The sequence below is a fragment of the Podarcis liolepis genome, assembly GCF_965112155.1.
Source record: "Podarcis liolepis genome assembly, chromosome: 5".
NCBI lineage: Eukaryota > Metazoa > Chordata > Lepidosauria > Squamata > Lacertidae > Podarcis > Podarcis liolepis.
In genome coordinates this window covers 75,141,567-75,593,600 of record NC_139556.1, presented here as the reverse complement: position 1 = coordinate 75,593,600, position 452,034 = coordinate 75,141,567, and the positions used below count along the sequence as shown (strand labels likewise).

The following is a 452,034-nucleotide window of genomic DNA, read 5'->3' as shown; positions in this document are numbered from 1 at the left end:
AAAGGAGCGTAAACACGCTTCAGAAAGCGCTTTGCCAACCTCCCTCCATTAAACAGCTCACCTGGGCAACTTGCACTTCTTGCTTATTTGCCCGCCTGCCATTTTGTCATCATGCTAGAGTTGGCATGGCCACACAAACCATTGGCCACATAAACTGAAGCATGATGGCAGCCTTAGATTTTTATGTATATAGCAAAATTGATAACTCTGCCTCCTCCTATGAAGCCTTCCCAGTATGCCCATATTACACACAGAACTGTGTGTGTGTCACAAGACCCAGAGTGCTGTTGCGATTGAGTTTGGATCGGCAAGAGAAGGAAGATTAAAGTGGAGGTGCTGAATGGCGGGAACCTGAGCTGGAGGAGGGAAGACCTCCTTCTTCTGCCCCAACCTCTGCCTCTTTGGAAGGAGAGCCTTCCTGCAAAGCAGAGAGCCCCAGTGGATACTGGGGAGGGCCAGGAGGCAGCAGTGACTAAATAGGAATGTGAACAGCAGGGTGCAATCCTGTCACCTAGAATCAGGTACTGTCTTTGCAGATTAGACTGAACCCACTCACCCTAACAGAGCACACATTTGTAATCCTGATATCCCCGCTAGTTTGAGTAAGTTTGGCAAGTGAGTGTGCCATTCTTCATCTTTAAAAGCTTGGCAGGCAGGGCATGGAGAGTTGACACCATTGTCATTTCCATCTATTGATGAACTTTTTGCCTTGTTCCTGAACTCCTGAATCATGTCCCCTGAGCTCTATGTCTGCTGCCAAGTCTGTTCCATTACTTGCCTAAATAAATATCTCTTTCTTGCTCCCAAGTAAGAGCCTTTGTCTGTGTGTATTGAGTAGAAGCGAGACAGTGTGGCCAAATTACAGTTAAGGTTTTTGCATGCTAATAGGTAACAGTGTTAATTGTTATATGTCATCTCTGCATGCAGACACTCAGAGCTGTTTGCTTCCGAGAACTCTGACACTGATACATGACACAGAGCAAAATGGTGTCTTCCATTGCAGATGCAGCTCTTGCTGTCATGATGCAACTGTCCAACTTTCATTGGCTATAGGAACATAGCAAATGTTAAAGTTGTAGCCTTTGGAGGACTGATGGAACTTCCTCGACAGCCTCATGCAGTACGGCCACCAAGCAAAGGATCATTAAAACTACTATGTGTATGCCCTCTTGCCATGCAGATTTATAGGTAAAGGTAAATGGACCCCTGACCATTAGGTCCAGTCGTGACCGACTCTGGGGTTGTGGCGCTCATCTCGCTTTATTTGGCCTAGGGAGCCGCCGTTTGTCCGCAGACAGCTTCCGGGTCATGTGGCCAGCATGACAAAGCCGCTTCTGGCGAACCAGAGCAGTGCACGGAAACACCGTTTACCTTCCTGCCGGAGCAGTACCTATTTATCTACTTGCACTCTGACGTGCTTCTGAACTGCTAGGTTGGCAGGAGCAGGGACTGAGCAACGGTAGCTCACCCCGTCGCGGGGATTCGAACCACTGACCTTCTGATCAGCAAGTCCTAGGCTCTGTGGTTTAACCAACAGTGCCACCCATGTCCCTATGCAGATTTATATGTGCATGCAATTACATATAGAGAAAATTGCTGATTAAGCCTGGTCTAGATGGCAATCTGATACAAGCAAAAGAGCTTCCTATACTAGCAGCCTTCATTTGAAAGTCTCATGATAAGGAGTCACTCTGAGAAAATGTTATGTCTGAAAGAGACAGAGAGAGAAAGAGAAATATCAGGGGTGAAATGCACCACAATTAAATTGGTTCTAGTACAACTGTAACAAAAGTAAGCCTACTTGTATGAGTGGCAGTTATTAAAACTAGTACAGGAGCTGAAATCCTGCTGAGAAAGAAGACCTTTGTTTATAGCATTGGAGAGGACACATAAGACATTTTCAAACTACAGGTGCCTGAAAGCATGTACTTGAATCTATATTTATGTCTCTAAATAGATGACTTATCTTAAAATAATAGCTGTCTTACTGAAATGTCTATACGTACTGTTCCTGGAATTAAAAATATTAACAGCTTCTTCCCTCTTTCTTTCTTCACAGTCCTCTAAACACACACACCCTAATTATTTTCCATGGCATTTGGACTACTTCATACCAGACTCTCCAGGCTTTGCCTCAGGTCAACGTTAAATTTTTAGCTGAGACCAAGAAACCACATTTTTCTGTACTCATATATAAAAACACAAACGTTGAATACAAGATCAAGAAAAATTATGGCCTAATATAATTATATCAAATCCCCAAAATGGAGTGTTAAATCAAACTTAGCATTTATCTTTGCTCCAACATGAAAAAACTGAAAAAGTAGCAAATAGCATTTTCTTTTAAAGAACATGATGCAAAACAATTGGTCAGCTGATGGAATTGGGTTTTACTGCAGCTAAAGACTGAGACTGGCTGCAATTCTGCACCCACTCTCCCACGAATAAGCCCATGGAGGACTTTTTTGCAGACATGTATAGGATCACACTGTTAATGTACTAGCGGAGAAAAAGGATTCAGAGACACAGAGATCCTATGCTGTGCAAGAGGACACTCACTGCCAGGGGTTAAAGAACAAGTTAAAAATAGAAGGAGAATTCTCCCTCCCTCATCTCTTGGCAAGCAGCTCTTCCTGCAAAATCCCATCCCTCTTTGCTGAGAAAGGATGGGCGTTTTTCACAAGAAGCACGGGTAGCACTTTTTATTCTAGAAGGTATCACTGCTGGATCTTGCTATCACACATTAAAGCACGTGTGTGTGTGTGTGTGTGTTTAATGCATTAACTTTTTCACCAATGTAGCTTTATATATTTCAGATGCAGGGAATGCAAAAAATAATTTGAGCATCAACATGGCTTTAAACATCTTTCCTCGTTTAACTGTATCCATTGCACACTTATATGAATAGTCCTTTGCAGAGCCTTGCAGCCCTTTGATCTGCTTTCCTGATCCTTCTCTTCTCTCTTCACATTCTCCAAACATGCATCCCAAGTAAAGCACAGGAGCTGCGCACACCCTATACCTTTAAAGCATATTTCCCCCCTCAAATAATTCTGGGCCCTGTAGGTTGCTGGGAATTATACTTCTGAGAGGGGTAAACTACAGCTCTCAGAATTCATTGAACGGAAAATGTGCTTCAGATTTTCTTTAAAGGTGTAGAGTGTTTGCAGCTTCAGCAAAACACAGGTGCTGCAACAAGAATGTGTTATCGCATTCCAATGGCTTCTTACTGTAAGGCAGAAATTTAAACAGACAGAGGCTATTTGTTAATGTGGTTGTTTTTAAAATTCTATCTGAGCCACCCAGAGGTCACATGTTATTAGGGGGCCGTAGAAATATAGAAAAATTAAACAACGTTGAAAAGAGGATAGAGGTGGACTCAAGTATTTTGCTGGTTAGTCATTGTAATTATGCTGCCACAGGCTGATGCTAATCTATTTTAAAATGCTGTTTTGTGCTGTAATCTAAACCACAGAATTTAGGGCTTGCCGATCAGAAGGTTGGCGGTTCGAATCCCCGCAATTGGGTGAGCTCCTGTTGCTCGGTCCCAGCTCCTGCCAACCTAGCAGTTCGAAAGCATGTCAAAGTGCAAGTAGATAATTAGGTACCGCTCCAGCAGGAAGGTAAACGGTGTTTCCGTACACTGCTCTGGTTTCGCCAGAAGCGGCTTAGTCATGTTGGCCACATGACCCGGAAAAATTGCCTGTGGACAAACGTCGGCTCCCTCGGCCAGTAAAGCAAGATGAGCGCCGCAACCCCAGAGTCATTTGCAACGCGACTTAACGGTCAGGGGTCCTTTACCTTTAATCCTAATAAAGGACTGTTTTACTCTTCCTGTGTAGTAATAGCATGCATCACACATCTAGATTGTCATGTGTGGATAATACACTTTTATGAAATTCACATAGATGGAATTGGAAAGGGAAGCAGAAAAATGTAAAGCAACATGGCACAAACCAGAAGGATTAGCTCTATAACCAGTGTGGCGAAAGTGAAAATTCCTTTCTGCTTAACTGTAAGAAACAGCAGGCACATGCTTCTGCAAACTATCAAAAATGATAAAAGGCTTCCCGCTATAAAGCGAGGATGAAAATGTCTGTGTCACTGTGAAAGCAAAGTGATTGCAAAGGTCTGGCTGGCTGCCACTGAATCAGATGAGTAGTGCACAGCAAAATGGAATCATTGTATAAATTCCCATAAATACTCCCTACGCACTCAGGCAAGATTCTTGCATCAGGACAATGGTGAGAGAGCCCTGTAACCAAGAGGGGGAAAAATGGCTTTGATAGTAAGTCAAATGTGGCACCTATTCTGCTCTAAACCTCTCGCCCCATCTGTATTTGCAATTATAGGATGTTGCAGGTCAATGGAAGGCCCGGACTTTGCAGTGCTGTTGTTAAGACAATTAATTCTGTCAAGTAGTTGCAAGTTTAAATGGTTATATAAACAACAATGAGGAGGAGGAGACAGTAGATATCTTCCTGAAATTATGTATTTAGCCCTCCCCATCATTTGGGCTGTTTTGAATATAAGTACTGTAGTAAATGAGGTGCCATATTTGAAAGCCAGTGTGGTACTTGACAAGAAACTGATAAAATTCAGTCTGAAACATGTATAATGCAAACTTTTGCTGTGCTGCTGTGTTTTTGCAGCACGATCGAGTGGCACTCTAAATGAATGCTCGTGAGTCAGAGAGGACCTATAAATAGACCCTGCGTGCATGCAAGCACCCCTAACGAGGGTTTAATTGGTGAAAGTTAGCTTTTATGTAGTAGAGTAGATTGAATGAGCCACTGGCATAAATTGTCCTCTCTCAGATTTATTCATTTAACTGTGAGGTGTGCGTCGTTCGCTGGTTTGAAAGGCCTTGCTCTTTGGATCCTTAACCCTAAACACTGCAAGCCTGTGAAAACTGTTTAACCATATATATCTAATTTTAAAAAATGTGTAATGATGGAATTAAACACTGCAGTGTGGACGTTGCAATGCTCGAGTTTTTCCAAGTCAGCTCACTGCAGCTCAGCTGCCCCAGATGCTGCTCATCGAGAGAATATTTGCTTATGCTGAAAAATTTAGCTGATCTGTGCATGCTGCAGGGGCATCAAAGCTTCCAACAGATGATGCCTTTTCATAAATCTAGACATGGAATGGGAAAAGGCAGAAGATGAGTAGGAGGAGAGGTGTCCTTATAGTGGCATATAGGAACATAGGAAGTTGCCTTTAGAACATAGGTTCATCCAGCTCAGTATTGCCTACACTGATTGGGCAGCAACTTTCCAGTGTTTCAGGCAGGGGTCTTTCCCATCCCTACCTATAGATGCTGAAGATTGAACCTGTGACCATCTGTATGCAAGGCAGGCGGTCTAGTGCTAGGCTACAGCCCTTCCCCAATAGAACAAGACATTACAGTGGTACCTCGGGTTACACACGCTTCAGGTTACATACGCTTCAGGTTACATACGCTTCAGGTTACAGACTCTGCTAACCCAGAAATAGTGCTTCAGGTTAAGAACTTTGCTTCAGGATGAGAACAGAAATCATGCTCCAGCGGCATGGCGGCAGCAGGAGGCCCCCATTAGCTAAAGTGGTGCTTCAGGTTAAGAACAGTTTCAGGTTAAGAACGGACCTCCGGAATGAATTAAGTACTTAACCCAAGGTACCACTGTAAGCTGCTCTTGTTGCTTTTATCCAACCCTGTACAGTGGTACCTCGGGTTACATACACTTCAGGTTACATACACTTCAGGTTACAGACTCCGCTAACCCAGAAATATTACCTCGGGTTAAGAAATTTGCTTCAGGGTGAGAACAGAAATCGTGCAGCGGTGGCACAGCGGCAGCAGGAAGCCCCATTTAGCTAAAGTGGTGCTTCAGGTTAAGAACAGACCTCCAGAATGAATTACCGTATTTTTTGCACCATAACACTCACTTTTTTCCTCCTAGAAAGGAAGGGGAAATGTCTGTGCGTGTTATGGAGCGAATACCTGCGGGTGGGGAAATGCTGCAGTCGTGAGCAGAGGATCCATGATTCCCCTTCCTTCCCTCCTCCGTGGTTACAAAGCATGGATCCACATGGATCCTCAGGATTTTTGCATTGGGCTACTCCAAACTCACTGTCAGATCACATGTCTGTGGCCACAGCATGAACCACAAAAATCATTTATCCACTATTTCATTTAGAATATTTTTTTTCTTGTTTTCCTCCTCTAAAAACTACGTGCGTGTTATGGTCTGGTGTGTGTTATAGAGCGAAAAATACGGTAAGTTCTTAACCACTGTACCACTGTATTGGTTTCCTTATATTGTAAAAGGAACGTCATTTTGCAGCCTCAGGGTAATGGCTGAAAGGTCCTGTTTTGTACACACATGCACCAGCGGCTCCAATCTGCCTAATAAACATGCTAGGGCAAGTCAGAAAAGGAGATGCACATATGGAATCATAACTTAGCAAGCACCTTCAAACTCAAAGCACTCAAAGAGAATGCATATCTGACCTCTAAACTAAAAAATCTTCATAAACAATATTGGTGTTTTGCAAATTGGTTCCCGGTAACAGTTTGCCCTGTGGTAATTCTAATGGCTGCTTTGCTGCCACAGTCTTATTCAATCTTCATCTTTTATTAATTTGCTAAATGGTTTGTTCAGAATACAGGCTAAGAAGCAAGAACATTTGCAGTATGCAAAGAGCCCTTCATTCTGTAGCCAAACAAGCATAATGGGATTGTGTAATGCCCAGTTTAAGACTGGGACAGAATGGTCAGATCTTGCTAGCTGTTGCGCTTGTTCATCAGTTAGAAATACAATATTGTCCTTATTCTTTTCAAAAAGGTAAGAGAATGTTTGCAGCTGTATTGACTGATATCCAGTCTCACCTAACCTTTGCTTGGTACGAGCAGGGGAAAATGGCAGTGGGAAATGTTATAAAATTTGTCAGCAGTTAATCAGGGTGATGTCATTTACTTATAAATCTAAAATGGGTAGAAAAAGAGCTCTGTGGGGATTCCTCTGTTGAAATAATCCCTTCCTAATGGGGTAGGGTACAATCCTAAACTGGATTACATTTTATTTCATAGAGGTCAGATTTATGTATTTTTTAACTTGTTTTTAGAATTCCGCCCCTCTCAATGTTCTTGAAGATGTTTTGAGACAATTACTTAATTTTGTGAGTTTGCCTGACTGTGCCTGAGTGTGGCACAATCGGAAGTAATGTATGGATGAGTCCCTCGTTAACTTAAGCTTTTCATTTACTTTACAGAAACAGGAAATGCAAAAGGATGGTGTGAGCATCACTTGTGAAAGAAAGCGAGGTACTGATTTGATTGGGGGAAATTGTATGAGGATTGTATGGGGAAAATAATATCCCTCCCATATTATAAACTGTGCTGTAGTCATAACCACCATCTAAAATTTATTTTCATGGACTGTTCCCCATTAGTCAATGGCATATCCAGGTAATTATAGTTTTATGATAATGCACATTTTGGCTGTGATCCTGCAAATAGACTCATGCATGAAGCCAATTATGAGAGATTTACAAGGCCCTGTCAGTAAAAAAACGATATTCCCACCGTATTCTGCAGCAGTCCAAGGCATGAAATGCCTCTCCATTATTTAACTGAAAACCAATAGCAATATTCATTATACTCTGTTGCACAACCTAAGTGCATCTAAACATTTTTTTCTGGATTAGGTAAAGAAAAATAGGAATTATTTGAATGCTTTTTACAGTCACAATAATATTTCCTTTCTACTATTGTTAAATTTGTCATTGTTCCTTTCAAATAATGGGATACTTCCTTACAGGAAGATCTTGAGACTAACAGATAATTAGAAACCATTTATGCCAAACCATGAATGGATTTTCTGACATCCCAAGGCACAATAAACTTTGAAGCTTTCCAAAGTGTTACTTGATTTATAGCTTGATTTATAATGGGCCATGATAGTTGCCTTTGTGAGTTACAGGTTTAATATTAGCCATTTCTATTGTTATGTACTGAGTTGAATAGGATCCAAACTGCAGCAGTCTGATTGGTCCTAGAACCATAGGATTCAGAATGCAGCAGTCTGATTGGTCCTAGAACAATGCAGCAGTAAGATTGGTTGGCAGGAACCACCCAATCATGCTCCAGATATAAGTGAATCCACAACCTGATTGGCTTACAGTAGAATTCCAGAATTAGCCAGTCATGTGCAGCCCACTGTGTAAATAATGTATATAAAGCAGATACTTTGAGGGGACATTCATTCATTCCTCCTCACCACTATGAGCTGAATAAAGAGCATGAAATCACTTTGTGACTCTGAGTATATTTCATCTATGCAGCAGTATTTCCTTCTGAGTCAACATGTATGGGCTTAGGCTGCATGTGGAACTGTTTGGTCTGATTCACACATGCAAGTACAAAACTTGATCTCTCAGGATTACTCCGTACTTGACTGAGACTCAGATGAATGTGTGAACACTCTCATTGAAAAATACTGAACTTTGGGTGATATTAAAATTATACTCATGATAGTTAATTTTGGGTTCTAAATAAGTACTGGTCTTACAGGTAAAAGGTAGAGGTAAAAGACTCCTTGGTGGTTAAGTCCAGTCAAAGGTGACTATGGGTTGTGGCGCTCATTTTGCTTCAGGCTGAGGGAGCCAGCGTTTGTCCACAGACAGCTTTCTGAGTCATGTGGTCAGCATGACTAAACCGCTTCTGTGTCGGAAGCCGGAGCGCATGGAAACGCCATTTGCCTTCCCGCCACAGCGGTACCTATTTATCTACTTGCACTGGTGTGCTTTCAGACTGCTAGGTTGGTAGAAGCTGGGACAGAGCAACGGGGAGCTCACCCCATTGTGTGGATTCGAACTGCCGATCTTCTGATCAGCAAGCCCAAGAGGCTCAGTGGTTTAAACCACAGCGCCACCCGCATCCCCTCATGCTATAATCAGCTGATGAATCATATGCCCCAGAGCTGGCTAACAACATTTTCTGCCTGGGGCAAATACTTACACCCCCTCCAGTTCTACATATTGAAGCTCACCAGACTTGCAATTAAAACTTACTTCAACATCGGTGATATGACAGCATCCTCTGCTGCATCCGAGGACAGCATGAAAGCTTAGTAGTGCCAGCCAATTCAATCCAATCCATGCAACACACACAGTTCTGTCCTCAGTATATCACCCATAGAGTCAACTCCTAGGGGCCGAGGTCCCTTTGCCCCCACAATAAAATATTTTGGGGGGGCTGCACCCCCCAAGTTGATGAGCATTGCCATTCAAATGGTGTGTGTGCACCGTGTCATGTGACTGATTATGTCAGGTGGGGCTTACCTGCCCCACCTCCAATATGTTATTCAAGTTGGCACCCCTGATCTCACCTTACACACTGTACCTGAAGCCTGCTTGCTGCCTGTCCAAACAAACAAGTGGTTGTAGGGTAGCCAAATGCAAAATAGGATGCAGCTCTGTTACCTTTTCACCATCGTGCAAAGGAGGGAATTCCAGCAGGCACAGCTTTTCATGTCAATGTCTTCTCACATTTGGAGTTATTCCAAACTGACAGCATACCCTCCAACATTCCTCCAGTGAAAATAGGGACATCCTATTCCATACTCTCCAACTTTTCTCCAATGAAAACAGGGACATCCTAAGGAAAAGTAGGGCATTCCGGGATCAAATCAGAAACCGGGACGGCTCCTCTATATCTGGGAATGTCCCTGGAATATAGGGACACTTGGAGGGTCTGTGACAGTCACCTATCACCAGGCTCATGAAAACTACTCTTTCCTTCCTTTTATGAGTCAGGTTCCTTGCTTGCCATGAGTGGGTTGTCTTCTTTTCTCCAAGCAAAAGCTGCCAGTTTTGTCTTCTGTTGTGACCCAACGTCTGTTTGGAGTGGTGTGCAAATCAGCCCACCTCTTGGTAAACATACCAATCAATCCTAGAGTCAATGAGCCATTATGAGTTGAAAAGAAACATGGCCACCATTGATCATGTGAATCAGCCTTGATCAGTCATGTTGCCTATGCTGGTTTGATGAAGCAGGAACATTCTTGTTTGTTTTGCCAGCATGTTCTCCTTCTAAAACTCGTGCAAAACCTAATTACGTTTCATTGCCCTATGGAGGGAGAAGAAAGCAAATAATATATAAGTTCAGACCTGCTTCCCTACAACACTTGTTTTGATAGGTGCTGATTTGGATTTCATTTTGGAAGATAGCATATTACAGTGCTTAAGACATCACAGTGAATCAAAAGTCTCAGTTATTAACATTACTCATTAGGCTGTGTTTCCTCCCCCCCACCTTCATATTTTGTTGCAACATATAGGTGAAGGGGAACAGGGAAATGAAGCACAACAACTTGCTAATTGGGTGGTTCTTTGTAAACCCCATCTTTTTCTGACCACGTGCTTCTCAGACATACGCCTCCCTAAATTGGTCAAGGTAGCACATTGGATTTGGATTTGATATCCCCTTTATCACTACCCGAAGGAGTCTCAAAGCGGCTAACATTCTCCTTTCCCTTCCTCCCCCACAACAAACACTCTGTGAGGTGAGTGGGGCTGAGAGACTTCAGAGAAGTGTGACTAGCCCAAGGTCACCCAGCAGCTGCATGTGGAGGAGCAGGGAATCGAACCCGGTTCACCAGATTACGAGTCCACCGCTCTGAACCACTACACCACACTGCACACACACCCTTCTGTTCTAGGTTGCGTATTATTGTTTGACTATTATTTATTTGAAAATATTTTAAAGCAATTTTACTGCAGAGTGTTTTGTTGCAGACTCAGTTTGGGACATAGCAGGCTTGACAGTGGCCATGGAGAAAGTGCTTAGCTGCAGCGTTGCTCCATGCAAATGGTCTTCTCTCTATCGCATGGGAGCACACAGTGTGAGGCGGCGCATTCATATGTAGAATGAGTATGCCAGCGGTTTCGGGTTCCCAATTGCTAGTGTGCTAACTTGTGTACATGGTAGGGTGTGTGTGGAATGTTTATAAGAGCCATAGGTCAGGGGGGAGGGCTGATGCTCAGTGGTGGAGCACCAGGTTTGCATGCAAAAGGTTTACAGGTTCAGTCTTTAGCATTTCCAGGTAGAACTGGAAATGACTCCTCTCTGAAACCCCAGAGACCCACTGAGACAATACTGGGCTTAATAGGTCAGTGCTCTGATTCACTATAAACAGCTTCCTAGACTTGCTTGTTGTCCTTAGGCTGCAATCCTATGCAATCCTTACTTTCCTGGAAGTAAGCTCCACTGAATGCCAGTGGAACTTACTTCTGAGTATATATGCGCAGAGGTTTCCTCTGTAAGTAATTTTGAATGAATGAATGAATGAATGAATGAATGAATGAATGAACTCTATAAGTAATTTTTCTTGTTTTTCATTGCCAGCATCTTGATGATCCAATGCTCTCCTCTATCCAACCAATTCAAAGTGTTGGTGCTGACCTTTAAAGCCCTAAACGGCCTCAGTCCTGTATACCTGAAGGAGCATCTCCACCCCCATCATCCAACCCAGACACTGAGGTCCAGCACTGAAGACCTTCTGGCGGTTCCCTCATTGCAAGAAGTGAGGTTACAGGGAACCAGGCAGAGGGCCTTCTTGATCGTGGTACCCGCCCTGTGGAACGCCCTCCCAGCAGATGTCAAGGAAATAAGCAGCTATCTTCTTTTTAAAAGACATCTGAAGGCAGCCCTGTTTAGGGAAGTTTTTAATATTTAATGCTGTATTGTTTTTAACACTTGATTGGGAGCCGCCCAGAGTGGCTGGGGAAACTCAGCCAGATGGGCGGGGTATAAATAAATTATTATTATTATTATTATTATTATTATTATTATTATTATTATTATTATCCTAGCCACCCACCTTCTACAATTAGTCACCTCTCAGGTGTTCAAATTCTCCCTTCCTATTTTGTGGTGTTGTTGTTATCATAGAATCACAGAACGTTACAGGTGGAAGGGGCCCTGAGGGTCATGTAGTCCAAGGCAGGAATTTCAAGTAAAGAACCACCTCTGCTGTAAAAAAAAATATCTAATGAAGGAGAGTCCACCACTTCCTTTTGGGAGTCTGTTCCACTGTCAAACAGCTCTGACTGTTCTTCCTGATTCTGAGTTGGAATCTCCTGTAACTTGAATCCATTGGTCTGAGGCCTACTCTCCAGAGTGGGAGCAAAATAGCTTGTTCCATCTTCCATGGGACAGCCAGTAGCCATTGATAGCCCGCTCGTCCATGAATTTGTCTAATCCTCTTTTTAAACCACCCAAGATGGTGGTCATCGCTACCTCCCGTGGGAGAGGTTTCCAAAGTTTCACTCTGCATTGTGTGAAGAAGGACTTCCCATCATCAGTCTTGTTGTTATTGGTGTTTATTACCCGTACCAGGGCAGGTTACAATTTAAAATTCAGTATTTTTAAAAAGTGTTTATTACAGCCACAGGAACAGTCTGTGGTGCAGCCATTACGTGCATTTAGAGGATAATGTGACTGATGTTAAAAATTTAAAAGCCATGAGAGTTCCCACTTTTAAAGGAATCAGCATTTACCAAAGCAATTTAGTGCTGGACTACTGAGCACACAAGCTGTGTAACTAAAACAAAAAACAAAAGAAGAAGAAGAAAACAGAAATAAGAGCAACAAGAGAAAACTCCTGTATTGCTTAACATTATTGCTTAAGCTGGTTTAACTAGGCTTACCACACACATAGTGTGTGTCAGTTCAAGAGCTGGCAAGTAAGAACTCCAACCATGCCGTTGATTTCGCTCATTCCAGGGAATCCAAGTCAGGTGACACATCTAGTACATCCATTTAGTGTGTTTTTACACAGCTCCAGTGGGGGAACAGGGGGACAATGGAACCATCCATTTCAGTCGTTGCTGTTTTAAACAAGTAGCCTACTATTGTTAACTGGGTTACAAGTTATGACAAGTAACCAGAGTCATCCCTCTGGTATTCTTTGCAAAAACATCAATCCATTGCAGTAGCCTTAATCCAGCCTGCGGTGTGTGAGCAAAATATACACCGGGCAGAACTTGACATTGTGTTCACAGTGTCAAGAAATTAGGTCACAGAGGTTAAAATATAGGAGTTTTATGAGGAAGAGGAAGGACGCGGGTGTGATGAATGTAAAACATTTTGTTCTTGGCATAACATATAAAGCACAAACAATGCAGCATTACGTAAGGTGCTAAAATAATCTTCGTTTCTTTTACTGCAGCATTAGGGGTAGTTCACTGAATCAGAAAATATAATCTACAAAAGAAGGATCATTCTAGGCAGGTTGAGTAAACACAGTAGAATAAAGTCCCTAAGTACAATGGTTGATACCCAACTAAGGCATAGTCAGCATAAGTTCAGTGAGTTCGATCGGTTTACTCTGAATATGACTTACATAGGCTTTGGCCTATGTTTCTCAAACCAGTGGGAAAGGGAGGAAAGAGGAAACATGGAAAACCAATGATTTTTCACATCCTATTGGTAACAGCATGCCTTATTTGTAATTGGCCTATAAACAGCAAAGGAGCAAGGTTTCTCCAAACCAGTTGCAACCTTATTGGGGCTTGCCTCCTGGAAAGTTGGACAGGGATCTCTTGCTATTAAAGGCAGCAGTTTTCAAGCTGGGAATGAAGCATAACATAGAAAAGGAATGTGCAAACCAGAGGGAGAAGAACTGAGTGTCTAAGCTGGCCAGAGGGCAAACTCCACATGTACTGGCTGGGAAAGGTTTCACTGAGAGACCAGAGGCCATTGGTGACTGGGAGTGGCCGTCGAGACCATATAACACCAGTCCCGAAAGACCTACATTGGCTCCCAGTATGTTTCCGAGCACAGTTCAAAGTGCTGGTGCTGACCTTTAAAGCCCTAAACAGCCTCGGTCCTGTATACCTGAAGGGGCATCTCCACCCCCATCATTCAGCCTGGACACTGAGGTCCAGCTCCAAGGGCCTTCTGGCGGTTCCCTCATTGCGAGATGTGAGGTTACCAGGAACCTGGCAGAGGGCCTTCTCGATAGTGGCACCCGCCCTGTGTCATCATATGTCAAGGAAATAAACAACTATCTGAGTTTTAGAAGACATCTGAAGGCAGCCCTGTTTTAGGGAAGTTTTTAATGTTTGATGTTTTATCATGCTTTTAATATTCTGTTGGGAGCCGCCCAGAGTGGCTGGGATATAAATAATAATTGTTGTTGTTGTTGCAATGAGAGGAGCAACAAGGAACACTATTAGGGTGTAATGTTCTGCACCCCCTCCGCTGAAGGCTTTAGGTGCAAATATGTGTAAAAGAAACCATGTTTCTTAAAGACATGACAGTCTTTGCCGCATCCTGATTCCCAATGGAAACACAATCCCAGAACCCCCTGGAATCTTGCTAGATTCGGGGTGATGCACAACCTTTGTTAACACTGCTGTTTCATCACTTGACAAATCCATAAGGTATCATCAGAGTGTTTCCTTCGAAGCTGGTGTCTTCCCCCACCCCAACCCCAGGTCTTGTATAGTTGTTGTTGGCCTTAAAAATAAACACCAAGACATTCCTCCACCTAGGAGTCAGTTTTTAAACATTTGGCAAGACTGCTGCCTTAGTTTACCTCATTGTAGCCATGTTATTTTGCTACAGAGCAGCCTTCCCCAATCTGGTGCCTTCCCGCAGCTGAAGAGTTTTAAATTAACTCCTGTTTTGATAACCTGTAGGAATTCTTTACTGTCAGTTGATGCTTTAGATGTAAAGAGAGGGCACTAGTTTCACAAACATTGGGAGGGGAATATTTCAAGGAATAATTCCCATTTACTTCTCATAGTCTCACTTTTCGTTATTTGTGAAAATTAATTGTTAAAGAAGAAAATTAAGCAATTTTATTTTATTTCATGAAAGGAATAATGGTGGGCTAATGTGAATTAATTATAACCTCTGTTATAATTCAGAGTGGCACTACGGATATGCAAATCCCTGTCATTTTGTTATCCAACAAACTAAAAATTGAAGTAGTTCAAAAGTATTACAGGGGAAATTGTTTCACTGGAATTTGTACTTTTGTAATGGCATTGTTCTGATGCGAGAAAGAAACTTTAAATGAAGACAATCTTCGTTAATTTATGTTGTCCAGTTTAGTTCATCAGAATCTACTAACATGAAGACCGCATTAGAAAAAAAGAACATTGGTTTAATTCTAATTTGAATGTTCATCTTCTTCCAGCGGATATTTGCTTATGCCTGTATGCTGGAAAGAGAGTTGTTTAGAAAATTTAATTTACTTGAGTCCTGCTGGTTTGACATGAATCTGCATACTGTCTAACTCAAACATCTAATTGTCAGTCCATGATAAAAAAAATTGTGGATTACCACAAAAGCTGCTTGCTTTAAAGTGCACTGGTAAGATGAGCTTGTTTTCTTAGATGCAGCTACTCATAAACATGCTCAGCTGGGATTTCATCACCACAATAATCCCCAAAGAGTGATTTCATTTGTTCACTAACTTTGATGCAGCAAGGGAGACTCAGGACTTTCAGCTCCATTTTTATATGTAAATAACTCTTTCTGTATGCATTAAATAAGCTTAACCAATAATTTCAGTTCACCAGAATTAGTTTAGAATCCTGATCTTAAATCTGATTTCCTACAACAGCAACTAAAGTTTCGGACGTACTGTCTGCTTCTCCAGGAACACTGTCAAATGATGCATTTTTGCTGTTCGGTCCATCCACGAACCTTCTAACCTGCAAGGATTTCCAGTAACTGGGTGGGTTCTCCCACTGCTTTCCACATTTCACCAAACTCCACTTTCAGCTCTGGGCTCCCCTGTATCTTCTAAGTTAGTATTTAAAAAAAAATAAATCAGATCTGGAACCTGAATCCCTTTTCTGAGTCCTGACAATTCTGCAAAAAACAAGCATAGCCGCTCACACACAGGGACGGCACACCCTGTTTTTCTGCTTGATGTGAAATGGCCAGTGCTACCCTGCCGCTGCCTCTGCCAGGGAAGCAGCGCCAGCATTGGTGCTGATTTCCAGCAAGATCTTGCTGAAATCTCATGTGTTCCGTGGAATCTCATGAGATTTCAGCAAGATCTTGCGAGATCTTGTTGGAAATTCCACCACATGAGGCAACAGCTTCACCCTGCCTCGTGGGAGATGGTTCTGAGATTAATTTAAGATTACCATTGAACTGAAAATAGAACATTGCAGTATACAGGGCAAAACACAGAATTTGTCATATCTTAATAAGCAGGTCTCTTGTGGTTTTAACTTAGGCCTGAATTCTGGTTCTGTACCCTTGTAATTCTAGCAGCCACAAATGGGAGGATGTCTGAAATAAGTCTGGACTAATTTTTTAATTTTTTTTATGTTTTCCCTTTAGTTAAAGGAATGCACAGAAACAAAAGATCTTTTTGGCTCAGGCTTCTGCCTGTTTTCCTCGAGTCACTTCATCTGAAGTAGGGCTTTTTCTCACTTTCAAGTATCAGTATTATTGAGGATAAGATGTGCAGATTGCAAAACAAAAAAAGCTAAAATAGCAGGGAATAAACAGAGGAGACACAGCTCTTTGTAGATTAACTCAGTTTTATACAAAACTTTGGATCACAACAATATCTAATTAAAGTTTTACTGGATGAAATTCAGAATGCGATCAGAATTGGAGTCACACCGCTGGATGGATGGCAGCCACATAGATAAACTGATTGGGAGGCAGGCTTAGGTTCAAGATTGTAAATGGCATGATTTTAAAAATTATATTTATCAGTGAGTAATTTGGTGCCATCTGTTTTGAGATTTTCTCCAATCATAAACCTCCCCAAGTGTTCAATTGCATGCTCACTTTTAAGTTTATACAGTTCGACAGGGCCACAGAAATAATTTCATCTGAGAATTTAGGGTGGGACATAACTTTCATAAATGAACTTCTGCTGTTAAAGAACCCCCAATAACTAGACATTTTTATCTAAGATTTGCCTGCCTAAATTAACCAGCTTCAGAATACCCTGACACACAAAAAAGAAATGTCAAAATGAGAGATTTACAAAGATTTGTAAAAGAACCAGATGTAGTACACATTTAAGCTAGACATGTTATGTACATTAGTTTCCAGCATTAAAAGCACTTGTAAAAACAATTAACCATTTCTTTTAATCCCATTGCTTGCTGAATAAACATTCCTATTGCATTTATATTATTCTCTCTTTAAAGACCAGTTACATACTGGTGTGATTCATTTTGTAGTTTAATTTAAACTACAGCTTTCATCAGAGTGAAAAGATACTATCAGGAAATCTGATAGGAAGTTGCAATCAGTAGCAAAAATATGTTGACTATTGTTTTAATACTTAATAAACGGAGAAGCATAGCCTATATACATTTTTATTGAGTTTCCTACTTAACTGCAATCAGTTTAGACCCACTGTGTCACTCCAGTGATAAGTCTTTTTCATAAAGAACATGGATGTATCACTACTGAAACCTAACAAAGCAGAAGCAGTCTCAAGGGAGGAAAATATATATCCAGATGATTTTGTGCATTTTATCCAGAAATCACCATGAGTTGTTAAGCCATCATGCTATTTTAAAATAATCCTCATTCTTCATTGAAAATTTCCAATAAAATACCAAAATGGAAGAGAACAGTTTATTCGGCTTGCCTTTATGACGACAATGAGTTCTTGCTACACACCTTAGAGTCTTTGAAATAATGGAAGGTTCAATGGTGCATTCCCACCCTTACATTTCTGGTGCAATATTTATAACAACAAACAAACTCCAGATTTCGAGTCAGCAACTAATCTGTGGGGATTGTTCAGGTCTTCAAACAGTCCTGTTTGAATGACTTCTTCCTGCCAAGGTATTGGGATAGCACCTGTTGCAAATTTCTTGAAGAATTTCTTGTCTTTGTCATCAAACTCTATCCCCCGCACTTCAGAGAAGTCGGCAATGTCTGCAACATCTTTGGCATAGACAACGCTGGGATCTGGCACAAAGGGGGGATCTATAAGGCCTGCCTCCAGCCTGTGGAAGTTTATTGATTTGAAGAAAGCATGCTTCCTGGGATCATCATCATTACTCCTGCAATAAGACAAGAGAATTTCAAGGTTAAACTCAAACATGCACAGATCTTAGGTATAGTCAACTGCAAAATCAGAGAGAAGTGATCAAAAATAAATTAGTTTGATGTATTCTTAGCTCAAGGTACAAAAGGCTTTTCTACTTCACGGACCAAGTTTTAATCAGGCTGAAAAGCAAATTTGAAGAATATCTACTTGGAAGTACCGTATTTTTTGCCCTATAGGACGCACTTTTTCCCCTCCAAAAATGAAGGGGAAATGTGTGTGCCTTCTATGGGGCGAATACAGGCTTTTGCTGAAGCCTGGTGAGCGATAGGGGTCGGTGTGCACCGCCCCTCTCCCTCTCCAGGCTTCAGAAAGCTCTGCGCAGCCCTAGGGAGACCGGCGCGAAGCCGCGCCAGGCTCCCGAAGGTTGTGCAGAGCTGCCTGCGCTCCCAGGATCGGCGCAGCTCCGCGCAACCCCTCGGAGCCCAGTGCGAAGCCGCGCCGGGCTCCCGAAGGTTGCGCAAGCTCCCAGAGTGATGCCGAAGCTCCACGTAGCTTCGGCATTGCTCTGGCTCCTGTTCTGGGGGCTGAGGTCGGGGGAAGCTTGGGCTACCCCCAGCCCCGCAAGCTCCCAGAGCGATGCCGAAGCTACGCTCAGCTTCGGCATCGCTCTGGGACCCGTTCTGGGGGCTGGGGTCGGGGAAAGCTCGGGCTTCCCCCGCCCCAGCCCCGCGCCTGGGGGGGGAAATAATTTTTTCCCCTTTATTCACCCCCCCCAAATCTAGGTGTGTCCTATGGGCCGGTGCGTCTTATAGGGCGAAAAATACGGTAGGTCCCTGCAAACCATCATGTTTTGGAAACGTAAGCGTCAACGTCAGTCTTAACACTAGACTTTTGATATGCTGCACTATTTAAACTAGACATGAAATTCATCTAATATTAATAAAGATTCTGGTAAGCAGCCCTAGGAACATGTTCATGTATTATAGAGATTTTAACCTAATTCTTCAGACACTTTCATGTGTGGCTTACAATAATAAAGGAATCAGGAGGCAATTTAAAATGTGTTAAACATGCAGGCGCCCTAAAAGCATCAGAATCGAAAAGCAGCTCTAATGCAAACTCGTTGAATACCAAACGGTGTGTATGTTTGTGCATTTAAATGGAATTCCTTCTGTCCTCTACCTTTTCTCCAAGAAGCATAGGACAGTCTGCCCAGGATGCCCAGGTGGTCCCTTTGAGAAGATCTCAACAGTCTTAAAGACAAAAATGCATTTGACATTGTTCGACCATTTTCTGATCACTGAAAATGTCAGGACTGTCCATCACCTGGAGAACTTAGTCAATGTCAAATGGATATTACACTATAGTGTTTAAAACCTTCTCGTGATTAAGGAACTGCAAGGCTACAATTATTATTGTATCATAATAATACAAAGCAATAAGAATGTACGAGAAGAATATACAATTCTTATTACTCTTTTCTTCCTGAATTATTATTCGTAATAATATAATTTTGCAAGCCACTTTCAGTTCCATTCCGTTCTTATGATCAAGCAGTATATACCGTATTTTTCACTCTATAAGACGCACCAGACCACAAGACGCACCTAGTTTTTGGAGGAGGAAAACAAGAAATCTGAATCTCAGAAGCCAAAACAACAAGAGGGATCGCTGTGCAGTGAAAGCAGCGATCCCTGTTGCTGTTCTGGCTTCTGGGATAGCTGCGCAGCCTGCATTCGCTCCATAAGATGCACACACATTTTCCCTTACTTTTTAGGAGGGAAAAAGTGAGTCTTATAGAGCAAAAAATACAGTAAATTGCATTAGAATTGTTTTTTGGGGAATAAACTGAGAATCATGATCTAACACTTCCCTCATCTGTCCTTGATTACCAGAGACAGCTCCAATTTTTGAAATCTGAGCCCAGAAAACTGATGTTTCCATTTTTGCCTTTCAGGGCTGCCTCATTAAAACGTTGTCAAGGTGAGTTGCTAGAGTTGTCATTCTTCAGGATTCAGCTCCTTCCCAGGGTTTCTACACATTACATTTCTGAGCGTGGAGTGGGAGCATTGTGTATCTGGTATGCAAGCATATACCTGCATGCATGTTAATGCTAAGGCACCATTAGGTGCACAGCATGCCATTTTGCACACAAGAGATGCCATTCTTTTTGTTTTTAAAGCCAAAGGTAAAGGGACCCCTGACCATTAGGTCTAGTCGCGGATGACTCTGGGTTTGCGGCGCTCATCTCGCTTTATTGGCCAAGTGAGCCGGCGTACAGCTTCTGGGTTATGTGGCCAGCATGACTAAGCCGCTTCTGGCGAACCAGAGGAGTGCACGGAAATGCCGTTTACCTTCCCCCAGAGCGGTACCTATTTATCTACTTGCACTTTGACATGCTTTCGAACTAATAGGTTGGCAGGAGCAGGGACCGAGCAATGGGAGCTCACCCCGTCGTGGGGATTCGAACCACCGACCTTCTGATTGGTAAATCCTAGGCTCTGTGGTTTAACCCACAGCGCCACCCACGTCCCTGTGTTGTTTTTAGTCGATAGCTAATATGCTGCATTGACAATGCAGCATATAATAGAGCAGGGCTTTCAGCAATGCATAGTTGCAGCGGGGTCTCAGGTGGTGATTTTCAGTTAGAAAACTGGGATGCTATAAACATGCCTCCCTTTTATTCTGTGAAATGTTGGTGGATATGCATAGAATCTCAGAGATGTGTGACCCACAGGCCAGGAAAAAAATGTGGTACCTGAAAATGACTACTGCCAGCTTAGGAGGAACACATCAGGCTCCACCCCACTCCAGCTCCTACTTGCTGCTGAGTTGAATGCCTGCAGGCTGTGGTAGGGAATAACATTTAAACAAATTCAAGAGCTATCACCCCCTGCTTACAAAGTGGCATTTTAGCACCACCTCCAGGCTGAAATACATGCATGTACAAAAGTAAACAAGAGGCCATAGGGACCTTATAGAAGTAAAGAGTAGGAGATCCACAGATTTTCCAGGATTGGGTATCTGATGGATCTCCCTTTCCCCCTTCCAGATAAAGACTGCTTGAGAACTTGCAGGCACATTTACCTAAACAGGGCTCATTCTCTATATATCACTTGCTCTTCCATGAGATCCAGCTCTGTATCTTTTTGTTTGTTGGCAAATAGACACAGCACAACTCCAATTTGTCCTGAACTTGAATTTGCCACTGAATTTGATGTTATAATTTGATGTTATAATTTACCAGATTCATAAACAGACTGATTTATACCTTTACGTTTCTGAGCACAATTCAAAGTGTTGGTGCTGACTTTTAAAGCCCTAAACGGCCTTGGTCCAGTATACCTGAAGGAGCGTCTCCACCCCCATCATTCTGCCCAGACACTGAGGTTCAGCACCGAGGGCCTTCTGGCAGTTCCCTCACTGTGAGAAGCCAAGTTACAGGGAACCAGGCAGAGGGCCTTCTCGGTAGTGGTGCCCACCCTGTGGAAACCCTTCCACCAGATGTCAAAGAAAAAAACTACCACCAGACTTTTAGGAGACATCTGAAGGCAGCCCTGTTTAGGGAAGCTTTTAATATCTGAAGGACTATTGTATTTTGGTGTTTTGTTGGAAGCCGCTCAGAGTGGCTGTGGAGGCCCAGCCAGATGGGCGGGGTATAAATATATTATTATTATTATTATTATTATTATTATTATTATTATTATTATTATTTCAGGAAACCTGCACACTGGCAAACAATTTAAAAGGATTCTCAAAATATTCCTGTCTCTCTCCTCTGCCCCTTCTCAGTAGTTGCTTCCACAATGGCGAATGCTGTCTGCTGGGACGTGCATTAGGCCCTAAGTAACACCTGTTGCTTTTCTGGACAGGACAAATGTCTGATCCTAGCCTTTGAGGCCATTGCTTGAAAATGTATCGCTAATTTTAATTTTAGTTGCTTATTACGTTGCTTTTATTGTTCTTTGGTTGTTGCATTGTGCTACTTTGTCATAATCCTGTATGGTATATGGCTCTGTAAATTAATTTTGAAGTGCACTATATAAACATTGCAAGGCAAATAAATTATATCTCTTTGTGGATGAGCAATTTCCTGTGCTCATCATTTATCTTTCCCATCTGGGAGATGGACTTGCCTGAAGGGTTTTGTGTTTATTTTTGTTCGCACATTGCAAAGAGTACAAAATATAATTATACAAATCTCCTAGGAGATGAAATAGTTAATCTCTTCTGACCCTAGCTCTTTTGATGCTGGCTCTTGATCACAAACAACAGAACATTTTTAAATGGTCAGGTGTGCTTATTAAAGCTGCCTATGAGAAGCTTTAACTTACGCAACAGGTACTTAAATAGATCACCCAAGGTCTCAATGACCTTAGAATCTTTAGCTAATCTTTACAATAAGGATGAGCTGTTCTTCAACAATATCTCCAGTATAATGGGCATAGACAGGTTTTCTGCTACCTCCAGTATACAGTGTGTAGCTTCTCTCTCCCATCCCATCTGAATATTTAAAATTACTTCACATAATATGACAACATCTATGGTCCTTTCAAACCCTGTAAGACCATTCATGGATTTCGATATATGTGTTTCCACTACTGGCACTAACAACAATGCGTAAAACAAGACTAGAGGTCTATGCCTTGAATTTGTCTTTCCCCCCTTACTTTTGTTCCAGTGCTTCTTTGTGAATTATCTTATTATATTGCTTTTGAGAGACTCAGAGTAACAAATTTATTGCTGAATGGTGAGAAGGGGACTGGGGGAGGGGGCAGGGAGTGGAATACTCTTCGTACTCATGCAGAAAATACCATCACTAGCAAGGAATGCTAAAGCAGCATATTTCGGAATATCAACAGCAGCGTGAAAAACATCTGCACAAATAACGGTTACGAGGCGGTTCTCCGATTCCCTCAGAGGTTAATATAACATTGAGCAAGCTGCAGCAGGATCGTACAGGATCAGGAACACGGATGTGGTGTAATAAAAAAAAGGTTCCTTTGCCCTTTTGCAGACTTCATGAGTAGCTGGAAGAACATTACCACATGTAAAACGTAGGGTGGGGTTGAATGACAGTGTCAGAGCTGCTTCCAGATCCTAGCTCACAGAGGATCACGCTAGCCAGCGATCATTAAGTAAAAGTCTTTATTGAGTTACAGTTTCCATTCTCAAGCTGCTGCGTGCAACTCTACGTCTAGTGGCTAGATCGGCGAAGCTCCGTCTGAGTCTCCGCCCCTTGTGCACCAACTTAATATCCTAGCCCTGCTCCACCTTTTCCGCCTGACTGTTCTCCTCTGGGTCCCTCTGCCCCCCGGGGTCTCTTCTTTCCGGGATTCTTCTGACGCCGACCCCCCGGACCCTCCTGTCTCCTTGCGCCGGGCTTTAGGACCTGGCTCCCTCTCCGGGCTGCCTACTGCGTCACTTTCCTGTGCATTTGAACTTGGCGCGCGCGCCCAACCTTCCACTTTCCTTCTGACCGTTTCTTCGCTCCCCGATGGAGGTGTGGCCACTCCTGACTCATGCCCTCCCTCCTGTTGTGAGCTGCCAGCGCTTGCTCCCTGGCTCCCTTCCTCTTCCCTGCTCTCTGGCGGTGACGCTGGTCCCGATTTCCAACTGCTCTCCTCTGAGTCCCCTCTGGCTCTAACTTCCTGGGGTGCCCCCCTAGACTCCCCCCTTGCCCTGGCCACTGGTGCTCCTTTCTGTGAATCTTCTGATTCACTGGAAAGACTCGGAGATCTCGGGTCGTCGTCATCACTCATCTTTTCTTCTGCCTCCTCCCCTTCACTCTCTGTTTCCTCCCTTGCCCTTGCCTCTGCTCCTGAACCCCTGACAGACAGGTTATAAAACACAGGCAGAAATGTACAGAGTATGGAACTTCTTTTCTTAAGGTAGGTTGTTCCTTTTGCTTTGGGAAATCCTTCCTTGGAAGGTGTGTTTGGCCTCCTGTTGGCTATGCTGAACCTCCACTGACACTGAGAGCCAGTGTGGTGTAGTGGTTAAGAGCAGTGGACTCATAATCTGGTGAACCGGGTTCGCTTCCCCGCTCCTCCACATGCAACTGCTGGGTGACCTTGGGGTAGTGACACTTCTCTGAAGTCTCTCAGCCCCACCCACCTCACAGAGTGTTTGTTGTGGGGGAGGAAGGGAAAGGAGAATGTTAGCCGCTTTGAGACTCCTTCGGGTAGTGATAAAGCGGGATATCAAATCCAAACTCTTCAAACTCTTCTACTGAATACTGCTTGCTGAGAGAGTTGTTTTGATCAGGTCCTGCTTGCAGGTTTCCTCACAGGCATAAAGTTGGCCACTGTTAGAACAGGTTGTTGGACTAGATGGGCCACTGGCCTGATTCAGCAGGTTCTTTCTTAGGTTCTTTTGACATCTTTAGGTTGATAAGAAAAAAAATTAAAGGCTCTGACACCTGCTTGTGGTCTTCCCAAGGGCTTCTGGCTAGCCACAGTAAGAACAGGATGGTGGACTGGATGGGCCCTTGGCCTGATCCAGCAGGACTCTTCTTATGTTCATCATGACAAAGACCACCTTTTCCTGCCTGTCTATATACGAGTTTGTTATTCCAGTACCCTGGCTTTGTGCTTAACTCTTATGCTTTTTATGGTCTCATTACTGTTCATGGCTGTCCTTGACATTTTCTGCTGCAGTTTGTATTTATTTCATCTGATGGTCTGCGTTTTCTATTCTTAACCCTTTCTCTCCTGCTTATAGGGGCCTTTTTTCCAAAAAGTAGCACAAAACCTTATTTTACCTCATCTTGCCTCTGGGTTTCATTCAGATAATGTAGTTCATTGGTAACAGAGAATTAGTCATGAATCATAGAATTGAAAAGTTGGAAGGGCCCCCAATATTAGATTATGATAAGTCTTGCATGTTTCTTCTTTAAGCAGGATTTTTTAAAGATAAAATATATTTATATAACTCTGCAACAACTGGATGGCACCACTTTGGTTGTCCCTGGACAAGAGACCTATGATTAGGTTGACAATTTGGCTGAAGTGACTTAAGCATTTAGAACGTGTGTTTGCATATATCCTGACGTCTACTGTATGCAGCCTCAAAATAACAAAAACTTGAAAGCTTGCTTTCTCTTTAAGTGACAGAACTAGAGCGAGGGAAGTTGCCTAACACTTTTTACATCTTGAATTGTGTCACACAGAACTAGAAATAGTTGAATTTACTCATACTGTGAAGGGAAGAATCACATCCTCTGGACACATTAGAATTCCCCACTGAAACAGTATAGGGTGATCCAAATGAGACTATACCTCAGCGCACAAGGTTGTACGCTTTGGCCTTCTGACAAAAGGAAATGATGCTATGAGTTCAAGAGTTCCATGAGTTCAAGAAGCCATGCACCCGTTGCTCCAAGACCTTTGGAAAAATCAAATCACTTAAATAACCCATGCAACCCTCCTCCACTTCTAGCTGTATATTCCTATGTGATATTTTTCAGGGTGTTCTGCAGGATTCTTAAACTCTCCTGCAGAAACAACATAGGAATGCATATTATTTGTAATATATGTTTGCCCTTGAGCAAATAGCCAGTTTTAGGCTCACTGAAAATCCTGACTGCTGACTAGAACAACACATAGATCAGGGGTTGTAAATGTAGCACAAGGAACAAATGAGAACAAGGATTTGGGGAGGGTGAAGCATTTACCAGAGCCAGTAGAACAGGATGTGGTGGGTTCATGGTTGTGAAGTGTGTGTTGTGCTCATGCTCAGGGGTGTCTTACCCATAGAGGCTAGTGGCGAGGGGCACCAGGGCGCCAAGTTCTGGAGGGTGCCAGGGAAGAGGCGGAGGCTGGATGTGGCGCCTCCCAGCATCAGCTCGCTGCCCTCGCCTGCCTCCGCCATGCTGTGCCAAAGCAGCGCTGCACCCAGAGCCTCGGTCTGCCATGGCCACCGTGGCATGAAGTGACCAGCTCAGCCGGGAGGCACCACATCCAGCCTCTGCCTCTTCCCCGCCGGAGGAGCTGCCCTCCAGCCACTGCCCACCTCCTCCAGCCCTGCCGGCAGCGCCATCCTCCTTAAAAAACTCTGGGAAACGGGGGGGGGGGGAGCACCAGAGGGAGCTTTGCACCACGGCGCCGGATATGCTTAAGACAGCCCTGCCCATGCTAGTCTTTCCAGATTCCCAATGTGTCCATAGGCCCCAAACAATACGAGAGAGATGCCTTGAACTCCAGTGCTGCCCTGCTGTGGGGAACAAGACCCTCTTGAGATGACCATGCTGTAGGAACTGGACTTCTTCCATCTAAATCCAGGTGTAAATATGTGAACAAATCATATTTCTTAAAGGCACAACAGCCTCTGCCACACCTTCAATTCTACAAAGGAGCGCAGACACCGGTTGAGGGCCAAGCCCCCTGGAATCCTGTGCACAGCTCAGCACGGACTGGGGTGGCCTGTAATAATATTATTGATGGGGGTAGATTAAGGATTGTGCGCTGTAGTTTACATAGGCTGCATTTTACAACCAAAGTACAGCCCTCCTTGTTGTGTCATTACTGGACATCACCTGCGCACAAGGGAACAAAGGAAAAAGACAGAATCAAGAAACTGTATTTCAATGCATTGGCCATGAATTGGAAGTTCATTAAAAAAGCAAAGCAGCTCTAAGAATGCATTCTGTACTATGCCTTTGGAGGAAAACAATTATGGAAAGTATTTTTTTCTCCCTGTTCTTTAAAAGTCACCTGGCCACACCTACACCATAGATTTAAAGTGCATTTAGCAGACATGGCTTCCCACAAAGAATTATCGGAACCGTAGTTTACTGCTCACAGAGCCATAATTCCCAGCACCCTTAATAAATTACAGTTGCTGGCATTCTACGTGTGCCTTAAATGTGCTTGAAATGTATGTGACCACAACTATCAGAGAAGAACTTCAGACTTGAGATAATATCCCTGCCCAGTTAAAGTTAAAGTGTTTTCCTTTCAGTCCACTTATGGTTACTAAATTCCAGGTGTTATTGAACTCCAATAGGATAGCCACCCTTGAGTTAAACGAAACATTTAAAGCATTTAGATACATGGAAGTCAGTTTTCCTGTGTCTGTTCTGCTGTAAGAGAACACAAAACTTACAGAGGGTAAAATGTACATCCAATTTATGATAGCTCCGTTCCGCTTTCTGGCCAACATTAACAATGAGACACATTTGGACCTTCCCAGCGTAAACAGTCTTAGAAAACTCTATAGAACCTATGAACCTCATTTCCCTAAAACGAATGGATGGCATTACGCCTTAACTTCTTTTTTCAATAAAGATAAATAGAATCGTACCTGGTTCCCAAACGATCTGCTGGTTTCTTTGCCAAGAACGCTTTACAGATATCTTTTGTTGGCTCATCAAAGTTAGCGTGCTCAAACTTCACCTCATCTTCTATGGTTCTTCTTTTAACTTCACTTTTGTCAACTTTCTCTTTGAAATCCTTGAATGGAGTTCGACCAGCAACCATCTCATAAATACTACACCCCATAGCAAACCAGTCCACTGAGTAGGTGTAATTCTCTTCGTTTAGGATTTCAGGAGCCATGTATCCATTAGTTCCAGCCTGTGACAATAAGAAGACAGCTTTAGTAATCCTAAAAAAGCAATGTCTTTGAGGGGGGAAAATATTCTTTTGATTAATCATGTACAATTGCATTTTCAGCTGCAATTACTAGTAATGAAAACAATCGTCTCTTGATACAGATGTCTATCATAGTTACAGCCAAATTATTTGCATACCATGTTTTCCACAAATGCATCTGTGCTGAAAGCAATTCACATAAAGAAGTCTAAATACAGGAATACAATAATGATACATAATGAAAAATATAATAATTGTAATAGAACATAGAAAAAAAGGCAACAATTAACAGTTCACTTAACACACATCCCAATATAAGGGAGCATAAAGCTCACCAGTGGGTCAAGGAAAAATACCCAATATATTCACACTCAAAAGTAGTCTTCAAATATATAAAGGGCTGTCACATTGGATGGAGCAAGCTTGTTTTCTCCTGCTCTGGAGGGTAAGGTAAAAAAAAGGTAAAGGACCCCTGGATGGTTAAGTCCAGTCAAAGGTGATTATGGGGCGTGGCGCTCAACTCGCTTCAGGCCGAGGGAGCCGGCATTTGTCCACAGACCACTTTCCTGGTCATGTGGCCAGTAGGACTAAACCACTTCTGGCACAATGGGACACCATGACGGAAACCAGAGCGCATGGAAACGCCTTTTACCTTCCCACCACAGTGGTACCTGTTTATCTACTTGCACTGGCGTGCTTTTGAACTGCTAGCTTGGCAGGAGCTGGGACAGAGCAATGGGAGCTCACCCTGTCGTACAGATTCAAACTGTCGACCCTCAGATCAACAAGCCCAAGAGGCTCAGTGGTTTAGACCAGAGCACCACCCAGAGGGTAGGACCCAAACCAATCTCTTCAAGTTACAAAAAAAAAAGGAGATTCTGACTAACTAAACCGAGAAGCCCTTTCTGACAGTAAGAGCTGTTTGACAATGGAACAGACTCCCTTGGAAGGTTGTGGACACTCCTTCTTTGGAGGTTTGTAACCAGAGGTTGGGTAGCCATCTGTCATGCATGGTCTAGTTGACATTCCTGAATTGCAGGGGGGGTTCGTCTAGATGATCCTCGGGGTCCCTTCTAACTCTACAATTCTGTTATTCGGTTCCCTCACTGCGAGAAGTGAAGCTACAGGGAACCAGGCAGAGGGCCTTCTCAGTAACGGCTCCTGCCCTGTGGAACGCTCTCCCATCAGACATCAAGGAAATAAACAACTATCTGACTTAGAAGACATCTGAAGGCAGCCCTGTTTAGGGAAGTTTTTAATGTTTGATATTTTATTGCTATTCTGTTGGGAGCCGCCCAGAGTGGGCAGGGTATAAATAAATAAATTTATTATTATCCCAAAGCTGGTGATATATGTAGCAGAGCAATGCCCCCCTTTTAATTGGCAAATTAATCTGAAAAAAATAGGGGTTGTATTGTTGCTTGTTCTAAATTATTTTACTTTTTTAAAAATCAATTCCCATTTTTGGATAGCTTTTATTTTGAGAACCTTTTTTTAAAAAACCATTCTTAGTGAATCTGCAAAAACTTGGAGATACTGCAGAAATTTGTTCAATTAAAATGCACCTATAAGACATCTCCCAATCAGTTATGAAGCTCAATGGCAGACCTTTCAAGGCATTAATAGCCTATCCTAGCCCACAGTGTAGCTGAGATACTAAAAGGAATAGAGGAATAGGAAACCACTGGAACAATTTGTCTTGACACACACAGGGTACAAAGTATAAGTGGCACTTATTCATAGCAGCTTGGGTTGTGCTTGAAATGCCATTGAAACAAACTGCAGAAGCCTTAGGACAGTTTAATGGCTGCAAACATGTTTAATTATTCAGTACCATTTGTGAAGCTGAGATTTGGGGCAGATCTACACTCGTTTATAACGTTAAAAATATGACACCAGAGGATGCTGCAGAGCAGCAAGTCACAGACAAAGGGAAATTGCCATTGAACCTTATACAGTGGTACCTCGGGTTAAATACTTAATTGGTTCCGGAGGTCCGTACTTAACCTGAAACTGTTCTTAACCTGAAGCACCACTTTAGCTAATGGGGCCTCCTGCTGCTGCCGCGCCGCCAGAGCACAATTTCTGTTCTCATCCTGAAGCAAAGTTCTTAACCTGAAGCACTATTTCTGGGTTAGCGGAGTCTGTAACCTGAAGCGCCTGTAACCTGAAGCATATGTAACCCGAGGTACCACTGTAGAACATTCAATTGATTAACGTTTAGCAGATCAATGGAGATCCAGTCTTGGAGAATAGCTTGATTCCAATATTCCCATTGGAAATACAGATGTGGTCATTTTGTACCAGAATTCACAAAGATCTAATTCCTCAAGGACTAGGGATGGGGGAGAAATGTGATTCAGTTCAAACCTGTATCTATCAAATCTATCAAAACAACATGAGAACCAAAACACAACCATTGTTCAAAATTTGTGTTTACAAGAAATGAACATTTTAGGGGGAAGTATGTATATATAAAAAAGAAAAATGGGAAAATACCATATGATACAAAAACGCATACTATGCGGAGTTATTGCTTACAACTATGAGTACATAGCGGGTGGCGCTGTGGGTAAAACCTCAGTGCCTAGGGCTTGCTGATCGTATGGTCGGCGGTTTGAATCCCCGCGGCGGGGTGAGCTCCCGTCCTTCGGTCCCAGCTCCTGCCCACCTAGCAGTTCGAAAGCACTCCTAAGTGCAAGTAGATAAATAGGTACCGCTTTATAGCGGGAAGGTAAACGGCGTTTCCGTGTGCTGCGCTGGTGCTGGCTCGCCAGAGCAGCTTCATCACGCTGGCCACGTGACCCAGAAGTGTCTCCGGACAGCGCTGGCCCCCAGCCTCTTAAGTGAGATGGGCGCCCAACCCTAGAATCATAGAATCATGGAGTTGGAAGAGACCACAAGGGCCATCGAGTCCAACCCCCTGCCAAGCAGGAAACACCATCAGAGCACTCCTGACATATGGTTGTCAAGCCTCTGCTTAAAGACCTCCAAAGTAGGAGACTCCACCACACTCCTTGGCAGCAAATTCCACTGTCGAACAGCTCTTACTGTCAGGAAGTTCTTCCTAATGTTTAGGTGGAATCTTCTTTCTTGTAGTTTGGATCCATTGCTCCGTGTCCGCTTCTCTGGAGCAGCAGAAAACAACCTTTCTCCCTCCTCTATGTGACATTCTTTTATATATTTGAACATGGCTATCATATCACCCCTTAACCTCCTCCTCTCCAGGCTAAACATGCCCAGCTCCCTTAGCCGTTCCTCATAAGGCATCGTTTCCAGGCCTTTGACCATCTTGGTTGCCCTCCTCTGGACACGTTCCAGTTTGTCAGTGTCCTTCTTGAACTGTGGTGCCCAGAATTGGACACAGTACTCCAGGTGAGATCTGACTAGAGCAGAATACAGTGGCACTATTACTTCCCTTGATCTAGATGCTATACTCCTATTGATGCAGCCCAGAATTGCATTGGCTTTTTTAGCTGCCGCGTCACACTGTTGGCTTATGTCAAGTTTGTGGTCAACCAAGACTCCTAGATCCTTTTCACATGTACTGCTCTCAAGCCAGGTGTCACCCATCTTGCATTTGTGCCTCTCATTTTTTTTTGCCCAAGTGCAATACTTTACATTTCTCCCTGTTAAAATTCATCTTGTTTGTTTTTGCCCAGTTCTCTAATCTGTCAAGGTCATTTTGAAGTGTGATCCTGTCCTCTGGGGTGTTAGCCACCCCTCCTAGAGTCAGACACGACTGGCCCGTATGGGCAGGGGTACCTTTACCTTTACTATGAGTACATTCATCAAAACTGTATACAAAGGTGTGCTGATAGGGAGAAAATTGCACTAAAATGCTGACACATTTTTTGTTGACTGAACTAAAAAGTTTCATGAGCCCCTTTTTTTAAAAAAAAACCCTGATATTTTGTCATTTTGTCACCCCCCCTCAGTAATGACACTAGGGTCGGCCCGCACCCCCCCACCCCCTTCCTCCGCCACTGAGTCTTAAAAAATCATTTCCCCTTTCTTTTATTGAACCTCACGCTTCCAAATCTAGGAACAGTGCTCTCTCACATTTTCTCTCTTCCTTTTGGTGAAAGGTTTTGTTCATGATTTGTATGCATGCTAAGGTTTTTCAGATATGTTCTTTTCTGGATTTCCAGAAAAGTATGCATGTGGAAAAACCCAACAACAAAACTGAGCACAACAGACACACAACTGTGGCTAGCTGTTATGCATGCCTAGTTATGAATCTAATGGAAGGCGTGAGTTTAACTAATTGGCTTGTTTGGAGGTTCTAGCAGGGGAGCGCAGCTACCGTATACCCTTGACCGAAGAACGGTACACTCCTTCTGTCTGGGATGGTCGTCCTCTTCCACCGAGCACACAGCTTCGGGAGGGACGCACATGGAGCGGTGAGGGAGGAAGGAGACACCCGCCTAGCCAGCCCGATCAGCCCAATCAACCAAGGCGATCAATGGGGTGACAGATGTCAGAGCCAGATCGCCCTCACATCTTGCCCTAGCAGGAAACCTGCAGAAATAAGATGGATTGCTTGCCTCTTCTGCCCGTTGGCGGGTGACTGTGCTGCTGGGGTAGTGACGAGATCGCACTGGCCTATCTATTCTGAATGTATTCTGAATGTTCTTATGTGATGCCAATAAAGGTTATTTGACTTGACTTGACTAATTGGCAGGTGGGATAAGATGAACGCAATGTGGATTATGTCAAAAGAAGGGAATGCTTACAAGTGTGATCAGTAAGCAGCATATTTGCAGCTGAAACAAAGGCTGAAGCAAATGCGCACCTCAGCGCATTAGGAAGACAAATGAGAAAACAGTGGATTCTCAGCAATGCATTGCTCTCATATGAAGAAGAAGAGTTTGGATTTGATATCCCGCCTTTCACTCCCTTTAAGGAGTCTCAAAGCGGCTAACATTCTCCTTTCCCTTCCTCCCCCACAACAAATACTCTGTGAGGTGAGTGGGGCTGAGAGACTTCAGAGAAGTGTGACTGGCCCAAGGTCACCCAGCAGTTGCATGTGGAGAAGCGGAGACTCGAACCTGGTTCCCCAGATTACGAGACTACCGCTCTTAACCACTACACCACACTGGCTCTCTATGGGCATGTCCATAGAAAGGGATGGAGAGGGGAGCTCCCTTCCATTACACAACACTTTTATAGCTTATCCCAGCACACATCAATGAATGCTCAATTGGAACTGCTCCTCTTTGCTTCTGGTAGCTACAATTGTGCCTTTCTATTGTTCTTGATGGTTTCAGCTGATGGATTTTAAATGCAATTTTAAATACGGTTTTATTGCATTTTAATCTGATTATTTTATTAGTATAATCCACTCTTGGAGCCAGCTGGCTGGAAAGCAAATTGAAAATAGAATGAATTAATGATTGAATATAATATTTTGAGGAAAAACCAGCCATTACTGTTTTAAAACACATAGACGCAGATTTTTCTCCCCACGCTTATAACAAGTTTCCATTCTTTAAATAGAAGTTATCTTATAATTGTTTGTTTGTTTTATTCTTAGTTGGAGGGGTCAACCAGTCAGCTGGCTATGTGTTCCACTTTACAGAGGACTATCTAAAGGGGATATCTCTATGAAGGATTGCCTAGTCTAAGTCCAGTTTAAAGAATACAGGCATAAAAAGGGAGAGAAGGGGCCTTGAAGTTGCCAATCAGACTGAGTAGGCCCAAGGGTCAGTCTTTCACCAGTATGGAGAGATGTATTTCCATTGAAATGATAGCAATAATGTCTAAATGTGGATCTGTACATATAAATATAAAAGGGACAACAGAGGACGAGATGATTGGACAGTGTTCTCGAAGCTTGAGTTGGACCAAACTGCGGGAGGCAGTGGAAGACAGGAGTGCCTGGCGTGCTCTGGTCCATGGGGTCACGAAGAGTCGGACACGACTAAATGACTAAACAACAACATATAAATTAGCATATGCAAATATTTGTGGTGTAGCCAACTAAGTTCTGCTCAGAATAGACCCATTAAATTAATGACCTTACGTTCAGTCATGCCCATTATTTTTTATGGGCCTACTTTGAGTAGGACTAACACTGGGTGCAACCTTTTGTCCCCTTCCTCCCCCAACCCCATGCATTTCCTTTCTATCTGTGATGCATAAATGACCACCCTGACAACCAGTCCTCCTGGTGAGTCACTGTCTTCACCCTGGCTACAGAACTGAGATTAGGAAATGGGCTATGACGCGAGGATCTCGAAAGAGGCTATGTGATGAAAATAAAGGCCTGAAGAAGGAAGGAGAGAAGATGCAGCGAATGGAGGAGGAGAGGAAAACAGAAATGAGAAAAGGTGACTCAGGGAGGGGGGGGGAATCTCTTGCAGAGCCCAAAGAAGGAAATACTGTGTGCTGATGGTAAGAAGAGGCAGTCAGGCAAGAGTAGTCGCAAGACAAAAAGGAGCACATAGGTGCAGCTCAGTTCAATACATTGATTGAAAGAACCCTTCAATTCTCCATATGCGCATCAGACCGAACCCAGAAGTGACCAAAAAAGTAAAAAAACAATAATGCAAGGAACAGGGCAGGGCATAGGTGGGGCAGGGGCACAACAGGGTGTTTGCAAACTTTTTCAATTGTACATGATTTCACTGATGTGTGCGGTGCCTTGAAATGTAACCCCCGGGAGATGTAATGTAACCGGGGGTTGCCTGCATTATGAAAGCACCAGCCAAACCTCCCTGGGGAGAGCATTGCACAAACGGGGAGCCAGTGCAGTGTGTGTGTGTGTGTGTGTGTGTGTGTGTGTGTGTTCGCCATTGGTAAAAGGGACACAGGTGGCACTATGGTCTAAACCACTGAGCCTTGCCGATCAGAAGGTCGGTGGTTCGAATCTGTGCAACAGGATGAGTTCCTGTTGCTCTCTCCCAGCTCCTGCCAACCTAGCAGTTCTAAAGCACACCAGTGCAAGTAGATAAATAGGTACTGCTGTGGTAGGAAGGTAAACGGCGTTTCCGTGAGCTCTGGTTTCCATCATGGTGTTCTGTTGCGATAGAAGCGGTTTAGTCATGCTGGCCACATGACCCGGAAAGCTGTCTGTGGACAAATGCCAGCTCCCTCGGCCTGCAGCGAGATGAGTGCCACACCCCATAGTTGCTTTTAACTGGACTTAACTGTCCAGAAGTCATTTACCTTTACATTTTTTACCTTTGCCATTGGTACATCATTTTTCTACTGTGATTAATTTTCATCCTATAGCCAAGACACAGTAAGGAGGAAAACCTAGAAGGAGGAATGAGAGGAAAATGCATTTGGGGAATATTTTAATTAGAACTATCTTTCACTTCCAGTTTCCAGGATTGCTTGGGGGAAATCATATGCTTTAAATGTATTTTTAAATGTATGGTGTGTTCACTGCCCTAGTTCAGCAGTTTCACACTGGAGTTTCTCTGGCAATCTTTGCTGACCTGAAATTCACCATTCATCAATAAAAAGATCTTCAAATAGAGGCTCCAACATGTTTCATAGGAAAGAACTTACTGGTGTCTAGGCACAGATTAAGTTTTGGGGGCTAGATTAAGCAGCAGAGTAACTTTTGGAAGTTCAAGGTTATTATAGATTTCTGCAGTTTTGGGGTCCAACCTTTTGTGAAAGGGTTTTCAAAGGAAATTTGGATCCAAAGTGAAAATTTCCATTTCAGTTTTGAATTCAGACTTTTTTTTAAACCTGTTTATCATCAAAATGATACAATCTGGAAAAGCTAAGAAAATCAATATTCTGCACATCTCTAAGTTTGCCTTTTTGGAGAAATGGATGCTGAAGGTTACACTTAAATAAAAGATCAAAACAATATCTTACCACAATCCCGGGTCATTTTATGGAATTTAGTCTTTTTTACTTCAGTGGTATATGATTTCTAATTTCTGTATTGAGGATTTTGGCCCAATGAGAAAACTTAAATACAAGTAATACTAACACTGGACTTTTATAGTCGTTTCACCGTATTTTAGCAACAAAGGTGAAAATGGTCTGTTTGCTATAGACTTGATTCCATCATCATCATTATTATTATTTTAAATCAAATTCTGGTTGCCGTGTTAAAAATATATATATTTATATTTATTATTTTATGAATAAGCGTCATGCATTATCACAATATATATGTAACTGTTTGATGAACTTAACCCAAACCACTTTCACTCCTATAATATATTAACCCTTGGTGCAGCAAAACTGTGAGTAAGGCACAAATTTGTAATAAATTTTTAGGGAGGCTCTGAACTACAAAATGTATGATGCAATTACAGTAAACCACAAGCAAAACAAAAACACATGCACAAAAACATCTGGAGTGTTCAGTTAAAGTGAACAACTAAATTACAGCGAACGAATTGACATGTGAGTGTAGCACACCAGATTTCAGATTCAGTTGAAATCTGCTTCTCAGAAAAGGGAATGGAACTGAAAAAGTGAATTCCTCCAGTGGGGTTGTGCATGCCCCCATCCGTTGTATACTAGCTTCAATACAAACAGCCTGGCTTGTAGTAAGTAAGAGTTCCACTTGACATTTGACCCAGGGAATTCTGGCTTAATGCTAGTTAACAAACCAGGAAAATAAGCTGGGATGTTTGGACGTAATGGGGAAGCCTTGGTTTAATATAAACCAGAATCATCACACTGAAGCTGGTGCAGAATTGCAGGAGGGGAGGACTGACAAGGTTTATGATGGTTTACAGAACCAGGAACGATTGTCTGAACAGTGCCATTGTTTTTACCCTCAATGGGCTGTGGCTGTAAGCCCAAAAAACTTCTAAAAGGAAGTAAGTCTCACTGAACACAATGGGACTTACTTCTGGAGTGGACACTCAGTGTACCATATTTTTCGCTCTATAGGACGCACTTTTCCCCCTCCAAAAATTAAGGGGAAATGTGTGTGCGTCCTATGGAGCGAATGTGGGCTCCTTGGCTTCAGCGATAGCAACGTGAAGCCTCCGAAGCACAGAGGGAGAGCTCCCCCCATGCTCCGGAGGCTTCGCGTTGCTTTCGCTGAAGCCGCCTGAAGCCCCCAGAGCGCAGTGGGAACTCCCACTGCGCTCCGGGGGTTCAGGCAGCTATCTGCAAGCCTTCGGAGCGCAGCAGGAGTTCCCGCTGCGCTCCGAAGGCTTGCAGAAGCCTGGAGAGCGAGAGGGGTTGGTGCACACCAATCCCTCTTGCTTCGCTTCGCTGGAGAGGCGCTGCACAGCTCTCCCTCTCTGCGCAGCGCCCCTTCAGCGAAACGGGAGGAGAAATGGAAGGGGCTCCATTTCTCCTGCCGCTTCGCTGAAGGGTCGCTGAGCAGAGAGGGGGAGATTTTTTTTCCCTGTTCTCCCCCTTCTATGGTCCGGCGTGTCCTATGGTCCGGTGCGTCCTATAGGGTGAAAAATGTGGTATATCATAATCTGATTGCCTGGATATTAGCGTGCCATTCTACAGCAGGAGTTGAATTTCAATGGTCATACCAGAGAAAGAACTGCTGACCCTTTCTCTCAAAATAGCAGGCGCTTATGAAGTCAGAGATAGCGCCCAGGGGTCACATTTGCAGGCTGAGGCAGTACATTTTTAACTGCATAAGTCTCATTAGTGTTAATCAGATTCCGATGGCTAAAAGACAGTGTATTAAGAACGTAGCTACTGGTTTCCAAAGCAAGAGTAAGTTAAAGGAAAGCCAGTTAAGTTGCTCCCTTCCAGGTCAAAAGAGAAAAGAAAAGCTGCAGACTGGTTTGGTTTTGGTTTTTAAAAAACGATAGGGCAGTAAAGGAAGCAAAAGTATTGGGGAAACAGAGGACAAGTGAATGGGATCTGAGGAATTGAGAGTGTGTGGCAGATGGAATGAAAGCATTCCCACAGAGGCCAATGGGTGAGCCTCTTTCCTCCGCAGAAGGGTTCCATTTCAACCTTTGGGCATCTCTAACTAAAAAGTAACAGGTGATGAAAAAGGCCTGGGATACCGGAAAGTCACAGCCAGTCAAAGTAGGCAATGCTGGCTGGTCAAATCAGGCCGTTTAATATGTTCATTGTCATTTGGGTGTCAAGGAGGCCCCTTTGGGAGGAAAAGAGAGGTGTAAATTCAATGAGTAAAGTTAAATAAATAACTGGTCCTATGTTGAAAAGTGATAGGACCAGTTATTTAAGTAACTTTATTTACTGAATTTACACCCCTTTCTTCCTCCCAAAGGAAGGAAGGAAGCAGTTAAACTTCACTCCACTAAATTAAATAGGTGACTATCAATCACAGATATCAGCCCAACATACCTCACAGGGTTGTTTGTGAGGATACAGTGGAGATGGGGATAACTCTGTATGCCACCTTATGCTCCTTGGAAGAAAGGTGGACTATAAATGCAAATGATGATGATGATGCAGATAGATTAAAAATAAATAAATCAGGTTTCTTTCCACATAAACCTGGGGTGGTGAATGTGTAATTCTCCATATTTTTGTCAGACTCCAGCTCTCATCAGCCCTAGACAGCCTGGCTAATGTTTCAGAGATGACAGGGTGAAGACCAGCACCTTCTGGAAGACCACAGGATAGCTAGTCCTGCTATAAACTGAGGAAGGCAAGTATAGTTCTCCACACCCTGGTGGAGACTGCATTTGTTGAAACACCATACCATTCCAGAGCTCTTAAACATACAGAAGCCCTGCTGTAGCCAGTGTGGTGAGAGCCAGTGTGGTGTAGTGGTTAAGAGCGGTAGTCTCGTAATCTGGGGAACCGGGTTTGAGTCTCCGCTCCTCCACATGCAGCTGCTGGGTGACCTTGGGCCAGTCACACTTCTTTGAAGTCTCTCAGCCCCACTCACTTCACAGAGTGTTTGTTGTGGGGGAGGAAGGGAAAGGACTCCTTTGAGCTTTGAGACTCCTTAAAGGGAGTGAAAGGCGGGATATCAAATCCAAACTCCTCCTCCTCCTCCTCTTCTTCTTCTTCTTCTTCTTCTTCTTCTTCTAGCTTCAACATGCCCCCAACTTGTGTTGTTACCTTGAGGAGGCCATGTGAGAATTGCCCAAGTACTCATATTATTTGTCCAACAGTGACTTCAACTCGCCCTCTCTCTTCCTACTGGGCAGGAAAACTCCACTTTCCCCAATCTGTCCATATAAACCTCTATCACATTTGTTGCTTTTTAAAAAAGGACCTGACTACAAGTTGCTGTTGTTTAGTCGTATCCGACTCTTCTTGACCCCATGGGCCAGAGCACGCCAGGCACTCCAGTCTTCCACTGCCTCCCGCAGTTTAGTCTGACTCATGTTGGTAGCTTTGAGAACACTGTCCAACCATCTCGTCCTCTGTCGTCCCCTTCTCCTTGTGCCCTCCATCTTTCCCAACAACAGGGTCTTTTCCAAGTTACAAGTTACACAACACAATTGCTAATCACATTGTTAATGTATTTTAAGAAAAGAACAACTCAATACTAGGCATAGGAGCTGGGTGGGTGGGGAATTGCCCACAGGAACGCAGAGCATGGAATGGTGTAATAATAGTCTTCCTTTCCCAGCTGTGAGATCAGTTAAACCACACACCCCAACAAGTTAGTATTAGGGGGAAATATTCCATTGGTGGCAATGAGATCATTTGCCCCTAATGCTAATTGCTGCACCGTGGTGGTGGTGGTGAATAAATTTTCAGAAATGCTGCATTCCTGAAGACAATTGAACCAGCCCTCTTGCACATGTTTAAAAAATCCTTCTGTGATCGCTAATGACATCATGAATATAATGAGTGGTTAGGCCATTTGCTGAAAATTCAACAGCATTTTAGTGCACATTTCTCCTATTATGTGTGAGGATGCTATCGCTTTAAGTGAATCAGATGAGACTGGAAGGGACCTCTAAGCAGGAGACTGATTCAGCAGTAGAGAAGCTATGGCTTCCTTTAATAGGGACTCCTCATTTCACAAATAGTTAATCAAGTTTATCTTATGTTTATGGGCATTCTGGATTCTGAAAGTTATTAAGCTAAGAATAACACAATATGCACATTTTTTCCAAAGCAGTTTTCCCTAGCATAATGCATTTTTGTATGTTATTTTTACTAATACAGTGGTACCTCGGGTTACATATGCTTCAGGTTACAGACGCTTCAGGTTACAGACTCCGCCAACCCAGAAATAGTGCTTCAGGTTAAGAACTTTGCTTCAGGATGAGAACAGAAATTGTGCTCCGGCGGTGCGGCGGCAGCAGGAGGCCCCATTAGCTAAAGTGGTGCTTCAGGTTAAGAACAGTTTCAGGTTAAGAACGGACCTCCGGAACGAATTAAGTTCTTAACCCGAGGTACCACTGTACATGCATTTCTATATGTATGCATTTGTATGCTAATTGGCTGAATGACAACATTACAAAATTCAAAGAAGTGTGAATTTTGAAGGCTAGGTTTGTTTGGTTCACATATTGCTTTGGAAATTGTGAATTAGGTACGTTCACTTTTAAACGTGAACTGAACGGAATTCCTCCTCCATCCATAGCTCTAGCTGATGATCATTTGGTAGCTTTCTCCAAATTTCCCTCTTCACTGCAAGGACTATGACAGATAGGAACACGAGAGACTCCTATGTATCCCTAGAATGTAGGAATGCAAGCATGACTTGCCTCCCACATTCTTCTTTTACTCATTGCCTCCTTCTTCCATCTTCTGCACCATTACCATTTCACTGGGAAAGGGAGAGAGAGGCACACACAACAGAACGTGCTTTTCTTTTAACAAACAAATTGGCTCCTCAAAAACTCGCATTCTAAAAAGAAGGCAGAACTACTTCACTAATCTAATTTGATCATAGGAACACGGATGGGGAAAATTGCCGGCCAATTAGATATTTAATAGTCCTACCCTGCAACAAACTATTGCAGCATGGAAAGCTTCTGTTTAGGGTAGAATTCCAACCACTCTGTTCTATTCCATCTTCCCCATCTGTACTGTACATTTAGAGCAGTATTATACCATTTTTAATGGTCACAGCTTTCCCCCAAAGAATTCTGGGAGCTGTAGCTTTTAAAGGGTGTTCAGAATTATTAGGAGCTACAATTATCAGAGTAGCTTAACAATCAATCCCTCTTCCCTTTTCTTGCTTCCTGTTCAATTACCCCATTTTGTTATCTGTCCCACCCCCACTCAGGGATCATCCACACTTCCGCTTGACCCCATGCCACTTTCCTCTTGTTTTAGAGTTTCTGCCTCATCTAGGGGTGTGTTGATGTTGTTGTTGTTGTTGTTTTGCACTTGCGCATATCTCAGGTTCTTCCAAGTCTTCTAGTACTTCTCTCAAGTGTGTGGAGCATAAGAAGACCCAAGTCAGTATTAGTATATAGTTCAATCCTAAACATTTTTACTTTATGGATAATTAACAAACAGCTGGGATCACACCCACGTTTGTATATTATACTCAGGGTTTCCCCCACCCCACCCCCCAGCCAGAAATCATTGGAACTTGGTTCTGGCACCTCTCCAGGAATAAAAAAAATCTTGAACAAAGAGTTCCAGCACCTTTTTTCTAGAAAAATAGCACTGATTACATTACCTCCAACACACTTTTATCACACTTGCTGTTACGGTGTCAGCAGAAAAATGGGAGAGCATAGATATAGCAAGGACTACTAGGGGTACATAAAGCATCTCTGTCCACTTGGCATACAGAGACAGCAGAAGCAGAGCTTCTCAGAGACAAGGGTTATCTATGAGGTTTTGCCCCCACTGTAGAATTAGCCCCAAGTGTAGTGATAATTGGAAATAGAAATGAAGGCTGCTAATCATTAAGGGAGAAAGGGCCATAGTTAAGGTGAGAGTTATATCTTCTATACCAGGTCACCCCTTCATCTGGGTTGGGAGAAGACTGGAAGAAGACATTGGCTATTTCATTACTATCTCCTGACCATTAATATATCATGAAGTCACCAGTGGGAAGGAACACATAAGAGATCCGATAATGCATCAAGCAGAAGCTTTATTTATCCACATCTCCAATACCACATGATCTGCAAAATAAAATACACCCAGTAATATCCCCTCCTGCATCAAAATAATGCAGAAATGTAGCATGAATTGAGGGCTATCTTAAGTCTTCTTCCCCTCTTCATTTACATTTCCTCCCCATTATCGGGGGGGGGGGGGCATCCACATAGTCATGATAGTCATGTGTTTATGGAGCCAAGTACATGAGCTAGCAAACATGTTAAACAAAACAAAACAAAAACCACATTCTTTTACAGCTTGCTGGGAGAGTTTCATTGCTTTACAGCTCACTTAGCAGTATTTACAGGGAAAATAAACTATTTGCATAGACAAACAAGTTTAATTAAGAGTGTGTGTGTGTGTGTGTGCGCGCGCACACACACACCTGCCTTAGAGGGGTATTTTAATTGTTTGAGAAAGGTTTGGTGTAAAACTTCACCCATTCTTTCAGGGTTAAACAGTGGCTCAGATATGGAGGGCAACATATTACACTACGTATACTGTGATCCAGATGGCTTCCAACAATTAGTGGCCTGTTCCTTTGGTGGCCCCAGTGTCTGGGTACTAGGGGGCAGGTCTTGCTATAACCCAGATAGCAGTCTATTTGCCCTAGTAAAGTGGGATCCATTGAGAAGTCAGCTCCTAACCCTGATCTCTGCTTCCATTTCTTAACCATGCCCGAGTAGGACAAGGAGTTGGAAGCTAGGAACTAGCATCTATATAAACAATATTATATACATAATCAGATGTACACAACACTGACTCGATTATACTTTCACCTGATCTTTCAAATGTTACAAAAGCATTTTGATTCCTCACTGATGCCCTATAGATTTGCAAAATACATTTGCACAATGTAACCCTGGCAACATCTATCACCTGTTGCAAGAGGCAGTAGAAGATTTAGATATGTAGCTTGATTTTGTTTAATAAACATTGTCTCTCTTTTAAAAAGTGGCTCCATTTTTTTTATAACACATCCCCCAAAGCCATGCTCGGCTGCTTGCATTTAGTAGCACTAAAGAAGTTCAAGCAAACTGAAGTGATTTTTTTTTTCTTTTCAGAAAGACAAGGCATCCAGAGCTGAAAATTGTTTTATGCACTGAAGAGAGAGAAAATGTCCAGCTGAGTGCATTGTATTGCTCATGTCCTGGCAGAAGCAGTGTGGTATTTAAGCTAAGAGAACTGGGGTGGAGTGGGAGAGTCACAATGCAACCCTCCCTACGGGGTCCGTCGGCATAAGGAAAGTGTGATTAAGATATGTCTACCTTTTCCCACAGCTCTTTACAAAACAAACCCAATGAGTCTTGTAAACCAAACAGAGATGCAAATCTGTGTGTCCATCCTTTATTTGCCATGGCACAAGAACTGTTGAACAGGGGGAAAAACAAGCTGAATTTAGCCCTATCAGCTGTTTTGTAGAGCTCACTCCTTCCTCCCTTCACGGGGTGCCGCTGACTGCTTTGTTCTCCATTCCAGCTGTTCCATTCCCCCCCTTCAGTAGTGGCCTTAACAGACCTTGGAGGAATGTAACATTGGACCACAGGAAGCTGTCCAATGTGTTTGGTTTTCTTTCCCTCTGCTTATCACTTACTTTGCCATGGGCTGCCTAAGAGAACAGCAGACTCTTAGCCTGCTTTTTGCCTTTCATTTCAATTGCAATTTGGTAATAATATGTTTGGCTTTTGTCCAACAATATAAGGATTGACAATTTCCTGGTATCTCGTCACTGGGGGAAAAATTCCCATCACAATTAGAATCTGCCACAGTTAAATAAATAATACTGGGGGGAGGGCATTCTAGATGTTCTTTGCTTCCTATCTTGTAAAACCAAACAAGTTATAGTTTGTGCGTTTACACGTTCATCGTTTTCGTAGTGACTTCTCATCGTGAGGTGAGAAGCCTCTGTTAAAAAAGAAGCTGCAAAGGTTCAGATCTTGGTCATACTAAATACAGCTTAACGCAAGGAAGGAGGGTGTGACTCCTTCCTTCTCACTTACAGAAACTCTAGATATCAAGAGAGACTCTGAACAGTTATTTGCAAAAAAATCTTTCACACTGTCTGTATCTGTAAGGGCTCCAGAAGCACCATCCCATGAAAAGGTTTACTGAGAAATAAAACACAGGATAACAGGCCAGTTCTGATACTGTGTAGACACCAACACTGCTATCACACCACAGATTAGGGATGGGCAAAGATGCTGAGTGCTCAAAAATGTGGGGGGGGGGGTGAGCAAAGCGATCAGGGTATTGCAAAACCTCCCAGACTTTTTGTAGCACTCACAAACATCTGATTGTTTCACTTCCCTTTCCAAGCAGGGATGGGTGGGGTGGGGGAGCCAGGCTTATTCCCCCACTGCAGAGCACATCCAAGGGGCAGACTTCTGTCCTACCTTTCTGGAGAAGTGCAAGAAACTGTTCTGAACAGAACTGTCTTTTTTAAATGTCTCCATCACAAGCAAAAGACTTCAAACTTTTCCCTGCTTGCTTTTTTTAAACGTACTTCTTTTTTTGAGATGGGAGGGCATGCATTTTTTAGCCACCCTTTTTTGAAAAACCCACACCTTCCACACTGAGACTCGCTCTCGTTTCTCACACAGATTGTCATCTGAAATACCTTTCCACTTTTTTCCACTTGTGTGCTAGGTGTGACACGCCCCACCCACCCATCCCGGACAGAGGTATCTTGGTTAATGCTATCCGGCTTAGACTACTGAAATGTGTTGTACAACAGGATTACGAAGAAATTCCAATTGGTTCGAAACGCAACAGCTATGCTGCTGACTGACACAAGTCAACCCTAACATCTCTCACCAGCTTCAAAATAGCCTTACTGTTTTTCTGTGATGCAATTCAAGTTACAATTCAAACCTGTGGATGAGGGACATTTTTCAGCCACAGGGCCACATTTTGTTCTGGTGGGTGGGGCCAGAGGTAAGAGTGAGCAAAGCAATAAATGTGATTTTTACAGGCGGCTAGTTTCTAGACACTCACACTCACACACTCCTCTATATACTCCACCCAGACAAAAAGCATCAGCATCCAATGATAAATTCCAAGCAGGCAAAAATGCCCAAGGAGAGTGCAAGGCAATGTCGGTGAACAGTGTGGCCTGATGAAGTTATAGAATGTGTCCAGGGCAGCTGTTTACCAGCTCCACCTGGTACGCAGGCTGAGACCCTACCTGCCTGTGGACTGTCTAGCCAGAGTGGTGCATGCTCTGGTTATCTCCTGCTTGACTACAATACGCTCTACGTGGGGCTACCTTTGAAGATGACGTGGAAACTACAACTAATCCAGAATTCGGCAGCTAGACTGGTGACCGGGAACACCGGTCTTGAAAGCCCTACATTGGCTCCCAGTACGTTTCCGAGCACAATTCAAAGTGTTGGTGCTGACCGTTAAAGCCCTAAATGGCCTCGGTCCAGTATATCTGAAGGAGCGTCTCCACCCCCATCATTCTACCCGGACACTGAGGTCCAGCGCTGAGGGCCTTCTGGCAGTTCCCTCACTGTGAGAAGCCAAGTTACAGGGAACCAGGCAGAAAGCCTTCTCGGTAGTGGCACCCTCCCTGTGGAATGCCCTCCCACCAGATGTCAGAGAGAACAACAACTACCAGACTTTTAGAAGACATCTGAAGGCTTTAGGGAAGCTTTTAATGTTTGATGCATTACGGTATTTTACTATTTTGTTGGAAGCCGCCCAGAGTGGCTGGGGAAGTCCAGCCAGATGGGCGGGGTATAAATAATAAATTATTTATTATTATTTATTATTATTATTATTATTATTATTATCATCATCATCATCAGCATCAGCATCAGCATCATTCTCATAGAACTGTAGAGCTGGAAGGGACCCCAAGGGTCTTCTAGTCCAGTCCCCTACAATGCATGAATCTCAGCTAAAGCATTCAGTCCGGAGGGCCAGACAGAAGGTCCACATTTGGCCCCTGCGTCTGAGCATCCCCATGCCTGTTTCAAAGACATATGGCTTCATATGTTCATTGATATAAGAAGAGTCCTGCTGGATCAGACCTATCTAGTTGAGCAACTGATGCCCACAGTAACCAACTCAATGCCTCTGGGGACACCCTGAGACAGGACATGAAGGTAAGAGTCCTTTCCCACTGTCATTTCCCCAGGAACTTGTGTTCTGGGGCATGGGTGCCTCTGATCCTGGAAGCAGTATATAGTCAGTAGTTATTAGCAGGCTCCATGAATTTATCTAACCCCTTTTAAAACTGACTATGCTAGTTGCCATCACCTTATTGTGGTAGTGCAGTGGCATAGCGTGGTTTGCTGGTGCTCAGGGCACGCATTCGCACACCAGGGGCCAGAGGATGAATGGAGTCTGCCGTGCCAGCCCAGCCATTACCACCAATGCTGCTGGATCATTTTGATATGATCGCAGCCTCGCAAAGCATCTCAAGGGCTGGCAGGGCAGAATGAGCAGCAACCCCCAGAAAAATGTGCCCGGGGACATTGCCCCGGCAGCTCCCCCCTACTATGCCTCTGTGGTAGTGAATGCTATACTTTAAACAATGCACTGCATGAAGTCCTTCCTTTTGTCTGCCTCGAATCTCCCACTCTTTAGTTTCGTTGGATGACTTCACAAGAAGAAGAACAATCTCTCTGGAGGCATAGTAACTATTAGGTTTCCTCCCTGTTCACATTTCCTACCTTCTTAACTAAGGTACAATTTAAAATAGGCTATTGTGAGAACAAAAATGTTCCATGAAAAGAGATTGTGCAACTATAGATCAGTGTTTCCCAACCACTGTTCCGCGGCACACTAGTGTGCCGCGAGATGTTGCCTGGTGTGCCGCGGGAAAAATTAAAAAATTCGAAAGATTTTTTTTTTAAAAGTCAAATTTTCGATTGGGGCGCCGTCACTAGATGACCCCTGGGGTTCCCTCCCTCCCTCCCGCTCTGCGCCTCCCTCCTCCTCCTCCTCCGGGGAGGCCCTTCCTGGCTCTCGGCCAAGGCTTGGCGGCTGCCACTCACTCACTCGCTCGCCCACCCGTCCCTCCATCCCTGCACCCGGCCTCTCCCCCTCTGTCCCCGGCGCGGGGGCTGCCAGGATCCGTAGTCCCCTCGCCCTTGGGCTCCGCGCCCGCGCGGGGTGCGCAAACTACGTTTCCCAGCGTGGCCTGGCGGGCCGGGCGTTTTGTTTGAAGCGCTCTTCTCCCGGCCATGGAATGAGCGCAGCGGCGGCGGCCGGGCGGGCAGGGGCTCTTCCGCGCAGACCCCGCGCAGCCTGCCTGCGCCCCCGCGGAGATCGGGCGGCAGGATGGAGCCCGGGGATCCCTGCGGAGGCGGAGCGGCGGAGGCGGAGGCTGCCCCCCAGGTAGGGCTGCGTCGGGGGGGGGGTATTTTTGCAATGCTGCATCCGCGCCGGAGGGGACGCATCGGACTGCGGGGAGACCCCTTGGCGGGCGTGCAAGGCAATGCATGCGTGCAGGCGTTGCATGGAGTGCAGTGCAGTGCAATTGCAACGCGGCGCCCTGCATGCATGCATGCAACTTCCACCGGCGCTCCGGACTTGGCAGGTGAGGGGGGTCCCCAGTGGGCGGCAGAGAGAGCCGGGAGGGTGAAGGGGAGCCGGGGGGGGGAGCAGCGGTGCTCCCCGAGCCAAGCCCAGGGGGAAACTTCAGCGTCGTTGCGCCGGGTGTTGGAACCGGAGGCTGGCGGGGGCCCCTCACCTGCAAAACCTGGTCACCTCTCATATATTTCGTGCATTGCATTCATCGCCCGCTTTCTCCTCCAAGGAGCTCCCGGGGGCGCGCGTGGTTCTCCCCGTGTTATCCTCGCAACAACAGCCCTGCGAGGTGGGTTAGACGAGTGGCCCAAGGGAGCACCCAGGGATTGTCCTGGCCAGGTGGGGTGATTTGAACCCTGCTCTCTGCCCGGTCTTCGTCCTCATTTAGCCCCCACATGTGCATGACTGTGGTTTTCCCCCCTCGTCTTGGCTATGGTGTGAGTCTGTGCTGTTAATTAATGGGGTTCTGCCTTCGGAGAAGATGAGCCAGCCCTCAAGGAGGTGATTATGTAATTTGCTAGCAATTCATGTCCCTCCCGGCGTGACGCTGCGCGCTGACGTCACGGGGCTGTAATGGTGGTGTGCCTCGAGATTTTTTTCATGAAACAAGTGTGCCTTTGCCCAAAAAAGGTTGGGAAACACTGCTATAGATCATACACTAACTATGTGGTTAGCTTGTGAATAGCTCCCTTAAGCTGATTAGAATTATATAAATATGAATGCATACAGCTGTCATTAAGTCACAATTATTTTCCCTCAGGTGCTAGTCTGTTGACAGGGCTTGCACTGTCTTCCTTTGTTTTTAGCATTTCCAGTAAATATGAGACAGCTTCATTTTGTAGCCAACATACAGCAGCCTGTGGCTATGCATCCAGGAACCAGCCAATCAATGTCTGCTAGTACAAAAGCAATCCAATGCTATATTGCTTCTTATCTGAATTCATTTGTTGACTCAGCAGAGATTTCTCATTCATCTGTTTTGCAAATGTCCAATTTTGCAATGGTGCAAAGGGAAAGTTGGGTTGAAACACAGCTATTGGGGTTTATTTGTTCTTCTGTGGGCAGGTGGTGGCTTAAGTCTATCGACTGACTAAAAATGAATAATGCATTTTGGTTTTGTGTCCTGGAATTGCAGAAGGAACAGGATTCCAAAGATTAATGGTCCACTAGGCTCTTCATCTGGGCATGATCAGGGTAGAGAAAAATCTGAAGCATAGCATAACCCTGTAACTATTTAGGCTAATTTTAAAGATAAATTTCTATTAAGGAAATTTAAGGGCCACAACAATGTGAGGAAACACTAGACACTCCCACTTAAGCCAAAATGCTTTAACTTCTGCTTTTCTGGCGTGTGTTTCATTGGTCTGACCACGGACATTATTGGGGGGGGGTGCTCAAGGGGCAAGACTTGGTTCTCCTGTTCTTTCTTCCCCCCACTTTTTAAAAATAAAATAAAGAGTGACTCAGGGAACTTCAAAGCATAGTCCTGATAAGAACCCAGCTACCTCCCATCTTAATTTCCTAGAGGAATTTATACATATAATTTATACATATAAATATGTACACTTTATGCAAATTTGTGTCCTGGGGTTGTATCCTTTAAGTACACAGCCTCACAACCAGATGGTTCTCTTAGCTACTCTTTTTAGAAATTAGAGGAAACCATGATTTGACTATATTTGCAAAGAGTCAACAAGTATGGTTTGTAAATTTCAAGGGGTCTAATATCTCACCACCACCACCAATCGTTTGTGGACTGGGAAAAGGGCTTTTGGGATCATTTCCCTTCTCTGTCTGATAGAGCCATAATTTCCTCTAGTGTGAGCAGTCTCTTTCTCCCCAATCTCACTATCATGCTGCAAAAACCATTTGGCCAGAGATAACTGCAGCAGAAAACACATTGGTGGGGCACACCATCGCAAATGATGCTCTCTTTTAACACTTTCCAAAAATTGCAGCTGTCTCCAGAGTTGTATTTCTCTCCCTCTCATTTCTGAATTGTTTGAACACATGCTTTTTTGGCAAAACACAAACCAACTCCAACTAAACACCAAAACCTTGAAGCAAAAAATACATACTCAAAGAACCTAACTTCCAAAGCAACTCATATATAACGGTGAGCTAGTCTGTCAGTTTCTAATTTTTCAGTCTTTAGTTCAGTTCTCCATGTTTCCACATCAGCTCGGTTTTTTTTAAAAAAGTCCTCATGAAAATTAATCAGCATTTAAGTGCACATTTCTCCTAATATACTCATTTGTATATGCAGTTTTAGGGACGCGGGTGACGCTGTGGGTTATGTCGGTGGTTCGAATCACCACAACGAGGTGAGCTCCCATTGCTCGGTCCCTGCTCTTGCCAACCTAGCAGTTCAAAAGCACATCAAAGTGCAAGTAGATAAATAGGTACCGCTCTGGCAGGAAGGTAAATGGCATTTCCGTGTGCTGCTCTGGTTTGCCAGAAGCGGCTTAGTCATGCTGGCCACATGACCTGGAAGCTGTACGCCGGCTCCCTCGGCCAATAAAGCGAGATGAGCGCCGCAACCCCAGAGTCAGCCACGACTGGACCTAATGGTCAGGGGTCCCTTTACATTTTTATATGCAGTTTTACCTAATGTGCATATCTATGCAAATCAATTTTACCTGAATTAATGCATTGTTTATATTATTTTCACGTACATGTATGCACATGTTAACCTAGTCTATGCACTTTTGTACATATTACTTGGCTGGAAAACTATATTGCAAAATTTGGAGAAGTGTGAATTTCAAAAGATTGCTTTATTTCAAGTCTGCGTATTGTGCTAGAAGTGTAAACTAGATAGGTACGTTCACATTTAAACTCCACCCCCCCATCCCTGCTCAAATACGTGTGGTTAAGGTGGACAATCAGATATTGGACAGCAATCAGAAATCAGTACCAAATCTCTTCTGTTCTGTTGTATAAGTGTGCACACACCACCCAGTTTTCCAGATACTCCACATTCCAAAAAACTGTCCCTGGAGACTCGACTCAGATTGAAGTAACATGCTATGTGGGCATCTTCCCTAGAGAGAAAAGCACTTCCCCCTGCTGGACAATACAAGAGATACAGATAAGGTGATCTCCGCATGCAACCACATATCTGGAGGATATGCTCTTCTGTGCCCCACTGGCTACAGATAGGAATGTGTATTCCCATCTGGGATTATATGTTGCTGCAAGAGGTTGGTTGTGTGGTGCTATAGCTGGTCTGGGGCCAGAGATTACAGAATTCTTCTATACCATCTTTGGCTGTGTTTACACTCCTGTTGCACTCCTGGGACGGGGTGGTACTGTGGGTTAAACCACAGAGCCTAGGACTTGCAGATCAGAAGGTCAGCGGTTCAAATCCCCTTGACGGGGTGAGCTCCCGTTGCTCGGTCCCTGCTCCTGCCAACCTAGCAGTTCAAAAGCACGTCAACGTTCAAGTAGATAAATAGGTACTGCTCTGGCGGGAAGGTAAACAGCGTTTCCGTGCGCTGCTCTGGTTTCATCAGAAGCGGCTTAGTCATGTTGGCCACATGACCCGGAAAAACTGCCTGTGGACAAACGTCGGCTCCCTTGGCCAGTAAAGCGAGATGAGCGCCACAACCCCACAGTCGGCCACGACTGGACCTAATGGTCAGGGGTCCCTTTACCTTTACCTTCACCCTCCTGTTTACTAGCTGTGTTTCGAGTGATGGGTTTTAAAAAAATCTGTGCTTAAGTGACTTTCTCAAAATGCATATGTATCCTGTACTTCATTATAAAATGCTACTGTCTGATGTGTTGTTTCTCAAACCAGCTTTACACCAGTTGGCTTTCTTAAGCCATTCCTAATTCATCCCTAGCCAAGGTGTGAGCATCTTTACACTGGGTAAAGACATACCTGCCCTGTCAATGCCCCCTGGTGTGTACACAAACAGAAATAAATCTGACACTAATGAAGCTGTGCTGATGTGAACTGCTAGAGGGGGGAAACTGTGAAATGCACCAGGGGTGGGGACAACATCTTTGTGCTCTAAGGCAGAAATGTGTATATACCCTTATACAGAGCAGAGCACTTTATCTTACTTCTTTTATTGTTCCAGTATCAAAGTTCTCTCTCGATGCTAATTTCGTTTACAGTACGGTCCTAACACAAGTCACCCATAGAATCCTTAAAATAAATCCACAGCAATGGTTTGTTTGTTTTTTAATATAGAAAAGAAAGGTATACTTCTGGATCTGGTGAAAAGGTCTCTGAAAATGACGCACTGCATTAAAAGAAGCTAGCACTGATGCCTGGGCTGCCAATTGTGCTTTCAATGTGATTTCTAGGTTTAAAAGGACCAAGGGATAACTTGTGCAGAATGTTAACCAAAGGGCATGTAATATGCTAATGAAAAAAACCCCTCCTGAGGTAGAACGGATAAACTTGAAATTGCAGATTCAAGACCTGTTGCCCTCTTGATATTAGAAAGCAATTCCTAAAAATCAAAACAGCTTTTCTGATGCTTTCCTAAGAAATGGAATCGCACAGGAAAACAAAGGGTTTTTTTTTGGGGGGGGATAGGGGCATTTTGTGCACGAGTTTAACCAAAGCATGCTTTTGTCCTATTCAAATATTATGATGCCCTGTCTTCAAAACATATAAGATGACGCTCTGTACAGGTTACACTGACACCTGTGCTTAGATTCCTAAGTGTTTTGACATTGCACATTCCCAACATGGCACCCATGTCCTATGTCACCCACTGGTGTTTTGCCTGTTGCTTTGGAGGGAGTTACATGGGAAAAAATATTTTTGTCATCTTGCCTGACTCCTCAAAAACTCTGGACCCGCAAAGATCTAATTTAACCAGCTGTATAATTTTATTGATTTTTCCAACAGGCTGGTTGTATTTTAATTGTATTTTGGTTTCTTGCATAGTGTTTTGTTTTGTTGTACACCATCTTGAGCTGCCCACTTAGCAGGCAGCATATAAACATTTAAACAAATAAATAAAAATCATCTGTGAAATGGATGCTTTGTGGTGCCCAGAAAAGTTTCCTAGATTTCCAAATGTTGCCCTTAGACCAGAAAAAGTTAAAGATCCATGATATAGCCTGATATAGCAAGAACCCAGTGTTGTTGTACGTTTTATATATATACACATATGGAATTCACCTTTTACAATTTACAGCTTGATCCTTTGAAAAGAACATTTGGGGTGAAATGTTTGTGCTGTTTTATTGATTGATCGATTGCATTTATAGGGTGCCTTTCTGCTAAGGCATCCAAGGCAATTATAGCCACCAAATATTCATATAAGGATTGCAGCATTTATTATGGTACAAATCTTTTTAAGATAACCCAGGAGGGCAAGAGGGAGGAGCCACAGAGCACGCATCATTTTCTCCAGCTGCATTCCACCTGCCTTAAAAATCATAGGAACATAGGTAGCTGTCTTATACTGAGCCAAATCATTAGTCCACCTAGTTCAGCATTGTCAAATGAGACTGGCAGCCACTCTCCAGCGTTTCAGACAAGGGTTTCTCCCAGTCCTACTTGGAGTTGCAGGGCACTGAACTTGGGACCTTCTGCATGCAAAACAAGATGCTCTACTACTGAGATGGCCCTTCCCCTGTCAGCAGAATGTCTGCCGACATTAATGTCATTACGCACTCAGCAATGAGTTTACTGAGAGCACAACCAATGGCGGTAAAGGCAAACCCACTAACATTAGTGATTATATTCCAAGAATTCTAACTATGGGCATAATGCATATCTTAATGTTGTGAAATTAAAAACCATAGGTAAGGACTAGAATATGGCTTTATATGTGGAGGATAATAATCTTTGCATAATGGCATACACCCAAAGCTCTTCTACCATTGAACATTGTGGCAAGCAACCAAGGCTAGCAAGCAATCTTTTGGGGAGGTTCATTTGGCGGAAGTTCATTTGGGGAAGTGGCACCTCGGGTTAAGTACTTAATTTGTTCCGGATGTCCGTTCTTAACCTGAAACTGTTCTTAACCTGAAGCACCACTTTAGCTAATGGGGCCTCCTGCTGCTGCCACGCCGCCGGAGCACGATTTCTGTTCTCATCCTGAAGCAAAGTTCTTAACCTGAAGCACTATTTCTGGGTTAGCGGAGTGTGTAACCTGAAGCGTATGTAACCTGAGGTACCACTGTACTGAAGAACTCCCAATAAGCTTTGGTGAAATCTCAGGATCCCCCCAAACCACATTTGAAAACTAGTGATTCCAAACAATAGTTTGATCACCTCCTTGAGCAAACAGAGATTACAAAATGGAAAAACCTGTATGGTTTCTGAATGAAGGGTACTTACGATAATCAAAAAAGTCTTCATCATCAGAGTTCAATTTTTTGACTATAGCTTTCTCACTAGCCACTCTTCCTAAAGTGGAAATGGGCTGGACATCTTTTCACGGAAACATGAACGACACAATAAGTCCCTACCTTTCCCCCTTTCCCAAAAGGGTGGAGGAAGGGAAGATAAAGGAGGCAATTTAAGTCTGTGTACACAACATACATTTAAAGCATGTGACTTACCCCAAAGAATCCTGGGAACTGTAGTTGGTTAGAGGGCTGGAAAATGAAGCTATGTTAGGGGTAAACTACAGAACCCAAGATTCTTAATAGAATAAAGGACTAGACATTTATTTAATAGGAAGAGGAAGGAGAGCAGGAAGCAAGAGGAACAACTCAGAGAATTGTTCCATTTAAGATAAATCTAGACAAAACAAAATAAAATGGGGGAGGGTTAAAGTCCAATAAAATAGTTATTGTTTTCAGCAACATGATTTTGGACTAGAATGCAGCTGTAGCCTCATTGGCTGTGGAGCTGCTGCTGGTTATTGTGTGAGGGAAGAAGACTATCATTCTTCTTCACTTTCTCTGGATATTAATTTTTATTCCTTCTGTGGTATTCTCAGTCTTTCCTTTCATAAATCTTCAACTATTTCCTGCTCCCCCCCTACCCTCAATATCCTTTTGCGGGGGAAACTATCAAAATCTTTACAGAAAAACCTCCTAAGGCACTTTTTTAGGAGGCGAAAAAAGGGCTGCATGCCCTCCAACATGTCCCAGAGAAAAACAAGGATGCGCATCTTTCAGGACTACCATCTCGCACAAGACCACACTGCCCCAAAACAGGATGCCCCGATTAAATCAGGACAGTTGAGGGGTATGGAGTGGCACAGCAGGCATAATATCTCTCTGTGCTCCAATTTATAGGGTTACACTATTTATACAGCAGCACAGCTAATTCAACACTAACAAATGGCTACTGTCATCTAGAATGTGATGTGTCCTTAATTCAAAGAACAGTCTTCTATTTGAAGCTGTCTTCTATTTGCAGAGCTGGTCCAAGTCCAGTTTTAATGAACTGTAAGAAGGGAGAGCAAGGCCTTGCATGCCCATCAAGTTAGCACCTGGAGATGCACTATATTTCTATAGTAAATTATAGTATTTGCATCCATGTTTACATTTTATGCACACCTGTGTCCTCCTTTTTATGGGGCGAATGATGTATACATGGCCACCCTACATATTTAATAGAGTTAAGTCAAATTAGAGTCCTTATGCTGGTCTTTGGCATTTCCCCTTACTCCTCGACCTCAGCTTAGCAGTTCCTGCAGCTCATAACATGAAGGACGACCCTTTATCAAAAGGCAATCCAGTAGTGGCCCATTTTGTTAGACACAGGTGAAATACAAATTGTTCACACACTCCAGTTACGTCTGTTTAATAGACACAGTACCTGTTTTCCTCACTAAGAGCACCACTTATTGATATTCAATTTGTACCATAATACATCAATAGATTTGACTTCACATTAATACTCTTTTCGGCTGGCATTAATACTGCCTACCTTAGGCATAATACTGCCTTCCTTAGGAATCACATCTCTCAACTTTGCTACCATGTTCTGACTTCCAAAAGTGGTCTGATCCAGCGTGCTCTTCTTATGGTCTTAAGAATGTGAATACTTGAATTCTGACATACATGAAAACGTTTCTGTGGAGGAAGCTCGCTCTTGTGAAATGCGACTTCATGAACTGTTTGCTCTTGTCACACTATAATGGACTCATTTCCCTTCTGTCAAATGCTGACAGGCATGATAGGCTGACCAGAGTACGGGAGGGGATGTGGCCTCTGGCAGGAAGATGGGATGAAACATTAAATGGGTCTCCAGCTGTTTTTGGACTACAATTCCCATCAACCCTGACCACTGGTCCTGCTAGCTAGGAATGATGGGAGTTGTAGTCCAAAAACAGCAGGAGACCTAAGTTTGTGAAACCCTGCATTAGCGCAAACAGAAAATGGGCCCCACCAACCTCAGTCTATCCTTAACAAGCCCCACCTGCTGACCTATGTACAACCAATCCAGGGGGTGGCACTGCCTGTCATCTACCTCCCCCTTAGTCTCAATTGTTGCAACGTTGTAATAGAACTTAGCAGGTAGAAGATGGAGTCAAAACTAGAAAGTGCCTTCTGGCTCCACCTACTGTTGGTTTTCCTGTCTTCTGCCTGTGTCAACGGGTACCACCTCCCCATTCAGATACCATAAAAAGAACTTAACTACACTTTACAACCCAACTAGAAACACTCAACCACTGCATTGAGTACACCATAGTCCTATTACACCAGTAAGTCACAGATAATGTATTGCAAGCCTTGAGCATTTATCCTAAAATAGCAAATTAAAACCCTCCTTGAGATTCTGTCTTCTGCACACAAGCCATATTAAGTTGATTGTCTGACTATTATGTTTTAATAAGGGGTTCACCCCCAACTTTCATAATAACACAGGGCTAGTATTTTGAGAGTTCTCTTTTGATCTCTCATCAGTTTATTTTCCTGCAGGAAATCCAGCCTTTTATCAAATTAAACCACACTCTTGCTTAGCTTATGCATCACACCTATCAACCAGTACCAAAAAGAGACATGCTTTAGACCTGGAGCACACTCTTCCTTTTGTGCACTCACAAACCATGGACCTGCAAATTCAAAAAGGCCTACTTATTTCTGGGAAGTTATATACAGAAGTATGACTAGGACTTACTCTAGGTTGTTTTCGTGACAATTGAGCCAACACTTTTAATGATAGACATTTGACTGTGAAATACAGTCACATCACACGCAGCTCTATTACAGCATACAAGCTTCCATTTCATAAAGCAATTGATGAAAGATCCAACACCACTAAAATCTATTTAAATAAGGAAAGGAGGGCAGTATTCATGAATCCCAAATCAAAACATTCAAACAATATATAGGTCTATATAACATAAAGCATACTGACATTCCTGTTAACAGATCTTATATTTGGGAAGTTTTAAAAAAAATGCGAAATGCTCTCAAATTCTGACGACAGATACTTTCAACATAACCCTATAAACTGTATTAGAGCTTTTTTGTGTTAAATTGAATAGTTATCCTTATTTGCCATAGGAGCCAACTCCTAGCGGCTGTGGGGGCTTTGGCCCCCACAATAAAATATGATTATGCAGGGCTGGGTTTACCTGGGCCCCCACATTTTATTTAAGTTGGCACCCCTGTCATTTGCTCATATATAAGATGGTGGTTGCACAATAAAATTACAATAAGAAAGGTGTACAGGGCAATGTAAATACGGTAAATATATTTGCCTCACTGTTTAGGTTTACATGCTATATGCAAACCAGGAAAAGAATTCCAGCAAGCTATTTTTTGCTGCTGTCGTTCTAATGTGCGTTACATTATTAGGGCTACCTGCAGTGATTATGAACTGATCCTTATTTAACCTGTCTTAACAGCGGTTACACAAGAAACGTAAATTGGATAACAAATACAGCACATTATGTACCATATTTACGTTACCCAAAATTTATTGTATAATTCCCACTTAAACTTCAAGTGCTTTGTATCAGAATCAGTTCATATCCTGCACAGGTAGTGCCATTAAAGCTATATACTAATGGCCAATGGTGCTCTTCTTTTTGTTTGCAAATATACAATTGAATGTGACATGTTACCAAACTCCCCACCACTGGTAGGGGTTTTCGTACATTTTGACCCAGAATGTGCAAGTGAGTATGTGGTAGGTTGGCTGTGGGTTGTACTGCTGCAATAAGAATAATATGGAAAAACTGAGATGATATGAGATAATCCTTTACAATATGGGTGAACAATAAGAGGGAATCTCCACTGAAACAAACAATAGATGCTCTTGTGCCATTCCCATTCATTTCAATGGGGCTTGCACAGAAAACCTTTCCACTGGTTTGTGTCTCCCTTATCAAGTAGAATTGGCACCCATTACATTAAGGCTTTCACTCCCCAACAATTCCTCATTTTTGGAACTCCTCATAGGCTGTTAACAGAAACATCTGATGTGCATAATGCAGTGGCGTAGCGTGGGTTGTCAGCGCCCGGGGCAAGGCAAGTAATTTGCGCCCCCTAACCCGTGGATTTGCGCCCCCTAATCCTAACCCCCAGATGCTGCGCCCGGTGCAGCCTGCCCCCCCTGCACCCCCCACGCTACGCCACTGGCATAATGCCTCAAAACCTAACAGCATTTTTTTTTTGCAAGGTATAATTACTTTTTAAGCAAGCGTGCCAGTCAAATTGCTCCACCGTGCATCCAAATAGTTAATAAAGTAAATCCTCTTTCCATCTGTCACTTAGAATGAAATGACCACATAAGATATTTAGTGAAGAACAAATCCCAAAGGAATTAAAGGGGAGGCTCAGTGCATTGGAAATAGAACAAGCTCTCCCAACTAGCCAAGCAGCCCTGCAGGGTGAACTCTCACTTACCCTCTGGTTTATGGACTTGCCTTCCTTGACTTCCACCGCCAAGCCAAGATCAGACAATCGGCAGTGGCCATCATCATCCAGGAGGACATTTTCAGGCTTCATGTCCCTGTAGACAATTTGGATGGAGTGAAGGTGCAGCATCCCACAGGTGATCTGAGCCGAGTAGAAGATGACCCTATCCATTTCCAAGCCTCTTTCGCCCACATTGTAAATGTGATATTTAAGATCCCCACCATTCATCAGGCTCATGACAAGACACAGGGCGGCTTTGCTCTGATAGGCATAGGACAGCGTGACAATGAAACGGCTGTTGACTTTCTCAAGGATCTCCTTCTCTAACAGAGCCATCTTTTCGCCACCTTTTTTCTTTAGTCGTTTTTTATCCAGTTTCTTGCAGGCATACATCTTGCCAGTATTTCTCACCTGAATGGCACAAACCTAAAGCAGCAAGTTTAATGAAAAAAGGAAAAGTCTTAAGTAAGCGATGCAGACTCAGAACTGGAGAGACTATATGCCCCTTATTGCTATTTTCACCACAATATCCATTGCTTTCAGTTTTGATTTTTAAAAACACACACAAATACCCCTTAGATTATATACTGCATTCTTGGAGACTATTGTGCCATTTATGGGTTCTCTACAATGCTTTGTAGGTTATTTGAAAAGAATGAATGGAGCCGCAGTAGCAGCCGTGTTTCCATTGGGAAACCTATTTCATCTCATGTCTTATTTGCATAATTTATGTTCTTAACACTTACTGTACATTGCCCAGAGAACTTTTTACTGGACAGTATAAAAATACTGTAAATTAAACAAGCAAGCAAACCACATGTAAGACATTTTGAGGAACAAGGAGGAAGGGATAGTTGTGAAAAATAAATGAACCCCTGCCTAATGCTCCTGGGTACATGTTAGTGCAGAGGAGATTATCAGAGAAAAGGCTGAATATGGACTTACGTCACAAGAGATCTTGCACATGCAGAGGACTGGCAAGTTGCCCAGTGCCTGTTGCCTGCTAAAGGCCATTCATTGCATGGCCTAGGCCTATCTGCTTGCCCAGGAGATGAAAGAATAGCTCCTTACCTCTCCAAAGCCTCCTTTGCCTAGTACTCGGAATTCGTCAAAGAGCTTCTCGTTTATAGGTTGTCGCTCAAAGCCTTTCCATTGCACAAACTTATCAAAGAATGGGCTAGTCTGGAAGTCATCAAAGGGTTTCCCCTTGAGATAGGCATTTGTCTCTTCCCTGGCTGATAATGTGACTTTTTCAAAATCATCCTTGCCAGCTGCCTGGCACTTGCTTGACAAGTCCGCACTGAGATATTTCAGGTAGCTGTTGCTGCAATTCTTCAAGTACATGTTGACTATGCCTTCTAGGTAGCTGTCCTTGATGTGGTCCTCTGCCAGCTCCCAAGCAACCACTTCGTCCAAAAACTCTCTGGCCTTCAGGTACTCAGGCACCGTTTCCAAGAATTCCCGGAAAAAACTCTTGCCAATGGGCTGTTGCTCGCAAATGGACTCGTAATCCATAGTCATCGACTTTTTGATCTCCGCACATTCCTCAATCTTGGGCAGAGCTAGGTTCCTGCGTCTTTTTTGCATCTCCTTGGCATCCACATCGCCGCTTTTCCTGGCCTCAAGGTATGCTGTGTTGGCGATCAGGTTATCCAGTCCTCCCATGTCACACATCTTGGCGATGTACTAGGGTGGCAGAGCCTCACTGGGGCAAGAACACTGGCTTGCCTTGGGGTGGCTGCCTTGGTATGGCTTTCCCTGCGCCACTGCCTGAGTGTAAGTGCAGGCTACAAACACATGTTAGGGAGACCAACTACTTTAGCATTAAATACCTCTCAAGGATTTTCACTAAGTACCTTTAGGTGTATGTACCATTTGTGGAAAGTGGCTGGTAAGAGGTTTCTCTCTAAGGAGCTTTGGGTTTGCTATCTATAGCTAAATGGATGACAGCCCAGGAGAACCTCATCACGGCTGCCACAACTATCTGGCGTACATTTCTCAAATCAGCTCCTACTCTTCCTCACACAGGCCTGAGACCACTCTGACCTCAGTTTCAACCCCAGGTCCATAGAGAACACATGGCATCATGCCCTTTCAGAGAGCTGATATGTTTTCCTGCCCACCATCCCCGGTACCTTGATTCTCCAAAGCACGTCCACCATGTCTGCACGCTCTGAAGCTGGCTTTTTTAAAAGGGAATTTGAGATTTTCAGTGTTTTGCAGTGCTTCAAAATAAAACATTCAGCAAAAACGACAGCTCTCTTCGGAACCACATCATTATTTGAAGTGGCAAGTTGAGAAGGAAATATCAAGGGGTTTAGTCAGATTTCTTTTAAAATGCACCATTCAGTCCTAGAGTGAAAATCTACCTCAACATAGATACAGATGCCATCCAGGGAAATAACAGTATGTGAGCTGCACTTTTATACTGCACAAAATCTTCGTTGTTGTCATGGCACAGCTCCCTCTGAAGGAACCCAAATCGGCTTAGACAAAGAGCAAGCGAAGAATAATTGGTGCTCTAAAAATAAGGATGATCCCGTGTACAACCAGAACAAGAGAGTCTGTTTCCTTCGCAACATGGCAGAAGTTTATTCTCATTTCCAAAATATAACTAGGGTGTCACAATTCTGGCTCCTGAAATTGAAAAGCCCACTTGAAACTAAGTTTTTACTTCAGTTCTTCCCTGATTCTGACAGAACTAATGGGATTACAATGGGAGCTGGTAGTGACCCCTATATTTAGATGTCCTAACACTTCTTTACAAAGGATTGCTGTGATTTATTTTAATAACTCTCACACCTCCAGTGCTGGGGAGCGGAGAGGGGAGGGGTCACACTCCAATTGTCCCAAGGGGTCAGTGTGCACAGTAGGACCAGCTTTTGCTGTGTTCCAGTTAGAAGAAAACATTTTCAAAGGTCATTTTTCCTGTTCTCATTTGCATTTATCAGGCACACTGTGGTGATCTGTCTAAGCAAGTAACAAGTCCCAATGCAGTCTCAGGCATGTAGCCAAAACAACCATACATTCATAAGGCTTGCCAGTGGACATACAGCTCCTGAAACATGATTTCTGCTCAGGCACACTTTGTACTATATTTTTGTAGCACAAACTGGAACAAAGTTAGTAAATTAATTAATACCACTTCAAAACTAGTCAGTGGCTCAGAGGTTCAGACCAATTCCAAAACAACCCTATAAAGACCAAATGTGTTCATACTTATGAAGCTTGACTTACTTTTGATCGATAGTCAAACTGAATAGTTTCCTGTATATTTGTAGTGAAGTGTTCATCTTGTGGCATCCAGGATCATTTGAGATACATGTGGAAGACGGCAGTAGGGAACGGGGGCTCAGAGGCTTTGTAAGCAGCACGGAAGCCCTCAAGGGCATCATTGTGCCCATGGGCACCCCAATGGCAAACATTCAGGGGACAGCCAGTAAGTTCCACCACTGCTTAGACTGTATACCAACTTGTGCCTACTTGATCCAGGTTTATGGATACAACAATTTTGCACACCTCAATTCTTATGGAGGGGAAATGTGTTCTTCAGAAGTTTATAGCAAATGGTAGCAGCTTTCATGAAATTGAACTGTTGTAGAGGTGAGACAGAAAGTTGGTTTATGAAATTGCAGTTTTGAACTCAGGTCCATACAAGGATGGAAACCTCAACCTTCATTTAAGCTACTCAGCAGGGGCTGGTATTCTAAGCCTGGATTTGTATGAATGGTGAAATGGTTCATTCCAGGTTGAAGTGGGTGCCAGAAAATAAAATGGTTGTTTCAGCACTGTTTTCAGTATTTTAAATGCTGCAGGTTAAACTCACTTAAGTTTCTGAAACCAACGAGACTTAAAGGAGCTCAGTCTAAATAAATAAATACATACTTTAGGTCACATGGAGTCAATATTACTGCCTGATTTTCCCCATTATTCTGCTGCTCCTCTTGGGCTATCTATCTGGAAAGATAAGATATACTCACATTGGTCTCATCTTGATTATAATTAAGAACAGGGTTTGCTTATTTGTTTGCTAAGGGGGTGGGAGGGCAAATATGTAATAAATGATTATCATGATCCAAAGGGCTACACGTGAAATGCACTGGGGCTCTCCTGCACCTCCCCTTTCCACAACCTGTCCTGCTATCCACAAAGTGTTTCTGAAGGTTAAGGGGACCGTCTGGCATAGGAATTGTTGCACTGCAATGAGATACAGCCAGAAGGGAAAATTCATACACATGCAAGTATCTGGATCCTGGCAAGCACCTCACAGGGTAAAAGGTTCAAGTGTGAGTGTTGGAGAAAGGGCCATAGGTTAGTGGTAGTGCCTCTGCTTTAATAATAATAATAATTTTTATTTATACCCCGCCCTCCCCAGCCAAGGCCGGGCTCAGGGCATCTAACAAGCAATAATAAAAACAAATTGAATGAATACAACTTAAAAACAAAATTAAAATACAACATTTAAATATTGAAACCTCATCGCAGGAGAAAGGAAAAGAAAAAAGAAAGAGGGGGAGGAAATCAAATTGGCTCCAAGCCAAAGGCCAGACAGAACAACTCTGTCTTACAGGCCCTGCAGAAAGAAATCAGATCCTGCAGGGCTCTGGTCTCATGAGGCAGAGCGTTCCACCAGGCCGGAGCCAGAGTTGAAAAGGCCCTGGCTCTGGTTGAAGCTAATCTAACTTCCTTAGGGCCCGGGACCACTAGGGTGTTGCTATTTATGGACCTTGAGGCTCTCTGTGGGGCATACCAGGAGAAGCGGTCCCATAGGTACATGCATAATGTCCCAGGTTCAATCTGAAGGTAGGGCTGGGAGAGACTCCTGCCTGAACCCCTGCAGTGCAGCTGCCAGTAAGTGTAGGCAATACTGAACCAGACAGACCAAGGCTCTCACTTCGTATAAAGTAGCTTCCTATGTTCTTACAAGAAATCTGTGAGAAATACATATTTAAGAATATCAATCTTAACCTTATTAGTGCCAAAGTAACAAATATCTATAAATACCTAAAGGAAATATTTTATCATAATGAAAGAAAGCAAAAAAGCAAAAACAAATGCATCGCCAACAACTATTTATTTCAGTTGAATTTCTCAGTTCAGACAAAAATAAGTGGCATTTCTAGCTGGAACTGCTTTGAACATAGATAACTGTGGGCCTCATAAGTTCCAAAGCATTCCTAAACAAATGTACAGAGTTCACACTAAATGTTCAGATACATTCTTCAACGCTGTGTATCTAGCGTTTTTGATGAAGCCACGCTGATCCCACAGACCAACACAAAGATTTCAAATCCAACTCCATAAAACCTAAATAAATAAAATGGACTCTCCCATGTCGTGAATGCTCCCCTTGTTCATGGGGGAATATGCCTTTGGTTGCATATCATTCCAAAGAAGTTCAAAGAAGAACTGCCAGTGCTTTTATTTGCCTATTCTCTGAACCACCCAGTCCTGTTGGCAGAGGGGGCAGCGGTTGTTCTGTTTCACCCACAGTGACATGCAGCAGTTGTGGAAGGAATGATTACACTCTCCCCAGACCACTGAAAGAAAAAGAAGAAGAAAACTAAGCAAGTTAGAAATGGTTAGAACGAATACAAAGTGCTAGCATTTATCTCAATATATATTCAGTATTGCTGTAGGACTCTGCTTTTTGTAAACAACTATACAGTCATAGGAAAAACAAAGTGACCCTCTTTGAATTCAGTGGTTTTACATATGAACATGTAATAACAACCATCTGTTCCTTAGCAGGTCTTAAAATTAGGTAAATACAACTTCAGATATGTCATACACATGACATATCACACCATGTCCTGATTTATTTAACATAAATAAAGCCAAAATGGAGAAAACATGTGTGAAAAACTAAGTACACCCTTACTGCTTCCATAGAAATTAAGAGGCCAAGTAGCAGACAGGTGCTGCAAATCAAATGCTCACTTAATTGATCATCAGTAAGTGTGCCCACCTCTATGAAAGCCAACGTTTTAGCAGTTTGCTGGTCTGGAGCATTCAGGTGTGTTATAACACAATGCCAAGGAGGAAAGATGACACAATGCTCTTAGAGAAGCAAGTGCTGCTGCCCATGAAACTGGGAAGGGTTCTAAGGCCATCTCCAACCAATTTTAAGTCTATCATTCTACGGTGAGAAAAATTACTCAAAAGTGGAAAACATTCAAGACAGTTGCCAATCTTCCCATGAGTGGATGTCTCAGCAAATTCACCCCAAGGTCAGACCCTGCAATGCTCAGAGAAATTGCAAAAAACCCCAAGAGTTATATCTCAGGCCCTACAGGCCTCCGCATGTTAAATATTAAAGTTCATGACAGTACAATTAGAAAAAGAAGGAACAAGTATGGTTGGTTTGAAAGGGTTGCCAGGAGAAAGCCTGTTCTCTCCAAAAAGAACATGGCAGCACGGATTAGGTTTGCAAAGTTGCATCTGAACAAACCACAAGATTTCTGGAACAATGTCCTTTGGCCAGGCCAGACCAAAGTGGAGATGTTTGGCCACAATGCACAGTGCCACATTTGGTGGAAACCAAACACAGCATATCATCACAAGCACCTCATACCAACTGTCAAGCACGGTGGTGGAAGGGTGATGTTTTGGGCTTGTTTTGCAGCTACTTGTTTTGCAGGACTTGGAAACATTGCAGTCACTGAGTCAACCATGAACTCCTCTGTATACCAAAGTATTCTACAGTCAAATGTGAGGCCATCTGCCTGACAGCTGAAGCTTGGCTGAAATTGGGTCATGTAACAGGACAAGGATCCTAAGCGCACCAGCAAATCTACAACAGAATGGCTGAAAAATAAAAGAATCAAGGTGTTGCAATGGCCCAGTCAAAGTCCAGACCTCAACACAAGTGAAATGCTGTGCTGGACCTTAAGAAAGAAGAATGGACCAAAATTCCTCTGCAATGATGTGAGACTGATAAAGTCCTACAGAAAATGATTATTTCAAGTTATTGCTGCTAAAGGTAGTTCTACAAGCAATTGAAGTACATCATTAGGTGTACTTAGTTTTACACACATAGCTTTTCCATTTCATCTGAGATTGTATTTATTTAATTTTAAGACCAGCTAAGGAACAGACGATTGTTATTATGTCTTCATATGTAAAACCACATAATTCAAAGAGGGTGCACTTTCTTTTTCCCTATGCTCCAAAGCAGTGTCTTCCAGATATAATGAAATACCTTTTTTTCTTGAACAGCAGGCGTTCATGCCACCCAGAATGACACAGAATGGTTTGGGATATGGCCTTGGAATGGTGGGATAAATCTACTTGTTCAAGGAAAGGAAGCCAAGAGTCTGACTGAGCATGTGAGAATTTGGGTGTGCCAAAGTAGTTCAAAGCAGCCTTAAGACTTTACAGCACATGAAGAATTGTTGTCTAAGCTTATTAGCATTTCTTACTCAAATACTTCACTTTTACAGATTTCGCTATCAGCACCAAAAGCTATTATTATTGTGTGGAGACCATCCAAAATATACTTCCAGAATACCAGGCAGAACCTGAGGTATACATTTTTATGTTAAAAATAAGTATTGCAAATTTCTTCTATGTGAAGATTTCAACCCAGCACCACTTTTCATGTTCTTGGTTAATGCATTTTAGCAGTTGATAGTGCTTTGCTACAAAAATTACCATGTGCTTAAGTGCCAAATATCAGACTCAGTACTTTCTACATCTACAGTATTTTAAAAGAAAAATCAGTCTGGAATACATACAAATAAGTGGTGGTAAGAATTCAATTTTTAATGCCCATTTTAATAAAAAGCACAATACAAAAACAGCACCCTTGAAACCTCAAAATCAGCAAGTAAAAGTAAGTTGTGATACCAATTTTTTGTTTGTTTTAAGATCCCAAGATTTCTTTCAACAAACCATTTTTATGAAAAATGCCTGAAGATACAACAGACCTCACCAAATCAAATGTTTTAGCTTATGTAACTAGTATGTCATGGCTACATACCCATACATAAAAGACAAATTGCAGATTTCCTATGGCCAAGTATTTTATACAAATGTATGTCATTTTACATTAATGAAGCTTTCCTGAATTTTATTGCACAAAAATATGAGCTATTTAGCTGAAACTTTAAAAAGCACCCCACTAAGAAAAAGCCTTTGGTTGAATAACAAGAGAATGAAATCACAACATACCAACACAATCTTCTTGTTTGTTTTCAGCTTGACATCTAAGGCAGGCATCTAGATGTAAACAAGGACAAGACTAAGTATGATGTTCTGAAAGCAGCTCTGAAAAGTGTGTTTCCAAAGCATCTACAGTCACTGGCAAACATTTAATGGTGCGCGCATACTGTGTCATGTAATCTAAGCACCTCAAGATCATTAATCTGAAACTTACCCTAATACACGAACTTCCACTAACTCAGCCACTTCCACACCACAATAGCTTGGCTCTTCCAACTTACTTTAGAAAATTTAGGGTTCACACTGATAATTAATAGTTTGCTTTCTTTGTGATCTCATCTTTGTCTGAAGGACTATGTGGAGAAATGTAGCGAACAATCCAGTAGTAAATTAATTCACTGTGCAGTAATTCCTCTTCCTAACACATCACTTCTTAGAAGAATGCCCTGGAGCAAATACACCGAGTTAGCTCAGTTGGTAGAGAATGAAACGCTTAATCTCAGGGTTGAGGATTTGAGCCCCAGGAGCCCCCTAAAAATTCCTGCATTGGCGGAGGGGATTGAACTAAATGATCCTCTTGACACCCTCCAACTCTACAAATCTATGATCTAGTCCGTGCTGACAGTATGCCTCTGTGTAAGGTACACTGGACTGCTTTGGGAAATTGGCCCCCAAACACAGCCACATTGTTACTTCTGTGGTTATTACAAAAACACCTCAAATGGAAGAAAATGTAACTGGAGGATATCTATTCGTAAACATTTTAGAAACAACTCCACAGGGTTTCATTGCTGTCACCCAGATGTGTAATTTAAGCATACATATTATAAAAGAAAAATGAATACTGCTTCTGGTGAAAATATGAATGGGCATACTACCAATTTAGGGAGCCAATTGTCCATCGACACTGGTCACAGAGAAAGCTTAGCTTTACCAGTGCTGCCCTCAGGCCAGAAAGGGAGTGGGATGTGCCACCATGAAAACGGATACAGCACTAAGAAAGCATCCTACGTATAGTGATGCTCAAAGTCAGAGACAGCATCCTTTTATTACAGACACATTAAATCACATATATCTTCAGGAACAACAGCAAATAGAAAAAAAGGACTTGTAAAAATGCACTGAAGGATAGGATATAGGATCTGCTCTAGTTATATGTACAATTCATAAGGGCGATATTTGGTTACCAGCCAATTCATTTATTTTGCACAAGCTTACTCATGGGTATGCACATTGTAACAAATCTTACTGCATTCCCATGGTGCTATCTTCTGAAGTGAATACATGAAAGACTTGTTAACGTCCAGGCATAACCTTTCATAATCTTATCCTGAACAGAATCATCGAGTCTATCCAGAGTCTCTTATGAAAAAGAGGGAAGGCAGTGGTGGTGGTTTGCTTCCTCAGTTAGGACCTCGGAATCCTATGGCTGTGTTAGGATCGAAAAGGAGCAAGCAGCATGCTCTTCTCTTTAAAACAAAGAATAGACATGCTCCAACTATTTTTATTTTAGGTCTCTCATTGTCTACAGCGGCCTAGATGCTCAGGGGGAAGGCCCCATACTTGAGCATAGGAAAGCAGCCAGGAGCCTCTCCTCTGGCCCAAGGGTGGGGAAGGGGCGCAGGGCAGGCCTTATCTCATCAAGGCCCATGGTTAGGCACAGTTTAGTTGCCGGTAGCGTCGGCAGGGCTTCCTGAAGCAGCAGACAAAAAGGCCCGTTTCTCCTCCATCCTAACAGGGGGGGGGGGGGAGGAAACGCCGGCGCCCTGCGGCCTTCGCAAAAAACCACGAGAAAATAAAACACTAATATTGCCCGGGCGGGGGGGGTGAGAAGAGACACTTCAGGAACCCCTCACGGGGAGGAGACGAGGCCTAGCCCGCCCCAACCCCGCCCAGGGCGCCTGAGAGAGGACGGAGGAGGCCGCCGCTGTCGCCGGTGTGAGGCCTTTGTTCCGGGGCCCGGCTTTCGCCGCTCCCTCGTCTTACCCATGACCTGCACCCGGCAGATGGCGCAGGTGTCGCACTCCACGTCCCAGCTCCACATGGCCACGGCGTTCCACTTCTTCAGCGAGAACATCTTGTCGACGCCGCCCGACTTCGAGCCCGAGAAACCCGCGTGAGGAGCCGAGACACCTGGCTCGTCCCCGTCCTCCACGTCGGCCATGGCTGGGGGCGGCAGGAGGAGGCGGCGGCGGAGGCGGCGGCAGCAGCTGCTCGCTTAACTGCCCGCCTGGCTCCCCGAGCGGCGGAGCGGAGCTCTACCACCACCCAGCGGCGGCGAGAGGGCTGAGGCCTAACGCGGGACGGGGCCTGAGCTCTGTGCGGGGTCGATTTGCAAGCCTCACCGCAGAAACATAGGGTGGGGGGCGGTGTCTTGTGCCACAGGCGCAAAATCCTCCGTTATAACCCGTGTTAAATAAGCAGGGAAACGTGCCGCCGTCTCCAGCTTTTGTATATGCACAGCTGCAGTGCCGGATTTATGTATAAGCTAAACAAGCTATAGCTTAGTGCCCCACTCTGTTGGGGACCCCCCAAAATAATTAAAGGGGAAAAAACCCTGGATGTACATTTCCAAAATATAAAATAAAAACAAATAAAATAAAACCTACATACAGCAACAGTGTTTTGTGTTTTGTATGGATGTATGAGGTCCATAAATTACCATATAGCATATATTCAACAACAACAAAACAGCTGGATATGTAAAGGGCCCCATTACCTTCAGTAGCTTAGGGCCTCATCAAACCTAAATCTGGCCCTGAGCTGCTCATACATATATATGGAAAAAGAGGGTGCATCCTTTTATCACGAGACCAGAGTGTATGTTGCCAAGTTTATTTACTCTGTGTAATGCATTTATAGCCCTTTTTCTCCAAGGAGCTAAAGGTGGCGGACAAGGTGGTTATCCCCCATCTCATTTAATCCCAACAACAACCCGCTGAGATAGGTTAGACTGAGAGTCAGTGACTGGCCCAAGGTCATCCCCAGTCAAGATGTGAACCCTAGTCTCTCAAGGCCCTAGTCCAACACACTAACCACTTAAGTGGCTGCTCATGTGTACGATGCCAGTAAAGCAGGAGGTTATGTTTTGCTTTGATACCAAGGACAGGAAACATCCTTTTCAAAATTCTGCCATAATTTGTTATATGCACCTATGAAAGCCTGATTTTCACTTGGAATAATTCACCTTTTTCACAGCTGTTGCGCACTAGGTCAACATTTTCATTGAACTATCCCATCATGACCCCAATATCTGAACTTATTCATCTATAGTTGATCTGTGGTTGACATACATCTCCAAATAGCAATGAAAATCAAAGAAGAAATGATACAAGTGTAAGTTGTACTACCAGGAAGGTGTTTTTTTGGCAGTTGCATACTTTTAATCCAATAAAATGGAAGTGGTTGTAAATAGTTATAAAGTACTTTCACAATAAAGTAGTATAAACCGTCTTTGTAGTATTTCAAAGATTAGAACAGCATGTAAATAATTGCTGAAGTATGTTAACCTCTTTGAACCTAATTTCTGCAGGAGGCAAATCCTGACTTCATCACTTGGATTTCTGTAAAATACAAAACAAAACACATCTCAGAAGATTCCAATAAGAAGCAATTGTATGTGGAACAAACGAAAGTAGCTGGATACTAAGGTCTAACACACCAATCCAACAAGAGGAAGTGTACACACAAGTCGTCTCTCCTTCCTTGAAGGTTTTTAAGCAGATATTAGATGGCCATCAATCATGTATGATCTCGTTAAGATTCCTGCATTGCAGGGGGTTGAACTAGATGACCCCTGGGATCCCTTTGAACTCTACAGTTCTATGATTCGAAGCAGATACTCTGCAGACATTTCTCTCACCTTAAGAGCCCAGTGCAGGAATGGGGGTTCCATGTGTACAATCCCAGTCGGGACAACTAGGGCAGTGCCCTTCATAATGTCCTATTAAAGTACATGAGTGGGGCCAATAAAAAAAATGGGGTTGGGGAGTGGCAAAATCTACCATACACTGCCCTGCCTCTGCCCCACCAGGCTTAATGGAGACCAGCTGCCACTGCCACACTCAGGTTGTCATCACTATCATCAGTCATTGTTCCGTTGGAAAAGGGAAGACCAAGCTGATCTAGCCATCTACACCCTCTTCCCACCATTTCCACACATCCTTATCTCCTGGATCCAACTTTTTAGCCTGGAGAAATTGTTACATGATGACCACAGTGCAGAAGACAGATCAGGATGGTTGGCTCTCAGTCCAAGATACACTACTCTAGAGCAGTGTTTCCCAACCACTGTTCCGCGGCACACTAGTGTGCCGCGAGATGTTGCCTGGTGTGCCGCGGGAAAAATTAAAAAATTCGAAAGATTTTTTTTTAAAAAAAGTCAAATTTTCGATTGGGGCGCCGTCACTAGATGACCCCTGGGGTTCCCTCCCTCCCTCCCGCTCTGCGCCTCCCTCCTCCTCCTCCGGGGAGGCCCTTCCTGGCTCTCGGCCAAGGCTTGGCGGCTGCCACTCACTCACTCGCTCGCCCACCCGTCCCTCCATCCCTGCACCCGGCCTCTCCCCCTCCGTCCCCGGCGCGGGGGCTGCCGGGATCCGTAGTCCCCTCGCCCTTGGGCTCCGCACCCGCGCGGGGTGCACGAACTACGTTTCCCAGCGTGGCCTGGCGGGCCGGGCGTTTTGTTTGAAGCGCTCTTCTCCCGGCCATGGAATGAGCGCAGCGGCGGCGGCCGGGCGGGCAGGGGCTCTTCCGCGCAGACCCCGCGCAGCCTGCCTGCGCCCCCGCGGAGATCGGGCGGCAGGATGGAGCCCGGGGATCCCCGCGGAGCGGCGGAGGCGGAGGCTGCCCCCCAGGTAGGGCTGCGTCGGGGGGGTGTTTATTTTTGCAATGCTGCATCCGCGCCGGAGGGGACGCATTGGACCGCGGGGAGACCCCTTGGCGGGCGTGCAAGGCAATGCATGCGTGCAGGCGTTGCATGGAGTGCAGTGCAATGCAATGGCAACGCGGCGCCCTGCATGCATGCATGCAGCTTCCACCGGCGCTCCGGACTTGGCAGGTGAGGGGGGTCCCCAGTGGGGGGCAGAGAGAGCCGGGAGGGCGAAGGGGAGCCGGGGGGGGGGAGCAGCGCTGCTCCCCGAGCCGAGCCCGGGGGGAAACTTCGGCGTCGTTGCGCCGGGTGTTGGAAGCGGAGGCTGGCGGGGGCCCCTCACCTGCAAAACCTGGTCGCCTCTCATATATTTCGTGCATTGCATTCATCGCCCGCTTTCTCCTCCAAGGAGCTCCCGGGGGCGCACGTGGTTCTCCCCGTATTATCCTCGCAACAACAGCCCTGCGAGGTGGGTCAGGCGAGTGGCCCAAGGGAGCACCCAGGGATTGTCCTGGCCAGGTGGGGTGATTTGAACCCTGCTCTCTGCCCGGTCTTCATCCTCATTTAGCCCCCACATGTGCATGACTGTGCATGACTGAGGTTTTCCCCCCTCGTCTTGGCTATGGTGTGAGTCTGTGCTGTTAATTAATGGGGTTCTGCCTCCTTGAGCCAGCCCTCAAGGAGGTGATTATGTAATTTGCTAGCAATTCATGTCCCTCCCGGCGTGACGCTGCGCGCTGACGTCACGGGGCTGTAATGGTGGTGTGCCTCGAGATTTTTTTCATGAAACAAGTGTGCCTTTGCCCAAAAAAGGTTGGGAAACACTGCTCTAGAGGCCCTTGCTGCCTCAGTTCTCAAGAGGCAGCCAGGAGAAATGGCGGCAAATGAGAGTTCTGGGAGAGGGGAAGCCAAATGGCAGTTGTTACCAATTAAGCAGATGGAATGAACATTACTCTTGCAACTCTCTTGGACTATATGGAATGGCCACCAATGGATTATTCCACTCAGTGCAACTCATTACTGTGGAAAGAATTTCAGAAAATAAACATGATATTCTACTAGTTTAACTTTAGTTCTGAGACTTAATACACAGAATTTTGTTCCTTTCCCTTCCTCCCATGGTTTGCAGCTCTCCATCAATTATTTGTTACTTAAGATTGTGGGATCAAGGTCTATCTATACTTTGGGGAAAGACTGCAGTATTTCTATTATGCTGATGACAGTACAGTCCATGGAGGTCTTATTTATCTTCATTTATCATTAGCTCAGTAACCTTTGTTCCTAAGCAAACAGCAGCATCTCAGTGCATCTTTGTATTAACGAAGGAGCTTTATTAGTAGTGTCCTGGCAATGGGGTGCCCTTTCTAAAGAGGCCTGGTGCCTGTGCTACAATTCTTTCAGTGCCAGGCAAAAATATGATTCATGCAAGCATTTTGACTTGTTAGAATGTTAGCTTTTAGAATTTTTATCTGTTGTTTGATTATTGTATTTGTACTGTGAAACCATGGGTTTTGCACCACCCTGAAATCTTCAATAGGACAAATGTGGCATATACATTAAATGGTGTATGTGTGTTAATATGTGTGAATAAATAAATAATGAAATAGGGGGAATCAAATTATTGCACCTTTTTCTTCCTCCTTTTTGCTGTTTTTGAACAATTCTTGAAAATTTCCCTGAAGGTCACTGATGACATCTGGGGTGTTACCTCAATGTTTATGTGTGGCATTTTGTCTATAGAGACAAATAATAATATTCAATCAGTCAGTCAGTATACCATAAACAATCATTTTCCATAAATACTCATAACCATGAAGAACATTTAATAGTAAACAATGAAGACTTGTCTGCACACAAGTTTTCATCCCTGGGTGATGACAGAGTCTGACCATATGGATCAGGGAAAGCCTACACATAAAGATAAGCCATTACAAATAACTTTCAATTTTTTCGTGGGTTGTCACTATCACAGGGATCAGTATTTGGTTAAATGAGAGAAAGTTCCAAATGGGATAGGTCTGAGCAAAGAAGGTATTATGGTGCAATCCTAGGTATATTTGCTCAGAATAGTTGCACTTGGTTCATTCGGGCTTATTCCAACATAGTTGTGCAGTATCAATACATGTACCTCAGGTTAAGAACTTACGGTAATTCATTCTGCAGGTCCGTTCTTAACCTGAAACTGTTCTTACCCTGAGGTACCACTTTAGCTAATGGGGCCTCCTGCACTGCCGCTGCTTGATTTCTGTTCTCATTCTGAAGCAGGGTTCTTAACCCAAGGTACTATTTCTGGGTTAGCGGAGTTTGTAACCTGAAGCGTCTGTAACCCGAGGTACCACTGTATAAACTGGCAAATCTAAAGGTTTATTGACTGCAATTATCCCACCTTTCTTTCGGTCCTTAAGAGCTTCCAATATGTTGATTGCACTTTGTTCTCCTATAGCATTGCCATCGATATCAACTTCTACTAGATGGTCAGAGTACCTGATTAGACTATGATAGAAAATATTAACAATGAAAATTGTTTCACAGTTCCACAGTACCATAAATGACAGGAGAGTGTGATTCCATGTCCTGTTAATCAGTTGCCTTACCTAGTCAACAGCTGCACAAACTCTCTGAGGTTTTCTTCTGTTTGACGAAACCTTCCATCTATGGCATTATCAGCCAAACGCAGCCTAGCTAACCATGGGCCAGGGTCAGGTTTCTTACTTTTTTTCTTTGAGACTGCAAATCGTAAGCACATAATTGTTATTTCTGATACAATGAAGATAGGCAACTTCAGGTTACTCTGCATCCAGTACGGCTAGTTTTTGAAGCTGCATTCACATGACGTAAACTACAATCTGTATCAATTCTGTAGCTTGTTGACAAATTTGTTGTGTTTTTCCTCAAACCAGCTTCAACTAGAAAACTGGATGAAGAGTAAGCGGTAGTGTTAACATTTATCTGTCGTATTTTACCTTTCCGTTTCTTTTTCTTCCTACTATTTTCCATTGTCGTAGGACTATTTGTCTTCGAAGTAGTGTTCAGATTCACAACTTTTGAGAGAAGATCTGCATCTTTGTTGGGTGCTGAAAATGAAAAGACAGTAAGTTTAAATTTTGTTGTTACGATTTCTCGCAGGCCCTCCTGAAAGATGCTCAGCATCCAAATGAGGACAGCTACCCTGCCTGAATTGTGCTCTCTGAGCTCCTGGATGTTGAGTTATATGAGTCAGTTTTAAATACACTTGGAATCAAGCATTGCCACAATTATGCTGTGGGGTGGGGTAGAAGGGAGATACTTCTATAACTGCTTTGACTGCCCAAATCCAATTAAAGAACTGCTTGAGTTAACTCCAAGCCTATAAACCTGATCCTTCAAAACATCTGCATGACCGCATCATTAGGAATCTCTGATTCATGCAGCAGCCTCCTAACCATCAGCACATTTTGCTATTTGCAGACATCACTATCAAGCACAGGCTGAAGGACTTCGCCCTATTGCTTCCTGCACTGCTCTTTATATCCGAAATCAAGTCAAACTATACGGAACGGCCCCTTTTCTCCAGAAGCGTTGCAGACAATCATGGGATTCCAGCAAAAGACTGGTATTTCCACACTTAGGCTCCTCAGCTAGGATGCCTTCTTTGCATGAGCCTTCTCTTTTGTCTTAACTGACCTCTCCCGGAGCCAGTTCCACTGGCTGCTGCTTGTGGGTTTGCTTTGTAGCTCTGCAGCTTTGCCTCCATTTTCAGTAAATCCATGATGTTCCCTTTCTCTTTGTTATATACTATGCTTGGATCCTAGAACAATAGGCAAGTAGGATCCTAGAATGTAACAACTGATTGGCCTGCAGGAAAAGACCAATCAGGCTCCAGGAGGGAAGCAGAGCCAGCCAATCAGACAGGACTCATTGTGTAAATAACGTATATAAAAGCTTGAGGTTTGGGGGGCAACTCATTCACTGTTTTGCAAGCTGCAATAAAGAGCATGAAATCACTACAGGACGAGTATATTTCACTCTTATTTTTAAAACTAAAACAATGGGAGGTTCTTGTAGAGTTTTCACCACCCGTTCATTCCCTGTCAAAGCCAGACCTGAGAGCTGTGCAATAGCTTGTGTAAAACATCAGGCAGAACATCAGGCTGTGCTTTGATGCTAAACACAGTTCTGGACATGAACCCCCAGAACCACCAGCAATTTGCTTCCATATATACTTTATATGCATTGCTCTCCAAAGCCTGAGTAGATCCTTGAAACTATGGCAACTGATTGAAGATGAGTGAATGGTGTCCATATTTCCTTTTTTGAAACACTCAGTTTCTATTCCTCCTGTTTGTTCTTTTCACTATTTTTCATATAGACCTGTCTTAAAAACAGCCCAAGAAAATGCATGGCCATAATGAACTTTGTCCTGCTTGTATTGTTTTTAGTGGAGTTTTGCCTAGAGCTGAAATATGTAAATGCTTGAGCTGTTTTAAAAATAGCAAATCATACCATTTAATTTCAACATTTAGAAGGTTACAGTTGCAATCCTATACACACACCTACCGTATGTGTAAGTTCCATAGAAGTCAATGGAACTTACTATGTTGCAGGATTGCAATGCAAGTTGCATGAGTGAATTGCCCCAAAGGCAATCCTACCTTCAAGGCTGAGTTGAGCATTTGCTTTCTTTACTTGTCCAATGCTTTCTTCAAACTCTGCTATTGGTCTGAGGAGTTCTATGGCACCCAAACATTGCAAGTGATTACCATTCAGGAACAAGTTGCTGCAATAAACAATTTAAAATGATTTCACAGACAATGGTTAAAAAGAATATTAAGTTTTATTTCAACATATTTTCTTGTTTTTAGAAGCAGATTTTTCCCCCACTACAGAAATTTTAAACAAAACAGAAAAGACTTATTTAGTCTATTTACAAGATAAATAGCAATCAAAGATGTTAAAGCAGTAACATCAATGCAAACAACAAAAACAGCACAATCAGAATAAAAAAACTCTAAAACAGTTCAAACCCAGCTCTAAATCAATCAATCAATCAATCAATCAATCAAAACATACCAAATGGCAGTTTGGACTACAAGAGTTGCTAATGTTAATCCACTTTTGGGCCCTAAATCACAGTAGCAGAGGCTCAGAGTTAAAAGCTTTCTATTCCCATCTAATCCATCAGTAAGTCTATTGACACAGTTATCACCACATCTGTAAAGAAAATAATAAATTAGGTAGACAACAGTTTAAAAGAAGGCTGTTTACTCCTACCTTAAACATATAGTTATTTAACCAGTGTTCTAGTATGGCACATAGGTTTGATTCTAATTGAAGCAAGTCATTTAGATGCATTCCTGGAAAGACTTAAACTGAAAAAATAAGGGAACAATACACAAAAAGCTGGCATATAGTAAGCTTGGTATAAACTAAATTGGCGTGAAGTACAACAGATCCAAAAGAGCAGGGCTACTGCTGGCTGAGCCAATATAAGTCCAGCAGAGGGGAAATAAACCTTTAAAATAGTGTTTGCGTTACACCATCCTTTTTGCAGTCTTAACTTATGCTGGGTCATCAGGTCACATGACAGAGCTAAATGGGTTTAGGATCCAGCCTAAATCCACCCTCTCTGGTCCCACCTCTGCCATGTCCCCAGAAAGCCCCTTTTTCCTGGGTTTAAGACAAATTACTATTAGCTGGACTTGGTTCAACCAGCTGGTCCTTGAGATTTACATTACATTTCCATCAAGGCATGTAAGAGATAATTGACTGAATTCAACAGAAGCCAGACTCCCATTAGTGCAATGGGGCTTCTTCCCACCAGCTTACCTCCATGCCTCCCCTAAAATCTGCTTTGGAGGTTTGGGAGATACCATAGAGTAAGTTGTCCTGCCAGACTTAGCTATATCCACTTCCCTTCACCTGGGGAAGAACTAGGTAAGAGCTTGTTCTCTTCCAGTCTGCCTGAGTTCAGCGTGTGAAGAGGTTTGAGCTGGTTGCTCCAGCTCAACCACATGGATATCACAAGCCACTCTTGAGTTCCGATACCAATAATCTAGGAACTCCTACATTGCTTCCACAGCTCCTCTTTTCTTTAGGGTGAAGAAGTGAAACTAATAGTTTTTCTTACTTGGTATAATCCAGAACAAGAGAACTCAGACGGCTGTAAGGCAGAGCCATTCCAAGTCTCTCCATGCTCCAAAGGTCTAATACATGATGAGTTATTTCTAATTTGGAAAAGGGGTAGATGGTACGTCCATCCAGTTCTAGCAAGATTGCCTAAAACACAAATAAGAAGAACAAAAATCCAGATTTATCCAAACGATTAACGCTTCTAATTTGAATTCTTTGCGTGCTTTGAAAGTGTTCGTACTTAGCCTAGTCCTGCCACACTAAAAGCATAACATTCAATATTCCTGGACACCATAGTTCTGTATTTAACTACATGGTATGAATACGATTTGATGTAATATTTTTCACCCTGATGTCCATTCATCCTACCTTTCTCCAGTGCTAAAAATGTTAACATACACTCTCTATAGTTTACAAAGAGCTACCATGGAATAACAGTTATTTCTCCACTTGTAGTTCCCTAGATGGTGGCCAACACTCTAGTCAGGGAAGAGGATTAGACTGATGAGTCAGATGGCTATATATCAGGCCTGTCCAACAACTCAAAAACTTTGGCTCCCCCCAAAAAGCTCCGGTCAATCCTCCAATGACAATGGGTAGATCACTGCCAGTTTTTTTATGCTGTGAGTAGATCGCAGTCTCTTTGGAGTTGGACAAGCCTGCTATAGATCATCTGTCATGGATGCTTTAGCTGAGATTCCTGTATTGCAGAGGATTGGACCAGATGACCCATGGGTCCCTTCCAACTATACAATTCTATGATCTGTGACACATTGAGGTCCCATGCTTGGTGGTAAGCAGATGTGCATACTCACAGGTGTCTGGTTGAGTCATCAAATTTACCGGCAACACTGTCCTCTAGACCCACTCTAACCTACTCACACTTGCATATTGGGCCAAGGGCTAGAAAAATGCCATTGGTTTCTCTGGGGTCCAAGAAACACTGTTCAAGTGCCTTTGTTCCTTGCAAAAAAATTTAATTTAGCTGCTTCCAGGTCCAGAGCTAGCAACAAGTGAACTCTTGTCAGCTTGATGGTGAATAAGTTCAGCAACAGCAAATTGTTCCCCACTTAAAAGATCACCCCAAGTGTAAGATGCCTTGGAATATGGCATCCATAAAAAGGGCTCGGGCATTCTGGAGAGCTACATTTTCCAAGGTCCCTGGCACCTGGGTTACAGGTGTTGCAGCCTTCAAGCAAGGCTTTTTGGGGTTGTAGCCAGTGGCAGGTACTGTATGCTTTGTGGGAAGAGAAGGGAGAAGCTACGATGGCAGGGACTCTGAGTCTCATTTCTCCCATCCTCAATAATACACTGGCTCTGTCCTACAATGACTGAGAAGCTGATGTCTAGACTGTATTTATTTTACTTTTTGAGTTGGTTGTGAAAGTCTCAGGTTCCTTTACCAATGGCTTGTGTTCAAACTTACAAGGTTTGCAATATCTTGAGGATATAGGTTAATTCCACAGATACAGAGCTCCTTCCCTCGCCGATATCGTTCATCTCGGATAGTCCTCAGTAAAGGAGTGAGATAAACTGGATGCACATTTCTTGATAAGCTCTCTACATTTGTAAGCACAAACTAGAGAAGAAAAAGAAAAGCTTGATAACAATCCTGCCACTAAAACTTTACTGATTCCTTTTAATTTTTTTCCTCTTCCCTCAATTTCCTCAACAGAACTTCCAGCATTAATATAAATAGTAGAGGTGACAGAGGGCATCCCTGCCTTGTGTCCTTCATAATCTCAATGTTTTCTGTAACAATACCGTTAATTATCAACCTTGCCTTTTGTTTAAAGTAAATAGCTTCTATTCTATATCATTATGGAATGGGATGTCCCTATTTTCATTGGAGAAATGTTGGAGGGTATGTCTTTGGCATAGGCATCATGTAATATATAATTACTCACACTGCACTAGTGTGTCTTTAGTGCTCTTTCATAATAAAGGAGCCATCAGATGTTCAATCTGCATGGTTTAATTTAATGGACTTTTTAGCAAATTGCAGGGACGCGGGTGAGCTCCCGTTGTTCAGTCCCAGCTCCTGCCTACCTAGCAGTTCAAAAGCACGTCAAAGTGCAAGTAGATAAATACTATTTTTCGCTCTATAAGACGCACCAGACCATAAGACACACCTAGTTTTTGGAGGAGGAAAACAAGAAAACAAAAAATCTGAATCCCAGAAGCCAGAACAGCAAGAGGGATTGCTGCGTAGTGATCCCTCTCGCCGTTCTGGCTTCTGGGATAGCCATGCACAGCCTCTTCAGGGCAGCAGGATGAAGGCTCCCCCTGCCCTGAAGAGGCTTCGCACGGCGAAGCTAGAACAGCGAAAGGAAGCGCTGCACAGCGATCCCGCTCGCTGTTCTGGCTTCTGGGATAGCTGCGCAGCCTGCATTCACCCCATAAGACGCACACACATTTCCCCTTACTTTTTAGGAGGGAAAAAGTGCGTCTTATAGAGCGACAAATATGGTAGGTACCGCTCCAGCAGGAAGGTAAACGGCATTTCCGTGTGCTGCTCTGATTCGCCAGAAGCGGCTTAGTCATGCTGGCCACATGACCCGGAAGCTGTCTGCAGACAAACGGCGGCTCCCTTGGCCTATAGAGCGAGATGAGCGCGCAACCCCGGAATCGTCCACGACTGGACCTAACGGTAAGGGGTACCTTTACCTTAGCAAATTGCAAATATACAAAGAGAGAAGATAACTTCAGGTTAACCTACCTCAGGAGAGAGGGCAATAGAGTTGCTAATCAGCTAGAACCATGCTTCCCTCTAAAGGAATAATTTGTTGTTGTTGATTAAAAAATACAGTTGGGGTATGATCCCCTACATCATTTGGTTCTAATTCACAAAGGCACGTCAATTTTTTATTTATAATCCATTCTTACCTTAGTAATGAACATATCATTTGTTACACATTGCTGTAAGTCCTGTTTGATAGTTGGACTGACACAACTTTGGGATGCCGTGCAATGCTTTTCATAAGTTTGCAGGAACTTTTCAAGGATATTCATAGCTAAGCCGGCTTTAGGTTTTGGTTTGCCTTTTAGCTTTGGCATGACTTCTTTCTTTGATGTTTTCAGTTGCCACAGAATGTGGACTCTGAAAAAAGAATAGTAGGTTTGAGGAGCAAAGGCAAGAGGTTGTAAATTGCAGGCCTTCCTTAAAGAAATCCATTGTTTTAAAATAGATTAGGCTTCTATACCAAAATCAGGGAAAGGAGCTAGATTCAAGAAAAAAATAACAAGTCATCTGTCCTGGTATGAGGCTGTGTACACATTTGATATAAATTATATATGTGTGTACTGCAAAATTTTGTTTTAGGGTATCATGTGATTGATCTCCATACCTAGTGATCTGGTGAAGCAGATTTTTGAGTCCCCCATAGTCTAATTCGAAGGTGTAGGTGCTAATCCTAAATTTTTGGGTTTTATCGCTCTATGGGGATGTATGGAGAGCTCCTCTGTCAATGTAGTCCTTTTGCCATCCAAGCTAGTGTTCAAAATTCTCCAATGTGTCTAGCCCTTTTAAGGTGTTCCACCCACCAATAGGAATAAGGGATGCAGATGACCCACCAGCTTCACCTCATGGTGTGATGGGTGCCTTGACCAATAGGAGCAGGGGCACACCTCTGACATCAAAGAGGGTTCCCACACAGCAAACACCCCAAAACTTTTACACAGAGATAATAGTAGGAAGCAATAAACAGATCCTGTGTTATTGCTTAATTCACACATATTCTTTTGTTGGAGAAAATAATAATTTAATCAAACTGTGTTTTGATTATTCTGTTTTCTTTTGAGTCTATGGCCTAGCTAAGCTAAAAGGGCCTGTACCTGTCTTTTACAGTACAGAACTAGCTGCTCTTAGGTACTGTACATAGTGAATGTCTGTTCCAGAACACTGAAAATAATAAACTGTTAAAATCTATGGTGGGCATTGTATGCATGAAAAGAGAATCAGCTAGGCATGGCAATTGTGATTAATCTTGAACTGTTTTGTAGACTGATGAAAGAGGACATTGGAAGACATTTGATGTACAGGAAAATTAGTCAAAGTCTTAATAAAGAAAGGCACTTGAAAATGATTATATGTAATCACATGATATTATGATGAGGGCTGATCTGAGGAGCCAAATGATTTTAATTGTTTCAGGATGATGGCATTGGCTTGGAACTATTAAAATTGGTGTGATCCATTGATCAGTGAAATTAAATGACGTGTGTAGTCTGCAAGTGTATAAAAAACATTGCGTCAGATGTGGTTCTTTGCAGCCTTCTCCTTATTTTTGAGGCTGTCCCTGTGTACATTTATATTTCAATAAAGGCCTATCTTTTCACTTGGAGTCTGCATCCTTTTCCTTTGGGTTTATGTGAGGGTAACCTCCAGTCTAGGGACCCCCTTTAAATTTATCCAACGCATTAAATTCCTAAACTCAGTTTACTGCACACAGAAAACTGAAGCAACCCACAAGCGTTTCAGCTGCCATTTGGATTTATTAGCACAATACACCAACCAGGCAGATTTATTCTATACAGCAGCACTGGTTGCCATAGCAATACCAGCCCTGCATCCAAACAGTCTGTGAGTAGGATGTTAGGACTACTGTAACTGCCTCTGTCAACAGACCAGAGCGCATAATTCTGCTACACAGAACAAGCTTGCCTTTGTGAACAATGTACCAAACATAGGAGCCCCAATCACAACCCAATACAGAGGTAAGTGTGCTTAAGGCCACTGAAATCAATGGTGCAAGGCTGAAATTACATGCTGAATTAAGTTACATGCATTTCCCCGTGGTTTCTCTCTCTCCCCTACTGCATACTCATACACAGCCGAGGAGGCTGCAGTCTTCAACATAAGACTGGGATGGGGATAAATGGTTGATTAAAACTTTCAACTCAGGCCATTTACCCATTCAAAATCTCCCCTTAAGCTGATTATCATTGTATGTAGGGTGATTTCGAGTAGGGGCTTCATTTTGAGCAGGGGGAGGGAAATGTTGGAGGCAAAATGATAGCAAAATCCCTGTTTCATCCTTGCAATGCTCCTATTTTGCCCCAACTCTATCCACTTGGTGGAGAGATGAACATTGGGAAGAGCTACGTGGCTGTGACTTGTACATACAGTGCTACCTCGGGTTACATACGCTTCAGGTTACATATGCTTCAGGTTACAGACTCTGCTAACCCAGAAATATTACCTCGGGTTAAGAACTTTGCTTCAGGATGAGAACAGAAATCGTGCTCCGGCGGCACGGCAGCAGAAGGAGGCCCCATTAGCTAAAGTGGTGCTTCAGGTTAAGAACAGTTTCAGGTTAAGTACGGACCTCCAGAACGAATTAAGGACTTAACCCGAGGTACCACTGCATGGGGCTGGACACTTGGTTTTCAGTATTTGAGTGTTTTACTGGCAATATCAGTTACTAATTCACTTTTTTGCAAAGCTTTTATGCATCTTGGTCATAAATTCAACTTCATTATATAAGAAAACATGGGAAGCCAGTTGTTAACATAGTGCTATGAGTTGGGGGGGGGGAGGGGAATGGCAGTATGCTGAGACCCTTCTGATTCATGGATCCAGCAAGGATTCAAATGGTTGAAACAGCCAGACAGTGTTGTTGGCATCCACCTGTCTTGAGAGGCAATGGAGTGCACCTCTGGGGACGAAGTTCACCTGCTGCGTTACTGGCACTGAAGTGACCTCCCTGGGATGCAAGCCTGGGCAGTGTGTACGGAGTCCCTGGGCTGCCTAAATGACAAGACACACACGCCACTCAGCCTTGCTGATGTGGTCCAAAAGAAAGCAGAGCAATACGTTTGGCACCAGTTTAGCTGCAGGAGTTGCTGGAAGGAGGCATACAAGGCACCACCCCACTTAGTGTAGGATTTACGCCTTAACCTTTCCTTCTCTTGAAGATATCCTGCAAAGCAGCAGCAGAGGTTTAGGATCAGGGTTTTCCTTCTCCTAGATGGGCTACCTTCCCAGGTTGACGAGCAAACCTCTTGATAATGGCCCTCTATAATAATAATGATAATAATAATAATAATAAATAATAATAATAATAATAATAATAATAATAATAATAATAATAATAATAATAATAATAAATTTTATTTATACCCCGCCCTCCCCAGCCAAGACCGGGCTCAGGGCGGCTGACACCAGGTATAAAAACAATTGATTGAAATACAACTTAAAAACAAGATTAAAATACAACATTAAAATATGAAAATACAGCCTCATTTCAGTAGGAACTCAAATCAAAAACTTTTTGGGGGATGAAAACATCAAGTCTTCACCAAGGCCAACTATCGAGACTGGGCCTATGTGGGCCAGAAAAAAGCCAGGCAAGTCCCCAAATAGGAGTTCCGTCACATAAGGAGAAAGGAAAAAGGAAAGAGGGGGAGGGGATCTAAATATATAACAAAAGAAGTGCCTCTGCGCCAGACAGTAAATAGGTGGGACCCCCTCATCAACTTGCTGGTAGTTAGAAAAAAGACACAACCCAGAGGTGAGTTATGTGTGTGTAAGTTAGAAGTGGAAGGGAGAGACATGCCTGATTTCTGCTTGCATCCAAGGCTGTGGCTATGAGTGAAGAAGCAAGACCCTCTTGGGGTGTTAATGCTGTGAACCCATTCATTGTGGGCTCAGGTTGTATATATGTGTAAATAAACCATATATCATAGAGATAATGCAGTCTCTGCTGGCCTTCATTCCAAAGGAAACATGAACCCTCGATAAGAGCCTGTGACTCCTGGATTCTCGCACCACTTGGAGATAGGGATGATGTGCAACAATATGAAGAGCCCTGCATCTACACAAGCTCACAAGCAGGATCTGAGGGGAAAACCCCATTTGTGATTCCCAGCAACTGGTGCACAGCCTCTGACAGTAGAGGCAGAACAGAACCTTAGTAGCCACAGAGCCTTAGTAGAACAGAGCCTTAGTCTTATCCCCATAATTTTATAAAGGTAAAGGTACCCCTGCCCGTACGGGCCAGTCGTGTCCGACTCTAGGGTTGTGCGCCCATCTCACTTAAGAGGCTAGGGGCCAGCACTGTCTGGAGACACTTCCGGGTCACGTGGCCAGTGTGACGAAGCTGCTCTGGCGAGCCAGCACCAGCGCAGCACACGGAAACGCCGTTTACCTTCCCGCTAGAAAGCGGTCCCTATTTATCTACTTGCACTTAGGGGTGCTTTTGAACTGCTAGGTGGGCAGGAGCTGGGACTGAAAGACGGGAGCTCACCCCGCCACGGGGATTCGAACCGCCGACCATACGATCGGCAAGTCCTAGGCACTGAGGTTTTACCCACAGCACCACCCGTGTCCCTCATAATTTTATAGATCTGACCAAACCTCTGTTTTTCAAAGTCACAATAGACTGGAACTATAAAACTCTAGTAAAAGCAGCTGCTGGAAGACTCTAGTGGCTGATTTAATGGAAGATAAAATACACTAAGCAAACCATGGAAATGGGTTCTCTCTCTAAAACGCCTGATAAAATCAGCTATAAGAATTGCATATTTACATGTTCTAAAGCACAGAGACATTTCTAACTCATTATTAATTTGTGTCACTAACTCTGTAATGTGTGTGCCCAAGATTTACTGTTGAAATAATAAATCACTGAAAAGCCCTAAATTGGGACAGGGAGAAGACACACACACATACAGACCATCTTCCTTACATTTGCCCCTCGGGCTTTATTCATCATCACTGCTACATGACATAAGAAGGCATGCAAACCATTTCAGCTCCTAGGACCTGCTGCTTGGGTACCATGGCTGGCCAGGACTTGCACTCGATAACTTTCTAAGATTGCTGGGGCACAACTCTAGTTCTGCCATGAGGGAAGTAGGGTTCCTGCTCTTGGGTCCAGACAGCTATACTGCACACAGGCAGCTCAGGAATGGGCACAAAATTGCTCCAGTCCTTATTTAGCTATTGGAATGGCCATTATCCCATGAGAATATGGAAGCCATAGCATCTGACAATAAGTGCACTGGCAGGGTTTTATTTTTGGTTGGATTCTGCAGGTCAGTCCCCAGAAGGAAGATGGGGTCAGCTTGGCTTAGTTTGCCCAGTTGGAGGAAGGAATTGTACTTACCCACTTTGGTAAACACACCAAATATTGCAAAGGAGTTGAAGTCTGGCAATTTGTAGGCTTTGTTAATTCTCAGAAGAGTGGGTACAGTGCCCCTCCCACCCATCCCGTTTACCCTTTGGAATTTCTCTCTGAATTTCTCCTGCGCTTCCTACAACTGGAGTGTTTTCAGGTCACCTAGCAACCTTGTGACATGACTGAGGAACAGAGAAAGCTTGTTTTATTTAAAGAGCCAGGATTATCCTGCATTTCAGCTCATATAACCCTTATTCTTGTCTGTTTAATCAGGGATGTCTTAATAACAGAAGAAAGTGAGACGAGATTGAGAGTGTGCAGAGAAAGGAGAGGATTTATAATTTTACATGAATATTTTTTTTATTATTTTGTACCTTTTTTTTTTACCCTGATCTTGCAGAACACTAAAAAAATACAATTAACTGAAATACCATCAGGTTACATTCACAACCAAATTGTCTCCCTTGTGCCTTAGTTTATGTGCCCTAGCTAAACTATCAAATTATACAGAAGTATGTATTTGAAAGATGTGTGTTAACATTGAACATTGAAGACTACATTTGTAAATCTCAATTTATTTGTATGTGTAAAAATCAATTTTTACAGGAAAACATTCCTCATAACCAATTATAATAATTAGCATGCAGAAGAATATTAACCTCACTGACAACCCAACATCAGTTACAGCTTGATATTGTATTGATTTGTTGTCTGTCTGTTTGAAGTAAACATCACACAGACCCAGTTAAGCCAGTCTGTTGGAGATGAGGAAACCTCATTTTCTGATGTCCAGCCAAACTCAATCTGGCAATTATATGTAATAAGGAAGGATACCTGAATATTTGATAGTGACAGTATTGTCACATCAGAATATAATAAAGCATCAGGTGATATACAAGCCACAAATATCTAGACTGTTTCCCAAAACTTTTGAATTTAGCTGCATAATCACAACATAGTGCCTTAATCTCCTAGATAATCTTATGACGTGGTGATTGCATCTCCTTAGACATCTACTGTTATCAGTTGTATATATCATATGCAATTTCCATGATGATACGTGTCATTATATTTCTTAATTCCACCTTCTCATATATGGTAGCCATGTTGGCCCATAATAAATTATTTTATACACCCCCCCACCCCCATTAGGGCAGTATATATCCTAGACCAATCAACATCTTACAAAAGAGTGTGCATTATTTTTTTTTAGTTCTCCAGTGCTTTCCCCCCTAAGGGTAAGCAAGGGTACACAGTACTGGCACCTTCCCTCCCCCCCATGTTAAAAGCGTGGCACTTACTGTAACAACTTCACACTGAATACCAGCACCGGTTTTTCCTTAAAAAAAAAAAAAAAGAGCACTGACCAGAACTCTTCATCAGATGAACTGGCAAAGAAAACAAAGGATGTGGAAGAAAAATGTCTGATGCTTAGAATCATAGAGTTGGAAGAGACCACAAGGGCCATCGAGTCCAACCCCCTGCCAAGCAGGCTTGAGCCAAGGATAGACCTTGCATTTACTGGGTCTTAAGATGCAATGTGGAAGGGGACTGGGCAGGATCCAACATCGGGTGGGTAGACTTCACTTTCCTCCCCCTCCCCCCGCCTCCCATGTACCACCAACATCTGCTTCAGAGGATTCCTCAACCCTTTGGAATAGATTTTGAGGACATGCATGAGGGTGGAGGTGAGGAAGGTGAAGTCCAATTGCAAAAGCCAGTACTGCTCATGCATGGGCTGTGTTGGATGCAACCCATTCCAAAGGGGCCGTTAGGTGAAGTAACTCACTTTGACTCCTACTTTTTAATTTTATTTTTTTAAAAACCGACCTCGCTGCCTGAAATTAACCTTCAGATTTATTTATTTTAAAACCCTGCCTGTATTTCTACCTACTAAGAAACTGATATGTTTTGTCCAAGGACGGAGACCCATCTGGGTAACAGCTAGATTTTATATTTTCTAATATTCTTATAAACCATTGTATATGCTGCTGCTTCCCAGAAGATACTCACCTGCCAGAGCCTCATTTGAACATCTTCTACCTCACCCCACACTCTACCATCAAATTTGTTCACTCTCTATCTAGACTGACAAAATGTTCTGGAGAACATGAAAATATGCACACGCTTTTGCAATACTTCAGTTTGCCTAGCATGGATACCGAAAAATAAGATACGTTTTATGCTGCAAGTTCAACATTTTGTAGTTTTGAGTACCTTCCCTTATTAAGACAAAGTTCCTCCCTACCCCGAGATCTTGAAGGTGATACAATGACTAAGAAGGAAACTGCCCATTTTTAAAAACAGATCTAACATTCTGTGCTATATCCACATTTAAATTTTTAGAATCTAAACACTCTCAAATGTTCATCTACATTGAAGAATTCATTTATGATTGAAGCGACTGTGTATCAAAGGCTATTTTACACCTGCAGTCCCAAATGTTTATTACATTCACAACAATTTTTAAAAGCTTTGTGTTTTTCTCACCATATCATCATCTTATTAAAGGCTGTGATTCTATATACACTTAACTGAAAGCAAGTTCCATTGAATTCAATGGGTCTTACTTCTGAATAAACTTGTTTAGGATTCTATTTGAAGTGTTTAAATATGCTAAGATACTAGAAGGGCTAACAGCTATATATTATATGCGATACCCGATAGCTCCTTTAATCCAAAGGTACTTTGTGTTTACCACTTAATTTTGTTAAAATTCCATATGAAAGACACATTTTAAAATTCTCATAGCCGTTCTTCTGGCGTACTAACTGGAACATTTAGGAATAAAAAGTTTTGGTATCTATTCTTCCAAGGAAATAAATGTTTCATTTAGGCTATACTAGCACATCTTGCATTTTTATATAAAACCACACTATTATTTTAAAGGGATTCTGTTTATCTTGATTAATATAAATGTCATGATATGGTTGCTTGGTTTATTTGAGTTGACTTTTAAGGTTATCTGTACATGACATGTAATTTGTTTATGTTACAGTCATAGTCATACCCTGTTGCATAGGTTTTCTGCAGAAGTTATATTGTATGTTAACCACCAATGTTTCTTTCAGTCAAGGGCACAAAGCATTCACAGATGCTAATATTTCCAGCCTATTTCATAAGTTGGAACAATAAGCAATTGATCAATATCTTTTTAGCATCCACTCTTTGAGAAAACCTTTATGTGTGTATTAAGTATTCAAAATGATCAATCAACATATTAAAAGTGGCTGCAACATGCAAGTTTCAAACTTTAATACTTGTGTTAAGAAAATAAAACTTTAAATAAAAATACATTCAACATTTCATCTTGACAAATTAAAAATACACTGCAAAATATACATGTCAACCACAGCTAATTAAGCAAGCAGTCTTTTTTAAAAAATCTCTAGGCTAATCCAAACAGAAACCCCTTTCAATATTTACTACCTAGTTCATACAAAACTTAATTCTGGGTTATCTACTGTATTTGAAATATAACACTGACAAAAAGAATTGCATGGACAGGGCTAGGAAGATCTTTGGCACTTGGCCACATGCTGAAAACATCGATACTGCTTCATTGGAACATGAAATATTTTTCAGTGCTGCTTTATTATTAACTGCCTTGTACTTTACGCAATGTTGTACCTTAACTTTTGAAAGTGCATTTATTCCCCATAATAGTTTTGAAGAGCTCAGGTTTAATTTGGTATAAATGTAATTTGGAGGATGATGAGCTTTATTTGCTTGAGAGCCCTCTGTCCATCTCCATGTTTTGATGAATACACAGAATGCCAGGCATGACTCACATCATCAGGTCAATGTGTTCCTTCTGCACAGCAATCCAGTATAACTCTAGCAACAGCAACTGAATAGATAAATTACTAATATGGGAGATGTGTACTAGCCATTCCTGGTAAACAGTGGGTGGTTTGCTGCTACCTATGTATAGTAAAAGGTCAATGAGGCAGGGGAATGGAGGCTTTATTAAGCACTATTCTGAACCTCTACATCCACAGAACTATGCTTGCACAAGGATCAGAAATTAATCGTGCTCTTTTAGAATAAGGCAGAAACAAAGTTACTCAAACCTTACTTCGTGAAGATATGTATACAGACAGAACTGATTAATAGGTGACCCCCATTTTCTTAATATTAACTATCCCAATTTAAGTTTACATCTTTTCAACAGAACTGTTTGCAAAGTAATGGCCCTCAATAATAAATATTATGCATTGACATGGTTCTGGTGCAATCATGGCATACACTTCAAAAAATAAAAAGGAGTGAATTATTTTAGAAATAATGTGAACAGGAACCAAAATGATTAACAGAAGCAATACAAAAAGTTTGAAGTACCTTATAGTCCAACATGTTTACCAGGGTAAATGGCTTCATCAAATGGCAAAATAGAATGACATAGTGATGATGCAACAAGTTAACACTGTAATTCAATCATCTTGACTGAGTATCAATATACTGAAAAGCCCCAGATAATTGTTTAAGTCCACCATCCCCTATATTTTCAGATGCTCAGCATAGATGCCACTGCTCACGCAGCCAAAATGGCACCAGCAGAAGAGGGAGGTATCAGTAGATTCATGGGAACTCCGAAGTTTGCAGATTACAAAAAAGTTAGCAAAAGTAATGCACAAGATTCACTGAAACAGTCCAATGAAGACTGAATATGCTTAGTGCCCCCAGGAAGAGGGGAGAGATTTGTGTGAAAGCAAGAACAGAGTAAGAATTAGTAAAAGATGATGGAAGAAGACAGAAATATAAGGTTGAGATTGTCAGGATAAGTAATTTTGAGGTTCACACGGAGAAGCTATGATTAAAATGTCCCAGTGATGAAGTGCGAACTACACATGCAAATCAATGGGAAAATCCAAGATTGTAAGGTAGCTGGAGCTGGGCACCAGTGTAGCCACCTCACCCCCCTAAGAAGAGGGAAAACATCAAAACGGAAGACCCACCCCCCACCAAATAGCCCAATATGCTATGTGAGCAGGAAATGTTGGCTTTCTAACCAAGTGGGAAATGAAAAACCAGGAAGAGGAAATGGAATGCAGTGGCTGGAAAGATGAATTGAAGCACTTCACCCTGCAACATTTTGTTGTAGGTCACATTTGTGTGATATGTAAAGGGATCCAAAAGTGATGCATGATACCAATGTCAAATCTCAGCAAGATTCTTGAATACCAAACAGCAAAATCACTTAACAGTAGGTCAGGAACACTGGTCTTTTAAGGTGGTTTATTACTTTGCCTGTTTTAAGAGACCTTACTCATATATTATTATTTTTTGATGAATCAAATAATCATCTTGCAATCTCCTAACCAAGTAAAGCATCTTGACTCCATGAAAAGTTACAGACAGTATCACTATTTGTAATGAATACAAGTGCATAATACATTTTAAAGTTACTTTGCCTATCACCAAAAATTGAAGGCACAATACCTTTAAGTTAACATTTTTAACACTCAAACCTCAAAAAGAACACCATGCCAATTTGCTTATGTTCTAGGGATGGCCACTGCGGGTTACTTCAAATCATCATTCAGGTGTACTCCAGCTCCAGGGATGGAGAACTCCCTGCTTGTGAGTGTAATTAGGCCTGCAAGGCAGTTCCCCACAAATCATGCCCACTTGTCCCACAGCTGACATATGTGACAACAGGAGTGGGGAAGGTATGGATGAAACTACTTAAAAGTGAGCTCCCAATTGTTGTTTTGCAAGTGGGGCTCCCCATCAGTGCCACTCAGCTGATTGATTCTGACAGGGAGCATCTGGCTACACTATTGGGAACTCCCTAGTGCAGCTAAAGGAACTGGGTTTCTCCAAACAGAGCATTTCCCCCTCTACAAAAGAAAAAAATACCAGTTTAAATTATTACATACAAACTGCTAATGTGGGTTGAATATTTAACACGATTTTGATTTATATATCTACTTTTAAAATTAAAATGTAACTTTTCCTATAACACATCTTTTTTGGATGTGAACTGAGGTATACCATATTCTGTTGTAAACAGAGTGGGGTGAGGGAAACTGTTAAAAATAAGGCAATATAAGAATAGAGTCGGGTACTAGTCTTAAGACTGTAATTCAGAATATAATATAGATCAGCAGGTCCATGGTTTTGGGTTGTATGGGCATATTTACCAACCTCATGATTTGTAAGATAACCCTGTGGCTGAGCTGAATTATTTCAAAAATAAAGTAATATTTTGCACTATTCCTGTAATACATTAGACTGTATTAATGAAAAGGCAAACTTCACTGTGCATGGTATTTACAAGTATGAATATTAAAATTGTTGGTTGCACATCCTTCCCATATTTGTCTATTACTTCTTTGGTACAGGTTCTCATGGTCATATTCAGATATCACAACATGATTTTATATAATGTATATATCATATCTAAAAGCACGTATGTAAAACAGGGAGTGTTATTGTTAAGTAAAAGCTGTTGGCTGTACTGCACTGCCAATGCTATTCAACTACTTGTGAATAACTTTATTAATTCATTACTGAGATGAAAGATTGTCTCAGAACACCTTAAGTGCTCAGATTACAAGGGAAAGCATAGTCAATGGCTCACCATGAAAATGCAGAACACCCCCACTTCAGTCCTTCCCTTGGAGGAACAAACCATAATCCCCAATTTAGTGTTATATCCAAACCAGAAATTGTGGCTTATTTTGCTTCAAGCAAACAATGATGTAAACTTAAAGTTCTTGGCTTATCAACTGCAGTTTGTTTCAGCACAACAAACGGCAATTTTGATTTGGATATACTTTTAAATCAGATCAGGGATTGTGGCTCGTTTTCCCTCATGCTGCAGGAGTGGTAAAGTTGGAATGATAAGCAATGACTTACCTTGATTAGCAAATTAGGCCACTGTTTAAAACTATGTACATGATTAAGAACTAATATAAATATAACTATTATTTTGTATTGATTGTACTATTTGCATTTATTTGCATCTTTATTTTTCACCAATTGAATTAAATAAAGATTAAAAGAGTGACATATGACATGATCCAACTACTACAACTGATATAGTATGCAGTTTTCACCCAGGTGATGAAACAATGATTGAATTAATAGCATTTGCATATTTCCCTATAAAAAACAGTAAAACCCACTGAAACAAGTCCCCGGACAAACAAATTGCAATGCACAATCACATCTCCAATATTTTAGTTCAATATTTTTGTTTAAACCTAGGGTGGACAAATGTGCCTTGTACAATTTTTAAAAAATGTTATCAGACAATAGTAGATTGTAGAATACGCAGGCCTGAACAGGGTATTCTGATGGAGAGCCTTATCTAGAGGAAATAATTTCCATCAGTACTTCTGGCTTTGTCCATTGCTGAATACAGAACATAGAAAGGAGAACACCTCTGATTCAGGAGTCACTGCACTTGAAATACATATATAAATTAGCTTTAGACCTCCCAATTGTTGATTCAGTTGTAATTTTCTTAGATCTGTTTGTACCTCTAGTGTTCTTCTTACATAACTTCTGTGCCATTCATTCTGCTAATCCACTAAGATCCATGATCCAAAGTACTACACAGCTAAGCCCATGGGCCCAGAAGACTTCACCAATAGCCCCCATGTTTATGGCAAACTATTTCTGAAACTCAAAAGACCTATTCAAAGCAGTTAGTGATAAGGCATGGGTATCGGCTGTTCCAAAATGACTCCCACTGGCTGCATGCAACCCTTTTGAGCATGCCTAAAGTAGCTGAGTAGATTATAAGCATTTATTTGCTGGTGCAGAAAGCCTTGTAATCTGGCTGTTGAATCCTACAGCAAGATCTTTGAATTTTTTCTTAGGCAATGCCATACTGTGAGTAATTCATGTAGTATTTTAAGCAGCTTGTATCCATTCTTCCCAATTTCTATCAATTAAAACAAATATTAACCACAACAGTGGCAAATAGCAGCCAAAAAGAAGAAAAACAAGTGTAGAAAAGTAAACTAGAACAACAATATACAAATATGTGGCAATATATCAATTTTTACAGTGCTCAGAAATTTACTCCCAATATGAGGTTTCCTAGTACCACATTCAATAATACTGATGAAAGGAAGCCTGGGGTGATATCAAGCATTAGTCATACTTAGAGCAGACCCACTGAAATCAATGGAGTTAAGTGTATTGATGTCAATGGGTCCAGCCTATGTCTTAGTTGGATACCATGTTTCTGTTCATTACATACATTTTTATCAGCCTATGATTAAAAATATATCAAGAAGGCAAGATTAAGAGTTTCTAAATGCAAATCTGAGTCCAAAACTTCACCTGGCAAGTAAAAAACTAGATATAAAAATGTTCACAAAAGCATTGTTTTAAGCCACAATAGTGATCATTCAACTGATCATAATGATTAGATACTAAAAAGTATCTTTAAATATAATCTGGGGGCAATCCAGATATTTAAAGTGCTTGGAGTGGTTTTCGAAATCAACTAGTCGCAATTGGATGTGACATATTTCCAATGTGTAATACCTATCTTTAGGGCGATTGTTTTGATTGGCAGGTCGATGTTGCTTGGTATGCACCCATAATAGTTTCCCAACAGCACGAAGTTCTTACACAGTAATTCCAAAAAAGCCCTGATTGCTAAATAAAGTACTAGTAATTGGCTATTTAAAAAAAAACAACAAAATTCAGACAGTGGTCCCATGTCACTCCATTCACTGCTCACTCCAATTGTAAACAAGATGCATAGACTCCCTGACTTGTCCTGCTTCAGTAATATCACTTAAATAACATAACATTGCTAATTATGAATGCACATTTAAAAAGTACCACTTTGTTTCTTACAAATGTCTATTGTGGATTAAGAAAGGACCATTTTAAAAGTGGCCGTGCGCTGTATATAAAGCTTCAATTCCTTTTGTTACCTGTTGGGATTTCATTGGCCAAGACTCATGGTCCACAGAATAGGTACCGATGGTTCATAAATGAAATTGATTATTATCTTGGCACACCCAAAGTCCCTTCTGCAGTGGTAGTTAATTTCCTCCCTTAGAAAGCTTATTCCTTTAGTAGTTCCTTCCAGCGCTAGAAAATTTGTTTACTTTCATCTTCTGGCACTTTTAGTTCTTTAAGCGAAATGGAACTGATGTTCCTCACCCTGCAAAACAATCAGATTCCCAAGCAAGTCTTTTCCCTATTAAATAATAAATATATTGTCTGTACACAGCTAATATCCAGGCAATGTACATTCTTAAATACTCTGAATCAGCATACAATCAGGATTTTTAAAAAGTGAAAACTACTCCAGTTTCTTCGAAATCCATTTGTTGCAGTGTGTCTTTGGTTAAGAAATTTTCCCAACAATTGGATTTTCTCTGGAAAAAAAGAGGAAAAAGAAACCATGTCTATTAGGTGATAAAAGCAGCTTAAAAATATGAAAGCATGCTAGCTCAACCCTTCTCTTTGCTATGGTCCATTTAGGATAACACACTAGCGGGAAATACCTATTTAATGCATATAAAATGGACCACTGAAGATGGAAATATTGAATGGTGCAATATGATGTGTATTACTGATTAAATGTGCTTGAAGAGTGCCGTATCTTATATTTGTGCAGCTGGTTCTTGCTGCCTAAGATTAGAATCTTACATTTGTTCCTATTTATATTTTGTTAGTTTTGGCTCAGTTCTCCAATCTGTTAAGGTCATATTGAATCCTGGGTTTGTCTTCTGTGGCATTAGTGTCTGTGGCATTCCAGCTTAGTGTCTTCAGCAAATCTGATGAGCATCCCATCAATTCCTTTATCCAAGTCATTTATAAAGACGTTGATCAACAACAGGCCCAGGATGGAACCCTTCCATTTGTCACTTTTTTCCAGGATGAGGAACCGTTAGTGAGCACTCTTGGTTTGGTCAGCGAGCCAGCCACAAATCCACCTAACAATTACCTTGGCCAGTTTCTACAGTAACCAAGAATAGCATAATTGATACAGCTTATTTATGCTAAATATGGAGATGTGTAATAGTAATGTGTCTGGGTTTGAGTCAACTATTTCTCAGAAGCAGAGCTAATTTGCATGGTTTACCTTGAGAAAAAAAGTTGGATGATATTTCAGAGTACATCTGGTTTGTCAGGAGACAGATCAACCCTAAAGGTAGAAGTACCTACAATACTTACTCACTGCCATATTTAGCACTCGATGATCTTTTCTTTCCATGTCTGTCATGATGCTCATCCAACTTTTCTACAACAGATATTATTTGCTTAAGTGTTTGAAAAGTTGCTACTGAGTCCTCAATTTTGAAATTAGAATAGTCATCCGGTTCCTTCCGCGGACCTTGATAGACTGCTATACTTTCACAAGCCTCTAAAAATAAGTACGTACAAGCAACAGTATTAGGAAGGCCTTAGTTTTTATTAAACAAAACCTGTATTCTTCTACGTGTTCAGAAGCACAAGTATATGTAACAGAAAATGGTTTTTTAAAAAAATAATTAAGAAAGAAAACTACTTTACTGGACACAAAAGAAATCTATTTGCCACTTGTTCTATAACCAATTCTCATAAACTTAACAATTTACTAAGTAATGTTTTTTCCTCCAACAGTACTATTTCTAAGAAATCAGCGCTACTTGAATTAGTATATCTGTACCTTCCATCTTCTGCAACTTTGGCATGTTGATAGCAAAAAGGGAGTAGATTCTCTCCGCTTCTCGATCCCCATCAATCTCTATTTGGATGTCATTAGGCACACCCCTGCAATTAAAAGTTTATAAACTATATACATATACATACATCTCCACCCTTCACTGTATGTTACAAACCATTCTCTAAAGCAGTTTAACACATGCAACTGGCTCCCGCCATCAATGGCATCTATTTTCCCTGATTACAATGTTGCCTGTTCCTTCCACCTGCTATCTGTGAACTAAAGGACTGGAATATATCATATAGGAAGCACACATCTCTCTAGCTACAAATCCTAGGTTAACTATTATGACAAGCGGCCTTAAACATACACACACTATTCTGCTAAGAGGCCCCTTTAGGCAACAAACATGCCAGGGACTGACTGAAATCCCAGCAAAAATAGGCAGAGACCAATCTTATTTCTATTTCCAAACAAGTATACATCTTTCTTTGCAGATGTTACTTACACAGTGCATGGCGTGCAACCTTCTGAGTTCTCTGATGTAGCCTTACAGCAAAGCCAGTTTCCATTCAAAAAAGCAGATGGATGATAAACACTCAATCTGCTTTCGTTGTATCTGCTCTTCCTACAGAGAGCTTCTATCCACTCACTAGCCTCCACACAATTATTTGCTTGCACGTAGAGTGGCTTTTCAGCATGTATCACTTGAAACATCTGAGAAAGAAAATATCCTTTTTATTCAGCAACCCACAGTTTATTCACAGGACTCCAAATAACAAGCAGCACAAAATTCTCTTCATTTGCTGTTTTATTTAGCAATTTTGTGAAATTTCTGTTCTATTGCTTAGTAGCAGGACTGCAATGCTATACCCTTCATCAGCTTAGTTCTCTCGGCAGCCACATTGTTACTTATCATGACATCCTTCCCCTTGTCCATCTCATCTTACATCATAAACCAAGAAACAGACTCAACTGTGGCAGCTACTAGTACAACAGTCATGTGACTAGCAGAAGCCCCGTTCCTCATGTACTGCAACAACTGGATCTAACAGGCGCCTTGGTGGGCAGACGAGCTTGAACAGTGTTAACATATCATATACCCTGCTTTCACAATAAAATGGCTTGCACAACAGCAACTCTCCTGCTTCTTGCGCTAACATTATGTGGGATACTGCCCCTTACCGTATTTTTCGCCCTATAGGACGCACTTTCCCCCCACCAAAAATGAAGGGGAAATCTGTGTGCGTCCTATGGGGCGAATGCAGGCTTTCGCTGAAGCTTGGAGAGTGAGAGGGGTCGGTGCGCACCGACCCCTCTCGCTCTCCAGGCTTCAGGAAGCTATCAGCAAGCCTGGGGAGCCCGCCGGAGTTCCCGCAGGGCTCCCTAGGCTGCAGATAGCAGCCTGCTGCCCGGAGCGCGGGGCGCGCTGAAGCAGAGCGCCCCGCGCTTTGGGTAGATATCCGCAGCCTAGGGAGCCCTGTGGGAGTTCCCGCAGGGCTCCCTGGGCTGCGGATAGCAGCCTGCTTCGGGCAGATATCCGCAAGCCCCCCCCAAACACTAGGTGCGTCCTATGGGCCGGTGCGTCCTATAGGGCGAAAAATACGGTATATTTCAAGCAGCAGCTCCTTCTGGAAAATAATCATTAATAGGAAGAATCAAAACAGTATTCTCAACCAAAAACCTTAACATGAAAGAAAGTGCACCCCAAATTGAACCTGCCTTGTGTTTATTAATGCCCTGTGGGCTTAAGGATGACATTGGTTGGATGGCAGCTATAAAACTAGTACAGGACTCCAAAAATGTCACTTTTTGCTATACAGACAAAAACCATTTTGGGTGGGGGTTACATTCCTGACCCCCACTCACTTTTCCGACCTCTTCTGGGCTGTGGATATGTTTGTGTGGTTGTGCACATACTGGACAAGAGTAAAATGGTCATTGCCTGTATTAATTTCCTTGCCATTGTTGTATATTTGCATATACATTTTATTGACACAGTTATCAAGTTATCAGCAGATAAGGTAATTCTTTTGCTATACAAGGACATTGTTAAGTTGTAATGTATTGACTGCATATATGAACGAAGTATTTGTGGGTACTGTTTTTCAACTATTTTGCAATTAAGCATTTGCCTTTAAGGGACCTTTGCCCTCCAAATTAGAAGTCTATTTTTAATCAATAATAGATAATTTAATAGATAATTATTTCATGTAAGCCAGTTCTTTAGTTTATTTACAAGCTTGATGTTGTCCAGTATGGATCCAGGACAACTGGCTAGGCAGTGATATGGGTATATGTATCCATCCCAACGTGTATGTGTGTGTATAGTTGGTGGATAGGTATTTGAGCAGAAATTTTGTTATCTGCAGGATAACAAATGTTATAGTTTCATGAGTTTCAATTCATAGTTTAGTAGATGCACATTTCCTGCTTAACCAGTGTTTTTAAGAAACATCTTAACCAGTGTTTCTTATTTAGACTTCCTAAATCAGGCTTCCTCAACCTTGGCCCTCCAGATGTTTTGAGATTACAATTCCCATCATCCCTGACCACTGGTCCTGCTAGCTAGGGATCATGGGAGTTGTAGGCCAAAAACATCTGGAGGGCCGAGGCTGAGGAAGCCTGTCCTAAATCTATTAACTCAGGATACTTTTCACGGTATTTCCCTCAATTATATGTTAAGTTCCATCTACAAGAGTGGAGAATCTCTGGCCTGTCCAGGCTAAATTTGACCTATATGGGTCCCAATTTGGCCAGTTTCCTCAAACCATGTTCAGCTGCCCCACAACTGGATTCTTGTGTGGAAAGTTGATCATGCAGCTGATCCCTGCAGAAAGCAGGCCAGATATTATGCCCCCCCCCCCAACATCAGCAGAAATATGATAATTTTGAGTCTGTTCATCAGTAGGGTGTCAAAGCATTGCACAATCATCATCTGATGTCATTGTTATTTCATTTAATTGACAGGATGGCAGCTCTGTGGAGCTCTCAAATTTGGCCAATGAGAGATAGGGGAGATAAGAATTTGGCCTGCCAGCCAGTTTAGGTTGCTCAGTTCTGATCTACAATATGGTTGATAAATGTTTCAAAAAGATGGGGGCACTGCAAGTAAATATGATAATTATATAATGTTATTTTCCAAGAACAAATGCCCTGTGGAGCAGTTAGCTTAAAAACTAAGTGTATTCTTAACTAATATTTCAAAACTAAATCCAGCTTACGTTTTTCCTGTTAAAGGCATTCTCATCAAGCTTTTCCACTGCAAGGATGTTTTTGATTGGAATGGTGTAAATAGGATCTTTATCTGTGTAAATAAGAATGAGTAAATTGGTACAAACTATAGAAAAGAAAACTATTGATTAGGATAATGCTGGAGACAAAATCTTAGTAGAATTTGGAACTGAACTCTGGCATTCCATTTTTCATTTCCTATGGAGCAAGTGCAGTAGAAAAAGCATATGCCTGCCAACTCTATTATGGTTAACACATATATGCAAGTGCCTCTTTTAGGTAAGAAAGTAAGCAGGCTTGGATAGGACTTTTTTTCAGCCAGAACTCCCAAGAACACAGTTCTGGCACCTCTCAGGAGGGCACCATTGCCATCATAAGAGAACAAGGGAGGCGTTCATGGTGAGTTCTGGCACCTCTTTTTCTAGACTAGCACTGGGTTTGGAAATACGAGTTGGAATTTAAAAATACCTTCAAGATATAGAAGACAACATATTTTTACTACTTTATACCACTTTGAACAAAAAAAGGATTCTGTTTTAACGAATTCATTTAATTATCATAACGAAAGAACAAAGTCTGCACTGTAGATAAATAGACCACATCCTGTAACTTAAAATGCTGAAGTTGCAAATAAGCAGCACTAATACCTTGTTGCTTATGATAAGTGAGCTCTCTATCTGTCAAACAGAACCAACGCTTTTTGAAATTCTTTTTCCCAATACGTGTTCTTCCTTGTGCTCTTTTATACATTTCCCTGTGAATAGAATACAAAGGATTATTAAGCAGAAACCTTCAAAATGCTTCCCATAGAGTTCCCAGTTGCACTTACACACAGGTCCTTCAATCTGCCTACTCATTATGCAAAAAAATACTTATCCAATTATGCTCAAACCACTCCACAGATTCAGATATCCAAACATCCAGAGTTTGCCAACTTCCTTACTTTGTGCTTTGGTGGCCAGCAGTAGCCATTTGGGAGCAGAAACCATGCAGGAAGCAAGCTCAGACAAATCAGGGAGCAGGAGAGACTGAACTAATCAGTTTTTCCTTTGTCTGTCTTTTACTGGTAGGCTGCAGCAATTTCAGGAAGAAACCATGATGAGAGTTGGGACAAATCCTCCAATTAGAAATGTTCCCATAGGAATCAATGGAAATTGTGGACTCCTTAAACAAACGCTCACCTAACAAACAATTTCCAGGGAATGCATTGTGTTTGGTAAGGGGACCTGCGTGTCCTTACAAGCAATATAATAATAATAATAATAATAATAATAATTTTGTTATTTATACCACACCCAACTGCCTGGTCTCACCAGCCTCTCAGGGTGGCTTACAGCATATATCAAAACGTAATAAAACATCAGACAGTAAAACTTCCGGATACAGGGCAGCCTTCAGATGTCTTCTAAAAGTTATGTAGTTCTTTTATCTCCTTGACAGGGAGGGTGTTCCACAGGGAGGGCGCCACTACCAAGAAGGCCCTCTGCCTGGTTCCCTGTAACTTCACTTCTTGCAGTGAGGGAACCAGCAGAAGACCTTCAGAGGAGGACCTCAGTGCCTGGGCTGAACAATGGGGGTGGAGACGCTCCTTCAGGTATACTGGGCCAAGGCCGTTTAGGGCTTTAAAGGTCAGCAGAAACACTTTGAATTGTGTTCAGAAACACACCGGGAGCCAATGAAGATCCATTAGGACCAGTGTTATATGGTCCCTGCGGTCACTCCCAGTCAGTCACCAGTCTAGCTGGCGCATTCTGGATTAGTTGTACAGTGGTGCCTCGCAAGACGAAATTAATCCGTTCCGCGAGTCTCTTCGTCTTGCGGTTTTTTTGTCTTGCGAAGCACGGCTATTAGCGGCTATTAATGTCTTAGCGGCTTTAAGAAAAAGGAAGCAAGCCCATAGGGAAATTCGTCTTGCGGAACGACTCAAAAAACGAAAAACTCTTTCGTCTTGCAAGGCATTCGTCTTGCGAGGTACCACTGTAGTTTCTGAGTCACCTTCAAAGGTAGCCCCACGTAGAGCGCACTGCAGTAGTCCAAGCAGGAGATAACCAGAGCATGCATCACTCTGGCAAGACAGTCTGCAGGCAGGCATGGTATCAGCCAGTGTACCAGGTGGAGCTGGTAGACAGCTGCCCTGGACACAGAATTGACCTGCGCCTCCAGGGACAGCTGTGAGTCCAAAATGACTCCCAGGTGCGCACCATTCAGGACCAGGGAGTCCCACACACCTGCCCGTCCCCTGTCCCCCCAAAACAGTACTTCAACCTCAGGATTCAACCTCAGTCTGTTATATAGTTATAACACTAAGTGGACCACCATTTCTTTGTCAGAAATTGACCAATTTATAGTTGAATATGAGACTTTAGTAGGACACAAAGTTGAATAAAAAACCCCAGAACTATTAGGAATAAATATGATTTAGAATCCAGAAAGACAATTTTTAAGTGTATAAAAAGAAAAAAGATCCTGTTTTTTCTTATTTATTTAATGATTGGTGTAAAAAGAACATACCTAATTTATTTGGTTATACTGACAGCATCAAGAATAATATACAGAAATAAACTGAGACCACACGTGATACCAACTGTAAGTGAGTGAACTGACAAAATGTGGGGATTTGCACTAATGGAAAAATTGGTATATTATATAAGGAAGGGAGAGAACAGCAGAATATTTTATAATAAAAACTGAAATCCTTGACTGATAGTATAAAGAAGTCTTTCAGTATCCAATAATAAAGGGTGTTTTATGTTACACTGAATTATAAACATTTAACCTTTGTATAATGCAAGGATATCTTAAGACACTGGATTTTGAGTTTAAGGGTAGGATTCATCTAATGAAACCTGTCAGCGGAACCACTGTGTTTCCCCTGCACCTCTCCCCACATCTCCCATAATTATTTATTGGGGTCAAGAGAACCCCAGAACAACATGCAGAGGGAGGAGAGATTGTTCTGTCTAGCAAGCTAAAATCGTTGTGCAGACAAAATGTTCATCATAGCACAACACTGAATTCTACCCAATGATACTGAATTATAGTAAGCATATATATTAAAAATATGGAAATATTTATAATGGTATAAAGGGCACGTTTATGTATAGTTGTTATAGTAATATTTTAAAAATAATTTTCACTTATGCTCAAAGTTCACGATGTAAGATGAAGAAAACATTTTTATTATTTCTCTTTCCCAGACTTGCTCACATCATTCCACTTTAAAAAGTAAATGCAAGGTGGTTGTTGCAGCTCTGCAAGTTCTTCCCAACCATCAATTTAAGGTTAAGTATGCTACAGGGTGATTAACTACAATAACTATCCTCTTCTTGCAGGAATCTTGTACTGATAAAAGGGGTATTTTCTATACAATGGTAATCTGAGCAAGAAATTGTGTACATATTTAAGTAGGCTACTGCCTCAGAGAGAGTTGGCACTTAAGAAGTCAGGGAAGCAAAGGTTCTAGGCTGGAACTAGTTCAAAGAGATGACAAAAATAATGTATTCAAGCAAAACACTTGTCAGTATACAGTACTTTGTACTTCAGTTACCCTTCTTTTAGATGAATCGACTCGCTCATGACACTTGGCTCTTTAGTTTCAGTAGATGATACCTCATCTAAAAACTAAGAGAGAACATGTTAAAATAATGTGAATTGTTTTCCATACACAACTGTAGAAGCTTTTTAAAAAATCAATATACATGAAATTTGAGGCGGTTGCTGATGACGGAGGTAGGAGAGAAAAGAACTCTGGGAGGCAGGCTTTTCTCTCCGGCCTAACAGATCAGATCGTTTCCCCCCAGCTTTCATTGATCCTTCGTTAAGCTAAGTTCTTCTACTTTCAAATAGAAGAAAGTAGAACATGGAGACCATGTTAAAATAATGTGAATTGTTTTCCATACTTAACTGTAGAAACTTTTGTAAAAGCTTTTTAAAAAATCAATATACATGAACTCTAAGCTAACCTAAGTTAATTTACAGTTCTAAGATGTTGTTTCTGTATTTTACCTTCACATTTGATCTAAAATATTGCATCTTAAAAACATTTCTGCCATTGTACTTTAGCAAAACAAGTGTGCACGTGAGGGGTACAGGGTGGCATTGTGCAGTAAACAGAGGATTAGACTTGTACCAGGAAGATCTGGGTTCAAACCACTAGCCAGCTGTAAGCAACTGATTTGCCCATCTATTGATCTAACCTACCTCACAGTTCTGTTGTGTATATCAAAAGGGATAGCCTCCAAGTACAGTTCCTGACATCCTTGGAGGAATGCAAGAAAAAAATGGACTTTAACTAAAATAATGTGTATATAAAAAAATACCTTTTTGACAGCTTCAATATATGCCTCTTCCTGAAACATTTTGAAAAATTCACACATAAATGTCTCCTTGAAGCTTGACTAAAAGAGAGAAAATTGAAGTGAGTAAACCTTAGCAATTAAGATACCAGAAGCAAAACAAAAGAATAAATAATCAGGTACTTACTAGCTTGCTTTTAGACAAACTTCCCCAGCTCCCCAGCGTCTGAATGGCTTTTGATATAAGGGTTAATGTTCTAGATGTCTGTGCATCCTAAAAGAAACAGATAAGAAACAGGTAAAGTTGCCATTTTACTGGTGTCATAGTATTGTTTTAGGTCCCTGCTATAAAAAATTTTTTCAGGCAAGTCAACACAGACATGCACATGTGACATGTATTTTAATATGTGATTTTATAATGTAAACATTTTTTTAAATGATCTGATTTACATTTTGAATCTTGGGTCACCTTGTTTTTAACATCTGATTCTATTATTTTTAATAGAATTTATAATTAGAATTTAATTTATATTTTATGTAAAGCACTTAGAAACTTGATGATTAAATTGTACATAAATCTTGTTAAATAACTAATAGTATTACAATGAAAGAACATCTACCAAGTACTTTACTGCACAACTGCCACATGGCAGCTTTCATATAAGCAGCATGGAGATGGACACAGCATGAAGCAGTGTTTTGCAGACTCCAACAAATTTTCATGGGCACAAGGGCCTTTGATACAAGCAGAAGCCCCTATTAATAGAAGTGGCACAGCATGGGGGAAGGCTATAATTTTTGCCAATGCTCCTGCAGCTCCTTGTGCACCTCCCATACTGTTCTGGAAGGTCTTCAATCATTCAGAGCGGATTTATTTGGGAGGGCATGAGCAGCAGGTGAAAATGTCCCCCCTCTGTTACTAGGCAATGAGAGTGTTATTTCAGTGAGCAGAAGTCCCCTCATGAGAGGTACTGTTTCAATCTATTAGTAGATAAAACATCTTACATTATAGATTCTGGTTCTACAGTTTGATATGTCTCCACCAGACAAAAAGAGCTGTACTTTATTGCTTAAAAGGAGCCAAGGTTTTACAGAAATATTCTACTTCATTTATTTATGAAAATGCATTTAAAAGATGTATATACCAGTTCATTGCAATAAAACCTTTAAGTGTTTTACATAAATATCCATATTTAAGATGTTAAACATTTGTGCTAACTTTACAATACACAGACCTATATAATCTGACACTGAAACATTTCACTTATTTGAATATTTAAAGGCTATGCCCTAACATAATCTTTGAATCAGAGACTGAGCAATATTGTTTTGCTCCAATTCATGTAACTAGCTGAATATTTATTTTGTAGCAGAATAGCGTCTTGAATTAAATCCAACATTTCTATTAATGCCCCTTTTGAACGACTGGATGCTACATGAAGGAATGTATTTCGACCTCACCAAACCACATAGTTACCTAAGGACACAGCAGTGCCACTTCTATGACATTAAGTCTCTCCTCTTTTGCTAACAAGGACCAGAATCCTAAGAGGAGGTATGAGTGATAGGGAGCAGTGACAGGCGAAAATGAGTACAGTGGATACATGGTGTGCTGGTAAGAAGTGGGGAGCATAGAAAGGACATTGCTCCAAGAACATGGAACCAGGAACTACATGCAGTGGTGCAGAAAATGTTTTGGAAAAATGTTTTGTGTCATAAGTTCATTAGTAACACTGAATGGATGCCAATTGCAAACACAGTATTAGGCAAGTTTGGCAGGTTCAAAGTTGTAAATAATGTTTTACAGGTAATTAACTCTAACATTGTCTTTAAATCTTGCAAGAAAAATGTCTACATAACAATAGATATTAAGTGTGCATTAATTTCTCCCCTCAAATATTTGTGGTCAAATGCTTTGTGGCATATTGGGGGGGGGAGGAATGTTAACTTTTTTTGCTCTGTTTACTAAATTGCAAGTGAAGCAAACACAATAAATTAGATCACTCTTTGGAGCATCAGAAAATGTTTCTGATGCAAGTTAGCCTATGCAACGTGAATAGGAAAAACTTCCCATTCAAAGTTTTCCAGAAAACACATGTCACTGATTACATGAACAGTAGCTATAGCAGTACTATTCAGTATCCTTTAATTAAGAAACTACACTGCCATAAAGCAGGGGTAGGCAACCTAAGGCCCGTGGGCCACAAGCGGCTCACAGGGGTCATTTAACCAGCCCCCAAGCCACCCCCAACCTGAGCCGCCCACTTGGTGAGTCCCTGCGCGCTGCGCTAAACTGGCGCAGCGCCTTGCTTCTGCGATGCCAGAAATCGCATCTGCGCAGACGCCGGAAATTGTAGGCACACGCGCTCACACACGCGTGCAATCTGGCCCACGGAAGGATCTCCACTGGAGTGAACCAGCCCAGGCGATGTAAACCTTGCCGACCCCTGGCCATAAAGAGTATATTGATTTATAATAGCTTTTCCATATGTTTAATATCTTAGACCCAAGTAGTTCACTCCACTACTACTTCATAATCAATGTTGCAAAACTGATGCCTTTGAATACTGTTGCTGGGACTCACAAATGGGAAAAAAGGTTGTCATGGGCTTCCCATATGCATCTGGTTAGTCACTGTGAGAACAGGACATTGATCTAGATGGGCCTTTCGCCTGAACCAGCAGGGCTCTATTAAAGTTCTTATAAGACAATCTATAAATGAGCATCAATAACCCAAGAAAAGAAAGCTATTATTGTGGAATATTTTCTTTTTTGAGATGAGCAGTGCACAATGCTTTTGGGGCCACTTTCTATGCTATGTTCTTACTACAATGAAAACATCTCTGTGTAGGAATGTTTCGCATGATACCAAGCTATAACTGTCCCATTTGACATCCTGAACAACATTCTCTACACATTACCAGAATATTAACAATAAAGCTTTCTACACACCCCTTCAAGATAACCCAGACTTCTCTTTTAGGGCTTTCTGTCACTGTTTGAGATTACTTTGAAGTCAATAGGAAATGCAACCATATACCATACAAGTGATCAGGGTGCCAACTACCTACTCATATCAATTTTCCAATTATTATTATTAATATTCAGGCAGGATAATAGCTCAGAACCGTAGGGGACTTAGGGACTATGTAGTTACCTAGAGTTTACTTAAATTATATCCAGGAGGCCTAAAAACTGACAGTTCAACTCTCCATTCACAATGCAAACGCTAGGCTTATTTCTATATTTATCTTCCTAACAAACCTTGCCTAGAGAGTTTGGACAGAACATTATTAAAACTTACGGGATGATGAGGTCGTAAATGGAAAGTATGAGGCGATACTACAGCTACAGCAAAGAAACGAAGAAATATAAAGCTGCTCACTGCAGAATATTGTACATGAGGGTCATCTGCAGAGAAAAACCATGAAATGTAAGATGTATTACAAGTTGGTAGGAAATGAAGACAATGAAAAACTTTAGCAGGATAATGTCATTAGAAAAAGAAGTACTGTTCTTTGGCAGAATAAAGAACTAGCAAGTAGGATGAAATGAAAGTGTGGTTATGATGCAAGATGCTTTTGCCATTTGTTATAGGGCACAAATAAGAACTGTAACACATCTGGTTGTACCTAAACTATGATTTAGTCAAATTCAAATATCTTTAATACGGTCAATGACCAACAAGCTATGATTTAGTCATGTACACAAACCTTGAGTTTGTGAGCTAGTTTGTGAGAGAGGAAACTGGAAGGGTTTGCTTCTGTTTTCAGTTAATCATGGCTTATTATTGTGTCTGAACAAAAACTATACCAATTCTTCCCTATGTTTTATGGAAACAAGCCAGGATTTGAGGTTGGCTCGTTTACTTAAACCATAGTTAAGACTTTGGTTTGCTTCACAGCTGTGCTGGAGAAAAGGGAATGGGGAGCTCATAAACGCAAGGCCCATTAATCTAAACCAATCAGCCCCAGCCAGTATGACGAATGGTAAGAGACATTTACAGTTAGGAGTTCAACCTATTCTGGAGGGAACAGGTTCCCCATCCCTTATGTAAACCATCGTTTATCATTATGTACAACTGAAGCTACTATTTATATTTTATATCAGATAAACTATACATTCTAATAGTTTTCAGAGAACACATATTTTACTCTATACCAAGAAGGCTATTTCCCCTTTTTTATGTTGGGGGAGATGTTGTATAGTATATGTATTTCAATATAAAATACGTATAACAACGTACTATTCAACTTGCTATTCAAAGCTTCACACATTTTAACCAATAAGTAACAGATGCATGGCTGTATTCAAAATGTTGTCTAATGCAACATTTTAAAACACGATCTGTGTTTGTATTTTTCTCTTATACTGTATGTCTCTTATCTTGTGCTCTTTTCATACTGATGCTTTGGTATAACAAGCATGCAGTTCTGCTGATGCCAAATAGTATAGATTAACAAATACATATGCTCCGTACAGTGGTGCCTCGCAAGACGAAATTAATCCGTTCCGCGAGTCTCTTCGCCTAGCGGTTTTTTCGTCTTGCGAAGCAACCCTATTAGCGGCTTAGCGCTATTAGCGGTTTAGCGGCTATTAAAGGCTTAGCGGCTATTAAAGGCTTAGCGGATTAGCGGCTAAAAGGCTATTAGTGGCTTAGAAAAAGGGGGGGGGAGCGGAAAAAAATCGGAACGCTCGCAAGACGTTTTCGTCTTGCAAAGCAAGCCCATAGGGAAAATCGTCTTGCGAAGCAGCTCAAAAACGGAAAACCCTTTCGTCTAGCGGGTTTTCCATCTTGCGAGGCATTCATCTTGCGGGGCACCACTGTACACAGCCTACAGAAAGCAGGTCATGTTTACAATAAACATTTTTAAAGTCTATTGAAAATGTAAAGTTGCAAATTCAGTCATTTCAGTTTCCTTATGAATGCTACTGGACAACTCTTTGAGAACACTTCCATGGACTTCAAGAGGTCTTACATAAGTTTCTAATTAAAAAAAATACACTTACTAGAAAATCTTTCAGCAGCCAAGCGCCTCAGAGAACAGAACACATCACACATTAATTTAGGGCAACTTATACTTGACTGTACAACTGTACTGAATACTTTGTCAACATAGAAGCGCAGATTTTCCTAGAAGGCAAACAAATTATTTCAGAAATCCATATTGTTTTATTCTATTGTCAAATAAAAATGTAATACAAAATTTTACACACAAGTTCTCCATTCTAGCATAACAATGGCAATCTTTTGGGAACAGAGGCAAATGTAAATCATATACTTTAAAGGTCAATAAAACACACTGGCATATGTACAGGTTATTCACATCTTATGTGAAGGTTGCGTTCTGGAGATATAGAGTAATAATTAGAAACATAACCTTTTTATGGTACAAAGTGGCTTACAAATTCTATCTTTATTGCAGCTCACTCATACTTTTATTTTAACAAAGAGAAACCTAATACTTAATAGCAACAACTCTCAAGGCTACCATAATGGGTCCAGGTTTTGATCCCAACAATGTAAGGTGCATGTTCAGTATTATGAACGGAATTATGAACTAATTTACAGTAGTACTTATTTATACTGAGGTCTACATAATGGAAATTACCGTATACAGAGAACATTGGTAACTGGAAGCCAACATAAGTGGAAGAATTACACTCAGATTCTAAGCAATTTTGCTTGATGTTGAAGTTTAGCATGGCTAACATTTATCACTCCAAAAATTGATTATACACTAGCTCAGGGGTGGGGAACCTTTTGCAGCCCAAGGCTGCATTCTGGCAACCTTCTAGGTCCCGTATGCCAGTGGTAGGAGACACTGGAGGCAAAAATGGACAAATCAATTAATGTAAATTTTTTATAAAGTAGGCTGGTTTACACACCTCTGTCCTTCATTAAGAAAAGCAAGAGGCATTATCAAAGTTCTATAACACATTCTAGCCAGGCAAAAACACTCAAAGAGAGCACAAAGCAGGGCCAATAGGGGTGTAGCCGAGAATAGTCCAGAGGTTGAGACAGAGAGGCTTAGAGTGCTGCCTCAGGGCCAGGCCTGAGGTTCCCCTTCTCTGCACTAGGTCCTTGAATATAAGCTGAACAAAATCATTTAAACACACCTGGTGTATTTCAACATTATCAGCTTCTTTCAGTTTCAAAGGATCAATTTCGCAAGGTTTGGGATTATCACATATCTGAAAACAAGAGTAAAATTTTAGTCAGTTATATCAGGACAGGCATTATTCAGGTCTGTTCTCCTTTACTGAGCCAGAGGTAAGAAGAGGGGCAAAACCCATCAATGTTTCCCCAGAAGCTGCCTGTAGGCATACTGCAAACTTTTGAAAAAAAGATGGCCACTGCATGTTTATGTTTCTAGTGGCTGCACTCACACCTTAAAACCATGCATCCTCAAGGAGGAAGGTACCTTGATTTCCCTCCTTTTCTTTTCTTCCAGTCTTCCTTAATATGCTAAAAAGGTGCACCCGCAGTAGCAATCTAGTAGGTTAATGGCAACATTGTGGATAAGTGTTTTATTACCCCACTCCCCTCATGATCCTGGAGATTGGATTTCAGGCTAGCCCAGATGAAGAAGTTTTATGTATATAAACTGTTAAGAACAGACATCAGCTGTTTCCTTCCTGTAACTGACTTGTATGAATAGGATCAGAACTACATAGGCACAGGTGCACGTACACATACATGGATACATGGATACTGAAGAGATCACTTCCAGTCCATTTAGGTATGAGTTGTCGTAGGCAACTTCATTCATTTAGCAGTAGTATTCTTGCTGCTGAGAAACACGTCTGCATACTGTATGTACAGTATTTAAGGGGCACAGCATCCAGATTACAATCATATGGAAAGCCACCACACTTGTCTGGAAGCTGTAGAGATTTCCCATAATATGTGTAGTGGAACCCTTCTACACTTTACAAGAGTCACGATAACCCACCATGCAGATGTTTTGTGGCAAGCAGGAACTGTATTATGTGGTCCTTAGCAGTTTTGTTGGGGTGCTCACTGGCTGATATCTAAGAAACAACTCTGCACTGAGTCACTGGTTAATAAAGCTGGAAGCAGTGCCAAAAAAATAATATTTAACCAACCAGCTTTGTAAACTTTAATGCATAATGTTACAGTACCTCATCAAGAATTGGTTTTAATGTAACTTTCAGGTAGTGCTTTCCCACTATTTTCATCATTTCATCTAGGCATCGAGTAGCTAAAGAATTCCCTCTGAAGATTGTATTTGCTTCCCTGCAAAGCAATATGAATCACTGAGAATTCAAGATGGAAGGAATATATAAATCATAACCTAAGTTTTCTGTGAAAAGTTTCTAGCAATCTCGCACATATACAGATGGTATTCAGAAACCAGAGTTTAAAACACCTGCAATATCTGTGATATATTTAGCTAACTAAGATTAAATAGGTGTCAATGCCTACTGGAAGCCGAACTAGTTATAAACTTTAAGTCATCCTTATAGAGCTGTAAAGAAAAATCTGCCCTAAGCAGACACCTATCCTATTCACAACTGACAGAAATCAAGACTAGGAAAGGTATCTTCAATGATTAAAGCTAACAACTTTTAAAATGTAGAAGACACAAACCTATCATCCTCGGTACCTCTTTTTCAACCAGTTTGGCAGTATTGGTAATGAACTGTCAATTAAACATCCCTAAACCTATCTTCAAAAACACATCTGAAAATGTCAATTCCTTTACACAAGTACATTCCTATTTGACAAAAGGACAAACTGTCCTTTCTTCTGGTTCTGTCTACAAGTAGAATGTTGTGCTGTATGATTGGATCTTTATTCAGAGTCAAAGCAGAGCTAGCAATATAGGCAACTAATAATGAAGGTTCAGCAAGTTATCCACAGTAATGGGATCACACAGACACACACCTAAGTTTAGTCTGCCACCTGAGTTCCACTATAAGAGGTCCACAAACTATGGCTAACCTTAGTAACCAGTAAAATCTGTGTTCACCCTGAGACCAGGAGGGGAGTGACATATTATTTTTGGGGCCATACTGATCTTCAGAGAAGTCTCCCAAGTGCTCCACACTGATAGGGCAGTGAGGGGGAACAGTGTCTGGCAGACACTCCCTGCCCTTCCTCAGGTTCAGGAGATCAATGGACCTTGCCAGAATTTTAGTTCAGTTTAGTTCTACTATAGTTCTTATTTAAGTTTACTTATTTATTTCATAAAATTTATACTGCTTGATTATAGAATATAGAAAACCTCAAAGTGGTTTACAAAATTTCTTGGGATATTGGGGACCGATGTATAGCAGAGGCAGGTTCATTTGTGGACCCCTGTCAAGCATGCATTTTGCATTACCATCAAGCAACTTGTTTGATACCTTTTGCTAAGGTAGTTTGAAGCAGCAAATTTTACAAGTTTTACACGCTTACTATTATTACAATTTCTACCTGCCCTTCCCCCAAGGTCCCAGGGGCAGGTTACAACAATTAAAACACAATATTTAAAACAGTTTAAAACATCTTAAAATTACAGAAATATGCACTTGTCATGGACACCAATACTGGGAGGAGGGAGAAAAGAAGGAAAATGAAATACTTACTGGGTATCCGTCAATTCTAACTCTGCCACTGCAGTGATAAATTGTACTAGTTTATGATGATGTATCAACAACCTTACAAGAGGCAAAATGGCATCATATTTATCTCGACATACTTCAGCCAAAATGTAAGCAGAAGAAGCAGAAATAGGCTATAAAAAGGGGAAAATATAACTGAAATAAGTACTAGCTGTACCAAGTGGAAAGACACCAAACTTTGAATCAATTCCAAAATGTAGACGTATAATGTTCTAAATTCGCCCTGGATTATGTATGCCTAGAACATTTTCTTTGAACTGCAATTCTCAAGCCAGCCACATCAAATAGCTTTTGAAATGCCACCTTTTCAAGACACAAGGAGTGGCTTTTAAAAATATAGTTAAATACTCTCATGGTTGTACAGTGTACCTCTACAAGAGCATTTAACTATTAATAAATAATAATAATAATAATAATAATAATAATAATAATAATAATAATTTATTATTTATTATTTATACCCCGCCCATCTGGCTGGGTTTCCCCAGCCACTCTGGGCGGCTTCCAAAAGAATCTTAAAATACTATGATACATCAAACATTAAAAGCTTCCCTAAACAGGGCTGCCTTCAGATGTCTTCTAAAAGTCTGGTAGTTGTTGTTCTCTTTGACATCTGGTGGGAGGGTGTTCCACAGGGAGGGCGCCACTACCGAGAAGGCCCTCTGCCTGGTTCCCTGTAACTTGGCTTCTCGCAGTGAGGGAACCGCCAGAAGGCCCTCGGTGCTGGACCTCAGTGTCCGGGTAGAACGATGGAGGTAGAGAAGCTCCTTCAGGTATACTGGACCGAGGTAACAGTGTTACCTATAACTACACATACTAATATAAGTAAAAGAATTATAAGTACTTATAAGTAACAGTATTGTTTTTCCTATCTATATCTATATCTATCTATAATTATTATTATGACTGCAGTGACAAATCTGGGTATCCTTTTAAAGCCATGCAAGGTAGAATTGTGACACCGGCCAAGAGGCAAATATGATATGGTATAACTTGCTCTTAAATGGTTAAACAGTCCCCAAAACAGGTTACCTCAACTTCTGATGACTTTAGCAGCAAGTTTCTGAGGGAAGCATAGTACTGTGATGGAAGCACATAGTCTTCAGCATAACATATATTCAGTCTAAGTGATCCATGATCATCCGTTTTGGACGACTTATTTCCATTGTCTCTTGGCTGTAGAAGGTACCTTAAAAAAGAAAATCCAAGTGACAGAGATTCATTTTGTATTTTATTTATAGTTCACCAAGTAAAGTTAGGTCTAGAATAAAGAAGCAGCAATAACCTTGCCCTTTCCTTCTTTCCTTTTATTTTAGCTAACTTGAATTTGCTTATTAAGATAAATTTTTGACTTTTTAAATTAATACTGAAATACACCAAGCATTTACTTGCATCAACTATTATTTTAAGCACTACCACTTTTAGATGTGGAGTTTGTGCTTGATGTAAGCAAGTCAAGAAATAAATGTATTAATATATTTGAAATATATATGCTTAACTGGCATTTATTTACTTGCGTGTTTTTTAAACAGCCTGCCATCAAAAGTGTGTGCAGAAAAAGGAAATACATAACAAAAAACAATATTCAGATTATCACAATACTAGCAATGGATAAGGAAAAAAAGATAAGGGGGTAAAGGTGGTGGTCTCTCAGGTAAACTGATCCCAAGCTGAACAGGGGCTTCCATACCAATAGTGAAATTTAAATTTGGCCTAGTAGAATGCTGTGAGGCAGTGCAATGCCTAGAAGAATAATGTCAAGTACGATTCTGCAGGAAACAACTGTAGCACAACTGTTTGTTTCCAGTTACAAACACTTTCATACAGTCATACAGATAACAAAACCTATCCTTTTGTTTTAACTATGTCACATGCTGCCTTTTGCCTAGTTTTCTTACCATGCTTGGAAGGAATCACTTCCTAACACCTTGACAGGAATCTTGATTTCTCCTAGGAAAAGGTCTTGTACCAAGTTACCATTGTTCCATAAATCAATCCTGAAAGTTAAATAATAGTTAACCATTTTTTGTCATAATCATTTTTCATATAACTGTAAGCGTCATTATCATCACATAGAGAACCACACCAATTCAGCATGCACACAAACAAGTTTATAACCTCACACGCAATAGTTTAAGTTAGACAAAAAGTGTCCTATTTCTATAAAAGGCAACAATGTCAGCATATTGGTTAAAAGTGTGGCTTTATCAATAAGATAAAAGCAATATTGGATGAACTGAGGCACTAAAAAAAAAGAAAAGAGTGACATTACCATTTTCTTCTCAAGCATTTGCAGTTCTGTTTGCATTTATTAATATTCCTACTTTTTGCTCTTTCTGACTAAACTGTAACACTTCAATGACACATGCACTGATTTTTATTTTTTAGTCCAAGCTCTTACAACCTAAAAAGCTGTAAGACTCCCAAAGGCATGCACTCTATGTGGGTTGTTGAGTCTTACCTCACTGACATTTCTGTTAAGACAGCACATATATTAAGAAGAAAAGAAATAAAATCCATTGTGTTGTGGCATGATTGATGTTCCCTTGCCTCCCTAAATGAGTTGCCTATTGTGATTTTCACTCAGATGTTCCAAATTACCCTACCTACATAGTTCAAGCAAGTTAAGAAATAAACTATTCCTATCCTCAGCTTTTCAGATGATAATTCTTTCTCCTTGGGTTTAAAGTGGAGTCAAGATGAAGACAGGGACTTGGGTGTTTCCACTCCCTTCCTGCTCCCCTCCCAACCAGGGGAAAGCACTGAGCTAAGAGATAACTTTTTCCCATAGCAAAGAAAGCAGGGGAGCCCAATGCCAGCTACAGCATACAAAGAAATAAGACTCATTTTAGTTAAGTAATACTGAATATACCACAATTGCTATATAAAACAGGTAGTCAGATGTTCTGCTAAATTAACTGTTCAGGTTATGAAAGTAATTATCATGAGCTCTCTAAGGCTGTTTTAGACTTACACCCACCCTGCCTCCAGCCAAAGTTGGATATTATTTAAGTGAACAGCTTTCTGTAGTCCTTGAGTAATGTTTTTATCTCCATCATAAAAACCATTGACAGTTTTGTATAAAAATAAATAATTGGTTTTAATATACTAAGGAATATACCTGACTTCCAGCTTCTCAATATCTTCTTCTTCCACCTGAAACTGTGATTTTTTGGTGTAACTACTGGACCTTGTTACCTGCAGGTAAAACTCACGTAAGTAAGTTATTTCTCCTTTTGCATTTTGAAGTCTACCAATACCACACATTTACTACAAAAAGAATCAAAGTTATTCTAATATATCCCAAAACTGAGTGAGGAAACTCTTAATATATTTAGAGGGTTATAATTGTATTTGCCCTTATCTACAATTTGGATCTGGCGAAATAAGGCACCAAAGGATTAAACTAAAGGTTGAGAAGCTAGTAAAGAATCACATCCTTCCATCAGCTACCATATAAATTACCATCAGCAATACTGTTTTGAAGGCTGCCCATAGTCTTGATGCCTAAGGGTGTTTACTTTGCACTCCAAAGGTCAGAGAACTTTTTCTCCCCTTGCCCAGAATTCTAAATGGCAAAATAACTGCACAGACATCAAACTGAAGAAGCATGAAAGCAGAAAAGCAAAGGGTTACATTGTATGTTGTCATAGTTACCATTTTTCAACAGGATGAGAATAGCTAGTTCTCAAACTGATCCACTAGAAATGCTAAGGCTGGAGAGTTCCTGAATCTTCAAGTGATTCAGGTCCCCAGAATCTGGAATGCATGCCACTTTCACCTTCCTCTGTCACCAGGTCAGAGAAATAAATCAAAATTTCCTTCGTAGGTCTACATAATTTATGGGTTGTATCCAACTAAGCAGACCCGCTAAAATTAATGGACCTAAGTTAGTCATATTCATTCATTTCAATGAATACAGGGCTAACACGGGATACAACCTTATGTTTGTGCTGACATGCTGAGCATTTAAAAATATGGGTGGGAATGATCACTGCCTCCTCCACCCACCAAAACCCAGCTCTAGCAATATGTGGTGCATACAACAGTAGATAACTTGCAGGCATTAGCTCTGAAGAAAGGGTGGGGCTTTTTGTGGAGCTAGTGCCTCCACTCAACAGAAGCTTTGAAGGTGAAAGAAAGCTAACCCCTTCCTTTTCCTCCCAAACAACCCATGTCTGTTTGTCACAAACTGATCTTCTAACCAAACTGTTTTGGCTTTGGGGACGGAGGGCCCAAATTGCTGGTTAGCAGCTGGGATTTGAGAACTGATGGGAAGGAAAAGGGGAGAAAGCTCTGTTCCATGCTAATCTTCTCTGTATCATTCTAATTTTAGTATATGTGCTGCCGAAGAGAGCATGGAGAAAACTCTGTTCCATCTTCCTTTTCTCCTCTCCCCCACCAATTTCCAAGGCTCCTCCCATATGAAGAAATGTCAAGTGTGGTAGATGAAAATTACAGACATGCATACCACAGCTGACCATGTGAGCGAGAGGAATGTTATAAGCCATTCCTGGATATTTTACAAGCTGCATATTATTTCATAAACACAATAGTGTCAATATTGTACAGTTATCAGTCAAGTATAATTCACAACCACAGCAACAATGATTTTCTGCTTTCTATTCTGCAGAAGGATTAAGCTGATGACCTTAAAGGAAGAAGACTTACCATGATTTGTGGATATTTTCAGAACTGAATATCAGAATTACATTTTAACACCATAAACTAGATTTGATCTATACTTCAACAATTACATAACTGAACTATTTTAAAAAAAACCAAATCAATTGTTTTGAATTGCTTTGCAACACTTGCTGCTAAATCAGATGGCAGGTGATCAGATTTTTTTTCACCTTGTAAAATGTGCTTCACTAAGTTACAAACATTAACAGAAGCATTCAGGGGAAAGCCAAACGACAGTTAGGCTGTGAAGAAGCCTTCCATTCAAGTCACTGATATGTAAAGCAAAGACTGCATTTCTAGCCACATACAGCAGAAATCATAATGGAGAACATCTATGAACAAATACTGTGCCCAAGATTTTTGAAGCAAAAAACTGATCAGCAATGGGGAAGAAATGAGGCTTTATTACAAAAAGATGAATAAAGCAGCTCATATTTTGAACTGCATGAGCTCATAGTAGGAAAATTCAAACCATCCTTTGAGCTACACATATTTTAAATAGCCTCAAAAATGGCTACCTAAGATTTATGCACAACTTATAGTCCACATATTTGTCTCCAAACTCCTGAAGCTTACTGTTTATTCCCACTGTTCTTGACTTCCTAGCAATTTTCTTCTGGTCTACATTGAATGCTCTTACTAAACTCAGACCAATCCAAAGATCTCTGCCTGTGTCCTTCATAGCCTGCTACCTTTTATACAACTAACTTTTCTTCCTTGAAATCCTCCACTACAGATTTTCTCTGATTGATCTTCATTATCTGTCAAATCACATGTTCAATATTTCCACTGGGAAATGCCTCCTCAGTTCTTCCTTTCTTTTGGGTGGGGTGGGTAAGGCTTCAGCATGCTGCTCTTGGTCCCCAGCAGTTCCTCCTTCTTAAAAGACCTTAAACTTCATGGTTTTCAATACCACCTATATGCTGTTGACATCCAGCTTTACTTCTATGTCTCCCACCCTGTCTAATCCATCTTTGCCTACTTATTCAATATATGTATTTGGAGATTTTCTATCACTTTCTCAAACTCAATATGTCTAAGACTAGACTATCTATCTTTTCTTCCAAGCTTCCCTCTCCTCTATCATTCTCCTTATCTGCTAACATTATTAAAATTCATTAGCCCAGTCAGTACTTCCTGCTAAGCAAAACCATTGTTCAATGCAAATGTGCCAGAGAGGAGATTGCAGCCACTTTTCTATTCCCCAGTTGCTCTGCTCCTGCATGCTATTAAGCCATAGTTTGACGAAGTCAAATCTGGGCTTGTAGTTTCACACACCCCGACAATCTGCACAGCACAGGACAAACCTAGCTTGCACAGCTCAGGGTTAGTCCGGAGAGAGCTATTCACAGAGTCTATGCATTTGCACCAAGCCATAGTTTGGCTTAGTCGGATGTGCAAAAAAGACTACTATGTTAGCCAAGTATAGTTCTGATTTAGGTTTTCATTCTCTATTATTTTGTTTTGTTTAAAATCTGACCCTTTGACTAAAACTCTGCCTATCTCTCTGGTGACCTCCCGTATTAAGTCAGCTAACAAAGGAGACGCTAGCATAAATGCACAGACAACACACCAAAAGCTTTTTTTGATAGATTACTTACCTCAAAATAAAATGTTTCATTAAATTGTGGATTGCTTGTTTTCTTCTTTACTTTTGTCTTCTTTTGGTCATTCCTATTCCAATATGGTACAGTTTTACCATACAGAACTTAAAAACATACAATTATAAAAACACTGTATTGATATGAATGAACCATGCAGTTAAACTATGTTTATGAAAGGCCTATCTTCAAACAGGAAAGGCATTCTTTGTAAACTGGATGCATTACTGATAACTTGAATTTGTGTAGCCCTACTGAAGTCAATATGAGTGTTACACATAGTTGTACATACATGTGGGAGGAGTATATATTCCAAATAAATAAGAAACATATGTAACTAGTATCCACCCTCTCCACCAGATAATATGCCTTCCATTTCTGAAAGATCTGGTCATGGAGTGGTGGCCATTTCTGGTGGAGAGGGTGGATCTGGCCTGAGAAATTTGTACTGCAGGTCTACCTTACTGTTGCTTCTCTGTTGGTAGACCAGCTGTCTATCTACAGGTGGACCTGGCACCCAGACAATGTCTTTCCACACACTGCTGATATCCTCGGTTATTTTCCCAGAACAGACTTGGGGGAGGGGACACCCTGGGAGAGAAGTCCTATTGCACAAATGGAAGTCCTTTGGCAAACATAACTTTGTCAAACGTTGTCAAGAAATTGATTTTCCACAATTGTGTTACTAACATTAGGCTTCTGTACATTAATCAACTGAAAATTGGTGCAATAATTCATTTCCTTTTCAACATCACTAAATTTGTGTACGTCTAATTTTCCTATTTTATTTAAGACAGTGTGAATGTATGTTAAAAGTATTACCTTGAAGGACCCACAACAGACACTGTAGCATAAGGATCACAATTTTGTCCATTAATAAGAGGAAGTCCATGACATTCCTTCAAGCTAGAATTTTAAAAATGCAAATTAATTCAGTTGCAGTTTCAAGTCTAATGAATAAAGACACACTGACCATGTATGACCATTACTGCCTGGTCATGAATTTCTCTTTTAATAAGGTGCTCAAGAAGATACTGTTGGTTCAGCTTCAGGCACTCTTGGGAGATACTGATTATCTAGACTCTGGGTTAAACCCTAGTTTTGGGACTGAATTGGCCTTGATCACTCTTGTGGCTACCTTCATTAAGACAAGGAAAAAGGGAGTGGGATCCTGTTATTTCTTGTGCAGAATTCAACTGCATGTTTAAAGTTTAGTCAATTAACTCCACATTGGAGGTCTAGGTACTCTCCAGGAAACCATCTATTTGTCTAAGATCAGTAGTTTCCTCACCACTTTTATACTAAGTTAACCATGCTAATTAATTCTTGGATTCTACAAGAGGTGTTGCCTCCTTCCTGTGTGTGACCTGTGAATACAGAAGAGAATGTCTGAAATCTTGCGAAACCAGCTGTGACTGCTCAGCACTTCACAAAGCTTAATTACATTGTCTCTTTGAATGGTCATCTCCTAATGTTTGTGGAAGCCTTTCCTCCGGCGAGCTAGCCAACAGCGTTTTGGCTCATATCCAAAGCATATTTGGTCCCTTCCTCTTCCAGTTAAACTGGTTTTGTCTATTAAAAGGCAGACTGTAGAGATGGTATACTAGAGAAAAGAGAACTTTTGGGGGTTAGAATGTGCCTTGTCTTTTATTCTCCTAAGTAGATTCACTACTGTTCTACATTAGCAGCCTAGTGTTTCTGACTGCTCCTAGAACAAGAGTTGTGAAAGTCAGAAATTGGCTCAGAAACCTGGTAATTAACAACTGCCAGAACAAAACTTGGAATATAGCACATGAGTAAAACTGATTAGTTATAACTATCATGGGGAAAACAGTGTCAAAGAAAAAGTTATTTATTAGCCACTGTAATTCAGGGGGTGTTGTTGAAAGGTACCGTAATTATCATATTTTTTTATTTGAGAAAGTTAGTGGTGGTACAGTTGTATTTCCTTTTCCCTTCATTACCATGTCAGCTTTCAATTGTACTATTAAGATATATCTATATCTGTCACTGTATGAAATGGCCCTTAGAAGTCCCACAACATGCAAGCCAACATCCTTGCAGACCTGATGTAAACCTTGGAACATCTTCCACTGATGTAAGCAGTAGAGGGAGAAGTCAGACAACATTGGTACAGTATCTTCATATTGAATGCATCTTTGTGCAAGTTCTTGTCCCTATCTCAGGCAGAGGTGCACCAGTGCATGTGCAGTGAGGAAAGACAGTGGCAGAAAAGATGGACCATCTTGTTTGTGCCTCAGCTGTGAAGTCCATTCACATCTTATGGGATACACTGCCAACTTCCTTTCCCATTACTCCTTTGTATAACTTGAGACACCAATGCTAACCAGAAGTGTATAAAAAACACCACTGATTACATTGCTACAAGCATTCAGCAACACTACAGAACCAAAAAGGTCTAAAAGAGTCTCTTCCACATGTCCAGTACTTGGTGGTGGTTTTACCTTCAGCAGGAAGGCAGGCAGTTCATTTTATGCTGAAGTGGAATCTTTGAAAACACATTTGTTCAACTTGCATTTGGCTAAGTTTGCTGTACTTAAACCTTTAAGCTTCTATTTTTTAACTGTGTTTTCACGTGTTTTATAACACTGAAAGCTGACTTGAATTACCCTGTTAATGTTCATTAGCAAGCAAAACAAGAATAAGAATTGATAAATGTTCTTACTGTACTACTAGTTGCTGGCAGACTGATCCATTATCTGTAATCAACTCATTCAGTTTTAATTCGAGGTGAACTTTTCCCTGTCAATTAAAAAAAAAAAGAAGGTTCAGCTGCAAGAGCCTGTGTGTTGAATTTATGAAATAACCTAGCACCTGCTTAATAAGAGCAAGACAAGAGCTGACAGGCTCTTTAGCATCACTAGCATGAAATATGTGATTGACTGAATAAGCTGTATGTGAGTAGGTGTCAGACAAGTATTAGACACTGTATTTTATATTTTTTAATGCAGAAAATTGTTATCAACTTAGAATACTATTTTGGTATTACATGTAAATAATTTTTCCTATTCAGTTTTTCCATTATAAGATAATTACATTATATGAATTTTAAGAATTATGATTCCTTGTATATGAGAGCACTTGGGTGTTTTGTTTTGTTTTAAATGAAAATTATCCCTATTTTAAAATGAAGAGTTCTTATAAAATCTTCAAGGAGGACCTGATCATCTACATCAGGTGAGGGGAACCTTTCACCCTCCAGATGTTGCTGAACTACAGCACCCATCAGCCCCTGCAAACATGGTCAATGACCACTGATAATAGGAGTTGCAGTTCAGCAACATCTGAAGGGCCAAAGTTCCCCACACCTGTTCTACATTTTGTAGAGATTCAGAATAGCTTCAGGTAAAGAAGACTAGGCTATGATGCAATATTCATAATATCACCTTTAAAAATGGCATTGTGTGTGTGTGCGCGCAGATACACACAGACACCCCACCTTGAAAATGAACTGCTAGTAGTACTTTGTGCCTATATGAACACACCCTAAACAAGGTAGGCTTGTTATTTTGGAAGCAATAAAAAAGTCACTGACAGAACACTTCCGGACTCAGACACTGAGCACCTCTATAATTAACTGCTATTAGTGTACTAAAGATTCTTTCTAAAGTGCTTAGGTATTCAACCTGTGAAGGCTATCAAGTGACAGTTGTCTGAAACAGTTCCCCTGAAAGCAAAACACAATGAATGACAAACATAATACATAGGGGAATCTTCCTGGCAGCAATAAAATGACACACAATTCAGTCAAAATTAATCACATGCTTAACTTTGTCAAGTCAACATGCCTTGTAAAGGCCTAGCTTGGTGGGTCACACTTTTTTCTACCAAACTGGGTTGAAACTCAAGCTTAAAAAAATGTATAGCTGCTTCACTGCCCATGTTTACACTGTTGTACTGACACAGGAGTAATACGCCAGAAAACATGTATTCCGTGGGGCCACTGCATAATTAAATGATTTGGTGCAAGCAAATTTCTACTCTTTTTAAAAAGAAAAGTTCAGGGGGGAAATAAACATGTATGGTGAAGGTCCAGAAAAAAGCAAAACAATGAATACATTTTCTGGATTAGTGTCAGTACTATCCCAGATTCATATTGCATACAGTTACTATACCATTTTTCCAAACAAACCTCCGTGACTTCTCTATCAATCTAATTATCACCAAAATATTGCTTTAGATGTTGCAATGCACATATATACTGAGGCAAACCCCAGCATGTCTCAGGAATGGTGAGCAATGTCTATTATTAGAGGTTAATCTAGCAGGGACATTTCCTCCAGCATGACACCTATGTCACAATGCCATGTAGTTTGCTTTGCCTGTAACCAAGCCCTAAATATTTACTTGGAAATTCCAACATTCAGCTGTACATTTGCCATTGTTATCATACACATTACTGCATGATTCACATATACCTAAACTATTTTCAGGACAACTAAAACTGCTGTTTAATCAAGAAGCAGCTGTCTTATTTCATAAGAGCTGTATACGCTATTTCTAAAACAATTAAGTTGGAATTAGAGCACCTCCAATATACCACAGATAAAGAGAAATAAATATACACAGATACATTACCATGCACAGGAAAATAATCAACACTTGCAAAAGAGAATTATAAACTGTTTCATCATTGATAAGTTAGAATTTTCTTTTTCAACTATACTATGAAAAGGGATTGAAATGTGTGCCCACCCCCAAGATGTGAAGGTCCATGAAAAGAAAAAAAATAAGAAACAGTGGTTCCCCGCCCACCCCCAATCATTTCCCCCCCGAGCCTTCGCATCTTCACCCCTCCCGCTGACTGTAAAGTACCGTAGCCTTCTCTGGGAAGAGTACAGAAAAACAGAAATGATTTGCAGCAAGACAAAGTGTAACTGAGGGATCTACACAGGACATAGCCGAGCCCTATTACCCCCCACTCAACTTTGGTGCCTACAGTTAGTGAATCACACCATTCCAGGGAATAGGAGGCACACACAGGCTTCCTAGATAACTTCCCTCTCCACTCTGTAATCACAGAAGAGATTCAGAACGTCTTACAATATGGAGCATTTTTAAACTATACATACATTTGCTGTAGTTTGAAAAATGTTATAGGCTATTTTTATAAAATATATTTAATTCACGTTCAGAACTTCTGAAGTGCCCTAAGAGAAGGAAAATAAATTCTAAACTGAAATATTTTAAACTGGCACACAAGAAATTAAAGATATACATGTCCAGGTTTCAATTGTCCCATGCTAGTTTTTAAGACTGATTTTTGTGAACACATTGCAGACAGGCCATTTTTCTGATGGACTAGGAACAATGCAGCACAAAAACTGCATTCATTTCATGCAGCATGGGGAATCTTAAGTAAAATTACAAATAAACATGGGGTGGGGAAGAAAGACTTTCATTGACACAATACAACATTAACTTTTACATCTATTCAATTTTACCTGAACCTCTGAATTAGAATCAACAGGCTGAAGCATAAACCATGTTTCCTTGCCAGAGTATTTGCTCAAATCTTCTTTTTTGATAGCTACTTTGCCTAAAAGGAGGGAAATAAAATTACCTATTTGACAGTACATGTTATTCAGTGTTGGGTAGAAATGCTATTTTTAATTTTAGCATCTAACATTGCTCTAGAGAAAATTTTAAAATAATCACCATACAGTGTGTCCTAAGCAAAGAAGTCCAGTAGCAGCAGGTGTTGGGGATGGGAGTATTTATTGGCACTATTTGAAACTAAATGAAAAACGTTTTAAAAGAAAACACTTCACTGTGGGGCCTGTAGGTCAACTGGGAACACATGTTGTGGCAAGATTGATGGCTACTGGGTGGGCGTTGGTCTGCTCAATCATTTAGAGAGAAAACTACCAGAGACACTATGTAATACAGTGGAACCTCAGTTTTCGAACGTCTCGGCTTCCATTTTCAAACATGCCTCAGAAGTCGAGCGGTCTTCTGGAATTGATTACATTCAACAACCGAGGTTCCACTGTAAAGTGTTGAATTACAATTAATGGTGGCATAAGGCAAGTGTAAGAACTTCCACTTGTGCAAAGCTTGACCCCTGATTTTCACTAATTCTCTTATACAATGTACAACTTCTCCCAAGGGTTGGAGGGGTCCCTCCAGAATAAAGGATATAATGCAGCAGATTGCATTAGGTAGGAAGATCAATGAAAACTGGTTGTCCTACTTTATGTGAATGTGTTTGCCTAATGCCATCATTGGATACAATCCATAAAAATAAACACATACATTTGAAAATAATAAGATACCTGTCTACAGTTTTACCTTTAATAAAACAAACCCACCACTGAACATTAAGAGGCATATCAAACTAAATCAAACTCTAAGTAGACCCACTGAAATGAGTTGACATGACAAACCAATTTCAGTGGGTCTACACAGATTATGACTTAGGTGGCTACCATCCTAACTTCAATTTATAGCTTAGTCAACAGAATATGAGATGCTTCATCTCAGTATCACAGATTCAAGCCCCATGTTGGGCAAAAGATTTCTTCACTGCAGGGGGTTGGCCTAGATGACCCTTGTGGTCACTTTCAACCCAACAATTCTATGATTCTATACTTACCTATACGCAGATCCCTCTGTAAAACACTTTTCTCATAAATATAAAATGATAAACACTGGAATGTCCTTGGTATTTCAAAGTAGAACTCTTCTCCAAAAAATGGGCTGGGGAAAGAAATCAAACAGGTTCTTAGCAAAGTAACTGAATATTTTACAATGTTTCATCACCATTATAACTTGCTGTAGAATCCTATTTTATGTAATTTTTATAACTGGATTCTCCTCTTGACTGTAAGCCTCTTGCAAGGAATTACCGTATTGGCCCGAATATAAGCCGCACCTTTAAAATGGGGGGAGGGGGAATTCCTGAATATAAGCCGCTCCATTCCTCACTGCTTCTGGCTGCATACTTGGTGGGGGGAGCCACGCTGCACTGCCGGCAGCCTTTCCGCTTCCTCTCTCTTTCACTTCCCAGCCTTGGGGGAAAGGATGGGGGACTATGTGCAGGGCAGGCGCTGCTCTGCCACACTCCTGGTACTGTTTGCTCCACACTCCTGGCTGCACACTGCAAGGTCACGAATATAAGCCACACTTTAACTTTTCATGGTAGGAATTTGGGGGAAAAGTGAGGCTTATATTCAGGCCAATACGGTAGTTATTTCTCCCAAAATGCTAAACAGTGCAAAACATTTTCAAGAGTCATGTTTATACACTCACACAAACAAATCCCATAAAGAAATAGAATTAGATGTTAAAATATATGACATGTTTACACAAGGGAAGGGGGTTATTGGTTTGCTTTTGTTTTTATTACAGATTTTGTGTCTTTTTTTATTTTGTATTTTTATGTTGTGAACCGCTCTGAAATCTAGGAATTAAGGGCAGCATACAAACTTAATACATGCTACTAATAAATAATAATAATAATAATAGTAATAATAATAATAATAATAATAGGTAGGCTCGCCTAAACACGTACGTTTTCAGGAGCTGATAAAAAAACCCCGGAAACACTGGGCAGAAGTGGCCAAAAATAATATGGTAATAGTGCTTGGATGAGAGTCTACAGCACTGATTTATTTTGGTTTGTTGTCAAGTCTCTCTGAGCAATCAGAATGCAATGGAAGCACAAGATACAAATTTTCAAGTAAATAAATGAATGGATAAATAAATGGTGAAATGTCTTTAGGAAGTCAATAGGTACTAGCATTTTATGTAAACCTAAGAAATCAAAAGGCTTTGTTTTCTATTATTTATATTCACACCAGCCACATTATCTGATGGAATTTTCTTGTTTACATTATTCAGTTTGTGGATCATTTTTTTAAAAAATTGTTTCCTTACAAATTTACAGCCAATGCATTCAAAATGTAAGGGTAAGTTCTGCTTTAACTTTGGCTTCAGGGCCCAGTGTGTACAATAATGCTGAAACTAAGCTAAAGTTGTCCTGGCCAGTCCCTTGGAGGAGAACCACCACAAGGCTCACATAAGAACAGGTTCTACGTTTTTGAATAAAGGACCATTTATGTGAGTGCAGTTTTCCTTCCACAGAGCAAAAATTTAGGTCCAAGCCTAAATCTTTAACACATGTCACCACTTAGATACTTACATCAGAATTCTTAACACCTTCAAAAAGATTAATGAATCTTCTTTTTTCTACACAAATAAATTGCTATTTGATGCCCAAAGAATAATGATCACATGCTCGCAAAAAACAAACAAACCTGTTCTAGAAGTACAAAAAGATAATAAGCTATCTTGTTTTCAGATCAGTAAGTGTTTCATTGCTGTTTTTACTCAAGAAATGCAACCAAAAGATAATGTAATTATTTTGTCACTTAATCATGCTAAATTTCATTGTGATTGGAGCCTGACTGGAGGACAAGAAAGTTAAATTCAGTAGCTCCTCTTTATACCCTCTGCCTCCTGTGTGCAATGTTTGCTTGTAAGCCCTCTCTCTGGAAGTGGCTTCTGCCAAACAGATGTGTAGAAAAACTTAGCACTGGAAGGACAATTAAGTAGGTGTTCCAGGCAGACCTCTCTGAGAACATTCCATTAATGGGGCACCACTACTGGGATTCCCATTCCTCTGGGAGTTGGTTAGGTTCAGGAAGATCAACTGAAGTTCTTAAGACAGGTACACACATATAGGTAGATAACTCTTCTAGTACCCCAGTCATCATCAATGAAGGGCTTTTAGAGAAAACCAGCATGTTGAACTGAGCCTAGAAACTGAACGGTAACCATTTGCAATGGGTATAGCACAACATATATAGGGATATATCCTATATTTTAGCTCAAATTTTATCTTTTGTATCAGGTTTTATATTTAGAGAGCCTACACAAAATATATTTAATATATCTCCAGTTCACAGAAGGAATTACAATAAAAGTAGGAGAAGATTGTCAAAATCAATGTCAGTGCTGTTCACATAATTTTCTGAAGATTAAACCTTTCATGCATGAAGGTGGTAACACTAGAATGAATTAATTTATAACCTTCCACAGGGAAAAAAGGTGCGTGCAGGAATAACACATACTACTAAGTTGTCGAGTTACAATTATCATTGGGGTCATTTCAAGAAGTTATCATGTAAACACCACAGGTTGTCACAATTAGCCCTGACTATTGTTATTCATATTTTTTCCCATACTGCTAAAGAACTTAAAAGTTTTGCAAGTTTAGTCTAGTTTGGAGCAGTGTTCCAAGTCCTTGTTCAGATGAGAAACTAAACAAAGTAACATTATGAAAACAGGCCTTAGAAGAAAGCTTTGGGCCGGTGTGTTCCCCCACTCTGTATGATCACAGAGGAGTTCATTGAAATAGACCAACTTCCAACTATACATTATTCGCTTGTTTCAGCTAGCAGTAATTAAGATTAGCCATAGTTTGTGTGGAACATTGCTAGCCACAGTTAATCCAAAACAGAAAAAGAAACTTCGTCTCCTTGGAGCCATGGCAGAAGAGAGAGTTTCTGAGCTTGAGGGGCACCAGGTCTCATTCTTCTAACACTAAGGCATGGTTCGGCATTACATCTGAACACAGTCACTCTTCCACAGCATTATTAATGTTTAATTTATTAAGTTGTTTCTGTAACCCATACATAAAAAAACCAGAAACTAAGCCAAAATGGACAAGCAATTGGGGGGGGGGGGATAAGATTACAGACCAGCTGATTTTTTTTACATGTTAAGGGACTGGTTAATATTCCATTTTAATCAAAGATATATTCTCATCCTAGCTAAGCCTGCCATTGTGATAAAGCTCTTACCTTAAACATTTCTCTACTACCTGAGTGCGAAAAACCTCTTCTTGATCCAAATTGATTGTACAAAAGCAGTCTCTCATCTTGTTTTGTCCAGAGTATGGCACTAAGTTTTTGGCTTGACCTAGTGACAAGATTAAATTCGTTTTGAACAAACATGGAGAAAAAAATTACAAGGTTGTCTATAGCCAAAGTATGGAGTTGTAATTCAGAATGGAAAGCAACAAAATATTACACACTCTGTAATGCATCCTTGTCTGAATTAAGTGACCAAAAGAAGCACAAAAGAAGAAAAGGAAGTTTGGGTATTAAAAACGGAAATTGAATACAGTATTTCATCATAGCCAGGACCTTGGCTTTGTCCTTTAAAAGGCAGAAGCCACTTCCTCTAGAATAACATCACCTGATAAGAACAGGGTCACTACTGACTTAAAAGTGAAGGCTTTATTAACATCACTTCCTCCAACACTTGTACTTTCCTTCGAATTCCATCTGGGTAACCGGTTAAGCCTGACATGGCTTGTTAATGATTGCAACTGAAAGCAATATGGCCACAAGTCATAACACAAACAGAGTCTAGTATTTTTTCAACAAACAAATTTTGTATTTAGTAGTCCATTATAAAGTTATTATGTTTACCCTGGAAAAAAATTGTTTGAACTATATCAAGTGAACAACCAGACTTTTGAGTTACTATCACATTGAAAAGTCATAGTACTTGTTACCAAAATATTAACACAATGTAACTTCCTCCCTGCTCCAAGCAAAATACACAATACTTAGAATAAAGTTAGTCTAGTTAGTTTAAGACAGTTTGCCCGGAGAATGTTCTAATTTCCTTATAAAATAAAACAAAGTATCATCATTTTGAAAGCAGTCAGGGATATCAATTTTCCTTAAAGATAAATTACATCTATCACTACCCTTAATGGTGCTTCTAAGGATATTATTCTGTTTGAACAGAGCTGTCCAAACTCAAACATACATTTTAAAGCAGGGATGGGGAAAATGAGGCCCACCAAATTTGATTCACTGGCCATAATAGGAGCCAACTCCTAGGGGCCTGAGGTCCCATCAACCCCCCAATAAAATATTTGAGGGGGCCACCCTCCAAGTTGATGGGCATCACCATTCAAATGGTGTGTCTTATTATTATGCGGGACAGGCCCCCCCAATTAATTTATTCAAGTTGAGACCTCTGCTGGCCATACTTCTCACCCCATCTTAGAGCCTTATTTCTACAGCAGCATATTGCAAAATAAAGTACATTTAGGTAAGTACACTTATGAAATCTCAACACCAATGTGTTAGTACTTTATGGCACTGACCTTTGTCTGCAAATTTCCTACCAGTTCCAAGCAATCAGCTTTTCCAAGTGACTACTCCTTCATTGTTAAAGCCCTAGAACTAACATAGAATTGGCCTAAACACAAAAGTTTGCTGATTTCCATTTACTAAGTGATTTCAAGGATTAGTATGGCACAGTAAACCATTTTAAATTACTGGTTTTTCAAACTGGAAAAGCCTAGTTTATCCAGCATTTTCAATGAAATAACCAGTAATGGTGGACAAACTTCCTTTGCAAAGTGCAGCTGCAACAGAATACTGAGTGTATTTGAGATCATACTCTCAATTCAAGTTGGGCAACAGGGAAACCTAACAGATTTGATGACTGTCTTACATAAACTGGGTGCAACCTCTAGAGCAGGAATGGGAAACACCTGACTCTCCAGATACTGTGAACTGAGCTTCCATCATCCCTAAATATTGGCTAACCTGGCTGGGGCTGAATAGAGTCCAGCAACATCTGAAGGGCCACAGGTTTTATTCCTTTTTTATTTACTTATTAAACTTGTACTGTATAACGCCCTTTATCTGAAGATCACAGGGCATTCACAACATAAGAGTACAAAATGAAAACACAAAAATCAATAACCTCCCTCCCACAAACACATTTAAAAGGCCATAGAATGATGATCAGCCAAAGTTTTTGTCCGGCACCGCCTCATGGTAAGTAATAAAGGTGCCAGGCAAATCTCCCTGAGGAAAGCATTCCACACGCAGGAAGCCATCGCAGAAAAGGTTTCTCATGTTGCCACCCTCTGTTCCTCTCATGGAGGAGGCACTCAAGTAAAGCCCTCAGATGATGACTGCAGTGTCCAGATTGGTTCATATGGGGAGAGGTAGTCCCCATTCCTACTATAAAACAAGCCCTGAATTCCTCTGCAACGCACTGGAATCCCTTGGAAAACAAGCTAACATAGAGAGAGCTCCCTGAAGGAACGAGGATGAAAACCATCATTTTACATAAAATTATTAATTGTAACTGTTCAAAGCTATCTCTAGCCCTCAAGACACTATATAGCACATACTATCAATACACGTAAGGGAGAGGAGGCAGACAGAGTCCAAGATTTAAAATGCAATATGCTATGGATACAAAGTGTGAAAATCAGCATGGCCTAGAGATCACATAACCTACATGTGTGCAAGCCTCCCTTGATATGCAATATATTCCACTTGTACACTGATGCAGCTGGGCATGCTTCCTCTGCTGTTCCAAATTGCGGTCAGCCAAGTGTGCTAGTTACTCTTGCCTGTAGTACACACAGCAATTTGGCAGTTGGAAGAAGACATTTTGGCAGTTGGAGGAAACTGCTTCATTAGCACAAGAAAGCCGTTTTGCACCTCCACACTAGTTGCTAGTCTAAGATCAGCATAAACGCTCAAGTGTTGTGTTCTGGGGTGAGAGGGTGAGAAAAGAAACACACATGCAGGTATGTACCTGCATTTCCTAGTTCTGAAGTATATCATGTGGACCAGGCCCTTCTTTTCTTTGTTAAATTTTTGAAACACATCACTATCACTTTTAATTGCTGTAGATACTACCGGTACTTTCCATGGTCAAACAAATTCCCATGGGGAACACTGCTAGTTTTCTCTTAAAAGAAGATGGGTATGTATGTGAAGTGGGCATTTTAGCATATATGTGTTATATAAATTAACAAATAATGATGGTAATAATAGGCTTAATCATTTAAGTCAAAGCTAATTTGTCATGGCAAACAGCTGTTAAAGTACAGAATGTATTGGCAAATAAAATTAGCTACACATTTTCAGCCAGGGGCTTCCTATCTTAGCTTAGCCCCAACCTATGGATATGCCACTGCATTCAACTGCCACTGAGATCAGTAGGATTTACTCTCAATTTAAGTGTTCATAAGATTGCACATTACACAAGCTAATCTCTCTCAACTTCAGCCATTTCCATTTTCATCCCAAATTTTGGGATAAAACTGATGTATTATACAGAGATGTTGTTAAGAATTCAGATAATATGTGTTAAGTGCTTTGATCAATTAGTAAAAGCACTTATAAAATACTAAATATAACCACATCAGGTAACAAAAGGTAAAATTAAAAAGTAAGTGTAAGGCACTAGGATGTTAGGTATGCTTGTGGCCAGCTGCCCATTATAGATGCCTTGATAAACCAATGTACTATAGATGCCTGAAATGTCTGTGTCATATTTCCAAATACCGATACCTACTTCACAAGTATGAACTGCAATGCTTCCGTTTATCAAAATAAGCATGCAGAATGAAATGCAACAATGGCATTAAAATGTGCTTTGTAGCATTCATGTAATTATTACCCCTTGCTTCAATTGCCAAACAATAAATCAGTCAACCAGAGCTTTAACTGATTAATCAAGTGTGTGAAGGTCCATCTATTTTAGATTATTTTGCTTCTGCTGCATTACTGCAATAGGAAATGAGAAAGAAATATTAAAAGATGGCAGTTCCCTTTAATGACAGGTAATGATATTTATTTATTTATAAATAAGTTCCTTCAGTATTTGCAAAGATGGCAGAGATTTTAGTAAGATGCAAATGTAAGGTAAAGGTAAAGGGACTCCTAACCATTAGGTCCAGTCACGGATGACTCTGGGGTTGCGGTGCTTATCTCACTTTATTGGCCAAGTGAGCCGGTGTACAGCTTCCGGGTCATGTGGCCAGCATGACTAAGCCACTTCTGGCGAACCAGAGCAGCGCACGGAAACGCCGTTTACCTTCCCGCTGAAGCGATTCCTATTTATCTACTTGAACTTTGACGTGCTTTCGAACTGCTAGGTTGGCAGGAGCAGGGACCAAGCAATGGGAGCTCACTCCATTGTGGGGATTCGAACCACCGACCTTCTGATTGGCAAGCCCTAGGCTCTGTGGTTTAGACCACAGCGCCACCCACGTCTCTTAAGATGCAAATGTACTGAACTTTAATTAGATTCATCAATTTAAAATTTCTAAGGCAACTGTTCGAAAGGGTGATAATATACTAGTTTAATAAATGGGTTTTTTTATTAAAAAACATAAAACAAAATCAAGTAGCATATGCTATTTTTAACACAAGGAATCTTTCAAAATATAAGTTTTCACAGAAAATATTTTTTCTACAAAAAATTATGGGTCGTTAATCTGAGAGTTGATTTGATGCTGAATATGCACATTTAACCTCATAAGAATGCTTCTCTCGTCAATGCTGTTCTACTGAAACATTATGAAATCTAGTTCCGCATCAAAATGGAAGCTAAGCATGCTGCAAGTCATTCTCTACAAGACTGAATAAAGGCGTGAGAAAGGAAGTGGGTTACGTTTGACTTACATGAATGTACTTCGATCCCTCCCACCATCGGAAAACCACTACATCCTGTTTGTCCTAGCTGCCCTAAAATCTACGTCAGCCCCATAACATTATCATTTTCTTGCCCCTTATAATTTATCAGAAGGTTTTCTGCCTTCAAGTTTAAAATTTTCTTTGCCACATTTGGTCTGGCTAACATGGATCCTATTACCCCACAATCCCATCAAGGTATCCAAAAGAGTTCTAGCGACTACTTCAAAACATCCTGTACAAGCTTCCCCCTACATCACATTTCACAAGAATCCCATGTGTTGCATTTTTCTGACAAGATGAAATACCTTTAAAAGATTGAATGCAGAGTGTAACTTCTAAGGATGTCACTTTTTTCAAGTAATGTCTAATGGCTCTCAAAACTAAATATTTTCCATTTCAGCTAAAGCCAGGCCTTCCCATGAAGTTATTACATCTTCCCCTAGCTGCAAGGAATGCACTTCCCCAACTATTTTGCTAGGTACAGCCCAGTCTACTAGCTTACACACTTACAAGCACTTCTCATGCTTGCTATTTCTACCCTATCATAACATGGATTAGAGAACCAAAGTGTCACTGGTGCCATCACCAAACTTCCATCAAAACTACACTTGGGACTTCAGGTGTGCAGTACTACTTCAGCATGACAAGGCCTTGCAAACACACACAGGAAGAACAGTTCCCTAGAATATGTGCCAGGAACTGTAGGTCGCTTTCACATCACCCACGTAGCACACAATTACCATGGCTAGGTTTCAACTCCCTTTAGGATATTGTTGACCACAGTACATTCCTGATTAAATACCTGGTAACTATCTAGCATGATGCTATTTCTGCTCTCTTCCCTACTTCATCCAGCAAATATGTTTGGACCTGCAACCTGCTTCTTCAGAAACCAACCCTTTAAATGCTCCAATAACTTCATATCCTATTCCCTTATACTGCAAATATTCTTCTATCTGCCAGGTCCATCTGTCTCAGCGAACGTGTCTTACAGAATGAATTTCTATTATTGCTTTTTATGCCTCATACACTCTATAAACTTTATTCTGCCCTTGCTTTCCACATCCTTAAAAAAAATCCAAGAAAAATAGCCATTTTATTCTGTTGTAGCAAAAACTACCAAGTCTTGTGGCACCAAAAATTTTACTATGGCATAAGCTTCTGTGGGCTACCTTTGACAAACTGGACTTAAGTCCCTGAAAGCTTTATTAGTCTTGGTACCACAAGCCAGTTTGCTACTGCTATTGGTGGGGGTGGGGGAATACTTCACCAACCTCCTTTACACAAAATTCAGTTTATGTACTTAATATTGTCATGGCCTGAGTATTATAAAAGCTTTCAAAATATTGAGATGAAATATGTGCCTTATGAAGTATCATCCAAATGCCAGCTATTAACTAGGATGACTTATTTCCAAGGGCTTCTTCACACATAACTCGCCTTAAGCTGCAAGTCACTTTGGGGTAACGCGACCAACAAATTTAATAAGTAACAATAAATGAGGCATGCAGCTTAAAATATGTAGCATGCACACCTAAAAATATAAAATGCAATCCCAACAAGCAGACATTTACAAATCCTTGCACTCATAGAGACCCACGGGAAACCAGGATTGGGAGCACAGGGCAGGCGGGTGTCTCTCTGTCAAGTGAGGTAACTTAGGAGGCCAGGAGGGCTGAGGTCGTTTCGCCCAACCAACGCAAGGAGTGGAAGACAGTGGCTTGTGGTCGCTGCAGTGCAAGATAGTTCACACTATCACTATTCCCCTTTGCACGGATGCTCTATCCGTTTGAGTTTTGGGTTTTTTTGCTACTATGACAGCGTCGCCGTGCCCACGCCCCACCGCCTACCCAGCAGAGCCCCCCTTCTGGAAGCGGCCTGTATGCTTTTGTCTCTCGCTTCCGCCAACACTCCCCCAACCCAACCCACCCTCAGCTTTTCTCTTTCTTTCCCTCATCACGGCCGCCCACAGGTGTGCGCATCCCACAGGAGACTCTGCACCTCCATGCAGGGACCACCTCCCCCCACCCCCACCCCGCCTGGAGGGAGGGAGGAAGGCCGGCCCTCCCCTCCCTTGAGGTAAGGGAAGCGGCACAGCAACGTCTCCAAGGAGCCCGGGCAACAGCGGGGGCTGGACGACTGAGGCGGCGGGTGAGTCAGGGAGGCCGCCCCGAGGCAAAGGCCGTCTTCCTTCCGGCTCTGCCTTCCCCTTACCGCCCCGTCCCAATATCTCGCCTTTTCCCGTGTCCGCCCTTCCACACGGACAGAGACACAAACGGGGGGGGGGGGCTCCGTTCCCTTCGACCGCCCCCCTCCCCACCACCCTCTTCCCGCGACGACTTACAAATCTTCCCGCGGAGGGTCTGCAGCACTCGCACCTCTTCTTCGCTCCCTTCGCCGGCGGCCATGGCCGGGAGCGGGCTGAGGGGAGGACAGAGCGCCTTCTGCACAGCGCGCGCGGCCGAGGATTGGGGGGTGGGGGCGGAGGGGGTGGGTGGGATGGGAGAGGCCAAACGTCTCCCGCACGCGCTGCTACCGCTCGCCCAACTGCGCGCGCTGACTGATGAAGCTGTTCCTTCTCTCCCCCCCTCCCCTTCCCGGTGACAACAGGCGGAGTGTGTGGGGGGGAAGAGACCCGATTAGCTCAGCCCCGCCCACCCACGCTCTTGCCATTGGTTAGCGCGGTTGAAGAGGGGCGGGGAAGGGGGCGCGCGCAGGCGCCCTGTCGCCGCCTAGTCCTCTCTGAGGTAAAAAAAAAAATAAGAGAGAGAGCGTTCCTTCTGTGTGGCAGGCGGTTGTGTTGGCTGCTCCGTCGCCGGCCCCGCCCGGCTAGGCGTGACTAAGAGGAAGGCTGGGCCGGTCGGAATCATCACCACCATAATCGTGGCCAAGAACCCAGTTCAGATCTAGGGAGTGCCCTCCTGGTGCACTTTTCGTGTTTGTTTTTGTGTTTGCCGGTCATATGTAGAAGCGTAAGCCTCCTTAGGAAGAGCAGCTTGAAGGAGCTGGGTATGTTTAACCTGGAAAAAGGAGACGGAGAGGAGATATGATAGCCGTTTCCAGATATCTTAAGAGCTGTCACATGGAGGAGGGAGCAAGCTTGTTTTCTCCTTCTCTGGAGGGCAGGGCTCGAACCAACGGCTTCAAGTTGCAAGAAAGGAGTTTCCGGCTAAACATTCGGAAAAACCTTTATGAGCTGTTCCGCCGTGGAACAGACTCCCATGAGATGTGGTGGACTCTCCTTCCTTGGAAGTTTTTCAACAGAGGTTGGGTGGCCATCTGTCATGGATGCTTTAGTTGTGATTCCTGCATTGAAGGGGGTTGGACTAGATGACCCTTGGGGTCCCTTCCAACTTTTCAGATTCTATGAACTCCAGCTTCCTAGGAGATGTTCATGGTCACACAGCAGTAAACGTTATCGCCAGGCTTCAGCCACTAGCCGTTCAAGGTTTCCTCTCCACATACAAACAGTAAACAAATCAAAAGCAGATCCTAAGGTAGCCAGTTGAATTTTACCTGGCTGACAGGTGCTTTTAGACCTAGCCTGGGTTTGTTTTAATTATAAAAAATCCCAACCCAAACCGATCTATTGATGCAGGTTTAAATGCTTATATTAGAGAGTGCATGAGATAGCTCCCTCCCAACACCCCCCCCCCATATATTGATCTTTGCTATTGAGGTCTTTTCCCCAGTCAGTTTGAAAAAGGTTTTAAAGAAATGGCCGATACAAAAATTGATCAAGAGATGACAGGTGGCCTCCTTCAAACACAAAAAATGGGCTTTGCTTTGGGACGTTTAACTACCCTGGGTTACACTGGAATTCAGTTTGGGTTACAAAACTTGATCCTCAAATCCATTTGTGTGATACTTTCCAGAGCTTTGGGCTGCTGTTAATCTGACTAGTAGAGCCATAACTTTAGGGTAAACATACCCAACTGCATAATTTTGGTCCCAAGCAAGTTTTTCAATTCCTGGCAGCTCCTGAAACTCAAAACAGAAAATATATGCCAAAGAGTGGTCATATTAGTTTCTGCAAGGAAAAGAAATGAAAAATTCATAGGTTTATTGTAGCATGAAATAGAGCCCAGTTCATCAGATTTCATGCTGCTGATCTTTAGGTATGGTAAGACCTGGTTTTTTTACTTAAAAAAATTCTGATGCCAGTGCAGACAAATGGTTGAGAGAAGATTTCTCTGCCCTTTTTGTTTGCAAAACCTAGGGATGCAGATGTGTGGATTGGGATGAGTCCTGAGGGCCACTTTCAGCCCTCAATCCTGAGGTTCCTGACCCTGACCCAGGCACAAACAGAGCCATGAAGGAAAACCCAGCTCTCCAGAATGAAAGTCCATTCTTCAGAGGTCAGTAGATTCTACCATGAAGGCAGTTGCCAAGTCCACCAGGTCCAGCCTACACTGCATAAGCCTATGTGTCAAGCTGTAGTTGCAAGCGAAAAACCAGCCAAAATATATATGACAATATGATTTTTAATTCAGCTAGTAGCTTGTAATCATCTATGATAGGAAGATCATAGAAAGATCATCCAGTAAGATGCTTTAATAAATCTAATGGCTGTTTTGGGTGAGCTGCAAGTGTAGCATATGAATACAAGTTAATATGGTGTAAGAAAAAACACCACACCACATGTTTTTGAAAGATATATTTTTAGCAGGATAGGAGTAGGAGGATATAAGCAGAAGCTTTCAGAACACTGAGTGCAGATGGATATATAACTGTTAGATGCTGCTGCCTCACAGTAGAAATGTAACATTAGCAAGAATAAATTCCATTTCAATGGGATGGGTATAGCAGAAGAACAGGGGCAAATTTGGAGCTGTATCAGCAAAATTTGGTATTATTATATGACTCCTAGGATTCATTTCCTCTATTCAATCCTTAAAGGCAATCTCAAGCTTTCATATTTTACACTACAAAACTAGTGATGTAAGGGCTTTTGTATACTTCATATTTTGGTGGATTTGGTCCCATTGTGGCAGCCACCTGTCTCTAGGAGTACATAATAAAGATCATTTAACATAGATTGCTTATCATAGCCTTGAACACCTTTGCAGTTCTACTCTACTTAAAACATGAGGGCTGGTAGTGATGCTGGGATCCTACTGCCTGATCCTGTGTATGCTGTACACAAGTAGAAATGCTGATCACAAATCATTTTGGTTAATTTCCTCTGTCACATCACATCTGAAAATCAAAAAGAACATGAGGAAAGAACAGGATATGGGAATCAGAAAGGGGAAAGCTAATACATGTGTCACTTTTCCTTTCTGTGTGGACTAATATCATCAGCTCTCATGAGAAAGAGAGATTGGAGAGTTAGGTTTGGGAAGGTGGTGGTGTGAGGGCTGCGGAGGCATCAGATATTGCCAAGGGCCGCCAGTGAAGGTCTCAAGGGCTGCATGCCACCCTAGCCTAGATACTACATTTTTGGCTTTACTGTAGCCATTGTCCATGCTTGCTGGAACTGAGGGGATTCATAGTTCATCGGCATCTGGAGAGCCAAAGGTTCCCCACATGTGCTTCACAGGCTGATACTGTATTCCATCTATTCCCATATTTCTAGCTTTTAAAAATATCCACAAAGTGACTTACAGTTTTTAAAAACAAGCACAATAAAACAATATACAGTGTAAAGCAAAAGGGCGGCAGGGAATAAAATAAACCGATCATAAAGGTACATTAAAGCCATATGGTTGATTAAAAGATGGGGGGGGGGAGGATGGTCGTTCCATTGCTTAGGTTTTGTAAACTACTGTGAGGCTTTTCTTTACATTTTCTATACATACATTTATATGAATTTTATGAATTAAAAATAAAATAAATGACAAATCTGATGGCATCAGGCAAAACTTTTCTTGGGAGAGAATAACAAAGCAGAAAAACTCCCTTTAGTAGTCACCCACCTGACAGTGGGGAAGAGTTTACTTGCTGATCTTAATGGGCAGGTTTATAAGCCTTTAGCTTGGTGGTTCAGCCTTAAAGGTAAAAACCAACACCTTGAATTGCCCATAGAAACAAATGGAGCCAAAGACACTCGTTCAGTATTGCTGACATGAAATCGCAACATAAAGCTGCAGTCAGAAGTCTTGCCCATTAAGTTTCTGAACACTTTTCAAGGACAGCACCTATACCACACAATGCAATAGTATGCAAATGCAAAAGTCTGAAATAGTTAGCAAAGCAGGAGTGACTATGACTAGACCACCTTCTTCCAGAATGGTGCAAAGTTGGCAAGCATTCCAAAGATGGTAAAGATACTTCATGCTGTAGACAATAGCTTAGTCTCTATACACAGATCTGCATCTAGAAATATGCTGAAGCCATAAACTTGATCCTTAAAAGGGAGTGCTTCCCCATCCAGAATTAGTTGAACACCAACGCCATAGGTGAATCACCCTCCCACAGTACTCTCATCTTGTTTGAACTGAGCTTTGGTTTCTTAGGCCTCTTCCAGATTCCAGCCCATTATTTATTTTAGGCATCCAGTTATCTTATTATTTATTGTTTAGGAGATGAATATCTCTATGACACTAATTTCCTTTGCAAGATGACAGTATCATGAAGGATTGGTTCCTAAAAGAGAAGTCACAGTGATCAGTTTAATTCTGAATCAGAGGAGCTGTCTGCAAGGGGAAAAACCAGATGGTTATCCATATTATGTAAAAAGGATGAAACATGGCTTGGATTAATAGACTGTGTCATCTGTTATTCATGAAAGTGATTAAGAATAATAGGTGAAACAACATTTACAGTGCAATTCTATGCACATATACCCAGAACTGAGTATCACTGAGGTTAGTGAGGTTTACTTCCAGGTAAGTGTAGCAACGACTGCAGCCTTAGCAGGTCATTATTAGTACATCTGCATAACATCACAATTATTATAGAACAAGGAAAGCTTGATCGAAGCAAGCATTATGCAGTTTATGTAATTTGGACTATATACAATTTTTAATTGGATAATGTTTGATTACAAATCAGGTTACAGGCAGTATATACAATTTTAATGGAAATCAGGTTCATGCAGAAGAAGTTTTAACAAAACAGTTTTAAGACGTTTTAGAAAACAGCATAGAACAAGGCACACAACTCCTTTCCAGGGAAAGTAGTTGGCAGGTCAAAGTCAAAGTGAATATTCAGAAAGGGAGATCTGGGCAAAGCTGCTCTCATACTAAATTTATAACTTATTGTATTATTCCTTGCTGTATCTTTACAAAAGCTCTACATCTCTTTCATATGAATATATATGCTTTGTGTGGGTTGAGGCTGCTCTGGTTAAATATTTTTTTAAAAAAATATTAATAATTAAATTTATATTCTACCCTTCCTCCCACAGGAGCCCAGGGTGACAAAAACAGAAATGCTAAAACAAGTAAAACATATCAGAACAATTCCAATGCTGATGCAGACTGACCTTCCCAAAGAGGTTTGCCAGTTACCAACATTGCTATTGTTTATTTTTGAAACATTTTTTTAATTTCCCAGGTATTTCAACTGATCCAATAAGAGCAAATCAGTTTTAATCTGCTCATTTGATCTGTGTGGATAGTGTCATTATATCATTTAGTTACTAGGTGGCACTGTAATTAATTGTGTCTGGGTGGAGGCAGACGTTTCCTGTGTCTGTCTCTCTTAAGCAAGAAGAGAACTATCAAGTTCCAGCTTCCAGATTGGTGTGGCCTATGAGCTTCATGGGACGTGGGTGGTGCTGTGGTCTAAACCACTGAGCCTAGGACTTGCCGATTGGAAGGTCGGCGGTTCAAATCCCTGTGACGGGGTGAGCTCCTGTTGCTCAGTCCCAGCTCCTGCCAACCTAGCAGTTCGAAAGCACATCAAAGTGCAAGTAGATAAATAGGTATCGCTCTGGCAGGAAGGTAAACGGTGTTTCTGTGTGCTGCTCTGGTTTTGGTGTTCGGTTGCACCGGAAGCGGCTTAGTCATGCTGGCCACATGTCCCAGAAAAACTGTCTGCAGACAAACGTTGGCTCCCTCAGCCAGTAAAGCGAGATGAGCATCGCAACTCCAGAGTCATTCACGACTGGACTTAACTGTCAGGGATCCTTTACCTTTACCGTTTTATGAGCTTCATAGGATGTTATCATTCTTTTATGTTTATTGAATAGATTTTATGTTGTGCCGTGCCCTGGAGTCTAATATAATGAAGGGTGGTATATAAACACAATAAATACATAACAAATAGATTTAATACAGTGGTGCCCCGCAAGACGAATGCCTCGCAAGACGGAAAACCCGCTAGACGAAAGGGTTTTCCGTTTTGGAGGTGCTTCGCAAAACGAATTTCCTATGGGCTTGCTTGGCAAGACAACAATGTCTTGCGAGTTCCTGCTGGTTTTTCCCCTCCCCCCCTTTTTCTAAGCCGCTAAGCCGCTTATCAGCTGATCCGATCAGCAGATAAGCCGCTAAAAGCCGCCAATCCGCTAATCCGTCAGTGGGCTTGCTTCGCAAGACAAAAAAACCGCTAGACGAAGAGAATCACAGAACGGATTCTTTTCGTCTTGCGAGGCACCACTGTATCAAAAATAACGAAACTTAAAATGGTCTGTAACTATGGTGAAATCACTCACTTATTATTTATCCCTCTTAAACATCAGCTTGCAGATGGTCCTGAATCTTTCAGGTTCACATCCATCCTTAGTTTCTCTGTGATCTATACTGACCAGCCTGATTCAGTTTCCTTTCTTTAAGGTGGTGCCATGCTGCTGCCCTCTAGGCAACAGTGTTGCTGCTTAGTGCATAGGGTAACTGCAAGGCCAGAACTTCATGGTTGCACCAGTGGGAACTTTGGATTGACTCTGCCATTGTGCCATGCTGCAACCATTCTTGCCACCCCACTATGCATGCATTGCCCTAGTAAGCAGCTGCAGATCTGCCTCCTTCTCCCCCAGTCTCTCATGCCCGCTCCCATCTCTGGTAACAGAAGAAAATAGGCCATAATTTGTGATATGTAGAAAGGTGAAGCATCATTTGAGTGAATAGGCTGAGGACCATCCATTTATGCCATTTAAAATTCAGCACAAGATGATCTTACTGCATTAGTACAACTGCCACTAAATGGTCTCTGCAACCATTTTTCTTACTGAGCAATTTTTAGTTGTATTTTATTAATTAGCCAACTGTCAGAAGATCAGAAACAGCTGCTATCCTATGACTCCATGTACTGCTCCTCCTCTGCAGTATCTGTCCCGTTCTTCAAAATGTCAGATGTCTTTAAAAATAAGTTTATAGCTTTCACGAGAACAGAGGGAATCCGATTGCCATATTTGTACTCAGTGGAACGGTTTCTTTTAAAAATCATTGTTCCTGTGCAGAGATAAGCAGGAAGACTTGTCACACGTTTACAAATCATGTACATATGCTTAAGGCAGGGATGCTTAATAGTTGTCTTTGGTTATTCTGTACTACCATATAGATCACATGTAGCTTTCCTCCAGTTTTTGCACTAATTTGAATTTTGCATTATAGTTCTTGGCTAAAGAAAAGAACACCAACATCTGTATTCAAAATTGTTTAGGATAAAATATGTACAAAATCCAGTATTTCCATAATCTAAGGAAAAAAGATATTGAATTTTTGTGTGGTTTTTTAAAATATGCAGATTGATGCAGATACAGAGTAGAACAAATTTATTAATGAGCACATGAAAAACTGACACAGATCAGAAATAAATTTGTTTGTCCATCCCTAATTTAAGGTAAAAAGGGTAAAGGGACTCCTGACCGTTAGGTCCAGTCATGGATGACTCTGTGGTTGTGGCGCTCATCTCACTTTACTGGCTTCCAGGTCATGTGGCCAGCATGACTAAGCCACTTCTGGCGAACCAGAGCAGCGCACGGAAACGCCGTTTACCTTCCTGCTGGAGCGGTACCTATTTATCTACTTGCACTTTTTTGGGCGTGCTTTTGAACTGCTAGGTTGGTAGGAGCAGGGACCGAGCAATGGGAGCTCACCCCGTCACGGGGATTCAAACCGCAGACTTTCTGATCAGCAAGCTCTAGGCTCAGTGGTTTAGACCACAGCGCCACCCACATCCCTAGTTTAAGTTACACTAATATTATTTCAGGCTGTTAGGACACATAGACTGCCTATATTAATCCTCAGGTCTCAATGAAGATTGGTGAAATATCCTTAATGTCAACTGGCAATTATTTTTCCTCCTTTTTTATTTTGCAGGGGAAGGGAGGATAGATGAGTGCTTCCCGATCACGGAAATGTCCACCTCTACAGCTGCAATCTTTAGTCCACTTACCTGGGAGTAAACCCCATAGGACTTAATCCTCTGATTAGATTTGGCTTAGATTGCCCTGCAAAGCATTCTTAAAACTGCTGCATGCTTAATAGTGGTCAAAGGTCAAAATAGACTTAAACCACTTTAGCCTCCTCTGGCATGCCCTCTCAGTTTTTGGTGAGAAATATGCTGTGTCTTTTCAATGTTTTACTTTGCCCCAGACCTCCCTCCCCAAAGTTCCTGCAGAGGCGTATGGTGTCTAATGCACCATTGTGTTGATTTTGTGAAGTCAGTTTCAATTACTGATGCTGAGAATGAGGACAATGTAGTTTCAGGTGTGCAGCCTACAACACATTCTCTCAATCCATGCCTGCCCCAGTTGGCTTTGAAGGAGATGGTGGAGAGCTGGAACCTTTCTGCTCTCACCAGCATCCTTATGGGACTCAATAGCACCACCTGCTGCTAGAAAACAATAACATGTCCAACACAGCCACAAAATGGCTTTGTGGGTTTTTGGTGAGGTGAGGTCAAACACAGGCTGCAAGTTACCTTCTTCTGCCTTAGGAAATGAGTAATATAGGGCTGCACCATAGATACCAACTCCCTGGGGCTCTGGGTGTCCAAGCACCCACAATATTCCCTATGAAGGGTTGGGCACCCACAAATTTTGGTGTCGGGGCCATTCACGTTGCATGGCACCCACGGCCCTGGGCAACCATGGTCACAGGGCCAAGCTGGCGCTCCTGCGCTGCACCCTTAAATACTTTTGTGTTCTCTGCTGTTGAAGTCAACATTGTTTTTAACATTTCCACCCATCTTTCATGAGCTAATGTTTGCCTATTTTGGTGTGTGAATGTGCATGCCACTGGCAAAAGCCCTTTCCCCTGAAGGTAAGTGGTACCTCATTTTACAGACGCTTCAGGTTACAAACTCCACTAACCCAGAAATAGTGCTTCAGGTTAAGAACTTTGCTTCAGGATGAGAACAGAAATCATGCTCCAGCGGCGCGGCGGCAGCGGGAGGCCCCATTAGCTAAAGTGGTGCTTCAGGTTAAGAACAGTTTCAGGTTAAGAACAGACCTCCGGAACGAATTAAGTTCTTAACCCAAGGTACCACTGTACTAACATCTAAGTTCTTTGGAGCACTATTCAAACTATGCGTTCAGACCTCAACTGAGTATACTCTTTGCCAGAAGACATCTATACTCCCTCCACTGCAGGATTGATTTGGAACTGAAGCCCTTGTCATACACATCTTTTCTGGCCTTGGGCAGGGCCTGACAGGCCTCATAAGGACTGCAGCTGTGGCTGCTGCCTAGCAAGGACTGGGGTATTTGGGGGGAAGTTTGGTTGGGAGTTTTTGCTGTTGTTAATGATATTAACTGATATTACCTCTTTGTATCTTTATTTTTATGTGGAAATTGTTCAGTTAGTTTTTAATATGTTTTATTTATTTTTATGACTGCTTTGCTATATTTGTAATTATGTAAATCTTTTCATATTGTAAGCTGCCTTGAGCATTGTTTTAACTGTGGAAATGCAGCATACAAATAAAATGATGATAAGTTTATTTAAACAGAATTCATCTTCCCTTAACCTATGTCCATCTAATTATCTACCCTTCCTTTATTCCAGGAATTGAGAACCCCTGGATGGCTGGAGTAGATGGAAGTTGGAGTTCAACATCTGGAGGACCACAGGTTCCTCATCTCTCGTTTGTTTGTTTATTTGTTCAGTAAGGCAAGTCTTGGCTGTAACCTTATTTCTGGCATTTGTGATGAGAGCACTTGATGGGTAATGCTGCTGGCCCCCAGGTCAGCAATCAGCCATGTTTAGGGGTCCCAGGAGTTCATCGTTGGTCTGTATATGGCAGGAAAGCAGTAGTGATACCACTCTCAGTGTCTCCATTTCGATGCCATCTGCCTGGTACAGAAACTAATAGACATTAGATTTCAAACATTATGCCCACTATGTGTGGTAAAGGTAAAGGTAAAGGGACCCCTGACCATTAGGTCCAGTTGTGACCGACTCTGGGGTTGCGCTGCTCATCCCGCTTTACTGGCCGAGGGAGCTGGCGTACAGCTTCCAGGTCATGTGGCCAGCGTGACTTAAGCCACTTCTGGCAAACCAGAGCAGCACACGGAAACACCTTTTACCTTCCCGCCGGAGCGGTACCTATTTATCTACTTGTACTTTTTTTGGCGTGCTTTCGAACTGCTAGGTTGGCAGGAGCAGGGACCAAGCAACGGGAGCTCACCCCATCGTGGGGATTCGAACTGCCAACCTTCTGATTGGCAAGTCCTAGACACTGTGGTTCAACCCACAGTACCAGCCCCGTCCCTCTACTATGTGTGATGCTCCCATGCAAAACCTGGTAGTGTTTTCCAAGGTAAGGTTCATACCCATTATTGTAGCAGGGTTGGATGGATGTAGGTGTGACTCTCTTAAACCCAATTAGTAGGGGTTAATCTAAACCCCTAATTTTTAACAGGGACACTTTTCGGCTTAGATATACTGGCACTAGGACAGGGGTAGAGGCACAGGAAATGTGTGTGTTTTTAACTTCCTTTCCCTCAGTATGAACAGCCACAAAAGCTTTCTCAGAACACTTCTTGATGTACCTCAGCTGCTGACAATGATCTTTCTCTTGTTCTGTGTGTGACTGGCTTATGTAATGATCAGAGGGCTCTGCCAAAGGTGAGCTCCACACCATATATTAAAAGCACTTTTATATCTCTTTAAGCCAGGCATAGGCAAATTTGGCCCTCCAGCTGTTTTGGGATTACAACTTCCATCATCCCTAGCTAACAGCACCAGTGGTCAGGGATGATGGGAATTGTAGTCCCAAAACATCTGGAGGGCTGAGTTTGCCTATGCCTGCTTTAAGCAGTCATTGTTTCCCCCAAAGAATCCTGGAAACAAGAGTTTATTTATCACAGAGCTACAGTTTCCAGCACCCCTTTGCTGTTCACACTACTGGAGAGAAATTTAAAGACCCCTTTGCCAAGATCTGCACTTTGGGGGAAATGACTAATATGTATTTGGAATTCCTTGGGATCAGAAGCTATGCTGGAGGAGACCAGACAGAATGTTCCTGGAGGCTGGATTTGGCTGTCTACCTGGCTATCTGCACTCCAACCCTAAACCTACTCTAAACATTTCCCATTAAAACCACCTTATGTTCCACCCACCCATATTTATCAAGTTTTCACCAGACATCCTACACTCACTCTGACGCTCTGCCTCAGATACAGTAGCACTGTCCTTACACAGCCATCCAAATGATTAAATGAGTCATATTCAGTAGTCACCATTTGGTTAGCATTAATTTTTTTCCAAATATTTGGAATTAAAAGATTGTTTTATCACACCAATAGGTGTGTGAAGTTTTCATATTAAATTAGCATATACAAATTAATAAGGGATAAGGCACTTTCAAATCACTTTCTCCATATTAAATCACTAGCTTGATTCCAGTTCCTTCAGACTGACCAGTTTGAGGATAACTGGCTAAGTAATTCAAAGAAGGTTAAAATAATTATTGCGGGGGGAGAGAAGACACACACACAATAAATACGGGTTATTTTAATGAAAGAAACCTATTATCATCAGCATCAATCTTGCAAAAAATAAACTGGATTCTTTTCATAGTTCTGAACACCAGATTTTAATAGTTTTTTAAACAAAAATACAGAGACCATTATGTAGCAAACCACTGTCCTTAACAATATGTAACATCATTCCTACCTTGTTTTAATTCTAGTTTGTCAGTAATACTTTACTCATTATTTTTACATAATTCCAATAATTATAAACACAATGCTGCCATCTTAAAACTGCTTTTCTATAAATTGTAGAGAACATACAGAATTACAAAGTTATTGTGTTTTATCAAAATATACAAAGCCCTCAAACATAACAGAAGCTATTATTTCCCATATTAATTGCACAATTATAGAAAATTATAAAATTATCACTATGTATAAATATTACACATTATTGGCTTTGGTTTAGAATCATTCGCATACATGTCATTTGAGAAAATGTCATAATTTACTTATTTGAAATACCTCATGAAAATTGTATTTCCTAATTGCAACCATCTCAAACCAAAGCAACCCAGGGCACAATTAACTTCCTTCAATACTGGTTTCAGTTGTGTGAAATAGTTACTTCCTGTGTATTGTCCCCTAAAACAAGCAGGTAAGTGTATTAGTAGCTCTCTATGCTTGGTGGGGCTGAGAATCTAAATACTAAAATACAAGGTCAGTGTCAAGTGTGGTATAATGGATATTCTTTAGAACATTCTTGTTCTATGAAATGTAGACTATAAGGTTGTATCACTAAGCAGCTTGTGCCATTGCACAAGGAGTTTTCCTATATCCTCCGCCACCCCCCCCAAATCTGTTCTAGGTTTCCCTCCAACCCTCCAGAGATTTTGGGGCAGCATGGGGCACATATAGCTGTGGGGAACCCCTTAGCACTAGTGTTAATGCTTAAAGGTAAAGGACCCTGTAGTTGCATACAGCCCTGTGGGCTTCTACTGTCTTAGAATCTGAAATGTATTTATTTCCCTTTTTGTATCCCTACAGGACAATAAAGCTGGCCAGAAGCCAGTGAAGGGGTTGTTAGAAGCTGAGCAAGTGTCACTCTGCTTTCAGAGTTGCCTGTTAGCAGGTGGTACTTATGCTCCTAAAGGCCACCCATATGCCTAGGCAAAATGCTATGGGTGTGGATGACCTGTCAGCAGTGGGAGGAGGGGGGGAGAGTGTAGGGGAAAACAGAATGTTTCAGGGGTGTGTCAAGGGTACCTCTTTACCCTAGCCCAGGCATGGCCAAACTTGGCCCTCCAGCTGTTTTGGGACTACAATTCCCATCATCCCTGACCACTGGTCCTGTTAGCTAGGGATGATGGGAGTTGTAATCCCAAAACAGCTGGAGGGCCCAGTTTGGCCTTGCCTACCTTAGCTTGTGGCACCTGAGACATGTGTTTTCAAGGCTCATCCTATTCCTGTGATTGGAATCTGTTTTAACTTTTTAATTTTAAATAGTTGTAACCTGCTGGTGAAGGATGGGTAATAAATTTGATGATGATAAGGATATGTTTGCAGAGGCTGTGGAGGTCCTAAGCCCCCTCATTTCCCTGGCATGTCCTTGAAAAGAACCCAAAACTACACCAGCCCTGGTGCTGACATAACAATTTCCCTCCATTAGCATCAATGGGGAGGAATAGCAGTTAAAAATGGAATAATAAAAAGAGAGAATAAACATTGTTAGCCCCAGCATGGTCACAGCTAGCTGGCTGGGCTTCAGATGTGGCTCTACCACAGAATCTCTTCACCACCATAGGATTGTTCTCTTAAAGGTCTGTCATTCTTTTTCCTGACATAATATATTTCATAAAATTCTTGTCTTCCTGAATATTTCTCTTGAGACCGTGGCTCCTTTTTATTTATTTCCCTATCAACCCTATTATTAATTTGTAGCCCTAGAGGCCTTACCAGTGATGTGAGGAAAACACAACCCATCTCCCCCAAACAAGATATTTCTACTATTCTTAAGACAGCTTAGCCTCCCCTTCATATTACCTAATATGCAGTGCCATCAAGCCTGATCAAATTAAATAAAAGTGCATAACTAATGGAAAAGACCAAATATTTTCTTAATAGGCTGGATGTTAATTGTCTGCTGAAGAATCTTCCAAGACTTGTTCCCTCTGTTTCTAAAGTTCTGAGGCAAATACTGATCCTTTCGTAGCCTATTTGGCCCCATCCATGCCAAGAGGGAGGTATCAGCATGGATAGGGGAGCTCCAAGGTTTGCTGAAGTACAAACAAAGCAGAAATAGAGGGGGAAACCAAAACAGCCAGTTGAGGAATTGAGTGCACTCAGTGGCCATGGAATGTTAAATGACAATTATGACACAAAAAACTGGGTGGTAGCAGAAATGGAATATGGTATCTTAGAGGAGGACAGCTGATTGAACTCTAAGCAGGAAAACATTTTGTTGCAGGGCTTTTGCCAGGTCATTGGGGAAGAAAGGAATAGCTGTATATAGGAGATGTGCATGGATTTTCACATGAAAGTTATAGACTGACTGCTGTTGTATACACACGTGGGAGGGAGGGAAGAGGGCTCAGCCCTATGGACTGTTTGCCTTCTCTAGCTGTGTGATCAAGCTATCCACCTGATAGCACTAATATATAACAAGCCTGTGACACACTTGCAGTACACTCTTAATAACATAGTGATTTATTAGAATCCATCCTCACATATATGAGAATGAATGAATGGTTCAGACTCTTAATAAACTAGTCATAATCCACCTCAATGGGAAATCATTTAAAATATACTAACATGTTTAAATTAGGCATATTTTTTCTTCTATGAGACATAAATGTCTACTTCTATAAAATTCTCATTTTAGCTTTTTCTGGCACATTTTTTCATGTAATATATTAAATATATTTAAATGCAATACCTCAAGTTTTAGAACTTCAATAAGTCTAGACTATTATTATTGTCTATTAATTAAGTACTCGTACTTCTGGTCTCTCTTCTTTCTGTTTTCTTTGCCTGTTGTGTGTTTTTCTTACTCAAAGTCCAACATCTGATGCATAATTCTGAATGCTAGTTGCCTCATGCCCATCTGCATCAATTGCATTTTGACTTAGTAAAGGTTTAGCTGTTTCCTGCCCATTTGAGTCAATGAAGTGTTGACTTGCAAATGGCTTAGTGCTTTCATGAAATGGATAATCTTTTCTATCCTCTTGCTTGGAGCTTTTGAACAAATGTTTCTTCTGGTGCATTCCAAGGGCTGCAGCTGTCTTGCAAACTTTTGGGCACTGAAAACAGGCATATCCCTTCCCGCTATGCTCACGTTTATGCTTTTGCTCATGATTCTTTTTGGTAGAAAGGTACAAGAAGCTCTGGAAGCAAAACTGACAGTGGTAGCGCTTTTCACCTGTGTGGATTCGCTCATGTATTTTGAGTGTTTCATTTAGAGTGAATGCCTTGTTGCAGTACTGACAGACAAACTCCTTGACCTTTGAGTGGGTGTGTTCATGCTTCTGCAAGTTTCCTGCTACTGAAAACCTCTTCCCACAGGTTTTGCAAGGGTAGGGCTTCTCTCCTGTATGACATCGCATATGCATCCTTAGAGCAGATGGGCTCTGGAACCCCTTTTGGCATACCTCACAAATATAGGACCCAGAAGCAGTTCTCTCCCAGTGTAAATGTTCATTGGCTCCTTCAGTAGAAGAGCTCTCTCTTTTACAGAGTTCACAGGGAAGACTCGGCATTCCGCCATCATCTTCCTGATTAGGGACCTTTTCTTCAGGAATGTTCCTAAGTGCATAACTTGTGACGCATGGCTTTTCACTTTCTCTGTAGGAATTTCTGCTGTTGTACTTCTCTCTCCATTTTGCCTTTCTCATTTTCCTTAGTTGTTTAGATTTCTTTTTTGGTTTGTAATTGTAATATGGGCGCCACGGTTTATCATTGGAGTCATGGTCGCTTACATCATCACACATTTCATTGAGTTCAATGTAGTCTGGTCGACAAACTCGAGGCGTACTTCTCTCTCGTTTTTCTCGTTCTGCAATCTGAGTTGCATGATCTTCTCTGGATTCATATTTAGGTCTCCTTCCTTTTTTGTAAAACAATTTTGACCCCAAAATTTGTCTTTTCACAATGGCTTCATTCCCAATTTTAACTGTTATTTGACACAGAGGAGCCACATTGCTATCGGCAGATGTTCCTGGCAATGCAGGTTTTGCAATGTAGGTTTCAGTCTTACTTGAAGGTTCAAAGATACCAGTGGGTCTGTCAGAGATTTCTGTATTTGTCATATATTTTAATTCCTCCGATGTCTCTTCTTTGTCATACAGTGGTACTTTTTTCTTTTCCTTATTGCTTCTTGACCTACCATTGCTTTTGAGATCATCTGACCCATGTATGTGGTCATTGCTTGCCCCTTGGCTGGCCGTAATATCTGGGGTTGCTATAATGCTGCTTCCTATTGCATTGACAGAGTTACTGTGCATTATTACAGATGAAACTCTACCCTGGTGCACTATTACAGGGGATGCTGAATTATTGTAGTTAATAACAGAGGTTGGATTTTCATTGGCATTGCTACTACTAAACGTTTGAAGAGAGGGATCATATTCCTGAGGACCAGAGTTAAGTTCTGTGAAAGGCAATGGCCTTTCCGTAGTATAAGTATTATTTTTAAGGTCTGATTCTGATGTACCACATTCCCAGGAAGAACTATTTGGAGGGTTCACAGGTGCTGCCCTTGCATCACTACATGAAGAGGTTTCCAAGGAGACACTTGTGTTTGAAAAATTCAATTCAGAAGTGACAGTATTCTGAACGATGCAGGTACTAGAAGGTATTTCATTAACTTGCACATTTGCTTGCATACTTTCATATGTTGAGTTTCCGTAACTTTTATACGGCGCTCTTTTGCATTTCATAGGCAAAAGCCTATAAAGTTTGTAAGGATATACACTTGGCTTCAAGCCGCCATTGGCCGTTTTCTTATTAACTCCAAGCCGATGGTCAATTGCATGGAAAGATTTCTGGTGGTTTTTGAGTATGTAATACGTCATAAAGGTCTCAAGGCAGAAGATACACTGGTATCGCCTTTCTCCTGTGTGCCAGATTTCGTGTCTGGTACGGTATTCTGCCAATGCAAATACTTTGTTGCAGTAATGGCAAGGGTAAGTCCTTCTCCATGAATGGACATTTGAATGTCTTCGGAGGCTAGACAAGGTGACATAGGTCCGTTTGCAGACATTGCAAGTATAAAGTATTTGTCCATCAACGACGTTAACAAAGTGGTCCGTTTCTGGCATTGCGGAGTTTGTGACAGAATAATCGGGAAGATTGTTTTCTGTCATTGCAGGCTCTAGGTTCACATATGAGGTGCCAGTTTTTCCATTAGAAGTTGCAAAATTATCTAAACAACTCTGCTCACTTTCACTTGGAGCACACAAGCTGCCCAATTCCCTGCATACTTGCTCATGTGTCTCTAGTCCGGTAGCACTTTCAAATTGTTTGCTGCAGTACCTGCAGATGAAAGGTTCTTGGGGTTGTGGGTGAAGTTGAAGATGAGTGGAGAACTGAGTCCCATCATTAAGTGGTTTGGTGCAACAGTTATAGACATGTGGAATGACTGTGACTACTGATCCAGAAATGTGATCCGATTTATTTTCATCTTCCTTCGAAGGGAGGACGGTATTTGGGTGGGATTTATCGAAAGAAATTGTGTGATCATTTACTGCTTTGTGGTGACCTTCCGCACTGGTTCCTTTGTGGTTTGATCCCTTTGCTGCAGGTACTTCACTGTCATGGGAGTTATAAGTAGCCTTTGGCATACTGTATGTTTGAATTACGGATTCAGCCAGAGGCATTGACTGGACAGCTTCAGGTTCTTCTTCACCCATTTTACAAGCGGCGCTATTTTCATTGTTATAAAAGGAATTTCGTTGAAAAGAATCAAAACCTGTAGTAACAGCATAGGAATGTTCCGCTAATGTGCTGGCTGGCTCCACATCTTTGCAAGCCCCATTCCTATCCTGAGCAGTGCTGGGTGCTTTATTTGCTTCTGGAATTTTTTTAAAACTTGCTCTCAGATCAAGAGGAGAAAACAAATTATTACTATTTTCTGTCTCAAAAATTGAGTATGCATTTGTGATTCTTGGTCCGTTTGTGATAGCTGAATCGTCTTGTCTTTTTTCTTCTTTTACGTCACCCTTTTCACTATTGCAAAATGAGTATGGGCAAGGAGAACTTGAAGGCCCTTTTCCCATAAGATCTTCTAGAAAGGATATTCCCAGTTTTTTCCCTGCAGTTGCAAGGTCTAGGACAGTCTCCTGCTTTTTAACAACTACAATGGAACTGTAGATATAATTGAGTATTTCTGTGAACACTTCAGCCTTGAGGTCATTTAGCTCTAGTACATGTCCAGAAATACATGCAGCACGACTCAAAAATATATTTTTGAAATAAAGGCTTGAAGCAGCCAAGACGTTGCTGTGGGCTTTAAATTTGGTGTCTTCCACAATTATAGTAACATCACATAAAACACCCCGATTGCGTTGTTCATTTAGGATGGAAAGGACTGTGTCACTGTGGAAGTTGTCTTTGAGATCCTTTAAGTGGGACATGATGGTCAGCTGTATAAAATAAAAAGAGACAAAAAAGTTAACTGGATCAAAAAGCAGTATCATGTGCTGTTCAGTGACATCTCAGTGCTTTATCTGACAACATTGCTCTTTCAAAAGACTATTGCACTATTCAATCTATAAGGATAATAAAATCATTTTCTCTAATAAAGAACTTGGTGATTCTATATGCTAACAAGCAGGTCAGTGAAAATGTAGACAGAACAAGAAATTCTGCATACTCATATGACTCCTCAGTTTTGCAGGATTTTTTTTAAAATTATTATTCTTTAAAGACATTTCTATGGGGAGGATTGGAGAGGAAATGCTTCTTCCATTCTTAATTTACTACCCCTCCAATATCTCTCCAAAGGGGCAGGCAGAGTCCCTAATAGCTTAAAGTAGTCTTTGACAACCTGATGGAGCAATCTAAAAATGAAGGTGAAGGCAAATAAATTTAAAAGGGGAATAAATGGATTTTAAGCTCCCCCTAATGGATACTGTGCACAGTATTTTCTTAATTTTTTTATATCATTATTATAGGTGTGCCCCCCATTTATGTGCAATCAACTCACACACAACCATGTATACAAACGGCGCCAGTAAATAAGTACCGTATTTTTCGCTCTATAACACGCACCCGACCATAACACGCACGTAGTTTTTAGAGGAGGAAAATCCGTAGGCATGCCACCCGTAGGCATTCCCTCCATAACACGCACAGACATTTCCCCTTACTTTTTAGGAGGAAAAAAGTGAGTGTTATGGTGCAAAAAATACGGTAATTCAAACCCGGAAATGGCGGGGGAGAGGTGGAGAGTCCCTGGGGCTCATGAGGAGAACCTCCGCAGAGCCAGAAGAGGATGTAAGTGAGGGCGAAGGAAGCCCCTAAGAGACCAGAGGTGTAGCGGGGCTTTTTTTGTGCTGCTAAGCCTCCCCGCCTAACAGCCACCGCTGCCTTTCAATGCATCCTCCAGTCTCCGGCTAGTCCCAGAGCTTCAGTTCTAGTTGTGGATAATTTTGGTGCAATTCTTCTTTGTACCTAGCTCCCCACTTCACGTGATTTCACTTATGTGCACAGGGGCTTGGAACGTAGCCCCCGCTTAAGTGGAGGGACACCTGTAGTAATTTCATTTATGAATCACTTTATGTGAAGCATCTCAAAGCAATTTCAGCACTCCAATAAAACATATATAAACAGTTGCATATATAAAAACAATTACAGATATGAAAATGGTTAAAACAATTTACATATATAAAAATTTCAGATCCAGTACAGATATTGACTGCGGGGCAAGCAGAATGTCTGCTTCAAAAGCTTTCCCCCCTTGTGTTGCAGTAGTACTGTGCAGTTTTCTCTTCCGACTTAGAAAGGTTGTTCTCTGCACATCATTGCCAACTTGTTCAGTTTAAATATTTTGATAATCTCAGGGTCATGGGTTTGAACCCCATGTTGGACAAAAGATTCCTGCATTGCAGGGGATTGGACTAGATTACCCTCATGGTTGCTTCCAACTGTACAATTCTATGATTCCATGATCACTGTACAATGACAACACCGGGCAGGGGGTGGGAGGGAAGGAGGCACAGAAGAAGTAAAGTGCATTGGGGAGGGGAGGCAAGCACATGGAAAAGTACCTTTCCTTCCAGTAATCACAGGGGTCCAGCTGTGGCCAGGAGGTGGGGGTAATATATCTACCAGAGAGGAGGGAGGTTTTCCTTCTTACTCTCCCTTTCACATCAACTATGTCACTAAAGATGGGAATTATCTGTGGGATTGAGTGTAGGTATGTTGTATGAAATGTATGTTTGTTTGTTTGTATGTGTATTAATGTTGAATTATTTTAACAATAATTTTTTTAAAAAAATAATAAAGTACAAAAAAAGAAAAGAAAAGAAAAGATGACTCTCAGCGCAAACCTAGGCACATTTACTCTGAAATAAGTCTGAATGAATTAAATGAGACACACTCCCAGGTAAATGTGTATGAGTGTACCCTAAACTATTCAGGTTTCTTCCCAGGTAAGTGGGTACAGAATTACAGTTTGCCATCCTTTGCAGCAAAGAGCAAATATCTTGTTCCCCCACTGCAAACATTCCCTCTGAATGAACCCCTTCACTCCCGTAACCTCTTCTAGAAAGACATATTTCATATGCAACAAAGGGAGTAAATACAGATAAAGTGAGTTTTCTTCCACACTGATTTGATGGTCCTTCATTTTCATTATGGTTAATAATAATAATTTATTATTTGTACCCTGTCCATCCAGCTGGGTTGAATCTTTAAAAATAAACCACCATGGTTCCAAGTTTTTATGGATACAAAGCTTATCTTAACCATCTCTGTCAGAGACTGAGAAGCCAAATTATCACAAGACAGTGTAATAAGCTTTAAACAGGCCTGATCTCTAATTGCCCTGTTCCAATTAAAGGCCTAGAAGTCCTGGTGAGGAAACTGAAACAGCTGAGCAATCAAAATCCATAGGATTGTTAGAGCCTGTGAAAACAAAAACTGCACTAAATGAGACAGTTTCAATTAACCCAGAGACAGAGAGGGAAGCACTTGTGTATTAGAACTTGCAGTAGAGGAGCATTCAGACTGAATGTTTGGAATTGAAAGACAGGTTATTTGCTTTTGTTGCAAAGGATGGCACACTGAGGCTACAATTCTTTACCCACTTACCTGAAAGTAAAACTGTTGAACTCAATTGGGCTTACTTTTGAGTATACATGCACAGGCCTACACTGTGAAAGACTTAAATTCTATTTTGTGTAGGCAAAAGCAGTCAGGGAGTGGTAATGGAAGATGTACATTAAGAACTTTTATGCCCAGTCCTGGAAAACAAGACAAGTATTAAATGGCAATTTCGAAAGCAAAGAAGCTGTGTATATACTTAGATAAAAAAGACCGTTGTAGTTTAAATATAAGGGTTAAATTTTTGGCACTACCTATAAAGTATTGTTATATGTTGTTTATAAAACTATATTAAGATGCTAGCTTTAAAATATAAAACAATTTTGAAATGCATTTGGCAAAGGTCAGCAGTAAAATCAGTGGCACCCCCCCCACACACATATAGCTTAAGAGGAATTGTGAAATACAGTCTTATCAGAACTGCAAATGGACAAATTTCATAGCATTTTGCAAGTACAGTTTACAAGGTACATAAATCAATAATTTATGTCATCTTTATTGGATAATTAATTTAGGACCATATTCTGAAATTTGAATATAAAACCAACTGGACTACTTTTTGTAGAAAACTGTATCTGCGCCATTATGTTGGCCATTAAAAATAATAAATCAAAACTCAGTGGATGTATCCCGATATATGCCGACGCTAAAGTTGTTCCTCCTCTTTCATATCCATAGATCTCAAATATTAACACAGAAAAGGAAATGTTAGCTAACAGTAATCAGAAAGTTACTGACCTGAAATTTGCATTAGTTAACATAGCTCTGGTTGGTCCCATATATGGAAACTTACATAATTATGGAGCTGGATGTACAAGAAAAGATCTAGAACATAAAAAGTACTGACAAGACTCCTGCTTCAGGCAAGCAGCCACAACCCTACAGATAACACTGTATTAGCAACTGTTCTTCCTGTAGACAAGGTCTGAGATTACGTCAGCTTTGCTCATGTGATACGGAATTAGAAGCACAAGCTTCTGACGTCTAAAGTAGATTTCACAACTGAAGCTATTGATAGGGGTTATTTTTCAAGTCCAGAAATACATGCTGTCAACTTTTCCTCCGGATGTTCATATTGACAAAACATTACTGGGCTGATCTCTTGCCCACTCACTCCTGTGGATGATGCAGCACAGCGACCATGCTTTTCAAAGGAAATACGGCATAACTGTTCCTAAGTAGTAAAGTACTGGTGCTTGAGAATGCAGAGGAAGGCTGATTTCTAATAAGTAGAGGAAAATAATAGGTGCCATATAAACATGCTGGGAACCCAATTGAGTTAGGAGGAGGAGTTTGGAGCAATGATGTAGTGGAGCAGGGATGGACAGGGACGAAGTACAGTGGTACCTCGGGTTACATACACTTCAGGTTACATACGCTTCAGGTTACACACTCCGCTAACCCAGAAATAGTGCTTCAGGTTAAGAACTTTGCTTCAGGATAAGAACAGAAATTGGGCTCCGGTGGCGCGGCAGCAGCGGGAGGCCCCATTAGCTAAAGTGGTGCTTCAGGTTAAGAACAGTTTCAGGTTAAGAATGGACCTCCGGAACGAATTAAGTACTTAACCTGAGGTACCACTGTAATGCTATTTATTTCACAGCTGAAATTATGGGGTCATCTCCTGGGGTGCTATTTACCAGTCCTCTGCATGACAACTAAATAAGGGTTTTCCCAGAGAGAAGCCCAACTAAAAAATATGGAGCCCTCCATTGCTTATGCTACTTTTAAAACCACTCTGATGAGCCATAGACACTGTAGTAATAACTGAAGTGAAAGCAGTAATCATTTTTGTTGTAGCTGTTGTTGACACAAGAACCAGTCAATCAGCTGTATGTTCAACATTTCAGAAAAATAGCTTTCCCCTCCTTCAGATCTGGAGAAGGTTGTAACGTACTTCTGACCAAAATGTGTTGAGCAGACTTCCATTGCAACCTAACCCCTAGAAGGATGTATGTTTTGAATTCCCCTCAATTCCATGAAACTCTATATGAAATCCCACACAACCCACTCGCCAACTATTCAGCATATCTTCTGTTTGTCTGTGTCTCATAACATATTCTCTGTCTCTTGCATACATAACCACAAGATGGAGCTAGGTACAAAGAAGAATTGCAGCAAACTAGTGGAAAGAAAAATTCCTGACGTAATTTCAATAATGTGAATGAGCTATTCATAAATAAGCTGTTAGCTATTAGCGGCTTATGATTAATAAACAACACTTTTTATTTTACCCTTAGCATCAGCATCTTTTATTTACTGAATTTGTTGTGCAACTAGAAATTGTCTTCACATTTCTTTAACATGGTGTTTCCTGCTTATGGATAATGGCTGTCAAGCAATAATTTAGACCCAAGGCTGTATGTCTGTTTCAATACAGCTATTTCCCAAAATTATCCTCAAATCATTATCAATATTCCATTCTGCGTTTAATATGGCTAAAATAATCTTTTTGTTTTTGTTTTAATTGGAAAAAAATAGTCCTAGACTGAAAGAAGTCATGGTCGCCATGTTTGTTGTGGGCATGTGGGCTGACAGTATAGTAGCAAATCAAAGTGTAGGGATTAGCATATTGCACACGTCATGACAACAATCATGGGGCTGTGTTTCAGTAACCATATAATATCTGTTGTTCTGCAATTGGCTGAGACATCGTTGTTATCTCTTTAAATGTGAAACAGCTTTAGAAATTGTGGGAGGCAATGGTATATCACATCTCACTTCTTCTGCAATAGGTCACAAGGATTGTTTATATTTCTCTAATATTACAGCCCTGACAAGAACCCAAACCACAATTAACACCACTGGGTATTTAATGTACATACAAAAGAACACAGCCAAGCTTAGAATAACCCAAGCAAGGTCTTGGGAAAGTAGGCTTTTGTCTTATAATTTGAAATGTATTTGTTTGCTGCCTGCATGCGTTTGCTTAGAAAGGTATTTGCTGCTATTTGGGGCATGATCCAGTTAAACACTTTGAAGTCCCTTGTTTTCAAGCACATGCTTAATCTCTTCTGCTGAAATCCATGTGATTCAAAAGAGCTTTTGACTGGATCATGTCCTAGGTTAGTTTTCTTGCACTTAAAAAAAGGGATATTGGCTAAGCATTTACAGGCTTCATTATTATTATAATGCACACAGAGAATTTACACACACACACACACACACACACACACACACACACAGATGAACTATGACCTGGGAGACCAGGGTTCAAATCTCCGCTCAGCTATGAAGCCGACTGGGTGACCTTGGGCCTCTCAGCTGAACCTACATCACAGGGTTGTTTTGAGGATAAAATGGGGAGAACCATGTGCAACACCTTGAGCTCCTTGGGAGAAAAGGCGGTATATAATTAATTAATTAATTAATTAATTAATTAACATCTATACATACCTATACACACTCACAAAATGTAATTTGCATGCCTGCAAATGATGCTGCAAAGAAAATGAAGCGCTCCCAAAGACAGAGATAATATCTGTAAAAGAAATACGTACATTACGAAATGCGATATAATTGAAAAGTTGCTACAATTAAAATGTCAGTGATGCATACTGAGTTTGCAAATGACAGGCACAAAATCAAGGGCACACGTGCCACTATTTCCTGAAACACTCCACAAACGATACCTATTTTGAGCTGCTGTCCTGCCTTTGTGCCTGAATGGTCAGCATTCATCAGCTCAAGCTGCCGAGGCCTGCAGTCGCTGTTGGCACATGCTCAGAACTTAATTACTTTAATCACTTACTAGGATTCGGCCAGGGAGACCCAGGCTCAAATATTTTCTCAGGCATTAAGCTAAACTAGGTGACTGTGGATCAGTCACTACGTCTCAGCCTAACCTCGTTTCCGATACCCTCAGATGTGCAGGGAATGGTGGCCCAGGAGAGTGCTTTTTCGGTGGCAGCCCCTAAATTGTGGTTTCAAAAGAATACAGGTCTACTTCTCTGCTGAGTCATTTCCCCTTCTGCTTCTGTCTTCTTGCAGCAGCTCTTCTTGCAAAGGACCAGAGCTGCAATTGCAAGCTTTGCACTACATCAAAGCTCTTTCCCCTCTCAACTGAGCAGGCAATCAGGGCTAGGTCCCTGGGACTTGTTCTGCTGCTGCCTGCGCTACAGTTGTGAAGAGACACTGCAAGCATGCGCATGCACAAAATAAGAACTTTGAAAAAAGAATCCTAAATTGCGTTTCTCTCTGTTAATTACAGAGAAAAAGTCATGTTTAGTGGGCCAAAGACTGTTTGAGTTGATGGAGGCTTGCATATCATGAAGTTGGTTTGTAGTTCGAAATATACATCTCTTAGAAAAACTCAGAACAATTAAGGGAATTAAGGAGCTAAAAAAAAAAAATCTAAATGTTGACTGATTCAGTATACCTTCGGCAGTCTTACAGTTATGCGTTAACTGTAGTACAGTGGTACCCCAGGTTAAGTACTTAATTCGTTCCGGAGGTCCATTCTTAACCTGGAACTGTTCTTAACCTGAAGACCACTTTAGCTAATGGGACCTCCTGCTGCTGCTGCGCCGTCGGAGCACAATTTCTGTTCTTATCCTGAAGCAAAGTTCTTAACCTGAAGCACTATTTCTGGGTTAGTGGAGTGTGTAACCTGCAGCGTATGTAACCCGAAGTACCACTGTATACGGTATGGCATACTTCATAAAGCAAGGGTGAGAAATGTGGGTCAAATGGTTTTGGGGACTCTCACCAAGCCATACATCCCCGAACCACACACAATCCACCCAGGACACACCCCTCACCTGTCCTCCTTTGCACCCTCCTTGCCTCTGGCCCCACCCACCACTGGCATGTGACCTCTAGGAGATTCCCCCAAAGGGAATGTGACCTTTGGGCTGAATCCTCCACCACACCAGAGGACCTCAAGCTAGCGTAGGGGGTGCCGGACAGACCATGTGGCACACATAGCTCTGTCATCCAACAGATGGGATTGCTTGAGAACTGCCACCCTCCGCAACACTCCATCAGCTGTTGCCTGAGGCAGTCACCTGACTCTAGCTTAATAGGAGGGCCGGCTCTGTTAGTGGTAGAGCACATGCAGAAGGTCCTATGTTCAGCATCCACTTAAAGGATCAGGTAGAAGTAGACCTGTGCTGTGCAGCTTCATGTGGGAATAACCAAGAGCAACCGAAGCTTCACACCACAAATGTGCATCAAATGCATAAAAATCAAACTTATTCAAGGCAATGAAGGAGTGGCTGATTGCATGGGTATTCTTTTGAGATGCATGCTGATTTTTCTGATTGCTGGGGTCATTCAACAGGCCATGAGCACAGTGGGCCAGCACAAGACATTCTTGCTGGACCCGTAGGTGCCTCCCTCCATTGCACATATAGATGTTGACCAGACTACCAGTTACTTCAAAACTGGTGACAGGACAGCATCTTCCACTGCAACTGGGGGCAGTTTAGGGGGCACGGGACAGGCTGCCTTCCAATACTTCATTGCTGCTTGCTAACTGCTCCATTAGGCAGTTGGCAAAAGCTGCAGTGCAGCAGCAGTGGTGCCAACATGTACAATGTGAGCAGAGCAACACATTCACACGTGCAATGGCTGCTGGGTGTGTGGGGCTTGTACTGGTAGCCTCACAGTCTGCTTGCTCAGTCTGGGCTTTTTTCAAGCTACTGGAAGAAGGTGACGCAGCCAGACAGAAGAAGCCAGAACAAGCAAGCAAGATCATCACCAGCTCATGGGAATTAGGGTGGCTGCTGCCATATCACCCAGCCCAGTATCTACCACCTGAGGCAGCCGCCTCCCTTTGCCTAATGGTAGGGTTGACCGTGTGAGCTTCCCAAAGCATCTTGCCGGCCATGGCTGGAGGCAAAAAACTGGTATTGATGGGCTCTTGGTTTGTTACAGCTATGAACTTTTCAATGTTCTTTTCCTTCTGAGTCTGCTGATTATAGTAAGAAAACTGCTTGGAAAATTACATTAAAGTGAGATAGTTCCCCTAATCAATGGTTTTTATGTTTAACACTGAGCAATTGAATTTTTTACTTATTTATTTCTTAAATTTATTAAATTTACACACTGCCCTTCATCTGAAGAGCACAGAGTGGTTTGTAGCAAGTAAAGGTTAAGCAGGCTCAAATATAAACAAGATTTTCTGTGTCCGTCCATCCCACCCACCCTCCTGCATTCGCATTATGGAGGTTAAAACAGCTGCATGTAGCCATGTGCAGGGCAAACAAATTAATCCACATGGTTTAAGTCTGTGGTTCCACGGTTGAAAACACCATTTGCTGTTTCTGCTGAAGAGGTTTCAATATTATATCCATCTTTGCAGTGTGATTTTTCCAGCTGACAGTAACTACTGTTATGAGGTTGTGAACCAGAACTGAAGGTGCCCATTCTTTTTTGCTGTACATTTTCTTGTGTTTAGCTGTTGCCTCAGCTGGTAAGCTTCACACAAAAGCACCAAGTAACAGCCACAACCCAACATATAAGAAGTCACACTAGACCAGGGGTCAGCAAACTTTTTCAGCAGGGGGCCGGTCCACTGTCCCACAGACCTTGTGGGGGGCCGGAATATATATATATATATATGGGGGGGGGGGGGGGAGAACGAACTCCTATACCCCACAAATAACCCAGAGATGCATTTTAAATAAAAGCACACATTCTGCTCATGTAAAAACACCAGGCAGGCCCCACCCCACAAATAACCCAGAGATGCATTTTAAATACAGTGGTACCTCGGGTTACATACGCTTCAGGTTACAGACTCCGCTAACCCTGAAATAGTACCTCGGGTTAAGAACTTTGCTTCAGCATGAGAACAGAAATCGTGCTCCAGCGGCGCGGCGGCAGCAGGAAGCCCCATTAGCTAAAATGGTGCTTCAGGTTAAGAACAGTTTCAGGTTAAGAACAGACCTCCGGAACGAATTAAGGACTTAACCCGAGGTACCACTGTAAAAGGACACATTCTACTTGTGTAAAAACACTCTGATTCCCGGACTGTACATGGGCCGGATTTAGAAGGCTATTGGGCCGGATCCGGCCCCCAGGCCTTAGTTTGCCTACCCATGCACTAGACCATGTTTTATTTTGACGGAAACAAGCTCACAATGTCGGCAAAGCTGCTATGCCAGCTTCCAGGAAGGTCGGTCACTGTTGCTTATGGGGAGAAGTTGGCATGGAACAATCCAGCATAGCTGAAAGTGGTTTGGGAAAACAACCTGCAGGCCAAACTGGGATCCATGCCAGGCTTAATTGAGTCTGTGGGCTGCAGGCCCCCCACCCCTGCTGTATCGTATCAAGATATAAACAGGTGTGAGGTAGCGGCACCCTGATGTCCACTGATATCCCTAAGGTATATAGCAAAGCATCCTGACAAAGCCTCGTAAGTGGTAGCAATGTGTTCAGGGATGTGAACGACAAGAGATTTGGGAATTCAACTCTTTCCATGATCGGGGCCTTGAGCGAGCTTCTGCAGATCTGTTTTCTTCAATAACTGCAGCGCCAATCCTTTGAGAATGGAAAATTCTCTCCCAGGTACTCTCTTCCGAAGCGCAGCTCTGAGCAATTTCCCCTCCCCTAACCATGCATTAATTATTATGAGCCCATGCTATAGGAGTGCGCATGCACCAGCGCACCTCTGCAGCTTTGTTCGTTTCCCCTTTATTGCTATGTGGTTGTCAGGAAATGGGTGACGGCACACATTAATCCTGGATAAAAGCTTGAGTAGCCGCTTAGGGCCACTGCCTATACAAAATTCATTTATTTCTTCTTATTTTTTTATTAAAATTCTATACCGCTCTTTGTCCAAAGATCACAGGGCAGTTTACAATATAAAAACACAAAAAACCATGCCACAGTAACAAACAAAACAGTTAGGTAGCCGTGTTGGTCTGACACAGTCGAAATAAATAAATTAGTCCAGTAGCACCTTAGAGACTGACTAAGGTTGTTCTGGGTATAAGCTTTCGTGTATCTGAAGAAGTGCGCATGCACACGAAAACTAATACCTAGAACAAACTTAGCTGGTCTCTAAGGTGCTACTGGCCTATTTTTTTTATTTATTTAAACAAAACAGTAATAATAATAATAATTTATTATTTATACCCCGCACATCTGACTAACACACCATAGATAGTTTAATTAGCCAAAGTTGTGGGAGAAGAGGAATATTTTTGCCAGGTGCCTAAAGATACATAAAGAAGGTGCCAGTCAAGTCTCCGTGGGATTTGTCGCCAATCTATAGCTGCTCCACCATACCCTCAATGATATATCTTGCTATAGGGTCATGATAATATAGCAATCATAGATTAATCTAAGAATGGTGCTGTTTTACTACAGCAACATGGTTAGTTGCTCACTTTATTTACACACTGGGCCAAGCTGTCTAGTAAAACAGTGTTTTCTATACAGAAATTATAGACTTAAAGGCTATTTTCTAAAACATACATTTCCCCCACATCTTTTGAATGTTCTTTTTATGTTGCTGCTTTAAATCAACTTCATCAAAAAAATAAATTGCTGTAGTAATCAAGTAGAAAAGTACTCCAACAAGGATTTGTTTCAGACCAATACATATGCCCATTTCCTATCACTGTCTAGTTGTAGACGGATCCTAGCTGAGTTGTCAAAGTCAAGTGGATATAAATTGGTCACGTGGCAACGTTATCTCACTTACCAACAACTGTATCCGAAACAGCCGGCAACCATAGGGCTGGAGCCTGAAGAAGAAATCTAGGCGAAAAAAGGATGGAGTTGCCCAAATCAGAACTTGAATCAGGATGACACATTAACAGCACAATCCTATGCATGTTTTCCCATAAGTAAGCCCCACTATGCTCAGTACTCCTTAATCGCAGGAAAGTGGGTACAGGATTGCAGCCTAACTGCCCAGACTGCCCAAGGTTTATAGGTCAATGTCAGCAACCTAAATTTCATACAAAAATGAAATAAAATACTGGAAGTCAATACAGATCCAGACTCGGGCATAATAGAAAAGGAGAGCTTCTTGCTAAGAGAACAAGCTGCAGCAGTCCTCATGATTACATGCTCCATAATACATTTTTATTATAATTTGCGGCACTTACGATAGCGGCAGTTTTATTTTCAATGTCTTTCCTAGTGATTCCTAGTATGGAATTTTCCTGTAGCAAGTAAATTTCCTGTAGCAAGTTAATTGCTGGGGGCGCAAAAACCTTGTGTGTCATTGCCATCTGCTGTGGCACTCAGTCAGGAGGAGAAGGGTTAAGAAGGCACGGGTGGATGCAAAAGAGGCAATAGGGTGCGATCCTATGAGGCATGTGCTTCCCTGCATCTTCAACATGTTGCCTGGGCCTCTCTGGAGAAGCACAGGATTAAAATCTAACTAAAAATAGCAGTTGCCTGCATTTGTTTAGAGGGATTTGGTTTTTCTCGCATAGAAATTTATGCAGATTAATCAATCAATGGAGGATATGATGGGCGGGGAAGGGCTGTGGCTGTGAAGGGTCGTGTCTCGGTAAGAAAGCATCTGCTTTGCATACTTTGCATGCTGATGGTTCCCAGGTTTCAGGAAGGGTAGTGAGACCCAGACTAACCACCCACCCCCATTTAAAACCATATGGTCTGCATCTGTGACAAAATAATTTTTGGAAATGGCAAGTAATTCCAGCATGAACGTTTGCTTAACTTGCTAAAGAAAGGAAGAAGAAATGTACCACCAAAAAGGGGGCATGTAAAAATATATATGTGTATGGTCATTTAGCTACATGGGTGGTCGTGTGCCCTATTTTGCAGAGGACAGTCCTCTATTTGAAGAGCTGCCAAGGGACAGTGGTCTTTCTGAAGGATAGGACTCTTATCTTAAAGGCTGGCAAATCTAAATCCTGTTTATGACACAATAAGAAGGGAGAGCAGAAACCTAGAAGTTATCCACCAGCAGTTAGGACCTGGACAGCAGACACAGGCCATCTAGTTTCCCCCACTGTGGAGATATGCATTTCTGTTTCTTATTTAGAGCTCTCCAAGTGGTGCACAAATATAAGTTAAAATTCACAAACAAACAAAACACATACACAAATATCCATAAAATGCATCATCATTAAAACAGAGATAGAAACCAAGCAAAAATCAATTTTAAATTATTCTTTCTAAATTTCTATCTATGCAGATAAATGTATACACACCCATTTTAAAATGCCCCCCCCTTTAAGGTGATACATTTCTTCTTACTTTTTTAGCAATGCAATAAATAGACAACCTAATTTGATCTTGAATATATGCATCCACTGTGGTCTTGTTTTCATGAGAGCAGAAGAGACAGGAACATGCAAAACATTTTAGAGACAGAATTATACGTGAACAGGATTTTCCAGACCTGCAGAGAACAGCTATAGAACCCAGGCAAACATGATCTTCAAATTTACATTGTTTATATCCTTTCTTACACACATCCTGCCTCTGTAGTTTTCGACTTGGAGCCAACCGTTAGCAAACGTCCTTTTCCCAACCTTCCAGAAAGTAGACACGTCATTCATTTTCCTGCCCTCTGCCTCTTCCGTTGCCCAAACATGAGTTCCTTCCCCGTCGTTTCATATGCATGGCTCCCTGTGCTTTACTCTTTCCTACAGAGTATCACAGGTTCATGTTTTCCCACTGAGCTCAAAATGATTAGATGATCCACTCCCATCCAGATTTCGCTTCCCCTCAGCAATTTATTCAATCCAAAACAAGGCATGTATGGCAGTAGCTGAAGCAGACAAAACCGTGTCCTTTTCCTGAAACCTGACTTAGGGTTGATATTACTATCTTTAAAAGCATTTAACCAAACATTGGAGAGCATATATTAGAGATCTGAATGGCTTTTGAAGTGCATTGAGGGTGGAGATACTGAAAAAACACCTGCAGGAAGCATCTTTACAAATACATGAGAATGCATCGGAACATTTTATTGACATGCCAGGCACCAAAGCCTACAGGGAATTTAGCAGGAGCCGAAGCAATCCTGAATGTACTGCTATGGTGATTCAGAAACTCTGGATTTTTATGGAGGTGAAGAATATAGGATACAAAATACAGATTGCACAATATACTAAACATCATCATCATCACCAGCCCATCCCACTTCATTTCAAAAGCCATTTGGAAGAACACGTATTTGCATTGTTTATGTTCTGAGAACTATGAAGAAGAAGAAGAAGAAGAAGAAGAGTTTGGATTTGATATCCCGCCTTTCACTCCCTTTAAGGAGTCTCAAAGCGGCTAACATTCTCCTTTCCCTTCCTCCCCCACAACAAACACTCTGTGAGGTGAGTGGGGCTGAGAGACTTCAAAGAAGTGTGACCGGCCCAAGGTCACCCAGCAGCTGCATGTGGAGGAGTGGAGACGCGAACCCGGTTCCCCAGATTACGAGACTACCGCTCTTAACCACTACACCACACTGGATTGCAAGTAACCCACTATAGCTATATGGGTGAAATGATCTAACATCAGGCAAGAGCATGTCTTCTTCCTCTCCTCCCCATTGCAGCAGCACCACCCCAACTTGCTCCAGAGGGTCCCCAACCCTCCTGAGCATATGGGGGGCGGGATATGGGGAGCTGCTGGGAGGAAGACAGAAAAGTAAACTTCTGCAAGTCCATTCCACTCATAGATGGACCCAGTTGGCTGTCTCCCATAGATAGATATGGGAAGTTCAAGGACTGCAAGCTGAACTAATGACTTCATGCAAGACATCTCTCTCAACCTCAGCCTTCCCACTACCCACCTGAAATCTGTACTGCTGGAAAACAATGCTGGGCATGGACTACTAAGATAATACCTGTGACACCCAGGTGCTATATGAATTCTTAGTACCTTACTGATTATAGAAGAAAGGGGGATAGCTGTAAGCACACATACACACACGTTCTTTGTGGAGACTGATGGGGGTCTGTCTGATGTTTCGTACAGATGGTGGTTCAGTCTCCCACAGTCATCTCAATTTATTTCAGCGGCCATTTGGAAGGGCACTGCTTTTCTGTTTAGCCATTTGAGGTTGATCCCTAAAGACCACTGTGTAAACAGCCAGTCCACAATTGCTGTAATACATTCCCACGGCTATTTGGAAATCCAGTGTACTCCCCATGGCCATTTAGAGGAAAATAATGCATTCCTATAGCCCATGCAGCGTTGTTCATTTTTGTGTGCCAAAATGGCTGAAACGGAGGAAAGGATGGCTGGTTAAGTCTTTTGGGTACGTGTTGGTATGTTCCAAATCTCATAGCAAAAGACAGCATTTTCCTCACTGTAACAGCCAGTCAGCATTCATGCTAAATATTCAAACAAGGGAGCACTTTTATCATTAAACAAAACACAAGGCACCACCACTGCCATGCAAATAACCCAACTCTTTTGGCATAGGAATTGCTGGCCGAAAACTTCTGATTATTTTCCTCAAAAAGGCAGTGTGAATTTAGTCTTCATAAAATGAGTGAGTGAGTGAGTCAGGGTGAGTGAGAATAAGAGAGAAAATACTCCTTTGATGCAAGAGAGGAATCAAAACCCACCATCCTGAAACATATTAGACTGAAGCAAGAGGGAATTCCAAGAGCAATACTTTGTAAACCATCATTCACATCCTCTCCTGTGCAAAAGCTTAAAATAAATGGACATATAATAATATGCTTGGCAGTAAATTACTTTTTAAAAGTCCATGCATGAAATAAATTATGTTAATGCAAGCATCAAAGAACTGATGTGTAAAAGTTATCCCCAAAAATAAGTAATCAAAATTAATCACTTACAGATAATGAAATCATGAACCCCTGTACTGAAAAATATCGTTCAAATGAATTTGTTTTAGAAGCAACTTAATAAAAACAGAATGGGGAAATCTAGCTTTAGTAAATTTATCAAATATCGTTATTTTGGATTTAATGTTGTTCTATTATGTCATTCTAAAACAGCTGTTATCAGCCATCCTCTAGAACAGATGTATTATATTTTTCTTTAGTGAATTGGTAATCTTCAGAAAGAAGAGAAAATTAACATTGTACCTTTAAGATTGCTTTGCGATTTGCAGTAATGTAAACGTCCAATAGAATTATACTTTTAGTATTTCTATTAACCCAGTGAATCTGTTGTTGTTGATCGCGATCGATACATCAGCTTTAGTAGTATCGAAGTCAAGGACATGAAAAGAAAATGGCTACCATGCAGAAAAATAGCTTTGCAGTGAGATGTGCTTCAGTTTGAAGGAAAGAATCCATGTTTTCAAGAAGCTATATTAAATGTGTAGCAACGATTAACAATACCTTTTATCCTAGGTTTGGTTTTTACAGCTCCTATTATACGTGAGCTGCTTTTCATGAAATATTATAAATTTGAACTTGCATTAGTGTTACTGTAAATCACATATTAAATTATCCCCTCTCCCCTCTCCTTCTTTGTCATCTCACAACGTTGGTTAAACTGATTGATTCTTTTAGGTTCTGTCTACTAAAAAGTCTCTAATTACTGCTGAATGTAACGATGGAGAAAAGAGATTTAAACATAATTACAATTTTCAGCTGCTTACAATTTCAGCCATGTTCGTTCAATACTGAGATGAAATTAACTATTTTAAGAACACATACATGTCCTGCGTGTGTCTCCCTAAGATGTACTACTTCATACTGTGTGGTTGTTTTTGTGAGAAAGACGGTTGCATTGCTTGAAACAGTCAATTCTAGATGAGAGAAAGGTTACTGTTACATGCAAACCTCCTATCATTTAATGCATTATAGCTACCCAGAAATGCAGTATGAGATCATAATTTGCATTGTGGAATTAAACAATAATAACTGTCTTTGCATCTCTGCTACTGCATCCTTTAACAGGATTTGGTTGCCAAGGAAACTGGTTTTGGCCCAACGTTAACATGAAGTACCTATGTCCCGAAATATATCCAGTGTCACACCATGATGATTTAAAAATTAATTCACAGGTTAGCATATCTATACATGGCTGGTTTTAATTTGTTAACCCTTTGAAATAAGCCAGACTCAACAATTAATATTGAGTTCCAGATGAAAAGGACATCTTTAGGTGTTTCTCTCTTTTGACATAGCCAGCATCTTAAAAGAAAATAAAGACTATAATGAAATACGTCCTTACTTTATTTCCGCAATATTTATAAGATAAACGATAAGACAAATGTTTATAGCAAACGTTGACAGACCGCTTCCTAAGGCAAAATTAAAATATTTTTTAAAAAAATTCACAGCTCTGTCCACAACTAACAGTTTTGTATCTTAGCAAACAGCTTAATCATGTTCATAACCGGGATCAAAATCCTTTGGACGATAAGCTTTTAAAAAACGCATTTGCTGCATAAGCGGTGCCACGCCCCGATTATCTAGTAGACGGGGTATTTCTAATTTCAAAATAATGTATGCTTTTAAATAGGGAAACCCATGCAAAGTCACGACATTTAGAACTAGATCTTTTTGGGGGGGGGGATAAACTGGTTTAATAGATCTCGGTTATATTTCATTTCCTTGCATCATGGAACGAGAATAGGTAAAAGCATGCAAATCTCCACCTACCTGTGTATATGTCTTAATGAAGTCTTAGCACGCCATTGCACCCAGCCATTTGTATACAAAGTGAGGGAGGGACGCTGAAATCTTAGACGTCTCAAAAAAATAAAATAAATAGCTCTTTTCAAAAAGCAGCTTGCTTGAATGGACTGTGATCAAGATAGCTGAACTTATCAATGGGGAGGACAGAAGTGAGTGCGTCTGTCAGGGAGGGAGGAGATGCCCTCATCCAAGGTGGTGGGTGGTTTTTTTTTAATAAGCTGCAGCAAAGGGCTTCCTGCTCACCCCCCCCTTTCCCTTTTGAGGGTTCAAAGCTGACCACTGCAAAGACCACTTGTCACATTTGTTGAAAATCAGCCCAGTGCTATCCCTGTCGAAAAGGAAAAACTCAGCAGCCAAAGCCCACTGCACAACACACGCAGACTGCGTAAGAGTTAAAAATAGATTGGACGTGCCTGCATAATAAATATGTCACTTCCAAGGGCTTTAAATTTGATATTGCCATTAATTAACAATACAACATCTATTATTTAAATAGCAGTAAAGGCAAGAAGAATAAGACTGACCCCACCTGGAAGCAGAGTTCGCTAAAAAAATAAATAAATCCAAATTTAAAAATAAATAAATAGAGCTAATGCTGGTTTAGAATGCGACGATAAACCAACAGCCCACTACACTGAAAATGAAATTGAATGCTAAAGGTGGCTGCTTAAATAGTTATGCCCATCAGGAAGCCCAAGTCTTCACTACGACATGATATGGCACACAGACCATTTACATACTCCCATTCGAAATACTAGGCATGGCATAATGAATTCTGTATCCGCAGCATGCAGACAGCACAAGCAACATTAATCCTGCCTGCCATTTTAGGCTCGCAGCAGCAGCAGCATGATGCACACACTACAGCAGCACAGATCTGGTTAAACGGGAGGCAAGGAACCGCTCACCTTAAAAGCAGTATCTGATTAATGTTGTTTAAGTGATATTGCAAATCGGCTGCTGAATCTTAGAGCAACTGGGTGGGAGGGAACAAAGAAAAAAATGTCATCAACTGATGATGCAAGACGAATCGTTACTCTGCACTGCTCAGTCAAGCTCCATGTTCTTCAATGATACAATCTCAAGTATTTCAGATTCTGTAGCAAAAAAACCCCCGAAACCTGTCTGCAGAGTGGCTGTCTCCATCTACCGAGAAAAGCAGAAGATTCCTTTCACTCACTGGAGGGAGGGATGGAAAGAATATCTGCAGAAATATCTTATTGACGGAAGAAGATTTCATATAGTACGTATTAGGTCCTAGATATGTATCCCTATTGCTGTCTTTTTTCTTAACCCGTGTAATTTGCTTTTTGTTGTTGTTAAGCACGTAATTGCCAAGCATGTAACAGACGAAATCATCATTGCTTAAACTCTCATTCTGCACCGGATTATCGAAAAGCTGAGCGTATTGACAAAATCGCAAGCGCGCAGAGGGTCTGGCTGCAGAATCAGCTGTCTGCTTCTGTGTTGCTGCCTGCTTAACCACAAGCAAGGTTAGAGCTAAATATATCTGCAAGGCATAAACGGAAGCTATTTTGCTGTACAGATTACGTTACAAAATGCTCCATCCTTAAGAGCTCATAAGATGAGTGCCTATTAGAAAATGTTTTGCTGCTACCCTGCATCGCTCTACACATCAGGCAGTGAAAGACTGTGGAGACTGCTCTTAAATCTAGTGACCTAAATAATGCTAAGATGGCTTAAGTAATATACACACATACTCAGCACCAAAGGCAGGAAATGAAACAAGGGGTGTCTCATCAGAATGCAAGTACAGTACCAATTCTAAATAAAATGCAGTGCCCTATATATGCACATCGTATGCTAGGATGGGGAGGATGGGATGCTTATTCCTTTCATTTTTTGTTATTGCCAGGATAGGTTTGTTTTGTTTTTATCCTCAGAGGCTTTCCTTAGCTACGGCATCTGTGACATCTTGATTCCTGGCATCATGGAGGTTAACACAGGCACATCTTAACGGTCCAATTTTTAATTCTGCAAATCCAAATAAGCTTTTAAAGCAACAACATTGAATTTAATTCACCAAAACACAATACTTCAACACCTCTAAACAGGCACTGATGCTTTTGGCCTTGGTTCTTGAGTTTTGTTGTTAAGATCAATAACACGTTTCACTGCATGAATAAGACGGGTATTATTCTAGACCGAGTCTGTGAGAATTAGTGGGGGTTTTTTAATGAAATGAAATAGAAAATTTTGAAACAAGGGAAGCTTAAACTGCATTAAATATGTAAGATGGAAGGAGAGAAAGAATAAAAAGGTGGATTGGTTCACTTTTTTTCTTTTTCGGTGCCTAGAATGTGAGAGGGTCTTCTGCTTCATATTCAATGCCAGCATCTCCCCAAGGGGGGAAATTAGGGAGGGATAGAACAGCTGGCTACGGCCACTGCTGCAGTCCCTTAAGGCTGAAGTGTTAGTTAAAAGGAAAAACAAACATCTGAAACGTACCTGCCTGGCTATATAAGGACAAGATCCTTTCTTTCTACGGCATGCCACTTTTCTTTTAAGCAGGTCTAAACTCTCCCTCTCCTCTATGTGACACACAAAATTGAGAGCTGCTGAAATCTGGAAAAAACAGCTGAATATATTTCTGACCTTACTGGAAAATTCTCCTTGAATGTTATAGATCTGTTTAATGCTACATTAGCTCCTGATGCACCCACACTATTTATGGGAGATTAATTCAATAGGCAAACATGGTTTGGGTACATATTTCTGTAACCCCAAAAGAAATGCTTAACAATAAATGCAGTCGCATCCTCAACACATTTATTCATGAGCTAGTCACGAGAGGTCATTGCTTGCAATCTATATTGTCAATTACGAACAATTGCCACTTAAATAACTGAAGACTGCCATGCAAATAAATATTTCATAGAATTCCAGCCAAAACGGTCCCACCTTCTCAGAACATCATTCCCGTTGTTTATGGCTCTTTTATAAGAGGAATAAATTTCTCTGCCTTTTTTTTAATCCCCCTTAAGACTTTTTTTTCCAGATTTTGTACATTGTGTCGCTGGGTTTTTTGCTTGAGATTCAAAAGACCTAAAAGCTGGCATTTAAAAAATGTGCTTCTCAAATGTATGACATCAGTCAAGCAGCGGCAGAAGCAACCCAGAGACAACAGAGGCCGGGCTCACGAACACACGTGACACAAACAGGCTATTACAAACTCTGTTCTTTCCCCCTTGACAGGCTTATTGCAGTATATTCAGCTAACATTTCAAAACTAGGGACTATATGCAAGGGCAGATTTTGCATCTAAAGAAGAAAAATAAAGGCTGGCATATGGCTATGCTAATGTACGGTTTTACGCTATTGTCTGCTAGTAGCAGCAGCAGAATTCACATGTTCACAGATTATGTATAATTACAATACCGGTTTTCATTTGGAAGGACTCTTTCTCTGCTTTTTTATTTTAATGAAAAGCCCTCTTGTACTATTGTGTGTAACGCCAAGGACAATTCAGTCAGTCTCCAGGTGATCAAGGCCCGTATGAAACATCTGATGTTGTTCTGTATCAGACCCGTGCAAGAATTCTCAAGTGCGAGAATTCATCATAACAATCCTCATATCCGTACCCCCATACTAAGACCATTTTTTAAAAAAAATAAAAAACCCAGTCATTAATGGGGATGAATTAGTAAAGAGGGAGGGAGGGAGGGAAAGCATTGTGTAGTGTTTAGAGTTTTGGACTAGGGCTGGGGAGCTCTGGGTTCAAATCTGCACTTAGCCATGAAGCTCACTGAATGACTTTGGGCTGATTGTTATCTCCCAGTCTAATCAACTCACACAGTTTTTTCTAAGGAGCGGAGGGGGTGGAGAGCACTATGGGAAGGAGGCTGGATAGGAGGAAGGAAAAGAGAGACCCTGGAGGGACAGAGTGATTAGAGGGAGCCAAGCACCCGTACTTACCTAGGGGATAACTAGGCACAATGGCTGTAGTTCTCAAGGTGCACGCTGTGGCCGTGACTCTTTTCCAACCAACTCAGGCAGGCAGGGGTGATGAAAGAATCCTGGAAAAGACATATGCAAAAGCCAGATTGGTAAGGCATAAGTCTTATAGCAAAGGGCTATTGTTGATTGATTCTGGAAGCCAAGAAGGGGATCATGCCCCTAGTTTACACTTCTGTTGATTCATTACATACCGAGTACTATTTTCATTAGTGCTGTAAACCGAAGGGAAATAAAACATGTACTGTTTTACGGGTCCGTCCTGTGTCGTTTGTGGTCATTGCTGGGAATATGGATGCTATGGGATCTGAGGTGCTCCTCCCCCCATCCCAGAACCCATGACATTATGCATTATCAAATCTGCCTCCTAATCAAATATTTCAGTTCATCTTTTCTTTTTGCCATACAGCACATAAAATTAACATGGTGGTATTATTCTTTTTAAAAGTTTATTTACACAAAACATTATTATTTTTATTTCATAAAGATTATATGCCACTTGATTTTAAATAAAGCAGTTTACAGAAAGAATATGTCAAGCATGCTAAAACAGCAAAGAAGATGCCTTTCTTTGTCTGGTCCTGGTTTGAGGTTGACAGGGGAAAGCTGACATCAGCAGAAAGATTTCTTGGTAATGGTAGATCACATTCAGCTAGGAAGGGCCGCATCCCACAAGGCAAAGCCTATCAGGACCCTAGACAGAACACTCTGGTGAGGACCACCTAAATTGAGAGCTCTTGCAGGTGCCTTTCCAAAGCTGGCTGGTTTGGTCCTGCTGTTGGTGGCGATGAGGTGGCTGTGTTTTTAAAGCAGGGTTTCTCAAACTTGGGTCCGTGGATGTTGTTGGACTACAACTCCCACCATCCCTGAACACTGGTCTTGCTAGCTAGGGATGATGGGAGCTGTAGTCCAACAACAGCTGGGGACCAAAGCTGTCAATGTTTCCCTTTTTTAAAGGGAAATTCCCTTATTCCGAATTGGTTCCTCACAAGAAAAGGGAAAAGTTGACAGCTATGCTGGGGACCCAAGTTTGAGGAACTGAACTTCTGATTCTGCAGAAGTTGGCTCCTACTGTGTGGGGGTGATGGGGAATGCAATAGAAACCTGGTGAGTTTGGAAAGCCAACTTATCTTCTGACCAAGAAGGTCCTGCAGTGTGGAATGTCAACTCTCTGAGGGGCACCTTCTCCTGACCATCGTCCTCCTCAAAGTTCAAGGAAGGACTGAGGTCAGAGAACACGGCACTGCCAAAACCAGCCCCTGCCCTAGAAGTGAGCTGTCATTGGCACCAACACACCAGGCTCTACTTCCAGGCCCCTACATAGGCCACAAACCAGATCCTTTCCCAACTGTAGGAACCGCCTGTCCTACTTTTGACCCAGTCGTCTCATGAAAGGATATTAAACTTCTAAGTTTTGTTGCACACCTCACACAACCTTACCGGAAGATGAAGGACACTACCAAAGAGATGTTTACCACGTGCAGGCTCACTGATTACCTCAGAAGCAACACCAGATTTGCAATGCTTTACAGAGGAAAACACCAGTAGCCACTTATATCTCAGTACTGGCAACGAAGTGAATGAGACTGTGTAGATAAAGAGGGCTGATGGAAAAATTTCAAAATCTATGGGTGCTTCCAGACGTTCTGTTTATGCTAGATGACGTTGCGTCAAAGCAAGTGTTACCCAGCCCTTACCATATTTCCATCACTTTCCATCTCTCGAAAAGCCCAGTCTTTGGGGGAAGTGAGCATGTAGTGCAACACCTCCCAGTCAACTATAATTGAACAAACTTAAACTTTCTGATTTTTGAGGCGCAAAAGGGCTGTAGGGGAGACTGACAAAATCACACACCCTCTTCCACTGGTAGAATTCTGTGACCACGTTGGTAAAATTCCTGCTGGTAGAAGCTTATTTGGGATTTAAGCCATTAGCCTTATTCAGCTTTTTTCTTGGCTCCATTGTTGAACAGTTAAGGAGGAGATAGGCCATGCAGAATACCCTATTCCAACCCTGCAAACTCTTCCCTCAACATCTGTGCACACAACACAAATATCTGAAGCAAAGGGGCCTTCACACATTTAGTTACACACATTTAGTTACATACATGGCATTCCCTAGAATCAAAGAATAGTAGAGTTGGAAGGGATCAGTAGGATCATCAAGTCCAATCCCCGGCAATGCAGGAATTTTTTTGCCCAATGTGGCTCTCGAACCCACAACCCTGAGATTAAGAGTTTCATGCTCTACCAACTGAGCCATCCCTCAGGAATTAAATATAACCTGATTGTTCAGGGAAGCCTCCATATGTACGTAAGCACAAAGGCCCATCACTACAGATGTTCATGCTGTATGAGCGAATGTCAGGTAAGGATTGGGCAACACTAGGGGTGAGAATTCTCAGCGTAGCCCACCTTCTTGTTTCTATATTGTTCAGTGCAGGAATGAAGAGCCATACATAACTAACATATTTTAGGAAGATGCATCCTTGGGCCAAATGAGTACAGCACCTTCTTCTCATGCTGCCACTTTCCACAAGGGTGAAAACAATGTTAAGTTTGGGCCTAACCATCACAGCCCCAGTTGCTTGCACCCTAGACAGAAAGGTGAGGTGGTAGCTTTCCAGCTTTTTTCCGTCTTCTCCTTTGCCTTTTCAAAGCAATCTAATAAAATATTATAATCCAGCCTGATTTCTCCTAGGTATTAACATACTCATTAAAATAAACCTCACACTTCTTAGGAGGTTCTGCCACACAGAATATGCTGCTGCGAGTAGAGCAGATGTACTGAAACTCGTGCGGCAGGCCTGGAGCTTGACAGCTACAGAAAAGACATTCGACGCACCTGTCAAGATACGTGGGTTTTCAGAACACAAGTCGCAGACGGAAGGCCCCAGCAGCATCTTGTTCAAAACGATACTTGGCAGCTTAAATTACCTTTTAAAAGACAGAACTGAAATTCACACTTGAAGATTTCCAATTCTCTGACACATATATACTTTCGTATACCGTAGGTCTTCCAGCAACATTACCAACATAACACCGCCAAGAACAAATCTATTGCTTGGGCTAGAAGAAGTAGTTTGCACTTTGAAATCTGTTCTATCTGTTGATCAGTGCAATAGCCATTCCTTTTTAATGCTCCTTGCATGCTCAATTAATGTGTGTACAGGTGTGTGCGTATGTGGCTGGGGGTGAGGGGAGAGACCAGGCCTTCTTCCATCCTATACATATTCATAAGAAAATCTACAGAGGAAAGTTCCACGTTAGGGGAGGGGGGCTTCTACAAGGGTTCATTTGAACTTGTGTGGGTTGTGGCAGAACCTGATGCTGTGCTGCACTCACATGTTCAATGAATGCATGAACAATGCCTGCAAGGATCAAGTGCCAAATGGTCTGGAGACAATTGCACCATGAGAGACAAAAGTCGGAGGACAGATTTCAGCCCAACACTAGTCCAAACAGCAGCAAATTAAAACCCCAAGAAGCACAGCTTATCAGAAACGAAACATTGCAGCCCAGCAACAAATCCTAAGGTCGGTCCAGGCCCACCCTCACAGACCCAGAAGGAATGAGCCAAAAAGACAAGATGGGGGGGGGCTTTGCAGCACTCACAACTAAATCGTCCCCACATAATTTACATCACTTCTCCCGTATCTCATTCATACAATGCCCGCTCGCTATTTCTTCTGAATGTGTATCCTGTACAATAGTACACACACTTTTTAAAAAGCCTAGTATTTACTATGAGCTTGAGCAAACCGTTTCGGCACAGCTCTTCCCACGCTGACCTGTCCCTGCAGAAGCAAGAGCAGCAGGCAAGGCGACTGTGGGCCGTCATTCTGAGGCCTAAGGCCCAGCTGTTCTGCATCCGGTGCACAAACTCTGCTGGCAGCCTCCTCTCGTCGCTGCTGTACAGTGTTTCTGAGCCTCCTGGTGTTCAAACAGGGGACTTGCAGTTTCTACAGCAAGCATGTAAAAAGCCCAGATGAGCTGGAGGGCCAGATTCTTAAGAAATAGTCGCTCTGGAATCTCGCCCATAATTTTTTTCCAATTCCGCCTTCATTTTATGAATGTTGTTCATTTTAGGAACATCAGCTGGCTACATAACACACACCGCTCACTGCAAGTGTTTCACTTCCTCAGATAAACCTCATGCATGGAAAACACACTCTGGGAGCAGAGGGGAAACATGAGGACTTGCTGCAAGATTGCTTTGGCACGTGAAGTAGTGTGAATGACAAGCTGGGGCCATTTCAGCTGTGGATTTACATATGAGTAAGTATGCCAGCTCACCCCTCATGGGCCTCCTTGGCCCTCAAAATTATAGAACAGTGTGGATTGCTGTGGGCTTTGCCCAGGGGTCATGGAAGCCTGAGGGCTTTATGCTTGAGATCCCAAAAGTACAGGAGCCTTGAAACTGCCTAATGGTACCAGCTGATAGGGCATCCCATCACTGTGTTGGGCGCACAGTAGTGGCGTACTTTGGGCTCTCAAACCTCAGTGCCAACCTGGTTGATGCTAAAATTCAGCGCTCCCCCCCCCCGCCTCTCATGCTTCATTCCACAGTGTTCTAAGGCCTCAAATATAAAACAAATGTTCATAAATGTACAAGGCAAACACATACATAACTATATAAACGTGTCTGAAATATTACAGGAGAGCAATCCTGAAGCCATTTTGACTCTCCCAGTGACCCCAGATAATCCTCTGCAGTAAGGGGGCGGGGGTGGGGAAAGCCCTCCCATTGTCTTTTTGCTTACAAATCCCGTCTTAAAGGGCGTATTTGTGTGTATGAATGGGGTGAGCCTGTGACCTGGATTCAGGAGCTGAAGTATTTACCATCACAAAAGAATGGCCAAGCTGCCCAGGCAAAGCAATCAGCGACCATTATGAGGTATCCTGGCAGACAGGATTTCTGCTGTAGACTGCCTCCTGTGATGTATTTCTGCTGTAGACCACCTCCTTTTGTGATGTATGTATGATGTCTTGTGAGGTGGGCTACAGGGTGGGCAATTTCAAAAGTCTATGTAAGGGCTTGCACACCATCGTTCTGGGTTCTCTCCTCTCTCCAGCGTGTGGGGAGTGGGGACCCTCCCAAATAAAGATCAGGCTTGCTAGCTGCTTTGCTTCTCGATATACCCTGGTTGGCCTCTGCTATTTTCTCCTCCCAATAGGGAATCCACTTAAGGACTCTATACAGGCTCTTGGATACCCCATAAGGGAAAAGAAGCAGGATTTTCTTATAACAACAGCATTGTTTGGGCGGTCCCTGCAGCGTGGCACCCGGTGCGACCATACTGGTCACACCACCCTAAAAACACCTCTGCCAACAGTTCATCAAGACACTATTGTCACTTCTCATTCTGTAATGAACATTATTTCAATAAGAATCTGACCAGGTTGCAGATCTAGGAAAAGGGTGTGGAACTTGTGTGGCCCTCCTAATGTTGTGGGACTCCCATCAAGCCCCAGCCAGCAGAGCCAATGGCTAGGGAAGATAGGAATTGTTACCCAACAGCCAGTAGTGGTCAGTGGGGCAGAGCAGCCAAGCATCACCGCCAGTAACAAACAGTATCCAAAGCTGCGGATGCCTCTGGGCGGGCGGCGACGCTGGCGCGGCTTCGGATTCGCCACAGGAAGCTCCTTCAGCCAATCCGAAGCTGTGGATGCCTCTGGGCGACTCCCCTTCCTTCCTGCTGAGTGGCCACGTATGGCCAAGAGCCGAGCGGGAGGAGGTAGCGGGAAAGTGCCTCCGTTGCCCAGGCCAGTGCTATGGGCTCTGAGCCCCTGCGGACCCCTGGTTGAGGCAGAGGACAATGACTACGCTGACAAAGATGGCAGCAAGCCCCTAATGAGCGCATTTATTTCTTTATGGGGGAAAACCTATTTACTGCCCATTAATACAATATAACATGGTTGTGTACAGCGGAGTATAGAATAAAATGTAAGGCATCGTAAAAAAAACAGATCAAAAATATTGAAACGACTGGCTGATAAAATTGTAAACAGTTACATGGCTTGTCTACATAAAAAAGTTTTCAAGGGACACCTGAAAGTAAAAAGCAAGGATGCCTGTTCTGAACCGCAGGCCCAAATGAGGGCTTGTGGGAGTGGTTGGGTGCAGGAAAACGAAAGGATATCAAGAACACCCAGAGTGATCAGTTCTACTGCTTTATAAAATAAAGGTGCAGACTTAACAGCAAAGCAGCCTGCCTGGTCTCCCAGCCTTTGCAGAAGCGGGATGGACACCACAGCACAGAGAAGGCTTGTCTGCGCCCAAGCAAACATACATATATTCTTTATACGCAAAACAGTATATGTCACTTTGGCCAGAACTTCCCATCACTTCACTTGACCAGATGAGGGCATAGGTGGCAAATATCCAAATCTTACAGATAGTTCCCCTTTCTGGGCTTAGAGCCCAGCACCCCAAGCCCATAGATAAGGATGACATCAAAGCAAGCCAATTAGCTTATATCAAAGCATGTGAATATAAACATATATCAACTATCAGTTAACAACTATTAATTAATGGTGGGGTTATCTTTTAATTAACTATCAATTAATTAACTATCAATTAATGGTGGGTTATCTTCACTACCAAGATGGTGTTTGCAGAGCTTCTGGTTCAATACAATGCCTACCAAATTCCTGCTGGAAGAGTGCTCCGTAGCACAGGACCAAAGCACATCCATTCAAAGCACATTACTTGCCTCAAAGCATCCTGGGAAGTACAATTTGTCAAGGATGCTGGGAATTGTAGTACTAAGAGAGGAAACTTTTGGGGTGCAAGTGTGTGCTTTCATTGCAGGGTGTGTATCTGTCCTTCTAGCAGAGGCCAGTTGGGCCTCTGTAACATGGGGAACTGCTAACAGCACCTGTCCAGATGATCTCGCTTTGAATATACATGTGGCAAACCTCACGCCCAGAGGCCAAACACAGCCCTCCAGTGTCTTTACTTGTTTGGAATATGCCAATGAACCGTGAATGGCTCTTGCTGAAGATGTAGATGTGAAAGCATATAGAAACCTTATTTCTGCATGGTTGGAATGTAGCTGACTGTAGAAAGATAAGCATTACAGCCATTGCTCCACCCACTTTTAGCTGTGGCCCCTCCCACCACAGGCATGTGGTCACCAGAAGGTTCCCCACAAGGGAATGTGCCCTTCAGGCTGAAAATTTCCCCACCCCTGTTTTAATGCATGAGGGAAAGGTAGATCTAGACAGCCGAAAGACTACCTCACCAGAAAGACTGTCTCACCTCTTCTATAGCCAGTCCATCAGTGTGCCCTGCAGGTGAGGGCCTCCTGCAGATAACATCTTCTCAGGAGGTCAGTTCTGCACCATATAGGAATTGGGCCTTTATTGTCATGGCATCTGTTATGTACTAAGTTTAGATCCTAGAACAATAGGCAAGTAGGATCCTAGAATGAAACAACTGATTGGCTTGCAAGAAAAGACCAATCAGGCTCCAGGAGGGAAGCAGAATCATCCAATCAGACGGGACTCACTGTGTAAATAATGTATATAATAGCCTGAGGTTTGGGGGGCAATTCAATCACTGTTTTACAAGCTGCAATAAAGAGCATGAAATCACTACAGGACTCTTGAGTATATTTCAGCATCTAACCCTTTGGAACCCCCTTCTCTTAAATATTACACAAACCCCCATCTCTGTTTTCCTTTGGCACCTGCTGACGACCTTCCTCTTCTAACAAGCCTTTTTCAGTGGAGCTATTTCATAATTTATTGTTTGTTTTTTGCTAGCCTGGGTTCCTTTGGAAGGAAAGGTGGGGTATAAAATTAAGAAAGAAGAAACCTAGGAAACAGGGGGTCAGCCTTCAGACTAGGTACATCCTAACGTGGAAGAGTTTGCAGGTGTATAATGCATTGTTTTGCTTTGAATTGTATTTCATTAGTTTTTGAAATACAAAGAGAAGTCAGAAAAGGCATCCTATTAATGTATTAACGCGTCTACCTAATGCCCATCTCACCCTTTATCTCTAACCCACCATGTTTACAAATGACCATTTAGCTCCTCCTAAGGGAAGAATGTGGGCAGGGCAGGGAGAGAGAGAAAATGATCAGAAGAAAGAAAGAAATAGGAAGATGAGTGAATAGGAGGGAGGCTGGTTGTCGGGGCCATTTGAGGTATTTGAGCCGCTCTATGCCTGTTTGTACACAACAAAGCACTGACGTCACACCAGCTTGCGGGTGTTTGGTTGTACCACACCTATTCAGCTTTCGTACCCTTTAATTAAAATTTCCCTATACTTGTCCTCCTTTATTTAAAAGCTCCATATTAGGAGGGTTCTCATAATGATATCAACACTAACCTGTTCAGAATTGCTCACAGTCTAGTCAATAGGATGGCAACAAACTGCTTCAGGCAAACCTACTGTGTTTCCCAGATACAACACCCACAAACCTTCTCTCTAGAGGTTCCTCTGGGCGCTGTTCTCTGTGCATGTGCAACCACCCAATTCTCTTATTCCTTTCCCGCCGCCCTGGCCAACCCCATTTGTACAGGGATACTGTACTGTTTTATGCTTAGGGCTATTATAATTTGAATTTGCACTTTTCAAACTTCTGCTTCGCTTCCTTACTATTTGAGTTTGCCAGGTGGATTTCACTAGTGAAATATGTCAGCTGTTGTTGTGCGTCAGCAGCCTGTATTACAGAAAGAAAACCTGCTCAGCAAATATTCTTCAGCCTCAAGGATTTTTGGCCAGTTTCCAGGATCCCTGCACTGTTCAAACGTGGTGCTAGCTCTGAAACCACAAAGGGCTCCCTCCCATGTGCCTCTGAGCAGAAAAAACATGTACTGGAACTGATAGGGCTGCCCAAAAATCAGCCCTAGTAGCAGAGATCTTCCTCCATCACTTGCTAGGAGGCCTACAGCTGCTGTAGCAGATATGGGAGTGGACTGAGGTGCTTCGAAAACAGCCCTGTGTGGCAGCTATGGGAATAGTTTGTTGCCTCTTTAAGAAGTCTCAGAGCAAATGTTGTGTTCACCATAAACTGGTTGCAACCAGTTGGTGGATCTTGGTGACCGGGAAGAAAAGAAGCAGCTCCTAAATTTCTAGGCTTGTGTTCTGAAGAGTTCTGCCTTTCTGAAATATAATTTTGTTTGGAATCAGAAGGCCAGTACAGTGGTACCTCGGGTTAAGTACTTAATTTGTTCCAGAGGTCCGTTCTTAACCTGAAACTGTTCTTAACCTGAAGCACCACTTTAGCTAATGGGGCCTCCTACTGCTGTTGCACCGCCGCTGCACGATTTCTGTTCTCATCCTGAAGCAAAGCTCTTAACCCGAGGTAATATTTCTGGGTTAGCATAGTCTGTAACCTGAGTCGTATGTAACCTGAAGCGTATGTAACCCGAGGTACCACTGTATAAAACAAAACAACACAGTTAGCTTATATCAGAACCATACATTGGTTCCGAGGGTGCTCAGCGCCATTTGTTGTAGCCTGTCCGAGTTCTGTTGCTGAGAATCAGGAGCTAGGAGTCTCTGAGGAACCTTTGCCTGACAGCAGAATCCACATGTGAAGTCCGACAGTCCAGAGGTCAGGGAATCCAGATGATTACAGAGCTAAGGGTCTAGTCCAGATGATGTAGAGTCAAGAGTCCAGCAGGAAGTAGCAAAGTGGGGCCAAGAACAACAGACATTTCCAGCATCTGACTGCTGCTGAGAGCTCTGTTTAAGAAGGCCAGAGTCAGCTGGTTCTCATCAGTGCCTTCTCCTCTTGTAAAGGCTGATCTGCTGCAGGTGGGGTCACTCTGCCTTATCACTCTTCAGGCTGCTGTTCAGCAGGCGAAGCTGACTTCTGGCCCATGACACCGATACCCTGAAGGCCAGAGAAGCAACTCTGGAGTGTTTCCTCCTATGAGGAGCTTATTGTTTATTTGGTCTGTGACAGAGAGAGGCAGAGAAAGGGAGAGCAAGCAACAGAGAGTCTCTTTCTATAATAAACATCTCATTTTTTTACTCAATTATTTTGTGTTTCTTTTTTCTTTTTTTAAAATTGGGCAACTTGGAGGAGTAGAGGATGGTTTTTGTATGTGTTGCAACAAATTCTGTATTAACCGTTTACCTACATTCACTCATTAAAAGCTGCAGTAGCCACTAAATGAGGCCGAGCAGGTAAGGTAGATACTACACTTCATGAGTCATGTGTAATTACATAAAAGGTGTGTGGATCTTAGCAGAGGATATATACTTAATGCACAGGTATGGAGGATAATGCTGTCACTATTCTTTCGACCTTGTTCTTTTGTGGGTTTTTCAGTGAAATTCTAAAATGAGAAGCTTGTTCGGAGAAGATGACCTGGTCACTGAGATCTTCTGGGATTTATTTATTTTATTCATTATTATTATGCTACAAGGCACATCTTATTTTCTTAAAGCGCATATCACATTTTCGTCCAATGTCATACCCCCCAACATTTATCTGATGAAAATAGAGACGTTCTGTTCCATAATGATAATTTTACTATTTATACCCCACACATCTTACTGGGTTGCCCCAGTCACTCTGGGCAGCTTCCAACATATATAAAAACATAATAAAACATTAAACATTAACAAAACTTCCCTATACAGGATTGCCTTCAGACGGCTCAGGGGTCAGATAACTCCATACCCTCCAATGAAAATAGGGACATCCTAAGGAAAAGCGGGACATTCCAGGATCAAATCAGAAACCGAGAAGACTTCTCTAAATCAGAGACGTCCTAGGAAAATAGGGACACTTGGAGGGTCTGCAATGTGCATAAAACAAGTTGTGAAATTTATCAAATGCCTTGTCAGTTGCAAGGGGCTCTTCAGCACACTACCTGATGTAGAAATAATCCCGAGTGCAGGAAAACTGGAAAACGCTGCTGTGTCTGAATATCATGACATCTCTTGGATGTAATTCTAGGATCAAGTTTTCATAGCCTTGTCCTTCCTTACTACAGTCAAGGAGTGGCTTTACAGTGGTACCTCAGGTTAAGTACTTAATTCGTTCCGGAGGTCCGTACTTAACCAGAAACTGTTCTTAACCTGAAGCACCACTTTAGCTAATGGGGCCTTCCGCTGCTGCCACACCGCCGGAGTATGATTTCTGTTCTCATCCTGAAGCAAAGTTCTTAACCTGAAGCACTATTTCTGGGTTAGCGGAGTCTGTAACCTGAAGCGTATGTAACCTGAGGTACCACTGTACTTTGCTTCCTTTTTGCAGAGAGTCATAATAAACTTTTCCAGACAACAGTTCCGTCTCTCTGGTTTATGCATCCTGCTTTTATTTCTAAACCGCTATCAGAACAATGGCTAAACGCTTCATGTTTATTACAGCTGCTGTTGCTCCCTGACAAACATGTCGGATGTAAAGCATAATTTCACTCTAATCTGCGCCGGCCTTCATTACTTTCCCTCGTCAATCTAATTTCCACCTGTTCCCATGCTATCTCTTTCTTTCTTCTCTGCTCCAGTTGCAATCACAGCTAACATAATTCTCTGAGGTGGCGCCTGATAGATACCAAAGGCCCTGCAAAGCTCTGCTGAGTCATCCTAGTGTCAGAGACCGAGGCCTAGGAAATGAACCCATAAGCGATTCCCCTCCCCCCCCCAAGTGACACATTAAACATAATGGCTGGTGTCACTCAGGGCAGACAGTTTCTTTTTTCCTTAGCCATAATTACAGAAAGGCCCTGCGCAGGAGATGCAAAAATGTTGGGGGTCGAGGAGGCTCAGTTGTGAGGGAGTGAGAAATGTCCCTATTTTCATCTGAGGAACATTGGAGGTTATGCTATTGCTCAGTGGTAGAGAGCAAGCTTTGCATACAGGAAGTCAAAAGTTTCAGTTCCTGGTATCTCCAGGTAGGGAGAAAGTCTCCCGTACAAAACCCAGGTGCAGTCAGTGCAGTGTGGAGTTGCTGTCCTGCCCCTAGGGTGGTGGTTTGGGGTAGGGTAGTGGCAAGGGCCGATCAGAAGGTCGGCGGTTTGAATCCCTGCAGCGGGGTGAGCTCCCGTTGCTCGGTCCCTGCTCCTGCCAACCTAGCAGTTCGAAAGCACATCAAAGTGCAAGTAGATAAATAGGTACTGCTCCGGTGGGAAGGTAAATGGCATTTCCGTGCGCTGCTCTGGTTCACCAGAAGTGGCTTAGTCATGCTGGCCACATGACCCGGAAGCTGTACGCCGGCTCCCTTGGCCAATAAAGCGAGATGAGCGCTTCAGCCCCAGAGTCAGCCACGACTGGACCTAATGGTCAAGGGTCCCTTTACCTTTAACTTTAGTGGCAAGGGCAATCAGCAGCGGTGGATTGGCCTCACTAATGCACCTATGTAGCCCAGCCCTCAATGCTCCCCCGTCCTGCCCCATCCCAAGCATCGGCCCACCACACTGCAGAAACCCTGGAGAGCAACTGCCAGTCACTGTAGACAAGAGCAAAGTAGGTAGACAGTCTGACCCCGTATGGGGCTGCTTTATATATTCACATTTACATAAGAAACGTGACATGTTCCTAGCCAAACTTCGCTTTTATGCATACAGTGGTACCTCGGGTTACATACGCTTCAGGTTACAGACACTTCAGGTTACAGACTATGCTAACCCAGAAATATTACCTCGGGTTAAGAGCTTTGCTTCAGGATGAGAACAGAAATCGTGCAGCGGCGGTGCAGCGGCAGTAGGAGGCCCCATTAGCTAAAGTGGTGCTTCAGATTAAGAACAGTTTCAGGTTAAGAACAGACCTCCAGAATGAATTAAGTTCTTAACCCGAGGTAAAAGGTAAAGGGACCCCTGACCATTAGGTCCAGTCGTGGCCGACTCTGGGGTTGTGGCGCTCATCTCGCTTTATTGGCCGAGGGAGCCGGCGTACAGCTTCCGGGTCATGTGGCCAGCAGGACTAAGCTGCTTCTGGCGAACCAGAGCAGTGCATGGAAACACCATTTACCTTCCCTCCGGAGCGGTACCTATTTATCTACTTGCACTTTGACGTGCTTTAGAACTGCTAGGTTGGCAGGAGCAGGGACCGAGCAACGGGAGCTCACCCAGTCACAGGGATTCGAACCGCCGACCTTCTGATCGGCAAGTCCTAGGCTCTGTGGTTTAACCCACAGCGCCACCTGCGTCCCTAACCGGAGGTACCACTGTATTATTGAAATCACATGAAATGGTACGGTTCGTGGACCAAGCACCCATCACAAGAGAAATGTGCAGGGTTTTTTAAAATTATTGCTCCATGTTTATTGACTTGGAATGTTTCAACCATGTAAAAAGCACAGTTTCTTTGATATGAGGTCATGAAGTTTATCAAGAATGGAGGTCTGCTAAGCCCAGGCTTCCTCAACCTCGGCCCTCCAGATGTTTTTGGCTTACAACTCCCATGATCTCTAGCTAGCAGGACCAGTAGTCAGGGATGCTGGGAATTGTAGTCTCAAAACATCTGGAGGGCCGAGGTTGAGGAAGCCTGTGCTAGCCTAACAACAGACTTTGCATTGTCATATTTTTATGCGACGGAAATGGCGTCACATAGAGACAATGATACCTGGGTAACTGTGTCAGAATCAGTTGTCCCAAGCTGGAAAACTAATGGCCCCACTAGATTTTTTTTTTTTTTAAGAACAACATTTATATACGCTCAAGGAGGTCAAAGTAGCAGTTTAACCTCAGGAGAGCACCATTAGGTTGTTTGGCTGTGGGCTAAATAAGAAACAGACTATATTATCATTGTTATCATTATTGTTATTTTATTTATTTCCTGTCTCATATTTCTCAAGGCAATTTACAAATATACAACAAAAACTAGTTTAAAAACTACTAAATATAGACTTTGAAACAGTACAAAATTATCTGAGACAGATATTTTTTCGTGTAGCTGGAAAAGCTTGTTGAAAAAACAGGTGTTAAATTGTTTCTGGAAAGTAAATGAGGGACAGTCACACTGAAAGACTGCTCTGAGTTACTGTGGAGTGGGCTTCTGATGTTTTTCGCCCTTGAAGGAGAAACCCTCTTGCAGAATGCAGAATGACCTCGCAAAATGTAAAAACCAGTTGCACAAACTTCATGGTATCAAAACCCATGATTAAAATACACAGTGAAACAGTCCTATTAAAATATAAATATCTATAATTAAAACACACAATAGAACAATCTGATTAAAACATTGCTGCCATTAATACAGGAGACTGAGGTGAAGAAATCAGGGACTGCCTGTGCAAACAGGTGTGTCTTCAAAAGCAAGCAGAATACCAGTAAAGAAGGGACCTGTTGCATTTCAGCATTGAGTGCATTTCACAACACCAGTGCTGCCAGTGAAAAAACTTATTTCTGCATTATCACAAGTCAGTGATCATCAGGCTGGGGCAAAACTAGCTGCATTCCATTTTTAACCAGGCCCTAAGACATTTTTAAGAATGTTTCACACATCTGAATCATACTAGCACCAAAGCAAGCCTCTGACTAACTCTCATAGTTTATCATGGTTAATAAATATATATGAAATATCAAATCAATGCACAGAGGACATGTAGAAAATCTGTCAAAAGGTGGCGGAAGCTGTAGTATATGCTGGCTGCATCCTTTGGAAGCTCCTTAGCTGCAAAAAACCTGACTTGATGTTTTGGAAATTTGTTCCTATGCCATTGGCTGAACTGCCGAAATTTTCATGAACATGCTGATTTTCAAACCTGTTAGTGCTCAGGTGGGGTTACAGGCTGCCAAGGGAAAGAGATACAAAGCAGCATTAATACTACCCTGGTGGGCAACTATTGGGATTATGATGAGGAAGTGTCTTCTACTGCATCCTCTCCTTCCACAAACCTCAGAGTGTGTGTTATGGTTTTTGAACGTTCTTTTGGAAGCCGAACGTCCGATGGGGCTTCTGTGGCTTCCAATTGGCTGCAGGAGCTTCCTGCAGCCAATCAAGAAGCCATGCTTTGGTTTCCGAACATTTGGGAAGTCAAATGGACTTCCAAGGTACGACTGTACTAGAGATTCCAGAGTGTACCATTTCTAGCAGCCAGTCTGGCAGAGCCTTGCCCTCTCTTTTTCCATGGTTTCCTTTACTTCTTGTGCTGTGTCTTTTCCACGAATTACCCTTTAAACTTTAAAGCAAAAATATAGCACTCAAGGCTTCTAGCTTTGGGGCTGAAAATCTGGTTTTAAAAATAATAGGTTGGTATATGCAGTTGTGTGAGTTGAATTATTCCTTGATGTGTGATATGGTTTAATGAAGGCTAATGGTGACTTGAAAGTGCTTCTGCACTACACTGAGAAATGGTCCGCCCATTTGCTGAACCTTTTACCATCTGAAGTTGCGGTGGGTAGTTATTGTACTTTACCAAGTAGTTACTGTATTGATTTCTTTCTCGTCTGACACATATCTTGTCCAGAAGTTCTTTGTTCCGCAGCCCATAAACCACAGGGCTGAAGCTTTGTGCAAGTAAGAAACCAACAAAAGCTCCAAATTTTATCAGAACATCTTCTGATCCTTTTCCGATGGCTGTAAAGATTAAGGGTGGAAGAATATGGAAGCTCATTTGTACACCATGAATAATGACTGTTTTTCTGGCCTTCTTATTTGAACAGTTAAAATGACCGCTGAGCTTTCCTTCTCTCCACAGGAGAAAATAAACAGTTACCATGACGGCTGCAAGAAGCAAAATGAGAATACTTCCGGTTATTTTGGCAAAATCACTACCCAGGATAGTTGGGCAAGAGGGCTCTGCTTCATATATGTCCATCGGATCTTCTTCTGTACGTTCCACAATGATCAAGCATGCAGATTTGAGGAGTGTTCCGACCCAAACACAAGCTATGGCTTTGCGTTTCACCAAGTGTACAAAGGCCAGGTATCTCAAAGGCCAGCAAACTGCTAAGCAAGTGTTAATTGCCATCAAAGCCAGCGTTAGCAGCACTGCTTCTGCAACTGCTGTTTGTACTCCAAAGGTGATCCAGATCCAGAATTGTTGCACTTTAAATGTTTGTATCGCGTTGGACACCATGCCAGAGCAACAGAATAAAGAGCAACAGAGAAGATGATGGCATAGGAGGAAGTATCTCACTTCCTTCACCATTTTAGAGTTCTGTCTCACAGTCTTGATTATTAATATATTCAATGCAGTTATGAATATGAAGTTAGCCAAATAAAGGCTTCCCTTTACAACTACTAGCGTTTGTATTAAATCTGATTTGTTTGCTTGAGTTTCAGTCGTGGACACATTCATAATAGCCAAGTGTAGTTCTTGCCCTGGAAATAAACAAGCAATACATTTAGAACAGTATTATAACAATGTATTTCCAGCTATTTAGTCTGACGGGGAAACCCAGCCAGATGGGCGGGGTATAAATAATAATAATAATAATAATAATAATAATATATTATTATTATTATTATGATGATGATGATGATGATGATGATGATGATGAACAGGATTATAATCTATATGCACTGGAGTTTTGAGCCACTGTGGTGTCATTGCTGGAGTAGAATCTAGAAGACCAGTGTTCAAAACCTAACTCAGCACTAGGGATGGAGAAATTTTATTCAGGATACATTTGAAGCTGACTTTTTCCAGTCCATACTTTCTGAAGGAAATAATCCTTTGAAATTTGCACCTATCCGAATTTTGCAGTGCCATTCTCTAACCAAACACTGTTTACAAAATGGCATATATTAGGGGAAGTTTGCCTAAAAATGAAGATATTGGGGGGGGGGGACAGCTTGCAAAAATGTGTACATTAGTCAAAACTGTATATTAAAAATGTGTTTATGAGGAGAAATTTGCCCTAAAATGTGATGAACTTTTAAGAGGATTTTAAACGAAAAATATCTCTGAGCCACGAAGCTCGTCAGTTGACTTCCTTAGTTAATTTTTCAGAAAGGGCCATACTTTCTGTTTCCACTGAACAACTGAATCTTTTAAACTGGTATTTATTGAGCATTTGTTCCGATTGGTTTGCAGGGAGGTTATACGACAATGAACGTTCATCCTGATTGGCTTGCCCATCTCCAGCAAAGAGATCCTGCATTCTCTTCTTCCCATCCCTGGTTTATAACAATAGACAGTGTGAGAAATGGAGAGGTGTCAGGCAATACTCTCTACTACCCTGATGAATAGCATGTAATCTGAAACTAGGAGGTGGGTATACTAACTTCCCCAAATAGCACATCTTTTTCTCTTCTACTATAAATGTTGAGAATAGCACAATTAAATTAAAACAACAGCAACAACAACAACAACAACAACCAGTAGTGTATGAGTGTTCATCATGCTGAATTAAACTGAGTGAAAGCAATGTCATGACAAGAGATTAGAAAACAGTTCTATACCATAGCAAATTTATAAATCCCAAGAGTTGGAATACATCACTTATTCAACTTCATACATCCCATATCTTACCTTTTCATGTTCTCCCTCTCCCAGGAGTAGATTCTAAATTTGAAGATTATGACTTCTCAACCTACAGTACCACATCCATCTAAGCATGATGACATCTTCAGAATGCAGACTCTTCATGGATCTTGATGTTTAATCCTAGTTTAGATGTTTAGCCAATCTTTAAAACCGTGCTTTTAATAGTATGCCGATTGCAATAGTTTAGAACGATCTGGAAATGCACTGAAAATTTAGATGTACCTTTGCTCTGTGCTAGCTCACACTGCTTCTTTTTGTTCCACTGCATCTTACTGAAATGCCCTAGCAGAAAAGGAAGAAGAAGGAAAACTAACTCTGAGGTTATTAATTGTGAAACTAGAGGGAGGAAATAAAACCAAAAACCCCAAAGAAAACCTTCTCATATCTTCCACCAGCTATTTTGCATTTGCTGAGCAAGACCAGTCTCTAAATTTCTATTTATTGCCTGGATCAATGCCTACATCATCTACCTCAACCCAAAATGCACAAGGTTCATGGAATATTAATTGAATGCAAGTTGATGATGCGTTCATAAAATAAAACATGAGACTTACTTTAGTTTCTGAGCTATGTGGACATAAGAGGCTGCCTTATACTGAGCCAGGCCACTGATTTTTTCCAGCCTCTGGTACATTGTATCTCTCCAGGGTTCCTGTGAGGGATTTTCCCGAGCCCTTCCTCAAGTTGCTGGAGACTGAACCCATGATTTTCTACATATTTTCCACCACTGGCTCATGGTCTTTCCCTCCCTGTGAATTTAGATGGGTTTCATGTTCTTGATCCTACAGGGGCGCCAACTTATAAAAAATATTGGGGGAGCCCGCGAAAGCTCATGAATAATAAATAAGCTCATGAATATGCAGATAAAGTGGCACCGCCTCCTCGTGAGCGAATAGGGGAGAGCATGCTGCGCCTATTAATCAGCTCCGAAGGAAATTGGGTGGAGCTTTTGCTCGGGAGGGAGGGCAGGAGGCATGCAGCCCGACCCTGTGCATTTTGGGCTGGGGGAGGGGCGGCGGCGGCGCTCTGCTGGAGGGGCGCCTGAGATTATTGGGGGGCGGAGCCCCCCCAAACGAATTTTTGAGGGGGCTCGGGCCCCCTCAGGCCCCATGGAGTCGGCGCCTATGTGATCCTATGTCAGAAAAGAAAGGTAAAGGTAAAGGGACCCCTGACCATTAGGTCCAGTCGTGACCAACTCTGGGGTTGCGGCGCTCATCTCGCTTTATGGGCCGAGGGAGCCGGCGTACAGCTTCCGGGTCATGTGGCCAGCATGACAAAGCCGCTTCTGGCAAACCAGAGCAGCGCACAGAAACGCCGTTTACCTTCCCGCCAGAGTGGTACCTATTTATCTACTTGCACTTTTTGGTGTGCTTTCGAACTGCTAGGTTGGCAGGAGCTGGGACCAAGCAACGGGAGCTCACCCCGTCACGGGGATTCGAACTGCCAACCTTCTGATTGGCAAGTCCTAGGCTCTGTGGTTTAACCCACAGCGCCACCCGCGTCCCTGTCAGAAAAGAAGGCACTACCAAAAGCATGCATATTTCACAATCAGGGCCAGCTCATCCATTAGGCAAGATTAGGCGACAACCTCAGACAGCAGGATCCACAGGGGCAGCAGATCCCAATGTAAACCTTCATTGCCTTCTTGTTCATGATGTAGATCTTCACACACTCCTTATTCCCTGGTGTGGAGGGAGGCTAAAGTCATTCAGAAGTACCCTCAAGCTGTGAACCCCTTTGTACTTCTGGATCCTTTGTTGTTGCTCGAGGCTCAGGCAGCCTTGGAGGCATGGAGTGAGTGCCTTCCACCAGCTTCTGTCGTCTCTGCTCTGGTCACCTCTAGGTCATATCATTGCAACATGCTAATCTAACCTCTGAAGACCAAAATCTGCCTCTGAAGACAGTTTGGAAACTTCAGGTGGTGCAGAATTCAGTGGCCAGGTTGCTAACCGGGGCAAGACAGTTTGAGCATATAACACCGATCTTGGCCCAACTGCACTGGCTGCCAATTGGTTTCCAGGCCCAATTCAATGTGCCGCTTTTGACCTATAAAGCCTTAAATGGCTCAGGGCTGCAATACCTCAAGGACCGCCTCCTCTTCCTATATGAAACAACCTTGACTTTGCAATCACCATCTGAGGTCCTTCTTGATGTGCCTCCCCCACAAGAGGTCCACAGGGTGACAACATAAGAATGGGACTTTTCTGTGGTGACTCCCTGCTTATGGAATGCTCTCCCCATATCTTTAAGCATCAGGCAGAAACATTCCCTTTCTCCTAGGCCTTTGGCTAATTAAACCTTCTACGGCCTTTTAAACCACAGGGGTTGGAACTATTGTTTTTGTTTGTTATTATGGTACGTATTTTTGTGTTTCTATATTGTAAACCCACCCTGTGATCTTTGTGTGAAGGGCAATTAATAATAATAATAATAATTATAATAATAATTATAATAAATCCACATCTGAAATGTGTTCCATATTCAGTTTCTTCTCTCCCCCCCCCCTTTATAACAGTGCCCCTATGATTTTACCAGCAGAATTAAAGGAAAACAAGGCAGAAGTTCAACAGGAGACACTTTCTTTCTGTTTGCATTTTCGTTACTGGGCGTCTGCTAGGAGGTGGCGAGAGAGAATCCTTACCCTATTGAATTTCTGCCCATCACAAAAAGCTTTTAAAGGCTCAGGCTCACCGAAGAAGGCAGCCCTTATTCACATTATAGTTTTGGCCTACAGTATATACTTCCAGCTTCTTTACATTTAACCTACTCTTGGTCTGAAGGAGTTAAAGAAATTACTCCTTCACGGTTCAAAGCAATTTTCATGAATTCTGCAGCAACCTGCTGTTCCCGTTGATAAGGAGTAAGATTTGCAATTAGTAGCTTTCCACCTATCAATGTCAAAGGCTGGAGGGCACTGAAGAGCATTGTCTCAGCACTGTGCAATTAGTTTCTCCCAACATCTGTCAAGCTCTTGCCTGGTCAAAAGAGAAGCAAGCTTTTGTTGTAGGAACAGCCACTAGTAATACGACAGGTAGTGATGAATAAGAAGTTCCATTATTTTTCTCATTTATGGCAGAAAGATGCAACAGCTTATGCTAAGGATTCCCCATCCCCAACAATTCTATGAATGTTAATTGGTAAATGGAATTTGCACCCTAGCTGAGCCCTCCTCTTTCAAGGAAAAACCTACCAACATGTTTTGACAGCACATGTCCTGATTTTTGTAATCCACTAGGGGGCAGCAGAGGGCAACTTGTTGCTAGGCAAATTACAGCACTAACCAGGCTGAAGTGGTTTTAAAAGGTGGTTAACGTGCCCACCTTTAAAAAAAAAAGAAGTTCATTTGTTATGCACTTTATTTTTGTTGCAAAGAGCATCTGCTTAGATTCAAGACAAAAGATAGCTGTGGTCACCAGACCTGATTCACACACGCCACAGGCTACAGGTGGCAATCTCCTTTTTGAATACATAATAATAATAATAATAATAATAATAATAATAATAATAATAATAATAAATTTATTTATATCCCGCCCTGCCCAGCCAAAGCTGGGCTCAGAGTGGCTAACAACAGTAAAATAATACAGCATTATCTTACAAAACTCCCCGAAAGTAGAAAAGCAGCACAACAGGCAAGGAGGTGGGGATCAGAATCTTTCTCCCTGGTGTGCTACTTTTCTGTTTGCAGGGAGGCCTTTAAAAAACCCCACAACCAACCACAAGAACAACACACTGTGGAGCAGGAGTCAGCACCCTTTTTCAGCCGTGGGCCGGTCCACCATCCCTCAGACCATGTGGTGGGCAGGACTAATTTTTTTTGGGGGGGAATGAACAAATTCCTATGCCCCACAAATAACCCAGAGATGCATTTTAAATAAAAGCACACATTCTGCTCATGTAAAACACCAGGCAGGCCCCACAAATGACCCAGAAATGCATTTTAAATACAGTGGTGCCTTGCAAGACGAAAAGAATCTGTTCTGTGATTCTCTTCGTCTAGCGGTTTTTTCGTCTTGCGAAGCAAGCCCATTGGCGGATTAGCGCTATTAGCGGCTTATCAGCTTATCGGATCAGCTGATAAGCGGCTTAGCGGCTTAGAAAAAGGGGGGGAGGGAAAAAAACCTGCAGGAACTCGCAAGACATTTTCGTCTTGCAAAGCAAGCCCATAGGAGATTTGTTTTGCGAAGCACCTCCAAAACGGAAAACTCTTTCGTCTAGCGAGTTTTCCGTCTTGCGAGGCATGCGTCTTGCGGGGCACCACTGTAAAAGGACACATTCCACTCATGTAAAAACACGCTGATTCCAGGATCATCTGCGGGCCGGATTGAGGTGATTGGGTTGCATCTGGCCCCTGGGCCTTTGGTTGCCTACCCCTGCTGTGGAGCATTCAAAATGGCACCCCTCAGTTGCAGTCCAAAATAGCACACCTCATACCTGTTGCATGCATATAGATGAGGCTTCAGCTACAGGGCCCAGGTCTTACCAGGCTGCAAGGGCTGGGGTTGTGCTTCTATGAGATGTAAGGGGAAGGCAAGTGAGGGGACTGCATAAATGTCCCTGCCACCCACACCACCCAGGGGATAAAGCAGGTCTAAGGCAGGAAGCCTGGCTGTATGGGCATAGCTTCCCTGAACAATCTTGAACCCTGACTTTGCAGGTTGGGAGTCCTTGGCTGCAGACCCAGGATCCCCACTTCCGGGGTCCTGCTCCACCTTTCGTATGATCGGATGGAGGGCAAATGACTGGAGGTCAGTTGGATGCAACTACTGATTACTTCGCTTGAAAGCTTAATATAGTGGAAGCCAAGACCTCCTCCACTAAATGTACATTTCCTGTTTCCTATCGGGCACTTAATCTTGGCAACAGCAGGCCCCAACTTGCAAGACAGCAGTTCTGCTAGCCAGACTGCCGGGTGTTCCTGGAGACAAAAATATATGCAGAGCCAGCTCTCCCACAAAGGCAGGCTAGACAGCAGAAATTAAAGTGCCCCTGCCTGCAGTGCTGGAAGCAGCACGTAAACCTATATTGTTTCTGGAATGGCTGGCCTGCCCTGTCAATTGAGAACATGTCCCAGAACCTTAATAAGCACCAGACCAAGACAAATCACTGACTGAGGCAAAGGGCAAGATTGTGGGTCGCTGGTAGTGCGCTGCCTTGGACTGCAAGCCCTCAATGCAGTGCAAAGTCCACTTTATGACAATACTGAACATAAGGAATTTCTGGTGTCTTGAGCCTGCCTGTCCTAGCCCTTAACCTTTGCCTTAGAGGGAGAAAGCATCAGCTTAAAGCCTGTGGCCTAACTTGGCTTTTTCTGCCAGCATTACTGTCTGCAAAGAATCAGGCGATGACTACAATCCTCTGCATGCTTAATTTGGATTCAGTCACGGTGCGATTTACTTTCAAATAATAAGTAGGATCATCTGCTTCTGTGTGTTTAGAACTGAGAGCTGAGTTTGTCCTGGAATCTTATCTTAACCTTCTATTTCCAGGCATGATTGCTGTGATTTATTTTACAAACTTCTCTGTTGAAAGATTATTCTCTCACGTAAGTACGCACAGGATCAGAGTTTTAGATCTTTTTCGTCTTCTTTTCTATTGATGATATTGAGGTCAACTTTGGTCCAGTTGCTCTTTTTCTGTGGATTTGCAAAAATATCAACTCGCATCAAATTCAGTACATTAAAAGAGGCTGCAATGTCTGACTCTGAGCACTTCCTGAAGAACGGTATGCTTCTGGTAAAGATGACATCTCAGTTACGGGTCCTTTTTAAAATTAACAGAACTGGTGTGTGCGCAATACAGCAGTAACATGGATGTGGAAAAACACACGCCGCCACCACCAGGGATTTGAAAAATAAAAGCTGAATCTTGCGTTAATTTGACATTACAAAAATCAAATCTGAATAACACAAATTCAGACAACTATAGAGAAGAAATATGGGTTTAGTTTGTATTAAAGGGGGGGAAACCACACAGTAAATTTGGAGATCTATTGCAAAATGGAGTCCACTACAAAATGCCACCAAAACTGGAATCTATGGGCATCTTTAGTACACTGCCTCAAATCAGGATTTGCTGTTATACAAACTGATATGTTTCTCCTGGAGACAGGTGTGAGTAACTGATAAGATTTTATAAAAACTGGGGAATCGGTCGTTATTTGCTTCTTTGTCTCAGCAGCCTTTAGGTATCGTCCTATTATCTGCAGACCACTTAGTAAAGTCTAACCTAAGTGAGTCTGCAATCTCCTTCTCCACTCTAAAATGTACAAATGACACTATTGGAAGGAACAGAAGCAACCGCTGATTGCAAACTCTAAAGAGTTGACAGAGCACTTTAACTCCTGATCAGATTGGAAAGCAAAGCTGCAGGGCTGATGGACCACTTCCTGTAGGTTAGCAAGCTGGCTGTGGTCTGTGGTCACCCCTGCTCTAAAGTGGGTTCAGCATGACTTATCACATAGCTGACTTATCACATAGATAGAACTACAGAAAGAAATGGAAGATTAAAAACAGACATATGAACAAAAAAAAAATATTTTTAAAAAGCCCTAAAAAAGGCCCTAGACTGCTCTTAGGAATGGCTTTGGTTGCTCTAAGGAACAGCTATGGTTTAAGATCAGTTCAGCCAACAAATTCATGGATAAATTATGTGATTGCCCATGAATAAAGATTAGACACGAGCTGAATGAAAACTATAATTTCCCACCGCATGATTGCAGAGAAAAGTCCTAAACTGTCACATTTATCAGGCTTCAAAAATTTGAATTATTCTAACAGAAAGGACAATGAAAATAGAAATAACAAACTTTTATATTTGGATGTATACTGGTACCTGGGCAAAGATGCGACTGACAATTAAAAACCTAACTAAAACATGTCCATTTGCATACAAAATACCTTTAAATGAAAAATATCTTATGACTTCTTACTTGGCATATTTGAAAACTTTAAACACTACTGGAATAAACAAGCAATTACACACATAACTTAGCAAATTGGAGAAGCAATACACCATGCACTGGGCGTGTGTTCTGCACATGTCATTGAATTTTAAACTCTTTCAATATTTTTCTTGTAATTTTTTTTTTCCTATTTAAAGGCCCCTCATAATCTGAGACCTTAAACTATAGCTTACTTAGTTTGTGTGCAAATCCAGCACTGTGAAGATTCTTGTGGCACTATAAAGATGAACAAGCTTATGACATAGCTTTCACGTAGTCTACTTAAAAAGATGCATTATTATTTTTTCTGTTTCTTTTCTGCAAGACAAGAAAGCACAATCCTACACATAACTAGTAGGCTGGACCCTACTGGGTTTATTTTGCATTGAAAATGTTCTTGTTTTCTAGTGAAAATAGACCTTGCACAACCTTTTCCTTTTTTTTTTTAAGAAACCCACACCGAGATTAAAATGCTTTAAGTTTCTAAGAAAACTACACCTTACTCAAACATGCAGAATTGGCTGTTTCTGGCACAACCTGTACTGACTCTTCAGTTTCCTCAACAGACCTAGAAATATTTAGGCAGGAGTTCATAACTGCTGGAGCAATAAGTGGCTTTTTCTACTTACCATCTGCACTTCATCCGACTGACTACCTGCACTGGTAGAAGGACACTCTGTAGGGAGAAGGCAGCTCTGCCTTTCACTTGCATTAGATCTTCCCTCTCTCCATTTCTTTATCAAAAAGATTAATCCTTGGGCAAACAGAGTCTCTTTACTGCCCCCATTCATAACAGCTCTGGGAGACCAGGGAAATTAAGAAGCGACAGCAGTACCGCCCCCTCTGGGATTCTGTATTCATGCTAATCAAGAATAAAGGAAAACACAGCCTTTCCTGTTGACTTCCTTTCAATCTTTTAAAATAGAAAACGCTGCAAAAGATAAAAATGCATTGATATGTACAATTAACATATTGCACATTTACCCAATGTCTGCTGGAACAGTGGTGCCATTGAGTGCAAATGCCATCCATGGCTACATCGCAGTCTTCTCTGTGCTCCTCCTCCAAGTCTTTCCTGCCTTCTTATCCAGCCCCTATTGCCTCTTGATTATTATCTGCTTGGGATCGGGTAGGGTTGCCATATTTCAAAAAGTAAAAACCAGGACCAAAAAACAAAAAAAAGAGGCGATTTTCCTATTGACTTGCCTAAAATCCAGGACTAAGTGCAGCCTTTCGGAAATCTCTCTCTCTCCCCCCCCCCCCGGTCAATTTCACCTTTGAAATCCCGGTAATGTCCACGAAAATCCAGACATATGGCAGGCCTAGAATTGGGCACAAATCTGCTTCAGATCACATATAAGATGTTGTTGTCATTTAGTCGTGTCCGACTCTTCGTGACCCTATGGACCAGAGAACGCCTGTCTTCCACTGCCTCCCGCAGTTTGGTCAAACTCATGCTGGTAACTTCGAGAACACTGTCCAACCATCTCATCCTCTGTCGTCCCCTTCTCCTTGTGCCCTCAGTCTTTCCCAACATCAGGGTCTTTTCCAGGGAGTCTTCTCTTCTCATGAGGTGGCCAAAGTATTGGAGCCTCAGCTTCAGGATCTGTCCTTCCAGTGAGCACTCAGGGCTGATTTCCTTCAGAATGGATAGGTTTGCTCTTCTTGCAGTCCATGGGACTCTCAAGAATCTCCTCCAGCACCATAATTCAAAAGCATCAATTCTTCGGCGATCGGCCTTCTTTATGGTCCAGCTCTCATGTCCATACATCACTACTGGGAAAACCATAGTTTTAACTATACGGACCTTTGTTGGCAAGGTGATCTCTCTGCTTTTCAAGATGAGCCTGCCTAATTCACACTTTCCGAAACAATATGTGAAATGAACAACAATCTGCCTTACTAAATCCATTCTCTGAATTTTGCTGTGCACGTCTCCAGTCAAGTAATGTCTGTAAAAATGGACATTAAGGTAAAGTGTGCATATGTTTTAATTAAAGATAAATACAACACGAGCCTACGATGGAGGGGTTTCACAGCATTAACATTCCAATAGGGTCTTGTTTCTCCCATAGACACAGCCTTGGATTCAAATAGACATCAAACATCACACTGTGCCTCTCTGACTTTACAGCCTGCAGCTTTACCTCTAGGTCACATTACACATACTTTCAGCTCTAAACTTTGGCTTTTCTCAGTATCTGCAAGTTGGGGCGGTGGTATGTGCCCCACCCATTTGCTGTCTCACACAGAGCCTCCTCTTCCTTGGTTCTCTTAATGCCCCATCACCTAGGTGATTTCCTGAACACAGGAAGCTAGCCTGGCTTCATTAGCTTTTAACATTTACTAGGACTAGGGTGTCTGGCACCCAGTTTAACACCCCAAGCCTTGTTTAAATTCTAACACTTACTAGATCCAGGAATTTATAGTGGCCTGGCACCCACAAGATCATAGCAACATTAAGGAAAACTGCTTTCCGAAAAAATGTGTTAAGGGAAACCTACACAAAAATGTGTACATTAAGATAAATTTGCACCAAAATGAGAACTTAAAATAATAATAATCTGGAGACTGATGTGGAAATCTGGAGAGCTGAGTTTAAGATGAGAAGAATGAGAAACTGAGAGAAGCCACAATCAACAGATTCATATGCCTCTAGTTTGAGGATGTCATATTGTCTTCCATTTACACCAGGGGTCACCAAGGCAAAGCCTGTGAGCACCATTGTGTCTTGGCTGAAATGGTGTTGTGGGCCAAATGGGGAGACCTGTCAGGCCTAATTATCCCTATGGGCTATAGGTTTCCCACTGCTGCTACATATTCCTATTTAATTTTAACAGCTCTTGTAAACTGCTTAGAGGTTTTGTTACAATCCAGTGGTATATGCCTTTCGATAGATAGATCGATAAGGGACCCCACATACCAACAAATGCCACATTTAATTGAAAGCAGAATCTTCCGTTTCAGTGGTGGGCAGAACAAGGAAGAAGCAGGCAAGGTGTGCTGGTCCAGGGGGGAGGTTACCGTGGGGCGAGGTCCAGGACCTGAGTCGAGGGGCAGCAGACAGTCCTCCACGGGCGAAGCGGGGTCCACAGCGAGGAGCCGGGCAAGGACAGGAACCCTGGGGGAACCGGACTGGGTGCTGGCCGAAACAGCTCTTCAACGACGTTGCTCCTGTAACCTGGGGCCGGGCTGACTGGCCTTTATCTTCTCTGAGGCCAGGGGCGGTCCCGGCCCCCAGGAGACCCGCCTCTCCTGGCCTTAAGGCGAGCACTCCTCCTGGGAGAAACCAGTTCCCTCCGCCTCTCTGCCCTGAGCCTCTGCAGTTCAGGAGAGGCTGAAGGGTTACTGGACCCAGGGGGAGACTCACCTGTAGGCACTGAGTCCTCAACCACCTCCGGAGCCAGAGTGGATTCACCTGGTGCCTGCTCCTGAGGATCCGGCACAGGTGCATGCGCCTCAGAATCAAGGCCCTGCCCCAGTTCAGCCGGCCCTGGAGGCGGGGACTCCTGTGCAGGCTGGGATTCCTCCGGTTCAGCCTCTGAATCGGATTCCCAGGCCATCACACAAGGGATTTCCTGAGATCAAGGCCTGTCCCATAGTTTTTCCTTTGGGCCAAGTAATAACTGAATGGAGCATTGGCAAGTCACACTCTTTCAACTACCCACCTAAAATTAGAATAATAGTGAGTTACCTCACAGGGTTGCTATAATATGCTGCCCAGTATGAGGCCATTTTATGCCCTCCTTTGATGGAGGTGTGAGGCTCTGGCATGGTCTTAAGAGCCCTCTCCAGCCTCCTTGCAAAAGCCGGAAGAGCTTGCCCAGCTTTGGGAAGAAGATAGGAGGACTCTAGGACCCTGTCAGAGCACCCTCATGCCTCCTTCCCGAAGCGTTGGCTGCGCACACTGCCCAAATTCCGCCTCTGATGAGTAGTAGCTTTTAGAGTAAGTGAATCAAACAGGAAACACTGGATTTTGTAGCCCTCAATGCAGAAGATCAGCCACAACTACAACACTGCCACGTGTACAGAACTCCAAAGTTCTCAAAATACTCTGTTTTTGCAGCAACATTTCACTAAAGATTAGCTCCGTTACTACCTTGGTATACAGTGTTTTGAGATATCTAACAGCAGAATAAAAACCACATCCTGCACCCAGGAGAGGCAGAACGGGTTTAGGTGAAACAAGCACAGCTCCAATAGGCTTTGTTGGTGGTATTCACTGAAGTGTTTTCGTTTTGTTGAATGATAATGGTTAAATAACCACAAAACTCATTCTCCCAGTGCCAATCTGCGCACGAGGAAAAGATCGACAATAGAAGTTCCAAGGTTTGCACAAGTACAATTTAAAAACAAGCAAACACTCCAGTGAACACTGAAAATGATTTGTGGCCACAGAATGCGGAATGTGTGTTGAGAGAAAAACGGAAGTGGGTGAAATGGAGTGTGCCATAAAAGGGCACAGCTGTCTTGTCAGGCAATGCTTTGTTAAAAGTCCCACTTGTTCTCTCTAATATTAAACTGGCATGTATGGGTTAGGTAAAACCCTAAACACATCCAATGAAGATGTAGTTGGTTTTTTAAAAAACAACAACAACCAGTTGGTATCTGAATTTATTATAAATTCTTTATATACTTGGAATTGCCTTGTAAAACCATGTCAAGATACTTCATGGGAAGTGATTCATATATCCTGCTGAAAGAGATCCTTATCTTTTTACTGTCTCATGTTCCAGTGAAAAACGAAAGGTACCAAACTGACCACAGAAGGCAGGAAACACTCAGTTTTGTGCTTCCTTTGGTTTTGGTGTTCCTTGATATTCATCCTAATGTTCTACCTTGTATTTCCTTGCTTTTAACGTTCAAATAACCTAACCATATTCCTTCATTTGACATTTACAGGGGATCCTTTTGTCATCGTTGTCACTGGACACTTTCTTAGGACAGGAATTTGATTCTCCTTAATGCTATAATTTGGAAAATTCACATATTGCTGGGTACTTTTGTTCTGTAGCTCTGGGTCCTCTTTGGGGTGACGAGTGGGGGGAGGACATGGTCTCCTTTGACCAGATAGAAAAATTTGGATGGTACAGGAAATTATCTCAAGACAATAGTCTGAATCTGTACTGGAACATTTTTTTAAAAAAAACCCTGTTCTTATATTTGGATTTTTTTTTAAATGTTTGTGTTGTATCTAAATGTGGAATTTTTAATTGTTTTATATAATGAACTGTTTTAAAAAATATTTTACAGTTTTCTTGCTTTATGGTTTACAGTGTTTTGTTTTATGATTGCATACTTTATTGTGTGCAACCCGCTTTGGGACCTTATGGTAAAGGGCAGGAAAGGAATATATTAAACAAATACAATAAATTTAACTTTTCAATTTACTAATTTCAGTGTGTTTTTAAAACACACACACACACACACACATGCACTGGGAGGAGTTCTCATACACCAGTGTTTCTCAAACTTGGGTCTCCAGCTTTTTGGACTACAACTACCACCATCCCTAGCTAGCAAGACACGTGGTCAGGGATGATGGGAACTGTAGTCCGAAAAACAGCTGGAGGCCCAGGTTTGGGAAAGCTGTTATACACAACACAATTGAAAGAACACCTGCAGTGTCTGAAGCTTAGCACCATTGAGAGTCTATTTTAAATAGGGGAAGGAGCTAATCAGAATCTGGAGAGTGGGAGGTGTTTTTTGGGGGTTGTTTTTTTAAAAGCCTTTTACTCAAGCAGCACAATCCTACAAAAAATAAAAATAAAAACGCTCTCCTCCCTCGAACAGCTGCTATAGAAGTGGAAAAAATAAAACACATTCATACACTTAAAACACACCACACCACATCACTATAAAACCACACACAAAATATTAACACACACACACACATACAGAGAGATACACTGAACATGGACAGAATCACAGAGGGGAGACTTTCATCCTCATCTTGACATATTGGACGGGGGGGGGGGGGTTAACTCACCCTTCCATATACATGCCACACTGGATCCATGGGGATCAGCTGGGGAGCAGGGAAGTGCTGCTTTTCTTCCTGTTTGTGTTATGCTAGGTAAAGGTAAAGGGACCCCTGACTGTTAGGTCCAGTCACGGACGACTCTGGGGTTGCGGTGCTCATCTCGCTTTACTGGCTGAGGGAGCCAGTGTTTGTCCGCAGACAGCTTCCGAGTCATGTGGCCAGCATGACTAAGCCGCTTCTGGTGAAACCAGAGCAGCGCACGGAAACGCCATTTACCTTCCCGCCGGAGTGGTACCTATTTATCTACTTGCACTTTGATGTGCTTTCGACCAGCTAGGTTGGCAGGAGCTGGGACCAAGCAACGGGAGCTCACCCTATCGGCTCAGTGGTTTAGACCACAGCGCCACCCACTGGGTAGGGAAAGTTAAATATCGCCCCCTCCTGCACTAGGATGGGGGTGAAAATTGGTCCATCCCGGCTTCTTGGTGGGGAGATTGTCAGGGTCTGGCTCATGGAACTGGTGGGCCACATTAGGTCCAGAGCCGCCGAGGTTTCCTCATGCTTGATCTAGTCCATGAAAGGGTGTGCCACAACAGATCAGTTAACAGGCTTACCTATGCATGGGCATTCAGCAGTTAAGTCCCAATGAGCTCCAAGGGGCTTACTCCCAGGTAAGCATGCATACTAGTGCAGCCTTACTCCTTCAGAAGGTGGTGGACTCTCCTTCCTTGGAGCTTTTAAAGCAGAGGTTGGATGGCCATCTGCTGTGGTCACTTTAGATTCCTGCACTGTAGGGGGTTGGAATAGATGACCCATGAGGTCCCACCCACCACTACTACGATTCTATGATACAAGACAAAACTCGGCAGCGTTTCACGATTTCAAGGCTGGCCTCATCTGAAAACTAAGAAACTAGTCCCTAGTGTGTTACTTAGAAAAGACGCCAGGGGTCTGAGCTGCTACGTGAGAGTGGGGAAAGGCCGGGGTAAGTGGTGAGAAGATTTCTGGAACGGGAAGCCAAAAGCCTTTCGTAAACAGGAGTGTAAATCTCTTAATCTTCCCTGGGGCTGTTTTTTGTCCTCAGGATTTCCACACGCGGGAGAGGCCTGTCTACGAACAACAACAATGCCCCGCTCGCTCCTTCTGCCGCGCTCTTCTCCCCGATGGCTCGCTGGGCTGGAAGGGGGCTTTTCCTGCCCTAAGCCGGGCTGCGCAGCAGGTGCCCCTAGCCAAACTTCACCCAGCGATCGCCAGAGGCCCCGGCAGCCCGCCAAGGGCTTCCAAACCTCCCTTGCGCAAAACCAGAATCAGCCGGTGCCTCGCACACATGGGCAGAGCGCGCCGACTTGCAAGCGGCCAGAGATGGGCCGGTGGTGCAGGGAGTTGGTGGAGGAAGATCACGCCGAGGCGAAGTGCCCTGGGGACAAAAGGGCAACGCTCGGGGGTCGAGGCCGGCGGGGGAATTAAGCCCCCACCCACTCCCGACCCCGCTTCCCTGCGTCCCTCCCCCGACACGGGCGAGGAGAGCTCCGGTCGGGCGCCTTGCTGAAGATGCCACTCCAGACTGCAGCAGTCCCGGGGACTCCGCCGCGGGAAGCAGCAGCAGCGGATCCGCCGCGCTCGAGAGGCGCCCGGGAGTAAGCGCGGCTCCCTCCGGGGTGAGTGGGTGGGTGTGCCAGCCAGGCCTGCCCTCGAGGCTGGGCACTGGAGCCTGGGCGGCCTCGGGCAAGCGGGGAGGCATGCATGGCGCGCCAGGCAGGCGGGCAGGCTCCGCACGCAGCCGCCGCGAAGCTTTGTCTGCTCCCGGTAGGAAGGTTTCCCGCTGCTCCCGCAGCCGCCGTGAGGTAACTCGCGGTCAGTCGCCTTGTGGCCTCGCCGCCGCGCGCGGTTCCGCCGCCGCTGTCCTTCCCTGCTCCGCGCGGGGCTCCTTATTTCGCGCTTTTTACGCGGCCCGCTCCCCACAACTCCGGCCAGGTTTCTGCTCGCGGGGAGCCACCGAGGAAGGCGCCGGAAGCGAGAGCCGCCACCTGAACGTGCCATTGACTACCATGAAGCCACTGACTACCCCCTCGCCTTACGCTTGGTAAAATACTGTCCCCCAAAACGTGTTCTTCTTGTGTCTGAGGCGGAAACCAGGGGAGGGGTTTTCCATCCCTTTTTTATTATTTAGCACTGCCCTTCTCCGCCTGGGTGCGGAACTTTTTTTCTGTCGAGGGCCACAATCCTTGTGTTCGGGGTCGGAGGCGCATGTTTTTTGGAGGGCAGCGGAGGAGCTAATGCTGTGGGCGTGGCTAGGGCGAAAGTGGGAGAGGCCACCCCTTGCCTCTCAACCCCACCATTTCCCCTTGTGTTTGTGACACCCCATTTCTCTCCCTCCATGCCTGGTTCCGCCAGATAGCCTTAACTTGCAAAGAGTTTTCGAAATTAGGCTGCGGGGGCTGCATGCAGTGGAAGTGTACAACTCTGCAGTCCTAAACCTGGCTACTCAGATGTAAGATCCAACGAGTTGCGTGGGACTTTCTCCCAGGTAAGCAGGTGTAGGTGCCTTAAGGCGCCATGCAGGACGCAGCCTGCCATTTCACATGCTGCAGCCTGTGGTTTATTTTGAGATATTAAGCATGATAATCTGTTACGAGACTGGCTGTTGCCAAGTAAATGAACACAAGAGTACCTCTTGCAGACAAGAGACTTCAGTGGTGCGTAGTCTTGGAGTGAAGAGGCGCTTGCCAAGTATTTATTTTGAAATTTTATATGCCTCTTTTCAGGGCTAAGTGCTCTGGAGAAGATTTATATAAGTCATAACATCAACGACACTGCAGTATAAAACTACAATTTTAAAAGTAACTTGGCATAAGTAACCCTATTTCTACCTCTGAATGTTGGAGGACATGCAGTACTTTTTCATTTAAGGCAGCTAACAGGTGGCAATACTGATACAGGCCTGTATCCACATTTACACAAAACATCCCTGAGGGTTCAATGTGGTTTTTTACTTAATAAATGTGTTTAGCATATACACATATACCTGGGAGTCAGTCCACTTGAACTCAATTAGTAGACATGCATAGGATTGCATGACTGGAGAGCAAAACCCCTTGAATTCGGTGGGATTTTCTTCTGAGCAGACGTGCTTGGGCAAGGCAAAAATAGATGGGTTGAGAACCAAGCAGGACTTTTGCAGGTGGGATGGAGAGAGAATCCTGCCTGTTCCTAAATAATTTCCCTTTATAAAGCAAAAACTTACATCCAAGAAAGCATGCTTAGGATCACAGTCCAGTCTTCATTCACGATGACCGGTCACCAGATTTTATAAAACAAAGTTTGATCATAGTAATAATAATAATAATAATAATAATAATAATAATAATAATAATAATAATTTATTATTTATACCCCGCCCATCTGGCTGGGCTTCCCCAGCCACTCTGGGCGGCTTCCAAAAGAATATTAAAATACTATAATACATCAAACATTAGAAGCTTCCCGAAACAGGGCTGCCTTCAGATGTCTTCTGAAAGCCTGGTAGTTGTTGTTCTCTTTGACATCTGGTGGGAGGGTGTTCCACAGGGAATAGTAGTTTAAATGAAACAAACCCCATGGCGATCATGTATGTGATACATTGGCTTTAGTAGGAAGGTGCTCAGCAGGACCATTTTACACATGATCTATGACCCCCATATTAGCTGTGCCCGTGTGAGAAGCAGAGGGAAAGAAGTAGAGGGAAGAGGCACATTTCAGCATTCTCCTGAGGATAATGGTTTGATACTGGCTTATTCCTATGCGGAAGGCAATTTTGTAGGAATTACTATAACACACATGGGGAAGATGGTAGGAGTGGGGCTTCTGCTGCGCCTACCCATGCATAAACATACTGTACAGCAAAGCAGGTCTGCAAAATATTAACAGCCTATGAGCGGATTGCTTATTTCTGTCCATACCAGAAATGCCTTTGGCACAGGAAATTAGTTATGTTTTAAGAGATAGGAAAAATCACAGAACACAATGCCCCTGAGTTCTGAGTTACACACGTACCAATATTCAGCGGCCCAGAGTTGATGGAAACACTTCTATCTTTTGCTACGGATATGGCAGTAACTAGGAACTACCACATAAATTATGTCTTTGTTGTTTAAGTCTCATATATATATGTGTGTGTGTGAGAGAGAGAAAGAGAAAGAGAGAGAAGCCCTAGATATTATGCTTTGATGTGCTGTTTAAAAAGCATATTGGTCACATACAGCAATTATGCTTTAATCGTTGCTCCTTTTACTTTTTAAAAAAAGTATCTCAGGACATGTCTTATGCGTTCAAAAACAGAAATGAAAATTCTTGTGTTTTTATGTAAGGGTTGCGATTGCAGACTTTTATAAATGGGCAGGCTTGCAAACACATTAGAAGTGATTTTCTCATGTTTGATATTTGGCCTAAACCATCAAGAGCAAGACAGAATACTGGATGGAGGATCATCTGGGATGGGTGGGTGGGGAGCTGGAAGAATTAATATCATTCATGTGACAAACAAGAGGACAGTAGTGGCCTGTAGAGCTCTGGCCAGTTTGCCTCTCTGACACAGCTCTCTTGTGCAGCCTTAGGAAAATCCTTTAAACTGCTTCTTCTTCTTTTTCAAAGCACCATGTATTGAATATGTGCAACTTAATATAGCTTTCAAAGGGCCCAGATTTACAGACATTCTAAGCATTTTATGCTCCATGGATATCTAGCCAAATCAAGAACTGCTGTTTATTTGCTGGTTAAATACATTTTTATTTCACCCAGGAGCTCAGGATGCCACACATGCCCTCCTCCTTTTATCCTCACAACAATCCTGTGAATCAGATTAGGATGCAACATAGTGATTGACCAAGATGACCCAGTGAATGAACCTCATATCCAAGCAGGGACATAACAAATTTTTAAATGGCAGTAGGAGACCTTCCTATGCAGTAAGTCTGAGAGTAGGTCTTAACTCTGGGTGGTCCTACAGATGGCCTGAGGGCTCCATGCGGCCCTCAAGTTCTTTTTTGGTGGCTTCTGCAACCAAGCGTGTGGCCCGCAGATTCCGTGTCAATATGCTCTTGCCGCTCACTTGATAGGAAAAGTTGGCCTGCCCTGGTCTAACTGAACTATGGGACTTATCAATAAACATGCATTAAATCACACTGTTAGCGAGTTGGGCCCTAAAATGTAAATAATCTAAACAGAGTTGCAGCTAATAAAATGTTGGGCTTATCTTCACTTTACTTCAATCTCCCCATCTGCGAAACTGGCACATTCCTGTTGTGATTTTAGTAAGGAATGAACTACACGTTATGTGTAGTTGTGTTAATCCTTTATACAACGAAGCTGCAGGTGCTTCAGTTTGAAGTGAAACACCAACAAGGAAGGAAGAAGTGTGTGGGGAGGGGGATGGAACCTCCCTTTTACCTCGTGCTGTTTTTCTACTGAAAATTGCAAGCCTCTGAACTGCTAATAATAATAATAATAATAATAATAATAATAATAATAATAATAAATTTATACCCCGCCCATCTGGCTGAGTTTCCCCACCCACTCTGGGTGGCTCCCAATCTTAACCCCACTAGGAAAAAGGTATTTTGGACAAAATTTGTGGGAGGAAATAATGTCTTTCCCAGAGCAAAGACGACCTAACAGGGTTATTCGGAAGACAGTATCAATTATGGAAAGAACTTTTTACACTAGGAGAGCAAATGCTAATGTATTCTGGAATCCCAGTTATTATGTCAGTGTAGCATTTCGGACTTGCTGGCCTTGTTTGATTAAGAGCAAACAGCAGTCACTGATGTTTGGTGTTGCTGCTCTAAGGATGGTCTGCGGCTTTTCCGGCAGCCAGCTTGCTGCATGACACTTAGTTGTGTGGAGTAATCTGTGAGTGAATGGAAGAGACAAGGCTGGGTCAAGGCTGCTCTGAGTCAGCAGTGAGGTGAGGACCGGTGTCCTATCCTAGTTCTGGGCAGCTGATGGCGTGTGCAGAGTTTTGACAAACAACTTTTCCTTTTTCTGAGTGTGTTTGCAGTGCAGATATCCAAAGATAAAAATACGTTGCGGGTAACAGTGTGAAAACATTTTGCGGCCAAAATATCTGTCCCTACAAGGGCACGGTTAAGTATTTCAAATCCTACAGCTGTGGCTGGGTGTTGAAAATCAGCTTCCAATTCATGTCACTTTGGCTGCCTACAGGTGACTTGGAGAGGAGCTGAAATTGAGAAATTGAGTACATTTTCCTGAGATTTTTCTTTTTCTCATCCTCCCTCTAGGAAAAATGGAGGCCATTTTTTTGTGGGTGGCGGCGGCTGCCATTTCCACCCTCCTGAAGTTCCAGGGTGTTGCGGAGGATGCAAAATGGCGGCCGAGCTGCCAACAAACCAGTTTTCTTTGAGTTGATGAATAAAGCACCAAAGAAACTAAAATAAAAAGACAACGCGAAGCCTGTGAAAACATTTTCTGTTTGTTTCAGGATACTCAGTGGAAAATGTACGCCAGTCGCGAAGATGTTGGCTATGATTTTGAAGAGGATTCCAAAGACAGGGAGAAGAAGCTTATGGCGAATCCAGATGTTGATGGCGGATGGGCTTGGATGATTGTCCTTTCTTCTTTCCTGGTGCACATACTCATCATGGGATCACAAATGGCCCTTGGTGTTCTCAACATGGAATGGCTTGACGAATTCAGCCAAAGTCGAGGCCTGACAGCGTGGGTCAGCTCCCTTAGCATGGGTATAACCTTGATTGTAGGTAGGTTCATAAGCCACTCTAGAAGAAATGGATATGCCCAAGATCAGTTCCCTCAGAGATAGATACATTTATGGATCAAAATATTTAGCAACAGTCCCTTATAAAATATGATACTGTTTGCCTATGATAATCTCTGCCTGTCATGACTCATATTGTCTCAGTTTCATATATTGATTAGAAATAAGTAGAAGAGTTTGGATTTGATATCCCGCCTTTCACTCCCCTTCAGGAGTCTCAAAGCGGCTAACATTCTCCTTTCCCTTCCTCCCCCACAACAAACACTCTGTGAGGTGAGTGGGGCTGAGAGACTTCAAAGAAGTGTGACTGGCCCAAGGTCACCCAGCAGCTGCATGTGGAGGAGCGGAGACACGAACCCGGTTCCCCAGATTACGTGACTACCGCTCTTAACCACTACACCACACTGCCTAGATCTTTGAGAACCGATGTTTAGCACTTAACAGTTTTGAACAGGTGGCCTAATATTTACTGATCCTATTGCTGGTAATCAGTGGTTTCAGTGTGGTTATCCTCGTGAAGAGAATAAACAAAGCTTTAGGAAAACAATCCATTCTTCATGTTTTGGCACAGGTCCTTTTATTGGTTTGTTCATTAACACCTGCGGTTGCCGGAAGACAGCAATAGTTGGAGGGATCTTGACTGCTGTAGGATGGATACTGAGTTCCTATGCCTCAAATGTACATTACCTCTTTATAACGTTTGGGGTTACAGCTGGTAAGCATGCATTAGTTTTTGAATATGCTTTCGGATTTTCATTGTAGTAACTGATCTGTAAGAACACAGACTGCTAAAATAAGCAAGCCTGAGTTTGCAAAGAGGCAGTCACCCTGACCTACAATCCCTTCTAAGCACAGTAACTCCACCACAGACATGTTCCTCAGCCTGTAAGAGTTTATTCATGCATGTCAATGTCCTCCATTGACGCCAGTCCACACAAAACAGTGCACGAGAAGATACCTCACATGTAGGAGGTCAAAAGTGACACGTATGCAGCATCTACACAAGCACTTCAGATCACCTGCATAGATACCTTAATTCAGGTGATGCATGGTATTTTAAATTTGCTGGAAAGCTACAACCAACCTAAATATTGAATGTCTATATTTTGTTTCACAGCAAATCATACGCCCCTGTCACACTTCTTGGGCAAATGCCCAAGTTGCACTTGTTGCTGCTGATGTGAAATGGCAAGTTTGTTTGTTTGTTTATGCGCCTCCCATATAAAACATTTCTAGGGTGGTATGCAAAATATTTAAAAGCAGAAGATGCAATTACAATAACATAACAATAAAACATGCAGTTTACCCATAGGCTCTTGGACATGCTTTAAGATTCCAACATTCCCCTTTGTCCCTCCAAACTAAAAGTACAATGGTGATTTGAAGGTGTGATGCAAGCATGTTGCCCCCCTCTAATGTCCTTTTTTCAACCATGCAGGCAAGGCAGCACTAGGATTAATAGTTAAATAAGACCAGTATAACTGAATGGCTGCATTTGCATGCCACAGCAAGCTATAAACCATCTGTTATTGTGCATCAGCAAATCACTCCCACTTCTATCCTCTCTACTACTTCCTGCTAGTGCGCAGAGGGGGGAAATGACAATCCCTAGCTGAGCATTGTGTCTGAAACAGGGATCATGATTTGTTTCACCCCAACCACAAAGATCAACCAAGATTTCTTCTTGGCTTACCAATTGTGGTTTGCTTGAATGCTGGTTTGGACATAATACTAAGCCGGGGATCATGGTTTCTTTTCTTTGCACACTAAGAGCATGATTTGCTCATGCACAGTAAGTCATGGATTATGGTTTGCCATGATGTGCAAATGTGTTGAGCATTTGACAAAATCCCTTTGCTGGAAACATACACCTGTTATTTCGTGTACAGAATGCCATAGGAAGAATACAGCACTGTGGAACATAAAATGCTTGGTGTTCCTTTCAGAGGCATTGGAATGAATGTACAAAGCTTAGTGCATCAGTCTAAAGCAGGGGTTCCCAAACTGGTCCGCAGACTACCACTGGTCCGCAAGCTTTACTCAGGTGGTCCATGGCACATCTGGGAAGAATGGTGGAAGCAGTGGCTGTGAATGGCAGGCACAATTATTATTATTATTATTATTAGTATTAGTATTATTATTATTATTACTTACTAAATTTGTCAAGGGACGCGGGTGGCGTTGTGGGTTAAACCACAGAGCCTAGGGTTTGCCGATCGGAAGGTCAGCAGTTCAAACCCCCACGACGGGGTGAGCTCCCGTTGCTCGATCCCTGCTCCTGCAAGCCTAGCAGTTCAGAAGCACGTCAAAGTGCAAGTAGATAAATAGGTACCACTCGGGTGGGAAGGTAAACGGTGTTTCCGTGCGCTGCTCTGGTTCACCAGAAGCGGCTTAGTCATGCTGGCCACATGACCCAGAAGCTGTACGCTGGCTTCCTCGGCCAATAAAGTGAGATGAGCGCCGCAACCCCAGAGTCGGTCACGACTGGACTTAATGGTCAGGGGTCCCTTTACCTTACTAAATTTGTATACCACCCTTCACCCAAAGATCCTAGTTACTGCTCCATCGCTCTAAGATCCCAGCAATCTGCCCACAGGGTGAGTGGAATGGACCAGGATAGAAGGTGACTAGTGATGTGATAAGATAAGCTAAGATACAGCACCTAGCACAGCATGTTACAATTGCTACAACAGGAAGAAGAATCATTAAGTGTCAAGACCCTTGGCAATTTCCAAGTGGTCCATGGGGGGATAAGTTTCCTGGTCTAAAGGAACTAGATAGATATTGGGGTCACCTAAAGTATTGTGTCATTTCAGGACAACGTCTTCCTCTTTCACATTGCTGATCCTTATGAGCAATATTCACTGGGGTTGATTTGGAACACTGCATCTTAATCATATTTGATTTGCTCTTTCTCAGAGTGGATTTATGGTTTTGGTATTGATAATCTTTAAATAACCTTTCCTCTGAAGGTGGCATGGCAGCTGGTCAAACAGAGTGGCCCAGGCCAATTCAAAAGTTTCATAGAATCATAGAATGTTAGAGTTGGGAGGGACCCCAAGTGATAAACTCACTTGGCATATAAAACTTGGCAGGAACTCATACAAAGTTGCTTAAAGCAATATATTTGAGTGTGTGCCATAGGTAGAAAGCTTATGATCTTGATGAGGCTTATTACCGAGTAAGCTACCAGACATGGAATACTGTGTACTGTTCTGGCTGCTACAAGCAAAAAAGAGAGGATATTTTAGAGCTGAAGAAGGTGCAAAAATGGGAAACAAATTGATCAGCAGGTTGGAAGAACTGCCCTACAAGGAAAAGTTCGGATTTGGGGTTTTTTAATTCAGAAGGGAAATGAACAATATGATACATGGTAGAGGTTTATAATTATCATGTGCAGCATTTGACAAAGCTTTACATTAAATTAATTTAGATAGGCCTTGAACTGGCCTATGCTCATTGTGTTAAGACAGATAAAATTGTAGATGTTTGTTGTCCCAAAAGGCACCCCCTGCAGTATGAAAATACAATGATAAGAGAAAACAAAACATTATGACCCCATTTAAAGGCATACAGAAGCTGAGTTGGACTTCTCTTCTGTCTCCTGGTAGGGTTATCCTGTTCAGTAGAATAAATATTAGTCTTCTCTCTTTCTAAGGCCATAGCAGACCCCATTAGAATAAGAGGAGAAATTCCACATTCATTCTCAGCCTGGAATGAGGGGCAGGTGGCAGGTGGAGAAGAAACCTTAGGAATAAACTTCTTGTAAACTGACAACATAAGCACATTAGGTACTTAGAGACAGCAAAAACATATTCAGGCAGAAAGTATATGGTCCATTAGTCTGCAAATATTTTCTTCTTTTCACAGATGATGCCACAGTGTTGACATAAGAGCAGATTGTCTTTTCTGGGACACCCACTTAAACCAATTAACTTACTAGGAATTGTTTGAGCATCAGTGAAAGCAGAACTCAGAGCAGTTTCAGCTCTCATCTCAGAAAAGGAGCAATTTTAAATACAGTAAAGTATATGGCTGTGGTGGTTGTGGAATGGAAGCCACAAACTCAATCCCTAGTTATTAGTCCTGCATATGAGGTAGCTTCTACCTTTAAGGTAAACCATGTGTCTAATAAATCTGTGGCTTTTACCTGAAACACTGATGATAGATCCCATTCCAGCATGCATAATACTGTTTCTGGAATCAGGCTTTGGTGTTAGTTGAAGAGTCATTCTGGCTTTTGAGGTTGATGTGACTTGAGTTTGAGATTATGTATGGTCTTTCTAGTGATGGAGATCATTCGTTTATTAAGCCCAGGTGACTATATTTAGGTCTGCTCTTACAGGTCTCAGGAATTCATGGCTTATACTACTACAGTATCAGCTCTGGGATACACAGCTAAGCCTCAGTAGGCTGATTTAAACTTTGATTTGTGGTGCTCAGAATCAGCTGAGTGTGATCTGTTATTCCCAGCCTTTATCACGACACATTTCTACAACACATAAAAGCTTTACAAAATACTGCCAAAGCATACTCCCATGTCTGATAGCAGCATACAGTCACACCTTGTCATCATTTCTCAGCATTTGAAACCATACTGGAAGCTGCTTAGCTTTGCAAATGTGCTCGAAGTTTTAGTGCTGCACCACTAGGATGCTTGTGGAAGCCTAACCTTAACCCTTAGGTGAAGCCATACTGGATAACAACGTTTGGGCCTTGTGTCAATTTGCCTGCATGTGTTATGACTGCAGTGAAAGTTCTCCAGCTGATTCAGGAATCTCTCTTTTTCAGGTGTTGGGAGTGGGATGGTATACCTGCCTGCTGTGGTCATGGTAGGCGAATACTTTGAGAAGAGAAGAGCACTTGCCCAGGGACTCAGCACAACTGGGACGGGGTTCGGTGCTTTCCTGATGACAGTTCTGCTGAAATACCTTTGCATGGAGTTTGGCTGGAGGAACGCAATGTTCATCCAGGGCGCGGTCTGTCTGAACCTGTGTGTTTGTGGAGCGCTCATGAGACCAGTTTATTACAAAGAAGAAGCCGCTGAAAAAAGCGGAGAGGGAAACATCAGCAAGAGCCACACAAAAGCTCTCTCTTGCTCTGCAGAAACACTGGCATCTAATGGCATCTTACAGGAAGAGGCAAAAGAGGCAAAAGAAGGGCAAGGTAAGGAGGAAAAGTCTGACATTTTTTCAGACTTGGAAAACAAAGATGTAACCAGACACTGGAAGAATATCTATGCTCTTTGCGTGCTGAAGAGGGCGAGTCAGCTGACCCTTACAATCCAGAAAGGCTTTCGGACCTGGTATTCTAGTTACTTCGGCGCTGCATCCCTCTTCACCAACAGAAAGTTTGCAGCCTTTGTGTTTTGGGCCTTATTTGCATACAGCACTTTTGTTATCCCTTTTATCCATCTTCCGGAAATAGTGAAGCAATATGGCCTGTCTGCACAGAACGATGTATTCCCTTTGACCTCAATTATTGCCATTGTCCACATTCTTGGCAAGGTCATCCTTGGCATCATTTCTGATTCACCCTGCGTCAGTGCTTGGAATGTCTTCATGGCAGCCAACTTCACTCTCGTCTTCTGCATTTTCATTTTACCACTAATGCACACATATGCTGGGCTCGCTGTGGTCTGTGCCCTCATAGGATTTTCCAGTGGGTATTTTTCACTCATGCCTGTTGTTACTGAAGATTTAGTTGGGATTAAGCACCTCGCAAATGCCTATGGAATCATCATTTGTGCTAATGGGATTTCAGCACTCCTGGGACCACCTTTTGCAGGTAAATGCAAAGTTTTGTTTGTCCAACTTTATAGTCCATGTGTGCTTTATAGCCCCTAGAGTTCATAGTGAGAGCCAGGGTGGTGTAGTTAAAGAGTGTTGGACTAGGACCTGGGAGACACGAGTTAAGATCCTCACACGGCCATGAAGCTTGCTGGGTGGCCTTTGGCCAGTCACTGCCTCTCAGCCTAACCTACTTCACAGGGTTGTTGTGGGCATTAAATTGGGGGGACGGACCATGTGTGCTGCCTTGAATCCCTTGGAGGAAAAGGTGGGATATAAACACAATAAATAAAATAATTAGTGAATCATTGCATGTACGATTACCATTCATTCTCGCCCACTCCACGCCCTTCATGGGCCACATTCCTAGTCAACAAATATATCTTGGTACATTCTTGATTTTAAAGAAAGGAGCGCCTAGTGTGGTAGAAGTTGTTTGACAAGATAACACAATGCTCACGGGGCAAATTTGTAGATGGAACTTCACCAACATCTGCTTTCTCACAGATGTCTAATCTCATTGGCTACCAGCCACTACCTCTGACCCTTTGTTGGCTGACTCTACCAGACCCTCTGGCTTATAGCATACTTTTTTTCTTGGGGGAGTTTTGTGCAGATGCAGACTAGAGTAAATCAGATACCAGTTAGTGTAAGGCATAGCAACCGCAAAGCCATACAATGCATTGCAGAATGGTTTCTATGAAAGTTAAATGAAAGACAAATGGAGGTGGGGAAAGAGACTGAGCATAGTATGATACCAAGAACTATGCTATGATTAGAATAAATAATGTTCTCTGCTCTTCACTGATTTATTGATCATAGCCTATAGATAACAGCCTTGCTCTTGTTTTCCAGGCTGGATTTACGACCTGACACAAAAATATGACTTTTCTTTCTACATATGTGGCTTGCTTTACATGGTGGGAATCCTCACTTTGCTCATACAGCCTTGTATTGGAAAGATAAAGCCATTACCGGCAAAAAACAGAGAAGGTGGAAAAGTATAGCACAATGTACTGAGAGCTTTTTTAAACGTCATTTCATCATTTGGTTTTCCGGAAATGGTACCAAAGAGTACATCTAATGGGACCAACTGGAGTGAAAGTCAACATCTTTGGACAGTAAATAAAGCTCACACTGCCACTATCAACGGACTAGTGGAAACAAGACTACAGCTGGTAGTTTTATTGGCACCTTTTCAAAAGCTGAACATCCTACTGACATAATGGTGCAGCTTTGATCAGTAGCTGAAAATCAGTTCTCTCTTTTGTTATTCACAGAGGTTTGACACAAGCACAATTCAGCAGACTGGAATGCAGTTACTCCTTATTTACACTAACAGGAAAAAGAGGGGGAAAATAATTAGCCCCATTAGGAATCACACATATGAGAATCATCTCTATTGGTTATTCCAACTGTTGATAAATTAGTTGTTGAACATCAGCCAGACGCCAACCTGTGACATGTTACTACACAAATTAACGACAGTTTCTGGGGAACCTTTGGCCCTCTGGATGCTGTTAGACTCCACTGCCCATGAACCCCAGCCAGCTTGGCCAGTGGTCAGGGATGATGGGAGTTGTAGTTCAGCAACATTTGAAGGGCAGTATGTTCCCAACTCTTGTTTTAATGGTGTGTTTATTATTATTATGGGATAAATGATTTGTGTCTGCAGACCATGGAGCAATTTATTCTATTTGCGCTAGCTTAAATAACCTTGAGATAGCAACATGGGAAAGAAGGAACAATGGCAACAAAAGCCCAAAGCTTTAAGTGGTTACTAGTGGGGAGCAGCTACATCATGGTTCTTAGAATTAAAGGATCAGTAGTGAGGCTGACGATTCACTGCTGCTGATTTCTTGTTTACATATTTAGCCCAAAGGTAGCTGCCAGTCGGATTGACCTGACAGTGTCTGTGGATCCTAGTTCAACTATAGCAGTTACTATTAGTCCTAGTTGCAGAGGTACAGTGGTGCCTTTTCCTCTGCAGAGTTCAATTTCAGTTTTTCTTGCAGCAGTATTATCACGATAACAGAATAGGTGGGAAATGATGATTGTTTATTTAATTTCACAAGAGTTGATAGGAGCAGCTCAGAATCGCCTTCCGTGGCTTTGGTTAAATTAGCACAGCCAGAGCATGCCATGCCTCATATGTCAGATCTCTTCCCCCCGTGTAATTGCTATGTCACATGCCTCTGCTAAACAAGCAAGGCTGGAACATACAGCCTGCTGATGTTAAGGGGCACCAATCATGGCCTCTGCAAATGCAGCATTAAGGATTGTGGCACTCTTCACCATCTCAATCTCCCTCCCTAAGTTTAAATAGCTTCGCCTGTAGTGCCCCCCCTGCCATACAGCAAGCTGCCCCTGTTTGTGCATGGGAAACAGCTTCTGAAGCTCTGCAACCAAAGGACAAAGCTAGTTCCCAAAATTACTGCAAAGGCGTTAAGGTCTACCATTGTCCTAGCTCTTGGAAGTCCAGTGTATGATTCTTTTCCCTGCTGCATTATGCCTCAAAAGCAGGATTGGCTTGTAATAACGAAATAATTTAGATGTGGAAGTGTTTCTGTCTAATTGTAAAATACAGTAAGGACTATGTTGCACATCAAAATGCAAACATGCAAAAAAAAAAATAATTCTAGGCACAGCAGTTTTAGTGCAAGGTATTTTTTGGGGGGTGGAGAAGTGGATGATTAATTCTTTTCAGGCTGACTGCTTTTAGAGCTGGAACTTCTTTCCCTAATATACTTTTCTAGGATTCCAGATGGTGTTTGCAGTGCAGTACATGACTTTAGAGTTGCAGGGACCTGTTGCAGCAAAATGAAAAAAAGGAAAAGGGGTTAAACATCCCAAATCTCTGCTGCTTCAACACTGCAGATTGTTCCCTTCTGAAGAGGCTTAGAAAACATTTAGCCCTTGGTGTCCTGCCTTCCACTACTGTGGAGAGCCATCTTATCTCCCTGTGATTTTTGCCAAAGACAATCTCGTATGTCAGCTAGAAAGAATCTTTAGTGTTCACTTAACTGCCTCCCAAAACGCTGCAGTTTAACATTCCCTCAGAGGGTTTTAGTCTGGAAAAAAATGTTTCCAAATGCATACAGAAATCCCTGGCTGCCTTACTGTTTGTGTAATTTACTGTACTGTTTTTAATTTTATCGTGTAACCTCAAGGAGCCACTTTCTCAGGGTGAAATTTATCAAGGGTATATATTTTGTCTGAGAAGCAACTCCTTAGAATATAATACAGAATGTTCGATTATATATACAGAGAACAAAATATATACATTGTAAACCTGAATACGGCTTTTCCAAACTCTGTTTGTATGGGTTTTTGTTTTTGGTAGGGAGCACAACAAAACCTTTAAGTGCGTTACATTTTAAAAAATTATGAGAACATGGTGGGGCAGTATAGAATTGGCTGGTTCACACATTTACCCAGTTAGTGATCCCTTCCATGTGGCAGCAGAGGAAGTGCTTTTATCAAAAGCAGAGTTTCTCCAACTTTTTGGACTCAAGTCACTTTTCCAGAATTTACTCTACCCTCTGCTGTTGACATCCCTGCACCAGTCTCTTGGGCTGTTCCATATGTAAACAATAGAGATCCTTGTACACATGTATACCTTTCCCTATATAGGGATCTTGCTATATGTACTGAAAACCCGGCATTAGAAGAGCAACAGAACATCTGTTTTCCGCATAAAGTCATGCACAGCAAAACAACATCAGAAGAAAGCAGGGTTCTGAACTCTTTCCAAATTGCACCCAGACGATGATACACCAGTCATCATCTTCTGCCAGGGGGCATTTACCGTATTTTTTGCCCTATAGGACGCACTTTTTCCCCTCCAAAAAATGAAGGGGAAATGTGTGTGCGTCCTATGGGGCGAATGCAGGCTTTCGCTGAAGCCTGGAGAGCGAGAGGGGTCGCTTCAGGAAGCTATCCGCAAGCCTGCGGGGCCCGGCGGGAACTCCCATGGGCTCCAAAGGCTTGCGGATAGCTGCCTGAAGCCCGGGGAACATGGCACTGCGCACCCCGGGCTTAGGGCAGCTATCCGCAAGCCTGCGGCGCCTGGCGTGAGTTCCTGCTGGGTGCCGCAGGCTTGCGGATAGCTGCCCTAAGCCCGGGGTGCGCAGCGGGCTACAACGCCGCGCTCCCCGGGCTTCGGATAGCAGTAACCTCGCCATCGCTCCCGGACCCGTTCTGGGGGCTGGGGAAGCTCGGGCTTCCCCCGCCCCCAGCCTGGCAAGCTTGGGGGGGGGTAAATTGTTTTCCCTTTATTCCCCCCCCCCCAAAATAAGTGCGCCCTATAGGGCGAAAAATACGGTAATTCACCCATTTTTTCAGAATTCAGCCCCTCTTTGGAACATTGCCTCCCCGCTTTACCAGGCCTTTCACGAGCCAAATGAAGTCTGTGCTACACTCTGAGAACCACTGACCTAAGGTAACGAATAGCATGGGCATTACACATGGAGATGGAATTTGCACTATTCTTCCCTTTCAAAATGAGGAAAGGGAACACAAACCACAGAGCAATCATAATGGGGGGTTGGAGGAACTGAGCAGCTAATTCTCCATTGGCTTTTGGATCCAGCCTTTTGTGGGGGGGATTGGATCTGGCGCCATAATGCCCTACTTTGGGAGCTTTCTGCTGGCTGCTGCTGATGATAGCTTACTGCCTACTGGGCTGGAGGTGGGTATTCCACTGCAGCAGAGCCACCTCCATTAGGGACATTCTCCACTGGTGGAAGACTGGTGCATCCTAACCCGAGCCATCAATGTTGTGGGATGTAGGACTGCACCATCAGGATACAGATATATGGGTCTCCTGCAGAACATGTTCCTTTGGATGTGGTGAACAGGGATGATTTCTGGTACAAAAGGTTATTTCTGGCCAGGGAAGTATGTGAAGCAGCCTAATGTTTGGTGCTTTGCAATCATTTATCTTTCAACTATTTTATTAAGGGTGCTTATTTTTGTGTAAATTAAATTCTTGTTTAAATATGTAAGTGCAACGCTGGAATCTTAAGAAAATGTAGTACTGTAAAAGGAAAATGATGATAACATGTACTTCAATGACAGCTTTTGTTTTGTTGCTGGAATGCTACTGGTAATTTTATGGAGACGTCTCACAAATTTAATTATATGAAAAGCGGATGTTTATTGCTTTGAACTGTAATTCATTTTTCTATTTATTCACATTATTGTTAGTAGCATTTTACCATACTTACTAAAATGTATTTTCTGTGTCATATACATTTATATAGCACATTTATATGATAATGAAACTTTTTAGTAACTTGCAGCACAATCCTCAACCCCACAGCGCTGCAAAAGAAGAGTTTGGATTTGATATCCCACTTTATCACTACCCAAAAGAGTCTCAAAGCGGCTAACATTCTCCTTTCCCTTCCTCCCCCACAACAAACACTCTGTGAGGTGAGTGGGGCTGAGAGACTTCAGATAAGTGTGACTAGCCCAAGGCCACCCAGCAGCTGTATGTGGAGGAGCGGAGACGCGAACCTGGTTCCCCAGATTACGAGACTGCCGCTCTTAACCACTACACCACACTGGCTCCCAATCATACAGCGGCACGATCACCCTACTAGGGACAACTATAGAGATAATCCAGATTGCATTAGAAACAAGAATGGACAACTGGTTCAACTTTAGATCAGAAGTGTGATTAAGGACTGAAGAAGGATCACGATGGTCTGTAACTCTAGCCTTTTTTAAAAAAAATCTGACACCAACAGCTGAATATTAAAATGGAAGTCAGTTGCATCATTCGTTAGCCACTGGTTGGAGCAGTCACAGCAGTTGCTAGCAAGGTTTGTCCCTCATTTTCAGAGGGAAAAGGTGCTGGAAGTGTTGTGACTGGCCAGACTGGCTGCAGTAGTTTCAGTGGTACCAGCACAACTACTAGGCGATGGGGCGGGGGCCTGGGCTCTTAGGTGAGTGGCATTTGCCAGAGCTTGGCTTCCTGCGCTGTCACTAGGGGAGAGCTGCACCCTTTAGGCTTCAATTCCAAAAGTTTATACATACGTACGTATGATTATACTTGAATTACATAAGAACCCTTCAGTTTACGTCAAGCAATAATGAAAATCTGTGGTGTAACATTAGCAGATTAAAACACAGTTCAGAAAAAAATAATCAGTTTCAGAACGACACTAAGCACAGGAAAACGTTTTCACGTTATTTATACATTTATTTTAAAATATTTTTCATTCAAGACACATTTTGACTGTAAGTGTTCTATAATAATACTTAATATTTTCACAGTATTTTAAAATGTACTGCAAAAAACCCTTACTGATCATTTAAGACAAGATTTAGACTCTAACACTTAATTTTCAACTGTTTCTAAAATCAAGGAAATCAAGTCATTAAGCATACCGTAAGCAAATTATGTTTAAGGACATAAGCAAACCTGAACATTATTGAAAAAAAGTTAATTATTTCTCTGCCAAACTGAAGGTGAAATACTTGTAAGGCCTAAATTTTGAGTGGCACATTTTATAAAATATGGCAAAACAGAAAATGTACTATATATCATTTTGAACTGTATCATAAACACTGGAGCAGAAGGCAGATAAAGAAAGTCACCAAACCATATTAATCTTGTTTTCAGCTGAATATTAGGATAGTCTTAAAAGTATTACAACACCAAGTAACAACATTGCATGTCCTTTGTAAACATTAGTGGTAGCTTGAAAGCTGTAGCCATGGTTGGAGCAAATAATACTTTTCTGGACTTGCAAGTGGATATTCCTGTTTTAGGATGGAAAGTGGGGGAGCAGTGTCATTGTTCCAGACCATGCAGTTCTTTATGCTTTTCTTAAAAAGTGGGTTTAACATTTGGCTATTAAAAATAGAATAGCCTTCAGAAATATTTACAGAGTATTCAACCCTTTTTTTAAAAAAAAGTCATACTGTAGTTCATCAGGTCCCTCAAACTATGTATAGATGTTTCATATCTTACAAAATGAAAGGGAATTATTTATTTGTGAATTAAGTTGCAGCTACAGGAAACATCAGTTTCTTTAAGCAGCTTCCTCCTGGTAGCTGCCATTTTATTTCCCCAGAATACCCTGGATGTTGTGTCATTTCAATGCATTTTTAAAGGAAAATTGCACCCAGGCCCAGGGGTGGGGTGGGCGCCTTCATCGTTTTTGTGGCAGCTAATACTACCCTTACCACCATCAAATTCCCTGGACTATGCCTAGGTCTTTCTGGAAAAATAAATTGCAGGCTACAAAGAAGTGGCTTCCATGACCAGCCCCTAAGAAAAAGCAAAATAAAGACAATGCAAAAACAGGGGAGTGATGAAAACAAATGTGCTGTAACTGAATGAACCTCACGAAGTTTTTTACCCAATGAAAACAAATGAAATAACGAAGCAAAAAAGTTGTCCTTGCACACCTTCATAATGAGTGTTCATCAAGGCAGGACCCACATTAATTTTATACCTGCAGCTGAATTTCTTTTCCCCAAAAAACAAAGCAAGACATTTAGGGAACAAATACACACATTAGAGTTGTTACCGCCAGCTAGGAAAAGTGCTCCTTTAATCTGACAGGCTATCTGATGATTCAGTTTGCATCTGCCTCCTTCTTCTGAGTTGGAGCTGCAGTTGAATCTTGTTAGTGAAGAAGAACTGCTTCCAGCCCACCTCGTGTGCCAGAGATCTCATTTCTGAGGTAATTCTGCCCGATAAATTTTGTACAATCATTTCCCATAGTTTATCCGAGTTGCATAACTATTTGCAAAAGAAACAAAAACGTATTAGCCTTAAACATTAGACAAGTGTCATTTTAAAAATACAGTTATTTGAAGGAGAACAAATATTTGAATTACTGCTGGCTGTTTGATTTACAGTAATGATGGGAGCTTTTCCAAAGAAATGAATGCCTGGATATTGCATTACCTTAACTTTCTATAGTGTTGTTAATTACAGTACATAGTATTTCCTACTTTGGATTGAACCATCTACAGATTCTTTCACGCTACAATGCCCTTGCATTTTAAAACACATAATTATTGCATGGGAATATTCTGCTACTTTACTCAATGCGTTTTTTCTTTGCTTTGCTGTGCTGCCACCACAGATGGATTGAATCGCCTTTGTCTATGCCTCAGTGTTAGCATTTGCCACTTCCTGACTTCAGAGTAGGCATATACAGAATTACAAAGTAAATCTCACTTTTTCATTTAACCAAATTATGGATTGGAATTGCACTTTGTAAATGAAATATGACATATTAAAATAATCTACAGAAAGAACTACTCTGCCATCATGTCCCGCACCACAAATCTGCTGTAATGGTTTCAGATTGCAGAATGAAATATAGAATCCCAGATACTTGGGGCTGCCCAATGTTTTCTTATTTAAACATGCATACATCAGGTAATTAATCTGCGGAAAGATTATATGGCTCCCAAACGATACAAGAAAACTATGCCCTGGCTTGAATTTCTCTTTTGCATTAGGCATTAGCTCCCTCTGGTGGTGTTTTGTTTAAGTCAGTCATGTGCAAGCATGTGCAGTCGTTTTAGTGAAATTGTCACGTGCTGTGAAAAATAATCGAGGGAGGCAATAAATTTCTGATTATGTATTACATCTCATCTAGCAGGATAACAAAATCTTACGACAGCTAGAGATACAATGAAGTTTGTCTTCAAGAGATGGATGTTTAAGGCACAGAGGTCTGATGCAGGAAGGGCGCAGGAACGGGTGTCTAGAGAAGGGTCAAGCATAAATATTAAGATAAAGTCGAAATAAATAAAAAAATCAAAAAATTGTCCAGTAGCACCTTAGAGACCAACGAAGTTTGTTCTGGGTATAAGCTTCTGTGTGCATTTATCTGAAGAAATGTGCATGCACACAAAAGCTTATACCCAGAACAAACTTCGTTGGTCTCTAAGGTTCTACTGGACAATTTTTTAACTTTTTAATTCATTTCGACTGAGTCAGACCAACACGGCTACCTAACTGTATTAAGATAAAGTATACTGTATGGCAGTGCACTTTCCTGGATGAACTCAGTTTAATAAAGCTGACCACATCGTGAGTTAGCTTTTTCACCCTAGGAGCCCAGAGAATCTATATCCCCAGTCCCTCAAAATGTTTATTTACATGCTCATGCAATAACTAGCACTCTTTGGTACTTTTTGGTAATTCATCATGACTGGACAATCATTAGACAGACACTAACTGAAGGCACTCGTCTTTGTTGAAGCTAAACTGCAAGTGAACATATTTAAAATATTGCTTTCTCTTCTTTTTTACCGTTTCAAATCTGTGAGATACTTGAGAAAGTCTGGCAATATCTTCAAGATCCAAATAGGACATGATGTACAAAAGCAATGGATCAGGAAGTCGCACTAAGAAATCATAATTCCCCCGGCACATGTTGAAGATATGATCCAGAGTATCTCCTCCAAACACGATGGCTATTTGAACTGTGTTAAAAAACAAAAAACAAGATTTATACTATGTTCCAAAGGATCAACCATTCTTCTAAATGTACTGCTAAATATAATATGTTTTACCATGCTAGAAACCGTAAAGGTTAGGAAGTATGTATTAAACCACACATCATAAAACCCACCAATTTTCAGTATGGAAAGAATACGTTTGAAGTTGTTAGTTCCAACCTTGAAAAACTGAATTAAACTACTATCTGAGATTAATAGTAAACATCAAATGGTAATGTTTCAGTGTGGTGCAACCCTTCAAATCATCGTTGCATGGTAGGCCACTGGAATTATTTGAGCTGCTGAACTTACATGAGAATTAAAATACACACATTAGTGTATTTTACTCACTTAAATCTCACAGTTCAAGTTTGCTAATAAGTGAAGCTGCACAACTCAACCTGGCATCAATTTTATAGTTGAAAAGAATGGATAAGACAGTTTAATATCCATTACCCACACATTCTGGTCTTCCTCCTTAGTTAGACTGGCAATATGCTTCCTGTAAATTCCGAGAAAGACTGTATTTCAGGGCAAGTGCAACTATTCATATTCAACACTAGTTTTGGATAACTAGATGATACTGTAAACCTATAATGTATAAGAATTATTACTGTAATATGTAATAAAACAATTAAAAAACTACTTGGCATTTTTATTTCACTGTATAGTCTCCAAGTGCTTCACAAACATTATCTCACATAGACAATCTATGTTCATCTTTGTACGTGAAAGGCAAGTTTTCCATTGTGTCCTGGAATCTAATAAACTGGAACCAAATTATACTTGCTACTGTGTACGGCTACAATTGTGCAAAAATGATAGCTTGCTTGCTTTTTTGATACAGCGATATTTCTCCTCAATAATAGATGGCAACAAGGACAAAGAGATGGAAGAGCTCTGAATTTCATTTGTTGGCACTAACTAATAAACGAAATCTTTAGTTACTGACCTCTGTTCTCGAGTCATAGTTACCAGTGCAATTACTGGCAACAAATTCAGGACTCTCAAAAGAAAGCTGTCACAGGACAGCTACCTGCATAGGCAACTGTAAAAACAGGTAGACAAATACTACAAACAGCTATTAGCCATAAAACATCACGCTCAGTTAATCAGATTTTTTGATAATCATGATAAAAAGATATAAACTCTAAGTATCAACATATAGTGGGCTTTGCAGGGGTATCCTGTTGTCTTTGTCAAGAGCTAGTGATCAATTAGGTCAAAGGTGAGGGACCCTTTTTTGGCTGAGCGCCACCTTTCTTTGGGTAATCTATTGGGAGCAGCATGCCAGCAAGAACTGGGGGCAGAGCCAGTGGTAGGCGGAATCAAAGTCCATATTGGGCAGAACTAAAATAAAAAATGGGTGTGGCGTCCCTCTTTCTCTCTTACCCACCCACCTTTTCCTGTTTTGTACTGTCCTTGCCAGCAAAAGGGGGGGCATTATTATTATACGATATAATACACACGAACAGGGAATCTTTTTTAGACTGAAGGCCGATTTTCTCATTGCCAACACTGGTACCATAAACCATGGTTGGTGCACCCTGTTTTGCTACTAGAGTTGAAGCAGGAAGTTGCTGCCCCAATGAAGTCTCCTTTACCTGGGTTGTGTGGCAGCACCTGCAAAGTGGCAGAAGCAGGTTGTGGTGAGATCTCGAGATCTTGCAGAGAACTCACAGAAGGTGTGAGATCTTGTTGGAAGCTGCCGCTGCTTCCTCTGGCACTTCTCTGCTGTTGGAAGAGGCAGCAGGGTGGGCCTTTGAGGGTGCATCCTCTTGGCATTCTACCACCCAAGGTGGTTGCCTCAGCCTGCCTCATGGATGGGCCAACCCATGCACACAAATTCACATGTACACACTTATTGTTGTTTAGTCGTGTCCAACTCTTCGTGACCCCATGGACCAGAGCACGCCAGGCACTTCTGTCTTCAACTGCCTCCCGCAGTTTTTGGTCAGACTCATGTTGGTAGCTTTGAGAACACTGTCCAACCATCTCGTCCTCTGTCGTCCCCTTCTCCTTGTGCCCTTAATCTTTCCCAACATCAGGGTCTTTTCCAGGGAGTCTTCTCTTCTCATGAGGTGGCCAAAGTATTGCAGCCTTAGCTTCAGGATCTGTCCTTCCAGATCCTGGACTCAGGGCTGATTTCCTTCAGAATGGATAGGTTTGATCTTCTTGCAGTCCATAGGACTCTCAAGAGTCTCCTCCAGCACCATAATTCAAAAGCATCAGTTCTTCGGCAATCAGCCTTCTTTATGGTCCAGCTCTCACTTCCATACATCGCTACTGGGAAAACCATAGCTTTAGCTATACAGGCCTTTGTTGGCAAGGTGATGTCTCTGCTTTTTAAGATGCTGTCTAGTACACACACAGCAATTATTTTTTGAAAAAAGCCTTCTATGGAGCCAAAAGTCTCTATTGGACGGAAAAGCCCATGGGTTGAATCCAGCTAAGATAATATCCATTTAGAGATCCAGCCCAGTTTGAGATTCAAGGATACAGTGCAACTCACAGAGTTTAATCCACCAGTAACATATCTTTCTTATGCATAGGATTGCACTCTATGGTACAAAATTTGCTCATATGATCAATTTTTCCAAGATTATCTTTATTATAAATAGTTTAATCATCCGGTTGCTATCTTAAAGCTGCCATCGTAAGATACCTGGATGAATAGCAATTTGTCAGGCTGAAGGTTCCCTTCTTCTGATGGAAGGACTCCTTCTGCTGAGGAGGAAGGCTGCACCCCTTTTAAAATATATTTTGCACTAACTTACTGAAAACACACCAGTATATCAAATTAAAACCACAAACAAAACACACAGCTGCCTAAATGTTACTAGAATGCTGACGTGTAGAGAATCACGAATTTCCCAAGGCTTGTAGGCAGATTATCAAATGCAAAATCAAATTAAATAGCATGACAATGCCCTGAAACCAGGCATAAATTGGCAAGTGCATGACTGCTGCTGAACTTGGTTGCTTCTCTCTGTGTGATGTTTAAATGCTATTATGAGCATTTAAAAACCATTATCAGTTCCTGATTATTTAAAATGGTTTGTATCATAAGCTTTCTACTAACAGCTGGAAGTACCTACGTAGGATAATGACCGGCTTAATGTTTTACTGACAAAATTAATTTATTTTATTTTATCTTTCCTTGAGGAACAAACATTTTACAACAGCGCATTTGGGAACGTCTTCTTGCATTATAAGACACATAAAAACTATATCATGTATACCAACTACTGAGAGGCAAGTCAAATGTTAATTAATAACTTTAAAAACTAGAGATAAAATTAGCTAAATGGTTATGGAATGTTGTATATTCAGTACTTTGTGCCACAGAGTTGGAATAAAATCTTCATCTATCAACAGCTCATGTAAATACTATCTCCAGCTCCATTTATTAACCCTGTCATAACCTTGTACACAAATCCATAAATTCCCTTCTCAGTTTCCACAGATATTTAGACATAAAGCTTCCTAAGCTGGGAGAGATTCAAAAGAAATAGAAAAAAGCAGGGCTGGTTAATTTTTTATTCAGAACCTTAATTCATGGCTGTGGCCTTCTGTCAACTGTACAACATGGACAAAGAGGCAATTCTATGGCAGGATCTGATGGGATGCAGTGAATTTCTGGCTGAGCTGGGAGCTTCCCACCACAGTTGAGTTCAGCCAAAAGTATGCCAGTATAACTTGCCTATCCTGGATCAGCTGGGGCTCAGCCAGCTGAGCCAAGGCCAGTGTAAGTTCCCAAGAAGGGGTGGGGGCTTAAGCTGGATCCTAACTGTCAGCTCAGTCATGTGACTTGACAAAAAGGGTAGTTTAAGTCAAACTCTATCCTGTAATCTTATTTTCCTTCTGACAGGCTATGGCTGGCTCACCTGGCCATAGTCTTGCTCCTGAAAAGAGTTTGGTTCCGGTGTAAATTTATACCAGATTGATTTATGCCAGCTTCTTGAGCATACGCTTGCTCCCTAAGGCACGGCTTGCAAGGAATGGTATTTTCTGAAGAAGCCTCCTGTCAGACTGGTTTCAGAAAAACCTTCGGACCTCACTACTCCCTGTTGCCTTGTGCCTTCTGCTCTTTCCAGTCTAGTCTTTTTCCTGGACTACTACTCCTGCTGGCTATACAGTGGTACCTTGGGTTAAGTACTTAATTATTTCCGGAGGTCCGTTTTTAACCTGAAACTGTTCTTAACCTGAAACACCACTTTAGCTAATGGGGCCTCCTGCTGCTGCCGCACTGCTGGAGCACGATTTCTGTTCTCATCCTGAAGCAAAGTTCTTAACCCGAGGTACTATTTCTGGGTTAGCAGCGTCTGTAACCTGAAGCGTATGTAACCTGAAGCGTATGTAACCCAAGGTACCACTGTATATCCATATCCCAATCCATTTTCTGAACTCATCATACATGTCTCAGTTCTGCTGGAGAAATCTTTTGGCAGTTGACTCCAGATTGATCCCCACAGAAGCCTCTCTGTCAAACTGTGTGGAGTGATCATGCCGACTATGATCATTTCTCCCTAAACTGTGTCCGGACTGAATTTCTGTTAGATTTTCTGCCTGTAGTTCATTACTGCAAGGAGGCAACACAGAAAAAAACATGTCTAATTATTTGCGGTTGCAAGATATATATTTTCAAGCTAAGGCCTGATTTGTCACAGGATAGTTGTGCTACAGATTCCTGAAACCAAACCAAGTCCCTGCTCTCTTCTGCTGCCTTCCAGAACCCAAACTCCTGCCTTGTTGTACAGGATGAGGCCACTTGCGTCATTGCTGCCTTTGGAACCTGCCCTGGCCTACACTTCCTACTTCTGGATGGTGACCTGTGCCTGCCTTGGACTGCTCTACTGCCTTTAGCTTCCTCAATTGGCAACCCATACTTCCAGAGAGCCTGAAAGCTGATTGCTTTGGGAGTGGGGTCTTACCCAATTAGGCTCTAAAGTACTCCTTCCTTCCTGACCAGTGAGTTTCTGTTGCCTGCTCATGACTTAATACACATCAAACAAGACTACCCTAAAGCACAGGACACAGGAGAGTGGATTATGAGGCTGCCTTACACTGAACCAGACTGTTTTCAACACAGCACTGTCTATTCCAATCAGCAGCAGAAAGCCAAGGGCTCACATAAGAAGCCTGTTTTAGCCCTGCTACCTGATCCTTTCAGCTGAAGATGCCAGGATTTAAACCGGGAATCTTTTGCATGCAAAGCACAGTCTCTAGTGCTATAGGTGCTATCTGAAAAAATATTCTGTATGGCACAAATGCCCCAAAGGTTGGTCCATAATGATCTATCTATCCCAATTACTTGAATAGCTGTCAGATATTATCTTAAACATTTATATGTTCGCCTTTACCAATGACTGCAACGCAGTTTACAAAAATGAAAAGCAAATGGAAGGAATAAAGAGCAATTAATAGCGAAAAAATTGAAAGTCAATAAAAATGTTTTCAAATGCCTGAAATAATGGTTTTCCTGGTACTGAAAGAATATACAAGTTGATGCCAGGTATATCTCCCTAGGGAGGGCAGTCTGTAACTACCCTCTCTCTTGTAGATGTAAGCCTCACTTCTGATGGAGGTGGTATTCGTAGGTCACTGTCCGATGACCTTTGTGTAAAAACAGGTGACGTTCTATGTGCAGACTCACCATCCATATGGTAGAACTATTCCAAAATGATTCATTACAGTGGAAGGGTAAATCTGATATGATTTTGAATATAATGCTGGGTTGCAATATGCAGTTAACTTCCTTAGTAGCGATTACCGGTTTTATCAGTAATTTTAACACTGAGGGTTAAAAATGTAAAATTAAAAACAACACTAAACTCACTTTCCTAAACCAAAAGTATAGTGCTAACTTGAACACACATAACGTTCAAATGCAGTATACAAACTGGTGTGGTTCCTATGTAACACTAAGCCATCATTTGCTGAACAAGTCGGGATTTGGCTGACATATGTTCAAACGACAGCTTGTCTTGTGTGGTTTTTAATTTGCTGCCCCACCCTCCTTTGCATATGAAAGAACAGGCTTGTAGAATGGGTGTGTTACCGGATCTATCTCTGTCACTAGAGGTCTGGGTGACATCAGTTGCTAGGATTGCTTTTTACCAGCTTCAGCTGGTAAGGTAATCAATGGCTGTTTCTGGATGGGGATAGCTTGATCATTGCCATCCACACACTTGTAACAACTGGATTGGATGACTGCAAAGTGCTCTATGTGAGCTTAATCTGAAAGCTACTAGTTCAGAATGTGGCAGCTCATCTGCTCACTGGGGCAGAATATTGCCATCGTGGTATGTTACTATTGACAGAATTGTACTGGCTGCCCATTCAAGGTGTTGGTATTGGATTGCAAACCCTATTCGGCTTGGGACCAGGAGACCATCTTGGCTGTGAGTCCTGGAAGACCTGCTCCTTGCCTTGCAAGCCTTTTTTCACCTGGTCTGAGAGGGTGGGGCCTACAAAAGCTGAGGCTGTTGAAGAGAGCAGATATCATCTTGGCTGCCTCTTAGTGCAGTCCGAGGTCATTGAGCCTGAGCTTCCACAACCGCCGTCTACCATGAACTGCCATCCACCATTGGTGGCAGCAACAGCAGGTTTGCTCTATGCTTATGATAATATGCTATTTTCTTGTTAATTATGCAATTTTAAATGTGCATTTTATATTTGACTTCTTTTAGTACTGTCTTCTTTTGAAATGTTTAAGATAATATTTTTGTTTCCTGTTAATTATGTTGCTTTGCTTGTATACTTTATATTTGACTTTCTTTAGTAATGTTTTATTCTGGGTTGTTTTATTTGGTGTTTTTGATATGTTGAATGGGGAGTTGTAGTCGCCGGCGGTTCCGAGGGGAACAAACCAATCACATTCTCTTCCTCTTTCTCCTTGTAATGGCCAGTTCCAGGAAGTAGGTGTTGTTGAAGATGACTGTCAATTTCCCAAGATCCCAGCGCCAACCACTCCAGGAAATATCATAAATACACAGGCTGTTACCCCGCTAAGCCTTTGGTTCAGGATCATCGGATCAACAATGATGGGGAACATGGGTGCGACAGGGAATGCTTCCCAGCTCTTCTTGGTGTTTTTATCACTCCTGATTGGGCTCCCTGTTGTGGTAGCTATGGATACGGGCGATGCATCCTGATTCTGTTTCTCAGTTGCATTGGATTATGTTCCTGCCTGAGCTTATATGCAAGAAAAGGCAATGGAAAACTATGATGGAAGAAAAAGATGTCTCTGTCAAGCATAGCTACCTTGTTTTATGAGTTTCTGGCTGTTTCCAGTACTGGAGCACAACTCATCAAATCCTTATTGCCATGCCGTGTTCAGGAGTAAGGACTGTGCCGGACTGGAAGATTTTGGAGAATTGCACCCTACACTCATAGGAAGACAAATATTTAATATTTCTTGGGATTAAGATGCTGCCTTAAGGGGGAAGTCTTCGTTTTGATTGAATAGGGAATATTAACATGTTACACAAGCTTTGTTGAAGCACAATTATGGCTTTTTTCTGGTATGCTTCCTTTTCTTAATTTCAGTAGAACTTGCATGAAAGTTCCTGATAGATCAGGGGACGATGTTGAAATGACCAAATATTTTCTATATATCTTTTTTTAACTATGATGTTTTATTGTTTGCAGCGTCATGTTCAGTATTTTAAAGATACTAACTATGGTGGAAGTTTTCGGTATTCTAAAGGTGTTAAACAAGGTGAAGGGTCACTGATAACTCAACCAGATGATGGATGTAACTAAATCAATAAACTCTGTGAGTTGTATGGTATAAATGGCAGCATGCAAGCTTCCTTAGTTTGCGTGCTTAATTCTTCAGGGATTGAGGACAAAGTCTGTCTGAATTTAGTCATAACCTGACTGAATCCAGTGTGAAAGAAAGAAAGAGAGAGAGAAATAAAGAAAAAGAGAAAGCAAGAAAGAAAGAAAGCTGTTGTAAACCACTTTGAGATTTTTTCTTTAAAATATAAACTGGTACAGAAATGAAATGCATAGTAATACCTAAAAGAATGTCTCATCACATATATACCCAACTGAACATTGTACTCTGCAGGAATCATAGAACTGTAGGGTTAGAAGGGACGCCCAAGGGGAAACTGAACTTTCAAAAAACTAGGGACATGCACCTGCACAAGTTGAGGGCAATTTTTCATTGGGTTTCCACCAAAACCAGTATACGTGTGGTTCAAAATCACTCCATATGAAGTTAAAAGATGGTATCAATTCCATCCCCAAATTAGTGTTTCTTCTCAAATCCTCAAAAGTAAAATAAAATAAAATCTTGATATAAGAAAGCCAAATAATAGCACTGTTGTTGTCATCTTTTATAAGGAAACTAGTGCAGCTTCCATCATCTGAAATGTTGCTGTCACAGATCACCTTTAAATATGCTATTAATCTAGGTCTCATGCAAACATGAATACAGATGATGGATTGGAACATACATCAGACTAAAGCTATACTTTTAGTATCTTACTTTGGAGAGAAGGGTCATCCAAGAAGTCATCATGAGTTTCTCTAAGTTCTCCAGGTCTTGCTTCACGAAATTCACTCCGAAGAGAAATTTTCCACCACCTGAAAATTACCTATAAATGAAAATTTTGAGAAATCTTAGCTGGTGTTTGTTTTTTTTGTTATTAATGTTGTACAGCCACTTTGATTTTTTGTGTGAAATCACACTGTATAATGGTATTATAATAAATAAGTAAGTGGCCTCTTGTGGCAAAAAAAAGCTTGCACCAATTATGAATCTTGCTGGAGAGAGATCCCATAGCCTCAAGTCATCAATGCTCTGCTAACTTCTAGACAAGATCATTTTAATGCCACAAGGTTGCCTTTGAAAATGGTTCAGAAATTGCAGTAAATATGCTCACAGCTGTCTTATGCACTAATGGGAACAAAGTATTGAGGACACATCATGCCAGCGCTAAAATGCCTGTATTGGCTCCCAGTATGTTTCAGAACCTAATTGAAATTGCTTGTGTTTACCTTGAAGCTCTTCACCATTTAGGACAAGGGTACTTGACAAATCACTTTTCTGCATATGAGCCTACCTGTGTGCCGAAATCATCTTCAGGTGCCTCTTCCTGGTCTGTCAGCTGCCAGTTATAGTGAACGGCAATGAGGTAAATTACCATTTTAGTGAGAGAGAGGCTAATCTAACACTTATTTTGGTTCCAGGTGAACCAAATGCATCCAAAGATTTTCTCAGGCATTTTAACATTCATCTTCTGTGGTGATTTTTATGCTGCTCTGCCATCTGCTGTTTCAGATCTCATTGCCGTTTTCTTGGATATATTTTATGTTTTCTACTATAATTTTTCTATTTTTAGTGTAACGTCTGCCTAGAAAAGTTTGCTTGAACTGGAACTTCTAGCAAACAACTAAAAAAATGAACAAAAAAGAAGAAAGAAATCGAAATTTACTCCAGTGACGATAAAAGTAAAAAAGACAGTAGCAAACACCAGAACAAGAAAGAAGCAGGAAAAAATTATTACAAACCAAGGGTACTAAAGATATCTTCACCTATTGCTAACAATGGAATTTGTACAGAATGAGTTAATCTAGGGGAAAGCATCCTCAAAACAGGACACCATCAGTTCCAATGCCAAAAATTGTGGTACTGTCCCCATATTTAGAACATCCTTATTGTGGAAAAAGGTTATCAAGCTTTCTATCTATTCCTCAGCTACATGGAGGGCCAGAAATTCTAGAAATGTAGCTGTAAGCTAATTTATGAAAAGGATCATAATGGAGAAATAGAAGATTGCTTGTCCTTCACCCATATATGCACCTCTTTGGTAAAAATTAAAACCACAAAAGCCTTTTAAGAGAATGTAAATCAATTTACTAGAGGATGAGCATGTATTTACAGTATTTTTCTTTCTCTTTTTATTGTTATTATTAAAGGAACTTTCACTGCAGAGACAAACATATAATAATAAATTTCATACCTCCCACAATATGTAAACACTGGCATGTTTACTTTTTCAGTTAAATTGTACTTTTTGGGACGGAATGGCTCACTCATTAATGCAACAAAATTAGTTCCTGGGATACCAGCATTTATGCATCAATTAATTTTCCTGAAGGATAAGCTAGGAATAAACCCCAAAGGGCATTGTTTATTTCCTTCTTAATATCCATAATGAAAAATACAGAGGGGTCTGATGGTAGCTTAAGAGCCAACAACTTTACGGCTCACCATATGCTTTTACACGCCAGAGTCCACTTGATAAGATTTGGAAATTGTTACTCTCAGGTGGTGGACAGAGATGACTAATTAGATGCTTATTATGGGACTTACTGAAAAAGATCCCCTCCCCTCGGGATTACTAAATTGGCTTGTGATGTTTTGGCATAGGTCTGGGTAATGCCATGTGGGGACTGTAGTGCAGGGTCTAGCGGTCAAGCAGCGACATGTTGTCATGTGTTCTGGTACCCATGTCCTTGGTTGGTTGGTGGAATGTGGTGGTAAAGGAAACATCAGCACCTCTAGCCACATCAGTGGTAGCAGTCTTGTACCCCTGACCGCTAGGTCCAGTCGCGAATGACTCTGGGGTTGTGGTGCTCATCTTGCTTTACTGCCCGAGGGAGGCGGCGTTTGTCCGCAGACAGCTTCGGGTCATGTGGCCAGCATGACTAAGCCACTTCTGGCAAAACCAGAGCAGCACACGGAAACGCTGTTTACCTTCCCGCCGGAGCGGTACCTATTTATCTACTTGCACTTTGACGTGCTTTTGAACTGCTAGATGGGCAGGAGCTGGGACCAAACAACGGGAGCTCACCCCGTTACTGGGATTCGAACCGCCGACCTTCTGATTGGCAAGCCCTAGGCTCTGTGGTTTAGACCACAGCACTATATGGTAGGCAGCTGTATTGTGTTTCAATACCACACATTCTCCACTTCTGCTCAGGTTTTCCTTGATATGTGGATGTAGAGTCTGATGTTGGAAAGTGACAGCACAGGTTCCTGATAGAAACAGGAGTTGCAGGGACACATCTTTATGACTCATAGGCTGGGAAACCTGCCACCTCCCACAGTTGGGATTACTATCAGTGTACACAGCTGTCAGGAAGAATGGACAATTTCTAACTGAAAATGAATAAGGGGTTAAATTGATCAGGTTGTTCTTCCTAATATCTCAACAAATGAAACCGATTTGTCAAAAAAAAAAAGTGTTATGTTGGGGGGGGGGAAATACGAGAGAGACATTGCACATACCTTTGTAAATCAAAAAAATCTTTAATAGAAATACATTTTAAAAAAACTGATCAGGTTGTTAACAGGTGCCAGCAACAGCTACTACAGCTACTGGCCTTGCTGGCCTGTTCTGAGGAATGCTGAACATGCAGGCACAAAAGCAGAATATCAGTTTGAAACACGTCATACAAAATATGGCCAGAGCATTCCACTCACATAAAAATTAAATGCATTGTTTTGATTTTTGCTGAATTTTATTAACCTTATTATTAATATCAAAACTTACAAATATAATCAAAGGGAAATATTAATCATAACACAACCTTTTTTTGCAGATGCAATATTCAAAATAGCATTCTTTCTAATAGTTCTTCCGTAACTCTTTATATGGTTTTCTTTTCTTTTGGTCCTTCTTAAAATTTAACTCCTAATGCTATCAAATCAGTGTCTTCTCTTAAACAGGATTTTCCTTACAATAATTTTTTTTTAAATCTCAGAACAATTCATTTTGTACTGTTTTCATCCCTCCCTATTTTTTTTTTAAATCCAGTAAATTAGTTTCACAGATTTAATCAATATCCAGCACTTTATTTCCCTATCCATTATTCCAGGTACTTCATTTCTCTTCAAATACTGAACGCCACAAAACCTTTGCTGCTGTCAATAAATAATAAATTAATTCCATTTCTTCTTCTGAACTTTTTCCTTCCATGCAACCCTCTAACAGGGTATAATAGTACTTCTGCATTCATTACATCTTTAGTCTTTGTTAATATCCATGCCCAAAATTTCTGTATGCTCGGATAATCCACCATATATGGAACATATCTGTTTTATAATATCTGAATTCCCAGCATTCAGCTTTTTCTTCGGGATTAATCTTTTAAAATCTACCTAGTTTTATGTCTTCTCGGTGACCTTATGTGAGACAATGTGTATTCTTGAGAAACACGATCCAATTACAGTTTAATGTGAGTAATCGAAGAGATGGCTCACATTTCAGGTCTATGAGGAAAAACAATTGTTCAGAAAATGAAATCACCATTAAAGTGTGGAAAGGCTTCCATCTTTATTCAAAGCAACAATCTGTCTTCCCTCAAGGAGCCACAATAGGTGTTTGGAGCTTACCCAGGGGCATATCATTTGTAGTGTTCTTTGTTTTGTTTTGTTTTTCCTTACACTGGGGGAAATCTCCAAGGGAATGGGAAAACCAAAATGGAAAATGGAAATGTATTTGTTATCTATAGCTGTTCAACCCTGAACATGGAAAGCATACACTTTTTAGGACAAATATATTTTTTAGTCTAACCCTTTTTATTTCTTGTTCTAGTGACTATTACTCTTTTTGGACCTAGAGGTCACGCTAGTAGACAACGTAAACAGCATGATCCCTCCTAGAGTGGTTGTATGGCCTTCGGATTGTGAGAATTATGTACATCCTATAGCTAGGACTGATTTTATTAGGGCAATTAAGATTGTACTTGTAAGTATGCTAACGACTTACTTCTCAGTAAGCATGCATTGGATTGCACTGTGTGCAAGCAATTGACAAGCAATCTGAAAAGTTTCTTAAAAAGTGTTATTTCAGTGCAGATAGAATACGAAAAAGCTTGACTGACATGTTAAAAATAATTTATTTGCATATTTAACTACAGTAGAACGCCATCAGTTAACACCAGAAGTTGGCATGTCATACGGTCAAATGTTTGCATTTAATTAGTTACAAGGAACTGTCTAAGGAGCACATGATAAATGAAGCAATTATATCAAAAACTGAAATCAAGAACATGCAATAATCTTTTTATACAGTTACTAACTCATTAACAGAAAAATAACAGGCTGTTTAGAAACTGAGATATTGAAATGAGCCACATCATTTTGATTTGCAAGAAAATTAATATTAAGAGCCGATTAACAGAATAATAAGGGAAAGTACCGTATGTATTCCTACAATACTTTTTTGGATACTATGCTCAGATTGTTGTTAGAAATAATGCCATTTAAAATCACATTCCTGTTTAGAGAATTGAAAGAATTTCCATGTATCTTATATGAAGGGGTTTCTCATAACAAATCAAGATACAACTAATTTACTTTTTTTTTTTTTGCATCTTAATGGTCCTCACAACTACTTACAAGGAAAGAAGAAATAATTACAATAAAAGCAAATATCACATGCTGAATAAAAAAAAGCAACAGCACAGCAGTAAAAGCAAAACTGTTCCAACTTGCCATCTAGATATACAGAGACTATTCCAATAGCACCCCTCTTCAAGTATTCCATAAATAAGACATCACAACAGAAAAGGCCATATTTCCAATTGCCCCTCACCCAGTCTTTGGGAGCAGGTCTATCTGGACTAAAGTCTCCAATAAAGATTCTAATGATCTTGGGATAAAGGCAGACAGCATTTCCATCAAAATGATGGGGTGGTTTTATGCTGCCATTGTTATTTGCAATACAAATGTACATTCTTTTGTCCCACTGTATGCTTTGGTTAAACTGGTTTTTCAGATTTTCACCTTGCCTCAAGGTGAAGCTGGAAAGCCCCAGTTCCTCTACTTAGAAAGGAACATTCAGTATATATGCAAACAGCTGTTGGGGGCTACTATTGGCTAATGCCAATGACATCAACATCACCTCACACATTTCTAGAGCAGTTTGCTACAATTTTCCATCACATTTTTGTTCTGATCCCCATTCCAAAGTAAAGGATAAACACACTGCTTGTTAACACATACAACTTTGTAGTGCAAAAATGATTTTGTAATACTGTGCTTCACTCTCATGAAAATGTGCACCAGAGAGTATGGAGAATACAGAACAAAAGTGGTCCTCAGAGCACTGCGACAATTTGCAAAATAAAACTGAGTCTTAACATCGCTTTGAGGTTTTTTCTGCAATCAAGCAGTATATACATTTTATGAAATAAAAATAATCACACTACACTTTTGCAAAAAAAAATCTGTGTGTAAATATCGCAATAAACAAACAACTGCTATATCTACACAAGAAGCAGACAGGAAATGTTGCAGTTTAATATGCTAATTTATATGCAGCAGAGGCAATGATGCCTTCTCTGCTGTTCTCAGTCCCCCTGCCCACCCACAAGATGGCCCAACAACTACTACTGCTGCCTTGTCCTGAGGAACAACTGAAGTCACTTAGATAACCATGCCCTAGAAAACTGAGAAAGAAGGGAAATTGTGAAGTATTATTAGTATATATTTATATCCCACATTTTCCCCTGATGGGACTCAAGGTGGCTTACAGATAAAAACAATCGCTTAAAACATAGGAAAAATAATAATTACAAACAATTAAACATTAAGAGAATTAAAATGTTATGTGTTTATAAAATCTGTTTAAAACTTACAAATAATTACAATAAAAACAAAAGTACTTTGTATCAACCTGAAACAAGATGCTTAAAATAGTATGGGGCAGCTTCCTACAGAATTGTGATGTTCCCCCAGTATTATTAGTGTAGGGTAGATTAGATACATCTACAGAGAAGGAAGCTTTGTCAATACCTGTTTTTTCAAAAATGTTTATGGTCATTTGCAGCTACTGGTACCATCCTACATTACTTTAGCAAAACTTGTTAGCAGTGTCCATTAAGTCATTAAGTTTAAAGAATAAGTAGCAGTGTAGACAGAATCATACTTTGGAATAAGGTGCCAGAGTTTGTCAAGTTTGCATTTTTAGTAAAGAAAATATTGGTTTAAAGTGTAGCAATCTTTCCTATTCTAATTTATTCAAGAAGGTTCTAGAGGCTTCTCTGTGTGATACAAGCTGGTGGAAGCTAGAAATTTCTAGCTGACAAGTAAGCTTCTATTCTGCCTGGAAACAAGCAAAAGGTTCCTGATATTTGGGTTATTCCTTCAGAGAAGCTGAACAGCTGGTTTAAACTGGTTCTGTTATCTCTTTCTCTCAAGGTCATATAAATAACAGGCCAGAAGGAGATTGGGTTTCACTTTCTGTCTTTCTTTCCTTCTGGTGTGGTGGTCTCTATGATCCTTAGGGTCCCTTCCAATTCTACAATTCTATTCTAAATAACAGGAAATATACCAGTTTAGTTACAATTCACTATTAAAGGGGATCAGTTATGTTATAAAACAAACCATTCACCATTATCAGCACACTGAGTGAATTATTAGTTCTATAACCACATAAAGGAAATGATACAAACATTTGGTTAAATCAGACATACAATACCCCATATATGTGAAATCTGTTAATATACAGTCTGTTTAAATTAGTTGTTCATTTGTTAGGTGACTCACTAAGCACAAGAAAAATGAGCACAAAAGAGCTAACTACAGAACAGATTGCAATTCATGAACCTTGACTCATTTGTCTGACAAATTTTAAATTAGCATACACACACAAAATATTAAAATATTGGATATGTTGGAAACTTGGTCAAAACAAACCTTTACATTAATTATGCCAGGGAGCAGATATATTGCTACGACACTAGTGGAACCAGTGCTTTTTTTCTTGGGGTACACAGGGTTATGCATACCCCAAAACGTTTTGTGAATCTGTGTCTGGCCTCATTGAGGGGCAGTATTTCAATATGAGTAGAAAAATGAGAGTACCCCTAAACATTTTTTTTTAAGAAAAAAAGCACTGAGTGGAACTATATGAACTACATAAAGGCTTATTATTGCCTACTGGCCCTAGGAAGGTGAATTTGCTGTGACATGCTTGCTAAGCATTTTGAGGATAAACTACTTCCATCCTCTAGGATTTGGGCTCAGCTGATGATCCTGCTGAAGAAAAGTGCTTTCTTGTCTTGGATGAGTTTCAGTTGCTGCGGCCTGAGGATATGGACAAGGTATTTGGCTAGGTTTGTGCAACCACTTGTGTTTTGTACTCTTGCACCTCATGGCTTATAAAATCTGCTAGAAAGGGGGCAGCTGAATGGGCCAGGAAGGTGATTAATGCATCAAGAAGGAGTGGTCCCAGGTGTCTTGCCAAATGCAAGATGGTTCTTTTAAAAGAGATTCAGAAGCAATACAAAACACAAGCAAGTGAGAAGATTTTATTTCTAAATTGCAAGCAATATATACATACCAAGCATGCCCTTCCCTCTGCCACTTGGAAGCCCTCAAGAACCGATGAAGTGACTCCTCCAGGTAGTCTCAGTCTGCATAGGCCAGTCTGTGCATAAGCTTCTGAAAGACTCTGCCCAAACCAACCAATGTTATAAATAGCCACCTCCTCCCAATGCCTCACTTTAATAATTTCCAACATCAAAGAAGGTTTCCAGCACTATCCTCCCAGACTGATTAAGGCAGCTGTGGAGGGGGGGGGGCTTCACCTCCTCCCAACTGATTAGGACACCAAAGATTGTTCTCACACCTTCAAAAACTAAAGGCTGGGAGGGAGGGGGAAGAAACAGAGGCAGGAAGGGTTACCATGTTAGAATCATGTGACTTCCCGGTATAGGGCGATATATAAATTCAACAAATAAATCATCATCATCACTAACTCCTCGATATACATTTTGTCTTCTGGATGGATTTCCCATACACCAGGCTGCCTGAAGGAGGTGGCTGCAAGACCACTGTTGAAGAAGCCTTCCCTAGACCTCGAAGTTCTTAATAATTTTAGATAAGAACCTTGCCCAGAAAGGGGACATTTGCTGCTTGAGTGGTTTGGTACCAACCAGATCCAAGTTGTTTTGGAGGAGACAGATTTTCTAAATCCATTTCAATTGAGATTCAGGCCTGGTTTCAGTGTGGGAAATGCCTTGCTCATAATGTATGATCCTGTGCCAAGGGAGAGAAATGGGACAGGTGTGACTGTTGATTCTTATTAGATCTCTCAGTGGCTTTTGATATCATGAATCATGGTATTGTTCTGAGTCAGGTTGGGGGCCACTGCATTGCAGTGGTGCTGTTCCTATTTGGATGGCTAGCTCCAGGTGGGACCTGACTGCTCCATGGATTCTCCTGTATGAATTCCTGCGGGGTCATTTCTAAATTGAATTACACTTCCTCTGAATGACTGGGTTTGTTATTTGGGGGTTCTGGATTCACTGCTGTCACCTGAGGCACAGGTGGTCTTGTCGCACAGAGTGCCTTCCATCATCTTAAGCTCATGGCACAACCACAGCTGTAGCTGGGCAGGGTTGCAGTAGTCCAGGCATGGGCAAACTCCGGCCCTCCAGATGTTTTGAGACTACAATTCCCATCATCCCTGACCACTGGTCCTGTTAGCTAGGGATGATGGGAATTGTAGTTCCAAAACATCTGGAGGGCCGGAGTTTACCTATGCCTGCAATAGTCTCAAGTCTAGCAGTCAGGATATAGTCCAGAGTCAAACCTGAAGTGCAGTCCCATAGAGTTCCAGGAGCATTCAAGCCAAGGTCCATCAACATGGGCAGTTGAGCAGACACAGCACTTCAGCTCTTTTGCCCTTTGGAACTTGGCATGCTGATTGCAGCATCTGGGCTTGATGAGGCATATGACCCTCACCCGTACCAAGCCTACTACCAAGCTGAGGAATCACACACCTCCTCCCAGAGCTAGCGAGCCCTACCTGGCTAGCTAGGGAGCTGGGCTGTGGGCCCTTGCCTGCCCCAGCCTTCTTGAGTCCCCCTTCCATTGCTCCCTACCTCTCAGTGCCCACCATGTTCATGGAGACAGGCCCATCCCCCGGCTCTGGTGATGGTTCTTGCTGCTGTGGTTCCTGCGCACTGATCCTCATTCCCTCACCATCCTCTGTAACCCTGTGAGTACTTCCTTCCCCATCCCCTGCATGCCCCAGTGTGTCCTGGCTACACTCCTCACAGGGATCTTCTTTCACCTCTCCCTTCTTGCTGTCATACAGCTTCCCTAGGGAGGGGAAAGGGTTCAGTGGAAGAGAGTCAGCCAGGATCCCAGAAGATATTTTTGGGGAAAAGGTATGAATGTATGTGCATGTGTGAACAAATCTGAAAGCACTGCTTATCTGTGACTACTCAGAAAAATAACGTGCCATTCCTGTGTTCCCTAATGGAACTATTGGGTAAATCTGTCTGTCATTAAAGGTGCATATGTAATCCTGAACAGTATGTCCTAGTACATGCATATTAGCAGAGAATTCAGAGCAGCTTTGCTAAAGGAAAACAGTGATAGGTGTGGCAAAACCACAGGCTGGGATAGGCTGATTTGGCACACAATCTGAAGAAAAATAATTTATATTCAGCATCCAGAATCCTTAGGTTGCCCTGAGGTGGAGGTTGGTTAAAGCAGGTACTAAAAATCTGGAACTCTCAGCAGTCTTCTACTAAAATATTTACTGAAAGCTGAGAATTGGTAACATGACATAAAGGGTTAAAAATACTTTGATGAGCATTAATCATAACAGTAAAGAACAGTAGCATAGTAACTTTATTATAATTTAATGCAGGCACCGCCAAACTTGGCACTCCAGCTGTTTTGGGACTACAATTCCAATCATTCCTGACCACTGGTCCTGTTAGCTAGGGATGATGGGAGTTGTAGTCCCAAAACAGCTGGAGGGCCAAGTTTGGGGATGCCTGATTTAATGTCTCTCTTCCTGTACAATTAAACATTCTGAAGAACCTGAATAGCAACAGATGGCCACATAGATTATTAATTTTAAAATGTACTCTGTACTATGAGGCATATCTGTTAACACATATGAAAGATTGGCAAGTCTCATTTTCTATGAATACCCCAGCATGGGCAATTTTAAAAATTGTTTACCTAGTAGCTTTCTGGATGGCTGAATAAAAAAAGGACCAAATGCCCTCTTCAATCTAGAGAAACTATAGAAGAATACTTTCTATAAACACCAAATTCACTAAATTAAATAGCTGACATTTGGAAGGCCTATACTGATCTCTACGTGTAAACTAAGATGGATGTATTGATGATGTATAAATGTATTGTTAATGTGAACTGACAATGTTTTTTCCTTCTTCTTGTATTCCCCACCCCCATTTTTGTTTTTTCCCCTTGATTTTTTATTGCAATTGACTTTAATTAAAATATTTGGGTACACAAAGGTATTAGAATAAGTCATATGAGGCTAGCTCATAAACTTCTATAGGAAGGGAAGGGAAACACTTATGAAATTTTGATCTAGTTTTTAAGACTTAGGGAGACAGGGCTGGGCTTATCCAGTATTTAAGATGAACAGTGTATGAGTTTTGGCACAACACAAGTTCTGTGAATGTTGTTATCTATGAGGTTTCCTGCTGGACCAGCCACATCCAAAATATGAGCTATCCCTTTATTATTTGTAAACCTGTTATGTATAAGATATAGTAGGATTAATCCTCCAAAGTTAGCACCTCTGTCATGTGGATGTCAGTGCTCAGTTAACCATGCACATGCTTTTATTCTACTGAAATAAACAAAACTTTGAAATACACAACTTTGGAGGGCTTATGCCCATTCTTTTTTAAGGAGCAGGGTGAATGTGCTACATCATTGTGAACATCCATAGCAGGGTGGGGAAACTCCAGATCTTAGTAGACTCCAAATCCCATGATCCCTTACCACTGGGAAAGCTGGCTGGGGCTGATGAGAGTTATAGTCCAACAACATCTGGAGTGTAGAAAACCCTAGTCTTCATATATGCTAAAATAAAAAAATTCCTTCCAGTAGCACCTTAATTTTGACTATGGCAGACCAACACGGCTACCTATCTGTAACTGGATTCATATATGCTTACATTTATCTATCCTTCCCACAACAGAATTAACGCTTACTAGGACAAGATTACAAGGCATGTGATGAAGCCACCTTGTTGAAGCTAAGCAGGTCAATGCTGGGATAGGAAACCACCTAGGAATCCCATGTAACATATTTTAACTTCTGGGATGCAACGAAGGCAGGATATAAATGTACTAAATAGCAAGTTCTACTGAAGCAAGAAAATTGTTTAAAAAACCTCCAAGAAGCGAAAGCATCACTCCTGAGCAGTGATTTACATATAAGCTAAACAAGCTATAGCTTAGGGCCCCACTCTCTTGGGGACCCCCCAAAGAATTAAAGAAAAGAAACTATACATTTCTAAAATATAAGATAAAAAAACAAATAAAATAAAACTTATATACAGCAGCTGTGTTTTGTGTTGTATAGGCTCCTATTATGTAAGTATTGGGCCCCGCCTGCTAGCCTGCTCCCTAAAATGTATCTTGTTTGCTCATTTCTATATCAATTACTTTGATAAAATACATATTTTGTTATTTGCAAATGGCTTTAGATACCTATCAGGTCCATAAATTACCATATAGCATATATTCAACACAAAAAACAGCGACTATTTGTTGTTGACAAAAGACCGTTGGACATATAAAGGGCCCCATTACCTTCAGTAGCTTAGGGCCTCATCAAACCTAATTCCGGCCTTGCTCCTGAGCAAGTAGTGGGCTGCCCCCAATGAAATCTAATGCAGCCTGTGGAAAAGAAGGCCAAGCACAATACATACTGTTGAAATGATTAATTTAATGGAGGAGGTAGATATGAATGCACTCTGCAAAAACTAGGTGTTCAGAGGATAGAACTTGTGGATTTCAGTGTTGTTAATATGCTTAAAATCAGCTGTAACACTCATCCTTGCTGTAGAGAAAAAAATCCCCGGAGGGTGGGGGGAAGGAGACACAGATGCCTACATTCCTGTCATATCATCAATCCTCTCTGAAATGGTTTCATGTCCACACCTCCCACATTAACAGCAGTGCCTTTTCCTGCAATTTTATCTTACCCATTTCTGGTTTAATCTAATCTTTCCAGCTGTCTGCATTCTTATAAAATACTTACTCTTCGTACACTTCTCGATATTAATACTAAACTACACTGTTATTCTCAAAGTTGTATCTCCATTTAGAGTCTTTCTTAAGAATGTTTTGGGAAGCATCCATGAATCACTCATCTGACTGCACTGTTCAAGGACATTTGAGTCTGGATAGATTAAAAGAAATAGCTTCAATGGTATAGTTTTCTGTTGGAAGAAGTGGGCGGTTGAGAAACACTTTGGTTAACTAGGTCTGAATGCTTGAGCTGTCATAAAAACGATTATTTTGCAAATGGAGAAAAAAATTCTGAACAAAATTAATGTTGTAGTTAACCAGGTTTCTGAGCACTTCAGAATTTTGCTACAAAGTATAAGCTCATCTCTTCTCCAGATGAAAAATTTCCCTCAGAAGTAGCCCTGTAGATCTCTCAAAGATCATTTACCTATTATGCCCCTCCCACCATTTTATCTCTAGCTTGTCCATGTACAACCACAGTGAAATCTACGGTAGTTTGGAGGGAAGACAAAGGAACAATAAAAGGAAGCAGCAGGTGAACAAATTCACTTATTTGCAACCAAACTGTTAAAACTAGATGTTTTTATCAGTGGAACTTATGAAGTGCTTTTTTCTGTAAGAGGACTTAATGAAATCTTATACACAAGTATTTATGTTAAAATTGGGGCTTTTTTTTCAGCCAGAGGTCACTGGAGCTCAGTTCTGCCACTTCTCAGGTAGGCACCACTGCCATTCTAAGGGAACAAATGAGGAGTTCATGGTGAGCTCTGACACTTATTTTTCTAGAAAAATAGACTGGTTAAAATATATATACAACTTGGACCTTTATGGAAAGAAATAAGGTGTTCCATAGAAATCAATGCATTTGTCTTAGATAATTATTTCATACATTACAGTCATTAACCAGCCCGGTCAAATCAAATTGATGACAGATGTAATATTAATTACACATTCAGAATATTCACTAGTTACATTTCTATTGTTTACAACCCTATCTTATAACAAGTCCGCTGCTTAAGAAGCTTAAGTGCCAGATTCCTTTGTCTCTTTCTTGTCTAACCCATAATGATCCTACCATCTGGAACAACTTTTTTGCATTAACAGACTTCCATCTTTTACCCACCTAGTCTCTTTGATTCATGACTCACTACTGCTCATTAAACTTTTTTTTTAAAAAACCAAATATTAGAAGTTCAACTGTTAACTTGCTTTTATTAGTGTTTCTGGATTGCTGGTCATTATGTCCTTCTGTGTACCCTTGTATGATCTGCTGTTAGTCTCCCTTCACCACCCCATCTCCAATAAATTTTAAAAAGAAATGCCAACATGCAACCAGGGTTTGGCAATTATTTGACTACAGAGATAAAATCCAGAGAATATCCCCCTCACATGAAGATTAATTCTCAAATGAAAATCTCTCCTTCCTTTGTTATCTTGCTTGCATTGCTTTATAGATTGTAAATCTCCTGGGACAAGGATCTGTCATACTTTGCAAAGTGCAATACACATAGATAGCGCTATATTTATCAACATCATCAACATGATTATCATCATTCTTTATTTCATGCTGCTGTTATAGGGGGAGAGCAACTCCTAAAAGATTCTTTCCCTCACAACTAACCGAAAAACATTTATTTTACAGTTATTTAGGTTGTATATTTATGACTAGAATATTGGGTTTACTAATTTCCACTTCTTTTCATAATCTAAACAAAGAAGTTATACTGTATTCTACATTTAGAATCTTTTTATTACATGACAATAATTTGCAGCTGGAATGTTAACTGGGTACTCTTCCATTTCTGTGAGCCCTCAGGAAAGTTCTTTCCTAAACAGAATTGTGGTAAATTGTTTGCAGGCACCAGATTTGGTGTATCTGAAAGAGAATCTCAATCCCTGTATATTACGCATATACATTAGTTTGGGGATATACTGTGTCTCACATACACAGACTGGAAATGTATTTCTTCTCCTCTGAAATTGTTGGGAGTTTACAGTAAGAAAAACCAAAATGTTGTTCTTTGCTTCCCCTTCCATACTTCCAGAAACTTTTCATTTTTGAGGAAGTTGTTCCAGGAATTCACATGGCTTCTTAACACTGAAAGTTTCACTCACTTAATGCTTCCACAGAAGCAGTTGCTTTGATGCAGCCATAACAGTCACTGTGCCAGAGAGATCAACGTGGCAGGAAAGCAACTTAAGGGATAAAGGAGAAAAGCAAAATAAAGCTCAATTTCCCCTTCTGAGCTGCCAGAACATGTCACCAACTAGAGACAGAACCTTCATGATTCTGGATCCCATGGAATCAAAGCAGTTAGGAGATGTGTCAGTTATACTACAGAAAAAACAACAGCACTAGAAGGTAAGCCACTATATTAAAAGGATACTGACAGTATTCTTAATTATTTGGATTCTAGAGTGATGTCGCAGCAGTATCAGGTCAAAGAAGGGCAATGATATGGGATACTGTCTCCCCCTGAACAGACAGCCACTTTGATTTACATATACACCCACTAAAAATAATTTTGCAATACCAGGTATAGTATTTCTGCATACGGCTCTCTCACAAATGCTGAGAGCTTAAAAACAAAATACAGTAACTTGCCATAATGCTCTCTCTGGAGGAGAGATATTACTTTTACTAGAGATTAAACCTTACTTCTCAAACAGCGGGTCAAACCCACCTGGGAATGAGCAAAAGATGCTTGGAGTGTGCATGTAAAATTCCAAGAAGAGAAAGGATCTGAGTTTCAAAGGTAATATTGTTAGCTATAATAGCATCGTGACAACATTTTACTGAATTACTGAGTAAGTAACTCTATTAGGATTTGATGTTGGAAAAAGTATTTGCAAATGTTGCAGAATGCAGAGCACCATTGGGTATTTGGTGCAGAAATGCAATCTGGGAATTTGCCAAGTATACAGCCCTGCAACATATTGGAGTCCAATTGCCTCATATTTTTCAGGTGAAATAACGGAGGAATGTTTGGAAAAAAACCACACACAGTCATATTCATGGTCAGAGGCAAAAGTAAGCAATAAATGTGAATTTTGTCACTGTATCTTATACTGTAGGTTTTTTCACAATTGCATCCCTCTCCATCCAAGCAGAAATGAAAGACTCAAAGATGGTGCAAAGTGGTCCAACGAGGAGCTGAGAAGGGTGTGTGGCCTGAGGAGAGCACTGAGGGCCAAAAAGAGTCCTGGAGGGCTGCATTTGGCCCTTGGGCCCGAGACTCCCCATCCCTGTCATGGATGGAGCAGGATGTGTGACACAGAAATAAGAACTTTCGTCTATTTAGAAATATAACTCCTTTTGGAAAACCCACCTCCATGGGAGATGCCTGGGACTATAGGATCCCTTGTAGATGAGAAAGCTCAAAACGGGGACACGCATAAAGAAAGGTGTGCATTTAACTAGGTACAATGTGCCTTAAATAAAGGCAGCATCTAGGATTAGGGGACAGGACTACCAAATCCCAGATTTAGAGAATGAACCCAGGTATGTTCTAGTAGGGAGGTTTAGCATGGCAATTTAATTATCAGCGAAATGTTTTGCTTAAGTTCTAGTGGACCCCATTTCCTTTCCTGAATGAGAAGCAAGTCGAGCGCGCGGAGAATTTCCCCTACACTTTTCTAGGATGCACCTGTTCAGTCCTAGGAAGAAGTAACGAATAGCCCTAAATTCAAGTGAAGCAACTTCCATTACTTTTTTCGCTATTAACGTCAGGCCGTCGCCGCTCACCCGGTACCAACAGCGAGGAAGGAGGAGGAGGAGAAATCTGTGGAGGACCCCCTGAGAGGGGAGGTAATTCACTCACCTCCGTCTTGGTGACAAGGAGCTGGTAGAAGTCTTTGCTGGGCGACGGGGCCTGCCCTCGCGCCTCGAACAAAGTGTCTGGGAGGAGCGACGCCATTTTAGGACGCCAGCGGCCAATCGCTATGGCAACCAGGAAGGGGCGGCCGCACGGAGAGGTCACGGGAAGCCCAGCCTCCCCTCTTAAAGGAGACGGGCAAGCTCCTCCGTGCTGGAAGTCGGCGGGTCTTACACCACCCGCGAACGTACGGTGAAAGAAAGCGGGGGGGAAGTCTCTAAATCGGGGCGAAACCGCCAACGGGGAGGCCGCCGCCGCCAGCGGCTTCGCTGACCCTGTGGGGGATAAACGCTTGCGCGCACCCCGGGGGTGACGACCCCAGCGGAGGGATACCTCTTTTTCAGCCAAGGAACGTCTGAGACGAGCGGAGGGGGACGGCAAGGATAGAACCGCCGCCGATCCTTGACGTGTGGGAGGAGAGGGGGGGGGCTGCCGGCTCCGCGGCAGGGAGCGCCAAGGCGGGCAGGAGGAGAACACCCGCTGCTGGCGAGTGGGGGGGGGGAGAACGGGGGCCCCGGGCCCCTTTGGGGGTAAAGTAGTCCCCGGCCTCCCCCTACGCCGCTGGAGGGGGTACGGTGCGGAGGCAGACGGCGCACTGATCGGTGCTGCGGCTTCAGCTGATAATTGAAGGGAAGAGGCGCCGGGCAGGACAGAAAAGGAGCCGGAGAGCCACAGAGCGCTTTTGCAGAGGCCGCGTCGGGATAAACTAGGTACTGTGGCTCGAGGCGGACCAGGCCTGTTTTTCAACGCCGGGGTTTCTGTGGGAGGGAAAGCGACTCTTCGGCTCCCCCCCCTCCTCCGCCCGTTCTTCGCCGGGGGGCCGGAGTCGGGGAATGTGGGGTGGGAGGGAGGCGGCGTTGGGTTAGAACATGACAGGGGGAGGTTGGTGGTGAGGTAGTCCCGGGCCCGACGGGGGCGGGTGGGAGAGAAAGGGGAAGGTTGGTGGTATGTGTGTGTGTGGTGGCTTGAGGCCTTGAATAGGTTTTCAGGAAGTCCTCGCCATAAAGAGGTCTCCTAATATGTACCTAATATACAAGGTGTTTGGGGGGGGGCGGAGGAGGAGGAGGAAATACTAAACGGAAAAGGTTGGCTTCTTTCTCCCCGACCCCCTCGCTCCGTTCCTAAGCGGAATAGTGAAGAGGAGAAGCAGCAGCCAGGGTGGCAGAAATGGGAGCTGACAAAATGGCCAAACGGCTGCCTGAAGCTTTATCGTCATTCAGCCCTTCCCTTCTTTTCTTCGCCTTCCACGCTCCCGTGTAAGCGGCTCTCTGTTCATGGGATGAATCTGGACCCCACCTTTTATGCCTGTGTTTACAGGAGCGCAGGATGCCCCATATCGCAGCCCTGCTCCTCTTTGCGGGCCTACCTTTAAACCTTCCCCCCCCCCCCGCCACGGTTAAGATTGGCGTTCTGGCTTGTGTGTGATTAAATACAAAAGGACAATGTCAGTGTTGACACTGCGCCCGGGTTTGGATTCGGCCCTGCTTCACAAGCTCCCCCCCCAACCTCTTTGCTAGCCCCTGTCCTCCCTAGGGAGGCCCCTTTTTATTTTGTTTTCTTGAAGTGAGCTACTGAGTCCCACTGAATTAGGCGTAGGGGAGGGTGGAAAGCAGCCCCCTTTTAGCCCGACGGCGGCGTCGGCGTCGACAATAAAAAAGAGAGAAATGCTAAATGATCTGCTGACTCCATATTGGCCTGGCTTTGGGGGCTGGGGAAGGGGGAAATCGTACTCTGCTAAGCGGAAAAGGGTGTTTGTTTATCCAGTCTCTTTCGGCACTTGGTCCCATTACCGGAGCAGATTCCTTTCACCCCTATAATTTTAGAGTTGGTTTGTGTTCCTGACGCCTTCGAGAAGAAACTAGCGTGAGGCTTGTTTGCATAACGCGTCGTATTTGGATATTTACATTCTTTTTTTCTCCTCCACGCCTCGCTTTTGTATCTGCCGACTACTACCGGGCTAGCATTCAAACTGATACCGGGGCTTTTGCCAGCCGTACAGGCCCAGCTGCCTGCTGTACAACTTTTATTGTTCCTCCTAATGGCCAGTCCTGTCGGGGTGGGGTGTTCTTCGCAGTAGGGTTTTTAAAGGCATCAGGAATTCGAAAAAGTTTAGATTAGGAACAAGGAAACATTAGGGCGGGGCGAGTGGAAAGTTTTATCGGAGGCTTTAGGGAAAAACAACGATGTATGGAACAAAGGTCCTGCCTGTATCAGAGGCCTACATACTAGGCCTGACTATGTCGCATTTACACAGAGGAAAGAAATGAGATCTTGGCATTGGTCTATGGATTCAGTGCCTGCCATGCATTTGAGAAACGTTTCTAGAATTCGTGTAGCTGGATTTCAGGATTGTTTTCATACTGCAACCAAGATTTAATAGTTCTGCTGTGGATTTTTTTTTTAATGAAAGTAGTTGTTCTCATAACCCTTTTCATCAGCAGGAGAATTGATTTGATACAGATTTAAGGCAAGATCCCATTTTTTTAAAAACAAAGTGATTTTCGTAACTGTGACTTTATGGAAATACCCTTGGTACTGTTAGGCCTGTCCAACATTTTTTTCAAAAAAATATTAAGGGGGGATTCAAGGAAAATGGGGCAAGATTCTTTGCAGTGAAAAGGAGAAACCTTTCATAGCAACCCAAAATGAAGTTTTCTTCAAAACGTGTATGCATAAATGTGAACAGAAATGTTGCCCTTTTGAGGGTGGGAGGGATAGTTTTTATTGCTTTTATTGCATTCAACGTATTCTGAAGAAAGGCAACCAATAACTTTGAGACTGTTTAAAAATACTGATATAAAATAAAGCTCTTTTAAATTTAAAGATTTGTCCACAGTTATACATTCAGTCCACCAGAACCTTCAACTAACTTTACCTTTTAAAAAGGTAAACATTATTACCTTGTATTATTTAAGTGCAGCTTTTAAATTACTGCTTGCCTTTTTCTAAAATTTAAGAAACCTGATGCATTGGAAGTGGTCTAGAAGATAAAAGGTGATGCATGAATAGAAACTAATCTCCAGCACCATCACTTATGTATCAGCAGGTGTTGTGTTGCTGCTGTTTCTGTGTTTTGATAATTTTTTTATGCCTTTCTTTCAGGTACCTCTGACTTTCCTCTATCTTTGTGTTGCACACATGCATACAGTTAAATCAGGGGTAGGCAACCTAAGGCTTGTGGGCCAGATGCGGCCCAATCGCCTTCTCATTCTGGCCCGCGGATGGTTCAGGAATCAGCGTGTTTTTACATGAGTAGAATGTGTGCTTTATTTAAAATGCATCTCTGGGTTATTTGTGGGGCATAGGAATTCATTCATCCCCCCCCCCCAAAAAAAATAGTCCGGCCCCCCACATGGTCTGGAAAAGATTGCTGACTCCTGAGTTAAATGCTATACAAATTAAGAGTGGCCACCAGATAGAAGGCTGTGTTTGATGCCACTTTAGATTGATTGCTAGGAGTTACATCCTCTCTTCTGTATGAGATATGAAAGGCTGTGAAGGAAGCTGTAGAAGATCAAGGTCCTGGGGTTGTATTACAAGATAATACAAGAGAAAGATAATATGAAATAAGTTGGGTAGATATGGGGTGGCTTGAAAAACATGGGAAGTGTACCAAAGTTATGTTGTTCATTTACAGTAAACAATTTTAATATTGTGGAATCTAATCAATGGGATCAATGTTATCTGCTATAGTTTTGCAGCTCTGATATTCCTAAGGGTCTTGTTACCTTGGTGTGTAAGTGATGCTGGCACCCAGGAACTAAACAATAGTTCAAGTGAGAATGAATATTTATCTACCATATGCTTTGGACTGGTAGGGAGCTACATCTATCAAAAACCAGATTGTAACATGGAGCGAGGAGGAAGTTGTAAAAAGGCCCAAATGACTTGCATGCACCTGTAATTGATATAAAAAGACACCCTGAAATTGATAGCTTCCGATAAGGCTGTTAAATATCAAATACATTTTTAAAAAGACAATTTTCATAAATAATTTTCTTTTTTTAGCTTAGAAGAAGCTATTTTAAATTAGAATTGGCAAATTTCAAGATACCTAACCTTCAGGAACCGTTGAATATATCTGGACAGCTGTGGTAGAGCAGGGACTCTGAAACTATTTAAAATGTTGTAGGGCAGGCAACAATTGAGTTATGAGAATAAAAGCATCTCATTTCCACACACCTGAACAAGTTTCATAACTTATTTCCTCTCCCTACAAAACCCTGGTAGAGTGATTCTGTTTGTGGGGGGATTGGGATATCACACAGAATTCTTTATGCCCTTTCCATACTAAAGCATTCATTGGAGAAAGGCATGGCACTTAAAATTGCTATAAAAACCAATGTCTCCAGTGAACATAATTTGGACTTATTTTACATATTGGTCACTATTGAAATTTAAGTGAGTAGCTGAGTTGCCTGCAAGTGTTGTGGAGTTAATAATTCAATAGGTTCAGATAAGCCTGGATGCAAGGACCTCTAACTAAATGTGAATAAAGTGTAAACCTCAAATGCCACATTTCTAGAAGAAGTTAACCTGGCTTAGAATCTGGGCCTTCATTAATGCTCTGTGCGAAAGATAACAAGCTGGTGTCTGTGAGTTGGATCTGAATTCCAAAGCAGCATTATCTAGTCCCTAGTTAGCCCTACCAGCTTCTAATCAAGGCTCAGTAACAATTTTTACTTAGCGTTCTGCCTGAATGAGAATTACTTATATATGTTAAGATTGCCTTTCCATAGTAGGCAAGAAATAGTGAAGAACTGCTGCTGGACAATTAGCTGTTATTTAATTCCTCAGTCGCTTAATCACTGACTTCCTGGCAATTGAGTATATGCTGCATACCAGTGAAGCCATTAATACAAAATGATGCCGATTAGGATTCAATATCTGTCCAATCAAAAACACTGTCAGTATTGTCAATCCTTTAATATTATAACAACAAAAAAGATAATCAGCTTCAATAGAGTAACAAGAAAGTTGTTTTGTGACCCTATGGCTAGCTTTCAAAAATTGCCATCATTTTTATTCCATGTTTATGCATCTCTTTCCCAAGGACCTCAGCGTGGTGTACATTATCTCCTCCATTACCCTTGCCACAACCCTGGGAAGTAGGTTAGGCTGAGTAGGAGTGGTCTAATGTTGAAGTGATCATGAATGAATGGGAATTAGAACCAGAGTCTTCCTTATCTAGTGCAGCACTCTACATAACAAGGCAAAGACCTTTGCCACTTCCTACTTGTATTTGGAGATGACTGCAGCTATAAATGGGTAACTAGTACTAGATTTAGCCCCCTGGCTACTGCAGAGGAAGGGACAACCTGTTTTTCCTCTTGCTGATAAATGTTTCTGTAATTAAATAAAAATGGTAGGCTGGCATCTACCCAGTGGCATGCTTGGAATATATGACAATGAGTAAATAGGCAGTCAGTTAACCTGTTTCAGAACTTGCATGCCTGTCTTAATGCCACTTATTCTGATCATCTGTAAGTGGTTGGATTGTTTGAGCCCCTGAGCAAGGACCTGGAGAACAGAATAGCTCCTGAAAATAAATCATCTGGCATATATTTTAATTGGTGCTTAGTGAGTTCTTCACTTGCAGAATTTCTTTTGCTGGAAATTCTACTGAAATCACTTCTTACCAAGTCGACTCCAGTAATTAAGGTTTAATAATTTTTGTTCTTGTTTTAAGGTGCCATAGACTTTTGTTATTGCTGCAAAAGGCAAACTGCTTGGCAGAGGTATTTGGAGCTAGTCTTCGGTTTGGCTGAAAGTGAGTTTCCCTGAGCTTCCTTAAATCACCTAGTTGGCCTTTTCTACTCCAACAGTACTGTTAGGTCAGCCTAGGAATGTTTACTTTAGTAATAATAATAATTTATTCAGCTTACATACTGCCCTTTATCAAAAGATCAAAGGTTGATGGACAACATTAAAAACATATTTTACGGAGCATAATAATAAAAACATAAAACAAAGTATAATCGTAGACAGCACAGTAATAAAAATAATCATCGTTACATTCCCCCCACCTTGAACAAGCCATAGATTATTTAATGGCTGAAGGCCTGGGTAAAGAGGAATGTTTTTGCCTGGTGCCTAAAGATATGTAATGACAGTGCCAGGTGAGCCTCTTTGGGGAGAGAATCCACAGATGGGGAGCCACCACAGAAAAGGCCTGTCCTCTTGTTGTCACCCTCTGAACTTCTCAGAGAGGGGGAACATAGGGAAGAGTCTCGGATGACAAGCACAGTGTCCAGGTCAGTTCATATAGGGAGAGGTGGTTCTTAAGGTATTGAGGTCCTGAGCCATGTTGGACATTTTGAATTGGACCCAGAAACTAATCGGTAGCCAGTGCAGTCTGGCCTGAATTGGTATTATATTCTCAAATTGGTGAGCAATTTGGCCACTGAATTTTGCACCTGCTGAAGTTTTAGAACCCATTTAGACTTGATAAATACCAATACACCGAGGCCCTAGGTTGTTTACTGGAGCTGTTGTGTATATAGTTTGGAAAAAAAGAAAGTGTGCATTTCCAATCAATATTATTTCTTCATCTGCTGGGCTCATAGGTAGTTTTCAGTTAACCTAGCATACTGTCTTGGTGAATAAAACAAAGTACAGTGGTACCTCAGGTTACATACGCTTCAGGTTACAGATTCCGCTAACCCAGAAATAGTGCTTCAGGTTAAGAACTTTGCTTCAGGATGAGAACAGAAATCGTGCTCCAGCGGCAACAGTAGGTCCCATTAGCTAAAGTGGTGTTTCAGGTTAAGAACAGTTTCAGGTTAAGAATGGACCTCCGGAACGAATTAAGTACTTAACCCGAGGTACCACTGTATAAATCAAGTTTAACTAATACAGTGGTGCCTCGCAAGACGAAAAGAATCCGTTCCGTGAGTCTCTTCGTCTTGCGGTTTTTTCGTCTTGCGAAGCAAGCCCATTAGCGGATTAGCGGGCTTAGCGGATCAGCTAGCTTAGCGGATCAGCTGATAAGCGGCTTAGCGGATCAGCTGATTAGCGGCTTAGCGGACCAGCTGTTAAGCGGCTTAGCGGCTTAGGATCAGCTGATAAGCGGCTTAGCGGCTTGGGAAAAGGGGGGGGAGGGAAAAACCCCCGCAGGAACCCGCAAGACAATTTCGTCTTGCGAAGCAAGCCCATAGGAAATTCGTTTTACGAAGCACCTCCAAAACGGAAAACCCTTTCGTCTAGCGGGTTTTCCATCTTGCGAGGCATTCGTCTTGCGGGGCACCACTGTATTTGGTCTTCAGCTTTTCTGGTGTGTGTAGTTGCTTGAACTCCAAGCACCTCCAGCTACAAAGTAGCAAATATCCTGGGATAAGAAGTAGCGCTCCAACATTAAACACAGGGGTGTATCTAGCATAAGAAGTTTGTTGTTAAGTTTATGCCCTAATGGCTGTAGATTTTGTCCATCTGTTTGGCTGCTCAGTCACCTGGTAGTTAGTTATTGGTTCAAAGGGATGTGCTTGAGCAGGGGTAGTCAACCTTTTTATACCTACTGCCCATTAGTGAGCTGGTCTTTGACCGTAATAAATTATCTATCTACCGCCCACTAGTGCATCTTTCCTGATGGTAAAATTTCCTTACCACCCACCAGTGATTGATGGAAGGAGGATTCAGCTTGTGCCGTAGAACCCCCTACCGCCCACCTAGAATCCTGAGACACCCACTAGTGGGCGGTAGGGACCAGGTTGACAACTCCTGTGTTAGGGACTAGAGTGGGCGTAGAAGCTGGGTAAGGGGCGGTGGGAAGCTTGCAGTTGTGATGGTCAGGAGAAAATGTAGTGGAAAAACAAATACAGCTATGGACACAAACCAAGGTATCTGGGCCTCTGAACCCAAGCAACCTGAAATAGGATACAATTAGTGGTAATACAACTTTAATTATATATAATTCTGGATGCGGTATGAGGAGTACAACTGTATATTTACCTTTTAACTCGGATAGAATCAGCTGAGCTGTTGATAGGATTTCAGTAAATGATTAAGAGACTGGTGGTGATGTACAGATATCTTGGTTCTTGAATGATGTAGCTTGCTTAACTTGTCTCATGTGTTAGACCAAGACCAGAGATCAGCTAAAGCCTCTAAAAGTGCACTGTCCACCCAACTGCTGGCTTTCTAGATGATACTATTTTTGGACATTATGTTGAGAACCCTTGAGGTAGAGAAATAAATGTGTGTTTCGGTCTAGGAATATAGGACTGAAAACACTGACTGTGTATTTGAACAAAACTTGGATTACAGCTTGTGGGTTGTCAGGGGTGAGACATAGGTTGACTTTGGGTGACTTGGCTCCCAGTGGGTACAGTAAGACTAGAGGAGGAACAATATACTGGTAATCTCTCTGGGAGCCTGCACACCAGTGTGGACTGCCCAAAGTATATCTTAGCGTTATGTGCAAACCAAGTCATGCTGAAGGAATTTCTCTTAAGGTATTTGCTAACAAGATTATTTTAGTTAGAGAGATGTGCTGCTTATCCATTAAACATGTGAGATTTGTTACCTATTATTATTTTTTAATTTATGAATCACCTCTTACATATGTGTTAGGGTGATTCAGAAATATCATAAACACAGCTGAAATAGTTTTTAAAACAGTACAGAAATAACTGAAGAGAGATGATCATTTTGTACTGTTATTAAACCTAAGGCAGATAACTTTTCATCCAGTTGGAAAAGCCTGTCAAAACAAGAAGGTATTCAGTTGATTCTGGAAAGTACTGATAGTGGGTGTCTGTCTTATCCTGACAGGAATGCTGTGCCACAGAACAGGGGCAGCCACCCTGAAAGCCCTGCTCTGGCCACTAGGAAGTGGTCTTCTGATATATTTGGGACTTGGATGAGAAACAGTCCTACAGAATGTAGTGTAACCTACTGGGTACATAAAAGTCAGTCTTCTCAAGTAACCTGGTCCTGAACTTTATGTGACCTTATATGTTAGTGCCAAAGCATGGAATTTGGACCACTAGCAGATTGACAGCCTGTAAAAAAAATAAAAATCTCCCAAGCATGATGCTGGTGGTTGTTTGCCATCACAAGAATCCGAGTCACCATGTTCTGCAACTAGCAGCAGCTTTCTGGACCAACCTCAAGGGTAGCCCTCATATAGAGCATGTTACAATAATCCAGCCTTGAGGTTACTAGGGCTCACAGTATCCCAATCCAGCAATGGCCATAATAGTCTTACCTGCGGAAACTGATAAAAGGCAGTCCTAGACACTGAGGACACTTGCACCTCCTCCAGGGAGTATTCAACCCCATCCAGATGGGCAACATATTGACTTCCCAGATCTGGGAACCACTCACCAATGGAGCCTCCATCTTGCCAGGATTGAGACTCAGTTTATTAGGTTTCATCCAAGCTAACACTGCATACAGACACCAGTCCAGGGCCTTCTTAACCATTCCAGATTCATTTGCTACAGAGACATAGAGATGTATGTATTGTTGGCATCTTGCCCCATTTTTCCTAATTATGGCAACCAAAGGCTTAGCATAGATATTAAATAGCAGTAGAGATTGCATGGTGCTCTGTGCCACCCCAGAGTTTAAGAGCCAAGAAACAATCATCCAGTTCAAGATGGTTTGAGCATATAATGCCAATCTTGATCTAACTGCATGGACTGCCATTTAGTTTCTGGGCCCAATTTAAAGTGCTGGTTTTGACCTATAAAGCCTTAAATGGCTCAGGACTGTAATAACTCAAGGTCTGTCTCCTGTATGAACCGCCCCAGACCCTGTGATCATAATCTTAGGCCCTTCTCCGTGTGCCGCCTCAGTGAGAGGTCTGGAGAGCAGAAACACGAGAACAGGCCTTTCTGCTGTGGCTTCCCACTTGTGGAATGCTCTCCCCAGGGAGTGTCTACTGGTGCCTTCATTACATATCTTTAAGCATCAGGCAAAAACATTCCTCTTCTTTCAGGCCTTTAATTAGCCAATCTATGGCCTTTTAAACTTTTCAGTAATAATCTAGATCAGGAGTTGTCAACCTGGTCCCTACCGCCCACCAGTGGGCATTTCAGGATTCTAGGTGGGCGGTAGGGGGTTCTACAGTACAAGCTGAATCCTCCTTCCATCAAGCACTGGTGGGCGGTAAGAAAATTTTACCATCAAGAAAGATGCATTAGTGGGCAGTAGGTATAAAAAGGTTGACTACCCCTGATCTAGAACCATCCCTTAAGGCAGTGTTTCTCAGACTTGCACCCCAGCTGTTGTCGGACTATAACTCCCATCATCCCTGACCACTGGTCCTGCTAGTTAGGGATGATGGGAGTTGAAGTCGAACAGCAGCTGGAGACCCAAGTTTGAGAAACATTGCTTTAAGGTTAAACCATAATCATTGCAGGATAGATTCCCCATCTCATAGACTCTCTGAGGATACTATGGTCAATTGTATCAAAAGTTCATAAGAGACTGAGCAAGGGTTTACTCCCCTCCCTCTAAAGGCTGATCCAGTCCTGAGCCCAGATCATAACCCAGATAATTTGCTTCCTACAATAATGTCTAAAATTTTGCTCAGTATCTTACCCTTAGGTCAGGGGTCCCTTTCCCTTAAGGTGGGTGTTTTCAACTGTTAAATGCCATCAGGTCCAAGGTGAGGTTTAAGAGTGGCCACACAGCTGCCTTCTTCAAGGTGCCAGGCACACCCCTCTCATACAAAGGCACATTCACCACACCCTGAACCCACCCAGGCTTTAATTAGCCATGACGGACTAGGGTTGTGAGGGGGAAATACAGTGGTGCCTCGCAAGACGAAATTAATTCATTCCGTGAGTTTTTTTGTCTAGCGAATTTTTCGTCTTGCGAAGCACAGTGTCGGAAAAGTTTTGGAAAAGCTTCAAAAATCGCCAAAAACCTCAAAAAAGGCTACCACACCGCGTTCTATGAGTTGCTTCTCGAAGTCAAGTCGCAACTGTATTAACGGTGTTAAGAAAAAGGAAACAAACTTGCAAAAAACGCAAGACGTTTTCGTCTTGCGAAGCAAGCCCATAGGGAAATTCGTCTTGCGAAGCAGCTCAAAAACCGCAAAACCCTTTCGTCTAGCGAGGCATTCGTCTTGCGGGGCACCACTGTAGTTGAATGCCTTTCACAAACACATTGCTAGCACCATCAGGCTGCAAAAACTGAAGGTTCTTCTAATGGTGAGTGGTCCTGGAATCTCAATTACATAGTTAAAAACAAATGCAATGCTATGACATGTATCCTTAAAGTCATGTTGACTTTAGGAGTATTATCAATTGTTGAACCTTACTGCTTTATGAAGGTAGCAAAAGCTGATGTTTGATCACATATGCCCAACCTTAGCCTAAAGTGTTTGTGTGTGTGTGTGTGTATGTGTATGTGTAGATAGATAGATAGATATTACTCTTTGAGGCTGGTTACCAAGACACGTTTTTGTGATTTCAATCTTCTTAGAATATTGGCAGCTCAACCTTGGCGTATATATGTAGAAGAGCAAATATACCCAACTTAGCTTCATCGTCTCACTTTGACGGCTTTCATGAGCAGAAGGTCAATATTAGCATGGAATCCTTTAGGAATTGGATCTTTGTGAATTCCTGTGCAAAGTGACCTGAATCATTCAGGCTATTGTCTGCATCAGAACTGAGCAATCCGCCACTTTCCCCCCTTCTCCAAGTATTGTGGTGCAATATCTTTAAAGGGCAGAGTTATATGGATAATTCACAGACTTGGTGCTTTCACTTTCTTAGTATAAAGTCTTAGTGGTGCACACATGTTCATTCTACCAATGCAGTGACCAACCCAATGTAAAATCCTAACCAGCTAGGCCTGTGTCATTATGAAAAGTGCAGGTGCATCCTGCATGCAATTGAGTTCTTGTGAACAGAGATAACAGTTGGATAAGTTGAGACTGTGTGATATAATGGAGGGCAGCTGTTTTCTTAAGAGAGTTATGGTGTAGAGGGAGCAAGTGCTTATATTAGTTTGGCACTGTGTGTCTAACAGCAGGATAGGCCCGCATTCCTGCTATTGAAACTGGAAGATAATATATAATAAAATAGACTACCACTTAGAAAAGGATTTTATTTTTTAAAACCGTCAATTTAATATTTGACCAATAAATTGAGTGGTGTCACAGTCTACATTTTAATAATCACATAACAGCAGGTTAGAGGAAGAAACAGGTGGTGTGCCATCCAGACTTCCCGTTGAAAATGGTCAAGTATGCATGTAAAATGTAAACCATAAATGTCAGTTTAACATTAACATGTAGGAGTGTAGTGCTGCCTGCTGCTGAAAAGTTTATGCTGCACTCATTTCCTGCTCTTGCTGCTGCTGCACTGAAGACAAATCAAACTATAGCAGGACTTGTCATATCCCTCCAAACCCAGGTTCATGGTTTGTTTTCCCCAAGAGCAAGCCTTGGTTACCCATGGCTTGTTTGGAGACAAACAAACCATGAACTTTGGTTCAAGCATCCTCACAAGTCAGACTCTGATTTGTTCCCCGGCAGTATGGCAGCAGTAGGAACAGGGCAGGCTTATAAACTAATAAGACAAATAATAAAATAAGATTAACTTTTCACGGCACCAGCTTCTCTCCAAGCAGTGGAGCCCATGAAGGGTAATCCAGATAGGGTGCCATGGTTCTTAGTATCTGCTACAGAATTCTGTAGGACAAATGGATGTGCTCAAATGGGTTAAGTGGCCTGCCCACATACCTGTCATTGGGGTTGGCTGCCATCCATGGAAGGTAGGAAGGCACTGTTGGGAACAGAAGCTTTGCAACTTCCCTTCCTATGACGTTTCTGCATTATACAGGCTGTCCTTCAACACATCCTTCCTGTTATAATGGCACACAGTTTGTTAGTCATGTGTTTAAGAAAATTAATTAGCAACACTCTTCTTAAAAAACAGTACTTACAGAGACTATGGAGACAGCACTGGCTGCTGATGTCAGTAAGTTCAATGTGGCAAAGTCAGTGTTTTTTTCTGGGGGGATGCGGGGGTACACATACCCCCAAACATTTTGTGAATCTAAGTTTGGCCTCATTGAGGGGCAGTATTTCAATATGAGTAGGAATATGAGAGTACCTCTAAACCTTTTTTCTAGAAAAACAACAGCACTGGTTAAAGTAAACGGGTTGTGATCTCAAATACAGTTGATAAGGGGCAAAAGAAGCTTCTTACTTCAGCTCTAGGAGTCAGAAGAGGCAGGTTGCTGCTTTAGTCACTTGACCATGTTTCTTCCCTCTAGGGCTGTGGCAGACTAAACATCTTCCCATTGTGTCTCTTCTCATAACCCAACTCTGCCAGGAGCAGTGATTGGGAAGTGAAGGGTGGTTCACTATGTAACAAGTGGAAAAATTACCCCTGTTGGTTCATTCTTTTGAAACTTTTTTCTGAGCATGTTTTGTTTCATAAAACTTCAGTTTTATAAATGAAAATTTTCCTTTGGATTATGTCTTTTTGCTTTACAGTAGTACCCATGCTACTCCAATTTAGTAACAGGAAGGGGATGAATGTATATGAACACATGTATGGACACGGCACTTACTAGATGATCATGGACTGTTCAGTCTCTGTCTAGTGAAGCAGCTATTGATTAATGTCTGATGTTTCCATTTAATAAGGGAAAGTTTAACCAAATGTAGTTATGGACTGGGGTATAAATAATGAGATAGGTATGTTGTGCACATGTTAGTCTCTCTAAGTAGTGAGAGATTTCAAGAGTGCCAACATACAACTCAGGCTTAGATGAAGGACATTCTGTGTGGTTTTTGTGTGATGTTTTTATTTACACACAAATAATATTGCTACCCTATTGGATCTCTCATTGTCCCCTTGCCCTGCAAGCCAGAACTTTGGATTCAGCACACAGAGCAAGTCAAGCCTGAGTCTGTTTCCAGCCCAGTTTTCTTCTTATACTTGCCCCATTGCATTCCCTCCAGACAGACAGGAGAGAAGCCCCCCCTTTATTCTGCTTCTGAAAGCATCAGTTAGTAGTTTCTGTGGCAACCAGTTAGCTGAATTCTTAAGTCATGCAGAGAAATACTTAACACATAGCTAGAACTATTAACTTAACAAAGAAGCTTGTTTGATCACTTTAGCAGTTTGTCTTTCTATCCCAACCTTGGGCTTTGAGGAGACCAGAAGATGCCAACTAGGCTACCCGCCCCCCCAAAACCCCACAACCCTCTAAAACAGGAAAAGAAAACTCAGAAGCAGATAAATGCTGATCACAAAAAAATCCTATATATATACTACCATGAACATCCTAATTCCAAAAAAAAAAATATGAGAGTAAATATTGTACAATAAAAATGTTAATGTGAATTATCAGTTGATTATATATTGAAGCCACAATTGATGGTGTGTCCAGACTGAATTGAGATGTAGAAGCAAGTATTTATATATATTTGAATATTGCTTTCAGTGAGCATGACCATGCTTTATCTCCAAATTCTGAATAATCTCATTGTTTATGTGATCTGTAGTGAACAAAGGCAGCCCTTTTTCTTATCCTTCAGTGGTGAGCTGAGTAGTGGCTTATAGAATAGGGAGAAAGGGTTAGCCCTGGTATAAAGTGCACATAGATTGCATCATAGAACTGTAGAGTTGGAAAGGGACCACAGAGGTTATCTGGTCCAACTCCCTGCAATGCAGGAATCTTTTGCCCAACATGCGGCTTGAACCCACGCCCCTGAGATAAAGTGTCTCATGCCTTACCGACTGAGTTAAGGGCAAAAGTTTGATCTGACTCATTAACTGGGGCATTTTTTGGTTTGTTTGCCATTTAAAAGCAACTGGCCAGCTGATTAAATCTTGGCTGCCTCAAAAATGCATAAATGTTAACATTTTGCATAGTATAATATATGTAGTCAAAAACAAAAAAAGTGGGGTAGTTACATATGTCTCAGAAGAAGTGACATATTGGATATAGTAACAGAATAACACAATTATATCTAGAAAGAAATATTTTGTTGTTTTGAGCACATACGTTATTTTACTAATAGAAGAAGCATTTTCTTCCTTAATTTTCTAGAGATTAAATCCCTATAGATTCTACTCTGTTCAATTAACTGAAAGAAAGCTGCAGTAATTTTCATCTAACTAAAACACAGAACCGAACTGTTTTGGCGGGAGGAGGTGCAGAGGAGATTGGTGGAAAGCCCCATTGTGTTAGCGGGACTTGTTGAGCTGGCCCTGCCAGAGCAACTGTTCAGTTGAATCTGGCCCAAAATCTTTGTTCCTCTGGAGCTACCTGATGTGAAAATGAAACTGTAAGATAAAAATGGATTTTAGCAATTTTTTCTTTTTTCTCCCCCCCCCCCCCCAGCTCTTTGTACAATCTTCCCTTGATTCATATTTCTTAACTGAAATAATAATTTGGGTCCCGGTTCTGTCTTGTGCTTTCATGCACAATTGACTCAGAAGGGAGTCAAACTGAGCTCAATGGAACTGACACCTAAAGTATGTAATTGAATTGCTGTTTTAATATGGGTAGCTGATTTACCTTCAGCATGGTAAAGTTAAAGGGACCCCTGACCATTAGGTCCAGTCATGGCCGACTCTGGGGTTGCGGCGCTCATCTCGCTTTATGGGCCGAGGGAGCCGGCGTACAGCTTCCGTGTCATGTGGCCAGCATGACTAAGCTGCTTCTGGTGAACCAGAGCAGCGCACGGAAATGCTGTTTACTTTCCCGCCGGAGCGGTACCTATTTATCTACTTGCACTTTGACGTGCTTTCGAACTGCTAGGTTGGCAGGAGCAGGGACCAAGAAATGGGAGTCTACCCCGTCGCGGGGATTACCAACCTTCTGATCTGCAAGTCCTAGGCTCTGTGGTTTAACCCGCAGTGCCACGCGCATCCCTTCAGCATGGTAGGTAGTACCTTTTAGATAATGGGTACTAATATTGCTCCTAGGAAGGGGCAATCTGAGGTAGCCTTTATACTAAAATAGAGAGAGGCCTACATTTAACTTCCCATAGTTCTAACTTACATTACCTCCAAAGTATATAGACATTTCTAAGGGAATTTTAATTTATACTGTACTTCGGATCCCGGCAGTTGATCATTGGTTACTACACTGTCCAGTCCCCCCCCTCCCTTTTCTTCTCTTGCCTCATGTTTTGGTAACTCTGGCCTCTGTTGTAATTTCTGTAACTGAGATTAGAATTAAAACAAAAACTACATCTTGCTTAGCATAGTAACAAAACATAGGATGGATCAACTGTAGCATCCCTGATGCAAATCTCTTCTGCTGCAAACTGACTTTTTCCGCACATTCAGTGAGTGCCTTAGGCAAGTCATAATTCTTTCAGTCCGCCTATCTGACCTGTTGTCCTGGTTCATATGTAATGCTAAGCCCAAACTATGAACAAGCAGTCATGTTTGCTTTGCTTTGTAACTCTAAGCCAAACATGGCTTAGCTCCCAGCAGCACAATAGCATCTGCACTGTGTGGGGGAGCAAAGTGGCTGCCGTTTTCTAAATGTGCCCCCAATATGCTTGCTCATTCATGGTTAGCCATAGTTTGGTTTAGTGTCCTCTGTGAGCAGAACTTTGTAGTCGTAAATATTATTAAAAAATAGCTGAAATAGAATATAGGAAACAGTTTGAACACTTTAAATGAGATAAATTAAGAATTAAGTAGGCAAATGGTGACACAGAGTGTGGAATTACAGGGTGGCAATGTAGCCTTGCAAATAAGCCCACAAAGTCTAATAGCCCACTTTTTTTCTAACTCTATTTTTTAACATGCATTATTTTTTTAAGCCATTTAAAAATGAAATTATTCTCAAACCCTTAAACTTTTTTAATTGCCCTCTACGGTTGATGTGGTACATGGATTGTTTAGAAGCAATAGAATAAGGATTACTGTTCTGTGTTTATAAAGGATCCTGAATAGATGGAAGATAATGAGGGGGGGGAGATACTAGTATTTCAATCTTGTAGTAACTTTGAATAAATAGGTGCCTTTCCTTCCTCCCAAAGACCAGAAAATGTTTCTAGTCAAACTGAGTTGTGTAGCCTGTCCTTAGGTATACTTACCTAGAAATATATCAAAGGGTGTAACATCATGTGATCTTGACAGGCTGGTCATGTGGGAATCCGCCTTAATCTTGACAAGCAGTTCTTGTCCAAAAATAGACCTTGTCATTTCTGCCTTCTGCCTCAAAAAACCTTAGTTGAGATATCAGACATGTGCATATGTTCATAAGTATTGCATGTACTGTTGTCCTTTAATTGCAATATCATACTTATGCATGAACCAAAGAAGGGCATGATAATGTTTTCTGCTTTGCAGAAGTGACTTAAATCCACCTCCTGCAGAAACTGTACTAGAAATTGATGGTGAGAAATGAAGTTTGTGAATTCCCAGGTTATGGACTAATAGTTTTGATGGGACATAAATCATTAAGAAGTGTTGGTAGCCAGAGCTATGAAAAAAGAAAATTACTGGCTAGAAAGATAGTCACAATTTCACCCTTGCAGTAGAGGATAAAAGTACAGTACCCGAAATTACTGTATTGAAATTCCTCCTTTCCTTATGTAAAGATATGTCCTCATCTGCATTTTTTTGTTGCAGCATGCATGGAATCTAGTAACAGTTGCAGAATCTAGTAACTAGCATTTCAGATTCTTCTAAAAATCAAGTTTCTGCCTGTTATTCCATAGAGACATTAAATAAATAGTAGTGCAGTGGTGCCTCGCAAGACGAAAAGAATTCGTTCCGCGAGTCTTTTCGTCTTGCGATGTTTTTCGTCTTGCGAAGCATGGTCCGTCGCAACTGCGCCTCTTCAAGCGGCTTTTTTTAAAAAGCACAAGACGTTTTCGTCTTGCGAAGCAAGCCCATAGGGAAATTCGTCTAGCGAAGCAACGCAAAACCGAAAAACCCTTTCGTCTAGCGAGTTTTTCGTCTTGCGAGGCATTCGTCTTGCGGGGCACCATTGTGTTTGCAAAAGGCTTCTGTACTTTCTGTACGAGAGCCAGTGTGGTGTAGTGGTTAAGAGCGGTAGTCTCGTAATCTGGGGAACCGGGTTCGCGTCTCCGCTCCTCCACATGCAGCTGCTGGGTGACCTTGGGCCAGTCACACTTCTTTGAAGTCCTCTCCTCAGGGGGAGGAAGGGAAAGGAGAATGTTAGCCGCTTTGAGACTCCTGAAGGGGAGTGAAAGGCGGGATATCAAATCCAAACTCCTCCTCCTCCTCCTCCTCCTCCTCCTCTTCTTCTTCTTCTTCTTCTTCTTCTTCTTCTTCTTCTTCTGCAGGGGACTAAAAGATGACTCTGCCCTTGGCACTGACAAAAAACATTCAAACTAGCATTGTATAACTAATGAGTTGCATATGAACAAACCATGCAAACACAATAAATTAAACAGGTAAACGATGTAGTTTAATCCACCTAAGGATATAAGAGCAGAAATCTAGCTTGAGTTTCAGATAGCGATTTTGCAGGACTGGCAGTAACTTTTAAAACTGAAGTCAGTTTACCTAGCTAAGACAATAATAGGTGCTTACATTATAATTAAATGGCTTGTGGCCTAAACATGGTTCTCTTTTTAAGAATGGTTCAGACCTTTTTAGAAAATTAAGATTATAAAGCAAGTATAAATTAACAAAAAAACCTCCACTGTGAGTTTAACATGTTTTGTTAAAGGGCTTTCCATGTTCACGGAAACTCCAAAAATGTCAGGAAACTTTATTTAGGCAATATGTGTATGGTGTCTTGTGATGTGCTATATTGTGTTTGGTTCAAGCTTCATCGCTAACTTGGAGCAGGATGTATGTCAGTGACGGGAGAAGTGGGGCAAAACCCCTAATGCATTTGGTCACTGGAACAGAAACATGGAGTTCATGCAACTGAAAATATTGTGTAGGGGTTTGGACTAGATGACTTCTAAGGTCCCACCCAACTCCGTCATTCTGTGTGGGTGGTATTGCTTGCCAGTTGGGTACTTGTAATGTGGAAGAGTAAGGTCAGTTGCATAGATTCCATGTGTCTGTTCAACTGAACAGACAAATCTGGATTTAGGTATACCACATTTAAATTATTAATTTTAAAAAGTCATTTTTGGTTGGTTCTCTTGCCATTATACTAAAAATTTGGGGCAATTGCGAATGGATTTGTATACATTTTAATGCCTTAAGCATTCATGCCAGGTGACTGATGGAACCTCTAGTCCTGTCCTATCCAAAAATATTAAAAGCTCTACAAAAGAAGGCTTAAGCAGAACCTATTTAGTACAATGAAGCTTCTGTGTCAAACCACCCCAAAGCCATACATGTTTTATAACATTTTGGCAAGCTTATGAACAAATGAAACAAAACCTTTTGTGTGCACATTAAATACTTGAACTGCGTTACTGTTACACTTAATAAAATGTGACCAAACGGACATGGCTATGGTGTAGTCACAATAGGGTAGAACTGAGGAAACTTGAAAGAAACTGGAAGAAAGGAAGAAGAATCTTGTTCAGATGGCATCTTGCTCCTGCAAGAGAGGATAAATAAGCACAAATCATTCAGATAACTGTTGGAGTGTTTTGGACAGAACATTCTTAAGATAAGGCACTAACTTCTGTTCAAACTTGTTACACCCTATAATTTGCTGTTCTATCTCACAATACGTAAATCTGTTACTGAGGACTAATACTGGTATAACAGCTGTTTCGGCCCAGAATGCTACTATATTTGTAATAATGATGCTAAATGTTGATTAGTTGTAACACCTAGCCACGAGGTCTCTTACACACACACACACACACACACACACACACACACACACACACGATTACAGCTTCCTCCCTATTCTTTAAACTTCAGAGCTGAAATAGTTTTGTCTTTGCACAGAGTCTGTATATACCGTATTTTTCGCTCTATAACACGCACCAGACCATAACACGCACGTAGTTTTTAGAGGAGGAAAATCCGTAGGCATGCCACCCATAGGCATTCCCTCCATAACACGCACAGACATTTCCCCTTACTTTTTAGGAGGAAAAAAGTGAGTGTTATGGTGCAAAAAATACGGTAACTGACTGTAAAGAAATGGCACAATCTGATTCATCAGCAAAACTGGCAATTACTAAACATTAGAAAAATACTAAAAGGTGAGTTTAGAGGAATATATGAGTAAATCAAAGCTAACCTTGTAGTTGTGAACTGAAAGGTGAAATTACAAGAAACCGCAATAAAGGGTTAAGTAAGAATCGTATTCCATATTACAAACCAATATATTGGTATTGCTTGCATAGCATGATAGGCCAAGCTATGGCTCATCAGTTAAGTTTGGCTTAACATGTTGTCTAAAATCACACTTGCAATTAAGGTCTCTTTTCACTAACCACATTTTTGCTACAGCTTGTGGTTAGTGAGGCGATACCTTAATCATGAACCTGAGTTGGAATGATACGCTAAGTCAAGCGTTGCCTTAGCTCAGCTTGCTGCCAGAGCAAAAAGGATGAGTAAGGATCAAAGTGTTCTTAAGAAGAAGAGTTTGGATTTGATATCCCGCCTTTTACTCCCCTTAATGAGTCTCAAAGCAGCTAACAATCTCCTTTCCCTTCCTCCCCCACAACAAACAGTATGTGAGGTGAGGTGAGTGAGGCTGAGAGACTTCAGAGAAGTGTGACTAGCCCAAGGTCACTACACCATGCTGGCTTAAGCCTTTTTCTGAGAGCCCACACATTTGCATGTTCCCAGTAAGCCATAGTTCACCTTACTGTGTCGTGTGTGAAAGTTTGTGCTTTTATAAGTACAAATATTTTTGAAATTGGTAAATAAAGCATGGTTTTATATAAAACTAAGCATAAGCCCATGCACTACCATAAAATGTGTACTGGAATAAGGAAGACCTTGTCATGCACCTGTTCAGCAAGGATTTTGCCTGTAATCTCAGTTGGGAGTGAATTCACAGACTTGGGCTTGCAACACTGAATTGATAATTTTGTCTTTTCTCCCAGAACTTTCGGCAATACAGTACCTTGTCTTTCAAAAACCACCTCACATTTAACACTCACCTCTCATTAGCAACTGAAACAAAGCCTGTATATGTAGAATAGCATTTGCCCCCATTCATCTTATTCATTTGCCCTCCTGTACTATTGAAACGATGCTGGCAGGATCCTCTGCTCTGTCTCTGTGCTTCTGTGTTTTTTGTAAAGCACTATGATCTTGTACTTCAGGGGTGGGAAATCTGTGGCCCTCCAAATGTTATTGGATTACAAAATAGGCCATTCCTGGCAATTGGCCATGTCATCTGGGGCTGATGGAAGGTATATTCTCAACAAGATTGCTTACCTGGAAGTGATTTCCATTTAATTCAGTTGGGGCTACTTCTGAGTGTGTAAATGACTGCAGCATAAGCAAAAGGTATTTTCCTACCTGTTTTCTAGATAATTGTTTCCATGCTAAGTCTAAAGAACGGGTGGAGGGTGAAATACTGTGAATGGTTTAAGTAAAAAATGTCATGGTCAACACACTTCTGGGACTAGCCGCTGCACTTGGAAATGGTGCAAACGTTAGATTTTTATCACGAAGGACATTGGCATCGCAGTGTAGAGCTTTACTTCTGAGGTCATTAGCAAAGTAATATGTTTTCAAGCCTCACAGCCGTCGTATGCATTTTTGCTCTTCATAAACCCTTAAAATGCAGTGCCACAATGTAGTTGCTGTAACATTCCCAAAGTCATTATTTATCTTTAAACATTGGACAATTTTAAATGCTATTTATTGACAGTGTATGCTGAAATCATGCCTTTGGTAAGGTCTTCCTTCCTTGCAGATTAGCCAGCTTTGAGCTTCTCCCTGGCATATTCATCTGTGGCCTTTTAAACTCGGGGGGGGGGGGCTAGTCATATTGTTTTTGTTTGCTTCTATGTTATGTATTTCTCAGTTTTTATAATGTAAACTGCCCTGTGATTTTGGGATGAAGGTGGTATAGAAATTTAATAAACCAACTCTTCGTAACCCCATGGACCAGAGCACGTCAGGCACTCCTGTCTTCCACTGCCTCCCGCAGTTTGGTCAGACTCATGTTTGTAGCTTCGAGAACACTGTCCAACCATCTCGTCCTCTGTTGTCCCCTTCTCCTTGTGCCCTCAATCTTTCCCAACATCAGGGTCTTTTCCAGGGAGTCTTCTCTTCTCATGAGGTGGCCAAAGTATTGGAGCCTCAGCTTCAGGGTCTGTCCTTCCAGTGAGCACTCAGGGCTGATGAATCTAGTTGGCATCAATGGTGGCTGACTAGCTGGCATCAATGGTGGTTGAAGCTGGGTCCCCCCCCCCCCCCGAGAAAGCGATTACTATGCTTCTTCAACCTAGTGATGGCCAAGGGGATATTGTGTATATAAGCCCTTTCTGATTTGGTTAAAATAGGTTGATTTATTTATTTTTAATCACTGAATGTGTTCTCTTTCTCTTTCTATCTGCTAATGTATCCTAGTAAGCAATGCTTTAGAAACTTTAATAAGTGATATTTGGTCATTGTTTGAAATGTTCGTTGGTATATAATTTGTTTTCTCTAAAATATTGTGAGGATTAATTAACCTTTATCATAAGATGTAAACATTGCAACAGAGGCCAGATATTCTCATTGGGGCTCTGTTTTTGTCTTTCAGTGAATGGTAGTGTCTAGAAAGGGTATGTCCCTTCAGGAGAGAGGTGCCAATGTCCAACCGGCCTAGTAACAGTCCAGGGGGCTCACTGCGACGTTCACAAAGGAACACTGTCGGGGCCCAACCGCAAGACGACGCAGTAGGAGGAAGGTATGACTCGTTATCTACAAACGTCTGATCATCGGAGGATGATTAACACTTGAGGGGGGATAACCCAATAAATCTTTTTCTTTATTTAGGCCAGATAACTATACTTCCCTTGCATTTATTAGTATCTCTGAAATGTCTCCTTTTGGCCTTAACAGCTAGAATTGTGAATATAAACATAAAATGCACAACCTCCTTCTAAGCATTGAACTAGAATGCCTAGTTCTCAGGGCTTAAGCAGATTTAGGTTTAAAGTCTTGTTCTATGGACTGAAGCTCACATGCAATCTTTTGGTTCAGGTTTTTAGTACAGATTTCTTTGGAAAAGAGACTAAAATGGCCTGTTGTACATTTGGCTTTATCTTGCAGCAAGAATGTAAAAAGAATTTTACATCTGAGTGTTGATTTATGCACCAGCCTCTCAGCATGGCATTACCTTGACACAGCAGACATAACGTATGCACATAGTTATTTGGTGTTGGCATCCATCTGTCTTCAAGGACAGTGGAGTGCGCCTCCAGGGGTAAAGTCAAACTGCTGCATTAGCAGCACTGAAGTGACCTCTCCTTTCCTTCTATGTGTATAGGAGCAGGACTTTGGAAGTTTTAATTTCAGTTTAAGATGGTCATGGCTTCCTCTCATGTCTGAAACTAGGAGTCATGGTTGGACAATAAATATGGCCAGCCTCAAAACAAGCCGATTTCAGACCATGGGTTCTGAAGTTGACGGTTTTTTAAACTACGTAAATTGGAGTCCTTAATGTCTTGAAAGACCAAATCCCTCTCCACTGATCAGTAACATCATTAAGATAAACAAATGGAACCTGGTTAGACTTCCATGGCCTAATCATTGTTGCTTTGCAGTAACACGGATATGGGCTTTCTCAGTGGTAGCACTGGTTTTATGGAATGTACTTCCAACCAAAATACTCGGGGCAGGGGCATCTACATTAGTTTTCCACTGGCTTTTGAAGCACTTATTTACACAAATATCTTGACCTGGATATTTATCTTTTAATAGTTTGTTTAACTGGTTTTTGATGCTTTGTAAACCATTTAGAAACATATTTTGACATTCAGGGATGCATAATAAATTTTAAATACATTACTCTAAATCCAGAGATACAGCAGCATCTTTTTAATAATTACTGCATGCCCTGTATTCTCCACACAAAAGTTGGTGAATCTGACTTGACAGGATGTGGTGTCACTGACTAGATTTATGTTTAAACAGATGCAGCTTAATTTTCAGATATTTAATTCAAATGCTATTAACTTAGAAATATTGAGTAACTGAATTCTCAAGTGGCCAAGATATATCAAGCAATTGGTCTGCATAATTAAGAAGGAGATGGACTCTGGTGGCTGATCATATTACTTAACTGTGCCTGGGCACATCTCCCTCAGCATTACGTCAGTAGTGCATGTGGCAGCTTGTGCTGCACCTTCTCTTCACTTATTTCTAATTTCTGTATTACACAGGGACAGTGATTCTTCCCCCCCCCCCCTATTTCAAAGGGTAATGGTAAACTGTTGCCAACCACTAGCATTTCTTTATTCACAGGAAATTAAATATACATTAAAACATCAGTCATTAAAAAAACCTCCCTAAACAGGGCTGCCTTCCGATGTCTTCTAAACGTCAAATAGTTGTTTATTCCATTGACATCTGATTTATTTTGGTAAACAAAAATGCTAAACGTATATTTGGTGAATAATTGCTCAAGTTACAAATAATTTTATGGAGCTGCAGGATTTATCAACTACAGAATCATTGTGCAGATGTTTATCATTTGTGTAGAGGGAAGGTGAGAAGTTTGGAACATTTCTTAGTTGCCCGTATGCATATTGTTAGTAAGAGGAAATGCAAATGAATATAGGAAACTACAAACTTCCAAATAGGTTCATGATTCCAAATCTCTGCTTAATGTCAATGATTGAAAGACTGAAAAGGCCAGGAAATATCAAAGAATACTAATTTGAGATATAATTTCATTTGAGAGAGTTGATGTCTTGATATACCTAACTTTTTTCCCTAGAACATCTTTGCATAGGCTTAGTAGAAAACTATACTGCAAATATACTCCATGTATACATTTGTGTTTGTATGCCAGTTTTCCTGATAGCTTTCTGTTCTTAATTATTTGCTGACAGGTCACATTTAGGGCAGGCAAAACATAAGGCACATAGCCCTTCTGAAAGTAGAAAATCAGTATCAAAGGCACCCAAAGTGCAGTCCAATACTACTTCTGAACAGTCCAAGGGACAAGTTTCTAAAAGGTAACTTTTATTTTTCTGAATTTACAAATATAACTTCAGCAGTATATATTGTAATCTTCATTGTCGTATCTTTGTAAGCAATAACAATTTTATTTATGGGTGCTATATAGTTATATGTGCTATGTAAAGAAGTGCTTCCTTTTGTCTACCCTGAACCACCACCACTTCATTTGATGACCCCAGTTTCTGTAATATCTGTTATTTCTTGAACTGCAGCCTGGAAACTTTCCCCAGCTATACTGAATTTTTGAATATCCATTACCTTTTTGGTGAAAATTCTGAAATGGAAAAAGAAAATAAAATGCAATACTGAAGTGGTCGCTTTTCATTATTAATTGTTTAGTTTGTTAGAGACACACATGTTGACAATACAAGTTTCTGTAAAGCTTTCAGCACTACTGCTTCAATCAAAATTAAAAGTTTAATGTAGATTTTTGCATTTTAGATAGTTACTTTTTTTACTATTATAATTTCCTTTCCTTGGAATACCACAAATTAAATAGCTGGATGACTCTGTAGATGATGATGATAATGATGATGATGATTATACTGCCTTTTTCTCCCCCTCAACAGAGGCTGTACCTCATCTGCTATTATAATTCCACAACAAGAGGCTCTGGACACAGACAATACTTTGGAGCGGCAAAAACCGGGGCAGGTGCCTAAAAAGGACAGTCCTCGAGGAGTGAAACGCAGTGCTAGCCCAGATTACAACCAGACAAATTCTCCTAGCCCTGCCAAAAAAACCAAAGCACTTCAGCACGCTGATTCTTCCTCAGATTTGGAAACAAACAAGCCACAGACTAAGTCTAAGAAAAGACACTTGCATCAAGAGCAGGAGTCAAAGTCTTCACAATTGCCATCAACAAGCAAGGCTCATACCAGAAAGGGTGGAGCTGCCAGTGGCTCCCGAAGCCAGAAACGGAAAAGGACAGAGACCTCATCCATTGTAAAGAGTCGTCCACCAGCTGAATCGACTGGCAGTGAAGAGAGACCAGCAAAACCCACCAAGCTGGCTTCAAAATCAGCGAGCTCAGCCAAAGCTGGGTGTAGCACCATCACAGATTCTTCCTCTTCAGCCTCCACATCCTCCTCCTCTTCTGTTGTTGCTTCTGCCTCTTCTGCTGTTCCTCAGGGTGCCAGAGTGAAACAGGGGAAAGACCAGAGTAAGGCCAGGCGTTCCAGATCTGCATCCAGCCCCAGCCCACGGAGAAGTAGCCGTGATAAAGAACAGAATAAAATAAGTGGCTCTTCAAAGTTTGATTGGGCTGCTCGTTTCAGCCCCAAGGTTAGCCTGCCTAAAACAAAACTGACTCTGCCAGGCTCTTCTAAGCCAGAGGCATCAAAACCCGGGCCTTCAGGATTGCAGGCTAAACTAGCAAGTAAGTTGAAAATGTTTTTACTTATGTGAGGGCTTGAAATTTGACCACCTTATGTAACATGCTTATTGTGCAGGATTTGCATTAAATAGTATAAGAAGTAATTTGCAGGTGAGAATCATGGGGAGGGGAAGGAAGTCTGTACAACTGTTATACCCAAGGAGAAGGTACTGTAATACTTCAGCTATAGATGCAGAGGTGCATATTTGAATACTTCCCCATAGCGGGACAACTCCATGTTGAAGACAGGGTTTGACCTGATCTATTCAGCATGCTAGTTTTCTGGATGCAAAGATTTAATCCAAAATATGAACTGGTCCTTAGTCTCTATTCCAAGTTGCTTGTCTTTTTATACAATAACTTAACATTGGGTACGCTTTTTAATATGGACCCTGAGATATTTTCATCCCCTGACATCACCATGTTTATATATAATTTCCCAAGGTTTTATAGTCTTTCTCTGCTATGCCTTAGAACTATGTGTGTTTAGTTAATACTACCCAGGAGCACAGTCCATAACCTCCGATTAAGTAGCCCAGAGGTGTTTTGCAGCACCAAATCTCTTTTTTCAGCCTGTGGAAACTGGTGTGCGACCCAGACTGCTGTTGAATTGGTTTGATATTTTGGAGAGAGGGAGGTTGTTCAGATGTGTTGCTTTTTTGATGTCTGTTTCATACATTAGTGACATCATCATCCCTATTATTATTATTATTATTATTTATTTATTTACTCCACCCAGCATATATCAAAACATAATAAACATCAAACATTAAAAACTTCCCAATACAGGGCTGCCTTCAGATGTCTTCTAAAAGTTATGTAGTTCTTTATCTCCTTGATATCTGAAGGATGTTCCACAGGGAGGGCACCACTACTGAGAAGGCCCTCTGCCTGGTTCCCTGTAATTTTGCTTCTCACAGTGAGGGAAACAGCAGAAGACCCTCAGAGGAGGACCTCAGTGTCTGTGCTGAGCAATGGGAGTGGAGATGCTCCTTCAGGTATACTGGGCCTAGGCCATTTAGGGCTTTAAAGGTTAGCAGCAACACTTTGAATTGTGCTCAGAAATGCACTGGGAGCCAGTAAAGATCCTTTAGGACCAGTGTCAATGGTTTTGGCGGCCACTCCCAGTCACCCATCTAGCTGCCACATTCTGGATTAGTTGTAGTTTCCGAGTTACCTTCAAAGGTAGCCTCACGTTGAGCGCATTGCAGTAGTCCAAGCAGGAGATAACCAGAACATGCAACCACTCTAGCAAGACGGTCCACGGGCAGGTAGGGTCTCAGCCGGCGTACCTTTAGGCTGAAGGAATACAAATTTAATAAATAAAATCTAACCAAGGCGTAGCAGATAAAACACAATCTTCCAGTAAAAAAAGGAGATTTAGTCTGCTGGCAGGAAAAAGTCTTCACAAACTAAGAGAAGACAGTTGGGATGCTATGACCATTCAGAGAGCCCTATCTCTTGACCCCACCAGTTGTGCTTCCACCATAGTTGAAACACAGAAGAGCCTCACACTTAACTTCATGAGCTGGCTGGCTAGTACACGACCAAATTCTGGTTATTGTAAATCAGTACAATCAGAAGACCAAATGCTTAACAGTAGAGAATAGGGTTTTGTTTTTGTTTTACATTGTCCATATAGTTTAGATTTCATAGGTTGAAATAACAAGGACAATGGGTATCTTGTAGCAAGGCTAAGAAAAACCTCTAATTTAGGCCTTACAAAGCTGCTACTAGTCAGAATAGGCCACAATGTGTTTTCATAAGTGGAGGGGTGCTAAGAGTGGCAGAAGGGTCATTCTTGGTAGTTCCTCCACCATCAGAGGCTTGGGTAGTGGTGGGCTGAGAGAAGGCATTCTCTGTGGCAGCCCCCAAGTTGTGAAACTCCCTCATCACAGAGGTGCTCCTTGCACCTTCATTTTACAACTTCCTGCAGATTCTGAAGACACCTCTTTACCCTGGCTTTTGGCACTTGAGGTGTGTATTTTTTAGCGCCTACCCTATTTTTGTGATTTTAAGTTGTTCTAAGTCATTTTTATGTTGTATTTTGGTGTTGTAACCTGCCCTGGGACCTTGGGAAAGGAGGACAGGTGCATAATAATAATAGTAATAATTTCCAGTTTGAAAGATCAAGTAGGAGTTGATGAGAAAGTCCTTTGCTAAGACTCTGGAGAGCTTGTGCTTATGTCCTAGATGTATAGGTAGTAGTCTCATCTTAAGGTTATGATACATAAATGATCTTAGGAAGGCTTATGCTGGTAAAATAAATTTGCAGCTTGCTATCCGATGATGGGAAATGGTTGTTTTTGCAACCTGTGGCCTGAATTCGGGCATATGCAAGGTTTCAGAATCCTTCTGAGCCTTGAGATGGGTAGGAGTGATAGGAGGAAATTTATCTCTCAAGTAGTTAATGACTCAGCTATGTCTGGTAACTGAGCAGCTAAAGCATTTTCAAGTCAACTTTGCAACAGGTTTCTTGGATGCTCTTAGGCATACACCCTGGTCTTGATGGTAGATTAAACCACATAACATGGTGTGGGACAGAAGCTACTAGTCTAAACATTGTTCAGCTAAGTTGCTCCAGCTCCCAGATCAAGAACAGTTCCGAGTTCTTATTTAAAAATTGGTGTTAAGTCTCGAAGATGATCAGAATATATTTCATTTTCTACATAGAGTGCCTCACTCCTTAGAAAAGGGATAGGGTCCACTTCTGAATGCATATTGTAGACGCAACCTTTCACAACCACTAACCTCTCTTGGTTTTATCACGTATGCTAGCTATTATTACCAAAATACAGTGGAACCTTGTGTTACGGATGGGATCCATTCCGGAGGCCCATCTGTAACACGGAACTAACACAAGCTGAAGAGCCATGTCTGTGCACGTGCGCAGCGTGATTTAGCAGTTCTGCGCACGTGCGATTGGTGAAACCCAGAAGTAACCCGTTCCGGGTTGCCACGGGACGCAACACGAAAACATGTATCCTGAAGCGGACGCAACATGAGGTATGACTGTGTCACTTCAGTAGTTTTCCATGCATTCATATCCCATAGCCTTTGTTCTAAACTGATGAAAAGGAATAACCTTCCTTTGTTTAAACAATGCTATTATTTTGGATATCTTTTGCATTCTTACTGTTAGAACATAGAGTTCAAACTCTTGCATATTTAAAAATAAAAATTTGCTGCTCAGTCACATTTCATAGCTCTTCTGTAGGTTCAACTTCCCTCTAAAATGGAAATTTACCCCAGAGTACTGCTTGAAATCTGTGTTCAAAGTTATATCACAAACTGGTACTCCTAAATATAACTGTTAGTTTCCTTCAAAAGAAGCTTAAGGAAAAATGCATAGCACTTGAAATGACCCCGGTGGCAATGCCTGCATTTCTAGCTTTAGTTCAGATTGTGCCTTGTGAGGCCTTGAGGTCCTTTTAAGATGTAGACCAAGGACATCATTCTGTTCACAAATAGTACTTAATCTAGGACTTTGGCCTTCAATAAGTGGATCTTTCACAATGTTGCTTATCCTTCCTTCACAGGACTAGCAAGGATTTTGTCTTACGTTTACCATTATTTTATATATGATTTTTTAAAAAAGTGACTGCCCTGTTAAGACCCTAGCTTTAAGGAGAAAGGAACTTGTTCAGCTGCAGTTGCTGAGCTTGATTGGATAGAAATCCACATTTGAGATTCTTCCATCCATGCATACTCTTTGAATACCTGCCCTTCAGCTAATAATACAAACAAGTTCTGACTTGGCTTAGTTCTGGTAACCTTGGCTTACTGCTTGTGATTTGTTTTGGGGGAGACTCAGGAAGCCAAGACTGGTTCCCATGTAACACTAAGCTAAACAGAGTAAAGGTAGAAAATTCTTCAGTATGCTCCAACAAACTGTTTGTGGTAAGTCATGGTTTACTGTGATATGCAAATTAGCTCAGAGACTTCAGATGGATTCTGATGCATGCTTCAATAAGTTTTCTTTCTTTAAAAAGGCTTTGCAATTCAGGGTGGAAGAAAATCTTGAAATTTGTCATCTATTTTATGGTTCAAGTATTGGAATACAAGTCCACCACCATACAATGTGAACCTTTCCTCCATCTTTTTTCTAAAGAGGGGCATAGCCGGGCAAGGTTATTGCATATAATGTGATGTTGTTGTTAACCACATAAATACATGCAATACAGAAGGCATTGTATCTGATAGAGAATAAACACAATTTGTGTTTTCCCTTGAATCCATCATTTGGTCAAGAGGAGGAAGAATGTGCAGCTTCGTTTCATTTTCTGAAGCACAGTCTTCGTAAAGAAACTAGAATTGTCTTTGTTTCAGCTGTCTTTTTCTCTCTTTAGGCTTAAGAAAATCAACAAAAAAGCGCAGTGAATCACCACCTGCGGAGCTCCCCAGTTTAAGGCGGAGCACACGGCAAAAGACCACGGGCTCCTGTGCTAGTACCAGGTATTTTCGAACTTTAAAAATTACATGTATGTTAAGGTTGTGAAGATGAATTTGTGTTTGAGGGAATCTCCCCGAAGAGTTTAGAAAGCACATTCTTATTGACAACCTATATTTGTGTCGTGGTGGCTACAGGATAATATGCAATAAACCACCCAAGAGACAGGATAATTTAATACAGGGGCCCAATTTCTCAGCGCAGAAATGGACACTACAAAATAACCTAACTTGTTACAAGAGAAGTACGGCCCAATTCAGATAATCTAATTACAGTGCTGTTAACTAGCCTGGTGTGAGGTCTTGAAGATGTGTTATTACTCACCAGCTGTTTTGAACAATACAGAAATTCTGTTTTTCAATAGAAATTAGGAAAATAGAAGGAAATTTCTTTGTAGGCATATCTGAACAAGTAGGTATTGAAGTCAGCGAAGCATGGATGTGATAATGTTGATAATGCATCTCTTTTTCTCAACATGCCTCTCATCTGCTTCATCTGCAGATGTGACTGTTTGAACTTCCCTTTTAAAAACTTTTTGCATATAGTTTAACTGTTCTGTTATGACTCCATGTCTGCATGGTTTAATTTTGAGTGCTGATAGTTCCAGCACAGTAGACCACATAGCGTAATCTCGATGGCTTCTGATGATAATTCTGTTTTCAGTCGGCGAGGCTCTGGCCTGGGCAAAAGAGGAGCAGCTGAAGCTCGCCGACAGGAGAAAATGGCTGATCCTGATAACAACCAGGATGGCGTTAATTCTTCAGCTGCACGAGCTGATGAGGCTCCACAAGGAGCAGCAGGTATGGCTAACTAGTGTCACTCAACACTGGCACAGAAAAAGCAGTTATTGTCCATAAGTTGTTTGTATTTGCTCTGCCTAGAAATGTCCATACTAGTACACTTAAGTAGCTGAGGTTACATGCTTTATTCAGTGCTCCGTTTTGGCCAGATTTAAAAAAGGAGAAAATGCTCAAAGGGTCTTTGGACTTGAGTTACCTGAAATGTTTCCGCTTTGTGATCTGTTATACTCCATTTGAGACTTTCGAAGACAGTTTATAATATAGCATAGAGGCTTGTTCAAAGAGGACCCATTTAGCATTCCCAAACCATGTACCTAAAGTAGTTCTTTAGCTTCAAAGCATATTCTGCCAACAGTTTCCTCTTAAGAACCTCTGGATGGGACTGCTATTTCTATTTTTCCTTGCACCAGCTACACTTATTGATACCTATGTTTCTATTCAAGTCAGTTGAAGATAAATTTAGATCTCACCTTCTAAAAATATGTAGTCTCTTACTGAGGTTTCAAGTTTGGCTGAGATTCTTGTTAAAACAAGGAATCCTAGCTAGTATTAACTGTGGTTTAATGTTGATGTTTTCCTTTAAATATATTTGTCAAGGGACAGTGAGGGCAGGGTGTATGTATGTGACTCCTGATACCTCTCCTGTGGTTAAAAAGGAGTGAGCATTCATTTGCCTTGGCTCCTGTCCAATATACCATGTGCTTAATAGGATCATAGATCTACTGACTTCATTTTGGTAAGAAGTGTTGCTGAATATAAGCAAAGCCATTTGCTCAATGGCTGTTTTTGCAAGTTAGTTTTAATTTGCTTAGTTTTGTTTATACTTCTATTAACAGGTAATAGAAGCATCTTAACACCCTTCACTTTTCATTGTATTGGGCAGACGTATGCACTCTTTCTAGGGAGTAAATCCCAATGAATCTATGGAATTTAGTTCTGAGTAAACATGCATAGATTTTTGCTGTTAGCAACTTACCTTGCAAGCAAGCAAACTAATAGTACCCTGAACAAATGTTTGTCTGTTCCACAAGTCTGTGGGAAGTGTTTCCTCTGCCTCTTTCACCTCTGTGGTTTTGTGAAAGCTACAAAGCTGCTACACTAGTCTAATCCTACAAACTGTATTAGTGCATATCTGCTTGGCAGCCTTGTTGCAGGGTGCAAGGCACACCAAGTTCTGATTATAGCTCCTAATTCTGAATATTCCTGTCAGTTTTCTGTTTAAGCAAATATGTTTGAACTGTTATTGTTTTATATGGTATAATGCCATTGCCCTCTGTTGTAAATTGCTTATTTACTAAAGAAAAAGAAGCCCCAAAGTTTCAACCATATTGCATGGCTGAAAGTTTAAACTGACCTTGTGTGTTCAAGTGCAGTCATTCCATACTATGTGGGTCAAGACTAAAAATAAACCTGCTTTTTTTGTATGCCCATTCCTATTCCTACTGGAGTCATTAAAGGTTTTCTTTGACTACTTTGGAAGGAGGATTTCAGGAAGAGTTAACAAGTATGTATACTGTGTGACTTATTAATATAGTGCCACTAATTTTTTTCCCCTCCTGTAGCTTCTAGTTCTGTTGCTGGGGCTGTGGGCATGACTACCTCTGGTGAAAGTGAATCGGATGATTCTGAGATGGGGAGATTGCAAGGTACAAACTAAGAGGCTTATGTTACACTCATGACTACAGTAAATAAATATTAACACAGCTTTTAGATTTGTTCTAAAATGTTAAGGATTTTTAATGCTGCACTTTTATATTCTTTGGGAAGGAAATGTAGATCAGTCAGCATTAATTTCCCGGGACTTGTATGTCTTTTTTCACTCCTTCTACTCCAGTTTCTACTCTGATTATTGATGGCATATCACTTAAGTGAAATCTTCATGGTTAAAATAAAAAAATACAACTTTTGAGGTGAGAAGGTTGGAAATGGCATTGGGTGATATCCAGCCAAATTGTTCTTTTGAGTAGACAGAATTAAGTTAGAATAGATTGATTGAAATAAATGTACATAGATTACAATGGGTCTGCTTATCACTGGATGTTGCCCATTCTGATTTCTGGAACTGCATTTGCCGTCATACACTGTAAAGTCAAAGTTTCATTATTGGAAGGAAAAGCTTTTATGGTGATTAGAAAATGTTTTATCTTTTTGTTTGGTCTAGCGCTGCATCCTCTAAAGACTGGCTTCGTTATCTTCTAGGTGGTAGTTGGCAGTCCTTGCTCTTAATTTTTTTTCTTTTTAGAAGAGCAAAGAGGATTCAACTGCTTTTTGTCCTTAATAGAAACCTTTAGCTGTCTTAAGTAGTACCATTAGCAGGTATTAGAACTTTCATTTTCAATCAGAATAAATAGGTTATCTAAGTTTTCGTTGTTTTAAGTAGGTGTTCAAGTGGGGTGTATGCTAGTAATTATTTTAAACTTGTACTGCTTTCAAGGCTTGGGGCCGTTGACTAGGTAATGCATGTAAAATATTGCTTCTAAGTTAGCAGTTCTAGCTCGGCCCATATTAAAATTCTTCACTGCACTCAGATCTTGATTAGAATTGGCTCACTATTGTTATGGTGTAGGGTTTAATCATCCTAATAATCTGTGCTACAACACTGAAAGTCTGTGATGTGAATTATAAATTACGGTGCTGTGCATGAGTTTCAAATAAGTTATATGTATATTTTTGTCTCTAGCTCTGTTGGAAGCTAGAGGTCTTCCTCCGCATCTGTTTGGTCCTCTTGGTCCTCGAATGTCGCAACTTTTTCATCGGACAATTGGAAGTGGAGCTAGTAAGTAAGCTGCTTCATCCAGGAAGTTTCTGGAATTACTACTCTTAGGAAGTTTGTCCCTCCTCAGCCTTATAGCTTCTTGAAGGACTACTTCTAAGACTAAATTCTCAGAATACTTATATCTTGTACTGTAACTTTTATTAACAAGTAAAAAAACAAAAACATCCTATTAACTGGCTTTTGTCAAACCTCCACATTTGTGGATTTCTTCATAATCACTTGAATTATATTTATTGCAGCCAAAGGGAAACATATTTAAAGCAACCTGTTTAAACAACTACTTCTTTCTAGACTTGAATCACAGGGTTTGGATGATCCTTTCTCTGTCTCTTAAGCCAAGTTAAATCTGGGGTTTTTGTCTACATGCACAGCACTTTCACCATGATTCAACCATTAATCCTTTTCCAGCTTCACAATGTGACTTAGGATTTTGACATGTTCCATATGTGGTGGGCCTCATTTTATGATTTGGACAAAGGGGGAAACTTTAGTGCAGTAAAAACAAGGTTGACCTTTAACATTCCTGCCAAATAATGTTTTATCATCCCAAGTAGTTGGATTGAAAAGTATTAACCACTGCTTACGAGGGGTCCAAAGGACACACACCCTGCCCCATCTCCAAATTAGCTTTTGGGTAACATTTTGGCTGCTATTGGCATGCTTGACCATGTCTTGTGCTCAAACTAAGCACTGAGATGGACACAATGCTGTAATGTCATTGTATGATTTAGAGTGGCTGAAAACCTATTAGGATACACAGACACACACACACCTGATACTTTGTTCATTCTGCATACATTGGCTATGGTTGGCATGGGATGGTGTATTGCACATGATTATTTCTCTGGATTGGATGCCAGTTCTGTGCCATCTTACATGGAAGCTTGTCTTTGATTGTACAAGGCTTTTTTTAGGTATATGATTTGTGGTGGCTCAGAGCTTGGGGTGTACACCCCCAGTTCTTCATTTCTAAACACTTTGGCTATTATTGGAATTGGAGTGCCACGCTTGACACTTTCTTGTGCCAGAAAGAATCATTGGGATGTAACTAATTCAGTACTATCTTCTAGCAAACACTTTTCCTGGAGTTGTGGGTGGGTGATTGGAGACATGGGTGCACATTCCCAATTTCACTGGCTATTGTTGACTAAGGGGTGCCACGTTTGACAGTGTCCAAGAGTCACTTCCTATTTGGTTGGACCATGGCCCCTTCTAAGGAATCTGAACAACCACATGGACCCACAGGGAGGGCCTGCAATGCTAGGAACAGTTGTCCCCATCTGTCCTGTAGTAAGGTCAGCCTGACAGCTGGGAATGAAAAGTACCCATCTTCAACCTTTAGTATGTTGTTTTTTTATGCTTATCTGGTTGTTCTCTCAAATAATTGCTTTTGCAGGAATCCTAAAGTTTAAATGTGTTTTTCACTATTTTTATTGTACTTGATGGTTAATTAGAGGCTTTCTTGTTTAATAGTGGTTCACAGTGCAGTGGTTCACAGTTAAATCCCCATTTAATAAACCAACATTGTCCAAACACAGCCTCTGCATAGGTAATCAAATATTTCTACAGTGATTCAGTCCATTGACCAAGGTGGTTTACATTTTCTAAGCTTTCCTAAATTTTGAAGACGTATCTACTTACCTTGCTGTTAGAAGTTTCATCAGTAGCTCTGTATTTTAAGTAAATGATGCATATGTTAACAGAAGCACTAGCCTATGACATATCCAGACTTAGATGTACGCCCAGTCTATTGACACTGTGAAACTTTGACTGGTGAGATGCAGTTCAGAAACACATTGTTCTCTAATCTCTCATGATTGATTAAAACTGCATATTTTGACTAAAGGTTTTTTGTTGTTGGTACTTCACTGTGGAGGGTGTACCATGAAGAAGAAAAGTTTTTGAATGTTTAAAACAGAATCGGGATCCTCTCAAAGTTTTGCCAGTGTAATTATTCCAGTATAATGACATAACAGTACAGCATAACAGCCTAATTCTCTACAGTTAGGCAATTCTCTACAGTTGGCATAGGAAGACAATATACAATTCAGCTTAATGTCCTCCGGGGAGGCATCTGTCATTTGGCATCAGTTCATCACTAGTAAGCCTGAAGTACAGAAAGCTACAAGTGCAGTATTAGCAGGAGTGAGAAGAGGCTTAACTGTGTGTGTCTCAATTGCAGGTGAATTTGGAACTTAATTTTGAATAGTGATTCAGAACTATGTGCCCATAGAACTACCAGGGTTTGATCAGGTTGAGAACTCTGCTAGCTAAAAAAATGATCTTAAATTGTCTTTCTATTTCTGTTCCTATCTTATCAGGATGGATTCAGTTTGCACTATCTCTTGAATATTATAGTGCATTTCGGTATCTTAAAGCACACACTGTTGGTTTATTTGGTAGCTGTAATCTAATAACATTTAAATATCAACAAAGATGCATATAAATGCAGCATTACTGACTTTCTGCTTTCATATTTATGATAGGCAGCTAATGAAAATGCCCTGTCTCTCCTAATGAACTATGATAATATATTGTGGAAGTGGAAGATTTAAGCTTTCAAAATCCCCAATTTTTCTAGGTTCTAAAGCTCAGCAACTTCTACAGGGGCTCCAGGCTACTGATGAAAGCCAGCAATTACAGTCTGTGATTGAAATGTGTCAATTGTTGGTCATGGGGAATGAAGAAACTTTGGGAGGATTTCCAGTCAAGAGTGTTGTGCCAGCTCTGGTAAGGACCAGTCTTCACTCATTCATTTGAACATGTAATGTATTATCCACTGTGTTTTCATGAAGAAGTAAATGCTTCAATAACTGCATTCTCTCTAAATGTTTTAGAGCAGTATGTTTCACCAATGGCCTTGGCAAAAAGTGACATTTTTAAAGAAACAGCAAATTACTGATTGTGTTTCAGACAACTAGGGAATAAATGTGCATCTTGTCTAGCCATTCTGAGATCCAGTGTAGGGGGTAGGGGTTTGTATTTGAACTGGATAGACATGGGTTCAAATTTTTGCTCAGGCATGAAGCTGTGTGGGTAGTCTTGAGCAAGTCTCTCTCAGCCTAACCTATCTCATAAGGCAGGCATAGGCAAACTCCAGCCCTCCAGATGTTTGGGACTACATTTCCAAGCATCCCTGCCCACTGGTCCTGTTAGCTAGGAATGATGGGAATTGTAGATTCAGCACACTTATAAATTACTAGAATTTAGAGAAATTGTTCTTGCAAGCTGACTCATCCTTTCGTATTGTTTGCAGATAACATTGCTGCAGATGGAGCACAATTTTGACATTGTAAGTATTTCATGCACACTTTGTTAAATGCAGCTTCAGGTAAATCTCAAAGCAGGCTTTGCTAGTTTGCACATTCTATATAGCATTGTTAGATCAATGGCTGCTGGTCATGGTGGCTATATGCTAGGTCCAGTACAACAGTTAGAATGTCTCGTGATAACCACTTCCTAGGGAACAACAGTAGGGAAGACCTATTACTTTTTATGCTCTACTTTTGTAGGCTTCTTACACGTATCTGGTTGGTCATGGTGGGAAACAAAATTCTAGACTAGATAGGTTTTGAACTGCTCTAGCAGGGCTCTTATGTTCTTATATCTTTTAATAGATGAATCATGCTTGTCGAGCCTTAACCTATATGATGGAAGCACTTCCCAGATCATCTGCTGTTGTAGTAGATGCAATTCCTGTTTTTTTGGAAAAGGTAATACTGTAAACTAACTTTATGAACTTGACATTTGTTGTAACATAATGTCTTATGAAGCAGTACAAAGAGTAATTTTTCTCAACCTGGTATAAAGTTTTAAGATGGACTCTAACACCTGGGAAAAAAAGAGAATTTACTTGTTTCTTTTAGCTGCTTTTAGTTCCCTAACATTTCTAGCCGTCTGATTGTATTTATGAACAAATATGATAGCATAGCAGGTATGTATATATGTTATACGTGAGTGATGTATGACCTTCAGATATTGTTCCTGGAATCTAGTGCCAGTTCTAATACCATTCTAGAGATGAGAGGCCTAGCTTTGTATTGTTTATGCATGTTCTGGGGCCAGTAAATCCTATTGGCAGCACTGGTGTCTCCTGTCCCTGGGGTCTCAAAAGTCCATGAATATGGGACTTGTTCTCTCCCCTGCCCCAGTTGCTGGTTGGCTGCCACACCCTGCTGGCAGCTCTTGCCTTTGCATAAAGTTTGCCAGTAGAAACTAAAAGAACTGGGACTTGTAGTTCTTGACAGAGCATGTAATGTAGCGTGGTACATTGTCACTTAAAACAAAGTCCACACACACACACACACACACACAAACTCATACTATCTCTCACTCACTCTTCTGCGGGGCCTTGGGCCAGAAGCACCTCACTGTTTAGGACGTTGCTTCTGTTCATGTTTCTGGTTGGCTCTAGCAATATCTGGACACTGTATAGAGAACATAGGTTTCTTCTTGGTAACAGGCTTGCAAGCCTGGACTAACGGGCCTGGGTAAAGTGTTTGCTTCTGTCCTACCCACAGCTCTGTAAGCTGAATACATCAAAGCCAGAAGTTATGGCTGTGTTTACAGAACATTCATTTGAGTAGTCAAATGCATTTGGCAAAGTGTAAACTTAAAGACTCTTCCAGTTCCAGTAATCCTGAATTTTCTGTTCAGTCTGTTCTGGAGGATTCAAGAACACTGTAAATTTCAGTGCTGTGGTTGAGTTAAATCAGATATAATAATAATAATATAAAAAAATTAAATAATGATAGGTAGTAGTAGTATGGGGTAAAATGTTACAATTTGGAAATGGTTTGTATAATACTGTACACAAATACTGGACAATCCCATTTTCTTTCCATGTGATTAAGTAAGGAATCAGAATGAAGCACACCAATGTTGTATAAAATAAATATATATCTATAGTATAGGGTACATAACAAGAGCAATTTAATTACTGTTACATAATGCTTAAGCTTTTGAGTGAATATAAAGTTTTATTATAAAGTGTGCATGTTTAAAGGTAATGGAAACTATTAAAGTATGGTTCAAAATTTGAGCCTTGGGAAATGATTGACAGCATAGATCAATTTCTAATCTTGTTTCATATCACTTTAAAAACTAAATAAATTGCTTTTATTTGTTCTAGCTGCAAGTTATTCAGTGTATTGATGTGGCAGAGCAGGCACTCACTGCCTTGGAGATGTTATCACGCAGACATAGTAAAGCTATTCTGCAGGCAGTAAGTATTTCTTCTGATTAAAAAAAGGGGCTATTTTTAATCTTGATTGTTACCAGAGTTTTAAAGAGCACTTGCTCCAAGAAACTTCTGTATCTCTCCTGATGATCTAAAGTCCTCTCTTTGCTTGAACTGGTTTTGTGTGTTTTGTATTATAGGGAGGCTTAGCAGACTGTCTGCTGTATCTGGAATTTTTCAGCATAAATGCCCAGAGGAATGCACTAGCTATTGCTGCCAACTGCTGCCAGAGCATCACTCCTGATGAGTTTCACTTTGTTGCAGATTCTCTGCCATTGCTTACACAAAGACTAACCCACCAGGTCAGAAACTGTCTGGGTCAGCTATCTTCTAATTGTTCTGATATGTGAATCTTAGATTGATCTACATGTGCTGTGGAGAAATTTCACCGGACCTTAATGGTAGTACAGCCCCCTAAAGGAGATAATTTTGGCTATGGAAATATATTGATATTAAGAAGTTTGTCCCAGTTCTTGGGTTGTGATTCTTGGTTGTGTATTAGCTTGACTAGGTCCTTTTTTATGCTTTCTCAGTTAACTCTGCCGAACACTGTAATAGGACAATTCCAGGATTGCAATTCTTGATGTACCTGCATGCCAAATCTTGTGTATTGAAATGTAATACTTGTTTTCAATTTCTTAGGACAAAAAGTCAGTAGAAAGCACTTGCCTCTGTTTTGCACGTCTAGTGGACAACTTCCAACATGAGGAGGTAGCATCTATTTTCTGTCTTCAGCATAATGTTGAAAAAAGGTTTTGACCAAATGAAACTTAAAACCCTCTTTCTTTCCTTTGAAGAATCTCCTCCAGCAAGTTGCCTCTAAGGATTTGCTCACAAATATTCAGCAGCTCCTAGTAGTGACTCCTCCAATTCTGAGCTCAGGGATGTTCATCATGGTGGTGCGCATGTTTTCCCTTATGTGCTCCAACTGTCCTACACTAGCAGTTCAACTTATGAAGCAAAGTAAGTGCATGTGTAGGCTCTTAGTATTCTGTTTACTAGATGTTATAGTGTCTGTAGGACTGGCAAGTGAAATGATAGCAAATAGTTAAATGCCTGCTGCAGCAGCTTCATTAACATATAGCACTCTCTCCATTTTTCTCCAAGAAAATGTCATTCCACAGGGCAACCAAAGCTGTTTCATTGCAAAATCTAGGCATGAAAGCTGAGTGAGATGAATTGAGAACACAAAATTGAGTAAAGCTTTTCCCTTGAATAGCAACTGCCACTGGATAATTTCTAGTAATTCTACAAAACTCAAAAGATAGCAAGCTACTGGATCTTTAAAAAATAGATAAATAGTGATAGTGGGATCCTGCAATGAGCAGCTTCTGTTCTGCTTGTACAGCAAATATTTCTCAGATTTTCATTTCAGCTCGTAACTTTTTAGTAACAAAACATGTTTTCAAGTCTGCAACGTGACAACATACATTTGTAGTTGAAGGCTTAAACAAGATAGCTGAACCAGAATTTCAGAATTTTGGTTCACATGTTGTTTCTAATGAGAAAAATGTCTCTATCCTGTCATTTAGTAAAATTACACATTGCTTTCCAAACCTGGTGCTTGTGACTATCCTTGGTGTACTCTTGACGCAGTAAACTGAGATGCATCACTTAGAAGTGTGTGTGTGTGTGTGTGTGTTCACCATATGAAAAGGGCAAAACAAGCACATGGAGACAAAGAAGCATGCTTAGAGAAATGTGGAGCTCTGGCACAGATCAGCAGCAGATGGCGTGGTCAGGAGGTGGCACTTACGACTGCCTAGTAGCAGAGTTGTGGTTGCTTGTGTGGATGGAGAATGGGAGGGGCAAAGCAGGAGGGAGGTTGCTGCTGTGTGAACACACTGGTAGAGCTGCTTCTGTTGGTGCATTGGCACAATGCCAACCTCCCTCATGGTAAGCAGCAGGAACTCTCCTGCCCAAAGATGGGCAGGTGCGCTCGCCTCCCCTCCCCTCCCCATCTCATACTGATTTAGATGCAACTCTGTCTTGACAGTAGATCTGACAGATTTCACACTGTACAGAACTATATTTTCTATACTATTTGCAATCCTAGTCAACAGTGGGGTGGGGAGAGGGAATGAGCTGTAGGCTCCAATTACAGCCAATCAATTCCTTTGTGCTAATTAATGCACTGGTTTCTCTTTTCCCTCACCCTAACAAATGCCTGTAATGTTCACTGGGGACCCTGGCCTCCTGGTGACCCCCAAAGTCGTTGCTAAGGACCCAATATCAGTTTTATTTTGTGTAAAGTTGCCAGCATCAACCTATAGTATAAAGAGTCAGAAGATTTTTCCATTTCCCCCCCAGGGTGAAATATACCTCCCCAGGCACACACACTTGAAGGCTTATGCTTTAGAGAGGATCATGTGTGCAGTATGGTTTTGGGTTGCTTTCAGTTACTGTTACTGTGTACACTTAATTCTTGCAGTAGAAATACACACTAAGTGCATTCTTCTTGGGATTGCTCCATTCTGAGAGCATTCTTTAATGCTTACTACAGACATGGCAGAGTAACATTGTGATTGATTGTTTATGCTTAAAGATATTGCAGAAACTCTTCACTTTCTTCTTTGTGGAGCCTCCAATGGAAGTTGTCAGGAACAAATTGACCTTGTTCCAAGAAGCCCTCAAGAACTGTACGAGCTTACATCACTTATCTGGTAAGGCTCTTTTTTTGGGGGTGTGTGTGAGTTTTTCTTTCAGGAATGAGATCCCATTTCGTAATACACTGGCATGAAGTCTAGCATTACACCAAAATCTGCTGTTAATTTTGTTTGTTTTTGCTCTTTTCAGTGAATTGATGCCTTGCTTACCGAAAGAAGGAATTTTTGCTGTTGACACCATGCTAAAGAAAGGAAACGCACAGAACACAGATGGTGCAATATGGCAATGGCGAGATGACAGAGGTCTTTGGCATCCCTATAACAGAATTGATAGCCGGATAATTGAGGTAGTAACCCACACACCCCTGTATAAGAAAAGACATTGCTTACTGTTCACTCTTGTAAATGTATACATTGGTTAACAATTATTAATCAAATTTTAGCTGTGAAATGGAAATCATCTCCTCAGGCTAGGTTAATTTTGAAGCTTATGTATAGTCATTTTCATGAAATGGTGGATATTTTTGTCCGACTTAGCTGAATATATCCATTAAAATAGTTTCCTTGCTGATACTGTATAGTACAGGGTGAAAACTTTGGAATGTTAATTTTAAACTTGTAGTCCACAAAAAATAAATTTAAGCAAGTGCTTAGGGTAGCTTGCAATATGAAATCAGGACAATTAAACCATAAAGCAGGCAAAAAACAATTTTTAAAACCTTATTTGTGGCATGGCCCATATATGAGGCTGTTACCAACGCTTTCATTTTGTGCCCATTTTATCCCTCAGCAGCGGGGAACACGGTATCTTCGTTTATGTAAACTCAAAACTCATACAGAGTTTAAACTTACATATTTGTCTTCAGGCAGCTCATCAGGTTGGTGAAGATGAAATAAGTCTGTCTACGCTGGGGCGTGTTTATACAATTGACTTTAATTCTATGCAGCAGATCAATGAGGATACTGGAACAGCACGTGCCATTCAGAGAAAACCTAACCCTCTAGCCAATACCAACACTAGTAAGTACTATTTTAAAAATAGTTCCCACATTTGCTTTTGTAATTAAGGCATGTCTCCTATATAAAGTTTGGTGTCGTTCAGATACCTATCATAAGGAACGAGATCCTATTTAGGGCCACATGCTTTCTAATATGTAATGATGAGAATTTCCACTCTGCCCCTTTTAGAGTGTGAAAATTAGGTAAATGAATTTAAATTCAGATTCTCGTTGATTTCTCTGCACCTTTCAATACCATCAATAATGGTATTCCTTTGAAGTGACTTTGTGGGTTGTTGGTGGGAGGTACTGTTTTGAAGTGTTTCCACTTCTCCCCGCAAGCCTGCTACCAGACAGTAGCAATGGGCAATTTTTGTTGCACCCTGTGGGATCTATACTGTCCCTCCTGCTATATGAAGCTGCAGGGAACTGTCACCAGGGGATTTTGAGGAGGACACCTAGCTTTCTCTCCCCATAGCATCTGAATCAGGAGAGGCTATGCCAGTGCTGGACTGGTGCTGGATAAAGGTCAATAAACTTAAATTTGAATGCTAATAAAATGGAGCCCACAGTGGGTTGGTGTTCATGCATTGGTTTCTACAAGACTGGATTGACGAAATGCACTCTTTGTGGGTTTTCCCTTGGGCTTGATCCAGAAGCTGCAGTTAGCGCAGAATGCTGCAGCATGACCGCTGACAGGAGTGAGTCCTTGTCAACATATAGCACCTCTGCTCAGAGATCTGTACTGGCTGTCAATTTGCTTGCTGGATCAAGTTCAAGCTGTTACTGTTATCATAATAAAGCCCTTAACAACTTGGGGCTGGTTTACTTACAAGAAGGCCTTGTAAAGCAGGCTCCTTCACTGTACTCTTTTCAGTGCCTGCTAAAAACTTCCTTGTTTAGACAAGCCTACCCAGCTGTTTTTAAACATGGTAGTGATTTTTTTTCTTGGTTGTATTGTTTCATCTTTTTGTAAACCACTTTGAGGTTTCTTTACAACTAAGTTGTAAAGCCATGCAGCTGCTGGGTGACCTTGGGCTAGTCACACTTCTGTGAAGTCTCTCAGCCCCACTCACCTCACAGAGCGTTTGTTGTGGGGGAGGAAGGGAAAGGAGAATGTTAGCCGCTTTGAGACTCCTGAAGGGGAGTGAAAGGCGGGATATCAAATCCAAACTCTTCTTCTCTTCTAAGTGGTGTGTATAAATTTTATGAAATAAACAAATAGTACTTCCTGGTACATTATTTTTTTTTTTTTTGTAATTTTATGCTAGTATGTTACCTTGAGCGGTTTAGGCTGGATAAAATTAAACAATGTACCATTCCTTGATATTTAATGGTCAAGTTATTTTCCTGTAGGTGGACATCCAGAATCAAAGAAGGATGATGCTCGAGCACAGTTAATGAAAGAAGACCCAGAACTGGCTAAATCTTTCATTAAAACCTTATTTGGTGTTCTCTATGAAGTGTACAGTTCTTCAGCTGGACCTGCAGTAAGACACAAGTGCCTTAGAGCAATTCTTAGGATAATTTATTTTGCTGATGCTGAACTTCTGAAGGATGTGCTGAAAAATCATGCAGTATCAAGGTAATTGTTATGCGCACTTTGATGCAAAACCTATTCTGAATGATATTGTGATGAGTCAGATTCTTAACCTAGCAGTTCATTTGACTAAAACAAGAGTCTCAAAATGCAAACTGCCTCTTAAGATATCTGGCTTCTGTGTTTAGCTGTGATTGCCATTGTGTTCTCTAAGAAATGAAAGGCACAGCGTTTTTAATTAATGAATATCCATTGTTCATTAACTATAACTGCTTTCTAAATTGTGTATATGCAATGGATGTGTGCGCTTTTTTTTTTTACGGTGACAAAATCCCAAAATGCTCATTATATGGCAATTGGTCTTCAAATGAACTATTGACTGATTTGCTTCTTGACCAAGGAGAAAAAGTAGATACCAGACAAAATAATTTAAAAAACCTATTCATAAACAGAAAACTTAAACCCCAGGATTGGTTGCACATCGTGGTTGTCTGTGTGAAAGCAACAAGTCAGGCATGTTGCCGTGCAGTGCGTGAAATTGATCTCACGGTACCAGGAATATAACATTCCTTCCCACTTTCGGCAACCTGCCCAGTACTGAAAATGTCCTCATTTGTGTATGCAAAATGTAAATGAAGCTGCTTTCATCTTGCTGAATTTTGTTTGTCTTCATTTTCTCTTTCAGTCATATAGCCTCTATGCTGTCAAGTCAAGACCTTAAGATAGTAGTTGGAGCCCTTCAAATGGCAGAGATCTTAATGCAAAAGTTACCTGATATTTTCAGTGTTTACTTCAGAAGAGAAGGTAATGGCAGAAGTTAGATTCATGTGTAGCTCTTCATGTGCCTTGTATTGTTAAAAATGTGCCTAGGAGCCAACTCCTAGGGGCCAAGGACCTTTCGCCCTCCCCAATAAAATATTGGAGTGGGAGGCCCCCCCCAAAAAAGTCAATGAGTGTTGCTTTTCAAATGGTGTGCGTGTGCAAGGTCTTGTGATAGATTATGCAAGGCGGGGCTTACCCCCCCCCCAATTTCATTCAAGTTGGCACCCCTGGTCATGTGTTTTGAACAAGCAAACCACATTGAAATATATGTCTCTTTGTCACTGAAGGTTATCTTTCTTTTTTAAAAAGGTGTAATGCACCAGGTGAAAAATCTTGCAGAATCGGAGGCTTTGCTGACAAGTCCCCCCAAAGCATGCACTAATGGCTCAGGAACGCTGGGTGCTACTACAACAATAAGCACTGGAACAGCCACTGCTGCTAGCAATGCAGCCGCAGACTTAGGCTCTCCAAGCTTACAGCACAGCAGGGAAGACTCTCTGGACCTGAGTCCACAGGGGTGAGTGTGTTTGACTTGGTCTGTGAACAAAACGCTACTAATGGCATTGCTGAGAAATAGGTTGAGGTCCCACATTAGAATGCTTTATTTGACAGACATATTAAAATAATCTGAGCTGTCTGCTAAATTGGAAAAAAAATGCTAACATACCAGTTTATTAGTTGAGATTATTATAATTTAAAATCCAGGTTGGTTCAAATATATTACAGTTTGGTTCAAATGTAATGTATCAGGCCTGGTGTATGTATGACATGTGCATTTTTTAACATTTGACAGCCGATTAAGTGATGTTCTGAAGAGAAAAAGATTGCCAAAACGTGGGCCCCGGCGGCCAAAGTATTCACCTCCCAGAGATGATGACAAAGTAGACAATCAAGGTAAGCTTTTGTTGTGACTACTTAAGAAGCAGTGCTGTACAGTCCTCAGAAAAGAAAGTTTCCTAGTTCTGAATATGCCCTAAATGCCTAGATGTTGGCAGACCTGTAAAATAAATATTTCCACATCAAAGCAATGACGTTGCATTTTGAGCAACTGAATTAACTGATATATTTTTGACCGGAAACTTCTTGTTTTGGCACAAATGTTTTGGCACAAATGTTTGCAAATGGAAGTAAATTTTTGTTGTTTCTGGAAATCAAAGTTTTCATTAAATGCAGAAGAAACTATCTGCTCCATACAAAGCTTAAAGTGAAGGCTGCTACTGATTCCCACCCCCTAGCAATCCCCTCACCCCTTTATAGGTAGGTGATGATACCTCCTGGCTGTCACTGAAGTTCAGTTTACTTGATTTTACTTGCTTCCTTTAGCTGTGTCTTTGTGTGTAATGTTCTTTTTCTGCTACTGCTGTGACAGTTCTTTCTGTAAAAAGAAAGGTGGAGCATATTAAGCTTTTTTAAAATGAGAGGAATCCATTGTACACAGGGCTGGTGACCTTTTAGTAGTGTGTGGACACATGATAAAATGGATGCACATAGCAGCTTTAGAATTGATATATGTTTGTGTACACATTTGATCTGTAAACATTTAAATCACTTTGAAGAGGCACCTGATAATATTTTATTCCACAATTGGGAGCTGTAATTGCTTATCTCATAGCTTTGCTTAGGAGGAAAACATGACATGCATTAAAAGGGAGCAGAACTCTCAATGTTGGTGACTTTTAATGCCAGTTGGTAAAGCTTAAGACTTTTTAAAGCTTAAACTTGAAACTTTCTCTCCCATTCTCTTTTTCCAAAAGCTAAAAGCCCTACAGCTACTCAATCTCCTAAATCTTCCTTCTTGGCAAGTTTGAATCCTAAAACCTGGGGAAGATTAAGCACACAGTCCAATAGCAACAACATTGAACCAGCACGTACAGCAGGTGTGAGTGGTCTGGCAAGAGCTGCCTCAAAGGACACAATATCCAACAACAGGTATAATCATACTTCACTACACAAAACTCCATTCAGTGAAGCCTATAGTGGCCCAGTTCACATGCCATGGTAAACCAGAGTTAATGGTTTACTATGAACATTGATCTTGGTCACATTCTCCTGCAGAACAGACCATGAGTCCTGGCTTAGCATTGTGTCCAAACCAATGTTTGTTTTTAATCAAACTGCAATCTTGTAACCAAGGTTTGTTCTTGGCAACAGATCAAACACCCACAGTAAGCCCAGGCACCATGACCTGTTTCTCCAGCTTGCTGGTGGGGAGGACCCAGGTGATCCAGATCAGCATGTTCACAGTAAACTGTTAACTATAGTTTACTATGACATGCAAAAAAAGTTTACTATAGATTACCTGTGTTGTCTGTGGCAGCTTAGTCTTGGTTTTAATAGAAAATTTTGGTAGGAGAGGATGATGAAGAACTTCAAGCTGGGACAGAATGTGCCAAAATGAAGTTTACAGAATGGGGAGTAAAAGTATATGTATGAAAGGCAGAGGATAAATTCTTAAAATCATAGGACAAGCAGAGTAGAGGGAGATGAGTTTGCAGGGACAATGAAGTTATACTCATGAGCGATCTGGATAAAGTGTCTATATTTAACAAACCTGGACTAAAGTGCAATGGGAGTTCTTTTTGGTGGGAAGAAAATTCTTGACCTTGCAGCTTTTCCTACCTCCGAGACTTCTTTGCACCATGAAAATGTACTCAAATTGTGCAGGGCAGTTGTGCTTAGTATGCCATTGTTAAGTGTTCAATATATTAAACTGTACATTTCTTGTAGAGAGAAAATTAAGGGTTGGATTAAAGAGCAAGCCCACAAATTTGTGGAGCGTTATTTTAGCTCTGAGAACATGGATGGAAGCAACCCTGCACTAAATGTGTTACAGAGACTTTGCACTGCAACTGAACAACTCAACCTTCAGGTTAGAATATCTTTTTAATCTATATTGGAATGAGAGGACAAACTTTTCACAGGAAGAACGAATAGTTTAATACTACTTAGAATGTACACATGGATAAGCCCCAAGCCTTTTCTGCCTTTATTTATTAAAATAGCGAGGTCATCGGTGCTTATTGCATCCAGCTTCTAAGCTAAAGAAGCTGTCTGTTTAAAAACCATTGGTGTCACTAACTTTTCCATTTTGCAGTTCTTCTATGTTGGAGGGTATATTGGTATGTTGTCACTTCCAATTTATGTATGTCCAGTGCCTTATGATACAATAAGAACCACTACATTTTTGTTTCAAAAACAATTTCATAACTGAAGTAAGCCAGTAATCTTCAAATAGTGCTCCCTGAGCATTGTAACTATATGAATATTGGGACACAATCCTTAGAGTGGGTGATGGATGCAGTTTTACACACAGAGGATTCAATAGATGTTTATGTAACTTGGTGGGGAGGGGAGAGGGTATAATAGATTTGGACATCTAATATGGTGGATTGCAACTCCCATTATCCTGTATAGCCACGCTGTCTGGGGCTGATGGGAGTTGGGCAACATCTGAAGGACATCACTTTAGCTACCCCGTGGTAAATTCCTGGTGGTGATCTAGCATGCTGCCATGTGCTTGTGTAGAAGGTCAGTGAACAGGGGACTCTTAAAAGAGTGCCCAGCTCTGCTTTTAGGATGGATGATGTCCTAAATCTTAGATTGCTGGAATTTTAAAAGGCGATGAACGTGCAGCCAGCAAGTTGTACAGTACGGTCAAGCAGTGTGCTAGTGCATGCAGCTTGCGCTCTCTTCAGGCATAGCAGGTACAACAAATGAAGAAGGAATAGTTCAGTGTGATGCCCAAATGCGGAATTCTAGTTGGTTGGTTTGACTTCCAAGCAAGCCATGATTTGTTGTCCAACAAATTTAGGAGTAACAGACCAGAATCCTGCGTTTAGACATTATGCTAAGCTATCACAACCTGATTTTTGTTCTGCCTGCTTATGTGAAGAGAAGCGGAGTGCGCTTCACGCAGTAGCTCACTGCTTGATCATATCATAGTTCAAGTTATTTGGGATTCCTGGCTTAACGTTATGTGCAGAGTCAGCATTTCACTGTTTTAAAAGGCCCTCCTTGCATAATTTTCTCACACAGCTACATAGTCAGTGTTCCTGCATGGTGGTATTGGCATACAACTAGTATTTTCAAACATCAGCTAGTTTTAAAAGTTCTTTGGCGCTCATTTAGTGATGATCATATCCTGTTTGGTAAGCAGATATCAAGCCACAGTTTCGTGATTTAGATGTTTTGGGGAAATTGTGACATAAACCATGAGAGAGATGCTGAAGCTGGCACACGAAGGGGCGGGGGAACATGTGGGCACATTTATTCTTAGCTCAGTAAACATTGAACCAACTTGTAGAAAATATTTCTGAATAGACTTTCCATTCAAGCCTCTCCAGGAGTCCTTTTTGAGGGGGAAACATCCTGGATGACATTACTTAGGCACCCAGTTCCAGTGTAATGTTGAATAGCTGAATAGTTATGTTCTCATAAGGCCGCTACATATATGCTGCCTTTTAGTGGTGTATTGTCATGAACTTTTCTGCACATGCTCACTTAAGTTGTGTAAAGTAAGTAAGGCAGTGCAGAGTATGTGTAAAAAATCTGGGATATGTATTCTTCTGGATTTGAGTTTTTATTTTTAAATATGCTGGTTCTTGTTCCATTTGTAGAATAGTTCCTGGACTACTAAGCCTCATTCTCATACAGAGACTGTTTATTTCAGGTGGATGGTGGAGTTGAGTGCCTTGTAGAAATCCGTAGTATAGTCTCTGAGTCTGATGTATCTTCATTTGAGATCCAGCATAGTGGGTTTATGAAACAGCTGCTGCTTTACTTGACGTCTAAGAGTGAAAAAGATGCTGTAAGCAGGGATGTGAGATTGAAAAGGTTCCTTCATGTGTTTTTCTCTTCTCCAGTAAGTACTTACAGCTCCAGTATTAAAGGGGTCGCTTCATTCTTGTGTTCATTTTTTACTCTTTCAAGAATCTAGGGGAGGTGGTATTAAAAGACATAACTGACTGGTAGCCATATATGGCTTTCCTCTTTCCCCAGAGAGAACTTGATAGGCAAATGACTAAAACATGCTTTGAAGATAACATTTTATCTCACACACAAAAATTGTGTTTTTATGTACTTTTTTTTTCTTAGTTGGGTTAAACCGTAGTTTTGGATAAACAGGCGCATTTTGTTTTGTGGAAGTCAAATGCTTGCCTATGTTCCTGGTGAAATATAATCATTGGGTTTGGGTTGCCCATAGCATGTGGAATGTAAGCTCGCATTTGCCTGTAGCCTGCCTGCTTTGTCAGTATTTGGTCATAGAGTTACTCAGTGACCACTTGGCAAAAACTATTTTAAAAATTAAATAATTAAGCAAAACTTTAATTTCAGCTTCCTGGAGAAGAACCCCTTGGAAGATTAGAGCCATTAGAAAATGCACCTTTGTTGGCTTTGGTCCACAAAATGAACAACTGTCTTAGTCAGATGGAGCAATTTCCAGTTAAAGTCCATGACTTTCCAAGCGGAAATGGAACAGGGAGCAGGTAAGGATTAATTCTCAGGTAAACGTGTCGCATTTCCAGAATGTTCCTGGAATCATGAATTCTGCATGGCTAAGTGGCCCATTGTGTTGTGTTTGCTGTCCATTTTACCATTTATGGTCATAGCAGTTCAAAAACCTGTAGAAAAAACAGTGCTTTGCTTCTTATGATAGTGCTAAATTCAAAATAATGAGTAGGTATTTTCAAACTCCTAAAAACCATATTTACAGCTTCAACATCATTAGCATAAGCATCTTTAATGAACTTCCATAAAGGTTGTTCTTACTTAACATTTTAATATAAAATTCCAGCTTCCAAGATGTTGTTTGGAACTAGAAGGGGAGAGTATGACTTACATCTTTGTTGAATAGTGGTAGTGGGGACATGGCATACAACTAGTAAGACCAAAACTATATTAATCAATTTTAGCAGAATACTAGGGCTAAATTCATTGCTCTCTACACACCATTCAAAAGCTATAATTGAAACAGTATTCCTATTGGATACTTGGTGAATAGGTAGTTCAGATTTAGAAGTAGTTAGAGACTCAAGATTTTTCTGGTTTCAAGATGAGCACTTTCCTTGGTTGGTTTTCCAAATGAGTCCTTTTGCTTAGCTGATTTATGAAATTCCATATTGGATTTAAGGAAAACACATTGAAGTACCTCTTTCAGATATTTGACCAAAACTCTAGAATGAGATAATAGTTGAAGCCGTATTCCAAATCCATGTGTAAGTCAAGCAAGTCTGTGTCTTTTTGTTCCTTATAAATTTTGCTGTCCGTGTCTTAAATGAATTAAGTATTTTTAGTCTAAGCAATACAGCCAACACTTTGTGTGTGTGCATGTGTGGTTGTAATATTTGCTATTGTATGCATTTCTGTTTTTATCAGTAAGTTTTTAGCAAGTAAGAAATGTACAGCAATAACTACAAGAACTGCTAATTTTTAAATAAGTTTGTGGATCTGTTTCATTAAAATGTTAGATCCTAAGGGTGATATCCATTTTTAGTATAATACCCACTGAAATTAGTGGAGAAGTAAATTGCTTTCTGTAGGTCTGTTCTGAGTATGACTTAGCTGGATATCACCCTGTTTTTTCTATTTTTCATTGGATTTGTTGAACTAGGAGATATTTAATGACTGTTTCCACACTATAGTGACAGAAAATTTTGTGAATATAATAACTGCAGAGCTAGAACTGTTCTATAACCTGAACAAGCAAACAAAAATGAATCTAAATCTCTTACAAATTGATATACATGAACATCTAAAGCAGCAAGTTACACTGAAATAGCAGCCCAATATCTGATTACTGTTTTCTTATCAACACCTGAAGTGCAATCCTCTGCATGTTTACTCAGAAGTAAGTCTCACTGTATTCAGTTGGGCTTATCCCAGGTAAGTGTGCATAGGATTGTCACCTTGCTCAGCTTAAACTGGCCTGAGGCACATCTTCTGTAATAGTTTTGATTAGGTTTCAGTCTATGACAATAGGTGATGGCAAATTAAAATGCATGCAGTTTTAATAATTTAATTTTAAAGTCAAAGGCAGAAACTATTTTTATTGCTGTAATGTATTAAATGTCCACAGGTGAAAATAGAATAACTGTAGCAACGTTTTTCATAAATTATCTTGAGTTTTTCTCTTAACAGAGGATCGCAAGCTTTAAAATTTTTCAACACCCATCAGTTAAAATGCCAGTTGCAAAGACACCCAGACTGTGCTAATGTGAAACAGTGGAAAGGTGGACCTGTGAAGATAGATCCCCTGGCGTTGGTACAAGCCATTGAAAGATACCTTGTAGTTAGAGGTACCTCTTTTCCTTATGATACACTGTAAACGTATGGTAGTTGCCTTGTGTGTCAGTTATTGCTATGTGTGTGTCATAAAGGGTCTCATTGTGCAGCTTGCAAATTTATGAAGCTGTAAATTGACAGTAAAATCTGAACCTTTTTATTGCCTGATTATAGTTCAATAATCATTGTGTAGATTTTCAGGTTGATTGAGACTGCCTGTCAATCTCCAATTAAAATGCTTCTCCCCCCCCCCCCCCCGTGTATTCAAGAAAGCAATCTGCCCAGCCCAAATGGTCTCTCTGGTTCACTTTATCACTTGTTGCACCAGAATTGCTGTGTTTGCTTGTATGTAAATAGCAAATAGGTATCACCAAAAACCTGGGAAAACTTCAAGATCCCACATGTTAAAAGTTTCATACCACTAGCTAAAAACTATTGTTGCTAGTGGGAGATATTTACAAGATAGTATTTTGGAGAGCTAATACTAAAATGCTTCACTCTCCGTCACCATGGACTGCTCAAACATGTTTCCACAGATGCTAGCCATCTATGTTATTTCCCCTGGGGCAAGAATAGGGAGAAACAGATGGCACATAGGTGTGGATTGTTCAAAAGTGGACTTTTACCCTAGTTTATAGAGCTACATAACTATCATAATTATTGTCAATTTTGAAGCAGGGTATCTTTGTTGTTTGAGGTGCTAGGTCAAAAGGACAGTAGATTGCTTCTCGTATCTCCAGACTAAGCCAAAGGTCACTAGCAGACCAAGCAGCAATGGAACTTTCTGTATATTTTTTCTCAAAGTTCTTTGAAAGTGTTTTCAAAAAACGAATTCTATTTGAATAAAAGAGGGAGGGTCTTCACTTCTCTAATCTAGCCCAGTCTAATCTAGTTCACATCTCAAGTTTACTCCATAGCAACCAGCAAGATGTCTTTTGGGAATCCCACAAACAGGAATGAGAGCAATAGTTCTCTTCCTCAATTGATCACCTGCAACTGGTGTCCATAGGAATTTTGCCTCTGATGCTAGAGGTAGTGTGCTGCCATCATGACTAAACTATTGCCAGTCTATCCATGTATTCTTCTAATCCCTTTATAAAACTATCAGAGTTGGTGACCATTGTGTCTCGTGGTAGCAAATTCCATAGTTTATGTCCTCAGTGCAGAGGTCTGGTTACTCTGCAGTTCTGCATATAGGATGCTACTAAAGCTGCATACAGTGGTATCTCAGGTTACATACGCTTCAGGTTACAGACTCTGCTAACCCAGAAATATTACCTTGGGTTAAGTACTTTGCTTCAGGATGACAACAGAAATCGTGCTCCGGCTGCGCAGCAGGAGGCCCCATTAGCTAAAGTGGTGCTTCAGGTTAAGAACAGTTTCAGGTTAAGTACAGACCTCCGGAACGAATTAAATACCGTATTTTTTGCTCTATAAGACTCACTTTTTCCCTCCTAAAAAGTAAGGGGAAATGTGTGTGCGTCTTATGGAGCGAATGCAGGCTGTGCAGCTATCCCAGAAGCCAGAACAGCAAGAGGGATTGCTGCTTTCACTGCGCAGCGATCCCTCTTGCTGTTCTGGCTTCCGAGATTCAGAATATTTTTTTTCTTGTTTTCCTCCTCCAAAAACTAGGTGCGTCTTGTGGTCTGGTGCGTCTTATAGAGCGAAAAATACGGTACTTAACCTGAAGTACCACTGTATTGGCAAGCTGTACTGTTGTGATCCATTTTTAATGTTTCTTAGATAGTGACTTATTTGCGTCTGGGAATAGAATAGTATGAGAGGTGTTTCTTGCAGCCTCTGTAAAACACTTTACAAGTTGCACTGCTGTTGTCTGTTTTTAGGTTATGGCAGAGTGAGAGAAGATGATGAAGACAGTGATGATGATGGATCAGATGAGGAAATAGATGAATCTCTGGTAAGGCTTTGTTCAGTTTTGATCTCCTTTGCTCACAGCTGGAAGGTTGATTTTTAACTTCTATCCTTTCCTTCACATAGGCTGCTCAGTTCTTAAATTCAGGGAATGTGAGGCACAGGCTTCAGTTCTACATTGGAGATCATCTCCTGCCATATAACATGACAGTGTATCAAGCAGTTAGACAGTTCAGTTTGCAAGCTGAAGAGGAAAGGGAATCAACAGATGATGAAAGCAACCCTTTAGGAAGAGCTGGCATATGGACAAAGACTCATACCATTTGGTAAGTCAATCAGAAGAAGGGGAACAGTCACTGTTGTCACTGAGTTACAGATGCATATTTGTGTTTGTAGCCCTCATGTGTTAAACTTATTGAATAATTGTGTAAAATATCATTTTCACTCTTCATTATATTAATATGAAGTAAGAATCTGTTAGGACAGTAAGATTATGGACAGCACAAATTAATCTGGATTGCTTTACTGTGAAGTAAAGTAAAGCATCCTGTTCAAGCAGCAGATTCGAAAGAGGTTCCATTATTGCTATCACTATTTTTCTTTTTCTTTTTACATGTGCTGTTATCTGGTTGCAGAGTGCTTGTATTCAAGTAAATATAGGATCTCCCTGTTTTTCTCCATAGGTTAAGGGGAGCAGGGGAGGTAAAATCCCAAGGCCCAAAGTATTGAGTGAACCAGACATTCTTAGCAATGGTTTGCATATAATGCTAACCCATGGTTTAGCACTACGAAGATGAGCCTGAACCGCAACACTAAGCTCTTCTTCCCCTTCCCCTTCCCCTTCCTCTGTGGTGAGGAGGAGGCCTTCTTCTGAGTTTACTTCAAGTTTAAAAGAATATTTTGGGTACAAACCAGAATTCCTAGTTTCAAACAAAGACTAGCTGCTAAGAAGGCCAACATAAACCAGATTATAACACATTTTTAATTAACCACTATTTTAAACCAGGATTCCTGGTTTGTATGTAATGCTAAACCAGGATTATTTTGAATTGGAAAGTACCGTATTTTTCGCCCTATAGGATGCACTTTTCCCCCTCCCAAAATGAAGGGGAAATGTGTGTGCATCCTATGGGGCGAATGCAGGCTTTCGCTGAAGCCTGGAGAGCGAGAGGGGTCGGTGCACACCGACCCCTCTCGCTCTCCAGGCTTCGCGCAGCTCTCCGCAAGCAGTGGGAGCCAATGCTGGGCTCCCGCCGCTTGCAGAGTTTCCTTCATGCTGAAGCCTGCGCGCGCTGAGCTCAGTGCATCCAGGCTTCGCGGACCTCTCCGCAAGCAGCGGAGCCCGGCGCTGGGCTCCCGCCGCTTGGGGAGAGTTGCCTGCATGCTGAAGCCTGCGCGCGCTGAGCTCAGCGCGTCCAGGCTTCGCGCACCTCTCCGCAAGCAGCGGGAGCCCGGCGCTGGGCTCCCACGGCTTGCAGAGAGCTGCCTGTTTGGGGGCTGGTGTCGGGGGAAGCTCGGGCTTCCCCCGCCCCAGCCCCACGCCTGGGGGAAAAAATAATTTCCCCCCCTTTATTTCCCCCCCAAAAAACTAGGTGCGCCTTATGGGACGGTGCGTCCTATAGGGCGAAAATACGGTAATATTTGCAGAAGTTGCCATCCTTGTGTAGGAGGAGGAGTGGGGAGTGTGTGAGCCCAGTGCTTTGCTCATGCACTCTGAGGCTTGTCCACATAGCACTCAGTGATTTACTGGTAAGTGTGTAGCAGCCCAATATTTAGGAGATCTGCTATTGATCTTCAGGTTGTTGTTTTTTATTAATTGTACCTGTTATGGCCTGGTAGCTGCCCTGCCCATTCCTCGCTTTGCCAGCTTGCTGATGAAAATTGTTCTCTCCCACTGCTGGTCACCCATGGCAGCAGTGGAGAATATAGGAACTTATACTCCACTTCCATAGGGCTTGGAGCAGTTTTGAAGGGGATATGGTTAACCCTTCTGCTGCTGCTCCACATAAATTGACAGACCTCCATAGCTGCACTTCCATGTGGGGAAATATTGGGAGAGCAATTATGAATCTCTTGTGTAATGAGTAGATTGGTTCTCAGTCTGGCACTAAAAGATAGACTTTTCATAATTCTAATTTTATAGGTATATAGTATTGGATTGGCATGCTCTTTTCGCACAGGAAATTACTATTCCTGTAGATTTCATTATCGGGTCAGGTAGTCAGTAACATAATGCTTCTTTTTAGGTACAAGCCAGTGCGAGAAGATGATGATAGTAATAAAGACTGTGTTGGTGGTAAAAGAGGAAGGGCACAAACTGCTCCTACGAAAACATCCCCTAGAAATGCAAAGAAGCATGATGAATTGTGGCATGGTAAGCATTTGGATCACCTGCAAGCATAGAGGGAAGGCTGCATAATGTTTTATTTGAAGCACAGTTTAATTAAGAGCCTGTTGCTGACTGTTACATAAAGAAAGTAAAAATATATGAAAACCTTTCTCCACTGATTAATAGAATCTATCCCTTTTTCAGATGGGGTATGTCCTTTGGTCTCAAATCCTTTGGAAGTTTATCTTATATCTTCGCCACCTGAAAATATAACTTTTGAAGATCCTTCATTAGATGTTGTTATTCTTCTGAGAGTTTTACATGCTATCAGTCGTTATTGGTATTACCTGTATGATGTAAGTACACTTGTTGCTGTTGTGTTTGAATTTTTTCTGATCTTTGCTTATATTTGTCTGCTTAAGGAACTTCTGACTGTATTGTATCTTTATAAACAACTTAGAGACTCTTGTAGTAAGCAATATATGAATTGTTTATATAAATAAAATAAATAAAGTTAGTGCTCTTCATAGGTGAGGCAAGCTGGCCAAGCATTCTGGCTTCTCCAACAGAATGCAATTCTCCAGGTTCAGCTTCAGCAGAAAAGGGCTCACAAGGCTAAAACTACCACCCACCACACAGCCAGCAATAGTCCTGTTAATGTCACCTGCCTCCACAATAGTACAAAGCAAGCTATGCCTCTCTTGTAACCCTAGTGTGCAAACACACTTCAAGCCACAGTTTCAGTGCCTGGCTTTAGCAGAAACCATTGTTGGGGTTGACCATGGTATGTGGCAACACCAGATTACATGTGCATCATGGTTAATGCTGAATAGCGGGGAAATGTAATCCAAAGTTGAGGAGGAAGTGAAGGAGCATGTGTTCATTTGGCTAGTTTCTGACTTGCAAGATGTGTTTTGCAGGGAGCCCATGTTAGGCTAAAGGCACAGTCACTGCGTTCCTGTGTTTTGTAAACTTGAACAGTCTTGGTAGTGAATGAGTTTTTCTAAATAGAAGCAACTTTCTTTTTGACATTGCAGAATGCAAGCTGTAAAGAGATTATTCCAACATCAGAATTTATCAACAGTAAACTCACAGCAAAGGCAAACAGACAGCTTCAAGATCCTTTGGTGATAATGACAGGAAACATACCAACATGGCTGACAGAGCTTGGGAAATCATGGTATGGAATTTGACTATAAACCATTATTGTACTGTGGAGATTTTGAGCAGACTCTTCCCAACACTAGAATTTTTATAAAGGAATGAAGGAGTGAGGGAGATGATGCAGAACTTTGAAATTTCATATTGAGCAGGTCAGGAGGAATTCTGAAGTTTATAGGCCTGCAACAAAGCCATTTAAACAGGATAGGTGACTTTTAAGAAGAGGCATCAAGTTTTAAACATGAATATATATTTTTTCATGATATCTAAATTTCTCAAGTGGAGTCAGGTTGCCATATGCTGTTTCCCTGTGCAATGGTTTATTCAAGCTTGAGGAAGGCTTAGTTGAAACCAAATTTAAGGCCTTTTTCTTTGTTCCAAAAATAATATTCACAAACTTCAAGGACTAAGTAAAGAATGTTAACAAGGTCCAGGTACTGCCCACATGGCAGGTCTCTTTTTTTCTCTTAAGAGGCTTCCTCTGCATCCAGAATGGAAACATAATTTGTTATCAAGCCAGTCTTTTTTGTAGGCTTTTTTGCAAGGTTTTTTTTTTTTTTAAATAATGCATTGTTTTAATTGGTATTGTAAGCTGCCTTGAATTTATATAGAGAGATAAATATTTTTAAATAAATAAAATGTTTTAAATAAAACATTTTCAACTGTTGTCATATATAGCCTTGCTTAACCTCCAAATAATAAAGTTGCAGTGTAAAACTCATCTCTCTTTTTACAGTCCTTTTTTCTTTCCGTTTGACACACGGCAAATGCTATTTTATGTAACTGCCTTTGACCGAGATCGAGCCATGCAGAGACTGCTGGACACCAATCCAGAAATCAACCAGTCCGATTCTCAGGATAGCAGAGTGGCACCACGACTAGACAGGAAGAAGGTAACTTTATTATTGGGGGTGGGGGCGTGGCAGAAAAGAAATGACCTCATTGAACCCCTCAGAGGTTTAGAATAAGCTTCTTTTCTATAACTGAATTACATTAGTTATCGGAAGAAGTTGGGGAAGTCTGCAGTTCTTCCAAATGATCACATTAAGGCCTTTTCAAAGCTACTGTGAGGCAGTAAATATGATTGTTGTCATGGTTTATAAATGATGCTCGCTTACTAATTTTCATGTATTCTAAAACACCTAAATCCTCTGATCTGTAACCTGAAATGAATTCTTGCTTCAATAATGATTTTTTTTTCTTTCTTCAAATACAATTGCAAATGCAAGGTGTAGGAAGATCCAGTATCAAATACAGCAGAATAGTTATGGAGGGTGCATTTGGCTTGGGCAAGTGGGCACTAGGACAATAACAAGCGGTCCTGTTGCTTGAAGGCAGGAAAACATCAGTTTTCCAAAGGAATCTTTTGACTCACCCTTCCCTTGGAGTGATAGTTCATTTTGCTGCCTTGAAGAGAGCTTATGTCTTGCTTGGGCTCTTGTTGGTTTGTTTTACTTTTAGGAAGTTTGGTGGTTTGTGAGTGGGATGAATGTGTAATTGGTCAGGTGAGGACAATGACGATGGGAGTGGGATTTTTTTACTGATTCCCCATTCCCTGTGTAGCGCCCCCTCCCCAAATACGCTCTAGGACCCTTTGGAACAATGTAGGAGGCAGTGGTGGTCAGAGGACTGCATTTGGGTTGTCTCTTAGTGCAGACCCAGGTCATTAGGCCTGATCTTCTGCAGCCGCCACTCACCACAAACCACCATGGGCAGAATTGGCAGCTTTAAATGTGCATTGTATATTGGGCTTCCTTCCATAATGTTTCCCTTTGAAATGTTTAAGGTAACCTTTTTCGTTAAATGTGCATCCTGTACTTGATCTCCTTTTATAATGTTTTATTTTGAAATCTTTAAGATAACATTTTAGTTTCCTGTTGATTATGTTGGTTTGAATTTGTACTTTATATTTGATATTCTGGATTGATTTCTTTGATGTTTTAATGTAGGTTGTAAACTACTTTGAGACCCCCCCCTTAAAAATATAAAGTAGTATAGAAATGAAATTAATATATAACAACAAATAAATACAAAGAAACAAACAAATGAGAGAAGAAAACCCTACACACCTCTCTCCACTGGATCAAAAAGTCTTCCATCAACGGAAGAACACAATTTAATGCAAACCAACCTTAAAAATCAAGGCTTCCTGTAATTAATGCAATGAGAAAGGGATTTTTACTAGTTTTAGGAAAATGCTTCAGTATCCAATGCAAGTACTATGCTACATAAAATGCCCTCTAAATATATAATTTAGAGGGCATTTTGACTCAGGCTGTTATCTGTTATCTTTGCTTTCAATACTACAATTGGCTTGTGAAGACTAAAAATAATACCTGCGTTTCGTTGACACACAGCGCACTGTGAACAGAGAGGAACTGTTGAAACAAGCTGAATCGGTGATGCAGGATCTGGGCAGTTCAAGAGCAATGTTGGAAATCCAGTATGAGAATGAAGTAAGTAATGACTATAGCTGCCTTTCCCCGCATGCACGGGTAATTGTTTATTTCCCAGTTACAAGGAAGTTCAGCAGTAGTCTAGAGTGATCCTGTTGGCACATCAGTCTAAGTCATGGTTTGCCTAGCTTGCCGTGGTTTTTCTGAACATCTGAAGTTAGCTAACAGATCATATTTTGCTTTCTGTTAGTATGGCAAGCTCACAGCAGCATAGCCACCTTGACAACTATGGGGCTGTCTCAGTACACTGTGGGCCTGACACATGCTGCAGATCATTTCCTCAACCTGGTTTTTGCTGCAGTTCGGCCTGAAGATGGTGCCATAGAATTGTAGGGTTGAAAGAGACCCTGAAGGTCATCTGGTCCAAACCCTTGCAGTGCAGGTTTGGTAATCAGGGGTCTTAGAGTCACATTTTTGTCCGGGTTGTTGAACCATAGCTTGTTTTAATTATGGTTTGGTGTAACGTGAGCTCAACATTTTATTAGGCCACCTCAGATGTTTGTCAAGCTACATAGCAGCTAAAAAGCAAACCAAGCTTTGGAGGAACAAGTTGTGGCTTATTTGTTTGGTTTAGAGTTATATGGCTTCTGTGGAAAGGCTCGCCAAACCCTTAAAGGGTTCTGTTCAGAGTGTTACAAGTATGAGGTTTTCTGTCTACAAATAGGACTGATGCCCTCTGATAAGATAGAATATGGTGCCAAAATATTTCTGAAAGGATTGCTTGCAGTTTGCCCTTCATTCTTTTGAAGCAAATCAAAATCCCAGCACTGTCTTGGTACTCTCATACTATAGTTGTAGCATTCAACTCTGAAACCAAAATCAAGTGTCCAGTTGTGATACAATGATGCTTTTTCCAGTACAGTGATTACACAACTATTTTCTATCCCTGCTCCATCTTTCAAAGCATCATTCAGAGTCCCCTGCAGCAATATCAATATGCAAATGTTTTAAGTTCTGAATTAAACAATTTGTCTAACCCCGCCCCCCCCCGAGTTTAACATAATTAAGCCGCTTCTGTTGCACATTTCTGCCAACAATTCCTCCTCTACCTTCATTCCTGCAATTAGCATTTCTTGTTTCAGAAAACATGTTTGGACTTTTTACATACATCTCTAAATTACTGTTCTTTTCTCAAAAGGTTGGCACTGGTCTTGGACCCACACTGGAGTTTTATGCACTTGTATCTCAGGAACTACAGAGAGCAGACTTGGGCTTGTGGAGGGGTGAAGAAGTTACTCTTGCTAATCCTAAAGGTAACTATAATGATCATCTTGATATTTTCAGAGGGTGGAATTTTCAAAGCTTATACTGCATTGTTGCAGGAGATAAAATTGTATCCTTTATGTGTAGCTTTAAAGTATTGAAAGGAGCTCCATAAACCGTCCTTTAGCAGAAACGTAAATATTATCCGTGGATTATACTTGCTTTGACATACTACTAACCTTTTGCTCTATTTTGGAGCAAGATAATGCAGTTGCTGTTGTAACTCTATGTTGTAAGCTGACTGTATATCTAAATGTAGTTCATCTCCTTGAGTTAGTGTTTTAAAACTTGACCATTAGTTTGAGCCAACTTACAACTTTGACTTGTGTATAATTCTACTGTTTGTGTTTCATTAAACAGGAAGCCAAGAAGGGACCAAATATGTTCATAATCTTCAAGGTCTGTTTGCACTTCCCTTTGGCAGAACAGCTAAACCTGCTCATATTGCTAAAGTTAAAATGAAGTTCCGTTTTCTGGGAAAACTGATGGCAAAAGCAATCATGGATTTTAGATTGGTAAGAGTGGAACTGATTTTAAATTTAAAGTAGCCTCTGCTATACAATATAGCCTTCAAGCTGAAATTGCAATTCTAAAAGCCTGGCTTCAAGGTTCTAGTTGTGAAAAACATACTGTTGGAAGTAGCAGCTTCTGAATTTAGATGGCTAATACATATTAATGATCCCCAAATGATTAGCTACATACAGCAATGGCTCTCTTGTGCATTAAAGTAGTCTTCAGCTTAAGTATGTTAAGTAGTGCAATAATAGAGTAATTGGAAACTTAATACTTAAACATCATCCATGGCATTTATACAAATGGCATATACTAGATTAATAGCAGACAAAGTGCAATTTAGCCTTTTTCAGTTGTTACTTGTTGGCGTGCGGGTATGTAGAGGTTTACACGTCCCTTTAAGTTTTGTTTTCAGATAAAGGGAAACTGTTTTTTCCTTCTAGGTGGACCTTCCCCTTGGCCTTCCTTTTTACAAATGGATGCTGCGACAGGAGACGTCGCTAACATCTCATGACTTGTTTAACATTGATCCTGTAGTAGCCAGATCAGTATACCATCTTGAAGAAATTGTGCGGCAAAAGAAAAGACTTGAACAGGATAAATCGCAGGTAGGTATAATTATAGAACAGAAGATGCCAAATGTATACATCTGTCTTTCTTACTTGGTAGCTAGACCTGTGGCAAATAGTAGTCCATTTGATGGATGCCTTGGCCATGGCTTAAGTGGTAGACGGATTACAGACTGGCAAGAAGTGATTTCCATACTGTATTTTCATAGTTTAGTTCTCATAGTTTACTTCTATAGTTTTCATAGTTTACTTCTATATTCAAAATTGCAACCTGGTTAATCTAAACTGCAGTTAACTTATGAAACTGGTTTGATTCAACTATCATTTGAAGTTGACTTGTTTCAGCTAACCATTGTTAAGATTAACCACAGTGTGTTCAGGGTTTGGACGACATTTCCAAGCTTCTCCTTGTGGCTTCAGCAGAGAGCATGTAAACCTGAGGCTCTCTTCAGCTTGTTTTCATAAGATCAAATTCAAATTGTGGTTTAGCATTTAACATGTTATCCAATACAACCAGTGTTTTACATAAACATGCCTGCACAAATCTTGGATTCATGCCTCACCCCCTCTCTTTTGTGTGAATATTTAAAAGCAATGAAGTGCTTTCAAGTAATGAAAAGAGTGCTTTCAGATATCCAGCCATAGTTACTTCTGACATCTGACCACAGGAACTGGTTGAGAACAAGCAGAGTTCCACTTGAAAAACATGGTTTTAACAAACCACAGTTCCCAAGCTTTAATGTCTTGGAGAACTGTGATAAGTTTAAAATGGCCTTTGCACGAGGGTACAGCATGTTTTATTGTTGTACTTGGCCATACTTATATTTTGTGAATGCTGCTGGTCAGTTTCCTGGTAATTTTGTGACCTATATGCATAGCTAAGGCTAAATTGAATTTTAATGGCAGCTTATTTTCTTGGATTTTTACTTTACATTGTGCTGAAGCACTTGGGCCTGCTGATACCCCGTAAACAACTTTTAATAAAAGTGCAAATAACTCAGTGTTGTGCTTATCTAATCCTTCCAACAGAACACACCTTTTTTCTTACTTGATGAAATTCTCCCCCCTATCCTTCCCCCATGCACTGTTCTAGGGGTTCTTTTGACACCCCTTCCCCAGCAGATTTCAGGGAGATGCAGGGGAATGCAGTGGGGAGGAAGGGTCTGTTGTGCCAGCAGGAGCCCTTCTGCTGGCTTCCACAATTGTGGAGTTAAATGAATGTTAGCCACTTTATGAATATTACACTATAGAAGGCTAGACCTAAAATTTCTAAGTTGTCACTTACATTTTATCTTTAGACCAAAGAAAGTCTACAGTATGCGTTGGAAACACTGACCATGAATGGCTGCTCAGTAGAAGATCTAGGGTTGGACTTCACCCTCCCAGGCTTTCCAAACATAGAGCTGAAAAAAGGAGGGAAAGATATACCTGTCACCATCCACAATTTAGAAGAATATCTCAGAGTAAGTAAAAAGAATGTTGGAAGGGTCTGCTGGGTCCAGAAGTCTCTCCCCCCCTTTTTTTTTACTAGAGTATTAACTGCAAACAACAATGACTGGTCTATATGCATTACCCTAAAGTAATGATTCACATTGTGTTGAAGTTAGTAACCAAAGTCCCATAGCTCTGAACAGGTCAGGGCTCCCCAAGAGATGTGACTATTTGAACAGTGTAAATGCAGACCAAATAATTAGCAGTTTCCCCCTAACCAGTAACTGTGTATATATGTGTGTTAGTACAGTGAGTTAATACATTTTTCGAGAGAGTCATCTATAGTTGAAGTGTCTACCTAACTCTCTAGTACTGGCTTAATTTTAATTTTACACCCAGTAAGACGAATGTACCAACTTAGCCACAATTAGAATTGTTGTTGTTGTTCTTCACGAGACCAGCTTTGTTCTCTTGGTGACTAGCCAGTCCTGAAAACATTGCTGGCCTTTTACTTTACTATTTTCAGTAACTGGAAAATAAAGGGTGTTGTTGACTTGAAGGACAGTTCTCAACCTTGTTTTCTTTTTCTACAGTTTAGGTACTTTAGTTTCTTCTCCCCAGATCATCATCTTTCTTAATAATAATGCATTATTTAAAATTGCTGTAATTTTACAGTTATGTGTTTCTCTCTGTGTGTTTTTGCAGCTGGTTATCTTCTGGGCACTAAATGAAGGCGTTTCCAGACAATTTGATTCCTTCAGAGATGGATTTGAATCGGTCTTCCCCCTCAGTCACCTTCAGTACTTCTATCCTGAGGAGGTTAGTACCCTTATGCCAGGTGCAATAACTTGGTTCATCTGACCTGCTTGCTCAGCTTTTGATGGTGTGCATGTTGGCTCCCTCGGCCAATAAAGCGAGATGAGCACCGCAACCCCAGAGTCGGTCATGACTGGACCTAATGGTCAGGGGTCCCTTTACCTTTACAGTGGTGCCTTGCAAGACGAAATTAATCCGTTCCGTGAGTCTCTTCGTCTAGCGGTTTTTTTGTCTTGCGAAGCAACCCTATTAGCGGTTTAGCGGCTATTAAAGGCTTAGCGGATTAGCGGCTAAAAGGCTATTAGCGGCTTAGAAATAGGGGGGGAGCGAAAAAAAATCGGAACACTCGCAAGATGTTTTCGTCTTGCAAAGCAAGCCCATAGGGAAAATCGTCTTGCGAAGCAGCTCAAAAACGGAAAACCCTTTCGTCTAGCGGGTTTTCCGTCTTGCGAGGCATTCGTCTTGCGGGGCACCACTGTACCTTATGCGAGGAGCTGGAGTTCTGTAGGAGGGTCCAGGAGTCTCTTAATACAATTTTCTCAGCACCCTCATAAATACAGACGTATCTTTGAATGTGAATGGAATCTGTTCCGGATGTCTGTTCAACTTCCAAAACGTTTGGAAACCAAAGCACTGCTTCTGATTCGCTGCAGGAAGCGCCTGCAGCCAATCAGAAGCCGCTGAAGTCCCGTTGGACGTTCAGCTTCCAAAAATAGTTCGCAAACCGGAGCAGTCACTTCTGGGTTTGTGGCGTTCAGGAGCCGCAATGTTCAAAAACTAAGCTGTTTGAAAACCAAGGTACAACTGTATACTGTTTCCAGACTTACTGTGGTAGTCATGAAATTCAAATCATTTCTAACTTTTCTAGCATGTTGTACTTAAATATTCAAATGTACGTAGTAAAGAAGTACATAAAAGGACTGTAACTCTCACAAAATACTTAATTCTATATATCATAGTTCGGTCCTGAATATTTTATCTTAAAAATTCAGTAATTATCCAAAGAGATTTGGCTTACTGTGTTTGAAACAAAGTTGATTTTAAGTTTTGGAAGAAATGAAAGGAGTTGAGAGGAAGGACGCCTTCAAAAGTTTGGATTCTGAGTTAGAGAATCAGAGTTAGCATGAAGGTTCATCTCTGAAGTTTGGTTAGGTGGTAATACTTTTAGCCTGTGTGCAGGGAATTGTATTAATCATGTGATAATTCAACAACAAATTGATGATCTCTCTTCTCTCTCTCCCTCTCCCCCCCCCCCCCCGGTTCCACTCTGGCATTCTATGTTGTTAAAGCTGGATCAGCTTCTGTGTGGTAGCAAAACAGATACTTGGGATGCAAAGACATTGATGGAATGTTGCAGGCCAGATCATGGTTATACACATGACAGGTAATCACAAAGTAATATAATTTGTTGCTAGTTGGCAGTGATCTAATGAGTGGAATGTCTCAAACAGCTTTTTGTGCTGTAGCTTTATTAAGATAGCCACTTGTTGATTCCTCAGTGGATCTTCTGTTTAACAATCTCTATCCCCCCCCTTTTTTTAATTCTAGTCGTGCTGTGAAGTTCCTGTTTGAAATTCTCAGTAGTTTTGATAGTGAGCAGCAAAGATTATTTCTCCAGTTTGTGACTGGTAGCCCTAGACTGCCAGTAGGAGGTGAGTGTTTTTATAATATTGGCTAAAAGCAAGTGCAAATGCAATAGCTATATTCATAAGTTGAAAACCGTATTTACTATGTTGAATCCTCCAAAGTAAAAACTCTGTTGTGCTATAAGCTAGTAGAAGTCTATCCTTCTGAACTGTGTACTAATACAATGACTTTGATTTAAGAGCGATGGTAGAACCTGTGACCTTCAAACTCCCACCATTCTGTCTGTAGGCTGTGCTGGCCAGAGCCGATTGTAGTTGGAGTCCAAAAACATTTAGAGGGGTAACTGGTTTCCCTTCCCTGATTTCAAAATAAAGTCATTGACAGTCAATTGGCGCATGTACACAAAGCCTACTGAGTTCAATAAGACTTAGCTCCCCATTAAGTATGCATTGGGCTGCAGTCTTACTTAGCCCAGTGCATAAGAACCTATAATAAAAGCTGAGCATCCCTGTGTTTTGCTAATAGACATAAAGGTGAGTGTTAACATTATGTTCTACTTGTCTAGGATGAGTTGCTATTGTCTCTAGGCAAAGACTCATTTTGTCACACCGGTAGAACTTCATATGGAATGACTGTACTAGTATGATATATGACTAATTGTGGCATTTGCTTCGTTAAGAGCCTAAAATTCTTGGCTACTGGGAGAGGGGCAGAAATGATGCATAAGCAAACTTGGTTGGAGCCCCACCATGGTTGCTGCCTGTCCCTTTGTTGTTAAAACATCTGCTTCCTCTTTAATGTTAGAGGCCATCTGTGTGCAGCTTCCAAAATTGCTCTGTGAATGACAAGCTGTGAAGACTGCACTCATGATTCTAGAGTTAGAATTATTTGTATTAAACAAGAGTGTACCACATGCACAACTGACATTGCAGTGCTACAGAGGCAGGCTACATTGGAGCCCATAAGCCTTTTAATGCTAGAAAAGTGAGTGAGCAGGTGATTTTGCAGGGGTGAGGGATTCCGTTTTCACACGGCTGAGTTAATCCACCTAAGTTATACAGAAAGCAGCATGAAGAATGCAGTCTTTTTCTGAGACCAATAGCTTAATGCTCTTAAACTTTCTTAATATTAAATCTGTCGTGAACTTCGTTGTTTTTTTCTTCTTAGGCTTTCGGAGCTTGAATCCTCCACTTACAATTGTACGCAAGACATTTGAGTCTACAGAAAATCCAGATGACTTCTTACCCTCAGTAATGACTTGTGTAAACTATCTCAAGTTGCCAGACTATTCAAGTATTGAGATAATGCGTGAAAAACTCTTGATAGCTGCAAGAGAAGGGCAGCAGTCATTCCATCTTTCCTGATCACAATGAAAAATGCAATGTCTGCCTGTTACAGCAAAAAGAGAATCATGATTCTTTTCTAAATGTATCATCTGAGTCGAGGAAACGTAACGCCTCCTTGTAGAAAACGGCTTGCAGATTATAAACAAAGACACTAGGTTGATACTCATTAAAGGCCCCATGGACTTAAAAGTGATCAGGCCCTAAAGTTGTTGTGACAAGGTTTCTTTAGCAAGTTCTTGTTTTAAATTATCATTTATCGATGAGTGAAGTTTAACTTGCTTTGCTGTGTGAAATTTAAAAAGGGATGTTTTTTCAGGCTGGAACAATAAATGTTGCTGTGCAGTTTAATACTGGGCTGTGTGTATCCATCTAGCCAAGTCTGCAGTTTTTTCCTCCCAAAGACAACTTTGTACATAAGTACAGAAATTGAAAAACATGTATTGGCACATCTAGTTAAGTAGACTAGTTCTGTGTACCATCACTTGCCCCTGATTTCCCTCCCTCATGTATTGTCTGATGTGCAATCCACATGGCTCTCTGTGTACTCCACTCGCAACAATTGTTACATTTTGGACATGGGCATTTACTGGTCCATGTTTTCTCAAATTAAGAAATAATTTAATTTTATTAAATATATTGTCAATAATTCCGCCTTTGTAAGTAGGTAGAATCTTTCTTATAGCTTAGTTTAATGTAGTAGTAGGATATATTGGCTACAATCTTTACCAGAAAATACTCTAGAACCATTCACACAGTGATTTAGGCAACAGCCTCTTACTGGTGGGCTAGGATGAAATTGATTTTTCTTGTGTAGTTGAAAAACTCAGCAACCGATTGGTCTGGCCAATATTTATGGTGTGGCCAGAGCATTTTGAATTGATGTAAAGTTTTTTATAAAGTCGAATTAGTATTTTCCTTCCCTGTTCAATCCTTTCCCCTTGATTTAAGTTTTTCCCCCCTGTACGTCCTCTTCCGTCCCCTAAGCCCTCCCCTAGCACCTTGCCCCCCAGCACTGGTGTGGATCAAAACAGTTCAGCATTTCTTTTGACACAGATAAAACACATGTAAGCAATGCTCTGTCCGATTGTTTTCTGTGCTGATTTCTCAAATCTGCAATAATTTACTTCATCAGGTTAATGTTTTTACCTGAATATAAATAAAGTTTGCTTCACCTTTTTGTTCATAGTTCTGTACTGTATGCATAAGTTCAATTGTGTAAATTATTCCAATGCAAGTAAATCATCTTAATTCTCCTTGGCTAGCTAGCCACCTTGTCATGGATGATTTACCATTAAAACAAGAGTTTGCAAGATCTGGTATTCTTTTATTTTTATAGGAGTTCAAAAACAAGACTATTCCAAAACATTCCCGAGATGTACATCCTGTATAGTTCATCTCTTAAATGAAAATCTGACAGCGATTACTTTATTCAACTTTGAGAAATCAAAATAAAACACTTGAGTGCTGTTAATTTGGTTGGATGATCAGGGTAGAATATCTATGAAACATCAGCAAGTTTCCTTTTCAGATGAAGAACCTGTAACCACACAATGTACTTCAGTACATGTAACTGACATTCTCTTTTAAGTTAATGTTCACTGAATTAAATGGGACTGGCCATACTGTGCACCACTGAACTGTGATGGGAAGCTGAATGTGAAATCCTTGTGCAAAGACTCTGAGCAGTCTGTCAGATTAGAACTGAATGGAAGTGCGTCACAGTGGACATAACAATTGGTCATGCAGAACATGGCTAGCATTTCGTAGAAACCGAAAGGCAGTGTTAAAAAGTATGGACTGGTATTTAAAAACTGTTCTGATAACGCTATCAAAACTTGGCACAAAAGACTCGTGTTTATAGTGTGTTGATAGCAACTTGTTCTTTTTTTTAAGGTTCTATATTTTAAAAAGACTGACTTATGTAAAAATATTTTGTATTAAAATATCATCTGTATTGATATTTTTTTACCCATGTTGTCTCCCTACAGAACCTGGCTTTCATTGACTTGTAGTTCTTAAATTTAAATAGTTTATACTAGCAATCCAGTGCCTGAAAGTCCATGCGGCTTGGGGGGCTGCCATTTGAGAAAAGCATGTCTGTACACTTAGATATGGGGCTGGTGGCAGCTAAAGATTGTATTAAATGCAACAAACACATGTATCTAACAGAATGGCTTGTGATGAAGCCTAACTCTGGCATTCTGGATGTTTGTAGAAAATGCTTGCAAACTCTGGTTTCCCAGAGCATAATGTGGGGCACTGATTGGTGTCCTGAATGACATATCTCTGCAGTTAATAAAAGGATTGACAATAACCGCTTTGAAGAGATCAGTAATGCTACATATAGTCTTTTATGGGTTGCTATATTACCAGTTTTCTGTAGGTTATCACTGTTACCAGGAATAAAATACTCATCTTAAACTAGACTAATTGATGAACTGTAGTGCTTGAAAGCAACTACTGAAGTTCAGTGACGATGGATTCCTTGACTCCTACTTCAGCGTTCTCTTGTGCAAAGCTGTGTGTAATCTAAAGAAATAACTGAAATTCCGCCTAAGCAAAATGAATTTAGCAATAACTACAGTGGTGCCCCGCAAGACGAATGCCTCGCAAGACGGAAAACCCACTAGACGAAAGGGTTTTCCGTTTTGGAGGTGCTTCGCAAAACGAATTTCCTATGGGCTTGCTTCGCAAGACGAAAATGTCTTGCGAGTTCCTGCGGGGTTTTTTCCTCCCCCCCCCCCTTTCCCAAGACGCTAATAGCGCTAATCCGCTAAGTCGCTAATGGGCTTGCTTCGCAAGACGAAAAAACCGCAAGACAAAGAGACTCGCGGAACGGATTCTTTTCGTCTTGCAAGGCACCACTGTACTATGCAAATCAAGCAGATTTATGAATTGGTAACTGGTGAAAGCAGAGCTTTCCAAACACTTCATGTTGGTGACACACTCTTTAGACAGGCATCATTTCGTGACACAGTAATTCAGTTTTACTAGAGAACCAGAGGTTAAACTAGCCCCTTTCCAACCCTGGGAGGAGTGGGTAGCATTCACACGACACTGCAGTTGATGAACTAACGTTGCAACACACAGTTTGGGTTAAAGAAGAGGAAGCGGTGAATGGGCAGTTCTCACAATGGAATAATGTAAGAAGTTGTGTCCCCTAATGTTTTGAATTGGGTCTGTGACTTGCTCATCAATGATCTGGTGAGAAGGGAGTAGCAATGTTTGATGATAATACCAAGTTATTTAGAAAAACAAAAATAGCTGATGAAGACCTCCAAAAGGATATTTCCAAACTAGACAAATAGGCAGTATAATGGCAAATTCAATTTAATGGAAGCAAGTGTAAAATGATGTAAAACGTGGCAGATTCCTAACTTTTAGACTCAAATGGGGCCCAAGCTAGCAGTTAGTGAGCAGGAAAGGGATCTTGGGGTTGTGATGGGTAGCTCAATAAAAGTGACAACACAATGTTGGAACATTGGGAGAGGTCAAGAATAAAATGACCAATGATAGCTGCCCATTATACCTTTATAGAGGTCTGGTGTGACTTCACTTGAAATATTGTGCACAGTTCTGGTCATGGTACCTCCAAAGGGTATCTTGGGCAAAAGGTACAGAACCAGCTGCCTTTTGCAGATAGTCTGCAACATTTGAGATGACTATAGTTTGGAGGGGGAAAGGGAAATAAGGGTAGATAGGATAGAAATTCATAAAATTATACACAGTACTGAAAGAAGACAGTCTTCTTCCCACATAATACTAGAACCGGAACCCATCCAATGAAATTGTCCATGTACGTTGAAAAGTACTTATTTTTGTCTGTCTTGAATCTACGCCCAGAATGGAGTTTGGTAGTGCCTATCACTACATCTCATGTTATATTGTAAACTGCCCCATGATCTTTGGATGAAGGGTGGTATAGAAATTCAATGATGATGATGATGATGATGATGATAATTATGGAAGGGAAGGGCTTGGTAGTTCTACTGTTCTCAGGATTTTGGGGGCAGCAACCTGGAAGAGGGCTTTATGTGTAGCAGCCTCCAACTTGTGGAATTCCCTCCCTGAAGTTCATAGAATCATAGAGTTGGAAGAGACCACAAGGGCCATCGAGTCCAACCCCCTTCCAAGCAGGAAACGCCAGATGCAACTTCATTATACAGGTTTCTGGGTCTGCTGAAGACACATCTCTTCACCCTGGCCTCTTGACACTTGAGATGTGTGCTTTCAGGAGCAGCGCTATTCCTGTGACCTAATCTAACATTTTAATTCTGAACTTTAAATAATTGTAGCCTACCCTGGGACCTGCTGGTTTAATAGCAATAGCAGATACCAGTTGGCCACTGTGAGAACAGAATTGGGCCTTTTATCTGATTTAGCAGGGCTACACCTGTGAGAACATTTTTCTTAAGTTTGCACAACTGATTCTGTAAGACGAATCCTGTAAATCTGTGGAATGCAAAATACTTTATATTGCTAAATTTGGCTCCTGCTAATAATGGCCAAAGGATACAACGTCGGAAACTGCTCCTTCCAACTGAAAGCATTTTGACAACCCCACTGGTTTTGAAGTTTCAGACTTTGACAGTATACTTTAAAGCATATCTCTGAAACTGCAGTGGTAGGAACCGAGGTTTGTTACTTTTTAAAAAAGCTGGTTCTATACAAAAGCTGAACTGTGTCCAGTATCTCACTTTCTGTATAATACAGCTGCATGAGTCATGCTACTTCCACAGCTGAAAATCATCCCTACTACATGTGATGCAACTTCATTAATACATCTTGGCTGGGGTGGAAATTAACTTCCACGATGCCATTTTCCAGACACTGCTCATTTCCAACTTCTGAAAACTAGGGTTGGGCTGTACCAACCTTTTAGTCTGATCAGATAGCAGGGTTCTTATGCTGAAATAAACATTCCTGTATGGGTATACTTCTGTCTCTGCAATCATTCATCCATTTTTACTGAACAAATAGCTGTTGCTTCTGCCCTTTGAGTTTGTGGCAGCAATAAATATTTCCTCATTCCCTTTTTGTCAAACACATGTGAACAGTGTGGAATGAGTACTTGAAACTAAGCTTCTATACATAATCCTTGTCTGTGTGTCCCTTAGCATTAACCATGAAAATAGTGTCAACACTTCTCTACTTATCTAAGCTACTGTTCTAGTCATTTGTGACCTCTCCTTCCTTGGGTCTTTCCCCCAAAGAATCCCAGATTCTTGAGTTGGTGTTCCTAAATGTGTGATCCTGTTTTGAGAACTGGGTCATATTGAGATAATGTTAAAAGCTAAGGAAAAGCAACCCTTTGTTCATGCAGAGGGAAGAATTCTCATCCTGGTTTTCCATATAGACATATTTTTTTGTCTTCTAAAGGTATAATTCAGCAGCCTAAGTAGTTTACATTGTACCACCTTTCAAACATCAAAGTGGACAAATCCATAAAAATCACCTAGGCTACCCACTTTTGATTACTCCAGGGGTGGCAAACCTTTTTCCAGCCAAGGGCTGCATTGATCATGGTCAACCACCTGGGGTCCATATGTCAACATGAGTATGGATTAATTGTCTAAAGTGGGTGTTGCCATCCTTTTTGTTTTGGAGGACACATTTGGAGGGGGTCACAAAAACCTCTTGACATGACAGAATTGCAGCAGTCATCGTTTTTAACCATCATAGAATTGGAAGGGACAACAAGGGTCATCTTAAGTCCAACTTCCTGCAATGCAGGAATCTTTTGCCCAACATGGAGCAAAATGTTTTGCTTTATTTATTTTTAATATTTTGGAGTCCTGAAAAAAATCTAGGGCATATGCAGCCCATGGCCCACAGGTTAGACCGTCAAGAACCACCTGCAGCTGAAAGTATTAGGGTCAGTCAGTACCCATGTGGTTTGAAGAAGAGGATTTGGAAATCTTGGTGCTGCCCATCTTTTAATGGAAGTGACTTCTTGTATGGCAGTGCTCAGTAGCAGCCAGGAAAATGGGCCTCATAGGTAAGAGAAACAGTTTTCTGTTGTGCTGCTGTTTTTTCATTAAAGATTTGTTTATTTTACAAGCTGCATAACATTACTTCTTGTGTTCAAACTTTTTTGAGGTTTTAATTACTGTGCAGCCTTTCTCATAATACTTCCTTTCTTCCCTAATGCTTTGGAATCGAGGTGACCTTGAGGACACATTGAGAAATGGTGCTTTATATAATATGTCCATGTTCTTTTATTAATTGCCAGTGGGCTTTCTGAACAGCTGCTGTGTGTTCCTTCAATCAACGATCCACATTTCTAAGGCCTCTTTCTTCTCAGCGAATCCTTTAATTTTAGAGTGTACTGTCTTGTCTAACGTACATGACAGAAACATGAGAGACACTTAGTTTGCAAAATAATTCTGAAATGGAATGATAGCAGAACAGAAGGGAAAGGACTATTTTCTAAATTTTAAAAGTTCATAGAATCTTAGAGTCGGAAGGAACCCAAGGGCCATCAAGTCCAATCCCCTTCAGTGCAGGAATCTCAGTTGTATCTAATATAGTGCTAAATTAGAGACATTCAGTGGTAATCTTGTTTCACTGGCAAAACACTTTACAGCAGCAGAACCTTAATTGTGCAAGAGATTGCAGGTTTATGGTAACCGTTGCACACCAGATTTGTGCAATCTGTTGCACAATGAGCACAAATGTTTCAGTGGAATCCTCCATTGTGCAACATTAAAATTCATCCATCTGCTAGTACAGTACAGTGGTACCTTGGGTTACATACGCTTCAGCTTACAGACCCCACTAACCCAGAAATATTACCTTGGGTTAAGAACTTTGCTTCAGGTTAAGAACTTTGCTTCAGGATGAGAACAGAAATCGTGCTCCGGTGGCGCGGCAGCAGCAGGAGGCCCCATTAGCTAAAAAGGTGCTTCAGGTTAAGAACAGTTTCAGGTTAGGTACGGACCTCTGGAATGAATTAAATACTTAGCCTGAGGTACCACTGTACATGTCATGGACTGGTTGGACACAGAGGAATGGTGGGAGGAACCAGTTGGGGAACCCCCAGGGGAAGAAGGCTCAAAGCCAGGGGAATGATGGTGAGACAACATAGAGAAGACTGAAAGGAGGAGGTGTCTGAAACTGAAGAGGTAACAGGGCTGTGGCAGAGAGAAGTCCGGAATCAGAATCAGAAGCAGGAAAGTGCAATGAGGGAGGTCAAGAGGCAGAGATGAGTCAGGCTGGTGAAGAGGCATGGGAGTCCACCCCCCCCCCCAACCTGTTGTGACAAGCTCCCTTTCCCTCTGGTCTCCCAGAACAATTAGAGGCATTAAGAGGGCAGAGGAACCTTCAGTCTCAGCAACTGGTTCATGGGGGCAAGACCTAGCAGAGATGAGTTGCTGTGCTCATTAGGCCTGACACTCCTGAGCTGATCATGTTTTTGCTAATAAAGAGTTAACTCCAATTGCAACGGTGTGCTTTATTGCTGGCTTGCTCCTGACACTACAAGAGCCCTTCTTCTAGCTGCAAGAGACGGCCAGATACAGCCCCAAAGTTGCAAAGCAATTTTTTAAACAATGAAACCCACTTTACAAGGTGATCGCTCTTTCACGTTCATGATGAACAGTGCAATCCTCTGCATGTCTACCTATAAGCAAATCCTATTGAGTTCAGTGGAACTTGACTATTGCGCAGTGGAAGTTGTTCCATTTGCACAAAGTGCTACATTGACTGCAACCCATTGTTTCCTACTTGGCCCAGACTGCTTGTTAAATCTTCCACTTCGCTATACTATAGGCCTGAATTTATAACCCCTTGTTTGTCATTCAACACACATACAACGTACCACTCATTTTTTGTGAAGGATGTGTCATTCTGTGTTTTACTGGAAACGGGGCTATAAGGTCTGAGATGATTACTGTAAGTCTATCAGAACAGAATGCTTTGTCGTTTCTGTGAACTGAGAACATTGGGGATCTTTCCTACAGAAAACGGGGGGAAGCAATAAGGAAGAAAGCTTTAAGCACTTGATAGAAAATAAATACTGTGATGTGTACGTGTTCATGCATACTAGTGAACTTTTATTTGGTTTATTAAAAATTACCATGAAGCTGTTGATAGCTTCAATTGACTATAGGAACGCAGAAGTTGTGGTTCGAGGACCCGACCCCGGTGAAGTGAAATGAAGACACATGGACACGTGATATAAGGTTAATGGGCTAGAAAAGGCCACAACTTTATTGGTTACAGCATTGAAAAGGTATTGGCTTAGGCATTGGATCGAAACAAGTGGGTTCTTCACCAGTAGGTGGAGCCTGTCGATGCTAATCTGACTATAGGCTCACCCCTGCTGTCACCGAGGGTCGTGCCAAGGCCTCCCGCCAAGCAGGCATCGGACGGAATACACGACCCCCAGATTCCTTTAACGGAATACCCCTAAAAATTGAAGGCATAGGCGATGGCCACACCTAGCACTTCCACACAGCGCAACACATTATTCCAATGCCTAACCTACCCACCAATACCACAAAAGTTGTGACGATTGCTACGAGGTAGGCGAAAAAACCAAAAAGCCTAGTGCCAAATGGAAAAACTCCTACCAGGCCCCCCAGCCAACCAGGGCGACCAACCTAAGGTCCATAGCAAGGCCAAAAAACCTGAGCCCTAACTAAAGGGAGTGGAGGGTGGGTGACTCGCGAGGGGCAAAGGAAAGAAGAATGAGGCCGGGGGAAGGCTGGCGCTGCAGCAAAATGCTGCTGAACACGCCCCCACCGTGGCCCCTGATTGGATGGCCACCGAGGGGGCGTGAGCGCCAGCCAGGTGAGCGGGCAGCAGGGGGCCACGCCCCCTGCTAGCCGGAGCTCGAGCCCCGACCACAACCCCTCCCCTCCCCTTTGGGGAGGAGAGTCTTTATGTTTAAGCTGCTGAACAGCGTGAAACAAATCTTACAATGTCAACAGTTCCACATGTGCACAGACACCTGTTTGAGGCAAGGAGTGTTACAATATGGATGCAATGCAGCTGCAAACTGCTAGCTTGAAAACAAAACATGATGGGAATGTTGGGACTGTCCGTGGGAAACAGTGGGACAGTCAGTTCACAGGGCAATGCACCAGAATTTGCTCAGAGTGTAATTTGAGCTCTTCCTCTTGCAGGAAGTACAGGAAGTCTTTGTCACTTGACTGCTGGAGTTTGAAGAGTACAGACATGTTTTCTGTAATGCTGCAAAGACAGAAATAAAGGCATGTAAATACGTTTCTGTCTATCTCCTTTCCCTGCCGGGGGGAGCAGGAGGGAGTGGGAGGGTTCTTCCCACGTTTGGGAAGAATCGCCTATCGAGACCTAGCCTGGATCTTGCTGGGGAATGCAGCCAGGGAGGTCAACAGGAGACCAAGTCGGGTGCCTGGGAGAGTTGCCAGTTTCTCCCGATAAAGGCTTGATTTCCGACAAGGAGGTCAACATTTATCAGAGACCATTCTAGGCCAGGGAGGGGTGGAGAGCTTGTGGCCATCCATCCATTGTTGGACTCCAGCTCCCATAAATCCCAGGCATCGTGGTCCAAGGTCAAGGATGATGGGAGTTGTAGTCCAGCATCTAATGGGAGGTTTTAGGTTCCCCATCCCTGCTATAAGGTAACAAAGTAAGGTGAAGGTAAAGGGACCACTGACCATTAGGTCCAGTCGTGACCGACTCTGGGGTTGCGGCGCTCATCTCGCTTTATTGGCCAAGGGAGCCGGCGTACAGCTTCCAGGTCATGTGGCCAGTATGACTAAGCCGCTTCTGGCAAACCAGAGCAGTGCACGGAAACACCGTTTACCTTCCCGCCGGAGCGGTACCTATTTATCTACTTGCACTTTGACGTGCTTTCAAACTGCTAGGTTGGCAGGAGCAGGGACCGAGCAACGGGAGCTCACCCCGTCGCGGGGATTCGAACCGCTGACCTTCTGATCGGCAAGTCCTAGGCTCTGTGGTTTCACCCACAGCTCCACCCGCGTCCCGTTGTGGTAACAAAGTAAAATGTATTAAATGCCAACTTGTCAATAGCTCCTATGGTTCCTTCCTTTTGCTTTGTATCCTCAGCAGTATTTAACTGAATTTTCACTTGCAAGATTGAGTCTTAAGTAGAATATCTCTTTAATAGTGGGTATACATAAATGCTATTTTAGCCAATTACCCGTGAACATATTATTCATCCTATATGCAACAGGGAGTCAAGTTTTTCCCTTTATTTACCCTTGCTTGGGTTTGAAATGCATCGTTAGCCTAATAGCTTATTAGTGCAGCTTGAATCAACGACAGTCTTACTCAACCTTATATCTGAGGATTATCCATATCCGAGTAGCTGAAAGAATTAGAGGAGATCATTCTGTTTTGGATAAATAGCAAATAAAGATATTTTAAAATCCCCTGGATTTCCCTGTTCACAAAACATGCACACGCGCATACCTAATCACAGATTGCTTCCCATAATAACTCCACATTGGGATATAAAGAGTGGTGGAAAGCATATATAACTCCTTTGAGAGAACTCTGTGATTTAAATATGGATTCCAAATATGCACAGCAGAGCATAACTCTGGGCTCCTGGGGAATCGCAGAATGTGCTCACTGCAAATATTGCAGCTTAACAGTTAGTGCCATTTCTAAATCGAAATTATTAATAATATTGGTCAGGCACGAGATACATTAAAGGGACTGCTCTAGCACAATCAGAACAATTAAGCCATGTTTTCCTCAGTGTTTATTTTCCTTAATAGCTGCCAGTATTGGGCCGTGTATGTTGCTAACAAATTAACTGATTACAACAAAAGAAAGCAAAACCACTCACTTGCATCTGGTTCCTTATTTCCGCTTTATGTGCTGATTTAAAATGTTTGTGGGTCTATAAAAACAACAGCAGAAAATGCAGCCAAATTGTTCCCTGAGGTGAGGAGCCATATATTAATGTGTGTGTGTGCGTGTGCATCTTTTGCTCAAGTAATGAGAACTCTGGGAAATAAGAACAAAGCACTCAATGTAAAGATATATGTGTATAATTTTATCTCAGTATCCAGAAAAGGTACGTTGCCTCTTTGTCATGGATCAATCAAAACAGCATTGTCGATAGGATGTGATGCAGCTTGGAAAGCCTTTCCTGCCAGAAGACAGATTGGTCGTGGCTTTGTTACAAGTGATCCCAAGAGTGCTTTATGTGGTTTTCTCCTGTGCATGTTTTTACACTGTAAGATCTGTTGAAGCCAATGGCACTTCCACCCACATGAATGGGGAGACGATCCAGTGAGTCCTTTTTTGTAAGTCCTAATTTTTTAAAAAAGGTTAATATAATAGTCAATAATTAATTAGAATATAATTATTAACGAACTCTCAGAATATCAGCAGATAATAATTAAACAGAAATTCACTCTCAACCATTACAATAAATTATTCCTAAATTATAATCAATACATTAAAAAAAACCATATGGGAAGATTGAATTGAGCAACAAGATCACATAACTTATGAAATTATTAAAAGATTCCACCTCCTCAAGCCCTCTTCTCTCATCCCAGAAGCTTTTGCTGTTCTTAAAGCTATGGCCTGGGAGAGGCTGTTGCTCAGCTGGACCTGACGGAGGGTGGGGAGGTGTAGCTCTTTCACTCTTCCCAAGCTGGGAAGACAGTGAGGCAGAGTAAGAAGGTGTTACGGCTACTCACATTTCTGTGACTCTTTCTAGTTACTCCATCCCACTCTGCCCCTTGAGCCCTCCTCAATATTCAACATTTCTGTTGGTTGTGGGATGGTGATGGGGCTGAAAAGGCCTGGTGCTTGTGCAAGAGGCTCATCATGCAAACTTTTGAATCCAGACCTTAGCCTGAAATGAGCTGTTTGTGAATGCTATTAATGCGGGACAGAAAACAGCAGATAGATGTAAACCGACTGTACATTCTAGCCAGTGTAGGTGTTAATTCATGTTGTGTGTGTGTGTGTGTGTGTGTGTGTGTGTGTGTGTGTGTGTTTCCTTTGTGAAACAGCCTTGATTATCAGGTGCAAAACAAATTTCCTCCTGGAATGATGACTTCATGCATTGCAGTTATATTCATGTTTACTCAGAAGTAAGTTCCACTAAAATGGGACGCGGGTGGCGCTGTGGGTTAAAACACAGAGCCTAGGGCTGGCTGATCAGAAGGTTGGTGGTTCAAATCTCCGCGACGGGGTGAGCTCCCGTTGCTCGGTCCCAACTACTGCCAATCTAGCAGCTCGAAAGCACGTCAAAGTGCAAGTAGATAAATAGGTACCGCTCCGGTGGCAAGGTAAACGGCGTTTCCCTGCACTGCTCTGGTTCGCCAGAAGCAGCTTAATTATGCTGGCCACATGACCTGGAAGCTGTCTGTGAACAAACACCAGCTCCCTCAGCCTATAGAGCGAGATGAGCGCCGCAATCCCAGAGTCGTCCACGACTGGACCTAATGGTCAGGGGTACCTTTACCTTTAAGTTCCACTAAGTTCAATGGGGCTTACGTGCTAGTAAGTGGGCATAAGGTTGCTGTTCAAGCGATGCAGAACATTTTGTTCAAAGCCCTCTTGCTTAAGAGAATTGAGGCATTCAGGCTACATCCATACTCACTAGATAACATCTAGTGCCCACCTTTCAAAGAAAGATGAGACAATTATAGGAAGTGAAGGGACACAGCTGAAATTGTTTTCTGGGACTGGAAGTTACAGCTATGTTACATCCCATTTTTTCTACTAGGAGATCATATGTCATACAGGGTTCTTCTCCCCAATTTAACTTCACAATGACCCTGTGATGTTTGTTACGTGGATCAATAGTCCAAAGTCGCCCGGGGAGTGTTTTGAACCCAGGTCCTAGGTCCAACACTTTAACCACTACATCACATGGGCTTTCTGTGAAGTGCTCCTTCACATCTTGAAATGACACATGTATGCTCACCTGTAATATTACAGATTGGAGGTATGTTCAGATCATATTTACTTCTTGATAAACAATGCAGGCAGAAATTCAATACACACTTTCCTTGCAGTGAGACGCGGTTCCATGTTTCAAGGTTACGGCTGCCATATAGCTTTCAAGGACACGCAATAGTCTCTATATAGAAAAGTTTGAGAAGATGACTGGTGTCCTGTTCCCACTATGCCTTTTTAAACCAGTAACTCTGTAATAGTTGTGAAGGCATAGTTTCATGTGGACTCTTAGTCTGTAATGCATCACACTGGCCTGCTGAGGGCTGTGCAATAGCAATTCATGACAAATAGAGGATTTGTTCCCCTGAGGGTTTTGTTGAGTTCATTTATCGCCTACTAAAAAATAAAGTAGATCAGGCAAGCCTGAAGTCTGCCTGACACTGCTGCAGAGGAAGGCTGGACGGATCGACTTAATTTTTATTTTTACGTTACTAGAACCAGAACTCTAAAAGCAGAGTGAGCTGCAAAATAGTGGCTAGCATGTGAGCAGGGACCTGCTCTAAGAGTTAAAGAATAGGGTGCCTCTGAGCATATGCACAGCCCAGGAATTTGTTTTCAGCATCAGAACTGAATTCATAGTCCTGTCGCACACAAATCCAGTCCTGATTTTCCTCCTAAATTTTATTAATTTCATGCAGCCCAGGGCTCCTTTGGGAAGAAGGGTGACATATACATTTAATCAACGAATGAATAAACAGACAAATTTAGAAGGGGGAGGAATTCATCCCTTTTTTTGTAGCTACTGTTGTCAAAGGGTTGGGAGGCAAGATCTACTGCAAATCACTCAGAGATCTACCAGTATATCCCAATATATCTTCTATTGCTCATATTGATTCGTACCCACAAATTAATATATTTATTAGAAGCATGTGTGTGAAAGCACAATTGGGTGTTTGTGATTGCTTGGGGTTCCCCTGTGCATAAACAAATGTGTCTTCCAGAGCCTGGGAAGACAGGGGAGAACAATTCTCCTTCCCATCAAACGTGGTTTAGTGGACAGAGAACCTGGATTGGGGAAGTCTGGACCTGGATTCAGATTTCACTTTTGCCATGGAGTGATAATGTGGTTTTGGCAAGCCTCTCTCTCTCTCCCTCTCTCTCCCTCTCTGCTTTCCTTCTCTAGATGAAAAAAGAAAGCAACATTGTTCTGATGGTGAATGCTGTTAAGAGAAATGGGAATTGCCAGAAATTGTGATGGTGTTCAATAGCACAGAGGAAGAGGCTTGGGGTTCATGGGCATGTGAATACAAAGTTGAAAACTGAGTAACTTGATTTTTCTGCCTCCCTGTAATATTTTGTATGGAATTATTATTTTGGAATTATGGGTAGGATACTTTTTAAGTGTTTAATTGCATTGCTTTTTATACTCTGTAAGCTGCCCTGGGACCTTCTGGTGACGGGCAGGCAAAGAACAAAATAAATACTACTACTACTATTATTATTACTACTAATAATAATATGAACTGTAAGGCCAGTAGAGGGAGTCAGTGTGGCACCAAGTGTATAACATGAAAACTCGGCATACAAGGACTGGAAGACTTTGAGAAGTACTGTAATGGAAAAACGCATTGCCCTTCACATCAACTTGATTAGACTAGACTGTGATTAGTCTAGTAACAAATTCAATCTGAGCAATCAGTTTGGCTTAATTCAGGCAACACTTTCAGTTGCCGTCACACACAATACAGGGAAGTTGCTATTTTATATAAGAGCTGGCAATATGAAGCTGCCTTAGATCACTGCACTCAGTATTGTCTAACCAGTAGTGGTTCACCAAAATTTCAGGCAGAGGTCTTGACCAGCACCTGCTACCTAATTATTTAGGCTACAGATTAAATCTGGGGCCTTCCAGATTGCCAGGCAGGTGGTCTACCATTGAGCTACAGCTCCCCCCTATAAATACTTAAATGCTCATTACATTTTGCAGAGGGCTGACCTCTCTTCCATGCCACCTACCATGTCAACTACTCCAGTTTTCACCATCTATTTCCATCACCCACTTACCGCCAGTTTCTCCGTCCTGCTGAGCAGAGGCCAATATTTGATCTGGAGAAACAGCGCCAGCCCTCCTTTCACAGTGGCAGAATGAATGCTGGCTGGGGAGGTCGCCAACTCTCCTCCTGCCTAAGTTCTCCTCCCCATCACCATCGCAGATGTTGTTTCCACAAGCAAAGCAGCAGCTGTGGGTACATGCTACCTTATGTAGGTTTGTTCTTGTGCCAGGTTTAGTGCAAAATGATACATGTGTGCATTTGTGCTTTTGCTGGCTCATTAGGGCCCCACCAATCGCAGGATGATCCACCACTTCTACCTGTGAGGCAGCAGAAGTGTTTGGCCTTCGCTGCCACAGCCTTGGAGACATAGTGTTGGCAACTGGCGATTACACAGATAACAAGTGGGTCAAAACGATGGCGTGTGGAATGCATTCTGATTGGGGTTCCAGCCGGCCACACTCCTTTTCAAGACACTCCAGTTTTCAACCAGCAATAGTTGCGCCTCGAATTAACTTCATCCCCCACAACAGTCAGCATTCTGTTCACTGAGCATAACTAATCTTCTGCAATCTGTTTGAGGGTCCATCTCCACTCCCCCCGAAGGGAGATTATGATGTACTTCTGCAAATCACTGAGGTCCCCCAAACCCCGCAACAACTTTCCTTTCAAAGGGGTATGGTGTCGACTTTTTAGCTACAGAACGATCCACGGTCTGAGAACTGAAGTGTGGTACGTTTTCTTTCTTAAACCCTGACTGATTGAGAACGGGAACCAGTCACACCTTTTCAAATTCACTGGGGACAAGGGCACCATATTCTGTGAGGCATAAATCCCGCTGCTGTTAAGGGACAGGGAAACGTCCACGCGTGTGTTTGCATGTTTCACGGCAGCTTTAGGACGGGCTGCAACTCAGAATCAGGCGCCGGATGTCCTCAGGAAGAAGCCTCCGGGCGCCCCCTTTCCTGCCTCTTCTCTAGGAGCACCAGCTGGTTCCTTCGTGCGCCAACCTCAAGCCCACGAGGCCCACAGAGCTCCTCGCACTTTCGACGAAAGAGGAACCGCAGCCAAGGACAGCCAGAAGGAATGGAGCCTGTCTTGCAAATCACACTCTCGTACTCATGGAGAGGAGTTGTTGTTGTTGTTGTTCATTATTCTGCTCTCCCTCCACAGAGCTCAAAACAGCTTACATGGGTTTTCCTCGTTCCCGCCCTACCCCATCGTCACAACCACCCTGTGAGGTGGACTCTGGCTCCAAGGTCACCCAACAAGCAGGCTGAGGATTTGAATCCTGCCCAGCTGGCCCTTGTCGTCCTATTACCCCTCAGTGGCGTAATGGCGCCCAGGAGGTGAACTCTCCCACCAAGGACCCAGCTTGCCCGTGGGCGCGCGCGCGCGCGCGTCCCCGCCCTGCGCCCCTCTTAGCGCCAGTGCGCTCTTGGCGGCGCTGCGCTCGGCTCGGCGGGAGCGCCCTCTTCCGGCTGCCGGCGCCGCCGCTTCTCCATGCCGGCCACTCCCTCCCCAGTCTCCGCCCGCGCGTTGCCAGAGCCGGGCAGCAGCTGAAGCGTCTCCTGCGCCTCGACTTCTTCTCGCCGGGAGCCGGAGGACCGAGAGCCGCGCTCTCTTCTCGCCTTCGCCCCGGGAGCCCCCGGGAGCCGCCACCATGCCCCGCGCCGCCCCGCTCCTCCTGCTGCTCCTCAGCCTGGCCCAGCGCCGCGCCTGTCTCGCCGGGCCGACCGCCGCCGCCGCGCCCCTCGACAGCCCCGCCGACCCCTGCCTCAGCCAGCCCTGCCGGAACAACGGCACCTGCTCCTCGGCGCTGGCGAAGCTGCCCGCCGTGCCTCACCGCCTGCCGCTGCTTTTCCTCTCGCCTCAGCCTGCCTATAGCTGCGCCTGCCCGCCGGGGGTTACCGGCAGCGACTGCCAGGTAAGCCCGGCGCGGAGACGTGCCTCGTCTGCGCCTTGCTGGCCGCCTGTCCGAGCCCTTTGGAAGCGCCCTGCCTGGCGAGTCTCCGGCTGCCATGTCTCCTTACCCCCCTCGCGATCTTGCCTGCTCTTTCCGCCCGTCTCATCTCTCGCCCTCCCTTCTCCCACCCGTTTCCCTGGGTTTCCATCTGCTTGTGGATTCGCCGGATCCCCTCCTCCTCCCCTCTTATCTCTGTGCAATTTCCCCTCTTAGCACTCGCTGGAGGAGAGATCTCCTTCTCTCCCTCTCCCATCTGATTCGTGCAGTCACGTCTGGTTGCCTTATTAAGCCCCTCCATGCAGATCTCCTCCCTGACCTCCCCTCACTCCCAATTTCCATGTCGATTTGGCTTTAAGCAACTGCCTCGATGCCCCGGGCCGTTTCTCCCCAGCCCTCTCTAGTAGCGAGAGGGGTCCTCGGGCATCTTGTCTGCGTGCACACGGGCAGACCAGACGGCTGGGGCTCCGTGCGCCTCTTCGTCACTGCGGATGCGGGTGGCGGCGCCGGGAACGAGGGCAAAATGCTCGAGGGCTCACGACGAAGGGCATGATGGGCACCTTGAGGAGGTGCGCCCCCCATGGCTTTCGCGTGTAGGTTATTAGGCTCGGTAAAGCTGAACTTGGTTTTCCCCTTCAGTGATGGATGATGGGTTTTTGTGGTTGTCACAATCGTAGGTCTCGTTGGGTGAACCTTTCAAGCATTCTGCTAACTGTTGGTTGACTTAAACCAGAGCGATGTTTTTGCTGTGCTCAAGGTTAAATCTGAATATTTTAGTGTTGCTTTCTCTCGCCCGCCTCCCCTTCTTTTGGAGAACAATTTCGGTACTTTTATTTACAGATGCTGCCCCTGTGCTTAATATACTAGTGGGTTTTTTTGCCACTATTGTCAAGATCAGGGTTTGTTCTTAGACTTCAAGTCGTTTTGTGGTTTGACTACGTAATGGGTTGGTAAAATATAACTTGAGCAGCTGTGTTTTTTAAAAAATCAATTTCTTATTTATGAAGAATACAATGAAGGCTGAAAACTGCTTTGAAAGGCTTTACTAATAATCCCCATTTGCTCTGGTTTTTATTTTTTATTTTTAATATACAGCTTTTAATCTTTTCCACTTTGGTGGGGAAAAAAGATTATTACTATGTTGACTTAAAAATGGTGTACTTGCATCCCTTCCATGGGGGGAGAAAAGAAATGAAAATGTCAGTTTGGTTTGGTTTCATTGGATACAATCGGTGGAAGCTTCAGTCCTGTTCATACTTACTTGGAAAGATTCACTGAGCTCTGTTTAAAACATGCTTGGACTATTATGGAGAGGGCAATTTTTTCTGCATTTTTTTCTTCTTCATTTTAGGATGAACGGCAGAAGGGTCTGTGACCTTTCTTTTCTTTTTCCAGAGGGGTAGCTGTTGCAGTAAAAAGATCAAGAGTGTCTTGTGACACAATAAAAACCAACTAATTTATTATGTTACATGCTTCCACTTCATCTGATACATGAAGGATTATCCTGAGTCAGGTGCCATGATACGCTTTCTCCTATATATATATATTGTTAAAAGAAACACACCAGCACCAAAGCTGTAGCATCTGTGGATCCAGGGAGGACGAAAGCGTTGGATATTTAAAACAAACAACCCCCTGCAACACAGATATTGCTTATTGAACTTATTAGGGAATAATTCTTGAGAGAGACTGAAAGAAAGTTATGCGTTTTGTTTTATAGAGCATCTCTTGCCTCCTTTCAGCCATGCGAGTCCACCACATTGTGTCAAATCAATTAGATTTAAGTGAATTAACTGGAATATTGTTGTTTTTTTTAATCTAGCTTAGCAGTCTCATTAACAAGAGTTTGACTGTTCACAGGGTGTCTTGTGTGCTAGGAGAGAGAGAGAGAGAGAGAGAGAGAGAGAGACCAGTGTGGTTGGTGCTGCCTGCTGATGGCTATATACTGTAATATGTGTGACACAGATAAATTGTTCTTCTAAATGCCAGAACAGCCTAATGCTGATTTGCAAAGGCCTGGAGCACGGCTGGCCCAAAACATTTCGGCACTGGAGGTGAACTGGGAAGAAGGGATGAGTGAAGATCTACAATGAGAACGGGGTGGGAATCAAAGCAACCTTACCTGACAGTTGAAGTGGGGATCAAAGTCCATCACTGCGGGGAAAGGGGTCTGCCCTGAATCATGCCAGGTGGGTACAGAGCTCAAGAGACTCCAGAGGGCATCCTCTAGTGTTGGGAAAAGACCAGCAGTGCCTGCTATTCACCAAGAGGTCTCTAGAGGTTTCATTCCACAGCAGCCTCTTGGTGAATAGGAGGTACTGCTGATGGTCTCTCCCCGGAGACAAGCAGCATCTCCTATTAGCCAAGAGGCCACTGTAGCGGCAGCATTGTGGAGCTGCCATGGGGAAGCATATCTGGCCTCCAAGGATTGTGCCATAGCTGTCCGTGCCCCACTGCAGAGGCGGTAGCAGTGGGTGATTCATTTCTTGGAGGCCTGATCTGTTGCCCCGGTGGATCCTGCTACCTGAGGCAATTACCTCGCTTTGCCTTGTGGGTGGGCTCTTCCTGGTCTGGAGAAAGAGGCATTGCTTTCAGGAATGTCTGTAAGGGGCCAGAAAGGATTTTCAGGTTAATAAAGTCACGAGTGCTTATGAATCTGAGTTAAGCATAAAAATATATTGGAATCTTCCCATTGAAACCAGAGACCCTAATCAATGGATTGCAGCAGCTAGTCAGTTGGTGGCCATAGTATGGCTGCATTTCCCCACTTGCTTCCAAAGATGCATGTAGCCTATTCAGAAGTGCTTGGATAAACATCACCATGTAGATGGAACATGGTATTCAGATGCTCACCTATTTCAACAGCATAAGTAATGCTTTTGCCTGTAGATCTCTCTTAAATGCTTTTAACTTTGGCTGTATAGGATCCAATAAGTTGTTATGGGGTGTGTGGGTGTGTGTGTAGAAACATATCAGACAGCTTTTGTTTGCTCAGGCTAAGTTTGTCCATAACTGGTAAGATGTAAATCCATGATTCAGTCATCAGGATAGTTTACTTTTGAAGGTATTGATGGGACAGCAGAAATAATGACAAATTTTTATTTAGAAGAAGATGGAAACTCCAATATAGGAATTACAACCACATTGCAATAGTTAGATGGCATCTCTAGGACAGATAAATGCTTAAATGCACATCTCTCTCGTCCCACCCCAATATGTGTAATATGTAATATCTGTAATAGTATCACAAGAATTGTATCTGATTGGGAATTGAGGCAATTTCATCTAAAAATTTGGTATCTAAAGCTAAACACTCTGCAGTAGGATTGTTAAAATAGCCACAGTGTATAACAAATTTGGATGCATTTTACAGCACTGTTGGAAGGAGAAACAAGAACGATGACACAGTAGATGCATTCAATATATAAATATTTTAATAGAGATTGTTATTGATTTTCAACAAATTATAATCACAACACAAAGTTCTTCTTTGCACCTCCCCACTCCTTTCTGGGACAGATGATAAATTTATTATGTCCTCCCACAACCGTGTTTGTGAACTCTGTGGATGCTAGTTGCTGGAATGTTTGTTAGAAAATCTTATGAACAGCTACCATATATTTCAACAAAGTCATTCGCATCATGTGTGCTATTCCAAGGTGTGCACCCTTTTTGTCAGTTTTTTTGATATAGCAATTGTCCATACAGTCTGTCTCCATCATGTGACTTGTAGATGTTCAAGTCCTTTCCAATTCTGTGTGCCATGTTGGGCGTCGTGCTGCCACTGAAAGAAAAGTAGTAAGTTCCTTGTATTGCAAAGTGAACTGGTCTTCTTTGAATATTGCCTTTAAACCCAGACTTGGATTACAGTGTACCTGCTAGTTTGTAATACTGCTTATTTCTATAAATGCTTTCTCCCAGAATGGCTGCACGTGTTCACATAGCCACCACTTATGGAATGTCATACCAACTGCGTTACACCCTCTTCAGCACATCGTCAAGGATCCTTTCTTAATAGAGTAAAATGACATCTATATATGAACTTAAAAGTGTGTTCAGAATATTTAAAAAGTATGCAGCTCTTTTCTACCAGTATGGCTAATCTTGCCTGACTTTTTTAAAAAGTTGCAAGCAATCAGTTGCTGTGGCAACTGGTGTCTGTCTAGAGCAGAAGAAAACCCATGCAACTTGTTGCTGCGCATCATTTTTTGGGGTACATGTATTAGGTAGTGTATCCTTTTTTTTAGTTGTGTGCCATCAAGACAAATCCAGTAATCCAGTAATCTGTCCTTTGCAGGTGTGTGTGTGTGTGTGTTACTGTTTTTGTTTGTTATTCTGTTATACATTTTTGTATTTTTATGTTGTAAACTGCCTTGTGATCCTTGGATGAAGGGCGGTATAGAAATTTAATGAATAATTAAATAAACATAAACCTATGTGTTACATGGTGACATGTGTGAGGAACAAAGCCACCATTTCCTGCTGTACCAAATTACAGTGGTACCTCGGTTTACAAACTTAATCCGTTCCGGAAGTCCGTTCTTAAACCAAGACCATTCTTAAACTGAGGCACACTTTCCCTAATGAGGCCTCCCGCCGCTGGTGCCCTTCCACCGTTCGGATTCCGTTCTTAGACTGAGGTAAAGTTCTCAAACCGGGACACTTTTTCCGGTTTTGCGGAGTTTGTAAACCAAATTGTTTTTAAACCAGACTGTTCTCAAACTGAGGTACCACTGTATAAGTTTAAACTCCAGTGCAATTATTTACACGTATTTCCCTCAGGAGGAATGCTTTTAAAAAACTGCTGCTGTGCAGTTGAGATGAGCAGCCTTAGTGTAAAGGCTGTATCCTGGAGGGAAAAGGCTGTGCTTGAATTGGCCCTAAATGATCCAAAAAAGCAATTATTATATACAGCAGCCAGGCAGCTGTGCATGGAAGCCTTCCTGAGACCATCCTTTCCAACTCATGGTGTATAGGACAGCAGTCTTAATGTGTTAAGTTGGGTGACCATGGTAGTTTATTGCCAAATTAAAATGAGTTGCTTTTTCCTATTTCTGATTTCTTGAAATAACTTGATTAAAAAAATAATCATTCTGTTGCGGTTCATTTCAAACCCATCACTGAAACTTTCAGATTCATTTTCGTGTAGCTGATTTATCAGTTGTGTTTTGATTTTATGCATAGAAATAGGCTGTGCAATTAATTGACATCTTCAGCTTTGTTTTGCTGAATGCTTAAACCCTCTCTGCCTTCTGTGGTTTGGCATTGGTACAGACACTGAGGAACTTGCCTCCTGTTCTGTTTCAGAAATAATGAATTCCTGGAATGGCTTTCTGTGTCACCAGCACTTGTCTTTAAGGCTGCAGTCCTCCAACCACTTACTCCATGCCACTGAATCTTGGCAATAATATTTCAAGTTAATGGATTTAAGTACTACCATGAATTACCATTCTTATGCCCCGCTGCAAAATGTGGCAGCCCCTGTTTCCTGTTTCATTCACTTCTATGTGCCATGTTCTACTGACAGATGGTATGCCATTACTTTGTAGTGGAATGTGTGTTCTGCCTTGCGCTGTTTGTGAATAAGACTCATATACCATAGATGTACTTTAAAAATAAGTTTTACTTTGCCAACCATTTGCCAAGATTTCAACCAAAACACGGTACTCCAGGTTCAAATTTAAATTCTTTCTCCTGTTAGAACTGAAACATTGGTTATCTCTCATGTTGTCAGTAATGTGCTAAGTATTCAGCTGTGGTTGCCTTCCCATGGAATGCATTTCTGTTGGCAGTATGGATCTTCTTCCCTTCCCTCCCACACAGGCCCTGTGCACCTGGGAGAAGCATTCGTGAGAAGAATGGGAAGTCCCATTGTGGAAGTCTGCTTGGACGATGCTTGAGGTCTCCCAATGTACTTAATGCACTGTATATTTAATTGTTTTATTCTCATTGCCACCCATAATGTGTTCTTCTGCTTTCGGGTTTTGATCATTTCTGACTCCTGCTTTCAAGTTCTCACATTTCCTCATAGGAACCTAAGTCCACCTAGCTCAGCATTGTCTATCCTGAAGCCATTTCTGTGCCAATAATACTCTTGCTGCAGTTGTCACATAGAAAAACAGTTTTTATATTGTCTTTTAATGTCAGTGCCTACAATACCAAGTAAAAATGCTTCTGTTTTTTTAATAAATGTATATTTCAACATCTTTTTCATCTCATTATAAATCATTTCCCAGAAGCCTTTCACTTTCTTACATTCCCACCACAGATGATCAAAAGTGCCTTCCTTTTCCTTACATTTCCAATATTTATTACTTATTTTATACATTTTAGCTAATTTTACTGCTGTAGTATACCATCTATACATCATTTTCATTACATGCAGTAAATTTTGTTCCTTCTTTCATAATAATTTCTCCCAGTCTTTTAGCTGTATATTATAACCAGAGTCTTTGGCTCAATGTATCATAACCGACTTAGCCTCTTCATCTTTCAGATGCCATTCCAACAGCAATTTATACATTTTTCACAATGTTTTAAATTTGTTATTTAATATTTCCATTTCAAATTTTGACTTAGTGTAACCAAATCCATTTTTCTTTAAATCTTCTTTAAACATTTCATTAATTTGGCAATAGTGCAACCAATCATTTACATATTCTTTTACCTCTTCATAAGGTTTAATTTTCCAATTATTTCCCTCTTCTCTTACTAACTTTTCATATATGGCCCAATTTTTACTCATATTTATCTTTTTTACACCCATTGCTTCCAAAGGTGACAACCACCATGGTGTTTTACGTTCTAATAGGGTTTTTATACCTATCCCATATTTCATATAGAGATCTTCGGAATATGTGGTTTCCAAATCCTTTATGCACTTTTGTTTTGTCATACCATAAATATGTGTGCCAACCAAACCTATTATCAAATCCTTGTTCCATCTTTTCTGTCAGTATCCTTTAACTCACCAACTCATAGGAACATGTTCTGTTTATAGTCATCATCCCTCCACTCTGTGTGTTCCATTCATATGCAATACTCTGCCTTCTGCCATATGGATGGCTTTATATTTGGGAAACTTCGTTCCCAGGGGCTGAACACAGGCCTCTCTATGCTGCCCCTTGGGATGTGCCCCTCCACCGGCCACAACTTCTCACTGGCTATGCTCCATGCCTTGCTTTTGCTTGGCTGGAATGTGTTCCTGACCTGGGATAATTCCTCTTGCTTGCTTGGATGGAAATTAGTGTGTGTGTATATAGAAACTAACAGACTTGGTGGAGATGGCAAAATTAACATGTTTAATCAGAGAATAGTCATTGTTGACATTCGTTAAAGACTGGAAACCTCTCATATATATATATATATATATATATATATATATATATATATATATATGCTTTCGTAGATTTTCACGGGTACAGGAATGCAGGTTTTGGTGTCTTCGGGTGTCTTCCCGTGTAAGAGTTGGGGTGTCTAGGCGACGTTTCGACGAGGTCTCACTCGTCATCTTCAGGCTGGTGCTTTCGGCTTCTTGTTACTGGAACGAGTGAGACCTCGTCGAAACGTCGCCTAGACACCCCAACTCTTACACGGGAAGACACCCGAAGACACCAAAACCTGCATATATATATATATATATATATTTGCGTGAAGAAGAAAATGAAATAACGATATCTGGATTTGAGGATTAAAGTTAATGTTTATTTATAGAAAGTAGCTTTGTTGGGTGTTGGATTGAATGAAGTGAGTATTGTTTTTATATAGCAATATAGCAGACAGATGAAGAATAGGAAGTTCTTTACTTTCTGAATATTTTTTCTATCTTTCTCTTTTAACTTCTTTTCTACTCTTTCTTTCTTTCTTTCTTTCTTTCTTCTTTTTCTTTCTCTCTCTCTCTCTCTCTCTCTCTCTCTCTCTCTCTCTCTCCCCCTCCCCCTTTTTATTGTATATAGATAAAAATCTTGGTTTGGTTAAAAATGGGAAACGATATTAAGTTTTGTATTTTTTTCTATAAACCTTAATAAAATTTATTTTTTAAAAAAACCCTCTGACCTCTTTCACATTGCTGCACCCACTTTCGCTTTTGGTTACACCCATGTTTTGTATCTGGTCCTCCCATCACTGGTATGTGGCCCTTTGAACATCAGCCAAAAGGGAATGCAGCCTTTGGACTGAAAAGGTTTCTCAACTGTTCGTTTAAAATCAGTGGTGTCCAAACTTTTTTCAAAGAGGGCCAGATCTGATGAAGTGAAGGGCCGAGAGGGCCGACCAAAGTTGTTGAGGTTTTGTAGGATTTTACCCCAGAAAGTAAACTGCCAACAGGGGCCAGATTAAGCCAGATTTGGCCCCCGAAACAACCTTTAGACATGCCTGGTTTAAATGAACACTGAAGACACAACTCTTTTTTCCTCAATGTTTCCCTCTTATCTCCTCCTCTATTTCTGTACCCTTTGTTACACCTTCCTAATTTCTGTCATCTTCACACTTTGAGCAGAGTCTTTTATGTAAAATGTTCAGTTTTTTTAAAATTAAAAAATAGTTCTTGGTGGTTGTTTTTTTTAAAATAAGTAGTAGTACTGTATGAATCATCACATACTTTCCCCCTTCTATGGTTCGGTATTGCATCTAGAGATGATTTCTGATAGTGGAGTACTCTTTTCATTATAAACCCTAATTTAATTTTTGGATGATAATGGACTTCATTTCTATTTGTACTTCAAGGTCAGATTGTATTCAAATATTTACACTCTTGGGCTATTCATGTAGAAACTTCTGCAGACTAATGTTCAAAACCCCTAATAATTTAATCTTATGAGAGAGAGAGAGAGAATTTCTGGATTACTCATGCTTTTCTATATATTGTTGGACACATCACACTCCTACCAATTGAGAATGGGAAGGGTTTAATTTCCTGTACTGACAGATGGGCTGTAATCTAGGGGGCTGCTCATTTAACTCCATGGCACCAGCTTTTAAAATAATTTGCAATGCAGTACAAACAGCTGCTGCCAGTGGAAGAGTCAGAATACCCACTTTGCATATCTTAGCCCTTATGTATAACTGAAAAGAATCCCATGGCTTAAGAAATTTGACTACATTCCTGAACTTTGATGGCCCAATTCTCACTTTATCTTCCTCTGCTGAAAGACCATAGATTTATTGGAGCTGAAATGGGACCTCTTTTGTTGTTTGGTATCCAGCAGGTATTTCCTCATTAGGTCTTTTGCATTACTGAGACCTAAACTTAGTGGTGAAAAGCGAAAATTCTTCTTCTTCTTCTTCTTCTTCTTCTTCTTCTTCTTCTTCTTCTTCTTCTTCTGCGATAACTCATAGCCGAGTAAGATTGTCTTCCATGAACACAGTTTTAACAATGAGTCCTTAAGTGACTGGAGGCCATTTCTGGATCCATATGTCCTTCCACAGTGGGGACATAGGTTTCTGGGCGGGAGTTGATCACGGTGAGGGTTTGTCTTTTTTTTTTTTTATTATTAAATTTATTTATGAAAAAGTACACATACATACAAAATTTACACCATATTACAAATACCAGCATACAGAAAAAACAAAATTCATCAGAAAAAATGTTCCATCAAAAAAACAATAAACAAAAAGAAAAAAAAAGAGAAAAAAGACAAAAGAAAAAAGAATGAAAAAAGCAGAAAAAAGGAAATAAAAGGTAAAAGGCACAAATGCAGTTAACAAAACTTCCGTCCAACTCGGGTTTAGGAGTTTCCAATTCTTACATTGCTTCTGCAGTTTTAACAAAGCAAATAAACATCGATGATTTTAACCAATGTCTACTGATAAATTATTTATTCCCTGTGTGTTTTCTAAATAAGTTAAAAATTTATTCCATTCATCTTTAAGTTTACTAGTGTTGTTTTGTCTTATTTTTTGTGTTAATCTCGCTAATTCAATATATTGGTATAACCTCAGTTGCCACTCTGCCACCGTCGGTAGTTCCGAGGTTTTCCATTTTTGTGCTATTTGGATCCTCGCCGCTGCCATGGCATATTGGAAAAAAATTTGGTCTATTTTCTTTATTTCTTTACCAATCAACCCTAGGAGAAACATCTCTGGGGATTTAGGAATGTTATACTTCAAAATTTTTTTCATTTCGTCATGAATCTGCTTCCAGAATTCTTTTATTACATCACAGGTCCACCAAATATGGATGAAGGTCCCAACCTTATCTCTACATCTCCAGCAAGTATTATCAGCAGTTTTATACATTTTTCCTAGCTTTGCTGGGGTCAGATACCAGCGGTATACCATTTTCTCCAAATTTTCCCGCAAGGCTACGCAAGCTGTGAATTTTACGCCCTTCGTCCAAAGTATTTGCCATTTGTTATAATCTATATTATGACCAAGGTCTTTCTCCCATTTTACCATGGCCCCCTTCACCTGAACTTCTTTGGTGTCCCATTCCAATAATCGTTTATACATTTTTGAGAGGAGTTTATCATTGCTTTCCAGAATTTCAACCTGAAACCACGATTTTTTTTCCTTCATACCAAGTCTCTTATGTTCACCCCATAAAGCATGGATCTGGTGAAAATGGAGCCATTCTTTTATTTTGTCTTTCAGTTCTTCATAAGGTTTCAACCTCCATCCGGTATCTATCTTTTCCAAAATATCCTCATACGTACATTTTTCTTCCGCCATATTTATTTTTTTAATTTTAACGATGTTAGATGGGGAGAGCCACCAGGGAATACCTTTCTCAATCAAATTTTTATACCTCTTCCATACTTCCAATAATGGGCCTCTAATTATATGATTAGAAAATCCTCTGTGGACCTCCCCTTTCTCTTGCCATAGGTAGGCATGCCATCCAAATCTTATATCAAATCCCTCCAAATCCAGGAGATCTGAATTCCTGAGGGTGGCCCACTCCTTTATCCAACAAATACAGGCTGCTTCATAGTATAACCTAATATTTGGCACTGCAAACCCGCATCTTTCTCTCGAATCTGTTAAATATTTTAGCTTTACTCTGGCCCTCTTCCCCTGCCAAATAAACTTAGTCAGGATTTTCTGCCAATTCTTAAAGAGGGAGGTGCCTTTAATTATCGGGATATTTTGAAAAAGAAATAGTAATTTCGGGAGGATGCACATCTTGATAGCTGACATCCTCCCTGTCCAGGAGAGTTTTAATCTGTGCCAGGTATCTAAGTCCTTTTTAATATCCTGCCACACCTTACTATAATTATCCTCAACCAGGTTTATGTTTTTGGGTGATAACCAAATTCCCAAGTATTTTACTTTATTCACAACTTCAATGCCAATCTTTTCTTCCAATTGGGATTTCTCCTGATCGGTCATGTTCTTTGTTAGAATTTTTGTTTTCTTCCTATTTAATCTAAAACCGGACAACCTACCAAAATCCTCTAGAAGTTCAACCACTCTACTTGCACTTTCCACTGGATTCTCCACCGACATAGCCGAGTAAGATTGTCTTCCATGAACACAGTTTTAACAATGAGTCCTTAAGTGACTGGAGGCCATTTCTGGATCCATATGTCCTTCCACAGTGGGGACATAGGTTTCTGGGCGGGAGTTGATCACGGTGAGGGTTTGTCAAGCATGCCTTCCTCTTAGCATGTTTCCAAAATAACATAAACTTAACCTCGTGGCTTTTATTCAGTGGCTTTCATGTGAATCAAGCAGAACTACCAGCCAGCCAGTAGGGTCCAAACTGAACTGTAGCCAGGCTTGTGTGAAATTGGAGTGGAGACCAGCTTCAAAATGCAGAATAGTGTTCAAAACACATCCCAGTACAGAGAAAAATTGTCTAAGGAATTTGCGTGTTCAGACCCAGAGACCTCCCCCCTAAATAAACACACATTTGACTCAAATTATAGTTTTGGTTTTTGCTGGAATTTAGGCCACAACTTTATTGATTACAGAAAAGTGAGTGGTTGCATAGGCTCTGGTTCGACTAGCTCCCTGAACCCTTGCAGGTAGCGCTGCCCCAGGGCACCAGCATAGGTCAGCCAGATTAAACCCAGCAACGAGGGACCTACCAATCGGGTGTTGTGGCTGTCCAATATACCCACCCACAACCAGGAGGTGTCTCCAGGTCTCACCGCAATATGTGCCCTCTTTAGGGAGGACATGATTTAGATTAGATTACACAACTTCTAGTAGGCTTAAATTGGCATCAACCTAGATTTGAATTTTGTAAAACAATTGAGCTAAAATAATTGATCTTAAAAACTTCAGGCACACAGGTTTAAAACTATGATATTTTGCTTGGAAAAGGCACATTAAAGTTGCTTTACATAGTCCCCCCCCCCCAATTATTAGTGTATCCAAAGTGTTGTGTAACACATGGACAGGAGACATGCTTCAAATAAAGTACTCTGAAATGCTAGACACGTGTGCCATCATAATGATTTGTGATTGTGATCTGCCAGATTGCAATTTTGATGAAAGGCTACTGGGTTTGTCACACTGTAGCAGTACGTTGATCACACGCTTCCAAAGCACTCATTGTCTAGTGGTGCCAAGCTTAACAATTAGGTTTAAAATGTGATTCTGATACAGTACATTTACCAGTTCCAGCCCAACTTAGATTTAAGAAGAAACACTGTAACTGTTGTGAAAGAAATGTAATACAATTTTAAAGTAACATTCACTTTGGTTTTTTCCTCTTGGGAGCTCATTATATCAGGCGTGCCCAGCATAAACTCAGCTCCCTTAATTCTATTTATTAGTTTACATACTGTTTATTAAACTTATTAGTTGCTTGTCACCTAAAGGTGTGCATGCAACTTATATCAGAGAAAAAGATATACAGATACATTGTATCATGGGGGAGGGGGGAAGCCGGGGGAAGAAATCATCTAATATGTTAATATTCCATACAATGTATCGGGAAAACAAAAAGAGCACACCAGTTCCATAAACAGGTATAAGAAAAACATTAGCAAAAAAAAACAAATACAACAATGCTCCCACTCACTAACTAGCAGATAAACAAAAATGTAGTGCCTCTCTCTAGCACCCAGACCATTCACATTGACCTGACAAGTCCCCACCTGACCCAAAGGTCAAGACCAGCTGCTGCAAATCAGTGGTGGGTGGTGGTTCTGGGGTCCTCCAGGAATGCTCTGACATCTCTCTTCGCCCTTCAGCGGGGAGCAGCAGCAAAAGCAGAGCAGTAAGATGGTGACAAAAGTTTTACCTGCTCTGCAGTTGTATCTACTCAGTGCCATTAAGTTCACAATGTGGCTTACTCCCAGGTAGGTATGTAGGAACTGTCAGCTCTGTTCTTTAGATATTTTAGTGCAGCTTTCCCCAATCTGGTGCCCTCCAGTTGTTTTGGACCACAGCCATTATGACTAATAATTGGTGATGATGGGAGTTATAGTCCAAAACATCTGGAAGGCATCAGGATGGTGAAGTAGACACTTTCCAGTCTTGTAGAACTATGGTTATATTTTAGTATTTCCTTTCATCTCTGGATAATATTGAATTTCTGTGAATTGTAGCAGTGGCATTTGCTTCAAACTCATTCAATTTTTGTTCAGATTTGTTATCTTACTCATTATTTATAGTTGTCTCCGTTCAGGAAGACCTTTTCTGACATTGAAAGATGGAATTTCCCCCCCCCTGTGCCTGATTAAATTTTAAATGCACCATTTAGAGGGGACAAATGTAACAACTTCTTTGTTTAAATAAAATCACCATCTGATAGCACTGTCGTTATCATTCCCTCCCATTTCCATCCTTTGTCAAGGTGTGTTAATAGCTAAAGGAAAGCTGTGCCCCAAATATGTACTTTCTTAGATTCCTACCCCACCTAGCTTGCAAGACTTAAAACAAAGAGTTAAAAAAATAGGTTCTAAAAACACATTATTTTAAGCGCAAAAACTGTTAAAATTTCCCAAAAACACTTCGAACCGAACCATGGGTAACAAAAGTCAAAGCAGAGTGATTTTATTATGCTCCCAAAGGATTATTGGGCTTGAAGAGGTAGTGAAGAGAAGAGAAGGTAGTGAAGAGAAGGAAATTTCAGCAATCACCTCCCCTAGCAGCAGCGCTTCTTCCATAGGTATTGAGTTTATTTGAGTGGATGCACCCACATGGTATGGATTAGGACAAACTTTCAGCTGGCTTTAGAGATCAAAACATGGCTTGGGTGAGAAGCAATGTCTTTTGGATGTAATGCTCCAAACCTATTACAGCCCTGCCAGTCAAAACTGAGTTGTGCTGGGAAGAACATAAGAAGAGCCTGTTGAATCAAAGGCCCAACTTGCCCAGCCTCCTTTTCCCACAATACCTAAGCAGATGCCTGTGGGAAACCCACAAGCAGCACCTGAGCACAAGAGCACTCAACCCACCTGTGGTTTCCAGCAGCTGGTATTCAGAAACATTGCTGCATCCATTGGCAGAGTCAAAGCCTAGTCATCATAGCTAGTAGCCATTGATAGCTTTCTTCTCCCATGAATGTGTCTAATCCTCTTTTAAAGACATCCAGATTGGTGGCCATCACTGCCTCTTGTTCCACAGATTAACTATGAGCTGTGTTAAGAAGGACTTCGAAAAATCCGTCCTGAATCTTTGAGCATTCAGCTTCATTGGATATCCATGCTGTTCTAGTATGATGAGAGAGAGAGAAAATGTGTCTTTAGCTCCTTTCTCAATGCCATGCAGAATTCTATAAGCTTACATCATGTCCTCCCTTCCTCGCCTTTTCTCCAACTGAAGACTCTCAAACGCCGCAACTGTCATCCCCTTGATCATGGATTTGTGTAACTATGGTATCGGCAGTTTTATTTTCAATTTCTTTCCAAATGATCCCTTGCAGGGAATTGGCCTTTTTCACAGCAGCTGCACACCGGGTCAATAGATTCACTGAGCTATCTACTGAAGCCCCAAGGTCTTGTTCCTGGTCAGTCACCTCCCATTAAGACTACATGGGCCCTGAGATGCATCACTTTACACTTGGCTCAGATACAGATTAAATGTAGACACCTCTCCATTTTTAAGCAAAGTGTTTGAAGCGATATAAAAGGATTGCCAGTTAACCTGCCACAATCACGGAAGGCAGCCACTCGCAATTAGCCTGTGACAAGGATGGAAGAATATAATTAATCAGTATTTTTGCATATACTCCTGAGGTTCAAAAACCTGTATTCTTCTTAGAAAGCTTACCATTAAATTAACTTGGATTGAGAAAAATATTCAGATAAGAGCAGCACCTCTTTATACGTGCTGCCCCCTAACAATTATATTCATAAATGATATCAAAAGAATGAATTTGTGGCCATTCATTAGCTGGACAAGAGTCACTAAGGGCTCTTGAGGTTTTTTCCTATTTGATTTTGTAACGTTCACCATTGCTTAATAAATTCTACAAGGATTGCATGGTAGTTACATATCTATGAAGCAGATATGGTAAATGTGAGAAAGCAATAATTAACGGTATAGAAAATATAATGCTTTTCTTGTACTAAAGTAAATAGACTGTATCTTAATGATTAGCTAGAATTTGCCAGGCATAACAGATTTATCTAGACAAAGAAGGTTAAAGAATGATTGTTTTTGTGGGCAGGGGAAACAATGAGAATAGAGCTGAAATAGGGGGCATTATTCCATATATTTATGGATTGATTCATGTTGGATTGAACCCTGTTCTGGAGGGTATCCTATATTCAGGAGTGGAAAATAAGCTTCTGCAATGTGAAACGGGAGAGAAATCAGAAAAGCTGTACAACTGAAAGTTTCATAGGAAGATGTCAGAAAAGGAAGTGAAATGACCAACAAATGGTCCTTCCTACAATGGAAGGCCTAATTTCTGCATAATTCAGTTTAAGTGCAACAGAAAGATTTAAGCATTGTTCTGACAGCTCAGTAAACCTGTCTTTGCTCTGAAGCAACAATTGTAAATGTAGTGTATATTTGAAATGATAAATATGTATTTATATGAGTCAATATTATACTGCCTAATGGCTTTGAATGAAGTCCTTTCTATATATAAAAAAATGTAGAGAAAGAGGTGGACCAAAGGTGGGTCGTGAGGAGTACAGAGAAATATGCAAGACCATAAGAGTAACCTATAGAGGGGATGCAAATTATGCAGTTTGCTGTAAGAATGCAGCAAATAATGGTAGACTGACTAGTCCATATTGGTAGATGAGATTAAGTGGACCTGAAATGCAATGAATTAATAATAGTGTAACTTCTTTGTCTAGCCTATAAATTCATCTGTCAAGATGTTTAAAGCTGAAAGGTTAGTAAAAATAAACTCGGCTGAAGCTCAGGTTATAGTTTTAATTTCATGTGTCTGTCCTTTTGTCATGTTACTGCTATTCTCTGGAACTCACTGCTTCCTGAAACATCTGCACCTCTTCCTTGAAAACTAAATGACATTTGAAAATGTACCACCTTCTTATCTCTCTTCTGTCATTTCTCCTTCCACCCATTTCCTTTTATGTCCCCCCTCTCCTTCTCAAGATTGTAAGGTTGTGGACGGGCTTGTTCTTTAATTAGCATTAAATGCTAAGCTTTTGGAGAAACATTATTATTATCCATGCTTAAAATTTTAATTAGTAATTTAAGCATGCATGCATGCATGCATGCACAAGTATCTTATACACATCTGATTCTTATTAAATAATATTTTCATTACAAAAATGAATTAAACACATGTTCAAACCATAAGCCAATCACTTCTTATAGTAGTTTTTATGAGAAAGCATCCTTATTTGTTTTTCTTTAAGAAACACAGAGGCCAAGTTCCCTTAGGCCCAGATTACAGATGCCACACCGCCCTCCCTCTTTTGGACTGGAGGAATAAGAGTTTTCTAAAGGGTAGGCACCAGGTTGCAAGTGGAACACAGAGCAGAGTTTAAAGGAATGTAGGGAGCTGTCTATGGTGCTGAAATAGTGCTGGGGTTCTGTACTGTGAAGGAGGGAGCCACTTCTAACAGAGAATAGTTATGTACACTCCAGTGCGGGTTTGAAGAAGAGTGCACAGCTTAGTACTAAAACTGTAAGCATTTAGAAAGGTTTGAAAGAGGAGGAATCCCACCAGCAGCTGAAACAGTGGCTCGTACTTTTGAGAAGTGTGTATGAGGAGTACAGAAGGAAGAGGGGACTTAAACTGCTTAAAGAAGAGGAAGTTTAATTTGCAAGAAGTAATGTTCTACTTGGGAAGAAGGAAGTGTTTTGAAGTAGTTGGAGCTTGTGTGTTCCAGTATATCAAGATGTTATAGTTCTTGTTTTTGGATTGTAATTTCAAATGTGGTCCTAGCAATATGAAGCCTCTTGGACAACCCTAGTATTGTTGACTTCTTACCCAAAGAGAGTGCTTGTGCTTTCAGCAAGATGTGTATGAGATATTTCTTCAATTTCTGCCGCATTATGATGGGGAATACTTCTTTATTTATTCTGGCTCCTAGGCTGCTATAGGCACATATGCCCCTTTGGGTCAGGAGCAGGCAAATTGTAATCAACCCAGAGGTCTGAAAAACATTTCTGGTGGGCGAGAAGGAATTTTTGCACATTCCCCAATGTAGCAGAAGTAGAATCTTCCCTAAAAAGGAAATTGCCACACAAGGCGTTGAGTTCAAAAGTGAACAAAAAAACATAATATTAAAAAAGCTTATTGCAGAAATATCGTATATACCAGTTGGGGACTTCACCTGAATGGTAATCTTATGAAAATATAGTAAATGCATGTGCAGATATTTCCCACCCAACTCCTGCAAAGCAATATCAGGAGAAATGACAAACAGGCCAACTAGGATATGTATGCCCTGGATTTCTGAATCCCTCATTATGATAAACATGGCATACATTCATCCACTTGAGTCATCTTGATGTCCTAATCTCCACGTACCGTATCCTCCATCTGTTGCTCCTAGTGCTGACTCCTGCAGAGTGACATTCTGTACACTACAGGAAAAGGGAAAAAAAATATCAAAAGTCAGTAGCCAGTTGGGGAGCAGGTCTTACTGAAAAATACTTATTGACCCCTAGGACGATGATCAGTGACATTGAAGGTCCCTGAGAAGGATTAGCAGGGATTAGTACTGTAAATGTTTAGAGCTCTGTAAATGAGATTGCAACTGGTTCTCAGGGAGAAATAGAATCCAATTTGTGCTTTGTGATGAGTTCGCTTCTCAGTGCTAATATGGGTACAGGTCAGTGTAAACCTATGCCTATCATTCTGTTCAGCAAATGGGATTCAGTATCAATAGTAAATAGATCTGCAGAGTAAGTTGGACATTTTATGCGATTATTTTTCTAAAGAGATGTGCATATAAGGGGAGAGGGGGGGAGAAACAATTTTGTAAAGCAGACTCTTCAAAAGTCCACTCGGAGTTATGTTGCCTGAGAATTGGACAATGCTAGTTATGTAGTCACTGGAATGGACACATCTTTTAAAGATGGTCATCTACCTGAGGCTTAATTTGCAGCCCCCCACATGAGCTATTGATAGAGGAAAATATAAGGCTGGCATTTAAAATATGTGGGTTTTGACGGAGGCAGGCAGAGCAGTAGAAGTCTGCGTGATCACCATGTAGACTGTTGGAAAGCCATGGAATTTGATGAGGCTTTCAACGGGGAGACTGCCGACTGCCAATAAGACGACTAAGCTCCACCCTTTAGACCAGGCTCCATCCAGCTGGGAAAAGGCTGGAGGGAGGAGTTTTCTGCTAGCAGCAGCAAAAGCAAGCACATGTTTTGGAAGAGCTGTGGTGTCTTGCTTGGTCAGCCAGCGTTGCCCATATAACTATCGGTGGGGTTCAAAGCACCCTTGAATGTGCTCCATATATGCAAATTCTACTCTTTCCAAACTGATGTCCTACGCAGTTCAGCTTGTTGTTTGCACTCTTTTAATAATTTATTGCATCTCAAACTAAGCTTTGTATATGTGGTCTCTAATTTGTAAATAAAATATGCAATGAAGATGGTTGTTGCATTGGAGAGGGAAACCATTATTTGGCTGTTCATGAATTTTAATAAGCAAGTTGCCCCTTAAGAATTGGGCAGCACTGTTAATCCTTCCACAAATACGCTATCATCCTTTCCTGCAGTATATGTAATTTTGAAAACAGGATATTTCTTTCCTTGTCTCAGATGGATCAATGTGGCAATAAAGTGTAATGAAAACAATTGGGTTTCTCTGTACTATTCCCTCTTTACATTTTTTTCTATTGCACTTGACAAATGAATAATAGATACCTTGCATTGTTGTCTTTATATGTTTCTTTGGGGAAATTACTAGTGTTAGCTAGCTTCATGGCTGAAAGCTTCTTTGATTTCTTTTTTTTGTTGGTTTTTTAAGTAGGGAATGATATTTTTTATAGTTGTTACAGACTAACAATGGCCAAACTTTCAATGTTAAGAGACCTGTGCCTTTAATAAATGCAGAACAGGGAATTTCAGTAGGTACAGCGTTTCATGTCAGTGTTGTCAGGATTTTGAAAAGAGTTTTCCTAACTTCCTCTACAGTTAGAGCCTTTACGGTGCAATGGTGGTGAAGTAGGATTTCTTCATGGCTATTACTGGCACATGGTATTCATGATCATGTGGTCCAACCTGCTTCAGCCAGCTTCACTGAGAGTTTTGCACCATTTGTGCTCCAGTCATCACCCAAGTTCTTTTATTGCCTGAAGCTCACTGGGAAACCAATGTGAATTCTAGTCTCTATAGCAATGGAGAGAGAACTTAGGAACAATCCTATTCATGTCCTTTTCGTAGAACCAAACTATCGTAGAATTGGAAGGTACCACAGGGGTCATCTAGTCAAACCCCCAGCAATGCTCGAACCCACGAGCCTGCTATTAAGAGTCTCATGCTGTAGGGAGACCAGGGCCGCTACAGCAGCTATATCATCTGTAAAATACCACAGATCATTCAGAAATCTACCAGGGCAGACTATTGCGATAGCCCCCACATTCCTACAAAGAGAAATGCCACCCAGTTAAAATATCACCGGAACATGATCAACCATTGTTACGGAACTATGGAACCATTGCCACAACACTCAATTCGAAGACCAGCTCAATTGTGTGCCCTGCAACAGCTATGTATCAGGTCAATGATGTACTGAGGCAGTCCCATGGTTGTCACCGAGACCAGATTCAGTGTGTAAGTCTCCCATTAAAATTGTTTTGGGGGTCCTCCACCTCCACATTAAGGAACAGCCCAGGCAAAGAGGCTGTTGGGTAATGGGGTAATGGGGTGGGCAGTGTGCAGCACACACAGGATCCCTGTTCTGCCTCTATAACCCAGCCACACCAATGGAACAAGATCATGAACATTTTTACTTATCTGTGTAACTACAAATACGTTAGTCATCATGTGATGGCATGGAAGACAAGGCACACTCTTTCAGTTAACAAAACTTATTTGCCTGTTCATGTAGCAACATTCCTTGCTCTGAACATTCCTTGTTCAGGCAACCTATTCTTGGGTGTGGGGTTCCATCTACTGGCCCTGCTTCAGGCCTCCACATGTTCATAACTTTTGGAGTTGTATCCACTGGCTCCATCTTGCACCACCCCATAATCAGGCTTTGTTCAGAAGTTGCAGTGAACGTGTTAAGGACTAGGATTTGTCTCCTCTTAGGCATATTCATTGTTGTCTGAAGACTGCTTCTGTTGTAGATTTTCTGAAAGCAGAAGAACACTTAAAAATGAAGTTTTGAAATGTTTTTCACCATAAAATACTTTGAAGTGCTGGCATCATTTGTTGTGCATTGTTATTTAGTGCTAGGCTATGGTTCTTGATCAGGACACTGGCTCTGCAAGCTATATATAGTTAAGATTTTTACTTGAACTAACAAGTCGAATGAGAACAGTATTGCTTTTATTTAAGTAGATTTCCTTTGGCATTTGTAGAGCAGGAAACAATGAGGAAGTCAAGTAAATAGGTTTAACCCCCCCCCACACAATTGTCTGTGACACAAACAGTATAATTAAAGTAGTTGGGTGCAGTTAACTAGAGGTGACAGTCTCCAGGTTTTGCAAATATGCTGAAGTTAATGTGAATTGAGCGGAGAAAGCATTTGTGCACATCTACATTAAGACACTGAAAGCTTGCAAACTGACAGTGTATATTGATGAATCAGTATACATTGCCTCCAAGTGAAGTTGGCGAATGTGATACATACAATGGTTTGGGCGCGTTGCTTGATCAGTATGTATTGTCTCCAGTCAGAGATGATGCATATGACCGAGTGACATTCGAAATTCCGGTCTTATACAGTAAATTTGTACGCATTCTTCATGCTATCTTACACAATCACCACCGTTTATGCACTATCTTCATTCAACACATAGCAGCCATACAGCTTGCATTGCAGCTGGATCCCAAAGAAGAATGATTAATTTACCACGGGCCCCTTCATTGCTTGGAATTCCTATTGAATTCCCGTGTTTAATTGATTTTTCTTTTTTACACAGGAGGCTTTCAAGATCTGGCATCTAGCTAAAATGCTGCAAAAGGCATTAGTCAGTTTTGAATGAAGGGCAACAACCTCTCTCCTTTTCTTGATTTTCCTCTTTTTTGGCACGCACAAGAACCTTGATGTCTCTGAACAGAGCCTATTAATTAATTGCTGGTTTCCAAACTGACTTATTAGTATTCAGAGAAAAGGCAAGTGATGGTGATCCTAAGGTGACTGGATGCAATATAGGACACATCACCTTACATTTAATAGTTGTATATAGAATGTATGAAATGTATGAAAGTCTTAATTTTCCCTTCACTAGATTTGCATTCATTCCTTTTGATAGTTTGTAGGAGATGAAATTTCAGCAGCTGTAGCCTTTGTTACTGCAGTTCATTCTGACATGACCATCTTCAGTGTAAATTGTACCGAAAACTCTGAACAATGCAAAACACTAGGATTTGAGCTGTGCTTGAATACCAGGCAAGTACTTTCCCCTTTCATTTTATTCTAAGACATCACTGGTTGCTAAGCAACAGAGAGGCTGAGTTCTTAAACCTTCCCCTCCCCTCCTTCATGCTACAGCTACTGTCCCATGGGGACAGGAGAATCTTCAGAGAGATAAAAATATTACCAGACACATTTTGATGGTTACCAATTTTAGTGAATGTTAAGGAATAATTCCCGACTCCTCAGCACTGAAAAAATACAGGAAGTGAAAGACAATTAAAAGCATCCTTTTTTTTTTTTACTCAGCATGTAATTATACATGAATCAAAGATACAACGGTAAGATAAAAAGCAACTTTGTAAATTACAATGAATGTTGAAAGGCAGAAAATGGCAGCAGATAAACAAAACTTTATTCACAATACAGCTCTGGAAGGACCTATGTTTTGACTTTGTGTAAGACAGTTTCCTATCTTCTCTCCCATATCATTTAGAGCTATCCTGCTGCTGGACTGAGAAACTTGACACACAAGAGTGGTTGACTTCCTCAGAAATGTCTGCCCAGGTGGTAATAACACATGCCAGATCACTAAGTTACCCAAGGCCATAGCTCAGAGGTAGAGCATCTGCTTTGCATGTAAAGAAATCTCCAGGTAGAACCAGGAACAGTTCCCTGTCTGAACCTTGGAAGGCTGCTGCCCATCAGCAAAGGCAGTGCTGAGCTTGATGGACTGTTGGTCTGATGTAGGATGAGACAGCGTCCTATGTTTCAGTTGCTGAAGACAGTTCAACCACACAGTCTCCTTCAGTGGCGCATTTTAATAGGTTAATTAACTGCTTCAGAGTTTATAGCATCTTGGTATATATTTTATACTGGCAATGGTGTGCTGTGAAACCAAAGGGACCAAATGTCTACAGGCACCTACAGGATGGCATTTTGCCCATAAAATCTGTTTCACACATGGACTGCTCGCCATGTAATTAGATACTGGTAGCTGATCTAAGAGAAGCAGATTGTACAGCAGTTTGCAAATGGTTTATAATGTACAGTCATACCTCGTGTTGTGTTTGCTTCAAGTTGAGCATTTTCAGGTTGCGTCCCGGGTGACCTGGAAGTACCAGAAAGGGTTACTTCCGGGTTTCACCACTCGCGCATGCGCAGACGCTCAAAATGACGTCAAGAGCCAGTGTGGTGTAGCGGTTAAGAGCGGTAGTCTCGTAATCTGGGGAACTGGGTTCGCGTCCCCGCTCCTCCACATGCAGCTGCTGGGTGACCTTGGGCTAGTCACACCTCTGTGAAGTCTCTCAGACTCACTCACCTCACAGAGTGTTTGTTGTGGGGGAGGAAGGGAAAGGAGAATGTTAGCTGTTTTGAGACTCCTTTGGGTAGTGATAAAGCGGGATATCAAATCCAAACTCTTCTTCATGCGCAGAAGCGGCGAATTGCAACCTGCACACGCGCAGACACGGGTTGCATTCTGCTCATGTTGTGAATGGGGCTCCGGAATGGATCCTGTTCGCAACCAGAGGTACCACTGTATGTGAAGTTTGGTATTTCATAAGGGTTCCATAGGGGATTGTATGACACTGCCAACATGGGCTACCATACATCTGGATTGTCCTGGACATCTCACCCATTTCCACCTGGACACTGCTTGCGGTTGCAGTATTCTGGATATGTCTGGGAAATTCCGGACGCATGGCAACCCTAGATTAGTTTTGTATGGCATCACTTGGCAGGACTAAAAGCTTTTTCAGAACTAGAAAGCTTGGAGTCCTTATGCTGCCTTTTAACTTCTCTGTGTTGCTGTTGTTGCTTCTTTCACAATATAACGATACCGACTGCGGGTTCAGCAGTAGATCTGAATAGATGTTCCAGAAATTGTGTCATGTTTACTAAAAGAATATTTTAGGCTTGATAGACTGTGCACTGGGAAAGCGATGACGAGAGAGTTCTGTAAGTTAATTAGCTGAATAAACAGTGTGAATAGCTGCAAGAACCTCAGGTGTTCTGGGTAGAATGGAAAGGGAATGCAACAAAAGACAAAATATTTAAATAGCTGGTAAGAAGTCTGGAGGAACTTGTATCCTCTGCTGCAAAAGGATTTGATTATTTCTGCAGCCAGATGCCTTTCCTGAGGTTATAGAAGTAAAATTTAAAATGGGATGGCTTTAATAAAAGGCAACTGAAACCGGGATGTTTTAGCAGTGACTTTACAGCAGCTTTTGTCAACACTAGCTGGGTCATTTTTTTATTTTTATTTTTTAAAAAGCAAATGTAAACCTGATTGCAAAGTAGTTCGGTATGACGTGGAATTCTGTTTTAGCAATATATTTAAGACCAAATCACACAAAGCTAGTACAATATGCTGGTATAAAGTAGTATAAGGTCGTGTGAGCCAGTGTAGTATAGTGGTTAAAGTGTCAGGATGGAACCAAGAAGAACCTGGTTTTAAAGTACTGCATAGCCGTGAAGCTAAACTTGATTTCTCTGTGTGGTTTTTAGCCATTGCCAAGTGTGTTAAGCGTAGTGGGTTGTTAACCTGCTTTTACTTGAAGGGTGAAAGGACATTTGGCCAGTGCCTACTGCCTACTGCCATTACTGCCAAATACAGTGGTACCTCAGGTTACAGACGCTTCAGGTTACAGACTCCTCTAACCCAGAAATAGTACCTCGGGTTAAGAACTTTGCTTCAGGATAAGAACAGAAATTGTGCTCCGGCAGCAGGAGGCTCCATTAACTAAAGTGGTGCTTCAGGTTAAGAACAGTTTCAGGTTAAGAACGGACCTCCGGAACAAATTAAGTACTTAACCCGAGGTACCACTGTACAGAAATAGTTTATTAAATACAAGGTTGGCTTCATCCACAAAATATGGCTTCTGACCTGGGATGGAAATTTAAATGACTGAGTTAAGCTTGGATTGGACAGGCATTCTGGACCCTTTCAGATGTAAGTCATCATGTACCATCTACTGCTCAGCTAAGAGCATTTTCCATACCTCAGTATTGATAAACCTAGAATGCATCTCTGATTGCCAGGCATACAACTCATACCTAGTGTAACATCTGCTTTCCTGAAAGTATTTTTCCTTTCTCTGGTCAGTTTCCCCTAAGGACTGAGTTCTTTGCTATATTCCAAAGCTTCCATAAAAGCATTTCCAGAAACAGGATTAAGGCTGTCACATTAATTGATGTAGATGTAACTGAGTGAAAGCCATTGGTTTAAATGAATAACCTTCTTGCAAAAGTGATAGCAGAAACTAAGAAGCAAGAGTGTGAAGCTCTCCTAAATTCATTTTACGTTGAACAATACTGTGTTGGAGTGTCTTATGGAGAGTACATTCTCATTTTGAGTTATGAGTGGTGTGATAAGATGTTAAACTAGGTTTCACTCCTTAAAAGCATATTTATAGTAAGGTATTATCAACAGCAATTGATGGTACTGTTGCTGCTGACAACATTCTACATAGGAGGATGTTGCTGAAACACTCACAGATAGTCTTGTTAACACTACCTGTGCTTGTACGGTTTAAGAGCACTGTAATTAGAATCCATTTTTTCAGCAGATATAATAACTAGGGGAGTCATCTCAAGATACTGAGCTGGATTTTCTGCTTATCTTGTAAGCACAGTGCTGATAATTGTTGTCACCACCCAAAGCTTACTTAGCACTGTGTGGGTTTTACAAAAAAGACAACTGCCTCCAGTAGGTTTACGTTCTAAAAGACATGACACAAAAGGATTGGGGAGGGAAGAAAAAAATGTGCGAACTCAGGGCACCATTTCCTAAAATTGCAGTGTTTTTATAATGAGTAGCTTGAATATAAGTGGCTCATGGAGGTGGGACGAACCCTGACTACTTTTGCCTATGCTTGAGAAACTACAATATTTCTCGTTCATCACATATAAACCTATAGATGAATATGTGAAACTTTTTTCTTTCCTCCACTGTAGTCAGCCAGAATCGTTTTCTGATTTTCCTCATAACTGCAGAACGACTCTTCCTGAACATCCACATTTCTCTAAATTTAAAGCAGCATTGTACATTGCTGGCAGAAATGGAATTATTTCTCCTGGCACTATTTGAGGTTGTGCTAACAGTGTAAATTAAACATTTATAGGTCATATCAGTACCTACTAGTAATTGGACCTTCGTGCCTTGAAGAGCTTTGCAAAAGACTTCCAAAATATCAGATGTTGTCTCCCCCACCTCTCAATACCCCATATAGCCATACATGTTTGGCTATTTTATTTTATTTTTTAGTTGTATGAGAATCTTAAAAACCAAGGATAAATACCTAAATAATATATTGGAAAATGGACAAAAGAGAGGCAGCAATGCTGTTTTATGCCATAGCCCAGTTATGGAATTTCATTTTTATTTAGAATAAATTTAAAGCCCCAATCAAAAATTCCTGAAGCAGTGTATATAAAAATATACAACCAAAATCAATAATATACAAATGAAATCAGCAAGATTGAAAGACAAGTATACATAACAAGATTATGTCCTGGCAGGGTTGTTGAAACAAATAGGTGTTTAGCAGGTACCTGAGACAGTACAGCAATGGTGTCTGCCTGATAATGTTAATAGGCAAGGAGTTCCAAACCACAGGTGCTGTCTCACTGAAAGTTCGGCTCCTCACAGATGTGGAGCTAATCGGGTCCTCCCTTAAAGAGGGCACGTGTTGCGGTGGGACCTGGCAACCTAACCCTGTGTTGTGGGTGGGTACGTTTGGATAGCCACAACACCCGATTGGTAGGTCCCTTGATGCAGGGTTCAATCAGGCCAATGGGACGCAGGCTAAACGGATCAAGGGACCTATATATGCACGTGACCCAGAGCTTCCTCTTTTGGTGCGTGCATCGGAACACCCGCCCACCTCTCCCTATATTTAGGGCTTGCGTGCTTGACCTTGCTATGCAGTCATGTGTCGTTGGGACAGGGGCACGGCAGGAATTTTTCCCGCTTAGCTGATTGGTTTCGCCTGCTGCATAGCAAATCGTCACAACTTGTAAGGTTGCGGATAGGCTCTGGTTCAGGTGATAGGGATGGGAGAACGCTCTTGCCATCCCTACGTGAAGGGTATTCCATTAAAGGAATCCAGGGACTCGATGGTTTGGCCAACCCCTATGAGGGGGTTGTGCCCATGCCTGAGTCCAGGGGGGCATTTGGGTGGTGGAGATAGTCTTTTCCCAGCTTTCTGCTTATCCAGGTGTTCACCCTTGGCTGACCTATGTTGGTGCCCTGGATCAGTGCTACCTGCAACGGTGCAAGGAGCTAGTTGAACCAAGGCCTATGCAACCATTCACTTGCTGTAATCAATAAAGTTGTGGCCTAAATTCTGCCAAAAACCAAACCAAAAATTTGAGTCTTGTCTGAATTTATTTAAGGGGGAGGTTTAAAGGTCTCAACATGCAAACATCATTTTGTGCTTGTAAGTATGCAAGTTCCATAGATCAAAGTGTTTGGGCATTTAAGGGGCAAGGCAGTCCCTCAAGTAAATATTCTTCACTATACAATAGATGAAATCTTGAGTTAAAGTTGTGCAGAATATGCTTGATAGCATTTATAGGCAATATTATGGATGATGAAAACCAAACACATGTAAATGGGGGGGGGGGGTGCCTGTAGCTAAAAAAATGGGAAACTGTGATTTCGCTTATCATGCATGGGAATGAACACCTAGACAGATTTTTAAATGACAGTGTGTGAGTGTGAGAGCCCATCAATCTAAAACTGTTACGATCCAGCCGCGTGCCTTGTCAGTTTCAGTTTTCCCTCCCTGTATCATGTTATGGACATGCTAGCAGTTATAAATATCTTTACATTAATTATTTGTTATACAAATTTATTTCTTTACTTGGAATATGCCAGCAAACAGTTCAGCTTAATGACCCAGTCTCCCAGTGTCTTGAGAATCAGAGAAAGAGAAAAGATTTTCTTTCTGTGTGGAACTCTTTTTAAAAATGCTATATTGTTTTACACACAACTCAAAGCGAGAATGAGTGCCTGTGATTTTAAAATGGAATCTTACGATCTGTGCTATCTGGCACAATGCAGATTTGAGGCAGGAGCCTCCTTAACTGATAGGCCTTAAATAAACAAGGGGAAATAAATACAAGTTTACCTGTACTAATAATTACTGTTCAGAATCTCAAATCCATTCTGTAGAAGCCAGACACACAAATAGCTTGAAATTCACTGACAGTTGACCAAAAAAGTAATGAAAAATGTGTCTTGACTACCAAGGAGGAATGCAGGCTTTATAGATGGATATTTGGTTCTTACTGAGCAGTGATTTATTGAAGAATGAAATAGATGAAGTTTGTTAAATAAAGGAGAGCCTTTTTGTGAACTCCTACTGCTTAAGAAAGCGACGCGGGTGGAGCTGTGGGTAAAACCTCAGTACCTAGGACTTGCTGATCGTATGGTCGGCGGTTCGAATCCCCGTGGCAGGGTGAGTTCCCGCCGTTCGGTCCCAGCTCCTGCCCACCTAGCAGTTCGAAAGCACTCTTAAGTGCAAGTAGATAAATAGGGACCGCTTTATAGCGGGAAGGTAGACGGCGTTTCCGTGTGCGGCGCTGGTGCTGGCTTGCCAGCTGCAGCGTCGACACGCTGGCCACGTGACCCGGAAGTGTCTTCGGACGGCGCCGGCTCACGGCCTCTAGAGCGAGATGAGCACGCAACCCTAGAGTCGGACACGACTGGCCCGTACGGGCAGGGGTACCTTTACCTTTACTGCTTAAGAAATGATTTTAAATGACAGAAATGTCTGTGGTGGGGAGCGCACACACACATACACACAAATATATTGTGAAATTTTAAAACAGTCTGAGGGTATTGTTTGGATGGTAACTTAATCCAAAACAAATGGGTTTGTTCTTATTAACTATTTGGTTTTACTTTGTCTTGTGACTCCTTGGATTTAATAATAATAATAATAATAATAATAATAATAATAATAATAATAATTTATTTGTACCCCCCCATCTGGCTGGGTTTCCCCAGCCACTCCGGGTGGCTTCCAACAAAGATTAAAAATACATTAAAATGTCACACATTAAAAACTTCCCTAAACGGGGCTGCCTTCAGATGTCTTTTACAGCCTTTTAACTGTGTACACACCGTATACTTTAAACACTCACCCCAGGAATCCTGGGAATGGTAGTTTATTCCTCACAGAGCCACTTTAAATGTGCTTTAAATGTATGGTGTGTACACAGCATATATCTATGAGAGGGACAGATTTATGTAGAACAAGTTGTTCCTTTATGTATCCAAGTCATGCAGACCTTTAAAGTAAGCATTCTCTGAAGTGTATTCAGGAGAAGCAAAGGCTGCTCTTCATGTATAGATGTGAGATGATCCCAAGATCTGACCCCACTTACTTACATCAGCAGCTGCATTTAGCCAGCAAACAACATACACACTGCCTTGGGTTCAATGACAGAAGGAAGGCTGAATAGAAATGTATGGGAATAAGGTTTGTACTAATTTCAGTTTCTGGTAGTCTTCAAAATGAGCTCCACTGAGAGTTCAGTAGGTTTTGGGTAGGAGTTAATGGGGGTTGCAAGCTCCTCAAGGTGGTATAAGGATAGAAAGGTTAGTGTTTGTGGGTAAGTGATATGGGCTTCTGGAAATAATATGTTCAAAGCTTGAACTCTGAATAGTGAATAGGGCTATTGACATATGTAAGCTGTTTTGCTGTGAAATGTTTCTCTTGTTGGGGAGAAATAAATCCTACGATTGTGATTGAACTTAGTCTGATAGCTGTAAGTGGAGTCTCATAGCTGTAAATGGAATCTTAGTTTGGGGCAGGTGACCTTGAAGTATATGAGTCAGTGAACAAATTGCATACAATACACAATTATGTTTTACTGCGTCTAAAATTATAAGCTATCTGGAAAGAACTTCTGCACTGTTCGAATACATTTGCTGCTACGCATGCACATGTGCTGATTCATAGTGGGATAGCAAAGGAGAGGAATACCACAAAACTGTTAATTTCAGGGCCAGGGATATGAAGGCAATCTCTTAGAAGTTGATGTCTTAGCTAGAGGTTGATAGAGCCATTGATTGGGTCATGCCATTTTCGTATCCACATAATTCCTAGCATGCTATCAAAGCAAAGTAGGGTCCCCCCCATGTTGAGAGCTGTCTGAGAGATTTAAGTGATTCAGATATTTTGTATGGGTAGTAGCAGAAGGTAGGGAAATAGAAGCCAATTTTAAAGCTTACCAATCTACTTCATGCCGGTATAGTAGGGTTTCACATTCTCAAACACTCTTTTCAAAGCCCTTAGAAAGGACACCCCATTCTTCTTGCCTTTGCACACAGGAACACATTTCTGGTCAGCTTTCAAACTTAAGGGTGCCTGATGCAGCTATAGTTTCTGTTTATCAATTAATTACACCCCCTGGGTGCTGTAGAATTCTGATAATGTGTCATTTCTACACCACAACCTAAAGAACAAAAATCAGACCTAAGTTAGCCTGGATCACATTTTGCAAAACACACTGAATATTTTTTGTCTGCAGGATGGAAATGGCAACATATGCTTACATTTGATGTCCAGTTGGCAGTACTTGGTACAATACTTGCTCGGATGAAATGACATCAGGTCACTTGATTCTGTTCTGCAGGAGCACTGCCTTTTCACACACAGGAAAAACATACAGCACCTTTAATACATGAGATTTGGTTCCAGGCATCAGCTGTTCACATTAAGTACATGAAAAGGAATGCTACTGGCTATTTCCAGGGAGCTTTTAAAACTGATTCTACCAAATATGGAAATACTGGCCATTATAGGAACACCCTGTAGGGAACTGATTTGGTGAACACAGAATGGATTTATATCCATATGCAGAAGTTTTAATCCCCGACCCTGACAGACTGGATAATGCTAACGCTTCATCCTTCAGTAACTCACTCAAGTGTTATTCAGTCTATCTGTGGCTGTTTTCTCGGGATTCTTTCTACCAGAGTTGTAGCATCTATAACTTCTGATAGGTTTGGGCTGGATTGTAAGCAGCTACACTCTCAATGCTCAGTTGCTTATTAATAAAGGTTGATGGCCTTTTTAACAACACAGTGAATATCTGCCAATGGTCCAGATGTGCCATCAGATTTTCTTATGAGCTACAGTATAGGGAAAGATAAGCTGTGTGCACCCATATGAAGAGCCTCTGCTAGATTAGGCCACTGACCCAACCAACCCAGCATCCTGTTCTCCCAGTGGCCAGCCACTTCTTTGGCCCCCACCCAGTGGGGCTTCGTGGGAGAGTCTGAAGAGAGCCTCTGGCAAGGGAGTAATAGCCAAGTCTCTCTTCTCTGGAAGTTGGTTAGCCAAGCCAGTGAGCTCTGTACATGTTTCAGGGGGGTGCTGAATCAGTGCAAACAGGAATTGAACTGAAAGAGGAAACAGTCACTCATGCATTGTGGATTTTTATGGGGACATTTCATAGGCATAATAATGCTGGGCACACTGGTACCTGTGGGTACCACTATGGCGACTTCTGCAGTCGACTATTAGGCCACAAGAGTCAGGGACTGGACTTTCACCAATGTACAGAAGATAGTATGCAACCTTCACTTCTCCTTTGCATATGCCTACATACTACATGAAGACTTTTTGTTAGTTTTCTCTGACAATTTTTTTTAAAAAATTGTATAGATAGCATTCCATTTTGTTTGAATTCTTTTTCTTCCTACGTATTTTTTAAAAATGCATGTTATTCTTCCGACCCTGCCTTCTCTTCTAATCCTGTTTTCTTTCAGCCGAGGCTTTCGCCCTCCTGAATATGATCACTATAGCTGTGTATGCAATATGATGGCTGGCTTTCCCTCTGGGTTAATATTGACTTTACAGAATGTTCTGTTTAATCCGATATTTCACTAGAGGAAGGAAAAGGGCAGTACTAGAAGCAAAACAGAGGCCAAGCTGATAGCTGTGCCTGAACCCATCATTGTCAAGCCCTTGCTGTTTTTCATAGATTTCCTGATCAGTCCATAAATTCTTTGGAAGAGCTATGCCACACGGTCTCTTGCTTCCTTGGGGAGCATCACTCATCATCTTTTATTGTTTGTTTGTTTTCTGTTTCCATGCTATAGGGGTGTGATCTCTCATATCATTTATGACTCAGAAGCCTTACTCCATGTGATTCTGAGTGTGCGGTAATGAAATGATGGCCCCAGGAGTGTCACTGAATCCGCAGATGTGACCATACTCTTTCATTGATACAAAAGGAAAACAGCAGCAGTAAGGAAGTGAAGAAGGAATGTTTGGTGATGTAAGATTTGCCTTCGATCTGCAGCATCTATTTCCGCCTTTTACACTGTGCTGTTCTGTTTCTCTTCCCTCCCCCAAATAAAAGTGTGATGGAAGTTCTATGAAGCCACTTTTCAAAGTTTGTTAGAGCTGCTGAAGCCAGTTCTAGAGCAGGTTTGTGTAATAAGGATGAATCACTACCACTCAATGGAACATGTGCCTGAAGACATAGAGTGGTAGTAAATGCTGTTCTTACACAGAGTACACCCATTGAAATCAATGGGCACAATTAGCTTAGGTTTATTAATTTCAGTTGGTTGACTCACTGGGACTTTGTTGAATACATTCCATAGTGCCAATAAAGCTTCACCATAACTAAACGGAGTGTCATATTCTAAAAGAGGATCCATGTTTAATCTGTTTAAGCAAAAAGAAAAAGTAATGAGACTTAAAACATCTTAAAGGGTTGTTAATTTAGGCATCATCAAGCTGGTGCCTCTGAGTCCACATGTGCCTGCCAGGGCCTTCTGTGGTGCCCATAGCAGCACCCTGCACCCCTTGTTCCATTGCAATGAGGTTTTGGGGGAAAAAACCCCTATTGTAGCCAATAGAAGGTTTCATTCGAGTTTCATTGAATGGACGGATCACAGCTGAGGTGGGAAGGGTTAACACTCTTTCCAGCTGCATACCCTCTGCCATAAAAAATACTCCCCTCTGCCACAATGAGGTTTGCCCCTCCATCTCATATTTGCTGCAATAAATGGTTTCACCCAAGCATTATTACAAGGGGAGATGGGCAGAGTGGGGGTCGGCTGTGTCAGCTTACTCATTCCAAGCTGTGCCCCCCACTGCCGAAAACTCTGCTTTTTACGCTTGAAAAAAAAAGGTTACAATATAAGGCTTTTTTTTTTTTAAGCCTAAAGGTTCATAGCTAGGGGGTGAAAAAGTTACCTGTTGCCTCCCCAGTTGCAAATCCTGGAATTGCTGTTCTCTGGCTACAAATTAGGCTTGGGGAGAAAACACACATTGGCTACAATAGAATGCTTTTTAAAAATCCTAATTGCTGGGGTAGGAAGCACGGGTGGTAGAAATGAAGAGTGGGTAGTGCCCATTATGGTGTATCAGATTTCCAAATGTACTGATGGGCCCCAAAAGGTTGCCTAATCAATTTTGTCATGAGCTATCATTGGCTGGGCCTACTTTTAATAGTCGCAGACACTGAATGAGGTTAGAATATGTGACCTTGAAATTAGCAGTTGTCACAGCTCATCACTGGGAGTCTGAATGGTTGGTAAAATATTTCCTGGTGACGATAATCACATAAGGTGATTGGTAGATGAGAATTTCAACATTCCTTGGTAAGTGGTGGTTGGGTTTTTAATGGTGGCAATACACAACATGCACACAGTGCACAGAAATACGTTTTACTAAGTGAGAAACAGAGAGTTGTGCTTGCAACGAAAATACAATAAATGCATTATCCAATCTGTTGTTGCACATGAAGTCTCTACCCTGATTTTATTTAGATACACTGCCATTTGTTGAATATTTTCACGCATTTTGATTCAGCAGTTCCATCTTCTATCAGTCCCTTGACATATTTTTGCTCGGAATAAAAAAAAGAGACTGAATTGTTCACCAGAAGAATTTTTGTAGGTTGCCAATGTGTGGCTTATGTCTATGACATTAATGTAGAAATGGACTTGGTTAACCTTATAAACTGGAGTAGATCATTGTGGCAGAAAATTGCATTTATGACCTTGAAGAATGTGCAGCTGAATTGAGAGTCTGGCTTTGAATGTCTTGAGCACAGTAAAAGGGTTGCCAGGATAGAAATATTGTCATAGGGATCCTCTCCAAATAAAGAAAAACCTGTCCAAGTTTAAGTAAAACAAGAAATAATATGGTTCAGCACATCTTGGCAGAAGTCCCAGGTGTACTCTTTCCAGGGACAAGTTGCATGAAAAGCAACAGAGAGCGGGCGGAGATGTCCAAAGGAGAGACGAGATTGACACTCCTCCCTAACAGGGAGCAGGTATATCACATCAGAGATGCCTGAAGAATCTAGCCTTCCACAAGCTATAACAAATCACACCCAGCCACAGACTTAAGATATGCATATCACATACAATATTTTATGTCTCTGTTTTGTTTGTAAATGATGAAAGCAAAACAAAAACAGTAGTATGCTGAGTTGGTCATTTTGTGTTAAGCCTCAAGTTGTTACCTGTAGAAGTATATTTCCTCTGGGTGAATTAGGCCTACAGTTCTGTAAACACTTAAGCTGGAAGTAAGTCCCATTGAGCTCAGTGAGGCTTACCTCGTGCTATAGGATTACACTGTTAAGCACACACAACTCTAAAGAGGGAAGTCAGCATTCTCAGGTGAAGGAGTTTTGTCCATGAAAGGGTGGGGGAGGGGGAGGTGAACGTAGTGTGGAGGAGGGGATGGGAAACTTTATTTTTGCAAACTTCCTCACATTAACTTATCAAAGCCACTTGTTCTAGTCAAACCAATATGGAACATGCTTTAATCTTTTATTTTAAATTAGGCACCTAGTTTGGATACTGAAAATTCCTGTTTTCAGTCTCCTAATTCCTCACATTGCCTGTCACCCTTAGGTCTTTCTCCTTTTCTTGGTTATTTAATTAATGTTTTCATTTGGTGTTATCATAGTTATTATGTATTTTCATTTACTTATTTTCCTTATTTGTGCTTCATCTTGCCAGTGGTTGACATTGTCATGTAAACATCTTCAAATAAAACAAAATAAGCCCACTAATCTGAGTTCTGACTAATGACATGTTGGGAAACTGTGATAACCGGGTGTTTGAGATGCATTCCAACTGAGAATGTGGGAAAGCTATCAGAAGCTTGAAGTACATATGGCAAACCTTGTTTTGCTAAGCCAATGGGAGTGAACTTTAATTTGCATGGAGAAGCTACAACTTCTGATAAAGATCTGTATTAATGTGGGAACATGCAATGTGTCTGTCTGTCTGTCTGTGTGTAGGTTACACAAGTTAAAACATTTATTTGTAGTCAAACATAATTTTCTCTGGATGGATAAAAATGTAACAAAATCAACTGACTTTCGGATTCCATAACACAGTGATAATCTTTATGGATTTACAGTCGTACTTTGGAAGTCGAACAGAATACGTTCTGGAAGTCCGTTCAACTTCCAAAACGTTCAAAAACCAAAGTGTGGCTTTTGATTGGCTGTAGGAAGCTCCTGCAGCCAATTGGAAGCCCCGGAATCTCTGTCAGACGTTTGGCTTCCAAAAGAACGTTCAAAAACCAGAACAGTCACTTCCAGGTTTCAATCATTCGGGAGCCAAAACGTTTAAGAACTAGGCTGTTCGACTTCCAAGGTACAACTGTACTGGGAATTGGCTCTATATAGTCTTTTTAAAAATTTGCTTTGTTTGATTTCTGTAACCTTACTTTTAATATTTCAGAAATGTCCAACAAGGTATTAAGGGCTCATTTGGCCTTTGAAATATTCACTACTTAGATAAGATTTATTTACAGAAATGTGTTTCTGTCCTTTTCAACTGAAATACTTACTTGCACTTAATTGTGCAGCTGTAGCTCATCTGCATCTTAGTATCACCAACCATTCTTTCCCCAAAAAAGAAATCAGAGAAACATAATGCCTCTAGAGCTAGATAAGCTGGTTTCAATTTGTGTTTCATTCTTGTTTTATACTGGGAAAATGTTATATTTTATCCTTTAGTATTACTAATCATCGAGCTACTATTTTAGGCTCTTTAAAAGTTGCTGAAGCAATAAGCTCATTTTTATCTTGATGCGGATATGCAAAAAGAAACCGTGAAAGTTTAGGCAGAAGCGTGACTGTCAAAGCTGGTCTGCCCATGAGGCGAGGTGATACAGCTGCCTCAGGCGTGCTCTTTTGCTCCCCTTCCCTCTTCCCTTTGTGCCAAATGGAAGAAGGCCAGTTTGGCAGCAACATCTCAAATCTGCGAGGTGACGATGATTGACGCAACTAAGCTAGGGTGGCGCTGTGGTCTAAACTACAGAGCCTAGGGCTTGCCGATCAGAAGGTCGGCGGTTCGAATCCCACCTAGCAGTTCGAAAGCACGTCAAGTGCAAGTAGATATATAGGTACTGCTCCGGTAGGAAGGTAAACGGCATTTCCGTGCGCTGCTCCGGTTCTCCAGAAGCGGCTTAGTCATGCTGACCACATGACCCAGAAGCTGTCTGCAGACAAACGCCGGCTCCCTCAGCCTATAGAACGAGATGAGCGCTGCAACCCCAGAGTCGTCCGTGACTGGACCTAATGGTCAGGGGTACCTTTACCTTTTAAGCTAGGGATGGTTATAGTTCTCCTTCATGTCTACAAACGCGCTCATGTGCTCCTAAACTTCCACTCGGCGTTTTCCCCAGTCCTTGCTCTGCCTTCCCCAGCTTCGTTTCTTGGGCTCTGGAAACAGGAACCCACAAAAGTGCACAAGCCCCATCCCCTCACAAGCTTTCTCTCACTCACACAAACAACTCCCCTCTGGTGCTGGCAGGAGCTTGAGAGCACAGCAGCAGGCAAAGTTTGGGTGATGTCAGTGGGCCTGTGTGGTTCAGACTCCAATACTTTAAAACGGTGTGTAAACTAAGATGCTGTTATGAAGAGCAGCATGCAAGGCAGTGGCTCGGGCTACAGGAGCAGATGCTAGTGCCACAACAATCCCTGCAGCCAAAGTGCCAGTTCTGTGAGCAGTGCAGGTGGTGCTGTTGTGGCCCAGGATGGCATTGTGTTAAAATGGGAGGTGCGTTTTGTGAACATTTCCCCTGCTTTTGGTGAACTTGTATACAATAAAAATGTTTGGGAATATCTTTGTAGAGCAAAAATGTACCACACATGCTCCTGCCCCTGAGCATCTTTTGAGCATCTAATTCCTTGGGACAAGGTATTGCAGCAACCACTTGGCTGCTGCTTCAACACAATTTGTTTGTTTGTTTTGAAACGGCTTATCTTCATAGCAATAGTATCCTGTAGCCAACCAGATTTGGTTGTATGAAGACATCATTGAGGGCAAGCAGAACTATTTCAGAGGGCGTTGCTCTCACGCTGTTGGCCTTCAGCCAGATCTAAAGGACTAATACATGACAGCATAGTTCAGAGGAAGAAGGCTGCTTTGAAACACAACAAAATGGTGCTGAAGCAGCAGGGAACAGCAAACTAGCACAAAATTTGGAATTTTTGGGGCTCCTGTTTCATACCCAAAGTAATCACTGCTGAATCTCTGATGCAACCCTACATAATAGTCTAGCGAAAAGATTTAAAATTCTGGGGCTCAGGTATGCACATTAATCACCTGAAGGCTTTGCACATCAACTTGCATGTTTGAATTAGCCATGGCAGTTGTAGTGTTGCAGAAAGAATTTTAATGTCACCCAGTGTCACTTAGTTTGTCAACCTCATGGTCTGCTAAAACAGTAATGAGGAACTCAGCCAACTGAAATAAATTGACAGGGTATGTTTAAACTTGGATCAGATCAGTCACTTATAAAGTGATGGGTGATGTTAAGGATAGTATGTTCAGTAGTTTGAGTCTCCGAGTCTCCTGGGATGTGAAAAATCTTGCCACCTAAGACTAGTTTCTCTCCTTTTCAATTTAAGACTAACAGTGTAGTCTCAACCATATTTATTCAGAATTCTGGTGAGATTAATGGAAAGTGTGTGTTCTGAGTTGTGACCTTAAATGCCCTTTAAAAATGTGTGTACCATGTATGATACACATCTAAGCCCCATTGTATGATACACATGTATGATACACATCTAAGCCCCATTGTATTTTCACTGTGACCTTTGTATTCAAATTCTAATTTTCAAGACTCATACTAGTCAGGGCTTGCCAGATAAATAGCATTGGTGGCATTGATAAACATTCTCTATATCTGCAGCTGGACACAGTGGTTCTGGACCTCTGAAGGCAGGATTATGTAACACAAGCAGCCTTGACCTAGAGACTTCACGCTGCTTATACGTTCAGTTCAGTGGCATCTTAAATATGCTATGCAGTCTTATGCAACGCGATGTACAGGATATGCCACTACTAGGCTTGAAATGCTCTCTGCTCCTTTGGGAGGAAGGGTGAGGTAAGAATGTAATAAACAAACCAAGATTTCTGTTTTAAGAGCATGATTTCTTTTAAGAGATGAAAGAAGTTGCACTTAATGTGTTGCTTTCTATTCAGCCCTTTTCAGTTTTCGAAAAAGCATCTTTGATTTTGATCACCCCAAACAACTTTTGACGGTCAGTACCAGGATAAAATATTGATGCTGTACTCATGGATGTACTTTTCCATAGAATCTATAAATAGCTGAGTTCTGCGAGCATGAGCTGCATTATCACGTAGCCCTAAATCGTTCCAAGGTGTCCAGTCTGTATTTATTTTTGAAATCAGATGAGCCCAAGAGAGCCACTTTACTCTACAAAACGTACTGTCTTATGTGAACAAGGAGAAATTGTTATAATGGTTTAGACATCTCCAAATAGGTTGCCATCTTTCTGTCCTTGTGAAGCTAGAGTAAAAAGGCTAAGCTTTTGAATGATGAAGGTCACTTTCTGTAGAGCTATACTACTGACTGTGTTTTGGAGTTATTTGGTCTTATTCTTTTTAAACAGCCCTATATGTGGTAGCAGTACAACAGAGAGGGGGAAATAAAAAGAAACAATATTAAAAGTCTTTCTGAAAGCATGCAAGCCCAGGTGGTATTTGCCCACAGTTTCTTCATGAGAACAATGGACTTCTGAGTGTGCAGTCAAGTGGCTGCATTGCTGCTCCAACATCCCATAAGCTGCTGGTTTCCCCAATACAAGTCTATGATGAACAGAGATTTTGCAGATATTGGGGCACAGATTGATAAAGAACCTTGCCCTACCCCTGAGGGAAAATGTTCAACCTCTTTGTGCTGTAGTTTATGATTATGTCTTATACAGAAGAGAGTCTCATGCAAAAATGTGCAGGGTGAATTTGTCTACCTTAGGAAAAAAAGTTCTTAATAATTTTTATATTGCTTAATTGTAAAAACAACTAAGTGGTTTACATAAAATGCACATTAAAACTAAATAAAAAGTCAGAAGCTAAACAAGCAGGTCTAAAAAATTCAAAACATAAATGAAATCAGGTTTTAAAATATATATATATTTTAAATGAGTGTATTAATGGAGTCCATAGCAGTTCTTATAGCATGGCTGACTCTACCATTGGGCAATGTAAACTGGCTGCCTCAGGCAGCTGGTTTTTGATGATATAAAAGGGCAGCAAATTGTTAGTTTTTTAGTTTATTATCATTGTATTTTTACTGCCAATGATAGGGCAAGGTTCCTCAGGTGCCAAAATAACTCCATGCAGTCTCAAGTACTATGTACAATGACTTGGTGGTGGTGTCATTTGATGCACTGCTCCAGGCAGCAAAAAAGTTTTGGGCCAGCCCTGCCTTGCTTGGCAGGATATTACCATGCATATTACCAGGGAGTGGTAGGTATTTCTGACCAAGAAATGCATTTGGACAACCCAACCTCAACATGTGGGCTCTGACCAAACATCAACCCAGACATAGAGGTCACCAAGGGTAAGGAATGGATTTAACACAGACCACACCTCACCCATGCAGTGTGTTCCTGTATATATACTTTAATTTACATAAATGAATTGCTGCCATTCATCCAGCATAATGAGAAGACCAAATACCAACATTGTACAAACAAACTGGGCTGACTTAGGAGGCATGGACTCCTACTGGTCAGTTTTCATGTGAGCTGCATCACAGACATACCCATACGAAGTAGAAGGCATTAAGAGTAAGTGACGTCCAGCAGCAGCCAGTTCTGGCTACGGTACAACACAGGCAATAATAATAATAATAATAATAATAATAATATAATAATAATAATAATAATAATAATAATAATAATAATAATACCACCCCACCCATCTGGCTGGGTTTCCCCAGCCACTCTGGGCAGTTCCCAACCAAATATTAAAAATCCAATACAGCATTAAATATTAAAAACTTCCCTAAACAGTCCTGCCTCCAGATGTCTTTTAAAAGTAAGATAGTTGCTTATTGCCTTGACAACTGATGGGAGGGCATTCCACAGGGCAGGCACCACTACCGGGAAGGCTCTCTTCCAGGTTCGCTGTAACCTCACATCTCGCAGTGAGGGAACCACCAGAAGGCCCTTGCTGCTGGACCTCAGTGTCCGGGCTGAATGATGGGGGTGGAGACGCTCCTTCAGGTATACCTGTCATAACTCTCTATTAGTGGTAACTCCTTTAGCCTTTCCTCTGTTTATCAAGCATATATTTTGTCATCTTTGACTGTCTCTTCTGAATTGCTCCAGTTCACGTGTCAGCCTTCTTAAAATGTAAGCCAACTTGTGAGGGCCCAGGTGTGCTGAAAGGAGGGGTAAAATGTTTAAAACAAAAGCAAAAACTTGCAAATAATTATAGTAGCATACTGTGTTTTCTAGAAAGTTTTGAATGGTCCATTAGACTCATTGATTAGGTCATAAGATTGATGGTTGCTGTTTGCTTTTGCTGAATCATACGTGTCTCCAGAAACGTTTGAGCCAGCATGGCAGAAGTCCCCACCCCCAGGTAGTTGCAATAGTGAAAGTGGCTAGTATAAGAAGAAAATATATAACTAGTCCCTCTTATATGATCTTCAGGTTCAAATATTACCAAACATGTGTAGGATTGTGCAAAAGGGTAGATGATAATCACATCATCCCTAGATGAGCCTTAAACTAATTCAGTGACGCTGTTCTTAGCAAAATAGTGGAGATTAGAATGGCACTGTTGACATCATGGATTCTTTTGCTAATCCCCCTGAAATTTCTATGATAGAAGAGGCTTAGGTCTAAGGTAATGAAGGCAGATGAATTGGTAAAAGCAAGTCGTGGCATTACTTGAAGGGTAAGGAAATGATAATTTGGTCAAGGCAGTGTAGCAGCCATTTGAAGGGAAATAAAATATATTTAAGTAAGTGAAATTAAGAAATTCTTCACAGCCAAGGTGTTACTAAGTCAAATGATTTAAGATAATAGAGGGGTAATTTTAAAACAAGTCTTCCAATTATGGATAGAAGGTCTCTGATATATTTCTTAACTTAAGCATAAAAAATGTACAAATCCTTAAGAAAGAAGTTGTATATATGTATATGAACATTTTCATTACTGCTTATGACCCAATTGGCAAGATTAGCAATTTTCAAAAGTATTATTCTACAGGGTAGCACAAATGCAGTATACATGAACGAGGGAGATATACCAGGAATCCAATTTTAAATGCTGTAAAACAATTGGATAAGCTGCACCATATTTTTTAAAAATAGACTCAGGAGTTCCTGTTTAAGGCTCATCTGCCACACTACTGTAGGTCTCTCTTGTGCCATAAATGATGCTTCAACTGCAGTACAACAAAAAAGGTGATACATATACCTTTTTTAATGTTTTTCTAATTCCATTATCTGCATCTGAGAAATGGTTTTCTGCTTGAAGAATCAGGGATATCATATTTTGTTGGATCATGCAAATGGATTGTATTCAGGTGGGTCCATATACTCATGTGAGACTCTTTGCTCCAGTGGAGATGTTTGTGAATGGAAGAGGGAGGGCGATGATATTCTGCAATCTCCTCCTCCTTCTTGCAGTCTCCCATGCTGTTCCAAAGGGTCTCCAGGGATGGATCTAGACACATCAAAGAAGCAATTCAGTTAAACGCATTGTAAACTCATACAGGGAAATCCAGTAGGGAAAGACAGGTCTCCACAGCTCCATCTGGTGTCACAGTGTTATATCGCATATTCAACACATATAAAACACCGTTTCTTTGCCAATCTAGCTGAGTCCCAGTTCTCTTTTTTTAAATAGATATTTATTGAGAATTTTCCATTTTAATACACCCAAAAAGAAAAAAAAAAGATTAAAAACATATACAGTTTACAATCCTTATTTTTCTATAACATATTTCCCTGACTTCCCCACACCTCCCCTTCTTATATTCCAATTCCAATTGTCAGTTCAACAAGTTCTTATCCCCAATTTTTAACCTTTTTATATTTAATTCATTTAAAAAAAACGATTTTTACCTTATAAACATCAAAATTTATACATCAGTACTCATTCTTAAATCCTTTTTCGTAAGTCGACCCAAATTCCCTTCCACGAATTCCCCACTTTTCATAGTAATAACAAAACAGAATAAAAAGAAAAAAAACCAAATTATAATTATACCCCCTTTGGATCCCCAAACCCCACCCCATCCCCTTTCCCGGTTTCAATCCCCAACAAATGTCCATCAGTCTTAATCTGCTATCAGCCTGGAGATCTCACGTCCGAGGCTCTTAATTGTCTCTCAGTTCCTCTCTGCCGGTTTTTTTGATAGTCCTTAATATTAAACACCAGATCTCGGAGATGCTCTGGCCCAATGGGGACAATGTTTCTTCCTGCCAGACCTCCATACTTAAAAGTGGAGCCCAAATCTTGTTTCTTACTCCTTCCAAGTCCAAATGTCCCCAAAGCTCCAACTTTCACCTTAATCAAATTTGTAATCCTTGGGTCTTCAGCTCTCCACATAGGGAGATCTCTCCATTCTTCACTCTCCAATTTAGACCAGATTTTCATCATCAAGTTCTTATTTTCCTTTATAGCCATCATGTCAGGCCTCTGGCTCTCCTTTGTCATCTGCAACATTACATCTCCTCCTTCCTTTTCCTCAAAAACAACATGTGTCTCTTTCTCCACACTCTCAAATTTCTCCTCTTGTCCAACTGCGTGAACTTCCTGGATCAAATCCTTATCAAATTCAATGAACTTGTTTACTGTTAAGTCCAGAGTTGCAACGTTGGTAGCCAAAACATCAATTTGGCCTTGTAACTTTCCCAAGAGAAAGAAAACTCTGTCCAATTTAGCTTGAGTTTTCCCTCCTTCAGCCATTCTTGTAATGTCCCAAAACCCCCTCTAGAGGGATTTTGGTTATTTAGTATTCCTTCCAGTTCAAATCCAAAAATCAAGTTAGTTTGTGTCAGTTTTCCTTGTTTTCAACAAAACATAGCCAAATTGTAACAAATATAACCAGCAGAGACAATAGAAAGCAAAGTTCGCTTTTTCCGTCTTGACAGCTAAATTGACAGCTGTCAAACTCTTCAATATCTCTCCAACCGGCTCTCTCGCGGATCACTCCCGGGTCCGGGGGGGTGGCACTTCAACCCCGAAAATTAGCTCTTATCCTCCAGTAAAAATTACTTAAACTGCCAAATCGTGAAATTAATGTCTTTTACCCAATAAAAAAGAAAAAATCCTCTCGACCTTAGTTAGCTAGTCCTTGCTTTAGATTATTTACAAGACGGGGAGACGGACTTCCTGTTTGCGCCTTCCCCGATCGTGCCTAATTCAAAAAAATTTTTTCTTTAGAAATCCAATTTCCGTATTACTCACGGGTTTCTGCTTTAAAATCCAATTGTTCACAAGAAGAAGTCAGCGCTCTGAAGGAGATCTGGAGGGGTGCAGGGGGCTAGAAACATAGAAAGTTCCCTTATACTGAGTCAGACCATTGGCCCATCTTGTTCAGCGTTAATGGATTGAAGAGCCTTTCTAAAATACAGTGGTACCTTGGTTCTCAAATTTAGACCGTTCAACGGTTCAAAAACCAAGGCACGGCTTCCGATTGGCTTCAGGAGCTTCCTGCACTCAATTGGAAGCTGTGGAAGCTGCGTCGGATGTTCGGCTTCCGAAAAACGCCCGCAATCCGGAACACTCACTCCCAGGTTTGTGGTGTTTGGGAGCCGATTTGTTCGGGAGCCAAGCCATTTGCCTACCAAGGTACCACTGTAAAGGATACAATTGAACACATAGGGTTTGTCCCTATGTGTTTACTGTTGCCACATGCTGCTATGAAACATACAGGGCTGTAGGTTCTGAATACTGTTTTGCATTCATATTTGCACAAAAGTGCTTGAGGATTTTGATGTGTAAGTTGCATAAATATTTTTCTTTTACATACAAACAATGGGGGGAAATCCAGGAAAGTACATCCTGTTAGTGCAACAGCATTTGCTTTGCAATGGAATTTATCCCTTCTATCTACCCCACACATTGCCCAAAATCTGTTCTGGCAGCAAGTTCTACCAGTAAGTGGTAGACTCACTTCAGAGTAAAAAGAGGTAAGTTTTAGTTGCAAGGGTTACTTCAAACCTGTGAAGACTTGGTTGCTCTGAATTTCTAGCTTGCTGATGTGAAATTTAAGAACAAGCCTATACCTGTCTATTCAGAAGTAAGCCCTGTTGAATTCAGTGCGACTTGCTCCCAGGTAATTGGTATAACATTGCAGCCTCAATGAAGCAGAGCATTTTGCTTGACATGTGTTGAGAAAGACTCTCCTCCTGGAAGAGAGGGGAGTGGTTGTGGGCGGGAGCCGAGCTCCGCCTCTAGCAGGGGGCGTTAGCCCCCTGCCTCCCACTCACCTGGCTGGCGCCCACGCCCATCAGCAGGCACCCAGCCAGGTGCCTCCGAGGGGGCGTGTACAGCAGCCTAAATGCTGTGGCGCCAGCCCCTCCTTGGCCTCACTCTTGGTCGTCCCGTCGCGAGTCACCCACCCTCCACCCCCTTTGAGCTCAGGGTCTTAGTTTTCTTTGGCCTTGCTATGGACCTTAGGTTGGTCGCCCTGGTTGTCCGGGGGGCCTGGTAGGAATTTTTCCATTTGGCATTAGGCTTTTGGGTTTTTTCGCCTACCTCGTAGCAATCGTCACAACGTTCGTGGTATTGGTGGGTAGGTTAGGCATTGGAATAATGTGTTGTGGCGTGTCGAATGGCTAGGTGTGGCCATCGCCTATGCCTTCAATTTTTGGGTATTCCGTTAAAGGAATCTGGCGGTCGTGTATTCTGTCCGATGCCTGCTTGGCGGGAGGCCATGGCACGACCCTCGGTGACATCAGGGGAGAGCCTATAGTTGGATTAGCATCAACAGGCTCTACCTACTGGTGAATAAACCCCCTTGTTTTAGACTCACCCCTCTCTGAGGGGGTGGAGTCAGCTGACATAATCCAATGCCTAAGCCAATACCTTTTCACTTGCTGTAATCAATAAAGTTGTGGCCTTTTCTTGCCCATTAACCTTATATCATGTGTCCTTGTGTATTCATTCCACTTTGCGGGGATCGGGTCCTCGAACCACAACTGATGTCATGCCAATAAAACCTTGTTCTCCCGCCTCCTTGTCAACCATCCATATTGCCCTTGTGTCATGAGATTTAATTACAGTTTCTAAATATTTCATCCACCCCTTTTTGTCTAGAAGTCTAGAGACTTCTAATGATGTGAATATGGCACATGAAGTGAAAGCAAACAATAATAGCCAAGCATACAAAACTATTTTTGGAAGGAAAACAAACATCTAGTGAACTTTAATAATTTCTTCCTTATTGATGGCTGTGCACTTTTGGAGACAACTATCCGGTGAGGCATACCATGCTCAGCGTAAGGATTCAGAGGCATAAACATCCACCTCCCCATGTACTTTAAATGTAGGCGGTGGTACTCACTAGGGATGCCTGGGAAATTTCCTCTTTGTGAATTCCCCTACGAAATGACATGATCTGTGCCTCTTGGACTAAATGTTCAGATAATTTAACTGGGTTTTGCACTTACCTGACTCTCATGACACAGTTATTTGCAATTTAAACACATCGCAAATGCATTTAAATAATATTTTGAGAGAAAATACATATTTAAATAGTGCTGAGAAAAAATGCACATTTTAAATGACATATTTACATATTTTGAGAGGATTTTTTGAAATAAAAATTGCAGATTAATGCAGAAATGGGATGGAGTGAAATTTTGGGTAAAAACTTAGGACAGTGGCATGGACTGGATATAAGGATTTGTCTTTCCCTAATACCTGCTGCCGTCTGCTGTATTTTTCTAAGTCACTATCAAAACACTTGTCCTTATGACGGGAACAATATGAGTGAAGGGAAGAATCACACACGTTATGGAAATTACTGGGGATGTAATGTACATTCTGTGAACATAAAAAGACCCTTCTGGATCAGGCCAATGAGCCATCTAGTTGGGTTTTCATAGTGGCCAGTCAGATGCCACAATGGGAAACATGTAATCAGGATGCAAGCATAAGAGTACTCTCACCTCCTGCGGTTTCCAGCAACTAGCATTAAGAAGCATTACTGCCTTCACCTGTGGAGGAAGAGCATAGGATTATGGCTAGTAGCTGCTGGTATCCTTATCCCCCATGAATTTGTCCAGTCACTGCCTCCTGTGGGAGCAAGTTCCATAGTGGAGAGGAGAGGGAGGGGAAGTTCTGTTTCAGAACTGTACCCCCATCGTTCAGCCCGGACACTGAGGTTCAGTTCCCAGGGACTTCTGGTGGTTCCCTCACCGCGAGAAGTGAGGTTACAGGGAACCAGGCATAGGGCCTTCTCGGTAGTGGCACCCGCCCTGTGGAACGCCTCCCATCAGATATCAAAGAAATACAGTGGTACCTCGGGTTACGAACAGTTCTGCTTATGAACACTTCAGGTTATGAACTCTGCAAACCCGGAAGTAGGTGTTCTAGGTTGTGAACTTTGCCTCGGGATACGAACGCAATTCGCTTCCGGGGAGGCCTATGTAGGGAATGCGCACCTTGGGTTAAGAACGCTTTGGGTTAAGAAAAGACTTCTGGAATGAATTAAGTTCATAACCTGAGGTACCACTGTAAATAATTATCTGACTTTTAGAAGACATCTAAAGGGAACCCTGTTTAGGGAAGTTTTTCATGTTTGATGTTTTATCGTGTTTTTAATATTCTGTTGGGAGCCACCCAGAGTGGCTGGGGAAACCCAGCCAGATGGGCAGGGTATGTATGTATGTATGTATGTATGTATGTAGAAATAAATAAATAAATATTATTCACAGCCTGAAGCCTTTGTGCTAGCAGAACTGCCTAGATGTATTTTTATATTGTTGTAACCCATCCTGGGACCTTTTGGTGAAGACTGGGTAAGGAATCCAGTAGTCGTAGTAGTAATTTGGCTTAGGTGATTTAGGTGCTAAATAAATACAGATCCAAGGACCGATGTATCACTGAGCAAAGAAACATGGCAGTGAGATACTGAGTGCTTCCTCTGGAATAAGCACCTTTGTAGACCTGATCTTGGATGTCCCAATTTCTGGACAATTGTGTTTGCAAATCTCTGCGATACAGGATAAATTTAGATGATATCCTTCATAAAAACCAGTGTTGATCAGTGTAAGAATCTTCAAGTGGGTCCAATTTTTTTTTTTTTGGGGGGGGGAAGCTCATGAGCTATGAAGAAAAAACTAGATGAAAATAGTTCACAGCTTAACTTGAGATTTGTTTTGGTTGTTTTTTTAATGAATGGATTTATGTATGCTAGTGCCTCAGATGTAGGCCATTGTGCTTTGGTTCTCAGTTAAATGGAACATTTCTTGAGGCACTTTTTGCTGCTTCACTAGAGTAAGGGAAATGCTTTATGCGCATCTATTACATTTGCTGGCAGATTTTTTTATTTTTTATTTCATGGAATATTCAAAACTCGTAGAAGTGGAAGCACAGCCTGGAAAGAGCCCAGAGTAGTTGTCATATACAGCTAAAATTGATGATTTAAATTATCTCATGGGATGTCAATCTTACACTGGATTAAGTTAGTTATTTTAGTTATTAACAATCTTTAGTTATGTACTAGGAAGCTGATTTTATGCTTATTGTAAAAGGCACCATGATTAGGTTAGCAGGCTCAGTTGCACGCACATGGGTGTTTCAAGGCAGCTGTAATATATATGTTACACTGACATTCATGCAGCAATTGCAGTTGTCAACTATAATGTGTAGCTGCTCCAAATAATGTTTGGTTTAATACAATGCCAGTATTTTCCTTAAAGTACAATCTATTGTACTCAGAAGTCAGCCACACTAAGTTCAAGCTGAAGATCAATATGTATAGGATTGCAGTCTAAGAGGGTTTTGTGTGCAGTGAAATATAGGCAGGTTGCAAGATACATCATATGTCTATTGGAAAATGAACCTCTATTTATGGATGGAGATGGACCGAGGTAGTTACTCTCTTTGATATACAGGCAACAGCTGATTTATGCATGTCCAATGGACCAGTTAGACAGAAATGACTGGGGAGTGGGGTAGGAACAGAGAGTGGGGCAGGGGTATAACAGGGTGGAGTGCGCTGATGCGTGCTTCACTGTTGTGCACAATGACACAAAACACAACCCCTGTTTACATTAGGGGGTACATCCCTGTACAAGGGAGAGGTGATGGGTGATGTTGATCCCAAAGTGGTGGTTTATCATCATCATCATCATCATCATCATCATCAAATTTGTATATCACCCTTCATCAGAAGATCCCAGGGCAGTTCACAACAGAAAAATACAAAATGATAATCAGCCAAAGGCCTGGTTGAAGAGAAACATTTTTGCTTGGTGCCTAAAGATATATGATGAAGGCATCAGGCTCCCTGGGGAAAACTTTCCACAAACGGTAGCCACTGCAGAGAAGGCCTCTTCTCATGTTGCCACTCTTGGGACCTCTTGCGAAGGAAGCACACGAAGAAGGGCGTCAGATGATAGCAGGGTCAGTCCTCAGCCATTTAATGCTTTATAAAACCAGTACTTTGAATTGGAGCCAGAAACTACAGTATTTTTCCGTCTATAAGACGCCCCCATATATAAGATGCATCCTATTTTTGAGGACACAGATTTAAGAAAATGGGGGGGGGGAGAGATGTATCCGTGTATAAGATGCCCCCTAATTTTTGACATTATTTTTTAGGGAAAAAACCTAGTCTTATACATGGAAAAATACGGTAATTGGCAGGCAGTGCAGTCGGACCAGGATCAGTAGGACTGGAACCACTGCAAAGCGGTTCTACCCACCCCAACTCATGATGCTGCTCCAGAAGGATACCATGGTTGATGGTATTGAAAGCCACTGAGAGGTCAAGGAGAATTAATAGGGACACATTTCCCGCCTCTCTTCCAGCAGGCGTCATCATACAAGGTGACCGAAGCAGTTTCTGTACCAAAACCGGGCCTAAACCCTGATTGAAACAGATCTAGAAAATCAGCTTCTTCCAAGAGTGGCTGAATCTGGTTCGCAATCACCCACCCAAGAACCTTGCCCAAGAAGGGGAGCCCCTCGGCCGCCTCGGCTTTTTCTAGCTCCGGTCAGTCTGGGCCCTGCCCTCCTGGATCAGGTGGAAGAGCCTACAAGCCAGGGATCAGAGCCCTCAGGATTCACAGCCAAGATGGTTTAGAGCAGGCATGGCCAAACTTGGCCCTCCAGCTGTTTTGGGACTACAACTCTCATCATCCCTAGCTAACAGGACCAGTGGTCAGGTATGATGGGAATTGTAGTTTAGAACATTTTGGCCATCACTGGTTTAGAGCATTGTTGATTATTATTTTTTACATATATAGAATTCCTGGTTCTTTGTTAATGTAGAGAATTCCTACTTCTATGTTAGGAGATATGGACTATTTAATAGCACTGCAGCAGCAAGGGAGTTTGTAGCATTGCACCTCTTCTTTTCCATTGCTGCACTGATTACCTGCCTTTATCTCACACCTGCTGAGAGGCAAAATTGAACTAGCTGGCTAAAGCAGGCAGGGGGAGCGGAATGGACCAGAGGGATGGCAGAGCTTTTAAGAAGGCTGACTGACCATACATTTTTATAGGAAGGTTTGGCAGAAGGATTTTTTAAAAATTTATTTACACTGGTCACCATTACTCACAGGTAGAAATGGCTTTATAGTTGGTGTGTGTGTGGTTTATGTAATAGTAATGCTGGTTACTCTCTCTTGTTCTGTTTTTTTTTGGGGGGGGGTGGGGAGGTTAGCCAAACCCCAGACCCCACATAGAAGTGATGGAAGTAGCACTGATGTGACTCACTTTAGGTTGGGAGTTTTGGATTCTGACTCATCAGCTGAAGGCCAGGAGCTCAAAGAAAAATAACTTGAGAGTATTGGTTTACCACATTATAGGTGTGAACCAGCATAACTACCTATTTTATTAAAAATAGAAAGGGAGTGAGTTCACTTAAGACTTTTGGACCTGCTTATTGGTGATGGATCAGGAGTTTTCGTTCATGGAAACTCCATTGAATTCAGGTCCCTTCCATTCTGGAAAGGGATCATTTTATGACTAGAAGAGCATCTCTGGCTCCAACTCAGTGTGAATAGCTAGAGAAAATTGCTATAGGCAATGTAATTGTACTTTACTCTTTTTTTTTTGCATTCTGTCCACCTTGGAAAAAGAACTTCTTGTGCAGTGTAAGGTCACATTGGTGTGCATTTGTCTGCAAACCTCATATTAATTGGGGTGAAACTTGTCTTGTGATTCTTCCCCCATCCCAGTTCTTGCTTTGTCAGCTAGATTCTGGAGCTGCTCCCTTGTACCACCGTATCTATTAAGTAGAACATGCAAGATGACAGTGAGATGACCCAGGGATAAATACAGAAACAGACAACAGAGCACATGCTGCATCTATTTGTATTTCTGAAAAACTGAAATTGTTACGTAGCTGGACTATACAAACATGATTTGCTAATACATTTTGCTCAAAGTGTCTCACAAACCATGCCTTTTGCATATACTAGTGCAACATTTCCCACTTTGAAATGTTTTGAAATGAAAGTCGTAAGCAGAGTTTCTAAATGAACTGAGCTTTGTAATCGACATGCTAGTTTGCTGGCATTGTGCACAAAGCCAGCCTTGCAAATAAACTAGTAGCCCAAATATTTGTAAACTATGCAGCCTGCCCCATACTTACCTACACATCAGTGACTTGTACCATATCTGTGTCCTAAAGGAACTGAAAACCCAGAAAAGTCAGTCTCAGAATGCATCTCAGTAGCTTCTCTGCTTGCTTGCATGACCAGACTAGATAAAGAATAAATAACCTTGGCACATGTTCATTTTACCAATGCCCTCCCCCCTCAAGTAAGTGAAGAATTATGAATTAGAAGGATATGCTCTTTGCATCCTAGCAGACATTTAACTAAAGAGAGGGCACAGTTGTGCTTTATCAGCTAGTAAAAACATTTTCTTTCTAGTAGGCTTTTGCCTGCTAAGGTCATTTTTACCTGAGATCACTGCCACTGGTGCTTTTAAGTGGATTTTCTCTGTTGTGTACTATATACAGTATATATTGGTTCTCCCCCCCTTTTGTATTTTAACATTTTTTATTGTATTGTAATTTTAAATAGTTGTAAGCTGCTCTGAGTGAATAATAATAATAATAATAATAATAATAATAATAATTTTATTATTTATACTCCGCCCATCTGGTTGGGTTTCCCCAGCCACTCTGGGCAGCTTGTAGCACATATAAAAACATAGTAAAACATCAAACATTAAAAACTTCCACATCTTGTTATGCATGTCATCCTCTCACCCTTCTGTCTCCTTTCCAATGCTCATCAAATCACCCTGGGAACTCAGACACTAACCTTAAGGCACAAGCCACCTGGACATACCTGATCAAAATGAATGGGAGTGGCTAAGAGCAGTCAAGTAAGCTCAGCAGCCAAAAGCACACTGACTCAGGCTTTAAGGACAGAAAAAGTTGCCTTGTCTGTCATATGGTGGAGAAGTGGGAAAGCATACCATGAGTCTGGTATCATGGCTGGCTGATGGGTACCAAATTCAAAGGTTGATATACCGTATTTTTCACACCATAGGACGCACTTTTTCCCCTCCAAAAATGAAGGGGAAATGTGTGTGCGTCCTATGGTGCGAATGCAGGCTTTCACTGAAGCCTGGAGAGTGAGAGGGGTCGGTGCGCACCGACCCCTCACGCTCTCCAGGCTTCGCACACCTCTCCGCAAGCAGCGGGAGTGCTCCCGCTGCTTGCGGAGAGCTGCCAGCATGCCGAAGCCTGCGTGCGCTGAGAGCAGCGCGCCCAGGCTTCGCGCACCTCTCCGCAAGCAGCGGGAGCTGCCAGCATGCCGAAGCCTGCGCGCGCTGAGAGCAGCGCGCCCAGGCTTCGCGAACCTCTCCGCAAGCAACGGGACCGCTCCCGCTGCTTGCGGAGAGCTGCCAGCATGCCGAAGCCTGCGCGCGCTGAGAGCAGCGCGCCCAGGCTTCGCGCACCTCTCCGCAAGCCGCGGGAGCGCTCCCGCGGCTTGCAGAGAGCTGCCTGTTTGGGGGCCGGGGTCGGGGGAAGCTCGAGCTTCCCCCGCCCCAGCCCCGCGCCTGGGGAAAAAAAATAATTTCCCCCCTTTATTTCCCCCCCAAAAAACTGGGTGCGCCCTATGGTCCGGTGCGCCCTATGGTACGAAAAATAAGGTATATTCTGTGTTCAGGGCTAGTAAACGCTGTGTTATACACATCTGGGCATCCATCGGATTTTGAGGTGAAAGCAGAAAGAGGGCTGTGCCTCAGAGCACATGGGTTAGATGAGGACAAGAAGGGCAGGGGTGTGGGTGTTTGTGTGTGCATGCGATGCTTGAAAAGCATTTAAGGAGTAGTTGGTCTACTTGAATTTGTGAAACGACAGGAAGTGTTTATAAAGGCCATGAATATCTTTCTCATGACAAAAGTTGATGCGTTGGAGGGACAAAAACATAAGAAAAGCCCTGCTAGGTTAGACCAAAGGCCAACCCGATGCCTTTGAGAAGCTGCAATACTCACTCTGCTTGTGATAACCAGCAACCGGCATTTGGAGACTTTCTGCCTCTGGCAATGGAGATAGAAGGTAGCCCATGGTGGTCTTATCCTCTGTGAATTTGACTAATCCTCTTTTGAAGCCATCCAGGAAATAGAACAGAGACTTGTGCATGATTCAGCTGTTACTTAATAACTGGTTTGTGTTGAGAATAAACCGCTCGGGGGAATATGTGATTAATGCACAGCCATGCCAAAAAAGGACACTGGGTCATGTGACTTTGGAGGAGCGTTGGGGTGCTACGTGCAAAGGAAGAAGGATGGCAAAGCAGTATGGAGAAGGTAGGGGATGCATAGCAGCTTCTAGAAATCCTCAGAAATGAGGCTGCCTTGTACTAAGCAGCATTGGCAGAAACTGTACTATTTGAGAGAAGTACAGCTTATTATGAGGAGGCTTTAGGTGGACTGCCTAAGCATATTGTACCCTGTAAAGATCTGCAGCTCTTACACAAAGGAATAACATTATTCTTTTTTTTTCATATTCCAACAGATCATTTTCTTCCTGTAAAATTTAATTATTTTCTCCTTATCCTCTTCCTTAAGCTCTGTAGCCAGGCATAATATTTCCTAATGTTAGCATTTCTGTTGAAATATTATTTATCAAGGTTTGTGAAATGCTCTGGTTCAAAAAGCCTCATCATAAGGATGTTAATGATAGAAGTTTACAAAGTTTCATGCTTACGAGATGAAAGCTGCTACTTCCTGAATCTGAATTTATCTGCAAATTACCCAACCTGTTTCTGCTCACTGTGATTTTGTTTTGTTTTTTTAATAAATAAAACTAAAGCAACACCATCTTGAAGTACTTACTGGATTATGATAAAAAGACAGAAGCAAACCATCTTCATAAATCTGGATTAGATCTCCTTTAACATTTTTTGTTTGTTTGTTTTCTGCATAGCAATTACATGGTCTCCAGAACATTAAAGACAATGGCATCTGCTTGAACATTGCAAATTTGAACTTTTAAATCTCTTAAAACAGATCTCATGTACACAGAAGCAATGTTGCAATGTTGAACAGTTGAATTAGACTTAGTTTGGTTTCATTCATCAAGAGTTCCATTTATTTATTTATTTCAAAAAAATTCCTTGCGATGATAGAACGATTGAAAGAAGGGAAAGCTTTCACCTTTGATGTGAGTATGGAGAATGGATTAAGAGAGAGAGAGAGAGAGATTAGGATACATGTATGTGGATCCTACACAATGAGAGAAAGTGGGGGAAGGTACCAAAATAAAGAAATAGGTGGGATGATGCAGAATAGTGCACTGAAAACACTTTCTTTGTTAATTGGTCCCAATGTGTTTTGAGAGCTCTTCCTTAGGGATACGGTGCCCTATATTCTAAACATTACTAATGAAATTGCTACACTATTTAGAATGGAGTACATAGATAAAGGGTTTTCTTGAAGTGTGTACTGGTGATGATTCCACAAGAGGGATCAAGTGGCTTCATGACCTGTAAAAACATAGATGAATCAGCTAAATGCACAAGCAGCGTCTATTATCCTTTCAGCTCTAAAAACAGCTTTTATTTTATTTTTTTAAAAATAGGTTTTTAAGCCATAGAGCAGTACTTTCCATAGAAACAAATATGAAATTTAGCAATTGTTTCATCAGCACCAGTTTTGAAAATGAAATGCAACACAAGGCCATTTTTTATTTATTGAATTTCACGCCAGGCAAGGCCATATAGTATCAGTGACTGGGTAGAGTCATATCAGTAATATCACTGTGAGCCTCAGTTAACTCAGCCAAGAGCGAGAGGGAAGGATACCTAGATGATTTTTCCTTTGGTTCATACAACCAGCATACTACATTTTTAGACATTGAAACCTTCCTAATAGTACACGATTCCACAGCATTCCTTTCTTAGGACTTTCCTACCTATCGTAGCCAAATCTTTGTTTGTTACTTTGCCTTATGGCACCCACTAGAATATGGCAGCTGATTCACTGAAGTGTGAACAAAGAACCATATGCAATCTCTAATGCAAAGCCTTTGAAGTCCTTTAGGCTACTTAATGAGTATTAGTCAACTACCATTAGTGGTTGAACATGCAAAGCTGATGTTGTAGTATTAATTGATTCATTATATTGTTTCTCTTCAGTTTGTTTCAGATCCATGTGCCAGCAATCCCTGTCACCATGGCAACTGCAGCAGTAACGCTGGTGGATATCTCTGTGTTTGTAATGAAGGCTACGAAGGTACAAACTGTGAGCACTCGTTTTACAGTCCTCCCGTCTCTGGCTGGACAGAGTCAGAGGCACCAATCCAAAACAGGCCAGTATTGGCCACTGTTGAACCTGACATGGTCTTGCCGCGGTCGCAAGCAACAGTGACGCTGCCTACATGGGAACCAAAAGAAGGTCAGAAAGTTGTGGATCTAAAATGGAATGAAGTAGAGGTAAGACCTTTTATTTCAACAAAAAAAATGCCAAGTCGTTTCGGAAGTTGCATATAAATGACTTTGCATATGGAAAGAGTCTGGAAAGTAGCATAGAAAAAAATCTTCTAATTAATTCATTTTAATGACCAGGACACTACCAAACGAATGCTTGTTAAGTTATAAATATATAAATTCCTTGGAATGTTTTGTTGCATTATATGAAGTGCAGAGTCTTGCTAAGCAAGTGATGGGCTAGGAGTCAAGCAACTTAATGCTCACAATGCCATATGGGTGCAAAGAGAGTGACTGGGACCAAGGGAAAGAGAAAATGCCATTCTACAGAAAATGCACACAGCTCTGATAGTTATTCATATTGTAATGGCAAAGGCCTGTACCTGATTGAAATCCAATATATAGCCAAGATCTTGTATTTGATTTGAGTCCAGTATGTATAGAAGTTTTTCAAAAAGCAAATTAAAAGAAACCCAATGAAATTATCCTACCCCATTCTTAAATCTCTCCCATGGTATAACCTATCCATACCGCATAGAGCAGTGGCTCCCAATTAGCTAAGTACTGTCCCCCCACCCCCATTTTCCAAAAGCTAAGCCACCTCCTACTTTTGAAAATGTGTTTTTGGGCGCCACAATCTGTACCATATTGCTACTACACCTACAATCTGATTGATCAGCTAGTTTTGTAAAATCGTTTTATGAGTAGACGGGGACTTTGGTAATCTTTCATCATATGGTGCCCCAAGACAGGAGCGAGCCAGCAGTAAATCACACCAAGCAAGTTGGAGTTAGCTCTTTATTATCAAGAATAGGTTCTGCACAGGAGTGTCAGACCTAATGAGCACAGCATCTCTGGCAGGTCTTGCCCAACATGAAGCAGTTGCTGAGACTGAAGGTCCTCGCTTCCTCACAGGGTCCCCTCCTCTCCAGGGTTTCCCCCAAGCATTCTGAGATGGTGCTTGTGTGAAGCTAACTTCTCCTCTGCCCTCTTTATGCCTCTCCTGGTCCTGGGAGACAGGGGGAGGGGAGCTCACTGCAGCAGGAGAGGGAGAAACCCATGCCTCTTGGGCTCCCTCTTCTCCTGCTTCAGCTTCTGCCCCTGATTCTGGACTTCTCTCTGCCACAAACATTCCCTCCACCCACTCACTAAGCCCAGTTACCTCTTCAGATTCCCGACACCTCCTTCTAGTCCTAGAATCATAGACTGTAGAGTTGGAAGGGACCCTGAGAATGATCAAGTCCAATTCCCTGCAATGCAGGAATATGCAGCTGTCCCATACGGGGATTGAACCTACAACCTTGGTGTTATTCACACCGTGCTCTAACCAGCTGAGCTATCCCTTCTCCCTTCTCTCCCTCTGACCACTCGTCATCATCCCACCACCAGTCCCCTTGCTCTGAGCCTTCTTTCCTTAGGGATTCCCCAGTTGGTTCCTCATGCCATCCTCTGTATCCAACCAGTTCATGACACCCTGTGCGAGGTCAACATTTTGTGTCCCCAAAATGGATCTTCTCAATTATGGATCTTCTCAATTTTGCGCCCCCCTTGGCTCAGCACCCTGTGCGGGGGAACCATCCGCATGCCCTAAATACAGTGCTGTTCGGAGGAACAGACTTTTGCCTGAAAACCTGCCTTGCAATGAGATGCACTCATAGGTCATGGATTTATTTCGTTGGCAGGTTCTCTTGGCTTCATTTTTCCCCTGGTAGAAAGCTTTCTGTCGCTGGGAAAATGATAACAGGCTTCTTTGTTGCTGGGATCAGGTGGCAGAGCATTGCTATCTGTGATTTGTTGAAACTCTATGCGATAGTAAGCATAGCTGAGAGATGCTATCAGCTGTTCCTGCTACAGTTCCTGAAATCCCATGAGCTTCTATTACCTGCTGTTAAAAGGGCTGTGCTGCAATCTCTTTGGTATCTAGCGTATTACAATGTGAAAATCCATTTATGCTTTTCTAAAGGACTGACTGATACCTTATAAAGGCAAAGTTAAAGTTTAAAGGCAATCTGTTAAAGCACAGAACTTCAGACATTCTTTTTTTTAAGGTAATATTTCAGGTGAAAATAGTAGTTTCCTGTAGGTAATTAAAACCTGCAGCCCTGCTGCTCTCCCATATCTACACACACACACACACACACACAGAGAGAGAGAGAGAGAGAGAGAGAGAGAGAGAGAGAGAGAGAGGAATTATATTCACTCAGCTTCCATCACATCTATCTTGGCCCTTAGACCAGAGGTGGAGAGCTACTTTCAGTTAGGGCAGATGTAGAAGTGACCAGTCCTCTGCAGGCCACATTTACAATTGGGTGAGGTTAATCCTGTGACAGCATATGTCAGACATGGACTGACATGACTGGCATTTGGCAACAAATTTGAACTGCATCAAAGGCAAGTCACATCTGAAAGGGAAAAGTTGAGGTAGACCATGCTCCTGATTGTTCTTCTTCAGCCGTTATCTTCCATTCAGTGCTTTTTCCATTTGTTAATGAATGTGCACTGCACAAGGGACAACTGGGAATGCACAGAAAGGTTTCTACTTGTTCCTTTGCAGCTGCAGGCTTATCTGTCCCATGTCTGTAGTCACATGGTATCAGGTGAGTGACTGGTGGGCATTGGCTGGCCAAATGGCCATGATGGCCACATTGGGAAGGCTGGCAAACCTAATTAGGCTTGGGGTGGAGGTTCTCCATCACTCCCTTAAACTGTAAGACTTTGTGTGATTTGTTTATGTTGGTGAATACCAGTTTCAGTTTTTCTGTGTGTTATTTCTACTGTTTAAATAGCATTGGGCATATGAAAAGTCCTGATAAATACTCTTTCCCCCCTTCTAGATAATCCCCGATGTGGCTTGTGGCAATGCTAGCTCCAATAATTCTGGTGGGGGGCGCCTAATCTCTTTTGAAGTTCCACAGAATACATCTATAAAGTAAGAAATTTGCTGCACCTTAGAATTATTACACAGATATGCTTAAAGCAATTTTCATTGTCGAACTCATAACTCTCAGGTGTTTTATCCAGGAGTGGTAACAAGCAGGGTTTTTTTTTCTAACTGTTTGATCAGAATGCTTGAATACCCTGCTTTATTTTTGAGGTGGGGGATGAGCAAGTGTTCTACTGCTATCAGTACTGCAAGATAAGGATATGTTGGAGGTAACAGGAAAATTCACAGAAATTTAGGGAGCAAGCTTTGTGGTATCTCTGATGTAACTGGTAATAGAAGACTTCTTGCTCACCCCCAGATTAAATTGCTCCAGTTAAATACTAAAAATAATTGTTGCTACTTGCAGTGTGGTGTAGTGGTTAAGAGCGGTAGTCTCGTAATCTGGTGAACTGGGTTCGCGTCTCCGCTCCTCCACATGCAGCTGCTGGGTGACCTTGGGCTAGTCACACTTCTCTGAAGTCTCTCAGCCCCACTCACCTCACAGAGTGTTTGTTGTGGGGGAGGAAGGGAAAGGAGAATGTTAGCCGCTTTGAGAGTCCTTAAAGGTAGTGAAAGGCGGGATATCAAATCCAAACTATTCTTCTTCTTCTTCCCTGCTATCTCCCCTCTTGCTGAAATCAGAAGATTCTCACTTCCGGGGAAGAGGGGAAGAGGTTGGTGGTAACAGAAAGTAGATAGCTCTCTTCCAGGCAGAAAAGAGCCAGTGTGGTGTAGTGGTTAGAGCGTTGGACTAGAACTTGTGAGACCAGGGTCCAAATTGCCACTTGGCCATGAAGCTTACTGGATGACCTTGAGCTAGTCAGTGCCTCTCAGCCTAACCTACCTCACAGGGATTATTTTGAGGATTAAACGAGGAGGAGAACCACGAGCTCCTTAGGGGGAAAAAAGTGTGAGTTAAACACAGTGAATGAATGTATGTCTTTGTGGAGCACCTTCTCATCTGCAAATCACATGTTCCACTACTTTAAGAGGAAAGGAGGTGAGCAGGTTACAGAAGACATCATTTCTAGCTAGGGGTTATGGGATTTGTAGTCAACCAAAAAGGGAAAAGAAGAGGGGATCAAGTCCCATGATACCCAGCAGTACTGTGCATGGGGAACTCTGCCATCTGTCCCCCCCTTTCCCAATGTAAGGGGTTTTTGTTTGTTTCTTTTGGTTTGGGAAGGGGAAAAAGGTGATGGAGGCAAGGTGCATTGTTAGAATTTGCTTGAAGTGGCTGGATCCTACTTGAATTAAGTCCTGCCAATTTGATATGGTGGATTTCACCTTTTATAGCTTCTGCTTCTTGAGTACTTGTCCCACCTCTTAATTCTAACTGTGTTTGCAACAGAACCTTCCAAAATACTCATTGGTGCACTCATTGTTGTGGAAAAAGTAGAGGAGGAAGGTGAAGTGAAAGAGACAGAGACCCATTGAAACTGAGAGGAATGATTTGATTAAGAATGTCTACAAAGCCCACTTGGTGTAAAAAGGCCGATGGGTGATGAAAGAACGATCAGTTTGGAGAGGGAAGAATGATGAAAAGCAATAACATTCTTTTCACAAGTGAGAAATTTGACCTTCAGGAAACCTAACAGCAATGCAGATGAAGAGCGATTGCTTTTTATAAAAAACCCCATAAACTCTAAATATTTGCATTCAAGCCAAAACAGTATGATTTAATTAAAGCTGTGTTCTTAATCTGCTGTGATTGAATGACTGTGGATATTACTTGTATGTGGCATACTATTGCTACTCCGGAAAAGATGGGCCATTAATTTTCTGTGCTCCTCAGAAAGTAATTAATTAATTATTAATCGACAACTAGGAACTTAAAAGGAAACATTTGTCAAATTTAGCTCTCTTTCCTTCCTCTCCGGCTCTCTTGCCTACAGTCCTCATACTTCCAAAGCTTCCTTAACTTATTCATTAATTTCCTAAAAATAGCATACGGTCCTTCTGTACTTAGCCTGATGTGACTTCTCCCAGATTCTCCCCTTCTTTCTACTTGGCGCGTGGAATTCATTGTAGCGCTAAGGAGATCTCTCTGTTGGTGCAAGCCTTGCTGCTTCCTCCTAGGACTCAATATGTTAGCTGCCGCATTGGTTGAAACCTGCCCCCCGGCCTTCTCCTTCGTCATCCAGGCCTTTGCTGCCTCTTTCCCCTGAAGATTCTGAAGGCCAGAATACGTGTTACATCATCCATGCTGCTTTTAAAGAGTGCACTTCAACTGGCCATAACTATTTTGAAGAAATAAACAGCCACAAGGCCTTAAACTGGAATGTGGTCCAGCAACAGTTGCATGTTGAGTATCCACATTTTACTATACACAGTACAGTGTGAGACTGTCTACATTGACTGGCAGTGGTTCTCCAGGGTTTCAGACAGGATTCTCTCCCAGCCCTTACCTGGAGATTCTGGGAACTGGACCTTGGAGCTTCTGCATGCAGAACTGATGCTGTACCATTGAGCTGTGGTCCTTCCTGTGTAATCTGCCCCTAGAGGTTTGGTTTACTGCAGATAGCACCTTTTGGGGAAAGTAGAAGCTGCCCAAGGGCACTTTGCAGCTGGAAACTGATGCAGCTGGACCCTGATCCAGTTGAAGTGTGAACGATGGAACATGTAGTTTGGTACTAATTCTCAGAATATCTCCCATTGTCTCCCTCTTCTGTCAGCCTTTGCTTTAGCTCCTTATACTGTTTGTTCATTCAGCTCCTTTACCTTTGTCTATTTACCAGTAGGACCTCACTCATTCGTTTGTTTATTACACTTATTTCTCAGCCTTCTTCAGGGGAGCTCAGGGGAGCTTAAGCATCCAACCGCTTCCAACAACCAAGAACCCTGTGTGGTAGGTTAAGGTGAGAGACAGTGATGAGCCAAAAATCACCCATTGAGCTTCCTGGCTGAGTGGGGATATAAACCCTGTTTTCCTAGCTAGTCCAGCACTCTAACCACTCACTCACTCTCTCTGTTGAAAGAAACCTTCCTGGGGCAGACTTTATAAATAGTCCAATGCCCACACAAATGGGCCTAAGGTTAGAGCTGGCCTAGTTAATTCCCTTCCATTGGCTGGAACAGGAAGAAACATAATCAAAGGAATAAACTGTGTGGTTCACCACCTTATGAGCAAGCAAAGCTTTGGAGGCAGCAGCGACTCCTCTGTAGATCTTCCTCCTTCCTCCAAGTAGGTCGATTGCTCTGTTAATGTTTGCTTTGGTTTTCATCCTGACCTCTTTCATGAGTCAAATGCTTGGGGAAATATGTTACAAATACTTGTTGCATCAAGTTAGCCGTCTTTTGATTCTGGATCATTATTGCCTTTTTATATTATTGAGTGATATACCATATGCTCAGACCTTCTTCTTTTTTTTAATTCCATGTGTTTTGTTTAGTGTTTTGACTCTTTTTCTCCTCTCTTTAGCATAAGACAAGATGCCACAGCTTCCCTTATCTTGTTATGGAAGGTCACAACAGAAAGATTCAAGCAGTGCTCACTTATAGATGCCACAAGTGTCACTCTTCTGCAAGCAATGGGCGGACTCGTCCTGACAGAGGAAATGCTTGTGTTAGGAAACAACTATTTCATTGGTGAGTTTTGATAACACTGTAGATTTCATATCCCACCTTCTGATCTGCTCAGGATGGATTTCAATACAAATTAAAATAAGTACAGTGGTACCTCAGGTTACATATGCTTCAGGTTACATACACTTCAGGTTACAGACTCCGCTAACCCAGAAATAGTGCTTCAGGTTAAGAACTTTGCTTCAGGATGAGAACAGAAATTGTGCTCCGGCGGCGAGGCAGCAGCAGGAGGCCCCATTAGCTAAACTGGTGCTTCAGGTTAAGAACAGTTTCTGGTTAAGAACAGACCTCCGGAACAAATTAAGTACTTAACCCGAGGTACCACTGTATACACTAAAGCAATTAAAAAACAAAACAAAACCAGCACTAGCTGTCATCAAATGGCTGTAGGCTGAATTCCTTGAGCGTCCCTTACAGACAAGGTGCATCATCTAAAGTTACAAATCCAAGTTATTTATGTTTATGCCAGTTTAAGGTGCTTTTTAAAAAACCATGTTTTCTTTCTTAAATCCTTTCTCTCCCATATCAGTTTTTATTTGTGAAAGTGACACGGGCCAAAAACACATTGGTTTGTCCAACTCTACTGCAGGTTATGAGGGTGGTCTTCTTCTGACTCTTGGCCTGGAATTTGAAGTTTGTTCCAAAGCTTGGAACCTGTGTACAGTGGTGCCCCACAAGATGAATGCCTCGCAAGACGAAAAACTCGCTAGACGAAAGGGTTTTGCGGTTTTTGAGCTGCTTCGCAAGACGAGTTTCCCTATGGGCTTGCTTCACAAGACGAAAACGTCTTGCAAGTTTGTTTCCTTTTTCTTAACACCGTTAATACAGTTGTGACTTGACTTCGAGGAGCAACTCATAGAACGCAGTGTGGTAGCCTTTTTTGAGGTTTTTGGTGATTTTTGAAGCTTTTCCAAAACGTTTCCGACACTGTGCTTCGCAAGACGAAAAATTCGCTAGATGAAAAAACTCATGGAACGAATTAATTTCGTCTTGCGAGGCACCACTGTACCTAATTTGCAGTGCCTGTGTACCTTTTACTCCAACAGATAAGTGAACTCCTAAGAGGAAACTGTAGCTATTTTTTCTGACTATCAAAAGTCAGCATACCTGTAGTATTAGCTATGAAGGTCATGGTTGCTCTGGTAGGCTGTGTTGTCGAAAATGTGTTCAGGTTATGGGTTCATACTATACCTTAATCTCAGCCTATTGTGGCTCCCTCTCTGTTCCTTTATCCTCCTTTGAATGCTGCAGTATGCAGTATGGAGTTATGCACACATCAGCAAAGGGGGAAGAAGGCGGCTGCAGAAACTCTCATACGGCAGAGAACTAGAGCAACCTTTCAGCATAGGTGCTCATGGTATCTTTTAATGTCCAGGAATAGCATAACCTTATTCAGGAACACAACCCTCTGACCATATAAGAATGCAATTGCTCTACAGTTTTGGATTGGATTCCCCACCTCATATCTCTGCCCTCTTCCAAAAAACACACATAAAGATGGCAATGAATGAAAAAACATATTTTTCCTTAGCACAAATGAGTTTTGAAAAGCATTTTGCAAGATTCTAACAGTAATTAGTTGATTGTGTAGGAACAGATTTTATTAGCTACTTTTAATCTTTCCCCTCATTGAAATGAGGAAGATGCAAGAGATTAATGCAGTTTTTTCTTTGATCATTGGCCTACATCATCTACTTTCTGATCTATTGCTGCAAAATTTAACCTTTTCAGTCTGATAACTCTTTTGCAAGTTCTTCCAAATAATTCTTGTGTGCCAAACACAAACCATTCAAGGAAGTAAATTATTTGCTTTAGTAGTGCCTCTTGGTATCTAATTAACTAAATTAGCAATTGCTTAAAGATGCTCAAACACCACTGCAAGAAATTCAACAGGCGTCTGCGCCAAGATGGTAATTAGCCAATCAAGTGATTCAGTGCACAAATAGTATCTGTGTAGGAAATAATGTACTGCATCAAGAAATTACCAGCAAGCATCTTCTGATCTGGTCATGCAGTGTGAACATGTGCACATAACCCAGCTAGGCTACGTGTGAACTTAGGAAAAGAAGGAAGGAGACCACAAATGTGAACACGGTTATTATTAGTTTTAAGATTGAGCCCAACACATTTCAAATAAGTTCTTCCTCAGCGGTACTCATGAACAACCTGGTGGCATCTGCACACTGTCACAACTTAATTACAGCTTTTTTTGCTTTCTTTCCTCCCTATGCAAAACTGACACCCGTTGCTTGATCTTGGAACTTTTTGTCAGAATGAAGTATATTTTGTACAACACCTGTATAGCCCCTTATCAGAGGATTAGGCTGTCAAAAACCATAGTTATGACTATGCAGTGCTTCAAGTTTTAAAGATATGTATCTGGCTACACACATCTTCAGATGAGGTAGCTTGTTTCAGTTCAGTAAGTCATAGTAATACGTTGTCACAATCTGGTGGTGATCGGTGCACATATCCCTAGCTAGATGGAAGATTGCAAACAGTTTTGCACTGGACAAACTATGCGTCTGCAGAGCTATATGTATAGCTCTATAATAGCTCTATAAGAGAAATAGGAATTGTGCTTAACGAGGATTTGGGAGCAGCCACAACTCAATGGAAGAGTTCATTCTTGCATGCCGAAGGTTTTATATGAGATTTTTGGAATTTCAAGGTATGGGTGGAAAAAACCCCTGTCTGAGATTCTGGCAAGCCACTGAGATGATACTTCAGAAATGGACTAATATCTTGACTTGCTGAAAGCAAGACAGGCTGGGTCTGGTTATTTACTATTTATAACAAATATTTACATACCTCTATTCATAAAAAAATTAAAGCAGTACACAATAACCATACATAAAACCATACAATAAAAAACATATGTTTAAAATCAGAGATTATATTATAAAAGGATATGTTCTTAATTGCCATCATAAGCTTTGCGGCATAGGAAAGTTTTCAACAGGTGCTTAAAGGTTAAAATAGAAGATGGCTTCCTAACACTGAGGTCCACCTCCGAGGGCCTTCTGGTGGTTCCCTCATTGCGAGAAGTGAGGTTACAGAGAACCAGTCAGAGGGCCTTCTCGGTAGTGGTGCATACCCTGTGGAACGCCCTCTCAACAGATGTCAAGGAAACATCTGACATTCAGAAGACCTCTAAAGGCACCCCTGTTTAGGGAAGTTTTTAATGTTTGAAGTTTTATTCTGTTTTTAGTGTTCTGATAGAAGCTGCCCAGCCAGATCATCATCATCATTATCTCAATTTGCAGACCAGGCTGGTGAAACCAAAGGCCCAGTTTCTGGTTGCTAGTAAATGAGCCATGCCAACTTGTGGGACGAGCAATGGTGCTTCTGCAGATGACCTCAGTGATCAAGCTAGGATATAAAGGCTTGGGAGACACTGAAGATACCCTGGACCCAAGTTGCTCAGGGCTTTGTGAATCAATACAAGGACCTTGACTTTGACTTAGTAGTAGATGGGTAGACAGTGCAAATGTTTTAACAATAGTGTCACATGTTGTCAACTGTGTGAAACCATCAGCAGTCTAGCCACTCCATTCTGCATTAGCTGGAATGTCCGAACATAGGTCCCACATAGAGTGCATTGCAGTAATCCAGCCTTGAAGCTACCAATGCATGGACAACAGAGGGCAAGTTACCTCTGTCCAGAAATGACTGTAGCTGGCGAACCAGACAAAGTTGGTAAAAATGTACTGATGACATATTGTTCCAAAACTTCATTATCACTCACACAGGCAGAAACTGCTGCTAATTTTTTATTTATTTTTGTAGTAGCAGCAAACATGACATATAAAATATTAGATGAGGTATGGGAGTTCCCAATATAGCTTGGGACTATCAAGTTGTAAAATCTCTTCCACTCTGGTTCTGTCTAAGGGAGGGTGGCTATATTTCCTTCCCCATCCCTCCTCCTCAAAATCAGATAGACTCAATCACAAGTGTGCTTGTAGTCATTTAGTTGTGTCCGACTCTTCGTGACCCCATGAACCAGAGCACGCCAGGCACTCCTGTCTTCCACTGCCTCCTGCAGTTTGATCAAACTCATGTTTGTAGCTTCGAGAACACTGTCCAACCATCTCATCCTCTGTCGTCCCCTTCTCCTTGTGCCCTCAATCTTTCCCAACATCAGGGTCTTTTCCAGGGAGTCTTCTCTTCTCATGAGGTGGCCAAAGTCTTGGAGCCTCAGCTTCACGATCTGTCCTTCCAGTGAGCACTCAGGGCTGATTTCCTTAAGAATGGAGAGGTTTGATCTTCTTGCAGTCCATGGGACTCTCAGAAGTCCCATGGACTGCAAGTGTGCAGCCAGCACATACAGTTGGATCAGGGCCTATGTATAGAGTTTTAGCAATGAGAATTATTTTGTAGGTCACGTTTAAGGTCCTTAGTAATGCAAAGAATCTCATACTAATAACTCATGAACATTCCCCCTGGCAATGCGCTCTAGGCTAGTTTTGTAGTAAACAGTCTTAGGATAAATGATAGAGGCAGATAAAAAAGAGAAAGTGTGCGAATGGCATTTATTTGTTGAATTCAACGGGGCATTAACTGCAAAGTTAATAAAGCAAATAGTTGCTTTATTAAGTGAGTCAGGCGCAGAAGTAAGCATGTCATGGAAAGTAAGATGTATTAGCTTCTTTTTTCAGTTAAATGAATTGCCATTGTGGGCAGCCTTCTATTCCCACCACACACACACACACACACACACACACACACACACACACCCCATGGGAGTGAATCTGTATCATGACTTGTGATGTTCCCTTTGGGCATTGTGTTCTAAATTAAAAATTAAATGCTGCTGGGTTGCTGAGGACAGCCAAGCTACCTCTTGAAGTGGTGGCAAAGCTTCCCCACCCCCATTTAAAAACTGAGAGGGGATGGGGGAGAGGGAACTTTCAGCCATCTTATCTAGAAGGGCAGGTCCCTCCCAGATTTCTTAGAATTCAGTACACATACCCTGACACCAAATCATAAATTTTAAGCAGCCATGCTGCACTCAGAAGCCTGCCTGCTCATTTATCCTTCTCCTTGTCCTAGGATATTGTGCTACTTATTCATTACAGGCACCACAGCAAATACAATATTCCAGTTACGGAGCAGAATTTCCCAAGAAGTTGAAACATCTGAGAAAATATGGTCTAACTCATTAAAAATGGAAGTGCATTTCCCATTAGAAAAGTTCAAGAATAACGGGGGGTTCAGGATTAGTTCTACTTACCTTACAAATGTTATTTTTTTGGGACAAAAGCAACATTAGGATTAAATTTAGAAGGGAAGCTAGGGCTCCCCCCTCCCCTCATTCAAATGCCTCAGGAGGGAAAAAAAGTCTAGCTTACATATTTTTCTGTCTCACACTTTTCCATAATTGTGGTGATTTGCATAAAAATGGAACATTTGTTTCCTTAGAGCACTGGCTGTTAAGTCTGAGAGAAAACTTAATCTCATATGCATTTCGGCAGTATTCAGCACTGCCAAGAGTTATGTTGCAAATAGGTTATAGCTTCAGGTGAGGAAAAACAGCATGAGCAACAGAATTGCAAATTCCGCACTTGGTTTTCTTTAAATGTACACAGAAAGGGGAGAGAGCAAAGAAAACTTATTCAGTATAAGCAGCATGATTGTTTTTCTCAGCGTGGCTACTGACATCATGCCATCGTGGGCTTTTAAGAGTTGTGCTGTTGCAGCACAACTGATGTGCTGTTCCAAGTCGCAGTGTAACACATTGCAAAATGTGTGTATTCTCGCTTCTAACTCATCTTGATTTCTGTTCGAGGAGCCATTCACCTCACACAGGGCAATCCACAGTCCCCCCCCCTTCCCACCCCAACCCCCCAAAGACCAAGTGTGCTTGGTCTTCATTGGCCTGTTACTGTGTGTATATGAGAAATATTTATACTTCTGCAAACTTCTAGGGTTCCACCAAGCATCCCTCTTGTTTATCAGCGACCCTCTTTCTTGAGGGGTGTGTGGGTGTGTGTGGGTGTGTGTGGGTGTCATATCCCCTGGCATTCACCACCTCAGCTTGCTACTAGTGTGACTTCTAAGCACACATTTCACATTTGCTGGTATTAGGGAGCCTGGACCGGAATCATAGGAAGACAGAAAACTGCTTTATACTGAGTCAGACTATTAGTTCATCTAGTGTTGTCTACACTGTGTGGCAGCAGCTCTCCAGGGTTTAACATGCATGCACTGAGCCCTAGGGGGTGCCATCTCAAAACCCATAAGCTTAAAAGCAGCCATTGGAGGCCCCTGATTGTGTCATGGTGCAGGGAATTAACCTTTCCCCTGTACCTACACGGCATCTTAAACACATGTCTCCCCCATGTCTGGTCTTCCTGGTCTAGTCACATGACAATGATTTGGCAAGTTATTATTATTTTAAAAATAAATAAAAATAAATCACCATATTTTAATAATAATGTATTTGGTCTCTTTTCCTTAGGTTTTGTGAATGATTCCGTCGCCAAATGCATTGTGGCTTTACGCTTGACTGTGATAGTAAAAGTCAGCACATGCTTGGCAGGAGAAAGCCCGTCAGATGACCTTCGGTGTTCAGGGAAAGGAAAATGCATCACAAGAGCGTCTGAGGTAAGAGGCATCATTATGCCTGCTGCATGGAGTGGGACAGAAGCTGGAGAGGGCTGAGGAAGGAAGGAAGGAAGGAAGGAAGGAAGGAAGGAAGGAAGGAAGGAAGGAAGATGGATCAGTATCCCACCTTGTCCATGAGAGGCTCATGGGGACTGATGGATGACCCACATTGGGCGGGTACTAGGCAACACGATTAAATGACTAAACAACAACAACAAAGGCCACAGGAAGCAGCAACTAGCTGGTGGATGAACTGCTAAAGGGCAGCTGGAGAGCAGCTATTGGGAGAAAACTAGTAGCAGAATACCGGATACCTGTTGGCAAGTTTATGGATAGTTTTGACCTCAGCCAGGATGAAACTGAGCCATTTGTATAATTATCTAGGCTCCAGTGTCTGAAGTGAACTGCCTTTTACCCTTGTTGAGAAGTAACCTTTTAGAGGAGCTGTGCCCTGGGCTTAGGATCCTTCACAGCTTCCATTCACTGTGATTTCTTGGGAACTACTCATCATCTCTGGCAAAAAGGACCAGGTAATTGGATGGACCTGTGTAGTTGGGATGGTTCCTCAGAGGCTCTGGGTGCCTGCTATGGGACACTGGTTTCAGGTAGTGCCATTTAATTCCCAGGCTTCTGTTCCTGTTTGTGAAGCTGGTTTATTGCAGGATTGGGGGTCCTCTAATATTGCATCTCCCAGTTCTGCATTTGGATCGCCTGTGAGTATTTTCTTTTTTATTTTATTTTTTGGCAAGAGTTCTGCTAATTTTAGAAAGAAAAGAATGAGAAGAAGCCAGCAATTAAAGCCTTCCCTACCCAGACAAGAGTAGAAACTGAAGGATGTTGCAGCAGCTCTGCAAGTTGTTGGACACCTTCAAGGCCTTCCACCACGAAGTCTGCCCTTAATATTGCTAATGGTTATGCTAATTGTGAATAGCATAACCTCAGTAATGTGGAAACAACTATAGTATTTCATTCTAGGAAGCTATTGTTACAAGGTGATGTGAATGAATTGTTAGAAAATCAGTATAGAGGCAATTGTGTTGCTGTACTCATCACAAAATGTTTTATTAATTTTTCAGTTTTTGGAAGACACTTGAATAGGCTCTGTGTTTTCCAGATAGTTTTGCGTGTTATGTATGCTTCCTATTATTATGTTGTATTGTGTCAGGCCTGGTTCTGCTCCCAGACTTTGCACAGTTCAAAGCATTATACTTGGGATCTTAGGCTTAATCAAGTCAGATAAATGTTATGTGCTATCAGCCTTCCTTAGCACACTGGAAGGGGGAAAGGTGCTGTTATTAGTGCTCCTGTCACATAGAATAGTTCAGCTAGGATTCCTGGCACAGCAGGAGATTGCAGACATCTGAGGTCTTTGCAGTGACCTTGCCACGAGGATTGAAATTGTTAGATATTCAGAGGTGGTTTAGCCTTCAGTGTCAACATTTATTAGTTACCGAAACTACGAATCTATGAAATCCCCAAGTATTTGGGTAGAGGGGAAAAACCTAGCAACACATTCCTCATATGGGATTTACAAGGACATCTGTCACTTTGGATTTGGAAACTGAAAATGGGTCTTATTCTTAGATGCCAAAGAGATTGAAGCTGCACTTCCGTGTCGGCTTGCCTGAGGACATGCTGAATTCAGTAAGACTTGCTTATGAGAAAGCATGCATAGGATTGCACTGTGATTCCGAACAGCAACTAGTTAATTCTGTTGAAAGCTAAGTCAGGCTCCTCCTGCAAGCAGCTGAATATTCCATCAGCTATAGGAGAGTAAAAGAGATGGGACCACAAGGTCTCTTCATAGTTGTTCCTATGACTTGCATAGACCCCACTCTTGCAAATATTCATGCTCAAATTCATGCTATTGAAACCTCACTTTTGCCTGGGTTGTGTTTCTCCTGGGTCTTACACTTGACAACTAGTTACAAAGCCCTAGAGGAACAATAGCTCAACAGAACTGCTATTAGCAAAGAGCTCACAATATTGGTACTTGGAAATGTCATGTCGTTCTTTCTGCCATCAAGATGTAACCAGTCTCCAGTCTCCTTTAAAGTACTTTTTGAGCTAGCATATAAAGAGGCTTGTGTAAGATGATCAGTTTTATAAGTGCCATCAAAGTACTGCTAGGTTAGCCACCCAATTGTAAGTTCGCATAGAGTTTAGATTGAATGTTAGTTTTGCCCAGGCTATTGTTTCCTTTTCCTTAGCAATTCCCCCCACAATTTTATTTTATTATTGTATTTTTTGGTCTGCTAGTTTCAGGGCAGAACTTTAAGCCAATAAAACTTGACACAAACAGTGCAATTTAATCAGTTGGCTCGTGGGAAGTGTAGGCTTAATTAGGTGTGAGATTTTTTGCCACTGTTTTTTTCCCACCCGGGGTGAGAGTTGTCCAGAAATGGCAATTTTCCTACGTATTACAGCAGTTGGCTGCCCAAACAGTATGCTTAATGTGAATCATCCGTAGCGTTGGGTTCCTTTTTTCTCTGATTTTATTCACAACCCCTTCTCAAATGCTAAGCATGTTCCTAAAAATGAAAATCCAAAAGGAATTTTGCCATAAACAAGTATTGGTGGCAGTGGCTGGTGCTTCCGCTGCCAGAACAAAGATCATTTCTGGGATCATGATCTTTATATTTGGTTCAAAGGTATCTGAATGCACAGTAACAGACCACCTCTAAGCTCTGCTTACCATTCCATAAACAGCTGTGGTATTCTGTAATGCTGGAATGGTCAATAAAAGAAGTGCTGGACTGCCTGTGATAAAACATTGAAAAATGTTTAAAAGGGGAAAAAATTAAATCCACACCTATCCGTATACAGTTTTGTTTATTTCCTAAACTTAATTATCATTTAATACTAAGTCTCTAAGTGGCTTCCAAAATAGCGATCAAAACTGAAAAAACACAATGCAATGCAATGCAATATAAAACAATCAAATCCCCCCTAAACAAAAACACAAAACATTGTGAAAACATCTCAAGAGTCAATGATCCCTTCCTCCTTCAGCCATCCTCTTTCCTAGTCATATATTGACTCACAATATACTACACTCACCGCACTAACACCATGCCCACACTCAAATTCTGTTGTGGATCTATACAAATCGTGTAGTAGCTCCTCCTCCTCCAATACCACTCATTACAATCTAGTCCCACATCTAACACACATCTGCCAATACACACAAATACATCATTCACCTAGCTACTCCATTATCTTCCTCTCAGTCACCAATCTATTATCATTGATCACTCCTTCCACGGTACGAAAAATGCAATGCAATGTTTTTGTTATCTGTTCCTCAAGTGCATCAGTGTCGTTATATATACATTTAGTAATGTTACCTTGTGGTTTACAGTTTGCAATGTGTTGCCTGGATGGCCATGCAAGGCTGAAGGAGATAAATATATGCAGCATTATTTTATTTATTTATTTTTCAGATTGATAAACCACTTTACTGCCGGAAGCTATCAACGTAATGTACATTAAGATAATAAGAGTTAAATTACAAAAGATGCAGACTCTTAAAAACAATTTAAACCATACTTGCAAATGTGCAATTAATATTCCATGAAATGATTGGCTCACACTTCAGAGAAAACCTTAAACAAAAATTGACTTCAGTAGTTATCTAAATATCAATATACTAGGTGTCTGCCTAATTTTTTCTGGTAACTGATTCCATGAAACTGGAGAGGCAACTCTAAAATTCCAGTTTCTAGTGGAGGTGGGTTGTGAGCCCCACTTTGAAGTAGGCCTACTCAAGAGTGGGGAAGACTTCCTTTCCCTTGAATTTGGGCCTGCTAAATTTGAGGAAAGCTCATATTGTTGAGCCTCCCCTTTTTGAATATTCACATCATGTCTGCTAAAGGAAACATGAAAGTAGTAAGTAAATAGCTTTATAAATATTCAGTTATTTGTAAGCAGCTGTTCAGGTTGGCTTTTACAAAGGATTATGACAATCGGTAGTTTTACGAATTCTTTGCTCTTCAAATAAATGAGTATATGTCACCATAAATGTTAACTCTGTGATGGGAGGAAGATGACAGCTGCTTAGCTAATAACTACTAATGGTACCTAATCATCTCTGCATAATAAGTTGTCTAAGTCCCAGTGCTATTACCTGTCTGAAATATTTCTCTGGAAGTGTTGAGACATGCTTCATTGTCAATATTTTCTTAAGAATAAATTGTTCTTTCCATTTCTTTGTAAATTCTTACAATGCATCATCTTTTGTCAGGAGCACCGCCCTTTTCGTACATGTTGAATTGTCAAGCTAGTTTTGTTTCTTACCTTCTTTGTAGTTCTCTAATTTATATTTTACATAATCCTTAGCTTTAATTGGAACGGGTTCATATGCTATATTGGTACAGTAAAATAGGAAGCCTCTTTGAGATGTTGCATAAGAAGCAAATAATAATAATAATAATAATAATAATAATAATAATAATAATAATATAGCAGCAATGCTATATTATCATGTCTACTCAAAAATAAGTCTGACTCAGCTCAGCGGGACTTATTCCACATCACTGGGTTTAGGATTTACAGCCTAAGTCGATAAGGCCATGGGTTTTCTCTGTTTAGTTGGTTGCTTGTTAGCAAAAATCTGAAGAAATTATAGGTAGCATAGCCAATACGATGCCCTCCAGGTATTATTGGACTTCAGCTCCCATCAGTCCTACTTTGCCTTGGCATGTTTTTTCTGTGGTACAGCGGGAGCAGGGGAGAAGTGTTGCAGGAACTATTGTGCATTGTGCTCTAGCACATTCCCACCAAGCTATGGTTTGTTTCAAACTATGGTTTGATGTGATGAGTGGATTGGGCTGCTGAGTTTCCCCCTTTAAATAGGCACATATTTTAATACTTGTTATGTCTTCTCAGGAAACTTTTTCCATTACCTAGCATTTCCCATCAAGAATAGTTTAAAGACTGAAGGAGAAATGGCTCCTTGATTTGCATAATGACCATCTCAATGTTTTCTGTGAGGTAGCGCAACAGAAGGACAATCCTTCTAATTCAGCAGTCAGAAAGACAGGTGGAAAGGATGAGAATTAAACATTGGGAAAACGTGACTAGAAGAGGAAAATTTAAATAGTTTAATTTGAACTATTTTTTTGACAAATGTGTATGATAGTTTCAGACAGGACCAAGAAACTGCTTTGGAAAGGCAGCTGCTTCTCATGAGAAATAATCTATATTTGCTAAATATAGGACACTCCTGCGATGTGAGTTTTTGCAAGCAAGGCTGGACATAACAAACACCTTATATTTAGCTTTTGGTTTATATAAATGCTTGATAAAGGCAAATGTACTGTGGAGATTTGTGTAACAGTTGCATAAAAAGCGCTGCAGTTTCTAGGACAACAAAATAACTGTTGTGTAAGCTCCCCCCCCCCGCGCATTTCTAATAGTAGTGGAAATTATCACCAAGGTACCAAATAATAAATGCTGCATATCTAACATACAGGTTCAAAATACGCCGCTTACCAGAAGAGTATTTGTACAAGATTATTTTTGCTCTGCCTCTTTTATATTTCTTCCACATCTCATAGGGCATCTCGTAGCCAAGAGCTGATGTGTTATTCTTTTTTTGCTTACGCTTTGCACTACATCTTGTAATGTACAAGGAGAGTTTGCATAGGAAATATTTGTGCAGTTTCTTGGAAATAATCTCCACTGTACTCAGTGATGTTGTATCGAGGAATCATCAGCTGCATGAATGTGAAATTCTGGCTAAATAATTAGATTTGATTTTTTAAAAAATGTGTCAATCCTATATTTCACTTTGAATTCTCTCCACTCTTTGTGCTTATGAAAAGCAAAACTAAAGATGATCCTTAAAAAAAAAAAAAGTTTAGTCTATGATAAAGCTTGCGTTAGGCTTAGTTGGCAGAAATCTTAAGTTCCGTAGCAGTTTTTATTGCATAAGTACCTTTCATGTGTTATTTCCCCCCCCGTAGATCTTTTAAGTTTTCTTAATTGATAATTCTCTGTAACCTTGATCAAGATCTTGGTTTCAAAAGAAGCTTTGAGGTTTCATTTTTATGAAGTTCGTTTTATAATCTGTTTGTTCTAGGAAACTTTTTTCTGTGACTGTGAAAGTCAGTATTTGGGTGGTCTCTGTGAAGAATTTGATGCGTGTCAAAGCAATCCGTGTCAGAACAATGGAACCTGTGTGGACATCACAGAAAAGCATGATGGAAGCAATTTCACCTGTACTTGCCCTACTGGTATGTTTAACATTGTGCTTGGAATTGTGTCCTTTTGCGTAGTGCAGAGGTTTTTCAACCTTTTTGAGTCCACAGCTCCCTTAACCAACCACATTCTTTCTGTGGCACCCCTGTGGGGCTCAAGAGCCCAGATATGTCACCCCTTGCCTGCAGAGCTGGCTGCCTCTCACCTTTTTCGAACATGCTCCCTTGTGGAGTGTTCCCTTAGCCCCCTCTCCTTGGGAGTCCTCTGGGCAGCTGCTGCTGCTGTCTCTGATCTCTGAGTTGCTACCTGCCCAAAAGAGGTGCCTTCCAGAGGCACCATTCGTCTGTGGAAATAATAATAATAATAATAATAATAATAATAATAATAATAATAATAATAATAATTTATTTATACCCTGCCCACCTTGCTGGGTTTCCCCAGCCGCTCTGGCCAGCTTCCAAGAGAATATTAAAATACAATAACCTATTAAACATTAAAAGCTTCTCTAAACAGGGCTGCCTTCAGCTGTCTTCTAAAAGTCTGGTAGTTGTTTTTCTCTTTGACATCTGGTGGGAGGGTGTTCCACAGGGCGGGGGCCACTACCAAGAAGGCCCTCTGCCTGGTTCCCTATAGCCAGGGCTGCTGCAATTAACAGCTGTGCAAGCCTTTGGGAGGCAGAGACGTGAGAGGGCATCAGAGGAGGTGGGGAAAGAAAGAGGGACAGAGGCCAGTGTTGCCCGCGACACCCCTGACCATGGTACACTGGTTGAAAACCACTGGCATAGTGTCTTTAAGCTTTGCTTTTCAGAACAAAGTCCTGTATTTTTTGAGAATGAGAGTCAACTACATGTTGCCTTAAACATGCACTCCGTATGGCTTTTTAACTTAAAAGTAAGATCCCCTAATCAGGGCTCTCCTAATCAGGATTGTGGCATGTGTGTCTGGGGTGGGGTGAGGTTTAATCCTGTCCACCCATATGGTTGCAAATGATAATATCACCAATCAAAATGCCAAATTTCAAAAGGAAAAGAAATGCCCTTATTGGTTCCATAAGAGCATTTTCTTCTGCTGCTACTTGGCATTTTGGGGGGGAGGGTTTTTTTTTGGTTTTACAAAGATTACAGTGAGAAAGTAACCTCTTCCCATGCACTATGCTCCTAATCTATATCAGGCTCCTGCACCTCTTTCATATAAAAAGAAGTAATTTCCTGGGGAAATTACTTACCTGGGCTTAGAATTGTATTACATCTGCAGCAAAGCCACAGTAGAAATCAGCAGGCATGGGTAGTGAAGTCACGCAGGACTGGTTAGACATAAGAAGAGGTGACCTGTTTGATACATAGCTGTGGTAAAGATCTTCCCTTGCCCTAGACCAGCCTGTCTCTAATCCACTGCAACAGCATAAATGAACGGCACTCTAATATTATCTCCTCTTATCGGAAACTTCCCTTAGCCTTGTTGAGTGAAGGGACCACAATTTAACCATCATTAAATGTTGGAAGTGCAGAGCTACCTTTTGCATAAATGGCAGATATTTCATGTCCTGTAGGCTTGATATTTCTGTACTGCATTTCAATCCCCCACCTCCACTTTATAAATACAAACAAATAGTTTATATTAACACTTTGAACCTGAGTTAAACACTGGTGGTAGGAGGAAATTAACTCTCGATTCACGTATGTCTTAATCTGTTACACTTAATAAAAATATGCAAATGCACCCAAGCATATCCTTAACAAGAAAGATATGTACATATAGTTAAGTAATGCTTTAAATTCTATTAACTGCAAAGTACATTTGAGGAGATAAATTAGTCTGTAATTGAACTTGAAGTAGAGTTCCTTGAATATACTGTATAGTTAAGTTCATAAGTGAGTGAAATCTGTTCATTCAGTAGACATGAATATAGCTTGACCATAACAATATCTGAGAGAAAAATAAAAATGGAATGCCTCCTCAGTCATTTCAAGTGGGTTTTTCGTTTTTGCTTCAGAAGCTATTGTAAACAAATCCAGACTTTAGTTTGAAAGTATCTGGAAGTGATAGTAGCATAATTCTCCTATTACAGATAGGTAGCCGTGTTGGTCTGCCATAGTCAAAATAAAAAAATTCCTTCCAGTAGCACCTTAAAGACCAACTAAGTTAGTTCTTGGTATGAGCTTTCGTGTGCATGATGGTATCTGAAGAAGTGTGCATGCACACGAAAGCTCATACCAAGAACTAACTTAGTTGGTCTTTAAGGTGCTACTGGAAGGAATTTTTTTATAATTCTCCTATGTTAGACTCGATATAGAAATTGGGGAGGCTGGAACACGAGAGGCAAGTTTTTCCATGCCCAAACTTCCTCTACCATAAGGACAAAAGATGACCTTGCAGGATTAGATAAGTGGTCCACCTAGGCTAGCATCCTATTCCCACCATGGTCAACCAGATGGCTGTGGGAAAAGAGTGAGCATATAAACACTCTTCCCTCCTGAGCACATGAACACTCTTTCCATTAACTGGTATTAATGAGCATAGCCACCATGGCTAATAGGTACTGATAGCCTTACCAAAAAGCCAATCTAGGGTTGTAAACCATGGTTTGAAGTTGGATTGGTTCCCTAATCCATAGTTAAGACAAGCGATTGCCAGTCCATGTCAGGTTCACTCCATTCACACATAAGTTAACCCCCCCCCGTGTGTTTATCTCTCTCTGAATTTAAATACAGTGGTACCTCAGGTTAAGTATTTAATTCGTTCCGCAGGTCCGTACGTAACCTGAAACTGTTCTTAACCTGAAGCACCACTTTAGCTAATGGGGCCTCCTGCTGCTGCCGTGCCCCCAGAGCCCGATTTCTGTTCTCATCCTGAAACAAAATTCTTAACCTGAAGCACTATTTCTGGGTTAGCGGAGTCTGTAACCTGAAGCGTATGTAACCTGAAGCGTATGTAACCTGAGGTACCACTGTACTTATTTTATCACTATATATAAAAAATATGGATTTTACCTCAGTGTGCACATTTCGAAACGTTTTCCCTAAATGCATGTGTCCCCCCCCCCCGTATTTTGTTATTTTTCCTTTGGCCCAGAACTCTATCACAAAATTAGGAGAGGTGCAAAATCTGAAGGATAATTACAGTCCAGTCCAGTTATTAGTGTGTGAGGTATAAATCAGGTTGGCTTGTTTAAAAATGCAGACAGGATGAAATTTTCCGTCCCTAGCTAAGACCATCTGCAGCATTCTGCTTGCGTTCAGACCTAACAATAAACTGCTTCCAATTTCTCCTTGTCTCTGTGATTCAAAACAAACCATTCCATCATACTGAAGGATATACTGGAGTCCTGTGTCAGTCAGAAGTTGACTACTGCAGTCAACAGCCATGTCAAAATGGAGGTACCTGCATTTCTAATGTTGGCGGATTCAGCTGCCAGTGTCCGGAAGGTAAGCAATAAATGTTGCCATCTTTAAGAAGGCTTGTGTTCTCTGTTGGGGTATTTATGTCTCTATAGTCCGGTTTACTGACTCCTTAGAGTAATTAGGGAAAACCTGAAACAGCACTTCAGGTTGCACTTTGTCATTCCTTGTCTAGAATTTAAAATCTTATGCTTAATGAATTTCACGGCATATCTTATCCAGCAAGTTGCAATTTATTATCATCAGTAAATACAGTATTTTTCAATGATATCCAATTGAATTTGATGCAGTGTTTTAGGAAAAGATGGGGAATGCAAGCAGGCTCATGAAGTATGTGATTCCTATGATCAGCAAATAGGCAGGATAATAGGACTGTGAATAACTATACAGCCAATGTGTAATATAGAAGACCACCGCCAGAGAACACTGATCTCCTGTGGGATGGTCTTCCCTGGAAAGGTGCTATTTTGGTCTGCCTGCTTGGTGTAATATGTGTGTGCCTTGCACACATGCTTGCTTGCTTGCTTATTTATTTATTATTCATTCATGCATTTTTTTTTTAGTCTGTTAGATTTATTGTCAACCTTTTATCATAAGGTCCCAGGATGGGTTATAATGATGAAACACACAATTGTTTATTTATTCGTTAAATTTATATCCAACCTTTCCTCCCAAACAAGCCCAGGGCAGCAAACAACAAGTGATAAAACAATAAAAACTTCTTAGAATACAGATGCAGACTGGGAAAGATCTCAACTTTCTCAGTTATAGAACAGTGACAGCCATAAAACAAGGTAAATGTAAAAGCAATTAAAAACAATTCCACACACACACACACATATGTAATAGCTCCTCTACTGATTCAGACTAGGATAAAGTTCTCCACGTAAAAGTTTTATTGAAAGAGAAAGGTCTTCTATATACGCTGAAAAACAGCAGGGATGGTGACTGTTGAATATGGGAGTGAATTTCAAAGGGCAGGTGCCACCATACTTCAATTAATTTGCCATTGAAAATTGCAGTTTGATTACCTTCAGCAATATTTACAATTATAGCCATGTATCCAACTGAATATGATGCAGTGTGCTACAGAAATAAATAAATGCATCAGAGTCATGAAGCATATGTGTCCTGGGATCAAGAAATAGCCAGGTTAATAGGATCCTGACTAACTCTACAGCCAGCCGCTACACACCATTAGTAATATCTCCAGACAACACAGATCTTCCCTGACATGGTGTGCTATTTTGCCATGCCTGGTTGGTGTGATTTGCATGCACATGCTTGCACTGGGTACATGGACAGCCTGCGGTCTTGTGTTGAGTAGTGTGGGATTGTTGCCATGAAGTGAGTAACCTCATGGTTCATAGATGGCGGTGGGGTTGCTACATATGTGGGTGCGTCTATCAGTGTTGCTGTATTGGCTTCTGTTTTTATACAACAATTGTGGAGTTGACTGTGCCATTGCAAGTGCAGGGGATTGTGATGTAAGCTTTGCCAACGTTAGCCTTTATGTAGCAGCTGTCTAGCAAAGCAGGGCCCTAGGATCACCCAGCAGATTTCATCTTCCTAAATTCATGCCAGAGATGTGTCAAATGGGAACATTGTGTGATGGCAGGAAGCATAATTTTTTTGTAGCTTGTTTCTGCCTGGAAATGCCTGTTGTGTAAGTTGATTTGCTCTCAGCTTTTATGGAAGCTTTCAATAATAAAGCCTTCATATTAGTCATCGGTGCTAAAATGTTGATTCAGAATTTCACCCAGGGCTAAAGACATTGCTGTTTCCAGTCTGTTCCTTTTATCAAAGCACAGCATTATTTCTTGTATACCTGGGCTGTATTGTGGATCAAGACTTCTTTTCTCTTTTTATACCATATCCCGGCCTAACAATTAAAGTGTTCTTTAATGGTTTAACACTGGACTCTTATCTCTTGTTGGAGTAAAATGGGTGACCCACTTAATAGCTAGGCAGAGACCTAGAAACTGACACAAGGTCAGCAGTTTATATCTGGCATTTTGAATTATTTTTGTGCCTCCTCTGCTTCCCCCAGTGAGTATATAAATAGTAACAGCACTTGGTGAAACAATTGGATATTGGCACTTAGCCAAACCTGAATTGGCTTCCTAAAGCTATTCGCTCCAAATTTATTTTAACAAAATATATTCTTGTGTTATTACAAAAGAAAATTGGATATACAATTTTTGACCTCATTCAATGTGGGCTGTGTTCCCCACCCCCTCCAGTTCTACTCAAAGAATTCACTAATACGAGCATCCCTTCTTGACTTATTGTGGCATTTTTTTTAATAGACCATGTCATGCAGACCCCAGTTAGCTCTGGGGCTTGGTAATGCTGAGAGGGTAGCTGGTGAACAGCACAGTGCTTGCAGGTCAGCAAAACCACTGACAAAAGAATTCCAGAAGCTTCTAACACCTTGGCTCAAACCATTTTCCTTGCTGTTTGAATGACTGTGAGCTAAAAGATACCTAGCTGCACAGAGCAAATCAAAGTTTAAGTTTCTTGGTGGAAACCCTCTATTAGCACAAGCAAGGTTGTATCTTCACCTCATTATTCAGGTAGTGTAGGATCTCAGGAGATCATTAATATCAAACGTCAGTCAAGCATCACTGTATCACATTACTACTGACTTTGAGAAACCTGAGATCTTAGGTACTTGTTTCTGTAAGTCAAGATGACCCTCTCTTGTTAAGCAATATTTTTGCAGTCACCTTTTGAGGACCTCCCCACTCTTTTCTAAGCTTTTAACACTAAAACCTATAGTTGTCTTAGAATACCAGAGTTCCCTAGAATTTCTTTTCCTTTCCTGAATTCATTCTTGCCTTCCATAGGGCCTCCTTCTTTACAAGTTTCACTAGCATCCTGTTTCCTCTCCCTATGTCTCTCCTCATCTTCCTTTGAGCACTCTGTTGTCGTAACTAAATTATTACCCATGGTGTATTGAGGCCAGTGGTTTTTAACTTGACCTGGAGTGAGCAGTGAGGTGGCCAAGTTTGCTGACGATGCCAGATTATTTAGGGTTACGCAGATAAGAAAATGGCTTCTACAGTTATGTTCTGCTTATGGGCTTTCCACAGGCATTTGGCTAGCCAAACCCAAACCAAGACTGTACTCCAGGGTTGCAGTGGGAAACAATTCCCCCCAGGTCAGAAGCAGATAATGTGCTTTCCAGAAGCTGCTGGACTACAACTCCCATCATCCCTGACCAACGCCTTAGTAGCTGGGGCCGATGAGAGTTTTGAATACGGCAACACCTGGAGAACACCGGTTGTTCATGTTCCTGATGTGTTTATTCCTTTTACATGGATTTGCAGACATGTTTAAAGACATGCTTCCAAGCGAACATTGTAACAGCTGCCAGTCATTATTGACTTGCAACAAAATTTTCTTGCAGAGGTCTGGGACAGAGCATTTTTTGTGTTATGGCAGTTACCTGAACAATAGAATAGAATGGTGCCACAGGTCTCCAGTTAGCTGCTCTAAATATGTTGCCTAATTGACCTTATACTGCAAAATAGCCTAAGCATAGTAGTCTAGTGCTGATAACTGCTAGAAGATAATAATTTGGCAAAGAAAACAATGCATTCAATCGTTCACACTGGGGGGAAAAATCACATCAATTTAGTTTCTCCCCTTTTCACCTCTCGTGAGAATTAGCTTTCTCTTGCATGCCATCACCCACTCCATTGCCTTTATTTTGAGGCTTGGGGTGGGAAGTGAGATTAAAATACAGACTCATTGCATTTGTCTGAGAGATAGCAGCTTGGAAAAGCAGGTGTGTTAAGTTGCACATATGGCTATTTTTAGACTGCCCTGAAATTTTCAGGGAAAAGGAGTCCTTCTCTGGGGAAAATCTTGCTTTCCTTCATTGTGCTTAATTGTAGCTACATGCTGAGAAGAGATTGTGCACTCTGAAATGCTAATTTTCGGCTCCCTGGGAAAACATAGACCATGGGCTAGAATACACTCAAAAGCCCTGGAGTTTGGGAGAAGCAATGTACAGTTACTGTAAAATAAAATGAAGTAATGATGGAAATACATAACTTTGGGAGAAAGGGGAAAAGAGGAAGGATGTGCTGTGAGTTTGACTGTCAGGTTACTGTGACTTGATTCCTATAAATGAGTCTCTTACTATAATTTGCATGATCGGCAGTTGAGGACTTGACAAAATAAGATAAGTGGTGCTCAGTTACTGCTGGGCAATTTGTTTGCAGATGTGGGGTCTGGGACGTGTGTTTGACAGGGAATTAATGATGAACAATCAGGTTGCTGCTGCTTCCTCCTCCTCCTCCTCCTCCTCCTCCTCCTCCTCCTTGAATTTAGTTAGGAGGAGGGAAGTAGAGAGATGTGGAAGTATAGCTGCAATTAGGTAGAACTGGATGTATAGCTTTCTTGGAACCTGATACAAGGTAAGTGGATTTGCCTCCAACTGAAGGCACCTCCCGATTCCACCACCCCTACTGTAGCCCAGCCACGGCCTTCCCATGTCTTAAAAAAAATAGTGGCTAAGGGAGCCATTATAGGATGTAGGGGGACTTGTCTGTTTTCCCCACCATCCTTTAATTCAAATTCTGGTTCTCAGTATCTCATCTAAAATAAACCAGAGCTGCCCCCCTGCTTGGGGAAGTGCAGCACGTAATAGAAGCATGAAATATGTGGTGAGAACAGATGATAAAGGGAGCTAATAAAGAAGTTTTAGTGCATGACCCATTTGCATCATAAAGATCAGATCTGTGGGCAAGGTGCCAAACTCTTGAGCGGCAGGAAATGAGGAATGCAAGATTCTCAAGCAATTAACATAGAGAAGGCATTGGAGAGCATTGGAGAGAGAATGATAAAAAAGAATTGGTAAAGATAAGTTTCAGATTTAGCAACTCATGCTTAAATACTTCTGTAATTCCTGTTGAGCATCATGTTTCAGTTGTATAATATATTAAGGAGACTAGCTGCATTCATTTCACTTTGAATTTCAGATCTAATTTCTGGCGTTCCATATTTGACCTCCAAGCCGAGCAAGGCTTAGATTTGAATGTGAACTTCATTTTTTAAAATAGTTTTCCACCTGCCATGTTTGATTAGCTAAAATCTCAGGTTAATGACAGAAACCCTTATGAAATTGGTTGAGATGATTTATGGGCAAATTAATAGTGCTCTCTCTCTCTCAGAATGCTAGAATGCAGGAACCTCCTGAGTGGATTCCATTGGTTTTGAGCCTTTACAGTATGGGATTCCCTCTCTTTACAACCAGTTATCTTCAAGGTTATTCTGTATCTGTGTGTGGTTGAAATAATGTCTACTTTGTTGCTGCAACATTTACTACAGCCCTTTAATTTTAGATTACCGTTTGTTATGTGGCCGCCACTTGAATGGGTTTTAAAGATTATTATTATTATTTTATAGCATAAGATTTATCTCCTGCTTCATTGTAATAAAACCTTTTTAAAATAATAACTAATTTAGACAAGCTCATAGAGAAAAAGGCTGTAAGTGATAACTAGCCGTGATGAACTAGGATCCATGGTTTTCCATCTTCAATATGAGCTACCTTCTCAGGTTGACGAACATGGCTTGATTTAAACTCTAGGCACATATGGGCAGCTCTGAAGTGTCAGTTGCACTCAGACCATTGAATGTTACTAAAGAAAAAGCAAACAGTTCGTGGGCACAGTACTCAAGAAGGCCAGCAGGGCCAGATTTAGAGATTTAGGGTGGTGCAGGCAGTTCCTCCGCAGAGGACGTCAAAACAAGGGAGTGCAAAATCATCATCATCTGTATTTATATGAGTAGCTGCTGAGAAGACCCATAAAAAAGCAACTGTACCAAAAAGAATTATTGTGAAAATAAGAAGTAATTGGTGGGGCACCAAATTTTGTCCTCACTCTGGGTGTCATATTACCAAAGTCCGCCCCTGAGGCCAGAGTGAATCAGGATTTAGATTCAGACAAGCAAACTTTCTTAATGTTTTGAGTTTTGCATTCACTATGGGAATCAGGTGAAATTATTTCCATAAAGCCTTTCATGCTATAGTTTGGGCTAGTTACAAGAGCTTGCAAAAATATGATCCAGTGAATATTATCTATGGAGTCCATATATTAGAAATTGGTCAGAAAAAGACTAGTTCTGTTTGATTGCCAGTCCTCTGTGATTCAGAAATAAAAATTCAACCCCATGTTGGGTAAAGCTTTCCACCAGTATGCATCCAGTGTCTTCTCACTGCTTAAAGGGAACAGGCAGCTTGCTCGTAGCTCAGCAAATTGTCAGTCTTACCCCTGCAGCCATCAGCCATTAATATCCCCCTTCTAACTCAGTTATCCATCTGTTCCTAATGTACTGCAGGCATAACCTACTGCATATCAGAATTAGAAAATGCAACATTCTTATATGCTCCCTGAAACAACTTGTGAATATACAGTATTTGCAGAACACATTTGTATTAGCTGATCATTTACTACTTTTGAAACTCCTCTGTTGTTGTTTTTTAAAAATCATTATTATTCCTTTACATTCTATCTTGTAATTGATTGGTTTGGGGCCCATGGAACCCGGATTCAAATTCCTGCTTTATCATGAGGTTCACTGCATTAAATAGGATAACCTCACGAAGGAAGAGTGGCATGCACATGTAATTTTTTAAAAAAGATAAAATATCGGCTTCATCTGGGGTGTATAAGTCTACTCTTTGTTGCTGAAACACATTGTCTAGATTGGCCTACGTTTTTCCTTTTCGACCCGGTTCTTGCAAATTTTTGTTCCAGTTTTGATTACTTCTTTCCTGTAATGTGAATTTTGTGTTTCCATTTGACTTTTGTAAAGGAAAAATAAAAACCATTTGTCTTGTTTGCTTGCTTGATGTACCCAACTGTGTGTTTCATATCTGAATATTTTATAATCACTAATCCTAGATGCTAGCTTCATTTATCATGTGTGGCTATATGTTTCTAGGATTAAATATCCAGTGTGATCACCAGACACTTAGGAAAGCAATGCTGCGCCCTCTCTCAAAATGCAGTACGGTGAATGATTCCCTCCCAAGGCTATTAACTGCTATTGACCATTACCAAGCCAAATAATTAAGCCCCTTCTTGATAATGAATCTGTACTCATTATGGTGTTCTCTAATCTGTAAAACATTTCCTGGATTCACTTTAGTAACAATCTCCTGCTGCACTGCAGCTGGATTAGGGTATCACCTTATTCAGTTATTTTACTGATTTCTCCACATATTGCAACTTTAATTCAAATGTCATGTCAGCAAAAAAATAATAAAAAAATCTTCATATTTCTTGAACAATGATATTTATATTTGTAGTTATTTTGCCATTTCCTATTTGTTCCTTGCCAGTGGTAGATTTGCAGTCTCATTAAACTTTAGTGAGCTTCAAGCTTTCATCACACTTATTACCAATAATATTCATATCCTGAAGGCTTCCTCTCTCCCTCCTTCCATTTTGTTGGTGAAGGAACTGTAAATATCAAAAACTGCTAATAAATGCAGTGCTTAAATGTGTTTTTTTTCTGGCAGTTTTTCATGTTTATACTGTAAGGTTCTTCCACCCGAGCATTTATTTTTCCATTGGCTTGACTTGTCTGGAAATCTACTGTTAATTAATTAATGGTTCACTTTCCACCAAACATTAACAATAAAAGCATATAAGTTTCTAATCCAATACAGATACAGACTGGTTTTTAATACTGGTTTTAAATCCACCTGTGGGAGTTTTTTGTGGCAACATTGCCAACAAATTAGGTATTTCTGTAAATACCTAATCAGTGCATTTATTTATAGTTCAATAAGGCACATTGGTGGCAAAGATGGCGGCCAGCATCAAAGAGCATAAGAAAAGAATACAGGTCCAATTACAGTATTGCATCACATTCCCCACGATTAATATTGTTCATAGTTCAAATGATAGCACAAGAAACACAATTTTTTTCTTGATGTTCCACAGCGAACTGAAAGCATAGGGGAATCACTGTGTTAATAAATCAGAGGGAAGAGTGAATGGATAATTCGAGAAAGAATAGCTGAATTCTACCATGAAATTCAGGAGCACTTAGGGGAGGAGGCCATATTTAGTAGCAGATACATCATTGTGGGGAGGATAAAGAAACTTATCTGAAACAAAGATCAGCGGTAGAATAGCCTGAGGGTTTTATCATAGGCATAATGTAAGCATATTTTAATAAATATTTCAGATGAAGGGCATGCTGTCGAAAATTCCATGAACACGCATCCTATAAATGTATTTGGTGTCCTTAGCTGAGAGGAGAGAGTGTTAGCTGTGACCCTCCCTTTACATTTAGGTTGTGTGGATATTACAGTGGTACCTCAGGTTATATATGTTTCAGGTTACATACGCTTCAGGTTACAGGCTCCACTAACCCAGAAATAGTGCTTCAGGTTAAGAACTTTGCTTCAGAATAAGAACAGAAATCGTGCTCCGGCGGCGTGGCAGCAGCAGGAGGCTCCATTAGCTAAAATGGTGCTTCAGGTTAAGAACAGTTTCAGGTTAAGAACGGACCTCCGGAACGAATTAAATACTTAACCTGAGGTACTACTGTATTATTTATTACATTTGTATACCACCCTTTATCTGAAGATCATAGGGTGTAAAAATACAAAACGAGAACACAAAATACAAAATAAAACAAAAACAAACCAATAACTTCCCTTCCACAAACACATTTAAAAGACCATAGAATGTTAATCAGCCCAAGTCATGGTAATAGAGAAACACTTTTGCCTATTCAGTGAAGGCACCAGGCAGGCCTTCCTTTGGGAGAGCATTCCACAAACGGGGAGCCACCACAGAAAAGGCCCGTCCTCATGTTGCTGCTCTCTGGACCTCTTGTGGAGGAGGCACATGAAGAAGAACCTCAGATGAGGATTTCAGGGTCCAAGTCGGTTTATATGGAGAGAGGTAGTCCTTGTATCTGTATCTAAGCATGTGTTAGGATAACTCTAGCCCCCCCAAAAATCTGTTTTTAAATGGTGTTAAGGCTCCATGCTTTGACAAAGGTTTGGTAAATGAAATGCGTGCATGCAAATAAGTTCCACTTGTTTTGTTTTAGGGTACCTGGGAACATCTTGTGAGGAAAAAGTAGATGCCTGTGCTTCATTTCCTTGCAAGAACAATGGGACCTGTTACACAGACCGGCTTTCCTATTCTTGCAGTTGTAGCCCAGGATTTACAGGACCTACCTGTGCCCAGCTGATTGACTTCTGCGCTCTCAATCCTTGTGCCCATGGCATCTGCCGCAGTGTCGGAACAAGTTACAAATGTCTCTGTATCCCAGGTTTGTATGGCCCTCCTGCATTCCGTCAGATGCTCTTGGCATCAAGAAACATGTAGGTGGAAATTGCTTCCTTTTTCCTCTTTAGTCTATGCATGCCGGCAATACATTAGTTTCAGTGTGCTATAATGATAGGTATTGATGCATTCTATATTTAATTTTTAAAAAACCACACAGAATGAACATGCAAATTGCTTTCTGTATAGCTTGTCTGGTATCTGATCTGACATTTTAACAGTACTGTTCCAGGATACCAATTTTAAAGTGATAACACTAAATTAAGTTGCAATGTGATTTGAAAACACACATCAAAACACCTTACTTTTACAGATGCAGGTTTTACTCATCACAGGAGGAAAAATAGCTGGATGAGGTGATTACAGCTGTATGTTATTTGTATTTGCAGAAAATTGAAAAAACACGCTTTATAATATGACTATGTTGCACAGTACCCATGAAATAGTAGGTTTTACAATCACTTTGACATGAGAGGTAATGCATTGTAAAGAACATATAGTTGCACACTACCCCAGGTTTTGGTTTCCTTGGAATGTGAGACAGCAGAGATGGTGATGCCTTTATGATATATGGTTTATTTACACATATTTACAGCCTGAGCCTAATATGGATGGTCTCACAGCATTACCAACACCCCCCCCCGCAAAGTCTTGCTTTTTTCGTAGTCACAGCCTTGGAATATAGCAGAAATCAAGCATAGTTCTGTCTCTCTGGCTGCTGCCTACTTTTAGCCCTGCTTACACACCACCGTCTTGGCTATTGTCCTTCCAAGTATCAGCCAGGTGAGGAGGGGAAAAGGCCCACCCATTTGCTCGGAGGACAAAGAGCAGCCTCTTTTGTTATACAGGCAACTCCCTGTTCATGTGGTGGTTACTGTATTTTTTGCTCTATAGGACGCACCCAACCATAGGAGGGTTGTTTTAGAGGGGGAGAACAAGAAAAAAAAAATCTCCCTCTCTGCTCAGTGCCCCTTCAGCAAAGCGGCAGGAGAAACAGAGCCCCCTCCATTTCTCCTCCCGCTTTGCAGAAGGGGTGCTGCGCAGCTCTCCCTCTCTGCTGAAGCCAGGAGAGTCTTGCTCTCCCGGCTTCAGCAAAAGGATCCTGAAGCCTTCGGAGTGCAGCGCGAGTTCCTGCTGTGCTCCAAAGGCTTCAGGCGGCTATCCCTGAAGCCTGGGGAGTGAAAGGGGTCGGTGCGCACCGATCCCTCTCGCTCTCCAGGCTTCAGTGAAAGCAACACGAAGCCTCCGGAGCATGGAGGGAGCGCTCAATCTGTGCTTGGAAGGCTTCGTGTTGCTATCGCAGAAGCCAAGGAGCCTGCATTCGCTCCATAGGACGCAAACACATTTCCCCTTAATTTTTTGAGGGGAAAAAGTGCGTCCTATAGAGCGAAAAATACGGTATGTTCCAAGGCACCATGCGTGTAAGTGAAATTATGTGTATTTGAAACACCATTGAAAAAGCTTGCAAAAACCCATTCTGCCACTGCCTCCCCCCCCCCCACTTTATTTGTCATTTTCGGGTCACTTCTGGGTTTGGTGCAATGTGTAGTCGCACACATATCTGACTCACGTAAAATAGTCTCTACCTATACTACCTATACAACAATATAGGGTAAAGGTGGTGGAAACATGCTGATTCATTGTCTATATATTATATACGGCTTTTTCTGTTCTGTATTCAGCTAAAAAAAGCTACAGTGACAAAATAGTAAAGGTTGGAGCTCTCACAGCAGTTCTACATAGAGTAAAGGCCTATTTTCTAAACCAGCAGCCTGCTTTTCCCTTTCAGGCTTTAGCAGGGATGGAAGAACTTGTTTCTGTGATCTTTGTGGTACTGCTGCCTATCAATTGCTTCCCTTGCTCTCCTTTGCCTTTTAGGATCTGTGGTGCTCTTGCTCTCAGGTCACTGAGGACCGTTGGAGTAAAGTCATGAAAAGCAGAACAAATGATGAGTGCATTTGTGTCGATGCCGATCATAGTGCAGACTTAAGGAACAGAGTTGGAACTGACCAAATTCGGTGTGACTTTTAAACTCAGTATCAAGTTGAGTGTAGAGTTTCAGCTTAAAAGGGCAGCCAGTTATCAAATTGCGGCTTTAATTTATTTGAAATGCGCGTTGGTGTATAGGTTTTCCAGGGGCGTGCATAGTAGCAATTTGAATAATATCTCTTGCAACATATATATTTCCTCCGAGCTGCGGAATATTTCTGAGTTTATATTTGTGCTCCTTTTGTGTGTTTCTAGTCACTTTGCTTCTTATGCCAATGCTAAGTGTCCCTTCCCCATAAAAAAGGTCCAGTGCTAATTATTGGGGTGGGGGGAGAGCTTTCTGAGCAGGAATGGTGCTATAACAACAACAACAACAACAACAACAACAACAACAACAACAACAACAACAACAACAACTTATTTATACCCCGCAACAACAACAACAACAACAACTTATTTATACCCCGCCCATCATAAAATACAATAACCTATTAAACATTAAAAACTACCCTAAACAGGGCTGCCTTCAGATGTCTTCTAAAAGTCTGGTAGTTGTTTTTCTCTTTGACATCTGGTGGGAGGGCCGGTGCCACTACCAAGAAGGCCGTCTGCCTGGTTCCCTGTAATTTGGCTTTCGCAGCGAGGGAACCACCAGAAGGCCCTTGGCACTGGACCTCAGCGTCCGAGCTGAACGATGGGAGGTGGAGACGCTCCTTCAGGTATACTGGACCGAGGCCGTTTAGGGTTTTAAAGGTCAGCACCAACACTTTGAATTGTGCTCGGAAACGTACTGGGAGCCAGTGTAGGCCTTTCAGTGTGACTCTTAATTGTCACACTGTTGTCAGGGAAGTTTTTAACGTGTGATATTTTATTCTATTTTTGGTTTCTATGGAAGCCACCCAGAGTGGCTGGGGAGGCCCAGCCAGATGGGCGGGGTATAAATAATAAATTGTTGTTGTTGTTGTTGTTGTTGTTGTTGTTGTTGTTGTTGTTGTTGTTGTTCTCTCCCTTTCCACACTCTCAACACGTTTTTCACAGTTTTGCCCTTCTGTGACTTTCATTAAGAGAATATTTGATGGATGGAATAAAGAGTGTCAGGCTCAGTGGATGCAGGTGTCCCTGGAAAGCAGTGGTTTCACACAAACCTCACCCATTCTCTCAGAAATTCAGGCCACACTGGAGTGGCCCTGATCACCACTTGCATGTGGCTCTCAGAAACTTGGCCATGGGGGAAATACAGCTCTCAGGCTGAAAAAGGCTCCCACATAGGCAGTGGCGTAGCGTGGGGGGTGCAGGGGGGGCCGGCCGCACCGGGCGCAACATCTGGGGGTTAGGGTTAGGGGGCGCAAATCCACGGGTTAGGGGGCGCAAATTACTTGCCTTGCCCCGGGTGCTGACAACCCACGCTACGCCACTGCACATAGGAACATTGGAAACTGCCTCATATTGAGTCAGACCATTAGTCCATCCTGCTCAGTATTTTCTACTCTGCCTGCCAGCAGCTCTCTTGGGTTCCAGGTGTGTCTCTCCCAGTCCTACCTGGAGATGCTGAGAACTGATGCTGGGTCCTCCTGCATGCAAAGCAGATGCTCTACCAATCTCCCACACCCCATAACAGAAAATAATTATTTGCTAATGGTGTTCCCAAGTAGTGTCTTTGAAAGGGCTTTTCATGGGACAGCTGGCTAAGGTGTATTGCCTGTGCTGTTTATCATGGATGAATCAGGGAAGAAAGAAACCTATAAATTCTGTTTAGTTCTGGTAATCAAAGAACCCTCCATCCCTCCTGCAAATCCACAGCAAGATATTTTAGCTTGTTAGAAATAGTGTTCAGTTGCTTGCTGGCTAGCAGTCAGACTGGTATTTTCTAGGCAGCAAGCAATGGGAAAGAAAGGTGGCAGCATGGCTTTTGTTTCTTTTAGTGTGCAACATATAGCATCAAGGCTGCCAAGAGAGCAGCTTCTGAGCTTCCTGATGCAACTGTGGTTTCGGAGGTTTTCTGTTCATGCTTTGAGATACTCTCTGATCTCCAAGCAGTTCTTCATGCATAAAGGAAAAAGGTACATGTGCTCTAAAGGTACCTTGGAGCTACTGATAATATGAAATAGTATGCAGGGCTCTGAGTTACACATGCAGAGGATTTAAGAGAGAGATGTGTTGAGCATCAAAAAGCTCCATTGTTTGGAAAAAGAGGAGAAAAAGCAGAAAGGCAAATTCACGAGGTCATTTCCTCTTTTTTTACTGCAAAGATGCCACTGTCAAAGAGGCCTGTGCATTGTTCCCCCCCCCCCCTTTGTAGGCTTCCCTCTTATGCATATTCAAATACTCAGATAACCACTTGCTAAGAAACACTTAGCACGTGCTTGATTTGCAAAGATGTCTGCAATCCTTTTAAGAAGCTCTATTGAAATTATGTTCAGAGGTTGGCAGGGGCAATGAGAGGCAGTCTTTCCGAAACATGTCTTACATGTGATTCTGTTCTGCCAGTGATGACATCAGTATTTGAGAGCTGGCAATCAGGGACTCAGTACTGCAGCTAAAATCCTGGTCCAGCAGGCTGTACTCCCGGACAGTCATTAATTTTAAACCAAAGTCTGGTGATGAACGTAAAACATGTGACATGGTTTCCGCTGCTTGATGTCACCCTTTTGTGACAATGACAAAGGACTCCAGCCTCTTGTTCCTGAACATGGAACAGGGTTTCTGGGACCCTTCTACATGAAAAGCAGATGCTGTACCACTGAGCTGCAGCTCTTCCACATAAATAGTTAAATGCTCACGGCATTTTGCAGATGGCCTTGTGGAATTATTCACATGGAGAGATGTGCCTCAAGCCACCACACCTATGGTACCAAATATGCAGGTAAACTTGCAAGGTTTGCAGGCCATGCTGACTTCTGCATATTTGCCTAATTATTATGTATTCATTACGGGGTGGAATTGGTAATATTTAGCTATGTAGCACTTTTCACAAATGAAATATATTTTGCAAGTCTGAAAATGGGATTCATATTTTGGCAGGGCTTTCAGGGATCGTAAGATGAGATGCATGAAAAAAGCTGATGTATGAATTTTTACAGGTGGTTAGCTCAACGTTGGTTGGAGGCAGAATGTTGGTCGTTCCGAATAGTGATCAGGCCACTCATGCTTCTGAATTAATGTGTTGCCTGAAAGCACTAAACTGCGATAATTCACGGAAAGGAAGTGAGATGAACAAGACGAAGGTGAAGGGGATCCATATTAGGAGACATTAACCCTGTTTTCATTTCCAGTTGTGTGTGTGTGTGTTCGTTGAACCGAATGAAATGGGAAATGGGTTCACTGGCTCAGCTCATTCATTCTCTGTACGCATACACAGCTGTTTGTGCACAAGTCCTTCCATGTGGTGTGAACCCCCTCTGTGATCAGGCTGTTACACTATATACAACTGCACACAGGACCCGTTTCACATATTCCACTGTGAAGACCCGGCCAGTGGATGCACTTCTGTTCCCTTTTTTCACACTTGATTAAAAGTAAGAACAGTGTCTCTTTGGATCCATCCTTTCCTGCTTGCAAATGTTTCTGTACTGGCAACCCCCTCCCCCAAAGACAGTTGCATTTTATACCCGAAAGTGCATTTTACATTAGGTCCAGTCGTGGCTGACTTGGGGGTTGCAGCACTCGGCTCGCTTTATTGGCCGAGGGAGCTGGCGTACAGCTTCCGGGTCATGTGGCCAGCATGACTAAGCTGCTTTCTGGCGAACCAGAGCAGCGCACGGAAACGCCGTTTACCTTCCCACCGGAGCGGTACCTATTTATCTGCTTGCACTTTGACGTGCTTTCGACCAGCTAGGTTGGCAGGAGCAGGGACCGAGCAATGGGAGCTCACCCGGTTACGGGGATTCGAACTGCCGACCTTCTGATCAGCAAGTCCTAGGCTCTGTGGTTTAACCCACAGCGCCACCTGGGTCCCTTGTGCATTTTATACCTGGTTATTTATTAATTTGGCATATCACGTGAGAATCATCAACCCCTGTATATAAGTCCTCTCTCCTAGTATCACGTCCATAACTGGAGGGTGCATCACTTTCTCACTTTTTCCAAGGCCTCTGGTTGTTAGATCAGGACCATTGTATTCTCCATCACCACTTTCTCAGCTTTTCCAAGGCCTCTGGTTAATGGGTTAGTTACCCTCGCTCATAGCATAACTGGTTTTCCTGGCAGCTGGTATGCAGAGAAGGAAATTGGTCGTTTCATTTGTGTGTTAAAAACCTATTCCGAACTTGCATTTAAAAAAGAAAGTTACAGAATATAAAAACTTTTTGTTTGTTAATTTAGAGGTGACTTGTACACGGGAGAAGACTCTCCTTTGCCTTTATAGGGCTTCATCTTATTCTTATAAATAGCATTTTTTCCGGCTGACATCAGGAGAGGTGGAATTGACATTTTTCTAACTAGCCAAATGAAAATGCGGTGTCCTCCCTTCTTGAAATTTAAGAAGTGTGGTAGGTGGAAGCCACCCTCTAGTGGAGAAAAATGGTATTTTCACCACAGACTTGCAGTCTTCAACTGGTTGCTCTATAGAACAGGTTGATACTCATTTGTAAAACAAGTCATTAATTTAACATGTAAATCAGAGTGTTTCCTCACAGCCAAGGCTGTTTGGGGGAAGGGGGGGGGACTTTTTCAGTCACATATAATTCAGAGGTATGCATATATTGAGAGTTACATGAGTTTATTCACAATAGCATTTTCTTGCTGTTGTTTTATTTTATATATAAGAATTCAGGTTAAGCCTGCATATGGCAGTTTTCTAGTGCCTGCTCCACTGTGTCTTATTAAAGAATGGCCACAAAGTAATGGCAGTTTATCCCTTATGAGGACATGAAATCATGTGAAATCCAATTGATTTCAGGTCTCTAGTGAAATGAGTAAGCCTTTTGTTTCTATGGCACAAAGGGCTGGATCCAGCCGCAGTCATACTTGGAGTAAACCCACTGGGAGTCAATTAGTTATGATTAATGACCAATTTCAATAGGTTTGCTCTTGAGTATGACTAAGTCTTGCTTATTATTTGACCAGATCCCTAAAAAAACTCACTTGGTTTTCTCTTGAGTAATATATACAGCGTTCACAGAGCATGTTTGCCATTCAAAGTTTTACTTGAGCTTTCACACAGTGAAAAAGCCTGTGCTGCTGTTTATTTTTTTAATTAAATAAATGGGCCGCCCCATTCATATTTTCCTCAGTGGAAATGAGAACAAGATAGTAAAAAAATAACATTAAAATGAAAACAATTTCTAGAAAAGCCTGTTCTGCTCTTTCAATAGTATCAATTCCAACTTCAAGCAAGCAAATCGAAAGGAAATAGGTTTTAGTCTGAACAGGCAAAGACTGGAATAAAAAAACAATGACAAATAAAGCAAATTATTTGAACGAATAAGGCTTAAAAGGATATTGTATGCTAATCTGATGCAGTTAAATGAAGGTGGGGCAGCTGCAGTGATTACTCAGTGGCTTCCATGTATAATAAAAGTTTGCTAGAAGCATAGCAGTAGAAGTAAAGAATACATAATTCCTCATTTATTTACATATGCATCGGACTGCAGCTCTGTAGAACACAGTAGAATAACTGATAATGCTTAATCCATGCTGTATTCTATGAAACTGTTGCTTTGTTTAATAATAAAAGGGCACAATGTAAGCTGTGCCAAAATTTTGCTGGGCAGATTGGTAGCACTTACCGTTCATTTACATGTGAAATGGTGTTCCGTCCTTGTTTTACCAGCTTGAATCAACCAAGTATGCTTCTCTGTCTTCAGACTGCCATATCTTTACCCACTTCAGACAATTGACAGCTACTCTACATCCTGCAGTTTGCTATTTGAGTTACACTTCAGAGTTGTGCTGGAGCGAGATCTAGTTTCATTATATAAAGTGGCATTATACATCACCAAGATTTCTGCTCGTTTTAGCCCAGTAAACCCACCTAATAAATGTGATCTACAGCCGTGCAAAAAATGAATTCTGAAAATACAGTCCATTCGCTTCAGTACTTCTGTCGTGCTCCTGGCTTGCTTAGATTTCTAATGAGGTCATTTGGCTGCCTTGTGTTTCTGATTGTTCAACGTATGAAATGTATAAGGAGGTCTTGATTCCAGCATAAACTGAGCTCCAAATTCTTTCATGTACATTATGTGACAAAATAGCTTTAAAGGTGCATCCTCACATTGTTATTTTCAGCTACTAGTCATCTCTGTCCCATCCACGATTGTGAAGCTTTTGCCATATGCTGAGACACATTTTCAGGCTATGTTGTGTTTTCTTTGTTACATGTTTTCAGGTTACCACGGACTCTATTGTGAGGAGGAATATAATGAGTGCCTTTCAGCCCCCTGTCAGAATGGAGCTACCTGCAGAGACCTTGTCAATAGCTACGACTGTGTATGTCTTGCTGAATATGAAGGTAAGACATGCTTTGCTTTAACATAGGTGGGGTTATGATTCAAGGACCCTCCACCCGCTCGGGGATAAAAAAGACACATGGACACAGTATATTAGGTTAATGGGCTAAAAAAAGGCCACAACTTTATTGATTACAGCATGTGAGAGGTATTGGCTTAGGCATTGGATAAAACAACAGAGCGTGACTCCACCCCCTCAGGGAGGGGTGAGTCTACCAAGGGTTAACCACCAGTGGGAGGAGCCTGTTGATGCAAATACAACTGAAAGCTCCCCCTGATGTCACCAGGGGTCGTGCCATGGCCCTAGCCACCAGCAAGGGCGTCAGGCAGGATCCACAACCGGCCGGATTCCTTTACTGGAATACCCATGAAGTGGAGGGGTAGGCGATGGCCAGACCCTGCCCTCCAATACACAAACATATTCCAATGCCTAACCACCACCCGAGCCAAAAGAATATGAGGGTAAGAGATGCTTTGCTTTAACATAGGTGGGGTTACTGTAAATCTGCCTAATAAACGTGATCTGCATCATTTAAGTTTCATTATCTTTGAGGCAAGCCTTTTGGAACCAACAATATGAAGCTCACCTGTAGTGTGACATGCTACTTTTCTGACATCTCTGAAAAGTGCAGCTGAATCTTACTTTGGATCTACATTTCCCCCCCTTGCACTATGCTAAAACTAGCAATAGGACACAGAGAACTATCTTGCTTCAGGGGGAAAAAAGCTTTTTCTCCCAATTATAGCCACCCAACCTCATTTTGTAAAAGTCAGTGAAGTCGTGATATCCAACAAAAATTCTTGTCAGAGCTAGAGAATTTTACTCCAAATGGAAAGAGTTAATTGGTTATTCAAAGGCGCAGAAGAAGCAAGGCATGCTATTAAAATATATATTGAAAAAAGAAATGGTTGGAGTGGTTAACATTGTTATTCAGGGGCAGCATGATAAAAAGAGGATATACATATGTATGCACATATCTTATACCCATGAAAAAAGAACAACAACCTTGAGGAGGGAGGGTGTGTTATCCATGAAGTCACAGTGAGTATCCAATAGATGCTTGCAGTACTTGTACATGTATTTATTAAAGAACTGTTGGTCGTGCTCATGGGGATATCAAAGTAAATATCATTCTCCTGTGGGTTGCCGGTACCAGGTTCATGTATCCTATAACAAGGTTTAGGTGCTGAGTGTTTTAGCTAGATCAAGGTATCTGTACAGACCACCTCCATTTGTCTTGACTTTTAGCTAACCCTTTATTAAGCTCTGAGAAGGGTCTACAAGGCTATGAACAGGCCTTGGCAGTACAAAAAGGTTCAGTGGTCCCATCCAGATTTAGTTCATGGGTAGCCAATGCTTTGTTTACCTTGCATTGAACATCATCAATTATGAAGAAATGAGGGGCACTACTCACCACACCTTCAAAATGGCTCAAAACTGTCGGTAGGGAATGGGTTATTATTATTTATTCAATTTTGATGCCAGTCTTTATCCAGAGATCCCAGGGTGGTGTTTCAGGATACAAATTAATTACTTGGCGCCAATGAAATTTCCTCTCTTTTTTTTTTTTGTATATCCCATCTTCTAATAATCAGGTTAAAATTATAGGACTTGGCTGCCATTTTGTTTCCTTAGAATTCCCAAGCAACGCTGAGTATGAGGCTGCTAGTATTCTTTATATTCTGCTTCCACCTGCTCCAGCCCTTAAACAATGTACAATTCTAACATCATCTATTATCACTTAATATTCCCAGGAAGGCACTGTGAATTATACAAAGATCCTTGTGTTAACATCAGCTGCCAGAATGGTGGTACTTGTGACAGTGAAGGGCTAAATGCTACGTGTATCTGTGCACCTGGATTTACAGGCAAGTTACTTTGAAATTACATAATATGCATAATTATTAATCAGACTATACAGAAGAAGACAAATGTCAACTGAATGCATTTGCACCTGCTTTTCATCTTATTCTGCTGATGCCCAGTTTAGATACCAGATATTTTACTCCACTTTTTTTAAAAATAAATAATTATCACTAATGATATTCATTGCCTTTCTGACAAAGCAGGAGAAGCAGAGAAGGTGTTCTATACAAATGAACCTGGCTCTCTTTATACATGTCTTTCTTCCTAGGCTTGCAGGCTTAAGTGCCTGTCCCCTTTCCCCCCATCGAGGGCTGCATTCTTCAGGGATGAGCTGTCAGGGGCTGCGTTCTGGTGGTAGGCAGAGCCAGAACCAATGTTGGGTGGAGCCACAGACAAATATTCTGGACTAACAACTCCTGAATAAAGACAAATTGAAATAAACTAACCCAGAATGAAAGCGTAAATTTATTTTTAGCTAATAAAACAGTTGCCCTTCCAGTTTGTTCTGAAATTACATAGAAAGGGGGAGGGGAGTAGAATGGTTATTTTTATTTATTGAATTTATATACCCGCAGGTCTCAGGGCAGTTGACAGAGTAAAACCAGAATATAAAAACACAAAATACATTTAAAAACTGGGGGTGGGGATGGAGGAAATGAACAAGGAAGGGAGGACGTCTGGGTAGTATGGAAGAATGTGGCAGCTTCAGGAGGTGTTTGTCGTGGCTGCTGGTAGCTCACCTGTGCTTCAGGTAATAGAAATATACCCTGGAACAGTGCTATTTTTCTAGAAAAAGAGGTGCCAGAACTCACCATGAAAACCTCCCTCGTTCTCTTATAATGGCAAATGGTGCCCGTCCACCTGAAAGGTGCTGTAACTGAGTTCCATCTGGGGAAAAAACCCTGCCCTGGAAGCTGCTGGGACCAGTAATCATTTCATGGAGGCAGAAATGACAATCAACATCTTGAAACTTGAACAGCAGGAGAGGGTTTCTTATATCTCCCTGGCCATGTTGGTGAAAAGAGAGGCTTCTTCAGACTCTCAACAGCTTGATCACGAGGAGCCTGTGAAGCTTGAGGTGCTGGCTATTGCTGTTCCGCAGTGTGTGAATCTCTTTCCAGCTAGAAAGACATATTAAGATCAGGTGCCCTAAAGCATGACCTGAGTTCACAGAGCTGCTGTACTATTTCCTTAGCTCAAGCCCGGAAAGTAGTGTCTGAAAACCGACTGCTGAAATGTATATGCTGATTGATGACAACCTAACAGAGACTACGCATTTCAAACAGTTTACAGGTTGCTGTTGTTTTTTCTCTACTTCAGGCTTCCTTTTAATATGCACTTAATTTAAAAAAACAAAGGTAAGGACCAATGTATGATAAGATAGCAAGTTCCAGCTCTGCACTGTAGCAAGCTGAGAACAAGATCTGCAGGATTTGAAACAGATACAGGAATCATATGGAAGAGGATGGGGGAGGATAATGCCATGGATTCATTCTAATTTTAAGACCACATATATAATGCACCACTTAACACAGTTTGTTTCTCATATATTATATCTCCCTTGCAGGCTGTATCCCCTTCATTCAAGGTGAAAAATGTATAACACTACTGCAATCTGGAATAAATGCCATACTATGATTCTGTTATCACTACAATGAATTAGAAATGCTCTATGTCTAGAAAACACATTCCATGATCTCTTACTACAAAATAGGGAGTCTTAATGTATACTGCAAATGTTCTCATTTGTTCACAAGTATCTAAAGCATGATAAAATAGAATATTTTCCACAGCGGAATAGCTCTTTTTAGCCATTTATTCTTGCAATCCTGTCTTAATCCATAAATTTTACATTAGATTAGTGGCCTTGCGTGTTTTTCACAATATCAGTAACAAAGCAAGAGAAACAGGTTTCTCAGAATCCCTCTGTTACTTTTACAGGACGGCATTCCTGCCATTAGTGGGGGAGAATTTGCTGAAAGAGACTTGGGATAGACTCATCCAAGAGGGAATGAGAAGGTGAACATGAGTTAAAAGAGAGCTTTGAAAATGGTCCATTTAGTAGGCAAGCAGTTTAAGATAATCTTGTGAGCACGAATGTATAGCAAGAGAGTATGCCCCAATTAATTTGGGTGCTGTTGAATTTAGCTTTGACAGAAGACCTGTTAATATTGGTTAGAAGTGATTTGATATTGCGACTTTCAGAAGTAAAATGTGTAGCTAATTAGAACTTGGCAAGGTAAACAGCTGCTAAACCATTACTTAATCAATATCTTTCTGAAACAGTATGGCATTTGAAAACAATATTTGAAAAGGCAGCATGCTAATTGAATGGTGCTAAATTAACCCGGTTAGCGTCATGTAATCTGTACTGGTTTCCCTCATTGCGAGAAGTAAGGTTACAGGGAACCAGACAGAGGGCCTTCTCGGTAGTGGCACCCACCCTGTGGAACACCTTCTCTTCAGATGTGAAGGAAATAAGTAGCTATCCTATCTTTAAAAGACACCTGAAAGCAGCCCTGTTCAGGGAAGTTTTTAATATTTAACACTGTATTGTTTTTAATACTTGATTGGGAGCTGCCCAGAGTGGCTAGGGAAACTCAGCCAGATAGGCGGGGTATAAATAATAAATTATTGTTATTATTATTATTCCAGTAAAGTGAAGACATTTCACTCTCCTTGCTTTTTCTGATAGTTGTATGAATGCCTTGAAGGGATAGCCAGCTTTGGGATTCTTGCAAGCCAATTTATTCTCCAGAAGTGGTTTGGGGGCCAGAAATGTATTCTGCTGCACAAAGAGTGGTATATAAAGATAGGCTGTCAAGGACAGCTGGGGCATTACATTCAAAACCCAAAAATGAATGAAGACATTGCATGCAAAACCCAAAGAGAAGTGTGGAATACCTCTCTTCTGCATTGCTTTTTGCAAAACCTTTTCTTTTCCTTACAAGTGACAAGCTGGACATCCTTTAAAGGTCAAATATCCCATGCCCCATTGTGAGTTCCCAATTACTCTAGCCCTTCGGTGCTTAAATTGTTTCTGCAGATAGAAGCCCCACACTTCACCCCTTCTTCCTAAGTCACCCCATGAGTCTGATACTTTCCTTTTTTTAACAGCCCTGTTTTTCATCACTAAGAAGTCTATAGTATCAAATAGTGTTTTCATAAAAGCAAGAGTAAACAAAGTGTTTACCCACTACTAGTTCATACTTCCCCCAGGGATCACTAGCTTTAAAGTGGCCCTACTTGTTAGATATTATTTCTCTAGGATTTTATTCTATAGACGTGTAAGAGCATTTTTGAAGTCCCAGGTGTTTCTGATCTTAAGAAAACATGAGCATCTTCAACTCCATGTTCAGAGTTCCAGTAGCAAAGCAAGACATTTATTTGATTCATGTGATTGCAATGATCTAATTCCATTGTATATTCCAGCCACTTATTGCTGAAGTTTGATTGCTGCCCTGCATCAGTCTGTGTTTTGATTGCTTTTTAAATACTGTTCATTCCTGTGCAACCCTGAAGAGACCTCATTCCATTGTTTTAATAATAAGTAGCATGCAGTGAGTGTGGTTGCAGTTAAGAACTCCTTGCAGAAAAATGTAATTTTCTCCTTACAAAGAGCCCATTATCTGTTGTATCATAGATAATATGACTGCTTAAATTAATCTTTTGAGAGTAAGTTACACTAACATGTTGATTATTGCGTGTCTGCAGTCGAAAGGGATGAAGGCATTCCATTTTGCTTTCATATCTGCAACACATAACTATATTTCCTTCCTTGTTTTAAGGTGAAGAGTGTGACATTAATATAAATGACTGTGAGAGTAACCCCTGTCATCATGGTGGAATGTGCATAGACCAACCCAATGGGTATACTTGCCATTGTCCACGTGGATGGGTTGGGGCAAATTGCGAAATACGTAAGTATTTATTACCATTTGGTTTTATTAATTAACCAAGTCTAAGATGGTCACTGTTCACCACAGGACATGTTAATTATTTTCTTTTCCAATATAGTCTCTGGTCAAATGGCCTTTGCAGGTTTTTGCAATTTTTGAATTATATTGGCTTGGGTCCTAAGGTAAGTTAAAGCAGTTAACAGAACAAAAGTATTCTCCACATCTGCTCCTCCCTGAAGCAGCCCGTACACCTATTCCACATTACTCTGGAAAGCCCTATAACCCTCCAAAAGATCTTCAGGGTTCACAGGTGACTGAAAGAAGAATGAAGGAATGGGAAACTTCCATTCTATCAATTTCCTCAACACCATAATCCTGTGCATGTCTGTTCAAAGTGGGTCCTATTAAATTCAGTGGGATTTACTCCCACGTAAGAGCATATAGGATTACAGCATTAACTATCTTAGAATACAAGCCATTATTTTAATATGTACTGGAAGTAATCAAGAGGATATTTTTTATTTTAGTTGAAAAACAGGATGCTAAATAAAATAAATAAAATAAAGGCATAAGGTCTGCTGAAAGGAGAAAATAGTAATGACTAAAATAGGCATGCATACTTAATTGGGGGAACAATCCATGTGTGAGTGACAGCCTCTTTAGGTGGTAGACAATAGGCTGTCTGGCAGATGGATTTAATATCCTGAGACATGCAGTAATCCTTTAGAAATGCATTCCATGCAGTGCCTACATATTATTATAATAATATGTAATTTAATGGCTTTCTATGAAAGGCCTAGATTGTTGGAACCATATGCTTTTATTACTTGCTGTCGATTATGTGGTATGATAACAAATATCTCAGAATGATACTTTGATTCCAGAATTGTAAAGGAGCTTGGCTGCAGGCGCAGGTTATGAACAATGGTGGAATATAGCACTCCTAGCACCAAGCTGTCACCTTAGTTCTGACACACAGAAAGAACAAGTGAGATTTGAGCAAAATATAATTCAATTTATGCTTGTTTGAAGATACCCACATCTGTGCCAGGAATGGGGAACTTGTGGCCCTCCAGATGTTGGTGAACTCCAGCTTTCCATCAGCCCCAGCCAGAGATGTTGGGAGTTGTAGCCTAGCACAGGTTCCTCATCCCTGGATTAAGGAAATGTGTTCACCGTCCTGAGGGACCCAAAAACAGAGGAAACCATTGACTTGTACCAAAGGATAGCATGGGACCTCTTTATGGATTAATGTAATTTAAGGTTACCAGACATCCCCGTTTCCTGGGGACAGTCCCCGGATTTACAAATCAGTCCCCATACAAAATCCATTGAAGTTGAAAAGTGTTCCCAGATTCATTGAAAAAAAATCTGGTAACCTTAATGTAATGGACAGTATGAGCTAATAACAAATCACATAAACTAAACAAATGTCGATAAAATTTAGGGTGGGAACTGGTTTAAAAATATAAGATGCCATTCTAGTGTTAAACATTTGGGCTTGCAAGACTCGTGTAAGATTGATACTTTACAGAAACAAATGCAAAACCAAGAGATGGGAGAGTGCTTCCAGTTCACTGCTTGGGAGAATAAGTATTATAAAAATTAACGTGCTCTTCAGGGTTTTATTTGTATTTCAGAATTTGTTAGTGCCAAAGTGGTGGTGGCATAATTGCAAAAGATACTTTTCTTTGGCAAGGAAAGAATCCATGAGTATCCCAGGTGAGGCCTGGGTATTCCAGATACACGTCGTTACATTGAAACATTGGGAATAATTTAGTGCATGGTTTGATATAAAACAAAGCTACAGCAGGCCAATGGAAGAGCATAGTAAAGGCGAATATTAACTTTCAATGGATGCGTAAGGGAGTCAGGAAAAAAGTTATATGGGGGGGGTGATTGCTATATAATTAACATCTGTTTGGAAACCTAGAACTGTTGTCAGCATGTTTTGACACCCAAAACACCTTCATTATCTTTTGGAATAGAAGACAAAAGGTTTAACTTGGAGGGGTGACTGAAATTTCCGACTGTGGAAGGAAAATCAGCTAGAAACCTCTCAGGATTGGCAGCAAATACAAACGTTTGAGCATGTGAAATGCAAAATGAAGGAAGTGCCATCTTTCTTGATCAGTAGAGAATACAGGAAACACTTGGAGGCAGAGGCAGAAGGAACTTTTGAAAATGAAATCTTTTGTGGCCAGCTGGAAGGGAAGCTAATTTTCCTTCAACTTCCAGTTCTGCCTCTGCTACCAGCGAGTTAAAAGAGGCAGGCACATTGCTTCTGTATCTCTGCACCTTTCTGTGTCTGCTCTGTCAGGAATAACCATTGGCAGTGGGAATCAAGTGTGGGGTTAATGGTAGAAAGGATCTGTTTTGCAATAGTTTCACACCTAACTTCAATCTTCATGCAACTCCATTAAAAGTACAAATATATATGGTGGGAGTGAATGTGCCATTACCCGCTTACTGTACAATTCATCAACAATGTCCATTATATTCCTTGCTTTTAGATTTGCAGTGGAAGTCTGGGCACATGGCAGAGAGCCTGACAAACATGCCGCGGCACTCTCTCTACATCATAATCGGAGCCCTATGCGTTGCGTTTGTCCTGATGCTGATCATCCTAATTGTGGGGATTTGTCGCATCAGCCGGATTGAATATCAAGGCTCATCCAGGCCAGCGTACGAGGAATTCTACAATTGCAGGAGCATTGACAGTGAATTCAGCAGTGCTATTGCCTCCATCAGGCATGCCAGGTTGGTTTGGAGTAAAGGGGGAAATACAGGCCTGGTTGTAACCTAGAGATGTAATAAGCCATTGATTTCCAATCTGACCTGTGTTTGTTGCATGCAGCACTGCTTCCGCTGTGCCAGTTTCCTTCCTTCCTTCCTTCCTTCCTTCCTTCCTTCCTTCCTTCCTTCCTTCCTTCCTTCTTGCAATGTAGGAACATAGGAGCTTAGCTGTATGTTGCCAGTTTATAGGAAGGTTACCAGATTTTTTTCAAATAATCCGGGGACACTTTTCAACTTCAAAGGATTTTGTATGGGGACTGATTTGTAAATCCGGGGACTGTCCCTGGGAAACAGGGACGTCTAGTAACCTTAGTTTATATAGTCAACAGTAGCCTAATAGCAAAACCTGTCCTGGATTGTACCATATCAGACTGCAGGTGGAGAGTTGTGCATTAGAATGGTCTCCCACAAAGAAGGATTGCCCCCCTATCCATAGGAAAATGCCTTACCAGGGAGCAGGCGAAGCTGAAACCTCATCTTTAATGTACCGTATTTTTCGTTCTATAAGACGCACCTAGTTTTTGGAGGAGGAAAACAAGAAAAAAAATATTTTTAATCTCAGAAGCCAGAACAGCAAGAGGGATCACTGCGCAGTGAAAGCAGCGATCCCTCTTGCTGTTCTGGCTTCTGGGATAGCTGCGCAGCCTGCATTCGCTCCATAAGATGCACACACATTTCCCCTTACTTTTTAGGAGGGAAAAAGTGAGTCTTATTGAGCAAAAAATGTGGTACTTTTTTTTGTATGCATAGGGACTAAAAGAAGGGTATTCAGACATTCAGTAATTCCCAGTCCTACCTGTGACCAGAAGTGTTACCATCTAGGAAAAACGTCACCACCTGGTGGTTCTGCTGATTGCCTAAGTTTGCATTCTACCAGTTCACTAGATTTAGGTCCTTATTTCATGAATGCTTGGCACTTGACTACATATTTCAAATGAAGCTTGACGTTTCTTTGATATTCTCTTGGGACAGTGGGTTACTGCTACAAGTGTAAATGTTCAACCAATCTGCAATTCCACTAAATCCTTCTTTTCCTTTTTTTGCGGTGGGGTTAGGTTTGGAAAGAAATCTCGACCTGCGATGTATGATGCAACTCCAATTGCTTATGAAGACTACAGTCCTGACGACAAACCCTTGGTCACACTGATTAAAACAAAAGATTTGTAATCTACTTCAGGTCTTTTCTTCTTTTTTGGATTATTTTTCAAAAGGATGGGCTACCGAATTAATTCAAATATTTTTAAGACGAAGAAAGTGTAAGAAATTTAAAATGTTTAGCGGCTCCAGAATTTTCTGTAGATTATTTAAGAACAAGTTTTCTGCAGCTTTTAGTTGGGGAAAAATATTTTAAAACTGAATTTGTGAAGTTCATGGTTTTCCTTTTAATGTACTTTCAGCTTTAGAAAACTCTAATCTTAACAATAGTGTGTGCTTTTACCAAACTCAGATGATGAACCTCTGTGGTTATTACAGACAGAATGCAATATGTTAAGCAATGACATAACAGTGCCAGCATTCTCAGTAGACTTAGGAAAAATGTAAAACTTGATATATCCATTACTGGAAAAAAATGAAGTCTAAAATGTTTGTGTTTGTGAAAAGGAATCTAGTAAAAAATATTATTCTTAAACTGAATGAATTAGCTTTCTCCCTGTTTTGTGCATGGATAACTAACCTATTTCTGCATTATGTTCCTGAAACTTTTGCTGAAACATTCTCTTGAGTTGATGTTTGTCATTTTTTGTAATAGTATTCAAGGTAAGCTTTGTAAAAACGATCAATTGAAGTGCCTATTAAGGCAAACAAAGGATTGATCCTGCTGCCTTTGAAGTGAGCGGATGATATAATTTCCATTGATTTCACAGTGTTCAGGATCAGGCCTTTATATTGGATCTATATTTTTCTTTAAAAAGTCAAGTTTTTTACAGTGCGAGTAAGCAAACCCTAATTTGAACTGTTTGTCTCTCAAATGTTGTTACTGTACAGTATTATTTTTGTTTCAATATTGTGCATTTCACATAGTGTATCTTATTTATACATGTGCGTGTTTTTGTGGCTCTATTTGATTGCTGATGTGCTACAAAATTCTTGCTTATTTTGAAGAATATTGAATAAATGTGATCAATTCAAGGTGCAGCTGATCTTGTTTTGCCTTCAGCTGATGTTAAAGGATGGAGTTCTTTTAACCACTTTCGGAGGAGTGCCCTTGAATCTGAGCCATGACCATAATATAAACCTGCTGTGGCATTTCTAGAATCTGCTGTGCTTTATTTACACCCTTGGAGTGCTTTCACATGTGACACTAAGAACGCTTTTGTATGGTGTTGATGCGGTTGGTGTGGCTTATTGTATGACAGCAGCCACATGACACAAATCCTATCTTCTCAAAGGCATTCATTACAGATGGACAACTATCATTTTCTGCCATAGTGTCTAGCTTTCCTCCTTGTACAGGATGTGCTGAACTGTGGGCATAGTTTTTTGTAAGGGCACCAATATATGTACCATTCGCCGTCTTCATATATTAAAAGTAGTTGGGCTCAGGCTTGTCATGGAAGACCTCGGGGGTAGCTGAAGGCTTGTTCCCACCCTCCTGCTGCCTTTATTGCTTCAGATTCATACTTTCCTGCTCTCTGAAGGGGAAAATAAGCAGCATCAACAATGGCCACTTGATTAGATGAAACCTTCTCAGGGTGAACCGTGGGAATGCTAGGCAACAGCACTTTCTGCGGTGCACTTTCAGTCTGCTGAGGTTGAAAGAATGTGAAAGTGTTGGATTAGGAGGACCTGAGTGCAGAATCAAGTTCATGTGATGGCTTTCACCTAGTCATTGACTCTGTCTTCCAGGGCCTAGCTATATGTGACACTTAAAAAATACTATCACCACAGTTCAGTGCATCATGTACACCAGGGATAGTGATGGGAGTCCAACTCCCATCAGCCCCAGCCAGCATGGCCAATGGATAGGGATGATGGGAGTTGTAGGGGGCTGGAGGTTCATTGCTTTTCAGGAAGGATTTTTAAACAAAACCAATCCATATTTCACCTAAAGTGAAAAACAAAGCTTACAGGAAATTAATATGGAAAAACAAGCAGCATTGGGCCTGTTCCCTGGTGCAAGAGACTTGGGGCTCATCCAGACTTCCCTTTGTGCCATATTTCTAGGCACAGCTCTGCTCTTTAAAGCTCCATGTCTAAACATTTTTTATTATTTTATTATTTTTGTCCTGGAGTTTTCCCTGCGAAAACCCATGTTATACCTCTGAATCAGAGCCAAGAACTATTGGGTTGTCTGCAGATAGCCATTTTCTCTGATTCGGCAGTAAAATTCAAGTTTTCCTGGAGAACGGACTCAGACATGGAGCTTTAAAGTGTGGATGGACCTGTGCCTGGAAAGTGTGGCACAAAAAAGTCTGCATGAGCGTCCTTCTGGAAAGGGATTTGGGAAATCTGTTGGGTTTAAGCAACTTTGCATGCCTCCAGTCAGCAGAGGGCAGGGTTGAGACTAATAGGGGGAAACACACTTTGTGTTTTCCTGCCAAAGCCCAAAGTTCCATCCCTAGACCTTCATTGCCTTCGCCCTCTTCCCTCTCTCCTGCTTGAGGCAGCTATGAGAACTAGCTTAGACTCTAACTAGGTTAGAGTCCTTGTAGATATGAAGAAGCTCTTCATAATATCTTCATAAACCTTCCTTTACCATGGAGACCAACTGTTTTTTTTGTTTTATAAATTATGCTAGCGGTGTGTGAATGAGACAGAAAGAGTGGCGGTGGGACTGGGTAACTCCAGGTAGCCCCAGCTTCCAAGCTTTTAATTCTGCTATGAATACCAAGAATCTTTATGTTAATCCTGCTGTTGCATCTCCATGTTTGAGAAGTTGAGCCGAGCAGCCACTCTGCTTCAAAAACAGAGCAGTGATTATTCTGTGGGAAAGCATCTTGTTCCTTTCTGACCTTGGACAGAGATGTTCTGAGACTTCCCTTTGATGAACCCCAAAGCCATTCACAGCGATGCCATTTCATCCCCTTGGTTTGCTGAGCCTGAAAGCAACGTGTGGCTTCTGCTTTGTGTGTTTTTCTTTTCACAGCATGAACAGGATGCTTGATATCACAGCAGCCAGATAGCCTGTGAATTCTGTAGCAGAACAAACAAGCCCTGAAATCCCACTCTCTGCCTTTCTTCTTCCTTGTTCTTTTCATATATGTTCCTCCAAAATATGTGAAGCATAGCCTTCGGGTTATCAAAGGACACCCACCCACACCCCTCATTGCGAAGACACAGGTGATCTAGTGCTGCACTGAATTTTCATAAAGTTCCATTTTCACTGCAGAAGTTGATGCTGCTTGTGTAAAAATACTTGCCATTCCCCTTCAGCTCTTTTGTACTGTTGTTCCCCAGATTAAGGTATGGGAAGCCTTTGACCCTCCAGGACCCTCCCGATGTTGCTGAACTCCCCTCAGGCCCCAGGAAGCATGGTCAGTAGCCAGGGATGATGGATGGGAGTTGTAGTTCAGTAACATCTGGAGGGCCACCAGTTTCCCGCTACTACTGTAAGCCTACATCTCCTTCAGTGCAATTTTTAAAAACAATAAATGGTTTCTATCTTGCATGATCTCAGCCAGGGCATTTGTGTTCAGTTGCTTTATTTTTCAAGTGGGTATGGCAAATTCCACTGCCATATTTGTTAGGAGATCCCTGTGAACAGAACAGTGGTTCTTTCCTTCCTTTTGAAAACATGCCGTCTCAAATGTTTTGTGCCACCCACAATGCTCTGGATGCAGCATTTTGGGGGCAATTTGTACCAGCAACTGTTCCCTCGCAAGCAGGTGCAGAAATCTCTGCCAGTTCCAATCTGTTCTCAATACTCCAATGTGTAGCAATAACAAAAACGGGGCATTCTGAGGGCACATTGGGAGAACCCTTGAATCTGCAGCCTCCCTATTCTGCTGTGCCACCAGAATGGAAGGAAATACGCAAGCACTGGAGCTGGCATTCTTATTTTCCTTCCGGCTTCCCGGCCCCCTTTCACCATGGGGAAAAGGTGCCTGACTGGGAACAGGCTGTGTTGGCAGCACCACACAGCTGATCTGTAGATGTGTCACTTCTGGTTCAGAGTCTCCATATCACAAGTACTTTGTGGACGAGAGCTGCACAGTGACAATGGTTGCCTTGTTTTAGAATTCTTCGTAGCCATAGTTATGTCCTAAACTGACCTATGCCCTCATATGAATCTCACTGGTAGAACACACGTATTGCATACAGTAATTTTCAGGTTCACCCTCTGGCAACACCAGCAAGGGCTGGGAGAGGCCCCTGTCCAAAACTGAAGAGAGCCACTGCCAGTCAGTAGACAAAACTGCTGGAGAGGCCAGTGGTCTGGGATGAAATAAATCAGTTTGCTATATTTCTAGATAATTCTGCCCCAAATTTACAAACTGAACTGCCTAGGTTTAACAAAATATGTGAGTAACTTGCTATATTTATAAAGGTGGTTGTTGCAGGGCTGTCACTTGCTATATTTACAAAGGGCTGTCACTTAAAAACCAGATATTACAGCTGCTCGTTCTGACTGCTGATAGAATTATGACATTTCCCCCAAATGATTTAAAACCTAGCTGTTCAGCAGGCAATTCAGCATTCAAGATACAGACAAAGCTTAGGTGAAGATCATCGGCAGCCCTGCATCTTCTCTATTCAGTCGTTTCCCCATTCATTAATACTGCTGCCATATGCAATTCACATGGTGTTTATTAATCACTTAAATCAAGAGAGATAGCCAGGCTCAAGCTGTTTGCCCTTGAAATCTTTTCTCCTCTTCCAAAATGACTGGGAGCTTACTGTACTTATTCAAGAGTAAAAAAGTAAGGACCTAGGACCTTCGTAACCGACTGAGGGATTTATTAGTTGGTGTTTTTATTACATTGCCAGGGCTGAAGCCTAGAATTATAAACAGGTTGCAAAGGCAAGTCCTGAACCCATCACAAAGTGTGTGGGGGTATTATAGATGTATGTGTGCATTACACACACAGAGAGAGAGAAACACATACACAATATTCAATTAAGGAACAAGATACCTTGTAAGGAGACAGTAGAGACAGAAGGAGGAAACAACCATTCTACCCATTAATTAACTTCAATAAAAATGCCTGAGTTGTTGTTGTTTTTTTAACTTAATTGCCACTCTGAAACTAAGCAAAGAGGTGCCCGTTATGGGAAGAAGTAAGTGTACTACCTCTATTAATAAGATTGCCAAGTTCTTGCTCCAGGAAGGTACATTTACACAGAGGCATCAATGGAGGGTACAGATGCAAAGCACCCTTCTGAAATGTGTCATTCTTTTATTCTTTTATTTATTAAATCTGTATATCGCCCTTTGTCTGTAAATCTCAGGGCAGGTCACAACATAAAATTACATGATAAAAACATAAAATATGTAATGGAAACAACAACAACAACACCCCAATAAACCACCCTCCTCAATAACTGAAACCGTCTTTATATAGTTTGGCTATTCCTGTCTGTACACCAGCTGTGATGTGAGAAGGTTTGGAAAGATCAAAGTTAGGAAACTGAAATTAAATCAATTGTGTCCTTCTAAAATAGCTTTTCACCTGTGCTGTTAATTTCTGCATCTACTGCTGATGAACATGCCACATACATTGTTAATTTAGTATAAATAATTACTCCCATAGTATTGCTTCTATTAAATGTCATATTTCTGCCTACCTGTGATTGAAACCATTAGTTTGCTGGAAAATAAATTATTACTTACTGGGATTGGATCTTCTCTTTCTGTGGAATGCCTGAGTCATGATTGTGTCGCCTTGTCTCTGCTGTTGAAGATAATCTCATTTCAGCCTGCCATTCACAGGTGGTCCTTAATGCTTTTTAAAACATATTGACAAACCGTTCTGTTAATTGATGCAACCTACAAGTTGCCTTTCTATTAAAAAAAAAGTACTAAAAATGAAACATGCATATTAAAACAATACAAATGGAAAGAATGAAGAAGACAACTCTGAAGAAAATAGTGGAGAGAAAGAAACAGAGAACATCCATAGCAGCCATGAGGAATGTTCAGTTAAAATGCATTTCTGAAACTGTGTAAAGGAAACCTGCAAGACCTCTTTAGGAAGACGGAGCTGATTCCACTGAGAAGCTCTGCCCTTTCTTGAAAGTAGCTAGAACAAAGCCTCCTCAGCAAACATCAAAAATCAAGATGGGCCACGTCAAGGATGAAGAATCTGTGGCCTTCCAGATGTTGAACACAGCCAGCCTAGCCAATGGTCTTGGATTCTGGAAGTGGTACTCTCAACATCATCTGGAGTATCATAGGTTCCCCTGTTACTGGTCTACATTAAGTGAAATATTTCTGCAGCTATTCTGGGCTCAGTTTTTAAACTTTAATTATGAAATTATTGTGAGGTTTAATAAGTGTTTATATTTGGACAACTTTTCTGCTGTATTTTAAACTTTAAACTTGAGTACATTACTAGAAGGACAGATCATGAAGCTGAGGCTCCAATACTTTGGCCACCTCATGAGAAGAGAAGACTCCCTGGAAAAGACCCTGATGTTGGGAAAGATGGAGGTCACAAGGAGAAGGGGACGACAGAGGATGAGATGGTTGGATAGTGTTCATGAAGCTACCAGCATGAATTTGACCAAACTGCGGGAGGCAGTGGAAGACAGGAGTGCCTGGCGTGCTCTGGTCCATGGGGTCACGAAGAGTCGGACACGACTAAATGACTAAACAACAACACATTACTAGAAGCTGGATGATGTAGTTCATACTCACTCTCCTTAGCTTAGCATGCTTAATGAACGTGCCTGAACTGAGTAATTTGATATCTGTGGATTCTAAACCAAAATGACATGATCCACATGTTGTGATGCAGCTTAAAAACATATTGCAATATGCAATTAAAGGGGCAGATGGGGCTCATCAACCTGGGAAGGTAGGCCATTTAGGAGAAGGAAAACTCTGGCCATAAAACTCTGCTGTCTTGTGGGATATTTTCAGGAGACGATAAGGCTAAGGAGTAAACCCTACACAAATCCAGAGTGGAGTTCCTAAGGTGATTGGATGTGCCTTGTATGCCTCCTTCCAGCAACTCCTGCTGCCAAGTTGGTGCTACATCAGGCCAAAGGGGAATCTCTCCATCTGGACAACCCAGGACCTTCATGCACACTGCCCTGGCTTGCACACCATGGAAGGTCATTTGGTGGTTTGGCTTTACCCCTAGAGGCACACTCCATTGTCACAAGACAGACAGATGCCAACAACACAGATGAATGGGCAAATGAATCGGAATTGTGGCAAAAACATTCAAAACAGATGCGGGATGGAAAGAGAGACAGGTCAGAAACTCACTGATTTGCCCATCCTACTATAACCCTTGGTTATGCATAGGTTGGGGCTAATGGTTAGTACCAAGTGGAATATCTCAAAGTACTCTTTAGGAATCGGAGGCATTACTAATGCAGCCAAGCCTGTGTGCCTTTTGACACAGCCATCTGTATGCCACCAACATTTATAACACATGGCAGCTTTTCAACTTTGTTGCCTTCTGTCATCTGCAGGATTCAGCCAGCAAGCACGAATCATGTTGCAGAATCATAACCTCTTAAGACTTTCCCCCAGATGGTGTAGTATCCCCAGTGCTATTTGTCTTCAGCTGTCTTTATTTACACACACGCACACACAGATATATTTTTAGAACTGGAATGATTTAAGCATGTACATGCAAGGTCCTGATTACTCTACCTTGTGGGCTGCATGCCGTGAAATAAATCTGGCACAAACAATTGAAAACATCTTACAAATTAGGAACACAACTCTGAGGCTACAGTAGGCTGACTTTCTGGTTTCTTCTCGTCCGGTATTCTTTATTTAAATTGTTAGAGCACTGAAATCGTGGTGGTTAGCAAATATGTCTTAGCCTTTCACATCTTAGCTTTCCTACCAAACAAGATAAATGAATTATTAGAGGAAGATAAAGCTTGGATGAGATGTTTTAAAAGGCGACAATAACTGTGCTGTTTATCAGCTTTGCCTTCACCATTCAAAAGCATTTGTTTAATTTTCACACACAGAATACTTAATGCATGCACTGAGATGACACACCCCTGATGTTTTGAAGGTTTTTGTTTGTTTGTTTTTCTTTTTGGCATGTGCAGGATTTAAATCTTGTGATGAGCTAGTTGTTGATTGAGCTTTCAATCAAAATGTCTTCCAGCAGCTCGCTGCAGCTAAATTACTTGCACTGAGAACTCCACATCATTTATTTTGGAAAGGTTTCCTTAGAAATAGTCCCCATAAATAGTGCATCGTTTTGAAGGCTTTGCAATTTGTTGCTGCAAATTAGAAAAGGTGCAAACTATTAAAGTGTCAAAGATTAAGCGCAAAATTATTTTGCATCAAGCAAACAACTTCTGTATACAACTGACTCTGAGGACCCTTCCAGCTGCCCTTTTTATTGTATGTTCACAATTATTTGTGTTCATGATGCCAAAGGATGGTGATACGTGATTCCACTTTCAATACTGTTTGTGCCTGCAAAAGTTTGGGAGAGGTCACACCGCTTCATTTCCAATCAGTGCATATCCTGCTGAAATCCCATAACTTGCTTATAGCACAAAACGTTTGTTTTTGCCCCACTTTTGTTGTGCTAAAGCCCCTCCAGAATATGGTAGTAGCATTAAAGAAGCATCACATAACAAACTAAAACAGAATCAAATAATATGCACTTGTCTATTTTTCATGCTTTGAAAGGAAATAGTTGGATAATTTCCATTGTTTCATGTTACCAAATTGTGTATCTACTGTTGACTCAGGTACATGCTGGACATTGCCCCTAGAGTGAGTCTCTATCTCAGCACTGTGTTAATACTCATTTGCATTACTTACACAATCCTGGGTTCTTGCCCTTCCCCACACCAGCAAAGGACAGGGCTCTTTTGACGTTTTGTAAATACAGATTGGGATCCTTCACAAGCTTGGAGATAAACAGAATATCAAACATGCAAAATTTTGTTTTTTAAAAAATCACTGCCACAGCACTCTCTCTCTCTCTCTCTCTCTCTCTCTCTCTCTCTCTCTCTCTCTGTGTGTGTGTGTGTGTATGCATGCATCAACTTCTATGACATTTGTTCCTAAGTGTGAATAGGACTACAACCTTAATTGGCTTATTTTGCATCTCTGGTCAGCTTTCAAATTCACGCTTCTGAAGGATACTTCACAGGGAAAGATAGAAATTAGTAGGCCCTGTGGCATTCCTGAATAAAACAGGATTCCAGCTGAATGGATACTTGAAACATAAACTCTTTTGGCACAAAGATGGGTCACTGAGGGATACCTGGTTGCCATAGCAACTCAGCCTATGATCATGGGAAATAAGAGAGCACAAGGGTTCTGTGAGTTATATTCCACAGCCCTAATGTAAGTGCTGTACAAACTACACAGAAGGCTGAGCGTCTCTAGGTGTTTTGAGAGCTGCACCTCTGCTTCCGTTTCACAAGTCCTTAGCAATGTGTTCTTCATGCATGAGAAAGCTACTTTTCCATTTTAAGGACTCTGACCCAATTTAAACAGTACACTCATCATCACCATCATTTATCTGCATGCTGTCTTTCCATACTAAGCTATGCTCAAGATGGCTCACAACAATGAAATGTCTTACATATTTCACCAGTAGTTGCGGGACATAATGAAATTTCACCCATTCAATTTAATACACTCAATGGACTAGAAATAAAACAAATACATACTGTTCCCCTGAATTTCAGAATGAAACGGATTCAAAAGTGTGACTTAATGACAGCTACACAGAGGTATAGTCACCTCTAGACAGTCCCGCGGAGATAGCCCTTCCAGATTTACATGACAAGTTTTTCTCCCATTTTCACTCCTGACAAAATGCAGTCATTA

The 452,034-nt window shown here is 41.5% G+C and overlaps 10 protein-coding genes and 9 long non-coding RNA genes across 52 annotated transcripts; 10 read left to right on the top strand and 9 right to left on the bottom strand.

The window, feature by feature from the left end:
• The first annotated feature begins 10,512 nt into the window (after positions 1–10,512).
• Positions 10,513–224,207, top strand: LOC310707104. Its single transcript, XR_014526340.1, has 2 exons — positions 10,513–10,591; positions 222,783–224,207. It is a non-coding gene; the product is annotated as an uncharacterized lncRNA (long non-coding RNA).
• GRK7 (G protein-coupled receptor kinase 7) lies at positions 16,535–61,146 on the bottom strand. Its single transcript, XM_083503702.1, has 4 exons — positions 58,997–61,146; positions 57,914–58,351; positions 27,339–27,610; positions 16,535–18,048 (listed from the first exon to the last, which is right to left on the bottom strand). The coding sequence occupies exons 1-4, from the start codon at positions 59,597–59,599 to the stop codon at positions 17,727–17,729; spliced, it is 1,635 nt and encodes a 544-aa protein (XP_083359828.1). The 5' UTR covers positions 59,600–61,146; the 3' UTR covers positions 16,535–17,726.
• On the top strand, positions 33,737–44,080 carry LOC310707100. The gene is made up of 3 exons (XR_014526336.1): positions 33,737–33,960; positions 38,090–38,208; positions 42,656–44,080. It is a non-coding gene; the product is annotated as an uncharacterized lncRNA (long non-coding RNA).
• Positions 62,981–68,679, bottom strand: RNF7 (ring finger protein 7). Of its 3 annotated transcripts, none has more exons than XM_083503734.1 (3): positions 67,945–68,679; positions 66,098–66,145; positions 62,981–63,465 (listed from the first exon to the last, which is right to left on the bottom strand). In XM_083503734.1, exons 1-2 carry the CDS (start codon positions 68,250–68,252, stop codon positions 66,133–66,135), a joined length of 321 nt encoding a protein of 106 aa, XP_083359860.1. In that variant the 5' UTR covers positions 68,253–68,679; the 3' UTR covers positions 62,981–63,465; positions 66,098–66,132. The 3 variants fall into 3 exon arrangements, with proteins under 3 accessions (XP_083359860.1, XP_083359861.1, XP_083359859.1); XM_083503735.1 differs by having other exon boundaries at positions 68,082–68,437; XM_083503733.1 differs by having other exon boundaries at positions 68,075–68,349.
• LOC310707085 (uncharacterized protein) lies at positions 69,447–85,306 on the bottom strand. Of its 2 annotated transcripts, XM_083503715.1 has the most exons (11): positions 85,172–85,306; positions 79,950–80,163; positions 78,490–78,642; positions 77,062–77,210; positions 76,005–76,145; positions 75,587–75,711; positions 73,919–74,029; positions 73,550–73,682; positions 73,342–73,448; positions 72,583–72,689; positions 69,447–69,651 (listed from the first exon to the last, which is right to left on the bottom strand). In XM_083503715.1, exons 2-11 carry the CDS (start codon positions 80,118–80,120, stop codon positions 69,640–69,642), a joined length of 1,209 nt encoding a protein of 402 aa, XP_083359841.1. In that variant the 5' UTR covers positions 80,121–80,163; positions 85,172–85,306; the 3' UTR covers positions 69,447–69,639. The 2 variants fall into 2 exon arrangements, with proteins under 2 accessions (XP_083359841.1, XP_083359842.1); XM_083503716.1 differs by lacking the exon at positions 76,005–76,145.
• LOC310707097 lies at positions 85,516–93,843 on the top strand. Its single transcript, XR_014526331.1, has 2 exons — positions 85,516–86,612; positions 86,676–93,843. It is a non-coding gene; the product is annotated as an uncharacterized lncRNA (long non-coding RNA).
• On the bottom strand, positions 88,424–135,372 carry RASA2 (RAS p21 protein activator 2). The gene is made up of 24 exons (XM_083503663.1): positions 135,100–135,372; positions 128,088–128,205; positions 124,877–124,980; positions 123,726–123,820; positions 120,947–121,023; positions 119,083–119,166; positions 118,261–118,333; positions 115,095–115,171; positions 113,872–113,970; positions 113,006–113,162; positions 111,938–112,086; positions 110,489–110,603; positions 109,463–109,537; positions 108,353–108,476; positions 106,647–106,753; positions 103,530–103,616; positions 103,367–103,444; positions 102,595–102,668; positions 99,695–99,801; positions 99,038–99,120; positions 96,322–96,530; positions 95,817–95,920; positions 95,342–95,531; positions 88,424–94,539 (listed from the first exon to the last, which is right to left on the bottom strand). Exons 1-24 carry the CDS (start codon positions 135,161–135,163, stop codon positions 94,509–94,511), a joined length of 2,481 nt encoding a protein of 826 aa, XP_083359789.1. The 5' UTR covers positions 135,164–135,372; the 3' UTR covers positions 88,424–94,508.
• On the top strand, positions 134,709–144,985 carry LOC310707098. Of its 3 annotated transcripts, XR_014526333.1 has the most exons (5): positions 135,524–136,873; positions 136,975–137,155; positions 140,115–140,196; positions 142,961–143,192; positions 144,650–144,985. It is a non-coding gene; the product is annotated as an uncharacterized lncRNA (long non-coding RNA). The 3 variants fall into 3 exon arrangements; XR_014526332.1 differs by lacking the exons at positions 135,524–136,873; positions 136,975–137,155 and adding an exon at positions 134,709–134,906 and having other exon boundaries at positions 140,107–140,196; XR_014526334.1 differs by having other exon boundaries at positions 135,524–137,155.
• Positions 146,663–178,272, bottom strand: ZBTB38 (zinc finger and BTB domain containing 38). 13 transcript variants are annotated; one of them, XR_014526314.1, is made up of 8 exons: positions 178,152–178,272; positions 177,252–177,343; positions 172,902–174,469; positions 171,341–172,427; positions 164,531–164,586; positions 159,274–159,358; positions 147,978–153,197; positions 146,663–147,854 (listed from the first exon to the last, which is right to left on the bottom strand). XR_014526314.1 is itself a non-coding variant. In XM_083503647.1 (7 exons), exon 7 carries the CDS (start codon positions 153,186–153,188, stop codon positions 149,610–149,612), a length of 3,579 nt encoding a protein of 1,192 aa, XP_083359773.1. In that variant the 5' UTR covers positions 153,189–153,197; positions 159,274–159,358; positions 164,531–164,586; positions 171,341–172,427; positions 172,902–174,469; positions 177,252–177,343; positions 178,152–178,272; the 3' UTR covers positions 146,663–149,609. The 13 variants fall into 13 exon arrangements, 10 of the variants coding, with proteins under 10 accessions (XP_083359773.1, XP_083359774.1, XP_083359775.1 ...); XM_083503647.1 differs by having other exon boundaries at positions 146,663–153,197; XM_083503648.1 differs by having other exon boundaries at positions 146,663–153,197; positions 171,341–171,408.
• Positions 153,529–155,431, top strand: LOC310707103. Its single transcript, XR_014526339.1, has 3 exons — positions 153,529–153,795; positions 154,004–154,933; positions 155,078–155,431. It is a non-coding gene; the product is annotated as an uncharacterized lncRNA (long non-coding RNA).
• LOC310707105 lies at positions 178,473–190,560 on the top strand. 2 transcript variants are annotated; one of them, XR_014526341.1, is made up of 2 exons: positions 178,473–178,684; positions 190,016–190,560. It is a non-coding gene; the product is annotated as an uncharacterized lncRNA (long non-coding RNA). The 2 variants fall into 2 exon arrangements; XR_014526342.1 differs by lacking the exon at positions 178,473–178,684 and adding an exon at positions 180,972–181,705.
• On the bottom strand, positions 188,124–199,544 carry LOC310707089 (putative G-protein coupled receptor 148). Of its 7 annotated transcripts, none has more exons than XR_014526327.1 (4): positions 199,382–199,544; positions 192,032–192,091; positions 191,795–191,929; positions 188,124–190,641 (listed from the first exon to the last, which is right to left on the bottom strand). XR_014526327.1 is itself a non-coding variant. In XM_083503725.1 (3 exons), exons 2-3 carry the CDS (start codon positions 192,075–192,077, stop codon positions 189,629–189,631), a joined length of 1,059 nt encoding a protein of 352 aa, XP_083359851.1. In that variant the 5' UTR covers positions 192,078–192,118; positions 199,382–199,544; the 3' UTR covers positions 188,124–189,628. The 7 variants fall into 7 exon arrangements, 4 of the variants coding, with proteins under 4 accessions (XP_083359851.1, XP_083359852.1, XP_083359850.1 ...); XR_014526329.1 differs by lacking the exon at positions 199,382–199,544 and adding an exon at positions 192,364–192,588; XR_014526328.1 differs by lacking the exon at positions 199,382–199,544 and having other exon boundaries at positions 192,032–192,588.
• LOC310707106 lies at positions 201,020–204,525 on the top strand. Its single transcript, XR_014526343.1, has 2 exons — positions 201,020–201,750; positions 202,324–204,525. It is a non-coding gene; the product is annotated as an uncharacterized lncRNA (long non-coding RNA).
• On the top strand, positions 205,735–220,590 carry SLC16A14 (solute carrier family 16 member 14). 4 transcript variants are annotated; one of them, XM_083503704.1, is made up of 6 exons: positions 206,277–206,393; positions 207,134–207,262; positions 211,211–211,487; positions 212,076–212,219; positions 216,296–217,291; positions 218,149–220,590. In XM_083503704.1, exons 3-6 carry the CDS (start codon positions 211,226–211,228, stop codon positions 218,298–218,300), a joined length of 1,554 nt encoding a protein of 517 aa, XP_083359830.1. In that variant the 5' UTR covers positions 206,277–206,393; positions 207,134–207,262; positions 211,211–211,225; the 3' UTR covers positions 218,301–220,590. The 4 variants fall into 4 exon arrangements, with proteins under 4 accessions (XP_083359833.1, XP_083359831.1, XP_083359830.1 ...); XM_083503707.1 differs by lacking the exon at positions 207,134–207,262 and having other exon boundaries at positions 205,735–206,372; XM_083503705.1 differs by lacking the exon at positions 207,134–207,262 and having other exon boundaries at positions 205,877–206,393.
• On the bottom strand, positions 223,481–251,733 carry FBXO36 (F-box protein 36). The gene is made up of 4 exons (XM_083503732.1): positions 251,598–251,733; positions 235,271–235,379; positions 226,583–226,755; positions 223,481–225,052 (listed from the first exon to the last, which is right to left on the bottom strand). The coding sequence occupies exons 1-4, from the start codon at positions 251,691–251,693 to the stop codon at positions 224,861–224,863; spliced, it is 570 nt and encodes a 189-aa protein (XP_083359858.1). The 5' UTR covers positions 251,694–251,733; the 3' UTR covers positions 223,481–224,860.
• Positions 238,763–244,831, bottom strand: LOC310707096. Its single transcript, XR_014526330.1, has 2 exons — positions 243,081–244,831; positions 238,763–242,049 (listed from the first exon to the last, which is right to left on the bottom strand). It is a non-coding gene; the product is annotated as an uncharacterized lncRNA (long non-coding RNA).
• Positions 251,734–252,220: 487 nt separating the features above from the next.
• Positions 252,221–321,864, top strand: TRIP12 (thyroid hormone receptor interactor 12). Of its 7 annotated transcripts, none has more exons than XM_083503636.1 (42): positions 252,221–252,361; positions 274,251–274,397; positions 276,547–276,672; positions 277,246–278,054; positions 282,401–282,506; positions 283,165–283,301; positions 284,864–284,947; positions 285,982–286,077; positions 288,659–288,807; positions 289,334–289,369; positions 289,695–289,790; positions 291,209–291,301; positions 291,457–291,618; positions 291,959–292,027; positions 292,114–292,279; positions 293,862–293,979; positions 294,113–294,269; positions 294,870–294,942; positions 296,277–296,505; positions 297,146–297,264; positions 297,592–297,799; positions 298,076–298,176; positions 299,037–299,211; positions 300,010–300,151; positions 301,952–302,143; positions 302,617–302,768; positions 304,420–304,577; positions 306,408–306,481; positions 306,562–306,761; positions 308,682–308,809; positions 308,969–309,120; positions 309,802–309,944; positions 310,662–310,818; positions 312,283–312,381; positions 313,520–313,634; positions 314,005–314,159; positions 314,601–314,765; positions 316,025–316,189; positions 316,863–316,976; positions 318,263–318,357; positions 318,522–318,625; positions 319,728–321,864. In XM_083503636.1, the coding sequence occupies exons 2-42, from the start codon at positions 274,300–274,302 to the stop codon at positions 319,922–319,924; spliced, it is 6,114 nt and encodes a 2,037-aa protein (XP_083359762.1). In that variant the 5' UTR covers positions 252,221–252,361; positions 274,251–274,299; the 3' UTR covers positions 319,925–321,864. The 7 variants fall into 7 exon arrangements, with proteins under 7 accessions (XP_083359762.1, XP_083359760.1, XP_083359758.1 ...); XM_083503634.1 differs by having other exon boundaries at positions 304,405–304,577; XM_083503632.1 differs by having other exon boundaries at positions 294,789–294,942.
• On the bottom strand, positions 305,553–306,396 carry LOC310707107. Its single transcript, XR_014526344.1, has 2 exons — positions 306,257–306,396; positions 305,553–305,773 (listed from the first exon to the last, which is right to left on the bottom strand). It is a non-coding gene; the product is annotated as an uncharacterized lncRNA (long non-coding RNA).
• A 14,490-nt stretch (positions 321,865–336,354) lies between the features above and the next one.
• Positions 336,355–446,616, top strand: DNER (delta/notch like EGF repeat containing). The gene is made up of 13 exons (XM_083503667.1): positions 336,355–336,760; positions 391,772–392,068; positions 394,897–394,991; positions 398,407–398,573; positions 405,034–405,179; positions 411,262–411,415; positions 414,692–414,805; positions 423,869–424,093; positions 432,422–432,544; positions 434,298–434,411; positions 438,198–438,329; positions 440,822–441,068; positions 442,160–446,616. Exons 1-13 carry the CDS (start codon positions 336,497–336,499, stop codon positions 442,269–442,271), a joined length of 2,190 nt encoding a protein of 729 aa, XP_083359793.1. The 5' UTR covers positions 336,355–336,496; the 3' UTR covers positions 442,272–446,616.
• The last annotated feature ends 5,418 nt before the right edge of the window (positions 446,617–452,034 follow it).

What these genes read in the sequence shown, in the direction of transcription:
- GRK7 (XM_083503702.1), bottom strand. Translation starts at nt 59,599, where the DNA reads ATGTGTGACATGGGAGGACTGGATAACCTGATCGCCAACACAGCATAC. An exon ending in GCAAAGGAGGCTTTGGAGAG is followed by an intron (nt 58,352 to 58,996) that starts GTAAGGAGCTAT and finishes TTGCTGCTTTAG; the next exon opens with GTTTGTGCCATTCAGGTGAG. An exon ending in GCAGATCGTTTGGGAACCAG is followed by an intron (nt 18,049 to 27,338) that starts GTACGATTCTAT and finishes GTCTTATTGCAG; the next exon opens with GAGTAATGATGATGATCCCA.
- RNF7 (XM_083503733.1), bottom strand. Translation starts at nt 68,252, where the DNA reads ATGGCCGACGTGGAGGACGGGGACGAGCCAGGTGTCTCGGCTCCTCAC. An exon ending in CTGCCGGGTGCAGGTCATGG is followed by an intron (nt 66,146 to 68,074) that starts GTAAGACGAGGG and finishes GTTTACATCTAG; the next exon opens with ATGCCTGCCTTAGATGTCAA. An exon ending in CAAACAAGAAGATTGTGTTG is followed by an intron (nt 63,466 to 66,097) that starts GTATGTTGTGAT and finishes TTTTTCTTTCAG; the next exon opens with TGGTCTGGGGAGAGTGTAAT.
- LOC310707085 (XM_083503715.1), bottom strand. Translation starts at nt 80,120, where the DNA reads ATGCCAAAGCTAAAAGGCAAACCAAAACCTAAAGCCGGCTTAGCTATG. An exon ending in TGCTCAACTCAGCCTTGAAG is followed by an intron (nt 74,030 to 75,586) that starts GTAGGATTGCCT and finishes TTTCATTTTCAG; the next exon opens with CACCCAACAAAGATGCAGAT. An exon ending in TCTTAAGGACCGAAAGAAAG is followed by an intron (nt 72,690 to 73,341) that starts GTGGGATAATTG and finishes TTGTCTCTATAG; the next exon opens with ACAAAATGCCACACATAAAC.
- RASA2 (XM_083503663.1), bottom strand. Translation starts at nt 135,163, where the DNA reads ATGGCCGCCGGCGAAGGGAGCGAAGAAGAGGTGCGAGTGCTGCAGACC. An exon ending in ATTGAGAAGCTGGAAGTCAG is followed by an intron (nt 113,971 to 115,094) that starts GTATATTCCTTA and finishes TTTAACTTTCAG; the next exon opens with GATTGATTTATGGAACAATG. An exon ending in AGTGATTCCTTCCAAGCATG is followed by an intron (nt 113,163 to 113,871) that starts GTAAGAAAACTA and finishes TTCTTTTTTAAG; the next exon opens with GTACCTTCTACAGCCAAGAG.
- ZBTB38 (XM_083503647.1), bottom strand. Translation starts at nt 153,188, where the DNA reads ATGTCCCACTTAAAGGATCTCAAAGACAACTTCCACAGTGACACAGTC.
- LOC310707089 (XM_083503724.1), bottom strand. An exon ending in TGAGCTAGCACAGAGCAAAG is followed by an intron (nt 190,642 to 192,031) that starts GTACATCTAAAT and finishes GTTTATTTCCAG; the next exon opens with GGCAAGAACTACACTTGGCT.
- SLC16A14 (XM_083503707.1), top strand. Translation starts at nt 211,226, where the DNA reads ATGTACGCCAGTCGCGAAGATGTTGGCTATGATTTTGAAGAGGATTCC. An exon ending in GGGTATAACCTTGATTGTAG is followed by an intron (nt 211,488 to 212,075) that starts GTAGGTTCATAA and finishes GTTTTGGCACAG; the next exon opens with GTCCTTTTATTGGTTTGTTC. An exon ending in AACGTTTGGGGTTACAGCTG is followed by an intron (nt 212,220 to 216,295) that starts GTAAGCATGCAT and finishes TCTCTTTTTCAG; the next exon opens with GTGTTGGGAGTGGGATGGTA.
- FBXO36 (XM_083503732.1), bottom strand. Translation starts at nt 251,693, where the DNA reads ATGGCGTCGCTCCTCCCAGACACTTTGTTCGAGGCGCGAGGGCAGGCC. An exon ending in GGATGACCCTTCTCTCCAAA is followed by an intron (nt 226,756 to 235,270) that starts GTAAGATACTAA and finishes TTTTTAACACAG; the next exon opens with TTCAAATAGCCATCGTGTTT. An exon ending in TATCTCACAGATTTGAAACG is followed by an intron (nt 225,053 to 226,582) that starts GTAAAAAAGAAG and finishes TTTTGCAAATAG; the next exon opens with TTATGCAACTCGGATAAACT.
- TRIP12 (XM_083503630.1), top strand. Translation starts at nt 274,300, where the DNA reads ATGTCCAACCGGCCTAGTAACAGTCCAGGGGGCTCACTGCGACGTTCA. An exon ending in GTAAAGCTATTCTGCAGGCA is followed by an intron (nt 291,302 to 291,456) that starts GTAAGTATTTCT and finishes TTTGTATTATAG; the next exon opens with GGAGGCTTAGCAGACTGTCT. An exon ending in AAAAATCATGCAGTATCAAG is followed by an intron (nt 296,506 to 297,145) that starts GTAATTGTTATG and finishes TTTCTCTTTCAG; the next exon opens with TCATATAGCCTCTATGCTGT.
- DNER (XM_083503667.1), top strand. Translation starts at nt 336,497, where the DNA reads ATGCCCCGCGCCGCCCCGCTCCTCCTGCTGCTCCTCAGCCTGGCCCAG. An exon ending in ATGTCTTGCTGAATATGAAG is followed by an intron (nt 432,545 to 434,297) that starts GTAAGACATGCT and finishes TAATATTCCCAG; the next exon opens with GAAGGCACTGTGAATTATAC. An exon ending in GCCTCCATCAGGCATGCCAG is followed by an intron (nt 441,069 to 442,159) that starts GTTGGTTTGGAG and finishes CGGTGGGGTTAG; the next exon opens with GTTTGGAAAGAAATCTCGAC.